Below are 573,347 nucleotides of genomic sequence, written 5' to 3' on the forward strand. Positions count from 1 at the left end.
TTGATCACTCTTCCTTATGATCATTAGCCAGTACCCAACTTTGGTTTGTCTTGATCATACTGCTTGCAGTTAGTTTTTTACTTAGAGCAAACTGTACAGTATAGTGCCAATAGCTCAGGTTCTAGATAAATTATACGAATGTGCCCTGCTTCAATGTTTAGCAGTCATAAATTGGACTCTGAATCTCAGTTTCTTCTGTAAAATGAGAATAATAGTAATAATAATTATAGTAATAATCCTGCATAGATTTAGTCTGAGGATTAAGACAATGCAACCAAGGTAGAGGAGCTCCTCTATGCCAGGGGCAGAACCATCAAGAAGGAAAGGAGCTTATGCTGGGCTACAGGATCATTAGACTCAAAGGCCTGGGACGGGCTAATAGTGGTCCTTTGAGCAGTATGAAAAGATTCCACCTTAAAAACCCAATCCTAAGGGCAAGCATTGTATATTGCTTCTTGTTTGCTTGCTTTCTCAGATATCACTGATCAGGGAAGATTTAGGGTTTCTCTTTTTCTTTCCTTTTCCCTTTCCCCACCCCCCATTTTTCTCCCCTCTAACATCAACCTGATGGCACAGAGCTTGAAAATCCTCAAGTTTAGGGTTGACTGGAATCAGATCTAGCTGTGCCCATCAGCTGCTGGGAGGCTTGGAAGCTTCCAGGAGAGCCCTACCTTTGAACCAGAACCCCTTTGCCACCATCTGCACACAGATCCTTTGTAGTGGAGACAGAAATTTTTGTTCTCCATAAACAACAGAGCAGTACTTTTGTTGGACACTTTCCTCTGCTGAGAATTTGGAGTAGCACTTTATCAACCCTGAGTGCACTGCCTTGCTTTAATGTCTGGCAGAGCATGAATTGTAAACACGTCATTAGACTTAAAGGCTGCCCCGAGATGCTAGCTGAAGGAGAACAGGCCCTGAAGAAAAGAGAAGTTTGGCTGAAAATGAGCTGCTGAATAATTTATCATGAATTGAAAAGTCAATACCTTAAGTGAGGCGTGGTGAAGCTTTGGGAACTTGGAGGTAAACACTGAGAGGATGTAATTTTTGAGAGAATATTACCAAAAGGAATGGCTCTTTGCCAGAAGCAGGAGATGGAGAGCCCATGACCAAGGGCTGGGGTGGGGAGGGGGCAACAAAAGGAGAAGTTAGAGCAGAGCTTGCCTTCAAGGCCACTGCTTCTTAACGGGAGGAGAGGTTAGGCCCGAAAAGAGTTGGGGAATGGTTGAGAACAAATCAGAATGCTAGGGAGGAGTTCCAAGAAGACCTGAACAGTGAACCCAGGAAAGCTTCCTGGAGGAGGGAGGACCCAGGCCTGGAAGGGAGGATTTGATGAAGGGAGGGGAAGGAAAGGGAACCTCATCAGACAAACTGTGAAGGCACAGCAGAGAGAAGCTGAGGAGGGTGGTGGCGGTGCAGGCTGAGGAACGCCACATGAAAGAACAGAAATGTGCTCAAGTTTGGCGTGGGAGCCCCTGCAGATTCTTTGGCAGGACCTTGACATTCGTTCATTGATTCATTCCACAAATAATCAACATATAATTGAGTAGCTGTGTTCCAGAGACTCGGCTGTGCCTGCCATGGTGAGCACAAGACAGGCATGATTCCTGACCTCACAGAACTTACATTCTAGTAAGGAAAACAGATAATCAACAAATTGTAAGCACATTCATTGTGCTAAGTGTGCTATATGCACCGTCTCGGTCCTTACTGTGAGGTTAAGAGGTAGATGAACTAATTATCTCCATTTTACAAATGAAGAAACCGAGGCTCAGGGAGGTTAAGTAATTTGCCCGAGACAACCCAGCTACTAAATGGTGGAGCTACAAATCTGTAATGCAATGACATAGTTATGATTTTGGTTAAATGTTAGATGGGGAAATAGATGGGGCCATGGGCCATTGTTGGACACATGATTTTTTCAGGGGGTCAGGGAGGCTTTCTGGAGGACAGAGCTAAGATGACACCTGCAAGATGAGTTGGGTGATGTGAGATTGAGTGGCCCCTTGGTGAAGGTGGGGGGTAGAAGATGCCAGATCTGGCCAGGCTCTGAAAGACTGTCAGGGAGGCTGGACTTTATCCTGAGGGCAGTGAGAAGCCACTGAAGGGTTCTAGAGGGGAGGGATGGAGTGTGTGTGTGTGACAGAATCAATTTTGCATTTTTAGGAGATCACTCTGGCTGCTTTGCAGGCAATTGATTGGTGGGGCCAGGAGTGCAAGCTGCTGGAACAGTGAGGACGTTGAGAAACAGGAAATAAGTGAACCAATAAATGTGTCAAACCCTTGAATGGTTTATTCATAGGAGAGTCCCTCAGTCCCATGCTCAAAGCCTTTTTTCCCCCACTTACATCCAATTCTAATAATTCAGCTGTTTGTTTTCCCAATTTGTAGCAGATGAGTAATAACTCAAGAAAGAATTCGAGAATGCAGTGGGAAGGAAGCACTAGCCACCGTGAAAAGTGGCAGCTTGATTCTAAGGAAAGACACACATTAAAAATACTAAAATAAATCTAAATTGCTTAGCAGGTTGGGATTATTCATAGAAAGGCAAATAGCCCTACCCCAACCACATCCTTTCATTTCAACCTTGTATTTGATAACGTTAGCAATTACATTGAATCAACAACAAAGTGTGATATTAACCTCTCTTTAAAAAGTCAGGCGGAAAAAAAAAGGATGATTTTACATTCCCAGCAGTGCTTTTGACTTGTTGAGTTGCTGCTGGACTGATCCCAAGATGGACTTGAAGCCTGGAGCTCGTGTTCCTGTTCCAGTCCCCAAGACCAGCTCTGGGTCTCCCCCTGTATGGTGGTGGCCATCCTAAGGTCGCTAGAGCAGAGGGACTGGGGCTTGGTCAAACCCTCTAGACTTTCATCAGTGAGCCTGGCACATGAGCTGAGGCAGGATGACAAAGCGGTCATGACGGCCATGGTCCTCCTTCAGAAGCTTGGCAGGAACATTTTCTAGACTGACGAACATAGTTTTCAAGGGACTTGGAAAGGTCACAGATACTAGGGGACCTCCTCAGAGAAGCACAGCGTCCCTCAGTGGTTCCTTAGTGATTTCACCGGCATGGGCGTGGCTCTAGCCCTTCACTGTGCCCCTTACTGCCCGCCCCCACTGGGCCCCTCACTGAGTCCCTCGCTACACTCCTCACTGGCCCTCTCACTGAACCCCTCACCAGCCCCTCATTCAACCACGGTGGGCCTTGGCCTAGATTAAGTGTGAGATACACCCTGGCTGTGGGGACTTGGATTGGCTCTTCTCTGATCTGAGACTCATGTCCTCCAGGGCCCTTATTCTCGGGTGGTCAGGCACCCTCCATCATCCCTGAGGCGGGTACTCCACTTTTGGTTTTGCTTGAGTGATGAGAAGTACTACCAGGGAGCCAGGTCAATGAAAGACTCCTGAACAACTTCTCCTATTTCGGGAAACTTATTTTGTTGTTGTTGTTAGTTTAATAAACAGACTGAAGCCTCCATTAGAGTTGCCTGAGACATTTGGATTCCATTTGGGAAGCTTTGGTAGCAGAAAGTTGGTTAGTTCTCGGACCTCAACTCTTTACTCAGTTTTGACTTTCTGGCTGGGAACCAGAAGTAGGACAGCTGAAACTATGATGTCTCTTGCACAACTTTTGCTAGCTGGAGTTTTAGGTATATTTTTTGTTGCTATGATCAAAGTAATTTTTTCATTGTTTTCAAATTATTTTTTGAAGTGTAGAAAAGTAATTGATTTTTGTTTATTGATCATATATCTAGCAACTTGTTAAAGTACCTTATTAATTATAATAAATTGGCATTTATTTGGAGTTCTCTCTCACTAAAATCATTATTAGAGGATAGTGACAGTTTTTTTTATTTTTAAAAATTTTTTATTGTTATGTTAGTCACCATACATTACATCATTAGTTCTTGATGTAGTGTCCCATGATTCATTGTTTGTGCATAACACTCAGTGCTCCATGCAGAACGTGCCCTCTTTAATACCCATCACCAGGCTAACCCATCCCCCCACCCCCCTCCCCTCTAGAACCCTCAGTTTGTTTTTCAGAGTCCATCGTCTCTCATGGTTCGTCTCCCCCTCCGACTTACTCCCCTTCATTCTTCCCCTCCTTCTATCTTCTTCTTTTTCTTTTTTCTTAACATATGTTGCATTATTTGTTTCAGAAGTACAGATCTGTGATTCAACAGTCTTGCACAATTCACAGCGCTCACCATAGCACATACCCTCCCCAATGTCTATCACCCAGCCACCCCATCCCTCCCACCCCCCACCACTCCAGCAACCCTCAGTTTGTTTCCTGAGATTAAGAATTCCTCATATCAGTGAGGTCATATGATACATGTCTTTCTCTGATTGACTTATTTCACTCAGCATAACACCCTCCAGTTCCATCTCTGTCGTTGCAAATGGCAAGATCTCATGAGGATAGTGACAGTTTTATCTTTTTGAAAGAAAAAAAGGAATACATGTTTGTATATTTTAGAAAGATTCTCATTCACACTGATCAAAATAAAAGAACAAAGAAGTGGAGTTTCAATTATCTGGATATGCTTATATGTCAGATTTTTTGTTCTCTGACACTATCAGATAATATATAATTTAAGTAAGACTATTATTCATTAATTTATTAAATATTTATGTAGTACAGTGATAGGCTTTGAGGCTATTACTGTGAGTAAAACTCAGAGACCCATCTCTGCCCTCCTGGAGCCAAAGGACTAAGGCGGTTTATCAGTTAATAGTGCAGGAGAGGGATGAAGGCAGTTTAGTTAAGGTCATGGAGAGGACATGGAGAGACATGGAAGGATTTGTGACATAATTAGTAGTTAAAACCAATACCAGGTGGTCATAGGTTGGGCATGAGGAGCAAAGGAGAGGGAATTGTAAAGGATAACTTCTGGCGTCTGGTTTGTGCAAATGAATCGGTGTTATCCTTCACTGTGATGCGGAATCCTGGGAGAGGACCAGATTGGGGAAGGCAGACAGGATGGGATGCTCATGAGACTGGTTTTGCCATTTTGATCTTGAGATGCTTTTGAGTCATAAGGAGAGATGTTGGCAGGCAATTGGATATACTGGTCTGGAGCTTGGAGGAGAGACCTGGCTGGAATCATCTGTCGATAGAGAGTAATTGATGGTTTGGGTGTAGATGAAATTGACTCGTGCTGGGGAGAACAGAGGAAGAAGAGGAGAGAGGCGTGAATGGACTCTTGAGGAGTTACAACATTTAATGGCCAGGTAACAAAGGATAGGTTGGCAATGGGATGAGGCAAGAGGAAATGCAGGAGTGTGTGTTGTCCTAGAAGCTAAGGGAATTGAATGTTTTAAGAAAGAAGGGAAAGTTAACAATATCAAAATCTGCTGACAAGTTAAGTAAGATGAGGACTGAGAAATTCCATTGGATTTAACCACATTGTAATCACTGGAAACATTATCCAGAGTTATCTTGGAGATGATTATCATGTTGAAGAGTGAGTGGGAAGTGGAATTTTTTGATAATTTATTGGAAAATAAATGAATCTGCCCTGTTGTATTTTGGTTTCAGAATGCAACATAACGAATAAGGATGTTTTCTGTTAAGGCTTACAGAAATAGGCTCTATGAATGAGCATACCTTCAAAATCCTGGACCTACCCATTCAACAGTTGTTGGAGACCCTGCCATGAAGTTAGGCTGGAATGGCAAGGAGTTTTGCCATGTCTGTCAAACTCTATGGGGACACGGGGTCTGTCAGCTCACTCATCATGCTTGCAAATGCCTGGATAAGAATAAAAGAGCCCAGGCATACTGGAGAATCATTACCAAATACCTAGACACTATTTGGGTTTGTGCTCTGTCAAGAGAGTGATTATATTGCTATCTGTAAATACATTTTGCCACATCAGCCTATCCATTGGCACCTGCTGAGGCTATTTTATCTGGAATCATCCGTCTGAGTACTTTGTACTTTGTGCATCTGCATTTGTTTTGGAACTAAGTATATAGAAGTTCTTTGATGACAAATTCCACAGTGCTCTAAAGAGGGACTCTGGCCCTGCTGCAAATGCAAGCTGTCCCCATATCTGGTCTCTGGCTCTGTCATAGGAAGCAGATTGTTGACTGTCTCCCAGCTGCTTCTTGCCACTTGCAATTTGTGCTTTCTGCAGAAATCACTCTGTTCTGAATAAGCCAGTCACCTCGCTGTTGTGAGAAGGTTGTGTGTCTGTTGAATATTTTATTTGCCATCTGGCTGGCAGCAAAGTACAGAACCTACATAAGGGCCAATAATGCCCCAGACCACCATATACCAATCCTGAAAAGGTCGCTTGCTTCTCCTCATGTCTGGCTGGCACCATCAATCCCTCATACAGGTCCCGTGCTCTTCTGAGACTTTGAGAAGGAGGGCTCCATGCTGTGAAGCAGCTGAGGGAGATTTCTGTTCATACCGGGGTAACCTCCAGGCATTTTCCTAAAGAAAAGGGGTATTTCTTCTTCCTGCCTTCCGGAAGCCCACACAAGACTTTCCAGGGTAGCACCTTTCATGGGTATGAGGGAATCTCTGACTCTACTTCTGCTCTCAGTAGAAGCTCGATAAATATGACTCCCCTTCTTTGTCTTCGCCAACCAGATTCTCTGTTTCAGAAAGGAGGGATTTAGTGGCTCTTTCCCTTGCTCAAGGACAATATCCAATTAGGGTTTGAAAGCAATCCTCTTTGCAGATGCAAACACTTCCAAGAAGTCTCTTACTTTTGAGACTTACTCAGCCAGGAATTCCTTCATTGACTATCGATACCCCTTAAGAGATACCTGGGAGGGTTGTGGTATATGGAAAGAGTACTGGACTTGGAATTAGAAGCCCTCTACCATGTTTTAATGTTTGACCTCAGATACAATTTCCTCATCTGTAAAATGGATATAATTATAACTTACTTTATGGGGTTGCTGTGAAGATCAAGATATGTGTGAACCGTGTTCCATGGATTGGAAGTACTAGTATTCCCTACCTCCCCTAGAGATATAGGTGGTCTAATAAGACACATCACTGTTCTGTTTAGTTCTACTTGATTCTACTTTTTTTTCTTTATTTGATTTATTTATTTGATTAATTGATAAATTAATTTATTTGAGAGAGAGCACAAGTGGGGGTAGGGAGAGAGGAAGAGAGAGAATCCTAAAGCAGACTCCCTGATGAGCGTAGAACCTGATGCAGGGCTTGATCCCACGACCCTGAAGTCATGACCTGAGCCGAAATCAAGAGTCAGCCGCTCAAGTGACTGAGCCACCCAGGCACGCCTTGATTCTACTTACATACTGATACTCATCCCTTTAAGTGATAGCAATATTAAAAAAATATACTTAGTCTTTGGGCTACAGAAGGGTTAGGTTCCTGAATATATGCTATATCATATGTATAATTATGGATTGGAAATGAAATGTCATGATTTATTATTTAAATAAAAGTGTTAAGTACTATTAAAACTCACATTTGTTAAAAGCTTACTGCAGACTGCATGGTAAGCTTTACAGATACTCTTTCATTTTATCTTCACAACAACCCTATGAAGTAGATATTAGGTTTTATAGATGAGGAAATTGAGATACAAGAACTTAAGTAACTTGCCAGGATTCATAGAATTAGTGAATGGCAGACCCAGAATTTAAACCCAACTCTGTCTGATTACATGTGTATAACCACTACGTTCTACTGCTTTCCTAATTAACATATCTCCTACTGGGCATTTAACTTCTATAAAATCTTTCACTATATCTTCACTAATAGACAACTTATAAAAATGTTATTTATGTAAAATGCACAAAATTAAGAAATGGCTCTGAGTGTGCAAAAGAAAGAGGTGGTGGTTGATAAATTCCTGCTCTCACTAAACAGTGAATGTCATGTACCTTGATGATTCCTTTTACTTTCTCAATAGGGAATACATACAACTAGCATGAGTAGTTCGAGAAGTGTGTGTGTGTGTGTATGTGTGTGTATGTGTGTGTGTATGTGTGTGTATGTGTGTGCGCGTATGTGTGTATGTGTGTGTATGGGTGTGTGTGTGTGTGTAGCTCAGGTCACAAAGTGGGGCAGCAACCAATGTGAAGCAGATTTCAGCACACCCCAATGAATCATTTTTTAACTATAAACATAATAATTTGAATTTAAGAAGTATTACATTAAGAAATATTCATTGTAAAAATTCAGACATTATAGATGAACCTGGTATGAGGGTAGCCACTATCCTTAGTTGTGGTTCATTTCCCGAAGAAAGACTGTGTGGTTAACAGTTTCATGTTTATTACATCTCAGATTTTATTGTGTATATGACTCATCTGGGGATTTTGTTAAAATGCAGATTCTGAATCAGATGTGGGATGGGCCTGATAATAAGGACCCAGCTGAAGCAAATGCTACTGGTCCATGGACCACACTTTGAGTACAAGGTTATAGAGTTATGTGCATTTTTAATTTCATTAACATATATTCCATATCTTCTTTATCCATTTATCAGCCCATTGGGGCTCTTTGCATAATTTGGTTATTGTTGCTAATGCTTCTATAAACATCCGGGTGCATGTATCCCTTCGAATCACTATGTCTGTATCCTTTGGGTAAATACCTAACAGTGCAATTGCTGGGTCATAGGGTAGCTCTATTTTTGACTTTTTGAGGAACCTCCATACTGTTTCCCAGAGTGGCTGCACCAGCTTGCATTCCCACCAAGAGTGTAGGAGGGTTCCCCTTTCTCTGTATCCTTGCCAACACCTGTTGTTTCTCATGTTGTTAATTTCAGCCATTCTGACAGGTGTGAGGTAGTACCGGAATTTTGATTTGTATTTCCCTGATGATGAGTGATGTTGAGCATCCTTTCATGTGTCTTATAGCCATCTGTATGTCTTTGGAGAAATGTCTATTCATGTCTTCTGCCCATTTTTAAACTGGATTATTTGGTTTTGGGGTGTTGAATTTGGTAAGTTCTTTATAGATTTTGGATACTAACCCCTTATCAGATATACCGTTTGTAAATATCTTCTCCCATTCCATAGGTTGCCTTTTAGTTTTGTTGATTGTTTCCTTTGCTGGGCAGAAGCTTTTTATCTTGATGAAGTCCCTATAGTTTATTTTTGCTTTTGTTTCCCTTGCCTCAGGAAACATATCTAGAAAGAAGTTGCTATAGCTGATGTCAGAGAGGTTACTGCCTGTGTTCTCCTCTAGGATTCTGATGGTTTCCTGCCTCACATTTAGGTCTTTCATCCATTTTGAATTTATTTTTGTGTATGGTGTAAGAGAGTGGTCCAGTTTCATCTGCATGTCACTGTCCCAAGTTTTCCCAACACCTCTGTTGAAGAGACTGTCTTTTTTCCCCTGGATATTCTTTCCTGCTTTGTGAAAGATTAGTTGACCATATAGTTGTGGGTTTGTTTCTGGGTTTTCTATTCTGTTCCATTGATCTATGTGTCTGTTTTTGTGCCAGTACCATACTGTCTTGATCACTACAGCTTTGTAATATAACCTGAAGTCAGGAATTGTGATGAAGGCATCAGCTTTGCTTTTCTTTTTCAAGATTGCTTTGGCTATTTGAGGTCTCTTGTGGTTCCATGCAAATTTTGGGATTGCTTGTTCTCACTCTGTGATACCAAACTGCATTCCAAAGTGATTGTACCAACTATGATTTCACCAGCAGGATATATGAGTACTTATTTTTCTTATATTCTCTCTAATACTTGCTAATTATCACCTTAAATAAGTGAGATATGGTTTCTATTTTTACATTTCCTGATTTTAACAAGTTTAAGCATCCTTTCGTATATTTTTTGGGTATTTATACTTTCTCTTTAGTTAATTGCTTGCTCATATTTTTGGCCCATTTTTCCATTTGGATATTTGTGCCTATTTTATTTTAGACCAATCCTTAGTCTATGAACTATCTTGCAAATATTTTCTTCCAGGTCTAATGAACAAATTCTCATCTGGCACAGCTGCCTAGCGATTGAATGGAAGTGGAGCCATTCAGAAATGACATAACTAATTGTTGGGGCAGAATTTGGCTCCTTCATCAACTCTTGGGGTCTTCCTCTTTCATATTACTATAATATGTCAGATTAGAGCTTGTTCGACTGTATTACACTTGTTCCTTCTTCAGCTTCCTCCACTAAACAGTGATCTCCCTGAGGGCAGGGGTGCAGGTCTGTGAGTCAGCTCTGCATTACCTGTACCTAACACTGGGCCTAGCACAGAGCAGACACTCAGAAGTGTTTAGTGGGTGAATAAGTGGACAGATGGTTAAATGGGTCTAGTTGCAGGATTCCTGTCTGGGTTTGCTTTGCAATTCAGCTAGGGTTTGCTTTGGGTTCTTCGATAAGGTAAAAAAAGAAGAGCCAAACATCTATTTCTAGGACCCTTTGCTCCTGGTTAGAGGAAAATTCCCTCTGGTGGCTAGTCTTCTCTCCTTTCTTTTACCTTTCAGATACTTTGTTGCTGAGAGATAGTAATAGCACTTATGGAGCTAACACATATATAGTGCATTTAATGTGCTTTATAGATAGGAATTCATCCAATTCTCACAATAACCATCTCCTCCCCATTTCCTCAGATGAAGAAACTGAGGCATAGACTGGTTAACTAACTTGCCCAAGATCATACAGCTAGTAAATGGCAGATATGGACTATGAACCCAGCTGTTTGGTTTCCTAGTCTGTGCACAAGAGACAACATATGAAAAACCCTAGACCTAACATAGTTGTAGGTTCTAAACAAACATTCTCTTTGTTCACATTTCCTCCCCTAGAAGTGTGCCTTTTCCAGCAGTGACATCTCAGTCCTGCCGCTTGGCAGAATCTAATCTTGTATGTACTGTTCCTCCACAGCCTTTGTCTCTGAACTTTGCATCTGTCCCTGTTGGAAGCCCCAACAATCCCTTTTTCTTAGGGTCCTGGCAACCCCACCTGCCATCCAGCCAGACGAAGGAAGGATTGAGGCATTCTACCTTTAGGGCCCATTTTTCCCTTGTAGCCCCCAAATTCTAATTGGCACTTCTGGCCCCAAGGCTTTGCATGGTGCTGCCATCTGGTGGGTATAGATGACCAACTGAACTCTCTCCAATGAGTGGACTCCTTGCCATTGGCCAAGATTGGTCCACTGTTCCTTTTAATCCCCAGGTCAGGATACTCCACTAGAATGTAATCAACTGGTAGTTAAAGTCCATTAATGTTTGGCTTTTCCAACCCTGGCATTAAAGATATTCTGAATGAAGGCTTAGTAATTGGGGGGATGACAGTGTGGCTATACTTGTAGGTAAGAAATCCTACTTGGCTCCCCCTCAAATCACATGAAGAGGGCAGCTGCCTACACAATATGAAAGATGGTTTAAATTCAAGGGCTGAACCAGGGAGACCCTATTAAGGATCTCCAGCCCTTTTTGTAGATTCTTGAAGGTACCCACTTTTCTCTTACAGCAAGAGTGGAAGGAGACCCCAGGTCCAAACGCTAGGCCTAAGTTTAAAGAAATACATTGTCCTGGAGTCTCTGCTTAGTCTGCTCCCATACATTATCTGATTAAGTTCACAGTGATCCCCTAAGGCAGGATTTACTTAAAATAAAAGTGGGGAAACACTTAAGAGTTAGATAAATGACCTAACTTGAGAATCAGAAACATCCTTCCAGTTCATGGATAATTTTTAGCAGCTTTCCAGGTTCAGAAAAGAGGCCCATATTGAGACTATGAGACTCAGATTATAACCACATGTCTGGAGTAAACTAGGCAGGGCCCAGAGCAACTGGTCATTCAGACAAAACCTCAAGGGTTCAATAGTTCCTTGTTGGATTTAATGTAATTGAACTGAGGGCTAAAAGTATGGTCCGTGTATTGTTTATAGGAGGGCTCACATGGGGGCTCTTTTCTGGCCTTGTGACTCTAAAACCTTTGTGGGTAAAGTCTTTGTGCTCCCTTCCAATTCACTTGTTTATAACCAAGGAGTTAGCAGTCTTAAGTGGAAATTTGAGGGTATGGGGCAGACAACAATCTCTGAAACCAGCTTTCCATTTTGAACTTCCTACCAACCAATGCGGATCATTGTACTACTGATGGTGAAGAGAGACATTATGAATAGAAAGCCAGTGTGCTAGAACCCAGCTAGGCAAGATGAGCACTTTGCTGCCTATAGCTTTAATTCCTGTTGGCTTCCATCAGGGGAGAGAGCACTGATACTGGTTGGTGGAGGAACCAAGTACAGTTGACCCTTGAACAATGGAGGGGAGGGGGTAGGGGCACTGACCCCCTGAACAGTTGAAATCCAAGTATAACTTTTGACTCTCCCCAAATGAATTACTAATAGTCTGTCGACCAGAAACCTTACCAATAACATAAGCAGTCAATTAACACACAGTCTGTATTATATGTATTATATACTATATTCTTGCAGTAAAATAAACTAAAGAAAAGAAAATGTTATTAAGGAAATCATAAGGAAAATACATTTGCAGTCCTGTACTTTATTTATTTAAAAATATTTGCATATAAGTGGATTCACACAGTTTAAACCTATGTTGTTCAAGGGTCAAGTGTATTGCTAAACAGGAGGATGGAGTTCATGGAGTTGAGTTCTGGCCTGGAAGGGGAAGGACCTTATCCTGGGAAGGAAACTCACCTGATCCTGAGCACCCCCTGTGTCTTGCACTAATTGAAGCCCTTTCTGGTGCATTCTCTCATTTAATCTTTATAACCACTCCCTCAGCAAGTATTGTTTACATTTGACATATGGGGATATTGAGCCCGAGCAATGTTTTAGAATTTGTCCAAGCTCACATAATTAATAAGTGGTGGATCTGGGATTAGAGTCCTGGAGTCTGGTTGCCCCTCCAGTGAATATTCTTTGAACTGGTCAGCTTGCCCCGGTGACCTTTCAGAGAGGAGAACCTGTTCTGCCTTCTTTTGCTGCATTCATCCCTCCACAGTTACAAGTGATCTTAGAGGATCGGCTGAACAAAAATTTAAGGTCACACAATTCACTTTGTTTTTGCCCTAAACCTTATTTTTAAAGTGGGTTTTTTTTTCTCCCATTAAGAATGTGAAAAATGAGCATTGCCTCCTCTCTGTCTAGCCCTGTGGTGGTTTAGGAAGATCCTGGGAAGAGATGAACTTCCAGCGTTCCTCCTGGGACAGCGTGCATGATAAGAGGAAGAATTAGACTTTTGCCATTAACTGTACTCAAGGCCATTGCTTGTAAATTCATCCAACCAGAAGAAAGTCCAGACCCTTCATTTGTGAGCTGATTATACATCCAGAGAAGAAAGGGAGAGGCAGGTTTTATTCCCTCCTGGTTGTAGATTTCTTTACCCCCCCCTTTATTTTTTCAGAAAAGGATTAGTGTATATGTGTGTCTTCTTCTCTCACACATATGGACACATACATACTATCCTCCTCTATTCCCCTCCAAACTCATTTCCAGCCGTGGGTAAAGAGAAATCTTCCAGTTGGTGTCATAGCATATTTTGGGGAGCTTTGGTTGATCAGCCCTTGGCTGATGGCCATAAAGTGCCCCTTCTTTGGTTTTATGCCCTCCCTCTTTTGTGGGGCCAGTTTCTTGAATCCAGAAAATATCACTTGAGAGACCCTGGCCCCCTGGGGTGCTGGTGTACAGGGTGGCTGTGCAGCAGGCTGCCTCCCTGACTCTTTAGGAAATGTCCCCACAGATGGAGAAGAGGATATGAATCTGTGTTTTAAAGAGTTTTTGTTTAGATTTTTATTGATGCTGAGAAGTGACTTCAGCAGAAGGGGTTAATATGAATAAGTACATTTGCTCTTATAACAAATAAAATGGTGTCAGCCATTAGAGTCCAGCCATGTCCCTTTGCTGTCAGTCACAGTTCTGTTCTCTCTAACACCAATTACAAACAGCATGCATGGGGACTTTACAGTTCACAGCATAATTCCACCCCGTGCCTCTGTATCCCCCTCCCCACACCGCTGGGATATTGCTAGTGCAGGATTTGCCAATGCACTGACACGAGCCTGGTCCCACATGGATGACAACTGGGTTACAGGGCACAGTTTTGTTCTGGGAGCTGTGCAGACTTAAAAAAAAGTCTAGATAGGAGCAAAACTCTTCCAGGGGTTTGGTGGTGATAGTGGTGGTCCAAAATCTGGGAGATTCCTAGGAGGGCTAGCTCCTTTGACAATTGCCAAGTCTGGAGACATCCAGGAGGCCGGCAGACAGAGGGCTCGGGACAGGGGGAGGTTGAAGTGAGGCTAAGGAAGAAGTGGATGCCCACGGGGCCTGACCAAGGGCAAGACTAGTCAGACGATCCCGCCCAAGCTTCCCTGGCCTCTCTGCTTCCAAGAGGGACACGGAGTTGGCCGGTGGGCCTGGGGCGAGAAGCCCCGCTGAGGGGCGCTGAGCCGCGGGACCCCGCAAAGACCGGAAGTGCCGGCGCAAGAGCCAGAGCTGGAATTCCCTAGAGGTGGAATCTGCGGACCTAGGGGCTGAGCCTGGCGGCGCGCCCTCTCCGGGAGCCTCGGGTCTAGGGCAGCCAGCGCGGGCGCGGGTGGAGGCTCAGGAGCGTCCCTGGAGGGCGGGAGCGAGGGGCGGCCAGCAGGTGGGGCCCGGGGGCCGGACTCCGCCCCCCGCGCCCTCCTTGTTGGTCCGCGGCCGCCCAGCACCGGCCCCTCTCCCGAGCCGGAGCGCGATTGGTGGCGGCGCTTGTCGCTCGGAGGGGGCCGGGCCGCTCTGCTCCGCTGCTCTCCCCACCGCCGCCGCCGCCGCCGTCGCCGCGGTCCTTCCAGCAGCGCGGGCCGGTCGGACTGCTGAGGCAACCCGCGTCTGGCGATGGGAAACAGCGCGGCCGCGGACCCAGGCTGTGGCAAAGTTTCCCAGACGCGCGTATCCGGGCGCGCGGCTGCGGGCCACCCGTGACCGCTTCCAGAAGGGCTCCGAGATTTTTAATTTGGAAACAAAATCCACCTCATTTCCTTTGTCAAGCTCTCTCTCCGGGTGGCCAGCGGCGGGAGCTCCAAACTTGGGCACGGCGGCTCCACGGCGAGCAGCCCGGGCTGTGGAGGACCTCGGGACTCAGGTGCTCCGGCGCCCAGCGGGCGCGGGCGGGCTGGGGGGGTGTGCGCGCGGGGGAGTGCCGGCGCGCGGCGAGGAGGGTCCCCCGGGAGCTCTATATGGAGGAGGGAGCCCAGAATGGTGTGCACCAGGAAGACCAAAACTTTGGTGTCCACTTGCGTGATCCTGAGCGGCATGACCAACATCATATGTCTGCTCTACGTGGGCTGGGTCACCAACTACATCGCCAGCGTGTATGTGCGGGGGCAGGAGCCGGCGCCTGACAAGAAGCTGGAGGAAGACAAAGGGGACACCCTGAAGATTATTGAACGGCTGGACCACCTGGAGAATGTCATCAAGCAGCATATCCAAGGTACGGGCGCCCCGGGAAACTTGGGCGGCTCACAAGGCCGGGGAGTGCCCGGTGCGGCCCGGGGTGCGCTGGAGCGGGTGCGCGTGGAGCCAGCGGCGGCGGGGGGCTGAGGCCGCAGACGCTTGGGGGGCTGCGGGTGCGCTCTCGCCTGCGTGGGAGACCCTCGCTCTCCGCGGCGGTGCGCGCTTCTCCAGGGCACACGTGTGTGCGCGGGGCTCCACGCGCGGGTGTGTGCAGCTCACTGGCGGTGTGGGGGCGCGCTGCGCACGTGTCCAAATGTGCCCGAGACTCCGGACTGGTTGCTCGCCGGCTCTCGGGATCACACAGAGGTCCGGCTCAGAGTGTGTGTACGTGAATGTTTGTGTGTGTGCAGGAGAGAGCGGGCGCGGGCAGTGGAGCTCATTTGGCCCGTGTAAGGGCCCAGGGCGAGATGCTTGCGCGGCCCCAGTCTTTGGCATTTAGAACCTACAGGCTGCGGGACAAGCCGGGGCTAGGACGATTGCGTGGACCCAGCCCCAGCCCTGCTGTGCGCCGTCCGTGGGCGGTTGGACATGCACCGGGAATCTGTGGCTGGGGGTGCTGTTCGAACCTATAGCGGTCCCCACCCCCATCACAGCCAGTGGGTCCAAGACCCTCTCCAGGAGCAGGTGTCGACTCGGGGAAGAAGCAGAGGAGCCTGGAGCTCTGTCCACTGCGGTGGCGCATCCGCCCAGGACCCAGACAGCCCGCCCTGGGCTGTGCCTTCCCCGCGGAGCCGGGTGAAGGCCGTTCCCTCCGGGCCCAGGGAGCGGTTGGGGCGGAGCAGACAGACTCGCTCGCAGTGGGTCTGGAGTCTAAGGCTGCGCGAGGTGGTTGCGCTCCAACCAGGCCAGGGCTGGGGCCAAGGGGAGGATGGGGTACGGGAGCTCTCCCGAGGAGACCCCGTCTGATGTGCTGTCAGAGGCAGGCGATGGAGAGCTCCCGGCACCGCGGGGCACTGGTGCTGGGTGTGCACACACACGCGCGTCTCACACGTTCACACTTCTCTTTTCTTCACCTCCCCGCTTCCCCTGCTCTCTCCCAGGAGTGGGAGCTTCTTAAAGGCAGGGAGCCTTGTTCACCTGTAAGCCTGGCAGCCCAGCCAGGCTCTGGGTCCACTACCCAGCAGACCTTGACAAATACCTGGTTGGATGGAAGCCTTTCTCCCCCAGGAGCACTCTCTTTTGTTCACACGTGGGCGTCTGGATCTGCTTCTGCCCCGGCTGCCCCTGCCAAGGTAGGGAGGGCTGCTGTGTCCACAGTTGGTCTATTTCCTCATAGGTCCCAGGGAAGGTTCAGGTGAGGGCAGGAGAGGTGTACATACCGCTGGTGCTTTCTAACTGATGACTTCAAACCAAGCCCAGGGCTTGGGGACACTTCCTAGTAAAGGGGACCCCTGGCAGCTTCTCCTTCATACCTGCCTCTGCCTCTCAAACTGGCCCTGGGCTTGGCAGACCAGTTTATCCATCTGATGGTTCCTGTTGCTGCTGTTTCTTACTTTTTTCTATCCCGTGGGTCTGGACTGACAGTTCATCAGTGATAGAAGTACAGTGTTTGCCCCAGGGTGATTCAGAACGTTCCCAGGGAGACACAAGGCCATATCTTACTTTGACATTTCCAGTTTGCCCACAGATTTTGAGAGATTTTCATTCACAGATTCTGTGTGTGTGTGTGTGTGTGTGTGTGTGTGTGTGTGTGTGTATTCCTGGAAAATGGTTCTCTTGTGCTTTCCAGTCTGCTCAGGGAGGAGGTGAGCGAGGTACTGCTTTGGGAAGTGGTGAGGAGACGTTGTTAACCCGTGAGCTTATCACAGAGTAGCCCCTATCATGTTGAATGTGGACCATGTCACATGATTTATAAGGCTGTACATGAAAATGAGTACAGTGTTGAAGCTGAAAGGAGCCTTTGCGATTTTGTTCCCAGGAAACCTTATCACTATGCATTGTTCTGAACTTTAAAATATATACCTGAAAAAATTGGGAGAAATAGGAAGCAAAGACAGAATGGGATTCTGAAGACATGGTTGGTCCAGTTCTCTTGTGTATGTGCACTGACTGTATTAGGACTCCTGTGGATATTCAGAAATGACCAGATTCTTGGGACAGAAAGGCAGAAGCCACAACCTGTAGAGGAGTGGGGAAGGGTCAGTGGCTTGGGGAAGACTAGATAGGAGGCAGGTAGAGGGCAGAGATTAGTTGGTTGGTTGTGCTATGATGGTGTAGTGATGACAAGTGACAGCCCCCCCAACCCCCCGAGAGGTGCTGGAGCCATCGAGAGCTAGGTTGCAGGGAATTAAGGAAACCTAGGGGTTTACTTGATTTAAGTAAGAGGCCTGTGAAGTTTGGGACTGGCCAAGTGCAGCTCTCTGAAAGGCAGAGGGTGGGAAAGGACAATCAGACTCTTGTACTTGGTGGTGTGGACCGTTCATGCGTATTCCACTGTCACGTTTCCTCTAGTCAGTACAGCCTTTTGAGCAACCCAGTTTAGTCTGCTGAGCTGGGGGAGTGGAGAAGAAAGGCTAATGATAACAGCTGAAAATTATATAGCACCCATTATGTGCCAGGTACCATTCTAAGTGCTTTATGTATATTGACTAATGTAATCATCACAACCCTATGAGATGGGTAATATTAACTGTGTTTTACAGATGGGGAGATTATATGATTTGTCTAAGGTCACATCACTGGTGTACATGGTAGTTCGAGGATTTAAACCCAGCTTCTGTGGCTTCTTCAGAGTCTTAACCACGTACTATACTGTCTTCTAGAGGGCCAGCAGATCACAGGGGGAACAGTGCTCCCCTGGAGTTACTTGATGGTGAGGGTGAGGGTCAGAATGAGAGACCCCAGAGGATGACCAAGGAATGATGAAGTCATAGCCTTCTCACTTCGAGACTCTTCCGTAGATAAACTCAGGAAGCTCTGGGTTTTGTTTTATCTCATGCTGAGCAGCAGAGGTTACATTCACTAAAAAAAGTGTTCATGGACTACCCAGGGCAGTTCCTGGCACATTCTACAGAGTAGGTGCTGGCTGGGTGCGTAAGTACACGGTGTGGATGCCCAGTGCACCAGTTAGTTCTTAATGAAAGCGTTTCCATTCTCCAATGAATATGTTTTGCTTTGGAGCCTTGCTCAGGCTCCTCTTTGCTTTGGAAGGAAAGTTGTCCCAGAAACTGCAAATGTCACAAAATGTTCAGCAGAATGTTCCATAGGACTTGCAATTAGGAGAGGCTTTGGAGCATCACCCTAGAGGTCTGTTCTAGTCATGACTGAAAAGTTTATTTTCCTCTTGGGGGTTGCAGTGATATTTCATTTTAATTTGTTTTCTGATTGAATGATTTAATTAGATGGTGTTTGGGAATCTCTTGGGAATGTAAATTGCAGTTTTGAGAATTTTTATTTTTTTAAAACCAAATCTATGGTAAAGGAGAGGGTGGATAGCTCCAGATTTCAAAAGTAGCATCCTGTTGGGTTGGAGACACGAAATCCATGTTAGTACAGGTTCACTCTTTGGAGGAGAAAGATGGATTGCTGGAGGTGGTGAGGTGGATGAGGCAGAGGGTCCGCTGAAGGAGGGCTCCATGTTGGAGAGACGGCCGGGAAACAGCAGTGTTGGTGCGATTCTTATTTTGAAGTCCAGTAGAACCCCAAACAGCTTTCTCCTTTTCTTGATTAGTACCTTTTTGAATCTGTAAAAGAATGTGCCAATATGAAAGAAAATATTTAAAAATGTATAAAATTGCCTCTAGTGCCTTCTACTCTAACCCAACTATTTTGCATTTTGAGCATTCCCTTCTAACTTTGCCCATCTGCCTCCATATTTAAAAACAAAGGTGTAGTCATGGTTCGCATGTAATTTTATATTCTCTTTTTTTTTTTTCCAGCTTGCTTCTTGTTAGAAGTGGTGTTTTTTTTTTTCATGTTTGCTACGTAGTTTATTGATTCAGTCTTTATTTATTGGAGACCTAATATGTACCAGGTAGCACACCGGGGAGGTGACGTTGGATACAGTGGTGAATCAAGACACTCCTGGACCCTCTCATGTAGACTTGTTTTTAAGGGACAACAGTCAACACAATTGGGGTTTAAGTTAGTTAACTGAAAAACTTGGCAAAGAGGAGAATAAAACAAAATATTGCACATGTGCAGTACATATTTTTTCATATTATTTTTGAATGAGTTGTACATTCATTTGCCAGCCTTTTGATGTTAAGGCCAAGGCTTTGTCTTTGGGCCGGGTGGGCCAACTGCCTTTCTGAGCGTCTTCCTTGCCTAAACCATGCCCATAATGTGCTGCTTACAGAGACTGATTTCTAGTTCTGTTTTCTTTAAAATTCATTGAGAACTTAAAGATGGTTATGAAGCAACCTCCATGTAGTAGCCTAAATTTTTATGACTTTTGTCTTGTCCTTTGCAGTGATTTTGCTCACATGCAATCTGATTGCTATGTAAGTGACTAGCTTTATAAAGTCTTTCCAAAGCAGTGAAATTAATTTTCTTAGAAACAACAACTCTCATCTTAGCAGTCATATTCCATTGGTTTATAGAATATGTAATTAAGTTATGCTGTTACAATGACAAGTACCAAAAGTATAAACACATTTGGGAACAAACTCAGAGGAGTGCTGGTAAGCATACAGCTCAGTCGTTAGCTGGAGATGTGAGTGGGGGTGGGGTAGGAGAGAAAACAGAGGGACAAAGGTATCTTGGGGCTTGTTTTCCAGGGGGATCGAAGGTGCAATTCCTCTGGAGAGGTAACTAAGTAGAGGGTTTTTAAGGAGAACTTGTACTATATTTTTAATGGCTGTGTAATATTCCATCATCGATATACCATTATTGACTTAATCTCTTACCCATTATTGAACATTGGCTTTTCTACTGTAATTAACACAGAAATAAACATCTTCACCTCACTTTTCTTCTTTTGAACTATTTTTTAAAGGATCTGTTTCTGGAAGTCTGATTACTACTGACTCAAATAGTATGAACATTTTAATGAAAGATTGTTTTCAAATTCTTTCTACATGGCCACCAGCAATTTATTATTGTACCAGTTTCATGGAGCCTGGCCAGCCCTGGGTGTTACCGTTAAACTTATTCTGGGCAAATGTAATCACTGGCAAGCGTTCTTTTAATTTGTACTCCTTTGATTACTGTAGAACTTAGTATCCTCCCCCTATCTGTTTGTTTTCACCTTGTATTGGTGTCTTCTGCCAGTTTTTTTCTTGGGATATCAGTGTTTGTGTATTTTATATATATGTTTTATTTATGTAGATCACTAAATATATATATGTGTGCACACACACACACACACGTATATATATACTGCCTGTATTATATATTACATACATAATTTTTGTTTACATAGATGATTTAGGGCAGTGGTTTTCACACTGTGGCCCCAGGAGCCCCAAGCTTCTAGAAGGTTGGATCCAGGACCTGAGAAATAAAAGGGTCAAGTGAAGTCTCCAGGACCCCTCCTGCACCCACCTCTCCCTCCTTGCAGCCAATGTATCTCCTCCTTCATCTGTCTTTTATTTGGTGTTCTGTAAAATATTTTTAAAAAGGCTCGGCTTCTTTTCTAAAAAAAGGTTGAAAATCACTGTTTTGGGAGAAAAAGAAAGATCAGACTGTTACATTTTTGTGAGGGATGATGGTAGCATAAAGAATTCAAGAGAGTAAACAAATCTAAAAGGAAATTGAATTCCTGGGTAGTGTTCTTATAATATCTATTTACTCTTCTGAATGCCATGATTAATAATGTATTACATTATATGACTAATTTCCAAATCCATTATCTTACTTCACTGAGTCAAGATCATCCCAACAATGGGAGAAATGGATTATTAACTGCTTTTTGTCTCCTAAAAGTTTGTTAGGCATATTATGTGCATATTAATGTACATTAGGTCAGTAAAAACAGGTTGCTCACTGTGATTACAAACCATATGTGGTCCCTAAAAGTCAGAAAATGTCCTAGGTCTGGATGTTGGGAGGTTATTATTATTTTTTTTTTTTTTGTCCGCTGTAGCTTTTGGATGTCACCTAGAATTTGTTGGTGTCCTTCTCATCTGATCCCTGACTTGGCAGGGTTATAAAGAAGACAATACAATGTTTGCTGAATGCTTGGAGTTTATTTGAGGAAAGGGTATCATTTAAACAGTAAAGCTATTTGTCCTTCGAAATGAACTGTGGCATGTGAAATTATATTAGTAACAGTGATTGATATTTTGAGAGAGTGCAAAATCAGGATTTAAAAGTTGAGCCCAATTACCTTTATTAATAGCCCTGGACCACATCTTTGTGGAGTAGGAAAACCTTGCCAAAGAATACAACTTTTTCCCATGGCCAAAGAATTTTCATTTTTATCTAGAAGTGTGTAGGCTGTAAAATAAATGAATTCCACATTCTTTCCCATTCACTTGACATAAATTGTTATTTGCCCTTGATAAGTAGGTTGATGTAGAATCTCAAGGAGAATTCGAAATGAAACGTTGGAGAGCCATAGCCTGGTTCTCTGGTTTGTGAGGGCCTTGCAGGTCAGCTTCGCTCACTTGGGTTAGTCTGGTCTGTGTTTTTCCAAAGGTGTTTATGGGATTCATAGCCACATACAAGGTTACTGGACCATCTTCATTACCATCCTATAGAATTTCACTTCACTTCACTTGGACAGCTGAATGGGCTCCTGCCTTGACTGGGGGCTTGAGGGTCTCTTTCGGATTGTTGTCCTTTTTCATGGCTTGAATTCTGTCCAAGAGGCTGGGACAGTTGGCTGCCCTGTGGAGAATCGTATAGGAAGGCAGTCTAGCTAGAGGAGATGTCACACAGAAGGTTCTCTGGGGAAGCACCAGGCTGAACGAGTGATGAATGTAACCAGAAGGTAGCAAGATGGGATTTGGGGAGAAAGAGGATTATGCCTGAAGACGGAGGGGCAGGAGTCCATAAATGTGGGATGGGCCCCTGCAGTAGACAGCAAGGGACGGAGTGGGTTAGGTCTGCTGGTTGATGATCCAGATGAAATGAATGCTGGCCTGCACTTTTTATGCTGGCCCTGAATGTCTCTCCAGGGCTGAAGGTTTTTGAGTTGGGTAGCGATTGGATTATTCCATGGGGCCTACAGTTGTCAACTTACCAAATCTCACTCTGCCTTTGGGGTCAGAGTCAGCTCCGTTCCACACGGCAGTGTGTGAGCCCGGAAGTGCTTGATGTTTTCCCTTTCCTCAAACACATGCCTTCACATGCAGGGCACACGCCCCAGGGCGGGGCGAGGATGAAGCATGTCCCAACACGGTGCACTCATTCTCACTCTGTCCCTTTCTCTCCGCCTCAAGAAGGCATATTTGTATGCAAGACAACGTGATAACCTTGAGATCCCTTCAACTTATTAGTTAAACCTAATCATTCCTGTGTTTTGGTACTTAAATTATTGTTAATAACAAGTGACTGCACAACTGTTCTGATATAAAATTTGTTGTGATGGTGATTGGAAACAACTGCTGTTCTGGAATCTTATGTGTGGGTCTCTGTGTACTTTTTATGGACCCAGCTGAGTACAGCCAACTGGAACTTGAAGCAAGAGGATTCCTGATTATGTGCATACTAATGCTTTGGTAGTTTTTTCTGGCTACACGATTATGGATTAAACTGTATTGCTAGGACAGATCATCCCAGTGGGTATGAGGTTCGGATGTAGCTCTTTCATTGTCTAACATTCCATGTCAATTTTGTGAAGGTTGCTTTTGGGAGATGAAACTGCCCTTAAGGAAGCTTTCTGAAAGCCCTGTATGTCCAGCCCCAGTGAGACCATGACAGGCTTCCTGTATGATGCTGCTGCTGAAATGGTCCTAGAGCCAGCAGACATGGTTCTCTGGGCTATGTTTTGTTACTACATCCCTTTAAAAGTCTAGAGAAGTGGCATCAGCACCCCTCTCCTTGGGATGGATGAGAGCAATGAAAAATGATGCCTGAAGAAGAAGTTTAGAGCCAACTCTTTGGAATGAGTGGGTTCATTCCACCATTGTCCAGAGTTTAAGACAGAGGTGGAGCACCCTGTTTAAGATTGTTGGGTATTGTTGCATTTTAAGCAGCAGTGGTGACCTGTTTGCCTTGCCCATCCATCTCTGTCCCCTGGGACAGGCCATTAAAGGCCATTGAGATCCCAGAGGAATGGGAACGTAATTCAGGGATCTGGACAGGACAGGATTTGAAACCTGGGCTCATAAATGTCATGCTAATGGCATCTGGGACTCAGGAGAACAGTACCAAAATTGCTTGAGCCAATGAATATAAGCATAAGAAAGCTAAGAAGGGATTTGAAGCCCCAGAAGTAACAAATGAGAATCCTAGCCAAATCCTGGGTTTATTTTAAGAGCAACAAGCATATAAAGTATTGGAAGATTGATTGTATCAGGAGGCACAGAGGGAGAGGACTCCTGTGTGTCAGGTACTGGGCTAGATGCTATCCATACATGATTGCCTTTTTTTTTTTTTTTTTTACATGATTGCTTTTTATCTTCACAACATGGAGGGAGAGTTTTAGAGGTGAGAACATTGATGCATAGAGACTTAGAGTTTGCCCAAGGTCACACAGCTGATAGTGGTGGAGACAAGAAGGGAAACTTTGTCTAGCATCTATGTCCTCTACAGAAGAAAAAAAAAAAGGTGAAAATCACACAGAGAGAGGACCAGGAGATGATTCTACTGAAGACTGGGTTCAGGTGTAAGCTCAGAGGCCTCATCAGGTCAAGTGGGAGACTGGTGGGTGGCAGGGAGCCAGGCAGGCAGGTGGCATGATGTGTCCTTGGGTAGGTGAGGGCCTTGCTCTGGAAGGGTGAACGCAGTACTGCTCCAGAGACCATAGAGAGCCCTTTCTCTTGGATCATTGTGGATCTGCTAGGATCATCATAAGCCCCCAGGAACTTGTCCTGTGGGAAAAGCAGAGCGTGCCAACTGCAAGCTAGAGCTCATTCCAGTTCCCCTCAGGACTCTGGAGCACTTACTGTGTGCCCGGTGCTGTGCTGTGTTCTTTTCCTTTCACTGGCATAGTCATGTGTCTTCTGGGGTGATCAACTCGTCCCATTTGCCCAGGACTTTCGTGTTTTAAAACTGTAATTTCCGGGTCCAAGGAGGCCCCTCCAAGCCTGGGCAAACCCAGGTGGTTGGTCATCCTTACCTTCTCATGCTGGTAAATTCTGTTTAATGGGACCTCTTCGCATCAGGGCAAAAACAGCCCTTTTGATTCCACCCTATCTGGGTCTTCTGCTTTCCGCTCTTGAACGTTGACTTTGTCCTAGAGTTGTAAAGAGGACAGTGAGGGTCCTGGCAGCCCCTGCCCCATTCTCCCTGCCCACACAGGCTGCCTCCTCTCTCCTTTGGTATTCCTCCTGCCTTGGCACTCTGTTTTTTAGCTGTCTGAGCCTCTCAGGATTTGGAAAGGAAAAAAACAGTTGCTGTAAAGGAAAGCTCTAATAAAGTGGTTTGGACACAAAACATCAGCAGCTGTTTATTTGCCCAAAACAGTAGGAGTCTGTATTAATAACCTTGTGAGTTATATGCTGGGAAGTTAAAAGTAAGCAAAAATCTTAACTTGAGACCCACAAATGTGACTTTATTCCTTTATTGAACTAATCTCTCTTCCTGTTTATGCTGGTGACATTTTCTATTATCCATGTGGAAGATCCTTCTTGATATTCTGCTACAGATTTATTTAGCTCTGCCTTGGTTAGAGTCCCAGAGCAGAGGGGTTTTCTGGTATCTTTTTATTGTAGTTATGATGCTTGATGTTTATGTGGTTCTCACCTCAATGGATCTTGACAAACTGGTTTGCCTAATTAATCATCATAATATTTTCCTGATGAGACAGAAGGAGCCATGGAGGAATGGGAGGGGTGTGGGAGAGGCTTCAGACCTGCCTTTCAGTTCAAGGGCTTGAAAAAGTGAGTCTTTTAACATTTTTGGTTTCTTCCACATCTAAATCTCAGCTTAGTAATAAACTGATCCTCTGATTTGCTTTATTTTCTAAAAGACTGTTTGGAGGAAAGTATACCATGTCGAGATTATGACGTAGACTCTTCAAGTCTATAATTGGGCCAGGCTTTAAAAAGATATTTTACTAGACTCTGGAGATTTATATTAAAAGGGAAATCCAGTGGAAAGTGGATAAAAGAGACTTTTATCAATGATTCAAAAATTGGAAAAAGGAACCAGTGAGGAAGGGTTGTAGAAATAGGCCTGCACTTGTCTGGAGAAGAGCTGGGAAGAAGAAAAGAATTAATGTTCGCTGAGCATCTATTAGGTGCTAAATGCACGGCACGTGTTACCTCATTTTAATCTCCTAAGCCACCCTGTGGGATGTTGTTACACCCTGTTCTACAGAGGAGGAAATCAAAGCTCAGTGACTGTAGTTCACTGTCCAAGATCATGCAGTTACTACGAGATAAAACCCCAGTTACTCTACGAAGCCCCCTTCGTAAGGGGCCAGGGATCCTCTTGTTTTTCTGCTCCAGTGATCCTGATCGAGGGAAAACAGAAGAAGGGTTGCAGGTGAGACTGGAAGGATTCATGAGAGAAGCAAGACCATGGGATGGGTTACCAAGCAACTGTTGTGCTGGTATCCTTCCCTGGAGACACAGAAGAACGCTTGTGCCAGGAGCTGTCGGGGCCCGAGTGCTCAGGAAAGCACAGAGAGGCTCTGGGCATGGCTCTGGAAGCTGGCAGTATCACTTTCTTCAGGAGGGGACTTAGTGTGAGTAAGACCATCTCCTCCACTCACTCAGACCTAAGGTTTGGGGGTCCTCCAGGCTCAGGGCATGGGGTCAGGTTGGGGAGCATGGAGGGGACTGGTGCACACAAAAGAGACAGCAGACATGTCCAGGTTTGCCAGGAACTTCCCATTTCATTTAGACAATGGGATATTCAGGTAAAGTATATGTAACGATGGGTCCCTAGCTCTGTGGGCAGATATAGGAGGTGGATACCATGGCTGGAATTGTTTACTGGGCCCCGGTGGGGTGGTGGTGGGGGGCATGAGATGGTTGGAAGAAACTGCAGACCTGCTTTCAAGTTCCTATCTTTGCCCCAATATGGCTGGGAATGACAGGGACCTGTGATGTACTCCGGCTTTCTATTGGTCACATGCTCAGATCCTTCTGTTCCTTCATCCAGCTAGCACTTACTGAACACCTAGTAAGTGGTGAGGATATTTCAATGGGACACAGACAAAAATACAGAGTCCCAATTAAATGAAGTGGTTAGGGGCTCTCCTATTAGGAAAGACTTGGAGAAAGACAGGTGTGAACTCTGTCTGGGGGGGAGAGATTTCTAGGTGGCGGGAACAGCCAGTGCAAAGGCCCTGGGGTAGCAATGTGCCTGGTGTATTTGAGAGTAGGGTAGCTAGTGTGGCCACAGCAGAGTGATTATGGGAGAAAGGGTGGGGGATGAGGCCAGATAGGGGCTGGTTGAGGAGCAGGTTGTGCAGGCCTTGGAGGCCACTGTGAGAGGAATGGGGAGCCATGGGCAGAGGTGAGCAGAGGAGCCCAGCTTTGAAAGGCATCAATCCAGGCTGTTCTGTGGCTATTTCCTGAGCACTTCTCATGGGCTTGACTCTGTGCCAGGCATGGCGGGAGATGACAAAATATGCAGGACATGGTTCTTTCCTTTAAGAAGCTCATAATGGAGGTGAGAAGACAATACAAGAAACAGTTGAGGAGCTTTTGCAAGCTAACTAGTGTAATGAGAGTTTAAATTGAATTCTAGAAGAGTGCGTTGTCAGAATAGACTTCCTCAAGGAATTGGGACTTATGACACATCTTGGAAGAATGAGGAGGATTTAGAGGCATGGAGTAGGGGAGATTTGGAGAGAGTAAGCTCAGATATTAAGTAGAACCAGCAGTTACCTGCCTCTCATTTAGTGTGGGGGGAAAAGTACAGGCAGACAGTGCCTGGAATCAGCACTACCCTTTCCAGGTTGGGTGACCTTGGGCAAACCTCTTCACTGTCCCGCGCCTCAGTTTCCCCAGCTATAGAAATGACGGCAGTTGCTCCTTTAACACTGCAGGATTGTTGTGCGAGGCAGGAAAGGCCCCCCAGCCTGCCTGTGCCCAGGGTAAGGATGGGGGCAGGAAGCACATTCTTTCCTTCAGCCTCCCTCCCCTCCCTCTGTCTTTCATTTCCACTATCTTTCCTTCTTGGAGCTCACATTGAAAATATGATCGGGAATATATTTTCTGGTTGAAACACCTAGAAGAGCAGATTTGAAGCCCGTTTCAGTGCCATTAGACATGATGCGTGTGCTAAGGCTTCCCCAGTTCCATCCAGCCTGAGAAGGTCAGAAGCGAGCTTAGAGGGGAGCCCAAACTCATTCTAATACTCAAGTGTCTCAGTCTGACTCGCCTCCTGTTCTGAAATTCTAAGCCTGCCGGCCTGGGGACCTGCTCCTGTTTGTAGAGAAAGATTTGTTTTCTAAAACCCACTTGGCATTGCAGTGGGCAGCAGACCATATCAGGAACGTGCGGTGTTTGTAGGAAGCTTGGCTGGTGGGAGAATGATGCAGGGTGCCCGGTCACCTGGCCAGTGTCTCATTTCCCTGGTGATGGATGGATGGATGGGCTCCCCAGTGGCGGAAGGAGAGTCTCCTTGAGGAGAGACTTGGGTTTTCTTGTGTTTCCACCTCCTGACAGGGCTGGACCCTCATCAGCCTATCTTCCTGCCGGGGTGAATTTGATTGAACTCAAAACAACATGACTTATAATTTCAATTGCAGGCAGGAAGGGGTGATTTAAGACAATTGTCAGGAAGACTCAGTTTAATCTTTTCTTTCTTCCCCCTCTACAAAATGTGCATTTTGTGGCATGGTATAATTTTAATATACATTCTTTACAACTCAGACATAGATGTAGTTTCACATTGGGACGATACACTCTACATTTTTTTTCCCTTTTAGTACTTATCCATTTAAAGTTCTCACGAAAAAGATTCCTTTCTAGTGACAGCAGAAAACTGAGAGATGGTTTTGCTTTCTTACTAGAGAGAATTGTGGTAAATCACTGTGAAACCACCTGGGCAATTGCTGTTTCTTGATTAGCAGGGCTTATTTTGGTCACTTAGGAGACAGGTAATTATGTTAACAAAACAAGAAAAATAATTATTTTATTTCCCTAAAACTGTACAGTTGTGAATTTTAAATGTTTTTCAACAACAGCCAATTATTTTTTAGCTAAACAGGCATAAGTACTTTTAAGTTTGTAATTACTTTGGAAGTACAGAAAGTTGACTTGATTTTTGTAAATTGAAAATTAAATGTCTTATTTCACCCTGGTCCATATTAGAAATGTACATACAGTATTGTGCTGCTCAATGCAGTCTTCCCCTCTTGCCTCATATATTATTAGCAAAGAAAGGTGAGCTTTCTCAAGTTGTATCTTAATTGTGAAAGCTTTAGTCCGGTAAAGATCTAGAGGGATCTTTACTTAGAATCAGAGCATGCTAGAACCTGGAAGTAACATCAGCAACCACACCCTCAACCTGTTTGCTGAGGGATCCAAGGCCCAGTGCAACTTGGTGACGGCCCTGGCGGTCCTCCCCTGGGACCTGGAGGCCTCAGGGGAGGGATCTGGAGGTCTGACTCAAGTCTAGAAAGTTTCCCTCTACATCCTCCTACTTCCTTCAACCTCAGAAGAAACTTCTGCAGTGGGAAAGTAAATCCTTGGTTACATATTCTCGGATAAAGCCAGATGCTTAAGGGACAAGAGATGGGTAGATTTCCATAACTGGGGACTCTGGGGACCCCTTAGTCCTCTTTCTGTGGCCTGTCTGGGTCCCTGGGGCTTGCAGTCTACTGCCTGGGATCATCTTCAGGATTGAGGACATAGCTGTTAGCAGGACCTGCCTTCGGTTCCACGCAGTGCATGGCAGCTCCTAGAGATGCAGCCTCTATGCTGGGAGCAGGCTTCTTCCCAGCTTGGCAGATCCGAGCAGTGGTGCCCATGGAGGAGGGGCAGAGATTTTCCATCGAGGAGAGGAAATGAGAGAAAATTGACATTTATTGGGCACTGACTAGATGTTTGGCACGGTTTAGTTCACTTCATTTTATATAGGCCTTAAAATAAGCCCGTGAGATCATTAGCCCCATTTTATAGATGAGAAAGTTGTACTGTGTTGTAACTATTCATCTGCTTTTCCCATTACACTGTGGGTTCCTTGAGGGTGGAGGCAGGGTCCTAATTTTTCCATTCTCCTGTTTGACACAGTGACAGGCATGTAGTTGGGGCTGAGTAGGAATTTGTTGAATGACTGAATGAATAAATAAGCAAGCCTGCCTAAAACCACTTACTTAGTAGGAACATTCATATCCACGTGTCTGGCTTCAAAGCTGTCTGGAAGGGAGGCCAGGGGACTGGAGAACTGATTCTCATTCCTCCAAGTTTGGGGGTGGCTTGCACGAAGTGGTCTCAGGCTGTGTCCTCTTTCTGGGGCAGGGACAGGAAAACACGCATTTCTGGGGTCACTTTCAAGGCACCTGCTAGCTTACACTGCTGTCGCAAGCTTTGATCAAAGGGAAGCAGCAGCTTGGTGGAGTGTGTGTGTGTGTGTGTGTGTGTGTGTGTGTATGTGTGTGTGTATAGAATGTGCTTTCCTGCACTGAGATCCCCCAGGAAGCAGCTGGTGAGAGGAGCTTGAAGCCTTCAGGGGACCCTCAATATCTTTATTTTAATAAAGCTGTCACTTGTGGTCACTTTCAAACAAAAGCAATCTTGTGGGTCGAGAAGGGGAAAAATAAACCTGCCCCCAAAGCAGAGAATAATGCCAGAAAAGATGCAGCTGAACAAGGAGGCTCTGCTTCAAAAAGGACAGAGTTGAGGTCATTTAAATGGATACCCAGAGAGTCAACAGGAAGGAGAAAGCATAGCTTAATTTCCAAAGAAGGATCAAGAATTCTTCAGGGCCCCAGGAGCTAAAGGGAAAGGTGGCCTTTGGTTTCCCAGCTCATGTGGCGGTGGCTTGGCCTTCTGTTGACACAGAGGCCTGTGAGAACCTCAGAATGGATCCTACCATCTTGAGGTATCTTTAGGGTGGCAGTGGTAAGTTGGGACCCTCTCTTCCCACACTCAGGAGGGAGGTGGCAGAGGAGGAAGAATTCTGAGAGAGGGTTGCTCTGGACTCAGGAGAGGATTTTTTTCCTACCTGCTTTTTCGAAATTCCTTGGGCACCAAGGGCTGAAGATGGTTCAGGAACAGAGCGAGAAATTGGACAGGCTGAACCCCTTGGTTCCCTGGTGGCCGCCTGGGGAATCACCCACTCCGGGGTGTTGGTTTGGGTTTGGACCTGCAGGCCCTTCACGGGGGCCCAGCGCAGATTGTCCTACCCGCTGCCGTCAGCAGGCCCAGGAAGCAGGCCCAGGAAGCAGGCCCAGGAAGCAGGCCCAGGAAGCAGGTTCTTCTCCGGCTTGGCCCAGTGGGACAGAGCAGCCTCTTTGAAGGAGCCACAGATTACTGTGATTTTTCTTTTTCTGTTATTCCCTGATATTTTCAGTTTGAAAAGAATCATTTAAATAGTAGGGTAGAAGAGGGCATAGTAGACATAGGGGAAAAATTGAAAATGTCATTTAAAAATGACTATTTCATTCTTTTTCACCTCAGCAGACAGATGGCTGCCTCACCTTTTGCCCACGGCCAGGAGCAATAGCCTGATGGGTCAGCCAAGGAGAGCAGTGATTTTATTTTTCTTTTCATTTCAAACAGATCGTGTAGCCCTTGGGGTGTGGGGGACCGGTGGAATGAAGCTCTGGGCTGGGAAACTAATTATGCCTCCCTGCATGGCTGAGCTAGTTAATACCAAACTGTCATTGAGTCTGATTCTTTCCTGGGGCAGAAAAGCTTCCCAAATTCCTTATCTCTTTCTCTTTGCCTTGGGAGTGGAGGCCTTTTGGTTTTTTGCCAGTTTGAGAAAACAGGAACAAAATTCAGGAAGCTTCTGGAAGCTCTGAAATGGTGCTCTGGGTCCTGGTTCCAAATATGCCCTTCTGATAGACAGCAGCCTTACCTCCTCCAGCTCAGAAGAGGTGCTGAGTTTAGAGTCAGATAAACTTGGCTCCAATTGGTGCTGCCACTCACTGGTGTGATGTTGCCAGAGGCTGCCCAGAGTATCTCAGACTGTAAACAGATTGCTTGTGCACCCTCTCCCTCCCCACTCCCTGGTAATGTGGGCTCAGTGATGGGTCACCTGAATAGTAAGCCTGCATCACTTTACTGATCCTGAAACTGAGACCCAGCCAGGTGCATGGTATGGTCAGCCTGGTGTCACCAGTGAACCACACAAGATGCAGATAATCAGAAATTCAGTAATGCTTTTAAATGGATTTTTAACTTATTAAACAAACCATTTGAAAAATGGTCACACGTGTATGAGTAAGACATATTTATTCCATCTATAGATAATAAACTCGTTATGCTTTGCAATAACTCTGACCCCAGTACGTTCTATCCCTTTCCCCAATCTGGAGATCTGGGGCTCATAGTCTATGCAGTCCCCAGCTAGCCAGGTGTCTCAAATAGTGGATCCAATAAAATCTGTGAGTCTTTTTAAGGACAGAAAAAGGATTTTATAGCCTTGTGTCAATATGAAGATCATGAATATTCAGTTTGCACACAATCTTGAGCAATTAGATGCATATTTCCAGGGAGGGTGTGTTACTCTGATGGCTGAGGGGACTGGGGCTGTCTATCATTTCAAAACCAGATTTCCCTGGTGACTTCAGAGTCTGATTTTAAGAACATTTGGGAATGAAGTCTCAGAGACAGCCCTATTAACTTCCCGCAACTTTGCCAGGCTACATTCCCCTCGCCGACATCTATAGACCTAGGCTTTACCTGAGAAATTCCCAATTGCCCAGGAGAGAAAACTCCCTAGATTCTGAATGCTGAGGTGATGACTGATTTAGAGCTAAAACAAAGCAGCCCATTTCCAGCCTTGGAGGATGGGTTTTACGTGGCAACACTCAGTCTTGGCTGCTGGTGTTTTTTTGTTTAGAGCCCAGTCTCTCCATGTTGAATTCCTATTAGAATTAATTGATTGTCTTTGGAGAAGCACCAAACACAAATCGAGCTAGTTGATGGGAAGACACAGCTTAGAACTGTCGTTAAAAGAAGACCTTGTATCAGCCAGGAATCCCTTATGGCTTTTTAGGAGAACTGGAGTTTTAGCAACTATATATTTCCAGGTTTTCTGGGGCAACCCGCTTTCAAATATTCTGATCTGTTGTCTCCAGAAACCATCTAAATGAATTGTAAATTCTAGTATTTCCAACATTTACTGCCCATATTGACTCTCGTACCTGGAAGCAGTACAAAGCCCTTGCCAGAGCACATGTCCCTTATTTTTAATTTAGAAAATATGGCTACAGTGAAGTAAACAGAGTACTGGTAAATGGAGCCAGCTGTTTCCTACATGATTCTTTTTTTCAGTGCAAATCACATGGGGTTAGGAGAAGCACTTCAGGGATGGCCGTATGAGGAGCTCTGTGGATCCTTTCCCCAGTGATACAAACATGACTGGTGAAAATTATTCTAAACACCCCAACCACTTAAAGTCTCTGGAAGTCTGCATGCATATATGAAATGGAGAAACACTTACTCAAGAAAATCTACTAAATCTCAGTAATAACAGCAACACTGTGGCTTTTGAGACATGACCTGCTCCCTCTTTGAACCCTAGCTCAGAGACAGAGCTGTTCTCTGGGCAGATGTGGACAAGAAAATGGGGCTTCCTCTTCCTCCTAGCTCCTACTCTAGGGCTATAGTTTCTCCTCAGGAAGGGCAGGACACTGCATTTCTCATCTCTCCCAACTATGAGTTGCAGAAGCTTTTATTCCATGCAAGCATGGCTGAGAAGTCTGGGCTGGCTTTCTGTTACCCAACGCCCTCTTATAGGGTGGAAGCTCTATCCGAGGCCAAGAATACTGGGTCCTAATCACCACCACCCCAGCTCACACATAGGGTGAAATTGCCATGCAAAGAGAGACCCTTCAGGACAGTGGCTACCATCCCCACCCAGCACCCCACCCATAGAGCTGGCATGTCACTCTTGAGAGAAGCAGGCTGCTATTCCCTTCCCCCACCCCCCCAGCTCTAGAGCAGTGGTTCAGAAATTCTGCCTAGGGGGAGAGGCAGGCTGTAAGAACAGAGCTCTGTAGCTCTCCCTAAAGGAACTGACTTTATTTGGAACAAAGTGTGAGAAATTTCAAGCTTGAAAGTAATTGATGAACATTTAAAAGGAGGCTGGTAGCTCCATAATGGAGATACAGTAAGCCAGCTAGACCTGCTAGAATTTTAACAGAGAGAACCAGAGAGAGATAGCTGAAAAGAACCCTCCTGGGTTTAACCAGCCACAAAGATTGGCTTCAAAGACAACCCCTCCAAAGGAGCCTGAATTTAAGTGGATCAGACTGTGGACAATTTATACCTAAAGGCCCCGTTGGAAACAATAGACCAATTGGGTAGCAATTAGTGAAGGCTAGCAGCTGGGTGTGATTCCAATCCGGCAGTCCAGCCAGAAGGTTAACAGGGAGATAAGTTAAGGGACAGTAAAGCAAGACAAACAATCCAAAATGCCCTGCTAAACTACTGTCATCCCAGGGGCCTGGGTAGGGGGAGTCAGGAACATTGTGCACGTGGCCAGAGCTACACCCTCCAAGGGTTGACATTAGAGACTGCACACTTGGTGGGGTAAAGGATTTCAGTGAACCAGTGAAGTCCTACGTCACTAAACAAATAAGCAAACAACACCCGCAAGTCCTGAGTGGAGGGTGGGAGTGGGGGAGTGATCATACCCAGAGTGGCTAAAATAAATTTTCTAAAATGTCTGGTTTTCAACAAATACTTAAGAGACATCAAAGACAGAGGAACATGAAGAGGAAAAGACCAGATAACAGAAATTGTCTTTGAGGGGACCTGGATGTTGGGCTTACCAGACAGATTTCAAAAGTAGTTATTCTTGATTTGTTCAAAGAATGAAAGGAAACTTTGATGAAAGAATAGAAGAAAGTATGATGACAATATCTTATCAATAGGGAACATCAGTAAAGAGATGTAAATTAAAAAAAGAACAAAGTTGAAAGTCTGGACTTGAAAAGTAAAAAAAAAATGAAATGAAAAATTCACTAAGGGCATTTAAAATTAGATTTTAGTTGACAGAAGAAAGTATCAGCAAATTTAAAGATAGATCTACAGACATTATGAAATCTGAAAAGAGGAAAAATGCATGAAGAAAAATGAGCTGAGCCTTAGAGAAATGTAGGACACCATAAAGTGTACCAATGGCATGTCTAATAAGAGACAAAGAGAAAACCTTGAAAGCAGTTAACGGAACAGAACAAAACTTCCTACAAAACTACCTACAAGAGAACTCCAATAAGATAAACAGTTGATTCCTCATCAGAAACAATGGGGGCTAAGGATCTTATAGAGAGCAAAAGTATCCTTCAAAAATGAAGGCAAAATAGAGACATTTCCAGATAAACAAAACTGAGAGAATTTGTTGCTATCAGATCTACTTTATAAGAAATACTGAAGGATATTTTCCAGGCTGAATGCAGATGACACCAGACAGTAATTCAAAGTTACACACAAAAAAATAAAGAATACCAGTAAATGTAATTTTATAAGCAATTATAAAAGTATAATTCCATATTTCTCATTTCTTCTCTAAACAGATTTAAAAGGAACTGCATAAAGCAGTACATATCATATAATTGTATTGCTGGGCATATAATATATAGAAATGTAATATATTTGACAATAATAGCACACAAGCACAAAAATGGAGAGGAGGGACTAAAGCTATATAAAAAGTAAAATTTCTGTATTTCACTAGAATTAAGTTAATAGACTTGGTTGGATTAAGATGTCTATTGTAAACTCTAGACCAGCCACTAAGAAAATAATCCAAGAAATGTAGTTAAAAATCATTAAAAAAATTTAAATGTTGAACAAGAAAATATTCACTTAATTCACAAGAAAGCAGTAAGGAGGAATAGAAGAGTAAAAAAATTGATGAGACATACAGAAAACAAAAAGTAAAACGCAGGTGTAAATTCAACTATATTAATAATAATATTAAATGTGAATGGATTAAACTATCCAATCCAAATGTGGAGATTGTCAGATTGGATGAAAACATAGATACAAATATATACTGTCTATAGGAGACATACTTTTGATTCAGATACAAATCGTTTGAAAGGGAAAAGATGGAAAAAGAGAAAACCATAAGAAAGCTGATGTGGCTATATTAATATCAGACAAAATAAACTTTAAAACAAAAAAATTTGCTAGAGATAAAGAGAGACATTTTATAATGATAAAAGCCTCAATCCATTGAGAATATATTAGCAATTATAAACACATATGCACGTAAGAGCAGCACCCCAAAATATATGAAGCAAAAATAGAAATAATTGAAAGGAGAAATAGACAATTCAACAATAATAGTTGGAGACAATACCTTTAAATAATGAAGAGCACAATTAGGCAGAAGTATAAGATATCTATGAAACACTCCACTCAACAAAAGCAGAATACGCGTCTTTCTTAAGCACGCATGGAACATTCTCCACGATGGACCATATGCTAGGCCATAAAATAAACCTTGATAAACTTATAAAGATTGAACTCATACAAGTATATTCTCTGACCACATGGAATGAAATGAGGAGTCAATAAGAGAAGGAAATCTCAGGAATTCACCTATGTGGAAATTAAAAAACATGCTCCTAAAAAATGGATCAAAGAATCAATCAAAAGGGAACTTAGAAGTTGTTGCCCTACTCCACTCCATACACAAAAATTAACTCAAAATGATCATAGGGCTTATTATAAGAGCTAAGACTGGAACATTCTTAGATAAAAACAGTCATAAATCTTTGTGATCTTGGGTTGGGCAAAGGCTCCTTAGATATGACCTCAAAAGCACAAGTGACAAAAGAAAAAAATAGGTGAATTGAACTTCATCAAATTTAAAAGCTTTCATGCATCAAAGGATACTTTTTAAGTGAGTGAAATGATAAACCACAGAATTGGAGAAAATACTTGGAAATTATGTCTCTATTAAGGGATTGATATTCAGAATATATAAAAACTATAATCCACTAATGAAGGTGATAAATAACCCAATTAAAAAATAGGCAAAGTGTCTGAATAGATATTTCTCCAGAGAAGATATACAAATGTTCAATAAGCACATGAAAAGATGCTCAACATCATTAGCTATTCAGAAAATGCAAATCAAAAGCACAATGAGATAGGACTTCACACCCACTAGGATGGCTTTTTTTTTTCTTAAGGTTTATATATTTATCTAGACAGAGAGAAAGATCAGGGAGAGGGGCAAAGGGAGAGGGAGAGAGAGAATACCAAGCAGACTCCCTGCTGAGTGCAGAGCCCGACACAGGGCTCAATCCCAAGACCATGAGATCATGACCTGAGCTGAAACCAAGAGTCAGGCACTCAACTGACTGAGCCACCGAGGTGCCCAGCTAGAATGGCTTTAATCAAAAAGACAAATAATACTGAGTGTTGGTAAGAATGTAGAGAAATTGGAATTCTCATAAATTGCTGGTGGCAAAATGGTGCAATCACTTTGGAAACAGTTTGGGAAATTCCTCAAAATTTTAAACATAGAGTCACCATATGGCACAGTAATTTTACTCCTAGGAATATACCCAAGGTAATTGAAAACACATTCACACAGAAACTCGGACATGAAAGTTTATAGAAGTATTATTCATAATAGGCAAGAAATGGAAACAACCCAGCTGTCCATTAAATGCTGGATGGATAAACAAAATGGTATATCATGCAATGGAATATTATTCAGTCATAAAAGGGAATGAAGTACTGATACCTACTATAGCATGGATGAGCCTTGAAAACGTTGTGCTAAGTGAAAGAAGCCAGTTGCAAAAGACTACATATTGTATCAGTTGATTTATATGAATAGGTAAATATGTAAAGACAGAAAGTTTATTAGTATTTGTTTAGGGTTGGGTGTGGGAATGAAGAGTGATTGCTAATGGGTACGAGCCTTCCTTTGGGAGTGATGAAAATGTTCTAAAATTAGATTGTGGTGATGGATGCACACAGCTCTGTGAATATACTAAAAACCATCAAATTATACCCTTTAAGTAGGCCTGTGGAATGGTATGAGAATTATATATCAAGAAAATTATTTAAAAATTCCATGGGGTTATTAAGAACTGACTTAAGCCAGTGGTTTTCCAACTTTGGTGGATGGAAGAGAGCCTTTTTGCTCTCAAGACATTTCTGGAATGAGGTCTATCTGGAGAGGAACTACAGATACCAATATACTGTGGCCATCTGGACCTTACAGGACTGTGCATTCTCCTCTCTCTCCATATAGACACAGAGTCTTGTGCAGAATAAAGTCTTCTTTCAATTCCAAAAAGAAGTATTTACTACGTTTGTCCCTAGCAAAGCAGCGAGGAGCTGAGGAGCAATACAAAAACATCTTTCATTTAAAATTCTACCACGTTGGTGGGAATGCAAGGTGGCACAGCCACTTTGGAAGACAGTGTGGAGGTGCCTCAGAAAATCAAAAATAGAGCTACCCTATGACCCAGCAATTGCACTCCTGGGTATTTACCCCAAAGACACAGATGCAGTGAAAAGAAGGGCCATATGTACCCCAGTGTTCATAGCAGCAATGTCCGCAATAGCCAAACTGTGGAAAGAGCCGAGATGCCCTCCAACAGATGAATGGATAAAGAAGATGTGGTTCATATATACAGTGGAATATTACTCAGCCGTCAGAAAGGATGACTACCCAACTTTTACATCAACATGGATGGGACTGGAGGAGATGATGCTAAGTGAAATAAGTCAAGCAGAGAAAGTCAATTATCATATGGTTTCACTTATTTGTGAAACACAAGGAATAGCACGGAGGACATGAGGAGAAGGAAGGGAAAAATGAAGGGGGGAAAATGGAGGGGGAGATGAACCATGAGAGACGATGGACTCTGAGAAACAAACGGAGGGTTCTAGAGGGGAGGGGGGTGGGGGGATGGGTTAGCCCGGTGATGGGTATTAAGGAGGGCACGTACTGCATGGAGCACTGGGTGTTACACGCAAACAATGAAGCGTGGATCACTACATCAAAAACTAATGATGTAATGTATGGTGATTAACATAACATAATAAAATAAAATTAAAAAAAAAAATTCTACCACTCCCCATAGTAGAAACATGAGGACCAATTCTTTGAAAAGCCACAAGCAGCACAGGGAAACAATGTTCCAATGATCATATCCACAGAACTTGAGAGTGCAATTGAGAAAGCCTGGAAATTCTTAGATGGTATAATCACTTATAGTAGCCTCTGGAGATTGTAGAAAAAAAATCCAGGTATGGTTCAGATATATAAATTTCCCACTGGTAATTTGAAATGTGGCATGTGGAGAAGGAACAAAATCTCTTGTATACCTGACAACTCTTTTGTTAGCATCCATCTGTTTCCAGAGAGAAAAGGTCAAGCTTCAAGGTGCCTTTCAGAAATTTGGAGAGCTGAGGAAGGGATTTGGGATAGACCTTTCATGTCATAGATATTTTAGACTCATGAACAGACAAAGCTGAAGAATCCCTTGAGACCCTCTAGGGTACGATTGAAAGGAAAGGTTGGAGCATACCTGTTCTGATCTGACTCCTGACATTTTATCTACAAGAAAGGTGACCAGAGGACTCGAGAAGGAAATGACTTGTTTAGATCAGAATACTGTGCCTTCTCTTTATACTTTAGAGCTATATTGAAAGATTTCCAGGATAAGTCGCAGACTCCCTTAGAAATCAGCTTCTGTTCTACCTTTGACATTTCAAAGCGTTGGGACTCCCATAAAACTGTGGGTTTATTTCTGGGCTCTCTGTTCTGTTCCATTGATCTATGTGCCTGTTTTTTTTTTTTTTTTTGTACCATACTGTTTTGATTACTACAGCTTTGTAGTATATCTTGGATCTGGGATTGTGATACCTTTAGTTTTGTTCTTCTTTTTCAGGATTGCTTTTGCTACTTGGGGCCTTTTTGTGGTTCCATACAAATTTTAGGATTATTTGTTCTAGTTCTGTGAAAAATGCAGTTGGTATTTTTATAGGGATTGCATTAAATCTGTAGATTGCTTTAGGTAGTATGAACATAGTAATCTAAAACAAAGGAGGCAAAAATAATGGGAAAAAAGACAGTCTCTTCAACAAATGGTGTTTAGAAAACTGAACATCTGCACGCAAAAGAATGAAACTGAATCACTTTCTTATACCATATACAAAAATAAACTCAATGGATTAAAGACCTAAATGTGAGACCTGAAACCATAAAATTCCTAGAAGAAAACATAGGCAGTAATCTCTCTGACATCAGCCATAGAAGTATTTTCTAGATATGTCTCCTTTGGCAAGGGAAACAAAAGCAAAAATAAACTATTAGGAGTACACCAAAATAAAAAGCTTTTGCACAGTAAGGGAAACCATCAACAAAACAAAAAGGTAACCTACCAAGTGGGAGAAGATATGTGCAAATGATATATATTTGATACATACTTAATATCCAAAATATATGAAGAACTTATACAACTCAACACCAAAAAACCAAGCCAATTAAAAATGGGTAGAAGACATGAATAGACATTCTTCCGAAGAAGACATACAGATGGCCAACAGACACATGAAAAGATGTTCAATATCACTCATCATCAGGGAAATGCAAATCCAAACCACAATGAGATATCACCTCATACCTGTCAGAATGGCTAAAAAATAATAAGAAGAAGAAGAATAAACAAGTATGGGTGAAGACAGGGAGAACAAGGAACACTTGTGCACTACTGGTGGGAATGCAAACTGGTGTAGCCACTGTGGACAACAGTATGGAAGGTCCTCAAAAAAATTAAAAATAGAATTACTTTATGATCCACTACTTGGTATTTACCCCCCCAAAAATGAAAACACTAATTTGAAAAGATATGTGCACCCCTGTATTTATTGCAGTATTATTTACAGTAGTCCAGATATGGAAGCAACCCAAGTGTCCATCCTTAGATGAATGGATAAAGAAGATGTGATATATATATATCCTATAAAGTAATACAGTATATGTAATATAGAACACACACACACACACACACACACACACACACACATATGAATATTACTCAGCTCTAAAAAAGAATGAAGTCTTGTCATTTGCAATAACTTGGGTGGATTTCGAGGGCATAATGCTAAGTGAAATAAGTCAGAGAAAGACAAATACCATATGATTTCACTCATATGTGAAATTTAAGAAACAACACAAATGATTAAAGAAAAAAGAGACAAACAGACTCTTAATTATAGAGAATAAACTTGTTACAAGAGGGGAGGTGGGTGGGAGAATGGGGGAAATAGGTGAAGGGGATTAAGTGTACCCTTATCATGATGAGCACTGAGTAATGTATAGAATTGTTGAATCACTGTATGGTACACCTGAAACTAATATAACACTGTGTGTTAATTATACTTGACTTAGAAATAAATAAATAAATAAAGATTCAAAGAGTTAGGACTCCCAAATATGCTTTTGGGAATGGTGGAATTTTTATGTGAAGTATGTTCCCATGTTTTTCACCGTCTCTGGTTTCCTAAGAAGGAATTGTATATATCATTTTTCTGAATTTAATGTTGTTTTGAGCTTGTGCTGGGCTCAGGATGTGTGTTGCGTGCCCATAGGTGAGGGAGCATGATTCCTCCAGGGAACCATGAAAGGAACTTTGGGGAGGGAACCCCTTGTTTTGGCCCTAGAAAGTGGAGGACAGTTGTGGGAAGACTGAATGGCTCAGGATTATCTAGAAAACTCAGTCCATTTCCTTGCAGGAACAGCATGTCAATATGTTTTTGTCTGCTGAACAATGTGTGGGAAACATCTTTGATTTTTTTTTCATAACTGTGCATATAATTTCTTAGCATTTTGCTTCCGGGAATTGATTAAAGCTTTTCTGTCTCTTTAGAGTCATTAAATAGAAAAATGTCTGCTGGAGACAGATTGACGGTGTTTCTAGGGACTCGCTTAGAAAATAGGAGTCTCCTTAACCTGTTGGAAAGTTTGTTCTGGTCTGTGCTGCATAGACATGAATAGCTAATGTTGATTGAGTATTTGTTACATCCCTGGTCCTATGCCAAGTGCTATATATGAATTATCTCACTTTACCTTCATAGCAACAGTCTGAGATGGGTACTTTTGTTATCCCTCTTTTCTGATATTAAAATTGAGGCACACAAGCATTAATATACCCAGGGTTACATAGTGACCACATAGTAGGAAAGGAATTGACTCCATGTGATCTGACAGCAGAGTCTGAATGAATCCTGTTACATCAAAATCGGAACCCGTAAGTCCTTGTAGTATTTTTGGGGTGTTGGCTTTTGGGATTATAGGTATGTTCTCAGGGTCTCAAACCTTGTAACTGGTGTATTTTGGTCCCTTCAAAGAATATGGGAGACCATTTGCGTGGCTGGGCTCATTGTATTTCTATCCAGCACTAAAGAGGATGTTTATCTATCACTGACTTAGCCTCCTTTGACCCTCACTCCCCCAACATCCAGTCAGAAGTGAGCATTTCAAAAACGTTGTTTGAAAAATGACAGCAGTATGCCCTGGAGGGCTGCTTTACTTGTGGACAGAATGCCTGTGGTTGAAGATGTCAGGGAGGAAGAGAAAATTTAGGCTGTCAAGGCCTCCCTCACCACTGGCCTATAAAATTTTTTTATTTTATTTGGAACAATCTTCAGATACAAATGAGGAACCTGAGAAACACAGATGGGAAGGAACTCAGTGAAGTTCATTCAATTCAGTCAACCATTGGCCAAATACTGTGCTAGTAACTGTTCAGGTGCTGGGGTTTGGATGGAGGGCATTGGAGTACCAGGGGAGGGACCAGGAGAGCAGGTGGTGGTGAGGCATCTCTCAAGTGGTGGGGGACAGTGGCTTTTTACAGAATGGTAAGAATTTTAGTATTCAGTGTTTTCAGTATCTTAATAACTGGTATAGTATATATCTACTGAATATCAACCCTGAAACACATTATTTTTATCAACCTCGCCCTGGCTATTTACAGCCCAAGCAAAAATATCCCTGTTGGCCTCTGCTTGTCAATAAGGAAGATTTTATTGGGACTTGGAGGAGGCCAAGCTTGGGTCTTAGGGATGCTGGGCCTTGAACAAGTAGAATATCCTATTGTCTAGCATTAATTTAAAACCTGTTATTCTTAAATGTTTTGAGTATAGGACTCCTTAATGCTCTTAAAAATTATTGAGGATCTCAAAGAGTTTTTGTTCATGTAGGTTATATCTATCAATATCTACCACATTAGAAATTTAAACTGAGAACATTTCAAAATAATTTTGACTTATTTTTAAATTAATAAATTTATTAATTTGTTTATAAATGACAATGATAAACCAAATTAGACATCAATATAAATAACATTTTTAATGAAAAGGAACTATATTTTTCAAAACAAAAGCTACTTTTTTAGGAAGAGTGACATTGTTTTATATTTTCACAAATCTCTTTAGTGTCTGGCTTGATAAAGGGAAGCTAGATTCTCAGATCTGCTTCTGTATTCGGTGTGTTGCTATATGTTGTTTTGGTTGAAGTATATGAAAAACATTCTTCTTCACATGGATATATAGATTGAAAGGGGAGGAGTATTTTAGTACCATTTCAGATAATTGTGGATATTCCTCTTTGATACAACACCAAAACTGGGCAAGTGGTAGGTTTTTAGAGGCTGGTTGCAGTGTGGAATCTGAAATCATATCAATAAACTTTTTGTACTCTGTTACACTAAAATCCACTGTACTTGTACTTTTATGCTCCTATTTTTTTTAAATATTTTATTTATTTATTTGAGAGAGAGAGAGAGCACATGAGAGGGGGGAGGATCAGAGGGAGAAGCAGACTCCCCACTGTGCAGGGAACCAGATGCGGGATTCGATCCCCGGACTCCAGGATCATGACCTGAGCCGAAGGCAGTTGCTTAACCAACTGAGCCACCCAGGCGCCCTATGCTCCTATTTTTTAATCAAGCATGATTTTGTTAACACTTCACACTGTTCTTTTGGAAAAGAGAGCTTCACTGAATTATGCAGATCTTCTAAATGTTGATACCTTTTATTATACAGTAACAAAAATTACTTTCCTTAATATTACCATTTATACCATCAGAAGCCCATAAGGATTGGGAAGCTATCAAGCTCATGGTGGCAGATGCCGGTTTTCCAAAATTGTAATTTTTGCTTAAGAGCTTGAATTTTATCATTGGGAAAAATACAATCTGTTATTTTCCTTGAATTGACTAGCTCACTTCTTTTATTTTTGAGAAAAGTCTTTTAGATTCCCAGCTTTGAAGAATTAAGGTCTATTTGTCAGTGTTCTTTCGAGGAAAAAGAATGTTCCATGAAAAAAGTGGCTAGTTCAGTTTGCAACTCAAACAATCATACAAGCACTTTTTCTAGAGACAGAAATGTCTGGAGACATCATACTTTAGCCTGCAGCAGAGGTGCTTTGTGTGTGTCTATGCTTATAGAGATTGCTGAATAATAGCAATAATTTACACTATGGTGCATCGGTTTTGCTTGCTTGCACTCCAGACTCTGTAGGAATCTCAAGGAGCAAAGGGCTCTCTGAGTGTTTTGCGGAGGGCTTGACTTTCTGCACTTCCACATTCAGCTGTGCTCCTCTGAGCTCTGCTCACCTCACTTACTGGTGAGAATGTGGCCAGTTGAAATGCCCTGGGGAATAGGAAGTAGTCTCTTTCGTGACATTGACCATCCGCTCTCCATCCGTTGGTAATCTGAGGTCTCCAAGGTTCCTGTTTATTTTGACTTACTTTTTAAGACTGTAAAATACAAGTTGTCCCCTTGAATTTGTATGTTTTTTTTTTTTCCCCATTCCTGGACATAACTTCCAAGCCTTTTCTGGCACAGTGTAGTGTCTACCCTTCTAGCTTCCTGTCACCAACTGCTGGCAGGACAGTTTGCTTCAATTTTACTGCCTCCGGCTACTTGGAACCAAGTCTCTGGAATTCAGGGACTGCTTTTTTTGGTTTTGTTTTTCTTCTACTTCCCCTTTCTGCTTCCCTCTGTGTGCCCTCTTCCTTTCTATCTGCGTGGCCACACTCTTCAAACCTTAGACCATCTCTAGCCAGCCAGCTCATGATGCCATTCCTTTCTGAACTCTTAGGCCCTCACAAGAATTTCGTTAATCTCTATTTTATTGAGTGTGACCATGTGCTTTCATTTTATGGAGACCTATTGACTTGCCCAAGACTGGAATTCACTTATTTGAATCTGCTGTTGGCGTTGAAATTATATGCTCCTTGCAGACAGGGCAATGCCTTCATCTCTGCCTCCTGGTCCAGCTAATGCCTGACACATTGTGAGGATTCAACCACCACCGGCTGATAGAGTGGAAATTTCCAGTTGGGTTTTTGCTTTACTAAGGAAGCAGAAGATTTCAACATTTTCCCTGGCCACATATGTGGTCATGACATTGGAAATGTCTGGATGTGCGCCCTTCTGAAGGTCTGCATTTGAACGAGTGCCATGTTGTAGGACCTCTGGTCTTTTGATATTCTATCTTTGGGGAATGAGATGTAAATGTGTCCTTTGCTAGTACCAGGTGGAGAGAATTTAGAAGCTACAACCCTTTTCATTTATTGATTAAACCCAGCTTTCATGTACTTTTCAGCTAGAAACAGAGCTAGCAGCCTTTTTATCCTCTGGATTTTGTTTTCACCTGTGGATTCTGATATTATGCATTTATTCATTCATTCAAAATATGCTAATTGAGCAATACTATAAACTGCACACTGTGTGAGATACTCTGAAGGATACGGAGGCATCAAGTAGGCCATCATCTATGAGGGGAAATGAGATGTACACACAGAGAATGAGCATCCAGGAAGACCAGGTGCCAGGAGAGAGAACCCAAGAGATTGTCCTCAAAGAATGGAAGAACAGGGGTAGAATTAGCTTTATCTTTCATGACCAGTAACCGAGCAGGGGACTAATATCTCAAGCTTGGATCTGTGATATTTGGAAAAATCCCTTCACATAATGACAAACTGAATGCCACTTCTCAGCAAAGGGCTGGAAAGCACCATGTCTCTGCTGGTCCGCATGGCTTCTGCATGAGAGCTCGTGAACATCCTTCCCTAGGTGTGCAGGCAGGAGTTGGAGAGGGGCCAGTGCCTTTCCGTTGGGATATAAAATAACATGGGGGACAAGATGACTCGGGGGTATCTTATACTCTTCCTCCCACAGGCCCATGGTGGCCACATCTTCAGGGTGTGTGTGTGGCAGAAGGTATGCCTGGGGTGCTGTGAGCGAGGGGGTAGGACTGATCGGGGGTCTCTTCTGCATTCAGCAGTGAGAGTGGTCTTTCAAAAGCTAGTCAGATCAGAGCACTCTTCTTAAAGCCCAGTAATGGTTATTCAGTATATGAAGGATAAATTCCACCTCCTTTCATGGGGCCTGCAAGGCTGTTTTCATGAGTTTCTGCTAGCTTATGCTGTAGTAACATCTCCAATGCTTTCAACCCCAAAGGTGTATTTCTTGTTCACATTGGATGACAGCCCTTCTTCACATGATCCCTTCATTCCAGGATCCGGGCTGAGGGAGCAACAATGGCTGAATATCATAACGGCTCTTAGATTGTTGCCTCAAAGTGGCATACATCACTTTTGCTCACATGCCACCGGCCCAAGTCAGTGAGATAGCCACTCACTGTGGGGCTGGACATATTGTCCCCCCCCCCCCCCGGGTAGCACTGAAAGTCACGGGGTAATGGACGGACAAGTGTAACTCTCTTACAGGAGGACGGCAAATAATTGGGAACGCATTCCCCCCCCACCCCACCAAAGGCCATTTGCCCTCTGGCCCTGCTCTCCATTCCTACCACTCTCTATTCTCTCATTCTGCTCTAGTACCGGCAGCCTGTGCAGCTTCTCACACACACCAGCGATGTTCCTGCCTCGGTGTCTCTACCCAGAACAGCTGGCTCTTTGCATGGCTCCCTGTCACTTCATACAGCCCTTTGCTCGGAGCGAGAGGCTTGCTTTCACAACTCTCCTCCTCTTTCCCATTGCCTTTGCTTTGTTTTCCTTTGTACACATATAACCATCAGCGATTACTTGATATATCTACTTCTGTGTTGTCTTTCTCCTCCCGTAGACTGTTACCGTCATGGGGCCGGGACTTTGTCCTCTTCTCAGCATCTCATGTACCTGGATGCCTGATCCTTGGTGGACTTTTAGTAAATACATATTGAATGGTTGCTCACCTGTAGACAAACCAGGTCATTCCCAAAGCAGAGAGGCTCCCAGCAGAGGGGGGTAGCAGCCTCTTTGGGAATAAGCGCAAGCCTCCAATCAGTGTGGATGCTTCTGTCTTACTGAGCATGAAACAGACGCATGCATTCTTTTTAGGTCCCTGCATGAAGACTTCCCCCTCGCCTGCAAGCCTAGCCAGGAGGGGCCACAGAACCAGGTGTTAGGAAGCACCAGTTGGCAGCCCCTGGTGCGTTACCGAGGACCTGTGCCCTTCTGCAGCCCTGCTGTGCGTGCTTGCAACGGTGACCTGGCTTGTGGTGGGGGTGGGGATGGATGAGGGAGGGGACAGCTGGGGGCGGGGGAGGTCAATAGGGGTCTCAGCTGCTTCTCTCCGCTTGGATCAGTGTTCAGATCCAAAGTAAGCAGGGAGGTCAGCAGTTAATTCCAGGTGGTTGAGAAAAGCAGGAAATCCTGGCGGGCATCCCTGGAAGGCAGGAATTCACATGACCAGCACCTGGCTCTGTTTAGGGACCATTTGTAGCTGGATGAAAAATGAATTTGTCACATTAGCCAGAGCCAGTGGGACTCAGCGATTCTGTGAATCCAGGTAACAGCCAGAAAGCCAGGCTTGCCTGGGTCCTGCCTCTTGCTGGGTACTGGCCTCCCCCTCTGCCCTGTGCCAAGTCCACCCCATAGCTCTGTGAACTGTGCCACTTGTCACCGCCCCCCCCCCGCCCCCCGCGCAGGTCTGCCTAATTTCTCAGGCCTTGGGGTACTTCTGTCCTGTATCTCTGAGCAGCTTAGGACAGACGAGGTCCTTTGGGCTGCCACAGCTGGGGCTCAGCAAGTCTGCTCCTCTCGGGATACCAGCAAATAGACAAAACTCATGCAGCACATATATTTTTCTTGTCAATACACATGCTGTCTCCCTGCTTCCAAGGGATCCAGGGGACAGTAAAGCAGGCTTCAAGGTGGCACCATGAAGGAGGACACAATCCTTAGTGTCCTTTCATTAGAGTATCGTCCTGCTGGAGGAGGGTAAAGTTCACAGGAGCTCCAGTGCAGGTGCCCGGGGCCAGGGTAGGGCATGATCCTGTGGCTATAGACCTGCTCTTGGAGATGCTTACCAGCAGGTAGAGAGTCACCCACCCTCTGCCGTCATCCCTGCTGAGTCTAGGAGTGAGTTAGGTCTGCGCTAGGCCAGGAGGAGAGACAGCCCTGATACGGGGTGACAATTGGTAGGGGCAGGGCTGCTGGTCCCTGGAACATGCTGTGTGGCCATCTGGGCCATCCTGACAAGTACCTGTTTGGGATGGCTGGCTGTTCTGCTTCAACAGTGCCCATCCTATTCTGGTATCAAATAGTTTGCGTATTACTCCTGTGGAGGTCTCATTAATCTGTAACCTCCAGGGGCTGCACTGCCTGGCCATGGAACTGTGGGCATTTGAACTTGAAATATGAATAAGAGTTAAGTAGCAGAAGGCTGAAGGGAGGGATTCCAAGTTGAGGGAACAGCCTGGGCAAAGGCCCAGAGACATGAGGAAGCCAGGAAGGTTCAGAGGTTCACATCCTGGGGATCATTTTATGAAAACCTTTGGTAGGGAGAACCCAGAGTTAGGCCTCAGGGTGGAGAAAGAACAGGATGGCACCTTTCTCAGTCAGCCCTAGGATCAATTAACACATGAGATTTGCCCCAGGCCTGCTCAGGTGCTTTCACAAAGGGGCTTGCATCTTCGGAACAGACTGGAAAACCTAGACGTGAACACAGAAGGTGACCAGCTGAAGGTCACAAGGGGAGTTAGTGGTAAAGCCAGGGCCAATCCGATTGTTGGCTGGAGGCCTCGGTTTCCCATTTCCCAGAGATATCTCTTATCTATCCAACTATGTGTCTATCATCTCCTGCCTCCTTGCTCTAGTCCACTTAATTTCCCTTTTGCTCTCTTGACCAAAGTTGAGTGATAGAGAACTTTCCATCATTCAGGCTCCCTCCATTCTGAGCTTTCTTTCATTACCATGGGAAGCCCATCATGCTGAGTCCTTGGCTCTCATGAAGCCCTTTCCCAGGTACAGTTACTGAGCCGAAGCTGGGCTATGGGCCGCACACCCAGTGTGTGAAAGCTGCATCCTGACAAGCCCCCTCTCTCAGTGCTCCTGGGATTCTCTAGTAGCCGAAGCAGGGCGAGAATGGGGAAATTCATTTGTGAGCATTCCAGGGCTTAGCACACTGATTTATGAAATCATCTATTGGCATGGCCTCAGAGCACACAGGAATGGGCTTAATAGTTTATTTAGAAAGGGACAGATTATCCATTAGTTTTAATCACACCTGCTCTTTCCCTGCACCTCCCCATAGTGCAGTTCTGGGTGTCCATTCCGAAGCCCTTTGGCTCTTCTTCATGATTTCTGCTGTGCCTTCCTTAGGCCCATCGGGTACCTTGGCAGTGGTCCAGGGGCTGTGGGCCTGATGGGGAGGGGCAGGGACAGAGACCCCCATCTCAACTCCCACTTCCACCAGAGGAGCTCTGCTCTTTCTATATTAGATATTGGGATTCACATGGGAATTTATTTGGACACACGGTACATGACTAAAACAAGATAGCCTGGCCAGGTAGCCTGCTGTCTGTTGCCTCTAAGCCCTGGTTGAGCCTGGAGAAATGGCAGCAGCTCAGCCTTGACTCAGCACTCACTAGTACCAGCTGTGGGCAGACCAGGGGGCCCAGCAAGCCCCATGAGAGGTGGCCCCATGCCACAGCAGCAGAGCAGGATGCTTCCTCTGTCTCACCACCACATGGCCAAACAAATGCCCAGACTCACATTTCTTTCCCCGCTGGGATCGTGTGTCCTTAGCTGGTTCCTAGCCACCTTGCCTGTCTGCTGGGATGCTGCTGGCTGGGAAACTCAAGCTGCCCTTCTGGTTGGGGACAGCTCCGGAAGTGACCAGTCCCTTTCCCAGCGTCCAGCAGTGCTGGCCTCACCCCCTTCCTTCCTGAGGCCTAGGGCGGAGAGAGGCCACCCATCTCTTTTCGATCTCCAGGGAGCCAGTTGGTCTAATCAAGTTCTTAGCTGTTGACAGCGCCCTTTGCTTTTCCAAGCAGACTCAAAGCATTAGAAGGCTGATTTTAGGAACCAGCTGGTAAGGAAAGGTTGGTTGGGATTGTGCTTTCCTTTCTTCTCCCCATCGCTGCCTTTGCCATGTAGCAGGAGTCCCAGAGGAAGGCGGCAGCTGGGAGGGAGGCTGCAGTGCCCATTTGTCCTGCACATGGGAGGCCCAGGCGCTGACTCCGGGAGGTGGGGTCTCTTCCTGAGATGCCTTGCTTCCTTTACTCTTTCTTCTTTCTTTAAAAGCCAAGCAATAAATCCATCCTGGTGAAGGAAAGGATAAAAGGGAAACCTCTTCTTAATTGGCTCAAGGCCATTGCACACATTACCAGGTGTACTCAAGCTGCAATTTACTTTTTAATTAAAGTTCTTTCTACCTACAGGAGAGCTGAACGTTGGGCCAGTGTTCTCCACTTGAAAAAGGTGTTTGAGGGAGCAGTTACAAGGAGAAAGCGAGGAGATCATTTGGCTTATTGAGTTTGATTGTTTTTTTTTTTTTTCCTTTTTATTCTTTTCAGTTCCTCCTTATGGGTATCTGTCTTTTCCTAGCCAGGGACCTGAAGGAGGGTCTGCCCTGGATCCGTGTACAAACCTGATGGTTGCTAGGATTCTCTTGGCTCACTTCTTCCCAGGCCCTGATTCTATGGCCCAGGGACATTGTCGGCCTTCACAGCATTTCAGCACATTCTGGGGCACTTCTTGGAGTCTCCTCCAGGTCTGGCCGTGGTCTGTGCACCTGTGGTTTCTTCTTTGCTCCAAGTCAATGCTGGAAAGAAAACCGTTCTTTCAAGCAGCCTCATAGGAGGCATTCATAGCCCCTTAACTTCAGGGAACATGGGAAGGGCCATGGGGAAGGTCACATCTTGAGGTTCAGGCCTTGCTTGTTCCTTCTCCCAAAGTGTCATAGTCTTTCCTCTCATTATATAGGGTGGTTTCCTCCTTCTTGGAAGCCTTGGTCACAACAACTTCACCCAGGCCCTGTTTTCTTGCTTCTGTGGAAGCACTTCCCAAACTGAGACTCTTCCCTCAGGGGGCCAGCTGAGAACTTCTCTGCCTCTCCATTCCACTAAGGTAAGAGGTTCCATCTTTCTAGGGTCTATCTCTGAATCATCCAGCTCTGCTGGCTTCTGGGTGTGGAGCCCACGATTCTGCAGGCTTGGCTTAGGCCCCCTAGATTGGAGGGGAGAGGGTGGGCACAGACCCCTTGCTAGTAACACTGTCTCTAATGAAACAGAAGCTGGAAGGGGTGGGGCATTTGCAATTTTGGAGTGTGTGAATGGCTTCCTTTTCTGGCACTCAATGATCACTCAAATCCCAGTATTCCAGGCAGGGAAGGTTCAGGAGGGACTGACCCCAGGAGCAGGGCTGGATGAGCAGGGCTGCCCCTGCTGGAGACAGGCTCCATTCTGTGGTCTAGGGCAATGCATGGTTCAGTGCTTGCCACAGTGGTCTTCACAAGGGCCTGGTGGATATGACGTGTTGAAAGGTAAGGATAATAATCAGAATGCTGGCTAACGTTACTGAGCCCTTGGGACAGGCAGGCGCTTGCTGACCGCAGCACAGACATTGTTTCATTAAATTCCCACCACCAACCTGTGAAGTATCATTATCCCCCTTGGAGATGAGGAAACCAATTTCAGGCCACACAGCCGGTCAATGCTGTGGATATGTGGTCTTGCATCCAGGTGACAGTCTGATACTCTGAAGGGCAGCAAAGAGGGTTAGCCAATGGCTGAGATCTGAGTTTTGGTCTCTCGCGATAGAAGGCACACTCTAATACCCAGCCCCTGGTGGTCCGGGGCCAGGGGCTTTTCCTGGAATGAGCAGCGAAGGCCTTCCCTCAGCCACCCACCCCACCTTGTGCCACCTCTGGAACTGATGGTGTGTATTCACACTTGTGACAACTGGGGCATGGGCCATGGCCAAAGGAGAGAAATTTGCTCTATGCAAAGCAAAAAAAAAAAAAAAAAAGTTTTTTAAATGATAGTTCAGGTTTCAATTTATAGAACACATTCTCATTCTCAGTTAACACAGGCGCCACACCCAGAGCCCTGACCTCATTAGTTCCATGTGCTAACCCAGCTAAGGGAACAGGCGCAGACCCTAGCGTGAGCTTCAGAGTTGGGCGGGCCTCTTTCCAGCTTGTGACACTAGGCAAACTATTTAACCTCTTGGAGCCTTGATTTCTTAATCTGTAAAATGGGATAATAATCTCTCCTCATATGATCATTGTGAGACTTAATGAAGGTCACATATATAGGATGCCTGGTATGCCATAGAACGTGTGCCTGCCCGAAGTACAGAACATTTCAGCACATGTGAATACCTGCCCCGCAACTGCTCCGCCGCAATCCCGCTGTCCTCTTCTCAAGCTGCATCTTGTGATTGATCTCTTTGGGGAAGTTCATTGGAATGATACTACCCTCTGTCATTTAGGTTTTTCTCTTAATTATTCCAAACTCAGGTCATGAAGCCAGGATGAGGCTCCTCATGGAAGCAGAGCCTGGTCAGCAGTGACAGTGGACCTGACCAAAGACCCCTTCCCAGATTCAGTGCCCTGGAGCTCGGTCAGATGCAGTCACAGCAGGAGAAGCATGCCGGCCAGAGAGGCGCAGCATGTACTCTCACCTGGCCGTGCTTTAGTACATGCCTTCTGGAAAAAAAATGGCAAGTAGATAGCCAGGTGGTTCCATAGAAGACCCGAAACCCTAGCTCTGTGTTTCTCAGTGACTCCGGGTTAGTTGCTGCACCACTCTGAACCACAGTTTCTTCTTCTGTGAAGTGGGTTCAGGTCGCACCCCTCCTACTGTTTTCGTGACAGTCACATTTTAAGTTTTCAAATACAGGTATTATTTTCAATCTTTGAGCCCGAGACACATTTTCTTCCAAAGGGGTGCCCAGAATGATCATTTGTTTTCCCTGGAGTGGTTGATGGCTTCTGAATGGAGCCCCTTGCTAAGCTGAGTGACTCATCTTTCCTTCCTTTCTTCCTTCACGTCTTCTCTGCCTTGCTCTTTGCTTTAGTGGAGCAGGCCCTTGAACTGGGCCTTGAAGATTGTTTAGAATTCTGGAAGGCAAAGATGTGGGGTAGGGAGTGTTTGCCAGGAGGAAGGAACAGCTTGAGCAAGGGTGTGGCAGCTGAAAGGCTGAGGCTGGTCAAGGGATGGCAAGTGGTTCTGGAGTGGGGAAAAGGTGCCTTGGTCTGGGGGGTCCCCCCCACTGCACCTGCAGAGACTGGGAGTGACCATTCAGTGGCTCATAGTTCCAGTGGATTGGCTCCACACTCCAGGGCCCTGCCAGGAATTAATTGTATTCATGGTAATGAGCTTGGGCCCTGGACACAAGGGTGGCTTAAATAAACCTCTCTTAAATGTTGGATTTATGATATGTTAGGAGCAGGAACTTGACTGAGCCCATGCTAGATAGATGAACCCAAACACTTAAAAACAAACAAACAAAAAACCTGGTCCAAGAATGCTGGTGAAAAACCTCCTCATGATAAATCATGGCTATTAATTTGCATGCTTTGGGTCTGCTAGGCTGGAGCAAACAATTCTTTAGTCTCCCAGGAGTGTTGAGCAGCAAGCCTTTATGAACACTCAGAGTAATTTATACTAGTGCTTCTGCTTGTCCTTGCTTTTCTAACATGAGTCCTTTGCTGGGAGAGATATTGAATTGGTTCCATCTGTGTTGTGTGGCTCTTCTGGTCATCCTGCAGAAGGAATTCCCTTTTGACATCAGCTCCTATCTGTACCCAGAGCATCTGGCTTCCTTTTAGCCATCTCAGAAAATGATGGGTGCTGGGAAGTGGGTTTTCATGACCTGAAACAGACTTTGGATCTAAATAAACCTCACAGGACATCCTGGTGGCCATGGTGCTGTGGGTCCCTTTAAGAGGATGAAGGGCCAAGCCAGAAGCTGGGTCTGATGTTTCCTCCTGGAGGATCTTAGACATGTGGATAGGAATTGAGGGAGGATCATGTGTTTCGATCATTTCAAGGCAATGCATGATTATACGGAAGTTCAGGGCTGTCTATCCAAATCAGGTCGTTAAGTCCAGACCAAAAGCAAGGCTCACTCACTGTATGCCTCACCTTCAGGCTCCCTCTGCTCTCTCAGAGGCTTCAGAAGCCATTTGCCTTCCCTGGCCCCTCTGTAAAATGAGGGTCCAGTTTGGTTTGGTTTGGTTTGGTCTTACCTTAGCTGGAAGTTGTCCTATCAGGAGACCATTTTCCCAGCTGATGCTATAGACAACCATTGAGAAAGGGTCTCCGTGACTAGAGCTGATAGAGCTTGTCCTGTGGTGCGTGATTTCCCTTTCTCTCCCATGGGGGATAGGGAGCCACACCCACAGTAACTGATTTGTTAGATTCTCATCTGCTATTGAAGGACCTTTCTGATGTCACCTGGTGAGCTCAGGCTCAGGAGTTGAGTTTGAATCCCAACTCCACCTGGGAGACTAGGGGAGCCAGCTAGTTTCCTTGAGCTTTTTATTCTGTGATAATCTTGGTAGAATAAACCAACCTTTAATGTCATGAGCACCAAATAAAATGGTGTACAGGGAGTCCTAGAACAGTGCCTCAAACACAGTGGGGTCAACACACCAGCCTCCTGGAGCAGGAAGGGTCAAGGTCAGCTTCATGAAGTTGCTGTTGACACTCATACATGGGTATCTTCCAAAGGGTTCATTGAGATAATGATAAAGTTACACAATAGAAAAGAGGACATTCCCTTCAGTCACACAAAGCCCTTGGTGGAGAGGAAATCTGTGTGTCTTCACATCTCATGTTTTCCTCTTGGAGACTGGAGATTTGTTCTCCATCAGCCTTTTGCTGACCCAGCAGAGCATGCCTTCCCAGGCAGGTGAGGTAGCTGGGGAAATGCGGGGTCAAATAGCATGCCCTCTCCCTCTTCCCCTTCCCTTTTGCTGAGCTTCAGGTTCCTGCATCTGTAAAATGGGATACTAAACCCCAATCTGGCATGGTTTGAATAATATCATCTTTGAGCAAGTTCTTGGTTCTAAGTAGTGCTCGCTTAATTGTAACTCTTCATCTTGGCCTGATTGGTGGGCACACCTACTTTAGCATAAGGCCGAAACCCCTTTAACTCAGTTCTGTCAGTGCTCTGGGATGCTATGGCCCCACCATGGGATAGGGAGCTTTCCCTTTGGTATCTAAAGCTGTGTGTAGAGAATTTCCAGGATACAAATGTGAGGTATAACCCTCTGCTCAGAGCATCAGACTGGTCAAAGCCACCTACCATAAGACACGTGAAGTGCTCTATGGGGGGCATTGTGGCACAGGAAGGGCAGGGCTTTGGAGCTGGGAGTTTCCAAATTAGATCCAGTGTCCATTGCTTGCTGGCCCTGGGACACTTTAGTTAGTATCTCTCAGACTCAGTTTTGTCACCTGTAGAACACGGGCTAATAAAAAGCCCTGCCTCTTGGGGCTACTGTGAGGGTTCAAAAAATGGCCATTTTGCACAGAGTTGGTGTTCAGTAAAATGGTAGCATCTGTTCTTTGTCACATGAACAAATGTAAGGGGCTGTTGTTTTAAGAATTTTTCTCAATATTTTTGGCTACTGGCCTTGGCAGTTCAAAATGGCAACCTGTGCCCCAGTTGGAGTTGTTACTGCCACTGTGTTTTTTTCCTTCTTTCCCATCAGCAGAAACTGGGGCAAGCTTCCGTCCCCCTGACCGCTGGCAGGGAGGTGAGGTCACAGGAGGGCCATCTGTTCCTTGTCCTCCTGCAGAAGGGCACTGGCCAACCATGCTTAACGTTCAGGGCTCTTCCGGTCCTGTCCCTCAGGCTCAGCCCTCACATCCTCATGCCGAGAGTGGCGGATGGGCCAGGAAAGCTGCATCCAGAACCACTGTCTCACACGTGTGCAGCACTTGCCAGGCTTCCTGGGCGGGACTGGGGAGGAGCCCGGGCCTTTCTCATGCCAAGCTCAAATCCCACACTTGGCAACTCTGGACAAGCCTCCTGACCTCTTTGTGCTTCCGTGTACTCATCTTTAAAACAGAAGTAACAATAGTAACTCCCTCATATGATTTTTATGAAGACAGTGTTATGCAAAGTGCTTCATCTGGTCAATAGTCCATAAATGCTAGCTATTTTATTATTTTGCTCCTATCATCCCTGTGAGCCTCTCAAGGGGCAAGCAGGCCCCTATGTGAACTCCTTTCCTAGATAAGGAAATTGAGCTGAGATGTTACATGGCCAGAGACCCCACAGGAAGGAGTGGCTAAGCCTAGATCTCTGCAAGACAGTGCATGCTAGCAGCGTCCACACCACCACTCAGTGGTGTCCAAACACTGCTCTGCAGGCCTGCTTGCATGGGAAAAGGCAGATTCCTGGGCCCCATCTCAGATCTGCTGAATCAGACTCTCCAGAGGCGGAGCCTGGAAATCTGTTTATAAAGTGCCTCCCAAGGAATTCCCAGTTGGTGTGGTGCCTCAGTCTCCATCACTGGATACACAGCTCACGGTGTCATCCCTGATGACCCCGGAAGGGACAAACGCCTTCATAGCCTGTAGCCCAGGCAGAGTGCCGTCTGCAGGTTAAGGAGGAGCTTATGGAGATGCCTGTGAAGAAAAGGGTCTCTTCAATGCACACCAATTTTTTTTTTTTTTCCAGGTCATTGGATTTCTTTCTAGATTAAATAACCTCATTAGGTATTATGGGCTCTGTGGAGGAAGTCTGTTTGAACTGAATTGAAGCACTCTTTGTCAAGATACTATGTTTGGCCTGGACACAGCTAATTGACAAGAGGTTGCCAAAGCCAGTGAGGCCCATTTCAGAAGGCCCCTGGGGACTCGGTTGATCCAAACATTCCACAGCGCCCCGCCCTCCACAGCACATTTTCTCTGCCCAGGGAGGGGCACTTCTCACCAGAGGAGCAGGGCATTCACCCAACACATCCTCTGGCTTTGATGCGACCTAGTCATTGAGAGGACTGAAACTTTGGGGTGCTTCTGGAAGCCCAGGGGTCCAGACTCAGAGGGTGGCACTAATTGTGAAGAGCCACATTCATCCCCAAATAGCCCTGTTTCCCAGCATGCTGAGGAAATGCATTGCAGACTCACTGGTTTCCTTCTTCAATCACAGAGTCAGGAGTTGATTCTCCAAACACGTGCCCTTTGGGGCCTCTCCCTTTTATGTCCCAAAGTTGCCATATGGGTGGTGGCTAAGCACCTGGGCCAGGTATCCATCTGCCAGAGTTCATATCCTGACCTTGACACTCACTATCCATGTGCTCCGGGGGAAGCAACTCAATTTGGTTTAGCCTCAATGTTCTCACCTGTAAAGTGGAAATAAGGAGACGCCCCTCATTAAGGTTGGTGTGGGGGTGAAGTGAGGTTGAGCCAGGAAAAGCCAGGTCACACGCACAGCACTCAATGACTGTGCCTTGTCACCGTTCCCTCCTGTCTTCAGTGTAGCGGTGTGAGTGTAATATGGCTAGGGGGAAGACGTGGGAGCCATTTGGAGACTCTTTGCAGGCAAGTACATTGTGCATTCATTCAATTGTTCAGCAACAAATTCTCGAGCCCGAATGCATCAGGCACCGTGCTGGCCCTGAGGATGTACCAGAGAAGCGAAATAATCCCTTTCTCATGGTGTTACCTCAGTCTGGAGCCTGATATTAAATGGGTCAGCACATACTGCAAGAAGTGTGATCACAGTGAAAAACGAAATTAGGTGAGAGGAACAAACTGTTGGTGGGGAGATCCTTCTCAAGCTTGGATGGTCAGGGAGAGCTTTGAGACTGTCAAGCTGAGATCTGCAGGAAAGGAAGTTGCTGGTTAGGTGACTTACGTGAAAAAAGCTTTCTCAGCAGAGGGCAGGGTCCCCAGGGAGGAAAAGAGCTTGGTGTGGTGAAGAAACCTAGGGAGTCAGGGGAAGGAGACCAGATGGGGCTGGCGTAGTGGGCAGGGGTGATCACACAAGGCTCGGGAGCTGAGCTGCAAGAAGGGGTGAGTGGATGTGGGCAACGCCAGGCCGGCCAGGTCGTGTAGGTGGGAGAGGACACCAAGATTGGCAGTGTTAAAAGGTTTTTTCCGGCTGCAGTGTGGATAATAGGGAGAGCAGGGAAACAAATTAGGAGACTGCTGGCCTGGTTCATGGTAGATTCTGTCAAACATGCTAAATCTCATGCTGTGTGCTCAGCCCAGTGTGAAGCCTTTGGGGCAAATACTGATCTGTGAGGCGAGATCTTCTCTTCCAGTCACAGCCCAGAGCTCACCCTTCCTTTGACTCTCGGCCTGCTGAGCTCACTCTCATCTCTGCTTACGGAGGAACCTAGGCCCTTCCGTGTGTTTTTCTAGCCGGGAAAAGTCCAAGCTGCCTTTCCCATCAGGCAAGCCCTTACTTCCTGAGCAGTCTGTTTTGCTCATGTCCCTCTTATATAAATCTCCCTGAACCAGAGTTTCTGATTTCCTGAGCACTTCCTGTCTCCATGGGCCAGCTTCTCTCTGTTTCAATTTATCTCTGGCTGCTCCAGCAACCTCATGCCCTGTTTTGTGGTCCCCACTTCCCATCTCTGCCCTGCTTGCCTACTTATCAGCAACTTGAATGTGGGTCACAGTCACCCTGGTTCTGCCAGGGAGTGTCCAGACCACTCCTTGTCCTGTGGCAGATGAGCAGTGGCCCCTGGTGTCATGAAGGTCTGACTGCTAAGACTCTGCCCACTCCCCTGGGCTCAGAATGTGGGCTCACCCAGGGGGGCTTTGGAAAATCAGGAGACTCTCTGTCCCTTGGGTAGAGACCCAAGTCTTATAAGCTCCCTGACACTAGAGTTTCTTAAAATAATTCAGAGATAATGTGAGAGAGACAGAAAGGATAGGGCGGGTGGGGGGTGGTAGAGAATGAGAATCAGAGAGTTCTGATCAACAAATACCCCAACAAAGGTCCACACCCTGAAATAGTTTCCAGGGCACACAGGCTATATAATATGATCTAAAAGTATAAATTTTACTCCGAAGGACCCTTTTCCAGTTGGGAGGTTGGGGTCGGGGCAGGCAGTGGTCTTACCCAGACCATGTAAGCAGAAGATGGATGTCAAGTAGAAAGCTAAAACCATGAGTTCACCTTCCATAGTGGCAGCTCTCAAGTGATGTTTTTTTCTTTAGCTTTCTAAAGTCCAATCACCTTGCAGAACTAGAGGCATCTGTTTTATAATTCTTGGTTGAGTTGTTTTGAATCTACTTCATTATATTCTTGCTCATCAGTCGGTCATCATGGACTGCCCTCTGGGCATTAGTAAGAACTTGACTGTGGTGACATGGAAGTGGGGGACCACAGAATGCATAAGAAGTTGGAGGCTCATGGTGCATCAGAGCTGGAAAAGCACTCCGAGATCACCTGATCAGGATTTTTTGAAGTGCATTTGTCATAGAATCCCTGGCCAAACAAAATCTTATCTGGAGTTCTAATAAGTTCAACAGAGCAGAGCAGAGCCGATCTGGCTGAGGCAGGGGATGAAGACCCACTGGCCAGAGGCTTCTTCTCATCTATATTCAGACCTCCCTGAATAACACAGGGCTGTGTTGGAAAACCACGGACCAGTTCAGTCAGGGAGAGTTACTTGCCCAAGTCACACAGGCCCTTGGAGACTCAGTTTCAGCGGGCAACCTGGCCCAGTGACTTGGCCTGAACTAGAGTCCAGCCTTTTGAACTCCTTGCTTAGTGTTCTCTCGTGTATTTTGAGCTGCCTGGCTTAAACAGTGAGTATTTGTGGCCTTGGTGTGGAGCCTCTCCAGGAGAGGAGAAGGGAGGGGTATTCGTTCTGAGATCCTTAGTGGTGTTGCTGAAAACTTAGGCTTGCTCTTCCTCCTCCCAACTAGAATTGTTGGCAGGAATGAGTCATGAACTAAGGGTGTTACTGGGAAGAATCACTCCTTGGGGAGCCTCAGGTGTAACTAGATGGAAAAGGAGTCACGGTGAAGATGGAACCGGGTCTGGACTTTGTTAGGTGGTGGATAGGAACCATAGGATGTGGGTAGAAAGAGCCGGCAGACTCCCAGCAGCCTACTTGCTACTCCTGTATTGGAGGGTGTTAGTCAAGTGTTGCCAAGTTTGGTCACATAACAAACAGCCCCCAAATCTCAGTGGCTTACAAAACAAAGGTTTATTTCTTCCTGTGTTGCATGTGGGCTGTGCGTTGGCTGTGGTTCTGCTCCATATACTTTCTCATTCTGCAACGTGCCCATTTTATTGTAGCTGAGAAGAGCAAGAGACAGATTGCACAGTGACATTTAAAACTTCTGCTCAGATTTGGCCTAATTCATGTCTGCTCACAGTCCATTGGCTAGAACAAGTCACATGGTGGACCCTGGCACTGGGGTAGGGCCTTTGTACATCACAAGGCAAAGGAGGTTGTCTTATGCACAAGGCTGAGGGTAGTGAGTAATTGCAAGTGAATGGAGTCTACCACGAAGGGTGTGTGGTGGGGATTGGTGGAACACTTATAGAGTGCTTATCTCGATAGGATGTGGTCTTTGGAGAGAAAGATTTTTTTAAGATCTCTGGATTCTAGCTCTTAAAGACATTAAGAAAATCTATGTCAAAAGTCTCCAGAGCCCTGGATCCCAAGCGATGCCTTGTATTTCTTGCGGAGGATTTGTTTCCCTTTTTCTTTCCCCAAAGAGGATATGGAACTGGTTTGCAGAGGCAGTGAGTGCTAGGCATCCCCTGGGGGAGCTGGCAGGGTTTGGTGCCCAGAGAGGAGCAGAGCACCCCTGACGTTACTCTAAGGAACGGGGGTGGGGGGTGGGGGGGTGGTGTCTCAGCCCTTTAGGAATTGTACGGTTTGTATTTTATGTTGTTTTGACAGATGAAAAATAAAAACTGGAGCTTTTTGAGATACTGGGCCTCCAAACAACTCCACCTACCCAATGGAAATCAATGAATGCCTGCTTTAATGGAGGTGTTAATATTTTTCATGGTATTGATTACTAGTAAGTCAGGAATTAGGAAATCACTCCGCAGCGGGACCTTTGGAGATTCAGATCTGAATTACTTGGGAAAGTGCTGTTGCCAAGCTTTTTAATAGTGTCAGGGGCTCCTGGCTCTGCAGAAAGCATCACACCAAGCACCCGCCGGTTCCAGGTGGCCTTTGATCAGATGGAGACGGCTACCGACCTCCTCTCCTGGGCCGCTGCTCTCCAGCCGGTCTCCTGCAGGAGATCCCACGGCACGGAGCGCCCGCCACTCCAGCACTGCTGTTCTTCCACGGCCTCTGCGGCCCAGGGTCAAAAAGACACTGTTTTCCAGGCCGTGGGGTGAAGAGAACGAGAATTCAGACGAAAGGGGCCCGAGAAGGAGCCAGGAACCTATACCCGATCTTATGTTCAAATGACCTTCTCTGGTATTGCCGGAAAGGGGACAGGCATGGTCAAAGGTGTATGTGCCTTCACCTGTCAGACAAGCCTGCGCTAGGGCAAGTCAGAGAGCTCTGAAGGATGAGGGAGCTCAGAGCGGTCTGGTCATGAAGACCTTTTGTCCGAAGGGGCTCAAGTTTGGATTTTTCCTCCAGACCTTTTATTCTGAAAGATTTCAAACTTACAACCAAGTTGCAAGATCAGTGCAAGGAACACCCCCGACACCCTTCACCTGGGTATATGTAGCCTTATTTTTCTAACACATTGGCCTTATTTTTCTTTCTACCTATACTTACCTCCCGGAAGCCCTTGAGAATCAGCTGTAGCCTTTGTGTCCTCCACATACTTCAGCGTGTATCTCCTAGGAGCAAAGGCAGTTCCCCTGCAGAACCCCAACAGACTTACCATACTCAGAAAAATTAACGTCAATACAACACTATTATCTGCAATCGTTATACATATTTCCCTGCTGGGCCCAAGGATGTTCTTTATAGCAGGAGTTGGCTACAGGGGCCAAATCCTGCCTGCTGCCTGTTTTCATAAAGTTTTCTTGGAACAAAGCCACACTCAGTCATTTATGTATTGTTTATGGCTGTTTTTCTGCTGCAGCTGCACAGTGGAGTAGCTGGGAGAGAGACTGTCCCACCAAGCCTCACGTATTTTACTGCCTGACCCTTTAAGAAAAAGCATGCAAACCCATCTTTTTAGCATGTGTGCAATTCAGGATCCACTTTAAGAAAAAGCGTGCAAACCTCTCTTATTAGCATGTGTGCAGTTCAGGATCCAAACAAGGCTCATACTTTGCCATACTTTTTTTAATGTATAAATAATCCCTAACTTAGGAACATTCTCTCCACACAGTGACAAAGGCTCCCTGTTGGAATGTGAGCAGACACGAAGGAGGCCAAGTCTGAACAGAAGCTTTAAATGTGACCGTACAATTTGGCTCAGCCTTTTTGCTCTTCTCAGCCATGATGAAACGGGCATGTTGGGGAGGGAGAAAGTATATGGGGCAGATCCTTGGCCCGACACCCAAGACTTCATGACCTGGTCCCTCCACCCTCCAGTCCCATCACTTCCTCGGAAGGCCCAGGCTCCATGGAATTGCTTGATGTAATGACACAAAGTACGCATATCCCATTTATATTGGTTCCTGCAGTTTCCTTTGCCTGGGATGCGTCTCTACACGCTGTCTTTAAAGATTTGGTGCAAGCACCACCTCTTGGAAGCCTCCCAGACCTTTCTCCCTTCCCGTTCCCCCAAGACCCACTTGCCCACCATCTAGTTGTCTAAGTGCCTGTCACCCACTAGATTTTCCAGTATGGGAGCACTTACCACACTAGTGCTTTGATTCATTTTCTGTTGGTCTCACCCACTAATTTGTGGAGGCCTTGAAGGCAGGGACCAGGTCTTATTCATCTGCGTAGCCTTGGGTCCTAAGATAAAGTCCTTTTTTTTTTTTTTTAATTTTATTTATTTATTTATTTTTATTTTTTTTTTAAGATTTTATTTATTTGCGAGAGAGAGAATGAGAGCACGAGAGGGAAGAGGGTCAGAGGGAGAAGCAGACTCCCCGCTGAGCGGGGAGCTCGATGCGGGACTCGATCCCGGGCCTCCGGGATCATGAGTCCTAACACGCTCAGAAATTGTCAACTGAATGAATGGATTCTTAAGTGTCTGAGAGGCTTTTCTCTTATTCCCACGTCACCTTGTGGCATTTCTGGCCCTCTGTTCCGCCTGTCCTTCCCCTCGTGGTGCCTGCGACTGGGCTACCCACCCTCATAGTTCTATGCTGATCTCGAGTAGCCTTGGATTATTCTGCCACAAAGCCTGAAGTGACAGGGTGTGGAGAGAGGTGAGCAGGGCAGACTCCTGAGGCCACCAGGCTGCCAGCTTCCTGCTCGCCACCACTGCTCCTCTGTAGCCAGGAGTCCCATTTCAACCCTTCCCTACCTCTGCCCCGGACTATGGCAGTTATTGGTGATGGCTTAGATTGGGGTTCCTGGCCACCGCTATGTGGCAGGTAGTATTAGTACCGGACAGAGGGGGAACAGAGTGTGTTGAGCACCATCTCACTTCATAAATACCTGCGAAGAGGGCATTGTCCCCATGCTCCAGGTGAGGAAACTGAGGCACAGACAAGTTAGTGATATGGTTAGGAAGTGTCAGAGCTGGGACAGACTGTGATTCCAAAGCCCCGCTCCCTATCCCTTGAAGTTTACCATGATTTCCTTTAGGAGGGGTAGTGTTCCTGGCACCCCTAGTTTAACCTCGGAAGGAATTTATTGTCTTAGGCGTTAGAATTTGGGACCAGGGTCTAGATCATGTCTGTCCATTAGAACTTTCTGGGATGATGGAAATGTTCTAGATCCAGTCTGTTCAGTACTGTATCCAGTAGCCGCATGTCACTTAGGGACACTTGAAATGTGGCTAGTGTGACTTATCTAATTTTAATTAACATATTTAAATTAAAATAACCACATGTGGCTTGTGCTTAGTGTGCGGGACGGTACAGAGTGGAATAAATGTTGGCCAGGTACCTTTCGGGTAAACGCATGGCTGCCTGGAGACTGCTCCTTGAGTTAGCATGGTTTTCAGAGAAAAAATGGCGTTAAATTCCAAACAACTCTATTAGCAACCAGTTTGTTCTGGAATGGAGGACTGCTTGCACTCCCGCCACTCTGATGAGCAGTTGACAGTTTTCAAGTTTTCACTGGAGGCAAATGAGTCTTCCAACCCTCAAACAAAGGAAATGCATGGGGCCCTGGGGAAGAAGGGAGAGGGACATGGAGGAGAAGCCCCAAGGGCCCGAGGGGTGGAGCTGGCATATATTTACTCCAGTTCTCCCCCAAGGGGGATCCTTGCCTGTGATCCTTCCTTGCAGGGATTTGGGAATGCAAGGCTGGAGGGATTTGCGTTCCCAGTGGGAGCTGACAGCAGAGTGTATAGATTTCCCAGGAATATGCCTGCCCTCTTAGGACCTAGGATGGGGTTCCAGCAGAGAATCAGGCATGCTGCCTCTTAATGCTGGGCTGTTCGGGTGGAGGCAGGGTAGCGTAGTGGTCACCAACGTGGGCTTTGGAGCCACACATCCTGGGGTTAAAGCCTAGGAGCTCTGTGACCTTTCTGTGCTCAAGTTTCTCCAGCTGTAGAATGGGGTTAATGTCAGTACCTAACTCATGGGGCTGTTGACGGGTAAGCAAGCACGTGCCTCACTCATGGACAGCATCCAGTAGGTCCTCACTGGTTTGGGGTGCTGGTAAAGCCATGATGTTTCCAATGTCAGATCAGCATAGCCCTTGATCTTTTAGACTCTGCTCACTCTTTCTTTCTTTTCCTTTTTTCTTTTTTCTTTTGCACTGACAGTTTCTTGCTTTCAGAACTCAAAATGCTTTTGGGAGCTTTGCAAGAATTTGCTCCCAAATCCTGGGAAAGGATGTCTGTTTTCTCATCTCATCTCATCTCCCTGTCTCTGGGTATTTATAGTTCTGGACAGAAAAGAGTTGCTTTGATTTTTCAGAATAGTTTCCACAAAAGTGTGGTGTTGGGGAGGCAGGGCTATGTAGAGAGAGTTGGACTTGGCATCGGAAGGCCTGGGTTTGAATCCCACTTACTAGCTGCAGGACCTCCCCCCTACCCCCACCCCCAACCTCAAGGTATGTAAATATCCTGAGCCTCAGTTTCCTTCGTTGTGAAATGGCCATGGAGTGAGAGTCAAAGGAGATGATACCTACAGGTGTGCCCAGCCCACCGCCTGCACACGGAAGACACTCTGTAAGTGCCAGTAAAATCTGAGCATTTATATCCCTTCTTCAGCTTGAATGTTCAGACTCACAGGTTGGAAGCTATTTGGGGCTCTCCATGGTGGGGCTCCTGGCTGGAAGCTGTCCAGAGGCTTTCTTCTGCGGTGCCGTTCAAGGCAGCAGGGCCTCTCTTCCCAGCTCTTGACTGTTCCTCCACCAAGGGGCCTTATTTAGATGACTGGAACTAAGCTTCCTGAAAGAACAGGCTGCAGGCTGGACTTGAAGATAAACCGTGAGAGCAAAGTCAGGAAGAGCCAAGCCCTGAGACTCAGGGAGGCATGAGACCAGGGGCCACACGCTGACTCGAGGAAGACCGATTTGGACATCCTGCTATGAACCGAGGGACTCCCCGAGGGCATCTCTGCCAGGTGGGGTGAGGGTCAGTCAGGGAGGCAGCTCCTGGGCCTGGGCGGGGGGTGGTCTTGTTTACAGCAGGGAGGCTGAAGCAGGAAACCTCTGAAGAAAGATGGCAAATTGTAGAAAGCAGGGAGAGAACCAGCACAGGAAGCATGGGGCATTCCTGTACCTCCGTCTGTGAACTTGAGGACCGCAGGGGACTGCAGGGGACCAAATGAAGCCTCAGCCAGGGGGAGGTGAAGAGAAGGTCAACTCCTAAGGCCCCACTTTTGGCTCCTAGAAGACCCAGCATCTAGGGGAGTGGGCCCCACACCTTTGTTTAAAGAGGAGGAGTTAAAAGAGTGTGGTCTGTGGGGGCGCTCAGAGGGCTGGGTCCGAGCCCTGGCCTGCACTTACTCACTGTGTGACCATGGGCGGGTCCCATTCACTGTTGTGAGCCACAGCTTCCTTACTGGGACATGAGGTGATAAAACCTGCCCCTCTGAAGATTTGCGGGGAGGCGAAATCCAGTGGTGGGTGCTGTTATTATCCACTCCCCTCGTCTGTTCAGACTCCCCATTTCCACGTAGGTGGTTCCCCCTTGTTGGCTCTGCCTGGCAGCTACCTACTCCTCTCCTGCTTGGAATCCCAGGAGTTCTGGAGGCAGCACCTTGTTTCTTTGGAAGAAACCCCACTTGTGACCCCTGGACAGCTTTTGGTCTCAGATTAGGGAGTTGCGTGGGTGGGGGTGCCTGTGGAGGGTAGAGGAAGGGTCTGCTATCAAGAGAAGGGGACTGTGCTCACACAGAGTCCAAATTTCCTTTCCCTTCCCTCTTCACCTCCTTGGAAAAGGCACCCGGCAGTTTTCGAGGCTGCTGTTTCTTCATGGATTTTTAATAAAGATGATGAATGAACTAAGAATTGATAAGAAAAGGCAAATGGTATTTGGGTTATACATTGTTCTAGTAAAATGTATTTTTCACTGCAGATCTTAAGTGACTTTTCGGTTAAAATGCCACAGTGGGAAGAAAGGTTAAATAAAATGAGTTTTCTGTGGCAGAAGTGTCAACCCGAGGGCCTCCGTGGGACAGGACCCTTGGGCAGCCGAGCTGTAAGCCTGGCCAGCTCCCCAGGGGCAGAATTGTGGCATCTTGTGCCAACAACACCTGCCTCGCCGTGGGAAGGCAAGAAGAGGGATTCCCCCAGGAGAGGCCTGGCAGCAATGTCCGCAGTTCTGCTCCCTGGAGACCTGATTAGGCGTGAGCGCCCAGGAAAATGGTCCCTGTCAGAGCTGCCCATGGAGGCTTGACTGGGGCCAGTGTCCTGGGCAGTGAGCTGGCCTCCATTTCCTGGACCACCACGCCGGATGGAGCCTGCAGCCCGAGGGGAGGGTCTGCAGCTGGGCTGTAGGGCAGAGTCCCTTCCAGCTGGGCTCCCTGCTGGCTCTACGGGAGGCTTCTCTCTTATGCAGGATCCAGAGGGCTTGCCCTGGTCTGATGTCCCCAGGGAGACCTGCTTGTTCCAGACCTCAAGGACATCGGCCCCAACTGGTGCATTGCCTACCAGAGGAAGGTCATTTTTCCTCCTGAATCTGCCTCGAGGAAGTGTCTCTGTTGTGATTTGAAAAGATCTTGTCATAACTATTCTGTTCCATTCCATTGCTTTCTATCCCATCCTATCCCATCCCACGCTATGCTGTGCATTTCATTCCGACCCATTCCTTTCCATGCTTTAAGTGGTCATGAGGGTGTTCTCAGTTCCAGGTCCTGTTCCAAGTACTGGGGGCACAGAGATGATCAAGATCCTGGCTTTATGAAGCTAACAAGAGAAATAAGCAATTATAGTATGATGCCAACAATAAATGGAGAGACCAGCTACCCCTCTTCCCCCCAGCAAAGTCACCTCACCATATACAACCAAGGACCAGAGGCAGTTGGGGGAGAAAATGAGGGTGGGGAGTAGTCAGGGAAGGCTTTTTGAAGGTGATTGCTGGGTTGAATTTTCAAAGGGTGAGTGGGAGTTGACCAGGCAAACAGCAGCTCTCTAAATTATCGCTTAAGTACAACTTACTAGGTGCTGGGGCACATTTTACCTATTATAACTCATTTACTCCTCATAACAGCTAGTGAGGGAGGTGCTCTATTATCACCTCTGTTTTCCTCCAAACAAAGATGTAGATGCACACAGTGATACAGCTTGGTAAGTGGTAGAGCTGGGGTTCAGACCCAGGCAGGCTGTTCTGGCAAGGCCGGGAGGGCATTCCAGACACGGAGGTGAGAACCGCTGCTGTCCTCGATCAGGGGAACAGGAAGTCGGGGGCTCCGGCACGCACCCCTCCTCTAGTGCAGGTATATTGTTCTCCATGAAGTCAGGCTCCTTGAGCCAAGCTCTCCACCCTCTGTCACAGCGACAGGAACCGTTGCCATGTCTCCTCCGCCCCCACTGTGCTTTTCTGCCAGGGAAGCTGGGGTAAGTCCAGCAGCTGCTAAGCTGCTGGGGCTCCAGGCCAGGAAACTCTGAGCCTGGGCTGGGCTTTCCATCTCTGCTGTTTTCGGAGAAGGGTGGGAAATGCCTCGTGGCTCCAGGCCTGACGCACACGGCCATTCTTGCCCCTAGTTACCCCAGGCCTGGGGCACACCCAGGCTCCCACCATAGGGACAAGTGCCACATGAGCCCAGAGCCTGGCCCCACCCTCCCTGACACCTTGGACCAACGGGAAGCACCCAGCTGGGGCATTTGCAAGCACTCAGCAGAACTTAGCTGTTCTTTCCTTACTCGTCTTTTCTTATTGAGGATCCCTCTGCATTTGTTACAAGGTCTTTTCTCTATTTTAGCATGCCACCAATTATAAGACTCATCATTGATTTAATAATCATTTCTCAGAGGAAAAAGAAGAAACACTACCACATTAGAAGTACACATCGATCGTAAGATCTTTCACCGTTTCATTGAAACGTCAAAAAGAAATGAGCTTCTTAGAATCCAGAGGATATGGTCTGTTCTAAACATTTTGTGGCTGAGTGAGGACACCTGCACTGAGAGAGCTTGTCCAACAAGGTGGGGAGTGGCACTGGCTGGCACCGGTCAGGGCTGGGTCGTGGGGTTCCACATCCATCCATCCAGCCCTTCCTCTGCTGCCTTCAGCTTCAACCATCCAGGCCCACTTTGGGGATGACAATTCAAGGAGCTCAAAAACACTCACAACTGAATTCATTCTTCAGTTGAGTTTGACAAATGATCAACGCCCACTCCAAGCTGAGAAGTGTGGAACTCAGTCGGTGGACAAGGACCAGCTGTGATCACCAGGAGGCTCGGCACTCTGCTTAGAGGTTGGGTGGTGATTGAAGCCGGTTGTGTGGTGTGAAAGCACCTTGCCCTTGGAGTCAAGGGATCAGGCCTCTAATCTGGGCAACCTCAGGTGTGTTGCTTTGCTGTCTGGGGTCCCAGATTCCCCTTCTGTATAGTGAGGATGTAGAACAGTCATAATAGCAGCTAGCAGGTGCCAAGTGCTTAGCATGTGCCATCCATTTTTCTATGGGTCTTTTAAGTACTAGTTCATTTCTTCCCCTCAACAACTCTGCGAGGTAGTACTGTTATCATCTCTATTTTTTAGAGGAGGAAATGAAGGCACAGGGCAGTTAAACAGTTTTCCCAGTGTCCCACAGTTAGTAAGTGGCAGAGATAAGAGTTGACTCCAAGTTCTCTGGTTAAAGGGTCCATGCAATTAACCACGAGGGTACCAGAGTAGAGCAATAATGATTGTATTTTAAAAAGCCAACACAACCCTTTTCCAAATGAAATTGAACACAGAGTTCCAAATTTGCTGAAGATAATGGTAGCTTGCACTGACACATGGCATGAAAGATGGCAGTCTTTCTTGTTAGGAGTGAGGCTCAGAGACCCTCCGGTTTGCCGAGGCACCTCTGTGGCATCCTGGGGCTTCCTGAAACAGTGCGAAAGTAGCCTGACTGGACAATCTCCAAAGGCCATCAAACACCAATGTCCTGGGATTGTCAGGGAAAGACATAGGCTCTGACACCAGGGCCTCGCTGAGATCTGTTGGCCTCCCAGGCAGGCTAATGATGTAACACCTCTTCTATCTAATATTCTTGAAGTATTTCTTCAACATTTATTTGTTGGGACCAAAGAGAAATGGATTTTCTAGTAATAAAACCTGTACACCTTTTGCTTTATGTTCTTTAGGCTATAACATGCACTGAACACAACATCTGAACATATTTGGGACTGTAGTTTACTGCACATTTTTCTGTCACTCATAACCAGATAGTGTTAGCCGCTAATATTTGCTGAAGATAATGGTAGCTTGCACTGACACATGGCAAACCGTCCTATGTTCTGCTTACTCCTTTAGGAATTTCAGATGACTGCTTCTGCCCAAAGCAAGCTGCTGACAGCTGGTATCGTGCAAGGTTGGGGGCATGGTTTGCAGGGGCGCGGTGCAAATTGATGTGCAAATTGCAAAAATACTCAACAGAGGTAGCAAATTGGAACTTGTGTAAATAATACATTTTTTAAAAATCGATGTTAAATGTATTTTTTACTCAAGGGTACTATCATGCACACAAATGAGACTGACCCACTTTCCGCCAGTTATGTCTATTCCGTAATTGCCCGTGGAAACCGGAGTTAACTGGTACCTTATTGTGGATGTACTCCAGTGATAATTTTGCAATCCCTGTAGGTGGCAGTTCAGGTGACAGTCAGCCCTGCCATGTATGGGGTGCAGGGTGCGTCCGGCAAAGTCTGGGGGCAAACAACAACGTGGATGGTGTCTCCTAGTTTTACCACCTGCACATACAACCTGCATGACCTTAACAGTGGACTTCTTAACCACACAGTGGAGTTTCACCTTGGCTCCTTACATTTACCCCAACTGCATGACAGCAGGAATCCTGGGTTTATCTCTGCCTCTACCTCCTTGTATGTCCTTGGGCATCCAATGCCACTCCCTTCCCTGGGTCCCAGTTTTCTCCTTTAAACTCAGAAGTGTTTGCACAAAGTGACCTTTTAGGTCCTGTCAACTCCATGTGATTGATTTGCTCGGCGAATGATGGTCTGCTGATGTCTAGCGTTGACTTATATCTCATCTAAGTTTTAAGAAAGGTGAGAAGGCAAACCAGATTAATGTCCGGCTAATCCTGTGTTCTCCCAAACCTTTGCCTTTCCTGTTATATGCCGAAATTCTTTGGAGAAGAGTTCCGTTTCTTTAAGAAAGGGTCCACTTGGTCCAAGAGAGGTGCCTCCCACCCATGGTGTTCCAGCTGACCATGGGGCCTAGCCCTTGATCTAAGGTAGCTCTGGCCAAGGCGGGCACACCCTTGCAGAAAGCCTTCACTATTGCCTTGCTGCTTCAGTAATTCTGTTAAGGAAATGAGGTAAATCTGACAGGAAGTGTCCTTGGTGGTTGTAACAAAGAATGGCTTAAAACAACATCAATTTGTTCTCTTAGTTCTGGAGGCCAGAAGTACAAACCAAAGGTGTTTGATAGGGTCATGCTTGCTCTGGGTGTTTTAGGGAAGAATCCTTCCTTGCTTCTTCCTAGCTTTTGTTGGTTGTCGGCAACTCCCGGTGTTCCTTGTAAAGGCCATTGCTCCAATCTCTGCTCCACATGATATGCTTTCCTGCGTGTCTCTGCATCTCTGTTTTCTCTTCTTATAAAGACATGAGTCATTGGATTAGGGCCCACTCTAATCCACTGTGACCTCATCTTAACTAATTATATCTACAAAGATCCTATTTCCAAATAAGGTCACATTCTAAATTTCTAGAGGGACATAAATTTGGTGGGGAAGGGGAAGAGAGAACATTATTCCTTCCAGTAGAACAGGTCATCTGGGCTCCCAGCGCTCAGATCATCCCTGGTATAATTCTCCTGGGATCTTTAACGGGTGCCAGTGAAGGTCCTTAGTCTAGAATCTACTTCTTTATTTTCTTTAGAAAATGGAACTACAGGATGCTTAGTGCCAACCTTCTTTCTCCAGAACTCCTTAGAGACCATTGAAATGAGTATGGTCATTCTCCGGCAAGTTCTTACAGTGCCCTGAATTCATCCAGGACAGGAAACGTGCCTCCTTTGGGTAGCCAAGTGCCTTCTTGCATCTTTTTTCACCACCTTGGGCTTCTGTTCATTTATTCATCCAACAAATAGGTATTGAGAGCCTTCTGTGTGCCAGCCATATGCTAGCCCTATATATACTGTGAACTGGAGTGACAATCCAACTATTGTTTCTGTGGTGGTCTTAGGCTCTAAAGAAGTAGACGTGTAGATACATAATGAAGCGTCAGGCCATGCTAAGCCTTTTGAAAAAGAAAGCATCATAGCAGGTGGGGGAAGCTGCTGTTTTAGATAGGGAAGGGAGGGAAATATTCCCCTTGCCCATGATTGTTCAATGCTTAGCAGCAGCTCAGAGTCTGGACCGGGGGGTCCCAGCTCCAGGCACAGCTGTACCAAAACCATGAGGAGCCCTGGCCCCCTGACAGCCAGCTAGGACCTCTGCCCTGTCCCAGATGCCACCGTTGTTAGCGGGGGCTTAGGCAGAATCTGTTCTGAGCCTGACTGCAGCAATGGGAGTTATCCTAGATGAGGCCGTCTGGTGCTTTTAAACCTCTTCAAGCCTAGGACAGGAATGTAAGGAGGGAAGAGGTTAGGTCTTGATTGATAACCAGAGGGACTATGAGCTCTGTCCCTTCTCTGGCACCAGAAGTGCTCTCTCCCCTGCTCCCTCTCGTCCTTGCAGGACTCCCAGGCCACTGGGCAGTTGGGAAACGTCTGCTTGAATGTGTTTGGAGATGCAGAATGTCTTTGCCATTTGGGGGGAAGGGGAGAGAGAACATTATTCATCCCAGTAGAACAGGTCATCTGGGCTCCTAGTGCTCAGATCATCCCTGGTATAATTCTTCTGGGATTAATCTGTTGGGAATTATTAGATTAGTAGATTAAGAAGTAGAAGTAGATTCTAGACTACAGACCTACGGTGGCACCCATTGGAAATTATGGGGTGCAAGGAATTACTTTGCCGACAATAATTAGATTTCCCAAAATGAACAGAGCAGGTTTAAGTCAGAAACCATAGCCCAGATGGGTGTCATCACAGGGGACAGGTGTTAACCCATGTTTTTCACACGCTGACACACGCCCACTCCTGGGCGATGCTACCGAAGTCCGATACTCCTAAGCACTAGCGTGGGGATTAAGCGGGGGTTTGGTAAGGTAAGAACCCTGTTCCTGGCAAATGTTTACACTGTGTCCGGAAAATGCTCACAAGTTAGATAAGATAGAAGAGGCCCCAGTAGCCTGCTGGCAGCCAGAGAGGGGCCGGGTCCTTGGCACCTAGATTGGCATGGATGCTGGTGGTAGGTGGAGTGGATGGGATGTGGTCAGTCAGCTCTGCCCTTTGCCCTCCCCCAGGAAGCCCAGGACTCCTGCCAGGGTCCTTAGCAGGTAGCGTTTAATGTGACCATGATCTCAAGAGTGCCTGGGAAGGCACCTACAAGAGCAGGTTCAAGGATTATGGATTTCCTGACCAGCAGCCTACTTCACACCAGCCCCTCTTGCTCACGCTTCTCTGGCTGCTCCTTCCAGGCTCCTCACCCCACTGTGGGGGGACCATGGGCTCAGACAAACACTGCGACAGGGCCCTGCAGGCCTCAGATCTCGCTGTTTGTGCCTCTCCATGAACACCTCCCGGATATTGGGTGTCTGGGGAATAGATGGATGTGTATAAGCCCCATGAAGAAAGCAGCCACACTTCTCCCAACATAGCCACTAAGAGAGCTCCAGTTCCCAAAGTGTGTTCCATGGAACACTAGTTCTGTGCGTGCTCTATGGCGTAGAGTTCTATGGATAAATACATTTGAAAATCTTTCTTTGGGAGGGACCTAAATACAAGGTTCTATGACCTTAGAGTAAGAAAGCTGATTTACTTCTAGGGTATCCCTCATGTATTTGGTCACAGAAGTCTCCCCCTCACATCCCCCTTTTCCCCCACCTAGGTGCTTCCTGAGATATTTCAGATCATGGCACCCCTGAGACTACCTGTGCCGCCCCAACTCACTGCAGACCCCCACAGCTCTGTGGCCCCCTCCCCTCACGGGGATTGTAACTTCCCAAACCCAGATGCTCTTGGAAGAGACACAGACAGGGCAGAGGGGGGCAGTTGGGATGGCCTTTTGGGGTGGTTTGGGACAGAGGGGAGCAAGCCTACTGGGGAGATATTTAAGGCAGGAATGAGAACTACTGGGGAGCTGCAGGCCACAGCTCTAGATGTATTGCTGTCACTGTGAGTGCATAGCTGCTCTGTCGGGGTCCTGCTGGGGACAGAGGATCGAAGCTGAGCTGAGGGGAGCACGGGCAGTAGCAGCGGAGGGGTGGTGAACCAGAGAAATCCACTCACCAGAGATGGAGTCCACTGGCCCCTAACCAGCAGATCCTTTTGTAGTTATGAAGTGCTGAGCAGGGGCCAACAGTGCAGAGAGCGAGCAGTAATCAGTGGATAATTACACAAGTCTCAGGCAGCAGGGCCGGGAAGCGGCTGCGCCTTGTGCGGCAAATTCCCTGGTGCTCCCTTAGGGATATGCCCATGCATTTTCTAGGAGTTAAGTGGATTTCTGGGCCACATTTGCGGACTTGCAATCAGGGACGTGGCAGGCAACCTTGGCACCAGCAGTGAGCGATTGCTGCTCGGCAGAAAGTAAAATTTAAAAGGAGGGTTGCTTAGAAGGGCTCGGGGGGGCGGGGGGCAGCTGGTTAGCAGCGTCTCCTGTCAGGCAGGACCCTGGGTATAGTTGGGAGAGCTTGCTGTGCTCTCCCTTCTGCTAAGGGCCTTCTGTGGCTCTCTCTCTTCTTCTTCCAGTGAGTTTCAAAGGCCTTTCCCATCCTTGAGCTGTCCCTCCTTCCCTGCTGATGCCCTCTGGCTCCATCCACACCCTGGGGCCATGCAGGTATGCCTTGCAGGGGTAGCACCTTGATTCCAGGAGTGCTTGGCCTGAAGTCCTGGGTCAGGAAGGTGAAGTATACAGGGATGGGGTTAGCCTGGTAGGCCAGTAGGTCTGTTCAGGGCCTCAGTACCCACCCTGGCTGGAACATAGGAAGGAGACCCCAATCTGGGGACCGAAAGAAGGGGGATCAAAGAAGGGGCACCAGGCAGAACCTCAGGGTAGCTCTCACACTTGAGAATCTATCAGAATCCCCTGGAGGGCTTGTGAAAATGCAGATTTCTGGGCCACAACCCTCAGAGTTCATGGTTCAGTAGGTTTGGAGTGGGGTAGGGCCCCATAGTTTGCGTAGCCAGCAGGTTCCAGATGCTGCTGATGCCGTTGGTCCTGGGTCAACAGCTTGAGAACTACTGGCCTAGACTAAACTAATATGAGTAGGCAAAGCACCGAGCTGTGATACCAGGTACCTGGAGCTGTCCTGGGCTTTGGGATCGCTAATGATGCATGCAGCAGGCTGTCTGCCCTGATGGCCCATCGCATGGGAAGCTGCGGATCTCAGCCTGAAATGGCTCAGGAATGTGGGTGAGGCATTAGTCGCTGGGATTGGGGGCAGAGGCCTGGAGACAGGTGAGGCTGGTACTTGGTTATTTAATCAAGATAGCTCTATCTTCCCTGTAAAAAATCAACAGAAAAGCCAACGTGGAAGCTAGAATGTTGGGTCCAGCGGCTGCCCAAAGGCAAATTCTCTAAGTCAGGGAGAGGGGTCTCTAGGCATTGCTCTGTGTTTAGCGGAGTCTCCTCTCCCTCCAGCTTGGTCCACAGTAAGCCCCTGCCTATTGAACTCTTACTGGGAGTCAGGCTCCAGGCTGGGCCTAAAACGCTTCCTTATATTTAATCCCTACCATGAGGCTTCCCGAGGCTGACTAGCTTGCCCAGGTCTCACAGCCCGAAGGAGGCTGGGCTGGGATTTGGACGCTGTGCTGCCCATATGCTGTTTTCATTCATTCAATAGTCATTTACTCACACCTACTCCCTGCCAGGCCCTGAGCTGGGCATGAGGATGCTGGGATGTATCCAGCGAGTGCCTGCCCTCAAAAAGCTTCTGGCCTCTCTGAGGTGATAGAAACATCAACAACATAAATACAATATGTCAGTTGCTACTATGAACATCTGAATGAAGAGTTATGGGGGCCAGAGTGTGGGGGGCTGACTAACTTTCTCAGGGTCCTGGGCTCCTTGCCACAGTCTGGTCCTGGCAAGTGACTGAGGTAAGTGGCCACACTTTTCACATGACACAGCTCACTTGCCCAGAAACCCCTGAGCACAGGGCAGAGGCCCCAGTTCCTGCTGCTGGGGGAAGATCCGAGCCTCCCGAGCCCTGCTGGCTGCATTCTCCCTTTCCTTCTTTTTAGTGAATGCATTTGTAAAAACGTCATTTTCCTTCTTAAAAGGTCTTATTCTGGGCTAGGAAACAAGCAGTCACTTGGGCGGCTCTCACGGCAACTGTATCTACCAACTTTTCCAAAGCCTTCAGCTTGCTCTCTCCTCACCAGGGGGATGAGCTGTAATGGCCTCCCAAGCAAGGCTACTATAATCTTTAATTCTAAGCCTGAAGAGGTCAGAGGTCTTGGAAATGTCTGGGCTTTGGGAATCTGTGCTCGCTGGCCCCGGTGAGACGTCAGGCCCTAGAAGCTCTAAGGTTGGGAGGCAAGGTGAGGAGTTTGAAAAGACCAGACTAAGACGGGGGTCCTGAAGCCAGTTTGTCCCCTTTTCTCCAGGATGGGGTGGTGAACATTCTGTTCTTTGACAGATCTCTGTTGCATAAGAAAAAAAAAATCAGGTTTGGCCCACATATAAGTAGACAGCAACTTTATTTAGTTTACATTTCCTCGGAAAGAAATATATAGTGTCGAGTTGACCCGCTTAAAAAAAAAAGTTTATTCTTTATATAAATAAAATGAACTCATTATAAAGCATTTGAAAAAGATTTTTGGTGTAACTCAGGCTTTTTTTTTTTTTCTTATACAGAGTTTTGTTTTTATATCTATGGTTGGGTTACCCATTAAAATGTGACTACTTTAGAGAAATGTTTTCTCATCCCCCAGGACATGTGAGGATTATACATCCTCATTGTACACTGTTTGCTCCCACCATGGTGTTTATTGCAATTCAAAACTATTAAATCTGTATTAGGACAGCTGTTTGCTTATTTGTCTGACTCCTCAAGACCTCCAGGCTTTAGGATGGCAGCCAGTAGCCACATATGGCTATTTAAATTTAAATTAGGTGAAATTAAATCAAATTAAAAATTTAGTTCCTTGGTTGCATTATCTACATTTCCAGTGCTCAGAAGCCACATGTGACAGGTGGCTACTGTCTTGCACAGCACAAGTGTAGAGCATTTCTGTCCCAGAAAGTTGTATTGAACAACACTGTTCTAGACCATTCCCCCCTTGGATAAGACCCCCATAGTTCTGTGTTGTGAGTCACCAAGTATCCTGTGCACCTAGAATCTCAGAATCTAGTGAAACTTCAGGAATGCCTTATTTCTAAATTCTGGCCAATGAGAGAGAGAGAGAGAGAGAGAGAGAGGGGCAAGTGGCAGGGAGAGAAAAGGAATCAGAGGGAGAGAACAGGAGAAGGGCTTTCAGAAGAGCCATGTGGGGTTGATAAGAGAATGGCTTGTGGATTGCTTAGTTCTATGCCCACATGGCACAAAGGTTGGTCAAAGACCCCCAATGGCAGGATGCCAGAGATTAACATGTCCATTTGGAAAGCTGTGAGAATAGGACAGCCTTAAGGGCCCCTGAATCTTCCTAAGCACATAGGCCCTGGGGGAACAAGTACCATCGACTTGCTAACCCAGGAGACTGGTGCCCAAGGAGGTCTGGATCCTGTCATGTAGTCTAGACACTGCACTCTGCCTTAGCACCTGGGCTGGGACCATCTGCTCTACTCCCCCAAGGAGCTGAGAGTGAGCACTCGCTGCTTCTGTGTCTTTCCAATGGGATGCAATGGTTGGTAACCCTGCAATGCTGGTCAATTCCCTGCTCCCCAGGGCTGCCACCAGAGTCCTGGCCTGTTGGGAAAGCCGGCCTTTTCTTTGTTTTTTTAATGTTTTTATTGTTATGTTAATCACCATACAGTACATCATTAGTTCTTGATGTAGTGTTCCATGATTCATTGTTTGTGCATAACACCCAGTGCTCCACGCAGAATGTGCCCTCCTTAATACCCATCACCAGGCTAACCCATCCCCCACCCCCCTCCCCTCTAGAACCCTCAGTTTGTTTTTCAGAGTCCATCATCTCTCATGGTTTGTCTCCCCTCCGATTTACTCTTCTTCATTCTTCCCCTCCTGCTATCTTCTTCTTTTTTTTTTCTTAACATATATTGCATTATTTGTTTCAGAAGTACAGATCTGTGATTCAACAGTCTTGCACAAATCACAGCGCTCACCATAGCACATACCCTCCCCAATGTCTATCAGCCAGCCCCCCCATCCCTCCCACCCCCACCACTCCAACAACCCTCAGTTTGTTTCCTGAGATTAAGAATTCCTCATATCAGTGAAGTCATATGATACATGTCTTTCTCTGATTGACTTATTTCGCTCAGCATAACACCCTCCAGTTCCATCCACGTCGTTGCAAATGGCAAGATCTCATTCCTTTTGATGGCTGCATAATATTCCATTGTGTATATATACCACTTCTTCTTTATCCATTCATCTGTCGATGGACATCTTGGCTCTTTCCACAGTTTGGCTATTGTGGACATTGCTGCTATAAACATCGGGGTGCACATACCCCTTCGGATCCCTACATTTGTATCTTTGTGGTAAATAGTAGTGCAATTGCTGGATCATATGGTAGCTCTATTTTCAACTGTTTGAGGAACCTCCATACTGTTTTCCAGAGTGGTTGCACCAACTTGCATCCCCACCAACAGTGTAGGAGGGTTCCCGTTTCTCCGCATCCCTGCCAACATCTGTCTTGTTAATTTTAGCCATTCTGACTGGTGTGAGGTGGTATCTCATTGAGGTTTTGATTTGGATTTCCCTGATGCCGAGCGATGTGAGCACTTTTTCATGTGCCTGTTGGCCATTTGGATGTCTTCTTTGGAAAAATGTCTGTTCATGGCTTCTGCCCATTTCTTGATTGGATTATTTGTTCTTTGGGTGTTGAGTTTGATAAGTTCTTTATAGATTTTGAATACTAGCCCTTTATCTGATATGTCATTTGCAAATATCTTCTCCCATTCTGTCGGTTGTCTTTTGGTTTTGTGGACTGTTTCTTTTGCTGTGCAAAAGCTTTTTATCTTGATGAAATCCCAATAGTTCATTTTTGCCCTCACTTCCCTTGCCTTTGGCGATGTTTCTAGGAAGAAGTTGCTGCAGCTGAGGTCGAAGAGGTTGCTACCTGTGTTCTCCTTTAGGATTTTGATGGACTCCTGTCTCACATTTAGGTCTTTCAACCATTTGGAGTCTATTTTTGTGTGTGGTGTAAGGAAATGGCCCAGTTTCATTCTTCTGCATGTGGCTGTCCAATTTTCCCAACACCATTTGTTGAAGAGACTGTCGTTTTTCCACTGGACATTCTTTCCTGCTTTGTCAAAGATGAGTTGACCATAGAGTTGAGGGTCCATTTCTGGGCTCTCGATTCTGTTCCATTGATCTATGTGTCTGTTTCTGTGCCAGTACCATACTGTCTTGATGATGACAGCTTTGTAATAGAGCTGGAAGTCCGGAATTGTGATGCCGCCAGCTTTGCTTTTCTTTCTCAATATTCCTCTGGCTATTCGGGGTCTCTTCTGGTTCCATACAAATTTTAGGATTATTTGTTCCATTTCTTTGAAAAAAGTGTATGGTATTTTGATGGAGATTGCACTGAATGTGTAGATTGCTCTAGGTAGCATTGACATCTTCACAGTGTTTGTTCTTCCAATCCATGAGCATGGAACGTTTTTCCATTTCTTTGTGTCTTCTTCAATTTCTTTCATGAGTATTTTATAGTTTTCTGAGTACAGATCCTTTGCCTCTCTGGTTAAATTTATTCCTAGGTATCTTATGGTTTTGGGTGCAATTGTAAATGGGATCGACTCCTTGATTTGTCTCTCTTCTGTCTTGTTGGTGGTGTATAGGAATGCCACTGATTTCTGTGCATTGATTTTATATCCTGCAACTTTACTGAATTCCTATATGAGTTCTAGCAGTTTTGGGGTGGAGTCCTTTGGGTTTTCCACATACAGTATCATATCATCTGCAAAGAGTGAGAGTTTGACTTCCTCTTTGCCGATTTGGATGCCTTTGATTTGTTTTTGTTGTCTGATTGCTGTGGCTAGGACTTCTAATACCATGTTGAATAGCAGTGGTGAGAGTGGACATCCCTGCCGCGTTCCTGACCTTAGGGGAAAAGCTCTCAGCTTTTCCCCATTGAGAATGATATTCGCTGTAGGTTTTTCGTAGGTGGCTTTTATGATATTGAGGTATGTACCCTCTATCCCTATACTCTGAAGAGTTTTGATCAAGAAAGGATGCTGTACTTTGTCAAATGCTTTTTCTGCACCTATTGCGAGGATCATATGATTCTTGTTCTTTCTTTTGTTAATGTATTGTGTCACGTTGATTGATTTGCGGATGTTGAACCAACCTTGCAGCCCAGGGATAAATCCCACTTGGTCGTGGTGAATAATCCTTTTAATGTACTGTTGGATCCTATTGGCTAGTATTTTGGTGAGAATTTTTGCATCCATGTTCATCAAGGATATTGGTCTGTAATTCTCCTTTTTGATGGGGTCTTTGTCTGGTTTTGGGATCAAGGTAATGGTGGCCTCATAAAATGAGTTTGGAAGTTTTCCTTCCATTTCTATTTTTTGGAACAGTTTCAGGAGAATAGGTATTAATTCTTCTTTAAACGTTTGGTAGAATTCCCCTGGGAAGGCATCTGGCCCTGGGCTTTTGTTTGTTGGGAGATTTTTGATGACTGCTTCAATTTCCTTAGTGGTTATAGGTCTGTTCAAGTTTTCTCTTTCTTCCTGGTTCAATTTTGGTAGTTGATAAATCTCTAGGAATGCACCCATTTCTTCCAGGTTATCTAATTTGCTGGCATAGAGTTGCTCATAATATGTTCTTATAATTGTCTGTATTTCTTTGGTGTTGGTTGTGATCTCCCCTCTTTCATTCATGACTTTGTTGATGTGGGTCATTTCTCTTTTCCTTTGGATAAGTCTGGCCAGGGGTTTATCAATCTTGTTAATTCTTTCAAAGAACCAGCTTCTAGTTTCGTTGATCTGTTCTACTGTTCTTTTGGTTTCTATTTCATTGATTTCTGCTCTGATCTTTATTATTTGTCTTCTCCTGCTGGGTTTAGGCTTTATTTGCTGTTTTTTCTCTAGCTCCTTTAGGTGTAGGGTTAGGTTATGTATCTGAGACCTTTCTTGTTTCTTGAGAAAGGCTTGTATTGCTATATACTTTCCTCTTAGGACTGCCTTTGCTGTATCCCAAAGATTTTGAACAGTTGTGTTTTCATTTTCATTGGTTTCCATGAATTTTTTTAATTCTTCTTTAATTTCCTGGTTGACCCATTCATTCTTTAGTAGGATGCTCTTTAGCCTCCATGTATTTGAGTTCTTTCTGACTTTCCTCTTGTGATTGAGTTCTAGTTTCAAAGCACTGTCGTCTGAAAATATGCAGGGAATAATCCCAATCTTTTGGTACCGGTTGAGACCTGATTTGTGACCTAGGATGTGATCAATTCTGGAGAATGTTCCATGGGCACTCTGGGCACTAGAGAAGAATGTGTATTCCATTGCTTTGGGATGGAATGTTCTGAATATGTCTGTGAAGTCCATTTGGTCCAGTGTGTCATTTAAAGTCTTTATTTCCTTGTTGATCTTTTGCTTAGATGATCTGTCCATTTCAATCAGGGGGGTGTTAAAGTCCCCCACGATTATTGTATTGTTCTCAATGTGTTTCTTTGCTTTTGTTGTTAATTGCCTTATATAATTGGCTGCTCCCATGGTAGGGGCATAGATATTTACAATTGTTAGATCTTCTTGGTGGATAGACCCTTTAAGTAGGATATAGTGTCCTTCTTCATCTCTTATTACAGTCTTTGTTTTAAAATCTAATTTGTTTGATATAAGGATTGCCACCCCAGCTTTCTTTTGGTGTCCATTAGCATGGTAAATGGTTTTCCATCCCCTCACTTTCAATGTGGGGGTGTCTTTGGGTCTAAAATGAGTCTCTTGCAGACAGCATATTGATGGGTCTTGTTTTTTAATCCAATCTGGTAGCCTGTGTCTTTTGTTTGGGGCATTTAGCCCATTTACATTGAGGGTAACTATTGAAAGATATGAATTTAGTGCCATCGTATTGCCTGTAAGGTGACTGTGACTGTATATTGTCTGTGTTCCTTTCTGATCTATGCTGCTTTTAGGCTCTCTCTTTGCTTAGAGGACCCCTTTCAATATTTCTTGGAGGGCTGGTTTCGTGTTTGCAAATTCCTTTAGTTTTTGTTTGTCCTGGAAGATTTTTATCTCTCCTTCTATTTTCAATGACAGCCTAGCTGGATATAGTATTCTTGGCTGCATATTTTTCTCATTTAGTGCTCTGAAGATATCATGCCAGTCCTTTCTGGCCTGCCAGGTCTCTGTGGATAGGTCTGTTGCCAATCTAATGTTTCTACCATTGTAGGGTACATATCTCTTCCCCCGAGCTCCTTTTAGGATTTTCTCTTTGTCTCTGAGACTCGTAAGTTTTACTATTAGATGTCAGGGTGTTGACCCATTTTTATTGATTTTGAGAAGGGTTCTCTGTGCCTCCTGGATTTTGATGCCTGTTTCCTTCCCCACATTAGGGAAGTTCTCTGCTATGATTTGCTCCAATATACCTTCTGCCCCTCTCTCTCTCTTTCTTCTTCTTCTGGAATCCCAATTATTCTAATGTTGTTTCGTCTTATCGTATCACTTATCTCTCGAATTCTGCCCTCGTGATTCTGTAGTTGTTTCTCTCTCTTTTTCTCAGCCTCTTTATTTTCCATCATTTGGTCTTCTATATCACTGATTCTTTCTTCTGCCTCATTTATCCTAGCAGTTAGTGCCCCCATTTTTGATTGCACCTCATTAATAACCTTTTTGATTTCGACTTGGTTAGATTTTAGTTCTTTTATTTCTCCAGAAAGGGTGTCTCTAATAACTTCCACGCTTTTTTCAAGCCCAGCTAGTATCTTTAAAGTCATGATTCTGAACTCTAGGTCCGACATTATACTAATGTCCGTATTGAGTAGGTCCTTGGCAGACGGTACTACCTCTTGTTCTTTTTGCTGAGATGATTTTTTCGTCTTGTTATTTTGTCCAGAGGAGAACAGATGAATGAGAGAACAAAATGCTAACAGGTTAACAACGTCCCCAGCAAATATACTCTATAGAAATCAGAAGGGACCTGAAAGCAGGGGAAAAGAAAGGGAAAGAAAGAAAAAAGAGAGAGAAAAAAAAGAAAAAGATAAAAACAAACAAAAACAGAACAAAACAAAAAAAACAGAATATGATCATATATGATCAGACTAGTGTATAGATCAGTGCCACACACTAGATTTTGGGTGCGTTTTGGTCTGTTAGAAGAAAGTGCCTCCTAAAATTTTAAAGGAAGAAAGACTTATATATGTACAAAATAAGGGTTGATACAATGAAGGGATGGAAGATGACTCTAAAGATGAAAATTATAAAAGATTATATAAAAGGAATTGATAAGAAGTTGTTTGAAAAAAGAAAGAAGATTAAAAAAAAGAAAAAAAAGGGATAGAATGTGTGATCAGGCAGGAGACTAGAACAAAGCCATACCCTAGTGATTTAGGGTATATTTTGTCTGTTAGAAGAAACTGTATCTCAAAATTTTAAAGAGAGAACAACTTATATATATGCCAAAAATAAGGGTAACTACTATGAAGGGATAAAATATGACTCAAAAAATGAAAAATAAAAAAAAAATTTTTTTAAAGGGATTGATAAGATGTTGGTTGAAAAAGGGAAAAAGAAAAATTCAAAAAAAGAAAAAAACAGTTAAAAAATTAACTTTGAAAAACTAATGAATCATGGTAAAAAAGCCATGAATTCTATGTGCAGTATTCCCCTAGCGCTGGAGTTCTCCCGTTCTCCTTGATCGGTAAACTTGGTCTTGGCTTGCTGGCTGTTTGTGCTGATCTTCTGGGGAAGGGGCCTGTTGCCGTGGTTCCCAAATGTCTTTGCCGGAGGTGGAATTGCCCCGCCCTTGTCGGTCCGGGCTAAGCAATCTGCTCCGGTTTGCTCTCGGGAGCTTTTGTTCCCTGCAAGCTCTCGGCACAGCTTTGGAGGACCAGGGTGAAAATGGTGGCCTCCCAATCTCCGCCCGGAGGAGCTGTGAACTCGGGGCTCCGCTCCTCAGTGCGCCCCCAGAGAGAAGCAGTCACTCCTGTGTCCCCGGTCTCTGGCCGCACTCCGTGCTCACCCGGCCTGTGACCGAGCGTTTCTATCTGTGGCACCCGACCCCGTGTGGAGTCTCCAAACCCAGCAGATCCCTGCGGTGCGCTCCCGCGACGCTCCTCCGGGGAAGGAAGAGGAGTCTCCCCGGATCTGCCGCTTGTTGGGTCCCTGCTGGAGGAGCCAGCGGCCCGACTGGGCCGCGGATCACAGTCTATGGCAACTCTGAGCTGCGAGCCCATGCCTCGGCTCCGTCTCTGCAGACAGCTTCCCTGCTCCGATACCTGGGAGCTTTGCCGCACTCAGGCACCCCCAGTCTTTCTGTGACCCCAAGGGTCCTGAGACCACACTTTCCCGCGAGGGTCCCCCCCTCCTCCCCCCCAATTAGCCACTGGAGCGACGTCCCTCAGCGTAGCTGACTTCTAAAATTTCCGATTTTGGGCTCCGCGGCTCTATCGCTTGCCAGAAGCGGCCGGCGGAGGCCCCCTCCCCTGCCGTCTATCCTCCCGAATATCACCTCGGATTCACTTCTCCGCACGTCCCACCCCCCAGCAAGTTGTCGCCTTTCTGTTCAGAGAGTTGCCGCCACCCTTCTCCTCGATCTGCTGTTGAGTTTGTAGGTGTTCAGAATGGTTTGATCCCTATTCAGCTGAATTCCTGAGACCAGACGAAACCCAGGTCTCCTACTCCTCCGCCATCTTGCCTTAATTTAAGCCTGCCTTTTCAATGCTTAATGCTTAATTTAAGCATCTGCCTCTGTATTATATGAGCCTTCCTCTTCCCTAGCTAACTTCTGGATTTTTTGAGAAGGCAAATCAGGCCGGATAAGCTCTTGACTTTGATTCCCCACCATGATTTGGTATAAACGGAATAAGGAAGGAGGCGAGTCCACAGGGATATTTGTGTGAGCTAGGTTTCCTAAAGGGTGAGGGCAGGGGAGGGTCAATGCTTAGGATGCCAGCCCAGCCACTAGGTATGTAGGCAGAACAGTTCAAAGAACCTAGTCACCTGGAAAGCAGCAGATGAAATAAACATTACCTGTGTGTAATGCGAAGAAACTGAGAATAATGGGAAAGAGTTGTGGGTCAGAAAAAATGACCAGTGGATAGCAAACAGGAAGGTCAAGGACAGATCAAAGCATAGAGAAGAAATCTGGAAGGCCACGTTCTAAGGACTGGGATCACATATTACATTTAGATGCAAACAGCCCCTTTAGGAAGCTCAAGCATGTGGGACAGAGTGGCCCCACATGCAGTGTTTGGCACCAGTGCAGAGGAAATGCCTAGAAAAGCAAACCAACCCTTATAGGTCATCTGCCATACCAATTAGAATTAGGTTCAGCAGCAAGGTGACAGAAAACCCAGTATAACAGTGGCTGAAGCAGGGTGGAAGTGTCTCTCCCACATTTAAGAAGTATGGAGTTAAGCAGTCTGGGGCTGGCCCGCCTATCCCAGTGTCAGGGGCCTGGGCTGGTTTTAGCTTCTTGCGGTCAGCCTTACTATGAGCCTTCCAATTTGAGGCACAAATAGCTGCTCCAGCTCCGACCATTATGTGTGCATCCTAGCCAGCAGGAAGAAGGAAGGAGGAGAAGGGCACCTTTTTTCCCTTTAAGGACAATTCCTGGAAGTTACACATACCACTTCCTCCTATATCCTGTTGTCCAGAATATAGTCACAGGACCACACCTAACTTTAAGGGAAGCTGGGAAATGTAGTCTTTTTTCTGTGTAGTCGTGTGCCCAGCCATAACTTGGTGTTCTAACTAATGAAATGCGTTAGTATGAGTGAGAGGGTGGATGAAGCATCCATTGTCTGCCAGGAAAAACACCCATTGCAATCAGCAAAGAAGATTTTGTATGTGTGTTAAATCTGCTCACAGCACAGAGATCTATTTATTGAATTTATAGGTCCTGCCTTGGATAGGAGACTTGTAGCATGCAACGGTAGAGTTTGTTGTGCTGGGGAAGGTGATGACGTTGTATGTGTGTTCACTCTTGTGTGCCTGACGCTTGTGATTCAAACGTGTTTGGATGTGCAGACATTGATGGAGGGGAGTGATGGTTTGGGGCACATGGCCATGAGGCCTTCAGAGGCTCGCCTTCTGACACATGGGGAGGTCCCTGGCCCAGGGACCCCAGGAGGCTCGGATGTCAGAGGGAGCGAAGGCTGCAGAGAGGTTCCTGTGAGTAGTGTGGCAGGGATAAGAGGGTGAGCTGGGACGAGAGTCTTTGTGTGGGATGGAGCGGTTTGTCTTCAGTCTCAGTGCCCTCCCAGATGGGTGTTGGAGAGGTAATTCCCTGTGGCCTGGGATGCCAGGGCCTGCCTCCACTCCCTGAACTCCTGCCTCCTGCAGTCCCATGAGGGTGGGCCACACAGTGCACAGTGACTATGGGTAAGAACAAGGTTAATTGGGAATGCCAGCTTGTGTCCTGTTTTGCAGCTGAGCCTTCAAACCCTTGGAGAGGCAGATTGCAGCCTTGTAGCCTGTGCTGGCTTTATTTGGGAAACCATCGACTAGGTGCTCACAGCGACCCATAGTGATTTGTAATGAGGGCGAATTCAGAGAATCTGGGATATAAGAAATGGAAAAGGTCTGTCCTGGAATCCCAGCACCATGGGGCTGGGCTGTTCTGGAATCTCCAAGTCCGTCCCACCCAGGGAGTGTGGAACTCAGGGTCACGAGAAAGGGCCCAGAGTCCTGGCTCAGTCATCTTCTCACTGAGGGACTTTGGGGGCATTTCAGACAGAGGGAAGAGCACATGCAGATGCCTGCAAGTGTGAGCAAACGTGGTGTATCCCAGGAATGGCAGACAGAGCATGAGGGGCAGGATGAGAGGCTGGAAGGGCTGTGAGAGGCCTTGAATGCCATGCAAGGAATTTGGACTTTGTCTGGAGGGCAATAGGGAGCCGCTAGTGAATGGACTGTAGGCTGGGGAAGGGTAGAATGGGAGCTGTGTCAGTACCGCCCACCGTGGTTGCAGCGTGGAAGGACGATGGACTAGAGGGCTGTGTATGGATGCTGGCAGGCCTGTGAGGCCCCTGATAATTCTGATAGCAGGGCCTAGAGGGCTAGCTTGCACAGGCCGTCTTCTGTGTTCTATAGAGAAGCTTTGCCTTAACTCTTTCTGCCTTTCCAAGTGGGTATTGGAGAGAAGCTTCCCTGAAGCCTGGGATGACAGGGATTGCCTCCCTTTGTTTGTGGAGGGGGCGGAATGCCTGGCCACTTCCCAGAGGCCTGAGCTCTGGACGCCGCCAGAAGCAGCTGGGGACCGCCACCCTGACGCCCTGTGCCCCGGGCCTCATTATCTGCAGCCGGCTCTGAGTGCTCTTTGCATCATTTACTGTCTGGGGCCTTGCCTGAGCCTAAAATTGCACAAAGTGGGCCACGAGCTCCTCTGTGGCTGCCCCCACCCTTCATTCTAGCCTTCTGGAAAGATCCATCTCACCCTGAACTAGGAGAGCCTGGAGGACCTGGGTCCTGCCCCCTGGAAGGCGGGAGGCTCACACAGAGTCCATTCCAGGGCCAGCGGCTGTCGTTTCCTGTGCACCTGCTGTATGTCAGGACAGGGCTGAATACTTTCTATATGTTTTCTCATTTAATCCTCACAACAACACGACAGTGTAGGTATCACTGGTCCCACCTTTCACTTAAAAGTAGAGGCCAAGCTACCATTGTGTTGGGAAACGTCTGGTCAGGCCGTTTGCCTCCCAGGGAGGCATCAGTTGAGGGTGACAAGAGCCAAAAATAAAGAGGCTCCTGATGCACCCAGCCAGCCAGCTAGCCAGCCACTCAGCCACCTACCTGATCGAAAATGCCAGTGAGTGCTTGCTCTGTGCCAGGCCCTCCAGGAATTTATGAGCTGGGGGGTGAAGACCTGGGCAGAAATCAGTAACATTTAGGATAGCTACTGTAGCAGACGCATGGGCAGCTCGGGGGGACAGATGTGTTAAATGGCTAGAGGTCAGAGTATTCAGAGGGTCAGGCAGGTGGGCTGGTCCTGGGTTGTGAAGGGCCACCTGAAGACTTTGGGTTTTTCCAGTGGCAGTGGGAGCCATCTTCCCTTTGAAAGCATCACGGTGGTGGGATTTGATTTGTGTTGGACAGCCACAGAGAAGCGAGGGTAGGTGCTGAGAAGATGAAGGCTGGGAGATCCTCGTGAGGGGTCCAGGCAAGAGATAATGCCACAGGGCCTGGTGGAGGGCACTGGGTGTGGTTGTGTAAACAAAAACAAAACCCAGAGCTGGACAGCAGTTCGAGTGGTAAAAGCAGGTTTTTTCAGGATGTTTGCGATAGGGGAAAAGAGACACCCCCCCCGCCCCCCCCCCTCCCCCGCCATCGAACCAGCCTCAGTTCCAAATACAATAGGACAAGTGGGAATTTACAGCCAAGGAGCTGGGTAAGGTCAGTGGATGGGAGAGCACTGAGGAAACGTGACGGTTCGGAGGGGATTCTGGCTAACCTGACCTAACAGGATTCTTGCAGAAGGCAGGCCAGCGTGAGCAGACATCATCTGGGTGACAGCAGGGGATGAGGAACCCAATCAGATATCGAGTGGGGGGAATCTGGCTGAACTAATTTAGCAGGACTTTTGCTAGCAGTGAACAACTCAGGGATGAATGTAGAAGCCTGAAAATTGAGGCGAAGTTGGAAAGAGGATTCAGAGGAGTCTGACTAAAGTCTGGTTAAGGACTTTGTCAGCTGGGACAGAGACCAGGGGACAGATCTGGAGGGAATACAAAGGCAGAAGCCGCAGGACCTGGTGTCTGCTGACCGGGCTGTGGTGGGGGCTGGTATTCATCCAGCAGGTGGGTGTGGCCTGGCCTCCTTGCTGCCCACCCCATCTTCCAATACGCTGTGGTCCAGGGACAGCCAGGCAACGGGTGTCCTTGGGGCTTACAAGCCCTCTCAGGGATGTCAGGGCTCAGTGTGAGTCAGAGATGCCTGGGAAGGGAGTCCACCTAGCAACCTGGCAGCGGAGCTGGGGAGGGGGAGCCCCAGCCGCTGGGGTCTTCCTCAGGGTGTGCTGGCTCCTGGAGAAGTTAGGCCTGTGCCTTCCTGGGGTGCTGTGATGCCCATCCCCTTCCCTTGCAGATTAGTTGATGCTTTGCATAGAGGGGCTTGTCGTGTAAAGGCAAAAAGCCTGAGTCCCCTGGGATCCACGCCTTCCCTTGGGTGCCACAGCTCTGCAGGCAGCTTAGAGAGATGCAGAATTTCAAATGTCATCTCCCAGGCAGCCCTCTCCAGCCTTCTGTCCCTTTCCCTGGCCCAATTGGCCATCCCCCGAGTGGGGAACTGACCTTTACACGTGCACTCTCGCCGCTAAAACCTCTTTTGACTGGAAAACATGCTTCAGCAGAGGCTGTGGAATCCTGTGGTGACTGCCAGGTGGGGCAGCGGAGGACCCCCTGCCACAAGGTGACTTTTTCAAAGGAGCTGGGCCTGTAAGGAGGGTGGCATGGTTTCTGCACATGCGTGAATAGCCCTGTGTGGCCTGCGCACACGCCGCATGCTTGGTGGCAAGCATATAGCCATGTGGCAGTGCGAGTATACACAGGACGGAATTTCCCAGCGGGTGATTCGGGAGTTCTGTGCCTGTCGATACCCCCAGAGACCATGGGAGAAGGAGCTCCTCTCCCCTAGGTCCTGACCTGCTAGCCGAATATTTGCATTTTTGTCCTTCCCTTCTGTCCATGGCTGACTTCAGTTGCTACTTTTCCATCTGATTGATCTTTACCTTTATAAAAGGATTTTCAGAAGTAGGGTGGGGCCTTGGAAAGAGCATAAGCTCTGCAGTGGCACGGACCTGACTTTGACTCTTAGCTCTGGGGCCTGCTCGTCGCATGACCTTGAGCCAATTGCTTAGCCCTCTGAGCCCCATTTTTATGTCTGGAAAATGGGACAGAGAGTAGTTCTTTCTACCCTGTGAGGTTAGGTGGTCATAAAGATTACACAACAATGAAATGATTGGATACTCTGTAAATGCAATTATAACTCTTTGGGTAAGGTTGGGGAAGACAGGATAGCATTGTAATTAAGAACACTGGTTCTGGGACTCCTGGGTGGCTTGGTCAGTTAAGCATCTGCCTTTGGCTCAGGTCATGATCTCAGGGTCCTGGGATCGAGTCCCGTGTCAGAGTCCCTGCTCTGCGGGAATCTGCTTCTCCCTCTCCTCCCCGCTCATGCTCTCTCTCTCCCTATCTCTGTCTGTCTCACTCTCTCAAATAAATAAAATCTTTTAAAAAAGAACATTGGTTCTGAAATCAGACAGAGCAGGGTTCTTATGTAAGCTTTGTCCCTATGAGCTGTGTGATCTAGTGCAAGTTACTCAGCCTCTCTGAACCTCAGTTTCTTTATCTGTAACATGAGCATAGTAATAGACTTCTCCCATAGCACCAGACCAGTATTTCACAACCTGTGAACTAGGGATGAGATGCTTGAGAAAAATTAAAATTCCTACTTGGGGATGTGGCCCAGAGGTAATATACCAGATATGTCTCACTGAAGCACACCTAAGTTTGAGAAGCATAATCCTAGATTGTTTGCTTCCTGAGTCCAGGAACCATGGCCGTTTGGCCTCACACTGTACCTCAGTGCCTAGCACAGCGTCTGGCACAGGCTAAGAGCTCACTGAATTTTTGGTTGAATAAACACATGATTATATGACTTCATGTAGCCAGAGCCCTAGCCCTTAGTGTCGTGCCTGACATAGAACAAGACCTTAGTAGATATCCAAGTGTTTCATTATTAATAATAAGGGAAGGTGTGTCTCTAAAAATAAATCATCAGGACCCAGCAGTCTGGACTCACAGATCCCATTGGCTCCCTCCCCACATGTACTGAAGGTCGGGTCCCCTTGGTTTCCACCACAATGTGTCTGGTTCACTGAGGCTGACAATGGAGAGCCAGGCCTAGTGTAGACCCTCCTGATCAGAGGAGACTGGACCTCCCACATCCATGGGGGTCCTGGGCCCATTTGCTATTGGCAAATGGGGTACTGAGGGGTACTGAAGCCGGAGAACCTTCCAGGCTGACAAGAAAGAATTATGCTCACCATTCCAGGGCCCAAGGCATCAAATTTTTATGAGGTTTGTAGATAATCATGACAGAAGACTGGGCTGGCTTTTTATTATTCCATGTTTCTCGGCTTAGACCTGGAGAGAAGAAAAATGATTTAGAAAAGGCTTTTCCTGTCTCAGGAAGAACAGGTGTTTCCAGAAGCCATCAGAGCTTGGAGCAGCAGGGGAAGAAAATGGGAACAATGGTGTACTTGCCCCCTGAGGCACATTCAAGGCCTGGGTCACAACCCCAAGCCACAGGGTGTAGGAATCCATGATCTAAGCCGAGACTCTCACTTTACAGATGAACAGGCCTGGGCCCTACGGAGGGATGGGATCTGTGCCAGGTCAGTGGGCATCTGGGGAGGAGCTGAGGCTTGAACTCTTGTGTGTCTGGCCTGCTGCACTCTGTTCCCCCAGGGTAGTCACACACACACACACACACACACACACACACACACACACACACACAAACACAAACACTTGTGTGTGACCAGCCTGTGCAGAGTCAGGCCTTCGGTGGGGGGCAGTGGGGACAAGGTACAGCTATAGTCTTAGTGTTTGAGTGCCCCCAAATTTATATGTTGAAATCCCAACCCACTGGATGATAGTATTAGTAGATGGGACTTTGGAGGTGATTAGGCCATGGGGAGGAGCCCTCATGAGGACTCAGAGGTGCCAGCTATGAACCAGGAAGAGGGCCCTGACCAGAACATGACCCCGCCGGCATCTCAGTCTTGACTTCTGCCTCCGTAACTCTAAGAAATCCACTTCTGTTGTTCGTAAACCTCCCCGTCCGTGGTGTTTTGTTACAGCAGCCCGAACATACTAAGACAGTAGCAGAGAATGGACATCCCAACCTGAAACCAAGGGCATGATCAGCTCCTGACCGCAGGGGTGCCCAGAGCCCCCCCTGAGCCCCCTTCATCCTGCATGACACCCCTGTCACTTCAGCCAGCCAGGGGAGCAGGCACAGGACTGGGGGCTGAGGTGGCGTAACTGGAAAAGTCCCATTGTGAGGGGTGCAGCCACGGACGGTGGACGCCTTGGGCACAGATTCAATTTTCCCTGAGACCCCAGCAGTGGGCTCTGCACCTGGGACCCCCGCCTGTCACACATCAGCAGGGCTGGAACAGACAACTGAAACGGAGGCTCCAGAAACAGCTCAGAGTTCTCTACATGACAGAGGCAGTGGAGGTGGGGGTCAGGGAAGACGTGGGGACCAATTCCATGTGGGGAGACAGAGGAGCTGACGATGGGCATGCTTGTAAGTGCCCCTGCCTGGGGAGGGGGAGAGCTGGTGGGTGCGGAGTGTGACAGCGGGGACCCTCGGCAGTCACAGTGTCACCCATTCATCTCAGCCGGCGGGGTAGGCTGTGGTCTTAGCTCAGGCCGTGGGACAGGCGGGGGGGGGGGGGGGGCTGTTGTTTGCCCCTGTTTTATCAGAAGCAAGGTAGCATCTCTCAAGTGATCACATGTCTGTTTTCCAAAGGCCCTACCTCTGTGGACAAGAGAATCCAAAGGTTTCACAAATCTTTTAGCCAATCTGTTGTGTTTTATAGGATGACTATATACTGGGACCATTTTCTGAGCTATGCTCCCCCTCTGACGATTCGGAGTCTGAGGAGACAGCACCACCACCACTGGCCTTTCTGCCAATTACACACGTCTTTTCGGGCCCTCCAAGATGTGGCTTCTGACACACGTTTCTGCTGAGTTCATGTGTTTTCATGGCAGAGCCCCAAAGGGGTGCCGTCCTCTGTGCCAGTCCTTGCTGAGGGCACCCTTGTGCGGGGCACTGTCAGAAGTGGCAGGAAAGTCATAAGGCATCATGGCAACGTCATGGAGCAGGCCAGCAGAAGCCCACAGAAGGCAAGACCAGGAACTTGTTTCCAGGGCGAAGGGATGCTCTTATTGTGGGAGCACCCCAGTGTAGTCTCAGAATGCCCCAATCCCAAGCTTCCTAATGGAACTTTGTGATTCAAGGGGGAATAGCACTGACTCCTATCAGCCAGCCATCACCTTCCGCTTTGCAGGCACTTCAGAGTTCATACGATGCATGTGGACAAAACAAGCTCAATCCACCCAGGGGCTCTAGGCTCGCCATTGTCCTACGACTGGGGATGTAGGAGTTGCAAGTTTCCATAGCAACGAGGCAGAGAAACAATTATCCTGCACCTTCCAGGGCCCTTCGCCAAGGTTATGAGGACACTGTCTTAGCCCTAGAGAGGATAATGTGCTAAGGAGCCAGAACGGACTATCTCTGTCTTTGAAATATTGACATGGGGGTGAGAAAGAGTTTTTGGAACCACAAAATATGTTTAGAATAATCAAAGCCCATCCTCTCAGTTCTCAGAGAAGGAAACAGACCCAGAAAGGTTAAGTCCCTTGTCCAAGGTTGCCCAGCTTGGAAGGGGCAGAGCTGCAGGTGCCACCCTGGCCTTTGGGTCTTCGGCCCAGGACCCTTTTCCACCCTCCCTCCTGGGGTTGGTCCTGGGAATGAGGTAGCCCTTTGCCTCTGCCAGGTGCTGGGTCTCAAAGCCATGTATCATGTTTGTACAAAGCAAATTCTGGTCTGCCATTGACTTCCTTTATAGTCCAAGAGACTATTTCTGATCGATCTTCTTTTGCACACCTTCCAACACTTTGGTGCTAAGGTTTTGTTTGGTTTTGTTCTGTTTCCTAAGACCCAGACATAGCTTTTCTTCCAGCCTTTGGGCAAAGTCTATAATGAAATAAACTTAAGTAACTGAGATGGATCCATTAGTTCATGGTGGGGAAGGGGGTTCTGGAACCTTCTGCAGCCTCCCCTGTAGCCAGCTTCCCTCTGTGTTCCCAGCAATCCAATGTTGTGGCTAGTTGGTGCTTTCACTGTTGAGGCTGGGTCCTCCAGGGGCCTTCTCAGGGGAGGGTGCGAGGCTTCTCTTGCCTGTGGATTTTCCTGCAGGGAGTTGTGAGCAGTGACAAGGTGTCAGGACATGTCTCTGGAGGGGCAGACCAGCCGAGGGATCATACCTGCTCATTGCTCAGGAGACCCTCTGGGCTTGACTCCAGCTCTAGGCTTACATGGAAAGTTCCAGAAGGAGGGAGTGTTCTGAGTATCTCTCTCTGGGAGGCTTGTCCCAGAACAAAAGTGAGGGCAGGAGCAGGGATGAGTGGAGCGTGACTCCCCTGCTGACTTAGCCACACTTCAGGGCAAGAGGAGCCCTAGAGAGGACGACATGCTCCAGATGGGTTTGTCCTCAGCACTAGGTCCTGCCAGAGCAAGGGCTCAGTTCCCATTTGTTGAGTGACTGAATTCATTCATTCGGCAAGTACTGAGCACCTGCTCCCTGCCAGGCACGCTGCTAGCCCAGGGAGGTAGCAGAGACTAGGAGAGTTAAGGCTCTGCTTTGGAGAAACCTGCATCCTGGGGCTGAGCAAAGAGGGGAGCTTAGGGCCCCTAGAGTCCTGACGGTGGGAGAGTGGGGGATGGGGTAGCCCTGCCAGTGAAGGAGTGCCCAGTGTTTACTGGAGTCTCTGACCTGAGGCCTGGGGTAGGAGGACTGGCAGTGCTGTCCAGGTGGGGACAATACCCAAGAAATCAAAGAAGCCAATGGCAGGAGTGAGGAGGGAAGATGTAAGCACCTACGATGTGTGCAGCTAGTGCCAGGGGCTTTCCAGATGGTGTCTTCTTTAAGCCTTGCAGAGGCCCAGGGAGGCCCTCATTAGGTTATCGCCATTTGTAGACTTGCTCTCAGGGTGAGCAGCCTGCCTGAGGCACACACGTCTCCGAAGTGAGGACTCAGGTCAGAGGGATGGACACCATTCCTTCTGTCAGCAGAAAGGGGAGCTAGCTGTGTGAGTTTTTGAGGGGAGCCCCCCAGGCTCTGGGATCCTAAGGTCGTTGTTCCCAGTAACAAAGTATTCGCCTCCGTTGCTGATCCTGGGGGTGCTGGTGACACCCCAGTTTTTCCCACTGTGCAGGCTCAGGCCTCATGCTGCTGGGGTCAGCCCAGCACATTGGCTGGTATCAGAATTGAGGGACAGATGCCCCTGGAGGATCAGCCGAAATGGTCCAGCTGGTGCTGTGTAAAGGAAGCTTTTTCCTTACTGAGTTGCCTTCTCAGTCCCAACTGTGGCCTGGGGGATGATGGGAGCAGGTGGGCTGTTTGTAGCACTGACCTTGGGCTCAGAGCCAGAGTGATCGAGGTGACAGACAGGGCCTGCATTCCGTCTCCGCTGCTTGCTTTTTCTGTGGCCCCGAGCTAGTAGTCACTCAGACTCCCCAAGCCTTAATTTCACCATCAGTAAAATGAGGTTGATCCTAAGTACAGCCTGGGCTGTGATGAGAACAAACATGAATGAGGTGCTTAAACCACTCAACACAGTGTCTGGCAAGTAGTAAATGCTCAATAATCGGTAGCTCTTGTGATCATTGTTACTGTATTGTATTAGTATCGGATTAGACTCTGTCGTGGGGCTTGGGCCGGGCTGTATGTCATTTCTGTGGCCAAGTCATATTTCCCAGGGATGCACAGTGCGCCAAGACCTATGGCAAATAGAACCATCAGGTTTCATGTCAGAGGACTCCAAACTTACCTGTCATCGGAACACTCGGGGAGCTTGTTAAAGATTCCAGTTTTAAGGTTATACCCCCTTCCCAGGCCCTCCTCTCTCCCCAGAGATTTCTACTCATGGGTCTGGGGTAAGGTCCTGAATCTGCATTTTTAATCACCTCCCAAGGTGGTTCTATTACAGGGGAAGTCCAAGAACTAGGTTTTGGGCAGCACTGCTTTATAAGTTGTTTCCTCCAGCCCTGGTCAGCCTGGTGGCTGGCTTTCCTCCACAGCTGGGCTGTTTCTGTCTAATCACTGGGAGCTATCATCTCACTTTGGGCTCCTTTTCCTTGGGCGGCCTGGAGACATACGGACAAATCCTTTCTCCTCCGCTGCCTGTCTAGACACCAGCAGACCTACAAAATCACCTGTCTCCTGGAGACCACGCTTTCTAAGCTCTCTCCTAAGAAACATGGTTAGATAAAAAAAATTTTTTTCTGACTTGGGAATCCATCTTAAAAGTGTTACAAAGGTATAATATATTTGTTTTTTATTTGTATATGGAATGGATTCCTAGCAAATATACACTGGGTAACACAGTGGTTGAAAGTACAGACTGGGGCAATGGACTGCCCCTGTTTGAGTCAGGTCTGCTCCCTTATTAGCCGTGTGACCTTAGGCAAGTGATGTAACCTCTGTGCTTCAGTTTCTCCTCTTTGGACCAGGACTCACAGCAGCGCCCGTCCCATAGTGTTGTTATGAGGATTGGCTGAGTTGAAACTGATAAAGCACTTACAATAGTACCTGACCCATAGCGAGGCTTCTTTGTAGAGTGTAACATGTAACTGCATGAGACAGCCCGAACAAATCCAGGGGGCATGAGCATTGTATACATTCAGGAAAATTAAATAAGAAACTAGATAATGGTGCCAACTGGCTTCAGCCAAGTCCTGTTCTTCCTGGACGTACAATTCTGCCTCGAAGCACCACTTCGTGATGCTCCGGTCATTGTTTTTCCAAAGAAGGAACAAATATGCCAGGGTTGTGGTGGGAGAAGCCATATCTGTGAACAGTGCGGAGGAAAGCTGAACATCATTTTGCTAAATCCCATTAGCAAACTCTGTGAGGCCTTCTCTTCGGAGAATCACCCTAACTGTGTTCTAGCTAAGTGGCACGCAGAGACCAGGGGACTTTTTTCTTTGTCTCAGTTTTCATTTCCAAGACATGGAATTGCTGAAGGTCTTGGCTGGTTTTCTCAGCTAATGAGCTATAAAGGAAGAACCCGATGTAATGAAGGGAGAAATTAGCAGAGGCAAGAACAGCCGGGTCCAATCAGACCTGCAGTGATGATGAGAGATAGGGGAGCGAAGCCCCACTGCTCCCTGTCACCTCCCTGTGCCAGGCCAGAGCCTGCTTCGCCTTCCTGGGGAAGCAGGATAGCAACGCGCCTTAGCGCTTGGGCCTTGGAGCAGGCAGACCTGGCTGGGCAGCCTGGCCTGGTGCCTCTTAGCTGTGTGAGCTTGTGAATTTTGCCAACCAGCCTAATCCTCCTCTGAAAAATAGAGAAAATACTGACACCTCTATCACTGAGTCGGAATAAGTGCAGCAAGGGAATGTATATAAAGTGCTAGAACTCAGTAAATGAAAGCTTTTATTGCTCAGTGGTCATTTCCATGTGCCCAGTCTAGCCCAAAGTCTTGATAATTCAGGTCTTTCCCTATACAGGATCCTTAAAAGTAAAGGCAGGAATAGCTGGAGAGAGAACGTAGATCGAAAGACCAGCTTGTTTGGACCAACCCATGAATTACTGTGTGTGTTTTTGGACAGGATTCTAGATGTACCATGGGACTTTAGTAGGGACCTGGTGGAGCAACTTGTCCAGCCTCTTTAATTTAAAGATAAGGAAATGGAGGTTTGGCGTGGTGAACATCCGTTCCTGGGCCGCTCAGAAGACAGTGGCGGGGCCAGGGCCTGAACCAGGTCGGCCGGCTTCCCGCCCCACATTGTTTCCACCACATCCAGCTGTTTTCCTGTCACGCCGGAGAAGGTCTGGGCAGACTCACTATGAAGCACTGCTGCATGTGGAACATCAACAGAATCAAACCCTTAAAGGCCACCAGCATATCTCACAGGACAGGTGGCAGGAGTAACCTGTGTCTGCAGTTGCATTTGTGAACACAGCAGGAGGAACACATCAAGAAGCCAACAAAGAATGCACAGGTTCCATTGCATGGGTTCTAAATTTGCCTGCTAATTAAAATGAGGGAAATGCTAGTGGAAAAGAAGAGGGCCTGGGGGAAGATGGAAGTTTTCAAGTCATCCAGACATGGCAGTCCCACATCTTGGGCCAGGATAGTGTTGCCCCTCAGTGGGTGTGTCAGTGGCTTTGGCTCAGCTAGTGCTATCTCATCTCTCTTCACTGAGATCTTGAGGACAACACTAGGTCATATTTACCCTTGCATCAGCAGCGCTCAGCATAGGGTCTGGCCTCGAGTAGGTATTTAGCAAATATTTGTTGAATGGCTAAGTGATTGAAAACCATTATTCAAAGTAATGGTGAGATCAAATGGCTGGTCATTAGCTCTCCCCTCCTTTTGTATTACACCTACCATGGACTCACATGCCTCCATGTTTGGCCCGCAGAGGGCTCTGGGAGATTCCATGGTCATCGTCTGCCTCTTTGAACATCGTCCTCCCTTGGGAGCCATCACCTTGGTGATAGGGCTCTCCCCTGGAGTTTGTTAGTGCTAAATAGCTCTGGTCAAGGGCCTGGACCAACTGGCCATGGTCAAAAGCCTGATGCCAGGCTCACGTTGCTGCAGTTCAAGTCTTGGCTTCATCCCTTTTCAGCTGTGGGACCTTGGGCAAGATTCTTGACCTCTCCATGCCTCAGTTTCCTTATCTGTAAGAGATATGCTGAGGACAGAATGAGACAATGCACAGTGCTGGCATCTACTAAGGGCTCAATCCATGTCAGGTCTTTATACAAATGTCATTTCCTGTGGGGCCAGGGAGAGTGACTTGTCCCTTCCTGCTCTCTGCCAGGTGGGTGGTAAGCAAGCCCTGGATGAGTGCCCACGTTGCCTTTGTTTAAGAGCACAAAGGAGAGCAGGAGATAATGAGGTGGAGAGCAGAGGAGTCTGATAGAAATGGTAGTGGGAGAAACTATCGGATACACAGATGTGCGCCAGGGCAAGCCTGTGATTGGCTAACATTTCCATTCTGTTTCCTTCATCCATAACTCGGTTATTTAAAGTGCAGGAAAAAAGCCAGAATATGCTGTTCTCTTTGTATAAATGAGGTTTATAAATAGCTGTTTTGGAGAACAGGCGCTGTAGAGAGATCGGGGTGGCCATTGTGAGGCCTGCCTCAGTGTCACAGAGGCCTGGCTCTGCTGATCTGGAGATGTTACACATGTCTGCCTCCGAGTGACTGTCCCCTTACTCCTGGTAGCTCTGCAGGGAGACCTGCATGACTCGGCTTTGAGGATAACTGGAACTGTGGCATTTGAATGGGGTTGGAGGGCCTTGACACCATTGAGTATGGCAAAAGTGGCAGGATTTGGAACAGGGCAGATCTGGGTTTGAATCCCACTCCATCCTGTGCTGGCTGTGTGACTGTTGACAAGTTGGCCAGGCCTCAGTTTCTCCTGTATACACTGCAGGCAGTGTTACAGAATTCATAGTGTCGTGTGAAGGTGGAGCTCGTTCCTGGGAGCAGCCCCACAGGAGTGTTCTCGCCAGCTTTGGCAAGATAGGCAGGTGCTTCTGAGGTCGGACAGCTGCACTATTTTCAGGGGCCTGTAGATGACCCAACGGCTGGGGAGTAGCAGGTAGACAGGGGACAAGGGCGATGTGCTGGTCACTTTGATGGGGCAGATATGTCTAGCTTTGGCCTTTGAACAGACCCCAAACTTTGGGCCATATGACCTTCCAAAGGCTGAGTCTAGTTGTTATGATTATTATTAATGTAATTATTAAACTCCCTCATAACCATCCACTTAATCACCCTGCATTTCAGTTTCCATCAGTGATACAGACTGCAGATTATCTGCTATTGGGCTCCTACCCTGGCCTTGCTGAGCGGGGAGGCTGAGCGATGTGTTAGCAATTCAGTCTCCCCAGTGTGCGGCTTCTCAATCGTGTGTCCAACCATCAGAAAGCCCTTGGCCCAACGACACGCCCAACCTTGATGGAGAGCCAGCCTCGCACTGAGGTCAAGCAGCTCTGTGGGAAGCCCTCCACACTCTCTGTAGGGTTACAGCTTCAGAGACTAGCCATTGTGTTGTTCAGGATGATCTGAGCTCAGGCCTTGAGCACATCATCATGACTGGTGAGTTTTCTCTTTGGATTAAAGCTTGCCATTGGATTTCCTTCTCAGCTTCAGTTCAGTTTTCCAAGCGTCAGTTGAGCTCCTACTATGTGGTAATAAGGTGCTCCTTGTGGGAAGACAATGAAACAGCAGCGTGGACTGGGAGGGGCCAGGATCCCGGCTCACCTGTGGTTGAGTGCCTCTTCACTGCTCATGAGCTGTGTGGTTTTGGAACTGTTACCCAAAGCCTCTGAGCCAGGGTTTCCCACTTGTAAAATGAGACTGATGATATACATGGTTTTCAGAATAGAAAAATGGCTCCATCTCAGGGACTCAGTGAATGACAGTCACACTTCTATTCCTCTCTCCTCTCCCCTCCCTTCCTCCTCCCTACTTTCTCCAACAACCTCCTTCTTTCCTTGCCTTCAGGGACTTTACCATCAAGCTATGGGGCCAGGCAGAGACATAGACTAAACGTTTCAAAATGGTGTCAGGATGGGAGCAAGTACAGGGTATTCTGGGATACAGAGTTGGATGCCCAAAGATGGTTTCCTTCAGTTGGCCTTGGAAATTCAGGGAAAAGCTGTGTCATGTGCATATGTCAGGTGCATACACACAGCTGAATGTGTATATAGCCTGCCTGTACCCTCCCCCCCCCATACACACACACTCATACCTATCAGAAGGGACCTGACATGAAGCAGGACTTACCCCAATGGTTCACATGCAGAGGCCTTAATGAAGAAGTAAGGACAGAGTTAATGGTGCAAGCAGAGCGTGGGGAGGTGCTGAGACTCGGGACGAGAGGAAGCTCTTCCATACCTAAAGCGGATGGGACAGGAAGAAAAAAGAGCGTGACCAGGGCAGGAAAGAGCCTGAGCCTTGGAAGTGATGCTGCCTGGTGGGAGCTGTAGTCACAGGGGGACACAACTGCTGCTAGAGATGTGGCCCCACAGTACCCCAGGAGGAGAAATCTGACCACTCTCCTCCTACTTTCTGACCTGCTGCTGCCTCCTGTTGGCTGAGTCCCACTGAGGGAGGCTGAGTGATGCCATAGGCAGGGGCCTCCTGCCTGGGCACAGAGCCTGGCAGAGAAGGGTGGAGAGCAGAATCTTGGGAGGGAGTGCAAATGTTGGGAAGGAAAGGCAGCAGCAGGGATTTGAATGCATTTCTGTGCACTCATGTGCGGGTGTGCGCAGGCAGGCAGGAGCTTCTCCCTAGGGCGTTCAGTGCTGGGGAGGGATGAGGGGGTCAGACAGGGGTGGTGCAGCTGGTAGGATTTCCACCCTCTCCCACATGTTCAGAATGCCGGGCAGGACTCTCGGAGCCCTTTAGGCAGGCTCCCTGCAGGCTTTTCTCAAAGCCCATACGCTGTGATGCCTCAGTTATTCATGAGAAACTATGATTGGCTTCCAGCCTCCCTGGTCTTTGCTGAAGGCAACTGTAGCTTCATCCGTACTTGAGATAAATACATGTGTCGTGTTTTTCTCTTTCCGCCCTAGTGCCATGCTCAGGAGGTGTGAGAGGTACAGTGAAAGCCCCAGGCATAGGGCCTGTATGTGACTCCAGACATGTTCTCCGAGTCTGTCCAGCTCGGCCTGGACGTGGACATCACAGTGCTGTCCTCAGTGAGTGAATCATCCCTGTCCTCCCCTCCCCAAGCTCTGAGGCTCCCTCTAACTTGGCCTCACCTCCTTGGCTCTGCCCCCTTCAATGCCACAGGTCTCACCCGGGCTTTTGCCAAGAACTGGGAGCTGGCAGCTCTAGGCTGAGCTTCCATCTGCACCCAATGGACAGCAGGTCTGCAGTATTGGTTGACAAGAATTCTTGTGTTCTCCATTGGTTGTCACAGCTGACCGGCGTGGCCATGGGTTATGAACACTGAAGGAGCCCACAGGTGATTTAGTCCAGGTGGTAGGACGCATGGAATGGTGGTCGGCAGCGCTGTCTCAAACCCAGCTCTGTGTGGCCTGGGACAACTCCACAGCTATAGGGTCAATTGTCTGCCTCTCCATTTCCTCAGTAGGATGCATGCAGCACACCTGTTCTTTATCAGGTTGGCTTCCAGAAGGGTAACTGCAAAAGGCACCCTGGATAACAAAGCTAATGCGCCTGTGTTGCCCATTAGCATGTTCAGTGTGTGTGCTCAAAGTGGTGTTTGGATTTGGGTTCAGTTAACATGGCCCAGATATTCCGGAGAGAGCCCGAGCCTTGAGGCCTCTCCTGGAGGCAGAGACAGGGCCCTGTCAGCAGCCAGGGAAGAGAACTGCCTTCCTGTTTACAGCGGAGGGAAGGCCTTTGTCTACCTCATTTAGAAGTGCCTTAAGTTATTGAGTGTGTGTTAAAGATGACAAGGAGCCAGTTCCCCTCCCTGCCCATTTTAGGGCTGGAATTTGGTCTCTCCAGTCTACTCTTTGGCTGCCCTGGCTTTGCTCTGAGGGGCATTGCAAGCCTGTGCATGTGAATGAGTCTGTGCCAGGGGTGGTGCAGGCCTGGGGCCCACCAGCCCTGGAGAATGAGGACCACCTCAGCTCCAGGAAAAGCTGCTCCTGTGGGATCTGGATAGATCTGTGGCACCTAAGCCATGTCCTAGCTGCTGTGCCCAGGAGTCCTACAATGCTAAGGATTGGACTCAGAAGAACTTCTGGAAGGTATGGGCATTTCTGTAGAAGAATCCATATTGAGTGTGAAAACCAAGGAGAGTTACACACACACTCATACACAAGCACACACACACACACACACACACCCATACATACATACACAGTTACACAGACACATAGCAAACACTCCCCCACTGACAGACACACTTATATGCAGTCTCTCTCTTTCACATACATACACACACACTCACCTACACACACTTTCACATACACACTGTCTCACACGCAGGTACATGATTAGACCGATAAGAAACACTCTCGCACATACATACACACTCATCCAGACACACACCTATACCGTCTCTCTTTCACACACACACAGTCACACACTCTCTTTCACATACACACACCCTCTCATACCCATGCATACATACAAACATACTCTCGCTCACACACAGACACATGTGGATCTTGTTTAGTCAGAACAGGGAAACCCGTTAGAGGAGACTGCTGTCCACATCGGCAGCGCCCAGCTAAAGCCCCTTCTGGATGACTTAGATTAATTTGCTTAGCACACACAGGGGGCAAAGCTGGCAGTTCTGTGCCCTGGGTACCCAGCCAGTTCTGGGACAGGAGGCACACATCTTGGCACCCGGCCTCCTGGATGACAGAGAGACCAAGCCTGAGGACAGGCTGGGCTCCTTCCAGAGCAGCTAGTTCCCAGAGGAATCCCAGGCTGGTGTGACTCAGTAGTGCCTGGGTTGGATGAATCTTCTACACATCAAATCTTGTCCCTCAGTGAGCCCACACGCAGCTGCTCACTTTCCCTGAAGGGTCAGCCCCTGTGGACATGGAGACTGGGCTGCACGCGCTGATGATCAAGCTCATCCTCTCCGCTCATGGCTATTCTTCTGTCCTTGGAGGAGGTACTTTGCCAGCTAAGCAGAGTGGGGGGCACTGAGATACAGTCTCTGCAGGAACATTGATGGACATTTTCGTCTGGGCCAGGTTGAAGCCTTGGGCCTCACTCTTCTCATCGATAAAGTGAGGGTATTCATGCCTATCTCTTTGGCTTCTTGTGAGGTTTAAATAAATTAGCTATGAAAAGCCACCAGCACTGTGAATGGCATACAATAGGTGCTCAATAAATGGGGATCTTCCTTCTCCTGACTTTGCTTTACATTGTCCCGCAGAGGGGCACCTTCCACATACATGAGAGAACCAGACTCATTCAGGCACAGGTGTCTGTCTGTTCATGCAGCCTGGGCTGGCCCAGCCACCTCCTTTTTGACCTGGTGTGTTTGTCAGGGTTCTCCAGAGAAACCAAACCAACAGAATATATGGAGAGAGATTTTTTATAAGGGATTGGTGCGCATGATTATGGAGGCCGAGAAATCCCAAGACCTGCGGTCAGCAAGCTGGAGGCCCAGGAGATCTGGTGATGTAGTTCCAGTCCAAAACCCAGCAGTCTTGAGCACCAGGAGGAGTCCGTGTTTCAGTTCCACTCCAAAGCCAGGAAAAAGACTGATGTTCCATCTCAAACAGTCACGCAGGAGGAGTTCCCTATAACCTGTGGGAGGCTCCGCCTTTTTGTTCTATTTAGGCCTTCAGCTCACTGGATGACAGCCACCCACACTGGGGAAGGCAATCTGTTTGGCTCAGTCTACCAATTCCAATGTTAATCTCACTCAAAACCGTCCTCACAGACATACACAGAATGAGGTTTGACCAAATACCTGGGGACCATAGCCTAGTTGAACTGATACGTAAGATTCACCACCACACGGGTATCTGGTGAGCTCCTGTGTCTGTCTGGGTATCCTGGTGCGGCAGGGGGGCAGGCAGCAGTCTTTGGACCTCCTGCAGCTCTTGGTGCCCCTGGAATATAGCAGAGTCTGTCTTCTGCAGTGACAGAAGAACACAGCTGGGGTGGGCCCGTTGGCCATGCAGCCATGAAAATAGCAAGGAGTCTTGGCCAAGACCCATACCAGCCCTGTGGGCCTCTCTTGGTGACAGAAACATCAAAGCTTTGCTCGTCAGCTTTCCGAAGTAACTCTCATTATCTTCCATGCCCCCACCCCCTGGGTTTATCACCCATCTCTGTTCTGTGTTCTGCACCAGAAACCTGGCGGTTGTCTTTGAAACCCCCATGCGTTTCCTCCCTCACATCCTGTTTTTTTTTAATTTTTTATTGTTATGTTAATCACCATATATTACATAATTTGTTTTGGTGTACTGTTCCATGATTCATTGTTTGTTCATAACACCCAGTGCTCCATGCAGAATGTGCCCTCCTCAATACCCATCACCAGGCTAACCCATCCCCCCAGCCCCTCCCCTCTAGAACCCTCAGTTTGTTTTTCAGAGTCCATCATCTCTCCTGGTTCGTCTCCCCCTCTGACTTACTCCCCTTCATTCTTCCCCTCCTGCTATCTTCTTCTTTTCCTTTTTTCTTAAAATATGTTGCGTTATTTGTTTCAGAAGTACAGATCTGTGATTCAACAGTCTTACACAATTCACAGCACTCACCATAGCACATATCTTCCCCAATGTCCATCACCCAGCCACCCCATCCCTCCCACCCCCGACCACTCCAGCAACCCTCAGTTTGTTCCTGAGATTAAGAATTCCTCATATCAGTGAGGTCATATGATACATATCTTTCCCTGATTGACTTATTTCACTCAGCATAACACCCTCCAATTCCATCCACGTCCTTGCAAATGGCAAGATCTCATTCCTTTTGATGGCTGCATAATATTCCATTGTGTATATATACCACATCTTCTTTATCCATTCATCTGTTGATGGACATCTTGGCTCTTTCCACAGTTTGGCTATTGTGGACATTGCTGCTATAAACATTGGGGTGCATGTACCCCTTCGGGTCCCTACATTTGTATCTTTGGGGTAAATACCCAGTAGTGCAATTGCTGGATCGAATGGTAGCTCTAATTTCAACTGTTTGAGGAACCTCCATACTGTTTTCCAGAGTGGTTGCACCAGCTTGCATTCCCACCAACAGTGTAGGAGGGTTCCCCTTTCTCCACATCCCCGCCAACATCTGTCGTTCTCTGACTTGTTAATTTTAGCTATTCTGACGGGTGCCTCATATCCTGTTTGCCTTCAAGTACTGCCAAGTTTCTTCCTCCTTAATATTTCCTTCTCAGATCCATTCCTGTTTTTCTGCCCTCTGCCATCCCCCGGGCCCAGCTACTGTCTTCTCGTGCTGCTTTTCTGCCTCTCTTCTTGTCCTCAGTCTTGCCCCGCAGAGCCTGTCATCCACACTCTTGTCAGTGGGAGCTCCTCAAAATAAGAGATCCAACTGTGTCATTCCCTGATCAATCTCCCTACAAGTTTCTCACTGCCTAGTAGAGTTTGTAAGCTCATTCCCTAAGGGCCAAATTCAGCTCCCCCTCAAAAAAAGAAAAAAGAATTTGAATGCCTTTCCATCTGAAGGGTGTATGGCTTCGTTTGCCGCAGTACTCACCACTCCGTATCGTTTTGTACCAGCCCACTTCCGTCGTCTGTTACTTGCCAGTCCCTAAAGTCGAAGGTCCAAATTCCTCAGCATACATTTGAGTCCCTTCACAATTTGGCCCCGACAACCTTCTCTTTATTTATTAGGCAACTCTACCTAAGCACCTTGTGTTCTAGCCATACTGGTTTGTACCCCTTTCCCAAACACACAGTATTCTTCCTCATTCCCATGTCTTTCTTCATGCTGCTCAGTTTCCTTGGGTGGCACTCCTCTCTTTAAACCTCTGGCTAGTTCCTCGTTATCCTCTAAAATTCAATGCATATGCCCCCTACTCTCTACAGTTTCTCTTTAGCGGTCTCTGAATCTCAGTTTCTCCTCTATAAAATGGGGGTAATCAGAGGACTTACCGCCTGGGCTTGTCATGAGGGTTAAATGAGATCACCCATGCCAAGTACTTCACACAGTGTCTGGCATATGGGAAGTGCCCAGTAAATATCCAGCCACCTGCCGGCCTGGCATCTTGAGATGTCAGGGATTTGGGCAGGGGTAACAACAGGGACTCTGCTGTCTGTCTTCAGCCAGGGTACCTGAGTCTGACAGGCCCTTAACTACTCACAGTGAAAGAAAATGGAGAGTAATTGATGTCCACTGGGCAGTAAACAGAAAAACAGCCCACTGCAGGTATCAGGCTCGATAGGGTTGTGCAAGATTGGGGGCAGGAATGGGTTGTATCCAGAAAGCTCTGTTCCCGGAAGCAGAACAGAGAAAATGAAATTTGGTTTTAGAAATACTTTTAGACCTAAGGTTTATTAACAAATAAATAAATAATCTTGAAGGAATTTAAATATTTCATAGCCTATCGCTCATGGCCTGGCACCTCTCATTGGTGAACTTGGCAGTAGGGGCAGCACTCTGTGTCACCTGTTTACAGTTGTGTTGAATGAAGCTCATGTGGACATTTGCTCAGGAAAAGTCAGTTAATTACAGAGCCACATAGGAATAATAATTGTTTTCCTTGTTGGGTACTGGAATGAGTTAACTACATCAGACTAGACACTTGCAAGGCAAACAGGTTATCTGTAGTCATAGCAAGAAATCCCCAATCCAGCAGCAGACCAATAGGTGACATTTGATCTAAAAATGCCTTGGATAGTGAAATACAGGTTCTGTCTCAAGTTTTCTTTTTTCTTTATGTGGAGAAGAGCCATAGTGGAAACAGAAGCTGATGATTCTTGGCTCCGTTCTTAGTCCAGGCTTGGGGGCACCTCCAAGATAATTAAGACTTTTGGAAAGATCACAATGCAGGGACTACAGGCATACGCTTGGAATGTTCTTGTCTGGGCATATTAAGGTCATTGGCAATCTGGTGCCAAGGCCTGAAGAGATGCATATATGAAAATATAATCCCTGTGTTGAAGCCTTTCCCGGAGGAGGTATCTACATGAAAGGAGAATTGCCGTGCCCGAGGTGCAATGCTATCACATTCGTTGAAGAAGCTAGCCAACTTAGCGTGTGGTATGTCGTAGACTGTGTTGCTGCTCAGTGAGATCTGGTATGCTCCTGTTGGGGGGGTTATACTTCTCCACTGCCTCTGGATGCCAGGCTTGGCTGTGCAACTTATTTTGGCCAAGAAAATGTGAGCAGAAGTGATATATGTCATTTCTAGGTGGAAGCTTTAAGGGCCAGTATATCCTTCACCTCGTTCTCTTTCCCTGTGCCGTGGGTACAGTGGTCTATGGTACAGGTTCTCTATCAGCCTGGATCCCAGTATGAGGATGACAACGACAACACAGGAGTAGGGCTCCTGGTTGACCCCGGATGGACATGTAGCTTGAGTGAGAAATACACCTCTGTTGTGTAAGCCACTGATATTTGGGGTGCTTTTGTTACTGCGCTCTAACCCAGTCTCTCCTGACAAACTATATGTTTAAAAGGAAGAATGATACGGCATTTATTACTTCTGTGAATAACTAGACCTTCTGATTTTTGTAGCAGAATGACAATAAGAGAAGGAAGTATCCATTAATGCCAGAAATGGACCAACAATTGACCTTATAAAGGACCATCAAGGACCCCAAGAGTCTGCTTTTAAGAATTTGCAAATTTGTTCCCAAAGTAACACTATATCACTTTCACACAAACATTCCCTGACCCATAGAAATGATCAATCCATGACCAGTCCCATGGATTGTGGAAAAATGTCACATAGGGAAGCCACCATATATTGTCTGCCCTTCTTTCAACCACATTCAATTACTTGCTCTTCTCTGCTTACCTCTTACCTTTGTGGCTTTATACAGGCTTGATCTCTGCCTAGAATGCCATCCTTCTCTTCTTTCTTTTAACATTGTCCCTTTAGTGAACACCTAATGGTCTTAATGCAGGTGCCAACACTGATTACAGGGCTTTTCCCAAACGCTTCCCCAACTCCAGGCAGATGGGAATTCCTTCCATAGCTTTCAACAACCAACTGGACACCTCCATAGGCTTGTCTCAGAGACAGCTCAAATGTGATTATGTTCAACACTAAGTCATCAGCTCCTCCCAAGCCTGTCCCTGCTTTCTGCTGCCCCCACATCCACGAATGACTCCACCACCCATTTACTGATTAAATCCATAATGTAACATTCTGTGTCATCTCTCATTTTTCCCTTCTCAGCTCTCATCCCACCAAGTTTTATTGATTTCACCTCTGAAATGTTTCGTGAACGTTTTTGTTCTCAATATCACTGTCTCAGTTTAGGACCTTATTATCTGGCACTTGTTTTAATCTAACAACCTTCTTGTTCGCTGTGTTCTCTGCTTCTTACTTATCTTCCCTCTACCACTTTTAGGGTGATATTTCTAAAATATATATCTTCTAGAAACTTTTGGTGATTCCTGTTGTCTTGAGTGTGATGTTGAAACCTGCTGGCATGGCGTTCTGGGCCATTTGAAATCTGCTTCTCCATTTGGCTGCTTCTCCTACCACTTCTCCTCCTCACTTGCTATCCTCCAGCAACTCCAGAACATATTCTTGTATATATAAATGTATGGGTTTTTTTTTCTTATACATCTGAATTTTCATAGTTTCCTCTGCATGAAATTCCCTGCTCTCTCCTCTTCCCCCTTCACTGCCTTCACCTTCAAGATCCAGTTCAAGTTTCATATCCTCTGGGAAGCTCTCCTGGAAGCACCAGACAGAATCTCTGTCTCCTTTCTTAGTGCTCCCTAGGGCTTGTGTTTATACTTCCCTTGAAACATTTCCACTCTCTGTGCCAGGTATGACTTGAGAGTGTCACAGAGGCAGAGACTGGGTCCTATTTATTTATGTATTCCCTTTGTTTGGTAGTCAGTGGTGTGGAGTGATTTGCAATATACATGTATCAGACAGTTTTGTAACAAGCAGCCTCCCCAGATCAGTGACTTAGAACAAGAAACATTTATTTCTTGCTCATATGAATGTTGGAGGCTGTGTGAGTCGATTGTGGTTGCTACAGAGCTGTGCTAGGTTCTATTCCATGTGTCTTCCCATTCTGAAGCGCTGACTGAAGGAACCACTTACCATCTGGGACATACCATTTTTCTGGAAGAAAAAAGAAGCAAAAGTCCTCTCAAAGCCATGTAATGTCTCTCAAAGCTTCAGCTAGGGCATAGTTTATATCATATCCCATTGGCCAAAGCCAGTTACGTGTTCAAGTCCAATGACTATGGAAAAGTATTTTCCCATAGGTTGGAGGGGGCACCTCCAGGCAATGGCAATAGATGAGAACAGCTCATATTTTTATAGATGAGATGGGGCTAATAAGTGGGAATTATAATATGCCCCACTGCAATGTGTTTGTCAAATTGAATGGACTCAGGCTGCTGAAAAAGAGCCTTAAGGAACCCCCGGTTCAATTTCCTCCTTGGTTGAATATTTGCCATTTTGTACCATCCGGCTTCTGAATCCACTTCTTATGTTTAGAGAATTCTCTACTTTTGAGACTTGGTGGGAGTAGAGACTGACCAGAACAGCCTCCTACTAGAGAAGTGATTTGCTAGCCTTCCTTGTATTTAGACCCAGGTCCTACATTAAGGTATGTTCCCAGGCTTGGGCCAAAGAGCTTTGGGCTCTCGGGGCCCCAGTGGCTGCGGTGTGGGTAGCAGCGTGCAGCATCAGCAATGTTGGCAGTGCTTGGGGCTGGTCCTCTAGCGAAGCAAGACTTGGGGTGAATTACTTAGTGACATAACCGAGACTCCAGTTCTCCACCTCTCCTGGCAATGCCACGAGCCACCCAATGTCTTTTTATTAATTCATTTTCTGCTTATATTAGCCAGTGTCGTTGCTTACAGCTGTGCATCCTGGCTCACCTACCAACTTTGCCGTGGAGGTAGCGGAGAGGGTAGTTGAGAAGGTTGGCTTTAAAACCAGATTTCTCGGGTTTGAAGACCTCCAGCTTCCTGCTCCCTCTGTTCTTGGGGCAAGCGACTTCTCTGTGCTTCCATTTCCTAATCTATGAAGTGAGGGTTATAATAAGACCTGCCTCATAGAGTTCTGTATTAAAGGAGGTATACACCTGAAGGGGGTTCAGGACCTATTATGATCATTGTAATTCACAAGAAGATTAAATGACTTTCTCACGTTTATAAAGTATGCTGGTGGCAAAATCGTCCAGAAAGTAGACCGCACAAAAACACTATGAGAGATGTACAATTATCTTCTCCACTTTACAGGTGAGAAAACCGAGGTTCAGAGGGCTTAAATAACCCGCCTCAGATCACACAGGGATCAAAGGGTAGATAGAGCAAGAGTCAGGATCAGGCAAGCCAGGGCCTCAATTTGTTCTTTTAGCTGCTGAGCTAGTGGGAGAATACCCACTCCCATCCCTCCCAGCCATGCACACCCAGGTTAGTGGCCTGCTTCCCACTCCTCCCTGATCCAATGTGTAAGGCATCTCTGAAAAGACCTCTTTGCTCTTATCTGAGCAAACCTAAGCAGTCTCAGGGATGGCTCAGGGCCTCTCTGGCTTTAAAGGAGAAGTCGCAGGTTGGGTCCCTAGCAGGGGACCTCTGAGATGGAAGTGAGCAGGTAGGAGGTTCATGAGGGACAGCTCATAGGATGCACACCTCCAGAAGGGGGAAGGATTAAGTGAGAAGACCTTTGTAAGCCTTTTGGAACAAACTGTGCCTATCAGGCATGTAAGAAGCAGTAAGGAAGTGTTTTGTTAAAACATCACCCAAGAACACTGGCCCATGGCCTCCCTCCAGGGGGCCTACCCACATAGCGGGGAAGGATAGGATGGTCTGTTTCTCACAGTCCTTGCTGACCTTGCTTTTGGATACTACCTTTGGATGGCTCCTGTCGAGTACTTGTCTGGCAGACATGCCTCAGTTTCTTTCCTTGGGCATGAAAGCCCACCCTTGGCTTGCACAGGGCACAGTTGCTGCCCACTTGCAGTGGGCAGGACCCATCCTTACCCACAAACTGTATATGACTCCAGGAGGGAGAGCAGAGGTGAATGGGTTCCCAGGATGCAGATGGTCTCAGGGAGACCGGACCTCCAGATTTTCCCGATTGCACTTCGATGGATGGGTTATGACCCCTTCTTCCTCTGGTTTCTCCTACAGATGGGGAAGGATAGGGCTGAAACACACAGAAATGGGAGAGGACATAGAATGTGGTGGTGGCAGGGGGACCAACCATGAGAGGTCCCCCAAGGAGAAGATGGGGAGTGAAAAGAAGGTACCAGTCAGGCCCAAAGGGCCCTTTGTGAGAGTCAGAGAATGGAGAGTCCCGTTTGCCTCTCCACATCCACTGCCCATCTGTCTCCATGCTGCTCTGGGTCCCAGGAGGTTGACCTCTGTGGATTGCATCATACAGGTTTGCGTGTCCCTGGCTCCCAGGTGGGTGTGATCAGTGTGGGTGGCACCAGCAGGAGAGCAGAGGGTGAGAGACTGGTGAGAGGGGTATTACGTCTGTAAGCCTCGTCCCAGCAAGGAGTGCAGCGGCTGTGCTCTTCCACCTACCCCATAGCTGCAGCTTCTGCTGCTCCCTGTGAGGACCCCCTCTTAACCCCATCAGGCCCGAGGAGGTAATGGCTCCCCTCCTTGCTAGCCCAGGCTGCCTCTATCCCTTGTTGACTCCCCTCATCGTTGTCCACCTTTGTAAATATCCTCATTAAACTCTCTTGGCTAGTCTTCTGCAGGGGCCCTGACTGATGCACACCCTGTGGGCTGACTTAGCCCCACGGGCTCTTGGCTCAGCATTGCCCTCTTCCATCCCCAAGTATCCACATGCTCTAAGGGCACAATCTTAAAATTGCATGAGGCAGCTCTGGGTGGCCTCCAGGGAACTTCTTTGTTCCCTATATGGAGTGTGCCCTCTGTTGCCAGTAGCAGGTGTGGGTTTAGTTTCATCAAGGAAGCTGGTAGAATCTTCCAGCTGTTATAGCAATGGCCTTAGAGAGAAAACAGGACAGAGGAAGCCCAGCAGTGCTGGTGCACCAAAGCCAGAACAGGCACCAGGATGCTCCGAGGGACATGGGCCTGGAGCCTCTTCCAGTTTTTCCTGGTCTGTGTTTAGAGAAACTGATGGGTCCAGAGCTCCCTCCTTATCCAAAATGACTAACACTCGGCTCCCAGGCAATTGATCTACGTGTTCTGACTTATTTCTCGACTGGAATCCTTTCTTAATGAAAAGTCACAGATCACAATGCCCTCAAATCAGTCTTATTCTGTGTCCCTGTGTTTTCAAGAAGTTGCTTCTCTATGTCTTCAACTTCGCGGGAAGACCAAGAGCTACTCTCTCTATGTCAGTTTAGATGCTGGGATCTCGTTTGTTCTAGGTTTTAGGCCCAAGATTTTTGAGTGGAAAGAACTTTTGTAATCAAGACACCCAAAGACACATTTTCTCTACTGGGAAGAATTCAGAGCAGTGGAAAAGCCCTGGAAATCCCAGATCCAATTAATAATTCCATAAGACAGTTCATTAGAATGCACAAGTGCTTAACTAAACAAAACCATAATCGAAGCTGTCAGAAGTGATCCACAGTTGTTTTAGAATTTTCTCATTCACGCATCATTTCCTCTGCAGTTTAGTTAGATAACAAACACTACTTATGCCGCCACTGGCTTTTCAGCCATGAAATGCAGCTGGGGTCTGTGCTAGGCTAGTGGTGGAGAAAGGGCTTTTGGCTGGTTGGTGAGAGGGATTCCAGCTTGGAGATAGGCCAGGCCTTGTGCAACCAAGCCCAAAGTCAACGTGGTGTCCCATGGCTCCTGAGAAGTTCTCTGTAGCCTGGCTTTGTGTCTGAGGATGACACCTTTCTGCCCGTGTTGTTGAGGCTCTGCCACCTTGGGGATTGCTGGATGGAGACAGTCTTCAGAGCAGAGCCATTCAATCGGGCCTGCTTCTCCCCGGATGCCTTACATCCTTTCATTTATGACGTCACCTCTTCAGCTGAAACTGGTAATAATGGGAAAGTGCAGATTCCTTTTCTTAGGAGGTTCATTTTGGAGGATGATCGGCATTCTCACCTTGGTTGGAATAGCGTCAACCCTTCTGCTGAGCAGGTTTTGAAGCTCAAGCGCCAGGGCCGGAATCACAGAGGGTAAAAATAGGGGACCCTGAGTGGCTCAGTGGGGGAGGCCACGGGGACTAAGGTTCTAGCAGGAGCTCTGTTACTCTCAATTTCATCCAAGTAGCCAGTCTCCCACGGGCATAGAAGAGAGTAACTGCCTGTTTTCAAGTACTGTTTAAGATAGGCCAGATCTGTGCAGCCCCGAAGCAGGGATTCCAAAGCTCTGCGTGAGGGTTTGCCTGGCCATTAGTTACCTGAGGATAACTAAAACACCACAAATATTTATTTTAATTTCTTGATAGAAGTCCATATGTGTGTATGTATGGATGTATATATTGCTCTCACCCTCCATCTTTCCTTCTTTATTTCTTCCAGAGTGGGAAAAAGCATTCTCCCAGAGCAACGAAAAGATACTTTAGTGCTAACAGGGTGGAGAATCCCAGTAGTTTTGGGTGGGTGGAGGCCACATCTTGGGTCGTACTTGGGCTATCTGGTTGCCTGCAACCACAGTGACCTCCAGGCAGCCTGTTTTCCAGAGCCAACCTTGTCCGGACGTACTGGAGCTCGGTCAACCAACATCAGCCATGGCCTTGATGCCTGTTTTGGCTTTAGCACATTCACACACCACAAAGGTAGCTGCGACCACGAATGTTTTCCCAGGGCCTCCTCTGTGCCAGCTTGTGCTGGGTGCTCACTTATGTCTAGCCCCCACAACACCCCTGTAGGGTGGTCTTATTACTCGTAGGAAATGGACACCAGGAGGGGTCAGGTGGTTTTTTTCTAAGGCCACTTAGTGCAGGCTTCCTTTGCTCTGACAGTCCAGGGATGTGGCTATTTGGGGGTAATTGTGCTTGATCTTTTGGAGTGTAAGGCATTTGCTTTTCAGTGTTTTGCATTGTACAGAGTGGCTTGGCTCCCCATTCCTACACTTTCTTCCCTTGCAACGGGGTCCACTTAACAGCTCTGTGGCCATCCTGGGGCTGAGTGGGGGCTAGAAGGAGGCTACGGCTAGGGTCTCTCTCACCACCATCCCTGCTCATACTTGGGACCCAGCCTCATCTACCTAGACTGCTTGCCTCGCCTGCCCAGCTCTTCAGGGGCCTTGCCTTATCTTTATCCTCTTGGTGACTCTGGTCCCCATTCCTGAGTCCCTGAGCACCTGACTGCTGTTGTCATTTCTCCCAGAAGCCACGGCCCCTCTGTGTGTCTGTACCTGTACCAACACACGTGGGCAGAGCTCTGGACTTGGAAGGGAACTTCGGCCCTCTGGCTCTGTTGGGGCACATTGTTGATGGTGCTCCTCTCCCCTGAGGGAGCCAGCTGTGCTCCCACTCTTGCCCTCACTTCTGTGCCCCAGCCACGGGGCCTCCCGCTGCTCCTCTGCCATTCTGCTTCCCAGGGTCTCTGCACCTGCTTCTCCTCCTGGCTGGAATGCTCTTCCTCCTGCATAGCCACGTGCTTCCCTCCCTCCCTTCAGGTCTTTGCTCAGGTTTCTTCTTGTTGAAGAGGCCTTCCCTGACCACCTGTATCAAATAGCCCACTGGCCCTGACTTCATTTGTCGAAGTCGTATTTGCCACTACCTGAGACGTTTTCTATTTGGGTATGTGTTTGTCTTTCCGCCTGCTAAAACATCAATTCTGTGAGGGCCGGGCCTGTGCTGGTTTTATTCACTGAGTCTAAGAGGCAGGTTGCCTGTAGAAGGAGCAGGTGACTTGGAGGCACACAAAAAAACAGGGTTCCAAATCCGCTTCTGCCATGAGAGCTTGAGTATATCCCAACCCCCTCGAATCCCTGTTTGTCTGAAGAATGGGTATATTAATTCTGACTTCTCGGGCTGTTCTGAAGATTCGTAATGTTAGCTTATGTTTAATGAGTGTTTATCAGTACTGTCTCCTGGACCAAGCATTTGGCAAGGATGACATCATTTCATCCTTGTCATGTCCTAGGAGGGGAACTGTTACTGTTTTTAGTTTACAGATGGGATGCCTGAGTCACAGAATGGTGAAGTGACTTGCCCAAAGTCCCATAGCTAGTAAGTGGCAGATTAGGAACTTAAACCCAGGATCTAGATCTAGATACAGCACTAACTACTCTATAATGCTTCTCATTAGACAGTGCGTTTGGTGCAAAGGAGGCCCTCAATGAATGGTAGCTAGTCTCCTTAATATGATCTGCCTCTTCTCATGACCAAATTCTTTTCTGGGTTCAAACTTCCTTTGGTATTTCTGGTTTACTAGCCTTCCTGTGAGCCACCAGGCCTCCTTTGTCTCCTGATCTGACCTTTGGGTTGCTCTCACTCTTAGGGTCCTCTTGGGCTCTAGCTCCAGCCTACCTGCTCCCGTTGCTCCTGCCACGTGGCCACTCAATCCTGGCTGTCATGGTCTGTTAGTCTCTCCCATGTCCTCCGGGCCTCCTACCAGCAGCCAGGGTGGGGGCACCTGGAAGACAGATCAGAGTGCAGGCTGAAGGTAGAAGTCTGTTAGAACTTCTGACAGCTTCCTTGAATTTGCCATTCATAGGGCAAGAGTAGGAGAGGGACATAGCTCCAGTGGCTTGTGGCCACTACCAGATTAGTGACAAGCAATGGAAAGTGTGAACCTTCACATGTAGAAAATAGATCCTCTGTGTGATTATTATTGATTATTCTTCTCCTTGTCCACACTCAGAAAAGCCATCATTGGTGACCGTTGGGCCACTAGAGAAGCCGGCCACCCTTGTCATTGCAAGAGCAGTGTTCAGGGAAGCCTCTCCCTCGGGGATGATTTCAGGATGCTGCTGTGTAAAGGACTAAGGCTCTACAAGTCAGAGACGAATTCCCTGAAGGGTCAGCCTGGGGTAAGCAACTGTAAGTGTGTGCCCTGGAGCTCCAGAAACCTAACCCTGGTTCAAAGCCAGGCTCTAGCCCTGACTCCCTGTATAAACTTGATGTCTCTGAGACCCGGTTTCCTCGTCTGTGTCGTGAGAATCACCCCGTAGGCTTGGGTGCAGGGTTCTCTTTAAATGAGGGGGTTTTAGAAAACTCCCTTTCCTGGGATACCTGGGTGACTCAGTTAGTTAATCGTCTGCCTTTGGCTCAGGTCATGATCTCAGGGTCCTGGGATTGAGCCCTGCATTGTGCTCCCTGCTCAGCAAGGAGTCTGCTTCTCCCTCTGCCTCTGCCTCATGCTCTCTCTCTCTCAAACAAATAAGTAAAATAAAATTTAAAAAGAAAAGAAAACTCCCTTTCCCATTCTGCCCCCATCTCTGTGATCACAAGGGATCTCACAGGGAGAGGGCCCCCCTCACTCTCAGTGGCTCCTGTTAGCGCCCGGTGGGTCCAGCGCTCGCCCAGGCTCTGAACTTCCCACTGGCTGTTTGCCCCATTTTCCATCCGTGACCCATTCAAGCCTGATGCTTTCTTCCTAGACATCCCATCAGAATCAGTGAAACAGGACCTATAACTGCCTAGAAACACATTTTCAGTCCCACTTACAACAAAAGAACAACAACCTTTAAAGCTCTTCAAAAAACAAATTATGTCCCCTACAAGCAGTCCCAGAAGAAATGTCACTGGAGACATAAACTGTTTTACTGTGACCTATGTAAACGTCCCAGGAAATAAACTGACTCCCCATTCCGTAAAACCCTCTTGTTCCCTGTCTTGAACAAAACAGATTAGATTATTTGAGAAGCAGGAGCTTGAGGCTTGGCAGGGAAGACAAAGCATGCTGGTGGTGTGGGTGTGAGAGGCAGCTTTGCATTGTGAGGATGCGGTGTTGGTTTCTGTGTGAAGTCCTCTCTGAGGTGTGCTAGTCACTTGCCTCCCGTGAGTGGTGGGAGTACCACCCCCGTCTTTTCTTTGGCCAATGGGGGATTTAAAAAGCTGGGGTCAGATTTTTGGCTTGGATGATTCCTTCAAGATTACTTAGAAGGAAGCAAGGAATAGCACACCTGGTCCAGCATCGACCACCATCAACATGCCAAGCATGGTGCTGGCTTCTTTTCTTCAATCCTCATATTTATTGCTCCTCATCCTATGAGAGAGGTTCTGAATCCCGTATGACAGAAGAGGAAACTGAGGATCAGAGATATGAGGTACCTTTTCTAAGATCACTGAAAGAGTAAGTTCTGCAGTCTGGACTTGAACCTGGGTCCAACTGCCTGTGATTCCAAAGTGCATGTTCTCCTCCCCTATCAAGCTGCCTTTTTCTTCTCCAGTATATTTCTGTGGTCCAGAGGGCAGAGGTGCCTGCTGTCTGGGGTCTGTCCACTAGGAAATCTACATGAAGTCCCATCCATACTTACTAGGCTTGCCTTTTCTGCTTTCATACTGGGGATGTGTAAACACCCCCCCACACACACACGTATATACACACACATACACAAATACACACACAAGGACCACCTGATTGACGAGAGCAGTTCGCTTCATCCTGGGACTTTTTCTAGAGGTACCCTTTCTCTAGCCAGCACCCTTGTATTCTGTTGTTTTGATAGATGGGTTGAGAGAGTAGCCACGTATGGATAATACTACTGGCTTAAGGCACATAATGAGTCCTGACCTCAGGGGATGCCAAACCCTCTATAGCACCTTCTGGACACAGTCCCTGCACAAACTGCCAATTGGGATGAAGAATCTGTCATTTAAATTATGTTGGATAAGGTCTGAGCTGGGCTGAGCCATCCTGAGGGAATGGCTAATTTGCTGCCACTGCACTGGGCACAGAAGGAACTCACCCATATCTGTGTGTTTACGAAGACAGGCACTTACCCCTGCTCCATATCTCTTACCCTCAATTCTTGTTCCTACTTGGAATGAGGAATTTCCATAGCACTGGGATGCTTCCCTCCGTCTCGAAGTAAAACCCAGAGAGAATGCCTGTGAATGACAAAGCACCATGAACTATTCCCACAAAGAAAAACAGTCTGTCCTGCTGGCAGATCTGGGTCAGGCAGAACTTGACAGATGTGAGATGCGGGTCAAGAGTGTCCAGCCGTGAGGCGGACAGTTCTCCACACTGCCACTTGGACCTGGGGCTGGATTAATACTTTATTTCCACCCAGGAGAGGGGGCTCAGCCCTGACCCCATGGGGATGAGGTTTCAGATGGAGAAATTGACTTCTTCTTTGGTGATTTTAATGAGGAAGGTTGCTAAGAACCCAGGGTTGCTAGGTTCCTGAGAAGATTTAAAAACAAGGATTCTAAATCTGGATTTCATGGGTGGACTTTAGGGAATGTATGAACATGTAAAAATTATGGGAGTAGAATTCTCTGTGTATATATATACAAACATACATATGTTTAGGGGTATATGTGTGTGTATGTGTGTGTGTGTGAGTGTATGCATTTTCTGGGGAGATGGTTGAACGCTTTCCCCAGATTTTCCAAGGAGTGTATAACCCAGAAGAGAAGAACCTTTGCATTAACATAACTAGAGGCCTAGCAAAGCTTCCCCAGCATTGGGAGGACCCGCTCTGGGCATCACGTGTGTGAGGTTCTGCTCTGTACACTACAGGGGACTAGCTCAGCTATGTCTCGGTGGTGGCTGTGGAGGACAGAGCAACCTCAGGATAGAGCCTTGTGTAGATAGCTTTGTAAGGTTGGAGACCAGGGCCTGGTGGCAGGGGTAGGTCCAAGGAGTCCTCTGTGTGTCAAACTGGACAACTGGTCCCTCCAGTCTTCAGCAGATTCCTTGGCTGGGATTTGAGGATGTGGTCCCTGAATGTGGTCCTTGGACACTTCAGTGCCCTTATTTCCAGTGGAAACCTCATTTAGACCAAAGGAGGGCAACCTGTTTGCAGAGTTCCCAGGACAGAAGGCCCTCAGCCACAGCCTGTCTTGCCTCTGCATCACCAGGCAAACCCTGTGCCTTTGGCAGGGGTCAAGTGGAAGGCAATGCCAGCAGCTCACCCACCCGAAAGGCAGGAGTCCTGGCTCTCTCTCTGTAGGAACTACACTGAGTAGGGCTGCATGGGCATCATCCTTGCTGCTAGAGCTATGGAAGGGTGTGTAAAGACTGCAGACAGTTTTTTCCGGGACTGTTCACCATCACAGGAACCTGTCTTTAAGCTGATGTTGCAAAGTACTCAGTCCTGAGATTTGCTCTGGGGCTACAGAGATACCACTTTTCTGAAAAAGACCACAACCTAGAAGAAGAGACAGTTAGGCCAACAGGTCCTACTAGGTGGCATGGAAAGTGGACAATAGCCAGAGAATTCTTCCTGGGCAGGCACTTTTATCTCTATATTGCTTGCATTGAGCCCAGAGTCAGATCCAGAAAATGCATCACTTAAATGCACATAGTTTGCACTTGAAGGGACTTTCTGTGTCCCCAGTGCCTGGGGTGTACTCCAGGAAGGTTTGTAGAGTGACCTGAGTAGAGGTAGAAACATGGTTGAGACTTCTTCAGAGATGAGACACAGAGTAGAGAACTTTTCCTACTCTACTTCATACTAAATGCTTCTTATCTACCCGTCTCATAGGGCCCCTGGGAAGGCATGTGAAGACAATAGATGGCAAAGTGCTCTGTGCACTTTAGTGCTGGGCAAAAGGCTGGCTGCACTTAGAGGTGATTTTTCCAGATGTGGGAATTTTTAAAGCCCCTTGTCCCACACGGCCTTGTTTATTGTTGGGTACTTCAGATGCAACACTGTTGCTACGACTTGACCGTGATGCTCCTTTGAAGCAGGAGCTGGGTCTGCCGTCATGTGGAGTATCGCATGCTGTGGCTGGCATAGGCTGGGCACTTGGTTGGCATTAACAGGTCCACAGTGAGGAATCTGGAGGGTTTAGGTCCTATAACCAAGAGTCCATGGGATGTACTAGTAGGCTCTGCCCTCAGGAGGCTTCCCAGAGGATATGTCCACTGGGTTATGTCTTATATGAATATACCTTCTAAGTGGTACTGGGGTGGCCCCAAGCAGAACTGAAACAATGAGATTGCCCCCTAATTGTCATCAAGAACAGAATGTTCCATTTGTTACAGAGGCTGGGTCATCCCTTGTGCTGACCAAAGGCCAACGAAGGCCTTAAATTCAAGTATGTAAGCCTCTGGCCGAAAGTCGATGGCCAGTCTTTGCTCTCTGGGATGGTTGACCACCAAGGGCCTAGGCCACTTCTGATGAGATGTGGTTAGGGTAAGGGGATCGCAGAATGGGGAAAGTTATTCCATCTTCAAGGAGTCAAAAACAATTGGTCTAACTCCCAGCTTTCTCTCAGTCGTGCAGTAATGACTTACTGAGCAGTTAACATGCCTAACACATTGTGCTGGGCCTGAGGCTAGGAAAAAAACGACATGAATTTCTGTTCTCAGAGTTTTCAGCCATGGCTAGATTAAGATATATGGGGTCCTAAGAATTACAATGTTCCCTTCCCCCCTGCCCCATATGTAATTCAAAATAAAAATATATTAAATTATAAATATTTATAAGGACTATCAGCCAGTTCTAATTTTTCTCATGATAACTACTTAAATGCATAAAAATTTTTTTATTTCAAGTTCTTTCAAAAATATTTTGGTACCTAAACTTCATTGATGTTCTGAACACATGCTCAGTGTACTGCTCGGAAATCAGATGGCTGATTTCAGCCTTATGGGGAAATAAGACACATAGAGCAATAACGTGTACCAAGTACCCAAATTGTCACAGACTAAGAGAACTCAAAGAAGGGGAAGGTTACTTTTTCAAGAAATACTTGTGGAAGAGCAAACATTTGGCCTCTGCTATCAAAGCTAAGAAAGGTTTGTAAACTCTCTCAAGACAAAGGAATCAGAATAAGCCAAGGAAAAACATGGGGGCATATATAAGAAGAAGAAGGAAGCTCAGTTTGGTGGGGACATGAAAGGGCATTATGGGAAATAGGATGAAAAGTGTGGCCAGACCTTGCAGGACCTCAAGCGTCACAATAAGGAGTTTGGATTGTATTGAGCGGTTCTTGGGAGCCACTGCAGGTTTCTGAGCCTGCTACTATAGACTTATTTTCACCTTCAGAATATTCAAAACCACCCTTGCATTGCATTTAAGAGTATCTACAGTGATGAAGTGATGCCAGAGTAATTGAGTATTGGTAATTGCTTTCACTGTGCTTTGGTGTAATGCATTTTTTAAATGGAGTTCTATCCTGTAAGTGCAGCTATAGGAAAAAAGTGCTAAAGTCTTCATTATCATTAACCGGTGCCAAATGGAATTTACAGAGATAGTGAAGTGGATGAAGACCATGCCTCTGTCCTCCCATTACAGCTCGATTCTGTTAGGGAGGGATCACAATAATGGCAGCAATTAAAAAACAACAACAATTTGGGGAAGCAGATATTCACACAGCCTCCAAAGTAACACCCCACACATTACTTATTAATTACAAAGGAACGAAGTGATTTTACAATGAAAAATATGGCAGACATCACTTTAATCAAGTGATCACACTCAGCATTACCAATAATGGGACAGATGTGGCTTTTGATGGAATACAGTGGGAAGGACACGGTATCACTTATGTAGTACTCTTGCCAAAATTCTTTGACCTGAATATAATAAAGAGAAATTAATCAGACACATTCACATTGTAGAATATCCTTCAAATTGAATAGCATAGACTCTAAGACTGTCAATGTTTTGAAAGGAAAAAAAAGGGGGTGCGTATGTGCAGAAGGACTGTTCTAGACTAAAGGAGACCAAAAAGATATGACAATGAAATGAAATGCTAAATCTCCTATTGGATCATGAATTGGGAAAATGAACAAAGAGCTATATAGGATATTATTGGGATAATTGGGAAATTTGAATATAGAATGTATATTAGTGTTTTTTTCTATCAATATTAAATTTCTTGAGTATAATGGTGTATCAATGATATTAATATATAAGAATGCCTGATGCTTAAGTGATAACTGATGCATTTAGAGGTGGCATGACAGAGAGCAAAAGCGCGAGAGAGAGAGTGCAAGCCTAAATGTGGTTAAGATGTTAACAATTGATCAATCTAAGTGAAAGCTTTATAGATGTTCATTTTGCTACTCTTTCAAGTTATAAATTTTTCAAATGAAAGCCCTAAAACAATGCAACAGCATCTCCTTATGTACTGATATAGGACAATGTATGTTCTTAGGACTGTGATCTCAAGTTGGCGTGAAGTTAACTTTACATGTTGCAAAGCTACCCTGGACCAAGTGTGCATATCCCTTGCTGAATAAAAAAGATGTGTGCTATAAGGTGACTGCAAAGTGAATTTTGGTAGTTGATTCTCTTTTCTTATTGATGTCCATTACAAAAATGGAGAATAATCTCTAATAGATTTAGGTGAAAATGTTTGTTAAGGGAAAGAGTTCACATGAACTGCTATTGTTGGCATCCCAGGGTGTTTGTGCAATATTTTCAGGACGCTGTGGAAATTTTCTTGATTACCTGCTTTGCTTCCCTTAGTGTTTTTCACTTTACTCTTGCTGATAATGTCTTCTGCCATGATTTATGGTCTGTAAACTACCACCCCCCATTTCCTTACAGTAGTACATTGTACATTGTTCCTGGCAGTTGTCCCCCTCTCACAGTGTAAGAGAGCTAGGCTGCCATGCCACACTTGACCAGTAAGTGTCACTAATATTAACTTAAAATTTCTCTGATGCTTCAGGGATCTAGAAAATATATCAGTAATTTACCTCATCAATTCTGTGAGCTAAAAGTCAGTTAATACACTTATTTAAAGCCGAAGAATATTTTTAGAGATAATGCAATTAATTTATGTCGTATCCATAGTTAACACCAGGGTATAAGTGTAGCTGCTGTGTAGGACATGGAAGTCTTTTGCCCACAATGCCTTGGAGCACATAAAGGTCCAGCACATAGGGAAAATCATAGTATCAGGAAGGTATTGTGTGTGTGTGTGTGTGTGTGTGTGTGTGTGTGTGTGTGTGCGCAACAATAGCATTATTACTTACTATTACAACTACTGTTGGTTACTGCTACTTTTACTACTGTTGATAACCGTTGCAGCCCAGATACTGTATTAGGTACTTAACAATTATATACATAATCCTCAGAAAAATCCTATGAATGAATTTATAAATATAGAAACTGAAGCTAAGTAATTTGCCACAGTCACATAGTTGGAGGCAAATGCAGAACCAGGTTTTAAACCCTCCCAGTCTGAATGTAAAGTGTGTACTCTTTTTAAACTCTGGTGACCCCAATGTGTCCATCCTCCCAAGGAAACTGGTATTTATACTTTTGATCTCTAAATAAGACAGGAAAGCCTTTTAAAGGAAGTTTAGGAAGATAGAGGACACATTTTGGGGCAGTCCTAGAAGAGGTTCTCTCCTTGGTACTTGCAGGTAAAAAACAGGAATAGGGGTCAGGGTGTGGAATCTGGGAGTGTTAAGGAATGGGAGCCTGGTGACTTGGAGCCTGGTGGGGGAAATATCAGAATTCTATGCCCTGAGCAACAGCTGAGTTTGCACTTTGTGAATTCTGTGTTGTTTTCTCTTTTTAAATATTTCTGGCCATTCTTAATTATCCTCAGGGGGTTCTATCCACATGTTACCTGAGAGCTAAGGAGAGGAGATAGATGTTCTGAGGGTCAGGGGCTAGTGGTACCTAGAGAGAATCCTCTCTGTCTCCTCATATTGGAAGCTCCTCATCACTTGGTCCTAATTCATGTACAATATTTAAAACTCCAAATCTGTTCTCCTGGATTACAATCTTCTTGTTATCCAAAGTTCTCATTAGGCTACAAACACTGAACTCCTCCTTTGAACATGAGGCCCCTACAACACACCTTTGCTCTTCTTTCACCCATCAGTCCCATATGATTTCATTTCCACACCCTTCCCAACAGACATTACTCTAGAAATATCTTTGTAATCTCTGCTTCCTTCCCCCTACATTACTAGCAGCTATTGCTAAAGGTGTGGATATAATCAGGGCTGGAAGCAGAAGGACTGATTGAAAGTTAACTTAAGTAGTTAGACCCTCCATTCTCCTCTTTTACTCCATGGGATCAGGTAAATAAATGCTGCCCCACCCAACCAACTTTGACAGGAGACTGGAAATTTATTCTTTTAGGAGAGTAAAACAGACATTGTGGGCTGATGGACATCTAGCACAGAATAGGGTATCATACTAAAACAACAGGATTAAGTAAAAGCCTGTGTCACACTGAATATGGAGACTTCCACAGCCATTGTCCTCCACTTGGTTCCTAGAATAGACTTTTGTACTCTAGTGAGGTGATAGGAAGATTCTTCTCTGCAGAACCTGATCCACCTTTCAAAAAATTCCAAAGATATCAATAATGGGTGTTTTTCCTAAAAATGGCCCAGCCAGATTACCAGGAGGTCCATAGTCACAAAGTCCCCCACACAGAGCTTCCAGTAACTCTTTTATTGCCCCACCCTAAAATAAGAGAAGGTCAAGGATCACCAGACACCCAAGATGAATGGCAGAGAAACAGTGTGAAAGACAGAGACATAACACAAATGAGAAAAAGCGATCTAATGGAAACAGACAATCTAGGGAAATGAAATTTTAAAAATTGTTAGATACCCTCAGAGGGATAAGAGTAGAAATTGCATTCAGGAAGAATATGCTTTCTAGGAAAGAAAGATCACAATTAGAGCCCTTGGGAATTAATGTGTTAGCAAAAATAAAATACTTGGGGAATTTGTTGGAAGCTAAAATTGAGGTTGTCTTTTAGAAAGTAGAGACAAGGTTAATAAAAGATGGAAAGTAAGAGAAAAAGCAGGGTTATTTATTAGAGCATCAGTCCTAGAGGTCCAACATCCAAATAATAGTTGTTCCAGACAGAAAGAAGAGACAGACAAGAAGGGAGAAAAATATCAAAGAAATAACTCAAGAAATTTTTCCATAACTGAAGCACATATCAGGACTGAAAGGGCCCACTGAGTACCTCTCATAATGAATGAAAAATAAACCCACATCAAGGCACATGAAGGTGAATTTTTAGAACGCTGGCCAACGTGAAGCTCCTATAAGTTTTCATACAGAAAAGACAAAAGATTAAGGATCACAATGGCCTCAGATTACTCAAAGACAATGTTGGAAACTAGAAGTAGAGCAGTGCCTTTAACATTTTGAGGGAAAATGGTTTCCAACTCTGAACTCTCTACCTGCCTAAACTATTAAATCTGGCTATGGAATGAAGTCATTTGCAGAAATGTGCATCTGGACAAGGGAGGGACAAGAGTTGGAGTATGTTTGTGAAAGTCACACCTTTATCTTCTATTGGGGAAAATTGATAGGTAATGCTTAAAACCGAAAGAAAAAAAAAACATAGGAAGAAGTAACATAAGCATGTTATAGAGAAGGAGGCAGTACATGCCAGGAGAAAAAGCTGGAAGAGTTGAAGGCTGTTGCCTCAGGAGAGTGGGAGATGTTGGGAGCTGAGGGTGGAGCAAGATACTCCCACAGGAAGAATACTTGCTATGAGCTTTCTGGAAGCAATTCACCCTTCAATCTTTGTGCATGAATATGAGAAACTAAAAGTGTTGGGGGGAGCAGCTGAAGCAGAGGAAGAATAGGAGGAAGAGAAGCATGAGGAAGAAAAAGAAGAAAAAAGAAAAAGGAAAGAACGTAGGGGCTGATGTTGGAAGACTGACTTAGTTCAGGCATTTACTTGGAGACTCAGCTTCCTCACTGATAAGGTGGGGGAACTGTGTCTTCTTTGGTAGGTTTTTATGAAAATTAAATATTTCTGGTATAAAGTAAATCTTTAATAAATGTTTATTTCTATGATTTCTTCTATTGTTTCGAATGTATGAGAGACTCAAAAAAGAAATTCTCAATAATGGAAAAATTCATTCATCTACTCATCATTGTCCATCGAACACAAGTGTCCATGTGGTCTTCAATAGCAATGCCACGGCAGCCAGCCCTGAGTCACAGGCCACTTTTACCTCTGTTTGTCTGCATTTTCGGTTTCCCAGTGTATGGAGAATAGCCTGTACCAAGGAGAGGCTTTCTCAAAGGTGCTCTTTTCTTTGGAAGCATCCCTGGAGGGTTTTGTCCTATACTTCTCCTTGTCCAGGGCACCTAGTGTGAAGATGTAGACGCCAGCGTGGTCTGGGAGGGGATACAGGGCAGTCTGACTGCCTGACTGAGTGCCAGCAGGCCATTTTATATGACCAGCTCTCCAACCTCCTCTGTAGCCAGAAGTCTCCAAAGACACAGGGTGTACCTGCCAGCATTCTAGCCTGCTCTGCCTCAGGTCTCCTGAGCATTTTCTTGCCTGCTGACTGGAAGCTTCATGCACTTGGTATCTGGAAACAGCATGGTCTCGAAAGTTTCTTCATAGGCCTTCACTTTTCTAACAACACAGTTCTTTCTCCTAGTTCATTTTTAATTAATCTAAGACAAATGCACCACTCTCTACCAGAAAACAGCAATGACAGGAATCAATAGGGCTGATGCATGGCTGGCCCTCCTCCAGGAAGCTTGAGCCTGAGACAGCCATTCTCTTCAGGGAAAGCTTTCTGGGAGTCACGTCCTGCTCCAAATGCCTGAGCCACTAATTGGCCAATGATCATCATTGCTTTCCTGGGGTCTCCTTGTAGCTATTTGGGGAAATAGTAATCTGGACAAGGTTTAAACAGAGGTTTTGACATCCATGCCTGATCATCCTGGGGCTAAAGTCATCCCACTGCAGGAAAAAAAATGCCACATGTGTACTGACCCCACATGGATGTTTTGCAACAGCTTTTCTTTCACATAGTCCATGAATCGTATAGATCGAGGGGTCCATAGCAAATCCATGTGGGGTTTTATAGTGTGTGTGTGTGTGTGTGTGTCTGTGTCTGTGGGGTTTGTACATTCTTTTATATTCACTTGCTAAAAGTGCTGTGGGCTGGAGCTCTGGAACACAGATCATTTGAAATCAATAGATAAACCCTAAACTTTATTTCAGCTGGTAGTTTCTATCTTCTCACTCAGCTGAGTCTTCCATCACAGAAGCTCCCAAGGACTAAATCAGCCAGATGGTTCTGGGCATTACAAGTTGCTGCAGGATGAGTGGAGGAGGCTTCAATAATCCATAATTTTGTCCGCGAAAGCTGAGCCAGCTTTAAACGCTGCCAACTTGCACTGATAAGGAAGCCTGTAACGGGCTGACTCCCTTTCAGGGTATGTGAAGATGGATGGCTGACTTCTCCGACGCTGAGGTCCATCCGTAAGGCTTGGGTTAGAGTGCCTACCATGGAGAAGAACCAGATCTGAAACAGTGGGAATAAAGTGTAGATGGAACTTGAAGACATTAGGTGAAGGAGAGAGAGCAGTTACACTGTATTCATGGAGGAGGAAGCAAGAGTTTCCAGGAGGGAGGGAGTATTGTATTTAATCAGAATGAGGGCTTTTGAATCTGGTGAGGAGGAAGGTAATGGAAATTTTATAGAGAGAACAGTTTCAGTGGAATGTCTGAAGCCAGACTATACGGCATTTGTGAGGGAGGAGGTGGTGAGACAGTGGAAGTTGTGTGCAACCCAGGATGACGCCAAAGCCTATTCCTTGTAGTGATTGCTTAGAGTTCTTTGTTGAGCAGGATCATGAGGTTTTTTCTGGTAGGAGTGCTATGACTGAGTCCTACTATCTGTTGTGGTCAGTGTTGGCATGCATGACACCTACATGTCATCCTTAGCAGAGATTAGATTTTTCAAGGAGTTGGTAACTCACCACCCATCCCTGAACATGGCCTGCCCTTTCTTGTCTTTCTGTTTTTACTTACAGTGGATATTCATGATCTCTCACAACCAGCCCATGACTAATCACAGCAGACATGTCTGTAATCAACTGGCTGCTCATACTGGTGCATACTACCAAGTATCAGCTGTGTTGTTACTCATGTTTCCTTGACCTGTAGTATCCTCACTTTGTGGTGATCTATGAACCCCACTCATTCTTCAAGCCCACTTCAAATGTCATATTCTCAATGTAGTATTTCCAATAAACTTTGCTTCTTTTTCTCTGTTCCTAAGACCCTTGGTACATATCTGGATTATAGTACTTACAACACTTGAATATTTCATTTGTTTATGTGCCTGTATCTTCCTTCAGCTTAGAAGCTACTTGTGGGCAGAAGTGGTATCTGATTAACCTCTTGAGTCATCAAAGGCAAGCAGAATGCCCAGTACATAATTGGCACTTAGTAAAATGTCTCTCTTGCCTACTATTTGGGTGTAGGCTTTCATTAAATGTTTGATGACGTGATTTGTTTTTGTGGTCAATCTCTTTCTTTCTTTCTTTCTTTTAGCTATTTGGGGAAATAGTAATCTGGACAAGGTTTAAACAGAGGTTTTGAAATCCATGCCTGATCATCCTGGGGCTAAAGTCATCCCACTGCAGGATGCATTCTTTCTTTCTTTCTTTCTTTCTTTCTTTCTTTCTTTCTTTCTTTCTTTCTTTCTTTCTTTCTTTCTTTCTTTCTTTCTTTTTCTTTCTTTTCTTTCTTCCTCCCTTCCTTCCTTCCTCCTTCCTTGCTTCCTTCCTTTTTGATGAGAGGCAGAGGGAGAGGGAGAGAGAAAATGCTCCATGCCCAGCCCAGAGCCCAACACAGGGCTCAATCTCATGATCCTGACATCATGACCTGAGCTGAAATTAAGAGTCAGACACTTAACTGACTGAGTGACCCAGGTACCCCAGTTTTCTTTTTCTTATTAATAAGGAAAATGTGAATATGTTTGAAGGCAGAACAAAAATGCCTGGTACTCAACAGAACTTCAATAAATCAGGATTGGGCTCAGATGGACAGAATGACCTAGAAAAGAGACCTCTACTCTACAGTTCTTTCTAAAACCTCATCACCATACTCCCTGCCCTGCACCTGTTGTCTGTGACTCTCTTTTTGCTGAGGTGTGTTGACTATTGAGGGATCTGATGTCATCATTCATTTACTCAACACATACTTACTGAGGACCTACTGTGTGGAAGCACTAGGAACACATCCCCAACCTTCAGGGGCTCATTGGCAAATGAAACTATGTAAAGGCATGACTTCATGACATAAAAGGAAACCTTTTCATTGTTTGCCTTTTATATGTCCAATCTACATGAAAACAGGGCAGGGGAGTGAAGAACTGATACAAATAACTTTCCTTAAAGATAATGCCAAGATAGTAAAACAAGCAAAATGAACGTATGTTGCTAGAATTTAGCATCATGGTTACCCTGGGTTGCAGTGGCGGAAGGGAGGCCCAGGGTTTCTGGAGCGCTGCTGATGATCTTGCCCTGGGTGAAGGTTGTATGGAGATGCTCAGCTTGTGGGGACTCATCAGGCTGGACTCTTGTGTTAGGTGCCCTTTTATGTATGTGCATCCAACATCAACCAAAAGAGTGAAAAAGATGATGCCTGGAAATAAATTTGGAAGTGTTACAGAAGTTAGTGAAGTTTTCTCCAAATCCTCCCCACCTCCCACGCCACAGGGAATACTGAATACTGGTCACATTGTAATAGTTTTGACTCAACATTGGGAAATACTTTCTGTCAAAATCACCCGCCGATGAACTCAGCTTTTTGTGGGGGCAGGAGCTTTATTTTATTGGTTCCTGAACACACTGTGCCCTGCACAGGGCCTGGTATGAGCAGGCTGACATCACATCTTTGTGAAATGATGAGGTGAATAAAGGCCTGAAGCCGGTAGGATTGCTGTAAGACTCCAAGGAGAGGTCTGACCTGAAATTGCAGCAGAGGTGGGCACCCAGGTGGATTCACTCCAGGAACGAGGATAACATTCTTCTTAAGGAACTACAGTGTGCCGGGTCCTTCGCATATGTTCTCCCTAGGCTTCCTAGCAGCCCCACTTAACCTAAAAGAATGGAGTCTTGGAGAAGAAATGACATCCAAAGCCACTCAGCTCCAAAGCCTCATGCTATCTCATATAGCACATTACCTCTGATATCTTCAAAGTCTAGTCCCAATTCTGGCCTTCTACAGTTCTAGAATCTGCCTGCTTCCTTAGAGGTGGTGTTGAGAAGAGAGGCCTATTTCCTTCTGCACTAGGGGTGGAAGTGAGCCAGTCCCTGTGTGGGGGCCAGGACCCCCTTTTCATGAGGTGTTTGCCTGGCCTGTGCATCGCAAACATTTTGATGGGGACTGGAGTCTAGACCAACAGGGTGCTCATGGATTAGACCAGAGACCCAAGGGTGACTGTGCTTCCATCTCAAATGTTTTGCCTCTTACTACTGAAATGTGTGCTTTCTTCAGAGAGAGGGACTGATGCTGGGGAGAAATTCAGCCCATGAATTTCTCTGAGAATATGCTGCACCCCTCATGACTGGCAACTTATTACAAATGTCACAACTTATTTGCAGCTGGAAGGATAATTTAGCAAACTCGGCCTCTGCCAAATAAGGATGTTTGCATTTGACACCAAGCATCCTGTTCATGTGCTAACAGGAGCGTTCGGAGGAGTAGGCCTCAATCAAACAAACAAATGATTAACCTTAAAAACAGGCACATAAACAGAACCACAATGGATGAATTATGCAGCAGGCTATCCCTGCTGCTGACACCAGCTCACATCTGGTTTCTCTGCTCAGGCTGCTCCCCTAAATGACTTTCCTTCCTTTGCTCCCTTCCTGGCTCTCTCTACCTGTTTTCCTTTACACAGAAGCCAGCAGAGCATGTCAGAGGATGCCTGTCTGTGCTCCCAAACAGTCCTTTTCCAGAGGTGCCCAGGGACCAGGGCCTCTCAAAGGCCACACATGCTCCTGCCTGCCCATTCACCCAGTGGGATGGCCCAGGAGCACCCCAGGCAAACACAGGGGCCTTTTACCCTAGCCTTTGGAGCCAAGTCAGATGGTTCACAGAAGGAAGCAGAGTCAGGTACTGTTGGTTAAACTTGTTTGCAAGGGGGCCCAAGAGCACATAAATCCTGCAAGCCTCACCTTGCCTTAGTGAGACATCTTATTTATACAGCCTGAGCCTGGCTTTATGAGGCGCTGAGCCGAGCTCATGGGAGGGCACTTTATCCTCAGACAGGCTCGCCACTCAGAACTGTGGGTATGTTCTTGCAGACTTCCTGCTTTGGGCCAGACAGGCATTTGGCAACATGCAAGGCTCCACTTGGCTCCTTCCAGCTGAGAGCCTCTTGGTTTGAGGCTCCTGCAGAGGATCTGGCAAGGATCTGCAGCATATGGGGAGCAGGGGAGCAAGACAGCGGGCGAGATCTTGGGAGCAAGACCTCAGGCCTTCCTGGACTGCATTTGCTTCTACCTTCCTCAGACTACAGAGTCTGTAAGTGGAAAAAAGAACAGGCATCTTAGCAACTTGGAGTCTGGGATCCAGAAACACAAAGCAAAACCTCATCTGTTTACCCCTTAGGAATTTGGAGATTATGATGGCTCATACGGATAATAGGGGCCAACATTTGTAGCAGGGCTTCTGGTTCTCAAAGCACTTTTCCCTGTATTCTCTCACATATTCAGGCAAGGTATAAATAGGCCTTATTGAATACAAGAATGAGAAATAAGTAGCTTCACTTTGGGCTGTCTCTGTGGAAGAGCATTATATAATATAGGCAGATTGTGTCTTGGAATATTGTGTTCATGGAAGAGTTACATATAAAAAAGTACTGTGCTTCAGAAACTCAATGAATCATCTCTGATGCCTTAATAAAGAGAGAATGAATAATAGAATAATATTAGCTTTTACCACTTTGTCAAGGGGGTATTTTCACCATTTAAAATGAGGCCAGTCAGATTCAAGATTCTGTGAGATTTAAACATCTCTTTCTCTTGCTTACTTATTCATTCCCATCGATGTCTTGGTTAAATAGTTACAGGGCTGGAAAAATAATAACACTGAATTTTTTTTTTAAACATAGGCCATTAGAGTGCTGTGCACACCAGAGAAGGAGCCCAGTCCCTGGTACATGTTGAATAATTGAGTAAAGGAATGAATTTTGACTTTTACCTTCTGGATATGAGATTGCTGTCAAGTCTTGGAGAAATGGTGCACTCCAGGTCCAACTGGACAGTCATTTTTTTTTTTGGTCCCTGTTAATGGGTCCCTCTCATGGCATTACCCAGGCCCAGCCTTCCTTTCTGAGCTCAGCCTCCTTGGAGCTGCTTTTCTGTCCTGTTTCCCAGCTGAGGTGGGTGTTGCACAGAGGTCTCCACTCCAGCCAGCTAACAAATCTGTCCTTTGTACATCCCTGCTGTGTGCCTGGCTGCCGGCTAGACAGAGCTCTGTGGGAAGAGCCGAGAGGAAAGGAGCTGCCAGGCACTATGCTTGGCACTTTAACCTTCTCTACTTATATGGAAAACGTCAGCAAAGGAGATCTCTGGCCCTTACCTGATGAGATGCACTGTCTAGAAAGACGAGAGGGAGAGAGGATGGAGCAGGGAATTAATGCTTGTTGATCCCTACTCTGTAGGCTTTGGAAAAGTTTCTCAATCTTGGACTGAATCATTCTTTGTTGTGGGGGCTGTCCTGTTCATTGTGGGATGATTGCTAGTGTTTACTAGAGTCCCTGGCTTCTGGTTTCTACCCCCTGATGGCGGTAGTTTGCCTCCCTCCATCCCCACAACAGGTGACAACGAAAATCGTGTCCAGACATTGCCATTGGTTTAGGTACCAGGCCTGTATTAACTCGTTTAAGCCTCAACGGTCTGCGAGGCAGGTGTTAACTAGCATCATCGTACACGTGGGGAAATGAAGCCTTTGCAAGGTTAAGACACATGCCTAAAGCCGTATGAAGGGGATTGAAACCCATGTCTGTCCACCAGTGTCAGAGATTCCAGGAGGCCAGTCTCTTGCAAGTTCTTTGTAGTGAATACCTCTGTCCAGATTTCTACTTTTCTAGAACCCCAAACGGTGACTTTTCTCCCTGTGGACCTACAAGGTCCTTATTGCCAGCTTTGTGATCCTGGTTGCAGTTCTAATTAAGTCTTTTTTTTTTTTTTATAGAAGAGAGTAAGATGAGAACAAATGTGAATATGCCAAGTTTTGACAATGCTTGACCTTTCTTTTGGCTTTTGTGTCTTTTCTCTTGATCCTTTTTCTGTCTCTGAGTCTTAATTTCTCTGACACTCAGAGCTATTGAGTCCTTTGGTTTTGGGGGGCTGTTGTGAGCTCACTGCTGCTATCACTGGGAGGGCTCCATCTGTCTGAAGCTGCCACCAGGACTTTGCCAGTACCCTCTTCCCATATACATTACCTACTCCCTGTGAACCCCAACAATTTCATGCACTGCATCAGTACTAAATTGGGGCAGCAGAGGTCTAGGTCTTTCTGGGGATCACCATCGAGACTCTAGGGCAGATCAGACTTTGGGTCACCAGGCTATAAGACATGGCTGTGGGCACCATGCAGAGCACGGGTGAACACAAGACAGGCCATGCAGTGGGTTGTGCTTCTTGGAGGTCAGGGCTGGAATGGTGTAGAAACCCAGGTGGACAAAGGGCGGGCAGAGGGAATACAGGCAGCAGGGGGCAGAGCAAGAAGAAGTCCACGGTCCAGGAGGGACAGGCTCCAGAAGGGAGCTGAGCAATGCAGGCATCGCCTCAGGAGGGAAATGCTGGTGAGGCTGTGTCTGTCCCAGGATGGGGTCCTGAGCCCACAGGTGAAGGAGGTAGGTAACAGGCTGCGGCCAGGGGCAAGAGGGCCGTGGGGGAGGCCAGAACTGATGAGGAAATGCTTTGTTTCTAATTAACTTGCAAAGCAGAGCGCTGGATAGTGACATAAGTGAGGATTTGGTCCTGCGGATAGTTCATGGACTTGACTCCCTGCCAGCTCATGGAGATGCTGACTGCATTGGGTGACTTTGTGGGCCAGAGGAAGGAATGTCATCCTGGGACAGGGACCTGGGGCTAAATTTTGAGCTTCATAAGCGAACACAATCACAGAGTCATAACACTGGGCACCACAGCACCTGTCTTTGCAGAGTGACCGTGAGGACAGGAGGTCACACCTAAGTTGCTGGCAGAGAACAGGAGCACCAGAAGTGGTAACTGTCAGCACTTTCCTTTGATTCAGCCAGGATCACAATTTACTCTGTTTCTGTGAAATATTATTTATGATGGTGTCAAAATTTGAAAGATATGGGAAATTGTTAAGAGGAATATTAACAGTCTACCAGAGAACACATTTTGGCATATTTCCATCTAATCTTCCTTGACTACAACTATAATTACTGCTATTGACAAGCGCTTCTACTACAATATAATCTCTCTTAACCATCTCTACTTAACCAACTCACAAATTCACCAATGTTCTCTATTCTCTTCCTTCTGTAATACCCACTGACTGAGGGCCATGACTTGCTGGGCACTCACGGCACACAGGGACCTCCTGCCATTCCTATGAACATTGTCCCCACCATGCTGGTAAATGCTTTCCAAGGTCAGAGAGCTGCATTTGTACCTTTTTATGCTAATGTGTTATTATAATAACCCAAATTAATTACATAGTGAACCAGTGAAATATGGGTGAAAAGAGAGTTGTTTCTTAGGAAAACCAAGCTGCAAGCATTGGATGGCTTGATAAGAGTCAATCAATGAAGGCTGTCAGATTAGTTGTTGACAGGGCAACTGACAAAGTTTAGGAAAAATTTGTACATAATCCTAGAAGAATTTTGCACTCAGATTGTTGCATATGTGAGATTAAGTTCCTTCTCCATTCTAAAGCCAAATCTGAGAACCACAGATGATGTATAAAGGGCATGAGCTCTCAAAAAAGGAAAAAAAAATGGATGTAGAACTCCACCTGGAGACCCATCTCAAGTAGAGAGGTCTTAACTCCTCATCAATAGATTAGCAAGGAGTGTTTCAAGTTGAAATAGTGTTTAAAGGTTGTATAGTATATATATACAATATTAGTGATCCCTGCTTTATCCAGCTTCTTTTGATTAACAGATTGGCTCCTTCTGCTCATATCAGAGAGCCATTACTTGAAATACTGTGTTTTGGGTGTTTATGATGTGCCAAGCCTTCCAAAAAACTCTAAATATATAATCATCTCATTTAATTCATACTAGAACCTTTTGGGGGTATTCTTTCAGCCAGCAAACATTTATCAATCAGCTATTTTGTGCCAAACACTGTTCCAGGTGCTGGAGGTGTGGGTGCAGGCAGACCAGGCATCTGCTCTCATGGAGTGTCTGTGTATGTACTGGAGGAGGAGAGGCAGACATAGATAATAGACAAGATCATTTTAAGTAATAAGTGCTATAAAGGAAACAAAACACAAAGTTGTGATAAGAGTGACTGGTGAGGGAGGGGTTAAGGGTGCTGATATTGGGTGATCAGGGAGGGCCTCTCTGTGGCAGGCACCAAATGAGCTGAGACTTGAATGACAAGGTCTGGTCCTGGGTTCCCAGCATCCCCTACTGAGGAAGCAGAAAGTGCAAGGATCCTGAGGGGAGAATGAGCCTGGGAGAAGGAAGACCAGTGTGTCTGGAGCATGGTGAGCAAGAGGAAGGTGGGATGAGCAGTAGCAATGAAGTCCCTATAGACCAGGGGGAGGAATTTGTATGTTATACTAAGAAATAAGGGAAGCTAGGGTGCCTGGGTGGCTCAGTTGGTTAAGCGACTGCCTTTGGCTCCGGTCATGATCCTGGAGTCCTGGGATCGAGTCCTATGTCGGGCTCCCTGCTCGGCGGGGAGTCTGCTTCTCCCTCTGACCCTCTCCCCTCTCATGCTCTCTCTCTCTTTCTCAAATAAATAAATAAAATCTTTAAAAAAAGAGAGAGAGAGAGGTAAAGGAAGCTATTGTTGAGTTTTAAGTGAAGGAGTGATGTGATCTGATTTATGTTTTTAAAAGTTCACTGTGGTTACTGTGGCTGATGGATTGCAAGGGGCAAAGGGACTGGTGTGAAAGTGGTTAAACTAGCTAGGAGGGCACTGCAGAGATCCGGGCCAGAAATAGTGAGAGTATAGACCATCACAGTGGGAACAACAGAGGCAGAGAGGTGGATGGAGTCAGAATAATATGGGACCTGCATAAAGAAGCTCAGTGTCTCCCCCAGGTCACTCCACAGGGACCTCCCTTCCCCCTGATGCAGTTTTCCTTCTTCCCACTTTCATTATAATGACCTTTCATCTACTCCTCTGCAGTGTCTGTCAGAACCCACAAAGAGATAGTAGGATGCCTGTTCTCAGAAAAGTGTAATTGATAAGAGAAAAGCTCTTCTGACATAAGGATGGTCTCCTATTTTGTTTTCCTGGCATGCCCATTATTGAGGTTGATAATGTACTGCTGGGTAAGTTTGGGCTTGTGGCTAAACCCAGGAGCTGCTAATTGGGCTCATGTGAATCAGGCAAAAGTTGGCTTTTCCTGTAATTGGATCCAGTTTGCAGTATTGTGCCATCTGGAGTGCTGCTGATGGATAGGGAGATCCCAAATTTCTTGGTGATGGATGAATCACAGAGGAGGGGCCTGCCATTTTCTGAGCAAAAGATGACTTTCTAGTAATCAGACAATGTCAGTAGGTAATCAAAATTCCATTGCTGTGTTTTCAACCAACTTTTTTTTGAGAGGAGAGAGGGCATGAGGGGCAGAGGGAGAGGGAGAAGTAGACTCCCCGCTGAGCAGGGAGCCTGACTTGGGGCTCGATCCCAGGACCCCGGGATCATGACCTGAATTAAAGGCAGATGCCTAACTGACTGAGTCACCCAGGCGCCCCTCAACCAACTCTTTTAAACAGGTGGAAAATGTTTGCAAAGACACTTTCTCTTCCTCCCTCCTTCCCTCCCTCCCTCCCTCCCTCCCTCCCTCCCTCCCTCCCTTCCTTCCTTCCTTCCTTCCTTCCTTCCTTCCTTCCTTCCTTCCTTCTCAAACTTAAAATGAGCTCCCAGCTCTAACACCTTGCTTTGTGTCCTTAGACAAGTCGTGTCCTTAGACTCGACTTTCCTGAACGTCAGCTGTGAAACAAGGATACTGATAACACACACCTCTTAGGATTATGAAAATATAATGAAAGAATGGATGTGACACACTTGCAAAGTGTCTGGCACATATTCAAGTTGGCGATCTTAGAGAAGGTGAAGGAGGGCTGGCTTGGAAGAAGCACCTGCTCATTTCTGGGTGATAGCCTTTAATGATGATGCTCTTTATGTCCTGGCATATATTCCTAGAAGTTTCTAGTATTAAGAGACCTCTGGGAGCCTCTACTACATCTTATATAACCATGATTGCCCTAACTCAGGGATTCATAAGAACTTTAAGCTCCTTCCTGGTAGGTCTTCACATTTTTCTACTTAGCCTTTGTTTTGGAGCTTTGGGGCACTAGTCCTTTGTACCTAGTACCTTTTTACCTACCTTTGTCTGTGATGTTTTCTACTTTGATGGAACTGTTGCACCTGACTCTGTCATGACTCCATCTCAGATTCTGCTTATGTATCTTTATTCCTAATGAGTAAATGAATATGGCTGCTCAAGAATAGAGCTCATTTGGCTTCCTCTGGAGGGCCTAAAGCCCTGCTTTTGCAGGTTTCTTGGTTCCTTGAATTGATGGTTCTTGATATGTGGTCTGTGGGACCCTAATCTCACAAGTCACCCCTCTCCACCCCTCTTCATTTGGGGGAAGTTTGTACACCACATCCCCTGTTGGAGATTCACATTCATCATTAGCATAGTCCAGGCAGTGAGAAGCACATTAGTAAAGAAACATATTTAATTTTATTTATCCTACCATTCCTGTCCACACTTTAAAACAATGCTCTTCATTTTATTTTGTTGGGTGGACTTTAGGAATCAGAGTTGGAATTCCACGTCTCCAAACGCCAACCCCAAGCCCTCAGCTCAGAACTTCAAGTTGCTAACAAAATTGCTGACCTGATTTCTTATACCTTTCTATTCACGTCTCTTGGGCAGAATCAGATTTTTTATTTAAGATGTAATTTCAGAGCTTATTGAAACACTCCTCATCCTCCCCCTTCCCTTGACAAAACCAAGATGCTCTGGAAGATTCATGCTGGGCTTCTCCATTCATATACTCAAACCACAGAGTACATGATTGGCTTGTAACTCTGTGTTACTGCATTTTCCTTTGGTGGAATTGGGCATCTGATTTGTGACATTCCCAGATGATCATGGTTGGGGTTGTAAGATTAAGATACTTTCCCTCCAATGAGAACATTAGTCTTAGATCAGCTTTGAATAGTGGCACCATAGGCTGGATTCATCTCTCTGACTTGGCCACAGTGGAAATGCCCCAAGATGAGGAGTGTGGGTACAGACAATGGAAGAACTGCTGTTAAATTTACCCTCATCCCCTGCAGAGTCAAAAACAAAAAAGATTGAAGCTGTATAGAAATGTGTATGTGGTAGATGCCAGTGGAAAGAAAGGAAACTGACAAATTTTATGAGGCCATGACTGCATCTAGCTTGACCTGAAGGTGCCTCCTCTCATGTGGCTGAGACGGGTGTGGGTTGGAGCTGAGCTTTGCAGGGAACAAAGAGGGATTCCAATCATCTTGGATGTAATAGCCCTGGGCATAAAGCTGTCTTTTATTATGTTAATGAGATTGCTTTTGGAAAGCCCCTAGCTCACCTGGGGATGCGGAACAGTCCACAGAGAAGCCAACCAAGTGATGATAAGGTTGGAACTTTCAGCCCCACCCCAGACCTCCATGGAGGAGAGAGGGGCTGGAGATTGTGTTTAGTCACCAATTGCCAATGATTTAATCAACCATGCCTATGTAATGAAGCTTCCATAATAACCCAGAAGGATGGGGTTCAGAGAGCCTCTGGGATGGGGGAGAGTGACATGCTCAGAGGGCATGGACACTGAACCCCTTCCCCATACCTTGCCCTAAGCATCTGTTCCTAGCTGTTCTTGAGTTATAATAAACTGGGAATCTAGTAAGTAAAATGTATCTCTGAGTTCTGTGAATTACTCTAGCAAATTAATTGAACCCAAGGAGGGGGTCATTGGAACCTCTGATCCATCTATAGCCGGTTCATCTGAAGCATAAATGACAATCTGGACTCATGGTTGGTGTCTGAAGTTGGGGGCAGTCTTGTAGGATTGAGTCCTTAACTTATATGATTGATACTATCTCCAAGTAGAAAGTGTCCGAATTAAGCAGAGTTGTAGGACTCCCAGCTGGCGTTGGAGAATTGCTCGGTGGTGTGGAAAAAAACATGCTCATTGTAAACATTTATCAAGCATTTCCTATGTGCCAGGTACTGTGCCAAGTTTTATGCATGGCCTCATTAAGTCCTCATAGCAGCCCTCTAAGATATTTATATTAACCCCATTTTATAGATGAGAAAATAGAGGTGCAGGGAGGGTAAGTAACTTGTCCCTGGAATCTAAACTTAGGTAGTCTGACAGCAGAGCTGGGCTCTGAACCCTAATGACATGCTGGGCTGGGAGCAGGTGGGAGAAGGAAAGGCAGAAATTCCTACTCACCTTGTGGTTACTGGAAGACCCAGGGGTGGGTATTCCTCATGTGCTTTCTTTCAAGAAAACCTTGAGGTGTAAACTTCATCATTTCCATTTTGTAACCAACAGCCATTTACTGAGCCCCACTGTGTGCTAGAAACTGTACTAGAAACCTTCAACAGTATCCCTGATTTTTCTAATTGTTCTTCAAGAGGACTAATATAATCCCCTTTTACAGATGAGAAAGATGAGGCTTCCAGAGGTTAAGCAACTTGCCAGATATATGCATCAGGGTTGAGCTGTATACAAAACCGTGAGTTTTCAATGAGTGCTTCTTGAGTGGTCTCTGGCCTTTGGCTGTGAAGAGAACCCAAATAAAAGATCCATCCAGTTGAGGGAAAGCCATCCTTTTGAGGCCCAAGAGTTTGGAAAGTCATGGGCATGAGGCTTCACCTCGGGAGCTTTAAAAGCAGATTCATTACTGTTGTGTGCTTTTGTCTGTTGCTGGCTTGAGCCAGCTCTTCCCTCTGTTTGCATCTCTCTAGGCTCCTGTGGTGCTGTTGCTGGTTCTAAACAGGTGGCTGCCCCCGTGAGACTGTGAAATGAGTAGGCAAGGAACCCAGAAGGCAGCATCTGGTGTCCACTCCTTTTTGTATGCCTATTGCTAGACTTTAAGGTGGCAGGACATCGATGCCGGTACATTGGATAAAATGCTTGGTCCTGACACCAGGGTGCCTGGTGTTACTTATGCATCAGCATATAATTCAGAGTGATTTTCTCTTGCTGTGAAGGACTTTTTTTTTTCCACCTCCATTAACTCATTAATTCTGGTTGAGCCAATAAAACTCATCACACATTATTCATTTTGGATTTTAAAAATCAAATTTTGAGTCAATGCTAAATGGATCATAGGTACTCTTTCCTTCTATGAGAAATGAGCATTTCATTACTGATTCCATCTATTTGAATTGCCCATGATGGGCAGGATTTTTTCCTTTGGCTCAGCGTTGCTGCGGATGCCAAGAGAGATGGTCTTGCTTGTGGAGGGTAGGGAGTGCCTCGGAAGTCCCCTTCTTCACTTGCTTCTGTGGCTGTGGTGTAGATGGCACCAGCTGACATGCTCAGGGCATCCACTCTGCTGCCCTGGCACTCTGCTGTCAGCCTTCCCAGGGCACAGATTCCAGGGTGAAAGGGTAAAGTGAAATTGTGTTGAATGATTAAATGAATATGCATCAGAAGATGCCCGGCAAGGGCTTTGCTTTGAATCATAGAGATTATCTGCGGACACTGCACATAGCCATATGAAAACTAAATCCATCGGGAGATTTTAGATCTGCTTTGGGAAACGCAGAGAAATGGCTCAGCAGGAAAAGCTCCTGCAGCCTGCTGTTTGCTCCTTTGAGTGAATCAATTGGCTTTTTAAAACCCAGGCTTTAATTGGTTATGCTCAGGGAGAGGGTTTTCGATACATCCCCCATCTGGCAGGACTAATTGTTCTTTGCATTCAGTGAATAGCTCGGTGCTCTGAGCTTGGGAAGGAGGCCTGGAAGGTGTTCATGCCTATAAATGTCACTGCTCATGGCTGTTTGATGATAGTGAGTCTTTCTGCCATCTGACTCTTGCAAATGACTCCTAGGATATGTCTTATATCTGAGCAGATGCCACAGAGCTCCTAGGATGACAAAGAGCTGAGGTGCCCTTGTATGGCCAGGACATCTGATGGAGAGCCACCTTGCTACCCATGCCCCAGTATCTGCCAGAGCCAACCTTTAGGGATTGGGCCTTCAGGTCTGGTGAACATGGCTCTGCCAGAATGATAATGCTGCATGGTTGCCTTATCCAACCAGACAGACCTTCCAACAGTCCATGTTGAGCTGTCTCAGTTTCCTTGAGGAGAACCAGCACCAATATAGCATGATTTGGAAAAATCACAAGTCAAAGGCATTACAAGACTTCTAGTGTGTCTGCTGGAAAGGACCTTCAAGGCAGGGCTTGTCCCTGACACACAAGTCAGAGATGGTCCTACAAAGGGCTTGTGTTCCCTTATAACTCTGGTCACCGACCATCAGCCATTCTGGAAACAGCACTACCTAACGTTGCAGGTCCTTGGATTGTGCTGAAATGCTCCATTGCTGAGCCCCCATCCATTTGTTAACTTGTTCAGATGTTTAATATTTATTATAGCAGCTATGTTCTATATGAGCAGTATGCATACACATTACAAAGATATCTTATTTAATTTCTAATATCCTGATGAGGTGTGCCACATTGTGAGGCAGTATAGAGTAGTGACTGGGACCCCTGGGGTTGGTGCCTGCAATGGAGCTTTCCTTGTGAAGAGCAAAGAGGTTAAAACTCTTACCTCTTAGGATTGGCTGTCTTTGGTCCTTACTCTGCAGCTTCTTTCTGGGGAGCATGGCCTTTTAGGAATCCACACGGTGAGCTGGACCCAGAGTTATCTCCCACTTGGATGTAACCCTGTCACCCTAAGGAAGACCTCAGTTGGGTCCAAGAGAAGGAAAGCCTGGATCAAATGGACCAGATTAACTCCACTTTGCAGCCCAGGGCCAGGAGTTCAGATAAGGATTTGGGACCAAATACAAATATTTCTAAGACTTACAGAGGATTTATGATGTACCAGGTATTGCTTGCTGGATCCTTCAAATAACCTTTTGTGGGAGGAAGAATGAAGGTGCCCAGGGATGTCCCCATACTAATCCTCAGAATCTGCAAATATGGTCTATTAGTTAAGCAAGGGGGGATTCAGTTTGCTCATCGGTTCACCTTGAGATGGGGAGATAAATGTCCTGCCTTATCTGGGTGGACTCAATGTAAACACAAGGGTCTTTCTAAGTGAAAGGGAGAGGCAAGAGAGTCAGAGTGATTCAATGTGAGAAGTACTCAACCCATCCTTGCTGACTCTGAGGATGGAGGAAGAGAACTATGAGTCAAGGAACAGGGACAGCTTATAGAAGTTGGAAAAGACAAGAAAATGGGTTCTCTCTAGAGCCTCCAGGAGGAACGTAGCTCTTCCCAGTGAGACCCATTTCAGAGTTTTGACCTCCAGTATGGTTAAGACGATAAATGAGTGTCATTTGACACCACTAAATTTGTGTTAATTTGTTACAGCAGCAATAAGAACCTAATACACCCTATAAAATGGTATCATTATTATCTCTACTTTACAGATGAGGTCCTGAAGTTTAGAAAGGATAAACTTATGCATTGTCACAGATAGTAAGGCTTGGAGCTAGGACCCATGACCAGATGTTTGATTACAGAGCCTGGACTTATAACCACCATGTTATTCTGCTTCCTAACCCCAGATGTCATGTAGACCATGGCCATTTTTATCATCTTACTCTTTGTGCACTTCTCCTTCAGGAATTTGCGGTGAGGGCAGGTGTTATTCATGGAAATTGAGATTCAGCTCTTGGCTGCCTCTCTGTCTCTTTCCATTGGAAACATGAGCCTGGTGTGCGGTAGAAAGGATGATGGAGGCCCGTCTTGTAGAGGTGCTGGATAGACTGGCCCACTCTGCTCCCTGTAGCTCTTGCATGGCCCTACATCAGATGTTGTGTGATAGAGTTTCTGGACAACGATCTGGGTTTGCATTGCCCTTTTTGGCAATCAGCATGTGAAGACCTTCAAGCTTAGCTGCTGAGGAAAAACTATGCGGGGGCTCAAATGCAGGAAGAAAAAAAAATTTTGATTTGTAGCCAAAACAGTTGGAAGGATGAACGAGTATTTTCAGTGGATCTAATACTTAGATGCTTACTGGATATAATTTTTATTAGCATTTCCTGAAGCTAAATGATATTGATGCAATATAAAACTTTTTACAGTAATAACGTGAAGAGAACCTTTCACAGGAGGCAGGATGTGGAATGTTTTTTTAAAAAGGGGGGTTTGAGAAGATTAAGAGCATTTATTGAGTAGTAACTATGAATAAAAGCGTAACTGAGAGTAGCTTAAAGAAGCAAAAGAAAAGAAGGTTGAAGAAGGATGGGAAGAAGCGGGAATGCGTGAGTTGGGATGGGCAGACTGATGTGAGGAGAGCCAAGAGAGATGCCAGGAAGCTTCCTCAAACGTTGCTGTCCCATCCAGCAGCCAGCAGCCATGTGTGGCTCTTGAACACTTGAAAGGCAACAAGGCAAAATTGAGATGTGCTCTAAGCACGAAATTCACAACCAAGTTGAAGATTTCAAATGGAAACAATAATGTAAAATATCTCATTCATTATTTTTATGTTGATTACATATTAAAATGGTAATATTTTAGGTATGTTGTTTAAATAAAATGTTTATTCAAATTACTTTCACTTTTTTTGCTATTTTTAATGGGGCTACTAGAAGATTTAAAAGTACACATGTGGCCTGCATTCTGTTTCTATCAGACAGGGCTGGCCTTGTGGGCAGAAATGGGACCAATGGCATAATATGTTAGGGAGGCAGTTTGACCTCACTGAAAGAAAGAGCTTCTAATAATTGGCCATGACCAAAGAAGAGAGGCAGGAGCTCCCCATCATGAGAAGCAGGTATGCAGAAATAGAGGCACGTGGTGTGATGAGCACTGGGTGTTATATGCAACTGATAAATTACTAAACTCTACATCTGAAACTAATGCTGTACAATACGTTGACTAATTGAATTTAAATGAAAGCAAAAAGAAATAGAGGCCAAGGCCCTCTTCACAGGACCTTTGTGGGATTGCTGCTTTGAGATCAGGACTGGACCAGGTCATACTCAGAGCCCTTCAGAGGCATAAAGAACTGTGAGTGCATTAATGGATTTTTGTATAGCAATTACATTTTCCCCATTTTATTGTTGTGTATTTTCTGGTTATTCTCTCTGGCCTTGGGAAAACACAGCAGTATGCTTTCAGAAGTCTAGAGTAGGCAAGGATGTTTCCTCCATGCTCCTGAGGTCTTTGGGGCCCCTTTGATGTCAAGGGCAGACTCTAAGCAACTCAGTGCAGGGCAGAAGCTGTGTGCCTCGGAAGGTCATCCTGCCCTAGGACAGCTGCCCAGTCACCGATGAACTCTTGCAGCAGAGCTCGGGGACCCCATTCCCTGGAAGTCGGCCTTGCCCATCCCTCTGTGGCCCAAGGGACCTGCATGTCTCTTGTACCCCCTTCCCCCACATGCAGGAGAAGGACTGGTGTGGGACCACCAGGCGCCGGGCTCTGTGTTGTTCCTGCACAGCGCAAGAGGTCTGTGACATTTGCCAAGCCAGTGATCAGCATAAGCTACTTCTAGCAGCAAGGAGAAATTTGTAACCCTGTAGAGAAGAAATGTTTTTAGGCTTTGGAGCAGAACTCATCTGCATGATACTCTAATTACAAATTGGAGACTAACAAAACACTCCCCACCTTCATTTGACTGCATGTCCTTGGAAGGAATACTCTTGCATTTCTCTATAAACAGGCTACTGCTCTGGCTTCCTGCCAGTCAAGACTGGCTTTGCCCTGAGTGTTTCTCTACCGCAGGCTATTGGAGTATCAGGGCTGCCTAGAGTCATACCATCTGAGCCAGGCAGGATGGGGGACTCTCCTGTCCTCCCAGGGCAGGAAATAGCAAATAAGAAAGCTCCTTTGTTCCAGCGCAGCAGAGGCTATGCAAGCACTTTATATGAACTACATTATCTGATCCTTCCAACCACTGAATGGGGTATGTATGTATATGTGTGTATGTGTGTTTGACACACACAGATTTGTCCAACTTCAGAGTCCCAAATATTGCCTACCTTAATCTATCATTTAGCGAAAACAAAGAGGTTAGAACCCGTGAAATCATTACTACTAGAGGTAGTAAAAAAGAGTGGGAAGAAGGCAAAGAGGGTAGAGGAGAAAGTGATATGCTCATTCATTTATTCACTCATTTGTTCATTACATCTGGGCCTTTGGTAAGTCAGATACTGAAATTAGCAAAACCAGCTCCGGCTCTGGAGAATCTCATGGAGTTACAGACAGTTGTGCAGGGTGGAACTCTGGTCAGTCTGCACACAGGTCTTCAGGGAACAGACTAGAAAACACTGGGTTCTTCCACAGGGAGCAGTGTGCAGTATGCATAGAGGAGGAGGCATTGAACTTAGACTTTAGGAGCAATCAGACATTCAGTGCAGAGGAAACCATATAAGCAAAGGCCCAGAGGTTGGGGGTACACGTTGGTTTATTGGGGGATGATGATTGGTCATTCCCTGGGTAAGAGTCTGGTGGTAGGATGAGGCTGGACTGGGAGGGGCCTTGGCTGTTATAGCAGGTCATGTGGTAGGGTGTGGCGGGAACATTCCTTTCTTCCTTCTTTTACTTACTCGACTCCTACCCAACTCCCTTTACATACTGTTATCAGCCACTGTTAGCAGATTAGGGGGTCTTGACTGGATGGGGAAGGGGCTGGCAGCTTGAACAAAGGCATCCCAGGACTATTCTTTCCCACTCAGTTGGATTTGAGGGACCCGGTATCAGAACACAGTCCCTGAAACCAAAACCAAACTGAAATTCAGAGAAAAGGCAGAGACTCCTTTTGGCTGTCAGTTACATCTCCATAGAGGGAGTGGAGATTTATTGAGTGTTAAATGTCAGTATCGATGTAATAAAGATGGTACACTGTAAGTAATAAGCACTTTCCAGGTGAGGAACCATTTTCAATAAGTTGTCAACCTGTCTGATACTATGAATTATTTTTTTTAAAAAGGGGAAGAAGATGAAGAAACCCCACTTGGAGTTACTTAACTTTCAGATGAGTTCCTCAGCTCTGTCCCTTCTTGACAGGAACATCAGTGGCCTGTGGTACTCAACAACCTTGGAGTATGCACACTCTTCATCTCTTACAAAAAAAAAATCCCAATATTCTTTTCGTTTTCTTTCCTGTGATGAGCATAGGCTTGATGGGCAATGGATTTGTGACCCTCAGGGTGCCTTATGACAGAGAATTCCAGAGAATTTTCTGGAAATGAATACAGGAGAAAAGGAAGGCAAGAAGGGCAGGGGGGGAGGTGCATGACACCTGGGATGGTCAAGGCATCTGACAAATGTGGTCAGGTGTCAGCTGGGGCCCACTGGCCTCTCGAAGATCTGCACATCATTCCAGAGGATTCCACAGCCCCTGGGAATGTTGTCCTCCATGTAGATTCCTGCTCACTCCCATGACTTAAGACTACCCCTGCATCCTGGGTCCCCAGCTTTCCATGGACCACTTAGGAGATGGGCTTACTGTGCTCGTAGTCAATGTGTTTTACAAAGAGAATTCACAAAAGGTTCAGGTGCACAGTAGGCCTTCTCTAAGAAGATTTAGTAGGACAGCCACTTTCATTGGCTTCAGAAGCCTAGAACATCCAAAAGCCTTAAAACATCTGCTGGCCATTCTACCTCATAGGGTCTCATCACACACATTGGATCCCAGGCTCACATCATCTTGTTGGTCTGGCACTCACTGTCCTCCCTTCTCTTTCTTTTTCAGGAGCAAACTCCCAGTTCTTAACCCTGGCCTGTGAAGGCCAGCTCCTTCCCTCCTCTGGCACCTGGGCCATAGCTGGTCCTCTGGTCCTCAGGGAGGGCTGTATGTGCTCACCTTTCACCTTATACCCAGCACTCATCAGACTGGCTTTCCAAGACATTTCTCCCTAGGAATTCTGCTGTGGGCCCTAACATAATAAACATTTGTTATTTCTGTGTTATCTTATGACAGGCTCACCTTGAGATTGGCATAATGGTCACATGTTACTGATGAGGAAATGTTGAGTGATTTGCCCAAGCTCTTATTTGGAGTAGTGTTCCTAAGGGCCCTGCATAGCTGCTCAGTGTCTCCTCATCCCTCCTGGTCTCAGCCCCTCTCCCCTTTGCCAGAGTTGCTGAGGGCCTGTCCTAAGCCCTGGGATTCTTTTTGTTGTAAGCCACATGACATTGAACCTGCTTTGTCTTGTGCCCATTCCATTATTTGAAGTCAACAGAGAGGCACTGGGGTGCTTTATTAACATCTCACTTAGCTATTTTTGAAGTGAAGCAAATTTCTCATAATTAGCCTGGATTCCCAGTCATGAGCAGAAGGTCTATTGCATTTTTCAGGAGCTCTGCAAAATGTCGTTAGAGATAAGGCTCAGATAGTCATCTTGACTCCAGCACTTAGCTGCTCTCTGACTTTGGACAATCTTTTTTTTTTAAACCACTCTGAACTTCTGATTCCTTATTTGTAAAATTCCAATAATAATAATTATCTCACTGAGCTCTTGGGAAGCATAAACGAGAAAATGTGTATAAAAAACCCTAAAACTCCCACCAAAAAACCATTAGAACTGTTGAACTAATTCAGTAAAGTTGCAGGATACAAAACTAATACACAGAAATATGTTGCACTTCTCTACACTAATAACAAAGTAGTGGAAAGAGAACTTAAGAAAATGATCCCATTTACAATTGCACCAAAGAAAATAAAATACCTAGGAATAAATTCAACCAAGAAGATGAAAGACCTATACTCTGAAAACTGTAAGACATTGATTAAAGAAATTGAAGATGCACAAATGGAAAGATATACCATGCTCATGGATTGGAAGAATTAATATCATTGAAATGTCTATATTACCCAAAATCATCTACAGATTCCTTAAAGTCTCTACCAAAATACCAATAGCATTTTTCACAGAACTATGACAAATAATTTTAAAATTCGTATGGAACCACAAAAGACCTTAAGTAGCTAAAATAATCATAAGAAAAAAGAACAAAGCTAGAGGTATCATAATCCCAGATTTCAATATATAACTCAAAGCTATAATAATCAAAACGGTATGGTATTGGCACAAAAACAGACACATAGATCAATTGAATGGATAGAAAACCCAGAAATAAACTCATGCCTATATGGTCAATTAGTCTATGACAAAGGAGGCAAGAATATACAATGGGGAAAAGACAGTCTTTTGTATAAATGGTATTGGGAAAACTGGACAGCTACATGCAAAAGAATGAAACTGGACCACTTTCTTACACCATACACACACACACACACACACACACACGCACACACACACACACACCCTCAAAATGGATTAAAGACCTGAATGTGAGACCTGAAACCATAAAGCTCCTAAAAGAAAACATTGGTAGTATTCTCTTGGACATCAGCCCTAGCAACATATTTATGGATATGTCGCCTCAGGCAAAGGAAACAAAAGCAAAAATAAACTCTTGAGACTATACCAAAATAAAAAAGCTTTTGCACAGCAAGGGAAACCATCAATAAAACAAAAAGGCAACCTAGTGAATGGAAGAAGATATTTGCCAATGTTATATTTGATAAGGGGTTAATACCAAATATATAAAGAACTTGCATAACTCAAAACCCAAAAAATCAAATATTTTGATTTAAAAATGGGCAGAGGACCTGAATATACATTTTTCCAAAGAAGACATACAGATGGCCAACAGACAAATGAAAAAATACTCAACATCACTAATCATCAGGGAAATGCAAATCAAAACCATAATGAGATTTCACCTTACACCAGTCAGAACGCTGACATAAAAAAGACAAGAAATAAGAAGTATTGGCAAGGACCTGGAGAAAGGGAGCCCCTCATATGCTATTGGCGGTAATGTAAATTTGTGCAGCCACTATGGAAAACAGTCTGGAATTTCCTCAAAAAATTAAAAATGAAATACCAGATGATCCAGTAATTCCATTCCTGGGTATTTATTCAAAGAAAATGAAAACACTAATTTGAAAAGATATATGTATCCCTGTGTTTACTGCAGCATTATTTACAATAGCCAAGACATGGAAGCAACCTAAGTGTCCACTGATAGATGAGTGGGTGAGGAAGATGTATGTGTTGTGTGTGTGCTTGCATGCATGTGTGCACCACACACACACACACACACACACACACTATTACTGAGCCATACAAAAGAATGAAATCTTGCCATTTGCAACAAGATGGATAGATCTAGAGGGCATTATGCAAAGTGAAATAAGTCAGACAAAGACAAATACCATATAATTTCTCTTATATGTAGACTCTAAAAAACAAAACAAATGAGTAAACAAACAAAACAAATGGACATTTAAACACAGAGAACAAACTGGTTGTCGCCAGAGGGTGGTGGCAGGGGAATAGGCAAACTAGATGAAGAGGACTAAGAGGTACAAACTTCCAGTTATAAAATAAATCAGTCACAGAGATGAAGAGTAGAGCATAGAGAATATAGTTACTAATATTGTAATAACATTGTATAGTGACAGATGGTCACTACACTTATCTTGGTGAGCACTGAGTAATGTATAGAATTGTTGAATCAGTATGTTATAAGAAACTAATATAACATTGTATGTTAGTTATTTTTAAAAAATAAGAAAATGTGTGGAGAGTCCCTGGCACAGAGTAGATACTGTTTCGTTTGGGTGAAGGATCCAACATGTCCAATGATGGCTGCTTTGCTCTGGGCTTTCATTTCAACCAGCATCTGCCCACACATGGTTCACATCTCCTCTTTTATTTTATTTTATTTATTTATTTTTAAGGATTTTATTTATTTATTTGACAGAGAGAGAGATAGCGAGAGCAGGAACACAAGCAGGGGGAGTGAGAGAGGGAGAAGCAGGCTTCCCGCCAAGCAGGGAGCCCGATGTGGGACTCGATCCCAGGACCCTGGGATCATGACCTGAGCCGAAGGCAGATGCTTAATGACTGAGCCACCCAGGCGCCCTCACATCTCCTCTTTTAGAGCTACATTAATCATCCCTCCAAAATCGTAGGATAAAGAGCCTAAATACCAACCTGCCAACAGATATTGAGCTCATTATTTATTGAAGAAACGTTGGTGCATCTTGAAGTCACAACCCTGATCCACTTGCCCTTCTGCAGCTCGTTAGCATCACCAAGGGCTGGCTTTAGTGCCTTCTACCTTTTAGAGTCTTACCTCCACTGAGAGGGAAGGTGTGTGTGTTTCAGAATGGCCCTGGGGGAGTTGTACTCTGACATTTCCAAGCCCTCTGCAGGCCCTCTGTCCCAGGAGCTCTGTGTGATAGGCCAGGAGCAGGCTAAGGGCACATTCTCAGCCTTCTCTGGAACGAACAGGCAATTTTCCCCTCAGAAAAATGTCCAGCAGACATTCTGTTCTCTTCAGCCAAAATGTTTTAACTGTTTTTGTTAGCAGCTAGTTATATAAAGGTGGCCACACAGCTCCCAGTGTGATGGGGAAGACAGAAGAAGTCAACAACCTGCAGTTTGATGAAGGCTAAGTCCTATGCTAGGACTGAGGGCAGAGTGCTATGGGAGACCGGAGGATGGTTTCTCACACCCTGGGGGTCAGGACAGCTTCCTGGAAGCTGAATTTTAGAGGATAGTTTAGCCAAGCCGAGAATGGAGCCAGAAAGAGAGAGCACTATGGGCAAAGGGAGTAACAAGAGCAGAGGCAAGGAGGCATGCCACTGTCTCTTAGGCACAATGGTGGACATCAGATTGGACCATTGAGGAGGTAGTCAAGATTTTGGACTGGCAAACCTACAAGCTTCTCATGGTTTAAAGAAGAAAACTCTGAGCCAATGGAGTGAATTTGCACAAAAGCTTCTCAGATTTGATGTGCATGTGAATCTCCTGGACGTTTGTTAAAATACAGATTATGCTTATATACATCTGTGCTGGGGTCCAAGAGTCTGCATTTCTCACAAGCTTCTAGATGTTACTCATGCTGCTGGTCCACACTCTGAAGAGCAAAGGGTAGACTTGTGGCAGGCAGGACAAGCCTTGTGTGTCTGACCTTGGAGGGTTTTACTCCTCATTTCCTATGACTTTGTACAAATGGCGAATGGAAATTTGGCTTCCACAGCAGCCTTCAACCAATGACTGACAGGAGATGATATGTAAATACTTCCCTCACCCTGTGGGGAAGCTAACTCTGAGGTATGTGGTCTACATACACTTAAGTTTCCCCCAGCAGGATTCAGCCCCAATTACCGCAGTGCTGGTGGGATAAAACATTTTTTCTTACCTGCCTTCCCTTCCTTGTCTCACTCTTCTCCCTTACTAGAATTTTCTTTACCTCAGTGCTTGTTCCAGAGTTGACCCTTGGGAAAAGCTAAACTAAGACAGTAGCAAAGAAGGGATCTATGTTTGGAAGGGACAATAGCATGAGCGAAGCACAGAGGTGGGGGAACACGTAAGGAACTTTGTGCTATGCTGTAGCTGGGTCAAGGGGTGGCACAGACTATCTCCTCTCATGGGAACTTGAAGAAGACTCGCCTTGCTGGGTTAAGGCAGCTGCTTTGAGAGGTTCAGCTGTCCTCTTGGTCTTGAGCTTACTCACCCAGCTCCTATGTATAGCTGCCCAGAGCCATGGAGAGCCTGCCACTGTGATCCCATTGGAATATCCCTCTGGATACAATTTGAAAAAATTCCATTAGATTGGAAGATCAGTGCTGAGACGCAGAGGAAGCACACAACATGGGTTGTGTGCTTCAGAGGAGAGTTCCCCCATCATGTGAGTTTGCCCAGTGCTATAATTATGCTTTACTCTTGGAGGTTCCCTACATCAAAGACCTGAGAAGTCCCAAGTCAGGAATCTTTTTCATTTAACCAGGATTAACCAGTATTTCCCACAGTCATTTGACCATGGATCTCTATCTCACAGCACTTAACTCTGCACAGAATGAAGGCTCTGCAGAGCATGCCGTGGGAAGTGCTGATACAGAATGAGAGAACACATCTGGATAGTCAGGGAAGATTCTGGAGGGCTGAGGCTGGTCTGCCAACATTACTGTCCCGCCTATCAGTGAGCCCCAGCAGGAATGGTGGCCACTGCATTCCACAATCAGATCACAATACCGGGTAGTGGCCAAATACTACCCAGAGCCTCTCTTTGCCAGAAACTAGAGGCAGACTGTCCAGTAAATTCATAATGTGCTTCAAAGACAGTTGCAGTTTAGAAGGCAGCATGAGTGAGGAGAGAAACTACTAGCTGGAACTAATTCAGACTATTAGGCCAATGGAAGGTGGATAAACAACAAAGAATGAACAGACAATATCCTGGACCAGTATCAGAGAGGTAAAACCTGGAATGAGATGAGCAAAAAGAACAAGTAACAGAGCCTGAGCATGAGAAAGAGAAAGAGAGCTCTTCTTTTCACTCATGTGTGGCTACCTTTCTACCATCCTGACTTGTTCCGGGAGGTTCTGTTTCAGACTGAAGGTTATTGAATAAAGTAAATGTCCTGACTTTTTCACATGGGGCAGAAGGTCAGCTTTGCAGGCTATGGGTTAGTGAGTTTAATGTTGTCCCTCAGAAAACCACTAGTATGAATCATTATTTTTAAAATTATTTTTGAATTTTATCAAAGTAGTTCTTTATGTATTTAAAAACCTCAAATAGTACCTATGGTAAAACAAAATAGTTCTGTACTTCACCAAGTCATCCTCCCAGTCTTGACCTCCAAAGGAGCTCCAGTCAACACTTTTAGCAGTGCTTCCTCAAAATTGCCACCATATTACTAAATAACATGCTTACATCACTATTTCCTGATTCACCAATATTAGGCACTACATATTGATTTCCTGTTGTAGTAGATGAGGGTTTGGCTTTCTTCTACTCTCCACCTCTCCCAAACACATGTGTCCTCTCTCCTAATCCTCACACTTCGTGTAAAAACAATAGACAAGTGTTTACGTTATGTGCTCTGAAAGTATGCGTCACTGTTCAGTGGACTTCCGTGATGGAAACTTTTGTTTTTCCTGGTTGAATTAGCATCCAGTTAGGAAAACAAATCACTAAGCATTTTAAGCAGAAGAGAATGAATTTAAGGAATTGGTTCCATGGGTCATGGAAGGACTGGGAAGCCAAACAAAGGAAGTTGAGGCAATGAGAAATTTGCAGCAGCCAGAAGCTGCTACCACGTGTAAGGCTGAGGGTGTGGGCAGTCTTTTTGGAACCCAGGATACAGGGCTACCCGGCAAAAGGTGAAATGTGGTGGGCCTGTCCAGCGGGAATCCAAGCCATGGAGGATGCGCCACCTCAGTAGGAGACGCCACAGGAAGCAGAGTGGGAGGGAGAGAAATAGACTGCCTTCTCCCTTCCTCCTGTCTCCATCTCCCTTCAGTGCCTACCATTGGCCAAATGCAGACAGAAGCCAACTGAGAAGTGCAGCCTGAAGGCTTCAGCCCCCCAGTCTCCTTCCTAACTCCCATGATACAGAATGGGTCAGAGAAGAGCCAGGAATGGATATGAGGGCAAACAGGCCAATACCAGACAACCCTAAGATGAATATTCGCTCTTTTTATTAAAAAAAATTACATAAGTATTTAGCATTGACTTTTTTTTTTCTTTGTGCTCTATCAAATCTGGTTTATACCGTTGATACTACTTTCCTAATGTTTGAATACATCATGTAATCCATCAGTTTCATTTTGTTTCCTGGAGTGCTAGATCCTTCTGCTCCAGTCAGGGCTGTATGTTTCAGGCCTACCTCAGTGCTGCCATCAGAGACTTCAGGGCACCTTCATCTTGGGGGAGTACCTCTTCCTGGGGCCTGGGCTGAATCCCTTGTGTTAATCCCATGGCTTCCTCTTTCTTGGTTTGCTTCCTTTTTATAGGAGCACGTCTTCCAATAGCTTCCCAAGAAAGAGGCCATGAGAATTAAATATTTTACTTTTGCAGGTCTGAAAATGTCTTTATATTGTACTCACATTTGATTGACAGGTTAGCTGGCTTTAGAACTCCGGGTTGAAAACAAATTTTCCTTGGAATTTTGATGGTGCTGATTCATTGACGTGTAACTGTCAGTGTTGTTTTTGAGATGTGGTGCCATCCAGATTTTTTGGTTTTTTACATGTGACCTGTTTTTTCTCTTTGGAAGCTTTTAGGATCTTCTGTATATCCCCAGATTATCTTTGCAAATGGAGATGAACAACCCCAAATATAGATTTGTTTTGCTGAGGGCATAAAGCCACCCCCCTCCACAGTGAGGAAAATATAAGACCCAATGGGATTGAAGCTTTCATCTTAGGTAGAGCACGATGTCCCAAAGGGATCAGTTCCTAATTGTAGGACTTTCTGGCAGAATTAGCCATCAACTATGGATGATCAAATGAATCCTCTTCTGCTGCTCTGACTTGGTAAATCTGGTGCTTTGGATAAGTACTTTGGACCCCTGAGGTATAATTATAGGAGCATCTTTATTTTTGGTTATCACTGTCCTTTTAAATGTACTCAATGGGAATGAATCTTCCCCTGCTATGGGGTGAAATTCAAACAAGACCAGGATTTTCTTTTTTAATGGGTAAGAAACAGTGCTATGATTAATTTAAACCAAAACACAGTCTCAATTCAGTCATTAAGAGAGCCTGCTGCTATAGAATCAGTAAAACTTCAAACTCTATTTAATGTTAATTCTTCTCTAAAGGCTCTGCCATCCAAGGAGGGAATGTGGCCCTACTTCATACTTTCCTTGCTTCTCTTTGCTAGCTGGGCTTTCTCACCATTCTGGAAAGTAGCAGGGGGAAAATGTGTGGGGATAGCTCTTACTTGGCTGATCCTGCCCTAAGATGGCTTTGTGTCTTGTGGGCCTGGCAGACACAGAAGATGACTCTTTATTATAGGTTTTGTGAGTTTTCCAGAGACTCCTCTCCTGGGGCAGGTAAATCCAACTTCCCCGACAGAAGGAGTACTTCAGCTTTAACTGTCTACTCCCAGTTCTTCCACAGTTTCTGACCCCCGACAGCACCTTGGTGAAGGATCCCTTGCCCTGGTAGGCAGCCTTTTGGAGCAGGAGGTCTATTAAAATGGTGGCAGGCTGACATTTCTACCTAGGATTCCATGTTTGTGCACCATCGTCCTGCCATTGCAGGGGGCTTTAGTAGCTATGTTAGCTTTCTCAACTATAAGTCACAGACTCCTGTGCCCCCCAGCTTTGGGGAACACATATCAATTCTGTAGGTGTGTTCTACTGATGCCTCTCCCACTAAGCTTGGAGTGGGAGGTAGGTCATCCAACCTTTCCTCTTGAGGAAATGGGTCAGAGAAGAGCCAGAAATCCCAACTCAGAAATCCTCTTCACAAATTCTCTCCTTAATCTTTAATAAACCAGTCCTTTATCCTCTCAATCTGGGTGAATTGCTAATCAATTTCCAAACACCCTCTTTAAGGTATCACTTCCTGGCCTGTCTGAGAACTCACTTGTGTATCTGGTATCCATCACATTTTGATGCCTTAGTGAAAATTCCCAGCTTCGCATTCTTGTTACATGGGTATCCTCAGGAATCTGCCTCCCCCCTTGTACCTGTGTCACACCATGCCAAAGTTGTTACGGAAGAGCCATCTTATCGAGTATCTAGGCACCTCTGAAAAGAGGCTGTGGGAGGCTGGAAATTTAATACCTTCAGAGAATTTCCGGAAAAAGGACATTCCAATTAGTGAGCTGGTGGCTCAACCTTGTTGCTGTGACTGTCGATAGCGAAGCAAGTGTGCTGAGTGATGCTTTACAAGCCTATAAAGGAGGATGCCATAGCACCTCCAGAGTCATAGGAAACATGTTTTACTTGCTTATTTATTGTCTTTAATTTTATAGGCTATGGGAGAAATTTCTCCCTTCTGAATGTGTCCAATTAGCTCTGTTTACTCAGGAGGAATCACGTTCTCTGGCTTTGACTACTCCTCAATAAACACAGGAGAAAACACAGAAAGAGAACAGAAATACATATCCCTGGTTCGAGCAGTTCCAGGTCCTAATAAATCAGCTATTAAAGGAGAACGGTCTGGAATCCCAGGGGAACATTACTCTGAGGGGCCACTTCTCTATGTTGTTACTGATATTTGGATGACCCTAATTCCATCGCTACTCATAAGAACCTTGCCCTGAGCTAGAGTTATCAGCTGGTTTGGGGGGAGGACTGAGCTAATTGATTTCTGACTTCCATGGACCTGGCTGGCAGATACAAAGGGAACATATGATTCTTGAACTAATATGTTGAGAGATGACAATCTCCAGGGGACAAGAAGGGGAGGCTGAACAGAGAAGTCACTTTCAGGTTCTCCATGTTTATATTTCTATCTCCCTGTACAGGAAAGAAACTCTTGAGCTTGGAGAATGAGATGGGCCATGAAAACCATGGCTCCGCAACTCTGTTCCTGGATTTGGCGCGTGTTGTTTTCTCTTGTGTAGACAGCGGACTCAGGGTCTGCATGGTTTGCAATTCTATGGAGTCAAGAAGCCCATGCGGCAGATGAATGTGGACCATGACTGGTGATCCAGAAGGCCACTGGGGATTTGTTTCACTTGATGTGCCCTATGAAAAGGCTTCTGGGGCTGAGAGATTCAGGCTGGCACGTCTCCATTTTTCTAATGTCACTCTGCCCAAGGCTCGGCATCTTCCGAAATACAATAAATAAATGTTAGGCAGGTACAACAACCATCCACATGGCTAGCCATATTGGTAAGTGCCCTGCTGAGCATAAGTGACAGGATCAGGTAGCCCCTGGCCAAGTTTCGAAGACTTTGTTTTAAAGTATGCTTTTGGATTTTAACATTCATTATGACTAAAAGGCACAAAACTCAATTTAGGGTCTCGGGAGTTGCAGCTCTAAACTCCCGGGATGTCAGAAGCCATGCTCTCAGCTTCTCACCCTGCTGTTTTAATGAGGTTAATGATTGTTTTTCCACCAAGCACCTACCTGTGATCTCCACAAAAAAATGAAATAACTCACATGGAGATTTAGAAAGATATCACTGTGGAAAGTGGATGTTAACGGGCTCTAGAAATATGATAATTATCAACTATTTGAGATGCAGTGACTGTAATATGATAATGAGATGTATTATGCAGGTAGAAAGCTCCCAGAGAAATGACACAAAGTAGAATTATAAGAAAAAAGAAAACAGAGATCTTGTTTGGTTACTCTCTTTGTTGTGATAAAATTGAAATGGAAGAAAGTTGAAATCTACATGGTATTTAGTAGCCCCATTGTATTTGTTTGGTGAATGGGTGCAACGTCTTTTCCCTGGAAGGTGGATCACTGTATACATACTTAGTCATGGTGAATTTAAGGTCTCCACTACAAAGCCTTGCCTTTGCTCCAGCAACTCTTTCTGTGGTTGGGAGCCTCCCACTTCTTTTTATTATTATTGTTGTTATTATGTTATGTTAGTCACCATACAGTACATCATTAGTTTTTTTAAATTTTTATTGTTATGTTAATCACCATACATTACATCATTAGTTTTTGATGTAGTGTTCCATGATTTGTTGTTTGCGTATAACACCCAGTGCTCCATGCAATACCTGCCCTCCTTAATACCCATCACCGGGCTAACCCATCCCCCCACCCCCCTCCCCTCTAGAACCCTCAGTTTGTTTCCTGGAGTCCATAGTCTCTCATGGTTCGTCTCCCCCTCCGATTTACTCCCCTTCATTTTCCCCTTCCTTCTCCTCATGTCCTCCCTGCTATTCCTTATGTTCCACAAATAAGTGAAACCATATGATGATTGACTTTCTCTGCTTGACTTCTTTCACTTAGCATAATCTCCTCCAGTCCCATCCATGTTGATGTAAAAGTTGGGTAGTCATCCTTTCTGATGGCTCAGTCATATTCCATTGTATATATGGACCACATCTTCTTTGTCCATTCATCTGTTGAAGGGCATCTCGGCTCTTTCCACAGTTTGGCTATTGTGGACATTGCTGCTATGAACATTGGGGTGCATATGGCCCTTCTTTTCTCTAGATCTGTGTCTTTGGGGTAAATACCCAGTAGTGCAATTGCTGGGATAGGGTAGCTCTATTTTTAATTTTTTGAGGCACCTCCACCCTGTTTTCCAAAGTGGCTGTACCACCTTGCATTCCCACCAACAGTGTAAGAGGGTTCCCCTTTCTCCACAACCTCTCCAACATTTGTTGCTTCTTACCTTGTCAATTTTGCCATTCTAATTGGTGTAATGCAGTATCTCAGTGTTGTTTTGATTTGAATTTCCCTGATGGCTAATGATGATGAACATTTTTTCATGTATCTGTTAGCCATTTGTATGTCTTCTTTGGAGAGAAGAAGTGTCTGTTCATGTCTTCTGCCCGTTTTTTGACTTGATTATGTGTCTTTTGGGTGTTGAGTTTGAGAAGTTCTTTATAGATCTTGGATATCAGCCCTTTATCTGTAGTGTCATTTGCAAATATCTTCCCCCATTCCATGGGTTGCCTCTTTGTTTTGTTGACTGTTTCCTTTGCTGTGCAGAAGCTTTTTATCTTGATGAAGTCCCAAAAGTTCATTTTCGCTTTTGTTTCCCTTACCTTTGGAGACATGTCTTGAGAGAAGTTGCTGTGGCAGATGTCAAAGAGGTTACTGCCTATGTTCTCCTCTAGGATTTATGGATTCCTGTCTCACATTGGGGTCTTTCATCCATTTAGAGTTTCTCTTTGTGTATGGTGTAAGCGAATGGTTGAGTTTCATTCTTCTGTATATAGCTGTCCAGTTTTCCCAGCACCATTTATTGAAGAGACTGTCTTTTTTCCATTGGTATTTTTTCCTGCTTTGTCAAAGATTAGTTGACCATAGAGTTGAGGATCCATATCTGGACTCTCTATTCTGTTCCATTGGTCTGTGTGTCTGTTTTTGTGCCAGTACCATGCTGTCTTAGTGATCACAACTTTGTAATAGAGCTTGAAATCAGGCAATGTGATGCCCCCAGCTTTGTTTTTCTTTTTCAACATTTCCTTGGTGATTCGGGGTCTTTTCTGGTTCCATACAAATTTTAGGCTTGTTTGTTCCAGCACTTCGAAAAATGCCATTGGTATTTTGATTGGGATGGCATTGAAAGTATAGATTGCTCTGGGCAGCATAGACATTTTAACAATGTTTATTCTTCTGATCCGTGAGCATGAAATGTTTTTCCATCTTTTTGTGTCTTCTTCAATTTCTTTCATAAGTGTTCTGTAGTTTCTAGAGTATAGATCACTTCTTTGGTTAGGTTTATTCCAAGGTATCTTATGGTTTTTGGTGCTATTGTAAGTGGAATCAATCCCTGAATTTCTCTTTCTACAGTTGCATTGTTAGTGTATAGGAAAGCAACTGATTTCTGTGCATTGATTTTGTATCCTGCCACTTTACTGAATTCCTGTATGAGTTCTAGTAATTTGGGGGTGGAGTCTTTTGGGTTTTCCACATAAAGTATCATGTCATCTGCGAAGGGAGAGAGAGTTTGACTTGTTCTTTGCCAATTTGAATACTTTTTATTTCTTTTTGTTGTCTGATTGCTGTTGCTAGGACTTCCAGTATTATGTTGAACGATAGTGGGGAGAGTGGGCATCCTTGTCTTGTTCCTGATCTTAAGGGAAAGGCTCTCAGCTTTTCCCCATTGAGAATGATATTCACTGTGGGCTTTTCATAGATGGTTTTTATGAAATTGAGGAATGTTCCCTCTATCCCTACACTCTGAAGAGTTTTAATCAGGAAAGGATTCTATATTTTGTCAAATGCTTTTTCTGCATCAATTGAGAGGACCATATGGTTCTTCTCTCTCCTCTTATTAATGTGTTCTATCACATTGATTTGCGAATGTTGAACCACCCTTGCATCCCAGGGATAGATCCCACCTGGTGGTGATGTATAATCCTTTTAATGTACTGTTGGATCCTATTAGCTAGGATCTTGTTGAGAATTTTGGCATCCAGATTCATCAGGGATATTGGTCTGAAATTTTCCTTTTTGATGGGGTCTTTGCCTGGTGTTTTGGGATCAAGGTAATGCTGGCCTCATAGAATGAGTCTGGAAGTTTTCCTTCTGTATATATTTTTTGAAATAGTTTCAGGAGAATAGGTATTACTTCTTCTTTAAATGTTTGGTAGAATTCCCCAGGGAATCCATCAGGCCCTGGACTCTTGTTTTTTGGGTGGTTCTTTCAAAGAACCAGCTTCTGGTTTCGTTGATCTGCTCTACTGTAGTTCTGGTTTCTAATTCATTGATCTCTGCTCTAATCTTAATTATTTCTCTTCTCGTGCATAGCTTAGGCTTCATTTGTTGATTTTACTCCAGTTCTTTAAGGTGCAAGGTTAGTTGGTGAACTTGGGATTTTTCTGTTTTTTTCAGTGAGGCTTGGATGGCTATGTGTTTCACTCTTAGGAGCGCCTTTGCAGTATCCCATAGGTTTTGGACCAATGTGTTTTCCTCCTCAGTGGTTTCAATGAAATGTTTAAGTTCTCCTTTGATTTCCTGGTTGACCCAAACATTCTTAAGCAGGATGGTCATTAGCTTCCAAGTGTTTGAATTTCTTCCAAATTTTTTCTTATGATTGAGTTCCAGTTTCAAAGCATTGTGGTCTGAGAATATGCAGGGAATAATCTGAATCTTTGGGTATAGGTTGATACCTGATTTGTGACCCAGCATGTGGTCCATTCTGGAGAAAGTTCCATGTGTGCTCGAGAAGAATAAGTATTCTGTTGTTTTAGGGTGGAATGGTCTGTATATATCTATGAGGTCCATCTGGTCCAGTGTGTCATTCAAAGCTCTTGTTTCTTTGTTGATTTTCTGCTTAGATGATCTATCTGTTGCTGAGAGTGGAGTGTTGAGGTGTCCTACTATTAACATATTATTATTAATGTGACTCTTTATTTTCGTTAACAGTTGGCTTATGTAGTTGGCTGTTCCCATATTGGGGGCATAGATATTTACAATCTTGTTGGAAAGACCCTTTAAGAACGATATAGTGTCCTTCTGTATCAGGAGACTCCCACTTCTTGATCTTCAATGTTTGTTGAATGAATGAATGAATCCACCCTTACTTCACTTTAAAGCCAGGTGTTTTTACTTCAAAATGTACCTTAACTCCAGCTACCCCTTTCTATCTTCAGTTACTGGCCTCATTCAAGCCACTTCTTGCCTGGACTCCTCACTAGCTCTTAACTGGCCTCCCATCCATTCTTGGACCAGAATGAACTTTTTAATGTGTTAATCAGATCATGCTGCTCCTTTGCTTAAGCCCTTCAGTTTTTCCCTTGCTGTTGGAACAAGACCCCCACTCCCTACCACAGCTGACAGGGTCTTGCAGGATCCTTCCCCAGCTTCTAGTCCCACTAGTCTTATTTTCATTCTTTGGACCCTCTGGGTACTTTCTGGCCACAACACTCTCACACTTGCTGTCCTCTTTGCCCCACTCCTGGCCCATTCTCATCTTTCTGGTACCAGCGCAAATATGTCCTCAGAGTGACCTGTGCTGACAGCTCTATCTGAAGCAGCACCCCCCTGCCCCTGCAACATTCTCTTTATTAGGCCACTGAGTTTGTTCCCTTCACAACAGTTGTCACAGTCTGCAGCAACCTGCTTTGTGGGTTTATTTCACTTCATGTCTGTCTCTATTAATAGAACATAGGCTCCATGGGGCACTCTTGCCTGGCAAGTTGCCTGTTTCAGCCCCAGCACTAGGCACCTGACACGTAATAGGCACTCAATTAGCACAACAAAGTGAATGTTTTGGGAGTGAACTCACTTCCCTCTTCCCCCAAACACACACACACACACACACACACACACACACACACACACTTTGGCTTTATAGAAAGATAGCCCTGATGCTGTTGTCCCTGGAGACTTACTTTAGAAATGGTACTCAGGATGCTGAAAGTGATGCTTACATACTTCACTCTGTCACCTTCAGGCCTGAAATGAGCCTTCTGGAATCCTCAGGCTTTCTAAATGCTAAATATAAAGAATTAATCGAATCTTGCATCTCTGGTGAATAAGACACCTTTATATTGAAATGCAGATTTTCCATTGAAAGGCAAATCTTTCATTCCAAACCTTTGAATAAGACTGGGTTTGTATTTATAAAGTAAGTTATATACAAGAGCATATTCTGGGCCCAGAGCGCTTTCATGTGATTGCTCAATAAATACATTTTTACTCATCCAAACTCTTGCCTCGGAGTATTTTGCACTGAGATAGGCAAATAAGTGACAGTAGCCCTATTGAGTTCTGCTTAATTTTATTCAGTAATGTTCTGTATGGTTCCAAGGATTTTCTAGGCCTGTGGGTCCCAGAGATGGGTTGAAAGTGCCTCGTTTGGGGTCGGTTGGGTTTTAGGGTTGTAATAGGGGAAGTGGCGCTGAATGGGGTCAGGTGAACAGGTGGGTGACATGGTCGGCACCTGCCCCCTACTTACTGTATCAGGTTTCTTTGTTGATAAAACGGGGATAGTAATTCCTACCCCTTTGGGGTTATTCTGAAGATGACATAACGAGCATGAAAATACTTAACACATTGCCTGGCACATAATTGGGGTTTTTATAAACATAGCGTAGCTGAATTCACTTTAATTACACATCTTAATTATTAGTTTCATCCCTCCAGCCAGACTCAGTTATACCAGTGTATATCTATGCTCCACTCTGTGCATTCAGTAGGAGCTCAATAAGTACATAAAGTGTCATTTGTTATTGTTTTCTCATTATAGAACCAATCATCAGCATCCAATGAACGACCCAGAAATAACTGCTAATCTTTCAGTGCCTCTCCCCTTCCTGAATAGACCCACCTTGAACAAACTTCAGTTGGATTTACTGGGGACAGAGAAGGGCAGCCCCAAGAAAAACATCAGGCCAGAGAGAGAATGAGGGAAAGATTGCCTCTGATGCACCCCCACTCCCATGCAACCCCTCTTGCCTTCCACCGTGAGCCTGCACTGAGCCAGAGTCTGACAGCTGGGTGTTGGTATAGGGCCCCACACATCCCTCTGTCTGCTCCAGCCAGGCAGTGCAGAGCAGTGGGAAACATGGCCCATCTCCAGACCCTAGGGCCCTGTCCTTGCCATCAGATTTGGATGCTATCAGCTGCTCCTGGTGTGAGATAGATCACCCATTCTTTCCCTGCTGCACACTCCAAAGAAACCTACTTATCTTGCAAGCAAACCCCGAATAAAGCACAAATGGCTTCCCACAAGTGGCTTTCTGCTGAGACCACTGCTGTTCTCCTTATTGCTCAGCCATGTCCCCTGCACTGGCTAGGGCCTCTTGGCGAGACCCTTTGCAACTCCTAGACAGCTGTGCTGCTGATGGAGGGAGTCAGGCTGCAAGGCTGTTGTATTTGTCAAACAGACATGCAGTCAGGGCCAGAGCAGGGCAGGAGCTCAAGAGGCCAATGGGCCATGGGTCAAGCAAAGCCATAAGAAAAGTATCCCAGAGTTTGGCTCCTGCTTACGTATTTTCTTGCTGGGTATCCCCAAGCAGGCTACTGAATTCCAAGCCTCAGTCTCTTTACTCAGTATGGTTCTTCAGGGGTTCTCCTTTCATGTGCCATGCCCAGTGCTATGGACATTATAAACATCATCTCAGTTAAGCTCAAAATCTGATGGCAGAGCTGGTGTGTTGCACAAAGTGAAAGGAAAGAGGGATCCGAAAGAGGGCAGGGAGACAGCAAGGAAAAGCTAGCCTGGGATGAATGTTGCTACCCTCATCACCGGCACCATGATGAGCAACCAATCACCACCTTCCTACCATGATGGCATGAAGAGGAAAGTCCCAGAACAATGCCATGTCAGAGCTGGGCCAGGAGGCTACCTGCTTCTCTGCTTGACAGATGAGAAAATGAGGCCCAGAGTGGGCAGTGACTTGTCTGAGTGCTGTTCATTTGCTCATTCATTCATTCATTCATTCACCCGGCATCTGTTGTGCTTTCCCTCAGGGAACCACTGGAACCATGAGGGCGGGTAGAGAACCAACTGTAACAATGGATGGGGAGGGGGCAGATAGTGTAGACTTATGTCACAAGAAGACTGGAATTGAAAAAGGGAGAAAGGAGAGGATAGGGCATGGGGGACCCAGGAAAGATTGTATTAGGTGGGGGAGACAGGACACAGGGTCGCAGGGATGATGGAAGGACCATGAAGATGCAGGTGAGAGAGTGCCTGAGGTAAAAGGGCTCTTGGGTGCAGACGGGAGGTATCAAGAGTCATTTGGACGGACATTCGACTCCCAGGCAGAGGTTTTTAGGATGGGCCCACAGAGGGGAAAAGCATCCTACAGAGCACAGAAGTTGTGTCCTGGGGCCATAGGTGGTTGGAGACCAAGGAGGCACCACAGGCCTTCCACAGCAGCTACAGGTTATTCCTGCTCTTCAGGTGTGGGGACAGGCCTTGGGAACATGCTGCTATAGGCCAAGCATAGCACTCACAGTGGCCGGAAGAAGTTCTCTGGAGGAGGGAAGGAGTCTGAGAATCTGCAAAGCCACTTAGCTAGCAGGGTCTGAACAGGTCTTTCACTCCATTCCCTGTGTCTGCCAACACTTCGAGCAGCCGAGTAAGAGAAGGGAGTCAGATAAAGATGAAAAGGTCAAAATTTTGCCAGGGAGTAGTCATCCTGTCACGGTCCCCAAGCCTAGACCAGAGGAATGACGGGGCTCATGGGGTGGTCACTTACCCAGCAAATTGTGTGGAGGACAGTGCCTTCTTCACATCCTAATGACAGAAAGTGAGCTGCATGGAGAAGTGTGGGCTTCTTCACATCATCTGACGAGCTAAAAGTTCCCACTGATGAGCCAGGACCGAAATGTGAGTCAGAGGCCAGCCAACAAGACACAGACTGCTGTGCACAGCCAGTGGAGGAGTTGGGAGATCAAGGAATGCTCCCCAAAGAACAAGGGCCTTCAGCTGGACCTTGCTCGACCCCGTTCCCGCCTTAGAGATTGGTATCGGACCCTGTAAAAGATATGATCATGGCGACGCATTCAGCAGGCTTCCCTCTGGGGCATTCCTCCCAGTCCTGCTGGTTAACGAAACTGAGCTTTTAGACGAGCTCTGAGTGGATCTTTGAGTTCCTTGGTTATCTGTAGAACAAGATCCCTCAGGTGTTGTTGGGGAAGAGGACCTCACTGTTGCCGTAGGCTGCTGTCCCATTAGCTCTGCTGAAGGATCAGATACGCCACCCCTGCGCCAGGCTGAAGGACACGAAGAGACTATTCTAGGTATGCTGGGAATAACATGGGCACAAACACAGCGTTCAACACATATGCAAACCCTGTGTGGCGGAGGGCACACATAATTACCATGTCCATCTCAGAGACGAGGCTGAGGCTCAGAGAGGGTAGGAGTTCCAGGTCATGCAGCTAGTGCAGGGCAGAGAAGGCACTCGTGCTTGGGAATTTGGCTTTTCAGCCCTTGGTCTTTCTGTGTTTTTTGCTGCCACCATTCCACATAGCAACAGTGACCTTGGTTGTACCACCACTAGAGAACATTGATTGGACGCTTCCCATGTCCCAAGCATTGACAGCGCTTTACATGAAATATACTTCATGTACTCTTCCCAGCACTTAGCAGGTAGGCTTTTTTTTTTTTTTTTAAATCCCCCTTTTACAGCCCAATAAGCCAGGATGCTACGAGAGATTCAGGAGCTTGCCCAAAGTCACATAGGTCATAGTGGGGGAGCCCTCATCTGTTAAATCCAGAGCCCATGCTCTTGACCCCTTTGCTGCACTCTCACACCAAGGGGCTGTTGCTGATGGCTGAGTGATGCGTAGGACTGATCTCTGAGGTGCTGGAGGGGACGTGCTGCCCCACCTGCCCCTGGGGACCTCTCCTCTCTGGGCTCCCAAGGAACAGTCTGGGCCTCTGATGGACAGGAAGCTGCAGATTGATAAAGTGGAGACTGCATGTTGCCTTGAGGCATTGAACCGCTTATAATGAGGGACAGGTTTTCAGAGCTGTCCTGATGCCTTTCATCTACTCCCTCTGTGAAGTCCCTAGGAACAGTCTGGGACCATGGTTTGGGGCCTTCATTAGCTCTGCACTGTCTGAGATATTCACAAAGGCAATAAAGCAGACTTGCTCCTTTGTGTTTCTAGCAGCTCAGTCTGCTTTTCCTGGCTCCCGGGATCCAAAAAATAAAATCCTCAGAGCTGGCTCATTCAGTGACGTAAAAAGTGCTCAGTTCTGCCGTTCCATCTCAAGAGATAGCGGCTGGGCCGACACTCTCTCTACCCAACCCTGGCTTCAGCCGTGTGACCGTCTGTCTGGTCATCCATCTATCCAGCCAGTGTGAGGCAGCCCAGTGTGGAATGGTGATACGTTGGCGATACACCTGTTCACCTGTCATACCTCATAGTAGAGTGTGAGGTCGCTGAAGGCAGGGAGACTGTTGGCCTCATCTCGGTTTCCCTCCTGCAGTAAGTAGTTTGAAAGCTTTCCGCATCACAAAACCCTGTGGAATCTGCCACACGCCCTCGGTAGTGGCTGCTCCCTAAGCCGGGGATTCTTGAAGTGGAGACGTGTCCTTTGATTTCTGGGGCTTCTGTTTGAAAAAGCCTCCAGTCCTGAGAACCCTGCCTACTGGTGACTCAGGGAAGTGGGGTTCAGTGAAAAGCCTGTGAGGTCCTCCATCCCCCAACCTGGCCCTGCTTTTATTCCCCAGCAACCTCCCTACAGCCTAGGCTCAGCTGCCCAGTTTCTCAAAATGTTCTGGGGAACACCGCCTCAGAAACACCTAAAGAGTTTGTGGCATAGAGAAGAGACTCAGAATCTTAAAACAACACTTGGCTATTTATAAAACTGCACGGCATGAAGGAAGGAGGATTGGGCTTATCAGCCAGGGGCCGGGGACCGCTACAGCCCAGACGTCCTTGTCCCCCACACCCATGTGTATATCAAAGAACCCTCTATCATGAAGGGGCCTTTTGATACTCACATGGGAAAATGGGACATCATGATGCCCAAATGAGGAAAATAGACCTTGTAGTCATCAGTTACAACACTTCTAAAAGGGTATATGAAAGGGGGTATGATAATATACTACTACATTGGAAAGAAGGCATAGTATTTGTCCAATAAAACATTGATCGCATCTAAAGGGATTGCGGTATTGGCTCAGGGGATAAGACATTCAGGGTTGCTTATTATTGGTGATTTGTGATGGTTTGGATTGACATGAAGTTCTGTTGATGGGGCGGGGGGGTGCAGCTAATTTCTTATGCTTGCCCCAGGCCTTCTGCTCCAGAATCTCTGGGGATGGGCCGTCTTGGGGTGTATCTGATATTTTAGCCAGACTTTCCAGATGGATTCTTATGTATACACTGAATTTTGTAAACCATTTCCCCAACCTAGTGATTCTAAATCTTGGCTGCTTACTGGAATCACCTGGGGAGATAAAGAAGGAAATAAAGCAAAAAAAAAAAAAAAAAAAAAAATGCTTGGATGACACCTCCAGATATTCTGATTTGGTCAGTTTAGGGTAGAGCCTGCACCTCAGTAGGCTTATTATTGTTTTGTTCCTCAGTTGGCGTTAACGTGCAGCCAGGGCTGGGAACTTGGGGTAAGCTGTGGCCTGAGGGGCAGTGGCTGTCTGGGCCCTGGATGTGTAGGAGTGTGTGCAGGTATGTCTCCCGGGCTGACTCCAACCCTCGGAGACATTTACGGCTGGCTCAGACCTGGGCTCAGTCTAGGACACGGTTCCCTTCACATGCCTCTGTCTGGCCATCAGATCGGCAGGGCCGTCTCTGCTGTGTTGGGAGCCCCAAGAAGACTGTCTGTTGCCTTGCCTCTCCTGTCTGGCTTTGGGTCAGAAAAGCCTGTCTGAAGGAGCAGAGGGCAGCAGCTACAGCCAGAACCAGCGGTTCTGGGACGGTTCTGATTATCAAGTGGTAGGTGATCTCCCTTAGGACCGCAGCAGCTGATGTAGCGGGTGCTCGAGAGCCATGGGCTTGACACTCAGCATGGGCTTCTCCATATCAGTGGACTAGCCAACAGAGCCCCCTCCCTGCCCTAGCATGAGCACAGGTAGCGTATGTGGCTGGTGGGCATGCACAGGGATGCCTGTCTTCTCTCCATCAAGAGCCTCTCACCTCTAGGGCCCCAGGTTAGGAAGATGCTCTCCTCCAAACACACTGCCTCTGTTCAGCGATGATCAATTTATTTCCCATCTTTTATTAATCAAGGACACATGTACCTGTTAAGCAAGGCTTCTGATGCCCAATAGGGGAGACATTTTCCACCCGGAGTCTTCTAGAAATCTAACCCACAGTCAAGGAATTGGGCCCCTTCATTGATCTGTGGGGGTCGTTATTGCTGGGCCTTTCTGAACCCGTTTGAAGGCCGGGGAATACTGCTCAGATTTTACCTGCTGTCCCGTGTCCCCCTCACTCTCACTTCTGCCCCAACTTTGCCTTTCTGTGCCATCTTCAGCAAGTCTCTGAACCTTCCTGATGGAATGAGTGACTTAGCGTCATTCTCTCTCCTGGGAAATGACATGGATGAACTCATCAGCTTGTGGGGTTTAAATCATTTTCTTTAGCCATTGACCCTTCCTTTAAAGGGTTTCCTGTACAAAATTCTAGTATATAAATAGACTAAATTACAGCTGTTGTGGGAAAGGGGGAGAGAGGGGCTTCAGACCTCCTATACCCCCAATCAGGGTCCACCCTCCCCAAGGGTGGGGCTTCCAAGAGCTTCCACAGAAGCTCTTGGAAACCACTGTCCTAGCCAAGGTATTTTCAGTGGGGAGCACCTTCTCTCCTTCAGTGGGGGTGTCCATATCAAAATCTTGGGACAGTCGGGTTAGGTGGCATACATACTTTGAAAAAGCATATTCCAAATGCCTTTGCTTTTATTTGTTTTCCGTTGGGAATATTTAATTATTTTATTTCAAATTTCAGGTAATATGAAAGGAAGGTAGGGATTTTACGACTTATGAAAAGGGGGCATTGATTTATAAAAGGTTGCAATCCGTTGATCTAGATCTGTATTTTTAAAAATGTGGGTCCCAACCCATTAGTAGGTCATGGAATCAATTTCCTAGGTCATGACCAGCATTCCTTCTTAACAGAATATCATAGAATAAAATAGAATATACCGGAATTGGTCCCACATATAAGACTAAAGACTGCTTTGTAACTTGTGGTTTCCCTAATGCCTATCTGCACGTGCATACTGGCGTCATGCGAGGTATGGTTCTTACTGGGAGTTATGATCAGTAGAGGCCGAGAGCTGGTTTGGACGGATGTGTTCCTGCGGTTCTTTCAGGCTCTTACTTTGCCTCACATCTGTATTTGGGAATCTTCCAACTGATGGCTCTGCACTGAGTTGATGAACAATGCACAGAAAGGAGGCCTCGGAAAGGCAGGACTGCTGGGCAGGGTGAGCCCCTCCCCTCCAGAGAGCCCAGTGCCCAGCACACAGACAGCAGGAACATTCCTCCTGCTGGGGGCTGGCAGAGGTGAGGAGGTTAGCATGGGGCTGACCGTGTCCAAGTCCATGGTCTAGGGAGCTAACCATCGTATCTCTTATATAAGGTGAGCAATAGGGGTGTGTGAGGAGGGGGTCCAGAAGCCTCCCCGGATTACTCCCAACAGTGGAGAGGCTTGTCACCTCCAGTCCTCTCTGGTTCATGCAGGCCACCTTCAGGCCCCTGCCCGAGCTGTGCCTCCCAGTCTCACGCTCTGGGTTGCCTTGGTTTCTGCGATTGCCAAGATGCCATGGCCAAGATGCCATGGCCACTGGGTTATGATCCTCAGGAGCAGAAGGCGGCCTGGGGATCGACCCCCAAGCTGTGAGGAATCTCTGGTGTCTGCCTGCAGACGACAGTGCTGTTTCCTGGACCTGGCCTGCACAGTGTGACCAGCCTGGCAGGAAAAATCGCCACCTGTTCACACAACTCCCCAGCCCAGGGGTGATCCGTCTGGACACAGAGGCCCTCACATGATGGCACTAGCCTCCTTTATGCCCGTGTGGCTTCCCTGACTTTTCTTCCTCCCCTGACCTTTGCAGTAAAGGGGTGGAGAGCCAGGAGCAGAGACAGACCTTTCTTGGGTATCACAAGGCCTTTCATCCCAGGGTACAAATGGGCTCTGGGTCTCCTCCAGCCTTTTAGGGAGGGTAGAGGAGCCTTGTGTTCTAAGTTACCCTGTGCATCAGACACTGGTTGGTAAGGCACCGAAGTATGAAGTAGCCACCTCAACAACTCCTCACTGTTTCTGTTTACAATTTTATCCCTAACACTCAAGCAGAGGACCTGACCCATAACAATAGTAACAGTTGCCCATGATTATGTAGCACACAGAATGCAAGAGACTCTTTTGCTAATTAATTCAGTCCTCACAATAACCCCACGAGGAAGCAGATATTACGATTATCCCCAATTTTCTACGTTAGGACGCTGAGGCGCAGAGAAGTTAATAGATTTACATAAGGCCACACAGCTAGTAAGTCAGGAAGCCACGTTCCAAACTCTGACAGTGTGGCTCAGAGTTCTTGTACTTCACCACTAGGCCAAGGTTCTCTCTCTGAACAACTGCATCTTGATGCAGATTAGTTGAATAAGTGAATTCACTTTCATTCCTAACTCCAAATGCATGGATTTTAATCTTTGCCTCCCTGTGAGTACCCAAAAGAGGTAGGGCAAGCTAACGTGTCTTTTTCAGTGTGTTAGGACCTGTCAGCGAGCCTCTGTTTGAGCCACTTCCCCCAGAAAGAAAGGGCATTAGAACTAGGGGCCTTTCTTTTCTGAAAAGAAGGACACACTCATGGGCACATGAAAGTCTGTGCTTATGAGTACTCTCTCTGGTCACCCACCAGCCTCAAAGCATGGCACAGGGGGAGAATCTCAGGGCCACACAGTCTCTGAGCAGAGTTCTTATTCTCAGATCTGAGCCCAGGAGACTTGGGTCTCCCAGGAAGCCTGGCTTGCCCCCTCACCGTTCTTTCTGGGGCATAAGAATGAGCTTTATCATGCACTTTGAAATCTCTTGGTGGGGCAAACAGTCATGATTATGAAGTTCCCTGAAGAAAGTTCAGACCATGTGGATGATCCTGAGACCCACTGAAGTGGCCTTGTCTGACCTTGCGCATGAGGTATGAGTGTGGATGCTAGCCAAAGCCATGGCTGACAGAGATAGATAAGCATAGGACCTCTATTCCCTGTGGCCTGGACATGCTGAGTTTCTTTGTCCAAAGCCTTTGCTGATTTTGTCTGGCTCAGTGCCAGGCTCGCCTCTTTCCTTGGCCTCATGTGCCTATATAGCACAACTGGGTTGGTAAATTAAGAATTTGCCAGATGGAAAGGACTAATTTTTCCCGCTATCAAAATCATAGGCATGACTGGGTTTTTTTGCACACATTCCACTGGACACATGCTGCATTCATAATACAGAGCATTGAGACATCATAAAGGTTTTTCACATCTTTCATGTGATAAATATTTTTACCATCATGCTCGAGAAATGGAATTTGTTTGAAAATGGCCTATTTCCTTTGATGGCTTCTTTGACGTGGATTCAAAGCCTTTCTGGGTCCTGCAGGGGCTTGGGTTCGGGAGGGCTGACATGTTAAGTTTTTCGAAGGACAAATCCACTTCCCTTCACTGAAATATAAGCACAGCTGCCAGGACTAGGAGATTTATGGCTGGGGACAATAATGAGAAGATGTCCAGTGAGCCAACAGCTGCTAGAAGTGATGACACAGCCAGCCCTGGGACCTCCAGCGGCCGGGCACCCAGGAACCTGTGAACAGACCGAACCCGGCAATGCCCTGGCCTCTGAGATCCCTCTCTGCTCTAAATTGCACTGAAGGATTCAGATGGGGGTTGTTGAACCAGAGTGGAGCCCCATAATATTTCTTCTTCAAAGTTTGTTTTTACAAGTGTTCTCTTGTCTTTGAAATGACACCTTTTTAATGGTCTTGCTGTATGAGATGAGCAGCCGCTTGGGACTAGAGGAATCTGTTTTCAGGACAGGCTGCTGTGACCTTCTGTAACTCTGTGTGTGTGTGTGTGTGTGTGTGTGTGTGTGTGTGTGTGTGTGTGTGTGTGTGTGTGTGTGCGCGCGCGCGCGCGCATGCGCGTGCGCCCATGTGTGAGGATACAGCTGGTGATAACTAAGCAAACCAGGAACTCTGCCCTCCTCTGGGAGCCTGGTTTAATAGTCCCTGGATCTTATGATTAATGTCCTCTCCCTCCAGACCTGCAGAGCTCCTCGGAGCTTTGTGCTGGCCTGACATATGGGGTGCAGGTGCTTCTCTAGATCTGGATCCAGACACCAGCATCGGTGAGGAGTCTCTGTAGGGGGATTCCCTGGTTCGCCCAAGGTTCAGGCTCTAGGGCTTGGCTGCCTCCGAGGTACTGGAAATCCTTGTTGGTCAAGCCAGTTGCCTTTTCCCAGAGCTACAGGGTGGAATCCTTGTGGGTGTTAGAGGGAGCATTGAGCAGGGAATGAGGGCCTTTGGGGGCTTTGTCTCCTTTCCCAGTCTAAGAATCAACTGCTACAGATCTATGTGACTTTGAGCAAGTCATTTAACCTCTCTGGACTTTATTTATAAGATACAAGAGTTGAACCGAGGTAGAAGGGTTCCCTTGACCATTCTCCTTCAAAGGGGAAGCCACCAGTCCCTGTGTGAGCCAGAATTTGTGATCTGAAACACCCTAGAATCACTGCATTTTAGGACCTATGCTCATCTTACCACACCCTGCCCCTCGCATTCACCCGGGAGAAAACTGAGGCCTAAAGAGAAGGGGGGACTTGCCCACTCATGGAGGGCATGAGCTGCAGAGCCAGACTAGAAGGAGGCCTGGGACTTCAGTCACCTCTACCGCCTGGTTTCCAGAGCAGGGCCCCAAGCAGCGGCCTCGGCATCCCCTGGGAATTTGTTAGAAATGCATATTCTCAGGTTCTACCCCAGACCCGCTGAGTCAGCACCTCCAAGGGTGGGGCCCAGAGAGGATCTGTGATTTCACCAGGACTCTGGGTAAGCCTGATGCTCACTAATATTGGGAGCCACTGCATTCCAGCACAGGGCTGCTCCTCGATGACCAGAAGAAAGATGCTGCCAGGCTGCAGGCTGCTGTGGAGAGCCTGAGACTGGAGAGGAGAGAGTAGAGTGGTATTACAGAGGAGAGGTACACACGGCCCTTCCCGGCTTCTTTCCTGCTGCAGGTTTCCCAAAGCCAGGACTTCTCCTCAAGCCGCCCCAGCACCTCGGAGGTGCGGCTACTGCAGGCGTCCGGTGGGTCAGGCAGCAGACTGTTCTAGTGCAAGGCGCCACGTTTCCTCCCTGCCGAGCCCAGCTATTCCCATCGGTACATCCGTGCCGGGGAGAAGCATGCCACTTGAACATCATCAGGGTCGACCAGCTAGTTCATTCCAAGAAATTGATGTGTGGAAACATTGTGTTTTATGTGTGAACAGTGAGGGGTATATTTAGAAGTCCGGGTGCTCAGCTCCAGGCTGTCAGCTCTCAGGGAAAAAAAAATGATGGCATGTGCTTCAGAGTTCATTATATCTCCTAGGCAGAATTCTAGGTTTAAAGGGTTGTTTTAAAGTAGCACATAATGGCACCTATAAATCCTGGTTCCTAAGATACACACATTTGTCACTCCTTCAAGTGAGTTTTTCACATGTTCTTTATATGGTTGGCTTGGAGCATAAAGACTCGGACCTTTAATGGAAGCTTTCATTCTGCATAATTTCTAATCACGTCCTCTTGGATTTCCGTGAGTGTGTGTGCACACTGAGCTCTCGCTGCCCCGGCCTGCCGGGCCCTCGCAGCGGAGAGCTCGGCCACACCCGGGCCCAGACTCTGCCCCTGTGCAGGCTCAGCTCCAGAGATGGCATGGGGTCTGTCTGGCTGCGAGAAGTCCGCATACCGTATCTCAAATGGTCTCCCAGATCTGACGAATTCCCATTCCTCACCTGTCACGTCAGCCCAGATAGAAAAAATGGTGCTTCTCCCTAGACCCCCGGCTCATTTTCTAGTTCTTTGCTAGGACTTGCCACCTTCCTGAATCCTAGCCCACCTGTCTGGGGCTACTTTCCCTGACCATTGCCAGCCCCTGCAGGGCATGGGGCCTGATTTCTCTATCCCCAGCCCTGACCAGCATCCTGTTTGCAGGGACTTGAACATCCAGAATCATAACTGTATTTTGTCTTTCCCAGCTGGGGCTGAGTTCAGCTAGGGTTGTGTCCCATGAGGCAGATACCAGCAACTCAGATGAGCTAGAGAGGTGTATCAAAGCCAGCTTCCTGGAGGCAGAGGCTCTTGACCAGCAGACCCTAGCCGACACTTCACCGAGCTTACTGGGTGCCGAGCACTGTTCTGAGGGCTTGACACAGATTTACTCCTACTTTCCTCACTACAATCCTATGAAGTAGGAATTGTTATCGTCAATTACAAGTGAGGAAACCGAGGCTCAAAGCAGTTAAGACTCATCCATCTAGTAGATGGAGGGGCCAGGATCCACAGTCTGTGCTATGGCTACACCGGGGGTTGGCAAACTGCCGCCCACCTGCTGCCTGCTTGTATCAGTCGTTTTTTCTTGGAACACAGCCACACCCACTCATTTACATAGCGTCCATGGCTGTTTTCTCCCTACGTGGCAGAGCTGAGTAGTTGTGACTGAGACACGTGACCCATAGGACTGAAATATTTACTACTGGTCCTTTACAGAAAAAAGTTTGCCACCCCTGCTTTCCATCATACTACCACTCGTGACTCCCATGAAGTTGAAGGCAGATTATCCCGTGCATGGGTCAGTGTGCATTTTCTGGGGCATGGTCACAGGTTTCATCGGTTTCTCAGATGAGAACCCCCTCCCCTGTCCCCAGAACAATAGAACTGCAGCTTTAGGGAGTTTTGAAAGCCAGAGTTTTGGGTAGCCAAATGCCAATTCCTAGGCCAAAGCACAGCAGTGGGAGGCAAGGCCAATGGTCAGGAGCCAGTCAGAGACTGGGATAGTTCAATCAGAGTGAGTGGAAAGGAAACAGGCAGAATGGTGATTGCCACAGTACCCGCTTTGCAACGTCTACAGCTCTCCTTTGTTGTTCATTAGCTGGGGTGTGAGGGAGGCAGGGCCAAGGTGGCTTCAAGGTCAGGGATGAGGTGGCTCACGGCCACCTGCTACCCTCATGTGCACCTGCTTCTTTGGAGAACCTGGCTGTCAGTCATGCCCTGATAGCCCTGGTCATATCCCCGCATGCAGTCTCACCGAAGCATAAGGGATGAGAGGACTCTGTGCTGAGAGTGGTACTGGCACGTGCTTGGTGCTCAACAAATATTAGTGTCATTTCTTTGCCTCCCTACAGCCCCCGGGGCAAGGTATTAGAATCTTCTTTTTATTGATGGCAAAACCCACAGTGACGGAACTCTTATTGGGGTAGGTAGGCAAAAGAATGACCACCCCCCAAAAGGTGTGCACATGTCAATCTCTGGGGTCTGTGAATTTATTACCCTACATGGCAGTGGGGAATTAAAGTTGCAGATGGAATGGAGGTGGTTATCAGCTGACTTCAAAATAGAGAAAGCATCCTAGATGATCCAGGTGGGCCTGAGGTCATCTCAGACTCCTTAGAAGTGGAAGAAGGTATCAGAAGAGAAAGAGCAATGCCACATGAAGAGGAGACAAGCCACCGTTGTTGGCATCCGCCTTGGAGTAAGAGGGCCGTGAGCCACGGAATGTGGGTGACCTCTAGAAGCTGGAGAGGATTCAAAGATTCAACACTCCAGGGAAATGGATTCTCCCTTAGAACATTCAGAAAGGAAAGCAGCCATGCCAATGCCTTGATTTTATCTCGGAGAAACGCTGTCAGACTCCCGGGTCTCCAGAACCTCACCTCTGTGGTGAGCTAGCGGTAGATAGCATTGTCCCCATTAAACAGATGAGCAAGCTCGGGTTCAGAAAGGCTCGAGAGCTTGAGCAAGGTCAGCCAGCTGGTCAAGGGCAGAGCTGACTACAGAGCCCCTGCAGGAAGCCGCCCTGCCTGGTCATGAAGTGTTCAGAAGAAGTCTCGCTTTTTCCCCACAACATCCTTCAGGTATCAGAGGAAGCTCTCCCACATTTGCCTTTGCCTCGACGAATAAAGTCGTTGCACAGAAGATTTTAATGGTGTCAGACCTGAGACTGTCAGGGCTCCTTTCTTCTGATTAGCTCTGAGGTTTCTCTTGTTAGATTTCACTTCTTTCTCTTAGCAGTTCTGAGGATCCCTGGAAGAGAAAGCCTAATTGTGAGGGCTGCAGGCAAAAGACCTTTAGCTGGAATTCTAATGCACCTCTAGAAGCAGAGAGGGGAAATACCTTATGCAGAATACTTTATTTTCTTATTGTTAGAGCTCTCAGCATATCTAGGGGTGTTTATAAGATCCCAAAAATTTCCCTTTGGGAGCCTCAGTAGAGGCAGAGTCTTGCTTTTCCAGGATAAGAAAAAGCACCACGATGATGTTCTAAAGTCCTCCTTTTCCTCCCAAATAAAACCCAAACACTGGGTCCATCTTACAGATGAGAAAAGGGGATCAAGGAGCAGCCGACTTGCCCAGTGTTGGAGGTGAGAACTGGCTGAGGCCTCCTGCCTCTCAGGCTATTGTTTCCCACAAGCTCTCAGCGCCTCACTGTGGCTGGGGCCCTGGGCACAGAGGCTGGCTGTGGGCCTCTGGGCTGGTTGCTAGAAGGGGAGGGAAGGGAGACACACATCCTGGGCTGTGGGGACGATACAGCAGAAGGCAAGCTGAAGGCAGCCCGGACTGGCCTCCTATTCGGGGTGACATCCATCCCTGTGTAGTGGAGCGAACCCAGCCTCAGCAGTAGCACTCCGATGGTGGGCCTCCAAGGGACCGGCCTGGGCTGCTCAGGCGGGGCCCCAGCACCAGGCTCTTTAGTAGGAATAATGGTGACTTCTTACCAGCCAGAAGCCAGCAGGCAAGAGTTTACTGAGAGCCGACAAGAAAAATGTACATTTCTGGATATTCAATTAGCCTTTTCTTTTTAGCCCCCAATAAAGCATGCAATAGGGCATCTCAAGCGTAGAAGAAAATTTTTCTAAAAATCATTGAATTGTACATTTGAAATGGGTGAATTTTATGGTATATAAATTGTACCCCAATAAAGCTGTTAAAAAAATTAAATGAGGTAGAAGAAAAGGAAGCATCCTTTAAGAGTTCTTATCTGGGAGATTCGGCAAGGCCGACTCCATTATTTAGTGCTTAGCCTTCAGCCTTCCAAAAGCCAACTTCATGGTGACTCCACACAGCAGCTTGGCAAGCTATTCCCATTCCACAGGAGAGGGCGAAGGATGGAAGGGTCAGGCTGCAGGTCTTGTCCAGAGAGGTGAACAGCTCCCCAGGAGTGGGGAGAGAAGGATCTCCAGAACACTCCAGGAGGAGGACCAGGGGACAGACCTATAGATAAACCTTATACACAGGTTGTAGCGCCCACAGCAGGCAGCTACCTGGGACACGGGTCCACTGGTCTGTCCTGCTTTCTCCCTGCCTCCTCATTACTGGGTTCTGGATCTCACACCAAACACCCAGAGCTTTGGCTTTGAGCATGGCCTGAAGGTAGAAGCAGAAATAGCAGTGGCTATAGGACTGGCTGCAGGGCAGAATCTAGGCCCCCTTCCCCACATGCTCTCCAAGCCTGCTCAACTCTGCCAGAAAGAGGAATATATAGTAAACTGAGTAAAACCACAAGCAACAAGAAGGCTCCATCACTTTCCTGCAAAGATACCCCTAAAGGAGCCAAAGTGAGGCACCAGAAGCAGAGCTGTGGCTTCCAATAAAGACATGGCTCAGTGTAGGCAGCGGGCTGGGGGTCCTAAGTGATGTGAGCTCGGTTCCCGGTGGCTCTGTCTGCCCCTCAGCGGACTTCAACTGGTACTGCCACTCAGCCCTGCAGTGGGAGCCCCAGACCCCTCTGGCCTCCATCAGCCACTGTGCCATGTGACCCCTTCTACTGCTGTTTTAGGATTTATCCTAAAATCCAAGGAGCAGAGATGGGTCTTGGGTTCTTGCCTAGGGGGAGGTCTGGGCTTTAGTCTCTCCTGCAGCTTCTCAGAGCTTCGGTAAAGTGCACAGCAGGGGCCGGCTAAGGGGCTCAGCTTCAAAAGATGTGGATGGCCAGGAATGCAGTCCTGGAGAAGACAGGCAGTCAGAAGTGGATGGGGGTGGGCAGCAGCACAACGTCTGTTTCACTCCAAAACCCATTTTCTTTCCACTCCATTGTGCGGTCTCGGCACCGCCAAGACCCTGGAGCAAAAGCAGCTGGGCAAGCCCTTGTTCAGGCTGCTCACCCCAGCAGCCGCCCTCACGCAGGTATTCTTCCCGCTTCCAGCATCAGTAGCTTCATGAGCCTCGAAAGCCTTGGTAGAGTCTCCAGATGTGCTCTTCGTGCCTAGCGGGCACGCCAGGGCACAACCCTCAGAGCTGTGGCCTTTGTTGCATTCATCGCTCAAAGCCTCACAAGCCGCTCTCCTGCCCCGCTTCCCTCCTGTCTCCGTGAATTAGCATAGAGGCTGTCAGGACGTGCATCTGTAATTCTCTGCTCTCATTAGTGAGCTGCATGTGCGGCACTGTGGGCATATCTCTGAGACCATAATGTGGTGTTTTCCGATGCCCCATGTGATCACGGGTAGAACTTTTGAGAAAACACGTCATGCACAATGAGAACTGGGCATTAACAGGGGGGAAGCAGATGAGCTGAGTGAAAGGTCTCTGGCCTTCTTCTTCACGAGGGGCCTCCTAGGAAGGGTTCAGAGCAAGTGATACTCAAACTATACTTAACCAGCAAGGCACAGGCATGAATGCTGGCCACAGTGTGGGCCAAGGTCCTGGGACTGCTGGCCAGGCCAGGCATGCACCCTGTAGTTGCTGGCCAGTGGAAAGACCTGGAGTATTCCAAGAAGAGAGCCAGAGCAGCTGGGGTAGCCAGGCCACCTGGCGGGGCTCGGGGCAGCAGCTGTTGACTGGCACTGGGGAAGTATCTGGTAGTTGAATGTTGCAGTGAACCAGGACAGACCGGCTGGGTCTGCTCCCAGAGCCGAAGTTTCTGGTCTTCAAGCCAGTACGTGTTGGCTCACAACATGGAGGGAGGCTGGGGATGCGTCTCTGGGCTGTGGTTTCCTCTTATCTGTGATGGGAAGGATAGATCCTACATCACGGGCCACTGTGATGGCCTAGCCTCACCACCTGGCAGGGCAGGGCAATGGAACGGGGCTTACAGGGTACAAAGGATCAGTTCAAGGGCCAAAGGGTTTGCAGTAGACACCCAAGATTGGCCTGCAGTTTCCCTCCTCACTGGACCTCAAATAATGTATTTTGCCACTTGAGACAGTACCTTTGGTGATGGTTAGTATGTTGGACTTCGGTATACTATCTATATACGTGCTTATAGGTTCATAAACTATTTCCAAATGATATGGCCAATCCTGGCCTTTCAGACTTGCAGTTTTCAGTATGGATCTTCCAGACATTCTGCTGTCCCAGGCCTCCTGAGACCCCCAGCAGCTCCGGTTCTTCTTCTCTGGTTTCAACTGTGGATAGCCATCTGTCCAGAGGCCTTGAGCCCCACAACTGTGCTCTCTCCTGCTTCTGCATTTTTGCTCCTGTTGGCCCCACCCTAGGGGTACCCTTCTCCAGAGTGAGCCTGTGAATCTCACTTACTCTTCATATCTAACTTGAGCATCCTCTCCTCTGGGAAGCCTTCCCTGCATGCAACTCTTCCCTCTTCAGTGACCCAGTGGCATGTTACCCACCCTGGATCCGAGCATTGATCACATTCTCTGTACAACCGGCTTTTCCATTAGACTGGATTTGCTTGAGGGTAGGCACCGAGTCTGAGTGGTCTTTGCATTTCCAATGCCCAGCAATAGACCTGGTGCACAATACACTTGCTTGAGTGTTTGTTGATTGTCTGATAAGAAGAGTTTAACTCCCTTTGGGGCAGAGCTGACGGTGACTCCCAAAGCCCAGCAGTGAAGGAGGTGCAGCCATGGGGAGCCCCTCGGGATAAAGCTGACAGAGCAGCAGTTCCCACATGCTGGCCGAGAAGGGCATTCAAGGGATGAGCAGAAATGGTTGTTCCCTGGGCCAGAGGGGGAGTGCCCACAAAGCAAAAGGCCCGTTCCTCTGAGAGACGTCAAAGAGGAGGAAGAAGTCAGCCTCTTTTCTCAGCGTCAGAAATGTCATGCTTTGCGCAGACCCATCAAATGTGCCTTTTCTCTTCAAAAGGTGGAGTGATTAGTGACCTCTCAGGGGACTCCTCCCCTTGAGTTTGTCGACAGGGATTTCTGCGGCAAGCACCTTAGAGATCAACCCAGGGGTGAGCTCAGGAGGAAGGTTGGCAGCCACATGTCTGCGGGAACTTTGGGGAGGAATGGGGACACCTGACCTGACTCTCAGTCTCTCTGAGGCTCTGTGGTTTGGGTCAGATACTCCCTGAAGGCATGTTAATTTTCTGAAGACTCTGGGTCTTGCCACCCCATTGTCCCCTGCACCTGGGTTTCTGGGACTTTGGAGCCTTCCTGTGGTCTTTTCATTCTGAGTTCTTCCAGGTGAGAGTAGAAAGAGGAAGAGGCAAGAAACACACACAGCCTTTACTCCCTCCTTCCTTTGCTCTCTTCTCCCATGTTTTTTTGGGGTGGTTTCTCTGTGCACAGTCCTGTTCTGGACACTTGGGAGAGATTCCAGGTACTTTTCTGGTGTAAGAGATTTACCAAAAAGTCCTGGGGAGGGGGGTGGGTGTTGTCTACCAATGACCGCATTCCATGGAACTCCCTAAGAAGCTTCTAAAAGCACACTGATAATCTCAAAAGGCTTCATGTAAGTGAACTAGGTAGGAAATTAACTGCACACAAATGGAATTTGCTCTGCCCTTTACCGGCTTCACATTCCTACTTGCTGACACAGGTCTCCAGGCCCCTTTCAACTCCCTCCGAGGACGTGAGGAATCCCTAACGAATAGGGGGCCATCCTCTCCTGTCTTGCTGCTACTGCTCCATTCATTCATCTTCCTGATATTCATTAAGCACCTGCCAGAACAGGCACTGTTCTAAGCACTGGGGGTTCCTCAGAGAACAGAGCAAATCCCTGACTTCACAGAACTCACGTCTGAGTCAGGAAAGACAACAAGCAAGACAAAAAAAAAAAAAAAAAAGAAGGACTTCAGTGGGTGCAGAGGGAACAGGGAGATCGAATGTTTAGAAGAGGCTTTGCTGAGAAAATGACTTCTGAGTAAGGAAGTGAGGGGAGCTAGCCATGGGGTGTAGAAGGAAGCGCAAGAGCAAAGGCCCTGAGGTGAGATGTGCCTGGTGAGTCTGGGCCAATGTGGCTGGAGTAGAGAAGGCAAGGGGGCAGTGGGTGGGTGGGTGAGCTCTCAGGGTCTTAATCACCAGGAGCCTTGTAGCGTCTTCTAAGTGTTAGGGACTAAGTGTAGGAACTCGGTCTTTCATGCTGAGGAGACAGTTGGCCATTGGAGGATACTGCCAGTGCAGAGAGGGGCATAGCATGGCAGTGTCTTCCCCCGGCCTGTGGGTCTGCTCATGTCCTGCTTGGGGCTCCCTGCCTGCCCCTGCCACAGAGCTCATAGTGGCGGAAGGCGGGGGGAGTGCTTCCCTGCCTCTGTGTTACACTGTGCCCGTTGGGCCCTCTGTGTGGCTCTCTGGTGGAATAGCCTTTCAGTGTTCGCTCCTGGCCTGCTGTCCCTAGGACCCAGACAAGCACCCGGGCTGGGTGAGAAATGGGCCAGGATTACAGGGTTTGTGCTGTACTCAGAACCCTCTAAACTCTGGCTCTGCTCCAGGCTGTGTTCACTGTGCTGTGCCCCGCTTAATCTCTGCCATGAGTGAGCTGTCCTTGGGGAGCTCTCAGCTGTCTGGATATATACTTCTTCTGAGTACCCCCTCGGTTGGTCAGGTGCGCTCAAGCAGGTCCAGACCCCAGTAGGAATTGTTATACTCCAGTATAGCCCAAGTCTGCTCCTGACAGGTGCCTCAGCCCAGGGTGACAGACAGCCCTTGGTCTGGCCCATCACCAGATGTGTCCAGATGCCCCTGGACCCTTGTACTTCCCTGGAGCCTCTTTTCCTGTCACACCAACATGTCAAAGATGGTCCTCCTTTGCTGATGACCCTGTCAGACTGCTTTCTTACTAGACAGAGACGGGAGTTGTTGGGTGTAGACCCAGTTAAGTGTAGGCCACTTGTCAGTGGACATGGAAACCCTTCCTCTGGGGGCTAGACAGTAGCAACATCTTTCAGAGCTGGGGACCTCAGGGCAAAGCCATTTATCTTCTCCATCTGAACTTAAGAAGTGTCAGAAGGGCACCCTGGTGGGGTTGTGGGTCTCTGTGGTTCCTTAGGAGCTAACATTTATTATGCCAGACCCTGTGCTAAGCTCCTTACATGGAACATCTCATCAAATATGCACACATACTCTATGAAAAGGGTACTAATATTATCAACAACACTTTCTGGTTGGGGAAACAGGTGCACAGTCTAAGCTAGACTAAAGCAGCGAATGGTAGATCTGGAGTGTAAAACCCAGATTCTGACTCCACAACCAGTCCTCTTAACCAGCCCTTTGGATGTTGCATGGAAGGTAGAGCAGGGAGTCATCATGCTCTACCTTCTTAAAGGACCAGATAGTTAAGTATTTTTTATTTTTTAGGCCACATGGGCTCTGTTGCACATACTTGACTCTGCCCTTGTAGCTCTAAAGTAGCTGTAGATAATATGTAAGCATCTGGATGAGGCTGTGTTCCAGTAAAGCCTTATTTACAAAATAGGTGGCGGGCCACATTTGGCCCTCAGACTATCATTTGCCCTTTGAGGTATAGAGGGAAGAATGTGAGGGTTGGAGGGAGCCAGACCTTTCTCCAATGCCCCCTGACAAAGATTGGTCATTTAACCTTTTCATTTGGTTTCTTCATGTCTAATAACTAACCTCTATGGGGTACTTATCAACTAACTTATTTAAAATGGTTTATGGAGCGCCTTGCAAGAGATGCGTACTGTGCTGGGGGCACAGCAGGGAGCCAGACAGACGTTGACCTGCCCATACGCGTGAGCAAGACAGAGATAACTTTGGGTAAGGACATCGGCTGGCATGGTGCTTGGCTCTGGCAATTCAACAGAGAGGACTTCTTGCCAGTGCTGTGCCCCTGCTTGATCATTCAAGACCCACTGCTTTCCAGTTTGTTGTGGTTTATACCCATGCTGAGCAAAAAGATGGGAGCACGTGGTAGAACCTAGGACTTGAGTATGTTTATAATACATTTTTATGCAACACAGGTCTAACTGTGAATCATAATTTTTTCATTAACTGATCTCATTTTACTTGGTAATATCCATTTAGGTAGGTATGTGAGAGCAGTAAAACTCCATTTCTTTTAAATATTATATGATTCCGTTGGCTCACTGATTTAGATTTTTACTGCCCCCAACATTCCAAATGAACAAGTCATAACATCTTTTTAGAGAGCAAGGACCTTTATGATCACGTAAGCCCTGGGCCTCCCTTCACACATGCCTCGGAGGGGAGAACAAGTGTGCGCTGGGTTCTGGAACTTTGGAACTTTGAGTGGCCACCACATTTCTTGCTTGGTCATAGAAATGCTCACATGGTTTGCATTTTACTCCTTCTTAGGTCCTAATCTGTTTTGTATATCTGAGTTTCCTTCCATCTCTTTAAGGAAAATTGATCTGCCATGTTTATCTATGCAACTCTTGTGTGTCCCAGCCCATCGCCACGTAGAGCTAGTGTGGTGTAGTGGTCAGGACCACTGCCTTGGGGGACAGACCTCCCGGGACTGACTGTCCCCTACTTTGCTTCCTTATGAGTGAGTCAGGGCAGGTTTCTCATCCTCAGCCTGTGCCTTACTTTCACTACCTGTAACACGGGAACGAAGATAGGTCCCCAGCTCACAGGGCGCGTTGAGTTGATGGGGGAAAACCCTTCACAGCAGAGCCTGACTGGTGGTCAGCACTCAGCGGGGGTTAGCTATGATGGTTCTCCCAGGAGATACACGTACCTCCAGTACGGGGTATGTCCCAAGGACATGGTCAGGAGAGGTGAGGTGCCTTCCACAGGTTCACCCAGCGCCTGGGAGCCCCAGCCCTGATGACACGTCTTTGGGCGTCTCTCTCACTGAAGTCTCTGGCATCAGTATGCTTGCTCTGCTTCAGAATCAAGGGCTCTCTAATTTGCAGGGCGCCACAAAAGCCCCCTTCTCTCGAGACAGCCTTCGTGCACCTGCAGGGACAGGGAGGGGCTTCTGCCCCCAGAGCACCCCTTCCATGATAGGAGGATTCTGGGTGTTGGAAGGCCTCCTCCCCTCTCCCAGATTGGTTCTTACGAGAGCCCCCCAAGAGGAGGTGGGAGTAAGAGCTGTGGTCTGCAGTGCTGAGCTCCCCAACCTGGAAGACCCTGGAACCTTAGGGCCTTGCCTGTGTCTTTACCCGGCATAGGTGTGTGTCCTACGCCCATAGGCTTCATGCAGATGGCCGGGTGGTCATTGGCAAGTGTCGCAAGCCTCCCCCTTCTGTCCCTAACCTGGTTCTGCTTCCTCTGGTCTCTGTCTCATTCCAGGCTCCCGGTGCCATGTCTCATTCCAGGCTCCCGGTGCCATCTCTCACTTACATCATGTTATGAGCATGGCGGGTACCATCAGGTGGGCTTGGCATCTCTGTCCAGTTTCTCTGATTTCTGAACTTGACTACCTGTCTCTCAGAATGAATGCCAAAGTTCTGACCCATCAGCCTGTGTCCTGGCAAGACCTACCTGTTGCTCCCATAAAAGAGAGATTGAAATGACTCACCAGGAGCCCCTTGCGAGGTGCTAGGCTAGTTACCATGCATTGTGTAATTTTCTGAGACATATGCTGCCCTAAGTGCTGAATACACATTATTTATGTAATCCTCTCAGATTCTGGGCAGTGGGGGGGTGAGGTGGGGGGGGGAGGGTGGGTTGGTATTAGTATATCCGCATTAGAAATGGGGGGATCAAGGTGTAGAGAGGTTTAGTGTTTGCTTGTGACCATGTAGCCGGTGAATGGTGGAGCAGGGATTTATCTGAATCCATGTCTGTGTGGAATCCAAAGCTCCTGCTCTTATGGGTAATTATGCCCCCTTCATTGTCTTAGAAAACTCTAGGGAAACCATGAGCTTGTGACCTGGTGTGGGGGCTGCCCCTACCTGCAAATCGACCAGGGGTCCAGTTGTTCAGTGTCCAGAGTGCATGGGTGACCCCTCTGTGCCACTGATTTCCCTATTCTGGTAGGCACAGTCTGGAAGCAGCAGAAGGCAGTCTGGCTGGGGGTCCTTGGAGCCAGGTGAATGGCACTCAGCGGGGCCAGGCCACTCACAGCAGACTAGACAATGGAGAGGGAGGTAGGCCAACAAGAACCCCGGTGAGAGGACCTGGGTATGGAGCAGGCTCAGGACTGGCAGGGAGTGGGGGTGCAATCTTGGGAAAGAGAAGCAGAAGCCCAGTTTGAGGGCTAGGGCTAGCATCTCTGGTGGGGAAAGGAGGGAGTTCTGACTTGAAGCCATGGGGCATAAGGATCATATCTATCGGCCTCTCGGTACACCCTGTAGGGTATATTTCTATATCCCTTGTGCCTAGTGGTTGTGGATGAATGGATGGATGAAGGGATGATGAGTGAATGGATGAATGAATGGATGGATGGATGGATGGATAAATGAGTTTGAGGAAGCATAAGGATTGCAGTCTATTCTCCCCACAAATCTGGGGAGACCCAAATATGGGGATAAGATTGTTTTACCCAAGGTGGTGGTGAGGAAGGGAAAGGGGTTGTCATATGGCATTTGTAGGGGTGCACTCTGACCCGCTGTCTCCTTGTCCCTTCTTTCTCCAGAGGCTCCCGCCAAGCCTGAGGAGGCAGAGGCTGAGCCCTTCACAGACTCCTCTCTGTTTGCACACTGGGGCCAGGAGCTCAGCCCTGAAGGCCGGCGCATAGCCCTGAAGCAGTTCCAGTACTACGGCTACAACGCCTACCTCAGTGACCGCCTGCCCCTCGACCGGCCCCTGCCTGACCTCAGACCTAGTGGGTGAGCAGAGTCAGTGGCTGGGCCCTTCTCGACCTGCCTGTGGGGAGATGGGGTCACCACGGTGCCGCTAACAGAGTCAGGACAGGGCATTCGAACTCCTGGGTCCCTCTCCTGCTTCAGCCAGGGCTTGTGCCCTCAGCCTTCATGGGGCAAGTCCCTCTCCTCCTCCTCCCAGAGCCTCAGTTTCTCCATCTGCCAAGCAGGGGGAAGGCTTCTTCCATGAGAGATGTTTAGGATTAATAGCATAATTTATTCCTCACGGGCTCTAGAATCATCTGGTATTCCTGTTAATAAGTCTTTTTAACCCAATTAGTTGCATTTTTATGAACAATTATTTTTATTCTATAAATTAGTATTTAAAGTTTATCCATCTTCCAGGGCTAAGTCATTACACCTGACACAGGAGTCTGTCTTGACTTCTCTCTTTGTTGCAGAAGATGTTCCCTTAAGGTTCAGTTAGAATTTTTGTTACTCCTAATTATTAAAAGTGTGGACATGTACCACAGCTGAGAAAATCTCATTAACTTTTGTGAATTCCCCCCATAACTTCTTTCCCCCTCTTTCTCCTTATTTTTAAATTTTTCTTAAAGCTGCTAACTACAGTGAGCTTATATCTGAAGGAAAGATACAAATATCTTTTTCAGGAAAGATCTTGCTGCTGGGTTTGGAGGCTATGTTCTTTTAGGGAGAAAAGTTCAGTTCAGTTCCATAGACATTTATTGAGCACCTGCTGTATACTGTATAATTGAGTATGGTTTTCCCTGGCCCAAGGAGAACTTGGCTGGACCCTAGGGATGAAAGAGCAGCTGAGGATCTACAAGAGCTAGAAGAGTATATATTCATTTAAAGGATATTTGCTGAGCATTTATATATGCCAGCATAGTCTAGGCACAGGGATAGAGCAGTGAACAAAACAGACAGGAATCCTTGCCCTCACAGAGCTTACATTCTAGATGGGCAGGGACACATAATAAACAAAACAAAAAAGTCAAATATGTAGCATGTTAGATGGTAGTAAATGCTGTGAAAAGACAGAAAGTTGGAGAGGGGAATAGGGACTTCCCAGAACAGGAGGAGGGGTTGGGTTTTTAGTGAGGTGGTCAGAAAAGGCCTCACGAAGAAGGTGACATTTGCGCAAACATCCAGAAGAGATGAGAAAGCGAGCCATGTGGATACCTGGGGGGAAACTTTCTAGTTAGAGGAACCAGCAGGTACAAAGGTCCTGAGGTAGAAGTGTGCTTGGCATGTTTGAAAAAGGAGGCCCATGCAGCTGGAAGAGAGCAAGCAAGAAGGCGGTAGTCGGAGATGAGGTCACAGGGGCCACGGGAAGCAGATCAAGTAGGCCAGTGGTTCTCAAACTTGGCTGCACATTCAACTCATAGGGAGCTTTAGAATAATCTTGATGCCACGGCCACACCCTAGACCAATTAGATAGGAGTTTCCAGAGGTGGCCCTCTGTATCCGTATTGTTTAGAGCTCTCGGGTGATTCCAGTGTGCAGCCCAGGTTGAGACTCGCAGGCAAGGGGCTTTGGGGCTTTGTAGGCTGCCGCACGGGGTGTGGCTTGTACTCTGTGAGGTGGGGATCCAAGGGAAGCGCTCGAGCAGACTGGTAATATGCTCTGATTGTCATTTTCAAAGGCCCCCGTGGCTGCCGTGTTGAGAACGAACTGAAAGAGCCTGGGAGGGAGCAGGGAGACCGGTTAGGAGGCTTCCGCCTATCCCAGTGAGAGGTGCTGGTAGCTTGGGCCGTGATGGCAGTGGGCAGGTGTTGGGATGGGGTTGGCTTCTGGGGGTATCCCAAAGGGGACTTTATCTCAACGCCACAGGGTCTCAGGCCCCCGGGAGTGCTGCAGAGACCATGCCTGGGCCTGCAGAGAAGCAGGTCTGATGTGGGCAGAACTTAGAGGCTCCAGGAAAAGGGTCCTCAAGAGGAGTTGGGGCCCCAGGACTCCTGCAGGGGCCTTCGCCTTGATCTTGGCCCACACAGGAGCTGCAGACTTTGCAGCCGGCTCTGACGTAAAGCTTAGGCCTTGCTCAATGCACGTTTGTTCCAAATTAGAGGGGAACTGAGAAGGAAGCTATGGAAACGGTGGATCTTACAGACTGCAGCATGACTCTAACAATGACTGGTATTTACACAGGGCTTGACGTGTTGAGAATGCCCTTCCCACCCGGACCACACCAACCTGCCCCAGAGGTAGGGAAGGAACTGGCACCTTCTCCCCATTCAGAGATAAGGAAACTGAGGAACAGAAAGAATAAGTGTTATGTCTGAGATCACACAGCTGGATAAGTAGCTGAGCTGAGACTCAACCCCATGTGTCCAGATGCCAAATCCTGGCCTTTGATGGTAGCCCACGGCTGTGTTGTTAGGAGCCAACTGACACCGGAGCCCCTTACCCCTTCATCGAGAGATGTGCCCTGTTGCTATTCCTTCCTACTTCCATGGGAGAGAAACAGAAAGGTGAAGGGTGGAAGGGAACTGAGGCCATGCGGCCTTTCTCAGAAGGGCAGGCCTCCCTTGCAGGCATGCTCTAGAGGCAGCACGTTTCAGGGGGCAGTCCAGCCTGGGCTTCCTGAGTTTGCGGAGAAAGGATCTCTGAAGGACTCCAGGTGGGCAGAATTCTGAGCAATAATCGTAACGGAAAGACCTTCCCTCTGCACAAAGCTACAGTTTATGGAGCTTCCATGCCTCCTCTGTGGGGCAAGGTGCCTTTTCATGGAAGGAAAAACGGAATCTCTGATACAAGACAGAGCTGAGCCTTCTCCGTGAGCCTCCACCAGTGTTCTCTGCAGGGGCTTTAAGGATGCGGTTTCTCTCTGCACACGTACTTGGAAAGCTCTGTCTAGCTCCGCTTCAGATCCTGTGCCAGGCGCACAACCAAGACCGGAGAGCTGTTGGTGAACCACTCAAAACAAGGGTGTGCTTAGCTGAAACAGGGCCTCTCTTTGTCTGTTAATTTCCCTAAAAACATTCCTGCCTTGTAACAAGGTCATTGCTGCTTAGCTTATCCTGTTTAACTCATTTTGGAAACATTTTTTCAAAGTCTTTACTATCATCCCATTCCAAATTACACTGGCAAACATTTCTATGGCATGAGCCACGTTTGCAGGGATGCGTTTGGCACTTTATTTCCGTTAACTCTTCGACTCCTCGCGGTAACCTTCTGGAGTAGAGACTTGTCTGGGAAACCCACACTGTTCTTGATTCTCCTACTCACGATTCTTCTGACACCAGCTGTGTGGGGGTTTTCCATGCCAGCCAATTCTGTGACACTAGCTGGGTGCCCTACAGTTCAATTCAGTTGTAGCTCTATCTACCAGCAGTTAGCATCAGTCCCACCGGCTACAGGCTCAGTCCCGTGACACCGCCCCCACTCAGTTGTCTCCTGTGTCTCAGTTGTCACCTGTGCTTCTGACCGGCTATAAGTAAGGCCCCCACCGCCTGTCCTGGAGTTCAGTAATTTGCTAGCAGTGGTACAGAACTCAGGGAAATGCTTACACTTAGCAGTGGATTATGAAAGATGTAAGACAGGATACAGATGAACAGTCTGATGAGGAGATATATAGGGTGAGGGCCTGGGAGGGTCCCAGGCACAGGAGCTTCTGTCCCCATGGACCTGGGGTATATCACCCTCCTGGTATGCGCGGATGTGTTCAGCAACCTCGAAGCTCTCTGAACCCCATACTTTCGGGGTCTCTATGGAGGCTTCATCATGTAGGCACGATGGATTATTAACTCACTTTCCAGGCCCTCTCCTCTGTTCCAAACTTCTAATCATAGCTTGGTCTTTCTGGTGACCAGCCCGCATCCAGGGCCCACCAAGAATCTCCTCATTAGATCAACAGATGCTCCCATCACCCGGGAAATTCCAAGGCACTTAGGAGCTCTGTGTCAGACACTCCTGTCACTCAGGGAATGACAAGGGTTTTAGGATCTCCGTGTCAGGAACTGGGGTCAAAGACCAAATATGAGTAGAAACCAGGGGCAGAGATCAATATATATATTTCTTATTATTTGACAGTATTATTATTCGTTCCCATTTTACCAAAGAGGAAACTGAGGCACGGAGAGACTGTAACATCTGTTCAAGGCTGCTAGTGGCAGAGCTGGCTGGGGTTTGAACCCAGGTAGTCTGGCAACAGAATCTGTGTTTGTAACTGCCACCACGCTTACTGCCTTGAAGTGTCAATTTGTGACACTCTTAATGGGGATGGGGACTGCTTGAACAGTATGTAGCACTGGGCCCATCAGTTCGTCTGAGTCAGGAAAGTTTTCTCTAAGGGCTGGAAAAACTGTTTTGCCGAACATAAAACCCATTATCGAGGCAGAGAATGAGGCCTTTGCTACAGGTAATGTTGGGATGTGAGGCAGGGCGGGTGGGGGTGGGTGGCATCTGGAGAGGAAGCACCATGCTGAGGAAAGTCTCCGGCTGTATCTGGCCAGCTGGATCTTGCTTCATTCTCGGTGTCCTTGGGGACTTCTGTCCCTGGAGGTGTCCTTGGATTTTGCACTCTGCTCTTTGGATTCTTGGGTTTGCTCTTTCAAGTTCTAACCCTGACACTGTGCTTGGCTTCATTCCTGGACTGGAATGTGGGTGATCCAAATCCTGCCCCACCCTCTCTTCCATCATTTCTGGCTGGTCCTTTCTTGGTGCTGAAAAATGCGATCTGACCCACTTTTGTCATCTGGCTGAAAGGACCATTCTATACTCAGGGTCTTATACACAGCAGAAGACATAATGAGAAGGAAAAAAGTCCATCCAGCTGGTTGCTAGGCTTTATTAATTTATTCATCCCACAAACATGTATTGAGCTCCAAGTATGTGCCAGGCACCCAGTAAAGCACCAGACAGAAAAACCTCAAGGAGCTTACACCGTAGCAGGAATCTAGGTGGAAGGTAGTGGGAGAGCAGGGCAGGGGATCCCAAAGCTTGCTGACCATCTCCTGGTCTCCTGGCAGAGGGGCCATTCTTGCAGGTTAGGAGTAAGTCAGGGGCTGGACTTGGATGGCCCACGGAAGCCCTGTGGCCTCTGTGGCAGGGAGGCAGGACCCAAATAAGCATCTGCAAGGAGCCTCCTTTTACCGATTATGACAGCCCTCCCCTGGGGAAGGGAGGACATGGGAACTGGAAGTGTGGCAGTTTTATGAGCCTCATCTGGGATTTTTGGTCTGTGCAGAGAAAGGACAAATTTCCTCCCCTGGGGAAGGAAGGACATGGGAACCAGAAGTGAGGCAGTTTTATTAGCCTCATCTGGGCTCTTTGGTCTGTCCAAAGAAAGGACAAATTTCCTCCAGGCTCCAGGACAGTTGGCTTTGAGGGAAATGAAAGTGCCATTTATTCTCCTTTCATTGTTACAACAAGCACCATCCAGGTGAGAAGACCTGGGAGAGACAGGACATTGGTGTCTTCCTCCGGTGATCCTCCTGGACCTCACCCCAGGAGGGGCCTTTGCCAGATCTGGGCAGGGGTTTGCCTACTTGCTTCCTAGGTTGGAAGGACTCCCAGGTCTCATGATTGAAGGGGAGAAAAGCTGCATCTCAACCTGGGGGGACTTTGCTCCATCCCTCCCATCCGCAGATGCAAGCTCCGAACGTTCCTGCGGCTTTCTCGGTGTGCTTGAGCACACAGGGCGTCCTGGTATCCGCCCTCCTCCTCCTTATCTGTAGGCTCCAAAATAACCCACCAGGGACAAAAAGGGAAGAGGGGAAAAACAAGTGTTATTGGGGTGTGGACTACATTTGTCAAAACTCATGAAATTCACTTAAGATCTGTGAATTTTACTGCACGTAGAGGAAGCATCCGTTTTTTTGAAAAATGAGGGTGGAAGAAAGAGATCAGGGAGGTCTGTGCCTGCGGGATGGAAAGAGAAGGTGGAGGCAGCATCCCTGGGGGGCCACTGAGAAGATGGGTTGTGATTGTGGGGGAGGAGGATCATGGGGGCTTGAAGCCGCTCAGCAGCTCAGGGCAGGAAGGTACGGGCAGGCGCCCACCCGGCGGGAGCAGCTCGAGCAGGTGACGTACGGGAGCCCCTCGCTCCACAACAGCAGGTGCACGCCGCGTTCTTTTCTGCAGGCCGTGGTGGTTATTTCTGACCAGGAGCTGCGGAAAGTGGAAGGGACGAGTGCCTGAGCTAGTGGGTATTTGGGTGTGGGTAGGAGCAAGGGAGCTCCAGGTGGCAAGCTTCAAGGCTTAAAGTTGCCATGGCAACTCTATGGCCTACCTCCAAGGTAGTTCAGGGCAGAGCCTCCGCCAGGTACTATTCCTGCCTCTCGCTGGGAGATCCTCAGAGGCTCCTGAGTCTGTCAGTGACCGTGTCACCTTTCTTTCCAGTGTCCCCTGAGATCCTTTTCCCTCCCTCCCAGGGGGTAGGGTGGACTGGCTTTTGGGTTGACTGGGGGGCTCAAGCTTGAGACACAGTGATGAGGGTATGATCTAAAGGGGGTTAGACTATTTTCTGCAGCCCCAGGAGGGAGCAACTGGGACAGATGCACGCGTGCGCGCACACACACACACACACACACACACACACACACACACACACACACACACCAGCCCCATCCTGTATGAATATCCAGGTAGAAAGATCTGGAATGGGAGTATAGCAGAGGGAGAACACAGCATGGAGCCAGGGGCTCAGTCCCCCTAGGAGCAGGTTAGAGTCCATCCAAGGTGACTGTGGGTATTTGCTGCCACCACTGGGGTGTGGCCACAGGTTTGCATGTATGAATGGGAGGGCTGCAGGGTCCTCAACTCTGGACTTTGTGGGCCAGCAGGGATGGTTGGGTATGTATAGTAGACAGAATAATGGTCTCCCAAGGACGCCCATGTGCTAATCCCTGGAACCTATGACTATGGTCTGGTACATGGCAAAGGAGAATCAAGGTTGCAGATGGAATTAAGGTTGTTCATCAGCTGCTTTTAAAATAAAGAGATTATCCTGAATTATCAGGATGGGCCCAGTGTAATCACAGGGCACTTAAAAGGGGAAGAGAGAGGCTGAAGAATCAGGCCAGAGGGACGGCGGTGTGACAAGGACTCCACCAGCCATTGCTGGCCTTGAAGACAGAAAAGAGCCATAAGCCAAGGCACGGGGGCAAGCTTCAGATACTGGGAAAAGGCAGGAAAACAGATTATCACTGTGAGCCTCAAGAAGGGAACGTAGTGCTGCCAACACTGTGATGTTAGCCCCGTGAGACCCGTGTCAGACTTCTGACCCGCAGAACTGTAAGATAATAAATGTGTGTTGTTCTGAGTCACCAAGTGTGTTGTGCTTTCTTGCAGCAGCAATACTAGTATTAGGAAACTAGTACAGTGCACAGCCTGTTGCACAGGATCCCGAGAAGGCTAGAGAGGCTCTGTGCTTGGTTTAATGCTCTACTGTCACCGTGTTAAAACTCAGAATGATTTGTGAATACCACCATCTTTTCCCTTGGCACTGGGCCCCACAAATTATGTAGCTGGTCCTGGGGGACAAGGGGGATGGCTCAAGGGGGAGCAGCTGGGATCATGATTGCTGGGCCATGTGGGAGTTGCTACCCGGGGGCTTATGATTTTTACTAAGAGCTACCACTTGCTCACTTAGCATGTGCCCCGTGCTGGGCAGACTGCTTAATGTGTATTTTCTAATTTCACTTTATCCTTACGTCTCTTGGAGGTAGTTATTATTATTTCTGTTTTAAATAGGAGAATACTGAGTATTTGTCAAGTTAAGAAGCCTACTCAAATTCCCACAGGTAGTATGTGGCACAGCCAGTATTTTCAGCTGGGTCTTGTGTCTTTAAGGACACCGCCTTGGCACGCTTGCCCTCCCCGGCCCAGGCGACTTTTTCTGGTTTGGGATCGTGGCTCTGTGGAGGTGACCCAGAGATCTATGGAAGATGTGTCCTCCATGAGAGCAGCTTCCAAACAAAGGGAAAACACCCTTAGTAGTGATTCTGCTATTGCATTGAGAATGTTAACCATGCACAGTGGCAGGGGAGGGGGTGTCACACTCCTTTACTAAAGCACTCTGAGAAAACAGTTCTGATTCTTAATGTTAAGCTCATTATGGGCCAAGAGTATCATGTTGGCTCTTCTTAAAGATAATATAATCTTGAGCTATATTAATAGAAATATAATGCCTTTAAAAGGGGAGGTGATAGTTTTGTCTGTTTTGCCACTCAGATGACAAGTGCAGGATTGGATTGTAAGGGATATAGAGAAAGGAGTATGTTCAGAGGAGAACGAGTCAAGAGAAAAAGTGGGGAACATGACAAACTGATGCAGTTTCTGCTTAGATTATAGAGTACTATAACAAGCAGGTTGATCTTCAGCAAGTTTCCCAGCCTCTCCTATGCCTTGATTTTCCTATACACAAATTAGAGATGGTAATATGAGAACACTGCCTGACACAGAGCAACTGCTATTTAATTTTTTGTGACTTGCATCATCTGGGTCTTTGATCTGTAAAAGAGATGGCTTGGGGGGACATGACCATGACTTTAAGTCCCCGGAAGACTGCTGTGTGGACAAGGAGCCACATGGGACAGGCCATCGGCCCCGGGGTTAGGGGAGAGGAGAGCCAGGCAGGTCAGATGGAGGGATTTCTCCCCAGCCCCAGAGTTCTGGGCATCAGAGGCCGGAGCCAGGTCTGATGGAGAGCAAAGATGCCCCATCCTCCTTTTTCTGACCTAAGGGGCCCACCTTCCCCCACCACGCCTTCTCCTGGCCTGACCTGCTCACCAACAAACTCACCAGAGACGCTCAGTCCCTGATGTGCCTTCCCCACCAGCTGACTTGTTCCCTGGGCCACTGTCCACGTAGCCACAGGGATTCCATTTCCCCTGGATTTCCAGTAAGATGTTTTAGGAACAAATGGTTTTCTCTGCTTCCTGTCAGTTGTGTGCATTTCAAATGACTCTTTTCTCTCTTGTCTTGCTTACAATCGACATTTGATGTAGCAGATCCTTTCTCCAAATTGGTGTAATCACCTGTAAGATGTTCGTAGGAGCTCTCCCTCTGGACGAAAGCTGGACACTTTGATGATCACATCTACTTAGTAGTTTACCTGTCTGTGGTTTCTGATCAGACGGGCCTGTTTCTCTCACCTTGCAGATGGTTAAAGCTCCCAGTTCTTAGATGTCTGCTGTCTCTTCCACAGCTGAGCCAGAGGGATATCCCCACCCCCCCTCCCCCCCGCCCCTCGCCTCTGCCCGGGCTCCGTTTACTGCTCTGGCTTATCAGAGGGAAAGAGAAACTGGATAACATGACTAACAGATGAAGCTTCTGCTTAGATTATAGAGTGATGTTTAAAACAGGTGGGTTGCAAGGCCCAGTCTCTCATTTCCAAACTGGTTGACCTCCCACAAGGTACAAAAGCCCCTTTGTACCTTTCTCGTAAGATAATCCATTTGTGTTGTTTTCAGGCACCAAGTTTATAGTGATTTTTTATGGCAACTCTGTTCGTGTGAGGAAATCATACAGGGTACTGTCAGCGACCTACTGTTCAGCTCAGCGATTCCTGCTCTGCCAGGTCATGCTGGAATTCCCACCCACAGGCCTTTCATGGGCCTGAATTAGTTCTGTTCGTCATTCGAGTATTTATTCATGTGTTCATTCAGCCAGACACCCAGGGACTTCTGAGTTTCCATTCTGTGCTGCACGTGGTACGAGGTACTAGCCAAACCTGGTGAGTAAAGTAGATGTGGTCTTGACCTCATGCAGTTTATAGGCTAGCGGAGACGCTGGTGTTTGTTAAATACTCACATAAAAACATGTTGCGATGGCTTGTGAGTGGCATGCAAGTAAGGCAGAGGAGGCTGTGAGAGTGACGGGGGATCCAGTTGCAGCCCAGGAATCACAGCGGGCCTCTCCTTCCTGGGGCTCCTGCGTGCTCTCGGAGCAAGGAGCTGAGCTCACGTGGCAACCGCAGATGGCTGGGGTTCTTTGTAGGCTGATGTTCATGCCCAGTCACGTCATCACACAACCGGAAGCCTTGTGTTCAGGCGTGGTGGAGGGCGGCATGGTTCAGGATGGCCCAGGGAGGCCCGAGCCTGCCTCCTCCTGACTCACATGTTAGAACGCTGTCTCTAGTGGTGACTCTCTGCACCTCCAGCTCCCAGACCTGTCCTGTTCCAACCCCATCATTTCTACTGCCCCAGACTCCTGCTTCCTGCCTCCTGGGGTATCTCACGTTCAACCTTCGCACGAGAGAGGGCTGGATCGGGTCACGGGTCCTTCTTCAGTATTGCCAGATCTGGCTACACACAGCTCCTGGGCCAGGCTGCCCTATATGCTGATGGCCATGCTGTTGGTAGCTACGTGGAGCTCAGGAATCAGTCTCTGGTCCCATCAGTGGTGGGCCAAAGGATGAAGCCACGAGACAGAAGACCCAGACTCCTTTATACCAGGAGTCACCGGGATGGTTTATCCCAATGGGAACAATGCACCAGGAAGAGTTTCAGGGTTCACGTGCCCAGCAGGGCTTTATCATCTTTGCACACATCAGACATACAACATCCTCTCCATCTTTCATCAGATAGCAGCCTGGAGTGACTTCTGTTCTGCCCCCCCGCCCCCACCAGGTCTCTAGCTTGTTACAACACCATTGTTTTGCCGGACGCATCTCTGGGTGAGAGTGGGAAGGAAGATACAGACCCTAGTTTAGCAGGGATTATGAGTATAGGCTTTGGAGACAAATGAACCCAGGTTTAAGCCCTGGAAAGTAACTGAACTGTCTTAGTCCTATTTCCCTCATCTGTAAAATGGGGATAATGGTGTTTGCCATATAGGACTGTAGGAAGGAATAAATGGGGGGGGGGGAGTAAAAATATCCGTACATCTCCTAGCATGGTTTACAGCAAATCGTGAACACTCAGAAAATGGAAATTTTTACTATTATAATTTCCAAATATTCTACAGGGGGTCCGTGGGCAATAGGGTAGCAGGCACCATGCAGTCTCTCAGGTGTAGAGGTCATGGAGATAGAGATGCCAGCCAGAGGGAGTAAAAATTTTGACTCTCCTCTTGCTCAATGAAAATCTCCTCATTGCCCTCATCTGTGGGTTTAAGTCCAGCAGACTGGACGGAGGCCAGCCTGGGAGCCTATTCCATCTGGAAAGGTCTGGAAGAAGCCAGCAGTGTACCCAAGTGAGGTCAGAGGAGGAGCAAGCAAGTCCTGTGGGTGCAGGTAGGGGAGAGGCTGGGGTGAGGACACTGATGATCTCGAAGGGCCAAGAGGGCTGTGCTGACCCTGGGACCAGGCTCTGTCCAAGGGTTTATGTTCTAGGTGGTTAGTGGTGTCCCTGAACCCTGTGTGCTGACCACGGCTGCAGGGGAGGGTATCTTGGGAGAAGTCTGGGAAGAAAGAGGGGCTAGGGACACTCAGGGGAATGGGTATCTGGGCGTGCCATTTTCCTGCTGCTTGGTCCAGAAAGACCCCGTCTCCACTCCAAGCATCCTGGCATAGTTGGATCTGCTGACCCTTGCACTGGCAGGCAGCCTCAGCTCACATTCGACTTTGAACTTCATCCTCAAAGAGGTCTACCCACTCCTCCCACCCCAGGTCAAGCAGCCTCCTCATGAGTTATCACCCTGATGGACTGGGAGCTTGTAGATTTGCCAAGGTCGTAGGGAGGGGAGAATCTGCCGATGCCACATGGAGGCATCTGGCCGCTGTCCAGGGCGGTACCTGGCCGCCGGGAGCCAAGGTTGGTCTCACTCGCTTGGCCGCTGCTTCCCTGCCTCCCACAGGCAACAGTGGCACTGAAGCTCTTGATATAAATGTACTTTATAAGCAGATCAAAAGTCTCGGGGAGCTCTGCCGAGCGGCCTCTACGTAGCTGCTCCCATCCCGCATCACCTTCTGTGTGCAGAGATCAATAAAGTTGAGTTTATCATGACCATCAATTCCAGCTTATTAGACAGCCATAGTACTCGCCTCTCAGAAATGCCTTGTTTTTATCTCTAGTGGAAAATGGCTCGACTTGGAACAAGAATAAAAGTAAAAAGGGAACTTTTGTGGCTTAATTTTATAGGAGAATATGCCTCTTCTCAATATGAGTAAAGAACTGGTCCTGTACAGTCAGGCCTTCTCCAGAAGCATCACTAGGGGAAGGCCAGTTGGGCTTGTGTGGTTCCTCTGACTCTCAGGTCCTCTGGGCCTTCCTGGGGAGGTGAGCAGGGGCGAGGGGGTGCGGAGGCAGACACCCAGAGCGGGTGGGGAGCAGGCGCTGGGAGCAGAGGGTGTGGGGCAGACCCTGGACCCCTGGAGGGTCGAAGTGCTGTGGGAGAGCATCTCAGGGGTGTGGATACAGAGGCAAAGCTCTGGGGGGGAAGGGGTTGGGCAGTGCTGGTTGATGGGCGAATCGAGTGGCTGGACTCTGGAGCAGAAGTGCTGGGCTTGGGTCTGGAACAATTCTCTTCCAAAGTGGTTCTTGAATGTGTATTCCCTTTGAAAGCCTTGAGCTGCCCTGTGGCAGGCAGGCTCCTGTCCTGAGTTCAGTGTTCAGCAGGGACAATGGTGAGTGTCACCAGCAGGTATGTGGACATCTCGGCCGACAGGCTGTTCTTCCTCCTTTTTGCCTCCTTTCTCCAGCAATGCAAATTCTACTTCAGTGCGTTGATGTGTGTGTGCTGGGGACTTCGAGAAGGTAGTACCAACTTATTCAGCAGATGCTGACTGAGTGCCTGCTGTTGGCCAAGCACTGTGCTGGGCAGTGGGCGTGCAGCCGGGAGCAAGCTCCATCCCGACCCTCAACAAGGCTAGGGACACTGTCCCGCTTTGCTTGGGACTTTCAGTGCTGAAATTGGGAAAGTCGTGGGTAAACCAGGACATGTGGTCACCTTGTGTAATCATGAGGGCAGTAGAGGGACGTTTCATGTGGCATTTGGTGGTGACCAGGTGCTGCGTGGGAGGGCAGGTTTGCAAACCGATTCTTGAATGAGGTGTCTTCTTTTCACCATGTGGGAGATAGACGATCCCGGATTTTACAGAATTTTTGAGAGAAAGGACAACTGAGTGGTTGTTTCTTCTGCCTCCCTTATTCTATGACGTGACATGGAGAGAGGTAGAGTGGCCCACTCAGGGTCACACGGCAAGTTGGGGCAGAGCTGGGGCTGGGTGGCTTCATCCGCTGCCCAATGCTCTTGTCCCACCTTGTCTTCCTCGACCTGCCACCCTCCAGCCTTTGCTCGGCCACACCCATATTTGGGTTGGGCTCCAATAAACTGAAGGGTGAGGGAGGGGCCCTCGCAGTGTGGAGAGGGAGAGGCCAGGGCAGCACCCCTATTGCCGGGAGGACCCTGAGCAGCTCGCAGGAGAGAAGCGGGGGGAAAGAAGGATTTAAGGAGGTCAGGACGTTTGGCCTGGAGGGACCACTTAATTACAGTTCCAAGAATCAGAGAGCTGCCCGAGACTTGAATGTGAGGAACTGGGGCCATAAATTCAGGGGAGGAAGGACCCGCTGGTGAAGAGAGGCCCTGACTCTCCAACACAGGGAGGAGATTTGCAGGAAAAAAAAGGAACATGCTGGGGTCAGTGGTGTGCATATAAAATTTAGGCTTTCCATAAAATCAGTAGCTCTGTTAGCTTTGTTTAATTCCAACAACCTACTGTGTGCCGGACTCTGGTTTAAGGGTAAGAGCCCAGTAACAAAATAAAGCCCCTGCTCTTGGGGGGCTGCATTATGGGGGGACGGACAATGAACAGGTACCAGTACGATGCATTACTCTAGGTGTCTGTCATGTTCCAAAGCGGTTGTGTCATAACAACCTTATGTTTGAAAGAATCTTTCATGTGAAAATGGTGATCAGCAGAGTTTAGTTTATAAAACCAACATAACATTGCCATTCTGCTTAAGACCATCAGGAGTCGGCTTCCCGGCGCTGGGGGTTCAAACCATCGGGGTGGGCATGCCGATACTGGGAGAGATTAAACTTGGTCTCCTTGGGACGGGGAAGAGGAGCGGTTATGTTCAGAAGTAAGAAGGGAGGGGAGTAGAGGAAGCCAGTTAACCCCCAGCTCTGGAAAACACCTATGAACAACCTGGAGCTCTAGTTAGTGGGGGGCTCTGAGGCCCCGGGGAACCGTGGAGAAATGTTTCCAGCCGCGGGGGCACCATCTTCACTGCTGGTGGGGCTAGTGGGAAGGACAGCGAGCGTGAACCCCTGTGCTGACCTTACTGCGAGCTGTTCACTATACTTTATAAAAAAAAAATAATAAAAATAGGGGCACCTGGGTGGCTCAGTCGTTAAGCGTCTGCCTTCGGCTCAGGTCATGGTCCCAGGGTCCTGGGATCGAGCCCCACATCGGGCTCCCTGCTCAGCCAGGAGCCTGCTTCTCCCTCTCTCACTCCCTCTGCTTATGTTCCCTCTCTCACTCTCTCTCTCTCTGTCAAATAAATAAATAAAATCTTAAAAAAAATAAAAATAAAAATAAAAATAAAGGTCACGTACCAGCAGTTTGACCATATATAGTATTATTTTAAAAATGCAATTAACGAGCGGGTTGTCTGTTAATGCTTTTGTCACTTTTCATGCCTAAGGAAGGGCCAGCTGCCGGTCTTGATAGACATAAATAAGCACTGCTAACCACACCTTCTCATGGTTCTTATAAAAATCCCATTCACGACACCAAAAAATTTTTTTGGAAATGGTCAGGTGAGCTTAGAGCTTCCAGGCTATATCCTTCATTCAAGTCCCTCCCTCTGCTTCCCTGTCGCCTTCATCCCTTCGCTGCACTTACGTGAGCCGCTTTCCCCTGTTGCTTCCTCTCCCATCACCGCACTGTTCCCTCGGCCCCACCTGGCCTTTTCACGGCTTGCTTTTTCAAACCATATAAGCTTCTGACTAATTCCTCCTCACAGAGCCCTTCCCTGACCACTCCTTCTGAACAGCTGCGAAGGCATCACCCTGGCCTCCTACCCTGCCTTTCTTTTCATCTCCGTACTCGTCCGAAATTGTATCATTTCTTTGCTTCCATGCTTAACCTGTTTCCCCTGTCAAAGTCTAAGTGCCCTGAGGATAGGTATTTCGTCCACACCCTGCCTACAGGAGTACCTGTCTCATGGAAGAAGCTCCATAAATATTTATTCCATTAAATACAAGAATGAACGCCTTCCACCCCAATCTGTTAACCTGGTGATTTTATTAACATTGTAAGCATGAGGTGGATTTGGGAAAAGGTTCAACTCTTCCCCTTCCCCCACCCCTCTTTGGTGAGAGAGAAGGAGAGCTGGAAATAGAATGGGAGAAGTTTCTGTAAATTTCTGGTAACCATAGAGACGGTGATTTTAGTTTATTAATCTCCTGCTCTTAAGCAGGCTGGGGCCCCATGGTGATTTCTCCAAATTGCTCAGCGCTGGTTATCCTGCAGCCTTCCTCATTAAGGAAGAACCAGCCCATTCCTATCCTGCAGCACTTTAATTGCTGACAAGCAGAAGCCATGTGCTGTTGTGCTCATTATTGCATGTTCTAACGTGGTTGCACCTCCCACTTTGGAGGGAGCCCCTGGAGCCGTCCGTGGCCAGTGGTGGGAGTGGACAGCCTCCTCTCTGAGCCCACGGCCTATAATTTCTGCTCTTTGCTTTCATTCAACTATCCTGAGTCAATGCCTTCTGGAATAATGGTTCCTTTCAGCCAGAGCAGGGCACCAGCCATGGTTTCCTGCCCACTAAGGCAATGTTTGCAGCGGTTATGCATTTCTCTTCTGATGGGGAAGAACACGCAGACTTTAATGGTTTTGCTCAAGTCCTTCGGGTAAGAGACCTCCAATGACTTCAGGGTTTTAGGAGAACTAGGGGGAAAATGGGACAGTTAGAGGCAGTCTCTCCAGCAACCATTTTTCCTGGAGGGAAGATCCCTGGTGTAGATGTCAGAGGCCAGAGTTGGGATTCTATCTTGGCAGCTGACTCATGGGGTGGGGACTCAGTCGCTCTGAGCTTTAGTGCCCTCATCTGTGAAATGAGATTGGACTTGTCCTTCCATCCCTCGTTCGTGTGGAAACTCTGAGTCTAGTTTCAGCCTGGTTCTGGAGGTTGGATCCTGGTGATGAATGAGAAGTAGGAGAGGCCCCAGGCAGTATGCCTTCTGGAGTGAGGCAGAGTGGCTTCTGGCAGTCAAAGTCTCTGGAAGGACACGTATTTCTCTCCTGCGGCAGATCATCAAAGGTCTGCCCTCACCTAGATGTTGCCTGCCATTTTGAAAATACTAAGACTTCCCTTTGGTTGCATTTTCTATCCTAGTGGGTTTAGATATACTGAGCCCTTCTTCCAGTAAATACTCAGTGACCACATGCTGGGTTCCAGGTACTGCCCTTGGTGCTAATTGTACAACTCTTCAGCTGGGATAGCCATTGACAAATTCAGACTCTGGGGTGGTCCACACCAGTTTTAATGGTGTGACCCTGTCTGTTGCACACTTAGGGCTTGTCTTCCATATCAAATAAGAATCTGGACTCCTGAGCCCTCTGGCAAAGCTGGTGCCAAGATATGGGGCGGGCCAGCCCCTGGGGTAACCCCACCCGAGTCACTGACAGATCTAAGAGCCTGGCTGTTCTTTCTAGGTGCCGCAACCTCTCCTTCCCGGATGGCCTGCCAGAGGTGAGCATCGTGTTCATCTTTGTCAACGAAGCACTGTCCGTGCTGCTTCGTTCCATCCACTCAGCCATTGAACGCACGCCTCCACACCTGCTCAAGGAGATCATCCTGGTGGATGACAACAGCAGTAACGGTGAGTGCCCGAACTCCCTTGGGCCCAGTGCCCTGCTCTGTGCCTGACATCTGAGCAGAGGCTTCAGCCTCGGGAGGCGGAGGGTCTCATTTTCTTAAGGCTCTCCGTGACTGCTCCTTCTCTGAGACGTTACTTCAGAGATAGGAGGTTCTAGATGGCCACTGCTCTGGAAGGTTCCCTCCATAGGTGTGCCCTCTCTGCATCCTGGAGGGGCCTGGCCCCCAAGCTTTTCCTTACTGGCTGTGCACGGTCTCCTCTAGCATTCTAGCGCAGTGTAAGGTACATAGCCCTGACCTCCTCCGCCACCGCGTACATAGTGAACATTCCCAGGGACTGTTTTCTGGGAAGCATCAGTTCAGTTTGTGGTGTTCCTTGGCCTCTGTCTGAAAGACAGTTCATGTTGTCTTAGTGGTGGGGTCGATGGTGCCGGTGATGGTGAAGGTCACAGTGGTATTGATGGTGGGGCTGGTAGTGGGTGTATAACACGGTGACAACAACAGAGCTGCTGAAAGTCTGTCCTCTTTGCTGGATGCCCTGCTCCCTGCTCTGTCTGGCCTTAGCAAAGCCACAGGTGGCCCGCAAACACTAGTTGAAGCCCCACCCCCATGTTGTCCCCCCTTCTCCAGCCGCTGCCAGCTACCTCTTTCCCTTGGTGTGTATTTCAGGGCCTCTGATACCTACGTGTACCGCCCCTATAATATCCTCCAAACTTAGAGACCAGGTACTGAGATGGTTTAAAAACCAGTGCTCTTGATAGGATGATTAAAATGGATTTTCTTTGGATAATGCATGATTTTAAAAACCAGACCGCTGGGTCACAGGATCATAGAGTCACTGAGCCTGTGTTATCTTTAGTGCTTTCTCTGGTGTCAGGTAGTAAATTTTCCAGTGAATCAGCTGCTGTAATGAGAAGTTCAGATGGGCAATTTGTGTTTTGTTATCAATTAAAGCTGAAACATATCAGATAATTGAAATATATTTAATCTCAATAAGCGAATTTTCTTTTTCATTTTCTCATGTAGTAAGAAGTATAGGAGCAGTGCTGTGAAGCGGATTTTAGAGCTTTCTGAGGGGCAGTGCTTATGAATCACTTGACTCTAATTGTTCTGTGTGTGTAAAGGAAGGAAAAGACATCAGAGGATGGAAGCAAATAGGCAGCATAGTTTTAAAGGTGATTGTCCATTATGAGGGATACGGGAAGGGGCCCAGCTCCCACTTCTTAAAGCTACTTGCTATTACCTTGCTTCTGTCCATGGAATGGATGCCTACAAGAGCTCCCATCCCCCAATGGCTAACACCAGAACAGCTTGACTAACTCACCCATGCACCCCACCTTGCTCCACCCAGGCCTGCTGGCCCCTCCCCTTTTAGAAGATGAGAAGGCTAAGGATGAATGAGCCATCTCTCCAAGGGTGAGGACTTCCCCCAAGCAAGAGGCATCCTTAGGCCCTATTCTGCTGTAGGGGTGGGTATGGGGATCGAGGGCAGGTAGGCCTAAGGTGGGCTGGTGAATTATGGCTTGGTTTCAAGCCACGGTGGCTCTGAGGGTGATGGTATGTTCCCAGGAGAGGGAGGCAGGAGCAGGGGGCCAGGAGCAGTGGGATGGCTCTTCTTCAGGGATGGGGGCTGTCAAACCCTGAACTCCAGGGAGTATGATGCTGATGGTACAGTTAAATATCTGGACTGTGGTTGTAGTTACGCAAAGCTGTATGTGGCAGAATTGCACAGAACTACATACTCACACCCAAATGGGTACATGTCTCACTGGAGGGATCTGAAAGGCTCTGCAGATGGAGGCAACATCCATGTGCTCATTTGATATTGTACTATAGTTGTGTACCATGTCAGTGTTGCAGGAGGGCTGCGTGAAGGGTGCACAGGACCTCTTTGTACATTTCTGTGTACTTTCCTGTGAATCTGTAATTATTTCAAAATATAAAGCTAAAATAAACAAACCTCTCTCCCAGAAGACTCTGATTCAGTAAGTTTGAGGCAGAATCTGGCCATCTCTGTTTTTAAAAGCATTCTTAATAATTCTGTTGCTTAGCTGGGGTTGAGAACCTCTGGTTTAATGAACAAGATGTAGCTTTGCTTTTGTACATGTGGAATTCCAGTACATGGTGCAAAGGGAAAGAACTGTGGAACTGAAGTCTCAAATCATGGGCTCTAGGATCCTCTTCACCATTGGAGGAGTGACCATGAAAACACCCCTCAATGTCTCGGGGTCTTAGTTTCTTCCTTTGTAAAATGGAGATGATAAATCCTCCCTTGCTTGCCTCGCATCCTGACACAGTCAAGTGCATGACTGAATTGAACCTCATCAGTGTTTACTCCTCCCCAGCCCTCATGTCCATTCCCAGGAGACTGCTGCATAGCTAGCCAAGTGTACAGCCGGCGCTCAAGAGAGAGAATTGTGGAGACGTAAATTTGGAGTCTTATACGCAGAATAACTGAAGCCATTGACTGGGGGGAGATGGTGGCAAAGGAAAGAGGGCAGAAGGAAAAAGCTTGAGAGAATACTGAGCGTGAGACATTAAGGGGGTTAGCTGATGAGAGACAGAACAGGAGCGGAGAGAAGAATCTGGAGGATGACAGACTCCGTGGAATTCCCAGAGTGAGAGTCATTTATTTGAACAAACCCACAGATAGGTGGAAGAGCACTGAGTCTGGGAAGAAGCCCCCAGATTCAGAAGGTACGGATCATGGAAACCTCAGCAGGAAGCTTTGGTAAAGGACTGGGGGTAGGGACTGTGGAAGCCAAATACAGATAAAGAGCAGACAGGGAGTTAGATTCTTCTGTCAGGGATTTGGCTGTAAAAGAGATTCAGGAGCTAAAGCAGGAACTGGAGCAATGTTTCATGCACACACACACAGACACACACACGCACACACACACACAAATTTTAACCATAATCCACAGCAACAAAGACATTTACATCATGGCCCAGGATGACACGCCTACTCACACTCATACAATAGCATCCACTATTGAAACAAAACTTTTAAGCAACAATAGTTAGCCTTCTAATGTGCAGAGCACTATGATATTTTCTATTATAGTCTGGTCTGTGTTATTCAGTTGTATTGTATTGTATTGTATTGTATTTCTCTTTTTTGAAAGGCAGTTTGTCCTCAAGACCCTGACTGCACATCAGAATTGCTTAGAGAGCTTTTAAGAAATCCGGGTAGCCATCTCTTAGCTCTGGTGATTTCGTTGGTCTGGGGAGGGGGTGTCTGTATCCTTTGAGGCCAAGGCATGGAACAAGGCCCCCAAGGAGGGAGGAGAGGATGGGATCCAGGGCACAGAAATGAGGGCTGCCTCTGGGAAGCAAAGGCCTGTCTTTGTCCCACGCGGGAGGAGCAGATGGGTGAAGAGGGAGTTTGCTAGAGGCAGTGAGGGGTGTTGGGAGGCGTGTCAGGAGGGGTGCCGGGAGGCTGGCAGAGCAATAGCGGTCAGTCCCAGGACCCTGCAGCTTGCAGAACCTCGGGGGGCGCATGGTGGGAAGGGGACAGGTGCCGGCTGGAGTACCCTTGTGTGGACGGGGCAGGGAGGTAACCTGTAAAGGGCCCCCTGCGCCGAGACCAGTCTGAGCGGAGCTATCGTGAAGGGAAGAAGAGACCCTTGAGACTGTGGCTCTTGGAGGAGGTGGGCCATCATGCCTTGGCAAAGGGCAGAAGGGCCCTTCAGACGCGACCAGCCTGACTTGCGGGAAGGCGGCTCTATGACCCTATCCTGAGCAGGCTCCCATCTGGGGCTGGCTTCTCTGGGGCATCATCTCGCTCAGCACAGGAATCGGGTTTATTTCATGTCAGGCCAAGTCAGTTCAGTTCCACACACATTTATGGAGTGCCCAGCCCGGGCCAAGGGCATGAAGGCAGCCTAGCCCCTGGCATCAGGGAGTCCTGCAAATAAATCTAAACTGGGGATGAAACATACGAGGACTCAGTTTCTGGTGTCAGTCCTGCCACTTCCTGGCCATGGGTCTTTGGTTTTCTGTGCCGTGTGGGGCCATGAGGCCCTGCCCGCCCTGCCTGCCCCATTGCCACTGAGGACACGTGAGGTAACAGCAGTGAAGGTGCGGTGCAAGCTGCACGGTGTGAAGGGTGCCCTGAGGCTGAGTTTCAATGACAGTAACAACAACAAAAACAGCAAATAATAATAATAATAAAATAATAGCTGATGTGTAGCCACTGCTTAAAGGCTTGCTTTTTTTCTCCTTCCCGAAACAATGTGCTCTGGTGGGGAGAGCACAGAAGCGTGCAGAATTTGGCCTTAGGCCAGCTTTTCAGTTCCAGCTCTTTCTAGCTCCTTCCTGGCTGTGCACTCTTAACCTCTGTGAACCCAATTTTTCTTATCTCTGAAACTGGGATGTGGAATTCCTACCTCAGGGATTGTTTGGAGGCTTGAGTGAGATAAGGCATGATGGAAGGGACGTCTGTGTTTAAAATTCAAATTGAAGCAGGAGTACAGAGCTTTCAGAATGTCCTCCCAGGCGATGTCACACTTTCTGTGTGTGCTCTTGCCTTGTCTCCCCCAAACTCTTCCTCTGCAGGTATTTTTGTTTTGGGGTCAGGCCTGTGTTTCCTGGAAACAGGAAAGGGGCCGTCAATGACCCCTTTCTTCATCCAAGCAGCCCGTCGAGATCTTTAGCTTTCCCCCACAGAAGCCAAGGGCTGGGGTCTGAGTCCCTGTTCTCTGCCTGCTTAGCAATTTCCAAAACAAGCTCCACTCTTTCAGGGGCTAGCTCCTGTGTAGGATGCTGTCATTCTGCTGGAGTGGTCTCAAACTTTAGTATTTGAGCTTGATTAAAAATACAGAGATTCATTCAGGCACATTCTTGCCTCAGGACATTTGCACTTGCTGCTCCCTTCACTTGGAATGCTCCTACCCCTGAGATCTGCACAACTTGCTCTTTTGCCTCTTCAGGACTTTGTTCAAATATTTAAAATGGCACCCTGTTCGAAGTGGCAGCCCTGACCCCTGTCACTCCTCATCCCTTTCTTGTTTCTTTTCTTCCACAACACCTATTACCATCTGATCTACTGTCCTCACTTGGTGACTTTATTTGTCCATTTTCACCCTACCAGTATGTAAGTTCCATGAAGACAGGGACTTCTGTTTTGTTCATTGCTGTATCTCCAGTACCTAAAATAGTGCCTGGTACTCGTTGGTGCGTAATAAATATTGATTGAATGAATGAATCAATTTTGATTCTGTAGGTCTGCAGCAAGGCTTGGAATCTGCATTTTAATAAGCTTTCGAGAGCATTCTCATGCAATGGGACATCCTCTGGGAATCCCTGCTCTAACTATTGTCCCCCATCTGTGCTGCAGCTGAGGAACCTGGGACAGTAGGCACTTAAGCTCCCCCAGAGCAAGCCTCAGGCCTCAGGCACTGCTGGGTGGAGTGTGTCTTCCCTGGGTGGGGCCCTTGGGACCTCCCTGCTGCATCCGAGGAAGATGACATGAGTGGTGGGCAGAATGCAGAACAGGAGGGGGAGCTTCTCATGCTGTTACCCCAACGTGGTCTGAACTCCGGTCCTATGCACAGAGGCAGACGGCTGACCCCAAGCCTCCCCCCTTCAAAGTTACCCAACCGCTGCAGGTCTTGCTGATGTGGCAGCCATGCCTGCCCTGTGACTCTGAGGCAGTATTTCCCCCACCCCCGGCTCCCTCTTCCTCGTTATTTCCAGAAATGGTGGGAACACGGCTCTGAGCCTCCTGGTTTTAATTACTGTACTCTCGGTGAATCCCAGCGGGCCAATATCTTCCGCTGGGACTGAGTGATTTAACATTTAGGGACCTCCAGAGGGAGGGAAGCCCTGGCATTTGCCACAGACAGAATCATCCCTGCCTCTGATTCTTGGCATTCACTTGTTCATTCATTGCTTCATTCATTCACTCCCTCAACAGGTTTCTGAACGGCCTTTAGCACACAGCTAAGCACTTGCCCCCGCCCCCATGGTGAGCACCTTCATGTGACAGGTATCCCAGGACCTGGCACAGAGCAGGTGTTCTCTGAACATGAGCTCTTTCAGGTTCCCTCACCAGCTGTCCCGGAATCACCACATCCCACAATCCAGCCACCTCCACTTCCAAAAACAATTTCCTTTGCTATATCCAGTTTCTGTGTTTCCCTTTTCCTTAAAGATTTATTTATTTATTTTAGAGAGAAAGAGCGAGCGCAAGCGGGAGGGGCAGAGGGAGAGGGAGAGAGAATTTTAAGCAGACTTCCTGCTGAGTGCAGAGCCCGACGCAGGCCCGATCGCATGGCCCTGAGATCATGACCTGAGTGGAAACCAAGAGTTGGGCACGCAACTGACTGTGCCGCCCAGGCGCCCCATTGGTTTCCATGTTTCCTTGTATTAGCTCGTGTCCTCTTTTGATACACTTAAAAATCATATACCCTTCTCTTCATGCTACTTGAAATTTCAAAATGAATCTGAATTTTGTGACTAAAAGCGCATCAAAGCAATGGCAATGTCAGATATTCTTTTAAGAATCCCATTTACCTGGAGATTTCAGTCTGCTCTTGGATGGCAGTGATGTGCCCAGTCTAACCCCTGCCTGATGTTTGTTCCCTTCCAACAAGAGAATGGCCAGTTCCCAGCACCTCGTGCATTCATCTCTCTCCTTGGTGATAAATACCCTTTGCTCATGGATCCAGCCTTCTCGCTGGTCACGTTTGCTTGAAACCTTTGACAAGTGTTGGCAGAATGAGGCATAGAACCAGGCAGCCTCTAGAGACAGAGCAAATGGGGCTGTCCCTCCCCCACCACAGCGAGAGGCAGACAGACAGTCCAACCCCCTCTGGCTCTCAGGAGGAAACTGAGGACCTGTGTAGGACAGACTTGCCAGAGCCCCACGGCGTGTGAGTGGCAGAGCTGAGGGAGGACCTTGGGTCCTCTGACTCCCACCAGGGCTCTCTCCTCCATCCCATGCTATGTCCCTGCGTGGCCCTATGTTCATTCTTCCCACTGTCTACACTCTATAGGGACATGGTAGTCCATGGCCAGGCACCCTAGGTTTGGTGTGGTGGCTCCAAGCCATTTGCTCTACTTAGCAATGAATGACTGTCCTCCCACACCCCACCCCCTTTGCCAAATTCAAGCCTCAGGGTCTGTTCAGTTAGTATGGCTTCCAGAAAGCCCTCTGTCGCTCTGCACTCCACCTGCCAGCTAGATCAGTAAATTCACTTAAGCACTCCCACATGCTCTGGCTTCCTCCCTCACACACCATTTTTACTGGTTATTTACTCACTAAATTATAGTGGGCAATTTAGCACAGATTAGCCAAGGTGACCAGTGTGAGAGAGACATGGTACCGGGCATGTTAGTGTCCCACCACCTAACCCAGTGTTCCACACATAGTAGCCCCTCAATAAACTGGTTATAAAAGGACACTTATAATACCTTAGGGAAATAGATGGGGTTTCTATCTCTGTTTCATAGATGAAGACGCTAAGTCTCATTGAGCTCAAAATAAAAAGTGATCAGGGCCCAAAGTCATAGCTGGGACATGGTAGGATGGGGATTCAAACCCAGGTCCCCTGGCCCTGGAACCCACATCTCTCTGCTCACCACATTGCTGGGAGTCTTTTTTTTTTTGAGGAGTGAGACAGGTTGATTTAGAAATGAACTCTGGACAGCCTCCTAATCAGAAGGGCATCTAAGGACCCACCCTTGGAGAGAAAGGCCATCATGGAGGGTAAGGCCCCCAAGTGAGGAGGGAACAGCATGGGAGGCAGTACCAGGAGTGCCACAAAGCTGGCCCTGTGCTCAGCTCTGTGGACATAGGTTCCTTCCTGTCTAGTCTTCCCCTGACAGCCAGCCCGCCCCATTACTTCTTGGGGAGGGTGGATCAAATCCAGGATGAGCGCCACACACACACTGAAATGGCGGACCTGTGTCCCAGAGTCTCACATAGGTTAGCTGCCCCTAGATCCCCTCAGGCACAGTCCTGGATCTACTTCAGTGCAAGGCGGCAGGTAAGTGTGACCAGGGGTTCCTCGGGCTGTGTTCCAGCCTAGGCCACCATTTAGTGGGCTACCTCTGCCCCGTGCTGTACTTTGACCCCCACTTCTCCAGGCCTGGGCCTCTGATCAGAGTGGCTCCCAGTGCTTCTGGGTAGACAGAGTCCCAATCAGGCAGCCCCAGCTCAATGAGCACTTAACATGTGCTCGAGCCTCTTCTAAGTATTTTTTATAAATTAATCAGTGCTCTATGATAATGGTAAGAACCATTATCAATGTGATTTTATATAACAAGGAAGCAGGCACAGAGGAGTTAAGGAATGTGTCCAAAGTCACACAGACATGGGATTTGAACCCAGGCCATCTGCTTTCAGAGCTAACGCCCTTGACCACTAAACAAGGCTGCCTCCAGTGCACCATGCATTTCTGACTTCAAAAGACTTACTGGAATTTTGTCCTCATTCTTTGGAGAGGGAATGGTGTTGGGCAACAGGGCCAGCAAAGAAGGAGGCAAAGGAGGAACTTGAGAGAAGGGTATGGCTGTCTCCTCAGCTGGAGCCTTGCCCAGGGTTCAGTAAGAAGGAGAGATGTGTTGGCCAGAGGCTGCTAGGCTTGTGTCGGTGTTGAGAGGAAATCAAAGAGTTGGCAGCCATGCTTAGGTCATCTTGTGAGAGGCGCGGCTTCCTATTTCCTTTGCAATAGGACGAAGTTGGTGCGTGTGTGTGTGTGCATGTGTGTGTGTATGCACGCATGCACATGTGTGTGTCCATGAGCACGTGTGAGTGAGTGGCTGTGAACTGGTGAGTATGCACTGATGCGGTATGAGCATGGGGAATGTGTGCAAGCATGGATGCACCTGGTGTCTTACTCCATGTGAGCTGCTATACCAAAATACCCTAGATTGGGTGGCTGAAACAGTAGACATTTAGTTCCCATGTTCTGGAGGCCGGGAAGTTCAAGATCAAGGTGCTGGCAGATTCAGGGTCTGATAAGAGCCTGCTTCCTAGCTTATAGATGCCTGCCTTCTTGCTTGTCCTCACGTGGCCTTTTCCCGGTGCACGTGTGTGTGCAGAGAATGCAAGCTCTGGGCTCTTGTGCTCTTCTTATAAGGGGCACTAAGCCCATCATGGGGCCCCACACTCATGACCTCCTCTGACCCCAATCACCTCCCAAAGGCCCCACCTCCAAATACTATGACGTTGGGGATTAAGACTTGACTATTTGGGTCTGGGGGGTGTGCAGATTCGGCCCATCACACTGGGCTTGTGTGAGCAGGGGTGGGCAAGACCCGTAGATAGTGGTTCAGCCTCATCCACCACTACCTGGAGCCACCTGCACAATCCTGGTAAATGACAAGTAATTGCACAACTGTGAATCATTGTTATTTGTAATTGTTGGTAAGACAATCACGGGGTAGTGGCAAAGTAGAATCGGAACTCCCAGATTGTTTGCCACCAGCTGCTGGGTCCCCCTCCACCCCCTGCAAAGACCCCATCATCCCTTGGCCCAGAGGCTGCCTAATTGTTGTTTAATGTTTCAAAGATGCTGTCCTACACAAGAGATACTCATTCCAAGCTGTAAAAATACCAACAGCTTTGCATGCAGCTGGAATAATTGCAAAAAAAAAAAAAAAAAAAGCAGAGGAAAAGAATGGTCCGACAGTATTGTGCTTTATGGAGCTTAAAGAATCCCATATAGCTAATCTAATTACAACCAAGGCTCAGGCAGCTTAGAGGTGTTTATACAGCCAGGCACATGGGCTGTCAGCCCACTCAGCTGAAGGCTTCTCCTCACCACCCACCCCTATGCCTTTGACGGCTGTGACTAGAATAGCCCATCCATAAGACTGGCAGCGGGCACCCAGCAGCCTCGACATGGGAGCAGCCTAGCACTGAATTCTGCAGGAGTCCTGGAGGCTCTCACCTTTACTCCATACTGCCAGGGGCTGCCCTCCCCCTGCCACACCGTTCGTCACCTGCCTGAGGGTAGCTCTTGGCCAGGCTGCAGATCATGTGCGCCGGTGTTTACCAGAGCTCTCCCAAGGAAACCGTATGACCATTGAGCTCCTGACCGCTCTGGATAGCCAATGCCCACCCCTCCCTGACTCAAGCCCCGACCCTAGCATTGGGAAGTGCTTCGGCCCATGACCACAGTGGTGGAAAGGAATCTGATAAATATTTCTGACATTTTCAGGTGTGTCTGTTTCTGACCCATTCTCTCAGAGCTTCTGCATGTGGTTCCACAGGTTATGCCCTTCGCTGGGGCACCCAGACCAGGGGGAGTGGGGGAATAAAATCTAGCCCATGATCTCCGTTGGCTAAGCCATGCATCCTGCTATGAGTCTGTGTTGGAAATGCCTTTTTCTAATTGGGAGTCCAAAGGGGAGTACTTTTCTAGAACATGCATCAAGGTGCCATGTGCTAATAGCCCAGCCTGTGCCGACCTCTGCGGTGAAGAACAGCAGTCTGTTCTTCCCATGGTGGGCAGCATGGCTTTAACAGAGCTGCTGCAGCCCGGGCTGTGTTCCCTGCACCTGCTGCCCCCCCCACCCCAGCCTTCCTCAACCTTCTCTGAGTTGGTCCTACACTTAGCCTTCTGCCTCCATTCTGTATCAAGCTGCTGTTCGCTCCTGGGATGGAACCCTTACCCCCTGAGCTGGGCTCTGGCTCCTTATCTAGCCCTGGCCAATGCTCCTATTTGAGAGGCTTGCCTTGCTTCCCATACCACCTGGCTGGGGCCCTGCTCCCCTGGTCTGATCCACCTGCCTTCCCACAGTCTCAGGGCTGAGACCTCCCGCCAAAATGAGCATCCTTAGTTAGTGATGCTTGGATGTGCCCAGCCCCTGGTGGCACTGCCTCTTGGTGGACCAGCCCCAGAGCTCAGTCAGTTTCTCCAGCTCTGGTCCTGCACGTTGTCAGCCTCTTCTCTGTCCTCACCAGCTGCTCTGCCAAGGTCCCAGCAGGCCCCACAGCAGAGCCTGTCTGAGTCTGGCAATGGAGTGGCTAGTACATCACTGGTGCTGGGCCCCTTTACTGATACGGGCAACTGACTCGGGGAATCAGAAACTCCCCAGTAGGCTTCCCTGGCAACCAAGAAGGGCCCCCAGGAGGGCAAAGGGCCTGCCCTCCTTAGCTCATGAGCTCCCTGTAAGCAGTCAGCAGTGGGAAGACTTTGGACCATTTGGCTTTACACACTAGCCGAGACGACCACTATTTGATTAACAAAGCCAGCAGGAACCAAATACAAAAAGGCCTTCTTCCAGCGGTCAGCTGTGTGACCATCTGTCGAGGGGGAAATTCCTGGAGCTGGAGTGTTGAGCAAGTGTGGGAGGAAATCAGAAGATGTCTCTCCTGCCCTCAGGTGAGGGGCCCCAGCTGGGAGTCCAGCTGTCCCTGGAAAAGGCCAGGGTCACACTCCCCCAGCCCGCAGCACAGCCAGCAAGATATGTCTCCTTGGCCATTTTTGGCCGTCAGCCCATCCTGCTCAGCGGCTTGTACTGGTGCTGACGGTGGAAATGCAGTGAATGCCGGGGGCTGCCAGGAAGCTGACATCCTCCCTCTGCCTGCCCACATATTTAACACCACTTGAAACCCAACAGTCAAATATTTCCTACTGATATTAAATCTTTGGCGTACGGAATGCCTTCTGGTGGCATTGATTTTCTGAAAGGCTGCCCCAAACCACACAGCCTCCCAGGTGTCCTCCAGCGGGGTTGGAGGGCTCAACTAAAAGGGGAGCATGCAGACAAGCGTTGGAGCTTGTGGCCACCCCAGCGGCCACCCAGCCCTGTCCTGTGTGTTAGCTGTCAGGGTTCCCAGGAGACCGGCACCACCATGTTTGATGGCATGGTGGAAGGTTATATGGGAGACATCGTTAGGGGTGGTAGAAGCCAGGACAAATAATGGGGGCCTGAAGGTCCAGCAGGAGGTGTGGACCCCTCTCTACTGCACACCACTAGAAATCTGCTCTTATTGTGGTGGTGGGAGAGAGCAGATTTTTTTTTTTTTTTTAACCAGGGCTCTAATCTGCTCTCTGGGGCCCTAAATTGGGGAACAACTCCATTGTTTTTTTCAGGGACTGCCTCACCTATCTGCTTAGGCCCACAGGGACTTAGGCCTCTTGTGCTCCTCCAGCCATTCACATGCATTCATTGAACAACCCGAGAAGCAGGTTCCAAACTCCTCAATGGGGAGGCGGTGGTGAGGCAGATGTGGTCCCTGCCTCTGACAAGCTTTAGTCAAGTACACAGACTCTACAGCCCTGCTTTGGCACAGATGTAGAAATGAGATGCCTCATTTCTGGTTGTTTTTAGAAGCTCATGTCTTCGGAGTTCAAGATGTATGTAGAATTTTAGGGAGAGAAGCTCTTGAACAGAAAGCAAGCCCAGGTTTGTCAGATCAGTGAGCAGGAAGGCTTCATGTGAACCACCACTAACAGAAGGCTGCTTTTACTAGACAGCCCCAAGGTTGACCCTTGACTCCTTCTGTGCTGCTGATGTAGGGCATTGATTTTATTTTATTTTTTTTTTAAAGATTTTATTTATTTATTTGAGAGAGAGAGAATGAGAGATAGAGAGCGCGAGAGGGAAGAGGGTCAGAGGGAGGAGCAGACTCCCTGCCGAGCAGGGAGCCCGATGTGGGACTCGATCCCGGGACTCCGGGATCATGACCTGAGCCGAAGGCAGTCGCTTAACCAACTGAGCCACCCAGGCGCCCCTAGGGCATTGATTTTAGCCTGACCAAGGAGGGCAGGGCCTAGGTAACAAGACATGTAGTTCCCTCTGTGTTCTCATCCCTGGTCCCCATACTGTGACTTCCAGTGGCCTCCCCCTGGCTTAGGTAGTTCTGCACTCAGCACCTGACCTACAAATAGGGTGGGTGACCTAGTTCACTTTGTGAGTCCCTCTCCCACCCACAGGGGCTTCTCTTATGGGACATTGGGCATCTTGAAGCAGGCAACCCTAAAATCCAGCCCAAGCTCCTCACTCTCCTGAAGGGGAAACAGATCCGGAGAGGTTCCGTGAGTTTCCCAGCGGTGCACACCTAGCTAATGGCAGAGCCAGAGAGCAACCCTACTCTGGGGCTTCACTAACTGTACTCCTTCCTCCACCAGACATTCACAGAGGGTGTTCTCAAGAGTCAGGGAGCACACTCTGCACCTAAGATGCAAGGATGGGTGGAAACAGTTTCTGTTTCCAGAGAGCTCACAGCCTAGTGCAGATGATAAACCAGAAACAAATAGCCATTACCCACAAAGGGATGGTAAGGGCCAGCAGCCACAGTGAAAGGGAGCCCAGAGAGAGGTCTCAGTCATTCTGGGAGGACTTCCTAGAAGAGCTGACATTCGACCTGGGCTTTGGAGATTGAATGGGATTTGGACATGGCTATGAGGGTGGAGGAAAAGACAGAACCTGCCTCAGTTTTAGTGTCTTTCTAATTAGACTGTAGGGAAGAATCAAAAGGATCATCTGTCGAGCACCTTTTATGTTCCAGGCACTGTACTACACACTTTTACACACGATCTGAATTTTTCCAATACCTCTCTTCATCTTACAGATGAGGAAACAGACTCCAAAGTTACTTAGCCCTGAATGGAGCCTTCGTCTTTGATTCCTTCTTCCCTCTTCCCCATGAGGCCTCTTCCCCAGAAGAGTGCCTTGTGCTGCACAAGGACTTGGTGAATCTGATGAATTCAATGAAAACAGAGACCAAGAGACTGGAATAGTGAGTTTGTGAAGTCACAGGGAAGGCAACATACCCCTTCCTTGGACAACATGTGGCTGAGCACAAAGCTATTTAGGATTTCTGTCATCAGAATGTCTTCCCCATGCATATATATCCGCCTCCGGGCTGGTATAATCTTAGCTTAAGTGAATACTAACAAGAGCTTTCCTTGTTCCTAAGCATCTTTGATGTGTTACTTCACACGCGTAAGCCTCTGGACAGCCGTAGGAGGTGGGTGTTATTATTATCATGCTCATTTCACAGATGACAACACCGAGGCTCAGAGAAGTTACCGGTTATATAGCTAGGAATAGCAGAGCCAGCATCTGAACCCAAGTTGGATCTGGCTGCTGAGGCTGAGCACTTAACCTTGTCGCCACATTCAGGGGTCCTGAACTCCGTTACCTACTGAGGCTTGATAGATAAGGTGAATAGCAGAGGTGAGGCAATGGGGCTAGTGGGACGGTGGTGAGCAAGAGAATGAGCCCGAGCTCAGCCAAAAAGGGGCAGCCAACACTGGCTCCAGCCTCTTCCTAGCCTGCAAGACTGGCCGAGATCACACTTTTACGTTTGGTGGGCTGGACAAGCCGCACGGGCAGGCCAGGTACAGTCCTGGTCTTTGTGTCTAGCAGCCTCTGTCATATTGCTTCCCAGTTTGAGACAGAGAAACTTCTCTGGAGATGCTGTTTGTCTCAGCCATGCTTGGGGCAAACGTCTCCCTCTCGTGCTTGCTGCTTTCCCACATCTCAGAAAGCAGCCAGTCCAGAGAGGCTGAATTCGCCTCTCCCTTGTGCAGCTTCCTTCATTGTGTGCAGTTTGAGAACCTTACAAGGCATGGGCTGTGCATACGGTTTTAGTCCCACTGATTCAGGGAGACCCCTTCTGGGCTGATCAGCCTTTCAGAAAAGTACCTGGTCATCGTGCAGTCGAGGTATGGATTTTGTCCCTAGGTTGTGGACTCAGATGCCATCCTTGTGGTATCCCAGAATCTTGAGAGCTTGCAACTTGCGTCAGGCACCCTGGACCAGGCCCGTAATGGGGAGGGGAATGCCTAGTGCCCAGGAAAGCTGCAGAGGAAGCAGAGAGTTTGAGAGTCACTTAGAGCTCCATCATGTCCCTCTGTTGGGGCTCATCTCAGCAGGACCTCTCTTAGGGGCAGGGGTGGGGGAGGGGCCAGGGAGGGAAGCCAGTGCTCAGGCCTTCACATGGCCTGACTCTGACTGTGCGTGGCTATGATTTGGATGTGCTGCAGCTCACCAAGGCTTACCCTGGCTTGCCCAATTCTCTTCCCTGAGATACCTCCGTTTCCTGCACTGCCTGTGACCTGCAACCCTGAGGGATGATCGTGGAGTGTGTTTGTGGTCCTTGTGGTTGCAAATGTGTCTATCTTTTCCTTTCTTGTATTCATCTAGGAGTGAAAAACCACAGCATTTCAAAGCCAAAGACCCAGGGAAAAAGCCCTAGGCCTCATGTGTCTCTAATCTGGGGAAAGAAGTGTGAATTGGAACTTCACAAACCCAAATCCTTAAACCCTTTCTCACCCAGTAAATTTGATGGGGTGACAGGAATGAATTAGAAATTAGATCAGGGCTCAGCATTTACATGGGTTCTGAGCCAAATGGAAATTAAAAAGAGTATCTCCAGCAGGGTTAATGGTGAAGGCAAGGCTTCCAACGTGCCTTGGCAGGGTGTCCCAACCTGGGTCTCAGAGGGGAATTGATCGAAGAATCATCTGCTGATGAGATCAGGAGGTGGAGAGAGGGTTCTCTACCCAGATAGTAGGAAGGAATTAACTTGTCACCAGTTGGCACTCACTGATGTGACAGAAAATGCCAGCAATGCAAGGCAGATTTTAATGCCAGGCCACCCAGTGGCAGCATTGACTTCTCCTATCTTCCCCGAGGTGCTTAGACATTGAAAAAAAGGAATATTTTCCCCCACGTTGAAAGAGGTTTCTAGCTAAGTCCCATGGACTGAATGTGTCTGGAAGCTTGTCTGTGTTGTCAAATTTCATTTGGCTTAAACATGAGAACTAATGCAGAGAATCAAAGAAAACAAAGTTGTTTGCTGAGTGTTCCTGACCAGGGCTGCTCAGGCATGAGGCCGAGGTATTGCCTAAAGTGATTGTATTTTCTCTGAAAAAGACATTCAAAGTTATTGTTTAATCTTTCTGGAGTGAATTTCCATAGTCTTAGGTGTTCAACTACTTCCCTCTAGATCTGTATACATGACATTCCCACAATACATCAGTCCAGCTGTGGATGAGGTTACTGTTCACCGAATTCCCCAATTCTGCGTGGCAGGAAAATCAAATGCCATCCTTCCACTTTCCAGTTGGGCTCCTGTATTATGCCGGGTACATCTATGGGAGATGGAAGGAAGGAGAGAGGGAGACCAAAAAGACAGAATGGGACAGAGAGGAAAAGCTATGGAGAGGTAGGTGTGTAGATGGGTAGATGGATGGGCAGGTGAGTGGATGGATGAATAGATAGATAGATAGATAGATGCATGGGTGGGTGGATGAGTCAGGAGGTGGATGGATGGATGGATTTAATCTTTTCCATTTTATGACATAGCTATTTTATGTCCATTTGAGAGATGAAGAAATTGAAGGTCAGAAGCGGTAGTGAATCACCAGAGTTCTCACTCCAAGATGGTGGCAGAGCTGGGGATTGAATCCACATTTCCCAACTCAAATGTGTCTATCTTTTCCTTTCTTGTATTGCCCACTAGGCTTTTTTTTTTTTTAATTGCCTGCCTTATATCTAGAGATGGACTCACGTAGGCTTGGATAAGCCACTTATACAAAGAGGTGGCCAGAAGGAGGTCCATTTTTTTCATTTAGCAAATATGTACTGATCACAGTGTTGGCAGAATTCCAAGATGGAACCACAAGACTCCTGGACCCTGGTGCATACTCGCTTCTTCTAGTTATTCAATTAAACACTAACCTGCCTACCACTGTGAAGAGTCTTTACTGATGTAATAATTCAGGTCTCCAATCAATTGGGCCTGACCTAATCACGTGAGCCTTTTAAGAGCAGAGCTTCTTCTGGCTGGTTGCAGAAAGGAAAGTCTCAGAGATGTTGGAGGCCTGAAATAAATCAAATATCCATGCTGTGCAGGGCCTGTGGGGGCCACAGGGCCAGGAACTACAGGTTCTCCTGTAGTTCCTGGCAGAGAGTGGCCCCAGCTGACAGCTGGCAAGAAAACAGGGACTTCAGTCCTACACTCAAGGAAATGAATTGTGCCAACAACCAGTAAGGCTAGAAGAGTGCCCTGAGGCCCAGATAAGAGCTATCATGCCAACTGACACCTTGATTTCAGCCCAGGGAAATCCTGAGCAGAGAATCCAGCCACACCATACCTGGATTTATAAGCTACAGAAACTATAAGATAATAAATTTGCATTTAAGCTGCTAAGTTTGTGGTATTTTGTTATGCAGCAACAGAATATGAATACAGTCACCTACATTATGTTGGCCACTGTGCTAATCACTGGGAATATGCGGCTGGCATGGTCCCTGCCCTCACAGAGCTCACAGTCTGGTGTGAGAGATAGACAAGAAACAAATCAAATGGTTATAGTGTGATAAAAGCCATAAGATATATAAATAGGGTGATAGGAAATAAATCAAATGTGGAGGGGCCTTGCTCCAGGTGAGATGATTAGAGATGCCTCTCACCTGTGCACTAAAGGATGAAAAGGAGTCAGCCACATGAAGAGCCATGGAAAAGTGTTCCAGGCAGAAGGAACAGCACAGGCAAAGACCCTGAGGTGGGAGAGAGCCTGACGTGTTCTCAGAGTCAAAAGAAGGCAAGTGTGTCTGGAAGGTGGCAAGGAAGGGGGATGATGGCTTGAGATAATGTTGAGGAATTAGGCAGGGGCCTCATCACATAGGACCTTCTAGAATAGTACTCTCAGTGCAGTGGGTCACATGTTTTGGGGTATTTTAAACGGGGAGAGGTATGATCTGACCGTCCTTTCTGGAGGATCTCTCTGGCTGGTCTGTACTAAATAGTCTGGATATGGGTAAGAGTGGAAGCACAGAAATCATTTGAGAAGCTGTGGCCTATCTCAGGCAAGAAGTGATGGTGGGGATTACAGGCAAGATGGCGGAGGAGTAGGAGACCTGGGCTTCGTTTGGTCTCAGGAATTCAGCTGAATAGGGATCAAACCATTCTGAACACCTACGAACTCAACAGGAGATCGAAGAAAAGAATAGCAACAACTCTCTGAACAGAGAAGCGACCACTTACTGGAAGGTAGGATGTGCGGAGAAGTGAATCCGAGGTGATATTCGGGAGGATAGACGGCGGGGGAGGGGGCCTCCGTTGGCCGCTTCTGGCAAGTGATAGAGCCGCGGAGCACAAAATCGGACCTTTTAGAAGTCGGCTCCGCGGAGGGACGTCGCTCCAGTGGCTAAGCGGGGGGTGGAACCCTAGTGGGACAGTGGGGTCTCAGCACACTCGGGGTCACAGAAAGACCGGGGGTGCCTGAGTGCAGCAGAGCTCCCAGGTATCAGAGCGGGGAAGCCAGCTGCAGAGACGGAGCCGAGGCGCGGGCTCTCAGCTCGGGGTTGCCATAAACTGTGATCCGCGGCCCAGTCGGGCCACTGCTCCTCCAGCAGGGACCCAACAAGCAGCAGAGCCGGGGAGACTCCCCTTCCTTCCCCGGGAGGAGTGTCGCGGGAGCGCACCGCAGGGATCTGCTGGGTTTGGAGACTCCACACGGGGTCGGGTGCCACAGATAGAAACGCTCGGTCACAGGCCGGGTGAGCACGGAGTGCGGCCGGAGACCGGGGACACGGGAGTGACTGCTTTTCTCTGGGGGCGCACTGAGGAGTGGGACCCCGAGTTCTCAGCTCCTCTGGGCGGAGATTGGGAGGCCACCATTTTCACTCTGGTCCTCCAAAGCTGTACCGAGAGCTTGCAGGGAACAAAAGCATCGGAGAGCAAACCCCAGCAGCTTGCTTAGCCCGGACCAACAAGGGCGGGGCAATTCAGCCTCCGGCAAAGACATTTGGGAACCATGGCAACAGGCCCCTCCCCCAGAAGATCAGCACGAACATCCAGCAAGCCAAGACCAAGTTTACCGATCAAGGAGAATGGGAGAACTCCAGCGCTAGGGGAATACTGCACATAGAATTCATGGCTTTTTTACCATGATTCATTAGTTTTTCAAAGTTGATTTTTTTAACTTTTTTCTTTTTTTGAATTTTTCTTTTTCCCTTTTTCAACCAACATCTTATCAATCCCTTTTTTAAAAAATATTTTTATTTTTCATTTTTTAAAGTCATATTTTATCCCTTCATAGTAGTTACCCTTATTTTTGGCATATATATATATATATATATATATATATATAAAGTTGTTCTCTCTTTAAAATTTTGAGATACAGTTTCTTCTAACAGATCAAAATATACCCTAAATCACTAGTGTATGGCTTTGTTCTAGTCTCCTGCCTGATCACATTCTTTCCCCTTTCTTTTTTTCTTTTCTTCTTTGTTTTTTAATCTTCTTTCTTTTTTCAAACAACTTCTTATCAATTCCTTTTATAAAATCTTTTATAATTTTCATCTTTACAGTCATCTTCCATCCCTTCATTGTATCAACGCTTATTTTGTACGTATATGTCTTTCTTCCTTTAAAATATTAGGAGGCACTTTCTTCTAACAGACCAAAATACGCCCAAAATCTAGTGTGTGGCACTGATCTATACACTAGTCTGATCATATTTGGTCATATTTTTTTTGTTCTGTTTTTGTTTGTTTTTATCTTTTTCTTTTTTTTCTCTCTCTTTCTTTTTTCTTTCTTTCCCTTTCTTTTCCCCTGGTTTCAGGTCTTTTCTGATTTGTATAGAGTATATTTGCTGGGGACGTTGTTAACCTGTTAGCATTTTGTTCTCTCGTTCATCTATTCTCCTCTGGACAAAATGACAAGAAGAAAAAAATCACCTCAGCAAAAAGAACAAGAGATAGTACCGTCAGCCGGGGACCTACTCAATACGGACATTAGTACGATGTCAGACCTAGAGTTCAGAATCATGACTTTAAAGATACTAGCTGGGCTTGAAAAAAGCGTGGAAGTTATTAGAGACACCCTATCTGGAGAAATAAAAGAACTAAAACCTAACCAAGTCGAAATCAAAAAGGCTATTAATGAGGTACAATCAAAAATGGGGGCACTAACTGCTAGGATAAATGAGGCAGAAGAGAGAATCAGCGATATAGAGGACCAAATGATGGAAAATAAAGAGGCTGAGAAAAAGAGAGAGAAACAACTACAGGATCACGAGGGCAGAATTCGAGAGATAAGTGATACGATAAGACGAAACAACATTAGAATAATTGAGATTCCAGAAGAAGAAGAAAGAGAGAGAGGAGCAGAAGGTATATTGGAGCAAATTATAGCAGAGAACTTCCCTAATGTGGGGAAGGAAACAGGCATCAAAATCCAGGAGGCACAGAGAACCCCTCTCAAAATCAATAAAAATGGGTCAACACCCTGACATCTAATAGTAAAACTTACAAGTCTCAGAGACAAAGAGAAAATCCTGAAAGCAGCTCGGGAGAAGAGATATGTACCCTACAATGGTAGAAACATTAGATTGGCAACAGACCTATCCACAGAGACCGGGCAGGCCAGAAAGGACTGGCATGATATCTTCAGAGCACTAAATGAGAAAAATATGCAGCCAAGAATACTATATCCAGCTAGGCTGTCATTGAAAATAGAAGGAGAGATAAAAATCTTCCAGGACAAACAAAAACTAAAGGAATTTGCAAACACGAAACCAGCCCTCCAAGAAATATTGAAAGGGGTCCTCTAAGCAAAGAGAGAGCCTAAAAGCAGCATAGATCAGAGAGGAACACAGACAATATACAGTAACAGTCACCTTACAGGCAATACAATGGCACTAAATTCATATCTTTCAATAGTTACCCTCAATGTAAATGGGCTAAATGCCCCGAACAAAAGACACAGGCTATCAGATTGGATTAAAAAACAAGACCCATCAATATGCTGTCTGCAAGAGACTCATTTTAGACCCAAAGACACCCCCACATTGAAAGTGAGGGGATGGAAAACCATTTACCATGCTAATGGACACCAAAAGAAAGCTGGGGTGGCAATCCTTATATCAGACAAATTAGATTTTAAAACAAAGATTGTAATAAGAGATGAAGAAGGACACTATATCCTACTTAAAGGGTCTATCCAAAAGAAGATCTAACAATTGTAAATATCTATGCCCCTACCATGGGAGCAGCCAATTATATAAGGCAATTAATAGCAAAAGCAAAGAAACACATTGACAACAATACAATAATAGTGGAGGACTTTAACACCCCCCTGACTGAAATGGACAGATCATCTAAACAAAAGATCAACAAGGAAATAAAGACTTGAAATGAAACACTGGACCAAATGGATTTCACAGACATATTCAGAACATTCCATCCCAAAGCAATGGAATACACATTCTTCTCTAGTGCCCATAGTGCCCATGGAACATTCTCCAGAATTGATCATATCCTAGGTCACAAATCAGGTCTCACCGGTACCAAAAGATTGGGATTATTCCGTGCATATTTTCAGATCACAATGCTTTGAAGCTAGAACTCAATCACAAGAGGAAAGTCGGAAAGAACTCAAATACAGGGAGGCTAAAGAGCATCCTACTAAAGAATGAATGGGTCAACCAGGAAATTAAAGAAGAATTAAAAAAATTCATGGAAACCAATGAAAATGAAAACATAACTGTTCAAAATCTTTGGGATACAGCAAAGGCAGTCCTAAGAGGAAAGTATATAGCATTACAAGCCTTTCTCAAGAAACAAGAAAGGTCTCAAATACACAACCTAACCCTCACCTAAAGGAACTAGAGAAAAAACAGCAAATAAAGCCTAAAACCAGCAGGAGAAGAGAAATAATAAAGATCAGAGCAGAAATCAATGAAATTGAAACCAAAAGAAGAGTAGAACAGATCAACGAAACTAGGAGCTGGTTCTTTGAAAGAATTAACAAGATCGATAAACCCCTGGCCAGACTTATCCAAAAGAAAAGAGAAATGACCCACATCAACAAAATCATGAATGAAAGAGGAGAGATCACAACCAACACCAAAGAAATACAATTATAAGAACATATTATGAGCAACTCTATGCCAGCAAATTAGATAACCTGGAAGAAATGGGTGCATTCCTAGAGATGTATCAACCACCAAAATTGAACCAGGGAGAAATAGAAAACCTGAACAGACCTATAACCACTAAGGAAATTGAAGCAGTCATCAAAAATCTCCCAACAAACAAAAGCCCAGGGCCAGATGCCTTCCCAGGGGAATTCTACCAAATGTTTAAAGAATTAATACCTATTCTCCTGAAGCTGTTCCAAAAAATAGAAATGGAAGGAAAACTTCCAAACTCATTTTATGAGGCCACCATTACCTTGATCCCAAAACCAGACAAAGACCCCATCAAAAAGGAGAATTACAGACCAATATCCTTGATGAACATGGATGCAAAAATTCTCACCAAAATACTAGCCAATAGGATCCAACAGTACATTAAAAGGATTATTCACCACGACCAAGTGGGATTTATCCCTGGGCTGCAAGGTTGGTTCAACATCCGCAAATCAATCAACGTGATACAATACATTAACAAAAGAAAGAACAAGAATCATATGATCCTCTCAATAGATGCAGAAAAAGCATTTGACAAAGTACAGTATCCTTTCTTGATCAAAACTCTTCAGAGTATAGGGATAGAGGGTACATACCTCAATATCATAAAAGCCATCTATGAAAAATCTACAGTGAATATCATTCTCAATGGGGAAAAGCTGAGAGCTTTCCCCCTAAGGTCAGGAACGCGGCAGGGATGTCCACTCCCACCACTGCTATTCAACATGGTATTAGAAGTCCTAGCCACAGCAATCAGACAACAAAAACAAATCAAAGGCATCCAAATCGGCAAAGAGGAAGTCAAACTCTCACTCTTTGCAGATGATATGATACTGTATGTGGAAAACCCAAAAGACTCCACCCCAAAACTGCTAGAACTCATACAGGAATTCAGTCAAGTAGCAGGATATAAAATCAATGCACAGAAATCAGTGGCATTCCTATACACCACCAACAAGACAGAAGAGAGACAAATCAAGGAGTCGATCCCATTTACAATTGCACCCAAAACCATAAGATACCTAGGAATAAATTTAACCAGAGAGGCAAAGGATCTGTACTCAGAAAACTATAAAATACTCATGAAAGAAATTGAAGAAGACACAAAGAAATGGAAAAACGTTCCATGCTCATGGATTGGAAGAACAAACATTGTGAAGATGTCAATGCTACCTAGAGCAATCTACACATTCAATGCAATCCCCATCAAAATACCATCCACTTTTTTCAAAGAAATGGAACAAATAATCCTAAAATTTGTATGGAACCAGAAGAGACCCCGAATAGCCAGAGGAATATTGAGAAAGAAAAGCAAAGCTGGCGGCATCACAATTCCGGACTTCCAGCTCTATTACAAAGCTGTCATCATCAAGACAGTATGGTACTGGCACAAAAACAGACACATAGATCAATGGAACAGAATCGAGAGCCCAGAAATGGACCCTCAACTCTATGGTCAACTCATCTTTGACAAAGCAGGAAAGAATGTCCGAAGGAAAAAAGACAGTCTCTTCAACAAATGGTGTTGGGAAAATTGGACAGCCACATGCAGAAGAATGAAACTGGACCATTTCCTTACACCACACACAAAAATAGACTCCAAATGGATGAAAGACCTAAATGTGAGACAGGAGTCCATCAAAATCCTAAAGGAGAACACAGGTAGCAACCTCTTCGACCTCAGCTGCAGCAACTTCTTCCTAGAAACATCACCAAAGGCAAGGAAAGCAAGGGCAAAAATGAACTATTGGGATTTCGTCAAGATAAAAAGCTTTTGCACAGCAAAAGAAACAGTCCACAAAACCAAAAGACAACCAACAGAATGGGAGAAGATATTTGCAAATGACATATCAGATAAAGGGCTAGTATCCAAAATCTATAAAGAACTTATCAAACTCAACACCCAAAGAACAAATAATCCAATCAAGAAATGGGCAGAAGACATGAACAGACATTTTGCCAAAGAAGACATCCAAATGGCCAACAGACACATGAAAAAGTGCTCAACATCGCTCAGCATCAGGGAAATCCAAATCAAAACCTCAATGAGATACCACCTCACACCAGTCAGAATGGCTAAAATTAACAAGTCAGGAAATGACAGATGTTGGCGGGGATGTGGAGAAAGGGGAAGCCTCCTACACTCTTGGTGGGAATGCAAGCTGGTGCAGCCACTCTGGAAAACAGTATGGAGGTTCCTCAAACAGTTGAAAATAGAGCTACCATATGATCTAGCAGTTGCACTACTGGGTATTTACCCCAAAGATACAAATATAGGGATCCGAAAGGGTACGTGCACCCCGATGTTTATAGCAGCAATGTCCACAGTATCCAAACTGTGGAAAGAGCCAAGATGTCCATCGACAGATGAATGGATAAAGAAGAAGTGGTATATATACACAATGGAATATTATGCAGCCATCAAAAGGAATGAGATCTTGCCATTTGCAAGGACGTGGATGGAACTGGAGGGTGTTATGCTGAGTGAAATAAGTCAATCAGAGAAAGACATGTATCATATGACCTCACTGATATGAGGAATTCTTAATCTCAAGAAACAAACTGAGGGTTGCTGGAGTGGTGGGGGGTGGGAGGGATGGGGTGGCTGGGTGATAGACATTGGGGAGGGTATGTGCTATGGTGAGCGCTGTGAATATTGCAAGTCTGTTGAACCACAGATCTGTACTTCTGAAACAAATAATACAATATATGTTAAGAAAAAAAAAAAGATAGCAGGAGGGTAAGAATGAAGGGGAGTAAATCGGAGGGGAGACGAACCATGAGAGACGATGGATTCTGAAAAACAAACTGAGGGTTCTAGAGGGGAGGGGGGTGGGGGGATGGGCTAGCCTGGTGATGGGTATTAAAGAGGGCACATTCTGCGTGGAGCACTGTGTGTTATGCAGAAATAATGAATCATGTTACACTACATCAAAAACTAATGATGTAATGTATGGTGATTAACATAACAAAAAAATGGAAAAAAAAAAAGAAATGAATGATGATGAAACCAAAAAAAAAAAAGTGATGGTGGTGTGGACTATGGTGGCTGTAGAGAGGGAGGAGCAACTGGACCTCCAAGTGGACCAAATCCATTTGGATTTGCTGGTGATTGGATGTAGGGGAAAGAAAAGGAAAGAACTGGAGATGAAACCCAGGTTCCTGGCTTGAGTAATGGGGTGAGTGACAGTGCCATTTACTGGGATGGGAGGCACAGAGTTGGGGGAAGAACACGTTAGGGAGTAAGACCAGAGTGAAGTTTTGGATGTGATGGATGTGAGATGCTTGCGAGATATCTAGGGGAGATGTCAAGCAGCTGTTGGAACATATAGGCACTGCTGAGCAGGGGTTATGTCCAGGGGGTGAAGACCAGCCAACCTGGCTTGGTGGTAGAGCCAACTCCCCCTGATCATTCACTTGATGAATGGCAGGATACTTGGGCCTATACAGCAAGGCTTCGAAGACCAGGGGCCTGGACCCCTGCAGTAGTCATCCTTCGTGGACATCCCCTGCACTGCGATGCTCCCATGCTGAGCCCTGGGTGCTGCCACATACCCAGTGTGGGGCATCCTGGGAAGGAGTGGTCTGGGCTAGTAGTAAGGTGCAGTAAGCACCAAATTATATCAACCTGAAATTGCAGTCTAATGTTGTTATGGGGCCTGAGGGAGCCTGGGAAGGATGAACATGCACAAGGAGTCATCTCTAGGATGATCAAATCCTAATTAGAATCGCCTCCCAGGATCAGAAGGCCTCTAGAGAACATGAAGAGTGCCTCTGAATCCTAATGGGGCATGGGAACTCTGGAAGGATGTTTGACCAGACTGCTGCCTCCTTCTTCAGGGCCGCTCAGTACAGGAGGGTCTGGTGTGGAAAGAGCTCCCACAGGGATCCTGACCCTTGGGCTCAGAGATGTCGTGGTATCCTATAGAGGGCCTAACCCATGTATGGCGGGTCTGGATCTGGCTTCTCCAGCTTTGTCTTGAAGGGGTTTAGTCCCCCAGAAATAGACTCTGAAACATGGATTCAAGAGCAAGTAGTTTATCTAGGAAGTTCAAGATAGACCCGTAGGGTGGGGAGTTAGACAAGGTAGGGAAACAGCCAGTAAGAGTGTGTTATCAGGTCAGGCACCACTGCGGGCAGGTGGAGCTTAAACCTACAGGGAAACTCTGGGAAATGATGTAAAATACATGCGTCAGAATGATCACACCTGAGAGGTGAGGGAGCTGGGGTTCCCTTTAATCATCGGTTCAGAGCTGCTCTCAGGGGGTGTTAATTTCTAGCACTTCAGACTGACATGTGCTGGGGAAGGGCAGTCCTCTGTGGCTTTGAATAAAGCCCTTGGGCAGATGTTCTGGAAATTAATTGTGGTGGTGGAGAGAGGGGCACTTTGAAAAGATGAGGCACCAAGGACATGGGTGAGGCATCCATAGCATCTACCACGAGGTTCAGGAGGCACATGTTTTGGATACTTTTAAAAACTGCATTTCCAAAAGCCTGTGATATTGACTCTGTCCAAATCTCTGCAGGCCAAGTTGCCAGGCATGCCAGACCCTCTGCAGCAGACTGAGACTATCACTCTAGTCAGGCCAAACCAGGGTTAGAACACCTCCTGCCCCATGAGGTCCACCTGATGCCCACAGGCAGAGCCTGCAGTGCCTCGAGACCTGGGGCTACATTCTCTCTGTGTTTTTGTCTAGTGGGTCCATCTGACAGAGCTCCTGCAGGAAGCTGTGACTTGGGGTTATACACATTTACTCAGGCTGGGTCAGGGATCAGAGATCTCCAGCTTCAGCGGTTTCAAAGCCCAATCCAGGCAGCTGTGGGAGAATAAGTGCAAGGTGCAGTTTCTGGGGAAAACTAGCAAATTCTAGTAGGGGTCAGGCCTTAGCCAAGAAGGGTCTCAGGGCAGTTCTAAGAAGGCAAAATGGAAAACTCGGGTAGAATCACACTTGTAAGGTCTGAGTGTGCTTCAGGGAAGTGGGAAGGAAGGTGCAGGCTGACTGGCAACAGGTGCTGGGGTCATTCCCTTGGCTCCCCAGAAACCAGGGGGAGTCTGAGTGTTATAGACACTAATGGGTACCCCACGCCAGTTCCTTTCACTGGGCCAGTCCACCTGTCCCCCAGGGGCTGTGCATGCCAGAGGCCAGCAGCTCAGGGCTGCACCCCACTCTGTGGAACCGCCCTCTGTGGTGAGAGCTGCCTCACCCAGAAATGCCCAGGACATTAGGCCCCTCCTGCGGGGATGGCCCAGAACTAGCGGCTGACTGATATTTTTTAAAGATTTTATTCATTTATTTGACAGAGAGAGAGAGCCCAAGCAGGGGGAGCGGCAGGCAGAGGGAGAAGCAGGCTCCCTGCTGAGCAAGGAGCCCCATGCGGGACTTGATCCCAGGATATGACCTGAGCCAAAGACAGACGCTTAACCACGGGAGCCACCCAGGTTCCCTGATATCGGTGTTTAAAAGCCTACCCCTTGGGCGCCTGGGTGGCTCCATCGGTTAAGCGTCTGCCTTCAGCTCAGGTCATGATCTCAGGGTCCTGGGATCGAGCCCCGCATTGGACTCCCTGCTCAGCGGGGAGCCTGCTTCTCCCTCTCCCTCTGCTGCTCCCCTCCCCCCCGCCTTGTGCTCTCTCTCTCTCATGTGCGCACACTCTCAAATAAATCAATAAAATCCTTAATAGATAAATAAATAAAATAAAAACTCACCCCTTGCTCCAAGATGGGATAAGCCTGAGATTCCAGCCACACTTCCTGTGGAGCAGAGCTCGATGTCGGCTGAGCTCATAGCTTTGCCCTGCTGCCTTCCCTGCCCTCACCTGCTTCTCTCCTCCCCTAAAGGGTTACTCGAGAGCTCGCCCTCAGTTAAACCACTTCCTCAAGAACTGATCTAAGTTCTTCGAGAACCTGATCTAAGACTGCCAAAATGTGTGAGATGCGGCCGCGCCACCAGGCCGAGTGGGTCAGAAGTTTGCTAGAGAAGGGCAAGCAGCCCTCCCAGTATACCTGGGCCTACAGGATTTTCCACACCAAACCGGGAGCCCTCTGAGCAAACCAGCATGGTTGGCGCCCCCTCTGCATCAGTGTCTCAATTAGAAGGGATTGAGTTCCCGGTGGGAGCCCAGAGCCGTGCTTGATTCAGCAAGGACTAAAGAGAAAGACAGAAACGTGTCTTCCATGAAATTCAACGAAGCAAAGTTGTATTTCTATAAGCCTTTCCCTCTGTTTCAGGGACTTCACTTCTAGTATATTCAAGTCACTCCTTGTGGCTAGATATCAGGAAAAAGAGAAAAAGAAGGAACCAGAAATTGGGACAAAGAAAAGGGAATAAGGCAAGAGACAGAGTGGGTGGGGCGCCTGGGTGGCTCAGTGGGTTAAGCGACTGCCTTCGGCTCAGGTCATGATCCTGGAGTCCCGGGGTCGAGTCCCGCATCAGGCTCCCTGCTCAGCAGGGAGTCTGCTTCTCCCTCTGACCCTTCCCCCTCTCATGCTCTCTCTATCTCATTCTGTCTCTCAAATAAATAAATAAAATCTTTAAAAAAAAGAGAGAGAGAGAGAGAGAGAGAGACAGAGTGGGTGAAGAGGTTTTGGCAGCATGACCTTGGGAGAGATGAAGGAAAGTGAGACCAAAAAACAAAAGCCCAAGCCCCCCACCGCAGGCAGGGTTCTGCGGGGAGGGATAGACTGAGCTAACTGGAGGGCTCTGCCAGTTCCAACCCGTCCTGGCTGGAAGCTACCGAAGAGCGTGCCCGCTGCACAATTGCTGGGTATATGGGGGAGGGCTTGATAGATACCGACCCAGCCATGGCAGACGCCCCGGCTAAATAAGGGTCACTCGGGCCCTTGCATCTGAAACCCCCACCGAGCACCGCTGCATTCCTGGAGCGGGGCTAAGACAGGCACCAGGAACCACCAGCTCTGCAATTAGACAGCCAGTGAGGGATCACTTAGACCTGCGGGAGAATGCCGCTCCGTGGGCACGCTGTCCATCAACAAAGCAAAACATGAACTGTGTGTGTCGTTGAAAACTGCAGAGGAGGGTGACCTGGGAAAAGTTTTAGGGAACAAAGCTTGGTAAATGGAAATTAATGCTACAGGGCCAGCGAGTCCTCGTTGAAGATATGTAAAAATACCACGGATGGCCTCTTTCTTTCATCTGTGGTCTGTATTATTTGAATCTAATGGAGGTAAAGGTTTGAGTTAGGACTTTCTTCAGTTCACTTCTGAACTCACTTCTCCATCCTCTGCTTTCCATACGGATCTTCAGCCCCCCGACTGCAGGCTCAGATGGCAGGGCCCTGGCAGGAAGCAGGTGACACCATCAGACTGGATCATTGGAGGAGAGTTTAATCCTAGGGGCAATTTACGGAGGTGGGAGCAGAGTATGGGGAAGCCGCGGGGCTGGTGCAAGGCCACGGGGCGGGGAACAGTGAGAATCCCTCCCACCCCATTCAGAAAAGGTGGAAGACACAAGGCAACTGAAACCAGATAGAGCTGAAGGGCCCATGATAGGAGCTGGCCTTTTGGTGACTGGGGGCATCAACCCCACAGGGAGGTGCGAAGGGGAATTAACCCCTGCCCTCTGATCTCCCACTGTCAGGATAAGGTTGCTGCCTGATGTCTGCCCCATAACTCAGCCTCCTGAGGTGAGGTGGGGTGTGGATGGGGTTGCCCAGCACACTGCACAGTGTACTAGCTAACAGGGCTTCGATGCAGGGTGGTTTGGTTTAACGTCTCCTTGCTCTGGTAGAGTTCAAAGGTTAGTTGTGTACTTGCCAGTGTGTGTTAGTCCTTGTTTGCAGGAGGGACAGAGACAATGCCAGGCAAGGAAAGAGTGAATACTCATCAGATGGCAGTAACCAGAGACACACAGAGCAGGAGGACACCAGGATGTCATCAAGAACCCTTATGTTTTGGATGAGGACCTGAGGCCCGGAGAGGGGAGGTGTTCTTGTGCAAGGTCACGCAGTGATTTAGAGACAAAGCTGGAACCCATGGCACCGCAGAATAAAATTCCAGACACAGGGAGGGTGACTGGCTGAGATCTGAGAGTCCTGCGTGAAGCTGCCTCTGGGGACAGGGAGAGCAGATAGCAGGAGTGGGGATGGGCAGAGAGAGAACAGGACCCTCACTCTGGCAGGTGCCAGGGGCCCCCAGAGGACCTTGTCAAGCACATAAAGGCCAAGCCAAGGTAGAGCTGGAAGGCTGACGAGGCCCAGGACTGTGGCCAGGTGGTGTCAGAGCTTTTTCTAGGCCTTGCCCTGTAGCCGGACCAGACTATGCAGAAAGCAGGAGCTACAGTGGCCCTGTGAGCTGCTGAGGCTGCCCTGGGGAAGTCAGGGCTACCGACTGCCTTTGAGGAACCCAAGCTCCAGGAACCCAGAGGCTGACTAAGCTGTGTTCCCAGGAGGCAAGGCTGCTGGCCCTGGGAGCTTGGGAGAAGAGCATTCTGGCTCCGCCCCCATGAGCCAGCAGCTGGGAGATGGTGAGCAGGGGCCAGAGAACTGCCAACCTTACTGCCCATGCCTGAGCCAGGGAGTGAGGTCTGTTGGTAGCATTTGGGGAAAAGATGATGGTTTCACCTTCGTCCTGTGGTACCAGGGCTGTTTTACATTAAAGACGTCTTCCTCCTAAAAATCTGGATTGATATCTCAGTGCCTCACCATGAGGTCAAAAATGGCAGACTTAGTGATTAGAATGTAAATTTGTGCATGGAACACTGCTGTTTTGCCTATTTGAAGCCTGATCATCTGGGTTGGTATGTCTGCCTTGAGAACAGTCTAGGAATCCAGCTTATAATGACCAAAATCAGGTGGTTTCTTCATAGAGCACGCTATAAGCCAGGCACTGGGCCATTGTCTTGGTTACATATGCCTAGTCCTAAGTCCTCAAGGAGCTCATGGTCAGTGAGTGAAGGTGGGGGTTTGAGAAGCCATATAAACCAATTTTGGCCCATGAAGGACTATTAGCACATCAGATCAGTGCTAGAATATAGCAAATTAGCCTTCCTCCCTTTTGCCTAGGCCGTGGGCATGCGTGCCTCACCAGCCACTACAGAGTGTGAGGGGACAGACTCTCTTCATTTTTTCAAGAAAGTTTTATTTAACTGGGAGAGTAGGAATCACAATAGGTAACCCCAAAGAAATGGTGACTCTCAGAAAGAGATCTGACTTAGTGTACATATGACTCTTCCCTTCTGGGGCACCTCCTTCCAGAGCCTTCTCCACATGGGTCTTGGGTGCAATATGATCTCTCCATTGAGACAAACATTCCACTAGGACACATGGTAGATACAGAATTTTAAGTTCTTTGCCTGGATCTCTGTGTACTTTTGTCTATTTTTTCTGACCAGCTAGATTGTAAACTCCTCAGGGAGAGGGCGGTGGATGCACTTGTTCAAGTTGTGAACGGCTGGGGCTGGGCCTCCACCTAATACACCTAATGTGTACCTGGGAGTTCTTGCCTGGCCCCCTTCTCTCTCTTCTCTGGAGCCAGCGATGGCTCCCAGATTTTCACTCAGGCCACTCACATCTCTGGGGGATGTGGTCCCTTTTCCTTGAGCCTAGTAAACCTTTGTTTGGCCATGTTCTTCTTTCCACTTTGCCCTCCTCCTAGGTTTATTAAGTTCATGGCCAAATAAAGCTACATGCTGCCCTTGTCCTGTAGTGTTCTCTGACTGTGTCTGGATAATAGCGGTCACCAGAAATATCTCCTCTCAGGTCCCATCAATCATCTTGCAGCATTGGCTGCCTACATCATGCGGCTGACTTTGAGAAAGCTCCGCAGTACTATTTCTGAATAATAGTAATAGATGGAGCTGAAGCCCAGTGGCCTTTGCTATTTATCTCTGGTTCTGCAGAGCAGAGCTGTATGTGCTGAAGGGGCGTAGATTATATCTCCAGCGTGGTGACTCTCTCGGGGGAAGGCAGCTTCCCTAATTGCCTCTTCATTGTACAAGTTGCCTGGTCCGTTTCCTCAAGAGACAATTTGCTGATTTGAGTGGAGGATGCCTTCAGCTGCTCAGCTCCAGCCCTTTGCTTGGTCTGTCAGAAAGCCACACGATTACAAAGTAGGGATGGTTGCTGGCTGGCTGCTAGCCCTTAAAGCCATCCCCTGTAAGCCACAGCCAGCCCCAAACACTGCCACCATCTGGCACTCCCTTCGCTTTACAGCCTTGGCCTGAGCTCCTTGCCTCAGCCCATTACGTGTGTAGCATCCCAACCTGCTCCAGTTCCTGGCTTTGGGAGTCTGTTTGCTCACACCCATGTAGGCTCAGATCCTTGGCACTGAGCTTCGTTCACTTCTTGACTCTGATTAGGAGTCTTTCTATAGTGATGCTGTTGGAGGCTGTCCTAGGTCAGTCTCCTCCTAGCCGAACCTGCCCCCAGGACCCTCACCTCAGTACAAATTCCCCATGGATAATAGTCCTCCTGGGTTCACCCTCCAGGGAAAGACCTGAAGACCCACACCCATGGGGACAAGGCCCTTGGATTTGCAAAAGGAACTGATGGGAACACCACTGGCCAAGGAGATGACCGTGGACTATGTTTGAAAACTCTCATGTCCTTTCTCTTCTGCTGGCTTTTATCTTGGGCATCTGCCATGAAATCTAACATTCATATTTGCTTTGATGGTTGTCATACTAGACGATGGCTTTGGCCATATCCTGAAATTATTTTGGAATCCCAACCCAACTTTTATGACATTTTAACCCGATGGCCCCCTTACGTTCACTTTTGCCTTTATGTTACCACAGTGGCACCTGGTTGAAAGAGCATGTAGATATTGAGCCATTTCTGTAAGTGGCTTTGGAGGTAGAGATGGGACTGGAAATACCAATGTTCTGTGATGTTTACCAGCTGCTAGTGTACTTGGTATAAAAAGTTAGCCCTAAGGAGACAGAATATTTCAACCTTTACCTGCAATTTGGTAGTTGTCCCAAGATGCCAGCATGGAAAAATCAGAAAAGGCATAATAAATCACCGAGTCCAGTCAGTACGGTAGACACTTACATTGTGGGAGCTGCAGACATCGTGGCAATGATCCTGTTTAATGAAGGAGGGTTTTTTTTTGTTTTGTTTTGTTTTGTTTTGTTTTTTTTACCACAAACCCAGCAGCTGCTAATCCAGCCTGGATGCATGACCATTGTAGGTACTCAGTAAATAGTGGCTATTATTTTGAAATTCAATGACCTATTCATTTTTTTAATAGATGTGATTTTTATTAAAATGATAGCATAGGTTACAAAGTTATTCACAATAAGAAAGTCAGACATACTGTGGGGAAAGTTTACCCACTCGTGGCTCATTGGGACTTTCATATCCCTCTAATCGAAATCTCTATGAATGAGATACTAGGCTTCTGGTCTGGCAGGACTGTTGATGCCCTGGTCACTGTAAAGGACCACATCAAAGGAGCTAAAAATCACGTTAGGACTAGTGCATCAATCAAGCTGCCTGCACAGAGAAAGACAGATAAGCAGGAGTCCAAGCCATAGGATGAAAGAGACACACACCCACTTAGATAAAAGTCATATTTCTTCCTTGCCAAATAGAACTCTTATCCATCACGTTTGATTAATCTTGACTTTTTTCACTCTCAGGAGATATTAACTTTTTCTCCCTGTTCTAATAGCTCCTAGGCATTGAAAAGAGATTTTCCAGCTCATAGATTGGGTAAAAGGAGCCCGCAGAGGGCCTCACCTTATGGTTTAAGTCCATTGCTTCTCTCTTATTTTCCTAAGGGGAAAATATTCGCCTTTCCTGTTCTGCAGACCATGGAGACTTGACCCCTAACGAAGAGCCCTCTTGCTTCCGTGTGGTTCTCTGTGCTATACATCCTAAAAAAGTCATGCTCTGTGGCTGGAGGAGGAAGAAAGCCCACAGCAGGAAACCCCGCCCCACCCCTGTCATTGAAAACCCACCCGACCCTCTTATTCACCTCATTCCTCCCAGAGTCCAGCCATCACGGATTCGCTTTGAAAAGGCTTTAACTGGTTTCTGCCGAGGAGACAGCCATAGCCTTAATTTTGTCCTGAGAATATTTAAAGACAATTGGAACAAAACCAAATGAGTTTTTTTAATATTTGGCAGATATTTTATTTTATTTTTTTTATAATTTTTTTTTATTATGTTATGTTAGTCAACAACCAAATGATTTTTAAACAATGATGCAGTGATTTCCTCTGTGTCTCCTTCATAGCCTAGAAAATGAAGACAAAGGAAGGGAAGGGGGAAAAAGATAGTCCCCTACATCCCCCTGGCCCTAACCACTCGCATCCCACACACCTCGTCCCCTGACCCGGCCCACAGCAGGCAGGAAATAGTGTGGTGGCCGGTGCCTGCAGCCAAGTCCCCTGACGGAGGACACAAAAGCAGCAAGTAACCAGGTCGGCATTTTTCTCATTCAAACTTGTCTAAGGAACAAGAGAATGTTTGAGCCACATGGAGTATCCTGGTGTGGGGAGGGTGGTGTGGGAAGGGCAGATACAACACAGCAAAGCAGTTCTGAGGCTGAGTCTGTTTCCTAGTTACTGGTGAGACCTTCCATCCTCTGCCCTCTGAAACAAGCCTGGGGCTGAGAGTAGTCAGGGGCTGCTGAGAGCTGGATTAGGTGTGGCTGGGGCATATTGTATTGTATTTTTTTTTTCTACCATATTCAAGTTGAGGCCAGGGCGGTGGTGAAGTCCTGGCTGGTGGAGTTGCCGGGATGTGGTCGGGGTTGAGGGGGATGATTGGGGTCAAGAGGAGATCAAGGTCAAGGTGAAGTCAGAGTTGCATTGAGCTTAGCATTGAGATAAGCCAGCCACACCTGAATGAGACTATGGTTGTGGGCAGGAGAGTTTGAGAAGAACTGGGTTAGGTTGGGTGGAACCAGGGTTCCCCAGGATCAGACTCTCCTTGATTCTCTAACACTAAATGTCCAGCCCACTCCCCTGGGTGCTCTTTGACCCTTACCTCCCTCAGGGCCCAAGGCTCATGCCAACCTTCAAGTGTTTTAGCTCCTGCTCTTGGCCCTCCCTGCCCTCCTGTATTTCGTGGGCATTAGCTATTTTCCCAGGGAGGGCACAAGAATCAAAGCAGCTGAATCGAATCCAGCTAATATAGTCACTTGTCCTGCCCATGTGCCGATGGATGATGTGGATGGAGGCACCGGCCCTGAAGCTCAGGGTTCCCCTGGGGAATCCAGTGATCAATGACATCCCCATTTCCCGGAGCAGGGATAATTGGCTCCGTGTTGTACATGTATACACTCTTCTTGACACTCACTCCTTTCCAGAAGAAAACAAAAACCATCTCCTGGGGAGCCCATAAGAAATGGGAGCTCTCTCCTCTTGCTGCCAGGCAAGTGACAGGGCACAAGCTAATCATTTGCCTGGTGTCTCTCGGCACAGATACCTTGCAATAGCTGGGCTGCCTGGAAGTAACTCCAAATGACATTTCCTGGATCCTGTTCATTGCACAACACGCCCTGGGAGCAGGGGCCAGGAGTTAGCAACAGAAGTCCCCTACCCATCTGGTGGACAGTAGATAAAGGCACTGACAGCAGGGCAGGTGCTCTCTCCAGCATCCACAGCAACTGGACTGAAGGATGCTGAGCAGCCTCACCCTCTTCAGCAGCATGTGAGCTTTGTGCCCAGCAGACCACGGGCCATCAGCCCTCTCTCCTGCGCCTGGGAGCTCCCAGCAATCAGCAGCATCCATACACCGCTGAGACATTAACACAGGCACTGCTCCCAGTGATACGAGGCTGCTGTGGGCTGGGCAAGCTGTCTGTACCAGGTGCTGGCATTAGCCTGAATCCAAGCCTTTCTCAACCTTGGCAGAGGGCGGGGGAGAAGGAGGTATAGAGGCTTGGACTAAGGTCCCAGGTACGGACTTTCAGAGGGAGAAGTTCCAGAGGGAGGAAAATGTGATCTGACCTCTTGGAGACAAGGGTTGACACACCGAGGGTGGTTGAAGGACTCAGTCATACTCAGCTTCCAGAAGGGAAGACCCAGAATCTTTAAAGCAGCTTCATGGACCGAAAGGGCTGGCTTGTTGCAGAGCTTGCCACAGCAAAACTTGGGAGCAGTGGATAGAAGGGATTGCAGGGTGGGTTTCTTCTCTGCTTGAGAGAGCAGTTTCTCTAAGCCAGAGTCCTTCAATGGGAGAATGGGCTGTTCTGTGAGGTACTGAGTTTCCCATGACAGGAGATGATCTACCAGGGCAGAAACAGCACATCAGAAATGTGGTTGCCCAGATTCAGGCAGTGGTGAAGGATTCAGTCACCTGACTGCTGAAGGCCTTCCTGTGGGATGCTCTGAGAAGCAGGTCTCATGTTCAAGGTCAAGGGTTTGATTACAGGTACTCCTTGGCTTTCTGCATACTTCTCTACTGTCCAGGCCCCTGCTTTTTGCCCTATGCCCTATCATCTCCTCCACACCGTGTTTGAGCATTATCATCCCTTCGGCCCTAAGGAGAAGATGATTCTTTCTAAATGACCACCTTTCTTTTCTGGTTCTAAGGACCACTTTCCTCAGGGGGATGCCTGGGGCAGGGAAGAAAGAAGCACCCACCTCCCAGAGCTGTGCTCAGTCCAAAGAGAAACAGTAGATTTCCCCATCCCCAAAGGTGCTACAAGACTCCTTGTCAGATGCCAACGGCACTACAAGAGGCCTTCATATCTTCCCGTTTCCCTCCTGCAGCCTCTGTTCTGACTGCAGCTACAAGACAGGTGTGTCAACATGCCACACTTCAGGCTTGGCAAAGGAGAAATGAGGCTCAGTTCCCCAAAGAGGTTTTGGGGTGCTGGCATTATCTCTGAAGGGGAGGACTTAGGCCCTGAAATAATGCCATGTAAAGTCCTTCTCAGCAAGAGCGGTGGCTGATGGCCTCAGTCTCCCATAACTCCACACCCCGAGCAGAGGCCCATGGGCACCTTGACAAAAGGAGCTCATTATTTGCCTTCCGTTACTGCAAAGTTCCGCTCAGTGCAGCAGCCGATCAGAGGAAGCCACCCACCATCAAAGCCTGGTTCAGGAAGATACAAGCAGTGTATGATTCAAGACAAACTGTCATCACGGATTAAAACATGTCTACGCCCCCAATGACAATAGTTATTTTTTCTGAGAATATTGAACGTGTTGCTTACATTGCATAGTTGACGGGGAAAGAAATCTAATTCCACCAGGCTGGATCATTTAAAGGCAATCTACGTGCTATAAACATACTGAAGGGTAGTGTTCCCAAGGTGATATAAAATAAAGCATGATTGCGTGATTCTTCTGTTGCCTTACTATTTCATTTCCAGCCTTTCAGCCTAATTCTTCATTACATGGAGAATTCTGTGCCAGCCACCTGTGATAATTTTTAATTTACTCACTAAATAAGCCCATTTCATATCTTCCTCTAACTATTCCTCTAACTAGAAGGATAATGCTCACCTTTATCCTTTAAGGGATGAACAAAAGTTCATTTTTTTTCAAGTATCACAATGTTTATTGATAGATCAAGTATATAAAATCAGGGCATGAATATGACTTGATAAATTAAGTAGACTTAATTTCAATACTGTAATAAGAGGGACCAATTCAAATTCTCACCGTTTGTTTCACACCCACAAAACCACTTCAAGGGCATTAACGATCTCTCAAAACTGATGTTTTGTACAAGTAAACCATGTTTCTTTTAAAAAGACTTGTGCACTTGCCCAGGCTCAAGGATATTAAAATCAAGCACATAAAGCCCCTTACTAGAGGTAGAAATACAGGCAATATACTGTTACGGCAACAACCATCAATTACAATTAAGAATTTTTCTGTAACAACCAAATGGCTAATCAAATATTGCAACAACTCAAGTATTACTGAGCAAAGTGCATTTCTACAGTATTCAGTGTTGCTATTGTATGTGTTGTATTGTGTTGCTATGTAACAGAAGTTCATCCCTTAAAGCCCGACTGAGATGCCACATCTTCTGTAGACCCCTCCTTAATCTCGCTGAGAGCTAGCTGTTGGGAGTTCCCCGAGCTATTTGCACCTGCCTCGTGGTAGGTAGCACTCACCACTTAGAATGGAGTCTACTTGTCTCTTGTCATATCTGTCTCCCACTGGGCTGGGAACTCCTAGAGACCAGGGACTGTGTCTCTTTGGTGCTTAGGACAGTGCCTGGCACACAGTAGGTGCTCAGGAGGGCTTTGCTTAACATGTTTTTTCTACTGTATGCAAAGCAGCCTGGGCCCATCTCAATTACTACATTAAATAGTAATTAATATTAAACATGCAAAAGTGAAATATTTCATCAAAAGAATAGAAAGGGCTATTCCTTAATTGAGGGACCCTGGAATTCTTGTTCCTAGATGTGTTTTGTACCCAGAATGTCAAAGGGGAGCCTGGAGTGGATGCCCCTCAGCCTCCTCCTGCCTGACAAGAGGCAGCATAGTTGAGCCTGGGACCTGAGCCTTTAGGACAGAGTGCCGGGAGTTGGCCAGCTCGACCGTGCCACCCAGCACCAAACTCTGCAGGGAGCTCATCAGAGCTGAAGTCACACAATAGCCCCAGTGCTCTCTTTGCTCCCGTGCAAAAGCATAAAGGATCACGTTTATTTGCCACATTCAGGAGGTTGATCTGGATTTGTGTTTATTTTTTCCTTCCTTGTTCAGAAAGGAGGTACATTTTCTGTACTCTGAGTTCCCAGGCCTGGTATTTCTGAGGTCAGACACATCACAATGTCTTGATTCTCTTCTGGGTTGCCCGGGTTCCAAAAGCACCCTTTGCCCTGACTGTAAGGGCTCCAGAGACTTGTAGTGGGTCAGACAGAGATGCTTTTCGAAAGCCAGACCAGTCTGCTCTTTACTTCCCATGAACTTAATTTCAGCAATTTAAGAGTATGTGTGTGTGTGGGGGGGGGGGAGGTGTATTAAACTGGCTCCATGCAGGAATGTGGACAGCTCTCCAATCCTGGAAATGATCCCTTGAGTGTTTTGATAGAAACCATAGAAAGAATTCATCTGATGTGGGTGAACTTCAAGCAGTACCCCCTAGAGACAGGACTGAACCATTTGTTCTTCCTTGCAAAAAGCCTTTCAAGATCACAGTCTCTATGCTAAGTTCAGTGCGAGGCACTGGAGCTATAACTGAACAGGCTGTGGGAACAGCCCTCAAAGAGCTTACCATCTAGTGGTAGAGATGGACCGGGAGACACTGGGGCTCCAGGGGAAGGACATCCAACCTAGTCTTTGGGGCTCAGCAAGGCTTCATAGAACAAGGAAGGACTTTCTGAGACTTGAAATTAGGAGTCTTGCAAGCCAAATGTGAAGAAGGAGCTTAAGCATACTGGGAAAACTTTAAATGTCCTGAAAGCTTTGGTTTGTTGGAATTCTGGGACTCTACTGGACATCCTCAAGACCGGTGCAGCTGCCCACTTCCAGTCTGTGTGTCTTCCTGTCTCCCAGAATATATCCCACTGCTGGAAGAATCTTGCCAAAGGAAAGCTCGGATCACATTATACCCTTGTTCAAAACTGTTTCCTCTCCCCCCCATTACGTGACAGCTTAAAGCCAGGTGGCTTGACCTCAGCTCACTACTGCCCTCCTGTGTCCTCTAGCCAAGAACTACCTGCATTCCTGCCCCAGCCTACCTTCAGCCACTAAATAGGGGGACACTTAGCCCCACTCAGATACTGGAGCCAATTCTATTCCCAGTTTGGGGAAGTTGTTTAAAGCTCTTTACCAGTATCTTGGTGGTATATACTCATGACAGAGTTCCAACAGACAGGGACTAGCAAGAAACGGAACAAGAGCTGGATACTTACTCCATGACCATCCAGCCAGAGTCAAGTATTAGTCTGGTGACAGCACAGATTTTCAAGGTGACCTCAAAGCCAGGAGTGAGGAGCATACTAAGGAATGGAAATGGGATCCAAGGCTGAAAGCTCAGAACTCTACCCAGGTACCATAATGAGTCCCCAGTCTCCTTCCAGGTAGCCATCTAATATTATGGGCCTCATCTTGAGTCCTTCCCTTCCTCCCCTCCCCATTTCATCTTAATGAAGCAAGGCTCTGGGATAAGTTGGAGCATGACAGTGGCAAGAGATTCCAACTTATTTGTTGGATGCTGGTCTTTGTAACTGAGTTCTTGCTTTTCCTGTGTGACCAAGGCCCTCACCCCTAGTCCAGGGAGACGGGCCATGTTCCCTGCTGGACAGTCTTCTGTTTGGGTTTTCAAGAGTTGCTGGCTGTCAAGCTCCTGGGATGGGATCCATGCCATACCTATCCTAGGTACCACCTGCCACCTTAGCGGTGCCTCCCTGACACTGACCCCTGGCTGAGACCTTCAGCCTTTCCCTGGCTGCCAGGATCCCCTGAGGCTACATATCCCTGGTCCATCTTCTTCCTTTCTGCTTCTAGGACCTTCCCCACCCGCTCATCTGAGGCCAATGGGCATATCTCACCTCAATTTCTGTCCCGTCCCATATGAGCTGCCTCAGGACCAACATATACATTTTAGCTCCCACTTCCTTTCTTGTGCACTTGCATTTGGGGGACAGGTACACAGCTTCCAATTTTATGTGTCAAATTCCATCTTGTTAGATTTGAGCCATCATTCTCTCTCGTTAAAGTTTTTTTTTTGGCTCTATCAGCATTCCCCCTCCCATCTTATCAGTCACAGATTTTGAGGAATATACTTTTTCTATGTTTATCTAATCTGTCAAGGAAAAATATGTGGAGGATGGAACTAAGGACAGAGCTTTTCGCTTGCTGCTAGAAACCCCTTTGATGTTGACGTTGAGCCATAAAGCGATCCCTTTGGATACAGTCATTCAGTAGTGACTATTTTGCTTGATTATATAACATCTAGTCCAAATATTTTGAGCATCCAGTCCAGATGTTTCAAAATGGTGGCAAATGTTTTGTTCGGTCTGCACATCATTTTTAAAAATCTAAACTCATGTTAAAAGCCAGGAGGTATCTCACCAAAATATCCAGATTTCTGGCTTTTCTTGAGAAATACTTAATAACAATCAGCTGGAATTGAGTGGCAGATGCCTTTGTTAGGCAGGCATGTCCTCTTTGGTTTGCTACATTCCCTGATTACTCATTTATGTTTTGAGTTTACAAACTTCCTAAAGGATATGAAGGGAGACTTTGTGTAACAATCATTATATTAGCTATCTATTGCTGTGTAACAAATCACCCCAAACTTAGCTGGCTAAAACAACAAACATGTATTATTGTGTACAATCTTTGAGAGTCAAGAATCCAGGAGGCTCTTGGCTGGATGGTTCTGAATCATGAGGCTATAGTCAAGATGTTGACTAGGGATGCCATCATTTGAAGGCTTGACTGGGGATGGCAGACCTGCATGGATCTTGATTCATGACACGGAAGTTGGCTTCCCTCAGAGTAAGTGATCCAGGAGAGAATGACCAAGCTGTGATGTTTCTTATGACCTCGTTGCAAAAGTGACACACTTCTACTTTTGCCTTATTCTGTTCACTAGGAGCAAGCCACTAAGTACAGCCCACATTCAAGAGGAAAGGAATTGAGCTCCATTTCATGAAGAGAGGAATATCAAAGCCCTTGTGAATGCCTTTTAAAACCACCACAATCATTACATTGGATAATATATGTAAAACTTTCAGTGCTATGTACTTAATGCCTAGTAAGTGCTCAGTAAATGTTACTTATAATAATACTAATAATAGGTAACACTGAGTATTTAGAACCTGCCAGACATTCTTTTAAAAGCTTTATGTGCATTAACTCTTTAACCTCACAACAACTCTATAAGGTGGTCTTTATTATTATTCGCATTTTACAACTTGGAGCACATGCACCGTGAGGTAAAACAAATAGCCCAAGTTCACACACTGGTAAATGAGAAGATGGGATTCAAACCTTACTAGTGTTCATTTAACCATTATCCTACACTGAATTTCAAAAATCTTATTATTATTGCTTACAGTCATTATTGGTATATTATTGTTATTGTTGTTGTTATGACTGTCATCATCATCATTATTATTAGATACATGTTTCCCTGACCTGCAGCACCAATAAGCCTGTTCAGGAAAGAAGTGTGATCCATTTACTGATTTGTTCTAATAAAATCTTTGTTAGGCCCTTGGCCTCACCATTTCATGATGTAGATACTCAAAACCCACCGCTTTCCAATCTTGCTCCTTGCTCTTTGGATAACGACAAACCTCTTAAACATGATTTACTGGGCCCCTCTTCAGGGTTTGCCCCTCCTTTTGTCTCACTCCATCTCACTCCTGCCCACCCTGCGCTCTCTGCCCCTGGCTGCAGGGGCTTCCACTAATCTTAAGCGCCATACTCCTTCCATCTTCAACATATGTGCCCATGTGGGTTTATGTGCCTGGGACTTCTTTCCTCCTCTCTTAAAAAAGAAATCATGCCTATGTTTGGTATTAAATCCCATTGCCTGTAATCTGAATAATCCTTTCCCTTTTCTTGAGTCGATAGTGGTTTTCCAGCCCCTTTCTTCTCCATATTAGTTCAGTGATACAATGTCTGGTGGATCTCAGAGCCCTGAATCCTGGTCTTCTCGGCTGGAGACTAGACTGATTGACAACAGTCAGGCACTCTCTTCACATTCATTTTTATCAGAGTAGTTAAATGCCCAGCCCTGAGGCCTGACTGCCTGGGTTTGAATCTTGATTCTGCCATTTATAAGCTGGTGACTTACACTGATACCTCTGTACCTCAGTTTTCTTATCTTTAAAATAGGAAGAATGACTTAAAATAAGCTTTCCTATAAGCTTGTGGTGAGGAGTTATGAGTTAGTTGTGGGAAGTGCTCAGGAAGGGCCTACTGGCCCACAGTCAGTTTCTTGTGGTGATTACTGTACCCCCTTTCTCCCCTTCAGCCAGCTGCCCAGTGATCTCAGGCACAGCTAGCACAGGATGGGGATGCCCAGGTCAGAGATCAATCCTAGGAGATCCAATGATCCTCTAAGATTTAGAGAGAAGGCAGTGGGTATGGAAGGAACTCACTTTGCAGAAAGACATACACAGATTTCAATCCAGGCTCTGCTGTTTATCAAGTATGCTGTCTTGGACCCATCACTTTAACACCTCAGTTTTCTCATCTATAAAACGCAAATACCAATAGCTCCTCTCAGGGTTGTTTTGAAGATTAAATAATGCCTGTAATGTGTGGAACACTTGAATGCAGGAACATAGCAGTTATTTAATAAATGTTAATTTCCTTCTTCTTCCCTTCAAATCAAGCATTATTCTCGTGGGCATAGAGGGAACTACAGAATGGAAGCTAAGGAGCTGCCGTTTTCTCCTCGGCATCTCATACAATATGCCATTGGCCTCAATCACGGGCCCCTTCTTATTCATCTTCTTAATTCTGTTCTTTCAGAGCCAAATCAACTGCAATTTTGAATCTCCTTTCTATTTTCTCTACATGACCTTTTAAAAATATGAGCTTCCTCAAGAGTTCCCCGGGGTCTGATTTTTCTGGGGTTTCTCCCATGTTATTCCTGTTTTGGATCATCGCCGGTTACATAAGCAGAATTTTGGTGCTGAGGGCCTCCTTCCAAAGCCTGTAATCCATGAAATCACAGCTTTCTTTCCCATCCACTTTTTGAAGTCTGTCCACTAAAGCCTAGGCTTTGGGTGTACCTGGCCTGCCTTTCTCTAACAAGCCTTGTGAGACGATATGGACGTTTTCCCCAAGGTTCCCAGCACTCCGCTTCACCAGTTATTCATGGTTGACAGGAACTGATAAGCCCGGAATAGCAAAGGGTCTTTTTTTAATATATATTGCTAATGTATCAAGCCCTGTTGCAGCACTAGAAATCAGTAGAGAGAAAAAGCCCATGTCTATATAGAATGTACATTTTCACTACAGATACATCAAAATAACCAAGGAAGGATTAATATGATTTTTAGATACTTAAAAACACTTACAGAAAAGTAAGACAGGACAGGTAGCTGAAAGAACATGTAGGGATGGAAGGAAGTGAATTGGAAGATTTGATGAGATGGTCAGGGAGATTCTATCTGAGCCTGTGATATTTAATAGAAACTGAATGCAGGGAGCGAGCCCTGCAAAGACTAGGAGATCTTTGAGGCAGGAAATACAATTGCAAAGGCCCAGGGGCTGAGGAAAGAACAAGTTTTAGTCAGAGCCCATGGGGTCCTAGAAGAACCATGGACAGTTGTTGGGGACATAGGCAAAGGGTGTCTGTGTGTTTGTATGTGTGCGTGTGTGTGTGTGTGTGTGTGTGCGCGCGTACGTGCGCACATTTGGGGGGTGGGGAGGGGAGACCTATAGGTTTTATTAGACTCTCTGAGATCGCTAAGATGTAGAAAGTGTAATAACCATGGCATCCTTCCCTCCAGCCATCGGGGGGCAGGAATTGTTAGCTCAGCAAGTTGTCAAACATCCCGCTTTGAATGGAGTGGAAGCCTTCCCTTTGGTGTCTGGGCAGCCAGGGCCCTCCCTGTTCACTTTACCTCCTTATCAACCCTGCAGTCTGGGCCATAAACAGCCTCCCTCTTGCTTCATCTGGTCACAGCACCAAAGGCAGATTAGAGATTCAGCCCTCACCTCCTTTCTTCTCTCCTTTAGCCTCACCAAATGCTTCCACCCTTCAGTGAGGTGGTGCCAGGCGGGAGTTAGCCCTTCCTGCCCCAGCAGCGCTGTTCCCAGACTCAAGTCACCTGCAAATCTTTGTGATACCCGTGGGATCACCCCATGCCTAGCTTCCAGCCTGGAATTGACTTTGCTTGCTACCCCTGTTGCTACTGCTGTGTAGACTTCTTCTTCTTTTTTTTTTTTTTTAATTTATTTATTTTGGAGAGAGAGAGTGAGAGAGCAGGGGGCGGGGCAGAGAGAAAGGGAGAATCCCAAGGAGATTCCCTACTGAGTGCAGAGCCTGCTTTGGGGCTGACGTGGGGCCGATCCCACAACCCTGAGATCATGACCTGAGCCGAAATCAAGAATCAGACGCTTAACCAACTGACCACCCAGGCACCCCCTGCTGCATAGACTTCTGAGGAAATTAGTTCTGTCTTCAGCTCCCAACTCAACAGTTTCCTCATCTGACGCATGGTCCCTCCCACGTGTGCATCCTCTCTCCACATCCCTGGCCACTCTCCATGGTAACCAGTTCACAGGTAGATTTCTGTCCTCTGTCAGGCTTAATCCCTAAGCAAACTCTGTCTTCCTGCCCTCACAAATGTCACCCTGCTTGATCCAGCTTTTGTGGATTCCAATATTAAGAAAACCAGACACTGCTTGTGAACACCATCCGCACACCCAGCTGAGACCCTGCCAGTTCTTTGCTCTTTCGAAGTCGGGGGGGGGGGGGGGGGATAAAGCAATAAAAGTGCCACTCAGCTATCTGACTTCCTCAGTGTCCTGCCAGACTTGAAAGATGGCCTCTCTTTCTATGTGTGGTTGTCCAGCCACGGGTGGTTAACAGCAGAGGACGTGGCCGTGGCTGGGTAAGGCTCAGCCGCTGCCCAGGAAGGTGGTGCCTCTCCCATCTGGCTGTGCACCAGCAGCAGTAAGCAGCAATGCCCGCCCTGTGCCCACTAGTGCTCTGGAGTCTGCAGCTGGTCATTTGAATCAGCACTGTGGTCAACATACTTACACAAGATCTGGCTTCCCCATCCCGTTGCCCCAGTGTTCCAGAGCTGCTTTTCTTCCTGCTGCACGACTTGTCTCTTCACTCAGAGCTTGGTTCCCTCTGTTCAAATCAGCTTGTACTCCCTCCATTCAGCCCTCCTTCCTTCTCCTGTTCTTTGTATCATTGCCTCTACTCTGGAGGAAGATACCTGCTTGGGAAGCTGTGTTCTGGATTCCTTTCCCTTCCCTCAAGTGTGGTGACCACTTAGGCTTGCCACTCATCCAGCTGTCTCTTGCCTCAGGCAGGAAGACTCAAGCTTCCTGAGGTTCCTGAGGGTAACCCCTGCGTTCCTCCTCATCTCTGGGTCCCAGTTTGCCCATCTCCTGGGATCATTATGAAGATTCAAAGAGCTAGTGTCAGGGCGCCTGGGTGGCTTAGTTGATTGGGCGTCTGCCTTCGGCTCAGGTCATGATCCCAGGGTCCTGGGATCGAGCCCTGCATCAGGCTCCCTGCTCGGCGGGAACCCTGCTTCTCCCTCTCCCACTCCCCCTGCTTGTGTTCCCTCTCTCGCTGTGTCTCTCTCTGTCAAATAAATAAATAAATAAAATCTTAAAAAAAAAGAGAGAGAGCTAGTGTAGATGAAGCGCCCAGCACACGGTAGGCTAAATTCCTTCTTTCTGCTTCCCCTGGGGCCATCTCCCCCACTTCTGGTAGACACACTCATTTCACTCTGACCAGGCTTTCATCTGGAGCGCCCTTGATGTGGCAGCACTGTAAGCCAGTTACAGAGACACAGAAACCCCATCTGTATCCCAAGTTCTTACCGTGGGACCTTGCCAGACCCATGTTGGCAGGGACTGAATCTTGTCTGAGGATGGGTATCCGGCATTGTGTACTCCATAGTTTCGCTGAGTGATTAAATGATTCAAAAAAGATGACAAAAGGCCCAGATCCTGAGACCAACTCAGGTTGTTGCTATAGAGCTGATTGAATGTACTGTGTTCTCTCCAGAAGATTGAATACCATGTCAGGTCCTGCCGGGGGGCCGGGCTGGCCGCACACCTGGGTGACCCATGAGTTGTTTCCACGGTGAGATCAGGCCTGGCTGCTGGCACTCCAAATGATCCAGGGGACTGAGGAACTTGTCATATGCCAGGCATAGTCAGGAAGGGGTCAGGGCGGGCTTCAGTGATCCTGGCAGAGGATCAGACCCAATCTCTCTGTACCATCTCTAGTCGTGACTATCCATGTCCTCCTGGCTCAAGCAATGGTCCCGGCCCTTGTTAAAGCTCTACGATAGGCCTGATTGAGGCGTGGAACTAGATGTAGAACACATAACTTGTATTATTTTGGGGACGGGGAGCAAAATAAAAATCTCACTTGCTTGAGTTTCTAGAATAGGGCAGTTTCTTTTGCTGTTATAGTACCTTTTTAATTAGCAAATGGATGAAAGGTCCTTCCTGACATTTTGGCTCGTCTCTCAGAGACTCTTAGGTGCGAGGACTCTGAATAAAGTTTCCTTATAACTTCCTAATACTTTTTGGTCCAGCCTTTAAGTCCCCTTGCAATCTGCCCAGCACACACATATCCAACGTCCTCTCCCGTCATCCAACCCGTGCCCCGCACCCACACTCGGCAGGCCTGCCACTTGCCACTTCCCAAACATGTCATGCATGTTCATGCTTCTCGGCCTTTTATGCATGCTGTGTTTTTCTACCTGGGACACTTTTTTCTTTCTTTTTTTTTAATATTTTATTTATTTATTTGACAGAGAGAAACAGAGAGAGGGGGAACACAAGCAAGGGGAGTGGGAGAGGGAGAAGCAGGCTTCCCGCCAAGCAGGGAGCCCGATGCAGGGCTCAATCCCAGGACCCCGGGATCATGACCTGAGCCGAAGGCAGACGCCCAATGACTGAGCCACCCAGGCGCCCCCCCCCCCCCCGGGACACTTTTTTCTGTCCTCTTTATCATCCTAGCAAAGCCACCTCACCCATCCCTTTGAGACAAACTCAAATATCATCCTATAAAATTTATCCCATCCTGTACTATATTATCACAGCACCTTGTGACAACCACTTTTAGAACATATTTCAGTGCACTAAAATGATCTGTTTAATTATTTCCTCCCACCACATTGTGAGCTTCTTGAGGCTGGAACCCTGACTTACTCCATAGGCCCAGCACTGAGCACTGGGCCTGCCACATGCTGAGTGCTCAGTAAAAATCTGCCTGTTGAACGCATGAATGAAAGAAACACAATAGGGACATGAAGTGAGGAAGAGCAATGTTCTCAATATTTGGGGCATGTCTATCAGGGAAGTAATATTTCTTAGGTTTTCTGAAGTCTCACTAGAGGAATATGATGATGTATGTTGCTAAAATAGAGGGGTCTGAAAAAAAATGAATAATACCGAAAGGCCTGGCCAAAAAATATACCAGCAGGCTGCTAGCTGTGCAGGTTGCAGACTTTAGAGGACAGCTCCTGGGCAAGGTGATTCACCCCTGTCTGGAGTCTCCTAGGCTCATCTATGTCCCACATTCTGATAGCATCTCCGGCCCAGGAGCTCTGGCATTTGGTGGTTTTAAAGTAAAAGGAATACATGCAGAGTGGTCAGGGAAGGCTGTGTAGGCTGGGATGGAACCCAGGAACTAGCTGATGTTAGCAGTCCACATTGAGATGCTGCTGGCAAGGGGATGTCCTTAATCCTAGGCTCTAAACTTAAAAAAAAAAAAAAAAATCAGTGCTTCCAGCGGTTGTTTGTTTTTATTTACACTTGGGATTCACAGCAGGCCTCAACAGCCTCAAGCATTTAGTGAGTTTTATCAGATAACTCGGAGCCCACGCCTAGATTTGAGTCTCCCTCACTTCCAGCCTCTCCCAGGCCCACAAGAACCTGAAGCGTGGATAGAAAGGGTTTTGCCTCGGAGGGGGGGGGATGCTGGCCCTCCCCTTCTCCAGCCCCATCTCTGCTCAGTTTCACGGCTGAGGCTGGGCATCCCCAAGCTAAGGGGGCATGGGAGGGATGCATGGGAGCTAACCCTACCTTCCAGAGGGGCAGCCTGCTCTGTTTGTCTGGACATGCCCTGCCAAGCTAGGTGATGAGGTCTGCCTCCCTTTACTTCTCAGCCCAGGGCCTTTTCCTGAACCTCACCCATAGGCCTACCCCTTTGCTGGGGTTCCTTCTGAGCTCCACAGCTGTGTCTCTGGCTTCCCAAATGCCAGTAGCTTCCTCCTCCATATTGGAGAAATGACATCACTGCCCCTCTGGGTTAATGTTCCCCTTGCTTAGAGACCACAGCTGCTAGGCCCCCTCTCCCATCCTTGTGTGTGCCTCGCTGTCCTTGCTTTTTCCACAGAGCACAAACACGATGCCTGACATCATAGTATACATCCATTGATGTATCTTTATATTGTCCTTCTAGTCTTTGAGCTCCTTGAGGGGAGGGAGCTTCGTTTACTCTCTGAGCTGTGAGTGGCACAGAGAGACACTCAGTGCTATTCGTTGAATGAGTGAGTGCCCAGGGAACATGACCTGTCTCCCTTGAGCCAGAGTTCACCACGTCCTGTCAAAGGTCCATGGCCTACAACACCAGATACTGGCCCTGGATTTCTCCTTTGTCATTTGATGATAATCATATGTGGGATTAAGAACATGGACCTGAGTCAGGGTGCCTGGGTTTGCATCCCTGTCCTACCCACTTCCAGCCCTGGGACACTGAGCAAATCCCTCCACCTCTTCTTAGCTTCATTATGATCACCTGTAAAATGGCCCAAGTGCGTAAAACGTCCCTGCCTCATAGGGGTGCCGTGAATGAGAACAGAGATGCCAGAGGCTTCCTATAGGTTTTCATCTGCTTTAAATCGCAAAGTGAGACTGATGAGACCTGCTGAAGGGCCAGGACAAAGCCAGAGCCAGCAGGTGCTCATTCAACGGCCCCTCCCACCATGACTCCCAAAGGTGAGAAATGTGTTAGGACCGTGAGTTCTAGGACTAGACTGCCAAACTCAGAATGTTGGCTCTACCACCTGCTAATTATTTGAACTTGGACACATCACTTACCCTGTTTGTGCCTCAGTTTTCTCATCTATAAAATGGGTTATCAGTAGTACTTACCTAATAGAGTGTCTCTGAGGGTTAAATGACTTAATACGAATAAAGCTCTTAGGAGTCCTTGCCTACAGGAATCACCTCATAAGGGGCTGTTCAGTAAGCAGAGGACAGGTTAAGATGGGAAGTCCCAGGGCAATTTGCTGCAGGCCTGGCTTCCCCAAACAATGCGGGGGAAACTGCTCCTAGCCTAGGCACCTTCCTTTGAAAGGAGGAAGGGAACAGAGGAGTTCAGACTAATGAACATGCAGTAACACCACTCCTTAAGCACTTACAACGTGTCATAATTGTCTCACACAACACTTACAGCCACCCAAAGAAGTAGATAACATTACTTCCATCTCAACAATAGGAAATTGAGGCTCAGAGAGGTTAAGTCACACACCCAAAGTCACACAGCTGATAGATGGCCACACCGGGAATTAAATTAAAATCAGTCTCTCCCCTGAGTCCCTGCCCTTTCTGCTCTATGTGACATCTTTCAACAAAGAAAAAAAAACCCAAGGACGGAGAGCAGAGCACTTGGGTTCTGCCTTGTCATGTGCCCCTTCATGGATCTTTCCCTTCGATAACAGATTGCCTAGGGTGTTCAGTGAGCAGAGGAAAAGAGCACCAAACTTCCTGATCTGACAAGCACCGACAGTGGGTAGGGTGTAAATATGTGTGCAAAGCCCACTCTGTCTCCTGAGTCATGAGTCAGCCAGGCTGAGGCTGCTGGTCACACAGCCTGAGCAGCCCATGATTTGCAGAAGTACAGAGCTGACTTACAGCCTGTGGGAGCTTTAGCTCTTCCCCCAGAGGACACTCAGAGCTTTGCCCCAGGACTTGGACCTCAAGGCCTATTGTCAGTCCTCACTGGTCTCCTGGAACCCAGCAGTGTTTCCAGAGCCCTGTGTCTGTGTTCCAAGGAGAAAACAATTCCTTCCCTTCCCCTAGCCTTTCCTCTACTTGGAGAGCTGCAGATGAAGGAAGAGTTCCAAAAGAGCCTCAGCAGGGTCACATGAGGCAAAAGGAATGTTTCCAGGTAGAGGGAGCAGTTAATGCAAAGGTACTGTGGCACCACTGAGTTCGGTGGGAATGTGACTTGAGCACAGAGGCTTGCCAAGGAGGCTAAGCAAGTGGGGACCAGGACCTTCAACACTGCAAGCCAACAGCAGTGGGGCCAGGGGAGAGGGTTGGGGGGAGGCTGTTACTCTGGCATTTATAGAAGCTTAGACTTCCAGAATCTCAGGATCATGGGAGTCAGGCTCCAAAAATCACAGACGTTCGAGATCTCAGAATCTTGAAATTTTGGACTCATAACCTAAACTCTTATTCTCTCAGTCATGAGGTTTTGGATCAAGTTTCTGAGCTGGGCAGCACTCAGAGCTCTCCAAGTCCTGCACAAAAGGAGAATTTAGCACCAAATTCCAGCTGGCCTCTGGCTTAACTGCCAACAGCAACTGGACCTTCCCCAGTGCCCGTACTAGACCTTGCCCTCCTGGAGTCCCCTTTGTGTGCCGGGACACCAGCAGGATCTGTTCGCAGCTGAGATCCCACCCGCTGTTACAGGCTCCGTGCTGGCATTGCCTGAGGCTTTGAGGTCTTGGTGGCTCCCTCCCTTGAAGTTCAGAGCAAGGGCCGTGCTCAGTACTCCCGAGCTGGAGGGGCAAGAGCTAGACCAGTGTCCACTCCGCTTTGCCTGGATGCAGCTGACATTAATCACCCATCAAGGCATTTTTAATAAGTCCTGGGATTCCTGCTGAAAACCATCAGAGGACAGGAGTATTTTATGCCCTGTAAGTAATTTCACAGCATTTGGGCCACTGCCCCACCTTTACTTTCTCTGGTTTTCCGTCTCACACAGCCCCAGGCAAGCTGGCCCTCGTCCAAGGTCATTTAGTTCATGAGGACAACTGATTTCTCAGTCCATTCTTCTTGTTTTCATTTTCTGAATTACTCATGGTGGATGAATAGAGAATCGGTGGAATAGAGAGCCTGGAGCTCTGGCCCTGGGGGAAGGAAGAGCTGGATTCTTTTCCTGGTTGCACAGATTAGCAGCTCTGTGACCTCTGGCAAGTCTGAGGGTGTCAGGAGCAGTAAGGGTGTGAGCACTCAGAAGTGCCTCCCTGTTGCATGGCCCGGACCCCACAGTGAATAACCCAGATTGGTCCAGGCAGCCTTTTGTCCTTGGCCCTCTATTGCATCTCCCAGCCACAAGCGTACCTGAATTGTACCTGATTGTGAATTCCGAAGGTGAGTGAGCAGTGAGCGCTTTAGGAAATCCAAACCCAGGCCCTCTTCCCTCATTTGTAGGTCTTGCTTGCTCAGAGATTTTTACCCCAGAGAAATTAGATTTGTGTGTGCCCTGAAAGAGCTGGAGAAAGAACAGCAAATAAAGCCTAAACCCAGCAGGAGAAGAGAAATAATAAAGATCAGAACAGAAATCAATGAAATAGAATCCAAAAGAACAGTAGAACAGATCAACGAAACTAGGAGCTGGTTCTTTGAAAGAATTAATAAGATTGATAAACCCCTGGCCAGACTTATCAAAAAGAAAAGAGAAATGACCCAAATCAACAAAATCATGAATGAAAGAGGAGAGATCACAACCAACAGCAAAGAAATACAAACAATTATAAGAACATATTATGAGCAACTCTATACCAGCAAATTAGATAATCTGGAAGAAATGGATGCATTCCTAGAGATGTATCAACTACCAAAACTGAACCAGCAAGAAATAGAAAACCTGAACAGACCTATAACCGCAAAGGAAATTGAAGCAGTAATCAAAAATCTCCCAACAAATAAGAGCCCAGGGCCAGATGGCTTCCCAAGGGAATTCTACCAAATGTTTAAAGAAGAATTAATACCTATCTTTCTGAAACTGTTTCAAAAAATAGAAATGGAAGGAAAACTTCCAAACTTGTTTTTTAAGACCACCATTACATTGATCCCCAAACCAGACAAAGACCCCATCAAAAAGGAGAATTACAGACCAATATCCTTGATGAACATGGATGCAAAAATTCTCATCAAAATACTAGCCAATAGGATCCAACAGTACATTAAAAGGATTATTCACCACGACCAAGTGGGATTTATCCCTGGGCTGCAAGGTTGGTTCAACATCCGCAAATCAATCAACGTGATGCAATACATTAATAAAAGAAAGAACAAGAACCATATGATCCTCTCAATAGATGCAGAAAAAGCATTTGACAAAGTACAGCATCCTTACTTGATCAAAACTCTTCAGAGTATAGGGATAGAGGGTACATACCTCAATATTATAAAAGCCATCTATGAAAAACCCACAGCGAATATCATTCTCAACAGGGAAAAGCTGAGAGCTTTCCCCCTAAGGTCAGGAACACGGCAGGGATGTCCATTATCACCACTGCTATTCAACATAGTACTAGAAGTCCTAGCCACAGCAATCAGACAACAAAAAGAAATCAAAGGCATCCAAACTGGCAAAGAGGAAGTCAAACTCTCACTCTTTGCAGATGGTATGATACTCTATGTGGAAAACCCAAAAGACTCCACCCCAAAACTGCTAGAACTCATACAGGAATTCAGGAGGGTGGCAGGATATAAAATCAATGCACAGAAATCAGTGGCATTCCTATACACCAACAACAAGACAGAAGAAAGAGAAATTAAGGAGTCAATCCCATTTACAATTGCACCCAAAACCATAAAATACTCCTGAAAGAAATTGAGGAAGACACAAAGAAATGGAAAAATGTTCCATGCTCATGGATTGGAAGAACAAATATTGTGAGGATGTCAATGCTACCTAAAGTAATCTACACATTCAATGCAATCCCCATCAAAATACCATCAACTTTTTTCAAAGAAATGGGACAAATAATCCTAAAATTTGTATGGAACCAGAAAAGACCCCAAATAGCCAGAGGAATGTTGAAAAACAAAAGCAAAGCTGGTGGCATCACAATTCCGGACTTCCAGCTCTATTACAAAGCTGTCATCATCAGGACAGTATGTTACTGGCACAAAAACAGACACATAGATCAATGGAACAGAACAGAGAGCCCAGAAATGGACCCTCAACTCTATGGTCAACTAATCTTCGACAAAGCAGGAAGGAATGTCCAGTGGAAAAAAGACAGTCTCTTCAACAAATGGTGTTGGGAAAATTGGACAGCCACATGCAGAAGAATGAAACTGGACCATTTCCTTACCCCCCCCACAAAAATATACTCAAAATGGATGAAAGACCTAAATTTGAGACAGGATTCCATCAAAATCCTTGAGGAGAACACAGGCAGCAACCTCTTCGACCTCAGCCACAGCAACTTCTTCCTAGACACATTGCCAAAGACAAGCGAAGCAAGGGCAAAAATGAAGTATTGGGACTTTATTAAGATAAAGTTTTTGCACAGCAAAGGAAACAGTCAAAAAACCAAAAGACAACCGACAGAATGGGAGAAGGTATTTGCAAATGACATATCAGATAAAGGGCTAGTATCCAAAATCTATAAAGAACTTATCAAACTCAACACCCAAAGAACAAGTAATCCAATCAAGAAATGGGCAGAAGACATGAACAGACATTTTTCCAAAGAAGACATCCAAATGGCCAACAGACACATGAAAAAGTGCTCCACATCGCTTGGCATCAGGGAAATCCAAATCAAAACCTCAATAAGATACCACCTCACACCAGTCAGAATGGCTAAAATTAACAAGTCAGGAAACGACAGATGTTGGCAGGGATGCGGAGAAAGGGGAAGCCTACTACGCTGTTGGTGGGAATGCAAGCTGGTGCAGCCACTCTGGAAAACAGTATGGAGTTTCCTCCAAAAGTTGGAAATAGAGCTACCATATGATCCAGCAATTGCACTACTGGGTATTTACCCCAAAGATACAAATATGGGGATCCAAAGGGGTATGTGCACCCCGATGTTTATAGCAGCAATGTCCACAATAGCCAAACTGTGGAAAGAGCCAAGATCCATTCTTTATCCATCGACAGATGAATGGATAAAGAAGATGTGGTATATATACAGTGGAATATTATGCAGCCATCAAAAGGAATGAAATCTTGCCATTTGCAACAACATGGTTGGAACTGGAGGATGTTATGCTGAGCGAAATAAGTCAATCAGAGAAAGACATGTATCATATGACCTCACTGATATGAGGAATTCTTAATCTCAGGAAACAAACTGAGGATTGCTGGAGTGGTGGGGGGTGGGAGGGATGGGGTGGCTGGGTGATAGACACTGGGGAGGGTATGTGCTATGATGAGCGCTGTGAATTGTGCAAGACTGTTGAATCACAGATCTGTACCTCTGAAACAAATAATACAATATATGTTTAAAAAAAAAGAAGAAGAAGAAGATAGCAGGAGGGGAAGGATGAAGGGGGGGAAATTGGAGGGGGAGACGAACCATGAGAGACAGTGGACTCTGAAAAACAAACTGAGGGTTCTAGAGGGGAGGGGGCTGGGGGGATGGGTTAGCCTGGTGATGGGTATTAAAGAGGGCACGTTCTGCATGGAGCACTGGGTGATATACGCAAACAATGAATCATGGAACACTACATCAAGAACTAATGATGTAATGTAATGTGATTAACATAACATAAAAAAAAAAAAGATTTGTGTGTGAATACTCTACCAGCCCTCTAGTCAAGAGGAAGCTGAGTGCAGGGGTCTGATCCCTTCCCTTGGGCTCTAAGGATGCACAGTAGGTAGAAGAGGATATTTTCTTTCTGAACTGAATCAGTGATCACAGAAGGCTCTTGAGGGAGGCCTGAGGCCTGAGGCCTGTGGCTCTTTTAGTAGGCTGTGGGGCGGAGTGGCAAATAGCAGTCTTTAGAGTCAGACAGATCTGAGTTTGAACCCCTGCTCATTCTTTACCATCTGTGTCCTTTTGGATATGCCATTGAAAGTCTACTCCTTGAGTTTTCTCCTGTGTCGTTTGACGATAATCATATGTGGGATTAAGAACATGGACCTGAGTCAGGGTGCCTGGGTTTGCATCCCCATCCTACCCACTTCCAGCCCTGGGACACTGAGCAAATGCCTCCACCTCTCTGTGCTCGGAGTGCCTAATATATGAGAATGGGGCTAATAATACACTGTACCTGGAGTAGTATCATAGTTGTAGAGAGTACAGCGTGAGAAATATATGAAGTGGATTTGGAACAGAACCTGGCATGTGGTAAGCACTAAATAAATAAACATTAGCTATGAATATCATTGTTTGCAGGGTGGTAGTGAGATTTCAATTAGATGAGTATTCAGAATAATGTACAGTACTTCATGTGTGCTTAATATGCCATTGCTGGATGAATGAATGAAGAATGGGATGAGTAGCTCTCAAGCACAGAGCACAGTGCCCATTCTATATTAAGTAGGGGGAAGCACCCGCCAGCTGGGCATTGGCACCAGTGTGCTGGATTGACCTGAACTGTCGCCATCTGATCGTGCACACCCTTCCTCAACGCTGCATGCCCATCTCTCGGGGTCAGTGGCATCAGGTTAATAGCTTGAAATCAGCTCTTGTGGTGGTATTTATACCACAGACATGGGCAAATGTTATAAATCGAGTTTTGGTTTGTTGTTGTGGAGACAGAAAGAGAGAAAGGAAGGGAGGGAGGGAGAGAGAGAGAGAGAGAGAGTAGCATTGACTTGCACCCAACACATCCTTGACCATTTTTACACCTGCCACCGCTGTCTTCAAAAACCGGTTCTGACCATGTGGTTACAGCATACAGGACCTTTGGGAAAAGAAGTCCTTTTGAAGCAGATAAGAAGGTATTGGTGGATGTTGAGAGCCTGGCTTTGGAGACCCCACAAAGTGGGGAGTGCATAGATTTTGTGGGGTTGGTCGTCACTAATGCCTGGCTCTGACATGAAAGAATAAACCCAGAAACAGATGGCTGGGTGTTTGGGGTGGTAATTCTGGGGCTTGCTGTAACTTGCCAAGACTGAATTAGTGCTGGGAGCTCCCAGAAAGATCATGACACTCTGCCTGGACCCTCCCGCCCTCCTTTAAATGCCATCTGTGGGGCTCCCAGGTGGAGCCTTTCCCCAAGTCCTGAGTAAGGAGATACATTTAAGGCCATTGCAAATCTACTTCAGTATCAATTGACTTTAAAGAAGTGCAGCGATTAAAGGAGCCCGTTGGAAGTGCGGCTGGTAAGTGTATTGGACAGAAGAAGAAAACTCGTTGCAAGCATTTGTTAACTGCCCAGGATTTGAAGCCTTGTCCAAAGTGATCTTAAAGAGAGAGGAATGCACAAAGCAAGGCTTCCCTGGGTGTATCCTGGGATCATGGCTGTCTCGGCCCAGCTCACCATCATTCATCAGTGGGCCTAAGCCCACAGTCCCCTCCAGATTCTTCAAGGGGGTGGGGGTGGGGTGGCATCTATATTTATTCATTTTTTAGCTCTTCAGGTAAGTGGATGATCAGGCAGGTTTGACAACCGTTGCATCCTAATGAATAATCTCTCTTTTAAAATGTGTTGACATATCATTTGTGTTTCGATGGCCCTAAATGGCTTTAGAGGAAAGTCGGTTAATCTTCTGATCTGGGGAAGACCAGCTACTGTTCACTCTTGGAAGAATAAACAGAAATGTGCTGTGCTTTTAATCTTTAAATTAGCACTATTGGAGACTAGCAATTAGTAGCACTTCTCCGTAGGGGGTGTTCACACTCCCCTCCTAGGCACTGGAGAGCTCTGATCTAAGCTGGGTTTGGGGGACAGCACTGAGTTAGGGAGGTGGGCAGGGCCGGCTCACCTGAAACTGTGGGGCTGGGCAGAAGGGACAAAAGACAGTGCCCTGGGCAGAGGGCAGCTAAGGAACTACAGGGACCGTCCAAAACAGGAGATCTAAAGATGGCCACACATACAGAATTGAAAACCGACTGGAAAATGAAGGGTGTGTCACTGAGAGCAGCAAGACGGAGCCTGGGGGTTTGGAAGAATGATGAGGGAATTATCTGGGCAGGTGGGGTGTGGGGAGCCTTTTTCAGACGGAGACTGATGTCTCCTGCGGAAGGGCTAGAGCCACACCTATTACAGGGGAGGCTCCTTTTCCCGCCTGTTACAAAACCAATGCTCCTTTATTTCAGTTGTTAACGGGCTTGGCTACCCATCAGAATCTCCCCGGGAGCTTGTGTGAAATTCAGAGTCTCTGGCCCCGGATCTACCTAATCAGACTCTGCGGAGGGCAATCCCTGGAGCCCGTGTTTCAACCAAGCAGATTCTCATGCGGGCCAGTTTTTATCCTAGAGAGGTGGCATGGAGAGTACAGAGTGTGAACTCTGGGTCCAGCCCAGTTGGATTTAAATCCTGACTTCCCCATTTACTCCCTGGGTCACATTGTGCCTTAATTTCCTTGTCTTCAAAATACAATATTAATGGTAACTACATCATAGGGTTGTCAAAAGACTTCAATGAGATGTTATGTGCAAAGCGTAAATGCCTGGTACATCATCATCATCATCATCATTATTATTATTATTTCCTTTATGAAACAGTAGCCAGTTAATGCAGAGATAGAGGGGTAGAGGAACTTCAGTCATCCTACACATAGACATACACATCATATACGTCCGTCAAGGGTTAAAAATTCACATGCTGGTGGGGACCCTAGTGTCCTGGAGAATGGATGACTTCTTAGTTTGGTTCCCACAGAAGCAGACCCTGAGACACGAGTTGAGGCCAAGTCATCTGTCATGTAGATGAGCCCTGGAAGCAGTGATGAAGAAGTGGGCAGATGGTTTTGCAAGGATGTCTGTGGAGCTGCCCTCTAAAGAGCGAAGCCCCATCAGGCATCAATTTCCTGATCTTTTCTTTTCCTTTCTGCAAGAGATAGAGAATATCTCATTAGATGTTTAAATCAGATTAACAGCCATTAGTATCAGACTTCTCCTGCTCAGCCTGCATTTTGTTTCTTTTGGGATGACCCTGTGAAGCTAATTGCTTTTTATGGGAGCAGCGTGGGGGCAGATACGGAGAGGAAAGAAAGGGCTCTGTTTGACCAGGCTGGTCCAATTCCGCGTTTTGTCTTGGCTTCTGTGTCTGAAGGAGGGAAAGCAAGCAAGCAGCCCGCACTCTGGGCTCAGAGGGGAGGTACCACATGGGGAGGGTGGAGAGTGGCCTGGGACCTCCTAAGAGGGGCATAGTGTTTGATGAGCTTGGCTCCCGGGAGAGCTGATTCACAGAGGTTGTTCAGATGTCAGCAGAGCAGGGATTTGTGGACAGCAGGAGGGCTGGAGGAAGCAACACAAGCAGGTTGGCACCTGGCCCCATGCAGGGTGCAAATTGTATTTCTCCCTCAACGCTGGCTACTGACAACTCCACCACTGATTCTAAATCTGGCAACGTCACAGAGAGCAGACTCCCTACCTCCTCTTTCCCCAACACATTAAAACAGACATGAAATACAGCTTTCCCCTTCTTTCCACAGTTATGCTCCTGCCCTGCTCCACCAAGACATTTTATTAAAAGTTATTTATAGAGGGACGCCTGGGCGGCTCAGTCAGTTAAGCATCTGCCTTCGGCTCAGGTCATGATCCCGGGTCCTGGGACTGAGTCCCACATCGGCCTCCCTGCTCGGCAGGGAGCCTTCTTCTCCCTCTGCCTGCCACTCGCCCTGCTTGTGTTCCCTCTCTCGCTCTCTCTGACAAATAAATAAAATCTTTTTTAAAAAAGTTATTTATAGATATTTCAAGAAGTAGTTAAAGGTAGCTTACAAAGGGGGAAAAAAGTAAAAGAATGCAGCTTGGAGACAAGAAGTTGAACATCAAATCTTTAGCAAAGGTAGAGAGGCAAAAATGCTGAACCCTGTGATGAGTCATTAGATTTTTCTCTGAGCTTCCTGGCAGCCTTGGCAAAAAGGTCAATATGAAGGGTTGCAGATTTGTGTTTAGGTATAAAGAAAACCACAAGTTCTTCATGTGTTTTTGAGCTGAGTTCTGAGAGGTATTTATCATATATACATTATAGATAATATGTAATAGGCAGTATCTTGGACCACAGTTTCCTAGCAAATGCAGAATGCCTCTGAGATAGTTCTTTCATGCTTTGGCAACTAATAAAAGTTGAAGGAAAACATGAAAACCTAATTAGGCAAAGGTACTTTGCAAAGACTATGAGCCAATATTATCTGCAGTATTTCAGGACTTTTTTGAATTTTGATAGCAGCTTTTTGATCAGAGCTAAGGGAATGCTGTCTTCTAATCTGTAGGCAATGTCCAGGATGCAGCAGGCTGAGAACAGAATTTTTCTCTAGCTGGTCCACCAGAAACCTTTATTCTAGTTCTTTTAACAGAGCTCAGAGCTACAAAGGTGCAAGCAGCTCCTATGAGAAGCGAAGACTTTTCTTCTCTTGCTGCCACCTTCTAAGTGGTTCTTCTGTATCTGTCTGGCCCTTCACATTTTCTGTGCATCAGGAGTTCACAATCTTACTATAACCTCAGCACCATACCAGAATAATAGAGCCTGTTTTGTTAGCCTTTGTGTATAACAAACCAGCCCAGAAGTTAGTGACTTAAAAGAGCAACGATTTATTGGCTCACAATTCTGCAATAAGGCAGCTCGTGTCTGTACTACAGGGTGTCAGCTGGGCTACCTCTGCGTTTACAGTCAGCTGAAGGATCCAAGATGGCCTCACTCACATGTCTGGGCCTCAGTGGGGTGGCCTAAATTAATGGAGGACTCCCTGGGCCTCTCAAGCTCAAGGAGGCTGGTCTTCCTAACTTAGGGCAGCAAGACAATGAAAGCAGAAGCTACAAGCCTCCTAAGGCCTAGGCCTGCCACCAGCTTGGGTCCTTCCTGCTGCATCCTGTTGCCCTATGGTCAGTCCAGATTCAGCGTGTGGAGCAACTACACAAGGATGCGAATTCAGGGAGGCGGGATTCTTGGAGGATCATTGGGTGGCAGGCATCCACGGCCCCGTGCCACCAATAACCTCAACAACAGTGGTCCTGTAGGCAGTGGTTCTCACCCAAGGGGTGGAAAGGGAGAGAAGAGGACAAGTATGTCCCCCTTACAGGTGAGGAAAGGTATCCTTTGGTATTAGCCCACTTCTTATTCCAAGTTCCCAGACTCGTGCCACCATCAAAAGTCCAAATACTACACTTTTTGAGTTCTATTTAAAATTTTCTAAAAAGGATATATGATAGGTGGACCTTTGAAGAGATGGAACAGGAAATGTTTTAAGAGGCCTCCTGGCAGCCATGCTTGAAGACGTTGTAAGCCTGGGGCACATTGAGTTAGGCCACTCTATGGCTGACCTCGTGACACCTGCAGACAGCGGCACCTCCAGGCCTCCCCAGTCGGCTGTGTGTTCAGAGATCATGAGGTCGTGTTCACAGCTGCCAAGATGAGATACATGGTGTGTTAACGGCAGCCTAAAAGTCACCTGAATTTTCATCTGGTTGGAACGAGAAAGCCTGACAGGCCTCATTGGCCCTAACTCTGGGAAAAGGGTCACACTGTGTACAAGGATGACTCGAATGATAATCGAGGCCATACGCTGATCACTTTTGCAGAAGCCAGAAAGCTGGAGGGCTAGATCACAAAGCCACTGGACAACAGAATCAGGGACAAGACATTCTGACTTCAGAGATGGTTAAATCTTTAAAAAGATTGAAGGAAAGAGGACTAAACATAAGAGCCTATGTTTTGGCTCAGAGAATGCTCATGTGCACATGCGTGCGCACGCACGCGCACACACACACACACACAAGCATGCACCAACACATGCATGCAGCCATGAAGAAAAGGGATGAAGGAGCCTGACTTAGCAGCACCATGTGAAAAGGGCCTGTAGTTGTCTGTTTCCGGGAAGCTCAATTTGAGTCAAAAGCAGGCCAAATTAATGTGACCTTCATCTATATGAATGGGTGCAGAGATTCTAGAATAAGGGAAGTGATTCGTTCATTCTATTCTGTATAGCCCAATTTACTCCATAAGTATTAGGCCAATTTCTAGGTGCATAATTTAAAAGTGTTAAAGAAAAGCACATATTTTGAGGGAAGTTCAGCATGATCAAAGAACCTGAACTCAGAGATGTGAGGAAATATACAGAAGAACTAAAGACATTTGACCTAGAGAAATCCTAGCAAGGACTTTAGGATGGTCTTTCACTCTAAATGGTTGTCATGTGGAAGAGGAATTTGATCTGCCCCCTTTTGCCCCAAAATAAATCTTGGACAAGTGAGTGGAGGTGGAAGGATGCTGGCATTTGGAACATCTAATCGTTAGAGTGGCCCACTAAGGAATGGGCTGTGTAGTGTTTCTGGTCACTGCAGGAGCTGGATGATCACTCATCAGGCTAGCCAGAGAGGATTCAAACTTTAGATGGGTAATTGGTATGAAACAAAAGCTAAAATCCTGTCCAACTGACTCTGAGGTCTTGGCAATTGTAGGGATTTGCCCAAGATCACAGAGCAAGTTGGTAGCTGTCTAGGACCTGAGTTTCCTGCCTCCTTTCAGCATTTCTGCCCTGGATGCCCAGTTCCCTCACCAAGGTGATGAGAACTCAAGCAGGGATGCCTAGGGACCATATCCTTCCCATCCATCCAGACCGATTTATTTGACCAGCATCATGTGGAAAAAGATTTGAAATCAATGTCTGCGGGAGGACATACCAGTTCTGGCAGTGGCCACCATGCCTGATGGTCTTCCCTGGGCACGAGGTCCCTGCACATGCTCGTATCTCCTGCTTGGCCACCATGGCCTTGCTGCTTGCAGACTTCTAACCTAGAGACAGGGCAGAGCAGGAGGATGTGGTCCTGAACCAGAGCACATGAAGAAGGCTTTGCAGCTCCTTCTTCTCTTAAAACTCTCAATGTGATGGAAACTGACGAAGGGGGGAAAGGAGCATTTTTGTTTTGAGCATCTACAACATGCTATGCATTTTTCACACATGTTAATCCCATTTAATCCTCATAACAACTATATTAGCTTCCTAGAGCTGCCATAACGAAGTACCACAAATTGGGTGGCTTAGAGCAATAGAAATTTATTGTCTGACCATTCTGGAGTCCAAAATCAAGTCCCAATCAAGCAGGGCCATGCCCGGTCTGAAGGTGATAGAGAGGGATCTGTTCCAGGCCCCCTAGCTTCTGGTACCCTCAGATCGTCCTTGGCTTATAGGTGGTCATCTTCTCTTTCTGTTTCCCTACTTGTCTTCCTTCTTTGCATCGGTGTCTGTGTCCGAAGTTCCTCCTTTTTTATGAATGCTTGTCATATTGGATTAGGACATAAGGATCTTAACTCGGTTAAATCTACAAAGACCCTATTTCCAAATAAGGTCATCTTCTAAGGTACTAGGGTTAGACTTCAGCATATCTTTTTGCAGGGACACAATTCAACCCCTAACAATCCACCCTGTGGCTCCCCAAAATTCATGTCCTTACCACATGCAAAATACATTCACCACATCCAGACATCCACCTAGATATCAACAACTAGTTTCGTAACAGGCCCAGGATCATAGCACTAATACATGGAAAGCAGCCTTAAAAGGCTGTATTGCTGACTCCAAACACCATCCTCTTTCTAGTACACAGGGCTGCTGCCATAGGGCACGCCCACTATTGCCAGGCACTGTGCCTGCTACCTAATACCCTTTTCTGGCAGGGCCCCAGACCTGGCACCGAGGGACATGGAACTCCTTCCGTCCTCTATTAGGGACGAGGCTCAGCCCAAGTGGGTCTGTCCCAGGGCCTGGGCTTGGGCGGGCTGAGAAGGTGGAGGAGGGCACCTGAAGGGGCAGTCCTGGAGAACACAGGAAGAGGGTGGAAACTGAGTCCTGGGGAGGTACAGTGGTTGCACGTAGGAGAATGCAGTCCACTCCAGTCATCTTGGGGAAAGGGGTGGCATAGGCAGTTGCCTGAACTGCTGTGGAAAACCCAATGAATGTTGCGGCTCTGCTATCACCTGCTGAGAGGCAAGCCCACAGGAGCCATCTACATTTACGAAGAAGCAGGGGAATCAGATGCTTAGCCAGGCGACAGCAGGCAACAAACCAATACCAACTGCTCACGTGGCGTAATGCCTGGTCATCCACTTCCTGGAAAGATGGAGATCCAGGCAGGACTGGGTCCCGGGCTGTAATCTTCACAGATGGACGCTTTCTTTGGGCATTAGAGGAGCTCCAATGGAGGGTACTGGGGAAGAAAGAGGCCACTGAGCTGATGAGAAGAATATGGCTTTTGAAGTCATTAGACCTGGCTTGAAACCAGCCCATGCCACTCACGCTGCATGGCATTGGACAAATTGAGAAACCCTTCTGAGCCCCATTTTCCCGTGGGCTGGTTGTAAGGATTTAATAGACAGGATGTGTGATGCATGTGGCCCTGTGAGAGTTGCTGAGCTCAATACAAACTGTTTCCCTTCAAAGCTGAGTGGTGCTGGCCATCCTGGGGAAGATTAAGGAGACGTGGAAAGGGAAATAGACCCTCCAGCCTCTCTCTGGGGGAGTCAGTTCACCCTAAGAGGGTGAATATCTTAATCACACCTTCCCCCATTATGCTAATGGTGCATTTCCTCCCTCCCAGAGGAGCTGAAGGAGAAGCTGACAGAGTATGTGGACAAGGTGAATGGCCAGAAGCCGGGTTTCATCAAAGTCGTGCGCCACAGCAAGCAGGAAGGCCTCATCCGCTCCCGAGTCAGCGGCTGGAGGGTGGCCACCGCCCCTGTAGTGGCCCTCTTCGATGCCCATGTGGAGTTCAATGTGGGCTGGTAAGTGACCATCAGGAGAGGAAGATGAGTCCCAGTGTGGTCCAGGGCTGTGGCTCAAAGGAGTGCAAAGCATGCTGGGACCTCAGTCATAGTGGGGAAAGGAGAGAATTCTGGTAACAGCTGAGATCTGGATGTGTGACTGATGTAGGCAACAGGGCTGGCCCTTCGAGGCAGGGGAGAGTCAGGGATCAACAGGTCAAAGCACAGTGTCTAAAAGGTATGGTGACATAGGGTGTGACTCTGGCTAGTGTCTTCCTCTAGGAGGCGGGATCTGGGAGAAGGTAAATGCTAAGGGCAAAGCTGAGAGTACCAGCCCAGCTAAGGACAGAGCTGCAACTGCTCAGCAAGGGACAGCTGGACCAGACTTGAGGCAGGAGCCCAACCCCACAGACAGGATCAAGGCCCAGGGGTCAGAGGGGGAGAAGGTAGCTTGATGTTATCATAGGTGGGACCCCCCAAAATGCCAGACCAGATATAACAGATATCTCAGATTTTCCCTACTGGTGAAACTGGGTCTTACAAAACCTTCCTTTGTCTGGTCAGGGCTGCTCAGCTGCCACATGGGGCAGGAGAAAAGGTATATGGCCTCAGTGGCTGCAACCAAGCAGGGATGGGGCACCTGATACCCATATCCCTGCAGGGCCGGGTGGTGCGCTGTGGCCAGCCCACTGTGTGTGGCTTTGCAAAGAGCCGGGGTGAGGAGGGCCCTCAAGTAGGAAGGAGCAGCCAGGCATGCACACCACATGGCTCGATTTGGGCATGCTTTTACAGAACAGGCTCAAATTAAGGCTGCAATGAAGCCGTTTTTTATAGTTGAAGTCCCTGCTTGCCATTTGTGACTATTTAAAAAGCATTTTCATTGGATTTATGGCCAGAAGAGGAGAGGGACGCTTACCATTTCAAGCTGATTTGAATAAACAATTATGCAACAAATGCATTATTAATAAGAAGCTCGTCATTCCTGTCTGCAAACACTTTACTTGCCTGGTGCCCATAGGGACCTCCTGGCTGCTTGGAAAGCCCTACTCCCCACCTCTCCTTGAGCAGTGGAGAACACGTGGGATGGGGTGGCTCATCTGGAAGACTGAAGCAGCATTTAATAATTGGTGGAAATAAGTTTGTTCTCACTTCCTTGCCTCTGCCATCTTCATCTGCCTTTTCCTCCTGGTTGATACACTGAATTTTAGCAAAATCAAAGCCCAGGTTGAAAGCTTCCTATAGAACCTCAGATCTCTTTCTTCTTTCTTAGGTCTTGATTTTTTTTTTCCTAGTGGAAAAAGGGAAAGCAAACAGACACAAGGATCTAAGGCAGTAAGAATCTCTCAGTCAGCCCAGGACATGCTGCAGGAGTGGCCAGGCCTTTTGCCAACCTAGAAGTATGGGGTGGCGGGGGTGGGGTGGAGGTTAAACCGGGGTTCCTTCCCAGGAGGCAGAGCAACCTGCTGGAGCAAATAGCCAGGTGGTTTTTTGCCTTTCTCTGCAGGGGAAGGAGCTTTAGGAGTCTCCAGTCTAGTATTTATCCACCTTGGAAGCAGTCACCCTTTTCTCCCTCCCTCTTACTCAGGGCTGAACCTGTGCTCACCCGCATAAAGGAGAACCGGAAACGGATCATCTCACCATCCTTTGACAACATCAAATATGACAACTTTGAGATAGAAGAGTACCCACTGGCCGCCCAGGGCTTTGACTGGGAGCTGTGGTGCCGCTACCTAAACCCCCCCAAGGCCTGGTGGAAGCTGGAGAACTCCACTGCCCCAATCAGGTAAAGCATCCTTACCTGTAGGTCTCTCTGCCTTGTCTTCCATGCAAGGGCTCCCCTCCCAGCTCAACCCTTATTCCCCAAACTCCAGCCCCATTGTGGGATGATGGGGTGGGGGTTGGAAAGGAATTACAAATGACCTTCAGTCACCACTTACAGGCCCTGATAATCCCTTTCAATAGAACCATGGCACCCAGAATCTATTCAGAGGCTCAAACTTACTCATTTCAACACATCACTATGGGACATCTGCTGGGTGCCAACGGCTGTGCTGGGTGCTGGGGATCCAGAGTGATTAAGACTCAGTTCCTGCCCCCAAAAGCCTGCAGTCTAGTGAGGATAGACAAAATAATTAGAATAATAAATGATTGCTGGAGGAAACTGCCCAGAAAGTGGGGAGAATCTTTTCTGGAGACTAGGATTTGCACTTGTTTTTAAGTGCATATAGTGGATGGCAAGGTTGGGCAGGAACACTCATAGTTGGAGACAGAGTGAGTTCATGGACACAGAGGAAGTATAAAGGGACCTTTGTGAGGGGGGGTATGAGGACGCAGCCCCATGCAATGAGGCTGGAGGGGCAGAGAGGCAAGATCAGACCCCCGCAGCAGCTTTTATGCCTTGCTGCTATTTGAGTTTATCCTGTAGGATTCAGTTAAAAGTAGCTTCAAACTGCATTTCAAGGATCCCAAGCTCTTTCTGCCTTCACTGCTGCCTTCACAGACCCCAGATGACTCCCTTGGGCAGCCTCTGTGCTCTGGGTCGGGACTTCTGAAACAGCCACACCACCAGCCCTTATTTCTGTCTGGTTAATCACAGATCAGGTGCCTTTATGTTCTCTGCAAAGTCCTGCCCATTAAACACACAGATGGCACCGGAGGTGGCCTAGGGGACAATTCTTGGAATGAAAGATGAGATTAGAAACTGATGTTGCTTTGTATTACCTGAGGGAGAAAGATTATGAAAAATCTAATTGAAAGTGGGCGATTATTATCTGAGATCACATCTTTCCTTGCCAGAAGAAAAAACTGTATTCATATTTAAAACAGGATGGAAGAGAACCATCTAGCTTTCTCACAGTTCTCTCTGTTACCCACCTGTTAGCCCCTGCCACAATTTTGTGTTGTTAAATATTTGTTTGGATGTTGCTGTGTGCAAGGGCCTTTTACACACATGGTCTCATTTGCTCCTCCTTATAACCTTGTGACAGCTCATTGTGTCATCCCTGTTTTACAAGATGAGGAAAACCCACAAGACGGAGGAAGGAGAATGGCCCTGCCAAAGGCTGTGGGCAGTGGAGCCAGGATCCAAACCTAGGTCAGCTCGATTCCACATCTAGTTGTCATCCCATAGACACCCACTGTTGAGCTCAGAAATGGCATGGCTGAATTCTGTCGTTCAGCATGCTGAATGATCCTGGAAGGAGGTATGCTGTCATGCAAGGAACATTCTTGCAGAAGACTGCACTGATATTCGCTGCTTTGTTCTGCTCATCTTGAAATGTGTTGGCCTAGTCGTAGTAAACCTGCATTCTAGGCCCTTGACAGAGAGTATTGTCTCAGTGCAAAGTTTTCATCACCTAATTCTTGTCAAAAACTTGCCTGAGAGAAATTATATTCATGGAATTTTGGGGGAAGAACATTATTGATTTTATTCCTAGATGAAAATAACCCCACGGAAAACTGTGGGTTATACAAACATACCTTGCCCACTTTGGCTCCTGTTTCCTTGGAGCTGTACGTCAGTGCTGTGCCACATGATGTAAGCTATAAAAAGAGCCCAGAGATACCTTCTATTGCTTTCTAAAGTGACGTCTTTGAGACGGTTGTTCACTGTGTCCCAAAGTGACCTCTAAGAAGACTGACATGAGAAATTTCTTTCAAACTGATGGCTAGTCAAAGAAAATCTTGTTAGCCCCAAGGAATGAGTGTGAAATTTTCACATGGGAACTATAAATCTTATTTCTAAGACATGTTTGTTCATTTTCACCTTGGCTACCAGGAAGCTTAGCATCAATTTTGTGGGTCTCCTTTAAGAACTGTGAAGGAGGACCTAATGCTGTGTTCTAACTGGCCCCCAATTTGTTGTGAACTTTTGGTCTTTTACAGACATTTATGTATTTTGTTTTTCAGTGTATTGTACATTTTTTGTAAGCTATCTCTAATCTTTTTGGGAACGAGGTAAGGTATAAGCCAATAACACATTCAGGCTGACTGGGTCCACTTCATACCCTAGCTGATTAATAAGTAATAGACTGTCTGAAGTGGCCCATGCTCATTGCACAGTAACTGTTTTAGATTCTGATGTTTCCCTGAGTGGGTTTGGCCAAATGGGGGAAGACCCCTTCCTGTGTGTCTTGGAACGCCACGTTGAAATACTCAACATTTCAAGAATGTCAAGGAGAAGGTTGAGACTTCACTCTGCCCACTCTGCCCGGCTGATGTTTTTAAATCACCATGCATCTAAAGAGGGGATTCTCTGGGCTTCTTCAATGTGCAAGCGCCTCTTTTTAAATGATTTTTCAAGTAACCATCATGCCCCAGAGGTTTTCAAGGTTTTACATTATTTAATTTAATCTGTGTGAGGTTATAGTTGATTCTGTTTCATAGATATGGAATCAGAGGCTCCAAGAAGCTGGGGAACTTTTCTCAGTGACACACGGCCAAGCAGGGACTTTACTCGTAGCATGCAACTCCAAGGACAGGAACAAGCATCCTCCACTAGAGCGGGAGCTCAGCCTACTTTCGGAGTAGTGGCTTGAAGTAGATTGATTGCCCTGGCTGCCTGCGGTCTATGGGATGTAAGCCCATCCAGAATAAAATGCTGTGATTTGAAAGGAGGAGGGGCAGGGACCCCAAGGCTCCAGTCTCTGCCTGAGCAGCCTCCTGTACCGGCATTGTCCAAAGCTATGGCCTGCAAAAGAGCTGTTTCTCCACCCTGATGAGTTTCCAAATTTCAAAGATGGGTCCATTTGCATGTGACTGACAGTTTTCTCATAGCTGGGGATTCATCATTTCTCTTTTTCTTTCCGTTCCCCTCCGACTCCTTCAGCCACCAGCTGATAAGATGCTATACAAGGGCTAGAAATGGTAGCTGTGTGCAGTGGAACAATTCAAAGTCATTTGTGTAAGCTAATGCTCTCAGCAGAGAAGTGCACTCACGCTGATTCTCCCAATCCCAATCACTCCTAGTGAAGTTCTGTGCTTCACTGGGCACCTGCCCACAGCCGGTGAGCCCCACACTCACACTCTCACTCAGGAAAGGCCCCCCAGCTCCTGCACTGACTGGCTGTGGATGTGTTCCTCCGGCCAGAGACAGGCGATCCGCTAAGCCCTACCCACTTGGCTATCTCCCGCTAGTGTCCCACAGGCACCTTCAGATCGGTTTTCCCAGTAGGGAATGCTTCTTCCTTCTGAAACCAGCTTTTTCTCTACAGCCCACATTGATGGGTGCTCCCCACCCCACCATTACCCGAGCCACAAAGCCAGCTGGCATCCAGATGGCTCCCTCTCTCTCACCTGTTCATCTGCCTCTAAGTTCTGTGGATTTACATTAAGATGTGTCTTTAAACAATCCCTCTCCCCATTCCTGATCCTCTGGTCAAGGACGTCATTATTTCTCCCTAGACCTACCACCAAGCTTCCCAACTGGATTCTTCTTTCCACCCAGCCTCTTCCAGGCAGTCACCCCCCAGCTGCCTAAGAGTCCTTTTAAAAGCACAGATCTGTTTGTTCTCTATATTTAAGAGTCTGGGTTTTTTGTTTGTCTCTTTTTTTTTTCCTTTGTTCATTTATTTTGTTTCTTAAATTCCATGTGGAGTGAAATCATAGGGTATCTGTCTTTCTCTGACTGACTTCTTTCTGCTCATACCAAAGTCTGCTTAAAATTCCCCACTGACACTCCTTTACCTCCAGATAAAATCCAAGTCATTTACCATGCTCTCCAAAGCTCCGACTGATCTTTCTAAGTGAGCCGGGTTGATGTGTAGAACCCAAGTTGAGGAAGGGTGGGGAGTTAGCTCAGGTGCCCAGGTAGAAACAGAGACTGGCTGTGTGGTTCGGAGCTCAGGTGTCAGGGCAGCTAGAGATGCAGACACTCGGGCCCGGCTGGCGGGCTGAGCACCACTCCCCTGGGCCGTCACCCATTTCAGCACCACCCACAATGAGGACTGGCCCCAGGACCGGAGCATCCCTGCCGCCACCCTGAAGAAACCACCTCCCTAGAGCAGCTGGTGAAGGTGGGCCTGTGAGGGCCACTCAGAGAACGAGGCCCACACCGGCTCTGGGGGCAAAGGAAGGAAGAGGAAGAGATCCTCCCGTAGGAAGGCACCACTGCTCAGACTCCTCTGGCCGTCCCCAGGATGCGGCCTCTCTGCTAACTGCTGGCCCATCTCCCTACACCCCTGCAGGAGCCCTGCCCTCATCGGCTGCTTTATTGTGGACCGGCAGTACTTCCAGGAGATCGGCCTACTGGACGAAGGCATGGAGGTCTACGGAGGCGAGAATGTCGAGCTGGGGATCAGGGTAAGCAAGGGTTCCCACCCAGAGGGCTTGGCTCTGCTCCCCAAAAGGTAAATGAGTCTAGGGGGTGAAGAAATGGGGCTCAAGGGTGAGGGTCACAGGTGGATTCTGAATGTCTAGTCCCTAACCCTGCTTCATGTGTGTGATCAGAGCTGCTTGGGGACAGGATAGAGACAGAGGAGGAGACCTATAGAATTTTTGGGAAGAAAAGGACTTTGGAAACTGCTTTGGTTAGGGCTGGGGACATGGGAGAGTTGAGCTCCCTACTATAGGAACCACCTCTTTGTTAAAACCAAACGTAGCCTCCTCAGGGCTAAGCAAAGATGTGCTCTAGGAAGACACCTGCAGGCATCGAGGGGTGGCTGGACCACAGTGACTCTCAGAGTGAGTCACCTCCCCTTGGGATTTCTCACTCGGATATTCTCTGCCTCCTCCATAGCAGCCCAGAGAGCTTTCCTAAAGACTTTGTCAAGAGAGGGCTGCAGGGGGGCACCTGGGTGTCTCAGTCAGTTAAGCGTCTGCCTTCAGCTCAGGTCATGATCCCACGGTCCTGGGACTGAACCCATCATCGGGCTCCCTGCTCGGCGGGGAGCCTGCCTCTCCCCCTCCCTCTTCCGCTGTCCCTCCCCCGCTGCTCATGTTCTCTCACTCTCTCTCTCCCAAATAAATAAATAAAATCTTAAAAAAGAAAAGAGAAGAGAGGAAAAAGAGGGCTATAGGGAAATAAACTCATGGGGTATAAAGAGCAAAACACAGGCTCACTCCATTCTGTTTTCTGACCCCACCATGTGCTGGTCGGATACTCAGACCCGTTCATACCTCATGCCATTCTTCAGAGGTAGCCACCATCCTGCCCCAAATTAGAGGGCTTTTTGCAACTGTCAGCACATGGTGCAAATCCACAATAGGCATCATTTAATTTCTCATGCCCCAGGAATATTTTCTAGGCTCTGACTCTTTCTCCAGGGCCCATGAAAAGATAACTCCGAAATGACACCCCACCCTCATCACATCTGAGGGACGCATGAGGTCCCCTGGTGGTCAGCAGGAATGTGACAACGGATACAATGAAGCACCTCATCCTAGAGGGAAGCCCACCCCTCTGCCCAGGTTGTGGTCCTATCCTCACAGAAATCCCAACATTCAAACTGTGGCTTGTCTCCACAGTGGTCTCCATTGTCCTGTCTATGGAGATCTTAATTTTAAGCAGCCTGGTAGATCCTTGTGTGACAGCCCTTGGAGAGGACCTTGAACCTGCTGGTGTTCTGGCGATCATCCAAGATATCCCTCCTCACTGTCAGCCCTCATGCAGACCACCCCAACATCTGGCTGGTTCCAACCAATGACCCCACTCTTGCCCCTCTGGCTTCAGTGTCTGTATCTCCAGTTCCTGCTCAAGGACTCCAGCTTGGATCCACCCTCCTCTTACCTCTAACTTCCTTAGAACTGCCACCCCACTGGGCAGCCAGCTGACCCTGGACAGACCTCGCCCTGCCCCGAAGGGAGCCAGGGCACCTCCACGGAGCATCTCGCAATATCTGCAGTGGCCTGACCAACACTGTGGAGGCTGCACTTATTGCCCAGACTTAATCCTAGGGCTCTGAAGACTGGCAGCAGGAGCAGCTTGTCTGAAGCTGAGCTTAGAAAACACCTTTAGACACCTGTGTTCACTGAAACTCAGAGAAATTGCTTTGAAGGCCATCAGAATGCGTGGGCTTCGTGGGGAGCTAATGGATTCACAGGGGACAGTGCCCACAATGTCTCACTGGCCTCTCCAGCTGTCTCCCTCCATCACTCATTTCTTCACCACCTTGTTTCAGCACCACTCCTGGGTAAATGGTGGGCCCCAAACATACTATTTTTCACCAGGAGCTACTGCCGGGGACTGGTGGAGCAGGTGGAGCGCCTTCCCATATGCGTGCTGTCTGGGTAAAGACCAAGAGGAGTTAGACGTGTGAGCTCTGCTTCTCACATGGACGTGAGGCAGGCACGGGGCGGTGGGAGATCTCCGGCTTCTCCTTGCCTAGATTAGAAAGCTGCTCTGGAGTGGGGGCCCAGGTGAGGCTTTCAGATACGTGGTAAAAATCTTTGGGGTTTGTGTTCAGGGTGTAAAATACAGTATAAAACGTTGCCTGGCGTTTCTTTTCTCCATTTCCTCCCTCCCGCTTGACAGAGATGACGTGTCATGGTAGTTGAAGGAAAGGTGGTTTTTCAGGCAGGGACGCAACAGCCTGTCGGCAGGCAGAGCTGCAAACAGAAGGAGGAGCTAGTTCACTTGAATTCCAGGTTCCCCTTTAAGGGATCCAGAACCACTCATCATCCCCAAAATAGATGTTCACATTTTGTGTGGTTATTAGTATCTTCCTTTCATGTTTTGTGAGTTCACATCTCAGTGCCTCGCCTTCCTTATCTAGGATCCCCCTGCAATGACTCCACAGGATTGTTTGTAAAAAGAACAGACATTCCTTTTTCACCTCTTTGAGTCAGAGGCAACTTATTCCAAGTCCTTACCCATTTGGAACACAGAAAGAGTTGTTTGCACAATTATTCACCACCCACTCTGGCTGCTAACTATGCTATCCATCTACATCCCTAAAAAGTGGTTGTTATTAGGATACTCCTTTTATTCAGATGAGGGAATTGTGGAATTAAGAGCTTACATATATATACAATTTATAAGAGGTAAAGAAAAGATTCAACTCCAGATCTTTGTGATGTGAAAGCCTAGATAGATATACCACAGTGATCTAGGGATAAAAGACCTATGAGCATCCCCCCAAAAGTATTACAGTGTCCGTGCCATAATTTCCTTCTACTCTATTCACAACTATATCTACTGAGTCCCCATGTAAAGCCTTATTCTTATTTTATGCTCCTTTCTAATAAGACTTTTTTTTCCTGATTTCTAATTCCACAACTCAGTGGGAAAAAGAAGGGAGTTGCTGTGGGCAAGCAGAATGAAAAGAGCAAGATATAAGAGCTGACATCAAATAGGAGACAGAAGGATTGTATAGATGATGGCTATAAAAATGGTAGAATATACAAGAGAGCATTCAAGAAGTGGTAGGAAATTAAGAAATTGTTAGAGACAATAAATAAGTTGAATTGATTCCCCTCAAAAATATGTTGAAGTTCTAACCCTCTGTACCTGTGAATATGATCTCATTTGGAAATAGGGTCTTTGCCAATGTAATCAGGTTAAGCTGAGGTCATACTGCGTTACAGTGGCCCTAATCCAATATGACTGGTGTTTTGTTTTGTTTTGTTTAAGATTTTATTTATTTATTTGACAGAGAGAGACACAGCGAGAGAGGGAACACAAGCAGAGGAGGTGGGAGAGGGAGAAGCAGGCTTCCCATGGAGCAGGGAGCCCGATGCGGGGCTCGATCCCAGGACCCTGGGACCATGACCTGAGCCAAAGGCAGACGCTTAACGACTGAGCCACCCAGGCGCCCCTGACTGGTGTTTTTAGAAGGAAAATTTGGACACAGGCACAGAGGGAGGATGACCATGTGAAGATGGAGGCAGAGAATGGAGTAAAGGCCAAGGAATGCCTGGGGCCACCAGAAGCTGGAAGAGGCAAGGAAGGATCCTGCCCTAAGGCTTTGGAAAGAGCATGGCCCTGTCAACACTTGGTTTCAGACTTCCAGTCTCCAGAACTGTGAGAGAATAAATCTGTGGTTTTAGGAGATCCTGCTTGTGGTGCTTTGTTGTAACAACCCAAGGCAATTAATACTGAGACCAAAACATGAGTGAAAATAGGAACCTAGAGAAAGCCTGAGTCTGTTATATTTGAAGAACCTGGTGACTTTAGGCTGATGATTTCTTAATTTCACAGAGTGCAGAGGGCAGGTTACAAAGCCTCAGGGTTTCCCAACATGAAGAGTCTAATATACTAATCTCTGGCTCTCCACCTTACCTCCCATAAAACTGGTAGTCCAAAGACCAATTATCGCAGTGTAAGATGAGCTAGAAATACTCCCACCCTCACCCCCAGTGTTAGGGTAAAAATTGCCTACTTCAATTTTATGATGAGAAGAGAGGAAAAATTCTCCTCTGTGAATCCCTCCTTGGATTTATAACATAAAATCAAAATACTTCATGGTCCAGAAAATCTCAAAAGCAGAATTTAACTTAAAGTTGTGGGAAGTTCTTAGGCATCTACAGAAATGTATACAAACAGTCTCTGGGGAAAGACCCCTTTAACCCAGGCTATAAAATTTTCCACAGTCAGAGTTTCAAGGAATGTGAGAGTTCACCTTTTTAAAAAATCACAAAACAAACAAGGGAAAACGAAAGCACCAAGAGCAAGAGCATTGGACAGCCAAATTTGTTTTACAAAATCTTCAAGTATTGATTCTATCAGACACAGGATATGAAATAAGTTGTATACTAGCTTTAAATAAGTAGGAGATTGGTGGGGTACCTGGGTGGCTCAGTCGGTTAAGCATCTGATTCTTGGATTTGGCTCAGGTCATGATCTCAGGATCATGAGATTGAGTGGGCTCGCGCTCCAGCAGGGAGTCTGCTTGAGATTCTCTCCCTCTCCCTATGCCTCTGACTCTCCCTCTCTCTCTCTCTAAAGTAAATAAATCTTAAATAAATAGGAGAGTGGAAATATAAATAAGAAGAGACTATTAAAAAGACCAGTCATATTGGGATAAAAATATAATTTCAAACATAATAAATATAAAAATGGGGATGCCTGGGTGGCTCAGTTGGTTGAACATCCAACTGACTCTTGGTTTTGGCTCAGGTCATGTGATGGAGTCATGTGATGGAGCCCCTGGTGGGCTCCGTGCTCAGTGGGGAGTCTGCTTGAGATTCTCTCTCTCTCCCTTTCCCTCTGCCCTTCCTCCTGCTTGTGCTCTTTCTCTCTCTCAAATAAATAAATAAATCTTTAAAAAAATACAAAATAAATACAAAATGGAAATTAAAAGCTTAATGAATGGATTAAATATCCAGATGGATATTGTTAAAGAAAAAAATAGTAAACTGGGAAATATACCTAAAGAAATTATTCAAAATCAGCCCAGAAATATGAAGAAAGGAATACAAAAAAAAAAAAAGAGAGAGAGAGAGAGATTGAAAGACAGGTAGAATTGAGGGAAAGGGTCTAACATCTTAGAATTCCACATGGAGATGGTAAAAAGTGAGGATTAGGCAAAAGCAATACTTGAAGAGATAACGACTGAAAATGTACCCAAGCTGGTGAAAAATGCCAACCCTCAGATTCAGGAAGTCGACCTGTCCAAAGGAGGATAAATACAAATATATTCACATTTAGACATGTTATAGTGAATGCCAGAGACAAAGAAAAGAACTGATAGCAGTCAGAGAGAAAAGATAGACTACGGAAAAATTAACGCTAGAATAACAAGTGACTTTTCAGTGATAATGATAGAATCCAGAAGACCATGAGATAATAGCTTAAATATTCTGAGAGAACATAATTGTGAGCTTATATATGTATATATATGTACATATATGTGTGTGTGTATATATATACATATATATATATACACACTCAATAAAAATATCTTTTAACTAGGGTAAAAGAAAGTCCTTTTTCTGAAACACAAAAACTGCAAGAGTTTGCTACTAACAGATCCTCACTAAAATAAATTATAAAGGATACACTTCAAGTATAAGGAAAATGATCCCAGAAGGAAATCTGAAATGAGAAGGATACTTAGCTCAAAAAGTAGTAAATTTATGAGTTAATCTAAAGAAATGTTTATGGTAAATAACACTATAGTAATGTCTTATAGGATTATTAAAACCACAATGCATGATGACAACTGCAAATAAGTTGGGAGAGGGCGATTGTAATTAGAGTATTCTAACATGCCTATATGTTAATGAGGTTGGAAAGGATACTGGTTGACTTTCAATTTTGATGAGATAAACATATTAAAGTTTCTAGGGAAGCCATGAAAATCGCAGATAAAGAGATGTATAACTTCCAAAGTTGCAGAGAGGAAAAATAAAATATGAAAATCATAAGAAAGGGAGAAATAGAAACAGGATGGTACAAAGAGAAAATATATGAGATGGTAGAAATGAATCCAAATATATGAGTAAATACAGTAAGTTACACGGACTAAGTTAAAAGACAAACATTTTGAAATTGGAATTTTGAAATTATCTGTAGGCTATTATAAGAAACATGTCTGAAATGTAATAATACAGAAAGGTTAAAATCTAAATGGATAGAAATTAATAACAGGCAAATGCCAATGAAAAGAAAGTTGCTGTACTTACATTAATATTAGAAAAAATACCATTACAACATATTTTAGTACAAATAAAGATTTCTACAATGTACAGTTCATCAGGAATATATAACAATTATAAACTTTTGACAGAATTATAATGAGACATCAACAGCTCCACTGATGTAGTGGAAGATTTTAATAAATTTCTCCAAGTAAATGATAGACCAGCATAATTAATAGTTTGAATCCAATGGGATACAGAGAGCACTGCATCTAATAACTACAAGATTCAATACATTTCAAGGATTAACATTATATAGAGCATGTTCTTTGACCACAATGGAATTCAATTAGAAATCCACAACTAAAAATTACAGACAAAAGCCATATTTTTAGAAATTATGAAACATTTCTAAATAACTCACAGGTCAAAAAGGAAATTATACTGGAAATTTGCAAATATTTTGAACTGAATGATAACAAATATGCTATATATTACATTATGTGAAATTCAGCTAAAATAGCACTTAAGAAAAGTTGTAAATTAAAACAGTATGCTATTGGCATAAAATCAGACACATGAGTCACTGGAACAGAATGGAGAGCTCAGAAATAAACCCACACATATATGGTCAATTAATTTACAACAAAGGAGTTAAGAAGACACAACAGAGAAAGGACAGTCTCTTCAAAAAATGGTATTGGGAAGACTGGGAAGCCACATGCAAAAACTGGACCACTTTCTTACACCATGCACAAAAATTAATTCAAAATGGATTAAAGATTTGGATGTAAGACCTGAAGCCATAAAACCCATAGAAGAAAATGTAGACAGTAAGCTCCTTAACATCGGTCTTGATGATGATTTTTGAATCTGACACCAAAGGCAAAAGCAAAAAGCAGAAATAAACAAGTAGGAATACATCAAACTAAGAAGATTCTGCACAGGAAAGAAAACCCATCAATGAAATGAAAAGTCAACCTACTGAATGGAGAAAATATTTGCAAATAATATATCTGATAAGAGATTAATATCCAAAATATGTAAAGAACCATGTAACTTGATAGCAAAAGAGCAAAAAATCATATTTAAAAATGGGCAGAAGATTTGAATAGACATTTTCTAAGGAAGACATCCAGTTGGCCAACAGACACATGAAAAGATGCTCAACAACACTCATCATCAGGGAAATCTAAATCAAAACCACAATGAGATATCACCTTACACCAGTCAGAATGGCTGTTATCAGAATGACAAGAAATAACAAGTATTGGCAAGGATGTGGAGAAACCAGAATCTTTGTGCACCATTGACTAGAATATAAATTGGTGCAGCCACTATAGAAAACAGTATGGTGGTTCCTCAAAAAATTAAAAAGAAAAATACCATATAATCCAGCAATTCCATTTCTGGGAAAACAAAAACGCTAATTTAATAAGATATATGCACACCTATGTTCATTGCTGTGTTATTTACAATAGCCAGGTTAGGGAAACAACCTAAGCATCCATCTGTGGGTGAATGAATAAAGAAAATGTGTTACATATACTTATAATGGAATGTTATTCAGTCATAAAAAATAAAACCATGTGAAATCTTGCCATTTACAACAACGTGGATGGACCTCAAGGGTATCATGCTAAGTGAAATGAATCAGACAGAGAAATACAAGTACCATATGATCTCACCTATATGTGGAATCTAAAAAAAGAAAGAAAGAAAGAAAGAGAGGGAGAGAAAGAAAGAAAGAAAGAGAGAGAGAAAGAGAGAAAGAGAGAAAGAAAGGAAGAAAGGAAGAAAGAGAGAAAGAGAGAAAGAGAAAAAGAAAGAAAGAAAGAAAGAAAGAAAAAGAAAGAAAGAAAAAGAAAGAAGGAAGAAAGAAAGAAGAAAGAAAGAAAAGAAAGAAAGAAAGAAAAAGAAAGAAAGAAAAGAAAGAAAGAAAGAAAGAAATGTTTATGGTAAATAACACTATAGAAAAAGAAAGAAAAAATTAGCTCATAGATACAGAGAAGAGATTGGTGGTTTCCAGAGACGGGGTGGGGGATGGGAAGAATGGGTGAAGGGGGTCAAAGTTATGAACTCCCAGTTATAAAATAAATAAGTCATGGGAATATAATGTACAGCATGGTGACCACAGTAAATAATACTCTATTGCATATTTAGAAGTTGCTAAGAGAGTAAATCTTAAAAGTTCTCAACACAAGAAAAAAGTTTTTGTAACTGTGTAAGGTAAAGGATGTTAACTAAACTTATTGTGGTGATCATTTCACAATGTATACAAATATTAAATCATTATGTCATACACCTCAAAAATTAAATTAAGTTAAAATATTTTGCAAAATATAAGAGAAATTGTATAGTATCCCACTCTTAGAAAAAAGAGCTGGAAGTTAATGAGATAAATATGTAAGTAGTTAGGAAAAATATCAGAATAAAAACTGTAGATGAAAATAATAAAGATATGAACATAAATTAATGAAAGACATATATTTTATATGACTTATAATTCATTATGATATATATAATAAATATATATATAATATGTAGAAATAAAGCCAAAGCTTGGTTCTTTGAAAATGTTAATCAAATTGACAAACTTTTAGCAAGATTGAGAAAGAGAGAGAGGTGCCACAATCACAAATAAACAATATTAGGAATGGAAAAGGAGACATGATTATAGTTGACACAGAGATTAAAAAGGGAAGAGTATATTATTAACAAGTTTATTGAAAAATTTGAAAACTTAGATAAAGAGAACAAATTTATAGAAAAATATAGCTTATGAAAACTGACACAGGAAGAAACTAAAAACTGAAATTGTTCCATAACCATTAAAGAGTTGAATCAGTAGTTTAATATATTCTCACAAGTAAAAAACTAGGATGATGGTTCACCATCAAGCACTGCTAAACTTTCAAGGGACCAAAATATTCCAAACTTATGCAAATTATTTGAACATAGAGTTCAGAGTAGATACTAAATGGCCAAAAGCACGGTGGCTTGGATCTTTTCTAGGGCCAAACATCCAGGCAGATCCCTGGGTTTACAGCACAAATATATATATGAGAGAGAGTGTGAGGTGGGGGGATTGGGAGGGGCAGAGGGAGAGGGAAAGAGAAATTCTTAAGCAGGCTCCACACCCAGTGCAGAGTCCCAAGCAGGGCTCAGTCTACGACCCTGAGATCATGACCTAGCCGAAATCAAGTGTCAGACACTTAACCGACTGAACCACCCAGGCGCCCCCAGCACAATTACTGATGATCTTAATAATAGTCCTGAGTCATGAAGAAAAGTCTAAATTGTAGACTATGTACTGTGTTCAGTGAAACAACAGGAACATAACATATTTAAAATTTCTTTGGAAAATGTAAAACTTGTTAAATTTCTAATATTGAAAGAGACAACTCCTGAGTTACCTGGAATTGACATAGGGAAACATTTAGAAGCTGAGCCTGTCTATTCTTTGAAATTAAATTCTTCAATATAAATAACAGCTCTCTCCACCACAAAAGTAGGAAAGGAGGGAAGAATGCCACTATCCCTGTGCCAATGCCCTTCCTAGTGTCCAGAGCAGGCAGTTGGGGGAAAGAGATCTCTCCTCTCCATCTTGGCCCTGGCTGTAAGTGACTCTACTGGATTGAGCTCTCTGGAATGTAGCCCAGAGAAGAGTCTTCCAGACAAGACTCTGTTGGACGCCCATTTGGACATATCTGCAAGTCACTAACTCCCTGTCTGGATGTCCAAGCTTTACTCACTTGGGATTTCTTATTGGCATTTTGGACTCTCCGTCTTGGAATATTCACGATCGTCATTCTCTTTAAAATATCGTCTGTTATTATATTGCCTCTTGAACAGCTTTTTCACATCCTCTAGGCTGACTGACCTTTTATCACCTGTTCCAAAGGCTGGATCATTGCCTTTATTCTGTCTCACCCAGATTACCCAAACCCTCATGACAGCCTTGCCTCTTTTAACTGCTCTTGCTTAGCCTCATCTTAAGGTCTAACTGAGTATAGAATCTCTCCCTGTGAATGATTCTCCCTCTTCTCCCTATGTAACTAAGCAAAATCTAGGACAATAAGATGTCCAGCTGACTGGCTCCACCTGTTGGCCCTGGGATCACCAAGGAATCAGTCAAGCTCCTCCTTATCTGGGTATCCTTATTTGATAGCTTAATAAAGGAGAAATTTGCATTGGAGATTTCTCAGTACCTCAGACAAGAGACTTTATTCTATTTCTATGACATCTTTTTATTGTCCTTGTCTACCAGTTTTCATGCCCTCTCTTAAATTTTCTTTCTTAGCCAAGAAGAATCTAGTATCTATCTGTGCCCTAAGAAAATGCTAATGGCTATTTCATAGAGCATGTGGGATGAAGGAAGCAAAGAAAGTTATATACACAGTATGAATAGACTTCACAAACTGCATAGTCACCAGGTTTCAAAAATTCTCTACTCCTTGGACTAGGTTCACCTGTAGCTTCTATAATCAACTAAGGAATGATGGCAGTGCCTTTCATATGTATTTTCAAAATTCTTTACCTATAATTATCCTATTTACTGCACACAGCAATCAAGTGCTATTGGCAAGCCAGATAATATTCTAGAAGTGTTACGAGATTAAAAATATTTATGTTGGTCAAAAAAGTAAATTCATCCTTATGCTTTATTATCTCATTACTATAACCATTATTTTAACAACAAAGTTAGCAAGATATTAATATAAATACTTTGTAAACTATAAAGAGCTCTATACAAAACATATAATTGTATTATATGTATGGGTATATATGTTACATAAATATACTACCATGCAGTTTATATGGTGCTTTATTTTTTAAGACGTTTTAATTTTTATTATTATAGTCCTACTAAACTTTTTATTTCAATGACACTCAGGAATCTATGTTGTAAGGAAAGAAAACTGACTCAGGCTGACTTACAGAGAAAAGGAATTTATTGGAAGGTCATTGGATATCTCAAAGAATAATAAGAAGTCTAGAGATGCAGATTCAGAAAACAAGCAGAAACTGAGAATAGACAGCAGGAACTATAGCCAAAGCCAACTGGTAAGAAATAGTATATTTAGGACTGACCCCATTGCCATGGCTAGGTGGTTTTGCTACTAAATACTGGGCACCATTGCTGGGGTCTTGGTGACATTCACCAAGATTCAAAGTCCTTACTGAGAGCATACAGTTGGCTGAACCTTGATTATATGACCATGCTTTAGGTTCAAGGGGACAGAGACAGATCATATATGCCTCCTTGCAGCTTCCTTAGGCTCAAGAATTACATAAAATGTGGTCCCTATATAGCAAGGGGATTTAGAACCTGAGTTCAAAAGTCCTCTACAACAAGTAATCTAATATCTAGGGTATTGTGCTCCATGTTCCAGGTAGTTTATCAGAAATGGGATCTAAAACAAAAACAGAAACACCTCTTTATTATGGACAATTTCAGACATGCAAAAATAGAACGGTATAATAAATTGCCTTGCATCCATCACCCAGTTTCAATATTGTGAATGCACAGATAATTTTGGTTTTAATCTCTACCCTTACCCAATCCGCCCCCAACTTCAGTTTTTTTGAAGCAAATCCCAGACATCATATCATCAAAAAATATTTCAATATGCATCTAAAATAGGTAAGAATTTTTTTAAAGAATATGACCACAATACTATTTTCAGTCCTAAAAGTGTTGAAAAGAATTCCCTAATACCATCAAATATTATCGGTGTTCAAATTTCCCTAATTGTCTCATCATTTTTTGTTCTGTTTTTCAATTTGTTTGCTTGAATCAAAATTCAGTTGGTTAGTATGCCTTTCAAGTGTCTATTAATCTACGGACTTTCTTTCTCTTTTCTTCCCCTTGTAATTTATTTTTGAAGAGATCAGGTCATTTTTCCTATAGAGACTCCCATAGTCCAGATTTCCCAATTGAATTTCCCTGATGACATTTAGCATGTCCTTCTGTCCTGTATATTTCTTCTTATATTGGTAGTTAGATCTGGAAATGTGGGTTCAATTTTGTAGCAATAATATTTCATAGGCAGTATTTGTATGCTTCCATCATGAGGTACATCATGTCTAGTTGTCTCCCCATTTGTGATGGTAGCACCCATTGCTGAATATGGCCTGGATCCAGTAATTCATTAGGGGTTGCTAAACGATGGTATTTTATTTTTTCCTCCTCATTTATTAACTGGAATAACTTTTTTCTTTTTTTATATATGTATTTTTTATTCGAGTATAGTTGACACATAAGGCTACATTGGTCTTAGGTATACAACATAGTGATTCAACAAGTTTATACCTTATGCTGTGTTCACCACAACGTAGCTACCATCTGTCCCAATACATCACTATTACAATATCATTGACTATATTCCTTATGCTGTGCCTTTTATTCCTATGACTTATACAAAGAGACATTTACAATCATCCATTTTTTGGTCACCTAGAAGTACAATAAAATTTATTTGGAAAAATCAGAATAAACAACTTTTTAACAGATTTCAAAAAGATGAACTGATTCTCTACCATCTTCCAAAGGGGACCAATTAGTCCTTTTAGTATTAGGAACTTACGGATTTAAATATATTGGATGTATTTCAATTTATTACATTTAATATCCTTATTGATTCGCATATTTTTCACCTTTGGCTGTTAGGAACCTGTGATTCTTTAGTGGCTTCCCTGCCATCAGAATGTTCCGGGTTCTTCTATACATTTCCTATTCCAGACTTACAATCAGCCATTTCCCTAAGGAGCCCTATTTTATTTTAGTGAGAAATGCTATTTAAAATCACAGTCTAGGCACTAGGGGTGTTCATTGCCACTGGGCTGGTCCATGTTTCTAGGTCTTTTAAGTAGTCAGAGCTAGAAATTATTATTATTATTATTATAAAATACTCCAGGCATTCATGATGATCTTTCTAATTCAAATGTAGGACTAGAGAGTTTTTACTTCACCTTAACAATCTTACATCTTTATTTCCCTTCTCCCATGTCAAAAATTCTGATTCTTAATGACACCTACACAATTACTTATTTATTTTATTCCCCAGTGTGCACACAACTGTCTCAGAATACTAATAATAACACTATCACCAACAATATGATTGCTAGAAACAGTTTAATTTTTTTTGCCTTTTTTTTTTTTTGCCGTTTATATTCCACCAGAGATGTATAGTCAAATTACTGTGATTTAAAGTCATCTAGAATAGTTCCTCCCTGTGTTATTATCCTACCAGCCTAATAAACAGATTCATTTCTTTCATTTTCCTTTTGATTTTTAGGAATTGTTTTTTCACATTTAATTTTTTATGATTATATAAATGTTTACATAATTTCAAAGTCAAATCTACAAAATCAAGTATATTCAGAAAAGTCTATATTCTATCACTGTCCTCTGTTTTCTTACTGCCTCTAACATAAACATTTTGTTTGTTTTACTTTATACTTTAAAAACATATAAGGAAATATGTATACATATATTCACATCTGTCCTTTCTTAAATGGTAGTACACCGTGTACACTTTTCAGTACCATGGTTTTTTCGATATATATTTTTTTTCTGAAGATCACTTTATAATAATATAGAGTGTTTATGCCTTACTGCTTTTTTATAGCTACATAGTACTCCAATGCATGCATGTTCCGTAGTTTATTCTACCAGTTTCCTTTTGAGGGCATAGTGCTATAATTAATAGTCTTGTGCATACATTTTTTCATATTTTTACTGGGTTTTCATTTGAACAGATTCCTGAAAGCATAATTGTGAGGTCAAAGGGCAAATGTATGTATGTGACATTTTGCTAAGACATCATCAAATATCCCTCTGGAAGGGTAATGTTTGTTCCACCAGGAACAATGAAGGTTCCTGTTTCCCCACAGTCAACTAACAAAGTATGTTGTAGACTGTTTGGGTTTTTGCCAATCTGACAGATGAGAAATGGCTTTCAGAGTAGTTTTAATTTGCATTTCTCTTATTAAGAGCTAAGTTGAACAGCTTTTCATATGATTAAGGCCATTTGCATTTCTTTTTTCCATGAGCTTTTCATATCTTTGGCCCATTTTCCTATAGGGTTGTTAGTCTTTTCTCTATTTTTAGAATCTCTTTACACATTAGGGATGGTAATACTTTACCTGTCATATACATTGCAAATATTTTCTCCCCGTTTGTTACTTGTCTTTTGATTTTGCTTCTGGTGGTTTTTTCGTTTTGTTTTGTTTTTGTTTGTTGTTTTTTGGTGTCTGTTTTGGGTTTTGTTTTTTGTTTTTGCCATGTAAAACCTTTTCCCTTCCTTTTCTTTTGTTAATGTAAGCAAATATACCTCTCTTTTTCCATCTTGCTTCCAGAGTTTAGTCATAGAAAAACTTACCCACATCAGGTTATAAAGAAATTCATCTGTTTTCTTCCGATATTTGTGTGATTGAATATTTTTCTCATTTTAAACTCTGATTCATTCAGAATTAATGTTGATGTATGGTGTGAGGAATGGACCCAATGTCTTATTTTTCTACATGGCCAACCAGTTATCCTAACACCTTCTATTTAAAATGACAGCTTTTCCTCACTGAGTTGCAATACTACCTTTATCATACGCTAAATTGATATATATATGTATATATAAATTGCTATACATATTTGAATCTGTTTCCATTGATTTGTTGGTGTATTTATGTACTAATATCACACAACTTCAATTATACAGCCTCTATGTTATGTTTGTAACTCTAAATTTAAAAATATTTTAAGTTATGTTTGTAAGTTGACTTGCCAACTGTGTATTATGGGGATCTTGGATTCGAAGGAGAAGATCCATAAGAGGGATCCATAAGGGAATGTCATCATTCCCTCTTCTGACTAGCCTTTAAAACGGTTGATATCAGGATTTATGGCTGCCTAATTTTCATATTGATGATTAGGATCTAGTATGTGCTTAATGAATAGGTTTTGAATTTGAAGGCTGGACAAGTATAAGAGAATATATTTTATATAACTTGAAAGGTCAGAGTTATGACCTTCTGAGGTGGGGTGGAAGTTGTAATGGATGCAGTTATCAATTCAATATAAGAAACAAATATTAGAGACGAACCATGAGAGACGATGGACTCTGAAAAACAAAGTGAGGGTTCTAGAGGGGAGGAGGATAGGGGGATGGGTTAGCCTGGTGATGGGTATTAAGGAGGGCACATTCTGCATGGAGCACTGGGTATTATGCACAAACAATGAATCATGGAACACTACATCAAAAACTAATGTAATATATGGTGATTAACATAACAATAAAAAATAAAAAAAACAAATATTAGAGTCATTTAAAAAAAAAGGAAGCAATGCCTAATGGAATAATGAGCTCCCTATAATAGGATATGAACATGACCACCTCCTGATATCATTGTAAAGATAGATGGGATTTATGGGCCATAAAACTAATGTCATTAGTGATGTAGCAGTAACTATATGTAAACTATTGTCCTGTGTGATTTACATTTATTAACTCCCTTAATCCTTGCAGCAACCTTGTGATGCAAATACTATTATCCCCACTTACAGATGGATACACTGAAGCACAGAGCAGTGATGTAACTTGCCCTCAGTCACATGACTGGTAAATGATAAAGCTGAGATTTGAACTCAGGAAGAATGGCTTCAGAAGCCATTATACCTTATATAGGTAGGCAGAGTCTAGTGGCCTTCGGTGAGAAATCTGACAAAATTTCTCTCAACCTTCTTGTGGGTTCATTTCTTTGTGCTTTCATTCATTCATCCTTCATACACCCATTTGCTATGCAGGGAAACTAGAGGTGAATGACACAGACCCTCCCTTTGAGTGGCTCTCAGTCTAGCTGGAAAGACAACCACCTTACCATTTTCCAAGTACGAGGCTAACAGAACATTATAGAAAATGTCATGAACTTAAACAGGATGCTTTGACTCCCTCCTCCATTTTGACTTCAAAGACTTCTGTGTTCTTTGATCCACTAACGGCAACTGTGGTAGGTACATAACTCAGAAAGCCTGCTCACTTTGAATTATAATATTCCTAAAGATTTTTTAAAAACAAAAAATGTAAACTATTATTCTTTTTCCAAACCATGAGTAAAGATAATCAACACAAACTAAAGCATCAGATAAAAATGAACACGGTAAAAATTTTAAAAACTAAGAAATTGATTGAAGAAATAAATATTCACATAATTTACATCTGCAAAATTTGATTCAAGTAAACCAAACTTGGTTGGAATAATGATCACAAAAGAAAACTCTGTGATAGAGGCCATCCATAATTGTAACATGTGATGTGGATTTAAAAAAAATTACTGGTAGATGAATCATTATATTAGTAATAAAATCAATGTAAAAAATATTAATCCCAATGAAAATAATTCTGGTAAAATAAAACTGGAGAATCAGTATGAAAGGAAATATATTTTAATTACGCTCTATAGAAAATTGACCAGGCGGATTACATTGCTTAAGTGACATTTACTCCAGAAAATACCTTCTGGATGAAAATTCATCACCAGGAATATAATCTGAATTAAAGTACTAAGTCAGGCACACTTTGCTCACCATCAAAATGGCAAGGATGAAAGATCCTGTGTGCATTATAGTAGCACCCAGGAGGGAGTGACCTCTCTTCCCATGGGAGCTGGGTGAGGCTTCGCAGAGGAGGAGGCATTTATGTGGGGGCTCCGGGGAAGGGTGTGTGTTTTTCAGGCAGGGAAGGGGAAGATGAGTGTTGTGGAGAGTTGTGGTGACATGTACAGTGACAGTTGAGAACAGCCATGACTCTGGCTGAACTCTTAGGCTGGGAACTAGGGGTCTGTAATGGGACATGGGACTGAACCAGAGGGCTGGAGAGACGGGTAAGATAGAGCTATCAAATGGAGGAAAAATCGGTCACTGGGCAATCCATAAGGCAGCCCTTGTGGGCTCTTTGCTCCCCCTGGCTTGTCCAACATTTTCCTCAGTGACTGAAGTGAAAGGAAAAAAGTGTGCTTATGGTGGATGACCTGGAGCTGAGAGAGGTTTCAAACAAACATTTCCTTGGTTACCAACATCAACCTTCTAGGTCTGGAATGTCTAAGATGTGGTCAGTGACATAAACTCTTGGGCAAGAGAAGAGAGTTATTATTTCATGAAGCCGATACATTCCCCCGCCCCCCCGCTGGTAGCAGTTCTAGCCGCAATCTGGAGGGATGGTAACAATATTATTATTATTAATAATAATAATGGGGAGAACTCCCATTTATTATATGCTGTGGGCTCATCACTTAGTATATAGTATCTCATTAATTTTTATATGGGCCCCATGAGGTCTGTGTTGTTATCCCCGTTTTGTAAATTAGGAAGCTGGAGGAAACAGGATAAAATACCTCCCTAAATCACTCAGGATTAGAACCAGCCTGAGTGGCTTCAAGACGTTATCACTGTGTCATGTTACTTAAACATCTCTGCCCTCAGGGTTTAAAATCATCCATGGCATAAAGTTTAATTTCGGCATTTGGCCAGCATTGCTTTGGCAGATGACCACAGTACCATTCCAGGGCTTGATGACTCAACCCAAATCCATCCTGAGAGCCGGGGCCTGGGTCAGACAGTCTTTACCTGAGGTCACAGGGGACTTCTACACCGGAGGGGCGACAGAGACAGCTGAGCCAAAAGCTGGAGTCCAGAAAGTCAGGAAGGAGGTAGTTGGAGGAGCTTCCAAATGAGAGGAACCAGAAACAGACAGGAAGTCAGAAATCTGAGCTCAGGAAGCCAGAGACACAGAGGAGGAAGGGAAATCCAAGAAGGGTCTGCAGCAACTGCCTAGAACAGGCATCACCATTATTTGAGATTTTTACAAAATATATCTTTGGTTAAAGGGCTACAGACTTCGCTAATATTACCAGTGAAGGAGGTCCGGGGAGGTTAATGTGTGCTTGTCAAGCCCGCTGCGTACTGAAGCAGATGACAGACTATATGGCTCTCCCCGAGGCCTCAGCCTTCAAGGTCTGAGCACTCTCAGCTCACTGCTAGCATCATGGCTGTTCTCACCCAGCCACCAGGAGGAAAATTGAAAACACTGGCTCCCACAGTTTCCAGTAAATCAACTCCGCTGCCAGCCCAGTCAGAGAGACTTGAGAAGGAAGAGAAAGGGTGTGAGCACCAGCATTCCCCCTCAGCTGAAAGGGTCTCAGGAAGCCACCAGATTCAACATCTCATAGAAAAGCTATGCATAGGGGCGCCTGGGTGGCTCAGTTGTTAAGCATCTGCCTTTGGCTCAGGTCATGATCCCAGGGTCCTGGGATTGAGCCCCACATCGGGCTCCCTGCCTAGCAGAGAGCTTGCTTCTCCCTCTCTCTCTGCTGCTCCCCCTGCTGTTCTCTCTCTCTTTCTCTCTCTTTCTCTGTCTAATAAATAAATAAAATCTTAAAAAAAAAAAAAAAAGAAAAGAAAGAAAGAAAAGCTGTGCATAGATTTTCTTACCTCCCATCCCTGGAGACAGAGAAAATGAAACACCTTAAATTGGATTTTGCTCTAGTTACTTCTAAACATCAAGGTTGGTCCAGGACAGCTGGAGCTAGAGTTCAAAATAACCTGAGAACGTGGAATCACACATCCCTATGTGTGTGCACACGCTTTGGGGTAGGGCAGTGAGCCCTGCCACTGTTTTATATCATTTCGTCATGCACTAGAATCTGCTTTGGCATTGTCCTTCAGCCACTGTCATGGGGGAAGGCCTATAGAAGGCTGACAGTGTATGATGGAATAAGTATTCATCTGTGCGGTCTTCTGAGGCCAAGGACTTCAAAAGACACCAAACACCAAACACAGGTTTCAACTTTGCAGGCTTTTATACTTCCTAACGGAATTTTTCCAATGACTCAAAGCTTTAACTAAAGCGCTGTCCCTTAACACTGTGTTAGAAGCTAATAATAGTTCGAGTGAACATTGGAGGTCAAGACCTAGCCTTTTCTGGTCTTTATAAATGAGTTATTAAAGGTCTGGCGAAGATGGCATTGAGCTGGGAAACCCACATGTTGGGAGATTTAGGGGTACCACTCACTAAGAAAGGGGTGTTTGGGATAGAGTTGGTTTGAAGGGGAAAATGGGGCACGTTTGATATTAGAAATAACAAAGGAAATGACCAGAAAACTTGCATTATTCATGCATCTATCCATTCATACATTAAGCATTTCTTATGCTGCTTGTGTTATGCACTTGGCAGTAGGGCCCAGAGAAATGAAATGCCTGGATCCTGCCTTGAACAGGAAGCCAGCACTGCATCCCTAAAGGTAAAAAGAAGTCTTGGAGGTGAGCCAGGGGCTCAGGTGCCCTCTGTGTGCCCACTCAAGGCAAGAGGATGGAGGAGCCCGGTGAGGATGAAAGTCTGAACTAAAGAGAGACTTTGGAATTGAACGTGGGCCTTGAGAGTGGGGGGCAGGTGGCAGGGTGGTGCCCATGGTTACAGAGAGGAATCAGCTAGAAAGAGAAAAGCTGGATTGGTAGAAAATCACAGATGTCAGGGGAAGGCAGCATTTCAGGAGTACGACAGCCAAGCTAAGTTGAAAACTAATGATAATAGCTACCATCTTTCGAACATTTCTTTTCGTGCTTAGTGCATGTATTTAATACTAGACACTGTGCTAAGCACTGGGTATACTGGGATGAGCAGGATAGTCTAGGCTGTACCCTCACAGAGCTTACATTCTAGTGAGTTTCATGCTGTATGTCATTTATGCCCACAAGAACCACAAGAGGCTAGAATTATTATCCTCATTTTACAGATGAGAACACGGAGGCTCAGAGAGGTGGAGTCACTTGCCCCTGGGTCCCACAGAGAAAGGGTGGTGGAGCTTGGATTTGAACATGGTTCTGTCTGATAACAATGCCTCTAAATCTGCAACCTGTACTATGAGCATGCAAGCAGAGAAAGGGCATATGGATGCAGCTGGAAGGTGGCCTAGGAGGGGACAGGTGGAGTCAAGGCTGACTCAAGGAGACAGATTTCAAAGGGCTAAGGAGGGAGTGGTTGGAAACTGATAGGAGGCAGGGAGGTTAGAGATTATATCTGACCATGAATGGGGGGAGAGGGTGACCTAGTGTCTGCTTGTAGGCAGAGGCCAAATACCAGCACCCTGGGAAAAGCACAGATGTGACCTTAAGAGAGTGGTTGAAATGTTCCTTTCCTTCTAGGTGGTCGGCTCTAGCTAGCCCTGCCGTGCGGGGGTGGGGGCCACTAGTGTGGCCTCCTGGAACCCATGGGACCTAAAATATCCAGGGCCCTGTGGCCTGAGCAACCTAAGACCCAGGAGGCCTAAACCCCAGGATTTGGGGTCTTCCTGGCGTGTGATCTTCATTCATGAGGGAAGCTGAGTACCCCCCAGCAGCTCAGAACCAGTTACTCTGCCTTGCCCAGATGCCAGGCATCTGAAAACATTGAGAGGAATACTTCTTTGCCCTATTGCATTATCATGAGCACACCAGACACGGGTAACTCTGCAGTCACAAACCAGCCGCTGAACAGACGCAGTTTAATGGTACATTGTGAAAGTTTTACGGTTAGTAAAGATAAGTGCAAAATTAACCCCTAAAGAACAAAGCAATTAAAAAAGTACATAATGAAGCAATTAGCTAGAAATGGCGGGGAGCAGGAAAGGGAGAGCACCCATGGACAATTTTACTCTGGAAGGGTCTTCACACTTATGTTTTCTTAATTGCGTTCAATACGCTTCACAGAAGAGTAAGATTCATAAGATGCACAGAAGAGGTAACAGTTGATATAGGGTTTTGAGAATCAAACTGAAGGAAATTTTTACCTTCCTAAAAAGTTGGGGCCAAGGAGGAAAAGAGCTATAAAGACCATTATTGGTATAATTAATGAAATTTTATTATAGACGGTGGATTAGATAATAGTAATGTATCAGAGTTTCATTTCCTGATTTGGGGGAAAAAAGAAAAATAAAAGCCAAAAAAACCCAACTGGGAGCCAGCAGTGTATGTTAAAGCTCCGGACAGTCATTCATTTTCATTCATTCTCTCTCTCTCTTTCTCTGTTCTTTTTGTGTGTTTTGTTTTTCTTCAGCTGAGTCTCCCTGCTGTTTTCTATCAGATGCTGTAAGGTATCCTCTTGCTACTGTGACATTGTAGTTCTACTTTTCCAGGAAGGAACTACCAGACAAGGCTGAAATCAGTCCCTTAGAGTGACCGAGAGTGAGCAGGGACCCCCCCCCCACTCCCCCTCCCTCTCCTCCTCCTTCCCTCCCCCCCTTCATTAATCCTCCCCTTCCAGACACTGTTGTGTTTTTTTTCTTGACAAGACCTGATGATATTCATAAATCTGAAATTGCAAAGGGGAATTCGGAGACATCTGTTCCCACTACAAATGCTCTTTCCTTTGGGGGCACCTGGGTGGCTCAGTCGGTTAAACAGCCGGCTCTTGATTACTGCTCAGGTTACGATTGCAGGGTCATGGAATCAAGTCCCCTGTGGGGCCCCCGGTTGAGCTGCATCAGGCTCTGCACCCAGCGGGAAGTCTGCTTGAGATTCTCTGTCTCCCTCTCCTTGTGCCCTTCCCCCTGCTCGCACACACTCTCTTTCTCAAAAAAAAAAAAAAAAAAAAAAAAGTTCTTTACTTTGTAAAGGGTTGCAAGAAGTACGATACTGATAAATATAATTCCCCAGTGCTTGTGGGTGACTGTTTGCAGGAATTACCTCTACGCACAAGCCTTTCTATCAAGCAAAGCTTACCTGAACATAAAGTCAGTCCTGAAAATAGTTAACCCCTGGTGTCAACTACCCCAGAAATAACAATTATTCCCATTAGGTCCTGTCTTTCTCCATGTGTATGCTGTCTGTCTAGTTTTGGAAAGTCCAAGAGACAGGCCCCAGTTCTTATCCTTGCTTGGTGCAGCCCCTGGCAGGTGGTGGAGCGATGAATGCGGTGTACCCTGCTTTTTTCATTATGCCTGCTTCAGGTACTGCTCATCAGGGAGGGTCTTTATGGCTTCTGTAATTTTCGCTGCACTGTATTTTAGTTACATAAAAAAAAATCACAAAGTAGGGGAGATAAAATATTAGTAATGATTTCAAGACAGTTTTCCTGGCTTTCAGCATGTCTGAAATCAAGTCGTGCCCTATAAATTTGGCATATATAAATAAATAATAAATATATAAATAAATTACAATTTATTATCCCAACCAGAACACTTTTAAGAGTGAAAGGAGGTACTCCTGACAATTACACTAGAGCAACAGCATAAACCAATAGTACCATGGGCAAACCAGGTCATATGGTCACTCAACTTACAATTTTATGTGTACCTTTAATGCAGTTCTTTCCTTTGACCTCATTTGTTAGGTGCCTGTCATATGTGACTTTGGGCATACAATGCTTAAAATTACATATTTAACATTGAGCATACATCTCTCTCTCTCTCATTCTCTCTCTCAAATAAATAAATTAAATCTTTAAAAAAAAAAGTAAACGCAGCCTCTTCCCTCTTGGAGCTAATGGCATAATGGCAGACAGCTGACAAAAGAGAACAAAGAATAAATACGTAGTTACAAATTTCAGGGCGCCTCGGTGGCTCAGTTGGTTAAGCATCTGCCTTCTGCTCAGGGCATGATCCCAGGGACCTGGGATGGAGCCCTACATCGGGCTCCCTGCTCAGCAGGGAGCCTCCTTCTCCCTCTCCCTCTGTCACTCCCCCTGCTTGTGTGCTCTCTCTGTCAAATAAATAAATAAAATCTTTTTAAAAATTTCAGTAAGTGCTGTATTAGTCAGCTTGGGCTGCCATAACAAAATACGTAGATGAGGTGGCTTAAACAACGGAAATTTGTTTTTTCACAGTTCTGGAAGCTAAAAGTCTGAAATCAAGGTGCCTGCACGGTCGGGTGCTAGTAAGACCTCTCCTCCTGGCTTGTATACAATCACCTTCTCACTGTGTCCTTACGTGGTAGAGAGTGAGCTCTAGTGTCTTCGTCTTCTTATAAGGACACTAGTTCTGTCTGATCTCCACGGGCTCCAAGGGCTCCACGCTTATGGCCGCATTTAACTTAATCACCTCCTTAAAGGCTCTATTCCAGTAGAGTCACATGGGGGAGTTGAGGCTTCAACATAGGAATTTGGTGGTGGGGCGGGGGGGACGGACATAATCAGTTCCTAGCAAGTGCTACAGCAGAAAACACAGAGTGTAAGTTCCAGAAAGTCAGGGATTTTGTACGTTTTGCTCAGTGACAAAATTCTCCTCTTGTACGACGGTGCCTGGCACATAGGAAGTGCTCAGCTTACAGTTTTAGAAGGTGGATTGCAGAGCAACAGGGGTTGAAGCAAAGAGACTCTTTAGGAGGCTGTTGATAGAGTTGTCCACACGTAGATAATGGCGGCTTGGACCAAGCTGTTGACCCTGCAGACTGAGAGATGTGATTAAACAGAAGCTATACTTAGGAGGTAGAACTGACTGCATTTGCTGATGTATTATTGGATGTGGAGGGGGAGGAAGAGGATGTAATTATGGATGAATTACATAATTGTTGATGTAGGTTTTAGGCTTGGGCTATTAGGTGGACGACGGGAAGACTTAGGGGACAGATGGGGAGGCAGGGAAGGAAATCGAGAACACGGTTTTGCACAAGGCAAGCCTGCGATGCCTGAGAGATACACAAGTGGAGGTGACATGTAGGCAGTTGGATATATAAATCTTGAGCTCAGAGGAATGTAACTCATGTAATTCTCACAACTATTTTTGCAATGTGTCATTTTTGTCTCCATTTCACAGACAAGGAAATGGAATGTTAGAAGGTGGAATGAATTGCCTAAAGTCACCAGTCCAGCAAATGAGAAATGTAGGCTTGGACACCAACACTGCTTAACCCCAGAGCCTGTGCTCTGAGCCACAGGGACCTCCTGTCTTTCAGGAGTCCCAGGGCTTGGATACATTTCCTACTTGGCTTCTAAATTATCACCTGACCTTGAGCCTCACTCTTTGCTCGCCTGGGAAATGATGGGAGGTAATCTGTTGGATCTCCTTCAGTTCTCTACTGCAATGCTGATCTCGTTTATAAATCCCATTTTTAATGTGAGTTTGCTGTAGGTACCTTTCAGAGATCATACCCAAGCTGGCAATTCATTTTGATGTGTATGAAAAGGGCAAATCTCTTTAAGCAAAGACCCGGCGCACCGGCTTTTTTAATCTGGATTCCAATGGAGTAAGAGGAAAGCTGCTTAGAACAAGTGCCATTTCTGAGTGAGAGAATGTTCAGCATCTCAGATTCCTTTTTATCATCTGAATGGTAACCTTCAGGGTCCCATTGAACCAAATGTGAGGGTGATGCTTGGACAAGACACATAGCTTCCTCTAAGGTCTGTGCCCCAGGTCTACCAGAAGGCCAAACTTTCCCACCTCTGCCACCTCAGTGACGTATATGTCACTGAGTCATATGGCTCCTGATGTGCTGGGGATGGGGGTGGAGGGTAGTGGTGACAGAGGGTATCCTTTCATCCAGTGCTTCCTGGTTGGCCTGCATTTCAGAAAGGACGCTCCCGACCTACCATGGGCCATACTCTGGACATTGGTCCAAAGAGTCATCCTTTGGGCCAATGTCACCCTTTTGAGGGGGCATCTGACAGGGAATTTTGATTGGGACATGCTAATGAGCCATTCATATGTGTGGGATTTGTTTCTGATTAGATTAAGCTTCTGAGAGAGGAAAGAAACAGCCACTGATTAAAGACATAAAAAAGGAAACACTTTAAATGACTAAGTGGTTCATCTTCATATAGCAAAGTATAAATTAAACATAGTCCAGGGGATCAGCTTTGAATAGCAGCTGCATAGAGCGGGCTTTTCTGAATACATCCGCAAGGAGAAGATGCCCATAGCAATTCAAAGGAACTTAACCTACCAGAGAGGGCACCGAACACTGCAGAGTAAATGGATGGGCCAACTTATCTGATAAAAATGACTCTTGGGCTAGCAATGAGAAGGGTTTTATTTGGATTTCAGAAAATTGCTCCCCGAGTCCCTGTGACATTCAAGCTTATTATTATTCTCTGGCAGCATCAGTGATGGTAATGGGGCCAGAGATCTTAGCTCAAAACAAAGACTCGATTAGAGTAGACAGCACACGTGTCAATGGGACCCTGATTTGGAACTTAGCCAATACTTCTCTCTCAGAGCATGGGGCTTCTATAGTTTTGGTTCTATAGAAATGCCTGGACAGGAATTAGCCAGCCTTCCCAGCCTCGTGCGTGAGAAGCTGTGAGGGTCAGCCCTGTCATGTTGCCTGACCAAGCCTGGGGTGTGGCTGCAGCCCTGGGCTCACCTGGCTCATTTTAGAATTAGTGGAGCAGCCACGGGGCTGCTACCTAGCCATTTGAGCAACCCTGAGTGGTGCGTGAACTCCAAGCCCCAGCCTTTTCCTCTTCTGCCCTGCTGGCTTCTCTCTTGGTTTTCTGACCTCTGCTCTGGGTCTGAACACGAAGCCGACTCTCACCTACATCCTGTTTTGCAAGGGTCCTAACACCTGCCTTCTCTGGGTAGTTCCCTTTCCCACCCCCTGGGACTAAACCTACTCTCTCTGCCTTCAGCCTCTGGTGGGGTCCTGCTCTGACTGGACTCATTACCTGGACTTGGAAAGTCGGTCCCCTTCTGAACAGTCTCTCCCCATGCCTGGAACTCTCTGCTACGAAGTCCCAGTTGATAGAATGAACCCCTGATTATTGGTGCTGCAGCACCCAAGCCTCTCTGGTCATTTTGCCTCTTTGGCAGCTTGTGTTAATCAGAGCTGCGCCAGTTGCCCCCAAGTCCCAGAGGCTTAACCCAGAGCAAGTTTATTTCCTACTCGCATTAGTCTCCTGAAGTCCCACCCTTCAGGAGACTAATGGCTGTCCTGAGCAGCCATTCTTTAAGTGGTGACTCAGTTTGCTTCCCTCAGGGTGTTCCCCATCTTTGAACTTCACGGTCACCCTGCCTTAAGCATCCAGCAGATCGGGAGGGAGAGAGGTAGAAGTGCTCATGAACCTCTTACACTGGATCTTCACCAACCTTGGCCAGGAAGTGATTGTCTCATTGGGCTGAACTGCTCACATGGTTCCTCCTGACTGCAAGGGAGGATGGGAGATGTAGAGGGAGCACGGAGATATTTAATGAGCAGTACGAGTCTACCACACGCTTGAAGACCACCCTACTCCTGGCTCGTCTTCTCCACCCTCAGTATGTTCAGGCCTGACTTCTTCCTTTTTGTCATGAATCCAACCTAGCTTGAGTGTGGGGCAATATTAATCAGGCCTATTGGCTGGTATGAGATCTGAGGTAACCATGAATAAACTCTACTTGGTTGGAACCATTAAAAGATGGCTGCTAATCTCAAGGACCATATGTTTGCAAAGCAGTCCTCATGAAATTTCCCATGAGGAAGTGAACTCCTGGGGCCCCAGTCTTTATAGTCAGAGCACTGGGGTCTGAGGAAAAGTAGAGTTCCCTGTGTGTGATGGGTTAGTTTGCAGAGCCTGGAGCCATCACTGCCCCTGGGTTTCCTGTAGGTAAGAAGCTATTGCAGCAAATCTCAAGTCCCTGCAAAACAGCCTTTTAACTTTTTCTTTATGAACCGCTTCCAGACATTCCAGCCCAGCTGGTCTCTTTTGGAATTCTGCCAGATGAATCTTCCTGCTGCTTTCTGATAGTTATGAAGAATCCCTTTCAAACAGGGAAACTGCTTCAAGTGCTTCTTAGGGCTGACCCCCAATCAGACCCCTTCAGGGACACCTTCCAAGAAAAAGCATCATTTTTTTCCCAAGCAGCAATTCTGTCCAGAGGACTCTTTGGCAGTGTTTACTGCAAGAGGAGGGCTTTTGGGGAAACTGCATCCCCAGAGAGTGTTTCTTTTGTGGGGTCTGATGGAAGAATAAGCATTGTCAGACTTTAAAAATGTTTTCTTACACTTAAAAATAATGAAATATCTACCCTTGGAAACCTGGAAGAGCACCAAGGAAAGTACACTGGAGATCATTCAGAACTGAGGCCCAACTCTTGATCCCGCATTCATGACGTAAGTATGTATCAAGCACCTACTATGTGCCAGGCCCTGTGGAGGCATAGAGATTCCTTCATGAGAGCAAGGTGGCCATGCGTCTTCTCTGGCAGGCCAGTATTGCAGACCGAGAAACAAGTTAAAGCTCCTGCTCACTGAAAACCGAGGAGTTACAAATTAAAGCTACAGCAAGAGTGAATTTCACACCCATTGGATTGGCAAGAACTAAAAAGTTGGACAATGCCAAATGTTGGCGAGATCGTGAAGCAACATGAGAGCTCATCTGCGCTGGTGGGAGCAGAACTTGGTATGCTCACTTTGGAAGAGTTTCTCTTTCCCGGGGAAAGTTGAATGTGTATACAACCTATGCCTCAGAAATTCTACTGCGGTGTAAATACACGGAGAGGTGCTCGCTCTTGGCTGCCAAGAGACATGTATAAGATTGTTCCACGGAGGGCTCTTCATTATCCTGGAAACAACCAGCCTGTCGACCAACAAGAGGATGCATAAATAAACTGCTGTATATGTTTATACAATGGAACACTCTGGTGATGAAAATAAATGGACCAAGAAGCAAGTTGTGGAATGCAGACAATATGCTTTCATTTATATAGTGTTCCAAAACAGGTCAAACCAAATAGGTAGCAAGGGTTGATGGCAAGGACATTAACACAATTCAGGATGATGGGTTACCTTTGGGAGTGAGGAAGAGCGCAGTTTTCTGAGTTCCTGCTAACGTACTGTTTCTTAAGCAGTGTGCTAGGTAGGCTGTTGTTCCTTATATCATGCATGTGTCTTTAAGTGTACACGTGCACACAACTATCGTTAAGTGTGGGGCCAGAGAAAGGATAGGTGATATGGCAACACGTAGCAGAGGCATTTAACCAAATTTAGGGCCTCCAAGGAAGAGTGGGTAGCAATTACTAGGCAAATAAATGTATCCCTGGGGGGGAGAATTCCAGTAAAGGGAATGGTATGGGGTGCAGGGCAGAAATGCGAGAACAGGGATCCTAGGTCTGCCCTAGGAACTAAGAGAAGTGGGTGTAACAGGATAGCAGAGGATGACAGATGAAGCTGCAGCAAACAGGAGGGACCAGGTCTCAGAGGCCTTGCAAGTCCTGTGAAGGAACGTGATCTTTCTCTGGAGACTGAAGGTGGCAAGTATGGGAGCAAGATGCATGTTGGAGGGAGGTTGGCTCCGTGTCTTAACATTGTCCCCATCCCAGCTCCTCCTCTACCTCACACCCTTGACTTCAGCTTGCTAGTGGCTCCTGGCATTTGTTTTAGCTTTGCCCAGAACTGACCCCCCTCTTCCCTTCTTACCCCCGTGCCTAGGGTGAGGTGAGCAAGGGGCCCCGGGCACAGAATGGAAGGATGCCCGGGAAAGGAGGACTCTGCGCAGCCCTGGTCAGCATCTTTGTTTGCCTGCATTTCTGACCCTACAACCACGCCACAAATGAGTTTCTGGTCTTCTGCCAGCTATTCTCAGGCCTCGGTCTCAACCTCCATCCTCCTTGTCTTCCTTCCCCCAGCCTGCCTGGTTTGGCTTTCTACTCTGTCTCAGCATTTCACAGCCAACTTAAGTGAGACAGTTGCACGTAAAAGGATAATTAACAACGTGAGCCAAGAAATACGGACCACATGAGTGGTACAAATTATGTGTTTCAGGAGTTTGGAGGAGCTGGGCCAGGCTGGCTTTGGATGGATGGAGAGCAGGAAGGAGGCTTTCTAAGTTAAAGGAAGACTGGGAACATTTTGCCAAGAGCAAAGAGATTATTAAAAGTCGTGAGGAGATAAAAAGCTGGACAGGATGTGGGATCCTGTGGTCCATGGCCATGAAGTACAAGGCTGAGATGGCACCACTCCCAATTCCTTGCCTACGGTAACCATTACTGATTAATTGTGGTGTGGTTTTCCACGGAGCCCGGAGAATCCTTCTCAGAAGGATTCAGAGCCTCAGAATCCTTCTCAACACGATACTTCAGAAGGACATTAACAAGCAAATGGATTTAACCTGGAAGTGTTATTTGCTGTCCTTGACACAGACAGCAGAGTGATCATGAGTCTCTGTGTGGCAGAAATGGTCAAGCTGTATCCTGTTGCCTTGCCTCCCGTGTCTCCCTCTTTTACAACTTCCAATTTACAACTCTGCCAGTCATGTCTCAAATACTGGGTGTCATTTGACGTACCCGCCAGAAAACGTAGAATCACAGAATGCGAGAAATAGAAGGGATCCATCGCATCATTGAGTTCAGTTCCTTCATTTGGCAGCTAGAAGAAACTTGAGGCTTGGGAGGGGAATGGGCTTGTTGATGTAAGTGGCAAACAGAACATAAACTCAGATCTTTTGACCTTGACCTTGTACCAGCAGCTCCCAGTCCTGGAAAGGGAAAAGAACCTCACCTTCCGTAAGAACCCACTACATGCCTGTCTTTGCTAGTGGGAGCTTTCCATAGAGCATCTCGCTTAAACCTGCCAGGGCATCATGATCCCCAATAAAAAGGCAACTGACATCCAAAGCCAGGTTCAAGTCAAAGGCTAATGTGTGACAGAGGCAGGATTCAAACCCTCTCCATCAGCCCCCAAGACCTGCCTTCCCAGATGGTTCCCAGGCAGGTGGTCCAAGCCTTTCTGGAAACAGGAATAGGATTAGGGCTCTCTGGGAAGGGCTGGTGGTGAGTGAGCCTTTACTCCAGACTGGGTGACTGTTGTTTGCCATCTACTTCCGGTTCTTGGTCCCATCTGGAGGCAAGCCCAGCAACTCCTCGGTGGGTGTGTGCAAGCACTGGCCAGGTCGAGGGCTCTCTCTACAGTGAGTTCATGGTTCCACAAGATGAAGCCTCCTGCTTTCCACCATGCTCATTTGATGACTTGCCAGGTTTTACAATGTTAATTTAAGCTCTGCAGCCAAAGTGACTCTCTTCAGTTACAGCAGTGTGCACTCAAATGTCAGAGCTTCGCTGAAAAACCGCTTGGGTTTGAAGGAAGTCATTGTGTTCGGTAAAATCTGGCTACATTTTATGTTTATGGCCTTTATTAGGGGATCCAGCTGAGCGAGTTAAAACTGCCTCTCCGAAGTCCAGGAAAGCCCAGGACTCGAATTGCAGGAATCACTCACTTAAATAATGGCTATTGAATGTATACTAAATGCCTTGTGCCGGTGTAGACAATGTGATCCTTGTCTTCCTGGAGCTTATAGTCTAGCAGGGAGCAGGGGAAAGACATTGAAAGAGTAAATACATAAACGGAAGTGTTGTGAATAAGTGTGACTGAGAAAAAGGGTGGGGCCCTGTAAGTATTCCAAGGGGACCTTAATGGGCAGTCAGAGAAGGTAATATTTGAGCTGGGTGACAAGTGGGAGGAGAGTGTTCCAGAAAGATGGAATAGCAGGTGCAAAGGCACAGAGACAGGAAAGAACTTGGTGTGGTCAAGAAACCTATTTCCCAGTGCCCGTTCAGAAGCCACAAGATCCAGCCTACATCCAGGGCTGACGTGCGTCAGGTGTCCCCGGTGCCTGTGGGACTGAGCACGGGCCTCACTTGCTCTAACAAGCCAGGCTCACATGCCCCCTGTGTAAGAATCAAGCTCTATGTCTTGTAGGTGCTTCCTGTGCCCTGTGACCTCATCAGGCTTCTTGGTTATTGACCCTTGGCCTTCATTTCTTAGCCATGTCTTTGGTGCCCACCTTCCCAGCCCTACCTCCCTTGGCACCCTCACCCCTGAGAACTCGCAAGGCTAAGCCATCACTGTCTCCCGCATCTTTGCCTTCCACCCAGTGGCCCCGCTTCTCTGGCACAATTCTTGCTGTCTGTAGCCCCCTTCTGGTTTGGGTCTTTCCACCTCCTGCCAGCTATGACGTGGTCCCCTTCCCTCCTTCCCTCATCCCCTGCCCCACCCAAGCCTCCATGGAAGTTTCGTGGAGTGCCAGTGATTTTCTTTCCTATCCTTTGTCTACCATCCATGCGAGGGTCTCCAAGATCACCTGTAGGTAAGACTTTTGAGAATCTGTGTGTCAAGTCATTGATCAGCAGAGCCGCTCATCGCCCAGGGACCAGAGAATGCGGGCTTCCTCTTGTTTATCTCAGTGTCCTTGGGCAGGGTCCAGAGGTGACGGGTTAGACATGCTGAGTCCACATCTTCTGCTCCAATGCCCAGAGACTGCTAGGAACTCAAAGGCTGCATTCAAGACAGATGCCATCACCCTCTCCATCGATGAGTTCCTTTGCACAGGAGGGAGGAGAGCAGGGATGACCTCTAGGTTAACAGGCGCTCTCAGTCTCTAGGGAGGAGCCTGGGGCACCATTCCACACTGAGCCAGGCGCTCTGGAAGGCAGCCTGTCTCTTGTCTGGTGGGCTTCAGCCAGACACGTGAGTCCTCTGCAGTTATATATTTCCCTGAAGGTGGATGTACGGGAGAGCCAAAGAGCAGTGATTATAAGGTTATTATAAAATAATAACGTGTGTAGGGGCTTCCTGAGCCCACAGCCCTGTGCGGAAATGACTTCTGTTATGCCTGTTTCATAGACAAGAGGTTAGGTGGCCCACAGTCGCCCCTCAGCAGGTGCACAGCGGGGACAGAATGGACTCAGGTGTCCTGCCCCTACCCCCTTGACTGCCCGTGCTCAGACTGAAGCAGGCCCAGGGTTGAACATGAATCCGTGCATGCCCCTCGTTCCCTGGGCGACATCGAGGCTGGGGCAGAGAAGTCACCTGCCAAAGGTGGTGCAGGAACAGGTAGCAGAAGCAGAATATTTGAATTTAGTTCTCACTGGCTCCAAAGCTGCGCTTTCAAATATTACATCTCCCCCCTCCCCCCGCCCAGCCCCACCTCTGCTGGCAACCCATGATCTGTCCTGGACACCTTTTGGCCCATGTCTGAAGGAGACCCTGGGCAGAGGTGGAGTATGTAACTGTATGTGCAGAAGCCCAGGGACGGAAGAACACACAGCATGAAGGAGGAAGTGAGAACTGTCAGCATGGCTGTGCCGTGGGAGTGCACGGGGAAGCAAGACCTGGGTTTGGGGGGCTGGGCCTCAACCCAGGACTGTGCTGGTAAGGTACAGGGTGGACGTGATCCACTTTACACCTTGCAAAGATCGCTCCGGCTGCTGGGAGGAGAAGAGACTGGAGGAGGAAGGCAGGAGGGAGATCAGTTGTTTGGAGGCTGTTGCAGAGTCCAAAGGACACATGACCATGGTCTGGACAAGGGCCGCGGCCATAATGAAGGAAAACAGGAGTGCATTCAAGAGCCTGCCACTGAGATCACACCATTCCTTTTACTGTGCCCTCAGGGCAGATGGGAGGTGTGGTCGCCACCCTTCTGATCAGAAGCACGGCAGATGCGCCCACTCTAAGATGAAATGATGAAGCGACTCTTTGAGAAACAGGTCTTGTAATGAAAGAGCTTTGTTAGGAATCATGTTCGGTGTTGTGTTGCTGAAATATGCCAAGTAATAGCCTCCGTTCCAGTTGCAAAAGAATAATTACCCCAACTCTTTGTGTTGTCAGTAACATATTCACAGTATTCACAGGCTTTCATTGCAAATCTTAGCAAAGTGAAGGAAGTCAGCATGATCCCCAGAATGTATAGGTCATGGAAATGAAAGTGCACAGCCTGGGGCCTTCCATGGCTTCCTCTCTTCCGTGAGCTTCGGTGGGGATCAGAGAGATCCTTTCCTCTTCGGTACCAGTTGTGTGGCCTTGGCCAAGGGACAGCCTTTAGTCTCAGTTTCTCCATTTGGAACTGGAGACATTAACAACGGCCTCACAGGATTATTCTGAAGATCCTGCTGAATATAATTTGTATAGTAATAGCTGAGCTGATGGCATGCTTATTATGTGCCAGGCATTTTCCTAAGCACTCTGTATATAATCACTTTAATCTCCTCGGTAACCTCATGAGAGAGGTGCTATTATAATCCCCATTTGAGAGGAGGAAACTGAAACACAGCAAGATCAGGTGACTCACCCAAGGTCATGCAGCTAGCATGAAACAGAGCCAGGATTTAAATCCAAGTAGTCTGGTTCCAAATCCTCTGCTCATAACCACCACACTGTGCCGCCTGCCCACATACACAATCCAGTGCCTGGCACATGGTAGACACCCAGTGGGAATGCTTGTTTCCTTTCCACTGGCTCTAAATAATATACTAAATGCAAGACAAGCTCAGAAAGTGAAAAGGCGATCAGTTAGCCTTCCAACTCTGACAGCCCAGAGCAACCAACAGCAACTGGTGTGAAATAGGCAGAAAAGAAGGCATTCTCTTCCTAACTCTGGAGGTAATTAAGTAAAATCCAGAGTTGACCTTAGAGTACACTTATCTTGATGAACACTGAGAAATGTATAGAATTGTTGAATCATTACATTGTATACCTGGAACTAACATAACACTGTATGTTAACTATACTTGAATAAAAAAAAAAAATGGGAAAAAAAGCAAAGTTGACTTTATCTCGGGTGAAAACTTATGGTCGTTGGTGGATACATGTTATAAGTGTGAACATTATCTACCAAACTGTCCAACTGACAGTATCTGACAAGCAGCCTCTGCTGTCCACCCAGAGATGATGATTGTGTTCCCTCAGAAGCCTCATTCATCAGCTCTGGCCCAGTAATTCAGATTCATCCCACATGTATGAAGCATCAGTCACTTACTGATTGAGTGATTAAATACCATCAGCCATATATTTATTCAACAAGTACTTACAAAGTATTTCTATGTACCAGGCCTTGTGTTAGGTGCTAGATATGAGAACTGAGTGAGATATGGTTCTTCCATCTAGGAACACAGAGTGAGGAAGAGAGATGGCTCACAGGTAAGGCAGAAGTCATGAGAGCAAGAGCTTTTAGGGCCAGAGGAGGAAGCAACTGGCTCTGGCCCAGTAATTGGGCAAAGGCCCCACAACAGAGAGGCCATGTGGCCAAGATCTTGAGAGATTATATTTTTTCAGCTGGAGAAGGAGTGGCATTCTAAAATGACACATAGAATGGGCAAAAGCCAAAGGGCACAAAAGGACATGCACGTTCCAGAACATTCCAAGTACAGAGTGGCTGGAATGATCGTGGCAAGACCTCCAAGACACTGTCCCTTGACACTCAGAATAGAAGATCATTTTTCTTTATTTTCTTTTAAATCAAATTGCATCTAGTTCAAGCTCTTAGTCACGGAGATCAGTGAGAAGTTTTGCATGATTCCCTTCTTTGTATCTCCCTCTCTCTCGGGTTCTATCAGAACTCAGGGCTGAGGACAGATGGACCAGAAGATGGGCACCTAGCTCTCTCCCCCTGGTGATCACTAATCTGTGTCCAGGCCCATGTGGTCCATGTTAGAATGCTATCTCTGCTAGGAGTCTCTGCTGCTTCCTCCGTGTCAAGCACGGCGGCAGAGACCCTTCTGAAGATTTTTGTTAACTTCTCCACCAGGGACAAGGAGAACCCAGGTCTTTGGTCACAAAAATGTTTAATCTCTTCTTTGCAGGGTAGAAGGAATGGAAAGAGAAGGTGCATTAATTCTTTGCTGGTAAATCCATGGCAACAAGAAACAAGACATAAATGGACTCAATCATCTTCCCACTAGAGGAGTAGAAACAAGGTAGAGCTCACTGAGGGACAAGATGAGGAGAGCTGGAGTTGTCTGTGCTCAGACTGAGTGGTCACCTGTGGTCTGGTTTAGTGGCTCAGAGTCAGGTCTGGGCACTGACGAGTGGCTCTGTGTCTCCTACAGGTGTGGCAGTGTGGCGGCAGCGTGGAGGTCCTGCCTTGCTCTCGGATTGCCCACATTGAGCGAGCCCACAAGCCCTACACCGAGGACCTCACGGCCCATGTCCGCAGGAATGCCCTCAGGGTAGCTGAAGTCTGGATGGACGAATTTAAAAGCCATGTCTACATGGCATGGAACATACCCCAAGAGGTAGGAAGCCCCTGTGGGGATGGGGTTTTAGGGGTTTGCTGGAAAAAAAAAAAAAACACAAAAACAAAAAATATGGGTCTACACCCTTCTTCCCGTGGATCAGCCAGAGTCTTGGGATCGGTGCTAGAGTAGACTCTCAGCCTCAAAAGACACCACATGTGGAAGAAGAGAGGCTGACTGTGAGGTACTAAGCCATGTCTTATTCCTGCTCCTGTCCTTGGGCAGCCTGCTTAAAGGAAGACTTCTCTCCCGACCTCAGTATCCTCATTTTATTTTATTTTTTTTAAAGATTTATTTATTTATTTTAGAGAGAGCTCATGCAGCAGGGAGGGGCAGAGGGAGAGAGAAACCCAAGGAGACTCCGTGCTGAGTACAGAGCCCGATGCGGGCCCGATCCCACGACCCCTGACATCACGACCTGAGACAAAACCAAGAGTCAGATGCTTAACTGACTGTGCCACCCAGGCGCCCCATCAGTATCCTCATTTTAAATGAGAGTGTTGGGAGTGCCTGGGTGGCTCAGTCAGTTGGGTGTCTGACTTTGGCTCAGGTCATGATCACAGGGCATAATCTCAGGGTCTTGGGATTGAGCCCCACATCGGTCTCTGCACGCAGTGGGGAGTCTGCTTCTCCCTCTGTCGCTCCCCCTGCTCATGCTCTCTCTCTCTCTTTCTCTCTCTCTCTCTCTCTCTCAAATAAATAAATAAATAAAATCTTTTTAAAGATAGATAAATAAATAAATGAGAACACTGGAGCAGATAGCTCCAAGTTTACTTCATGTTCCCAGGTCCTCAGCGTCTCTGCTATATAAATATACCAGAAATTACCAGAATTCACAAAATGCACCTTAATCTCCTCGTAGACTAGATTCAGGCTTCTCCATTGAACCTTTGACCAGAGCAATAAGGAATGTCCATATGGCTTCGAGATTTCTTGAACCACATGCCTGAGGCGGGGATACACTCTCACAGGGATCCTCAGGAGGAGAAGGGAACTGTTCTGGACATTTTTAGGCTGTTTCTAACCTTCACAGAATCTCATCATTGCCTGCCACTGTCCTCTATCCCTCTTGTCACCGACACTTACGAAGTGCCAGAGAAAAGGCAATGTTTCTCTAGTAGATTTGTTCAGCCTTGCCATGTGTCATATGGAAATGACCTTGGACCACTGAGTTGGGAGAACCCAACAGATGCCAACCATAGGATCTCAACCTGCTTAGCAGCCTGTCTGCCTGGAGATCATTGCTTATGTTGCCGTGTCTATCTGAGACAGCTGTTGACTGCATGACCTCCTTCTTTCCCCTTGGGAGTCCTTTAAAAAACTGTAGTTCTTTCTTCCTAATAGGGAAATGGTTGATTTTTGCCTGAAGTTTCCATATGAAGGCCCTGTTCCCTGATCTCTCCACCCAACTAATGTTGCTCTGGCTGAGTGATTGAGAAAATAGGCTGGGCCATGGGTGGGAGCTTTTAGGCAGCATCCCCATCGCCACCACCATTATGGGGGAGGAGACTTGGGTTGGGATGTATACTCCCACAACCAGTGACATTTCAGCGGTAGAGAGAAGAATGAGGAGCCAAGAAGTATCAGCCAGGGTGCGGGCAACCCTAATGAACCAGCCCCAGGAATGCATCCCTGACAGTGGGAGTGTTTCTAGGGAAACAGCAGTGCCTTCTGGACCCATCTGCAGCTGTGGGCGTTGGATCACAGTATTCTGGGGAGCATGCTGTACACCTCTGTGGGTGTCCTGATAGCAAAATGTTAAGAACGCTTGGGAAAGTCCCCCAGGAACTTAGCAGTAAAGCATCATAGATCCCCAGTCCCTTAGCAGAGTTCTGTCCCTACTCCTGCCACCTTCTCTCTGCACCCCAAAGCTGAAAACCTTTTAGACTTCTCCCCTCAGTGTGGCTGCTGGATGTGGAAATGGACAGGACATCCAATGAATGGCAGAGAACCAAGTGAGAAAAGTAATTAGAAAATGATGAAATTCAATGTGTGTCTGTGACACCTCAGAGGGGTAGTTCAAACCCAATCGAATGGGTGGGAAGAGAGGGGAGTGAACTCAAGAAAGGCAGATGAGGGGTGGCAGTGTCCAGAATAAAGCCTCAGCTGGCAAAGGAAGACATCAGTGGGTTTTCAAAAAATCTATCCCTTGACTCCACTGTTCCCTGCTTTGTTTAGATTCCCTCTCCTACCTCTTCTCAGGCTTCTGGAAAGAGTCAACACCTTTTCCCCTCTACTCACTTCTCAAGTCATATCCCAGGATTGCACCAAAACTGCTTGTGACAAAGTATCCAAACTGCTTAATGGACATTCTAAAGTCTTCAACCTACAAGATCCTACCTTTCCCCTGAAACTCTGTACTCACTTGGCTCCGTGATGCCACAGCCCAGTATATCCCCATCTCTCTCTGATTGCTCTTGATTCCCTTGTGGGCAATTCTCACCTCTCTCGGATGCTTAAGTGCACCCAGAGATCCATCCTTGGCCAACTGCTCTCCTTAAACATCATTTCCCTGGTGGCCCCATCTGTTCCTGGGTGCTTTTATCTGTTGATGACTTCCTAACTAAGATCTGTAGCCCTGACTTCTGCCTTTAGTCTCGGACCTATAGCTGCACATCTCCTGGTGCTCCCTCAGGCACTTTAGACTGAGTCTGCCAAAACGGAGAACATCCTTCCCCCCAGAGCTTCTCCTGTTCTTCCTCCCCACCGCCGTTTAGGATACCACCATCTGCCCAGATCTACAAGCTTGAAACTGAGCATCTTCCTTTGATCCTTCTTTCCCTCAAGCCCCGTTCCCAGCCCATCACCGAGCTCTCTCCTGTCCATTCCTACCCCCATCACGTCTGAGTTCAAGCCTTGTCTCTTCCTCTGCAAGAGCCTTGGACTGGTTTCCCTGGCTCAAGCCTTATCCCCTTCAAATCTATCCTCCAAATGACCCAAAGTTATCTTTTTTTTTAAAGATTTTATTTATTTATTTGAGAGAGAGAATGTGAGAGAGAGCACATGAGAGGGGGGAGGGGCAGAGGGAGAAGCAGACTCCCCGCCGAGCAGGGAGCCCGATGCGGGACTCGATCCTGGGACTCCAGGATCATGACCTGAGCCGAAGGCAGTCGCTTAACCAACTGAGCCACCCAGGTGCCCTGACCCAAAGTTATCTTAAAAACAAAATAAAACAAAAAAATAAATCCTCACAGCAACCACATCGTTGCCCTGCTTAAAATCTTTAAAGGACTCTCCACTGTGCACAAGATCAGGCATTAAGCCCGCTATTTGACATGCTTTCTCCTCTGCCCGCCTCCAGCCCCCTGCCCCCACCCCGTCCTGGAGTTCCGTGGACTGCATGGCCAGTGAGAACTCCAGAGGCCATTCTACACTCTTTCTCTCCTCTGTGTGTTTGCTCATTTTGTCCTCTCTGCTTGGAATTCCCTACCCGCTGCCTCTTCCCCAGCCTCCACCCTCACCCATTTCCCTCCACCCTATTAGACTCACCTCCAGTGACCCCTGCTCTAGGAAGTCAGCCTCAGGGGGAGAAAATGCCCCCTTTGCCTGCATGTCTCTGTCATTGCATCAACACTGTGGAAAATGTTCTGTTGTGTATAAGTCCCTCAGTTTCTCTCACTCTCTTTCTCTCTCTCTCTCTCTCTCTCATTTTCTTGTTAAACCAGGGGCTCTCAAATCTTTCAGAACTTTAAAATCACTTGTGCTCCAGCCCCAGAGATTATGACTTAATTGGTTTGGAAGGGGACCAGGGATCATTTTTTGGAAAGCTCTTCAGGGATTCTAATGTCCATCCAGGGCTGAGAACCACCGCATTAGACTCCAGGCTTTCTGGGGACAGATTGTGTTCTTCACTTTTGTGTCACCAGGCCTCGCACAAGGCAGGGCACATGGTCAGAGCTCAGCAAAACCTCGCTGATGCTTATTAACAAATGGATCTGCTGGCAGTATGTGTCATTCCTTTCTCCCTTGGTCAGTGGCTCCTGAAAGCACATCTGCAGACCGACTGCATCAGAATCACTTGAAGAGCTTTTTAAAAATACTGCTTCCAGGTCTCATCCTTAGAGATTCTGATGAGTAGGTGCCTAGTGTTGCCAGAATCTGTTAAAAACTTTCTGGGTGGTGGTCTGGGGCTGCCAAGTCTGAGTAATACTAGTTTAGCTCATTCTGGTAGTCCTTCCAAATTCACCTTGAGTATCACCTACTCCAGGAAGCCTTCTGTGACTGCTCACCCTCTCTTGCCCGCCGTCTTGGCTGCCCCACTCTCTCTCAGCATTCTGCTTCCCTGCATGCTCCACACTGTGTGCAGAGAGACTGTTTATTTGTCTGGATCTTCCAGATCTTCCTCTCAGGCAAAGTCTGTGCCTTCTTCCTATTTGTACGCACAGTATCTAGGATAACAACTGATGCCTACTGAAGATGAACTGACAAAGAAAAAGAGGGAGGAAGTGTGGGTGCTCCGTGCCCCCATGTTTTCCCCAAGAGTGTCCCCAGCTGCCCTTGATGGAGTGGTTTCCCAATACCTTGTGCTCACCCACAAGCACATCTGTTACCTGTTGACTTCACCTTTTGTCTACAGCATCCCAGCTGCAGGTATAGAGCTGGATCCCTTCGACCCTGCCCAGTGGCTGCCTTGAGAATTAAATAAGCTATTATATGTAAAGACTTTGATCAGTGCTCGGCCAATAGAAAAAGCACCAGCGAAGTATTAACTCTTGCTGCGGCTGGCCTTGCTTGTGCCCGCTGCCTCCACAGCCGAGCTTTAAAAATGTCCTTGCCGGGCCACCGGCCTCCCCGGTTGCCTTCTGTGCCGAGTCCTCCCCAAGCTGTGTGCCAGCCAGAGCCGGCTCTCTCACCCACCACGTTCAGTCCCAAGTTTTTGGAAGGCCGGAGAAGTCCCAGCTCTTGCATCCCCCTCTGCTTTAATTGAAAATCAGTTTGCTTATCAACAAACGGAAAGTCGGCCTGCAGCAAAGCATCAGCTTTTGCTCACACAGGGTTCGGGAACTCTAGACCCACCCCTGTTTCCTCTTGCCCAAAAACTGGCTGCATGCCCAGGATGACTCACCATGGGGCAGAGGTGACGGTCCTTTTTTAGGTTTGGCTACAAGAGATTGTACGTGTAGCAGCACACACAGGCAGGAATACTGGACAGCTTTTTGCGTGGCTGAGTGTATTCATTTCCGAGGGCTGCCATAACCAATTACCACAAATCGAGTGGCTTTAAACAACAGATTTTGATTCTCTCAAAGTTCTGGAGCCCAGAAACCCAACATCAAGGTGCCGGCGGGGCTGTGCTCCCTCTGAAGGCTCTAGGGGAGGATATTTCTCGCCTATTCCAGCTTTTGGTGGCTCTTGGCATTCCTTGGCTTGTAAATGCATCACTCCAGTTTCGGCCCCTGTCTCTATGTCTCTCTGTGTGTTCAAACCTCCCCCTCCTCTCTCTTATGAAGATACTGATCATTGCCTTTAGAGCTCACCCTAAATCCAGACTGATTTCATCTACGGATCTCTAATGAACTCCATCGGCAATGATCCGATTGTCAAATAAGATCACATTTGTAGGTTCCGGGTAGACACAAATTTTGCAGGAGACACTATTCAACCCACTGAGTATTTGGCAAAGGAGGAAGACATGTTTATTGTTTTTTTTTAATAATAAGGGCCAACATGACCTTCTCTGACAGAGTTGGCTTATTTCTCAATTTCTTTTTTTGTTTATGTTCAGTTAGCCAACATAGAGTACATCATAAGTTTTTGTTGTAGTGTTCAATGATTCATTAGTTGCACATAACAGTTTCTGCCCCCAATCCGAAAAGGGTTTGATGCAATTTACAGTAAACACACGGTACAGATGTGCTGAACCATTAAAGCAGAAAGGCAAAAGTCAACTAATAAATAGGAAGAGGAAAGGGGCATGATAAACAGAAATATAAGCTGAGCAAAACTCTGATCCTGGAGTCTCCTAGAAGTTAAAGTAGAAATGGACTTCTGATGGATAGTTCTCCCACCTTCCATTAGATCATAAGGAGAGAGAAACAAACTTTCCCTTGATCCTGAGCGTAGAAAGAAAGTTTTCCTGTGGGAACCCAGGATTTAAGAAAACACGGAGGCCTTCCAGAGACAGGTTCTTCTAGTGGCTTCCCATAAAAGCTGAGACACAGTGTTAGTTTGTTTTCATATAAAGGCAATTAACCGTAAAGGGGGAAAGCCTGGGTCCCAGCAAATGGTTTTGCAATATAAGGATAAGGTACAGAGAAGTTTAAAGGGCTAACACTTAACAGATCCCTTGGGGTAAAGGGTGGGGGGAGTGAGTAGGTCACATTTATTGCGAGTTGCTGTGTACAATACTTCATAAATATTTTCTCAACCCAGTCTCTCAACCCCATCCATATAGCTCAGGCTCAGCGGTAGGTCAGGGGTACAGAGATCAATTGAACATGTTCCCTGAATCCAGCAGAGAAAGACCAAGTAGCAGTTGCTGGGAGGGCTCAGGGCAGGAGCCGAGGAGTAGGCAAATCATAGATGAAGCCATCAAAACCTCCTCAGAAGATGGGTCCTTGCTGACATTGTACCTTTACAGGTTGTAACTTAAACCTTCTGGCCGTAGCAGGTTCAAATTTTTATATTGCCTGAATTTTGGTAGGCAAAAATAAATGTATTTCTTCTGTTTGTTGTTACTCGAGACCGCATGGTCTAATACCAAATACTTTGTTCCCATTACATGCACATATGCGCATCAGCCATCTTTGTGATTTTTCTCAGACGCTTCAAATGTAAACTCTGTCCATTTCATTATCTTCCCAAGCCCAGGAACTTGACCCCTAGCTGATGCTAGAACCTGGGGGTTCACACAGCCAGCACACAAGCTGTGGCATCAGTGAGAGAACTGTGTCCTCTCATGTCCTCCTCTCCCTGCCCTCTGGGCTAGTGTCTCGTGAGATACCGCAGGACCTAGCTGGTCCCCGGCTCCATGATGTCATCCTCTGAGATGTCACTGAGTCTCCATCTGATCCCCAGCTGCAGAGACTCCTCGCCGTGCTCTGCTGTGGCATCAGCTCTTCTTCAGCAGTTCTGTGCCCTGTCCAATGGCTGGTATGCAGGCCCAGGGACTCCATGTTCTCCCTCTGCTCTGGGACCACGAGAAACGCGGGGGCTTCTCCCTCTCTCTAACTCAAGGACACATCCATGTCTCCATTACTGCTCCTTGCCTGCTATACTGTGATGGCTCAGGGGCCACCTTTCTGATCTCCCCGGGAAGTGACAGACACAAGTACTCTCTACACTAAGACCCCCAAGCTGAGAGAGGGTCTGCTTCTCCCACAAGAACTTGTGTCTTAGGAGGCAGAAGGGCAGGCTCTTCCAGATGCAGAGCATAGGTTAAAAGTGCAAACTCCAGACCCAGGTTGACGGGGTTAAAATCTCAGCTCCACCTTTTATCAGCTGTAGGACTTTGGGCAAGAGGTTGCTGAACCTCTCTTTGTCTCCCCTCGGCATCTGTAAAACAGTGCTCCCTATAGGTGTAAATGGGCTGCTGTGCATCATTGGAAGCACACAGGCAGGTCTCATGCAGGACAGAACCTCGCACTTCGCAAGTGCTCTACAAGCCTTTGCTGTTACAATGGTTAGGAATGGTATCACTCCATCTTCAACTCTCCCCCTTCCCTCTCCCCGCTCCCACGGCTCAGAACCTCTCGTCTCATATCATGAGACAGAAAAAACCTCACTCCAACTGTATGCTTTGGTATCTTTCACCTACACTTGGGCCCCAGCTTTTTCTTTCTTTTTTTTATTTTCAGTGGCCTTGGTTGGCATTCCCCATCAGTGCTGTCCTCATGTTCTAACGTCCACATGGGGACAGTCATGGGGTTACGTACATGCGGGAAACGAATGAGCTAAGTCCCCAGGTCCTCCCTTCACTAGACAGTGTCCAGGAACCTGGGTGGGGAGGTCTGGGGAGAAGCTGTGCCCTGCTGGTGGCTGGAGCTCTGCATTTGCATGCCCGTGCAGGACTCGGGGATCGACATCGGGGACATCACTGCGAGGAAGGCTCTGAGGAAACAGCTACAGTGCAAGACCTTCCGGTGGTACCTGGTCAGCGTGTACCCAGAGATGAGGATGTACTCAGACATCATTGCCTACGGGGTGGTAAGGAGCAGCCTCCCTGGGGCTTCATGCAGACACAGAAAGCAAGGCCAGACAGAGACCTAGAGTCAGGGGAAAGGACAGAAGGAGCCTTCAGCCCCCCATGTGGGACCTTGGTAGAACGGTAGACCAGAGGCAGTCTTTGGTGTCATAGCCTGAACCGCTCTGTTCCCTTGTTCTAAATCTCTCCTTTAGAGTCTTAAACAATTTAGCTCTAGCCTCAAACCTGCATGTTCTACTTAATAAAACAAAAACCTGCAGTTAGGGCAGACATGCGAGGTAATATAACAAACACCCACTATTCCCCCAGCATGGGTGGCTGAGGTTCTAGCAACCAGCCTGCATGCCTCCCCTGTCTAAGGGCTTTTGCTTTCCACTCACACACACGGCCTCCAGGAAAGGAGCTCTGGGACACAACCTTTCTTCTTGACTTCACTGTTTTTTGAGGGATGTTTTAGGACCACCTATTGATTGGCACGGAGCAGTCACCCCGATGGAGAGCAGAGCACAGGGCTTGGATCCAGACAGACCTGGTTCCAATCTTGACCAAGCCACTTGTCAGTCAAGTGTCTTAACATCTATGGGCCTCGGTTTCTTCCTCTGTTAAATAAGGGGCAAAATAATACTGTGCTTCTAGAGTAGAAAAAAAGTCTAAGACATACAAATATCTTATATATCCTGACAATTTGTATGTTCTGTCTAAGGTTAAAATGCTTTGAATATGATAAACTCTACTCTTCTTCCAGTGTTCCCAGGACCATTCAACTCTTAAAGTATTTTCAATGATACCTGATTTTGTTTTTTGTTTTTTTGTTTTTTTGTTTTTTGGGGGTTTTTTGATATCTCACCTGGCTTTTGCTTCCTGAACACATGGAGCTTTTCTGCTGACAGTTATAAGCCCTCAAAACTACATAGATTACTGACGCCATGTTACAGATGGGGAAACAGAAAGGCAAAATGACCTTCCCATGTTCACATCGGTCATCAGCAGAGAAACTGAGTCGAAGACATCAGCTTCTGATATCATTCTGCTTCCTCCCTTTGGGGAGTATCCCCTCAGACCTTTTTGATATCCCAGGATGAAACTCGAAGGAAGAACTTCGGCCTCTTCCTTGGATAAGCTGTGGTCAGAACCAAGTTCAGGGCCTGCCTCAGCAGGAATATAACGGGCAAAGCATCTGCCTGGGAGGGGAAGAAGAATGCGAGCGGAGGACTGGCCTCCGTGTTCTCTGCAGGCCTCCCAACTCTGACATCCTAGAACTCTACAGAACACGGAGCCAGGAACCCCCCAGCCCCCATCAGACCTCTGTTGTCTAGCCGGCCAACCTGCAGGACGGAATCGTATCCTCCCACAAGAATTTCCATGGCACGGTTGACACCTTCTGAGGAAATCCCTCAGTGGCCCCTTCCCTCTCTACTTCTCAGGCTGGTGTAATTTGGGTGCCAGAGAACTTCTCGGCTGGTGCCACCCAGCTATTACCTGAAACTCTATATCCTGCGGTCCCTATGGAAACACACTGGGCTGTGAAGTGCCCGTCAGCCCCATCCCCCACCCCCACCCCGGGGCCTTTCTGAGGACACAGCTGTTACTGGTGCCCCCAAACTCTGCCCATAGCAAGTTGTGTATGGTGCTTGGCCATGGCTGGACCCGATCCAGAAAGGATGGTTATGCTGCTGTGGCTCTGGAGAAACCATTAGCCCAAAACCCCTGTGAGCCAGGACCAGCTTCTGGATTCATGTTCTCACCAGACTGTCAGCTGTAGCTGAATGGTATCAGCCACAGTGGGAAAGCAATAGTGGAGGGGTGTGTGTGTGTGTGTGTGTGTGTGTGTGTGTGTGTGTGGCCATTGCAGTTCTGGGTCTTGGCCAAAGGCATTCTTGTCTTCCAAGCAAGGGGGTCTCATCTTAATGACATGTACAACAGGTTTACCATGTAACCAACCCTCTTACCACCACACCCAGAAACCTTTAGCTGATCAAATAGTAAGTGGCATATACAGGGCTGTGATGTGGATCTGTCTGAGTCCATAGTTCGAGCTATTTTTACTGTGAGGGGCTGAAAAGGCCCTCTTATCATCCCAAAGGACTGAGCCATGCTAGCCATTCCTGGGGCTGGCGGAGGTCTCTGACCCCCCCCGAATGTTCATCCGCCAGCCACTGCTCGGGGCCCAGCCAACCTCCCCTCCCCTCTGGCTCCTCCACAGGCTGGCCTCTGGCAGAGCAGAGCCACGCTCACTTGTCAAGGAACATAATGAACTCTTAATGGGGGCAACAGGGTGAAGATGGGCAAAGCAAGATATAGCCTCAAGAGCAAGAGGATTTGCTGAGGCTGAATCATTCTTCCTGGCGATTATTCTTATTCTGAAATGCAGAGACCAGATGTCTTCTCAGGGGTAGAGTTTCTTTTTACTTTTTCCATTCCAACTTATGCCAAACTACATTGCTCAGGTCAAATAACCTCCCGGGCCTCTCAGTGGGGCCAGGCTCGTCTATAACCCAGCCCATTAATCCACTAACAGTCCCATTAATGACTTCTGTGGGCCCCATTGTGTGGGCGTGGGTTTCCCCTGGATCATTGAGCCCCATGTCCAGGAAGTGGGGTCTTTGGATTAATCCCAGCTCTAGTGCTGACAGCAGAGATGGAGCAGCATCTAGAAACAGACATGCCCGGCTTCTGGAATGTTACCTTTGCCACTTACTCTCTGTGCAATCTCAACAATTTACAAAACCTTAAAAGCTATAGTCATACCATCTCCTGGGGCATTTTTCACAGTCTTAAGATTGTCGCCATTTGCATGATGGGAAGAACTTGCCACTTGTCCACTTGCCAACGCCATTCATTTGGGAATGCCATTCATTTGTTCGTTGTCTTCATTCATTCATTCCACGTGTATATTCACTGTCTACTGTGTGTCGGAGCTGGCCGGTGTCAGAGACCATGAGAAAGACTCAGACCTAGCCTGGTCAGATGGGGGAGACAGGCACGCGAAGAAGGGACCGGAGCTGAGCACACTAAGCACACCAATAAGAGAAATGGAGGTGTTGGTGAAGCACAGGGCCATGGCCTGACACCCAGGCTTGGGTCAGGAAAGACTTCCAGAGTGACAGAGAAGCTGAGAACCAAAGGAGGAGGAGGATTTAGCCAGGCAAAGAGAAGGCGTAAGGAGAGGCGACATGGGGAAGGGTCCGTGCGCCGGGAGCGGCATCACAGACAGGGAGGGCAGGCAGACCTTCTTGCCACGCCACAGTTCCTCATCCTTCAAAGAGAGAATATCACCAACCTGGCCGGGTTCTTATGAGGATGAGGCGGCGTGACACGTGGCAAGCACTTAGCTCAGTCACTGATGCATAGATGAGGCCAAAACAACCAGTTGTCCCGAATGGCTGTTAGCAAGGTCATAGCAGTAATAAGAGCAGCTAACAATTATTGCGCATTTGCCATTTGTCAGGCCCTGCTCCCTCCTTGTGGAGATGGTTGCGCTTACTCCTCCCGGCAATCCTATGAGGCAGTCACTAGTACTATCCCTACTTCAGATGGAAGAAAACGGACAAGAAGGAGTTGTGGTCTTTTCCAAGACCACACCACTGGAGCCAGGATTCCGTCCCAGCCTGTCTGTCCTGACAGCAGCAGACCACCCGCTTCATGGGCGCGAGATGACACAGAGCTGGGGGGACTTTATCTAGAGGCACCACCTACCTCCTCACCCAGAGGATGGCTTTGGGAACCCGGCAGAAAGCCAAGGCTGACATCAGGGCTCTCTGGACATTTCTCTCTGTGATAGCAGTTAGCAGATCTCGCTAATGGAGTATAGTTCTTGGCTTTAGATGTGACACCCGCCTCTCTGTGGGCTGCAGGAAAAGTCCAGAGTGTATTGACGTATGCTCCCTCAGCGCGGCAAGCCATGTAGTTGTTTTATAAAAGAGGATTTGCTGCGGAGATGTTTCTGGGGCCTCTGCCTAGGGAGCTGGCACACGTTTATGATTCTTCAGAACCTCCAAACCACAAGTCTGGGATTGAGATGCCTTCACCCGGTGGAGGAGAGGAAGCTCAAGAGAAAAGAATTTGACTCTGTTCCTTGACCCCTGTCAAGAACGGGGTATGCCTAGAGCACACACGTGCCTCTGGTCGTTCCGTTTGGCACCCCTTCACTGGGCTCACTGCATTTCTGCCACAAGTTGTCAAGACAATGGAAGCCCAGCCGCTGTCAGTCTCTGGCCTCCTTGGATAGATGGCCCACCTGTGGTCCTTTGCCCTGGTCTTCCCTGAATTCCAATATCCATTTCCTGTTCTAAACAGAGCACCTCGCTGCTAACAAGAGCTATATAAGCTCGCTCAAGTTAAGGTGGGTAACAATGCCACAAACTCGCTTATGGGCACAGGAACTGAAGTGCAGCTGGGCGTGAGCACTAGAGCTGGGAAGCTGCCGAAGCCATGGCAGGGCGCAATGTCCCTCATTCTGTCTCATGCTTCATCTCTTCCTCGGCCACAGCTGGATTTCTCTGCTTACGTATTGCCCAACAGATCTCCCAGACCCAATCTAAATGGCCTCACGATTCTAGTGGCCACCACCCACGGACCACCAACTCTCTCGCGGAGAGTTCTAGCACGGGATAAGAGGTTGACGAGACGGTTCCATTCCAGAAAGAGGATGGAGGAGAGTGAGAGAAAGAAAGAGAATTCTTAAGTCATTCTAACCTGCCTGTTGGTGCCCACCGTGGTGTACTCAGCTGTGGCGGGTGACCAGGGCCATGGGGACTGTAAGCTGCCCTTTCCAGGGGCTGGGAGGGGGCTTATTCCAGAAAGGGACATTGAATATTGGCTTTCTTACCTGACATGGGGAGGCATTGGTTCTGTTGATTGCTATGTGCCCGTAGGTGAGGTTAAGAGATGCCTCCCTCTTCTCCTACCCCCTTGGCCCCCTCCTTTCTTATTCACCTGCCAGAACTCCCGGTCTGGAGAATCCTCATCACCTGGGCACCACTGGGGCCAGGCGAGCCACTGCTGGGTCTGCAGGGGGCAGAGAGGACCTTCCCAGAGGACACGTCAGGCCTGAAAGCAGCTAACGTGTTACCCACTTCCCCCAACCTTCCAGAACAGAGACTTCTATCCAGGGGCCATTGAAAGCCCTTGTGCCACCCCTGTGGGAATGGAGGGGGTGCAAACCCTAGCACCATTTTCTGTGTGTTCATGCCCGTGTATCTTTTATTCCTGCCTAGACTGCCTTGGCTTATTCTTTAACAACATGAGAATGCTTCTCCTTCACAGGAGGCTGGGTTTCCCTCAGCACCTTTATACCCGCAAAAGCTGGTGCTTGCTGCTTTCCGTAGTATTCAAGGGTCCTCGGGTTGATTATGGAAATGGAGCCTGTCTCCGTGGAATGCTGGCTTCTCCTGATTTAATGCATTTGTTTCTCTGCTCCTTTCTCTCTGGTGTGGCCACCCCTCCTCGGGTGTTCAGCTGCAGAACTCTCTGAAGACCGATTTGTGTCTCGATCAGGGTCCAGACACAGAGAACGTTCCCATTGTGTACATCTGCCACGGGATGACACCCCAGGTGAGTTCCCTGAGAGGGCCCCCTGCTAGGGGTGTACTCATGTATGTCTGGCATGGGCAAGGATGGTTAAACTCCTGTCATGGCGACTCTAGGCCCAGGGGCCTCTGGGGCTTTTCATTAGGAGTATGCTCATGACTAAAAGGGGAGAGTCATACCTGCCTTACCTGAAAGGAGGCTGGGATAGCAGGTTTGCTGGCGTGCCTGGGTCCTTGGGGGTGGGGAGCAAGGAAGGGGATCAGTTTCTAAAGAGGAACACCTGCCTTCTTTGGGCAGACTATGAGTAAACTGCAGTCCTGGTTCTGGCAATCATGCCCTTTCCAAACAGGAGGGAACCCAAGGGTCCCTCGAGCTCCCAGACATCTCAGAGTCCCTTCAGAGTGCCATTTCATGGCTTTCGGGGCTCTGCCCTTTAGTAGATCACAGCTGCAGCCAGAATTTATAGCCACGAGAGCTTTTCTAGCTCGTGTGACCTTCTCCTGGTGGAGAATGAGGGGAAGCTACCAGGAAAATAAGTTATCCTAGGAAAAATTAGCCAGTCACAGCCTAGGCTTCAGATATCCAAAGAGGATGCTGAGATGGAGACAAGAGAAATGGCCTATTCAACAAAGTACAATGGACACCCATTGTCCATGGAGGCCGTAGACTGACCTGTTCTGATTTGACAACATTTTCAGAGTGTACTTATCTTGCCTCCAGTAGTGCAAATGATTTTTTTTAAAAGATGTCATAGAATATATGTATATTTGTGCAATTATACTTCTGTGTTTAGAAGGGTCATTACCCACCTCAACACACAACCAAAAGCAATCATGATGTGTGTGTGTGTCACTGGTGTAGTGTGCTGGGACTTCCGCTGTGATCTCCACCAGCTCATCGTTTCTGTGGGCCCAGCTGCTGTGGCATCACCGACTGGTCGGTCACAGGTCAGCAGATCACACTATCCCCACACCACACAGTATAGCAACTCATTCTTCATCCTTACAACACTGTGATATTTCTCATGGATGACGATTTTTATGTAACTTTTTATTGACGTCTAACATAGGTCCAGACAATAGGCAAATTATAAGTGTACGGATTAGTGAGCTTTCAGGGCAAACACACCCACATAACCAGCACCTGGATCAATAAAAGGAGCATTATTGCCTGATTCTGAATTTTATATAAGTAGGATTATAGGGTGTATGCTTTCTCGGGTTGGCTTCTTTCTTTCATCGTTATATTTGTAAAGTACCTCTGTGCTGCTATGTGTAGTTGTAATTTTTATTACTATGTAATATTCCATTTTATGAATATACCATATTAACTATATATTTACTGCTGATGGACACCTGAGAGTGTTATGAATACTGCTGCTATGAACATACTTGTTTTGGTACATGTATGCACTCATTTCTTGTGGATTTATACCTAGGAGTGGAATCGCTAGTCATAGAGTTGCTATATGTTTACTTTGAGCAGACACTGCCTATATTAGTCTCCTGGGGCTGCCTTAATATAACGCCACAGGAATTTATTGTCTCCCAGTTCTGGTGCCTGGAAAGTTCAAGATCAAAGTGCTGGCTGATTTGGTTTCTGGTGAGGGCTCTTTGTGGCTTGCAGATGGTTACCTTCTCTCTGTGTCCTCACATAGCAGGGAGAGAGAGAATGAGTGAACTCTCTGGTATCTCTTCTTGAAGGGACACTAATCCCATTGGATAAGGGCTTAACCCTTATGACCTCATTTAACCTTAACTTGAAGATTTGGAGAATACTCAGCCCGTCCATATTGTAAAAAATGAGAAAGCTTGTTCTGAAGAGAACACTGAGTGTAGCTGAACAACAATTTGATTAAGAGATCATGGTGGGATTCATGGACTCAATCGGCCATCTCAGCAGTAAAAGCCATAAACTGAGATGGGCTTATACCAGCAGAGAACTGGCAGCCTGAACAAAAGAGAGAGCAGGACAGAATGAAGGCCGGCTGGTGGACTTCTCGGCTTTCACAAGGCAGGACAGGTGAACATGCCCTCTTCCTCAAGAAAAGGGAAGAATGATACTGAAGGCCATTCAGAGATCATCAGGGCTGCCAGGCACCCCCACCCCAGCCCCAGGGGCAAGGCTGTCTCCTCAAAGAGTGGGCCTGCCTCTCTGGTTTCAGTGGGCCTGGATGGCCCTGCCCAGTGCCTCGGGAGTGGGACCAAACAAAGCAGGGAGCGGCTTGGGCGGTGCCACCCCAGAGGGCCCAAGGCACAAGCAACTCCACAGAGCCATGGGGGTGATGCTGCCACCCCAGTGGGCCTAGAGGGCAAGACCCTCAGGACAAAGAGGTTATTCTCAGGCCTTGAGATCTGATGGAATTAGCCCTGGCAGGTTTTGGACTGGCCTGGGACCCATCACCCCCTTCCTTCCAACTTCCCCCTTCTGGAAGACGCTTGTCTAGCCTGCGTCTATCCCACCATCGTATTTTGGAAGCACATAACTTATCTGATTTCACAGGCTCTCAGCTGGAGAGAAATTTTGCCTCAGGATAAATCACACCTTGAGCCTCATGCACATCTGATTTAGAGGCTACTTAGATGATATTTGAACTTTAGACTTTAGAGTTGTTGCTGGAATGACTTAAGACTTTGGAGGCTGTTGGGATAAAATGAATATATTTTGCATGGGAGAAGGAAATGAACTTGGGGGTCTAGGGGCAGAATGCTATGGACCGAATTGTATCACCCCAAAATTCATGTGTTGAAACACTAATCCTGACTGTATTTGGAGTAAGGAAGCAATTAAGGTCAAATAAGGTTATGAAGGTGGAGCCCTGATCTGATAGAATTAGTGTCCTTATAAGAAGAGACACAGAGAGCTCCGTGTCTCTCTGTCTCTCTCTCTCCCTCTGTCCCTCTCTCTCTCTCTCTCTCTCTCTCTCTCTCTCTCTCTCTCTCTCTCCCCCCCTCCCCCTCCCCCCCCTCCCTGCCACGTGACAACACAGCAAGAAGGAGGATGTTAGGAGGCTAGGAAAAGAGCTCTCATTAGAAACTTAATGTACCAACACCTAGATCTTGGACCTCTCAGCCTCCAAAACTGTATGAAAATGACTTTCTGTTGTTTAAGCCACCCAGCCGGTGACATTTTGTTGTGACAGCCCAGGTCAACCAATATACAGTGAAACAGTCTCCCAAATTAATTATATCAATTTTTACTTCCACCAACCATATATTAGAGTTCTTGTTGTTCCCCACACCCTTGCCGCCATTTAGTATTCTCTGTAAATCTGTATTATTTCCAAATTATAGACATCGTGGCACGTGTAGAGTCATAGCACACTGTGGTTTTAATTTGCATTCCCCTGATTATTAATGCAGTTGGGCACCTGAGTTTTTTTCAGCTCAGAAGATCCCCATGTTGTTCTTGAGTATGGGCCAAGGTGGCCAGGTCACAAGTTGTTTGGTCTTTTTGTAAATTCCCTGCCAGCTTATTAATGCCTGCAGCCCAGGAGACAGTGAATGAACTTGCTTTTAACAAATCTATGTGGAAATCTGCAGGGTTGTTGCTTATCTGGACCACCGGGCAAATGTGGAGTGTTTCCTCTGTGGGATGGTGGGTGTCAGTCTGGGCAAAGCCTGCCAGTCTCCCAGCTGCTGATAATTCAATATGGGGCCGTCTGTCCTGTGGTTAAGAGCATGGATTCTGGAATCAGATTGTCTGTGTCCAAATATCAGCTTTGACACTCTCTAGTTGCCAAGTTTTTAAATGGGCAGGGTTTTAAAATGTGGGCCTATTTTATTTTCTGTAAAATACCGATTAATGATGGTATATAGCATAAAGGTTATTGTAAAGATTTAATACATGTCAAATATCTAAAAGAGTGCCTGGCATATAGTAAGTGTTCAGTGAGTGTTAGCTAATAATATTGCTATAGTACTATACTATCATTATTGCTCATTAAGCCTTGCTCAGTATATATGCCCTCAAGATTCTAGCTCCAGCCCACAGTGGAATGACTTTCCTTAACTTCATGCACCATGTGCCATGGATTCCAGCCCTGGTCCCAGCCTACCCACAGACTAATGGAGCATCACTGGGTTTCTGTGGCAGCAAAAACGCAGTGGAGTAGGGGTAAGGAGGGGCTTCAGGAAGCCTGAGTTCTAGGCTTCGTCTTGCCACACAGTTGCAATGTCACCTTAACCCTCCCTGGACCTTTATTTTGTTTCACTCTTTTATTGAGATATGATTTTACACTAAAGTACACACATCTGAAGTGTACAGTTCAATGAATTTCCACATGTGTAGACAACTGTGTAGACACCATCCAGATGGAGCCCATCATCCCACTGGGCTTCCTCCTTCCTCCTCTTGGTCAATACCTCTACCCAAAGGTAATGACGACTCCGGTCCCTAGCACCATTGATTCGTCTCATCTGGGCCTGTCTTCTTCTCTGCAAATGGCAAAGCTGGGCTGGCCAGCTCTGGACCCCGCTCTGCCAGCTCTATCCACTTACCTCCAATTCTTCCTTTCTGAAATTCTGTTGGCCTGGGAAGCTGTGAGTCTGTGCTGTGCTTGCCAGGATGGCTGGGAGCTGCCTTCCCTTGGTGCTTTATGAATCAGCTTCTTGATGTAGGTCTGCAGCAGGTCTTAAAGACTTGCGTCCCCCTCCCCATTCCTCAAAGCCACAGTCGTCGTGCGACTGGGCTGCGCAGGGAACATGGGGGTCCAGTAACCCTCTCCCACCAGGCCTGTAGCTGGGGTGCACAGCTGTTAGTGCCCAGAGGTCAGGAGGCTGGAGACCGACCTCAGATCAAACACAGTTCCCAGAACGGGGTGGTGTAGGGACTGTGCTGAGTCTGGCCTGCCCAGTGAGCCTGAGAGAATGGGGTTCTCTGGAGATGGGCTACGTGTCCTTGGGGGAGTTCATCCATCCACCAGAGAGAGACACAGGTGCAGGGGATAAGCGGTGGATGATAAGGCAGAGCTTCTGTGTGGGAAGCCTTCCCACAGGTATCTACTGGACCCTAAGAACTTTGCTGGCTCATGGGGGGGGATGAGAAAAGGAGGAGCTCAGGGATATCACCTTAGTATGAGGTCAGGGTACACCTCATAAGGGGACTATGGGCAAACATAGGCCCTGAGGATTCTCTGAATCTCCTAGACTTGGTCCAAATCAGACCCTCAATATGTATTTCCAGGGACATTTTTCCCCTGACTGGCAACTAGCTCTCAGCAGAATCTCTCTTGTTACCATGGCCACAGAGGCCAAGGAGAGACCAGGGAGGGTCACGTGTGCACAGATGGGACTGCCACGTGTACTTGTGCAGTGCACCACATATATGTCCTCAAGATTCTAGCTCCAGGGAAACAATGTGGCACCTCCCATTGTTGTCTGGGGAGTAGAGATCAGCCCCGGGTGACAGTCTTCCTGACCTCTGCTATGAAAACTCACACATTCCTCCCTACGTATCACATGTGATAGGAGGCTTGAAAATGTTGAAAGGCAAATGATGAGGCAATATATAGTGATCAAGAAACAGACTGCCGGGGTTCAAATCCCAGCCAGACCACTTACTAATCAGGTTCCTTGAGTACGTGACATAATTTCCTTATGCCTCAATTTCCTCACCGATATGACAGTAGTACCTGTCTTACAAGGTTGTTATAAGAATTTAAAAAATCGGTGCACATAAAGCATTGAGACAACAAGCCTGGGACACGGTAACTGCTTCCTAGATATTGGCTATTATTTTACCAGTTTGGTAGAGACTCGGGACCATGTCCTTGAGAATGGGAATTGTTTAGCCTGGAAAGGAGCAGATTTAAGAGGAACATGAAAACTTCCAAAATTATAAAGACACAGATTTTTGGCTAAGTGTAAGGAAACTCTTCCCAGTCATTGGCTCAGGTGATACTGTGACCTCTCCATCATCAGAGATGTCCAAGTCGGGTTTGGCGAGCTCCGGGGGCATTATGAAAGGTTCCTATATCGTGTAGATGCTTGAGCTAAGAAATCCCTAAGGGCCTTCCCACCCTAGAATTCTATGACTTTTTAATTCATAAATCAGTGAGAGTCCATCACGTACCTGAGAGTATTCTTGGCCCTGGGAAATAGTCATGAACCAGACAAAAGTCCCTGCCCTCATTAAGTTCCCATTCTGTTGCTGGAGGCAAACTATTCTCTCTTTTCTCATCCTCAAGTCTTCACCAGAGCTGGGAATTGAACTCTTCTCTCTCCTAAGAATTACATGTGTGGCCAGAGTTGAGCTGCATGCCTTGGATTTCAGCCAACCACAGCCAAGAACAGTGAAGGAAGAGAAAGGTCGAGAAGGCAGGACAGCAAAGTAGCCTAATTTATCCTGCTGACCTTGAGAGTCACTTCCCTTCCTCGTTTCCTACTTTCAAATTTCTAAGTTTATCTATTTGAGGTTTTAAAACCAGAAAGAATCTGTATCAATCAGGTAATAAACAATCCTCAAAACTCTTTGCCATTAACCAAACAAGTTTATTTTGTTAATTCAAAAAAGTAACACGTGATTCTTAAACAAGTTAAAATGAACACGTGACAAAAACTTAGTTGATTCATTCATAAGGGAACTAGTAAGAAGGTTAAGCAGGTACTAAGAGCATTTGAGGAGCTCAGGATCTGCAGACATTTTCTAAAAAAGAGCATTAGAATAAGATTGCTAGATTGGATACCAAAGTGGTTAATGCCCTGTGGGCAAATAAAATCATAGCCTTTAGTATGATCTTTACTACCCAGGCAGAAATCTGGACGTTAGTATTTAACTTCCTACTGTCTGGGTATTAATCAAAAGGTGAATAGCCAAAAAAAAAAAAAAAAGGAAATAGCAAAGTCAAGCACATTGTCTTGGAAAATTGCATAGTCTTGGGTGGGCTTGTTAGTGCCCCAGGATGGTAGTGAAAAGGGTAGACCACCTCCTCTCCCAGTTTGCCTTATTTCCAGGTGTGAGATATTTCTCTTCCTCTGTTCACAAAGTTGGCTAAAGGTGGAAGAACTCTCCAGGCCATTAGTGAATATCAGATCCTCTTGCAGATGAACAGTCTGGCCATGGGGACTTGCCCCTATACCATTTCCTAAGGCAGCCACCACAGAAGCCCACAGACTGGGTGTCTCAAGCAGCAGAAATAGGACATTGTCTCACAGCTCTGGAAGCTAGACGTCCAAGAGCAAGATGCCGGCAGGGCTGTGCCCCCCTGAAGGCACGAGGAAAGGATCTGTCTCAGGCCTCTCTGCTAGCTTCTGGGAGTTGTTGGTCACCAAGAATGGTAGTTGTGACGGCACAAGTCTCCCTACCTGTGGTGTTCTCCCGATGTGCACACCTCTGTTCCTTGTTATAAGGATGCCAGCCATGCCTGATTAGGGCCCCCCTCCTCCAGTGTGACCTCATCCTCACTTAACAAATTACATCGGCAGTGACTCTATTTCCAAAGAAGGTCACATTCTGAGGTACTGGTGGGGGTAAGGTTAGGACTTCAACATATGGATTTCTCAGGTACACGGTTCCACCCACAGCACCTCTGACTTTCAGAGGTGCTCATCCTCACTTAACGAATTACATCGGCAGTGACTCTATTTCCAAAGAAGGTCACATTCTGAGGTACTGGTGGGGGTAAGGTTAGGACTTCAACATATGGATTTCTCAGGTACACGGTTCCACCCACAGCACCTCTGACTTTCAGAGGTGCTCATCCTCACTTAACGAATTACATCGGCAGTGACTCTATTTCCAAAGAAGGTCACATTCTGAGGTACTGGTGGGGGTAAGGTTAGGACTTCAACATATGGATTTCTCAGGTACACGGTTCCACCCACAGCACCTCTGACTTTCACACCTCAGATGAAAAGTGCCTCACATCCCTTCCTCTTCACGTTCGATTCACCAGAGCCAATCATACGGCCCCGCCAGCTCGCCCCCAAGGATGTGGGAAGTTAGGGTTTTCTGCATGCCCGGGAAGCCTTTCTCTGCCACAGAAACTTAGATATCTGCTAAGTCCGTTTCACCTCCGACAAATAAGAAAACAAGAAAATGGCATCTGGGGATGGGAGCTGGCTGGCCTGAGCCCAGGCCTGCTGCCAGTCACTGGCAAACACAGGGCTAGGGAGGGTGCCTATATTATGGCTTCTGGTTTCTCCTCCAGTTTCATTCATTTGTTCTTCAAACATATGACAGGTTGTCTTTCAAGAAGGCCCCATGGTTTAGAAAGTTTCATTTCCCTTAAACAAATTTGGTCTAGTGATAGGAATGGTGTCATAGGGCAACTCATAGTGGGGCCCAATGGGGCCAAAAAACACTGTGGGCTGGAAAGAGGGGCTGGGTTCATGTCCCTCTTTAAACCCTTTGAGAGATTCTGCTTACATGTTGTTTAAAAAGTTGACTCTGATACAGTTGTGATATTCTCAGCTGGCAGAGAAGGCCCTGAGTAAGAGAAAGCATGGTGTGACTAATCAAATTAGTGAGGTGAAGCTGCTGGGAAGCACGCTAATTGGTTAATGAGTAAATGTAACCATTTTATTTAAATTAGCAGCAAATTTCAAGCTATCCTCAAAATAACTGAGAATATTAGCCCTCATTAGTGTAACAGCCTGGAAAATCTCTTCTGCTGGGAAAAAATACGACAGTGGGGTCTCCCCACAGACTATTTAATCAATCACTCCTTCACTCACTCACTCATTCATTTGCTCATTCAAGAAACAGGCCCTGAACGTTACATTATGCCAAGAATTGGGAGAGGCAAAGGCATCCTTGCCCAGGCCCTGGACCTGGAGGAGTCCCAGTCTGGAGGGGGAGCCAGGGACTTAGATCATGACAGTTCGTATGATACAACCTACCGCCCCAAACCAGCTTCTCAGGAGCCCAGCAGGGTGGACAGTGCAAGGCAGGGTCTGGGGGCTTCTCCCATTCTCCCTGCCTGCATCTTCCAGACTACAGAAGGCACAGGGGAAAACAGTACGCTTCCTATGGGAAGGTAAATTCATGATTGTAGAAGAAAGAAGATGCAAGGATCTTTAATTCCCTCTAAAGTTTTAGAAGTACTTAAGCCACCATGTTGTGCTTTAGGAAGTGCATTTTGACTCGAAGTATGAAGATTAGAGTTGAGCTGAAAGAAGTATTCTAGTTTTATGCAGAGACAAATGCCACGGTAGATCAGGTCGTATGTGTACTAAAAGTAAGAAAAATATGAAATTATAGGTGGACTTTGGTACCTTTGCTTTTGGGAATGGTTTGGAATTTCTTCTTCGTGTTTTAAAGTTCGCCATCGGCTGTACATACATATAACACTTCCCATCCCCACTTGGGTCTATAACGGAGCCATGTCTCCTTTCCCGGCCCCTCATGCTTCTGTTGGCCATGCATGGAGCATCAGAGGCCTCTCATGGATTGTGCACAAACCCCCCATATCTTTCGAGGAACATCTCAGAGACAATTGAGAAAGTTTTACTCTGTGGCCAAGAATTTAGATCACCAGCCACTTCTCTGTGATCTGTGGGAGGTTTCGCCACCGCTCTAGGATCTTATTTATAAGTCCATCAGAATGCCTGGCACTGAGTGGCTGTAAGGTTTGGAAAACTTCCTTGAGTTTACTTCTTGGTTCTGATGTGATGACATTGGCGCGCCTCCTCGTGTGTGGTTGTAGTGTGCAGCGGCAGCTGATAAGCGTTGGTACGGTGCCCCCATGGGGCTACAGTTTGAGGGGAGCCTCAACCAGTCTTGAAACTTCAGCTGACACCTCCAGCTCTGCATGATTCGGGGCCCAAGCCATAGAGGGTTATCTGCATGTCTTTATTCAATGGGCTCTGAGCTGTGGCATCTCATAATTCCAGGGCCATCATTCCCACAGGAAGCAGATTAAGTGGTACCTCTAGCTGAATTACCAGCAGGGCCCTAATGGCCTAATGTGACCACACCTAACCCCATGCCTAGAATGTGATGGCAGGTGTTACAATGTCATCCCGAGGGCGGCCTCTCCAAGTATGAAAAAGTGTGACGCTCGAGTCTGGGATGAGGAGGGCTGACCATCTGCAGTCATCCCTCCCTACCCCTGCACCACCGACCCACCGACCCAGGACCCCCGGGGCTGGAGTGGCTCCCTTCATCCTTGCAGCCCTGGAAGCATCCTTGGAGACCAGGTGCCTAATGTTATCTGCCTGCATCCCAGGGCTCAGGAGCTCACCGCCCTCTGTGTCTGCTCATCAGTGAGGAGTGAAGGCGTTGTTTTCAACCCAGCCTGCAATCTCATTTCTTCCATACAGCCCTACTAAAGGACAGGAACTAGCCTGTCCTGGGCCCCATGACAGGTACTTGCCTGTGAACCCTGACCCTCCACTTATGAGCTATGTCACCTGGGACAAGATACTTAATTTGTCTTTACCTCAAATATCTGTAACTTCAAACCTAGTTTAACTACAGGCTATTATGTTATTATTTTATTAATATACATTATATTTATATAATATATATTACATATATCTATAATAGACACATTTTATTTATATTTATATTTATATATCCATATGTATAATTAGTATGTGTTAGTCTCCCTAGACCCCTTCCAGGTGTCAATTCATTTCATCTTAAAGTCATGTTGCCACCTTATTCCCAAAGATGTTGGCTCAAAGACATAAAGGTGTGCCACTCATCGGCCTTCACCCAAAGCCTGACTCTTCTGTAAAATGAAGTTAAAAACATCCATCTGATAGAGGTTTTGTGAGGATTAAGTGGAGAAATACACAGGGTGCACAGCACCAAGCCTGGTACCCTGTAAATCCTCAATCAATATACTGCAATTGCTATTATTTTTAGTAATAATGTAAGTTATTATTAGTGAAGATAAGATCTGGCAGGATCTGTAATCTCTTCTTTTAGACCCAGTATCTTTTCGTGGGGACCTGGGAATGGGAGCTGGAGAGGTATACCCTCCCCAACTGGGATGGAAGCCAGATCCTGTGTATTTTTCTTGATGAGGGCCAGTTGTTATGGGGCAGGTTGGACAGGAGTAGGGAAGGAGAGCCCTTCCATTGAGGCCTCTCCAGCCCCCATGCTTGCTGGCACACGGAAACGGCCTGCCTTCCCATTTGACCCAACCCTCAGGCAAGAGAAAGTTCTCCTATTGACAGGGCTGCATAGACTTCCCCCCGCCACAAATCCTTTTGCAACTCACCCTTCCACTTGAGAGGGTCCCATGGAACTGCACGCAGGAGTGCCCAGGGTGCAAGCAGTGAGCCAGGGACAGAGTATAAGTTACAAGCCTTCCATCTCAGGAGACACACTGCTCTTGGACCGCGTAGGTACAGTATCCACCCCCCACCCCGCAAAGGCTCTTCCTCCTTCAATTTGGAGCAGGAAGTAGGGAGCTTTCCCCAGAGCTGATGTGTGCACTCTGCTGCCTTTTGCACAAAGGCCGGCCCTCAAGTGGCAAGCTGCATCATTGGCTGCTCCTTGCTCCTGTTTCTGGGTGGGACCGTTCTCCACTATGTGGGCCTGTCCTTCTCAGTGCAGGATGGTTAGCTTCCCCGGACTCTGACCAGCAGTAGGGTCAGTGTGGACCGAACCATCCCCATGCATTTCCAAGGGGGCCCTGGAGGAGGAGGTCCATACCACCCCTGGCTGAGAATGCGATAAAGAAGGAGCGTATGACACAGGCTCCAGGATTGGGGAATGGCTAGTGGCCTTGAGTGGGGCCATCTGAATGGTGTTTCTACCAGGGCAGCTTAAGGATATGCCGGTGTATTTCAATAAATTTCCTAAGGAGATGTGTTCAGAATGTATTATGGGCATAAAGGGGTTCTTGTATTTGATTTTTCCAACTAACTTCATTGTCACCACACTGCCTTTGTCCCAGCTGCTTTTTCTGAAATCTGCTCATTGCTGAGCATTAGTCCTGCCAGCACAAAGCTTTAGTGGAGTACTTGAGGTTAGCACTGTGTTAATATACTGGGAATTTCAGCAAAGCCAGGCCCTCTAAATCAATCACTAGAACAGCCTTATTTTTTTTTCTTGCTCAAAAATACATTATTAAATGCAGGAACACGTGTGGGAGTGGAGGTTGACTTGGGTGAAGGACACGCTTAAAAGGAAAATTTCATAACATTTTTTTCTGCAGGAAAAGGGCCTTGCTGGTCTTAATTCTTGTAGAACTGAGCCTACAGAACACATTTATGTCTCTGCAGTATCTTTCGCTCCTCGGAATATCCTGAGCTGCTCAGAAGTCACTCAGTCAATTTGCCTGGGGCATTATAGGTACTCAACAGCTATATATTAAATAGAGAAAGGACTGAATTCATGGAAAATTAAAGCCTTTTTTAAGTGAGGATCACAAAATGGACTGAGCCTGTATTCCCCTTCTCAGTTGCTCTGGGGGTTTCTAGGGCAGCAGGGTTTGAGCTGGCACCTACCCCTGAAGGAGGACAGTCGATGCCGTTGGTGTGTTTCCTGAGTACGTGGAGGTCACGCAACGTCTGGGAGGACGTGGTAGGTAGAGGGCCTCCATCCAGAGAGGCGAGTTGGACAGGGAGCCAGCGAGCCTAGACTCCTCTCCCCACCCTGAGTTTGCTAGTTAAGGATGGAAAGAAGCCGGCTACTAGGAGGGGTGTGGCGTTGAGAGAAGGTGTGTATTCTGATTTGCAATAAAGCAGCGCGTCTGAGGCTGAGGGAAGGAAGTCTGTAGAGAAAGAGGTCTGATACGTGGGGAGAGAATGAAGCAACATTCTGGGGGTGGGGAAGGGGCAAGAACAGGAGAGGATGGGGTCCACGGCCAGTGGGGCTGGCCCCTGGACTGCAGGGGAGGAGCTCCTTCCTCTGAGGCCCAAGGGCAGGATGGAGGCTGGTCCAAGGGGAACAAGTTTGCAGGCTGAACTGCAAGTCAAGCGTGGGGGCTCTGCTTATATTCCAGAGTAGCGAAGGCATGGACACCCTGCTAAGGGGGGTGGCTCAGAGACTGAGCAGGCACCCCCAGAAGGCCTGGTGGGGAGTGCCTGGTGGCGGGGCCCGGCTACAGCTGAAAACCATGAGTCTGTGGAGGCTCTAATTTGCCCAGTTCCACAATTTTTCGTGGGTCGTGCCCAGCATCCAGGGAGAGGGTGTAGAGAAGGCAAAGGGGCTGCAGAGGCGGGGCTTACAGGGTATCAAAGGCAGCAGGAATAAGGAATTAAAGAATGGAAGGTGCTGGCAAGGGGGTGGTTGAAGGAATTTGGGTGCAGCCTTTCCAAGAACGTGGAGAGGCTGGGAAGGTGATAAAGGGGAGGAAAGGGAAAAACAAAAGTTATTATTCAGAAGGTCTTGGGTTGATGAGCAGGCATTCGGGAAGTAAGAGAGTGAGGAATCATGACGAATAGGGGGTTGGGGGCGGTAGGGCAGTGGAGGATAAGGTTTGGGGTACAGCAGTTCCAGGCACTAAGAGCTGGGATCCGGATGTGGGCGGCTGAAGCGCAGCGCAGGTGACCCTCCCCAGAACTGAGGCCCCGGGGCAGGTGGGGCCATTCATCGGCCTAAGCGATGCCCGGTGGGAGGGAGTGGGCACCGCAAACTGCGCGGGAAGCCCTTGGGTGAGAAGCACAAAGCGGGCAGCACGTGGTGGGGCCTGATGGCTGATGCCCAAGGAGGAGATGTTCCTGTCCCGGATGGAGGGCTGAGGTGTGGAAGGGGTGCTGCTGTGGGGAGAGGGGAGAATTGGCTCTGCCTTGTGTCCCTGATGGAAGAATGAGCAGATTCAAAGCCCACAAGAGTGGCAGTATCCTCCAGGAAGAGCCATGTGTGGTGGGGACAGGAGAAGTTGCTTTCGACTGGAAAGGACTGTCCTTGAAAGATACTGGGACTTCGGTAGACATTTGGGGAAGGCTTGGGGCGGGGGCAGCAAAGGAAGATCATCCAGGAAAGAAGCACAGAGCATATCAGGAGTTGAGAGAGGGTGACAAAGTCCCATAAAGACAACGAAAGTTAGATCTGATGGACACACGTAGGTCCATGGGAACTGGGAGGCTGGGAGGAAAGGGATGGCGGAATGAGACTAGGGAACCCCATCCCCTATACTCAGCCACTGCAGTCACTCTGGGCCCCACAGAGTACCCATTCCCATGCTCTCACGGCAACAGAACTCCATCCCCATCACATCGGTCCAGAAGCAGCAGAGCTTCATGGAGCTTCCCCTCTGCCCCTGGAAGGAATCAGAGTCCCAGCTGCCTGGGAGAAAAAGGGCTGAGTCATGGTGACCTAGAGGGGTCAGGGAAGGCTTCCTGGAGGAGGAGCTGCACCTGGAACTTAGATAAAGAGTAGCATAAGCAAAAGCACAGCAGAAAGAGTACTTTAGGAGTGGGGGCCGAAGGTGGGAAGGGGTAGAATCGAACCTTCCTTTTCTTCTTTAGTAAGGAGCAGGGTGTTGTAGTGCCTGGGAGCTGGATTTGGAACCAGGTGACCTGAGTTTAGCTCCCAGCTTTGCTGCTTGCTATGCATTCATTTACCTCTATCTAATTCAGTTTTCTCTCACCTAAAAATGGAGACGATAATACTCCACTTATCCAAGGTTATTTTGAGGATGAAACAAGTGTATTTGTAAAGCATTTAGCATCCCTGACCTACAATAAGAGCTCATTAAATAATATCACTAGTGTAATTATTTTCTGTAATCAGGAGGGGAAAGGGGGCAGCAGTTTGCTGAGGACCTACACTCCATTCTGTGCCTTATACTTCACAAACACACCTCTGAAATGAGCTACCTGTATCATTTTTACTAGATAGAAAACTACCTCCCGAATTTTGTGGCTTATGATATATCTATCCATTTGTTTAGCTCGAGACTCTGAGGGTCAACAGTTTGAGCTGGGCTGGACTGACCCTGTCTTCTGCTAGTTTTAGCTGGGCTCGATCAGGCATCCGTGGCCAACTGCTGGTCAGCTAGTTGAGTCGGCTTCCAGAGGTTGGCTGATTGTCAGCTGGAAAGAGGGAGCTTCTGGGGCTTGTGTGTTTCATCATCCAACGGGCTAATCTAGACTTCTTCACATGAGGGCCCTGATGGGGGTTTCTAAGAGCCACAAGAAAGGGCAAGCATAACTGTATGAGTCTCTGCTTGCATCACGTTTGCTGTGAAAATGTTGTCCTTGCCCGGGGTCAGTCGACTACAAGGCCACGGCCAAGCCCAGCCTCAAAGGGCAGAAGCAGAGTTGGCATGCAAGGATGGGGAATATCTGTGGCCATTTTTATAACATATCCCAATGGCTTATCATGTCCATTTTGTATTATTTCATTCATTCACTTATGCATTTGTTCACTTGTTCATCCAAAAGTATTTACTGAGCACCTGTCTTGTGGTGTGCAAGAAGAGGAATCCCAAAAAGAGTGGCCTCGGTCTCCCACACTTCTCTCCATCATAGCGCAGTCCATCTGGCATTGCTGTCTGAGGTCTGTACCATTCCGTAAAGTCGTGAGCGGGACCTTTTTCCCCCAGTAAAGCAGGTTTTACTCTTCTCAGGGAAGAAGGAGGTAGAGATGGAGATGGTGTGGGGGAGCAGGCACCATCGAGATTTACATTTACAAACTGCAGTCAGGCAGCAATATTTCATCCACATGAGGTCGATTTCTCCGAGCTAACTTCTCCCTACTCGATCTTAACTTATAGGTTTAATAACACGCTCTTTCCCCCATCTTCCCGATCACTGAGATTGCTGGTGAGTCCAGATCACTACTGACCTCATATGTTAAAATCTCTGTCAAATACACACCTACGTACATACTCTCTCTCTCCCCCCGTCTCTCTATCTCCCTGGGAACATTCTAAGCTCTTCTTAACTCAGTGCAGGATAACAGTTGTGGTGAGCCATCAAATGATTGAGACCCCTCATTGCTCATGGGGCCAGGTTAGAGTTAGACCTGGCACAGACTGTGTCCTGGGAGCAAATATTGAGAATCTTGTCCTCGAGAGAGAATCCCATTCCATCTAAACTATTAATCCACAAGGCCATATGGAAGGTGTTGTCCAAGGTTCTGGTCCAAAACAGAGGAGAGAGCTTAGAAGAGTCTTAGAGTAAGGGACATGAAGCAGGCACTACGGAGGAAGCCTGGATGGATTTCTAACCTGGAGTTCAAGGACCCTGGAATAGTTTATCAATACATTCACTTAATCAGCTCATGTGTTTTGAGTACATGTCACATGTCAAGCAGTGATTTGGACAATAGAGATACAATAGTGAGCAAGACAAGCTTGGTTCCTGCCATCAGGAAACTGGTAACCTGGTGGAAGAGACCCATGTTACAAAAACAGTACTAATGGCTAACACTAACCAGCCCTCAGGCTATACGATTCCCGGACCACTCTGTGCAGTAAGTACTGTTCTGACCGCCTGCTTTGACAGATGAGGAAATTGAAAGAATGAATGGCCAAGGGTATCATCTGTAGTCACACAGCTGATGAACAATGGTGGGGGGTGGGGGGGACTTAAATTAGGCAGTTCGGATCCAGAGTTAATCTTTCTAGAGTCAACTCCTTCCCCTCCCTGCACTAGATCAAGTTTTCTTGGTACCTGTTTTCCAAGTCCTTTGTTGTCTTCTTTAAGAGCATGCATCACATTCTGTGATTCTATTTCTGTGTGATTGCTTGGTGAGGGAGCATAGCAAAATGGTCATGTCAGTCAGTTCAGGCTTCGTTATGCTCCAGTAACAGAGGACCTCGAAATCCAAGTGGCTTTACAATAACAAACATTTCTCGGTCAAGTCTTTGCTGACCTTATCTTCCTTTTGCAGTGGCTTGTCAAAAGCAGCCAATAGTAACGAAGGAGTGCTTTTGATCTAAAGCACGGTCTACCAAGTGACTGCAGGCGACGGTTACGCCAAATGCCTCACCACTGCGTAAAAGAGGTCACCATCTTTCCAGCCTCTGGGGATGGTTCCTCCCTGCCCACTCTCTGGCCCCAGAGTCAGTGCCCCGTATTTTAAAATTTGACAGCACCCCTCATCCAGTATCAATTTATCATTCATCGTAGGCTGATGGTCCCCAAATCGCAGTGACTTACAACAAGAAATGCTTATTTCTTACTCATGCTCTGTGGTCATCATGGTTCAGCTTCAGCTCTGTGTCATCTTGCCTTTTTCTGGGACACTGCCAGTCCAGTGGCAGAGAGTAAAAAGCGCTGTGGTAGGTCACGTGATGGCTCTTCAAGCTTCTGATTGGGAATGGCACACGTCTCTCCTGTTTATATCCCATTGGTTAAAGGCACGTGGCCAAGTCTGACACTAACGATGCAGGGACATGTAATAGCTCAGACGGGGGGTGGGGGGGAGGACACAGGAGGGGCTTCACAGGACAGAGCAGTGAATCAGCCTGTTCAAGTCATTGAGGAGCATGCACTGACCAGCACAAGCTGATGCAGAGCTGGCAGACAGCTGTGGTTTGGGGACTGAAGAATGCCAGGGCATTTTCCCAAGTGCACAGGATCTGCTCCATCCTAGCTGTTTGTCAGTGAGCAGACAGAGCTATGAAGGGCTCTGAGCAGTGCCTTCCAAAATAGGAACCCAACTGGACCCCACAGCCAGATAGCTGGTGTCTGATATTTCTTCGAGACTGTGAACTTCCCAGTGAACAAGTGAGCCGTGTCTGTGCATTTGAGGGGAGGGGGGCATATTATCAACAACAAAAACTGCCACAAATTTGGGCAGCTTCAGCTAAAAACAAAGGGTGGGGTCTATTACAGAAAACCCGGGTGATTCACTGCATAGACTCCAAAGGAGGGTCAACGGGGCCAAGCGCAGGGGGGGTGGGGGGGAAGGCAGGAATGGGGGCAGCTCCAGGGGCCTCAGCAGTTAAGAGGTCATGGATCCGCTCGAGCTACACATGTCTCAGCTACAGAACTGCCTCATCTCTGTGTCTTTCCTGGGAGGAGACAGGCTTCTTGGCCCCTTGACAGCCCACTCTCACCCATGGGCAGGTGGTGGAGTCACAGAACCCAGACTATTTGGGGCCCACCCCTGGCCGGAGCCATTCTCAGAGAAGGGGTCACTGTTAGACATTGTAGGCCAAGTGCAAGGACACCTGTTCCTGCCTCTTCACAACTGCCTGCCCCAGTCCCTGGCTCTGCACCCTCTTATCTTGTTCTGAAATGCACAGAGAGCAGGAGGAACAGGGGAAGGGCAGCAACAGAATGGGGATGAGCAGCTAATGCCCAGGCTTGGGCAGTGGGCAGGCACTGCTCCCTAGAGACAGACACTAGAAGGCTGCAGAGAGACTGCTCAGCCAGCGATCCCAGTCCAGGGCACCTGCTCCTTGTCGCATCCTGGGCCATGCCAGTCTTACTTTCCTGTAACCCAGTTTCCTTTCATCTGCAGTTCTCAGCTTCTCCTCTTATACCTACCTACATGATAGATGATATTCAGATACTCAGCCCACTCCCAGGGGCTTCCTAAGGCTGTGTGAACCTCCAGGCTCACTGGCTTTTCATCCACTAGAGAAAGCATACTAGCCTGCAAATGAGTGAGATATTTCTTTATCTTAAAAAAAAAAAAATCAGACATTCACAAACCAGTAATTTATTATTTAAAAAAGTGACTTGCTTTATATAATAACTGAATAAAGCATGTACATACGTGGCACCTATATTCACCCTGTAGCTAAAGACCACTGTGACTTGATCCTTTTACTTCATTCCCTTTGGCGTTCTTGAAAGGTCTCCTGGGTATTCTATATTTGTTAATACTCTTAGTTGCAAGTGACAGAGACCCAGCTCAAACCAACTTACGGGCAAAAAAGCTTTTCTTTCATGTAACTGACAAGGCCATGTCTGGCTCCAGCTTCAGGCAGGGCTGGATCCAGGGGCAGGAATGAAGCTTGCTGCATTCCTGTCTTCCCTTTTCTTCCTTTACTTTCCCCTCTCCTTATTCCTCTTCCTCCTCCTCTTCTTTTCTCCCTTCCACCTGTCCTCCCTCCCATTTTGGCTATGGTTCCCTTCATATGTAACTTTAGTCTCTCTCATATTCAAGCAGAAGAGGCTTCCCTGATTTACCTGAGGAAGAAGGCAGCAAGTAGCTCTGGGCCTAGAGCCTTCTAGCATGCTTGCACAAATAGAAAATCTGAGGGAGGACTTTTGTTGGTCCAGACTGGATCAACATGTCCATCCTGGAACCAAACCCTAGGCCAAGGCAATGGGGTAGATGGTGAAACATGCCTACCGTTATGGCCAGAGGGAAGCAAGATGCTGTTACAGGAAAGCAAATAAAGCTGTCAGCATCAAGAATCCTTGCAGCTGCCTTCTCCAGTTTGTCTCTGGTCTCTCGCTGCTAATTCCCTCCTGCTCAGCCCTCAGTTTCCATGCAGGAAGCCCAGGATGGCCCCCACCCCCTGGCTCTCTCCTGGGACAGAGGAGCTGACAAGGGAAACACTGAGCCCAGGGGACACCAGGAGCTCAGAATGACACGGGAAGAGAAGACAGAACAAGGTGGGAGATTCGGGTTGCTGCCTGGGTTGGCTGGGTGGCAAACAGCCCCAGAGATGGTGGTAGAGAGATGGCTGACACCTCTGCTGTGGGTACGAGGCCCAGAATGAAGCACATGAGCTAAGAATCTAAGTCAAAATTTCCAAGCCCAGCAACGGTGCCAAGCGGCTGCTGGCCTGGCCGTCCTGCCCAGGTACACAGTGGGAGGCAGAAATCAGGCCTCACTTAGTCTTTTCTATTCAGTCTTATGCTCAAAGACCGCACCCTGGTCCAAAGCTCACTTTTCTCCCCTGTCCCCCAGACCGGCCTACGGAAGGGGCTGTGTCACCTCTAGCCCCAGTTCGCTTTCCAGGCAGGCCCTTTGGGTGGTTATGACTCAGAAGACTCTGGGAATTCCTCGGATGTGCTGATGGGTGGCGGGACAGTCCATCTGAAGTCACAGGATGCTATCAACTCTTCAGCCCTGAGCTGTTTTTCCTGCCTCATCTCCCCACCCCCGGGGGCACTCTCTTCCCCCAAAATGGCAAGGTAGTGCCAAGCCGCCCTGCCTTTGTTTGTCATTTCCCTTCTGACAGCGGTCCCTCACCCTACTCCATTATCTGGGCACACTACGCTCCTCCTAGGCTGTTCTCGAAACTCCTCACTCACAGACCAGCCCCGGGGAGAGTACATCACCCCAGCTCCAGCCCCTCCAGCACTCTGACCTGCTCTGACTCTGCTCTCAGCCTGGCCGTGAGGCACTTCTCTTCCCTTTTCGGAAGGCTGTCTCCCCACCCAGCTCCCCAGGGGCACCCAGGTCTTGCTCCTCTCTGCTCCCTGGTGCCCAGCTCAGGCCACACCCTCGTGGGCACGAAGGAGTGTTTGCTGAATCAAACTGGATCATCTATTGGCTATGCGCTGAGTGCCTGTTACACACTGCTCCACACACACCTGGCGGGCTCAGGTACTTAGCCTGTCCTGTTCCACCAGGGAAATGGGCTCGCAAGGGGGAGCTCTGAGCTGGGGCCCTTGCTTTCCACAGTGGTGCTCCTTCCCAGCTCTGGCAAACAGGAATGTTTATAAATGTTTTCCTTCCCTTAACGTACCTGATTCTGTGGTTAGTGAACAGAAGATCATTTTGGAAATGACTCCCCTTCACTCCTGATTTAGCATCGGTGCCCTGCGGCCCTCAGCGCTGTAACTAACCTCTGTGTCAAGGGGTTAATGACCAGTAACCAAACACTTAAATCAGCCTGCCCTATCTGCAGAAGGGCTAGCAGCTCATTCTTGGTAAAGAGGACAAAGCCCATTTCTAGCACACGTTACAGATGTCACAGTCACTACTCTAAATTGAGATTGAATAAAGCAAGCCTCGGCTCCTTCTCTGCCCCCGCCGCCCTGTACAAGGCAGGCCGGCGCCCTGCCTGCTTCCTTATCCTTACAACTGGGAGGTGGCCACAGATAGGGACAGTAGCTAGCATACAGGTGTACGAAACTGTGTTGCTTCTCTTCTCCCCTTCCCTTCCGGAGGCAGCTCTACTGGCCTGTGGCAGCTTCTGTCTGTGTGGTGCTATCAGATATGGGTGACGGGCAGATCTTGTGGAAGGCTGTACCCAATCTCTGGCGGAGGCAGTCCCACCTCCACACCTGCCAGGTAGAGAAGGGGTACTGAGGACAACCGGCAGGGCTCTGGCCAGGGGTCCGCCTGCATCCTGCGGGGGCGGGGGGGCTTGCTTATCCAGGAGATGAAGTGACAGAGCAAGGGCACCTCCAACCCTGGGGGTCTTTGCGTGACCCAGGGCAGGAGTGTGTACCCAGGGGCACCGTGGGCTTCCCGGCTGCCTGTCCCACTCAGCTACTCATCATGACTGCTCTCGGCCTGAGATAGAGACTTCCACTGGTGTAAACCCCAAGACACGGACACGTTTGTTCTGCCACCTGCAGGGGCTTTTTCTTTTTTCCTTGCAAGCATCAGAATGAAGCACCCAGATGAGTTGGTAGCCCTACCGAGGTGAATGGGAGCATGTGGAAAATGGGTAGGTCAGTCATCTGCAGCTGAGGAGGAGCCGAGTGGTCGGGGTGTCTTTTCTATATGCCCCCCCAAACGCCCAGGGGGTTGTAAAACATCCCCAGGCAGGCCCCGGCTGCCTCCCACTTCCCACCTTCTTGTATCACAGGTGCTTTGGCACAGGCCCCTCCAGCCCTCTGCTGCCTCCTTAGTCCCAGTGCCCTTCTCAGAGCTCAAGGGCATCACCACGGGGAAGCTTCCTAAGCCAGCCTCCCGGCCTCAACCCCTTGGCCTGGCTGCTGGTGCTGCAGCGACCCAAGGGAAGTAGGCGAGTGAGGTGAGAGGTCACAGGTGTGGCTCTGGAGTCAAACTGCCTCCGGGTAAATCTCAGCTACTCCACCTGTGAGACTTTTACCTCATGTCTCGTGCCTCAGTTTCCCCATCTCCAAGATGGGGGTCATTGCAGCCCCTGCCTCGTAGAGTTGTTTTAGGATCCAATAGAGATAAGGCATGTACATCACTTTGTGTCTGGCCCAGAGTAGGAGCTGAACACATCACAACTTTTGTTGTTAGCCGCCTAAGGCAGGGGCCAACAGCAGCACCCTTGGGCAGCCGGAGTTGGAAAATTCTTTGCTGTGGTGCAAGGGCTGTGCTGTACATCGAAGGAGGTTGAGCAGCAAGCGTCCCTGACCTCTCCCCTCTGGACGCCAGTAGCAGCGTCCCTCCCCTCCATTGTGACAGCCATAGATGTCTCCAGACATTGCATATGCCCCCTGGTTGGCAAAACTGCCCCTCTCTGGGAACCACAGTTCTAAGTCATTTCTTGCTGAAACCTTCCAGGTTCCCCATGACTCAGAAAGCCCAGCCCCCCGGTACTAAACGTGGGGCATCTTGCAGGAAACGTTGTCCCCTCCTTTGAGTTCAGGCCATTTACCAATTCAGTCCCCTGCCGGCTGGACTTCTGAGGCATCCAAGGGACAACTGGAGAGCATCCTCTGCCAAATCTCTCTCTGATCGCCAGCTTCGTGCTTACTCCCCTCAAGATGCACTTTGGTGTTTGCTTTTCAATAACAAACAACTATCTGTCCCTATTAGGATTTGCCCCAACTCTGGAGCTATACGCAGATCCAACGACAGCCGTACCAGCTAGTAAGTGCATGCGAGGCTCTCAGTCTCCCCCAAGCACTTCCGAAAAGCTAAGTGAACAAAACTGATTTCAGCTATTACCTGGGCAGCCGCTTGTATCTAGAGAGCCTGCCCTGGAGACCAGAGTCAGGCCCTGATGATAGGGATGAAGGGAGGGGTGGGTGGCCGTAACTGGCTTCCTGGTGGTCCTTGTCAGGCAGCCCACACTCCTGAACCTCAGGAAATCTGGGTCCTGGCAAGCAGGGTGACTAAGCGCTGCACTGTGTCCTGAGGAGAGAGCGTGTGCATTCCACCCAAGGGCATAAACCGCTCCGCGCTTTTTGGAGGGAGACTTGTGTGGCAAGCTGAGGCCCCAGGCTTTTGCATATTCACAGAAACCTTTCTGGAGGTGGCGCGTTTTTATTTCTATTTTCAAAGTAGCAAGAGTAGGGAGAGGCCAGTGGAGGAAGCCGAAAAAAATGCTCATATTAGTGTGATTAGAGCCATTATTTCCTGATATGTTAGTTTCCCCAACTTGGCTGTTGGATACTCCAAGACAGGGACCATGGCTCTCTCATCACTGTTATCCTCAGATCTCAACTTAGAGATTGTTGTTGGATGGGTGGACGGATGGATGGTGGATGGATGGATGAGATGCCTAACTGTGTCCATTCAGCTTCCTAAGTCCCACTGGTCATCATATTCTCTCCCAAGAGGAGTTGAATAGGCCCCTCTTGCCTCTGTGTTCTAGTCACCTTTCTACATTGAAGGCATTCCACATTCGGCCTAGGCTCAGAATTTTGATCACTATGCTTCTTCACCTCTATTATGGGAAGAATCAGTCATCTTGGTAGGTTAATGCCTAGTTCCATGGATTCACCAAATCTGATAACTTGTAAGATTATGTGAGTGCCTCCTATTCGTCCCTCCAGATCCACTCTCCACCCTTCTCCTTCTGCCTGAGGAGGCTGACTTTATGGCATGTTTCGATGGGCTCCCATGCTCTTTGGCTTCCAGCTGGGTGCTGCCAATGGGCCGATCTAGCAGAAGAATGGAGCGTGGAGGGGAGAGTAAAGTTGTGGTATTTATTCACCACCGCTCACCATTACCCCCAAACCCCTTCCACCCTGAAGCCTTCTTGCAAGTCAATCCTCTCTCCATAACTTTTCTCTTACAGATTCCCCTAACTGCCATCTTCTGTCATCCCCTTGGGTGTGGGCGTGGTAACAGCTCCATGGTATGATCCTCAGGGAACTATACAAGCCCTGTGGTTCCCTCACGTTCTACCCACACCATGGAGAATTGTGCCTTTATTACACCTTCCTTGGATTCCACTACCTTGAGTGAGCCATGTGTTTCCTGTTGGGGCCTTCATTGGTACACTGGCCTGAGGCTCTTCTTATGTCTGAAGGGTGACACTGCCCGCCTCTTCGTGCCCTCCCTGGACCACGAAGGGCCAGGAAGAACATGCCCCCCAAGGACCACCCCTTACCTCCTTCCCTGCACTGCCCTTTCCACCCCACCGTCCCTTTTATGTCTTGCACTCGTGTTTAAAAGTCCTTGTCAACCACCCTCTTCTACTAAAACAAGAAATGCTTCATTTTCTCATTTGGAATGAATCAAAGATGTTTACCAGTAAGAATTTTTTAATGTGTGAAGATAATAAAAGGGCCCACCCTAACTCTAACCTCAAGCAAAGAAATAGAGTATCCCGATTTGCCCATGGGGCCTAATCATAAGTGGGGGTGTTAATTTCTTTAGTAATATGAAGAGAAAAGCTCACAGACCCTAAGATTTGTCACTCAGAGCAAGGTCAAAGGTCATGTGGCTTTCCTCTAGACCAGGGCCAATAAACTACAGCCCATGCACAGCCCTTATTTTTGTAAATGAAGCATTATCAGAACACAGCCATCCATTTACTGTGTTTAGCTATGTTCATGCTACGATGGCAGAGTTGAGTTTTCAGACTGTATGGCCCTCTGTGCAAGAAAGAGTTAACGCAGCAGGCCTGACTGTTGTCCTTTGAAAGGCCTGCTTACTATGTTGGCCCTTGACAGGCATCTGGGAACTTGGATTTCAGAAGGGTTCCCCCCATTCCCAGATGTATAAGAGTGGCTCACTGTGCCTGACCAGACTGTACATATATGGTTTATGCTAAACACCTGCTTTGCCCCCGGGAGTTTGGAATGTTGGTATGTACCAAGCAGAGGCTGCCTACATGACCAGCCCTGATAAAAACCCAGCTAAGTCTGTAAGAGCTTTCCCCGTGGGTAACATTCCACCTGTGTTGTCCCAGTTCCTTGCTGGGGGAATTAAGCGCATCCTGTGTGACCACTAGGAGAAGACTCTTGGAAGTTGGCACCTGGTTTCCCCCAGACTTTGCCCTTATGTGCCTTTTCCCTTTGCTGATAGGACTTGTATCCTTTTGCTATAAGAAATCATAACCGTAAGTACAAATATGGGCAGAGTCTTGTGAGTCCTAATGAATCATCAAATCTGGGAGTGGCCTTAGGGACCGCCCAACACACTGCAAAGCCAAAAATATTTGCCACCTGGCCCTTTAAGGAAAAGTTAACCAACCCTTGCTCTACACAGTCTTAGTCTGGATGGAAATTATGAGTTACATGTTTCCTATCACACAGGACTCTCAACTCCCCAAGCCTGGCACAGGTCTTTTGCTCTGTATCTTCAGGCCAAGCACAGTGTCTTACATGAAATATATGGAGGGAGGAAGTCAGCAAACCTACAAGTAATGGATTCAAGCCATGTTTTTTTAAACTATGGATGGTGAAATCAATTTAAACATTTATGACCAATGCTTTTCAGGGAAAGAATAGAATAGAAAATATCATATTGCGTTGCATATGGTGAGACTAAGGTTCGTGTCTTGAAAATTTTGTCTCAGTTATACATGCGGACCAGTGACTATCCCAGATCGTGATGTAAAAGGGCTTTCTTCTTGTCCATTGCAATAGAAAAATCATGTGAAGCCCACTGGATTGTGCTCCCTTTGCCAACTACCCAAGGAGAAGCCCCCCCTGGACCCTCCCCATCTCTTCGGTCATTACACTTAACCACGTTCTTGCCCCACCCTGCAGAACGTGTACTACACAAGCAGTCAGCAGATCCACGTGGGCATCCTGAGCCCCACGGTCGACGACGATGACAACCGGTGCCTGGTGGACGTCAACAGTCGGCCACGGCTCATCGAGTGCAGTTACGCCAAAGCCAAGAGAATGAAGCTCCACTGGCAGTTCTCTCAGGTAACAGCCCCCGAGCCGCCGGCAAGAGCAACGGGAATGAAGAGCAGGTGGAAGGTCCACAGGGGCCCCAGAGTGTGGGGGGCAGGGGTCACAGTGACAATAGGGAGGCTGTGACTCAGGGCCAACTCTCAGGATTGACTGGTCTCCTACCATGTGCCAGGGGTTTCACATCCATTATTAGCTGTCTCCTGATACTGGCTCTAAAGGGGAAATTGTTGTTGTGGTTGTTGTTGTTGTTGTTGTTTTACTATCATTTTATTTAATTTGTAGACATAAGGAAACAGGCTCAGAGGGGGAAGTCATCTGCCCAAAGTCACACAGGAAGGAGCAGGGCTGGGGTTTAGACTTGGGCCGCTCTGACTTTAAACCCTCACCTTTCTTTTCCACACATCCTTTCTCCCGAGATGAAGCCCAGTGTCCCAGGTGTAGACAGTGCTGGGGCGTCTCTGGCCTTGTGCCCTGCTCTGCCTTCCTCCCAGAATGGGCTCCCTCTAGGGGAGGCTTCCTCAAAGGACCGTGTGGATGCAGCATTCCTGTGTTAAGTCTCCATGGGTTCTGAGGCCCGTATTTGACTTCCTGCTCTCCATTGGCCCAGTTATAAGATGAAGCCCAAAGATTAAGATGCCCAGTGGGAGACGGCCCACAGTGACCCCACAGAGGCCTCCCCAGCCCCCAGGGCATCCACTAAGTTAGAGCTGGTTTCCCCCCATAGGCAGGGACACCCACCGCCCAGGTGGTGCAGAGGAAGTGCTCAGAATAGGAAGTGAGGAACCCATCACGTTCTAAGGCATCGGGGACTGTACGTGGTGGATGCTTCCAGGGAAGTCAGAAAGGGAATGTCCGTATTCGTGGGACTGAGTGGCTGGACCCCGACTCAAGCCTCCCAGCAAGCTGCTCCTGCCCTGGGGAGGAAGCTGACGGGCACTGGAAGAGGCTTCGTAGTTACTGTCCCTGTGGTGGGGGGGGGGGGCAGGGAAGAGGGGCCCCAGCCATCACTATATTCTACGGGCACGGGAAACCTTTGGTCTGTGACCTGGGTATGTGCAACCAGAGCACTGAGGTCCTAGATGAGTGGTGAAGGTCAGTACCAAGTTCAAAACAAAGTGTTAGATTTAGGGGCTAGCTAGAGAACAGGAGCGAGGGCCTGGACACGGGCCTCATGACCCCAGGAAAGCAGATGCTAGGGAGCAGCACGGGGAGCCAAATGGGAGCACTTCTGAGGGCAGGTAGGAGATGCGTGCTGCCGCTTGGAGTCCTGGCTGGGTCCCCAGTGCTGCGCCAGGCCTGGTGACTCCCGCCCTGCTCCTTCCTGTTCACATGACCTTCGCTGTGAGTTGTAAACTGTAAAGAGCAATAGCCAGCCTTCATAGAGTGCTCACTAAGTGCCAGATTTCGTAAGCCTGGGGCACAAAGCAGCTAAGTTAACCCTCACAACGGCTGCCAGATACCGTCACCCAGCGTTCCACACAAAGCTGTTAAATACCATGCCCAGCGTGGTCCTGGGGGTGACTGTCCACACATTGTTTCAAACTCTCTTTTACTTTCAGTTGGGGCCTGTTGGTAGCGGCACCTGGAAGAAGGTCAGGGTCAGGGCTGAGGTTTGAGAATATGGGGCACAGCTTCCTCGCATCTCCCTCTCTCTTGCTGAAGCCCCTGTTCTCACCCCACAGTCTGCCTCTGTCATGCCCCCCTGTCAGCTGTGTAGCCCTGAGGGACATGGGGCGGGGCTACATTTCCCCTCTGGCCTCCTTTACGTGGAGAGGCCAAGAGAGGGCCAGAGGTGTGTGGTCAAGGAGGAAGGCCGGATGCATGCTCCGTGCTCTCCAAAGCGGCTCAGGCTAGATGGGACATTGGCCTGCAGCCTGGAGGCAACAGAGAGGAAGGGACACGTGGGCCCTATGGAGGTGAGTGGAACTGACTTTGCTGGGGTGAAACGGAGATCGTCCTTCCGGAGGCTCTGTGCAGAGGCTCCCATCAGGCTGCTCTCTGCTGCCTTCAGCCAGGCCTGCTGGGCCCATGAGCTCAGCTTCCCCGCCGGGAACTGGGAAGGAAGCCGCGCAGGAAGGTGGTGGGTGGGGAGCCAGAGCAGGCGGCTGGCTTTTCAGAAGAGGCAGTACTTCACCTTGAAGAATGTGTAGGAGCTTGCTCCATATGAAAACCGGGAAGGGCATTCCAGTGAGAGGGAACAGCAGGCACAAAAGCTGTGGAGCCGCCAACCCCGGCTATGTTCACGGAGCTGTGGAGAGTCAGGTGTGGCCGGGTCCTGGAGGGCACAGGGGTGGGGGCGGGGTAGCTGCCTATGGGCCTGGAAGAGCAGCTCGGCCTGTGGGAGTGAAAATGTACAGCTGGGGACTGGCCTGTTTAGGTCTGGGCTTTGGAATGCCCCTGTGGCAGAGATTGTGGAGCTGAATGGGAAGGGGGAGATTCTAAAAGGGGAAGAGAGGCAGGAAGAAGAGCTAGCAGGAGGCTGAAATGCAGTGTGAACATTTAGCCGTTCCCTCCTCCCTCTCCTCCAAGAGTGACCTCGGGGTCCTTAGGGCCCTGCTTGGCCACCGAGATCTCCTCTCAGGGCAAGGTCTAAGGCTGCCCCTCGGAGCCCAGCTTCTGGTGGTGTGGGGTGGGCAGCTTGACAGGTGTAGCTGGGAGGCCTCTAATGGACAAGCATGCCGCTTCAACTGGCCGGGAGAAGGAGTAGGAGCTTCAGGCAGTTCTGGAATAGCCCCTGGAGGTCGGGGCCCAGCCAGGCAGGTACCTGATGCTCTGGGGACTCTGTGTCACCAGGGTATGTGTGCTCTTGAACTAAAGTGAGCTCCCTGGCCCCTTTGCAAGCCTTGTTCCTCCGAGGAGCTCTGGAATCACCAGGGAAACAGAGCTCAGTAGAGCCTCAGCCCCACTGCGTCCAGCCTTGTGAAGTGCGGTATTAATAAGCCAAGCAGCTCCATCTCCAAGATGGCAAGACGAGATGAAGTCCACCTGGCCAAGATCACACAGCCTGAGCTAGAGTTCAAATAGGCTGGTTGCATCCGAACCACGCCCCGGCACATCGCCCTTTTTTCCAGCCCTCCCAGATGGACATGCCCGAAGGTCTCAGGCTGAGGTGATTCATCTCTATCTCCAGATCCAGAGGCCTTGGTGCCCCTGCCTGGCCCTCATCTCCTCTGTCCACCCCTGACTGGGGCAGAGAAAGGAACATACCCCTAAAATAGGCGTCCTCGAGGCAAAGACACCCCCAAATCCAGCACTTTCCTTTCCTCATCTGAGTGCATGGCCTTGAACGGGCAGCCCCACGTGACTCCTACTTGAAAGGACATGGTGACCAACAAAGCAGGCAGTGTTTTGGATGTGGAACCCTGGAGCCTGGGCAGTTTTCAGCCACTTACACATATATCCAGTTAAACTCCCAGGGTGCTTTGGCAGTCACATCTTTGATCCTTCTCCCAAGAAGAACCGTTTGGAAGCCATATTTTTAAATCCTTAATTTGCAAACCCAGAGCGGCCCTCTCGCTTGATATTTAAGATTAATGTATGTGAAATTTCTATTTAATGCAAAATAATTGATATTTATCAAGCAACCTGGATTCTGTCCGCAAGCCCTCATTGGTTAGGAACTACTGTTGACAAGGCCAGAGGAGGCTGGAAGCCTCTTACATGATTAAATCATGTGCTTGGGCAACAGGTTTTGCCTGTTTCTCTTGCAACAGGTTTTAATCTTTGCAAATTACATAGAGATCCTACCAAGGAGAATGATCTGGTGCAGAAGTTGGGCTGAAAGAAGCTTTTACTGGTGCGTCTCAAATCTCTTTTCCGGTTTCACATTCTGCATTATTTACTCTCCTGAGGGCTGCATTTAAACTCCACAGACACTCAGGCTGGATTAATTTCAAAATAATCTAGTGAAATTCTCCCAGTTTCTCCCACAAAGAAGACAGGCATTTGCATATCTTAGTGTTCCATCTCATACCCTGATTTTCTGTTTAACAAATAAAATGCCTTTCTTCTATCCCCTGCAAGCTCTTCTGAATTTCTGATGCTCGGGATGAATCAGGACAGTGTTTGATACTGACACTGAGCAACCACATTTGATGAAAACATCTCTTGGCAATGCTGATGTACAGGGCTCTGATGAGCCATTTTCTGATGATGAACATTCTTTCCTTCAGTCACTCATCAAACATTTATTGAGCATGGGGGTTGGGCAGGAGGGATGCAGACATGAAACAGACACGGCCTCTGCCCTGGAGGAGCTCATGAGCACATAAACACGCAACCAAGTGGATGATGAGACCAGAAATGAGGGAGGTATGGTGTGCTGGGACCCCAGCGGGACGGGCTCAGGAATGGTTTCACATTCAAGGCTTGTTTGATCCAGATCTTGAAAGTTGTAGGACAGTTCCCAAGTGTAAATAGGGAGAACATCCCATGCAGAGGCTCAGCCTGGGCAAAGGCAATTAAATCCAGAGCATGTTTGAGGAACAGAAACCCAGTGTTGGTACGGGGGGGGACTTAGAATTTCCAAAGGAGCATGAGAGAGATCAGACATAAGTGTCAGTTTGGGTGCAGATAATGGTGATCGTTGAAACCCATGCCAACAAATTGGACTTCACCTTAAAAGCAAAGGGAGGAAGCAAGGGAAGTTTTAAGCAGTGAATGGCCATAATGGAGTCTGAATCCCTCTGGTAGTGGAGTGTAAGGTGGACTAAGACAAAAGAGACAGGGAAGCAAGTTAGGGCAGCTCCACAATCCTGTCCCAGCATTCTCATGAGAGATGGGGCAGACTTGGCTGCTTGGGGGGCATGGAGCCACACCACTGTGGGGGGTACTTTGAGACATTGCTGCAGTCTGTTGGAAGTAGTGATGGGTGAAATGCAGGGAGTTGTGAGGGGGGATTATTAATCCAGAACCACCCTAGGCTCTGGGTTTGAAGAACAGTCGGTGGGCAGCCAGCATTGTCCCTCTCAAGCCACACACCTGTGTCTAGATGTCCAACATTTCCCACATCAACACATGATGAAATTTCATGAACACCAGAAGTCATTGTTATTGCCTTCTGCGATTTCTCTAGCTTGTGCTTCCTCCTGGTATAAAGAATGTCCTAAACTGACAACTATAAATTATAGGACTTTCAGTCTGCTGAGAGTATCCCACATACTGAGATTTGGAGGATTCTGGGATTTGGTGATGAAGTGTCCCCTCCCCAGTAGAAGGGGAGGGGGTAAGCAGATAGCAGGTCACTACAGAGAACTTTGTGGCAGGACACCTGCCAAGCAACACAAGGGACTGCCTCTCCATGGCAATGAGGTGCCGCTCTTCCCCCACTACCGTTCCTTTGCATAGTGATGCAGATGCTGGCGCCCTCTCTTCAAGATGTTCTCGACGGGACTCTTGCCATAGGAAGGCTGTTATGATGTGTGTCTTCTAAGGTCCAACCTCCTTCAATTCTACCTATTCGAATGCATGGTTGAAGGAATGCAGACTCTTGGACCAGGAAGACCAGGAGCACCTTAGCTCTGCCTTCTAACGGCTGAAGGGCTGCCTTACACACAGGAAAGCAGTCTTGTCCTGTTGGCTCTGAGGGGGGGACTAGCGAATCCAGGACAATTGATAGAGCAGCTTTCTCGTAGCCAGACTTGTCCAGATATGAAGTTGGCAGCTTGGGGAGGAAGTGGGCTCCGGGGATCACGCAGCAGACCATCTAAGGCTCTACAGCTCTAACTGGATTTAGACTGGATGGCTTTAAGGGCTTGCCAACCCCAGAGTTCTGTAATGCTAAGCTGAAGCTAGACAGTAAGCCCTGAGGAGCACGTTCCCACCTAGAAGCTGCTCTGGGCCCGCCTCAGTAAAAGGCCCCACAAGTTCAAAAATGAGCCGAACCCCTCGTCTGAGGACCATCTTTATCCTACTCTCTGCAATTGGTTTTCCACTATTTCCATGTCCCTCGCTTCCATCAACCACGACACCAGAGGGCAGGGCTGTCTTACAAGTCCAGGGTCTCCAGCACCTAACGGAGAGCCGAGACAGAGGAGCCCCTCCCCAAAGTGCTGTTAATTGAATGAAGGATTTCTTTAAAAAAAAAAAAATCACAGAGAACGCCGTGAATTGTGTAAGACTGATGAATCACAGACCTGTACCTCTGAAACAAATAATACATTATATGTTAAAAAAACAAAAAAAAGTAGGAAGGGAAAAATGAAGGGGGGGCATCAGAGAGGGAGACGAACCATGAGAGACGATGGACTCTGAGAAACACACTGAGGGTTCTAGAGGGGAGGCGGGTGGGGGGATGGTTTAGCCCGGTGATGGGTATTAAAGAGGGCACGTACTGCATGGAGCACTGGGTGTTATATGCAAACAATGAATCATGGAACACTGCATCAAAAACCAATGATATAATGTATGATGACTAACATAACATAATAAAATAAAATTTAAAAATTCACAAATATTAACCAGAGGCCTCCTGCATACCAGGTCTTGAGGCAGGTCTGTGGGAAACCCCAAGACGGACAAAATTTTACCAGTGAGGACTCTCCTTGCAGACATGTGTGCACACTGAAAAAGCACATTGCAACCTAATAGTCAAAGGGCCCTGCTTAGTTGGAGAAATCCCTAGCTCCTACAAAGAACACTGTTAGCTGGAGGTGCATCCCAACTGCAAAACACAGACGTGTGTTAAGTGGGGCCCTCAAAATGACAGAATAAATACACACTGCTTCCTACAACTTGAGACTTGAAGGAGGGAGGTGGAAACGCACGCATACTGTGTGGCCTGTAGTACAAATTGGTGTGAATATTTTTTAAAACAGGAGGCTTTGATGAAACGCCAGGATATTCAGACTGTATTGCATGCTGCTCCCAGACTTGGGGGGGGGGGGTGCACCATCACACCCTCTGGCTGTTGGGTTCTTTGGGGGAAATGCCAGCAAGACCCCTCTGGGAGGCCAAGTGCAAATAGATCAGCATTCCCATGGTCGGCTGTTCCCACATCTGAGCCCCTGTGCTCACCTCACTCTCTGCGAAGCATTTATGCATTTTCCAAACGAGGAACATCAAGGATAACAACAGAGATGTCCCTTGATGCTAGGAGAGAAGAAACTTTCAAGAGTATGAGGAGACTGCCTGGAAGAGAGCCAAGTGCAGAGCCAACCCTGCCTGTCCAGGATAACTGGCTCTGATTTGTGGGGTCTAATTTGATAATTTGATGCAAGATGAGTAACCCACTCAAAAAAGAACCTATTTGCAGAGCACATTTCCCAGGGAGCACGGCTAATTCAGCCAAAGACTTTCTCCACATGCAAGGAGGAGGAGTCCTTGACTTTCTCCCGCTCTGATCCCCAGTCTCTGTCAAGAAGTCCGACTTCAAGAACCTTTTATACTGAAAAGAAAAGACTGTAATCAGGTATTTTGTTATGGCTCCAGAATAAAACACCTTTTCATTTCCATGTCATATGAAGGAGCAAATGTGGAATTGTCCAGTTTTGATGGACTGACAAAGCCTTGTGTGGGCCCTGGAAGTTCATGATTTTCAGTTTATGGCAGCCAGCACACCCCCCCTTCCTCCTGCTCATCGCGCAGAGATCAGGAGCCAGGAGCAGGTGGTATGACTCAGGTCCCCACTATTCAGACCCGAGTAAGATTTTTAAATTTATTATCCAACATTTATACGGTGCTTTCTAGGTACCAGATAGTATCGTAACTGCTTTATAATATTATGTAACTCCCCACAACCATGCTAGCGGGTACTTTAATTATCCTTTTACAGATGAGGAAACTGAGGCACAGAGAGATTAAGTCATTTGTCCAAGGACAAATCTAGGAATTCTGCCTCCGGGAGCCATGCTTTAAACCACCATCCCATGGTGCCTTTGTCTTGCCTCTAGAAAACCAATGGAGGGCTGCAATGGGCATTTGGGGCTGGAGTCTCCCTGCCAAGCCAGTCACTGGTGTGTGTGAACTGGCTGGATTCCTGCCGCCTCAGCAAGCTCCCTCCAGCCACCCTGCTATCTCCATAACCCCCCTTCACCTTTTTTTTTGGCACTTGACATTGCCATTACCCCATCTTCGGTCCGGTGGACCTTCACAGCAAATCCCAGGCAGACTCTCACTCAGGCACTGGTGAGTCTCCTTTAAGAAAAATAGATGCTGAAGCACTTATTGGATAAATATAGTGTTGAATATTCATAATACAGAAAGACCACTTTCCTCTACAAAAAGACTTAATCACAGAGTTTTTTAACTGGTGCTAACATCCCATCCATGCTTTGAAGTCTTTGATTACTAATCATTAACCACTTAACCTGGAAACTCCCAAGCCCACTGTGCTTAAAGCCAAAGACCCACCAGGCCACTTGCCTGTGGAAAATTAATTGGAAAGGATAGTGGAACGGGAGTTCTGAAATAAGCAGAGAAGACTGCGGAATACCGGAGTCCGTCCACACAACCTCCTCTGAACACCTTGGTGGCAAACCTGAGAGCAGCCTGAGCTCAGCCCAGATGCTCCTCAGGCCAGGTGTGCAAGCGACAAGCTGGGCCCAATCCTTCCCTGAGAGAGGGTGACAGCTGGTTTGGGGTCCCCGAACTGGCATCGCCAGCAGCTACAGCACCTGGGAACTTAAAAAGGCCCATCCCGGGGCCCCACGGCACAGCCAGAAGTGATCCGTAGTAAGTAAGCCCTCCAGGGACTCCGTCTAATCTGTTTACCCAGCCTACACCCCAGGAGGAGCGGGGCTAGTTAGGAAACCTCTAGCTGCCCCAGGCACATAGTTGGGGAAACTGAGGCAGAGAGGGGGTGCCTGTCTGCAGGATCTGGGCTCAGCTCCCTAGTGCCTCAGCCTAAGGGGCTCGTGGACCACGGCTCCCCAGGCCCCACTGTGCACATCGTCAGTGCTCCATGGCAAGACACAAATCCAGAGACGGCTGGGAGCAGAGTCCCACATTCTTTGCTTCCACCCACTCGCCTCTTGTGCCTTCCTAGTGACTACTCCAGAGAAGCCCAGCAGGAGAAGAACTAGGCTGGGAGCTGGGAACCCACCTCTAGGAATTATTATTATCCTCCTTAATTCTATACATTCAGCTTTTGATTTTTTTAATGCTGTTTCCATATTTAATTCGGTTTCCATTCCAATTAAGCTCTCTGTGTGCTGGAGCATCTCTCCTGCCAGGTTTAATTGCCCTTATTTAAATTCTTTAATTAAAAGTATTGTGTGGTTTCCAGATCCTGTAGTTGTATGTATTACACAAATAACTTAGATGACTGGACTGGTAAACCAAGGGCCTGTGCCTTCCATGGAGGGCGGGGCTGGCCCCTGAGAGTGGGGGGTCTGGCCCAGGGGCTGCTGATGGGGCCCTAGCTGTGAGGACCAGAGCCTGCACACGGCCTCCCTGCTTCCTTCCTTCCTGCAACCCTCCACGCTCCACACGGCGGCCAGAGCGGCCCGCCTAACATGTCTGTCCAACCCTGCAGTGGCTGGCCCTCACACCAGATTAAAAGCCAAAGTCCATTCAGTGGCTGTGAGTCCCCCCACAACCTGCCCCTTCCTGGAGGACCTCTCGGGCCTCGTCTCTTACTCCCACCCCACGCCCGAGCTGCACCCTGGCCTCTGTGCCATTTGCTAAACTCACCAGGCCTCTGCAGCTGTGGGAGCCTTGCTCTGGGGCACAGGGTCTGTCCCCTCCTCCTTCGTGCCTTCACTCAGCCCTCTCCTTCCCGGTGAGGATCACCCTGACCACTGTCACGGCTGCTGCCTGCTCACCACCACTCCCCAACTCCCTTTCCCAGTTGTCGGAGGCCATGCAGGCTGCTAGAACACAAAGACCGTAAACCGAGAGGCTTGAATGACAAACATTTACTCCTCACAGTTGTGAAGCCTGGGGGCGTCCAAGATCAAGGTGGCAGTGGGTAGTGTGTGCTGAGACCCCCTCTCCCTGGTCTGCACGTGTGCACCTTTCCACCCTGTCCTCACACGCCAGAGGGAGACATCATCTCCCACGTGTCTCTTCTTATAAGGGCACTAATCTAATTCACGAGGGCTCCACCCTCATGACCAAATGACCTCCCAAAGGCCCCACCTCCGAATATCATCACACTGGGGATTAGGGCTTCAACATGGGAATTTTAAGGACTCACATTCAGCCCAGAGCACTGCCTACATTTTTGTGCACAGCTTTGTTGCTTTCTAACACGCCAGGGAATTGACTCTTTGCTCCCCTTTCTGAAATATCGTCTCGGTAAAGACAAAGATCTTTTCCTGCTTAGTCACTCATGTATCTTCATGAACTAGAACTGTTCCTGGCACACAGTTGGCTCTCATTAAATCTCAGATGGTTGGATGAGTCATGTATCTGCAAAGAGCCCTCAAAGGAACTAGCCCCCCCAGAGCCCCAGAAGCCCATCAAAAATGACCTTCCTCCACCCCAGGCACTGAGCGGTTGAGACCGCTACTTTGAGACGGGCACAGGGTGGGAGAAATGGTGTGGTGGGCCTAGCCACGCGTCCTAGTGACGAGCAGTGAATGGGGCTGCCAGCCTGGCTCCACCACCCACTTGACCGTGTGACCCTCGGTCTGTGTCCTAACCTTTCTGAGCCCCCGTCTCCAATTCTGTGAAGTGGGGATAAGTGCCATCTGCGGCTGTTGGGGCTCTCCTGAGGAATACGTGAGATTGGGCATGTAGGGCATCTGACCCAGCGCACGGCACCTGGGAAATAAGCGCTGACTCTTATCAGCTCCATCTCTAGGCAGAGCCCACAGTCAGAGCTGCAGATAACACCACCAGGCTGCTCCCGAGCGTGCTGAGCTCACCAGGAAGGGATCGAACGGAGGAAAGGAAGGCTCCCTTGCAACTCTGGTGAAGGGAATGGGCCCAGAGAGCGGGCGAGAGCCTGGAGGTTACTGAGTGAGGTAGGCTGAGGGCCGAGAAGGAAGACAGGAGGGAGGCAGCACGCAAAGTGGCCTGCCTCCTCTTTCCACAGCCCGGACGTGTTCCCAAGACACATTCCAGGGCTGCTCAGTGAGGCCTCCAAGCAGGCCTTCCTCTTCTGCTCTAGAAGATTCTCCTCTTGGAGCCCCTAGGGAGGGAGCTTGCCTTGACCGCATACTTCACCCTCCCTGACAGGCCCAGATACTCTCATCACTGAGGCCGCGTCTCCTTCACAGCTCTTGGCCCCGCTCTGTTTCTTCCACATCCTGCCCAGAGGCCACATGGGCTGTTTCTGCCCCAGGGTCACCACACTTCCTGTCTCCAGGGTCCTGAGGGCCAGGATGGGGCCTGGGAAATGTCATAGTTGAGTCTCTGAAGGAACACTTTCCTTCTCAGAGATCTCCTTCTCTCTCAGGCTTGGCAAGGTGCCCTGTGGAAGGCGTAGAATGTGCCCGAGTCATGGCAGGAAAGGAGAGGCCGCGGCCTTCTCTCTTTTGGACAGGTTTCTCCAGGTTCAGTGGTCTGAGGGTGGCCGAAGCAGCCCCGCCCCTGAGGAAACACTGAAAAGTCGGGCCTGAGCAGAGCGAGTGGGCACTGGGTCTGGCCCCTGTCCTGCCCGTTGTGCACTTTTTCCAGAGCCCCCATCTGATACCTTGAGCAGCCTCACATCCTCTTGTTGTTTTAGAGCTGGTGAAAGGGTTTCCCATGACTCCTTCTGCTCGTCCTCCAGTAATCAGGACAGAAATGATCATCTGGTCCTAGACACCATGGAACCAGGGAGTGGAAAGGCTTACCCACGGCCACCCGCTGACAAGCAGGAAAGAAGCATCACCGGTCAGCACCCGCCCTGCCCATCTCCCCGCCAGGAGGGCTGGCAGGCGTTGTGGATTAAAGCCAGACTGGTCTCACCTGCGCCCTGCCTCGGCTCCATTCCTAGCAACGTAGGCTGAGGCACACCGCCGGCTGGCGGGGATGTCAGCGGGCCAGGGGGGCCGGCCACACATGTGCCAAGGACGCAGCAGTGACATCACCCAACCCAGGAGCGGGTGGCAGACATGCTCAGGCCAGAGAAACGGAAACCACAGAAACCTGGGCTGGGCTGGGCAGAGCGATGGGCTGGCAATGTCACAGGGGATGTCCCTGGGTCCAGAGGTCCAGCTTTTGAGGGACAAGATGGGGACCCACAGCTTCCAAGGGACAACTTGGGGCTGCCATCCCATCATCATCCCAGGAGTATGGTGTGGCCACCAAAAGTGCCGATTTGTTGGCTATGTTGAAGGAGCCTGTTGTCCTGTGGAAATGAGGTGGTGGCCCTCTGCTTGGCAGTCGGAATAACTGGAGTTGGTCCAAAGGAGGGCAGCCAGGATGGAGAAATTATACAAAATTGTTCCACACGGAACTAGGTCAGTTTAACCTAGAAAAGCATAGAACTCGGGGGACATGGGCCTCGCCTTCCCCTATTGGGAGGGAAAGGGTGGAGAAGCAGAGCAGACCCAAGTGTGGGAACCTCAGGGGACAGTCTGGGGAGCCTTTCTGGATGCCCCCAAGACAAGGATTTTAGTTCAGTGGGAGAGGAGAACACTCCTGGGCAGAGCAGCTTGGGAAAGAGCGCTGATTCAGGAGGGCTGCGTGCGTCATCCCTGGAGGAAGCCAAGCAGCGCCGGAGGCCCCAGGCTGAAGAAGAGGTCATTCAGGTTGCCGATGAGAGCAGGAGGGTCGGCCTTCAGAGTCTCTTTCACTTGGGGACTCCAGGGTCCTTTCTTTTTTTTTTTTTTTAATAGATTTTTTTTTAAAGATTTTTTTTTTTTTATTTATTTGAGAGAGAATGAGAGATAGAGAGCACGAGAGGGAAGAGGGTCAGAGGGAGAAGCAGACTCCCTGCTGAGCAGGGAGCCCGATGCGGGACTCGATCCCAGGACTCCAGGATCATGACCTGAGCCGAAGGCAGTCGCTTAACCAACTGAGCCACCCAGGCGCCCTCCAGGGTCCTTTCTGAGCCCCTGTCACATGGCCTCTCTTTTCTCCATCCCTGCAAGGCCTCCGCCTGCGGGTGTCTCTCCGGGCTGAGCCCGTGGTCCCCAGATGAGCTCGCTGTTTGGGTTTCCCCTTTGCTCTGTTGTCTGTCTGCTCTTGGGTGCAGTGAGTCACTGCTGGCCTTGGGGCGCAGCAGGAGAGACCTGCTTTCTTCCCTTGAATACTCTGAAAGAGATTTGCTGGGCCATCTCCCACACGCTGGAAATTGGGATTTCCATTGCTACTCCCCAACATACATACAGACACACTCTTGCTCCCCTTTGCCATCCAGCTTCTCACTACCTGCTTCCCTCACCCACTGGTCAAGTCCCTTCTGAGGGAGCTACATCTTTTAGAAAATTTTTTTAATTGAAAAATAACACACATACAAAAAACCCCACACAAATATAAATGTTCAGCTCCAGTGATTTAAAACAAAGCAAACACCTATGTTGCCGGCAGCCAGGTCAGGAAGGAGCGCACTACCAGCACCCCAGAACCCCCTCTTTGGCCTCCTCTCCATCATTTTCCCACTCCCCCCTCCCCAGAGATCACCCCCATCCTGGCTCTAACACTGGTCCTACGTTGCCTGTTTGGTGTCTGTCAGTGGAATTCTGTGTGTATTCTCTGGCCTCTGGTGCTAACATGCTTATCTGTTAGGTTTCTTCATACTGAGCAGAGCTCTAGTCTGTGTATTTCTGATGCTGTGCAGTATTCCAGCATGTGACTAACCCCAGGTTATTGACCCATTCTACTACTGATGGACGTCTGGGTTTGCGTCCAGGCTGGAGCTTTTACAAACCATGTTTCAGAAGCACTCGGGTGCTTGTCTTTGGTGCATGCATTTCTGCTAGATACACACCCGGGCGTGGCAGTGTGGGCTCTCGGGGATATGTGTGTCCGGCCACAGTAACTTCTGTCAGCTTCTGAGGTCACTGTGAGAACTGAGTCTCACTGTTCTCTTGACACATGTCATTTGGCACCACAGGGACAGTGGGAGCAGACTGGGGATGCCCCCTTACAGTAGAAGTGTGCAGTCTCCATCTCTCCCAGTGTGCTGTTCACTGGGGCGGGCATGGGCTGCGGTCATAAGAGGCAGGGGCCTCCCTCTCCCTGCTGCCAGGCCTGCTCAGGGCCATTCCAGAGTGAGACAGCTGGCACCGCACCCCTGTCCTGTGACCCATCCCCTCTCACCTCTGCCGGTCGTGACAGCCAACATTTACCAATCATCTGTTAGGTACCAGGCTTTTTGCTGGATGTTAAGGGCACAGAAATTGCTAAGGCATAGAGCAGGGGAAAGACAAGGAAACAAGTCATTCCGCCGGCGGTCAGTGGTGCCGAGCTGGAGCAAGCCCGGGGTGAAGAGCACGTAGTCGGCTGCATGGACTGGAGGAGAGGAGGTGGAGGTGGGGGTGAGGTGGGAGGTGAGAAGGCTTCTGGAGGAGATGGAGCAGGAGCTGAGCCTTGAAACATGACTGTGGCTTGGCCTGACCTTGACCCCCACCACAGGACACAGCTTGCTCAATACCAGGAACCCTGATGTAATGCAAGGAGGTTTAGACAACCACGAGGAGTTTGGTACGGCCGTGTGAAAGTTGTGGGAGCTGAGAGAGGAGATGAAGCCATGAAGGTCTTCCGGGCCGCACTTGGACGTGAGCTCTGTCCTCTAGGCCAAATGTGCATTTTAGAGAGATCGCTCTTCCCTGCATCTGGAAGTCAGAGGGGGATCAGCAAGGAGGCTGATGCAGGTGTCCAAGTGAGAGAAGACAGTGGCCTGACCCGGGCAGGTGTGATGTGAGAGCCATAAGGACCCCAGCCCATGGTTGTGGGGAACAGGGCCCGGCCCCTAGGCTGGGAGCTATAGGAGCAAAGCAGCCTGCCACACCCCAGCCAAGTAGACGGAAGTCGGGCTAGGGTTTCTCCATCCCAACAAAGATCTAGGACCCTGTGAAGCAAACTGACGCACACGTTCAGTGTTAGCGAAGAGACAGACGTATCAGAGGAGGGGAGCCTGGGGCTGCATGGGAAAGCTGGCCCCCCACCCCTCCTGGAGCCTCGCTGGTTCCCAGGCATCAAGACGCACTGATAATCCTGCCCCCTCCCCGGTCTCTGGGCCCGAGGTCCCCCACATCTCCCCATGTTGCCTCTCTTCCCTCTGACTGCCCTCTCCGCCCTGGCTCCTAGGGAGGCCCCATCCAGAACCGCAAGTCCAAGCGCTGCCTGGAGCTGCAGGAGAACAGCGACTCAGAGTTTGGCTTCCAGCTGGTGTTGCAGAGGTGCTCGGGCCAGCACTGGAGCATCACCAACGTCCTGAGGAGCCTGGCGTCCTGACCCCGCAGGGAGCCGCCCCCGCCCGTCCCTTTGCTACTGTGTAGCACCTGCTGCCTGCTGTCCATGTGGGGTTGTTTGGAGTCGGGGGGAACCGGGTTAGTGGGAGCCCCCCCAGAAAAGAGCTTTTTATTTCCTATGCGATTTTCATGGAGTTTATAGAAAGGTGCCGAATGGTGGGTGATGGTGTAATATCATAAACTATTTTGCAACTGTAAATAGGGGACAAATGGAAAATATTTATAACTGACAATAAAACACTATTGATTAAGAAAAGGGTTTCTGCGGTCACTCGGGGCTCCGTGCAGATTCCTGCCTGGTTCCTCGGAACTTGGAGTTCGTGTCCCTGTTTGCTTTTCCTGCTCCTCGTCCTCGAGAAAGGAGGCTCGAAGCCCCCGCCAACAGTGGGAGCTTGTGCACACCGCCAGCTTTCTCCCTTAGGCCCAGGGTGCCAAGAAGGGCACTATCACCTTCCGGGTTCCTTCTGCCTCCACTACAGCACCTGCGTCCTCTGGAGAAAGCATCCCTGGAGAGGGTGGTGTTGCTCGCTGGCCACTGGGCCATCCGCTGCAGGGCTTCAGGCTTCAAGCTCTGCTGCCCTCCCCTGATGTCACCTCCCTCACCTCCCAAAGCGGTCCCCTGCTCAGGCCCCCAGCAATGACCCTCACCTACAGACGCCCCCAGCCAGTGGCTCCTTCCAGGAGTCACCCTATATTTGTTTCCGGGGGCTGTCATATCAAAGGGCCACAGACTGGGTGGCTTCGACAACAGAAGTTCATTCTGTCCTGGTTCTGGAGGCTGGGAGTCCAGAGTCAAGGCAAGGGTGGAGTTGGGTCCTTCTGAGTGCCATGAGACAATATCTGGTTGAGGTCTCTCTCCTGGCTCCTGGTGGCCTCAGACGTTCCTCGGCTGCAGGTGGCCATGTGCCTCCTGTGTCTTCATGTCTTCTTCCCTTTGTGTGTATCTGCCTCACGGTCCACGTTTCCTGTGTTTATAAGGACACCAGTTATACTGGAGTAGGGCCCACCGTTGTGACCTCATTTAAGTGGATCACCTCTGTAAAGACTATGTTTCCAAATCAGGTCACATTCTGAGGCACTGAGCGGTAAGGGCTTCTGAGCTTTTGGGAGGACACAGTTGAACCCATAACACATGGCTTATTCAGTTATGGCTCCAAGTCATCCCTCTGGGCCCAGCCTCAGGAGACCAGTGACCCTCCGAGTAGAACCGTCTTTCTTGGAGCCTGTTACCCAATCTTCTGTCCCTCCAATAGCTTCCCAGTCCCAAGAGGCTTTCCTCGGGTTGGGGGTTCCTGTGTTTAGTTAGAAGGACACCCCCAGCACCACCCCCAGCACCACCTCCAACCCTCTGGCTCATAGCAGAGCAACAGTGAATGATGGGTTGGAAGACTCAGGGGAGGAAATGCTTCCTGGACAACTTTCAGCCCCACTCACCCCCTCAAGCTTTCTGGGACCTCTTTCCCAAGGGGCCTGCAGCCCCTGCACCTGCCTATTTGGGCTCAGTGATCTATAGCCGAACACCGAGTGAACACAGAGACACCTCCTGTGCCTGTGGGACCCCCAGGGGAGAGGGGCCTCCTGTCTCGGCCAGCCGGCACCCCGAGAATCCCATCCAGCACAGGTTTCACCCCGGAGGAGCCACGAGGCCTCCCCAGGCCACCACCATAGCCTCCCCTTCAGGCTTATCTTTAACTCCCACCACAGAACAGAGGGTTCCTACCCTACAGGAGGTGGACACAGGAAGCAGGACCCTCAAGAGGGAGTTTTAGGCACTGCCTTTGCCATGCTCGCGAAGCGGGGGCTCCCATACCACTACCCCCTACTGACTCCTCATTCAGACAGACGCCTCCCCGGCGCGGCCACCCACCCCCACCGTGCTTCTAAAGTCACCACCTACCAGAGGTCCCCTCGTCTCGGCCCCTGGCTCTCAACCCCTGGCTCCACCTGCAACTCCCGAGTCAGAAACAGTCAGGGTTTTAAGAAGTGGTCCGGGTAATTCTGATTCCCTGCTGAAAGCTGAGAGCCCCGCTCGGCACCAGCCTGGGTCAGGTCCCACGTGCCCTCCTTCCTGCACTCACCCCGGCCTCCTGCTACACACTGCGGCCCCTACTTCCTGCCCCAATCCCGAACACCCCGCGTCCCCCCCACACACACCCCTCCGCTGCCTGCGCCCCGCCCCTGCTGTAGGGCAGAAGGCCCAAGAGCGTGGCCTCCGAGTTAGACAGTCCCCATTACTGGCTGGATGGTCTCGGGCGGCTACATAACCTCTCCCTGACTGTGTGTCCTCTCCTTGAAAAACTAGGAATATCTTCTATGGGGTTTGTTGTGAAAATGCAACGAGTAAACGGATGTAAAGCTGTGGGACGGTGACAGGGAGAGAGTAAGTGCTATAAGGTCTTAGGTGTTAGTATCTTACCCGCTGGCGTCCTGACACCCCGGTGCTCTCCCCGAGATCCGCAGCTGTGTACCTGTCTACAGCCACACCTGGCCACGCCTGTCCACATCTGTAGCCCACCGAACCTGTCCCACCTCCCCTGTCTGCATCACCTGCCTGGAGGCGCTTGTCCTCATACTGATTGCTACCTAAACCCACACTTTTCCACACTCCACACATCCTTGTCCTCCTATCGAAGGCATCCTGCCCTTATCCACTCCCAGTGTCTGCACCCTGAGAGGCAAACCCCAAAATAGCGCTCTCCCCTTTGAGTTAATCTGGGGGCAGTTAAAATGGGGGGACAGGAGGCAGCTCCTTCCTCAGACACCAGCTTGCCATCTCCCTGAGCCCAGATGCGCAGGCCCTCGCGGGAGAATTGGCTCTGAGAGGCTCCCCGGGGGCCCTGGCCTCCTGAGAGTGGGGACCACAGGGCCAGTCCAGGCTCAGTTACATCCAGCGGGATAAGGGCGAGACAGCCAAGGCCGCGAGTCTCCAAAGCAGAGGGGCCGGTGAGTGTGGGGAAATGGCTGGAGGGGAGAGCATAGAGGAAGGAGGCCAAGGGCACTCGGCCACATCCAGCCTCCCATCATCCCAGCTTCAGCCTCTCCCTGCCGCTGCTGCGAGCTAATTAGCAGCTGTTGGGGGCTCTCTGAACACCCTGGAGTGAGATCATTGTTTTTCTTAATGATTTGCACATTCAACAACTTGGTTTCCTGTTTCCACCGCCTTCCCTGATACCAGAAAGGGCTCTTTTAGCTCGTGCCTAAGATGCCCCTGGACAGCCAGCCCTGCTGGAGGCGGCCCACAGCCTGGGTCCACAGCTCAGCCCCAGCCCCCACCTGTCCCTGCGCCTGGGCCCATCCTCTCTGAGTAGTGAAGGGAGAAGATGAGCCCCTCGCTCGCCACTGGAAGACAGACACGACTGCTCGCAGAGACAATGGCAGAAGCCGTCAGTGACCTGGCCGTATCCTGGTTGGCCGCCAGCAGTCACAGACCTACAGCCCCTGCAGCTTCGTGTGTCTCTGCCTGAGGCCCTTCCCTGGTCGTAGGCACATGCTCGGGCCTGTGCGTTCGGGCCTCAGGAACAAGCCCCAGTCAGTGAGGGATGGGCCTCCTCACCCTTCAGGGGCACAAATGTGAGGCCTGTTCCCCCAGTGGCTCAATGGGCCCCCCATGGGAATGAGCCCCAATGGCCCACTTTGATGGGCTCTGTACCGGTGTTCTTCCCTCCCTGTCTCATCCCCTCCCTCCCTCTGCGCATGCCCCAGTCACCTCCCACCTGCCAATCTCCAGGTCTGCTACTGGCGAAGCTGCTCACGGCCACCCCTGCATAATGGTCCCATGCCCATGACACTGGGCCACCCAGACACCAGTGATAGCCAAATCCACACCTCCACCCTTACCTCTCCTCTGAGCTCCCAGCCCAGCATCCCACTGCTGACGGGCCCTGGGCATCTGGGTGGGTGTACCTCAGACAACGCTGATGTGACATGCCAACCCGCCGCTCCTCTCCCCAGGCCCGCTCCAGTGACCACCCCACCCTCCAGCAGGTGCTCACGCCAGAGACCTCCTTTCGTCCCTCACACCGCCCTCCTCTCTCCCATATTTTGTTGCTTCATTGCTCGCATGGACCCTGCCTCCCCACCTCCTGTCTCCCCCCATCTCATCAGCCCTCCAACCTGCAATAGTCAGACTGGTCTTTCTGAAATGCAATGGGATCAGTTTTTCTCCTGGCCTCACAAAAGATGGCAAATGACTAACTCAGGCACCAGCCTCAGACTCTCCTCCTTCAGTGAGTCCAGAAGCTGGGTGTCAGAAGCATCCAGATCAGGGGCCCTAAGCCCAGGGGTGGGCTATGGGTGCAAGAGGGCCTGGCTTACTGGCTGTCACATGCTCTGGACACCTGTAGCCCCAACTCCCCCCGCCCCCGCCGGATGTTGGTGTCCTGTGCCTTCTTTCCTTTCACAAAGTTTTTCTTGGGGAGGGGGTGGGGGGAGGACCAGTTTTCCAGAGATTCTATACCATAGCACCACACACTGGGTGGCTCAAACAACAGAAATGTGTTGTTTCTCAGTTCTATAGTCCAGAAGTCCAAGATCAAGGTGTCGGCAGAGTTGGTTCCTCTGAGGGCTGGGAGGGAAGGTTGTGTCTAGGCCTCTCTCCCTGGCTTATAAATAGCCATTTTCTCCCTGTGCCTTCCCTCTGTGTGTGTCTCTATTTCCAAATTTCTCCTCTTGAAGGAACACCAGCCATATTGGATTGGGGTCCATCCTAACGACCTCATCTTAATTTCATTACTTCTCTAAAGACCCTATCTCTAAATGAGGTCCCATTCTGAGGGGACTTCTGGAACTTCAACATAATGGATTTTGGGGGGAAACACAACTCAAACCTAACAGGGGAGCAGAAGAAGGGTGGTGAAGTGCAGACCCCAGGCTCCAGGAGGCTGCCTACATTCCTACCCACCTTGCCTGGCAGGTCCTGCCTGTTGGGGGCAGCCCCAGAGTCCTGGTCTCCACAGGAAAGGAGTGGGCACTGAGCAGGTGAGAGGGAATTTGTGCACACGGACCAGAGGAGATGCTCATCCCTGCCCTCTGTGTCCACACCCCTTTTGAGGAAAACTGTCCTAGCCCCAGCCGTGACCCTGTTTGTACCATGACCATGCTCTCTCCCTCCATAGGCATTCAAGCTGACCCCAGGGCAGGTGTCCATAGGCCGGCCAGTAATCGATGACTGACACCAAAAGAGGAACTGGGTCAATCAAATTCTGCCGGCAAATTTGCACGATGACACGTCAAACAGTTAGTGAAGAAGGCCAGGAGCCACAACCATACATAGAGACATGCCATGGGCCCGATCAGGGGCCCGGAAGGACCAACCATGCCACAGCCTTGTGCGTGCCGAGGTCACAAGCGGGGAGCCCCAGCTGAGCTGGGCAGAGAAAGGAGCTGACGAGCGGGGGCAGCAGACCCCGGTGAGGAAGCCGGAGCACGTGGCCGTGACACAGATGGAGACCACAGCCAGCCCCCGCACTTCCACTTCATCCCGGACCCCGCCCGTACACCTGCCCAGCCTTCCTGTCCCAGCCTTGGCTGAGCGGGCCCCTGTTCTTTACTGCAAAGTCTGACCTGAGCAGGATCTAAAGACTTGAGACGCCGGGACCTATTCACGGCCAGGCCCTCCCCCGTGTGTGAACACACACACAATCCCTACAGCTGCTGTGTCCACGTGCAACCGAGGGCCATGTATCTACAGCCTCCGTGCAAACACAGGCCCGGGCTGACCCAGCCACTCACATGCGCGTGCGTGTGCACACACATGCAGTAGTCACGTAGATACAGGCATCGATAGGCACACGCACACACGCGCGCGCACACGCTGACCCCAAAGAGAAAAGCCATTTCGGCCCGCTCCATGAAGATCTTTTTTATAACCCTCAGGCTGTTGTCACTATCATTTAACATGGTCCTATCATTTAACATGGTCCTCGCGAAGCAGAGAAAATCCCAGTTCTTTTGCCTCCCAGAAGAATTCTTCTCATGCCAGGTGAGAGATACAAGGTAGTTCTGAGGCAAGATGGAGAGATCTCTGGCCTCCAAAGTCCATGTTGTTTGCTTTCTTCATGATCCCAACAGTCTAAATAAAGCCCAGGAAAAGCAAACCCAGACAGAGCCCCCCAAAAATGTATCCTCCCTCAGCCATGCTCCTGCCTTCAGCGCCAAAGAAGGGGGAGGGGAACGCGGTCAACACCTCGGCCCACAACCAGCTCCTGACCCCACAAGACCCTCAGGTCCTGCCCCCGGGGGCCGCGGGCCTCAGCCCATCTCTCTCCACCCACGGACAGGATCTTTGTCCTTCCTTGGTGTTTGACTAACATGACTAGCTAGAAAGGGCCTAGGGGGCATTAGCCCTAATATGGGTAAGTTTTCCAATTACACAGTGTAGCCACACCTGGGAGCCAGACTTTAAAGACTGTCACCACATAACGCCTGTCTCTGTTCAAGCTCCCTTTTACTGCTCCCAGGGGAGGGCGACCCACCCATGGTCTCCCCAGGGGAAAACTTGTGGCCAGAGCTGGCTTCACCGGTGTGTGGCGTGGGACCTCGAGCTCAGAGTCCCCACCCCAGCTTACTGTCATGCTCTGGTGTCTTGAAGTTCTTAATTTCTGAACAAGGGGCCCCGTATTTTTATTTTGTACTGGGCCCAGCAAATTATACAGCAGATCCTGCCTGTGACACGTTTGTTTTTTTTTAGAAAACACCAAGAATCTAGCCCATGACACAGAACCTTTTCCCAGGAGGAGCTGCCCCGGTGAGAGAAGCACGGAGCCGGGAGCCAGGAGGTCTAGATCCCGGGGCCCCTCTCTGCTCCAGCCCTCCTCTTGGAGGGACCGGCTCCGGCCGCTGCCACCCTCATAGCAGCCCCTAGGGGGGTGCTGTGCTCCCTTCATGCTCCACAGTGTGGCCCCAGCTCCCAACCCTGGGCTCCTTGCTGAGACTCCCCAGGATTTCTAAGCGGGGTTGAACTGCTAACGGGGGCTCCAAGGAAATGATCCCCAAACCAAGAAGTAGCATGCGAGTTCTTTTCCCCCAATACTTTCTGCTCCCCTACGATGTTCTACTCACACTTTTCATCAGGCCTGCTCCATCTTCAGTTCCTGACGATGAAAATGCCCCTGGCACAAGCTGCCCCCTTCCCCCGTAGGACAAAAAGGACCCTTCTGTACTCAGTGTACAAGTCAGGACCTTAGCGGAGACAGATGGTGCCCTCGGGGTTAACTGAAGAGCATTTAAGGAAAGTGACCCCAGTCCTTCAGAGCTGTGGGCAGGGCCGGGGGCAGCACCCAAAGACAGCCAAAGCGGAAGCTGTTCCTACTCTAATGGCTAAAGGGACAAAGAGCAGGGTGCTTCCAAAGCTCACAGACGCTGCCGCAGCCATGGACGTGGGCTGCCCAGCACGATCGGCGTCCACTAAAGGAGGAAGCCCCACTGGAGGGCCCACAGCCCAGCAGGGAGGGAGCCTCTGGAGGGTGGGGGGAGGCTTGGGGAAAATACCTCTACTTCCCTTTCCTCCTGCTGTCAGATGTTCTACCGGAGCCTCCCATTGGCCGAACCCAACTGGAGGCAGAGGGCAGAGGATCCTTGGATGCAGTCCGCACAGCAGGCCAGAGAAGAGCCGAAAATGAGAATAACCAGCACACCCACGCTCAGCCTCCCCAGGGTCTAGAGACTTCTGGCTGCCTACTGCCCTTCTCATCTCCCCAGCTCACATCCTGCCCCCCGTCTCCAAATGCTCCCTGCACTGCCACTGACCACACCTCGTACTTCCCCTCTTCATCACTCCTTCGCTGATGTGGAAGAGAAGGGCGAGAAGTCTCCCCACTTACAGCTTGAGCCCCTCAAGGTTGTCATCAACCTTGCCTCCTCCTGTCCGGTTCCGGGGTTATCAAAAGTCGGGCCCACTTCAACAGCCTCACTGCCCCCCGACCAGCATGTGGGGGCTACAGTTGGCCTCATGCCCCAGAAGAGCTAGGATGGTCCTTGACCTTGTAGCATTGGACTAGCAAACAGATCCCATCCCTCCGAGGGCATGTGGTTGGTCATGGCTCCTGGAGTGACGTGTTGGGAAAGATTCTGGCTCTGGCTTCTTCCACAGAACAGGGTACCAGAGAGGGTGGGCAGGTGAGAGGCGAAGCATGCGTGTGTGCTCCATATTTGTCCTTTCTGTCCGCCCCTCCACCCACTCCACTGTGCCACTCCAGAAGGCTGACTCCCAGCTGGGGCTCAGTCTCTCCATGAGCCTCAGCCCACTGGCTGGGGTGTTGCGGCCGAGAGGCCACCTACTCATCCGTGCTGTGCTCTGCCCCACAAACCCAAACCCCTGCTCATTGCTGTCCCCTGCCCAAACCACGTGGACCCTCCAGCTGCACTGTGGCATTGGCCTTTGCTGGAGGCGCACTTTCCTCAGCCCTTCCCCTTTGGGGCTCTGGCCCCCTCCCCCACCCTGCCAGGGAAGGGGCCTGACGTTCAGCAGGTCTGCTCACCTCCACCACGCCTGGACCATGCCTGGTGTCTGGGGGAAAGTCACAGGCCAGGAAGGTTCTAAAAATGATCATCATCATAATAAGTATTTCATTATTTCTATGGCCAGGCACTGAGGTAAGTACTTTCCACTTATTTTTCTCATCAACATTCATTATAATCTTATCAAGCAGTGCTGTTGTGATCACCCCCAGGAAGGAAGGAAGGAAGGAAGGAAGGAAGGAAGGAAGGGCACTGAGGCACAGAAAAGCCGAATCATTTTATAAGGACATATAACCAGTAAGAGACAGAGGTTGGATTTGTACCCAAGGAGGCTGACTGCAGAGCCTGACCTCTTAGCCTCTGCTGTACTAGTCTGCCTCCCCTGGGGGCCCTGGGAACCCCGCAGTAACCTTATGCTCCAAGCTTCCATTGACACCAGGGTGCCCCAGCCTGAGGCTCTGCCTGGACCAAACGAGCAAATACAACTAACATCTGTAAGAGCACAAACCTGCCCCGGACCCGTGCTAGTGCTTTGCCAACTCACTCAAACTCCTGGTACCCTACAAGTTAGGTTCCTTACTAGCATCATTTTACAGATGAAGAAGTCAAGGCACAGAGGTGAACTAGCTTGCCCAAGGTCATACAGCCAGGAAGTGGCAGTAGCCAGAATTTGACCGCAGGCCCCCTGCTGCCCGTCTGTGGCCATAGCCACGGTGCCACACTGCCTTCCAGCCGCCTGGCTGCCTTCCTGTGATGCCGGATCCACGGGACATGCCCGGGCCCCCAGGAGCCAGCCTCACTGGGCTTCACGCGCCGCCGGGGCTGTACACACCGCCGCTGTTTCAATTCCCCGGTGAGCCTGACCTTCTGAACGTGACCACAGCGAGAGTGTGATTAATGAGCCAATTATTTCTGTGGAAGACATTGTGCAAAATAAATAGCCCATTTCCGTTCAATTTACTGTTTTAATAAATAAATAGCGCTCCATGCTCTGGTTTTGTTTACTGCTGCTCATACCTGAAAGTTTGTGATGAATCTTCGTGTTGCTCATTTCCAAAATTAATCAAATCTGCCCAATGACTTTGAAATATAGGATTGCATTTGTCCTTCGATGTTAACAGCAAGACAGGCAGGCGGCCCGCAGGGAAAGGCAGGCCTGGGGGAAGGGCGAGCAGAGGACAGGATGCTCAGAGCTCTGGACCCATGTGCCCACACATGAGAACCGCGGTCAGGGAAGCTGACTGAGGGTCCAAGGAAAACCACCGGAGGCAGAAGGGCCTAGGAGGGGAAGAAAGTTCTCTTTCCTCTACTTTAACCCCGGGGCAGACTGGCCAAACTGGGGACACTGAGTAAAAACAGCGTGTCCAAACCTCACCAAGTGGGCCAAACTCAAAAAGGCCTTTTTGACGGGGTGACGAGGGATTGCAGGGTCATGTACTCAGCTGGCTGTCCTTTGTAGGTCCCTGGGTGCAGGCACAAAGCAAAAGGGCCGAGAGCCAGTTGTCTCCTGCGGGGCACTCACCAGCTAAAGGGAAGTGTTAAGTAGGGTGGGAGACATCAGGGTGTAATGTGCTCAGAAGTAAAAGCAATTCAACAATGGGACGTTTATGATGCGCGTTTCTAGTCTACATATCCATCTTGACGTCTGTCTTATTAAGACTTACAATAGTCCAGGAGGTAATATTATGTACCCATTTTACAGATGAGGAAAGGAAGAGGTTCAGTTAGGATCGATAACTTGCCCAACATCTCAGAACTAGTAAGAGAAAGTGAAATAGTTTGGATTCCTATCTAGGTCTTCAGACCGCAAGACCAGTGCTGTTATTGTTTCTCACGTAGATATGCTGTGTGTGTGTTTGTGTGTGTGTGTGTGTGTGTGTGTGTGTGTGTGTGTGTGTGTGTGTGTGTAGCCTGCCTGAGACAGTCAAAGAATGCCACAGAGAAGAGGTAGAAATCATCATCTGGGCTTTGTTGGGTGAATAGGAGTTTTCTGAGGAAAAGGCAGGAGAAGGAAATGCCAGCAAGAAAGAAGAGTTAGGGTTGACTTAAGAGTAATGGTGTGAGGGGCGCCTGGGTGGCTCAGTTGTTAAGCGTCTGCCTTCGGCTCAGGTCATGATCCCAGGGTCCTGGGATCGAGCCCCGCATCGGGCTCCCTGCTCGGCGGGAAGCCTGCTTCTCCCTCTCCCACTTCCCCTGCTTGTGTTCCCTCTCTCGCTGTGTCTCTCTCTGTCAAATAACTAATAAATAAAATCTTTAAAAAAAAAAAAAGAGTAATGGTGTGGGAAAGGGAAGGAGAGAAAAGAAAGGATCAAGCCTGATGAATGACAGAATGTGAAGAGTAAGAGAGAGAAAAGGGTAGAATTAAAACATGGTCACTGCCCTTCATCTGTATCTCTTGGGAGTGAAGGGATCTGTCTCACATCTGCCCTCAGGTCTTCCCTTGGCTCTCACCTCCCTGACCTCCAGGACATAGCCCACTCCTCCAAAGCAAAGGTGGAATAGGCAGGCTGACTTCCCATGACTTTGCACGCCTCCCCTGCCCAAGACCGTCAGGGGGACCAGATGTCTCTGCCCGGCTAGAGCAAAGGGGACTCACTGATATAGGAGCAGGCCATGTGTTGCACTTATGCGGGCTTTATGAAACTTGCTTGTAGTCAGGGGGAAACCCAACATTAAAGCGAGGCCCTCGTAGCTTCTCCCACTGGGGACAAAGCTCAGCTCGGAGCCTTGGCCGCCAGGAGTCAGGTCTGCGTCCTGGGAGGGTATCCCCTTCTTTAGTCTGTGCAAAGAGACATGGCATGGAGTGGCCATCCGGAATGTCTAGCATTTAAAAGACGACCACCCCCTCCACTCTGACTGTCACTGAAGCCCCCTCACCTGTCTCCCTCCCTAATCCCCCACATCAATATTTCTCAGCATGTGATCCATCCCCATGCCTACCTCTACCCCAATTTGAATTACTAGAGTGTTTGTAAAATGCAGATTTGGGACCTCCTTGCTGCAGATGTCCCTGATCAGGGTCACCCAGCCTAGTGCTTACCAGTCCTTTGGGATTCGGCTTAAAATCTATCTCTTCCGAAAGCAGTCCCAAGCCTCCAGGACCAGGCTAGTGCCCCTCTGCCCTGCACTGTGATTGGCCACAGGCTGTGCCTGCCCGTGGGCTCTGTGACAGCAGCGACCCTGCTTCCTCCCTCAGTGTCCCCAGTATCAGATCAAAGGAAGAAAGGGAGGGAGGGAGAAAGGAGAGAATGGAGGGAATGTGTTTGGCTGCTGCCTTCCCAGTGGGTGAGGATTTAGGCCAATTCTGCCCACCACAGGCTCAGCATCTGAGTTTCAGGATGACCCTGAGCTGCAGCCTGGACTCCCAGACATGGAACCAAGTCGGTGTAATGTGGACCATCCACCTCAGACTCTTGGGGAACGATCCATTCCCACTGGGGCTGCAGCCCTGCTAGGCCTGGGCCTGGACCCCCTATTGGCCTCGCCAGGACCCTCCTGCTTGGGACACTGCTCTCGCTATGGGATAATCCCTCTCAGAGACTCCACCCACATGTTGGCCCATCCTTAAAACCTTGGGACTCCCATCCCTGTAAATAAAAGACCAATACCTTCTTTGCCTGGGTGAGTGTGTATGTGTGCCCCCGTGTGTGTGCGAGCGTGCATACGAGGGCAGGCATGACATGTTTGTGGATGTAGGGTGGTCTGCTTGCTTGTGCACACGTGCCCATGTGCAGAAGGGTGCTATTCACGTCCCTAAGTGGTGCTTGGGAATATGTTGTGGAATGAGGCTCTACGTCTGTGAATATATACATATTTGTGTGCATGTATGTGTTGCCATGTTCTGTGTATGTGTATGTGTGTACACATTAGTTCTTGGGACACTGGTGTGACAGGGCCTGTTTTCATTCCCATTTGTATGTATTTTATTCCCATCCAAGGTCTCCACAGAACTCTTGAAGTCATCTATCTACCCATACTGTCCCTCCTTCTAGGCTACGAGAACTTTGAGGGTAACAACATTACTTGATTTTTCTGGCCTCCCTAGCTCCTAGCACAGTGCCTGGCATCAACCCATGTGTTCGTTCATCCATCCATTTGACACATGTGGATCAATCATCTGCTGGGTGCTGTATGCTGAGGATCCAACAGGGAATAAAAAGAGATGCAGTCACTGCCCTCAGAGACTTTACAATCTGGTAGAAAATACAAATATTAATCAAGTAATTAAACAAATGATGTAAAATTGCAACTGTAGCAGGTACTAAGAAGAAGACACACAGAATTCTGATGGAAGATAAAAGGCAGATTAACCTAGTCAGGGAAATAAGAGACAGACGCTAAAGACGTGCCATTTGAGATGTTACGTATCTTGTGAAGGATTAACTGGAGGATAGAGGAATGGCCTTCCATTCTGGGGGAGCAGCCCATGGAGAGGCAAGTGGGAGGGCCTGTAAGGAAGCTCATGTAGGGGGAGCTGAAAGAGCGAAGGGGTAGCAGATGAGGGTTGAAGGGAGGTGGTACCCTACCATGCAGGGGATGTGTCATATTGGTTAAAGATGGGGCCTGGAAACTCAGAGTGAGGAAGCCACTGAAGAGTTGGAGCAGGTGACATGATCAGAGTTGTGTTGGGCCACCATGTGGAATTGGTTGGAGGAAGGGAAACCCTTCCATGGGGAGATCAAGTAGGAGGTGGGGTGATGGTAGCTTGGACTAGGGTCATGGCCGTCAAGACAGGGAGAAGAATTAATTCCAGAGACATATAGCAAGTGAAGCAGACAGATCACAGCAGTGGTGTGAATATGGAGCGTGAGGAAGAGAGAAGAGTGGAAGGTGGAAAGATTCACTGGGATGGAGAACACTTCAAGAGAACAAGTTTTAGAGGCAAGATCCTGAACTCGGTCTCAAACCTATTGATTTTGAGAGCCCTTTAAGTTTTCCAGAAGGAGACGTCAGAAGACTCTGACAATCTGACAGTAGGATATGTGGGTGTGGAGCGTGCACACGGCAGGGGATTAATAATGTGTCCCAAATTGATGTTCCCAGCTTCTCTCTCCTCTACCATATCTTTTCATCAAGAGATAATGATGGTTCTTAGAAAATCTAGAAATAGACATGACTCACCTTGGATAGAGGCTTTGGAATGAGAAGACTATAAACCCAAGCCATTACCAACTGCCAGGTAGACAGAATTTTACAGCTCACAAGGGGCTCTAACTCATTTGAGCTTCCCTATAACCTGGGATTATTACCTCCATTTGAGGTTACATGGTTTGTCCTGAGAAATCATGTATTGGATCAAGTGTAAACTACTCTCTCATTATCATCCATCTTCTGAAAGAATTGGAACTGCAAAAACTTCCTTATGAGACATGTGAATTTAATCCACCTTACATATATCTTTGAGCACAAATTGAAATGGCAAGGAAGGTGCTACAAAGACACATAAGGAAAAGTCCTTGTCCTTGAGGACATCGTAGTCCAGGGAAGAAGAGTCCCAGTTGATAATACGAGACAATGTGGAGAATGCTATATAACCTCCTTTCAAGTAAAGTGTCTCTGATTATAAAAAATAGCAAAGGCCTAGTGTAAACAAATACATAATATGGAACATAAAAAGGAGAAGAGAAAATAACCAAGATCCACGCAGAGGTAACCATGTCATTATTTTGTTTGTTTCATTTTGGTATGTGCTTGTATCGGACTTCTCAGTGACATAAGTCAATAAATTGCCTCTTACGTATAAGCCGGCTTTAATTGAAGTTTCTGTAATTTGTAATCAAAACAATCTTAGCTAACAGGTTATTTTGAGAATTGAATCAATTAAAGTATATAAAACGCTTAACACGGTATCTGGAACAGAGCAAATACAGATAGTCCCTGGCTTACAATGGATTTTTCAACTTTATGATGGTGCAAAAGCAAAGTCTGGTCAGTAGAAACCATGCTTGGAATTTGGAATTTTGCTCTTTTCCCAAACTAGCGATATGCGGTATGACCCTCTCCCAGGACGCTGGGCAGTGGCAGCCAGCCACGGCTCCCAGTCAGCCGCTCCATCGCGAGGGCGAGCAACCAACACACCCATGGCCATTCTGTGGCCACACAGCCATTCTGATTTTCATGGTACAGGATTCAGTAAGTTGCATGAGATATTCAACACTTTATTATAAAACAGGCTTTGTGTGAGATGATTTGGCCTAACGGTAGGCTAGTGTCGGTGTTCTGAGCACGTTTAAGGGAGGGTAGTCTAAGCTACGGTGTTCGGTAGGTTAGGTGCAGTAAATGCATTTTCATCATACGGTGGGTTTCCAGGGACGTAACCCCACCTCAAGTTGAAGAAGACCTGTACTCAATAAACATTAAGTGCTATTATTCTTTTTTTTTTTTAAGATTTTATTTATTTATTTGAGAGAGAGAGGGAGCTCGTGCGCAGGAGCGGGGTGGGGGGGGCAAAGGAAGAGAAAAAAGCAGGCTCCCCGCTGAGCAAGGAGCCCGATGCAGGGCTCGATCCCAGGACCCCGGGATCATGACCTGAGTTGAAGGCAGAGACACCTAACCAACTGAGCCACCCGGGCACCCAGCTGCTATTATTCTTATTCTTCACCAATTGGATTGGTGGGGCCAGGCACACAGAAGGCTGCTTACATGAAACTCTGAAGAGCTTCCTGGAAAAAATGAATCCTAAGGGAACAGGAATCCACATACATAAGATTCAGTAAGAAAGGCTTAGTCAGCAGGACAAGCAACAATCCGGAGGACAGCCCAGTGTTTGCCAGTCGGAACTGCCTCCTGGTCCTGCCCCACCATAAGGCCAGGTGCCCGCTCCGTGCAGGGCGGGGTAAGAAGGAACAGGGAATGCTGGAAGGAAAGCACGAAGCTCTGCCTGCACCCCGTGTGCTCTCTGTAGGTTGGCCACTAACATGGCTCAGCCCAGGAGAGGCAGAGGTGGTCTCTCCAGCCACAGAGCACAGGAATCTTTGTTACTTTGAGTCATCCCCTGCCAAAAGGTCAGTCAGGGCTGCTTTGCTGAGAGACTCAACAGCTCAAATACCCAAGCTGAGTCTCTTTAAAACATTGTTTCTAAGAATTCACAACAAGCAGGCTCTGGGGGAGAAAATAAAACAAGAGGTTCTGCCTCAGGAATTAATCATCTAAAGAAAACAAGTATGTATGTATGTATGTATTTATTACTCATCAAACCACACCAATAGCATCTGTGGCTCGCTCATATGAAGCTAATGGATCTTCAGAAAATTTTCACCATAATTTTGAGCTCATATGCCCCATCTGTTACGCTACGGAGTTAACCAGCATCTCTGTGACATGCTGAGAATTGCCATTTGAGGAAGAATGAAACATATTTGAGCTGACACTTTTACAACTTTTTATCTTCCATGCTGGTCTACATGGGAGCAAAGGCGGTAACAAAGCCAGCTTAAATGTTAGAAGACTTTGTTGGAGATGTTCTTATTGATTCCTTCTCTCCCAGAGGAGCGAGCGTTGGCCTAGTCCGTCCCTGAGACCTGGCCCCAGCTCTTCGTGGAGGAGGCGAAGGAAAGAGACGTCAGCTCTAGCTTATCTGAAACAGCTTTTACCTGTTCTCTCCATTCTCTCCTGAACCACCAGCAAGAGCATTCAGGTCTCCGCTCTTGTTGATTTTCTCAGCTCCGAATGTTGCTCTGATATAAAGCAATCCTCCCTCTATGAAAAGCCAAACCTTATCCCTTAATTCTGTGAACAAACCCCTTGTTTCAACCCTGAGTCTGAACTATTGCATCTCAGACCATTGACAGCTCTGAATGTAACTAAATTTTCTTGCATTCCATTTTCAGAGGGATAACAGTGTGGGCAGGAGTTAAGAGTATGGATCAAAGAAATTATAAGAGAAACAGTCCATACAACTAGATGACAATACTTTTGACGCTCTGTTGTTAGTAGCATACGTATTAAGGATTGTTATATCTTCTTAGAGAATTGACATATTTATTATTATGTAAGGCCCTTCTTTGTCCCTGGTAACTTTCCTTGGTCTGAAGTCTGCTCTGTCTGAAATTAATACAGCTACTCCTGCTTTCTTTTGGTTAGTGTTCGCCTGGTATATCTTTCTCTATCCATTTACTTTTAATCCGTAGGTCTTTATATTTAAAGCATCACTGCAGCATGTCTGGGCACGTGTCCCCTCCTGTGACCTCATGAAGCCTGACTCAATCAGGCTCCCCATCCCTGCAGGTGCCTTGCCTCAAACAGATATCCAAGGTCCCTGGGAGATTGGCCTGGGGTTCAGAGCATCCTAGTGTCTCTGCCTTCTGCAGGTCCTCCTGAAGTGTGGCTTGAGGAACGTTGGAGGCAGCTGTCCTAAGTGCTAGATATGACCCTGGAGTTCTGGACTCTTTCCATCTGCCCCCTCAGCCCACCAGCGGCTGCAGGCCCCTCTTGCCATCCCCACAGCACACGGCCACACATGAGATAACATTACCAGCAGGTGTAGACAGGGCCTGCCAGGTGTGCGGCCAGCTCCGCTTGGGGGAGGCCCTGCCAGACTGGGGGTCTCTCATCTATCATCACGGCAGGATTGATGGTGCATCTTCAAACTGCACCTCCTCTAAATGAAGAGATGGCCGTTTAGCTGCAATACACAAACCCAATTTGGGAACCCAAATGACACGGCTCCAGTCTCATTGGCAGGAATTATGGCACTTGAATCAGGCACAATCTGCAGAATAAGTGAAATTGTCGACACAGAGAAATGTGTTTGAAAATATGATGTGATCTATGGTTAAAGCCTATGGATTCTGCAGCTACCTCAAAAATATTCTACTTCCAGAGCAATTTCTTCACTAACTAGCTGTCTCTCAAATGGACCATATGTCTTTTTCATTACTGTGTCAGCCCTGCCTCCATTGGCAGCTGTCTGCAGGTGCTGGGCCCGCGGATTCCCCATCCAAAGGCCCAAACCTGCCCAGGTCCCGGCACCATGATTCACAGAGGCCCTTGAGGCCCACTGCATGGGAGCATCTTGGTCCCTGATGCACATTCCCACCCCAATGATTTTGGGTGGGTCTCACCTTGTTGACAACACTGTGCCCTATGACCCGCCAGCTCCCTGCCATGTGTACGGGAACCCCTTTCCTGGATTTCCCATCATGGCACTACACAGAGATTCATTCATTCATTCATTGATGCATTCATCCACTTATTCAACAAATAATTACAGAGCATCTGCTAATGCCACCTACCTTCCTGTGCCCTAGAGACCCAGTGGGAAACAAGGCAACCCAACTCCTCCTCTCTGACGTGCTGGGCTAGGCCAGCCGCAAGGCAAGCCTGGCGGTCCCAGTTCCTTCCTGTGCAGACCGGGATAAGGAAGCAAAGGTGTGTGGGCGTGACAGCCTTCAGCCACAGTAGAGGGAAGCCGCTGCCACCAGGAGCTCAATCTGAAGCTGGGTCTCCTGTCACTTGTGCCCACAGCCACCTATATGTCACTGAGACTGATCACACTACAGGGCTCCCCTGTGAAATATTCAGGCTGCTCCTGCCTCCAGCTGACAGTCTCAGGAGATGGGGATGCTGTCTGTATCAGTCTGTCTGGACCACAGACGCAGGCCCCTCTGCCAATCTCTCCCGATGGGGGAGGGAGGAGACAATGACGATGGCACTCTCTGCCCCCATTTGGTTGTGCTCTCTCCCCTGGCTGAGTCACCTTGTTTCACCCACCTCAGGCCATGGAACGATGTCGCTACTTGCACCCTGGTTTGGGTCCAACTTACCAGGCTCCCACGACTAATTTTCCGAGTCCAGATCCAGGAGATCTTAGTCTGTGTGATTGGACCAAACAGCTTGGCTAGGCTGGTTCACGATCCCTGGGCTATCTGCACCCAGGGCCCTTCCAGGGCTGGGCACCTCCACTTAGTTCTCTGCTACCCACCCCCATGGCCACTTCCACGGTCTTGGCAGCATCTGTCCAGAGGCACTTCTGGGTCTGTGGCAGGTGTAGTCCAGAAGCAGGGGACACTGGTGCATGCCCAAGGAGGAGATTCTCCGCAGGGTGCCCAAGAGTTACAATAATGCCATTCAGTTTTTAAAAGACAGAGGATGAAACTTTCTTTGTAACACATTTGGAGTGTGCCAGAGGCATGGCAAACCCAAAGGCCCTTAAAAAGTCATGCAAGATCTAGGTGAAAGGTTATATGGGAGCCAATACCAATTCTTATAACAAAGGACTCTGGAGAAGGCATTTTATAAGCAAGATGCCTAATAACAAAAATGGTAGCTAGGAGCGCCTGGGTGGCTCCGTTGGTTAAACATCCAACTCTTGATTTCAGCTCAAGTCAGGATCTCAGGGTTGTGAGATCGAGCCCCACATAGGGCTCCGTGCTCAGTGGGAGTCTGCTTGAGATTCTCTCCCTTTCCCTCTGCCCATCCCCCCCATCCCATGCTCTGTCTCTAAAATAAATAAATAAATCTTTTTAAAAAATGGTAAGCTCATGCCAGGCACTTAACTCCTAATTTACATATATTAGCTCACTGAAGTCTCAACAAACCTACAGTGTCAGTACTATGATTGTTACACCTATTTTCCTGATGGGAAGACTGAGGCAGACGTGATCAATAGAAAGAACCTCCGACTCACCAGAGTTGCCATTGGTTGGAGTAAGAGGGGCACCTAGAAAACAGAAATATCAGAATTCTGCAACGAAACTAGAAAGGCTGTGGTCTCCAGGTCCCAGGGGGATGTCGGATGAGGACCTACAGGAGAGTTCAGGAATGAGGCGTGAGCGTTGCTGAAGTGCATCAGCTTTCTGCTGCCCTGTGTTCTCTCCCTCCCCACTCAGAGGCTCCGCGGCCCATCTCAGCAGCATGCTCAGCCTTGGCTGCACATTTAGAATCACCGGGGGGAGATTTTCCAAATGACAATGCCCAGACCAAGAGAATCAGAATCTCGGGGGGTGGACACAGGTTTTGTCAGCATTTGTTAAAGCCCTCGTTGATTTCAGGCAACATTTGATCCCTTCCATGGAAAGCTTTATGGCATGCAGTGAAGGTGAATGGGGCCGCTGAAATCCTGATCAGCAAATGTTGAGTAGCTAATCACAGGTCACCTCTCACAGAGTGCGAGCCACCGGGGAAGGAAGGCACAGACAACACACCAATAAAGGAGTGTGTAGCGGCAACAGGGTCACAGACCGCCTGACCCCGGGCCTGTTGAGCATGATGGAACGTAAGCACGGCTTGACAACCTACCTCAAAGGCAAGGTGTTTGATCCACAGAGAGGTGAAGCAATTTCAAAGACCACGGAGGCTGCTGACGAGGTAAATTCTTCTGCGGGCAGAACAGAAACCCTGCAAACCAAGCACGGCTACTGGGCAGGCAGCTCGTTGGCGCCTGGCATGAAGAGCGGATCCTCTCCTCACGGCTGCATCATCCTACGAAACAGGCCACCGTGCACATGCCCGACGTCTGATGTCAGAGCAGAAAATAAAAACGCTTCGAAGCAGAAATTCCTGGGTTTGAAACCTTTCTTGACACACACTCGCTCAAACTACCCCCTCTGAGACTTTGCTTCTTGATCTGTAAAAAGGGATCATTAATTCATTTAACAATTATCTTCTGAGCATCTGCCATATTCCAGGCATTGCTTTAGATGCAAAGGATAGAGGAGGAAACAACACAGATAAAAACCCTATTTTCTTGGAGTTTATATGTTCTTTGGGGGAAACAGACAATAACAAATAAGTAAAATATATAGCCTGCCAGAATGTGGTAAGTGCTAGGAAGTCATATAAAGTAGGGGAAGGTGATAAGGATTCTGGGGGATGAGGAATGCCATCCTATAGGATGGTCTTCTCCCTGAGAAGATGACGTCTGAGAAACAACCTGCACAAGAGAAGGGCAAGAGCCTGGAGGAAATCTGCGAGAAAAGTGTCTGAAGCAGAGGGAGCCGCAAGTGCAAAGACCCTGAGACAGAAATGTGCCCGGTGTGCTCTGCTTAAGAATGACGTTATCTACCATCCAGGGGTGTGTGTGTGTGTGTGTGTGTGTGTGTGTGTGTGTGTGTGTGTGTGTGTGTGTGTGTGTGTGTTGGTAGGTAGGTATGTACATACAATTTGGGGGAAAGTACAGGAATAACTTGGGAATCCCCCCAACAGAGTTGAATAACTTGAGAACAATCCTTCCAAAAGGAGAGTTTGTCACCTCTTCTAAGGGCAAAAATAAGCTGTTGGTAGCTCAGCTGGTGGCCTGGATGAGCTAATCTAGGCCCAGACAAGAGCCAAAGGCCCCACACAGGAATGAAAGGGGTCACTGTTTAGTAAAGCGATGAGGTCAAAACTTCCAACCAAGAAAAATGTCCTTTTCTCAAATGAGTCTGTGCTAGGGTTGCCTCTGAGAAAAAAGTACGGTTCCCGTGGAGAGGTGCACTTGCTTCCCAGATGAACATGTGAGGAAATCAGCCACAGTCCCTTGCAGGGGCAGAGGGGAATGGAAGGAGATCATGACACCATCCCGTGGGCACCCTGACCCCTTCCTCCCAGGGACAGCAGAATCACCATTATCAGCGGAAAGCAGCCTAAAGGACTCTGGTTTATCAAACCTAAAGGATTTGAGGGGCAGCACCTCAATTCTTGTGAGGAACGAAGGATGAGGGAAAACCCAATGGATCGGAGAGGGCACCAGGAGGAACCACGACAGAGGTCAGAAGCTGTGTGGGCTGCTTCTCAGAGGTTCTTCCCTTGTACGTGTAGGGATTGGTCACAGTAAGTTACAAACCCCCTCTGCTCACAGGACATGCTCTTCGGAAACATACCTCGCCCTTTAGGGAAACTTTCCCACGCCTCCGTCATGATCCAGCCTGGCAAAGCCTGGCAAGCCACAGGGTACCAGGGAGGAGACAGAACTGCTCCCCAACCATCTTGGAGCCACTTGGTGGCAAGAGGGCTGGAAGGGCACTGTTCCCTTCTTTGTTAGTGTTAGTGAGCTAAGCTCCAGTAACAAGCAATCCCAGATCTCTGGGGCTTAACACGGCCTGACATGTGGCAAGTGCCTCTCCTGGGGGCCTCTACCTCCAAGCAGTGCGGAGGATTGAGTTCTTTTCAAACGGGCTCCGTCCATTCGGAGAACTTTGCTTTCAGTGAGGTGGAGGGGAGAAAAGAGAAAGTATGGGCAAAGGTACATACGTAGAGGGACGCCTGGGTGGCTCAGTCGGTTAAGCATCTGCCTTCGGCTCAGGTCATGATCTCAGGGTCCTGGGACCCAGCCCCGCATCAGGCTCCTTGCTCAGCGGGAAGCCTGCTTCTCTCTCTGACTGCCTCTCCCCCAGCTTGTGCTCTCTCTGACAAATTAAAAAAAAAAAAAAAAGTACATACGTAGAGTTTTAAGGCCAGGACTGAAAGTGGTGTATACCTGCCTATATCCCATAAGTTACAACCCAGTCTGAGGCCACATACAATGCAAGGGAAATTGTGAAATCTAACCTTCCTACATCCCCATGTCTCCCCAGAGACACTGCCACACCCATTTGTCACTACTCAGTGAAACACTGCTAGTTAAAGCCAGCAGAAGAGAGACCTGCAGTCAACATGGGCAGAAAAAAATCCTAGATTAGTTAGCACTGCTGCAAGCGTGCATAATGACGTCATGAATTCCAGGCTCAAAGTCATGGCAAAGACGCATGTGAACACGCCCGAGGTCTATCCTGATTTTATTTTGTCTAGAGTTTCAAAGGCTGTGTGGGAGCTTTTGTTCAAGTGCTGATGTAAGAGCACCCAAAAATAGCCTTCCGACCGGATATTCCATTAGCTCTTGGTCCAGAAAGCCATATAGGCCAACCGTGGGAGCAGCAGCAGGGGGTATATCCTAGAGCAGAAAGGTAGCATTCAATTTATTCCACATTTATGGCAGTAAATATTCAACATCTTCAGAAAGTCAAGAATGTAGGTAGGCCTTTTTGATATTAAAGCAATCTACCTCTGTCTGATTCCGGCTTAGCCCAATCTAGCTCATCTTCACTATTGAAACTGATGCCTTCAACACATGGTGGGAGCTCTTGTCCTAGAGAGACCCTGCTCCAGAGACTAGATACCCACCCCCGCCCCCCGACCCATGCCAAGAAATTCTCCAGCATGAGCACACTGTAGCCACCAGATTCTGGCTATAACTAACAGAAGCAGTCCTATCAGGCTTGATCATAGTGGCATGTCTGAGAGCTCTTGGGCTATATGAGCTGTCTTAGGACTATCCCTCAGGGGAGGGAATGAGGGAAGAAGGTATTTGGTGGCTTCTATCTCTGATTGGGCAACATTTCATCTTATGGGGTACTAACTCCCTTGCACTTGTGTGTTCCCTTATGGGGTGCAGAGTGGCGTTTCATACTGGCATCAATAGAGAAGTCCCAGCGTAGGAGGCAAGTGGCAAATGCACATATCTGAGGTGAGAAACTATCAGGATGTACCTGTGGAAAATTGGCCAAAGCCCACACAGAACTGGCCATTGCAATAGCAGGTGCAACAGGAGAAAGGCAATGCTTAAAAGTGTTGCATAAGGGGTTTTAATCCAACTCAGTCAATGGTATCTATTGTTATTATCATTACGAGCTAGCTGGGCACAGGCACCAATCCTTGAACATGGGTCTGGTGCTCTGAAAGTTGACCTTGGGCCAGATACAAGCTGTCTCTTACAGACTTGGGCTGACTCACACCCCAACTCTAACTGGAAGCCCAGGGAACACTACGGGGGCTGGGGCCCCTGATTGTTGCTGTACTGAATCCCCTCCAGAGACGAAGGGAGAGTTCCAGTAAGATGAGCTCTGCCCCGCTACTCTGACAAGCTGTGTCAGACTTCCAGGAACTGTACTTTGTGTAACGTGGTCTGAAGCAGCATGGTAAGAAATGCAATTAGCTGCTAAAAGCATGGATCGTAAGTGAGATGGTCTGATCCCTGGGAGGCCATCAGTCAAGAAGTGGACAAAGGCACCCTTAGTCCACAGTGCTTATGGCTCTGTCTTGATAGAGTTGGCTCACTTGCCCCCATTGTGGGCACAGCATGAAAATTTAACTCTAAAGAGAGGGATCCAAAACAGTGAGTGAGGATATTATTGCCCACCCCTTTTTTTTTTTTTTAGGGTCACTGGTGATTAAATATTAGGGGAAAAAGGATAGGGAAGCAGTGAAGCTTGATCTGATAAGCTTGCCGTGCTGCCGGGTACAGAGAGCGGGACGACACCACCACACACCTGTGCCCTTGAGTCCTTGAGGCAAACGCCATTGGAAGGACCCACTGGGTGTCATGGTAATAGGGTGTAGGCATCACTCAGATGCTTAGGTTCGGGCTCTGCCTCCAGAGAATAAGCAATGAGGCCCATCACCCACTGCTCACAGAAACGTGCCTGCTGATGAGCAATTGTCCTTCCTGGCTTGAGTGCGGCCAAATATACACTATCAGTGGTAATTGTGAGTGCAGTGGTTCTGGCTTAGGAGTCTGTCTTGAAATCCTGGCTGTGTCCTTACCAGATGGTGTATTTAACCTCGCTGTGCCTTAGTCTTATATGTAAAATGGAAGAAATGATGATAGATCTCTCTTAGTATAGTTATAAGGTTTAAATAAGACAATAAATATAAAGTGCATGAAAGAGTGGCTAGCACATAAAAAGCCCTCAAAAACATTAGCCATTATTATTGCTGACATTTATTGAGTTGGCTTATGGAAATAACCATGACCGAGACAGTATGTTAGGGGTCTAAGTCCTCACATTTATCCTATGATCTCTATAATATTAATATCCCACCGAAGAAACTAAGATGTAGAGAGTGACTTCCCCAAAGGCAACCGGGCCAGCTGATTTCTTTAAGAAGTTTCTTAAAAAAAAAAAAGATTGTACTTATTTATTTGACAGAGAGAGACACAGCGAGAGAGGGAACACAAGCAGGGGGAGTGGGAAGGGGAGAAGCAGGCTTCCCGCCGAGCAGGGAGCCTGATGCGGGGCTCGATCCCAGGACCCTGAGGTCATGACGTGAGCCGAAGGCAGTCCAACTGAGCCACCCAGGTGCCCCAAGAAGTTTCTTAAATATTTTTCCTTGTCTGGATCCCTGCTATGCCATGTAACACCTGTGTGATGACACCTATAAAGATCTGTTTCCCACTTCGTCTTTCTCGAAGGGGTTAGCAAACTATAGTCCTTGGGTTAAACTTGGTTTTTTAAGTAAAGTTTTATTGGAACACAGTCGTGCCCATTTATTTCCATGTTGCCTGTGACTGCTTTCATAAGCTACAATGGCAGAGTTGAGTCATTGCTGGAGACCATATGGTCCACAAAGCTAAAAATATTTGCTAGCTGGCCCTTTCTAGAAAATGTTTGCCAGTCCCTGAATAAGACTATGAGCCCCTGGAAGTAGGACTCATGTCTTCTGACCCCCTCATCTTGGCACATGACGGGGGCTCCCTAAATACCTGCCGAATGAGGGAAAGAGTGAATATGTGGCCGACTCGAATGGAGGTGTCAGGATCTGAGCCCCACCCAGATTCCAGGAAGCCCGGAAGCTCTGTGATGCAGCCACCTGCACAGTGGTCCCCACAGGTGACTCCCACATGATCACCCCAGCTCCAGTCACAGCCCCTCTAATGAGAGGCTCAGCATCTTCTTGGAAGGAAAGCCCTCTTAAATCCCCATTTGTGAAATGGAAAAGATGCTGCTGGAGATGCTTCGGAGAGCCATACCCTCCTCCTTTGTGCCCACTAACTCCTGCCTCTGGCTTTGGTGCTGTGCCTTTTCTTAGAACCTTCAAGAACTGGTCAGAATTTGCCTGAGGCAGGCTGTCCCACAATGACCACTCCAGACTCTTGTTGGAAAACAACAATACAAAAAAAAAAAAAACAAAAAAACTACCATTTATTGAGCTCCTGCTCTGCCAGGCTCTGCACCATGTACTTTATACAGTCAACACCAGTTCCTAGAAAAGCCCCGAGAGGACAAGTGGGCTCTATCATCCCCATGTAAATATCAGGAAACGGAGCCTCCGGGAGGGGCAAGCCACCCGCCCAAGGTCACATAACCAGGAAGTACTGCAGGCAAAATGAAAACCCACTATTTTCTCGTTTCTCATGCCCCTGACCTGCTTCCCCAGGGACCATAACCCAACAACTGGAACAGTGTTGAAACTGCATTTCATGATCTTTGAATCGAGTATTTTAGCTGCATTCACCTGACCCAGCCTGGTTAAGGGGTCATTTATGAATGATGCATTCACTGTTCACTTGCCCTGCCTCCGGCTCTAGGCTGGATACTGGGAACACGGAGGTAGAAAGCATGGCTTTACCTCTCCAGGACCTCGCCCTTTAGTAAAGGAGAAATGAGAAACCGGCAGCTAGGACCACAGCGTAGCCCCGGGGTGGGGGGGGGGGGGCGGGGGGGCGCTGAGTGGGCGTGGCCCCGATGGGCGTAGCTGGGACCACCCCCTCCTTGCTATCCAGGATCTCTTTCCCTACGCATAGGTTCCTCCTAAGAGTCCCCTAGAACAGCTCCTGTTCTGAGTTTGAAAACTTCGACTCTAAGGAATGAAACAAAGCATGAAAACAAAGTGCTGATGGCCGGCCACCATCTGAGAAACAGGCTTCTTCCAAAAATCACATGCTCTCAGAAGTTCATAGAGACCAACTCCTAAATACATTCCCGGAGCGTTTTTCATGTGGGACGACAATTAACCTTTGCAATTAGCTTCATCAACAGGAACTTAATATCAAATATTTGGTCGCTTAGCAACAAGGAAGCATCCACCAGCGGGACTGCAGTGTCTTTGTGACTGGAGTCTCACGGGGCTGCAGGCGGAGGACACGCTGAGCTGGATTTCCAGACTCCGCAAAGCTCTTTGCCCCCAAAGTCCTGTCCACCCAAGGTCCTGCTGTCTGTGACCTACAGGGCTGGTGAGCCTGAGTGGGAACCCAGCCTCTCAGCAGTGATGCAGGAAGAAGGCTCCAGCCTCCAGTGGGCTCATCGGCCTCAGAAGAGCCTCCAAGAACACTCAGCAAGGGCAGGTTGGGCTGCTTGTTAGAGCCCTTCGGCCTGGGCAAGCTGGGGTCTGCTGAACACCTGCTACCCCATCACTTGTCTCCTTTCTCATTTCCACAGGGCCCTCCTTATCACCACCTTGGGTACATAGACTAAGGCTCACATTAAGTCTCTTGCTCCAGTGTGCCCCGGTAGATGGAGCAGGATGTGGTCCCGCATCTCCCGCTCTTTCTGCATCCGCACAGTAGGCTGCCACCTTGTACTCCTTTTCTGGGTGTGAACTTCAAAATTGTGCCAGATGAGCCTCTCTGGTCCCTCCCAGCTTGGTGTGTCTGCCTCTTCCTTCCCTCAAATCACACCAACTCAGAAGTCAGTGTAGGCTCCTAAGGCATTTGCTTGGACCTCTCTGTTCTCTCACATCACCACCCCCTCCCTGCCCCCCGCCCCGTGTTTCCCAGAAAGAAAAATGCTAAATCTTTCTGAGTCTCAGATTCCAAACCAAAACGTGGTGAGATTATGTGGTGAAAAGAGCAAGAGTTTTCCAATGGGCAAACCTGGATTCAGATCCTGACCCAAATATTTGCCAGCCGTGACATCTAGGGGACATAACCTCCCCAATATACCCTTCCTCTCACCTGGAAAGGGGAGACGGTGATACGTACCTCCAAATAATGCTGTGAGGACCCTGGGAGAAGCCTGGCTTCTAGTAGGTGCTCAAGAAACAGACATACAAAAGAACAGAACAAAACAAAAAACCACTACCAGACTGCTGAATTCCTCTGTCCGCCTATGGGGAATAGTAAGACTTTTGTCTCTACCTCATTTCCCTCAGAAGGACTTCCCGCTATAAAGTGAACCAGAGAAGGGTTAGATCAGCTGACTGCTGGAGGCCGCACCATGTGTGTACTTACAAACCCAAACAAGTACCTTGAAGAAAACCTCTTCTTTTTTGACTGAAATAAAAGTAGTTCAAGACAGGCCAATCTGGCTTTAAGTCTGACTCCATCACGTGACAGCTCTGTGACCTGGGCAGACATTGCCCTTCCCTCAGCTTCCCTGTCATCCTCAATTTGTGACACATGGAGGAGCGCAAGGCTGCCTCAGTAGGGTTCTGTGAGAACCAAATCCAAAACGGATGGAAAAGAGCCCACCCGGGGGCCTGGCCTGAGGCTCGCAGGAGGCACCGGCCCGTACTGTTTTGTCTGAATCCACTTGACAAACACTGCCCTTATCAGCTCCTGTTGTCAATGCCCTTTGAAATCCTTATCAGTTTATTTTTTTACCAAATTAGGCATATCTGCACTGTTGCAGCACCAGCTTTAGGAAACAGCATAGCTGCTTCCATTTTCAAATAAATACACCAAAAAAGTGCCTGCAGTCCCATTTCCTTTGGCTCTCTGAAAACTGCATATGCATGACATAGCAACTTGAATTTCCCAACTGCCTGCCCTCCCCAGAGCTCCCGCATGGTAATCCCCTCAATCTGCCCAGCCATCAGCTTGCCCCGTTTGAAACATTTTGCCCGCCACTGCCACTCGGGATGTACAAGAGTCTGCAAAACAAACCTCATCCAGTTAAACAGAGTTACCGTATGACCCAGCAACCCCGCCCCTAGACGTATACCCGAGAGAATTGAAAATATGTCCACACAAAAACCTGTGCATGAATGTTCACAGCAGCATTATTCACAATGGCCAAAAGGTGCAAAAAACCCCCCAAATGTCCCTTAATTAATTCATCGTTAAAAAAAAAATGTGCTATGTCCATTGTATTTGTTTCCTACGACTGCTGTAACAAATTACCACAAATTAACAAAATAATACAAATGTACTCTCTTAACAGTTCTGGAGGCTGCAAGCCCTTAATTGGTTCACTGGCTAGAGGCAGAACTGGTTCCTTCCTTAGGCTCTAAAGGGTCAATCTCTTTCCTTGTCTTTTTCAGCTTCTAGTGGCCAGGGCATTCCTTGACTGGTAGCCCCTCCCTGCATCTCCAAAGTGCAACACTGTGATCTCAGCTTTTAGCCTTATCTTTATCATAATCCAGGATAATCTTCCCATCTCAAATCCTGAGTTCATTCCATCTGCAAAGTCCCTTTTGCCATATAAGGTCACATTCCGGGGATGGGCCAGGATGAGTTTGGGAGTCATTGTTCAGCAGACTATAGGACAGATTACCCAGCCACCAGAAGGAATGATGTACTGATGCGTGCTGCAACTGGGACGAAAACGGAAACATCACACTAAGTGAAAGAAGTGACACAAGGGGCGCCTGGGGGGCTCAGTCGGTTAAGTGTCTTGACTCTGGATTTTGGCTCAGGTCATGATCTCGGGGTCCTGAGATAGAGCCCTGCGTCGGGCTCCTCGCTCAGCCAAGAGTCTGCTTCTCTCCATCTCACTCTTCCCCTCCGCCCACCCTCGTGCGCACACACGCACGCTCTTACACACTCTCTAAAATAAATATTTTTTAAAAAGTGACACGAAAGGCCTCCAAATGTCTGATTCAATTTATATGAAATATCCAGCATCAGCAAACCCATAGAGACAAAAGTAGATCAATGATCGGCAGGGGCTGGAGGGAGGGATGATAGGAAGTGACTGCTAATGGGTATGGGTTTTCTTTTGGGCGGGTGATAAAAATGTCCTGGAATCAGATGATGGCTGGTGATAGTGGCACAAGTTTATGAATATACTAAAAACCACTAAACTGTATACTTTAAAAGGATGGATTTATGACATGTGAATTATATCTCAATAAAAGTAAGTACATTAGAAGAAACTTCATCATGCATCGACATCACCTATAAATGATAAAAGTGAAAATATTCTTTTTAAATCAAATCGTGGTCTGAATCAATTTTATGTAAATAAAGCGCTTTCCACAAAATTGCTCAGTGAATCTGCATACCCGGGGGAGACAGTCTAGCATGGTGGTTGAGGGAGGACCCCAGAATCAGGCTGCCCGAGTTCAAGTCCTGACTCTGCCCCTTCCTGGCTGTGTATCAGTCTTCTCACCTGCCACATGGGGATAATACGAGTACTTGTCCTCACACTTTTGAGGATTCAATTAAATAATCCATGGAAAGCTCAGAGCGTAGTAAGTGCTCAACCCATGCAAGCTACTACATTTGTCACCCTCATCGCTGCTCTGCCCGACGTGGGGAGAAGGAGCGGGATTCTGACTGACCTGAGGGGACCCAAGCATCCTTTTTGAGTCTCAGATTGTCTGTGGGAATTAGAAGGCATCCTGAAGCTTCAAAGGGTAAAAAAAAGAAATTAGCTGGTTTGGGGAAGCTTGGTATTCATGTCTGCATCTATTCATTTATTTGCTCATTCCTTCCATTCCTTTCATTTAGCAAACACTGACAGAGGCACCATATGCATGTTGGGTGCTGGGAGCTGCTGGAGATAGGCTCCCGCGGAACGCACTATCACTGGGGAACACCGACAGGTAAAAATCAGTGCAATAAGATAAACCAGGCACTGTGCTGGAAGTTTCTACAGACCTCAGGGTGGGCAAGCTCATGGGGTGAGTGAGTGAGAGGACATGAAGGACAGAGTGGTGAATTCTCAGGTGGTGAGGCGGGACGAAGAAAGACTTCATAGAGGAAGCCTAGATATGCCTCTGGGTGTTCTTGAGTGTGTGTGGGAGGGGGCATGAGGTGTCAGGACAGAAGATTAGAAGACAGATAGGAGAGAGTGCAGAAGTCAAGAAGGTGCATTCTAGGCATGAGCAAAGACCCAGAGAGAGGAGGCTGCCTGGATTTTTCAGCAAGTGTTGGTAGTTCCTGCAGGTAGTGCCTTGGCTAGAAGTAAGCTGTGTTAAGAGAAAGGCAACCAAAATACTTTAAACAGTGAGCTGTATGGATTTGCTTTTAAGAAGGTCTCTCTGGGGGCACCTGGGTGGCTCACTCGGTTAAGCATCTGATTCTTGATTTCGGCTCAGGTCATGATCTCAGGGTTGTGGGATCGAGCCCCGTGTCAGGCTCCACACTGGGCATGGAGCCTGCTTAGATTCTGTCTCTCCCTCCTCTCCCTCTGCCCCTTCCCACCGCCCCACTCTCTCAAAAAAAAAAAAAAAAGGAAGAAGACGGAGGAGAAGGAGGTCTCTCTGGGTGTGGTGAGGCGGAGAAAAAAACCACCATGCTGAGAGAAGAGGTTGGAAGCCACAGTTGGGAGACCGTGGTGTTGATCAAACTTTGGGTGCTGGGGACCTGAGCCCGGGCAGAGGTGGAGAGGGAGAGTCCACTCCTGTCCCCACCAAGCACCAGCCTCCATCACTGTGCACAGACAGGCAGGCAAACACCCCCCTTCCCCCGAGGGCAGGCACTCCACGGCCACACAGGGGACCTATTGGAGGGTGTGATGATTATGTCATGTGTCAACTTGGCGAGGCTACACCTGCCAGTGATTTCATCAAACACTAATCTAGGTGTGGCCGTGAAGGTATTTTGTAGATGGGGGGGAGGTTAACATCTACAATCAGCTGACTTAAAGTAAAGGTGACTACCCTCCATAATGTGGGTGGACCTCATTCAATCAGCTGAAGGACTCACAAGCAAAAGCAGGTTTCCCGGAGAAGAAATTTGGTTCTGTTTCTCTGGGGAAAACCAACTGATCCACAGGTCGTTACCCACTCCTTAGCAAGGCTCAAGAAACCAGACCTTCTCTGGAGTCCTGCCTTGAAGTTGGCCATGGCCTGTGCTGGTCCCAGGTGAGAAATGATTGTCATTCGACCCCTGGTTGGGAGACTCATGAGGCATAGGCCTCTCCTCTCCTCAGCAGCAACCCCACCCCCACCCCCACCACCACTACCACCCCCCCACTCCCGCCACCGCTCCCTGCAGCTCAGCACACCCACTGGCCAGCCCAGGTCAGGAGGAGGTCCAACTCGGCATCAGCAGCCTGGCGCCAAGTATCTGGCTGCCTTTAGCCAGTCCTCCCCTGTCCCGTGTACCCCGGGTCCCAGGCTGCAGGTGCTGCTTCAGTCCCTGTCCAGTGTTTCAGAGGTTCTAGAACTCGAGTCAAGCATTGCTCCCCTTACCCTCCCTTTTGCCAGACGCCAGCAGTCATGCCCCTGGTTGCCAGGGTCTGTGACTGTGGTCCTGCTACCTTCTCGTAGGCACCCTGGGCTCCCCACTCAGTGCCCACTGCCTACCCCATCACCAATCACTTGGCCATCTGTGAGTCCATCTGGTCTTGGGCCTTGGACTTGGCCACCCTGAGGCTAGTGTGACTGAACCCCGGGCTGGGCCCATGAGGTCTTAGCTGCTACCAGCCCCAGTTGACATGGGCACGGTCAGCACAGAGGCCATCTGCTGGGTATCCAGGGAGCCTCCACACATCTGGCTGGGGGTCAGGAAGTCTCAACTGGGGAGCAGCATCCACCCCCCATGGCTTCTGCCATGGAGTTGTGGGATAGTCCTGCCACCCCAGCTCCGTGCTCAGCTGCACGGGCAGGCTCAGAATGCGGGAGGGGGTGCAGATCAGGAGATCTCCCCTTAGCTGCAGGGAGAAGCTGGGGGCGAGACAGAGGGGTGCTACTATGACTACCTACTTTCCTGTCCCCTCCACAGTGTGGCATTTCGGGGCCAAAGGAAGTCTCCACCCCAGGTGCTCCTGGCTGAGTGTAGAGACATGGGCAGAATCAGGCCGACCGTCGGTCTGTCCTTGGTCAATAATTAACAAGAACATGACTCCAGAGCTGTTTTTCAATGCCCAGCCCCCACCCCCGCTTCCCCAGGTTCTAATTAATTGATCTGAAGCAGAATCTGGGCATAGGTATTTTTTAAAGCTCTTCAGGTGATTATAATGTGTAGCCAGGGCTGAGAACTTGTGCTCTAGAATTTTGCTATCCAAAGTGTGGTCCGTGGCCAGCAAAACTGACCTCACCTGGGAGCTTGTTAGAAATGCAGGCTCTCGGGCCCCACCTACTAGATCGGAATCTGCTTTATATGATCCCCAGAGGATTCAGAGGCACATTAAACTTGGGCAGCACCGTGGGAAGTAAAACCAACCTTCCCCCAAGGAGGACTGCTTTGGGCCAGTTCTGGCTGCCATTCTGACTCTAGCACTGGGTCCTACCAAGCAGAGCCCAGAGCTGAGAGTCCAAATGACCGAAGGTGAAGTACACTGTACTCTTGGTCTGAGGCCCACCCACCGCTGTCAGCCCGGCTGTAGATCTGCTAGCTCACAAATAATTATTCTTCAGAATAGAACTGCTCACAGTATCCAAAGGCACACATTTCTAAAGCTGTTTCCATACACAGGCTTTCTCGGGTTGGCCTTGGACTAATCACCTACCCTTAACTGGGCATTTACTAAATGACAAGTACTTTACAAATACTGATGAGTTTCGTCATGGCCCCTAATAAGCTTTATTAGCCCCATTTTACACGTACAGACACGGGGGCTCAGGCTGAAGCTAAGAGCCCGAGCTCCTACAGCTGGTGGGTAGCAGAGCTGTGAGGGGCGTCCCGGGTGTCTGATTCCAAAGCTCAGGACCTGTTCACGGTGCTCTGTGTTGTGCTTGCTTCATAAATAAAAACATGAGGAAACCTCAAACACCAGACTCAGAAATTCCAATGGTCTCAGGGGAAAAAAAAGTATATACACTTTAATTCCCTGAGACCAGTAACGGGGGATGGGAGGAGGATTTTACATGAGCAAAAAGTGCCTTTGGGAATACGAGCCGATGCATTCACGTAACGATTATTCGATTATTCCTCCTGCCTGGGCCCTTAACTATATTTTTATTAGAATGCTTTACATATTCTTTAAGATGCTAAACTGACTCTGAGTCCCCAAATGTGCCAAAAATCTAGGCAGTACATTTATGGGAAGTGAAAGCCCCCCATGAAAGAACTCCCAGAGGCCTGAATTAGTGGTTTGTATTGTAAGGAGGTGAGAATCCACATTTCTCCCAGGAATGCCACTGACATAAAATTCAAACTATATTTATGAAGGGAATTCAGGCTGGAAGGCTCATCCAGTGACCTGAAGAGTTAATGATCACATGCTGCTTGAAGATGTGTGCCAGGCTCCTCTCTGAAGGGTGCCTGGGGTATAGGCTCTGGAGAGTTCCATGGCTCTGCCTGTGGCCAGGGTCAGGGGTCAGCCAGTGATGGGGATCAGGATACATGTCTGGGATTTGAACTCAGTCAGTGACTGAATCTTCAGCCGGGGATAGAACCTGTGTATGAGATGAAGTTTAGTAAATTATTTTCTCTCTCCAAACTCAGTGACTTGCGGGGTCACAAGGTCTCCTGTTATTGGTTTCTTGCGGTATGATGTCCATAATTTACTTCCAAATACTTGAGCATAGAGAGAAACTCAATTTTCCAAGCCGTTGCCCTAATTGAGTATCCACAGACCAGGGGTCATCAGCTAACATGCACACTCAAGAGGAAGCCCATCCATCAGAAGCGACCAGTGCAAACGCTTCTCTTTGTATTTCAATCAACAGCTGAGACTCTGAAAATTAGCATATTGCATGTCAGAAATGAGTTTTATTGGAGAAAATAGTAGCCTGTTGGCCAGCAAGGTGAATGTCCGAAATGAATTCGCACTGGTGGAATGAAAGGGGTTCTGGAACGTGGTCTTGCTGAAAACAGTGTGACCACAATACTCACCTTTGCATGACAAGGACAAAAGAATCCAGGGAGGCCTGTGCCCTGCAGCCCTGAAGCGAGGTTCTGGGTCTGGCACTGGGTTTAGGAGGCTTTCTTGCTCTCTGATGTTGACCAGAAGCACAGAATTGCACGTTTGGGCTTTTGTGGTGTCTGCATCGACCTTTCGTGCAAGGTGAGGCTGGAAGAGGGTGGAGAGCTGGGACCTCTCCGAGCTCACAGCACAGGTTGTGGGAACTGCTTTACGGCCTGCTTGGCAAGTGGATACGTGTACCATCGCCCCGCTGCGTGGGGAAGTGGGCCCCAAGCCCGCTTTCCTCCAGCATGGGAGTGAGACTGAGGGGCTGCTAGCTCTCCCCACCTCAGGCTTCTTTGGCAGCTTCTTAAGATTACTTGCGACCTACTCCCCACTTCCCGAGTCTTTCTGCAGGAGGCAAAACCTCGAGGTGTCTTTGTCCTTCATCAAATTCATCATCCTTGCATCTAATTTGTTTTTAATTTTTTTTTCCTTGGGAGTGAGAGCTGGATTAGCCACCGACAGGATTTCCAAACAGCTCCTGGCAAGGGGTAATCTGATGAGAAGGGATTGCTCTCTCATTGGCCAAGCAATTTATTGCCAATCAAATTCTTGTTGCCAGATGAATAAAGTCAGTGTTCTTCTACCCACTCAGGGTCCTAAACGACTTCTCAGAGCCGCTGGTAAGAATCAAAGAGCCTTAACGACAAGCGCTGGGCACAGAGTCGGCTCCACAGAGACCATAGCAAAGGGGGTGCAACCTCTTAGACAACACAGGCCGACCTCTGCTTGCCCACCTCATGTCATTCCATCCCTAGAACACTGGGAGGTCAAAGCTGAAGGGGCCCTCAGAATCATCCTGCCCAACCCTCTCCTCATCAGACGAGGAGACGGCCCAGAGAGGTTTTGTGACTAACCCACAGTCACACAGTAAAGCTAGAAGAACGGCTGTGGCGGCTCCCAAGTGTTCCTCAATTCAATTCAATAAACAATTGTCAAGGGCCCTGAGAGGAACCAAGTTCCCCGCACTTGGTGAGCTCACATAGGTGCAAATCAGTCTGAGGAAGGCAGAAAGTGGATCCCCAGTGCTGTGAGTCATGCAGGAAGCTGGGCTCTCTTTGGCCTTGGAAATAGCCTGGAAGCTCCATGAGGGAGACAGCCTCTCTGAGCTTGGCTTTGAGAGATGAGCAGGGTTTTGAGAGAAGGGAAAAGGGATAGAGGAGGGGCCCTGAGGTCAGCAGCTAGAGACCTCTGGGCTGCAGAGAGCAAGTCAGCAGAAGGGGTACTCTGCTGGGCTCCAGTGGAATGTCCAGAGGCCCCAGCGGGCTCCCCAGATGGGACCTGGCACGAAAGGAAGCATTCCGACTCCATCTCTGGGTCTGGCTGGCCTATGATGGGGGCTGATGCCAGGCTTGCCTCTCTTCCTGGGGGTCCTTCTCGCCTGCCTCCTCCATCTCCTCTCCAGCCTCAGGGGCTCCCCTAGAATCCCAGAGTCTCTGGGGTACCCGCTGGGTTCTGCTTGGAAAAGCCAGTCTCTCAGCCTCGCACCTCCCCTCACCCCGGGAGCAAGCTGATCTCACGGAAGGTGTGCCCACAGCCCTCCGGCCCCCAAAGTACTTTTCCCTCATGCTCTCATTTTCTCTTCAGCATAATCCTCTAGTATCCTCCCCTCCCCACTGTAGGTGAAAATCCAAGGGCCCCAGGAACTCGCTCACTCTTCAGACCCCATTCTGGTGCACTGGCTCCCAGCACTGACTGCCCAGCTCCGAATCCCGCCTCACTGCTCCTCACTCACCAGCCCTGCGACTTGGACGAATCACTCCACCTGTCTCTGCCTAAATTTCCTCAGCTGGAAAATGATGATGATAATAATAATAATAATAATGACATTTATCTTGTGAGGATTAAACGGGTTAATAGGTACGAAGAATGGCGCCTGGCACATAGTAAATATAGTGAAAGTATTAGCTATTATTAGCATGAACCCTGATCCAGGATTCTAGCAGATTCCTCCCATCAGGTTACTCAGCATCCCTGCATGCCCTCCTGAGAGTTGCTCAGCCTCTCTGTGCCCACAACAAGGGTGGCCCTCAAGACAACTGGCATTCTTCCTGAGCTTGTCTCGTCTTTCTCCCATCCTTAGAGCACCCCCTAATTTCCCCTCTACCCTCAACATTTCCTCCCCATGAGCCCTGTTTCCCGTACCCACACCTCGTGGACAGGTGCCCCCAAGAGTCTCTGTGAGGAAAGAACTCTCTCCTTGTGTTCAAAAGCTGTCCTTTACAATGGTAGTTTGAGTGCTCAGCACAAAAAGAGTTAGTGGTCTCCTTTAAGAGCCCAGTTTTGAATTAAAAAGAAAGCTTTCCAGTGAGAAGCAGCTTTGAATCAGCTTCCCAGCAGCAGCAAAGGGATTATCAGCAGAAAACCGTATCGCATGCTTAATTGCAAAACCATCCTCGAGGCCAAAGTCTGGTCTGGGCTGAGTGGCAGATTTGGGCCGGTATAGCTTCTCCTTCCAAGCTGTGCAGAAGACCTCGCAGTGCAATAAAGGGGATCTTTGTGGGAGTGCTGTTCTCTGACACTCGGGAGTAACAGAGGTGACCTACCATACCGGTGCTTGCCTTGACCTATGGCCTGTTAGAACCGTGATCTTTGGATGCCTAAGAATTACCTTCCGGAAATGGAAGGACCAAGGAAGGAGCAGTTCCTAGTGCTCCTAAATGGGTCTGGCCACTGATGTTGCCGAAGTGCAGAGCCAGCTTTGCCTAATGGGGAATATAAAACACCGCTTTGGATTTGCCTTGACCACTCCCACCGATGGGCTGATGTGTTTTGCGGTGTGAAAGGAGCACAAGGGCCTGGTGCCCAGTAGGGCCTCAGCAAATGCTTGATGAATGAATTTCCCCAACGTTGATGATCCACTCATTTCCAGTCACGACAATTCAGGCACCCTTCAGGGTTGCTGGTGGAGTGTGATTGGTTCGAGGCCTAAGCCCTCTAAGTACCCCCCTCCAGCAGGGAAGGAAGGAGCATTCTTCAGAAAACTTTATCTCAAGCTTAGAGATAGCTTAAATAGCTCAGCAGCTTCTCACTGATGTGTATCAGCGAACTAAAGCTTTTCAGAATCCCAGTGGAGCACCCAAGTTAAGGAACAGAGGGCAGTATCTTGCAAGGGCAGGTTTCCCGGGAGTGTTCAGGAATTCCTACACACGACAGGACAGGAAAAACCCAAAGACAGCCAACTCTCACCCCACACCATCAGAAAAAGTGTCACGTTTTATGGAGATTCAACTAACCACCACTACCACCACCACCACCACACACACACACACACACACACGTCATCTCATGGCCAAGTCCTTCCAAGCCATTCTAACATGGAACCCCATCTTTTGCCTGGACCCTTGTCACCAGCCTCCCGCCCAGGTTACCTGTCTCTGGTCCTTTATCCAATCATCTTCCACACTGTCCCTGGAAATATGCTTCTAAATCACAAACCTGGTCAGGTCAGTCTCCTTCTTATATACCCCCAACAGTTCCCAATAGTCTTCAAGGTAGAAGAAAGATTCCTCAACCTGGCATGCAAAGCCCTTCAAAATTGGTCTCCCTTCAGGCCTGAAACATGGCTAGTACTCACCAGTACAGCCATACCAGCTGTTACAACACGGAAATACTACCACTCCTCCCATGACTGCCCTACACCAGCCAACCCCTTGCCCACCTGTCTCCTGGCTACAGCCCTGATGGGAGAGACGCTGCCTCTGATGACCCTGGGCCCTGGCTCCCCAGCAGGCATACGTTGGGCTGAGGCCCCTGACGTGGCCCAGCATTCCCTACAGGTGCCCTAGCCTGGACACTTTAGGGAACTACAGCTTCTAGAGTATACCACTCTGGTTGTTAAATGCAGTATTTTGAATATTACTCCTGACTCTGTCAACAAGGCTAGATTTTTCACCATTCCCTTGTTTGCCTATCTGTTGAATGGATTAAAGAACATCTGAAGAAACAAAGCAATGAATGATATGTGACCTAGCATCTGTGATCTTCTCTGCCTCATCATGAAGGAAGGAAGCCCATGGGATATGTGGATGGACAAAGAAGGTGCCATCCACAGTGACCACAGAGATGGCACTCAGTGCCAGAGATGGGCACTTGGGCAGGGTCTTTCATAGGTGGGTTATACCCATGCCAAGTGATCAGCCATCTGAGTTCGGAAAGTCGACTTTCTGAGGGCACCCCCAAACCACCAGTTTTTCAGGGAAAACACATAATCCAGCTCCAAGGACACTGGTGCAAAGTGAGAATGCCAACCTAACTATCTATAGAGGTGACCGGAATGCTACTATCCCTTGTCCACGTGTTTCAGCTGATACCCTTGCAGTTGCAAGAGACAAAAATTCTAACTCAAAATGACTTTAAGCACCAAAGAAATTTTTTAGCTTTCAGGGCTGAAAGTCCCAGAGGGAAGTCCAGCTTCAGGTACTGCTGGATTCAGGGCTCAAATGGTATCACTGGGACTCAACTTCTTCCTTTTTGGGGTTCTGTCTTCTACCACGCTGACTTCCATCTTGGGCTCCACATGGTTGCAAGATAGCTTCCCGCCCTCCAGGACCCCATCATCTCAGCTTCCAGTCAAACTTGCAAGAGTGAAGATTCTCTTCTGGAAGCCCCAGTAAGCATCTCACTGTATCACTTGGGTTCTAATTAGGTCATGTAGCCATCGCCGAATTCACCCCTAGTGGCTAAGGGAAGAACATTATATTCTGATTGCCTGAAGCCTAGATCACCTAGGGATCTGGGGACGGTTCATCCTTATGCCAAGAGTTGGTAGATGAAAAAAAAGAAATAGAATATGGGTGCCACCATGCTTGGTGGCAAATCCAGCTGATGCCCACCATATCAGGATACTTGTTTAGAGCATTGAGGAGACCAAAACATTCTTCAGAGGCTTGCTTGGTATGTCTGAATAAGGCAAGAGGAATATAAGGAAGCAGGGAGAATTATTTCCACTGAGATCCAGAAATTGTCCTCACCCCAAAGCAGACCTGTCTCTAGGACAGAGCTGGGGCTGGACTAACCCCGCTCTTCTCTGAAGCCCAGTTTCTGCACTGGACCCCTTCCTTCTGCTGGTACATTCTATCTTTATCCAGATGGGTTCACATCACTGATCGTCTCCCAAAGCTCTAGGTGAGTCACCATGCCCAGCCTCACCCATCCCACACAGGTACAGGTGTTCTTGACTTTGATTCATCCACGTTGATTTATAAATAAAATGCATCTCCACAGTTCCTTCTACTTGTGTTGGTGCTGTCCTGCCTCATTCTGTACAGCAGCACAGTGAAAATCACACCAGGCAGAGACTTCCATGCTTATTTCCTAGGCGATGGGATGGAAGAAATGAGAGAACAAACAGCACACCCAGGTCCACACGGCTAGATGGAGGCAAGCTCTAGGCTCCCATGATGAACCACTGCCCGCACTTGTTACATAAATGAAGCTGCCTGTGGAGGTCCGTAAGCAGGTAATAATCCACTCTCTTTTCACCTCACCACCGAAATGGAAGACTAGCCCTCATAGTGGCAAGCAGAGACACTTCTCTCTTAGCCACTCCAGGCAATTTCCTAATACTTTCTCCTATCCTTGGCCCCTAAGCCAACCCAGAGGCACTGCCCTTGTCATTAACAGGCTGGAGGGACAATTCCCCTTGGTTATGGGGTGGGACGGGGTGGAGGGGAGTAGCTGTGTGACGATCTGTCCCCAAAGACTGACATAGCTACTATCTAGATGCAATCGGTGCTTAGATAAGACGAGACAAATGGCAAACAACATTTAGACCGACAGGTGCCATTTATTAACGTGCTCTAGAACAATGGCTTCCAAAATTAAAACGTTCTGTATCTGTCACATGTCCCCACCAGGCCCTCTGGCGGGGTGGAGATGCCAGCTCCAGATTGGTGTGAGGTTAGGGCTATGGAGGAGGGGGAACTGTCAGCCTTAGGGGGTGTGACATTTCCCACCAGAGCCACAAGCAAGGATCCCCAAACCACAGAGGCTCCAGAAGCTTCCCCAAAAGTCAGAGGATTGGAAGACAGAAGTCCAGACACTAGCATTCCATAGCTGGACAGTGGAGAGGCACATTCTCTGAGTTTTCCAGAAGATCAAGCACTGTCCTGGGCAGTAGACATAGACCTGAAACACCCAGGCCTCCCTGCCTCACATGGACCAAACTAGCCCACAAGGGGGAAAGCCTGTTTCCTGCTTTCCGGCATCCTTTGGGATCTATGGGCATGGCAGATGCTGTGGCTGACCCATGCCATATCTCTCCAGCCCCACAAGTTCATTGGCAGTTGTGAGGACAGTCCTCAGGCCTCACCCCGAGGGCCCGGTCTCTCATCTCTACCTGGCTGCCTTCTCCAAGCAGCCAGGCACAACTGTGAAGTGCAGGGAGGTTCATGCCCGAGGCTGGGGGATGGCAGAGGGTGGATACGGGCCCTCTTCCCTGTCCTCCACTGGCACAGTTCTGAGGCCAGGGCACATGGTTTTCAAAAGGTCACCCCCAATGGTGACTCGTTCATTAGCACTGGCCTCACTGGCTCTTCGTCCTCCGTGCCTAACTTTCCCCACTTCCTCCTCTATGTTTGTGCCATCCTCTCTTCCTCGGAGCCTCCCTAGGGTCACAGGGCTTTGTGAGCAGAGGGCACAAAAAGGCCCACACCAGCCTCTTGGCTCCACCCCGACTGACTACAAATCCCAGAGTGCTGTGGGCCCCTCTCCTCCCCTCACTCTTACCTTCCCCCCCCCAACCCCGGGTGACCAGTTGGCAGCCCAGCGCAGCTGGGGGGTTGTCTCTAGATCTTCCTGGACCTGGTAGAGCCCCAGCATCTGTGCAGACACAGGCCAAATAATATGGTAGAAAACACAAGGAGGGTGCTTGGCTTCTAGAGACGGCATTAGCTATGGGGCTTTGGGGAAGGCACACAGCCTCTCCGAACCTCAGTTTCCCCCATCTCTATAATTAGAAAAGTATCCACACCCATCTCAGATGGTTGTGGCTATAATCAAATGGGGAAATAGATGTGAAACTCTACAAACTCTAACTTTTTCCACGGCTGATATTCAGCTAGTACTCAGCAGAACGGCTCTGTTATTTACGGCTGGCGTTTGTACTGATTGGTTGGGGCCTGTGCTATCCCTATTACTAAATATTTCAAACATCACTTCTGACTAACACCCAGGCTGCGTGTACATCTTGTAGCTCCTGCTCGGCAGCGGCTGGCCACGCTCCCCGAATAGCAAAACCCTAGCTCGTCCCTAAGGAGGGTCCTGCGCAAGGCCATGCTCCTCTGAGCTCGCCCCTCACCCGACTGTGCCAAGAAAGAATGTGGTGAATACCAGACATGCAGGCTTCCCCCGGACAGATCGATCCCATTTCAAACGTGCAGACACGAGCACGTTCTGCAAATATGCCACGAGGCTGGCTTTGAGACCCAGCCCGTTGCTGAGGAGTCTGGTAATTCATCCAGCTTAATTAAGCATGTTCACAGGGCGACCTGCTCTCCTCCACCCACCCACAAAATGGCCCTCGCCAAACCTCGGTTAATTAATCAGAGGGCTGTGTGAGCGGGTGCTCTCTCACTGGTGGAGATAGGTTGATTGAGGTCAGGTCCACATGATTCAAGCCCTGAATAATCCCGGGAGGTTGGGGAGGGCAACCTGGGGACAGGCCAGAGGGTGCTCAGGGTTGGGCCCGGGAGGGACATAGCAACACTCCCACATGTGGCTGAATATTCAAAATGAGGTAGGAAGATGAGCAAAGGCCTTAATTAACATCTGTTTGCATATTCATTGTCAACTGTGAGTTATTTAAACTAAACGCACCCATCACGGAAATCTAGACAGTGACTGGCAGAAAAAAATGGTAAGACTTCTTAGCCCCGAGTTTTGCTTTGGAGCAGGGAGGACTGACACTTTGCCCTGCGCGATACTCATTATCCAAGGTAGAGTCCAGCTTAATTAAACTCACCAATGAGTATAAGAACCCCTTCCCCCACCCCAGTCCTGGTGCAGGGAGTGAGTGTTAGAGCCAAGAACCACGCTTCATCTCACACCAAAGCCCACGCCCTTTCCCCTGAGCCACTGCCTCGTCCTGGTTTGGATGGTCCAGAACCCATTAGTCTGTGTCTCATGGGGTGCAGTGAACTCTGGTTGAATTTGGCCATTTGGGTGGATCAAAGAATTTGGCCAGCACGTCGGGAGATCACTGCTGGAGCAGCTCAGACCCAGAGTGACAGGCTACAGCAGGGAATCACAAGGGTCCCGGAGTCCTGGGGACAGAGCCCAGTTTCTGGGGAAGCCGCAGAGGGACAGAATCCAGCCACATCGGCTGGAGTTCAGGGTACAGTACTATAGTTGGCTGGATGACCAGGGTGGGCCCTAAATCCAACGACCAGTGTCCTCAGAAGAGAAGGGGAGCTGAGACCCACAGAGAAGGCGATGTGATGGCAGAGACAGAGATTGAAGCAGTGTTGTCACAAGCCACTGGACGCCAAGGACTGCCGTCAGCCACCAGAAGCAAGGACAGAGACATCTTTCTCCCTTAGAGCCTCCAGAAGGAACCAACCCTGCCAACACCTTGATTTTAGATTTTAGGCCTCCAGGGCTGTCAGAGAATTCTTTCTGTTGTCTTAAGCCAGCCAGTTTGTGGTAATTTGTTACAGCCCCTCCGAGCAAACTAACACCGCCTCCATTCCTGCTAAGACTTAGGGACAAACCAGGAAACGCCAGCCATCCAGTGACCACAGGCTGAGGCTGGTCCTGGGCCTGAGAAGAAGAGCCAGAGTTTCTCCCCAGGATGCACATGCTGGCCCTAGAAGCCCCAAAACTCCTCCCTCGACTGGAGGGACTGGCTGAGGCTTCATGCCCTCCTGATCCCCATCCAAGTGCATTCAAAGTCTTGATGACGCCTGTCAGAATGGCTAACGTCAACAACACAAGAAACAAGGTGTTGGCAAGAATGTGGAGAAAGGGGAACACTCGTGCACTGTTGGTGGGAATGCAAACTGGTGCAGCCACTCTGGAAAACAGCATGAGGTTCCTCAAAAAGTTGAAAATAGAGCTACCCTATGACCCAGCAATTGCACTACTAGGTATTTACTCAAAGAATACAAAAATATTTAAAGGGATACATGCACCCTGATGTTTATAGCAGTATTATTTACAATAGCCAATTTATGGAAAGAGCCCAAATGCCCATCAACTGATGAATGGATAAAGAAGATGTGATATATATATATATATATTTATATAATAGAACATTACTCAGCCATAAAAAAGAATGAAATCTTGCCATTTGCAACAACATGGATGGAAGTAGAGAGTATTACGCCAAGTGAAATAAGTCAGTCAGAGAAAGACAAATACCATATGATTTCACTCAAATGTGGAATTTTTTTAAAGATTTATTTATTTGAGAGAGAGAAGAGCAACAGGGGGAGGGGCAGAAGGGGAGGGAGAGGGACAAGCAGACGGGCACAGAGAGCAGAGCCCGACGTAGGGCTCAGTCCCAGGACCCTGAGATCACAGCCCAGCCAAAACCAAGAGCCAGAAACTCAACCGACTGTGTCACCCAGGCACCTCATTCATAATGTGGAATTTAAGAAACAAAGCAAACAAGCAAAGGTGGGGAAAGGACAGAGAGAGAGGCAAAGGAAGAAACAGACTCTTAACTACAGAGAACAAACAAAGGGTCACCAGAGGGGAGGTGGGTGGGGTATGGGGGAAACAGGTGATGGGGACAAAGGAGGGCACTTGTCCTGAGGAGCACCCGGTGACGTACATAAGTGATGAATCACTAAACTGTACATCTGAAACTAATATTACACTGTATGGTAGCTGCCTGGATTTAAATAAAGACTTTTTCAAATAAGTTCCTGCTGGTGAATTGGTTTGGTTTCTGCCGCTAAGCAGGGCTGGAATAGGCAGAAGGAGACCCAGGGCCTAAAGTCTAGCAGTTCCGAAGATTTATGTGTTGCCCCGTGGCGGGAAGTATGAAGATGTACTCATCTGACCCCCTCTTTATGAATTGACTATACATTTGAAAGGATGGATGTAGGGGCTGGCTCGCTACCACCCCACTGCCTCCGGGTTGGGTTCAGCTTCTCTGATACGGAGCTCAAGGGTCCCCTTCATTTTCTCCTCTCCACACTACTCCTGCTGTGCATCAACACACAGGAGGGAAGGAGAGCCTGTCCCTGGCCCTGAGGGGCTCTGGGCCCTGGCCCCCTCAGGGCCTAGTTCAGAGGCCAGGACTGAGCATAGACAGGAACTCCTCCTTATAGCATCTTGGAGCCTGAAAAGCAGAGAACCTGGTACCTATGAGTCCCAGAGAAAGCTGAGATCCAGATACCTGGGAGACAAAGCATAGCCACCAAGTCCAAAGTCTCAAGCCACAGAATCAAAATCTGGGTGTGGAGCCAAGGATTCAGAATGGGGCAAAATGGAATTTGGAGAGAAAGCAGGCCAGGGATGAACAAGGAGAGTCCGGGGCACCTGCCTTGCTGTTGTCATGCTGGGGGGCTGTGGCTCCCTTCCGAGAGATGGTGGGACCTCAGTGCCTGACCGGGCATGAGGGGAGGCTGGTTTAAAGGGCCTGAGGTGACCTGACATCAACCAGGGAGCCTCATGCTCAGCTAGAAAGGTCAGACCTTCCACACTGGGATTCAGTTGACAGAGGGTCAAATGCTCCCCTCCAAAACCTCCAAGCAAGCCTTCAGGGTCCCAATGGGAGCACCATCTTATCTTCAAGCTCAGTCCTGGGAAAGTGAGGAGAGGGTAGAGGGTGACGGGATGAGTAGCAGTAAACACTCCAGAGGCTTCTTTGGAGTGCAAACCCCATGGGCTCAGAGTGGAGGCCCTGCCCAGGACAGTGATGCTCCAAGGCATCTGTTGCAGGCCCTTGGACAGTGCAGGAAAAGCATCAGACATTGGGAAAAGTTTTCCCAAAGAACTCGGATTTGGGTTGGATCTGGCTCTCCCTGCCCTGAGTTACCTCTGCAGAAGCTTCTAACTTAGTTCTGGGCCCTGGAGCCCCCCACTGGCAAAACCCTTGGGCAAAGTAGGGGGCCCAACCCCTCTGACAGAAGGCTCATCGTCTTCGACTGAGGAAAAACAAACAAACCAGAGCAGGCCTTCCCCAGGACAAGAAGGCGTACGGGTCAAGAGTTGGCCGGGAGCCCAAACTGAGCACCGGAGATGACAGAGACCGCAAGCCGGCTTGGCTGCTTGAGAGGATTCTGACTTTTCTGTGACCCTTTGAGGACATCCTCACGGACCACATGGGGAAGCAACCAAATGCTTTTTCCCCAGGGAGCTGGCTCACCCTGGAGCCTCATTAGAGTTTCAAACGCAAATTTAGGTAGAGCCACAAACATATATACATTAGTTACAGAATCACATTAATATGCAGAAAAGGTCTGATGCAAATTGGAAAGCGACATTTGGAAACTCTTTGATAAATGGCTGTGCAGAATTTAAGATTCCATTCGGAAGTTTGATATCAAATAGGTGACATGTGGGTTTCCACGGAGGGCTCCTGCTTTCCAGGCTCGGCCCACACAACAGCTCAGAGACTGTTCTTGAAATCACATCGACATGCAGGGGTGACTTCTGCCCATCAAAACGGCTCATTCTTTCCCCCTCCACATTATATCATCCCTAGCTGGCCAGGCTGGCAGAAAACAGACCCTCACATCGGTGTGCTGGAGGGACAGGAGACAGTACTCCTTTCCGCAGGGCAACTCGGCAGAAGGTGTCAAAAGCCTTGAAATTCTCCATAGTTCCTGAGCAAGATTTTCACTTCCCATTTCACTTTACACACCCACCCCACTCCCCCAACTCCCATTTAGTTTAAAACAACAACAACAACAACAACAACAACATTAAAGACTTTTTATTTCAGGGGAAGGAGAAAATACAATAATAAGTAAAATGAAATAAAACTCCCAACTACTTCTGTCTTCTAGCTGGCGAAGTCATCTCAACAGTCGTTGGCTGTTGGATTTAGAAACTTCCTGGCCTCGGGGCGCCTGGGTGGCTCAGACGGTTGAGCATCTGCCTTCGGCTCAGGTCATGATCCCAGGGTCCTGGGATCGAGCCCCGCATCGGGCTCCTTGCTCCGCGGGAAGCCTGCTTCTCCATCTCCCACTCCCCCTGCTTGTGTTCCCTCTCACTGTGTCTCTCTGTCAAATAAATAAAATTTAAAAAAAAAAAAAAAGAAAAGAAAAAAGAAACTTCCTGGCCTCCTGGCTGGGAAAGGAAAGGTCTTGAGCTAGTCCATATGTGAGAGATGGAGACAAAAAAGCTACTCAAGTACCTAGCACAATGAAGTAACAGAAACCTGAGAGTGGTCCCTTGGCAACTCAAGTAAGGAGTTTGGGAAACTGAGACCACCAAGAAGAGAGGAGACTGGAGAAGCATTTGGGGAGAGCCAAGCGATCTGCTGGCAGGACCTTGGACCAGGCAGAGAGAGGTAGTGAAGAGTCCTCAAGGGGGGAATAATGACATCTAATCTAACTTTTCCATCTCAAAACCCCATTTGACCCAAACCCTTGAACACAGGTCATGATACAAGAGACTTGGGTTCACTGTCCTGTGGGAAATGGAGGAGGGGGAGCAAGCCAGCTTGTGATTTGGTTCATGGGAACCAAACACCTGGAACGGCAAACTGGAGTGGTGGAAGGTAGTGAGGGGTACGGTGAGGACCGGAGCAGGAGTGTAGAAGCAGACGCTGCCAGAGGACTTGAGCTCTGTGCTCCATCCACCCCACCCGCATTCCCCAGGAGCCTGAGAAACATTAGCCAGGAGGTGCCAAAAGGTAGAAAAACCACATCAAAATGTTATCGGTGATTATCTCTGGATGCTGGGATAATGCTTTTGGGGTTGAAATTTCTTCTTTGCTTCACGTATATTCAATTTTTTTAAACGAGTATGTATTGTAAACTTTTTAAAAGTAAAACTAAAAAAAAGAAAGAAGAAACCAATTTGCCAAGCTGCCTGCAGCAAGACTTAGCATGACCCCAAACCACAGGAAACACAGAGCCCTGGGAGCCTGACTCCTCTCTGAAAACTGCACAGGACATTTATTCAAGGCACTTGCTAGGCCAGCTCATGGGTAGAGCCCCTTTTGTTCTCAGGCTCTGCCAACAGGGCTTCCAGAACCTCTAAGAACTCTCATGCAAGAAGGCAGCCAAGGCAGAGTCATTATAAAAAGGATCATTGTTACACTCATGTTTTCTAGATCTAGGGTTCAAATGTCCTAAAGAAGATGTAGAAAGTGGATCTTTCTAGAGATGGAAGTGGTCATGCCTCCCAGCTACCCACCTGACTCCTGCTTGTATCTTTTCAGAAAATTCAAAGAGCCAAGGTTTCCGAGTTCTAGCCATGGCTGCACTCATTCATGACAAGAACCCCGTTCTGTGCTCCATGCTCTCTCTGGCCTCATGAATCTTGGCAGAGGGCTGCTTTCCTGATGATGACTCCCATATTAATTTAAGTCTTTTCAAGACATACTTGCTAATTAAAATGTGAAACAGTTTTTATTCCTTTAATTAAGATACAAGATGGGCAGCATAATTCAGCCCATTGAAAATATCAGTATTATTAGCTCCGTAATTTGCTTCCATTAGAGATGACTATGTTAAGCATTTCTTTACTCCTGCACTCGCTGGTGCTTTGGCATGCGCATTGCCTCGATCCTGGAACCCTTGTGGGAATTTGGCAGCTGTGCCCCTTTTCAAAGAGCTGCAGAGACGCCAGAGCTGCCTGGTACAGTGCCTTTAGGACCCTGTCTTCGATCGGGTTCCCCAGAAGCAGACTGGGAAGGATCGGAGTCCGAGCAATTTGTACAGGAATTACTTTTAGGGGCATGAGGGGTGAGACAGAAACAGGAAGAGCATCGACTCAGGTGAGCGAATGAGCAGGTGACTGATGTAGGGAATGGAGGGTAATCTCACAGGGGACATTGATAGTGGAGACTATGCCTCCAAGCTGTCCCATCCGAGGGACAAGGAAGCTGGGTGTCTATCTTCCAACTCCCATCCATATTGGCTAAGGGCTGCTTCAAGGCGGGGGCCACTCCACAGTAGGTCCAGCCTCCCGGTCCGGCAGAGAACTGCAGATAGGGCAGAGGGAGGCGTCAGTGTCAGGTGGTGGAACCATAAGAGGAGATGGGCAGGGCATCGGTGGCATCTGTGACACCCCCAGAGCCCCGTCCCTTGCCATTGCACAGGCTGGGCAGAAAGAGGCCAGAAGGCAGGCAGGGAGAGTGTCAGTCACTGACTTACTGACCAGTTCTTTCCCTGGCCTCAGAGATAAAATGATGGACTGGTGGCTGCAGTCCTCCCTTGGAAGTCTCTAGAAAAGGCTCAGAGCAGAAGGGTTACTCTCCAACCCAAAGTCAGAGACAAATGTGGGCAAACAGAAAACACGCGCAGATCTGTATTTTAGATGTGGGGAAACGGGAAAAGCACAGCCCAGGGCCCAGAGATGGGAGTGAGGGTACAGCTCTAAGGGTAAGTGTACAATTCTCCCTTCCTCCCCTCCTCCCCTCCTCCCCTCCTCCCCTCCTCCCCTCCTCCCCTCCTCCCCTCCACCCCTCCTCCCCTCCTCCCTTCCTCCCTTCCTCCCTTCCTCCCAAGAAGCCTGTGCCCTTACTGGCTGAGCAGGCTACTTGCGAGGATGGAAGCGGGAGGAGTGGGTGGTCCCGATGCCCAGCGGCGGCTTCACAGGCCTGCAGGGGATGGAGAACTCACCCAGGTGTGGCCAATCACCTCAGGCTCCATCTGCACCCAATTGGAGGACCTGCTCTGGCGGACGCGCCCGCCACGTGGCCCGCGGTTCCACAGGTGCAGGTGCCCTTGACCCCTGGGCTTCTCCACCCACCGCGCCTCCTGGGCTCGCGCAGGCGCCTCAGCCGCTGGGCCGCTCCCTCCACAGCCCCGTGAGTAGATGTCCGCAGAGGTTGCATCAGCGGCTCCTATGCAGCAGCTGGTCGAGGTCCCCGCATCTGCCGTAGGTGAACCTGCAGAAGGTCCGCTTCTTCCACGGCTCCGCTCCCGCCATCTGGTCGTTTATTTGGAAAGTCTAAAGTCGGTTCAGTTAGTTCAGCCCGAAGGGCCGCCTTCTCGGCGGGCACTGGAGCCCTGACAAGGGGTCCCCCCCGTAGGAGCTGGCTGGGGGATCAGCTTCCTCCAGCGGAAGACCGAGGGGACAGCTCTCAGTTTGATCCTTTACGAAGGAGAACTGCAGCTGGACAATAGGAAGTAAACGTACTAAGACGGAGTCTGAGAAGTTACCGGTCGATCAGAAATGATACGGGACAGTCGGCTGAAAGGAGATTTTGCAGGCGAGACCTTGCATCCTGGGCTGGGTGGAAAATGGAGGGTGATGGGAATCGGAGAAGCAGACTTCAGGCAGGAGGATGGGACTTGAGAAGCCTGTCAGGAGCTCTAAGCAAATCAGCCAGGTAGGAGGAGCTGGATTGCAGCCCAGACCAGAGGGTGTCTTTGGAGGTGCACAGTAGTAGAGGTCCTGTGTCAGAGGAAGTGCACGGGGACAGAAAGAGCCTAGCAGTGGGAGCCAGACCCCCCCCCCCCCCGCCGGGGTTCAAGTCCTGGCTCTACCTACCTTGGGCAAGTGGCTTAACCTCTCTGAATCCCTGCATAGAATTCTGTGAGGGCTGGGGTGCCTGGGTGGCTCAGTCGTTAAGCGTCTGCCTTTGGCTCAGGTCATGATCCCGGGGCCCTGGGATCGAGCCCCGCATCGGGCTCCCTGCTCAGCGGGAGGCCTGCTTCTCCCTCTCCGACTCCCCCTGCTTGTGTTCCCTCTCTCGCTGTGTCTCTCTCTGTCAAATAAATAAATAAAATCTTAAAAAAAAAAAAAAAAGAATTCTGTGAGGGCTAAATAAGGTAAGAGAAAAAATGCACAAGCTAGCGTCTACCCCATGGTGGGACCCCCATAAAAGTTACTTCCTGCCCCTCCTTTATCTTAAATCCTAACCCATGTAACGCTCTGAGGACCCACGCCTTCAGGGAGTTGGATAGTGGCAGCCTCTGGGTGTGTCCATGGGTGTGTGTAGCTGGGGGGTGTGCCTGGACAGAAGTAGAGCCATCTGCTGTACCCCAGTTTCTTTAAATGTATCTGTCCTAAACAAAACAAAACTAGCCTCCTGCCCCTGGCAGGAAGGACATAAGGCAGAAGGGACTAAAGGGCCGTACCCCAGTCACACAGCTGGTGATTTTCAGAGCAGGCAGTGGGATGCTCTTAGGCTCCCTTTCTCTCTGCTGCCGCCAGCTCCAGGATCAAGGGTCAAGCCTAGGATAGTGTATCCTATGTGGGATAGGCAAGGTGTCTGGGTTATTTAGGGCTGTGGTAGAAGTGGGAAGAAGGTGAATATCTGAATCTCAGCAGCCCTTGTTCCTAACAGAAGAGATTATTCTTCCCACATTATGAAGAGCTCATTCTCCAGCTCAGAAATCTGGCCAAGCTGAAGCTCTTTCTGGGGCGCCTGGGTGGCTCAGTCGTTAAGCATCTACCTTCAGCTCAGGTCATGATCCCGGGGTCCTGGGATCGAGTCCCGCATCGGGCTCCCCGCTGGGCGGGAAGCCTGCTTCCCCCTCTCCCACTCCCCCTACTTGTGTTCCTGCTCTCACACACACTCTCTCTCTCTCTGTCAAATAAAATCTTTAAAAATAAATAAAACAGTATGTAGGAAAAGCCACCTCTGGCTGTCAGAGCACATTATGAAGGGCTCACTCTCCAACTTAGAAATCTGGCCAAGGTGAAGCTCTTCCCGAGCGCAGAAGAGCCCCCCCCCCCCCCACCGCCCCAGCAGTTGGTGGAGGCCTCCTCCAGCCCCCTGACCCAGGAAGCCTGTGACGTAATGGTCCCCCCCCCTTTCCTGACTCCTTTTCCGTGCTCCTTTGCATTGCTTTTGGAATCCGACCCTGGCCACTTGAACTCTGTTTACCACCTTTTAATCTTGCAGCTCTGAGTACGTTGGACAAGCTAGGCAGGCAGGTGAATAATGGTGGACGTGATGCCATCAGGGGCACCCCAGAAAACCCACAGCTGAACAGATGAACCCACAGGGGTGAGGCTTCTGTGTGCCATGCTTGTTACAGCCTCCCCACTCATGGTCGTTGACTTCAAAAGGCATCACTGGGGCCTGCCATGCGTCCCCGGATGACTCTCAAACCTGCATCTCCATTCTGGTCTTTGTCCTGAGCTCCAGATCCATTTATCCAGATGTTTCCCCCCGAGTGTCCTCCAGCATAGCGAACTCACCGCCGGAGAGGACAGTCCAATCTGTCCTCTTGGTGTCACCGTCAAGTCTGTGCCTTCGCATTTGTTTCCCATCTCTGGGAATGGTGCCTTGCAAGTGACTCCGCCTTCCCATCCCTCATACCCAGTCTTCCCTCCAGCCCAGGCAGCTCCACCCCTTCATGCCTCTCAGCTCCGTCTGCCTCTCCCCACCCCTGCTGCATCACTCCACTTCAGACCTCCTCCCAGCATCCCCCATCTCAACTATTTTCACACCCCCTTTGGCACTGGACTTGACCCAACATCTAATCCATCTGCCCGGAACATGCTTTCTTGTGTCCATTTCCCTCCATTAAGCCTTCTTCCTCTGTGAAGCTTTTCATGATTTCTCCACAAATCAAGCACAATTCCTTCCCCAGTGGGCCCCTTGCCCCTGGCTCTTATGCCTCCACTGGGGCCCTGGGCATGTGGAGCTGCCCTGGGTTACTGTCTCATCTTCCTCCCCACAGCGCTCCTTGAGAGCTGGGGCCATGCTTACTCCTTCTCCGTTCCCCCAGTTAGCACTAACTCAGTTCTTGGCTAACAGTAAATGTTTCGGAAGTGTTGTGTTGACCTAAAGAGCCCTCTGATAAAGAGGACAGTTCCTTCTTCCCCGTATCTGAAGGATATGGAAAGTGAATTTTGTGTTTGTATCTTTCTAATCACCGACCCAAAATATCTAAGCCAGCTGAATTCTTTAGCAACTGAATCCATTCAGTGCAAGCACATCCCCCCCCTCTCAACAGCCAGATCTTTGGTGAGGCAATTTCCTTGTCTCCCATCACATTTTGTTGTTTTAATTCTTTTTTTTTTTTAAGGTTTTTATTTATTATTTATTTGAGAGAGAGAGAGAGAATACCAGCAGGGGGAGGGGCAGAGGCAGACGGAGAAGCAGACTCCCCGCTGAGCAGGAAGCCCAACATGAGACTTGATTCCAGGACCCTGAGATCATGACCTGAGCGGAAGGCAGACGCTTAACGGGGACTGAGCCACCCAGGCGCCCCTTGTTGTTTTGGTTCTGTAGAATTGGAGCTGTACCTCCATTCAGAGCCTCAGCACCTAATATTCCCTGGGGGCAGGTGAAACACAGCTGTGGTACCCTGTCTGATTCTTCTGGTCCCACCGTCAGGGAAGACAGGTTCATTCTCTTGGCTGAAGCCTCCACACTCAGGAGGGGAAAGGCCTTCCACTTGACAGCCCAGAGCTGCACATTTGCAAACACTCAGTGTCTGAGAATGATAGTACCACACACACTAAATGAGTAAGAGAAAAATCAACGCATGTTACCTGAACACCTAGGTAAAACTTGGCATTCATAGAAATCACAGAATTCTCTCTCGGTGATGCTCAGAGACAAGCACTTCCCCCAGATCACTTACAGCCCCTAGGAGAGAATATATCTGCTTTTGGGTTCAATATGGGCTTTGCACCTATGCTTCCCCACTCATTCAGTAAGCATTTATTGAACACCTACTGTGTGCCGTCCACTGAGCTGGGCTCTGGGCAATTCAGAAATGAGCAGGGCTTGGGCTTTTACTTACCCTTTCCGCTACAATGGTTTTCTCCCAGCCTTCCTTACTTCCTGTCTTCTGAGTGTTGACAGGGAGAGCCTGACTTCTTTTTCACTTATTCTACTGTGATTCCTACAATTTCTCTGGAGGCCATTCTTCTTCAGGGAGCAAAACAAGTTTCCCTTCCTATTTTATATCTCACCTTCCTTTGGTTTTATCACAAAATCAATTGCAACTTCCCCACTGCAGGCAAAACAGTTGTCCTTAAATGGACTTCAAGCTTTTAAATCTATTTGGGATATATTTTCCCTATCTCATCTACACAGTCACTCACTAATCCATCCTTCCTTTCTTCCTTCCTTCCTTCCATCTACTAACATATCCATGCATCTTCCATTTAATCCATCAATCCATCACCCATCCATCTGCCCATCCATCCATCCACCCACCCATCTATCCATCCATCTGTGCACCCACCCACCACCCATTCATACATCTGTCTAGCCATCCAAACATCCATACATCTGTTTATTGAGCAGATACTATGTCATAAACTGAACTGGGCACTGGGCATGCAGAGCTGAATAAACACAGGCCCAGCATGAAAAGAGCTCATCATCTGGTGGGGAAAAGGAAATTTTTACAAATGTTTATGAAGAGTATGAAGAGAGCAGTGTGAGAATCAAAGGGAGGAGATGATTAATTCTAGAGACTGGGAAGATGACATCACAAAGCTGACATTTGAGCTGAGTTTCGAAAGTGAAGCAGAAGGGAAAAATGCCATCCAAAAGTAGTAGCCACTGCAATGACTTAGAGACTTAAAATAACACACTGGGAACACAAAAAACGAATGTCAAGAAGCTCACTCAGTATGATTGGGGCAAATAAGGCATATATGAGAAGACTATAAAATAAGGTTAGATGTAGCCTAGCCAGATTTGGAGGATCCCAAATATCAGACTACAGTTTCTGGACTTTTTTCTGGAAACCATAGGAAGCCATCAGACATCAGCAATTTGGAAAAATGGTTCTGTCTGCAGAGGATCAGTGAGAAGAGGCTGAAGAGGAGGTGGGGAGGCTAGTTAGGAGGCCAGTACGATGGACCAAATGAGAGCGGAGGCCTGGAGTGAAGGCCTAGAGGGGGTGGACTGCGAGGAGGCAATAGAGAGAAAGGATGTCCCTTTAGAGGTTGAAAGCCAGACTTCGGTCTCAGAGGAGTCAGAGTAAATAAAGGCTGCTTGTGGTGCAGCCAAAGAGCTTGCGGGCCTGCTCCGGGCCCGGCTGTCTGCAGAATGCTCCAAGTCCTGCTTGGCGATCAGGAGAAGCAAGCCCTCTGCAGCCTGAAATGAATGGCTCCCCGAGACACATGTACTGGTGTCTGCAGCCGCGGCCTTGTGCTGACGACTGGCAGCATCAGGGACCACGTCCACAAGGCCACCCCTCCGGGCTGGAGCTCATGACGAGGCAGGAGTCAGGACACAGCCCTCAGTGCCTCCATCAGGGATGACCTGGTTTCCATATCCACAAGCCCTGTTGGAAGACAGAAGCCAGGGTGTGATAAATCACACTCTCTCTTTTTCTCAATTCCACACCCTTAGAATTCAACATCATGTTTTCATTAGCAGGTAGTTTATTTATTAATTCCATTTTTTTTTCCTATTGATACCGAGAGGTTCTCATTACTCAAAGATGAAAGACTATTCCAGAGTGACAGCCACAGAGAACACTTGAATTCCTGAGGAGAAAAAGCAATCAAGAGCTCTTCAAAATAGTGGTAAAAAGAAGGCGATACAGATTATACCATACCTCCTGAGCTGATGACACTGTTTTTATTATTATCATTATCTCATTCCTTCTTCTCAATAGTTCTGGAAGGTGAATTTTTGATTGCCATTTAACAGAAGGGGAAACTGAGGCACGAAGTGTTCAGGCCATTTGCCCAGTGTCACCCAGATACTGGTTTGGAGAGTCAGGGCTTAAATCCACATCTGCCTCATTTAGAAGACCCTGTTTGTCCCATCACATTATGCCCACCTCAGGGTGGCGGCGCTGGGGGGATGAGTGAGCCTGGACAAGTCGGGCCTGAGGAGCACCCAGCCTTGGGGTTGGGGGGCTTGAGTTGAAGTGCTGGGCCTCCTCAGTAGTTCTGGGACTCGGACAAATCACGCACCTTTGTAAGAGCATCAGTCTCCCCTCTATAATGAGAAGGTATGTCGGTTATCCAGGCCCAGAGTTTGGTTTCCAAGCCAAGGAAGAGAATGTACTTGCTGTCGAAGGAAGAAAGCTCCACAGGCAGCATTTCTACTTTATTTGATGTTGGAACACCTCTCTGCTTGTGTCGTAAACATGAAACAGAGGCTGGATTGTGAGCTTGCGATTGAGCCCATCGCTTCCCCGACTGCGGTTCATGGTTTGCTCTGACTCAGCTGTGTGTGCGGGGGGATACTCTGTGCCGGCTGCACTCCGGAACACTAACTTCAGTGGTTAAGAGATGTTGTAGGATCGAGAGCATTCTGTGCTAAACAAGTTTGGAAAAGACCATATTATAAACAAGGATGAACAAGCTTCTCCACTGTGGGACTCCCCTGAGACGGATAAGCTGATGCCATTAGGAATCTCCAAGAAGGAAAGGAATAATCAGTGTTTCCCAAACTTCCTGAACTACAAAACCTTTTCCAAGGAACACCCAGCCACACAAATGCTCCAATGAGTATACTCTGAGAAGCACCAGATCATGGGCTTAAAAATCTTTATTAAGCAGAGCTAAGTTGTAATTATTAATGTGCTGCAATATGAAAGATAAGAGGCCACCGCCTGACACAGGGTCAGTGTTCATTAAATGTGAACAGAAAGGGGATCTGATTTGTGTTCATTATGAGCACCGTCTCTGGCTAGCAGGTGGCCCCACGGGTCACATTGCTTCCCTCAGAGGGGAGAGGGCAGGGGGTGTCAGATAACCTCTGACATTCAGGGAGTGCATTTTTTACAAAGGCTTTTAGCCAAATGCCCCCTTTCTTCCCTTTTCTTGTGACATTTTGGGAAGATGAATCATTTGGCAGGGATGGATCATCACCCCACTTCTAAGCACATGCGCTTGTCAGCAGGAGGTTTATTCAGTGAGTCTTTCGAGAATCTGTCTTTGTCCAGAGTGACTAGTTGGTGTGTCTTATCCTGCATCTGCAGGTACCTGCAGTGTGCGAATCGGGCCAACAGCCTCTTGCGGTGTTTTCATGAGCTGATATTTTTAAAAGTTGAAGGGTGCTGCTTTTCTTTCTCAACTGTGGAACCAGGACAGCAATATCCCAATGATGAGGGTCACGTTTGTGAACATGGTGAGTTTATTTTGTCATTTTCTCATACAAAAATAAAAATTGTCCTAAAATGCCAACAAAGTAGCACACATAATCATTACAGAAGAATCTGCTTCTCTTTTTAAAGTAATTTACTTGAAAAAGAAAATATATCTGTCCTTTTATTCTTTTCTATTTCCACCCTTTCAACAATGCTTAATTTTTTCTTAGTCAAAGAGTGAATTATTCCTATAACATTTTTGAAACACACAAAAAGTCATAAAGAAAAAAATTAAAATAGTAATCCTATCACCCAGGGAAAACCACAGGGGCTTCATTTCTTTTATATGTACTCCGTGTGTATTGCTTCATTTTTATGTATTTCCTTCACTAGAAAGAAATATATTTATTTATACGTGTGCATACATATTCATAAATGCATGTATCACATAAATATAGGATATATATATATCATACGAGGAAGACATATAAATACAAAGAACTGTTTTTACCAAATCAGGAATGTACCACGTATAATTTTCAAGCTGGCTTTTTTCACTCAGTGCTGTATCATAAGCAGTTTCCAAGGGTGGAAGTTTCCCATTCCAGATCACCTGAGGTGCTGGCTCACAGGTGAACTGATGAATTTACAAGCTGCTGTCAGACATGACTAGTGAGGGCTGTGGCATTAATATCGGTGGTTCTTCTTGAAAGCAATTAAATCTGGCATTGCCATCACTATCTAATGTGTTTTTATCAGCTCCTGTAATTGTTTTCTAAAGCCGTAAATTTCTCAAGTTAATTATAAACAAATTGCTCTGCTTAATTAATGGGCATCACTAACGGGTATGATCTAATATGCATGTGAATGAACCTTGTGACAGCCTCACAGGGGTGGGATTAACAATGGCAGGTGGGAGTGCTGGAGAGGAGTCAATCACCCAGAACCCAGGTCTTGAGTGTGCGCCAAAAAAAACCCCAGGTCTAGAGTCTGTCGAAGCAAGAGCGTTCCAAGACCCCTGCTGCCTGTGCTGGGCTTCAAGGCGTATGTCACCTCGGACGTGCCCAGCTGTGCAATCAAGAAGTATGGAGGAGCGAAGGTCAGGGTGACTGGGCACCCTCTCGGTTTATTAATGGAAGTCTCTCTTTCAGCACTGATTTCTTATCTATGTCACCCCATGAGGTCCTCCTCACAGCCATCCTGCATGGTAGCTGGTTTGGCAAGGTGTCACCATCTTGAGGCCAGACAGTGGGGCTGGGACCCCAGGATTCAAATCCCCAGTTCTGCCAGCTACTGGATGTGGGAACGTGGGCAAATGACTGCTTATTAGCACAGTGCCTGAGCTTGGACATTTGTCAAATGGGGATAAACATTGTACCTACCTTGCAAGCTCATTGTGAGGCCTAAATCAGTTAATATGGGTAAAGTGAATATCATCATGCTCAAGAACGTTAATTGTTATTATTACGAATCGTCAACATCCTGCTGTATAGGTGAGGTAGCTAAGTACTAGGTAGTACTAAGGTGGCCAGTACTAGGGTAAGGCCAGTGAGGCAGGCACGGTGGGTGCAGAATTGAAGGTGGCGCCCCTCTCAGGGTGGCTGCCTTGCTCCAGTCCCTGCCAGGGTGACCTATCCACACCGGCTCAGCTTGGATCCAGATCCAGATGACTCCAGGGTCCCTCCGCTCTCACCAAGACATCTTTTCTGTTGGTTCTCCTTCCGGGCTTTGACAACCTTGCTCTGAAAAAGGATCCCCCAAGTGACTGAGGGGCTTCTCTGGGCCATTGCTGGTTTGATAACTGTGTTCCCTCTGCAGAAACCCTGCCCACTCTCTCTGCCTCTTTCTAACTGACACAGTAGAGGATAGCGGTGTCCGTGGTGCTGGGGACCCACCATTCTCCCCAAGGCTGGAACAAGATTCTTGATCTTTGGTAGACAAAGATGGCAAGACAAGCTCTGTTCTGTAATAAGAACCAAGGTGTCTACCGTGCCTTTGTTTTGAGCCCTCGTCCGTGTGACACTCTCTAGTCACTCGATTACTCAGCAGAGCAGTCCCGTGTGGCCCCTGGGAGTTGCAGACTCTCTTGGGAGATGAGCCAGGAACCCTAGCATCACTGAAGGAGAAGGAATGGGACGTCTGGTAGGACCTAGAGGAATCAGTGCCCTTCTGGAGCCTCCTCTCGGGTGGTAATGCCAAGAGCCTCGGACCAAGGAGCGGCTTCTCTCCTTCAACTGCCACTCTTTTCAGATCTTTTTTTATCAGGCAGGAAGGAAACTGGCCCTGATCATGTGCCTATCACGTGCGTGTTCTTCACAGATACCCTTATCCCCACTCAAAACAGAAAACTGAGGCTCACAGAGGTTACACTCGTTGTGTAGCCATTGAGGAGCAAAGCAAGGATTGGGGGCCAGAGTTGCCGTACTCTGTACCCCATGCATGTGCCTGGATGATAGTGCTCTGGGGTATAAGCTTGGGCCTCGTTTCAGCTCAAGCGTCTTCAGGCTTCAGACCCTAGACCTCTTGCCCCATTCTCCTTGGAGGGAGGGCAGGTGTCAGGAACTGGGTACAGATACTAACGGACGGTTATGGTTATGTTCTAGATAACCTTGTTGGAATTTGGTGATCATCTTAGGAGGTTCAAAGCCAATAAGCCAAGGAAATCTTCAGGGTGGAAAATGGGAAACAGGTCCTTAGGTCCTTGAATGGGGAGACTCAGCAACAAAACCATCATGGCCAGTCCAGAAGAAATAACCTCCCCGGGCGCCTGGGTGGCTCAGTTGGTTAAGCGACTGCCTTCGGCTCAGGTCATGATCCTGGAGTCCCGGGATCGAGTCCTGCGTCGGGCTCCCTGCTCGGTGGGGAGTCTGCTTCTCCCTCGGACCCTCCCCCCTCTCATGCTCTCTCTCAAATAAATAAATAAAATCTTTAAAAAAATAAAAATAAAAAAAATAAAAATAAAAGAAGTAACCTCCCTCCTGCAACCCTCAACCGGGGACCAGGCTGCTCTGATTCCCGATTCTCCCCACGGGAATGATCTCAGAACCTACTGGTATCTTCCTGAAGGTGCAGAAGTGAATTTTAATGTGGGGGAAATTCAGAATGAATAACGTGTTGTGAAGTTTATGTAAATATTACGCACATACACATAGGTATGGAGACTAGACATTTGATTTATCTGGTGGTCCATTCATTTGTATTTAATTATTTTTCCATCCTTGAATTTATTTATTTACTTGTAGTTCATTTAATCATTCATTCATTTATCCATTCATCAGTCCATCTAATGATTTATTCAACAAATGCTTCCTGAATGCCTGCCATGTGCTACATATCATACTGTATGTTAGGAATATAAAATTCAATTAGACAAAATCCTTCCTCTTAAGAAACTCACAGTCTGATGGGATTAGAGAGCCATTTACATACATAATCTTAATACACTGTTTTAGGTTCCGCAGTAGAGATACATACAATGCATTTTGGGAGTCCAGAATTGATCATCCCTACTTGGAAGTAAGGAAGAGAAGCCAGTACAATTGTGTAGAAATGAGCTCATGATTTCTAATTCACGGTCCAGAGGCCTCACTCTGGGAAGCACTTAACGTGGGCAGAAAAGAAGACAACACATTCTTCGCTTTATCTGCCCATGCCTACCTGCCACCAGAAGATGGAGGTGATGGTCTTCAATTTTTCAGAAAATGATCTGAGGTGAGAAGGATATGGACCCTGAGTTCTAGACTGTGGTCTGCAGGGGCCACCCAGCCCTCCTGTTAGAGCCCAGTCCTCATGGCTCTGTCACCTTCAAGTGTCCTCCTGGTCATCCTTACCCACCACAGGATTAAACAACTGGAAAATGGAGAGTGTTTTGCTCCAAACACTGAAAGGGATATTGTAGGGAGCAATAGTGTTTACCCCTTTCATGTGGAAAGTTCCCAGCTTTTCTCTAAAGGCCCCGTAAGACTTATTCTCAGTTTATGGAGTATCTTTCCTCCAAATAGCCTTATAAATTTTTAATCAAAATTGTATTTTAGGAACTGAAAAATACTTGATTTCTACCAGACTGTCACATTTGAAAGGAATTTTATGAAACCCAAATGGGATTTTTTTTAATGCCTATATTTCTTCTTCTTCAAGTGGATTTCCAACCAAGGCTTTCAGATTTTCTCTCCTTTTTTTTAAAAGGACCTTTTATATACAATGTCAAATCCAGAAGGGTGACATTCAGTAAGTGACATTCTATTTTAATTCACTTTGACAAAATGATGAACTCTATTTGTAGGAGCAATATAGCCTCATCTGACAAGGAGATGTCTCTGGAGTTTTTCTATAAATGAAAAAATAAAATAAAAAAAGATTCCTTTTTTTTTTCCCCTGATAAAATGGCCAAGTTTGAGATATTGGAGAAACTTTTGGGAACTTATGGGCAATGTCTATGAATCAGTGGGAAACCCCCACCACAATCACATATCCTGCCAACTGTCAGTCATGTTTGGATTTCTGATTTGGGCTAACACATACTGTAGTCCTTCAGATTCAGATTTTCCATCGCTGTGAGCCACATCCAGTGCCTGGGGGAAAGCAAAGCCTCTTAGCTTCAGGACAGACTTGGCTTCCCGTCAATGGTGGACGACAAAGGTATACTGTGACACACATGGATGAGAACCCACAGGAGGCTGGAATTAGCAACCTCAAGGCAGGACCCCAGGTCACAGATCCAGCTCAAAACCCAAATTAGATTTTCCAGAGAGGCAGAAAAGTAGGTGTCTTCATAGCTTCTTTGTTTTGAACTGTTTATGTTTAATACATCTCCCTGGTCATTTTTAAAAATAAAAACCTCAAGTGGGGAGGGGAGACTAACTTTCAAGCTGAGTATAGGAAACTTGAATTATCAGGGAAGGCCACCAGGATGTCCTGGGAAAATGGGGTTTGGAGACTTTGGTCATAACTATCCAGCCTTTGGACTCCCTGTAAATGAGGGGCGAGAAAGCTGCCTCAGTCCCTGGGGGAGGAAACAGGAAGCTCCCTTCGTGGTAGGAGCTAAAGGCAGGTGACCCTGCTCAGGACACTGGCTGTCACAAAAAGAGATGCATTCTATTTCTATGTTTTATTTGAAGAGTATGTTTAAAAAAATAGAATAAAATCATGTATAAACCCATGACACTTTTTAAAATTATTGACATAGGAAATGCAACTCCTTTCCTCTGTCTTAACACCAGCACCCCTTTGCATGATAACCATTGTCCATCCTTCCTGACATTTTCTGTCTACAGACAAAAGACACTTACATATATCCATAGATACATAGATATATTTTAGTTTTATTGACTAAATAGGAACACCATGTATGTTGGTCCACATGGCTTTTTTTTTTTCCCCTTAACAGTATAACTTTCCACACCAGTATATATGAAATTAGAGTGGTTTCTTTTTTTTCACTATTATTATTACTGTCATTTGCCTTCCGACCCTATCCTTGGGGAGCATGTCTTAAGTTCTTGGAGCAAGGGTTGCAAGGCAGAAGGGAATCTTGACTCCCAGTGGCTTTATTAGACAAGCCTGTAAGACAAAGACCCCTGGAATTATTACCCAGACCTCTGGTTACCACTCCAGGCTCTCCTGGCTCCAGCCAAATAAGATTAATGCAGTTCAGGAATGTTACTGTCTGATATTCTCTTGTTTTAAAATCCAGCTAAAGACACTATAGCAAGCATTTTTTCATAAGAAGAACACTTGAATCCTGGTGGACTTTTTGAAGGTCCTTTCATCTGTCTGGGGATGAGTAAGTAATAATAATAATAATAAGCTCATTAGCTCCCCACATAGAGCTGCCTTTCTGTTGTCCTTAAATATAACCTATTCCAATTGTATCAGCAACTGTCAAACTAATAGAAATTAGATTTCAAATCGTTAAAATATAATTCCCTCTTTCAATGTTTAAAGAATGTTATTGATTTTTATTGTAAAATATTTTAATCATACATAATAATATATGGCAAAAAAATAATGTGAATACTCCTGAACCTGGTACTCAATTTAAGAAATAAAATATTACCAATACCACTGAAGCTTTCTTTCCCCAGTTACATTTTCCTGCCTCCCACATACTTCCTGTATCAGGGATAATCATTATGCTGAATTCTTTCCCTTATTTTTCTTCTGAACCATCATTCCCCCTTCAGACATTACAATCAGTGGGAGATTTGTTTTAACTACTGTGTAGTTTGATTCTGTTTTAGACTTTTACTCTTTCCTTTTGGGAACCATAGAGAAGAACAAAAAGAATGAAGGGGTGGGGAACACAAGTACATTTTAAATAGAAACTAAAAAATTGGGACGCCCCTGGGTGGCTCAGTCCTAAGCGTCTGCCTTTGGCTCAGGTCATGATCCCAGGGTCCTGGGATCGAGTCCCGCATTGGGCTCCTTGCTGAGCGGGGAGCCTGGTTCTCCCTCTGCCTGCTGCTCCCCCCTGCTTGTGCTCTCTCTGTCTCTCTCTCTCTCTCTCTCTGACAAATAAATAAATAAAAATTTTTTTAAAAAATTAAAAAAATAATAGAAAGAAAAAAATAGAGAAAACCTCAAACTCCAAGTTATATGTAAATAATGTCCAAAGCAGGTGTGACCAGCTGAATCCTGTGGGAATCCTCATAGGAGAGACAGGAGAAGTCGGGAAGAACAAGGTCCTAGCTAGAAGATCTCAGATCATCAACAAAAAATGCATTCCCGGAAGGAGAGGAAAACTACCCTAGGAGGGACTTCTGTGAGCAGATCTAAGAAGGTGCCAAAGTGCCCCCAGAGGGTCCAGTAATGGCACACTTCAGAAAGCACAAACAAATATACATTTGGAGGCAGGGACTGTGTCCTTTTGTGGCAGTGACCAATAAGGAAACCAACAGGAAAACAGGGATGGGTTGGAAGCCCTTCTGAGCCAGGTTACGGGCACAGAGGCCCAGCAAGTATGGCTGCATGGAGGTGCCATATTTGGAGGAAATGGTCCTCTGCTTTATGAACAGAAGAGGAAGCCCTTGAGCTACAAAGCTTAGCGACTCTCCATATATCCTCTTTTCTCATCTCTTCTCACAGCCCTCTCCAACATATGCACAAAGCAGCTTCTGGTAGATCGTTGGTCCAGAAATTCATCCAACATAATGGACTAACAAATATCGAATGGGCACAGAACCCATTCAAACACTCACAAAAATGAAAGACTCTCAAGGACTAAAAAAACGTTCCCACAGATGAAGAAAACTCACTACATAAACATTATAACCAAATTTTCCATCATAAAATTTAAAAACTTGATGCATGCAGTGATGAAAAAAAAGGTGAAAACATCAGAAATATAAGAATGCAAGGAAGGGAGATGAGAACTGGCAGAAATTAGGAATTAAATAGGAGACCCCCAAAAAATTGTTTTCAGAAAAGAATAAATTAGGAAGACAAGGAAGATAAGACACTACAGATAATACAGAAGATGCCTGCAGATGTCAAAGAACAGAGGCCAAAAATCCAACATATGGATAATTGATGTCTCCAAAGAAGAAAAACAAAACTATGAGACAGCATAATTACTTAAAATATAATTCAAGAACACTTTGCTGAAGTAAAAGAAGACTTGAATGTATACATTGAAAGGACAAATCATGGACTGGGAAAACTGACTCCAAATGGTCATAATTGAGACATAGCCTAATGATGAAATTGTGAGATTTTTAAAGGTAAAGGATTCTTTCAGCAGCACAATGATCAAATCACTTATAAAGGAAAGAAATCAGGCTGACGTTAGACTTCCCCACAGCACTATTTAACTCCAATACAATGAAGCATTTCTTTTTTTTCTTTAAATTTTTTATTGTTATGTTAATCACCATACATTACATCATTAGTTTTTTGGGTTTTTTTTTAAGATTTTATTTATTTATTTGAGAGAGAGAATGAAAGATAGAGAGCATGAGAGGGAAGAGGGTCAGAGGGAGAAGCAGACTCCCCGCCAAGCAGGGAGCCCGATGTGGGACTCGATCCCGGGACTCCAGGATCATGACCTGAGCCGAAGGCAGTCGCTTAACCAACTGAGCCACCCAGGCGTCCCGACATCATTAGTTTTTGATGTAGGGTTCCATGAGTCATTGTTTGTGCATAACACCCAGTGCTCCACGCAGAACGTGCCCTCTTTAATACCCATCACCAGGCTAACCCACCCCCCACCCCCCTCCCCTCTAGAACCCTCAGTTTGTTTTTCAGAGTCCATCGTCTCTTATGGTTGTCTCCCCCTCCGATTTACTCCCCTTCATCCTTCCCCTCCTGCTATCTTCTTCTTCTTTTTTTTTTTCTTAACATATATTGCATTATTTGTTTCAGAGGTACAGATCTGTGATTCAACAGTCTTGCACAATTTACAGCGCTCACCATAGCACATACCCTCCCCAGTGTCTATCACCCAGCCACCCCATCCCTCCCACCCCCCCACCACTCCAACAACCCTCAGTTTGTTTCCTGAGATTAAGAATTCCTCATATCAGTGAGGTCATATGACAATGAAGCATTTCTTATAAGATATTTAAGGAACATAAATTAGAGACAATGATTTTAAAGCCAGACAAACTGTCTTTCAAGCCCAAAGGCTAACAGTTTGAACAAGCAAGAACTCTGGGAAAATTGTTCTCGTGAGCCTTTCCTGAGGAAAATAGTATAATGTGATGGTGAATTTTATCTGTCAACTTGACTGGGCCATGGGGTGCCCAGATAAGTGTCAAACATTATTCTAGGTGTGTCTGAGGGTGTTTTGGATGGGATTAACATTTGAATCAGACTGACTAAAGAAGTCTCATCTGATCAAAGACTTAAAAAGAACAAAAAGGCAGACCCTCCCCTAAGTAAAGGGACTTCCTCCTGATCTATGGCTTGAGCTGGGACATTAGTCTTTTCCTGCCTTTGAACTTGAACTCAAACATCAGCTCTTCTTGGGTCTCAAGCCTGCTGGCTTCTGAACTAGAACTACACCATTGGTTCTTCTGTGTCTCCCGCTTGCCAACTATAGATCTGGGATATAAATGGTGTACATATACTCCAACAATTTAGAAATGAGAGGAGGAAGATAGACTATGGTGGAATGGAAAAGAAGTGAGTTGATTACTTGATTCCTAATAGCCAGAGGTCAATAGTTAGCACTCAAAACTAACTGGAAGGGGCAGTTCCTGAGTCTGGCAATTGAAAATTAGACTTTGGAGGCTTTAGGACGAACACAGCTGTAGAATGAAGATGGGACTTGAATTTAATTCTCAGCTCTGCTGCTCTGGACTTTAAGTAATTATATTTAACTGGCCCATGGAGATGTGGATACCCACCTGAAATTACTATTCTTACTGGAAAGTTGCCAAAAGGCTGGCTTGGGCCAACCCTGACCCCCCGGGGCTGTGTGAAGGAGTCATGCCTCCTCTCCTTATAGGCAAGAGCCGAGAACTTGACTGATTTTCTACGGTGCTAATTCCTATGTCAAAGGTGATTCTAGGAGTGTGAGACACCACCTTTCCCTTTCCGCTCCCTCTTCTAGAGGATTTCATCCACCTGCTGGATCCTCCCCAGACTTTTTCCTGTTTCTTGGAGCTGCTTCCTGCCCTGTTGCTATTTTTTTTTTTTTTTTTAGTTTCTCTCTCTCATTATAAACATTTAAAAATTGTTTTATTTAAAGATATTTGTCTAGAGTACACTTATGATGAGCACTGAGTAATGTACAGAATTATTGGATCAGGATATTGTTCATCTGAAACTGATATGACACTGTATATTAATTGTACCTCAATGAAAAAAAGATATTTCTCCAATCTTATTCTTGAGATTTTATGTATTTTTACCGTTTTATTTTTTTTTAAGTTTTTTTTTTTATTTATTTGAAAGAAAGAATGAGAGAGAGAGAGCACATGAGAGGGGGGAGGGTCAGAGGGAGAAGCAGACTCCCCGCCGAGCAGGGAGCCCGATGCGGGACTCGATCCCAGGACTCCAGGATCATGACCTGAGCCGAAGGCAGTTGCCCAACCAACTGAGCCACCCAGGCACCCGTATTTTTACCGTTTTAATTTTTAGGTTTAGTTCTTAATCCTTAAATCCCATCTACTTGTATTCCTTTTTGTACTTTTTACCTTATGTTTTCCTCTTTTATCTTAATCTTTCAACTCATTTACTTTCATATTTTTAACCTTTTCTTTTGCTAGTTTATGGCCTTTTATATTTTCTTGTAAATCTCATCCATTCTATTCTATTGTTATTTTTACGTTCCTAACCTTTCGTCTTTATTGTGATTTATATTCTCTTAAAAAATGCGTATTGCTTTTCTATTGTTGTTTTAATCTCCTTCTAACCCACTATATTCTCTCTCATGATTGAAATAGTCATATTCATTTTTCCCGTTTTCTTATATATCCTGTTATAATTTTCATTTCTTTTTACAATGGCCAGCCAGAACGTATTACTATAGCTGTGGTAGCAAAAGAAAAGCTCAGCCCTAAGGAGAGGCTGGGGTCCTTGTTCCTTGCATTCACCCTAAAAGTTATATCCTGTTCCTCCAGAGGCTGAGACACTCCCTGTTTTTAAATCATCGATCTCCAAGTCAATTAGACCTGCTAGGATCAGTTTCTATCCAGCTGGGTATTAAACTTTTGTTCCATTGCCTCAAGGGAGATGTTTTCTCTCTGGGACTTCCTACCAAGCAGAATGCTGATTACACTTGACCCTTGAAGCACATGGGTTTACACTGTGCAGATCCACTTATATGTGGATTTTTTTCAATAAACCTAGTACTATAAATGTATTTTCTCTTCCTTATGACTTTCTTAATAACTTTGCTTTATTCTCCAGTTTGCTTTATTATAAGAATACAGTGTATGATGCATATAACATTCAGAATATATGTTAATTACCATTTCTGTTACTGGTAAGGCTTCCAGGCAACAACAGGCTATTAGTAGTCAAGTTTTCGGGGAGTCAACAGTTACACACCTCTAACCCCCACAGTGTTCAAGGGTCAACTGTATACTGAGAAGGTAGACTTAAGAACTTTGGTTTTTCCAAAAGAGATCATCAAGTAAATGCACAGAGTAGGAAAAGATATTTGCAAAACATACATCTAACTAAGGATTTGCTTCCAGAATATATAAAGAATGCCTATAAATCAGTTAGAAAAAGACAACCCAACTGAAAAATAGATAAAAGACTTGACAAAGCGAACAACCAAATGGCAAAAAAAAACCCCAAGAACCCCAAACCAACTTCACAAAAAGGTAGTAAGCTTCTTTAATCATCCAGGAAATGCCAATTAAAGCCACAGTGTACCACCGCACACCCACCAGAATGGCTAAAAAGAAAAAGATGGGAAGGTCTCAAGGCTGTGAGAATGTAAAACAAAGTAAACTTTCTTACACTGCTGGTGCAAGTGTACATTGGTACAATGATTTGGGGAAACTGTTTGTCAGTGTCTAATAAAGCTGAACATATGCCTATCTTACTACCCAGCTGTTTCACTTCTAGTTACATCCCCAGTAGAAAGGCACTCATTCATGGAGTCTCCAAACAATATGTACTAGAATGAATCACAGCAGTACTATCTGTCATGGTAAAAACTGGATATTACCCACATGTCCATCAAAAGGCGACGGAATTAACTGCCACATATTCACATAACAGAACACTACACAGAAATGAGAATGAATGGTCTATATCCATGCAAAAATATATATGAAGTTCAGAAAACACAATATTGAGTGAAAAAAGCCAGAGTATCCACTCATTATTCTATTTGTAGAGAGTACAGAAACATACAAAACTAATCTATACTTTTAGACAAAAGGGCAGTGGTCGCCCTTGGGGTAGGCACACTAACCAGAAATGACAACACACTGGTCATATTGTTTCTTGATCTTGGTGCTGGTTATATGTGGGTTTAGTTTGTGAAAATTCATTGAGCTCAACATGTATAGTATGCTCCCTAAGAAAGTGTATCATGCTTTCATAGAAAGTTAATGAAAACTTACCTTATACTCTATAGCATGATGACCAGGACTGAGGAAAGTAACTTCTTAGCACAGATCCTGGCATATTCCAAAAAAATGACAGCTATTTTTATTACTGCAATGATTTCCTGATGAACATCTGCTACAGCTAATACTACCAGTTTGATCTTACCTTGCTTGATGTTAGCTTGACAAATGAGAGCCTGTCCAGTCCTGACTCTGCTGCAGCGACTTTGAAATTTGTCAAAATTTGTGCAGCAATATTGAGAGCATCATCAGATGTGCGAACCAAACCCCAGGGAACAGTAATGTCTGTTAACATGGAATTATTGCTCTCCGCTTTTAGCATTTTTCTAAAGCAGTTCTGGCAAGTGAGACCAAGAGCCACAAAAGGGCAAAGACCCAGGTTTTCCAGAGTCATGTCTAGCGTGAATTTCACATACAGATGCACTATCTAGGAGAGATTCAGAAATGGCTGCACTCGGGACTTTTGCAGGGGCCAGTGACTTTGAGGAGCATTTGAGATGCTGAGCTGTCCATTGTTTCCTGCCTCCTCAGCACCTACTGGTCCCATTTCCCCTCTGTGTGAAATTTTTCTATTGTCTGCCACTGTTACAGGCATCCCGAGGCTAAATTCTCAGGCAGCTCCTGATGTAATTCATGGTGCTCACCTACCCATTTGTTTGTTTACACTCCTTATCCCAGAAAGGCTTCAAGTGGCTTACATGAACACTCTTGTTGGAGCCATCTCTAAGGGTCTCTGCCTACCCGGTAACCTTCCCCTCTAAGAACTGCCCTTTGTAGTTATAGTGGCAGGTCCAGAAGCCAGGTTTGTTTCTTATTACCCCACCCTCATGGTCCTGGGGGAATGGACCTGGTGGAAATGGCTGACTCAAGCTGACCCAATTGCAATTTTTCTCCTGTGACTTTGAATTTGGTACTTGGAGACGGCGGTCACGTTCCACTGACCGGCTGATTGAGACCATGTCAACTTACCTTTTTTACAGAGAAGAAAGGAAAGCTGGTCTACAGAGGCAGACGGAACGAAACACATGCCTAGAAAAAAGTAGAAAGGGGGTGTTTGGAGAAGAGAAAGGAGAGAGACTAGGAGACGGAATGCCTTGGTCTCTGATATTTCTCTCAATCCCAGTTTTTGTGTCTCCTGTGGCCCAATTGCACACTTCCTCCCCCATGTCCACGAGATAATCCTATAATATTACAACAACCCTGCACTATTCTTTTTAGGATAAACTAGCTCAAGTAAGTTATCCACAAACAGTCTTCAACTAAAATAAAATACGTTGCAACAAGATAAAGTCACATTTAAAATGTGTTGACAGAGGCACCTGGGTGGCTCAGTTGGTTAAGTGTCTGCCTTCAGCTCAGGTCATGATCCCGGGGTCCTGGGTTCCAGCCCCATGTCGGGCTTCTGGCTCAGTGGGGAGTCTGCTTCTCCCTCTCCCACTGTGTGCTCTCTCTCAAATGAATAGATAAATCTTTAAAATAAATAAAATAAAATGTGTTGACAAATGGAAAATGAGTCCTGAAGGCTGACGTGATGTCAGGCAAGAGGAGAGGATATGCATGACAGCCACAGGACCCTGGGCATTGCTGCTGGCGGCCAGCGAATGCCCAGGATGAGTCATCAAGTATCAGCTGTTTCTGACCCTAACTGCCCAGTAGGGACACAGGGAGCTTCTGAAATGTCCTCCTTGGCCCCACCCCAGAGACCATGATTTAATTGGTCTGGGCTGGCATCTTTATGATGTAAAAGCTCCCTTGTGTTTCTCAAGTGCAGCCAGGGTGGAGAGTCACTGAGTTACATTAGTCACCACATGTAGAAAGAAAAATAAATAACAAACCAAACAAGAACAGTTTCTCAAAAGAGGTACGGAACGGTCCTGAGGACACAGACGGAGTGGTTTCTCCCACAGATCCGCATTCGAAGGGTGTGCAGGATGCAGTAAACAGTGTCCTCAACAATCTCCTCATCTTACACAAGGAAAGGGCCCCAGATGTTCTAATCCCAAACACCATCCAAGAAAACACATCTGCAGGGCGGGGCACAGTATCTCTGCCGCCTGGCTTCAACTTGGAATGGTTTTAGAGTATTTCAAATAGATGTTTATACTAAAACTCCTGAAATTTAAAGCAACTTTCTTCCCCCTGAGGAGAAGGCTTGTACTTTTCATCAGATTATCGGTGGTGGCTCTGAGCCCCCCAAAAGTTTCAGAACCATTGGAGGAGAATTCACATACAAGAGTCTCGCAGGTGAGTTTCTAGGAAGACTCCTTTACAAACCCCTGGCATGCACTAGAGCTGCCATATTGCTGGGGAGCAGGGGACAAATCTGCCTCCACAGTCAGCTACTGGGATCAGGATTGGCATACCCTTCAGGAAGCTGAAGAGCTTGGCAAGGGCACATGTGTGAATAGAAGGCAAAGGGGAAGCCTGAAGGAGTCTTTGGTGAGCCAAGATCCTCCTCAGAAAGCATGTGAGATACACTCTATTACACGGACAAAAGAGCAAATAAGCCCCGAAAGTTCTTCAGCTGGGCACCAAACAGCAATAATTTCTGCTTGGAAAAAATTTAGAGCAGGTGGACCAGATACCCATCTTGTTCATAAAATATCTCTGTAAACACCCATGGAACATTTAACCTTGAGAAATATAGTTTCCCGATGCCCTCTCCAAACTAAATTGTTTGCAAAATATATGACTATGTGACTGAATTAGTTAACTTGTTCCTTAGGGTTATTGACCATAAGTCAATTTAATGCTGGAGGCTGTCTACCAAAAATGATGACTTTGTTTTTAGAAGCATTTGATCTGTAGTCGTTCTTTGCAACATTAATTCGATAGTAGGTAAGTTATCTATTAAGGTCGGTCTTGGCTCATGACACAAAACTATAGTATCTACGAATAAGTGAATTTCCCCTTTCAATTTTTTATAACAAGGGGATGATACCCTGATATCCTATCACTGAAGAGGAGGAGCAAGACTTTGAGGTGTTGATTAAACAGAAGACAGGCGAGAATAAATACCTGTATTATTTCTTTGAGAAATGCTATCTGATCAAAAGAATTCTCTTACTGGGTAATTCCTAAATCAGGGGTCAGCAAACCACAGCCGACGGCCCAAATCTGGTCTGCAGCCTGTTTTTGTGTGGCCTACAAGCTAAGAATGTTCTTTTCATGTTTAACTGGTTGGGAAAAAAATCAGAGAAATAGTATTTTTGTAACACATAAAAATGATATGAAATTCAAATTTCAGTGTCCATAAATAAGATTTCACTGGACCACAACCATGCTTATTTGTTTACGTGGTGTCTATGGCTGCTTTCATAAGACAGAGACAGAGGTGAATAGTAGCTGCACACATTACATGGCCCACACAGCCTAAAATATTTACGATCCAGCCTTCTACAGAAAAAGCTTGTAGACCCCTGTTCTAGATAAACATAAGCGGTATCTATGTCGAGACCAAGTAACCCTTGTCCACAGATCAAAGGCCAAAGAAATGTCAAATACCACCAGTGATATTCTATTATTCTTACCAGATTTTCCCCATAAGAAATAGTACAATAATCAGTAGTAGAATAACTATGCCTAAAACATACCTCTGCCTAGTATAGAACACTAGCCTGAGAAACAATCACAAGTTTACCTTTTGATTAGAAAACAAAAAGGCAACCAAGCGTAAATTTGGAAGAAATATCTGATAATCATGGAACATAAGGGGAATGTTCTTAAAAATGAGAGATACCAGGTTTTGAGTCATTTATTTAATTATGTCAATAGATACTTACTGACAAATTACAATGTGCCTAAGACGTCATGCTCAGAGTACTTATAACAGACTCAGAGTCTAAAATCAGACCACTGAGACCATCCTGGAGCAGTGCTGGGCACAAGAAATTTTGTTCAGGTGTTTTATTTAGCTCAAAGACTTTGCTTTAATCAACTGTATAAAATGAGAGATCATTAGCAGGCCTCAGTCAGAAGTGGCCCAGGATCCACAAGGTTTGAATAAATTGACCTTGCTTTATGAAGTTGTGAAAATCAAGCTCCCTGTCCCTCAATCACCACACGCATACCTCCCGCAGTTGCTTTCTAGACGATTCCCACTGCTATTGTTACAGCATGGATCAATTAACATCTGAGGAAGCTTAGCATACAATTGATTCGCCAGGGAGGTGTCTCTTTTCCTTGAGGTTGCTGTTTTAACCACAAACTAGGTGAGCAAGCAGGGGTAGAAATGTTTTGAACCCTACAGCATCTCGGGGTGGGACTGACAGCACCAGGGAGCTTCTGGGTGATGGCCAGCCAGAGGCCAAGTCTCTAGGACACTGAACTGCTCTCCTACCCCCAACCCAGTTACCAAGATGTCCCAGCAACATTTCAAACTCTGGGGAACCCATCTGCCATGCTTCGAGGTGGTGAGCTCACGGGAAGGAGAGATGCCCGGCTTGATTTCTCCAGACCCCCCACCCCCAGCAGCTGGAGGAAGCCTCAGTCCAGAGGCTGGCCCGGAGGGAGGGGCGGGGGGCTGAGGGATGGGCAGGCAGGGGAAGCTGGCAGCCCTTGAGCCAGAAAGAGCATGCATGGGCCTTGCATTGTGGGGAGGGGCCCCAGGACACCCACGAGGATCCACGCGCCCCTGCAAGTGTCACCATGCCTGGAGCGCCCCCTCAGCCAGCTCTGTGCCTGGGGCGGGGTTGGGAGGGGGTCCTCTCTTCCTCCCTCTACCTTCCCAAGCCTGGCTTGGGCTTACCTTCTCTGGCCAGCTCAAGGCACCCTCTAGGGAGGAGACACAAAGTATGAATTGTATAATTTTGTTGATTCCACCCAAGAGTTATATGCTCTCCTATTTGCATTTCAATGTGCATTGCGCAATATAAAGATGAACAGTAAAATTCATGCTAATAAGTGAAAATTTTAATTTTTCTTAGACTAACATTAAACAGTAAATGAAAAACACCATGACAAGTCAGAGAGAGACAGCCTACGAAAGGAAAAAGCTTTATCTATAGCAGCACTTTGTTCCTGCTTTTTAACCTTGAGGCCCTGCCTTTTCATTTTGCACGGAGCCTCACAAATTATGTAGCCAGTTCTGGTTACACCCTGTTCTTTGCATAAGCCAATGCATGTGCAAGCCTGGCAGCTGACCCCGAAACCAATAGCTAGAAGCCAGTCCCATAATAATGTTACTTTCTGTGAGTGCCCCATGGTGACTCACAGCTCAGGACTGTATATTTCTCACTTGTCTGAATGCAAAGTAAAAGTGGCTATTTTTGTAGAACAAAAACCCGGGGAAAATATGGAATTCAGCCCATCTCTATGCACCGCTGCACCTGAGACACTCAGCACACATAATAAATCTGTCTTGGAAACTTGCTCCTTTGCAGTTTTGACACAGATAAATGACAAGTATTAAATCTTGAGGGAAAAGAACCAGCTGCTGTAGTTGTTGAATTACTGAGACATAAGCCTCTAGGCCTGCTTATTTGAAGTACCAGCCAGAGGCCTCCTGGAAAAGGGTACAGGTGAGCTGGGAGAATAGGAGAGGTGACCTCAGAATGGCTTTGTCTTCACCAACCTGAAGAAACTCAAGGTCATGTCTAATATCGTTGGATCTGAACTTCGGAAGCCACTGGATTTTGACAAGTAAGAGGACCTTGTTGAAGACAGTTGCCACACTAGGACAGTGGTTCAGAACTTTGTCTTCTAGTGGAATTTTTCTTTAACTGGAAAAGAAGGTACCTGGTAAAAGAGCAGGGCTAGCAACAGACATATTTATTTCTTCCCTGTTCACAATATTGTCGGTAGGATCCACGGGTGAGAATGGGGGTAATTCTAGAATGTCATAGCCAAATATAGCTAGTAGATGATGCATCCCTCTGCCAGCGTGTTCCTCTGCACCAGAATGGAGCTCCTTGAGGGGAGGGGCCTTGGCTCCATTCTTTGGACAGGAAAGCCATGGCCCAGAGACTTTTAGTGGTATTCCCAAAATCACACAGCTACCCAATGGCAAAGCTTGGACCAGAGTCAACACCTTCTGACCCCAATGTGAGCTGTTTTTCTATAACATTTGGAGAGAAAATCGGTGTCATTTTCTTTGAAGGTTACATATGCTTTATATGGACGGGGAAAAAGAGTCTCAATCATGAGCTGCTTCCCAAAATGTTAAGCTCTGGAGAAGGATGGAGGCCCAGCTAACATGGCGAAAGCTGCCAGTTGCTCAGACAGGAAGCCCCAGCCCCTCGGCTCCAGGGGACCCACTGTTAGTCCTACACAACATCCTGAGGCGAGAGCTCTTTGCAGAGAGACGAGACCTATCAATAGGAGGAAGAGCCAGGCTCTCTTCTCGGAGGTCTCCATGGATTACTCACTTAATCCCCCTAACAAGGCAGTTGGAGGACACTGTGAGCAATTGCACGGGGCTCAAACAGGACAGTGTGCCAGAGAGAGGGGGTCACTCTCCTTCCCATCATCCCTCCAATGGAGAAACAGTGAGGCACCCACGGAGTCTGAGTGCCCTGGGCCTCACATCTCCCACTGACTGGCTGTGAACATGGACCAGTCCCTGAACATCCCCAGGCCTCCATCTCTTTATCCAGCACTGCTTCACAGGGTGCCTGTGATGATCCAATAAATTATCACCTATATGCACACCTTGGACAGTACTTAGTGATGGCCAACACTCAACCTGTTCCAGTTGATTTACCACAAGGACAAACTACTTGAGGGTGTTTGGGTGCATGCACTTTGGAGTCAAACAGATATGGGCAAGGAACTGAACATTTCTGTTTCCACATTTGTAAAATGGGCATAATAATATGCCTACCACAGGGATGTTAGAAGTCATGCCAGACAATGCATGAAAATCAATAGTAAAAATTTTGTATGACTTTAAATAAGTTAAAAATAACACAACCCCCTGTAATAGGGCCTTGCACATGTGTTTTAGCTATTATTATGAATAACTTCTAACTAGATGCCGTTATAAACCATGAAAAAAGACAAGGCCTGTAAAGTGCTTAGCACTGTTTCTAGCCCATGGTTTATGTTCAGTAAATAGACACTACTAGGTAATGTTACTTTTATTGTTGCTGTTATTGTTATCAGTAACAGGACTGAAACAGACAATCCCTCTTATCAGATCTCAATTTCCTATCTTGGACTCAAACCCAGCCTGACTCCTGGAATAACATTCAGGAGTCCTCCCATTGGTTCAGAATAGAAGTGCCATGTCCCTGAAGATAAGATTAGTAGCTTGAGAAGCTGAGAGGAAAAGAAAAGCTGATGGCCAGGTTCCCAACACCCACGTGGATGGGACCTCAGGTGTCTCTTGGGATCTTGCTACTCAAAGGGTGGCCTGAGGACTGGCAGCATCAGGCATCCCAGGGAGCTAGTGAGAGATGCAGACTCTCAGGCCCCACTGCAGACTTCCCGAGTCAGAATCTGCCTATTAACCTATTAACCATCCCCCCGTGATTCTCATCCACAGCAGAGTTGAGCAGGAAGCTCTGCCTCCGGGCTCAGCAGGACACTGCCCAGCTCAGCCTGGCCTGGTCCGGGTAACAGGACTGGCCTTTATCTTTAATTCCCCCAAAGTGGGCAGAGCTGCTTTCATGGGTGGGCAAGCTCTGCTGTCTCCAGGGCCCCTTGCTCAGAAAGGCCCCATATATTTAATGCTCTTCATTGCTGTCTTGAAATTCATAATAGCCTGAACCAGGGGCCCAATGTTTTCATTGTGCACTGAGTCCCACAAAGGAGGTACTCCTAATGCCCAGTACCCTGGGGGATCTTTGGGGACTGCGGCCTAGAATCTGCCCGGCTCTGGCCACCTTCCTTCCCCACCCCAGGTCCCTGAGCACTGTTTCTGCCCCCACACAGACCCATCCTGACGCTGGCTGCACCCTGCCTGACCGGAGGGATTTATCCTCCCGGAGTTAAGGATTGCCGGAACCACGCCTGAATCCCACACTTGAGTTCTCTCTTATGGAGCATTTAAATGTGCTGGGTGCTGTGCACTATTTTTAACTAGCCTCATCTCATTAAATTCTTCCAAGAGCCAGGAGGCTATGTATTATTTTTCCTGTTCGACGGAGAAGGAAACTCAAAAACGTTAAGTAATGTGCCAAAAATCAGATAATAGATCAGAAGCAAAACCAGGAAATAAACCTAAGTTTGTCTGAATGCACAGCCTCTGGATCACACTGCCTCACTGCACCTGGTGAGCCTCTTCTGTGTCTGAACGAGGTTCCCTCCCACCAGCCCACCTGCCCAGGAGCTGACTGTGCACCCAAGCCTTGCCTATCCTTCCCCCACCATTGCTCTAGAGGCCCCCACTCTCCCAGCACTTACAAAGCCGACATTGCAGGGCAAACACGTGAAGGGCCTGTGTCTTCGTTTCTCATGGCTGCCGTAACAAATTAGCCACCAATTTGGTGTCTTAAGAAAAGAGAAATGTATTCTCTCACAGTTTTGGAGCTCAGAAGTCCAAAATCAATATCATGGCCCTGGAATTAAGGTGTTGGCAGAGCCATATTGTCCCTCAGAGGCCCGGGGACAATCCTCTTCCAGGTTCCAGTGGCTGCGGCATTCCTTGGCCTGTGACCACATCGCTCCAGTCCCAAGGGCCTGCAGCGTCAAGTCTCTGCTCTGATTTCAAATCATCTTCTCTGTGTACTTCAAGTCTCCCTCTGCTTCCCTGTCATAAGGATATGTGTGATTGCCCTCAGGCCCACCCAGTAATGCAGGATGACCTCCCCAACTCAAGATCCTTAACTTCATCCCATCTGCAATGGCCCCTTTTGGCCATAGAAGGTAACATTCACAGGTCTGGGGGATTGGGATGTGAAAATCTTAGGGGAGGTCATTATTTAGCCAGCCAAAGTTGGCAAATACACTAATAGTTGAAGGGGAGGTCATTTTTTAGCCAGCCAAAGTTGGCAGATACACTAATAGTTGAAGGAGTTCAACAGAAAAAGAAAGGCCTCCTGGCCCTGTCCTCAGGAGGCTCCACTCTCCTGGCCCTGTCCTCAGGAGGCTCCACTCTCCTGGCCCTGTCCTCAGGAGGCTCCACTCTCCTGGCCCCGTCCTCAGGAGGCACCGCTCCTGTTCCTGATCTCAGGAGGCTCCTCACCTGAGCAACCTCCAAGCAATGCATCCCTTCCAAGAGAACCGGCTCCTCTCTGCCTAAGCCACCATTCAGAGGAAGGGGAGGTTTGGGGAGAAGGCAACAGGGAACCTAGTTAAGGCCCTAGAGCTAGAGAGCCCAAGGATGGGTCTTCTAAGGACAGCAGAACTGAAAGGTAAACTGCTCTGGGGTCTTACAGCCCTTCTTACAGGCCTTCTCCAGCTTTGCAGATAAAATATGTATGAAAATCATAGAATCTGTTAAGAATTCTACTCTGGGACCAACATGTTTTCAAGCATGGCTAATAAATCTCCTTTTTCCTATTCCCTTTTGTTGCTATTACTCTTTATCCTCTCTTATGACTCAGCTGGTAACTCTCTGCTCTGTTCCTGTCTCCTTATGCCTACATTCTCATTCATCCTTCCATGTCAGGTGAATCACTCCCAGCTCTGGAAACTCTGAGGGGCAACACTCAAAGGGTGGAAAGTAAAAGAACTGTTTCCTGAAAGAACATGGAAAGAAAATGTCTTGAAAACAGATGCGCTTAGATAAGGAGATCCCTCAAGAAAAGTCTCAGCATGGACCTGAATCTGTGTAGGATGGAGCTCACCTGATCAGCCACACCTGAGTACTGCACCTGTCAGCTGGGGCATTCAAACTCAGCCTTTTATGGAACACACACACACACACGCACACACACACACACACACACACACACACAAGATGCTGGGAAGAAGTGAGGCCACCTATGGATGACCCGCATTGTTTGCATATGTACACACATCCAGCAACAGCGCCGGCATAACTCTGTGCAGTGGCCAGGTAAAGATTTTACTAGCAGCCCCTGCCTGTTAGACGCCGGTACTGCCCTAAACCAGGAGGCTGGGGCAAGGTCTCCTCCAACACCGACCGAGCCTGTCTCTCTAGCCCTGCCCACCTGCTCCACATGCCCGTCTGGATGGGGACAGCCTGTCTCCCCTATCCTAGCACCAGGGTAGACATACCAACCGCTCACGTTTCTTTCTTCAAAGAGCAGACATTGCCAGTGGTGCAGCCATTATTCTAGCTAATCCCGACCCTCTTTGCCTCCGCACTCATCTGTGCAGCAGCTTCAACTTTCCCCTAATTAGAATGCGTGTCTGTGTCAGTCCAAATGGGACCGGTGAAGCAGAACGGGTAGGAGATCTCTAGAAAAAGAAATGGGTATATCAAGGGGATGTATTGCAGGGAGCTGACCCATGCATTGTGGGAATGGAGTAAATGGCCCCTGTACGGATGTCTCGGCGTCTGACACTGGGGCCTCCAGTCCGCAGGGCAGTCAGGAAGGAAAGACCACCAGCAGGCTGGAGCCCCACAGGCACAAGCAAGGACCCCACAAGGACAGCCTGGAACCTGTGTCCGTTCTTGTTGCCCCTGACCTTGGTGGAGGCCATGCAGAGGCTGAGCCCCTCGTCGCTAAGCTAAATTCACACACCTGGCCCAGCTGCTGCTTCCTGCAAGGAGCTGAGTCAGCACATCAGCCACAGTGCTAGGAGAGGGCCTCGGCCTCCCGGTCGCCCTCCAAAATCTTGCGAGAATCTCCCTCGGGACCCAGCCCATTGGGAAACACAGGGCAAGGGAATTCTTTTACGTGGACAAGCCAAGATGAGGCGTTACAAGGCCATGGGTGCGGTAAGTCAGACCCCCCTGAAGACAGATTCTGAGAGGGGGGTGGAAATGCAGGTTTATCTGGCATAGTGTCTGAATGAGGGAAACAGGATGGGGCCAAGGGAGAAGCTGAACAACAGCTCCCCATGGGGGTGGGGGGATGGGAGGGGGCTGGGGAGGGGTGGCTGTGGGCTTCGGGGTTGCCTGGAATCCCGGCTGCCTCAGGAAGCACACAGCACCCTGGGAACAGCAGTGAGGAGGTGGAGGGCCGTTTTTTCAGGAGGGTCCAGGCTGTGAGCCGTCCGCAGCCTCCACTCCTAGCAGCTGGAGGGACGCGTGCCTGGGTCCCAAAGGGGCTTCGGGACAGGCGCCACCGTGTCCAGTAAACCTGTTTCACTAAATGCCTGGCCCGGGAGGAGAGCACCCAGCATCTGCGAGAGGAGGGGGTTTTAGGTGCCATGACTCCCACCGGTGTGTGCTGGGGGGAGGCGGAGGATGCTCCCTGTTCCGGGAGGGCTGTGCACTTGGTGACTGCTTCCGGGGCCTCTACTTCCAAATCTCCTCCCAGCTCCAGGAGCAGTGCTGCCCTGGGATTTTCTGTTGTATGGCTTCACACCTGCCATGTGAAATTGTTCCGTGGGTGTCCCCCGTACTCAGGCTTCCCTGGGAAAACCTGGCTTTGGAATGTTCTAGGACACACTATGAACTTCCTGCAAAGTGAGCTTGGAAAGCCGGAGCTGAGACTTTGCCCCTGGAAAGGGCGCCGAGAACCCATTCCCTCTACTCTGCTGACTGTGGGCTCGGGCGCCCCCCTCAAGGTGACGGTACAAGGCCCAGCAGAGGCAGGAAGGACAAGGCTGCCATTTTGTCATTTCCCAGAGGCATCACAGCACGCTCTTACACATGGCTCTTCTTAAATATCCTTAGAATTTGAGAGCCACATTTACACACAGGTGTGGGCAAATGCAGAAAATAAGCACATCCGTCCAGTGTCTTCCATCTCAGTGACTGGCCCCTCTCTCCATCTAGTGGTACAGGACAGGATCTGAGGCGACCTCTTAACACTTCTCTCTCCTGCAGCGCCCTCTTCACCAACCACCATCAATTTCACCTCCTAGAGAATGTTCCTGTCCCCCTCCCATGTCTCTCTTCGCTGCCTCTTGCCTCAGGCCCCTTCTCTGGGGCCCTGCAGTGGCCCTGACTGTCTCCTCACATCTTCTCCTGCCCCTTCAATCTGCTCTCCTTTCTGCACACAGACTCATCTCTTTTTTTTAGATTTTATTTATTTACTTGAGATAAGAGTGGGGGAGAGAGCAGGCTTGGGGGAGCAGCAGGCAGAGGGAGAAGCAGGCTCCCCACTGAGCAGGGAGCCCGATGTGGGAATCGATCCCAGGACCCTGGGATCATGACCTGAGCGAAAGGCAGACGCTTAACGGACTGAGCCAGCCAGGCGCCCCACAGAATCATCTTTTAAAAAATACAGTTGATCATGCGTTCTCTGTTCTTAAATTTATTCAGTGTCCTCTTACCTATTATGTTCTAGATAAAGAATAAACTTCCTAATGTGGGCCCCAAAGCCCTACAGGGCCTCAGGCCTCAGCCTGCTCCCAGCTGGGCCTCACTCACTGTGCTGCAAGCAGGCTGGCCTCCCTCCCCTCCCCCCACCGCCCCCCCCCCCCCCGGGGGCTTCCCTGCTGATATTCCCCCACCTGCAAAAGTCAGCTGTGGTTAGGGGTTCCACACAAACGCAGGACCTGCAGTCAGACCCTCAGGCTTCCAGTTTCCAGCTACGGCACTTTTTTTTTCTTTTTTAACCCATGTAGCTTTGGGCAGCTTACTCAAGCGTGCCACATCTCAGTCTCCTCGTCTGTAAAATGGCGGCAGTAACAGCAGGAGCGCTGCAGGAGAACATGAGGTACCGCGTGTAGCGCACAGCGCCAGGCACACGGTGAGTGTTCAGAAATGTTAGCGATCATCCTAATGCACCCTGCAGGCCTCAGCCCCCGCGTCCTTCCTCAGAGAGGTGTCCTGGGGGGCCCCACACCCCACAAGATCCAGTGCCCTCCCATGCAATCATGATCCCTGTCCTTTCCTTGCTCACAGTGTGAACCCTCACATAGGGCGGATTTGTCTGCCTTCTGCTCAGGCCACAAGCGTCCTCGGGGTGGAAACACGGCCTGTGTGCTCACCATTATATCCTGGGAGCCTAGCACCATTTCTCAAAATAAACGTTCCTTTTCCTGGTGCAGCCAGGAGGGTGTGGGTATGGGATATGTCTGCCACCATCCATGGAGTTGGAGAGTGGGAGGCAGGAGGTGTGTCCCGGGGGGGCCTCCTAGTGCTGACGTGCGGTGAGTGGCGGTGAGTGGCCGGCCCAGCTCTAGTGAGCTGTGAGCAGAGACGTCAGCCCAGGTGCCCCCTGGAACACGACGCTGCTCCATCTTGGCCTGCAGGCCCTGCTTCAGAGGCTCCACCACGGAAGGCAGCCCTTCCCACCCACGTTAGGTTCCCAGCATGTCCAGCCTGGCTACAGGGGGACGGCCCTTAGATTTCTGTCTCTCTATTACAGAACAGGGCCACTGGAACAAACACTTGTCTGGGTCTGAAACAGAGAAGGGCAGGAGGGCTGCCAGGGGGACAGTCCTATGTTATGGGTTGGGAGGCCCTTCTTGCAGTGACAGTGCCCCCATCATTTTGGCTCCCTGATTTGCTTTATTTGTAAAATGAAATATCCTGAGCTCCAGCAAGCGTAGGCTAGCCTCTCCCTCTCAGAGAGCCTGCCCTGCCATACGCTGATGTCAGTTCTTGGTGACATGGGGTCCTACTCAACACATAGTCCAGATTGGTCTAAGGGGGGACACCCCCACCAGGCTGGGACTTAGGCCACAAGGAGAGAATTCGCTCCATGGTATGGGGCACTGTGACTGGGAGAATTTTGGGAGAACCAACTATGAGCGTTGGAGAAAGACCTGGTTTATGGAGAGGAGAGAGGCACACGCTCCCAGCCAGAGACAGAGAGCCCAGTCTTCGATGACGTTGGTCCCTGTGAAGCCCGGCTGGAGTTCCTCTCCTGGGGTGCCTGGGGGTTCCCCTGTAGCCCTTCCTTGAAGTGGTGTTCAGACTGTTTCTATTCCTGGTAACCAGTGAAGGTTGATAAAGATGTCTTCTCATATTGGATGCCAATGAAACACCTTACCCATAAGACTGCCTTCCTGTCCAGCTTTATACTGTCCAAAGACCTGTGACTTCACTTACCCCAGTCTAACGCCCACTAGACCAGGGAGATCAGGGCTGGAGGAAGGCTTTTCACCGCACAAAAGAGGAAACCAAGACCCAGAGTGGGAAACAGACTCACCCGAGGTTACTCAGTGAGTCTGTGACAGTCAAGATAAAAGCAGAGCTCTGTGAGCTCAGGCCACAGAGTGTCTCTGGAAGTGCCATCAGCAGACCTTCTCTCTCCTGTGGCATCTGCCCTCTCCAGGCCAACGCTGTTAGGCACTCACACTGTCTGCAGAACTCTGCTATGGAACGGCATCAGCCCCTGGTCTGTTAAGTGTTCTAAAAAGATCTGAAAACAAGGGACAGACCATGGGGATGCTAGAGCCGGGGACATAGACGCAAGGTGCAGACCCAAGCAAAGCTGTGGCGACACCTGTGCCGTGAATTGGGCAATAGCCACGGGCCTGGAAAGCACAGCCGAGCTCCCAGGCACCCCATGAGTGTGCAGGAGTAGGGTGAGCATCCAGACCAGGGGATGCCTTCCTAAAGCGGGAATAGGGGTCCGAGTGGCTAGGAGACGTTTGAGGGAGTCAGCCCGGGACTTCAGCCTCTGGGCACTGGCTACTAGCTGCCAGAGAGTCCCTGGGCCGTGAGCAGCAGGACGGGCAACACGGGCGGGAGGTCACCAGAGCAACTCCACAAAAATCAAAGAACCTGGAGAGGAGGGTGATCATTTTCTGATCATTATTCGGAGATCTTTTGGGTCTGTTAAATACTTCAGGAGCTTCAGGAGAAAAGGCAAAGATACAGTTTTCTAAAGGTGCCATTGCTGTGAGCAAAAAGTCCCATATTTTGAACAGATGTGTGTTCTCACTGTTGTGAGTACGAGTTATCTCTGTAAGCCTCACTATCGGGCACAGGCGTGGCACAGAGCAGACTTCTTATTTATTTATTTATTTATTTATTAAGATTTTACTTATTTATCTGACAGAGAGCACAAGCAAGGGGAGCAGGAGAGGAAGAAGCAGGCTCCCCCACTGAGCAGGGCCCTGGGTTCATGACCTGAGCCAAAAGCAGACATTTAACTGACTGAGCCACCCAGGTACCCCAAGAGCAGGCTCTTTCTAGAAATCACCAAGTGCTTGCTCTGAGCCCAGGACAGGTTTGACTGTAAGCACTCTCATATCCCATTTTACAGATGAGGGACTAAGGTGTCAGAATCCCAGCTCTCACAGCTCCTATAAGGTGGATGCAGTGTATGACCCTGGGCAGCCCGACTCCTAACCCTTGCTTAACTTCAGGACTGTATTTGATGCTCCTTGGCCTTATCTTTGGACAGGACTAGCATGGGTGGGCCGGCCGGCAGCAGCCTGGAAGGGGGCCCGGGGCCTAACCATGTAGCCTATCAATACCAACTGTGCTAGGCTTTTAGCTTGTCTGCCCTTGCTAGTGAGAAGGTTTTCACCAGGGCCTGAACCTGTTTTTGCCTGCCTTGTCTGTGAAGAAGTAGAGTCTTTGAAAGAACAAGGGACAGAGTCAGGAAAAGCAGGGGGATGTACTTTGGGCAGCACTCTGCCCTTTCCTGGGCTTCATTTCCCCCACCAAAACACATAGGTAGATGAGATGGCCTTGCATCTCCTCTCACATTCTCTTATTTCCAGATGATTCTCCCATGTCATCTGAATCCTACCCACAGAGGAGAAGCTTATTTAAGCTTCAGGTTAAATAATTCAGCAGCTGACACATGGTCGGCCCTCAGTAAATGTCCCAGAGTAATTTAAGGGATGCCTTAGGCATCTGGACTTTCTCATCATGTCTGTATCTATCCCTGTCATTTCCTAACACTTGATGAGCCATGTGAGCTGTCATAAAGCCTATGGTTTACGAAAAAGGTTTCAGGGCTCAGATCCCAAACAGGGGTCTGGAAATCCCTGAGAGGAAGAGTCCAGAATGTCCTTGAAGCTGACAAAGAGATAGCCTAAAATAAAAGAAAACAGGACCCATCTCACTCATGAATACAGATGTGAAAATTCTAGACAAAATGCCAGCAAATTGAATTCAACGGTATATTAAAAGAATAATTTCCCACAACCAAGTAGAATTTACCCAAAGAATGCAAAACTGTTTTAATATTAGTAAATCTGTTTATAGAACACATCAATGGGTCAAATAAGAGAAACCCTATGATTATCTCACTAGGAGCAGGAAGATCATTTATGAAAATTCAACATCAATTCCTAAAGGGGACATTCTCTAAAATACCAGGAATTAGATGGGACAAGTGGACATTTGTGGGGGGGGAGCGGTGGGGGGGGCTTTAGTGGGGTAACACTCCACATCTGAACCCTCTGCCTGTGTTTGGGAAATTCCTCACCTTCTGAGTTTTGGTGAGAGACAGAGCTACCTCCAACTATAGAAATGGAGAAAATACCAGCACTCTCTCAGTCGGTTAAGCGTCTGCCTTCGGCTCAGGTCATGATCCCAGGGTCCTGGGATCGAGTGCCGCATCGGGCTCCCTGCTCCTTGGGAGCCTGCTTCTCCCTCTGCTTCTCTCTCTCTCTCTCTCCCTCTGTCTCTCATGAATAAATAAATAAAATATTAAAAAAAAACAAAAACAAAATATAAACTATTTCCATCACCCCAAAAAGTTCCCTTAAGCAACCTTAGAGCTAATTCTCTCCCTAACCCCAACCCTGGCAACCATTCTTCTGATTTGTCCCTGTAGTTTGGCCTCTTCAGAATGTCATATAATAAAATCACGTGGTAGCCTTTGGTGGCCTGCTTCTTTCCCTTAGCCTACTGCTTTTGTGATCCATCCTTGTGGCTGCATGAGCAGTATTCCATTGTATATATGTGCCAGAATTTGTTTATCAATTCAATGGTCGAGATATATTGGGTTGTTTTCAGTTTCAGATTATCATGCATAAAGCTTCTCCGAACACTTACGTAAAGGTTTTTGTATAAACATATGTTTAAAACAAAACAAAACAAAACAAATAAACATATGTTTATTTTTACAGGGTAAATATCTAAGAATAGGGCTGTTGGGTCATATTAAGTAAATATTTAACTTCAGAGAAACTACCAAGCTGTTTTCCAAAGTGCTATACTGTTTGGCATTCCCACCAACACTTCATGAGAATTATGTTTGCTCTGCATCCTATCTGCACTAGCACTTGACATTATCAGTCTTTTCATTTTAGCTGACTAGTAGATGTAGTATGTTTATTTGGTTTTAATTTTTATTTCTCTAATAACTGATAATGTTGAGCATCTTTTCACGTGTCTGTATCTATTTGCCACCAAAATATCTTTTTGGGTGAAGTATCTGTTCAAACTGTTCATCTATTTATTTTTTATGTAGCTGTTTCTCTTATTTCTGTTGAGCTATGAGGCTTCTTTATTTATTCTGAATACAAGTTCTCTATCAGATTTGTGTTTTGAATATCGTCTCCCAGTCTGTGGCTTGACTTTTCATTTTCTGAAGAGTGGCTTGCAAATAGCTTAAGTCTTGATTTTGATAAAGTCTAATTTAGCAATTTTTCTTTTATGCTTCATGCTTTTTGTGTGTCCTAAAAAATCATTGCCCAACCCAAAGACACAAAGATTATTTTTCCCATGATTTCTTCTAAAATGTTTATAGTTTTAGCTCTTACATTTGAGCCTATGATTCATATTGAGTTAGCTTTTATAGAGATGAGTGAGAAAAGGGTCAATGTTCATTTTTTGCATATGAATACAAACATTTTCCAGAATACTACTATTGTGTAACATTGTCCTAGAAGTTCTGGTTGGCATAATAAGATACCAAACATGAGTATGAGGTAAAATTATTGGAAAGGAGGAGAAAAAAAAAATCATTATTTACAGTCAATATGATTTCATACTCCACAAAACTCAAGAAAATCTAATGAAAACACATAGAATAAGGAGAATTCAATAAAATAATTCAGTGCAGTACAAACATGCAAAAATTAATAACTTTTCTATATAACAACAGTAATCATTTAAAGGTTGTAATAGAAAAATAAAGAATTCTGTGCATAATAGTAACAAAAGATAAAAATGTCTACAAATAATCATCACGAAGAAAGTGCGGGGCCTACAGAATGAAACTCAGAAAGCTTTATTGAGGTCATGAAAAAAGATAACTAAATTTAGATGTGTCAATCTCTTAGATGGAAAAACTCAAAAGTATAAAGATGTTCATTTTTCCAAAGGAATTTATAATATTGGAGGGTTTGGGGGAATGGGACAAAATGATTCTAAAATTTATCTGGAAGAGTGAACAGGGGGAGTAGCTGGAAAAAAAATGTGTTGAAGAGAGGCAGACCTGCCCTATGAGGTATGAGGATATTTTATAAAGATACCATAAGTAAAAGATTGTTTTAAGGGCTCCAAACCAAGTAAGTGACAGAGCATGTACTAGAATAGGATAAATGGGTCTAAACGGAACCTGACATATATTGAAACTTCATGGATGATAATAACATCATTAATCATTAATCAGCTGGGATCACGATATGTTGCAGGGTAGCAAGATTGGAAGAGAAGGGTCGAGTTAAGAGGCTATGGGAATAGTTCAAGAGAAATGTGATGGCAGAGAAGTTTGCTGGGTTGCTCAGCCAGAGCTGCGCCACCGTCGTCAGGCAAGTAGGAACACCCTCTGGGCAACAGGGCATTGCAGGCTGGGGGGCAGGTGTGCAAAGGGAGTCGGCCACCTCCAGCGCCCTCTAGTGACAAAGCTTAACATGTCAGCTGGTAAAGGCAAGAGATGGAAAAGGCCCTTACCCACTTCCATAGATCAGGCAACGAAAAGTGAATTTGGCCTGAGAGGTAATATATTGATAACCAACAGGATGTAAGTGCCAAACCACATTTTTCAAATACAGTTAGGGTCTCAGCTCTGGACACAGTTGCTAACATCCTAATGGCCAAAACAAGTCTCCTAACCAAGTCCAATATCAATGAGGAGAGTGGGGAGAAAAGGAGGGGGGAGTGAATACTTAATAATAAAAATAATAGCAATAATCCAAAATGATCACAAAGGAAGGACTAGTAGAATGTCCTGATGGATTGAAAGGGGAGGGAATGGGATGGTTTTTAGAGTTTCAGAGATAAGAGAAGTAGGTGGCTAATGATGCTACTTCTAATGTAGGAAGGACTGGAAGATGAACAGGTTTGCTAGGTAAAATCAAGAGTTTTGTTTGAGATTTGTTAAATATTGACATCTAAGAGGAGACGTCAAATGGGAGTCTAGAGCTCAAGAACAAGATCACATCGAGAGATAAATGCATGATAATCACCAGCTCCTAGAAAGTGCTTTATGCTGTGGTTCTGCTCGAGATCACTTAGGGAAAGAGTGTAGCTGGAGCAGAGGAACTGTTCAGGGACGGAGCCCTGGGCACTACAGTATTTTTTAACAGGTAGGGAGAAGGATTCTGTAGGGGGACTGCAAAGGTGTTGCTGGCATTGAGAAAGAAAACCGTGAGGGTATGGTGTCACAGGAGCCAAGAGACAAAGGTGTTTGAAGAAGGAAGGCGTGCCAAAGGTTACCGGGGATTTGAATGAGATGGAGATTGTCGGAGACCTTGACGTGAGCTGTGTAGGGGACCAACTCCATAAAGGAGCACTGTGCTAGGTGCTGGAGATAAAAAGATGAGTAAGATACATTTCTTGCCCTTTAGGAAATCATAGCCTGGTGGGAAAGGCAGACATGCAAATCAATCATTGCAATACAGTGTGATAAATCTTATCATAGAATAACATTTTCTTACATGTGTTCCACTGAACACTGTTTGAGGGAGATCTTAATCAGTGCTCTAATACCAGAGCGTCCAAGACGAAATAAGCTTGGGAAACCCTGCAGACTGAACGCCACCTCGGGCTGCAGCACCAACTGCAGGCCTCTTGGCGCTGTGTTCAGGGCTTAGGAAACCAATGTATTGCACCTCGGGGTCCTCTCTACACTCCCAGGTCTTGTCTGGCACCCCAAGAGTTAAGGAGAAGCAATGCCGGCTCCACAGTAGAAACAGCTGCCAGGGACAGGGACCGACCAAGGAGGAGTGGCTTCTGAGTGATCTGAGAGCTGAGTTGCTCCCCGTGGGAATGTAGAAGCAGGATTTCCCGCAGTGTGCTCTGGGTCCTGTGGCTGAGCGGTAGGGGGATGGGAACGACGGTCTCAGGACCCCCGGTGGCCTTGTCCCACAGGACCGGGTGCCCGAGACCTCCCAGCTGAGCTGGTGGAGCTACAGACCCAGAGCAACCACTCACGTGTTGCAGCCGAGTCGAGGGGTCTGGCTTCTGATTAATTCGACAGTTTCCCTAGAGGTAGAAAAATTAGAGAGAGTTAAATCACCAGCCAGCTCCTCAGCATTTTTCCCTGACAACCAAAGCCACGGAGGCAGCAGAGACCCTATGAATACTCTGTTGCACAAAACGCATGCCGCCGAGCAGAAATGAACTCATTAGCCCACGGTTCTGGGCTGCCCAGGTGCTTTCGAGGTGGCCTCTCTTGGGTAGGTAGGGAGAGAGGCAGCAGGCTCTCACTCCCATGTGCTGGTGGGGAACAAGAGGAGACCTGACCTGGCAGAGCAGGGGCATGACCAAGAGGAGCCGGCAGGGGGTTGGAAGGTACAGATCGTGATGCACAGAAAACGTGGCGAGTTTGGGCTCAGTGGGAGCAGGTGCCAGTACCAGGCAGGTGTGGTAACAGGATTCCAGACAGCAAAAGGCACCCGGTCACATTCTGAGGGATGGCTCAGTCACAGCCTGGCCCCAACCAATGTCTAGGAGTAAAGCAATTAACAGCCAAACCTGGGAGAGAGTTGGGCAGGGAGAATTCAGGGTAAGGACATGGAGTTCAGCACAGGGAAACTGAGGCAGAAATCCAGACCTATCGACTGAGGTACTATGGTAAATGTAGGAATACGAGAGTAGTTTTGCTGTTATTGTTGTTGTTGTTTTCTCAGCAACTCTACCCGGAGAACATTGTCAAGTCACCCCTTGTCCTGTTCAGGGTGGGAGAACTCAAGTCTGCCCTTACAGCTTCGCTAGTTCTAGCTGTGCAGAGTGAGGATTGCCAGGGCACAGGGGCTGAAGCATCTTGGATATAAGGAGACCACCGCGGCAAGAGCCCACCTCCTCATTGCTCTTCTTGAATTTTCAACAACCCCTCCTGAACACAGGACCTCTGGTTTAAAGGGTTGTATAAGTTACCTCTTTAAGAACTCAAGCAGGTAAGTCTTCTATTTGGAGCCATTTTTGTTGCAAAGAATCAAATGCCACTCTGGCTTAAGAACAGAGATGAGGTTTATTGCAGTGGCACGGAGGACATTAGACAGGATAGGAAGCACAGCCAGACCCCACAGGGCCCAGACCTGAGGACATCTCAGTCTCACTCAGGCCGCGTGGTCTCTCTCATTCTGTCTCCACTCGATTCTTATCCTGATCAACTCTCTTCCTCTGCTTACACATACTGTGCATGCCCCTGCCTCCATGGACATCAATCAGCCTTCAATCCTGATTCTAGATCACTTTGAGTTTTAAATAGCCCTCTACCAATTGGCTCCAGTTCCTATGCAATCTCATCCAAATTCTCTGAAAGTCACTGGCTGGTAATGGTAAGTCAATGGGTCATTAATCAATAGGTCACCAACCAGAAAATAGATCAGCTCTTCCCCAATTATTGCCAAGGAGGGTGGAGTCTCATGATGCTTGCATTGCCCCTTCCAGGGGCTGAGGGCAGGGCAGGTATTGAATCCCAAATGTGTAGAATTATATAGGTGATTACCAGAAAGGCAGACTTGTTGAAAGTTAAGACAGCAAAGCAGGTGTGGTAGCTGAATAGTGGCCCCCCAAAGATGTCCATATCCCAATCCCTGGGGCCTGTGAATGTTCCCTTATATGGCAAAAGGGACTCTGTGGATGTGATTAAATTAAGAATCTTGGGATGGGAAGATTGTGCTGGGTTGTCCAGGTGAGCCCAATGTCATCTCAAGAGTCCTTGTAAAACGGAGGCAGGAGGGTCAAAGACACAGTAGGAGGCAATGTGATGACAGAAACAAGAGATTGGAGTGAGTCGAGGAAGGGCCACAAGCTAAAGAGTGCAGGCATCCTCAAGCTAAAAAAAAAAAAAAAAAAAGGTAGGGAAATAAATTCTCTACTGAAGCTTCAGAAAAAAATACATTCCCCCTTGACATTTTGATTTTAGACTTCTAACTTCCAAAATTGTAAAAGAATACATTTGTGTTGTCTTGAGCCACTAAATTTGTGCTCATTAGTTACAGCAGCCCCAGGAAATTAACAGAGCCAGGAAGCATGGGATGTTATTGTCCTGACTCTGCATGTACTCTGGGACCAGGCCTTCTTGTAGAGAACCAGAACTGCGGCTCATTATCATCCAGGATGTAACCTGAATTCAAGCAAACTCCACTCCATTGTGTGTATCTTGTTTACTCTTTCCAAAAGTGAAGTTTTGATTGAGTTGGTTCATCACTATTCAGTATGCAGTATTCCAGCTGAACACAGAGTCATGCTAACGGACCACACCTTCGCGGGGGGCGGGGGTTCATGGCAGGACCCCTTGGCGGGGGGCGTGGCTTCCCTCTTGTCCAATCAGCTGTGTCTAGGGCAGCGAGACTGATGTCAATCAGCGCCAAGTCAGGACAATGTTACTGAGGAGAGAATGAGTCTGGGCTGTTTGGTGAGAGTCACCTGAGGACATCTCCCACAGCCAGCAGGCTTTAACAGGGAGAAGTTTAGAAAGTAATGTTGAGGTTTTAAGGGAAGAAAGGCCCTTTCTGACCTCTTTATACCGACTTTAATGCGGCAGCTTGAATTGTCAGAGCTTTAGAGCTACAGACGCGGGGTTCCTTTCTTTGGGGTCCTTTGACCCCAGCCCACGGGCTCCTAACGCCAGCTCTGAAGGCAGTCCTCCTCCACAGGTCAGACATGACCATTCCTCCTGCATCTCCCACCTTGCCCTTGGCCCTGCAAATGGGTTTGAAGGAGGGCACAGGCTCACTGCTTGCCCAGAAGCAGTATTTTTAGGAGTTTAAAGAAAAGAGAAAAAAAAAAAATCAGTTGAAGCCAGTTTCAGGTTCTAGGCATGAAAAGAGAGGCAACGCTTGAGCTTCTGGAAATCAGGATGGCTTAAGAAGTCAAAGACATTTGAATTACTGCCTTGGGGACTGGGAGAAACCCAAACAATTAGAGGTGTAAAGGCACAGGATTCACGGCTTGATAGGTGTTGATATATCCCTCAAACCAGGTCTCCAGGCCCACTGGAGCCTGACCTCATTTAAAATTGCTGGGAAAATGCATGTAATAAGTTCAGTCTGAAGGCTCTTTGACAATTCGGTTAGGATCAGCCTCTTTCCTATAGGGTTTGTTTTATTTATTACTATTATTTTTTAGTTATTTATGTTTTCCTGTTATAATATGCTACCTTTTTTTTAAACAGTTGAGCATCTCAGACCCGACTGTCTAGAGATAAACTGGTGCTTTTCTATGGTGTTTGTTAAAAGGCAAGGATTTTGGTTTTTACTCGTTATTTAATCTGTTTATGTACTTTCAATGACTTGTCTCAAAATTGTTCCAGCAACTTTCTTAACCTGAACCCTCATTTAGGTTTCCCAGTCACTATCATTAAATGAAAACCTTTAAAGCGTTTTAATTTAAATTTTATTTGAAAGGATCCGACATATCCCTTAGGATCCCTTTAATAAAGATTAAATAACTAAAACACATATATACTTTTAAATGTACATTTATATAACAGATAGATCTACCAAAGAAAGCAAGGTTTATGTGCCATGTCCTACCTTTTTTGTTGGGGGAAAAAAAAAAAAAGATAATATGGTTTCTAGCTTCGGAATGTGCAGCCCCCACAGGGGGTCCCTTGGGGCTGGGTCATGGCCAATTTCATCTCATTCCCACCTAGCTGCATGGGCCATGGCCTCCCTCCTGGAGGGTCTTACCTCCTCATGATGCCCAAGGTCCATTAGGAAGATCCTAGGAGAGTGTGGGGAGAGCAGTGAAAGTCTACAGAAGGCTGGGCAGGAAAAGGGCCTCAGCACACAGGACCACAGTGGAGACAGCACCAGGCTCCCCGGGCGCCTCTATCTCCCCCATCTCTGTGGAGATTAGTTTTCTGCCCCCTTGTTTAGGCATAGCCCCAAGCCTATACTCCCGCCAACAGCATCTTGGAGGCAAGCTGGATAAAGCCTCAGGCTGCCACCAGAACTGGAAGCTGTGTGCTTTGTGGAAAGCCCATAAGGAATAACCCGGTGTGGTTTGGAAAGCCCAGTGTCTCCACCTCACATCAGGCCCCAACTCTCCAGTGGAGGCTGCTCTGTGATGTCAGCATGTCCAGGCTAGGAATGGGGAACCGCATGGAGGTGCCAGCAGCTGACCTGGTTGCCCACCCCTTTGTGAGGCCTGGATATGTCATGCCCACAGACACGGGGCCTGGAGAACTGGGGACCATTCCCAGGTCACCTTGGGCCCTCACCACCTCCCAGAGGCTTTGCTGGGACCCCAAATTATCTGTTTGTTTTAAGATTTTATTTATTTATTTGAGAGACAGAGGGCGCACAGGAGCACAAAGGGAGAAGCCGACTCCCCGCTGACCAGAGAGCCTGGAGTGGGACTCCATCCTAAGACCCTGAGATGGTGACCCAAGGCAAAGGCAGACGCCTAACCAACTGAGCCACATAGACACCCCCCCCAAATTACCTGTTTTAAGGAGCTGTCAGTAAACTCCATAAAGGGCTTAGCTGATAACTTGGAGTAAATAGCTAATCACAGCTTTGTTCTGTTTTAAGATTTTATTCTTAGGTAATCTCTATACCCCATGTGGGGCTTGACCTCACAACCCTGAGATCAAGAGTTGCCTGCTCCACAGGACTAAGCCAGCCAGGCGTCCCCCCCCCCCCCCATCACAGTTTAAATTGTGCCCACTCGCCTGCCTCCCCAAGTGTATCTGCTTTAAGAATCAAAAGAACGGAGCTTTATTGGTGGAAGGTAAGCCATATAAGAGGGGCCACGGGGCCGAGAGCCCTGCCAGTTTCCCCTTAAACAAGAGGACGTCTGGTTCTGCCCTAGTCCTCCTACAGGCCCCTGGAGCCAGGGACGGGCAGTTCAGTATCTGTCTGGAGGACCTGTCACCTTTAGGCACCTTCTAGCAGAGGACTCCTGGAGCTCTGCAGTCAGCTGGGGTCTCAGGGCCCTGGTCTACCTCCACAGTTACAGCAGTCTTAGAGCTCTGTGTGCTATTTTTAAAATGCTAAAGCTTCTCCTGGAATCTGCACATGCTTTTCTCAGCAACCTCCTCTCCAAACTAAATGAAGCTACAAGCTTCAATTTATATCAACTCAATATTTATACCAACTATGATGATCTCTTATGGATCAGAAGCTCTGATTGGCAGACACATATGGTTTTGATGAATAAAGCTGTGAAAACAAATTTATTATTATCTGCAAGGGAAGAGTATATGGTAGATAAGCCTTTGCAAAGCATGGAGTCTGAGGGGGGAAATGACACGAAAGGCATCCGCGGTGATGAAGGTCAGGAGCACTGAAATAAGAATGCCAAGGGCGGGCGGGAGCTCAGGAAAGGCTGCTGGATTGGATTCAGTCTGTTAAAGTGAAAAGCCAAGCATCATAATAGAAATAGTGTAGGATACAGAAGACAACTCCGAGTCATTGCCTTGCTGTGTGACCTTGGGCAAGTCCCATTCCTCATTAGGTCTGTTTCACACCTGGGCAATGATGAGGTTAGACTCCCCTGATTCCCCCTTCCAGGGCCAGGGCCCAGCCAGGAGAAGGGGCATTTGTGGATATGATGGAACTCCAAGGCTGTGTGACCTTGAGCAAACTGCTACACCTCTCTGTGCCTCACATTCCCTTTAACACCAGTACCTACCTCTCAATATTTTATTAAGTCTCTAGGATTATTGCAGCTACTGATTTTACTGCTGCTTCTGACCTCTTTTAAACTCTGGCTCCTGGCTTAGATTTAGGGTTGTGGCACAGATAGTTAGCTCTGGGGTTCCTTGCTGAGCCCCAAGACTAATTGCTTACAGGCCTCCTCTGTCCATCTCCATCCCTCACTCCTCTGCCTTTTCTTAAGGCTCCTCCCACTTTGCTATCAGCTCTCCTAGCTCAGCCTTTTTTCCGCTCTTTGCTTCTCAGCCTGGCTGCTACTGAAGCCCGACATGAGTCCTAGCGGGAAAAATCAGCAAGCCCTAAGCAGATGTGTCTCAGCTTTGCAGTGAATGGCAGGGCTAATCCGTCCCCACAGAAGCAAACACACCCTGCCATCTGAGCCATGCCAAAGGCAATGTTTAAACAGGACTGGAGTTAGAAGTTTCCTGAATACAAGATAAAGGAAGAATTCAAGTATCCTGTAGTAAGACACATGCTTAAGACAGAATTTAGCTACTACAGTTTCTTGGAGATGGGTGGAGGGAAGCGCTGCCCTGGCTCTGTTTAAAGAAATGAAAACTATAAAGGGATCCCAGGGGGAAAAAAAAAAAAGAGAAATCTTCAAGTGAGAAAGTGAAATTACTATATTAAGAGCCTCTATTAAGTTAAATCTTTTGCTTAAAGGCTGAAAGGCTCAGTGCATGTGGGATGGGTCTCTGGTTGAGGGTGGGGCGGGGGTAAAAGTGAAAAATGACTCAGAGGTTGTGGCTGATGGTGCCTTTGGAGAGGGGGCAGGTGTAGGGACATGGGTGGGGGGAGAAGCAGTTTCAGAGTGTGGTGAGCAACCACAGTGACCCCCCACCCCCTCGTATTCATGCCCTTGTGTAACTCCAGCCCCCACCTCTGGAGGGTGTTGCTAAGAACAGTGATGGGATATAACTTCTGATGTAGGTTACAAGCCCCTGGCTTCCGTCTCCTTCACCCGCTATTGCTCTCTTGCTTGCTCACTCTGCAGGAAGCCAGCTGCCGTATTCTGAGCTGTCCTATGGAGAAGCCCACGTGGCAAGGAAGTGAGGGTGGCTTCTGGCCAACAGCCAGCTGATAATAGCCCTCAGTCCACCCATTCATAGGGAACTGAATCCCTCCAACAGCCTGGGAGTGGGCTTGGAAGCCATTCCCCCTGCCCCACCCCAGCGGAGCCCTCGGACGAGACTGTATCCCTGGCTGACAAGTGGGCTTTGGGACAAGAGGAAAAGAGCATTGAGTCACATGCTTTACACACTTTATCTTGAACCTTGAATTCATTCCGTGAGATAGATATTGGCTCCTCCATTGTGTAGATGAGGAAACCAAGAGTCCATAAGGTTAAAACTTGCCAGGTGTCATGTGACAAGTGAATAGAAGAATGGGGATTTGAACCCAGGACTGACTAGTGCCAGACCCACACTCCGGTCATTGCAGAACTAGGCCATGTTTGTTTTCTGTGTTTCCAGGGGGACTTAGAAATACAAAGGGACAGTTGTCTAATTATCCCACCAATAAGCACATGGAGAGAGCAAGAGCTAGAAGTAGCACACCAAGGCTAAGCCTTCCCTGGGTGGGAACTGTACCCCACAGTAGCATGACAAGCTACATACCCTTGGGGCAGAATTCTCCATGAGCAAAGTAGCCTTGTTTCTTTAATTTCTTTAAAAATTTAAAGAAAATTGTCAAATCTAATGCCACTATGGGCCAAGTGCCACTTCTAAGAACTATATATGTGTTAACTCACTTAAACAACCCTATAAAGAAGATACTATTACAGTCATCCAACTTACAGATGGGGAAACTGAGGCAAGGAGCAGTTACATAATTTGTTCCAAGTCACTCAGCTGTAAGGGATAGCCAGAATTTAAACCCAAGTAGTCTAGCTCCAGAGTTTCATGAAGGTCCCCAGCAGAAGTCTCTTTGGGTCCTGGGCTGTCACATTGCCTGGGCTCCCAGTGTGGCTTTGGGCTTGGCTGACCTGGATTCTAAGCCCCCAGCTTCTGAATTCAAGCCAGCTACCAAGACCCTCACCCCTGACTTTCCCCACTCAATTCCTGGCTCCCAGTTCTCAGTAAGTCCCTCCTGCCCTAATTCCATCCACACTGGCTCCTGAGTTGCCCACGCCTTCACCCTGGGCTATGCCTGCTTCCTGCCCCAGCTCCCAACTCACCACCTGCCAACCTGAGGCTCACCTACTGCCACGCTGCCCCGCAGACAAGACCAGCCCCAGGGACAAGTCCTGTGCCCTGAAAGCACATCACTCAACAAGCCAGTGGCAAGCTTGTTAGAATTGAAAATGGCCCCAATTCTGGGGATATTATCTGAAGACAGATTGTTTCCAGGAAAGGAAAATGGCAATACAGAGGCAGGAAGAGCATTACTGTGTGGATAAAAAGATGACATATGCAAATGGACCCAGAGAGCCAAGAACCTAGATTAAAGTTACAGACAGATATGGCAGGCAAGATAATAGAAGCTGTTATAGACCTCTAGGGCACGATGAAAAAGCAAATCTGCCCATGTTTATGCAGATAACAGAGGCTGTTAAAGAGGCCGTAACATTGATCATATAGGATCTCAATAGCCCCGCAATGGACTAGAACAAGAATTGTCGGGTGGTAGGGAGGAGGGGCTGTGGAGCCAGCAGGGATCCCAGGCTCTTCTCCAGGAGACTTTGTTGAGCAATCAGAAAGATCATGGGCTATTTGGAGCGGCCATCTGAAAAGCTAAAAGCAATGAGGGATGAAGCGATGGGGCTAAAATGCTAAAAGCAGCATTTTCAAATAAGTCTCATTTCAGTTTAGTCTTCCCATCTGTGGTGATTTTAAAAATATAGTTCCCAAATTGCCTGTAGCATCTGGGGAGCGGGGTCTGTGGGCAGACACCTGCTCACCAGTGAGAATTTGGAATGGCATTTCCGGATGAGGTCCTTGTGGTTTACAGATTAATTGGTAAAGGCGGGAGACTTGCGGCATCCCAGAAGAGCGGGGAGCTGGGAGGTTCTTAAAAATGATTTAAACTGCCCCCGGCGGGTGAGTGGCACACTCAAGGTCACGCAACTGGTCCATGAGAGGCAAAGGGCTAGAACTCTGCATTCCTAAGTCCCTGCTTAGGACTGAGCCTGCTCCTGGGGGGTGGGTGAAAAGAAGGTCCTTGACAGGGTCTCCTTGAAGGAAGTGTTGAGTAAGAGGAGAAAATGGGGGGAAATGAACAAAGGCAGACAAATTCAATTATGACCTCTCTTCAGAAAAAAAAAATTCTAATAATGATTATCTCTCACTAGCTTAGAGAAAGGTAGAAGAACACAGATTGTCCTAACACAATTATGTAAAGGCAAGACTAGGAAAGAAGAAGCAGTTGCTTCCCACACAAGTCAGCCATGAGGGTGACATCTGTCCCACCCAGTGGTTCCGCTTTTGAGGATCCATAAAAGCCAGTAGCAAACACTGGATCTGTTGCAGGTGGTTGGTCTAGAGCTTCTTCATCATCTCTGTGCCCACCATGCCAGCCCTTGCCTCCCCGGCTCCCAGATTTATGCCTCTACTCCCCGGTTTTGACCTTTCTTCCAGCCTCTACAGATAGTCACTCGCGTCCCTCGTTTTGGACCTTGGCTTTCTGCTTGACTCTGAGCTCCACCGGCTGTCCTCCTGACACATTCTGTGCTCTGGCTGCAGCCCCAAGGAGGCCCACACGCAGACCAGCTCCCCAGTCCTCTCAAGTAACACAGAATTTAGACATTTTGTCTTGAGCCCTAAGTTCCCACCTAGGGGGTGAGGGATGTGTGATGACTCTCTGTATCCCATCATGGGAACCTGGAGCTGTAGGACAAAAGAAGAGCCATAGCGCCGGCTGCGGAAAGGGCAGGGCGGCTGGCGCCAAGCCCCCGTGCGCGGCGCTACCGGCTGGAGCTCGAGTCCCCCTGTGCCTGCCAGTGAGCAGGTGCCTGTGGCAGAGGGCAGGGGGCCGGTGGCCGGCTGGGGGAGGGGATCCCAGTTTTCCCTTCCAGCCCTCAGGTCATGTGGTTTGCAGAGGAGAGGAACTGAGGTGTATTCATCAGGACATTTTGGTTGTAAACAACAGAAAACCAGCTCAAATTAACCACACCAAAAGAGTATTTATTGGATATTACTTAACAAGCCCAGGGTGAAATTGACTTAGGCTTGGCCAGAACCAGGTTCAAATGGAGTCAGCTAGGCTCTGCCTCTCTCTCTCTTTCAGCCTGGCTTCCATCTTGGTAGTGACTTAATTTTGTCAGCTGATATTCTCCACGGGGTAGGACAATAAATTCCTGGCAGACTCAGATCATTGTCCTCAGAGCTGACTCTCCAAAAGGAAGAGCAGACTATCAGGGGAGACAGATGGTCCCTGAAGACAGTGCGCCCACCACTGGACGGACCACACTGCTGGGGGATGAAGTGCCTCAATCATGGTGTTGGTGTTGGAGGGGGGAAATGTTCCATGACTAACAGCTCCAACTGGGCCACCTTGAGTCAAGGAAGGATAGTCACCAAAGGAAAGGACATTGGGCAAACAGACAAAAGTATGTCCTCTGTAGGGTCTCCATATCTCCTATGTCTGGGGAGCAGAAGTATAATAACGCACCACCTACAGCTGGGCAGCACCCCACCCATGCATTACACAGAGCGGTGGCCACCCTGTGGTAAAGGGCCAATAGCTCCACCTGCTTGGGCTGGTGCAGACACACCGAAGACATTCCCTGCTCAGCAGTTTAGAGAAAATAAGCTTGAATGTGAAATCCTAATTGCCAGAAGGCCTGAGGAGTTTGGCTGGAGAGTGTTTTCCATGATGATGACCAAACTTGCAGCCACTTTGAACAGGTACATGCATGTCTCGGTGTGAAATCTTGAGTTTGTAACCCAAGGCAAATGGGTCCACAAAACAATAAACCCTCCTTCTAGCCTATGGGTAGGAATGGGATCTCAGTAAAAGCAGTACCTCTGGATATCACTGTCTCGTTACTTCCTTCAGCTCACACAAGACTGCAGCCCTGGGGCCCCCGCAGACCCTGGTGCATTCCAGGAGGCTGTCCCCATTCTCCACTTCCTGTCAGGTCTCATGGAGTCTGGATCTCCTCACCCCTTCTCCACAGAGTGCCCCCACTGTGGCCCTGAAGCTTGCTGCATGCCAGAGCCCTGCTGAGTCCAAGGCAGAAGCAGGCAGAAGGCCCCCCTCGCTGCCACTGTTCCACATGCTCAGCTGGAGATCTACCAGGTGAGACCTCCATGTCTGCTCCATGAGAACAGCTCCTTCAGTGCGGGCCTGCAGTCTCTCCCTCCAGGGGGCTGGGATACCTGTTCAGGGGTTGGGGATGGGCCAGATAGCAGATCAGCTCCCACAAATGAAGTTGCACCATTCATTCATTCATTTCATAATGTAAAAGTATATGCTGATTTTCCTACTGTGTGTTAGGCTCTGTTTAAGTTCAGGAGATATGGCAGTGAAGAAACGGGAAACCTCCTTGCCCTCATAGAGCTTACGATTTAGTTTGAAACATAGACCATAGATAAGTTGATACATTGTATAACATCAGGTGGTATTAGGATGAACAATAAATAAGATTAAGGAAATGAAAGAGGGGCTCTTTTGAATACAGTGGCCCAGTAGGACTCTGTGGACAGATGACATTTGAGCAGACACCTGGAAGAAGTGAGGGATCGTGGCCTGCAGGCTGGTAGGGAAGGGCATCCCAGGCAGGGGGAACTGCAAATTCAAGGACCCCGAGGGGGCACCATGCCTGGCATTTGGACAAACAGTAGGGCGGCCGGGGTGTTGGAGCCCAGGGAGCACTGCAAAGGGTTGGAGGTGAGCTCAGAAGCAGTGGGAGGCAGATAACCTAGGGTCTTGTACATCACCGTGAGAGCTTTATTCTGTGTTGGGAAGCCAGCCCCGCAGACAGGTCTGAAAATACCTTGGAGGCTCATCTGGATCCCCAGTTACTGAGGAAAATGCAGCGTGTGGTGGGGGCACAGAGCTTCCCATAAGAGTTCACATTTGAACTAGGTTTTGAGGAATGACCAGGAGCTTGTGGGTGGAGAAAAGAGGAGGAACGCATCCCAGACAGAAAGAATATGTGCAGAGGGAAGGAGAGCGAAAGAGCGAAGAGCAAAGCACGTACCAGGGATGGCTGGCAGTCCGTCCAGCTGGCTGGAGTTTAGCACAGGAGGATGTTGGAGCAGAATACAAGGCTCAGAAGTCACGGGGGCCAAATGGGAAGGACCTGGCATAAAGCAGCATCTCCAGCTTTGTGAGGAGCACCCCACCTTCTTGGAGAGCCACGGCAGCCCCTAATGAGCTGTAGTCACTTTGTTACCACAGAGTAAACAAGCGCTGTTCTGGGAGGCATATGGTCCATCTCCCTGCTCCGCCTCCCCATCCCACCTGTGCTCTGAAACCCAGGCAGCAGCCCTGGGGAACGTCGGAGTGCCAACGTGCTGGAGGCTTTCAGACAGCTTGTCCTTAATAAGACAAGCTCTTTATTTAATCTGGGGAAATGAGGTGCAATTAAATGAATTTCTGAACTGCCATGGCCAGAAAGCTAAGGGCAGAGGATGGAGCAAGGGGGCAGGGGGTGGCCTGGGTGGGGGCAACAGCAGAGGAGGTGGAGTTTGTGAGTGCCCAACCCAGGGCTGCCCGGCAAGTTCATTCCAACACGGGAGCTTCCTTCTGCAGTGCAGGCCCTGTGTCCAAGAGCCTCGGTAATTAAAATAGGAAATGAGAGTCCCCTGGTAGGTGATTGTATCCGGGGCCCTAAAAATGATGGAAAGGTGGCCTGCCCCTGCCATGGGGGAGGGGGGACCCAAAAGTAATTACAAACATACTTTGCAAATTATTGAATAAGTCACGGGAACTGGCACATTGATTTATATGAGACCCAGAGATTTTGAGAGATTTGAGAGAATATTAAGAATCAATATTTTAATTTATCTTGGGGTCCTAGAGACTTCAGCTCTGCAGGAAACAACTGGGAGGAAACTGACCTTTGAAATACAGCTGGCTGGCAGGCAGCAGGCAGGCACCTTGGGCAGGAGCCAGTTTAGCAGCAGGGAAAGACTTCTCCGCTCTGGAATGTTCTCTTTCTTCATGGCATCCGTCAGCCAAGCAGTGGAGGGCCTCAGAGGGAGTATGTTCTGGAACTGTGGCAAGGAGGCTCTGGGCTGAGCCGAGCAGAGCCTCCTCCTCCTGGGACAGAGCCCCAGGCAGGAGAGAGGAGCCTGCAGACTTTGTGCCCCTTCTTAGCACACACTGCTTTGATCTAGAGACATCTTTGGGGGAGATCCAGCACCTTCTCCCCTAGGAAGCCAGACTCCCTGGGTCACAGTTGCCTTGGACCTGTAAGCTCCCTTTACAGGGAGAGGGGAGATGGAGCTCTTGTCACCCCAGGCCTGGTGGGGCTAAGGGTGAAGCAGGGACAAGAACCTGGAGGGGCCACCGTGACACCCTGCAAAGAAGGAGTGAGGGAACAGAAACCCTAACCCCACACTCCTCCCTTCCTCATTCCCCATTGGCCAAAGCCACGCACAAGCCAGAGGGCAGGGGAGCCCCTTGATTCGGGGAGGGAGGGGCGGAGAGAGAAGCAAAGATGTCCAGAATGGGACTGTCAGAGAACTCTGCCTATGACAACCTGACTCACCCACCCCATGACAGGCCTAACCAGTGCTCCTCAGCAGGGGCAGTTTTGTCCCTAGGGGACACTCAGTAATTACTGTCTGCAGACAGCTTTGAACTCTACAGTTTGGGGAAGGAGGGAGAGTACCACTAGCATGCAGTGGGGTAGAGACCAGGGATGCCAAGAAACATTGGAAAATATACAGGACAGTGCCCCATAGTGAAGAAGAGGAACCCAGGCTCGGGTCAGGTGCCACGCTGCCATTGCTTGGGCTGGAGAATGTTGCCCTCACTCTTCTGGGAAAGACCGCATCATTTCATCAGACCCAGAGCCGGTGGTCAGTCAGTGACCTGTGGCCCACCTTCTCGTGTCCCTTGGGGATGGTGTCACGTGCAGGCAGAAACCCCTCCACACCCCATCTCTTCTCACCAACAGCAGAGGCCCCCCTCCCCCAAGTGGTCAGCATGGAGGGCACCGTCTGATCCATAGGTCTCCAGAGCCTGGCTCCACCTTCTCTTGGAGGCCCAACCTCCCTCTCGCTCCCCTCGTTTTCAGTTTTATATTCACACCCTAAAAACATTTGGTAAAAGGGAATCAAGTCTTGCCATCTGTCTCTTTCACTTTTATTATGTTTGTAACAAAAAGAAGAGTCAGGAGGAAATTGAATCCAAACTGCAAATACTGTGCTGCTCCCCTGGCAGCTAAGACCCTTCTGTTCAAGGCTGCACCCCGCTCACCCAGGAAGGGGTTGGCCTCGGGGGCTGCCGGAGTGGAGAGTGCACTGTGTTCCCATGATAAGCTCATGCTGTGCTCTCCGTGGTCCTGCCAAGTAGGGCTTGTTGTCCACCCTGAGAGATGAGGAGACTGAGCTGTCCAGAGGAAATTCGAGGTCCAAGTTGTACTTGTAGCAAAATGAGATCTTCAACTCTGCCCTGGGCTTGTCAACTCTAAGATGTAGACAATGTTGCTTCCTATTTCATCCTCATTAACTCATTCCCACTGGGGTTTAGGTACCCTACTGAAAACTGTTGGAGTTTAAGTAAATGTGGTCCTCAAGAGATCCCTATTATTCTCCCTGATGTATCTTAAATACTTTGTCCCATATCCGACTCTCTGGGACCAGACTTGAGGACAGAATAAGTTTCATTCAGATGCTCATGCCACAGATGTTACTAAGAGGCAGCCATGTGTTAGGTGCTACTGTAGGATGGCCAGGGAACCCCACGCTGGGCAGGGCGGAAAAAGCGTGAAAAAGAACCCTTGAAAACAGATCAGAGAGGAACATAACAACAGTAGACTGTGCTTCCCGAGCACTCACTGTGAGCCAGCGGCTGGTAATACTAATAAAGTTCCCATTTTACAGATGGGAAAACTCAAGCAGTTAAGGAAATTGCTCAAGGATACCTAGGTCAGCTTGGGCTCTGCTCTGACACATTAGGACGAATCTTGAGGACGTTATGCTGAGTAAAATAAGCCAGCCATAGAAGACAAATACTGAATGATTCCGCTTAGATGAGGTCTCTAGGCGACCTTATACTAAAATTCATAGAGACAGAAAGTAGAATGGTGGTTGCCAGGGGATGGGGAGTTAAGTGTTCAAGAGAAACAGAGTTCCAGCTTGGGAAGATAAAACGTGCTGGAGATGGACGGTGGTGATGGAACAATATGAATGTTCTTTATGCCACTGAACTGGACACTTAAAAATGATTAGAATGCTAAATTCCATATTATGTATATTTTACCACAATAAAAAGAGAAAACAAAACTTTTAAGCTGACCATTAAAATTGGTCTAGGGCACCTGGGTGGCTCAGTCACCTGAGCCTTTTGCTCAGGTCATGATTCCAGGGTCCTGGGATCGAGTCTCAGATCAATCTCCCTGCTCAGCAGCGAGCCTGCTTCTCCCTCTCCCTCCCCTCTGCCCACCCCCCCCCACTGTGCTCTCTCTGTCAAATAAATAAAATCTTTAAAAAAAAATAAAATTGGTCTAAATTGGTTTAAATAAAGTGGTTGTAAAAAATCATCAGGCACTGGAACCCATTTTAACCATCCCCTATCTTAGATGGTTGAGCCCATTGGGCCATGTCTGAAGAGAAGAGACATACTAGAAGCAAGGAGCTGAAATGTGGAATGGAGTCCAGAGATGCAGGCCAACTAGGGTCCAAAAGTCAGGATAGACCCTGAGCTGACAGGCAGAGATGTGAAAGTGTAAGGGACACTTTGAGCAGATAGGATGAGAGGTAGCGGGGACAGGGCTGGCTTAGGATGACTTACAAATATGGGTCTGGCTGCTGAATCCCTGCACTCTTGCCAGGCAAGGGGCAGCCTGTGCCAGCGGCAAGGGATGACCAGGCGTTAACCCAACAGTGTGGGACACTGTCTACCTTCTAGAAATTTTGCCCAGGTACCTGGCTCTTAGAGTTCTGGCCCACCTCGGCACTGCAGATGAGACCTGAATGACACCAGGCACACACGGGGGCCAGAGCATAATGTGCCCTGGGATGATATTATGGAGTATTAGGAGCCGGCAGGGGCTCCCTAAACTGGCATCAGGGTCCAGGAGGCCATTTCAAGACAAAGCCTGCCTGCTGAGAGGGCAGCACACAGGCAGGAAGGTGGCTGGGGCCAGGTTGAACGGGATCCTTTCCCCAGGGAGACATATGGTGTTGTCAGCAGTCAGGAAATGAAGCCAGAGATTGGAAGACTGGAAGGTGGAAGGAGCTGCGGGATGCAGCCGAGGGGGAGGCTGGATGGAAGAGGGGACAAGGAACAGGTGAGGGCTGATGCTAAGCACCTCAGAATATGAAGGAAGGCACCGGTGGAGGACGCACGGGTTCAGGAGCTAAGTCTGCCAAGTGCAGAAGGGTGGCCCCAGACCAGACACAGGTCTTTAAAGGGACTGGCTTCCCATGAGTTGACGTCCCTCTGCAGCTACCCTGGGCCTGGGGAGGGTGTCATGATTATCTGTAGAGAAGCACAGTGTGCCGGCGCGGAACCAAATCTGCCATCTCACTCCAGATGCACCGTAGTCTACGAGTTCCTGTTCTCTCACCAGTAAAGTGGGGGTGATAACCCCTCCCAACAAACATCACAGGGGATGAGGGAGCAGAAGGCAAGCTGAGGACAAAACACATGCTGACACCCACAACCTCCACTCTCCCCACTCCTGGGGGGGACATGTGTGACATTCCTCCAGGAAACTTCCAACTGTCTTAATGTTAATGCCTTATTAGAAGGAAAAACAACCTTAACTTGACAATGGCAAGGCCTCCAGTATCTTGTAGGTCCTCTTCAGCAGATAAAAGTTCTTTTGAAAACCTCCCTTTTCCCTTATCTCCTCCGACTCCAAGTATATAATCAATTGCTCCTCACAGCCCTGGTGCAGCTCTTTCTGCCCACAGGTCCTGTCCCCGAGCTTTCATAAAGTCACCTTTTTGCACCAAACACGCCTCAAGAATTCTTTCTTGGCCGGGGGCTCCAGACCTCACCCCACCAAACCTTGACTACATTCAAAACTCCATCACAGGCACGTTCTGAGGATCAAGTGAGAAAACGGGTAGAAGGCCCTACCACATCGACAGTAAGAGATTCATTTGTAAGGGGGCTTGAAAATGTTAAAGAGCAAAACTACAGCAGGGCAGAGGCCCATCCTTGCAACAAGGAGAAGGGGAACAACGTGGCTTCAGAAATCCACATGGACGGGAGTGGTGAGGAAATGGGACTTGCTATATCCCAGTTAAATTACTCCATTCTAATTTAAAGCTGAAACCTAACAAAACCAGAGCTTTGTAGAAACTCTGCCGCTAGAAAGCCAGTGTTAGGAAGAGTCCAAAATTGCAGGCAGAGATTTGGGAATATGACCATGCCCAGCCCCTGGGCTCTGGGACTACATGAAGCCTGGAAAGCTGAGCAGCAGAGACCCCAATCCACTGAATGTGGGTGGTGGCGGTGGAGAGCGGGGACTGATTTCCTCTCCCTAAGCCATCCCATAATAAAATGTTCTCAGTCCCTCCTGATGCCTTCCATTTCCAATAGGCTCCATAAACCCTCCCATTGCCCCTGGCCCCTCCCAGTCTGTCCAGTCCTTAAATAAAATCAGGATTTCATTAAACAGCAATGAACAATGGATAACCAGGAACTAAGCAACAGTGTCAATGGCTACCCTTACTTCCCACTGGCCTGGGACCTGTTCAATATTTTGCGTCTACCATCTCATTGCTTCTTAACAACTGTGCATTTTACATGGAAAGAACTCAACGTTTTGAGAGATTAAACAACTTTTCTAATGTTGCTCCCCAACCCCCAGCAAGGTTGGGGATTTGAACCCAGGTCTGTCTGGTGCCAAAATCAGTCCTGTTAGCCCACAGTGCCTCTCGTATCTGGAGGGCTAGCAAGAGTGTTGGGCATAACTCTGCCTGTTATGTAAATAACCTCAAGTATGATGGAAAAGAAAATGCCACTCTGATGACCTGGACGATTTAAGGTCACTTAAAGATTAAAGAACCTGAAAGAGTAACCTAACCCATTGAGGATTTCCATGAGCAAAAGGCATAAACGAATCTAGGAGCATCCACTGGGTGCTTAGCCAGCAACTGTAAATAGCATTCCCTCACGTCTAATTTCCACATAATTGCTCTTGGCGTAAAGAGTTGAGTGAAAAGTTGTAATAATAGGAGGTTAATCTGCCCTCTTATTTATACTTTGTGAACTATTGATGGGAGGCTTTCAAGGTTCAGCCAAAGCAGAGCAGATGTCAAGACGGCATCTATCTCTGCTGTAACTGTTGCTGGGGAAAGGTGACTGTTTCATTTGTGACTCTGGGCATATTGCAGAGAAAACAGAGGATAAAGCGCCCATAGGGAATGAGTGGTTGGACTGTCCTGTCATTTCATTTTAATGGCTGGAAGAAATGTTTGGAGAGGTGGTGACGATTAAAGCCATCAATCACGGGCAGGTCTCCACGAACTTTGGAAGTTACCAGAACTAGAAGTTTCCAGAGCTCTGTTCTTCCCCCCCCCCCCCGCCCCCACCGTCCCCTGAAAGCCTTTTGGTAAAGCAATTTATGTAGGAGAGTAAAAACATGATTCGGTTAAACATTCTTTTTCTGTGTTCTGGAGAAACACACACTAGCTACATTTAGGGGCTGGATATAGGCCTTTAAAATGCTTGAAGATCAGGATGTTTCTCCTTTCTCTATTTGTTTCATTTCTAACAATAACCAGAGACCACCTCCATGGTATAGTGGAAAGATCATGTGCGTTACAGTGGGACAGAAAGGGTACAAATAAATCGCTTGTTCCCCACGCAAGCTCTGAGATCGGGGAAAGACAATCTGAGTCTTAATTTCTCCATCTGTAAAAGGGACACTCCTGTTTTGATTATTGTTGAATAACCCTGAAAACCCACAAAGTGTAAATTTGCTGAGAAGTAAGCACCAATTGTTTGTAAGGTAGTTCTACGAGAGTGAATCGCCTGCCCGCCCACTACCAGCATCTCCAACACAGCTCTGATGGTCTCTGCTTGAACTCAAGTACAGATTTAAAATATTTTATTATGAAATATGACATATATACCAAAAAACATTAAAAGACCCTCATAAAAATATACAACAAAGAAAAAGAAAAAAACATAGAGGGCAATGATTTGTTACAAAGGAACACCTGTGAAATTAACTTCCAGGAGAAGTTTTAGGTCAGAAGTCAGCAAACATTTTCCATGAAAAGCAAGATAGTAAACATTCACTTAGCTGATTTGGTCTCTAGCAACTACTTAACTCTCCGATTGTGTTGTGAAAGCAGCTGCGGACAGTACGGACAAGCAAGCCCGACTTTGTTCCACGTGTGATGGGAGACTTCAACAAAGGAGCCAGCAAGCCTAGCTAAGAGAGTCTCTTTAAAAAATAGTGTTAGGAGGCCAGGGGAGGAGGAATGTATGCTCGTTCTGGGTAGAGGCACCGTGAGTCCAGCTGCAAGCCCTCAGCCTGGACTTAACTCCTCATCATGACCCCTGAATCCTTTGCATTCGTCAAAAGGAGCCAACTTGACTCAACGAGTTTCAATTCCTCATTTGCATATTAACCAACCAGTCCCAGGTAACCTGATTTCAATCCCAGTTTTGCATGGAGGACCTAAATGAGAACTCATGACCTTTGACCTTTATAACTCTGCCCCTCTTTGTCGTCTCCAGAACGCGATTCAGTTTTCTCCCTGAATTGGTCTCCTGAACTGCAATCCTAATTGCCTAAAAAACACCTGACTGCTTAAATTTTCAGTAAATTCTTTCTTGGTCGACATGTGTTGGCCTGGTTGGCAGGGTCAGAGCAACTGGCACCTGTCCCTGCACCAAGCGGCCAGAGCCCTCGGATGGTATCTCTGAGAGATCACAGCTTCCAAGTGTTTCCAGTGCTGATGAGCCTCGGGGTCCTCGCAGTGAGTTGTCCTGATCCGAACCTCCTATCTTTTAGTCGAGGTTCAGATCAGACTTTATTTGGGCGAAATGACTGGTTCTGTCCTTGCTCTTTGGAGGGGAGGAATTTGCCCTCCGGATTCAGGTTTAAGGGAATTTGCTGTCCAGGCGTCGGGATTCGAGTTTAAGGAATATTTACTGGTGAGCACTCAACTTATTTTCAGGTGGCCACATTTTCTTTCAATTTAAAATCTTTCCAAATCATAGGGAAATATTTCCTTTGGAATAGCCATAAAGGCCCAGCCTCCTTCGGGAACCCCAGCTTGGACTCATGTTTTAAAAATATATATGGACCTCCCTCTTGTAAATTCTTGCCCCGTTAGACCCAAATTACCCGGGATGATTTTTAAAACCTCATTGGTTAAGATGGGACACTTTGATATCCCCAAACTAATTTACTTGCCCTCACAGGTGGGTGGGGAAAAAAGATTATAAAACTAAACGCAAAGCTCGTTTTCCCTGGCATCTGGAGGCCTCCAAAACAAGTTTTAACCCTTCAAGCAGTTAACTCAAAGCTTTCAAAAGCAACTTCCGATCTTTCAAGAGGCTTTCAAAATGAGAGAAATCTGCTGGAGCTTCACGGACCCCGCCCCCCCTCCTCCAGCCCCCCCCCCCCGCTTCCCCTAAGCTGCTCACCCCTTCCTCCTGCCATTCCCCACCCGCCCTGCACTTCCCACCTCTTCCCCTCCACCTCTTTCTCTATACCCTTAGCAAAGTAGCACATTAAAAATCCAACTTACCTTCAGGATTGTGAAATTTCTTTAAAATGTCTAAGGCAAGACAAAAGAGTTCAGAGCAAGTCTCCCCAGAATGTGGAGACTTGACATATGGGCAATTTCAAGCCCCAGGCAGTGGAGACCCCACAGGCTGAGAAGAAATCGCTCTTGCCTCCCTGCGTGTCTTGTTTTGTCTGTCTGCCTGAGACAGGTTGTCTGTTCTCCCTTTTGGCTATCTTTGGGAGTAACTCCGCACTCTGGGAAGGTGGATTTTGCACCTTCTTTGAGGATGCGTCTTACACAAGGGGATGGGAATTTAATACTGCCAGAAATATTTACTCTTTGTCCCGGCTGAAAACGGACAATAATTTTTTTTAAGTAGCTCTGTAGTCCTCATCATGTAGTCAGAAGTTGGCCAGCCTGGAAGCTGATATTCGGAGGCTGATGGCCATTTTTCAAGGCCTTCTCCCCTAGGTTAAAACGATGTCCCCAGAGGGAAAGAAGGAAAGTGAAGATAGTATGGCTGGAGAGGTGATCAAACTATGATGTCATTTAAGTTACAACCCAGTTCTTGGAAGCACTGAAAGCAACTGTCCTTCTTACAAATCTTGACAAAACTTAAAATGCTGCTCTATAGACCATTCAAAGTTTACCAATTCCTTGACCACCCCCCAAACCTTCCTTATTTATCTCAAAAGGCTGGCAAATTACCGGCCTTAGGGAACCAAAGTCCTCCTAAGGAGCTTACGTTCTTTCTCTGTCCCTTGCAGTTAAACATTTTATCATCTCTTTGAAATGTAAACACATCCCACAATCACCTGAGCCGAAGGGGAAAGGGGAGGGGGGGAGGCCTTTTTAAAATACGAACTGCTAAAAGGGCTCTCTCATTCCCAGATTGTAGCACAGACCCCTGAAATTAACTACAGGGACAAATGGTGAATAATGCAGCTATGCATATTCTCATATAAACCTCTTAGTATACACGTGCATCAATTTCTGTTGGGTATAAATCTGGGGATGGTATTGTTGGGTCGTAGGGTTGTATATGTTCAATTTTAGAGTATAAGGACCACTCTTCCGTAGAGGCCACTTGTAGGCAAACAGGGTTGAGCGATGAAATGTAGAAAGGGCCACAGTGAACCCCTGGCTGAATACAGACAGGCCCATCAGGCGACCCACCTCAAGATGGCCAAGATATCCATATCCGTCCCTAACTGACCAATGGGCTTCTTGCAACCAGGCACAGTTACCAAAAAAAGGGAGAATTCCCTACTGTGCCTTACCTCCTCACCTTCCCCCTTTACAAACAGCCCCCACTCACTGCCTCCTGGCCGAAAGCCTCCCCTCGGCTCTCCTGCCTGCCGCCCTCCTGCGGTGTATTCAGTAAACTCTTTTTTTTTTCTGCCTCAGGTGAATTCTTTTCACTGCCCATTCCACCGGCTTCCACTGGATCATCACCCCACATTTGGGGGCCCCCATCCGATCGAGAGAGACACCACATTTAGACACCACATCTTCCACCAAAGTTGTATGGATTTACACTTCATTCCAGCACTTGGTAGTACCAGACTTAAAATGTATTCAACCTGGTTGAGTGTAGTGGTGTCTCATGCTTTTACTGTCCTTTCCTCAATCGGTTATGGAGTCCAGCCCCTTCTCAGGTGTTCGTTGGTCATGAGATAGCTTCATGTGCAAGGTGCCTACTCAAGCCTTCGGTCTGTTTTTCTCTTTGGTTGTTTGACATTTTCTTATTGGTCTACTCAAGTTCTGTTTGTATTCCTAGTATCAGCTCTTGGTCTATCATATGGATAGCAAATATTTTCTCCTACTCCTGGCTGAATTTTTATCTTTTTGGTGGTGGTATTTCATGAACAGACAAGTTCTGAATTTTGGTAGAGTAAACTTCATTAATATTTTCTTTCATAGCACTTTTTTAATATCCTAAGACATCTTTCCTTATACCAAGTTTATGAAGATCTTCACGTTTGCTAAGTTGCATTTTTCCAGAGTATTGCCCATCTAATCTAAACGTAGGCTATGTTATTAATAATAGGCCATTAATATCCTCTTATGTTTAGTATCAGCTTAATCTAGCAATGTTGCCTTTTTCATCCCTAACATTGGATATGGGCCTTCCCTCTTTTCTTCTTGATATGCTCGGTAGATGTGTATTAGGTTATTAATATTTTCAAAGGACAGACTTGGGGTTTCGTTGATCTTCTCCATGGTATTTGTTGTTTCATTAGTTTCTTCTTATATTTATCATTCACTTACTTTTGCTTTCTTTGCTACTAATGTGTTGTTCTTTCTCTAACTTCTTGACAAAGATACTTGCTTCATTTCTTTGCTTCACAAAGATACATACGTCAGTATAAAGACATTATCCTTCTTTACCTACCTGATGTAGGAAAGATGTTAGGGTCCAAAGCCAACAGTCAAGAATTCTTGAGAAGCCTTTGATGCAAAAAGATGGTTTTATGAAAGCATGGGGACAGGCCCTGTGGGCAGAAAGCTGCAATGGGGTCAGGAGGAGTGGCCCATTATACACTTTCAAGTTGGGAGGGGGTTAGGGATAGGGTAAGTCTCTAAGGAATTTTGGAAGCACGTTTTCCAGGACCTTGAGGGAGCTAGCTGTTGTTAGGAAAAGGTCATTTATTACTGACTAATAAAACTTTAGTCATGAGACCCTTTAGATGTATAACGGTGGGCCATATGCTTGGGGGATGATTGCCCGCATGTATCTTAGGAGACAGAGATAAAGAAAATTTCTAAAGGAATTTTTATATGTTTAAAGTAGGTTTACCGGATCCAGGATGGTGGGGAGGGGCAGCTCAGATTGCCTTTTGCCCTTAGCAAAGTGTCTACATCGAGGCAGTTAAGTCCCTAGAGGAATGTCACTCTGCCTGTTTCAAGGACTTGTCGATGGGCTGTAGGTAGTAAGGAAATTTAATAATTTTTCTTCTGCCTTCGTTTCCCACATCATACCTACACAGAAAAATTTTGATATTTTTTATCATTCAGTTCAAACAAATTCCTAATGTCCTTTGTGACTTCTTATTTGACCCATGGGCTATTTTAAAATGTATTTCTAAATTTTTAAACATATGGAGAATTTATCATTGTGCCTTTGTTATTGATTTCAGGTTCAATTGCATTATGGACAGAGAACGTACTCTGATTCAATTCACTGAAATCTGTTGCGACTTGTTTTATATCCCAGCATAAAGTCAATTAGAATAAATGTTCCATGTATACTTGAAAAACATGTTGTCTTCATTTGTTGGGTGGAGTGTTTTCAAGATGTTTATGAGAGTGTTTGCTAATCATACTGTTCAAACATTTATTTCTTTACCTGTTTTTTGTTTCTTTTGCCTATCAAATATTGAGATCGAGGTGTTAAAATTTTCCAATACAAGTGTGGATTTGTCTTTCTCTAAGTAGCTCTGTCAATCTTTATACATTTTGAGGGTATGTTAAGTACGATTAACATTTATAATTGCTATATCAGAGTTTAATTAAATATTCTGAAATGAAATATTTTATTATTCTGGAATGTCCCTCTTTAGCTCTCACAATGTTTTTTGTTTTGAAATCTGTCTTGTCTGATATTAATATAATTATACAAGCATGGTTTTTTTCTTTTTGGTTAATGTTTACATGGTAAATCTTTTTCTATTCTTTTACTTCTACACTTTCTGTGTTTTAATGTTTTTCTCTGTGCCAGGGTTTGAAATTGTCTAATGACTCTCTTTTGCTGTGTCCAATTTGCTGTTAAGCCCATGCATTAAGATTTAAATTTCAGATGTTACAGTTTGGGTTCTAAAATGCCCTGCCTAGACATTCTGTCTAGATCTATGGGGGGACATTTTGAGACCATCAAAACATCCTGCTCCTCATCAAACTTCCACCTTTGATTTAGTATCTATTGATGATTTGTACCTGATCCAACTGTAACTGAACTAATTTGAGTTCACTCCTTGGTAAATTATGGTTAGAGACTACACCAGGTGGAATTGTCACACAGAGGAAACTTTACTTGCAGCAAGGAAGGAGATCATGGGGAATAACTTCTGAAGCTGTGAACACCCCAGCAGGAATGAGCAGCTTCCTTTTATTTAGAGTTTATGATGAATATTCAGGAAGGGGGGCTTTGTCACATTGCCTGTAGAAACTGGCTCAAGGTTGTGCAGGGGTACTTAGAAAACATGCCTATACATGCCTATGTTATGTTAATGAAGCTTATGCTCCTCCCAGCGCCAAGATTTTAACATTACAATGAAGCAGAGGTAACTGTCCAAGGGGAAGGGGCTATGGGCGTGCTCTGAGAGCTACTTTAAACTGGATGGGGTCTTGGGCTCATTATCCCAGGTAAGGAATGCAGGGCCTTGCTTGTTCGTAGGCTGGAACCGTATCAGTTGACCCTGAGTCCAGGCTTCTGCAGAGACAGCCAGTGGGTTTGTTAGTGAGGTCTGAATAGACACAATAGCTGATTGGAGGAAACAGTTCTCTGAAAAACAAGCTTTATACTTTCTGCTGGTTTCAACCTCATTAACCCCATGGGGCATGGTTTCAATCCTGCAAAAACAACTCAAGAATGTGCATTAGGTCAATCTTTACTTTTGAAATAGCCCTGGGAATTTTACCATTGATTTATTGTCTCTGATATGGTTAGGCTATTTCCTGGCCTGGTAGAGATTGGTGGTTTTTGCCTTCCCTTTAAGTCCTTAATTATTGATGTTTTTGCATTTCTTTGTGATTCTGACCCATCCCAGGAAGTTCTATTAGAAGTGTGCGAGGGCAAAGTAGAGCCAGCGGTAGGACATAGATCAGGGAAAATAGCTGGGGGTCCTAAAATGACTTCTCTTGTGTCACAGAAGCTTTTGTCTTATCTTTCTTTTTCTGGGGACCCCTAACTCTTTCTGCTTACACAATCTACTCTGATGGTTATAAAATGGTAATTTTTACCTCCACTACTCTCTTGCATTTACCAATTGTACTCTATTCTCTCATCCATCTGGCCATCTACCATCTATCTATGCATCTATTATATAAATGCATGATTCCTATTCAGTAGGTTATAATCCATTAATGCCCTTATTTGTTTTGATACTCAAATTGTCATTGATTTGGCCAGTGGGTACCCCCTTTCATGGTGGTTTCTATATCTTTGGTGACAAGTTCCCCTCATTTCATTTTCTAAAAAACACTTTCTTATTTTCTGGCACAGAAAGATATTCTGGGTCTATCTCATACCTTTCCTGATGCAGCCTTGGAATTGGCTATTTCCCCAGAGATACCTGGTTTCCTCTTGGTTTCTAAATATCATTCCTCACTAAGACTCATTGCTGCTGGGGTATTCTTACTTCTAAATCCTTTCAAAGTGTGGAGCTAGGGAATCTGTACATATAAGAAATCAGGAGTTCCTATTGGTATTTACAATTCCAATCTAACCCTACAGAGTTCCTCCTCACTTTCCCTTATTTAATATTGAGATTTCACTCTTCCACATTTAGAGTCCTCGCTCCCAAAGACATCAACCTAGGTACTCATCCAGTTCAACAATGTACTTAAAATAGCTTCCAAATAGCTTTACCCATACCACCAAGAACATCTATAGTTCTTTTATTCCCCTAGATGGAGGATGTATAGTAGAGTCAGAGTTGTGCTAAAGAGTTATTTTGGATTATTTATTTCTTTTCCCGTTAATGTGGTTATGTTATTTAAAAATACAGTTGGGTTCATTTATTAATGTTTGTGTTCAGTTTTAGTTAATTTCCCCATCCCTGATGCTTTAATCTTGCTCTTTTGAGTATGTAGAACATTGGCATGCTTCCAAAAGCTAAAACCATGCAAAGGCGTGTCCAAAGAAGCGACAGTCTTTCCCTTGCCCTGTTGATCCCATCCCCCCTCATCTTTGTAAGTAATCAGATTTATTTCTTTGTTTCTTTTGGCAAAAGTGAGCAGATATGCGTATGCTTCATTATTTCCCCTTCTTTCTTACACAAAAGATGGCATACTGTACATACTCTTTTGCAATTTGCATTTTGTCAGCTAACAATATAGCCTGGAAATTACTCCATATTAGTTCATGGAGATAATCTTCATTCTTTTCTTACAGTTCCAGGATACTCCAGTGTGTATCTGTGCCATGTTTGTTTGTTTAACCAGTCTCCTTTATTTGAGCATTTACGTACTTTACAATATTTTGCAGTTATTCAAAAATGCAACAGTGAAAAGCCTTGTGCATACTGTTGGAGTGCATATTGGTATTTTCAGGGTAAATTCCTAGAGATGGGATTGCTGAGCCCAAGGCTTAGTGACTATATAGTTGTGTTAGATATTTCCAATTTCCCTCCATGGAGATTGTATCCATTTTCATCCCCACTCACAATGTGTGAGGCTCTTTATTTTCTTGCAACCTCACCAACTAGATGTATTATCAAGCTTTTGAATTTTTGCCAGTATTATGGATGAAATGTGATATCTTAATTTAGTTTAAATTTGTACTTCTCTTATTTGTGAGTGAAGTTGACCACATTTTCATAAACTTAAGGGTCATTTTAATATATTTTTACAAATTGGTTGCTCATGGGTTTTGTCATTTTATTATCAGATTGTTGGTCTCTGCCCACCCCACCCAGCTAAAAAAAAAAATTATTTATATATTAGGGATATCAACCTATCTGTGATAGATGTTACAAATATTTTCTCCCAACTTGTCATTTGTCTTTTAACTTGTGATATTTTTTGCCATTATAAAGTGGGTTTTTGAAAAAAAAAATTTTTTTTTTGCGGTCCTACTTATTTATCTTTTCCTTTTTTGCATCTGGATTTTGAGTCAGAGCTTGAAAGCCATCCCTACACTCAGGTTATAGAGGACTTCCCTATGTTTTCTTTTAGTACTTATAGTTTAATTGTGTATATTTAGATACCTGATCTATTTCAAGTTTATTCTCATATGGTGTAAAAGAAGGATATAATCTCTTTTTTTTTTCAAATGTCTATCTCCTTTTCCCACACCATTCATTAAAAAGTAATTCTTTTTCCTAGTGATTTGAGATGCTACCAATGTTATATGCATGATTCCCATATGTACTTGGATCTGTTTCTTAAATTTCTGTTCCATTTCAATAATCTATTTGTCTATTCATATGCCAATACAGCAGCATCTTACTTATAGAACATTTGTAGTGTGTTTTAATAACTGGTAACATAGTTCTATCTCAGTTCTTGCTTTTCAGTATTTTCCCTAGTCTTGTATGTCCATTTTTCCATGAACTTGAATACCAACTTGTCTAGCTCCAGGGGAAAAGTTTCTTAGTATTCATTTGGATCACAATAAATGTGTAAATTAAGAGGAGTGATATCCTGATGGTGATGAGACTTTCTGGCCAGAAACAAGGGGTGCCCTGTTTGGAAGATAACTACAGTGTGTTGCACCCTCTCATCTCTCCTTATTTCTCAGACTCAGAGGCTGTTGTCATATGCATCAATTCTTGAATCATCAAAGTATCATGTTAACTGGTGTTTTTTACTCTCTTCCTGGTCAATATAAGGATCTTAGAACACTCTAACTCCATTTTCTCACCTTTTTACTTTTAATTTTATGTATCTTTCACTCTAACTCCATTTTCTCATCTTTTTACTTTTAATTTTATGTATCTTTCAAACACAGTAAAAGTATTTTTGTTTTACATAGTCAAGATCAATTTAGACTGACCTATGTATTTGTCTTCTCCATTGTACTTTATTTTTCCTGCATCTTTGATTTTCTACCTGGGATCATTTTCATTTAGGATTCCTTTTGAGGATCTTCTGGTAGCTAATTGTCTCAGTTTTGTTTGTCTGAAAATGTCTTAATAATATCTTTATTTTTTGAGGAATATTTTTCCTGGGTATAGAATTCTTGATTGGCAGTTACTTTCTTTCAGCATTTTAAATGTATAATTACATTGCCTTTTAATTTCTATAGTTTTTCTTGAAAAATCAATAATTAGGACAATTAAACTTTTTTTTTCACTATCTTTGAAGGTGATCTGCATTGTTTCCACTGACTGCTTTCCAGATTTTTCTACTTGTTTAAGAGTTTTAGCTGTTTATTATGATGTTTCTCTATGTGTGGATTTCCTTTTGTCTCCTGTTTGGAATTTTTAGGGATTCTTATAGCTTAAAATGTTTCATTGATTTTGAAAATGTTCTCAGCTATTAATGTCTTCTTGCTTCTGTTCCACTTTCTCTTCTCACCTTCTGGGACTCCAGTTACATGTTTAGACTGTTTCACTGTAGCTTCTCTATTTCTTCCCCTCTCTATGTTTTTTCCTTCCTCTTGTCTCTTGCCTCATTCTTAATATTTTCCTCAAAGTTATACTCAACTTCATGAGTTCTCTTTTCAGTGGTGTCTAGACAGTTATCAAGCCCAACCACTGAGATCTTATAGTTATTATATTTTTACTCCTAGAATTCCCATTTAGTTCCTTTTTATAGTTTCCAGTTATCTACCAATGTTCTCAACCTTTTCTATTGTCCTCTTAAACGTAGTAACCATAGTTATTCTAGATTTATCTGATAACTTCAATGTCTGAATTCCCTATGGGATTATTCCTGTTAATAGTTGTTTCTGCAGTTGCATTTCTACTGCCAAGAAAATGGAATAAAGAACTCTGTATTCATTTGCTTATAGATGCTGTCTTGTTGGCTTAAATGAAATGCCTATAGGGGCTAGGTAGGGAACACAAATTATAAAGTTTTTTTTTTTTATTGAGAGAGAGAGAATGGTAGAGAGAGAGCATGAGAGGGAAGAAGGTCAGAGGGAGAAGCAGACTCCCTGCTGAGCAGGGAGCCCGATGCGGGACTCAATCCTGGGACTCCAGGATCATGACCTGAGCGGAGACAGTCGCTTAACCAACTGAGCCACCCAGACACCCGGGAACACAAATTAATAAATTGAGTCAGGGGGCGCCTGGGTGGCTTAGTTGTTAAATATCTGCCTTCGGCTCAGGTCATGATCCCGGAGTCCTGGGATCGAGCCCCACATTGGGCTCCCTGCTCCGCGGGAAGCCTGCTTCTCCCTCTCCCACTCCATCTGCTTGTGTTCCCTCCCTCGCTGTGTCTCTCTCTGTCAAATAAATAAATAAAATCTTTAAAAAAAATAAAATAAATTGAGTCGGGTATAAGGGAATAAGGAAAGGTATAATAAGGAAAGGTGGGGACTTTGGCTAACTGGGGAATACATTTCCCACCCAAAGGTTTCAAGTTCAAAAACTAAATATTTTTAAGTCAAACAGAACACATATGTGAACTGAATTTGCTCTTCCAGGCTCACAGACTTGTGGTCCCTAAACCAAAGATTGGTATATTCCTGAGCTTAGAAATTTTCTGGTAGTTGCAACAATTTACTCCTAGTAGGGGTAGAACCTGAAGAATTATTGTGAAGCCTTGACAGTAACAATAGCTAATATTTATATAATCCAGGTTATATGCTAAGAATTCCTCTAAAGACTTCCATATATTAATTTAGTCCTTACAACAGGATCATGAAGACCTCTCTCATTGTCATTATTTTATAGTTGAGGAAACTGAAGCACAGAGATATTAAGAGACTTGATTTGAGGGTCACTCAGATAGTAAGTAGCGGAGCTGGGAAGCAGAGCCCAGCAGTATGGCTCTAGAGTCCATGGTCTTAACCTCTACACAACCCCACATTTTGTGATACAGAGGAAGAAAACAGCACCAAGTTCTGGAATTTCTGACTGAAATTCTTGACAGGGTTTCTCTTGGTTCAGTGACAAGTCCACAAACGAGGAGAAACGAGGAGACAGAAATGTGAAATCCACAAACGAGGAGAAAGAAATGTGCTATTTTTGTGAGCACTCTGAGGTGCTTTGTTCCTTGAACTCCGTGTTGTCATTCTATTACAAATTGGGTTGTATTTGAATGTCAATTCAATTAGTAAATGTATAATTGCTGTTGTCATAAACCATACTTTGACATTTAATGTACCAAATATGATCATTTTATGAGCAAACCAAGCTATCCATAATACATTTTTATGTTCTGCAGCTATCAAGATGGCTTTAGATTTATAGAGTGCTAAAAAAGTAACGGTATCATAAATTTCAATTTTCCCTAAAATTGCGTTTTTAAACAAAACAGGAAAAATGATGTTTCTGTCAATGTTTCCCCTCTAGTAGGCCCAGAATTCCTGAAAAGTTGAGATTGTTCAGAGATTGAGGCTCATTGTGCAGTTCTGAATGGTCACACACATCAAAGTGTATCTTCAATTCTGTATTCTTCTGGGGGGGCTTGCAGAGTTGTCTCTATATTCATGAAATTGAGAAAGACAGACTCACTAAATAGTTTAGATGCTCAATGGTATGTAGGGTCCAAGTTCTACAAAGTGGTTGCTAGACAAAAGCCCCTGCTGGTGAAGAGATGAGATTGTCCTGAAGGTGTAGGGTGTTCCTATGGCCATAGTGGAGGTCTGAGGAAGTGGGAGCTGGAGATTCCTGCACATCCATACCCAGCAAAGCTCTTTCATCTACTAAACCCAGGACTGTGGATGGTTACACACTTCTCAGGTCCTGGAAATCATGCTGTCCCCATGGAAATACAAACTAGGTGAGGGACCCTCTGAAGACTCAGAAGAATCTGAGTGAGGGGGCAGATGCGGCCATGTAGGGAAGGAGAATCCACACCATGCTTCCAAGGAACAGGGAAAATAAGGAACGATTGGATTCAAGGGTGGTTATTGGCTAGGATTGTCACACCCCAAACACAGTGAATGGGTTTGGGGTGGCAGGGAGAAGGGGGCATAGGTAAGCAGTGACAAAATAGTAAGATCAGTGAAACAGAGTAGAAAGACAAAAATAGACCCAAGTATACATGAGGATTTAGTTCACAGTAGAGGTAGTATTCAGGAAAAGATGAAAATATATGAGCAGATTTATAAAACTTTGTTTTCCAAAACCTATTTAAGTGAACAAAAGGGGTTAGATACCAAATATACATCAACATTGAAACTATAGTAAGATCTCAATCTCACACCATAAATTTCAAAAAAATCTTATTTTGAGATTGAAATAGAAATTATTTAACTCTCGGAATTGACACACAGAGTGCAAAACAGAGCCATGAAAACATTTTTTAATGTCTTTATGGAAATACCGACCTTTCCATACCCAATTTGGAAGTAATGGAAACTGGGACTAGAAGTAGCCAGAGGGGAAATATGCAATGCCTCACCCAGAGCTTCCTCTCCTGGATGCAGAGAATTTCCTGAGCACAGGGTAGGAGAGAAAGAAGAGAATGACCCCTGAGATAACTACCAAAAGGCCTACCTGGGCAAGAGAAAAAAGGCCATTTTAAAGCCAGAAAAAATCAGGCCATTTCAAACCAAAAGCCAGATTTTGTGCAAACACAGCCAGCTCATCCCCAAAGCAGAGAGAACAAACTAAGGACTGAAGGGCAGCCATGGGTGGAATCTGGCCCCAAATCAACACAATTCTCCAGGGCAATTAATTCCTGTAAGCCTTTAGGGCTCAGTAACTAAAGTAATCACAATCACCCAACAGAAGGTGAAATTTATAATTCTTGAAATAAAAGCCACATCAGCAAAAAAATATATATCCTAAACTGAAACAAAACTCACAGAGACCCCACCAACAAAATCTTGGAAGTAGGGAGGTGTGAGGAAAGTGCGTATGCTAATTTTCTTATCTTTCAGAGAAGGTGGGGCTATCTGTAGCTATTCCTTCATCTATGAAGTTGATAATCAGAGACTAAAAGTTTGTTCAACTGTATTATTTCAGTACACATGCAGACTTACCATGTAGCAGAGCCAAAACAAGCTGTACACATTTCAAGGTAGCAAGACAAAATATAAAAGAACAAAGAACAGGGGCGCCTGGGTGGCTCAGTTGGTTAAGCGACTGCCTTCGGCTCAGGTCATGATCCTGGAGTCCGGGGATCGAGTCCCACATCGGGCTCCCTGCTCAGCGGGGAGTCTGCTTCTCCCTCTGACCCTCTTCCCTCTCGTGCTCTTTATCTCTCATTCTCTCTCAAATAAATAAATAAAATCTTTAAAAAAAAAAAGAACAAAGAACTAACTGACAATAATAGCCAATGATAAAAAAAAAAAAACTAGGAAATAGGAAGAATTTAAAAAGTAGAGAGTAGAAATTAGATGACAGAAATAAAGCTAAAAATAAATCTGTTACGACAGTAAGTGTTAATGCAAAAAAATAACCTAATGCATAAAAAGAATGCTCAGCTTGGGCCAATAAGCTAAATCTAATTATAAATACTCCATATAAAAACAACACTTCTTGCACTGGATAGCTTTCATTTGCCTTCCAAATCCACTCTCTGCTATTCTCCACTGCTTTGTTAATCAGGAGGCCAACCAACACCACCTTACCATGTTGCCTTGCCCTCTGGCTTCTAGTTGGGTTTGGTCATAGGAAGCACCAGTAGGATCTCTAACAGAGGGAGGAGAATGAGGTCAGGGCATTCATTTTCCTGGTTCCCTAATGGAGAGTTACCATGGCTAGCTGCCTCCCACTACCAAAGGCACAGCTCCTGCTTTTCTTTCTACTCTTGTGGATTTCATTTCACTTCAGGTTCTAGTAACTGATGCAGAGATGCTAATGCATCGTTAAATCCAAGAGTACTACACTGTCCCTAGTGGTTTCTCCGCACACCTGCTCACGCCTCTGCAAATGGTCCCTCTGTAAATTCTCATCAAATCACCCAGTTTGAGCATGGCACTTTTTCCTGCCAGGACTCTAATATATGCCCAAAGTTACTCATAAAGCTGAAAGTAAAAGAATGGGGAAAAGAATGTGAGGCAAATTCAAAGAAATCAGGGTTTGTCTTCCTCAGAAAATGCTGAATTCAAGGAAGAAGCATTAAATGGGGTTTTAAAAATCACATTATAGTTATGAAGGGTAAGATCCCCATTAATGTAAAATTGTCTTGCTGCTATATGTGGTAAATTATGTAGAAATAAAATACATGAAGCCGAAAATTGCTGGAAATGTGAAGAGAAAAAAGTCAATGGGAATTTTTAATACATCTTAGTTTTTGAAAATCAAGTTCAACATTAGTGGGAAAACTGATAAAAGCAGAACAAAGTCTGGAGTTGAGGTAATAGAATTGTGCCAAAGTTATTTTCTTAGCTTTTACAAACATACTGTAGTTTTATATTGACTAACATTAAGGGAAGCCAGCTGAAGGATATCTGGGACCTATCTATACTATGTTCACATACTTTTCTGTAAATCTAAAATGATTCCAAAATAGAAAGTTTAGAAAAAGATAAAGTTAATAAAAGATACAGGAAATTTGAGTGACATAATTAACAGTATCAACCTAAGAACAGAAACTACTCTTTCTTTTCATGTGACCATAATATGCAAAAATTCTCTATATATTAGAAAAGAAAAAAACTTTAAAAGGTTAAAAAGTAAAAACATAAAATCATTATTATCCACAATTCAAATTTAAAGTGGAAACAAACCAAAATCTCTGACCCTTTTATTTTTCATTTTTTTAAAAGATTTTATTTATTTATTTGAGAGAGCAGGTGAGAGAGAGAGAGAGAGAGCACCAGCTGGGTGTGGGGTAGTGGGAGAGGGAGAAGCAGAAGCAGACTCCCTGCTGAGCAGAGAGCCTGACAATGTGGGGCTCAATCCCAGGACCCTGGGATCATGACCTGAGCCAAAGGCAGATGTTTAACCAACTTAGCCCCCCAGGTGCCCCTGGAGATAAGAACTCCTTAAGACATTTGGGTCACCATTTTCTGTTATTTGCTGATGTATAAAATATCCAAGAAGTAATGAAAATGAAATCCTACATATTAAATCCTATAGGGTACAGCCAAAACTTTATTCAGAGGAAAAGTCATTTCCTTTTATCTCTCTTATGACTAACATACACACTCTGCCTCAAATAGATTAAGCATTCAGATTAAGAAGTTAGAAAAAAGAAAGGCAATGTAAAGTCAGGAGAAAATTTAATTTTTTTTTATTTTTAAAGATTTTATTTATTTATTTGAGGGAGAGAGAGAGCATGAGAGCGGGGTGAGGGGCAGAGGGAGAAGCAGATTGCCACTGAGCAGGGAGCCTGACGAGAGGCTGGATCCCAGAACCCTGGGATCGTGACCTGAGCCAAAGGCAGATGCTTAACCGACTGAGCCACCCAGGTGCCCCAAGAAAATAATTTTAAAAGGAAATTCAGGGGCACCTGGATGGCTCAGTCAGTTAAGCATCCAACTTACTGGTTTTGGCTCAGATCGTGATCTCAGGGTTGAGATTGAGCCCACATCGGGCTCTGAGCTCAGTGCAGAGCCTGCTTGAGATTCTCTTTCCTTCTCCCTCTGCCCCTCCCACTCATGCTCTCTCTTTCTCTAATAAATAAATAAATCTTTAAAAAAAATAAAAGGAAATTCAGTGTTTATTGCCAACCAAATGCTGCATCTAGGCCTACAATAAGCATTTCCTCTTTCTCAGTTTCCCTATCATCCCTTGAGCTCATCTTTAGATTTTGTCTCTCCTCTTCCACTCCCAAAGGAGTGTGGGTAAATGGCAATCCTCTGTTGTCCAAGCCTTTCTGGGAAGGTGAGCCCTTACCAGGTCCCTACTACACCTTGCTCATCAAACTGATCTGTCCAGCCCCAGACAATCAGGAGTAGACTGTGGTGTTAAAGCTCTTGATATATGAGAAAGAAAGATTACGACTCAAATATTGTAGGAAAAAAAGCATCAAAAGGTATGGAAGAGAATCTTTTGAATCCAGTAAGAGGAATCCATACCAGTCCAAAAGAGACCTATCTACCCCCCCACCCTCTCTAATAAGGGCACCCATTAGTTCTTCATGAGGAACCAGTCGATGTTTTCATCAGAACACTTTATAGGTCATTCATAATTGGCTGCATTTATTTATGCTGAGGTCAAGGTAGAATACATTCTAGACCATGAGTTTAGAAATTATGCAGAAGTCCTTTTGTCACTCCCTTCAGATGGTACCTTAAAATGCCATCCAGCTAAAGACCTACGTTTGGACTTGGAAGACCTTCTTGGCTATAACAAACAAATGTCCTGATTTCGGTGTGGGCAAAAACAAAGAATCAGATCTCCAGCATCGTCAGCATCATCATCGCTACCACAAAACAACAACAATAATAGCAGATAATCCTTACTGAGCATTTGCCACATGGCAGAAACTAGGCGAAGCACTTCACATGCATCTTTTCATTTAATCCTGACAGATGAAGTAGAAAGTGGGATTTGAACCCAGGCCTATCTGGCTCCAAAATCTACATATCTAAGCACACCACCAAACTGACCAAACTAGGCTTTTCTTTGTTTTCTATCTGATGGTGCTAAATGTTCCCCATTCACAGTGGTTTCCACATTTGATCCTCACAACATGTCAGTGAAGCAAGAATGATCATTGCCATTTTACAGATGAGGCTCAAAGAGGAGAATAATATTCTCAGATTATGCACTTAGCAAGTGATAGAACTATAATCTGAGCTTCCTTCTTTCTCCTCAAAACCCAGGCTTTTTCACACAGCTTCTTGTGATGCTAACCACTGCAGTCCTGACTGTTAGGGGCACAAGGAAAACAACAAATTACTCATAGGTTCAACGTGACACTTTTTCTATTCCCTTTTTCCTCACCCCTGGAAAACTAATTCATTAACATCTTCATTATTTTTAGGTGTTGTTTTTTTTTTTTTTTATATCTTGGTGATTTTTTTTTTCTTCTCCATTTTCTTATCAAGGGTTCGTACATGGCCTATAATGATACCACTCAAGGTGACAGCCACTTTGGAAGTTCTCCACACATTAGCCCGCAATTTAGGGAATTATCAGCAGTCCCGAGGAAAGCATAAATTTCATCCAAAGCAATTGTTTAGATAGGGGACCTTTCCCAGAAATGAGATCAGCTCTTTTCCAAAAACTGCCCAGTCCTTTTTAAAAGGCAACTCAAGTAAAGTGGTAAATGCCTTCTTTCTACCAAATATTGGAAAGTATACCCCTCCCAGTCTCTTTCCTCAGCTGAAACAGTACCAGCCAGAACCAAGGGCTGAAGTGGTCAGCCCCGCACCTACACAGAGAGATAGATGTGTAGCACTTTGTAAATTGTTAGTCAAAGAAAGTTAAGCCCTCAGCACAATGGCAGGCATCTCTAAAATGTATGTTAGATTATCAGCATCTCTTATTTTTTTTAAGATTTTATTTGAGAGAGAGCAAGCATGTGAGCTAGAGAGCACAAGCAGGGGGAGCTGCAGAGGACAGAGGGAGAAGCAGACTCCCCACTGAGCAGGGAGCCCGATGCAGGACTCTATCTCAGGACTCTGAGATCATGCCCTGAGCAGAAGGCAGACTCCTTATCAGTATCTCTTATAAATCCTTCTTGAAATTTCCTAATGTAGGCCCACTAGGTTCCCCTCAATTCCCCTGAATATTACGAGATCTTTCCCACCTAAGTGTCAAAGCCCAGCTCCTCCCTTGCTGACCACAAGGCGATTCTCAGATGATCTTGGATTATATTTGTGTACGAAAGAAAGCCTGTGATTTTTAAGGGCTAAAAAACTAGGATGTGGTAGTCATCCAGCTTCTGGTTGCTAAGCACTTCCCTCCTTTTTTCTGTAGAAAACAGAAAAGTGTTCTTTTTAAATTCTGAGACTGTGGTCTTACTCTGCACAGTAAATTAAGCCCACAACAATATCTTGAGAAACTCTGTCGTGGGTTCTGCTTCTGGCAATGGTTGTTTCCACCCAAGTCTCTCTCTAAAAACAGTTGTACAATCTAAACTAAATACTGTGAAAATCTGTTTGAAGGCATAGGAAAGCTACTGAGATTATACAAGAGCATTCAGCCCAGCATTTGGGGTTTCCCTAGAGGCACAGAACAATTCCAAAAGCAAAAGCAGTGATGGAACGGCTGAGAAACTGAGTGAGGTTTTCAGAAATCGCAGAGCTAGTGTGACAAAAAATAAAATCGATGATCTTCCAGGAGAGCAGAAGTTTTCAGTTCCAGAATTTCCTTTCAATTATTTTCAGTAGTTTCTAGTTTTCTGCCAAATGTTCCTATCTTGATATTTAATCTTTAAAATTGTTAATCTAATTATTAAAAAATCTGGGTGTGATAACTCTGTCAGGATCTTTAGCGAATATGGCTTTGTCTATTTTTTCCCCTTGTGTTTTTTGCCCACATCTGGTCTTCTTGCATGCCTGATTATTTTCTGTTGCATGTTGCACATTGTGTATGACAAATTGTAGAGACCATTTGTCGCTCTGGTATTTTACTGCAGAAAGGATTTGTTTTTCTTCTGGCAGATCACCTTAATTAGAATCAGACATTAGATGATTCAGAGTTGAGAGCTTCAGACCTTGTGAGGACTCATCTATTTCTGGTCAATCCTTCCAAAGAAGGAAGGGTTCTGGTCAATCCCACAGGCTTTTTGTTTGTAACCCTAGATAGAAGCTTCAGAATGGATGACAGTAAAAGGATGGAAAAGGATATACCATGAAAACATTAGTCAAATGAAGACTGGTGTAGCTATACCTAAATAGACACTAAGTCGATAAGCATTGCTAGAAATAGAGATTTCATAATGATGGAAGAGTCTATCCAATAGGAAGCTGTAAGAATTCTATATGTATATGCATCAAATAACATAGCCACAAAAGGTAGTAAGCAAAGTAGGCGTAGCTTATCTGTTGTCACAGATGGGGTCAGTAGAATATCTCTGTTTAGCTTGCCTGATGCCACCAGTGCCTAATAAAATGCCTGGTGCATACTCAGTACCCTGCAGATGACTTAAAAAGCCAGTATTTCACACCAGGATGTCTAGTATTTCTACTTATACCCACTGCTAATTAGAATTAGAATTAGAAATTAAATTCTAATTAGAAGTAGACATTCTAATAAAAATAGTAGTAGTGCTTAAAACATACACCACGCACGCTAACCTAACCAGTCTAGGCTAGTGCTTACAGGCATGGTAGGCTTTGGACTCAGAAAGGCCTGGGTTCAAATCCCAGCTCCTTTACTTACTAGCTGTATGGCCTTGGGAGTGATAGCCTCTGTGAGCCTCTATTTCTTTATCTGTAAACTGAGGAAGAGTAATACTTCCTTGCATAATAATACTCTGCAATATTATTACAGTACTATATAATGCTATGCCATAATACTTTTTAAAGTATGAAACAGAATAGTGTCTAGTGTACTAATAATATATTAATAATTATATATAAGAAATTTTGAAAAAATTCCAGAATAGCAGTCAAGACTCCCCCACTAAAAATTGGAATCAGAGGTGCCACTGAAAACTAACTATTTTACCTAATTATAAAAATTATCCCTGAGAATATTACTGTAGTGGACAGACTTTAAGATGGTCCTGATCCTTGCCTCCTATTCACACGTTTGCACAATTTCTTCTCCTTGAAAGGTAGAAACTGTGATTTGCTTCTAGCCAACAGAATGCAGCAGAGATGATGAGGTGTACCTGATTCTGTTTCCACGATCACATAGCACCCATCTTGTTGGAGTCTCTCTCTCCATTGCTGGCTTTGGAGAAGCAAGCTGCTCTGAATCCACCAATCACAAGGAAGTGAATTCTGCCAAAGTCCTGAGGGAGTTTAGAAATGGATGCGTCCCCAGTCAAGACTCTGATGAAAATCCAGCCCCAGATGACACCTTGGTGGCAATCTTATGAGATCCTAGGAAAAGGGCTCAGCTAAGTTGTGCCTGAACCCTTGATCCACAGAAATTCTGAGATAATAAATGTGTGTATATGTATATAAGAGCTTTATTGTGATGTAGTTCACACACTATAAAATTCATCCATTTAAAGGGTACAATTCATGGTTTTTAGTGTGTTCAGAGTTGTGCACTTGTAGAACATTTTCGTAACCCCAGAAAGAAACTCCATACCCATTAGCACTTGCTTCCCGTTCCTCCCAACCCCTATCTCCTGGCAACCACTAATCTTTCTGTCTGTATGAATTTTCCTGTTCTGCACATTTCCTATACATAATGTGGCCATTTGTATCTGACTTCTGTCACTTATCATAATGTTTTCAAGGTTCATCTGTGTTGTAGCCTGTATCAGTACTTCGTTCCTTTTTATGGCTGAATACTACTCCACCATACAGATATACTGGTTTGTTTATTCCCTCATCAGTTGGTGCACATCTGGGTTGCTTTCCCTTTGTAGCTATTATGAGTAATGCTGCTGTGAACATTTGTGTCTAAGTTTTTGTGTGGACATATCTCTTCCTTTCCTTTGATACAAACCTAGGAGTGGAATTTCTGGGTTATACAACACCATGTTTAACGTTTGGAAGAACCGACAGACTGTTTTATAAAGTGGCTGCACAATCCGATAATCCCACCAGAGTGTACGAGGGTTCTGTCTCCACTGTATCCTCCCCAACACTGGTTATGATCTATCTTTTGTATTATAGCCAGCCCAAGGGGTGTGAAGTACTATCCAATCCTGGTTTTGACTTGCATTTTCCTGATGACTAATGATGTTAAGAATTTTTTCACTTGTCTATTGGTTCTTTGTGTATCTCCTTTGGAGAAATGTCTATTCAAATCCCTTGTCCATTTTTTTAATAGGCTTCGTTGTGTTATTAAGTTGTAAGAGGTCTTTATATATTCTTTTTTTTTTTTAAGATTTTATTTATTTATTTGACAGAGAGATAGCAAGAGCAGGAACATAAGCAGGGGGAGTGGGAGAGGGAGAAGCGGGCTTCCTGCCCAGCAGGGAGCCTGATGTGGGACTCGATCCCAGGACCCTGGGATCATGACCTGAGCCGAAGGCAGACACTTAACGACTGAGCCACCCAGGTGCCCAAGTTGTTAAGAGGTCTTCATATATTCTATATAGAAATCTCTTGTCAGATATATGATCTACAAATATTTGTCCCTATTTTGTGGGTTATCTCCTACTTTATTCATGGTGCCTTTTAAAGCATAGAAGTTTTTAATATTGATGAAGCCCAATTTATCTCTTTGCTTTTGTTGCCTGTGCTTTCGAAGAATTCACTGTGTAATCCGAGGTCAGGAAACATAGGGGTAAATGTTTTCTTTTAAGAGTTTGTAGTTTTTAAATTTAGGTCTTTGATCTATTAAGAGGTAGAGCCCCAACTTAATTTTTTTTTTTTTTTTTTTGCATCTGGATATCCCGTTGTCCCAGCACCATTGGATTAAAAGACCGTTCTCTCCCTTATTGAATTGTTTTGGCACTCATCAAAAACCTGTTGATCAGGGGCACCCCGGTGGTTCAGTCGGCTAAGTGCCTACCTTCGGCTCAGGTCATGATCCTAGGCTGCTGGGATACAGCACAGCCTCGGCTCTCTGCTCAGGGAAGAGCCCGCTTCTTTCTGTCCTTCTGCCCCTCCCCCGCTTGTGCTCTTTCACTCGCTTTTCTCTCAAATAAATAAATAAAATCTTAAAAAAACAAAAAACAAAAAACCTATTGATCATAACTGTCATGATGTAGCAGGACTAACTCCATCTTGAATTCATTCTGCCTCCCACAGTTCTCCCTCCCTTGTTATTCTACATTAGACCTGTTTGTGCAATATAAGTCCATTGGGGAATTAGTTGACTTTTAGTGGGAGTACTGAACTAAGACATAGAATACCTTGCCCAAAATAAAATAATCAGCACATCCTGCATGTCGACTGAAGACATCTGACTGATTGCTCAAGCCCGAGTGGCAGCTCTAGCCTGTTTCTTACTCCCCTCACCCCTGCCCCTCCAGCCCTGCTTCCCTTTTCTCCCCCTTTAAAAACCCCTGCCTGCACTGAGATGTCAGGATGATTTTTTTGGGACGTTAGTCTCCATCTTCTTGGTTAGCCTGCTTTCTCAAATAAAGTCACTTTCCTTTGCCCCAGCATCCTGTTTCTTGACTTACTGGCCTTACTGGTTGTGCAGTGAGCAGATTGGATGTGGGTTCGATAAGAGGGTTAATTTCTGGACTTGCAGTTCTGTTAAATTGATCTATATGTCTATCTTTATGCCAATTACCATACTGTATCTTTATAGTAAGTCTTGATATCAGGAAGTAAAAGTCCTCTTTTTTTTTTTTTAAGATTGTTTTTGATATTTATGGTTCCTTGAATTTCCATATGATTTTAGGATCAGGCTGTCAGTTTCTGCGAAAAAAGACAGTTGGGATTATAGGGGTTGTATAGAATCAATAGGTCAATTTTGGAATATTGCTATCTTAACAGTATTAAGTCTTCCAATCCACGATGCTCAGAGAGGTTAAGTACCCTTACCCATAGCCAAGTAACTCTTCATATGTGGTAGAAGTGAGCCAGCTCTCCCCACTGACTTCTGTCCTGGTTGAATGCTAAGGAGTCTGACCTATCCTGGCCCCGTCCCCAAGGGCCAAACAAAGACACTGCCATCTGAGCAGTTTGAACAGTGCAATCTGAAAAGTGAAGCTGAACTTCTCAAGAAATACAACAAAGTAAAAAATAAAAAGCTATTTGTTGAAAGAGCTCTCAAAGAGAGTCCTTCCATGAACAACTTGGCACAGAAGGCAGAACCTCCCAGAGACATCTCCAGTCATCTTTAGAGATGAAGCAAACCAGCTTTCTAAGGAGGATGGGCCTATACCTACACTCTTGATTTGCTGAGAACATTAGAAAGGTTTGGGCCAGAGCTGAATTGCTGGAGACCACAAAGGGAACACTGCACCTGACCCAGCACTTTCCAACTCTGCCTTTCCTCGAGGCTGTACTCAGCTTCTCCTCTAAGTGTTAAACAAATATTTAAAGAATATTTTGTTGAAGCAGTATCAAATTATCAGCCTGCCTGTGGTGCCCACGTGTCTTGGTTTAGCCCTGCCTCACTCCATTAAGATGTGGCAAAGCCAAGGGCTCTTTAGCCAATCTCAGTAATTAGCAAGAGTTAAGCTTTTCGCTGTGTCCACAAACCGTATGGATTGCGGTGTTTCTGCTTAGCTGATCGGAAAATTGTAACACTTTGGCTTTAGTGTTTTTAGCAGCTTATAGCTAAGCATTCATTAATTATGCAAAACAGGCTTCAGGGGAATGATTCTATTGAGTTAATTAATAGCAAGTGTTTCTAGCCAATTAGCAGCCTTCTCTCTTATTGTAGGGAGGCTGCTGCGGGACATGCCAGGCAGAGCAGTCTCCCCGCACACTCCTCTGCTCTACTCCTCTCTTCTATGAAATTGAAAGGCCACAGGCAAGGACTTCTCCAACCCTGGACCTCCCTTTGTCCTGGACCATTCTAATGTCCATTTAGACACCACACCTCAAAGTGTGGTCTGAGGACCGGCAGAATCAGCGTCACTGGGGATGCTTATCGAAATGAAGAACTCAGGCCCCACCCAGACTTCTTGAATCGGAATCTGTGTTTTAAGAAAATCCCTTAGGGACCCATATGCATAATCTTAAAATTTGAGAATCACTGATACAGAAGACCCATCCAAGACCCTGACCCTCACAATTCCTGGCCCTTTTTAATCCAGAAGCTTCCTGGTCATTTACATTAGCCACCACAGACACGCATGAACACATCTGGAAACTTGCTTTTCCCATCTCTGTAATCTTACCATCCTGTCCTGCCCTCTGACCATTTTCAAATACCAACACCCAAATTTCTCATTCTCTTACCCCCAGTGCACATCTAACGGAGACCGGCTATGATCGCCCATCCATCTGTCCCCTTGTAGGTTCCTCCCTTATTCCATGATCAACGGCACTTCAATTGATCTGTCTTTGTCATGCTCCGCTCTCCTGCCCTGTGTGACATGTGCTAAGGTTCTGTGCTCCTGAAAAATCTACATGTTCCCGGCAGCTTTCTCCCTGAGTCCAACCGCTGTTCCAATCTGTTACCCTTCTTTCCAAGCTCCTCATCTCATGAGGTGCCTCCCCTCTCATCCCACAGAGGAAGCCAAGCCATCCAGACATCTCCCTTTCTTGTCCCCTTCAAACTTACCTGCCTCTGCATGTATCTCATTCTTCTTCCCCCCTCCTTGATGAAAGAGTGTCCCTGCTTCTGTCAACCTGGGTCTTCATACCCTTCCAGGTAGGGTGGGTCCCATCAATCACCTTGCTCTTCCCTCAGATTTCAACATCTCCCTCTCCACAGGTTGCTTCCCCACAAATCATCTCTCCCTTCTTTGAAAGGAGTGCCTTTTCATAGCCTCATAGCCTTCCTGTGTAACCTCCTTCCATGAGCCCTCACTAAACAGTCAGGCTTTTCAACTCCCGTTCACTCCTCAGCTTGGAAAGATGTCCCCAAGGCCACTGATGACTGTCGGATCCAACATGCCTCACCTTGTTTGGCCTTTCTGTGGTATTTGTGGAGCTGGCATGTCCTCCTCCCTAGAGCTTCTTCTCCTGTTTGATTGAGTGGCACCAGTCCCTCCTTCTGACCCTTCGACCACTCTATCATTTCACCTGCTGTTATTGGTTCTCTTGCCCTGAAATACCTATGTTCACCATGTTATTTCTTTAACCTGCTTTACACACCTCTTTCCTAAATGACCTCATTCAAGCCTTGGCTTCAACTTCCCATATGAAGATCCACCCAAATTGCTTTCTCCAGGCCAGAGCTTTCTGCAGAGCTTCAGAATTCTATACTCAGCTCCCCACTGAAGGGCATCTCTATATGGATGACCCATAGACACCAAAAGCTTGTGTGCCACGTGCATCTTTCCTGATCCCACATCTAAGCCTTTCTGATCTCAAAGAATGAGACCACCATCCATCCTGAGGTCAAAACAGAAACTTGGAAGTCAGTTCTGTCCATTTGCTCTTTCTCTCTCTCCTGGCCTGCTGCCTCTGCTCACACTTCTCCCCACCTAATTTCCCAATCCCTTCGATCTACTTCTTTCTGTCTCCATGGCTATTATCTTAATTCAGATCCTTGTCTCTGATCACTAAAATATCCCGTCTCTAATCAACCCTTCTCTAGTTCATTCCACATTATTGCCAGAGTGAGCTTTTAAAATGTAAATCTGATAATGACTCCAAGCCCTGCTGTTCACCGTTCTCCAGCGGCTTCCCCAAAGTCTTCCGAACAGAGTTCAAACTCTGCCTACATAGATTCTGACTCCCTTTCTTGCTCTGCATCCCCTGCCACTCTTTATGCCTTCGACCACAGACCCTGCACTGGATTTATCAGGTCCTGTCAATCTGTTGGAAGTCCCTTAAATGTAGCATGCTATTTTCTGTCCCCAATTATTGCAGATTCTGTTCCTTCTACCTGGAATGTCTTTCACGTCTTTCTTCTGGTTAACTGCTGCTCATGCTATAAAACTCAGTTCTAGTATTATCTCCTCTGAGAAGATTTTTTGGCCATCCTTCCAGCAATAGGACTTAGATGCTTTTTCCAAGTGCTATTAATAATAATATTGTAAATAACTGTCAGTTCTGTCCATGTGTCTATGCTATGTACCTTATCTGCATAATAATATTTAATCCTCATAATAACACTATGAAGAATTACTATAATAACACTATGAAGAATTACTATCTCTGTCTTACAATGAGGAAACAGGTTCAAAGAGGATAAGTAAATTGCCTGAGTTCGTACTGCAAAGGCAAGTTTCAAACCTAGGTCTGTGTGATTCCAACGCCCAATCTCCAACCATTGTGCTATACACTACCATTCCCCACAGGACACTGTGCTTGCTTTTACCAAAATACTTCTCATGGTGTGCCTTAGCCTCTGGTCGTATGTTTGTCTCTACCTGCCCCTCTTAGTAAAGGCAATGAGGTCTTTGAAGTCAGAGACTATGCCTTTCTTATTTGTATACCCCTAGTGCAGGACACAGGGCCTTATATGTTAGCCTTGCAATGAGCATGAGTGTATTAGCCTGCTTGGGCTGCCATGACAAAATAGAGTGGGTGGCTTAAATAACAGAAATTTATTTTCACACAGTCTGGAGGCTGGAAAGTCCAAGATCAGACAGGGTTCCATTTCTGGGGAGGAGTCTCATCCTGACTTATAGACAGCTACTTGTTTACTGTGTCCTTACATAATGGAAAGAGTGAGCTCTCTGGTGTTTCTTTCTCTTATAAGAGTTCCATCAAATGAGGGCTCCACTCTGTGACTTCATTTAACCTTAATCACTTCCTTAAAAGCCCTGTCTCCAGAACGGTCACATGGGGGGCTGGGGAGTTAAAGCTTTAACCTATGAATTTGCAGGGGACACAGTTTATACAATAGCAATGGGCTATGCCCCTCCCTCCATTGTTTCAGTGACTGTTCGGCATAAATCGTGCCAACAGTGAAGACTGAGCGGTTAGGTCTTCAAACCTATAGGAAGTCCCCAGGATGATCCCAAGAAAACATTGCAGAGGAGGGATCTTGAGGGATGCACAGACTACGTGTAGGTTGAAAGGGTGCAGAGAGATTTCTGATGGGAGGAAGCAGCAGCAGGGATGAGGTGGGCTAGTGTGGTCAAAGTCACAGAGTATTGAGGAGCTGAGTGGTGGGAGAGGACCCTGAGGGCTCTGCCCAGAAGCACAGATTTGATGTAAGTCACAGACTACATAGCTTTTCATTTCTCTAACCTTTCACTGGTTGGCTGGGATTGCGTGTAACACTAAGTTGAGAAAGATTCTGTGGCTACATTTGCACTTCCCAGAAGAAGGTCGTGATAGATTAGTGATGTCTGCCCTGGCTCTGAGGACAGAGGAGTAAGAGTGGCAGCAAGAGGGTTGTGCATTTGCTACCTCTGCTAGAGATGCTGCCCTCCTGCTCCCGTGTAGAACTCAAGCAGATGCACACAGACCTGCAAAGATATCTCCTCGCCCTACCCCGCAGTGTCCACCGTGCTCTGCCACGGGGTCATTTCTCCATGCACCCGGGGAACCAGGACAGTGCTGGATGCCATGCATGGTTGGAGAGAATGGCAAGTTCCCAAATCCATATTTGGCTTTTTCCTGGGACTCCAAAGTAGCTCTACTTGTGCCCACAACTCACCGAAGCATCTCATAAAAGCCGGTTACTTCCCTCAGCTTCTGGCCCTCACCTTCCCAACCTTAGGGACTCAGACGCCATCCAAAGGGTCAGGCAGTGAACAAAGGTTATGTCCTCTGATGTCCTTGCCTCCAGTCTTTCCTGAAGCCAAACTTCTTGTGGCTTCCTCAGTTATAAAACTAAAGTCTCCTTACACATTAATGAGACAAGCAGATCTAGTGAGAAGTTGGGCGTTGACCATACGTACCCCTGATCCTCCATCAAGATGCTTTATTATGGGGAGAAGTAAATTAGAAAACACATGAAGCACTCTGTAAATTCCTCCCCTGATTCTACCACCCACTGGTGGCACTGGGAGAGTGTTAACAGATCACTCTGCAAATGCACTGTGCAAGTACTCTGCATACACTGTTTTATTTAATCCGCACATTAGGTCTCGAGGAGGAAGGTAAATGCTGTGTGTGCGCTTTGGATTGTGGTGCTGCTGCTGGTTGTCTGAGTGTTTATTTCCCTGCTGTCTTTCCTTAGTAGACTCTTAAAAAGCCAAAGATGGAATTTATATCTCCACTAGAGCCAAGCATTCAAAGGCAAACGGCTTCTCCCAACCCCGCTTCTGAATCGCAAACCAAAAGGAAGGTTAGTAAGAAGTCGTGATACTAGCCAGCATTTATTGTACCCTTATTTGTTTTTTTGTTTTTTAAAGATTTTATTTATTTATTAGAGAGAGAAAGAGAGATAGAGAGCATGAGAGGGAAGAGGGTCAGAGGGAGAAGCAGACTCCCTGCTGAGCAGGGAGCCCGATGCGGGACTGGATCCCGGGACTCCAGGATCATGACCTGAGCCGAAGGCAGTCGCTTAACCAACTGAGCCACCCAGGTGCCCTATTGTACCCTTATTTGTAACTTAAGAGTTTTACATATATTTAATCTTCACTACAACCCGAGGAGGTAGATGCTATTTAAGATCAGGGAACTGGGGCTGAGCATGGTTAAATCACTTTCCCAAGGTCAAACGGTTGGGTGGTGATGGAGCCAAAATTCAAACGTAGGCAGCCAGGTGCTGGCACAGACCCTAGACCACTAGGCGATGCTGCCTCCTCCAGGACGGTGACACGCAGCCAGTTCACCTCTGGTTGGTCAGACCTCCCTGGCGAGGTAAGCACTCTTCTTGTGAGCACAGACCCATTCGAGGTTTTGTTCTAACACTGAAGGCCTTCCTGGGCCCGACTCACCCTCACTGCACACAGATGGAGGCTGTCACCATGCTGAGCCAGGTGCACCTGCTGGTCATAAATACCATGAACAAACAAACTGAAATCTGACTGCCCCGATGCTGGGAGAGCAGGGGCGGAATCCAGGCATTATCATGGGAGATCTGTCCTGTTGCATTTCTCCTATTCCTGCTGTCAAAGTGAATCAACCAGAGCCTCCATGAGAATAAAATGAAGGGGCCCAAAGCAGAGCAAAGATGAAATGTTCTTGTCAGACCCCATTAAGGTGACTGGTTCAGGCAGCAGGTGGTGGTGTTAATGTGCAATTGCCATGGTTGGTTTCGAGATTCTCTCTCTCTCTCTCTCTCTCTCTCTCTCTCTCTCTCTGATGGGCACGTACACACACAGACACACACACACCTCAAAGCGTGAGGGATTTGGGTGGTCTTGAGGTCCAACCTAAGGTAACTGGAGCAGCGTTTCCCACCAGGTATTCTGTCAACACTCATGGTGAGGAAGGTGAATGGGGTTGGGGCTAACACACGGTTCGCCGCTCTGATCATTTCGGGACTGCTGGATGAAACAGTTAGCTGTTTCCCACAGGATTCCGCAGGGCCCTGAATACATTGCTGTATGCTGTGAATCTCCAAAAGGAGGACAGAGTATGCAGATTCGACCAAATTCCTCTGCCCTCTGGTATTGCAGGGAACACACCGTGCGAACTGCTTTCTACAGCAGAAACTCTGATCCACGTGCTAGGCCTCTGCCTGCAGATTCTGCCCAGCCCACTTCTGCAGCCAACCTGAGCAGTGCAAGAAGGCTTTAGTGATCTCAGCCTTCCCAGCGGGGGACCTCAAGAAGATCATGAGGGCAAAGCAGCAGCACCCTGACTCCCAGGAACCTGCTGAGCATAACCCACTCTTCCTCTGACCTTGCCCTTACCACAGGTGGGCTCAGCCCTTACATCTGGGCTCCTGTCTGGTTTCTCTGCTCAGCACTTGAATTTCTAGGCTGGACTTGAACCCCATCGTCAACCTTACCCCACTTGGTGGGAGACCGACCCTTGTCTCTCTCTTGCCACTCCCTCCCCAGGGGCTGTGTTCTGTAACGATGCCCTATTTCTTCCTGGGAGCCTTCTACAGCTGGAATGTTTCCTGACAAGAGCACTGCACCTCTGCTCGCATGACCTCTCCCACTTGGGTGACCATACCTTGCCCATCAGCTCGCCCCTGGCATGGATATCGGTTGTATATACACAAGGATGGCTAGCCTTCTGGCCTTTGGGCAATGGAATATCTACCAGACTCACAGCCAGACCATGTGCCAGTCCCCAAGCCCACCAGTGCTAACTACCTGTCAGCCCCCGTTGGTTTCTGCTGATGAGGTCCTGGTATGACTCAGTGGCTAGGCCTCTCCAAAGACGCACATAGGAGCTTGGCATTTCTTAGACCATGTCCCTATCCCCCCACAGGTCAACAAGACACATAGCTAGGGTTTGAGGCTCAAGACCAAGACCTAAGTGGTGGGGAGTGGCGGGGCTTCCCTTGTACACGGTGCTGGCTGAGTGATGTGGAGGGCATTCTGATGGTTTAGATCTTCTGGGAAGAACAGGACAGTTATATTAGATCAATGATTCCAGGCATTTGGATTTCATGGGCCATTACAATTTCCCAAAAATACTCTTTGAGAGACTTTATAATGTTGGCAACCAAATAAGGGACAATAAAAAAAATGACAATAATCTTTATCAAGAGGCTGTAACATACAAAAAATTTTAATATTTAAAAAAGTAAGGAATATAATCTCAGCATTTGAAAAATGAGGCCAGTGGAAAATTTCTATACCTTCTCTATTTCATTAGAGACCAGTAAAAATTGATCATGGATCAGCCCTAGCCTACGGCCTAGAATTTTGCGGTCCCTGTCCAAGAAGCTCTCTGAAATCTCCTGAAATCTCATCCTTACTGCCTGGCAACCAGCCATATTTGGCAGCTCAGATTATCGGGTGACACTTTCTTTAATGAGAACAGATATGTCTTTCCACAACTCTCACACCTTGGTCTTGGTTCTGCCTTGACCCAGAATGGGTTTACTGCCTGTTTTCTAAGGCGTCCCTTTGGATATTTGAAGCTGGCACCAAAACCTTCCTCTGGCTACCTTCCCAGTCCCCTGCCCCAGGTCAGGGCTGGACAATGAGGAAGACTTCCAGAGAGAGAGGGAGCAGTCCAAGCACTGGGGAGGCGTCTAATCAGCCTGCCTTCAACAAAACAGGAGCAGGAAGATGCCAGACAGAAGGACAGAGGCTGGAGAACCAAGGGAGGTGGGACAACCGAGCCGCAGGAACCCGGGGCCGCATGTGACATGAGAAAGCCTTGGCAGGGGTCCAGAGACCTCATGGGATGGGTCTCTCCCAGCCGAGTGCATGGCTCTGTTGCCTCCAAACCCAGAGCAGCCCCAGTCCCTGCAGCATGGGGGGGAGACATTCTTGCAAGACCCCAGCTGTGCACTTTTCCTCTCAGAAGAGACAAGTATGCCTGTACCCCTCATTTGTGGAGCGTTGTCCTGGGACACAACTGTCCATAGGCCACACATTAGCAGCTCTAATGGATATGGCAGACCAGGGCAGAGGAGCTGGTCCTCCCTCCAGGCACTCTGTGAGTCGGAGCAGCTTGGAGCCTGCTAGAAGACCATGGCCTCAGCAGCAACCCAGGGAAAGCAAGGGACCATCCTCGTGAGGCCCCGAGGCATTCGTAAGCCTCACTCCCATGTATTGAATGTTGAGCTCAAAATTCCTCAGTGGCTGCCCATTCTTCTTTAGATAAAAAACCATATTTTTAAACTTAGACTATCAGCCTCTGCCCGACTCACTAAGACCAGCCACACTGACTGCCCTTCGGTTCAAATGTGCCCTGTCTTCAGGCATGGGCTGGCCCCTTCCTGTGACCCCTTCTCCCCACATGTCTCCTTTTATGTCCCCAACCCTTGCTCACCCTTCAATCTCAGCTAACCAGTCCCCCCCTTAGGGAGGCTTTTCTTGACCCCCTGGTCTGGAGCTGTGCTGATATGGTAGCCACTAGCCATGTGTGGCTGCCAAGCACTTGAAAAGTATCTAGTCAAGGACACCTGGGTGGCTCAGTTGGTTAAGTGGCTGCCTTCAGCTCAGGTCATGATCCCGGGGTCCTGGGATCAAGTTCTGTATCGGGCTCCCTGCTCGGTGGGAAGCCTGCTTCTCCCTCTGCCCCTACCCCTGCTTGTGCTCTCTCTCTCTCTCTCTCTGACAAATAAATAAATAAAATCTTGGAAGGAAGGAAGGGAGGGAGGGAAGACCTAGTCCAAATTGAGATACACCACAAGTGTAAAATACACACCAAATTTTTGAAAACTTAGTATACAAATAAGAATGTAAAATATCTCATTGATAATTTTTAATACTGGTTACATGTTGAAATGCTAATATTTTAGACATACTGGGTTAAGGAAAATATACTTCCACTTTTTTTTTTTTACTTTTGCTAATGTGGCCACCAGGAAATTTAAAATTATGTATGTGGCTTTATTTGTGCCTCACATATTTCTGTTGGATTGTGCTGGTCCACAGCATAACGCCCTGTATATGTTTGGACAGCCCTTTATATTTTTTTCTTCCTGACCTTTATTTCACTTTATAATTATGCACTCCCCCTGGAATATAAACTCCATGAGGACAGAGACCATGTTTGTTGTGGCGTTTGTGACCTTGGGCAGCTCTGGTCACCGCTCTGAGATAAACGGAGATCAATAGATCTACTTTGAAAGGATTGCTTGTGGGAATTAGATAAGAGGGGGTAGGTGCTAATATGGAGCGAGGGTGGCATCTAGTAGGGACTCTGTGAATGGCTGCTATTATCAGGGTCGTAGTTATTAAAAATAAGCACCCAGGAAGCCTTGGCAACATCCATCATACTTCAGTCGCTTGCTAACTAAATGTATTTCCTTACTATAGTCACTAATGAGCTGTAGGCATGGCTTACACTTTGTATAGGTAAATGTGGGCACACACAGATGTACGCGCTAAATATACACGTCATTGAACTGTGCAGTCTGTGTAATACATGTAGGACAGGAACTGAGGGAATATATTTCCATAAGTGGTCCTGCACAGAGACACATGATTCTCAAATAGAAAACCAACTGTGTCACCTCGCAAAAAATTTCAACACCACTGTTATGAGCTGAACAAGGGGCATATGAACATTTGTGCCTAATTAATAACAACAAAAAAATCTGTTCACTTACTCTTAGCAACCAGTCCTAACCCCAGTTCCTGCGGGATGCGTGTCGTGTTGCATTTGAGAAAGGCATCATCACATCTCCAGGGTGCCAAGGAAGGACTTCAGGTCTCCGCGCTGCATACAAAATGGCAGCTCCCATTTGTCAGGCCTCAGCGCGGCAGCAGGCCAGGGGGACTGGCTGCCCAAAGACTTGGTGACAACCCAGCACCTGTCAAGGCGTGGGCCCATGGAGCTAAAAACTGTAGTGTTTCCAGTAAGAACTCTAGGGGCAGGAGCGTCCAAAGCAAGACCTGCTGATCTGTGACTCGTTCATAGACCTCTTGGTGGGCCCCACCTGCAAGATCTGGGCCTGGAAACCGGGTGCAGCCCTGTTCCTTCCACTTTCCTCCTGCCCCACAGCATAAAGAAGTGCTGTATTCTGCGGCCCCTCCCCAAGAGGCCGTGAACCCAGAACTGGGGCTGCAGAAGCCTCCAGGGTACAGACAGGCCCACAAATGGCACTCGGGATCCCAGGCGCCTCCTCTCCTGTGTGGCCAGAGGCTCTGAAAGCACAAGCTGCTCAGGACCCAGAGTCCTTGCCCTCCCTTCCCTCTATCCTTTCCACCCACTGTCACCCTTTATTCATGACAAGAGGCTTGAAAAGATTCAACCAGGCTCAAAATGAGGTTACTACAGGGGTTCCCAAACGCTCTCTTTGAGATTCCCAGCAACTACTCAACTCTTGTTGTCGACGGGCAAAAGCAGCCATAGACAATAGTAAACAATGGGTGGGGCTGCGTACCAATAAAACTTTATTCACAAAAACAGGTGGCAGGTAGGATTCGGACCACAAACTGTAGATTGCCAACCTCTGCTTTATGATGAGCACAGCGAAAACAAATTCAGGTGTCAACCAGAACTTTTGTATTTAAATGAACTAGATTGGGTTGGGATGACATAGAATAAATAGTACATGCACGTTATTGCATGGAGAAATACATATGCTGTGAATATTTTGTTACAAAGGTGTTTTATCCCGACACACCAGAGATGTGTGTCACTGTGTTCTGGATAGAAATTGTAATGTATTTCTTAGGCTGAGTCAGAATCAGAAAAGTTTGAAATACACTGGTATAGTGGATGGAATCTTCAATAGGAAGTTTGATGACCCTGGTTAAAAATCTCCCTTCTGCCATCAGTTTTCGCTTTGAAATTTTAGAAGTCTCTTCCCCTCCCTGAGCCTCGGTTTCCCCATCTGCGGACTGGGAGATTTAGAGATAAGCCTCAAGTTCCCTTGTGGCCCTGAGATTCTGTGGGGGCCATTGTCATCACCCAGTGCAGCTGATACAGGACACCCACCCCCAGGGAGTCTGCCGGTCTCCAGCCCTGCATCTTTTTAGCTGAGAAACAGTCCCTTCATTTCATGGCTTCAAGCCTTATTGAACAGATCAGCCCCAGTTTGTGGAGGAGACTGAAGCCCAGGGAGAGGAAGGAAGACATGCATCCCATCTGTGCCTGAACCAAACTCAAATGTTGGTTTGTTTTTTTAAATCCAAAGCCCTTGCCTTTTTCTCAGTAGCACGGTCCTCTTTGGGGAGAGGAGTTTGCTGCCGCCCCAAACCCCGAGCTGCAGCTCTCCTCCTATTCTTCCTTGGGAATAATTCCTTATGAATTCCCAAACACTTAAAAATGAAGCAGCGACTGCCAGGAGCCAGGGCAGGTTTACCAAGAACAGGTTATGTCAACTCACATCCTTTCCTTTTTTCACGGGTTATTAAATCTGCGCCGGGGAAATCAAGCAGAGGGCATGTACCTGAGCTTCCAGAAGATTCTGACTAGGCGTCTCACAGGGCCCTGTGGAACAGCTGGTGAGACGTAAGCTGAAGAATGAGTGAATGAAGCTGGTTCATGGTTGGGAGATCCACAAAACCAAAAAACATCATTTAATGAAGCAAAGAGGGTCTCTGATGCTTACATTTGAGTGGAAGGAGTGGTGAGGACTCTGGCAAACGGAAGGGGGTACGGTCAGCCTAAAGGGAGTAGCCACCATCCCCTCACTGTGGCCATAAGGAGACCCAAGTAAGTAGGAGCCAGAGCCCCTGGTTTTCCAAAGGTGAAAATCTGGATTTGCCGTTTGAAAGTATGGCAAGCACATTCCAATTAAAAAAGAAACACTGTGCCTAACCAACAAAACCTATCTGTGGCTCCAGTATGACCCCAAACACATCTGCAGGTCCAAAGAATGGCAGTTTGTGACGTCTGGATTAAAAGTTTGCTGTCAACCTAGAGGAATTTCTCCAAGAGCTGACACAAGGCTCTATTCTCTGTCCTGTCCTGTTCAACATTCTCACCGCAGGCTTGAATGAGGACACAGAAGGCACAATTATCACATAAACAGATGTCAGGAAACTAGGAAGGAGGGCTGGCAGGATCAAAATTCCGAATGATTTTCATTGGCTGAACCCAACATGTGTAGATGAGACTTATTAGAGAAAAATGTAAGGGTGTATATCGTAGGTCAAAAAAAAAAAAAAAGAAAAGACCGTAGCTGCTCCCCATTCATGCCACACTGTTCAGCTCCCTGCTTCCCTCTATGCTGTATGTGCTCATGTGGAGCCCTCAGTTTCCCTTCCTCTTCTGATGGGCCCTTCTCCTCCCCTGGCCTTCCGGAAGCAAGAGGATACTGTCTCACAACCCTCAGAGCCCTTGCCTTCCCTTCAGGGATGCTGTTGTCCTCAGTCTAGAGCCTCTGCAATCTACCTTCTACAGGCTAGAGCCCAAGCCTATTTCCCGGCACTTCCCCACCCAAACTGAACCAGCAAACCAGGCCTGATTGTTTTGGTAGCATCTGGAGTGCTCAACCACTATGGAAATCACCCAGACCCAAGGAGGTTCACTGAGCCAGGCCCAGCTCCAAGGTGACCTTGTTCCTCAGGTTGTGGGGAGCACCAGCCTTCACACCTTCTGGGCCACGAGAATGCGAGCCCCACCAGGCAGGATCCTGTGCCCTACCTAGCATTCTTCACTGAGGGCCCAGCACTTAGCACCAAGCCTGGCTCGGATGAGGTAGGCAATTCATAGTAGTGGTCAGGGCTATAAAAACATACTTGGTGGTCAGAGAAGTTTGAACATTAACTATAAACTAGATAACACTAAGAAATTGTTAATTTTGTTAAGTGTGATAATGGCAATGTCACATAGGAACATGCCTCTCCCTTTCTGTTTTTCATTTTCTTGGGAAATGCACAGTGAAGTGATTTAGGAGCGAGATGACATGTCTGAGATTTGCTTTAATCTGCTCCCCCCGAGGGAAAAGGAGGGGGTGGGCTAGATCAAATTCTGTGTGTGTGTGTGTGTGTGTGTTGGAACATTTTTATAATTAAAACTTTTTAAAAATTGATGAGGCTGTAACTTGGGCCTTCCACCAGTGGAGGTGCTCTAACCGGGATTAATCGCAGCAACTCCAGCCTGCTGCACGTGGAGCCCTTCTGGCTGAGGCGTACTCTCCTTCCTTTTGGCTTCCTACAAAGGTGGGAGGAGAGAGTCCCACCTCGTGATGGGAAAGAACCCAGGATTCTCTTGGTACACTGGCCATCCCCCATCCCAGCCCCCACCAGGCCCCAAAGCAGGGTGAACCCTGGGGCTGACATGAGCAGTACAGCTCTCAGGAAAACGATCCAAAACTTGGAAAGGAGACAAAGGGTGGGTGGCATGCCCTTTAATGCCACAGTGGGGTAAAGGGCACCCAAGAAATATCTAGGGGATTGCATTTGGTTCAACTCACTATTTACTATTGATTTAAAATTTCAGATTTAGTAAAGGTACATATTGTTGATTTTGACCACTAGAGATGCAAATAATTCCTAGCCAGTAAGAAAGATACTCCCAAAGTTTACATTTATGACCCTTCTGGACGTTAATCAGTTTTGGATCCAACCCAGCAATCTTACCCTAGCATTTCCTACAAATACCTAGCTTCTTAATGTTTCTTTTTTTTAAAGATGTTATTTATTTGAGAGAGAGTGCACGCGAGAGAGCACGAGTGGGGTGAAGGGCAGAGAGAGAAGCAGACTCCCTGCTGAGCAGGGAGCCCGATGCGGGACTTGTTTCCAGGACTCTGGGATCATGACCTGAGTTGAAGGTAGATGCTTAACCGACTGAGCCACCCAGGCACCCCCTAGCTTCTTAAAGTTCTTTAAGCTAGTTCCAATGTTAATTAGACTGGTTCCCCTATTCATTAATGAGTAGAATAAAATCTTTGACATATATTCATTTTATATCGGTATGAGAGTGATGTTTTTTAATCTTTTGAAAATTACACTTTATCAACATCCTGGGACCCGTCTCCTGTGAGTCAGCTGTTCCCATTCTGTTGACATGGGAACTATGGAGTTGGCCCATTTCCACATTGGATGGTTTCAATCCTTTAAAAACAAAACAAAACAAAACTTCACTTTTTTTTTTTTTTAAAGCTAAAATTTGTTTCAGTAGAGCTTTCTTCCTCTGTTAATGCAGTGAAAACAGTAAAGGCTTTGGAATCAGACAAACCTCGGTTCGAATCCCAGTTCCACCACTTATGAGCTGCCTGGCCTTCAGAAAGGTACTTGATCTCCCCCAGGTCCTCCCTTTCCTGATCATCCCACTAGGAGAATGAACGAGGTCATCCCTGTAAAGCACCGAGCACAGTGCCTGGCACATCTCGAGTGAGTTTATCTTCTTAATCATTTCCTCGTTCATTCATTTATTCAACAAACATTTATGGGGGCACTGGTGGCGACTGCTGGAGACGCAAATATGCATAACAAATAGCTCCTGTTCTGGGGATGCATGCAAATTAGGAGAGAAAGAAATGTTTAAAAAGAAATTCTAATACAGCATGATAAGTACAACGAAAGAGTCGTGTACAATGCACAGAGGAGAAAGTGATTAGCTCTGAGACAGAAGCAGAGATGGTTGCCAAAGTCGACTTCCCAGAGAAGGTGACGTCTACAACGTGTTTTGAACATAAATAAGGGTTTTCCTGGCACTTGGGGGGAGAAAACCTCACAGAGACTTGGAGAAATAAAATCGCATGCTAGGCCTTGGTGGAGTAAAAAGAGCAAATGGAAGGGGGGAGGGGTGCGCAGGGAGATGAACTGAAATGGGTCGTGGAGATGAAATTGGTAGGCAAAGGAGGTTTCACTTTTTCCTTAAAAAATGATGGAAAGTTTTTGAAAGATTCTAAACAGGGGAGTGATAGTAACGTGTGTGTGTTTAGAAAGATCGTAGTGACACAATATGAGGAATGAGGCAAGACTCAGATTAGAAGACGTCTTTGACCAGCCAGTCCAAATAGCGGTGAAACAGGTGAAATGTGGCAACAGAGAATGGACGGGAAATGTGTAGGAGGCAGAATTAGCCAGACTTGGCAAACAACATGGCAACCACGGTGACTGCCACCCCCGACCTCCCTTTGGAAGGGAAACTGAGCAAACGGCCCTTGAGCAAAAACTGGCAACCAACTAGACCCTAGTGGGCATCTGTAGGCTGCTCAGTTACCAAAAAGTAGCTGGGTGTGAAGAGCTCTGTCCAATAGGATTGGTGGTAATTCACTAGGACAGTGAAACACTTTCCAGAATTTGAATAGGAAAATGCAAAGATAATTAGTCAGCTGGGAACAGGGAGAGAAAGGAGAATGGCATGCAAAGCAACATGCAGATGCTATGGAAAAGAGCTCAGTACCAGAGGCAACAACAGACCACCAGAGAGAGCCAGACACTCTACAGTAAAGTTGTTGTTAAAGTCTTAGAGTCCTTGGTGGCATCTGGGCATAAACCCATCTAAGGGAATCTAGGTTCCTCACCACCAACACAGTTCTATTCTCTTGCTTTGCCTCTGGTCACACGTTTGGGGAAGAAATGCACCTGCATAAATACTTGAATACAGGACTCATGTCCTCCAAGTCTTCCCTTCTTCAAGCTAGACATGGCCCCCTTCCTTTACTCTTCCTCATTGACCATGACTGCCCTCTCTCCCCACTCTGATTTTCTCCATTGCACAGACCTCTGGCTGATCTTGCTTCCTGTCCCTGGGATCCAAAATCAGGGCACTCAGTTCATTCCCAATTCCTATCTCCACTTGCCTGGTTGGAGCTCAGCCCTTCCCCCACACCTCCCATCCAAGCCCTAAGCTGCTCTACCCTTTAGTAGGTTAGGAGAGAAAAGTGGCAAAATGAGACAGAAACGCCTAGGGAGCTACACCTGGTCACAGAGAAGGCAAGAACAAGGAGAAACTTACTTGCTGGAAAGAACTGCATTTGATCCTCCATTCAGGAATAGTATTTCCCCAGGTCCCTGGCTCAAGAGGTTTAAAACTGGCATTTTGAAAAGATAAAGAATCAGCTGGAACCCAAATATCCATACATTCCACTAATGCTCAGCTATATCCCCAAAGTGGACTCATGAAAATTCAAGCTCCATGAGGACAAAGATTTGTCTTCTTCATCACCAAATCCTTTAGTGCCTAGGATAATGTCTGGCATGCGCTAGGGACTCGGTAAATATTTACTGAGTGAGCAAATGTACAGATTCACAGCAAATCTGCAGAGAAGTCTCTGATGAGATACCAGAGTTCTCTGTCCTCAGCTTACCATGATCAATAATTTAGTGAAAACGTAAAGGGATTTCTGGAGGGAAATAGATACAATAAGAATGGAGCTGGGAGGAATTTTGAATGCATTGATGAATTGACTCAAGATTTAAAATATCGGACGAAGACAGAGCAATCATCGATATTTTGATAAGAGATTCTAACAAACTGTCATAGTGGTTGAGAGACAAGAGTTAGCAGCACTACACCTGGAGAAGAATAATGGGTCTTAGTTGACCATAAGCTCAATAGGAATTTGAGATACAACAACAACAAAAAAACAAAAACCACAACAACAGAACTGCCAAGAAAGTAACCACACTTTGAGGTACAGAATCCAGAAATGTGGGAGGCCGTGGTCCCAGGACAAGATGTGCTGCTCAGACCACCTTGAGAGCAATTGGCTTGGGACAAGAAATATGCTCAATGGAGCGAAATGAGGGAGAGGATGGAGCTCATATGATACGAGAAACAATTGAAGGAACCGAGTGTGTTCAGCCTAGGGAAGTCTCAGAGGGTGTATGAGTTTCCTAGGGTTGCCATAACAAAATACCACAAACTAGGTGGCTGAACACGACAGAAATCTATTCTCGCATAGTTTCCAAATCCAGAGTCCAAAATCAAGGTGTTCACAGCACCATGCTCCCTCTGAAGTCTCTAGGGAAGATCCTTCCCCACCTTTTCCAGCTTCTGGTGACCCCGAAGGCATTTCCCGGCTTGTGGTTACATCACTCCAGTCTCTGCCTCTGTCTTCATGTGATGTTCTCCTTTTATGTGTCTGCGTGTCTTATAAGGACACCAGTGATATTTGATGAAAGGCCCACCTTACTCTAGTAGGACCTCTTTTGAACTATGTACGTCAACAACAACCCTATTTCCAATCAAGGTCGCATTCTGAGGTACTGGGTGTTGGACTTCAACACCTGTCTTTGGATGACACCATTCAGCCCATAACAGGGCAAGAGAACTGTGTTCATATATTGGAAAGAACTCTCCTGCAGAGGATTTTATATTTAGGGCCCAAAGGGCAGAACTAAGAAGAGGGAGTGATGGTCACCAGGATGCACATGGTAGCTACTTATAAGAGAGAACTTCCTAAGTGTCGAAGCTGCCTCCCTTCTGACTCCCAACCCTAACGCTGCTGCGGAAGAGATGAGATGACCCATGGGGGTGGCGTCGGCAGGAATTCTTTCCTGGGAAGCAGCTCAGGCTGCATGGCCTCATGTCACTCTGTCAACTTGATTTCATGTGTCTCTGCCCTCTGGTGCTCTGTCACAAGGGAACCATTTCTAACCCAACAGAGATTTAAGTGGTTGTTTCCAAGAGGTGATATAAACAGATGAGCTCTGTGATAATGCAGGCTGCTTATGAGAAATGGAGCATGAATTGCAGACCCAAGAAATGAATATAAATTCAGCTGCTATTTTAATTTTTAATTGGAAAAAAAGCCCATCCCAGCCAGAAAGAATAGGGGAAGAGTGTACTTTGTGCAGCACTGTAGAAAACATTTGTTAGCGCTGCCAAGACAAATGGTGTAGCCTTGTTGCCTCTGCCACCCTCGCAATTGGGATGGGAAAGATTTCTACAGGGACCGCCACTGCTGGCCGCCTCCATGGATAATGAAGGTCATGGTTTATGGGCACAAACTATTCTGCTCCAGATGCGGCTTCATTGGTATGCAGGCATGGAAATCCAGAAGCCAGACCCATGCACTGATCAGATTTTGGAATGTAGTCATAATATAGCCCCGCTCAAACTCCCTCTCATTTTTCTGGACTGTCTGTGATGGAATGGAGCAGCTGGAAGAGAGAAAGGGGCCAGGGGAAGGGAATGGACATTTATTAGGCACCTACTTTGTGCCAGGCATTGGTCTCATTGAATTACGGAGGCTTTGGACCCTGTGGATGATGTAGTCATGGCTTGTGTGTGTGTGTACGTGCGCATGCGCGGGTGACTTGTTACCGCGTTTGTGATCTAGATAGAGAAATGAGGGGGAGGGAAAAGGTGCAAAGTGCTTAGAAGATGGAAAGATTATGGAACAAAAGGTGCATCATCAAGGTGGAGGCCTGAGACCAGCCTCATGAGACCATGAAGTGGCCAATGTCTTAGGGGGCCAGGTAGGGAAGTTCCTGTCTCCAGCAGGGGTGTCCAGCTGGGACAGGATCCACAGGGTCAGCTCAGACTGGAGTTGTAGGGGTGCCTGAAATCAAGGCCTGAGATGGAGAAAGCTGAAGGTCTGAGAGGATGGAAGGTCTTCCAGCCAGATGGACCCCAGCTGGACATGCAGGTGTCTCTGTTGAGAATCCTGATGCATCCAGAGCCCTAAACTCGGTCACTTTTGTTCACTTTACACTTATTTATTTGCTTGATTTACTCTGAAACCTCAGTAAAACTATCCCCTTAAAGGCTCTAGACCAGTGGTTCTCAGGCACTAGGATGTTAGTGGATCATTGGGGAGATTACCTATAAAGCAGATTCCCAAATCCCACCCTCAGAGCCAGATTCAGTGGGTTTTGGATGAAGCTTGATGTGTATGTATCTCAGCATCTCAGGTAAAATGGAGGACCATGCTTTGAGAATACTACTCAGATCATTTATGGCTTTGTCAGGGAAAAAAAAAAAAAAGATATGCATCCATACCTGGGCTAAAGAGGAGAAGAAAGAAAAGTGTCCCTAATGGCCAGGTGTGCTGGTGCCACAGTATGGGAGCCTGGGGGTGGGGGGCTGGAGGCTGCCCCACAACTATCCAGCTCTCAGAATTTTTAGAGACTCTTGGTTATGCCTAAAATCTCACCACCACTCTCTTCCTTAGGGTAAAAGAATGTTCAGCTTTTTCAGCTATTAACACCTTAGTATGAATTAGACCATACTCAGGCAAATTCTTTCCCAGAAAAAGGAAATCCACAAGAAAAACTAATTTTTCTGGAATGCTCCCATGGGTTCAGCACTCTGTGATGAAGACCCTTGAGTGAGGCTTGGTCAGTGCTCATACCAATCCTCCAAGATGGTATTTTCTACATTTGACAGATGAGGAAATGAGGCTCAGAGAGATTAAGTAAATTGTCTAGGGTCACTCAATTGATGGTAGTAGACCCTAGATATAATCCAAGGTCTGTCTACCTCTGAAAACCATCCTTAGCCCACAGGACCACTCTCCAAACATCAACTCTAGTAAGGGAAGGAAGGGGGAGCCCTACTGAGATCAGGCCTGAGTAGGCTGCCACAGAGGGAAGGAGACAGTGACCAGGACAGGACATTGTTTAGTGGGTCTAAACACAACTTGTACTTTACAACACTTAACACTTTGATCTGGTTATCAAAGTGAAGTCTGTCCGTCTAAATGAGCATTGGCCTTTATCCAGAAAGAGGTAAGGGCAGGAAACCTCTCTTTCTCTAGAGGGCTGGCACTATGGGAAGGAGAAGACCTAGGAGGTGAGCAGCTAGTCCCACCTGGGCTGGACGACAAGGCTGGGGTCAAGGCTCGGTGTGCCTGGGTATCAGCTCTTAGCTGGGCATGAAATGTACCTCATCAGAAAGGGAGGAAGGTTGGCACAAGGACTGAGCAAGAGGGCTTTCACAAAATGTAGTTGGGGGGGGGGCAAGGCCCGGGTGAACCCGTAGATGCTGTACCCATGGATGCTGAGTGTGGTGGGAGCAAGTGGCTCCGTGAGCCGGCTCTCAGGGCAGGCTGGAAATGGGCCCTCGCCTCTCCTGGGAGGATCTATTTGGGAGCACCCAGGGCTACAGGCATCTCTGCTGAATGTCTTGCCATTCCCTCAGCTCCATGTAGCTCAGATGGAGCCTACCTGCCTGCTTCCAAAATCAGTTTCTACTCCGACTTCACTGATATTGTCAGAAGCACCAGCATTCTTGGACGTTCGACAGCTGGACCACGTCTTTGGATTCTCCCTTCCCCACATCCGGCTCATGGCTTCTATGTCACATCTCCCCACCTTTTCATTCTTACTGCCACATGCCCAGGCCGGGCCCCATCCATACATGCCACGATTCTAGCAGCTCTGCAGCTGGCTCTTCAAAGCCTTCCATGATCCAGCCCCATCCCACCTCATAAACAACAGCCCACTCTCCCATGGTTCACTCACATGAGCTGTGCCCTCCTGACAGAATGGTCTGCTGTAAGCCAGCCTCATTCCTTTGCTCATGCCATTTCTGCCAGCTGGATTTCCATCTTCCCTGCGCATTCAGCTCTCACCCCCTTCTGTCCATTCAACAAACATTAATGAGTGCCTACTATGGGCCAAGGACCCTTCTAGGTTCTGGGGATCCAGTGATGATCAAAACAGAGTCCCTTTGCTCTGGGAGCTTATGTTCTGCGGGGATCATGGAAAATAAAGCATGATAAAGGGACAAAGGATGGCACAGGGTGGTCAGGAAAGGCTTCTCTGGGGAAGTGACTTTGGATCTGAGACATGAATGTAGTAAAAGTTAATTATGTGAAACTGGGGCAAGAGCTTCAAAGTCTTCTCCTTCCTCGAGAGCAACGTAGGTTTTTGAGAAACCAAACTCACCCCAATTCCAGGTCTTACTACCTGACATATTCACACATCCCTGAGCATAGCCTGCCTTGAGTTGCTTTTTATCTTTTTTTTTTTTTTTGTGCCTGATCAGATGCCAAGTTCTATAAGGGCAGGAGCCAGATACCCCCCTCATAAAAGTCACAGGTTAATGAGGGTTACTGCTGGCAAGGATCACCCAGCTGTGACAAAATAAAGGGGAAACTGTTTCACTCTGCTTCTAAAAGCTGACTGGGGGGGCGGGGAGGGGGAATCTCTTCCCTGTGACTTGAGGAACTGTTTTGTTGGTGTCCATTCATTCATGGAGGAGGTTTTCCTAGCTGGAGGTGAGCAAGGCAATGAGGGCCACTGTGATTTGAATCCATGATCCATGAGCAAGCGATAAATTCCTTATGACTGAGGCAGATAATGCCACCAGCTGCTCTAAGATGGAAGGGCGTCTTCTGTTGTCAAACTCACACTGAGCTGACGTCACAGAGAAATTGTTGTCCTGAGGATGCTTCTGACTTTAGGATCATGATTCCAAGATAAATCAGTAAGAAACGCTTGTTTCTTGGTGAGTAGCAGCTAAAGTTCCATGAAAAGGAGACTGGAATGGGTCTAGAGTTTATTGAATTGAGTCTTGCTTTGTAAATGTTTTTCAAGTGTATAGTGTTAATGTTTAAAAGCGTGCATTCTCTTACTTTAGTGCATTTAGCTATTTTCATAAAGCTCTCCTGTTGTCCCCCATATTTTTGCTAACACCTATTAACTGAGTGTATCCAATTACTGGGTACCCCGTGAGGAGAAGGTACAGTAGTGAATGAACAGTTCCAAGGAACTTGGGTCTAGTGGAGAAGGCAGAGGTCAAATAAATTAGAATCAATAATGAGATGATTACAAGGGAGCAAAACACAGCAGTATAAGCACGGGCTACTGGAGTGTATGAGGTGGTCAGAGCAAATTCCCTGAGGAAGGGACATTTTATCTGAAACAAAAGTTGTCTAGTGTCGTCGGTGAAGGAGGGTAGCCCAGAAGAACGTTCCAGGCATGTCCCTCAATTCGGTGGTGGGGAAGAGTGTGGTACGTGAAGTCCAGTGGGGCTGGGCTGCCAGAGGCTCGGGACTGGCTGGGAGGGCAGCAGGCAAAACCAGAGGAGGGCTTTGCAGGATTCTGGCTTTACCCTGAACACTGTGGAAGGCCATTTCACATTCGGACGTGAGGAAAGATACTAATCTCTACAAAAAACAGAATTATGGGGGCACCTGGGTGGCTCAGTCGTCGGGCGTCTGTCTTTGGCTCCCGTCATGGTCCCAGGGTCCTGGGATCGAGCCCCGCATCGGGCTCCCTGCTCAGTGGGAAGCCGGCTTCTCCCTCTCCCACTCCTCCTGCTTGTGTTCCCTCTCTCACTGTGTCTCTCTCTGTCAAATAAATAAGTAAAATCTTAAAAAAAAAAAAAAATAGAATTGTGAAAGTTTGCTCTTCAAGAAAGAAAAATTTGAGATGAGAAATGAATCACCTTTTAAGAAGGGAATTGACTCTAATTAAAGGGAAACTAATGAAGATTACTTGGACCTAGAAGTACTTTTATTTACCCAGGCATTATGCTGGAAATTGCTTTTCTTGGCTGATAAGAGAAGCTGGAGGATAAAGATTATTTACAACCTAGGTAGGTAAAGAATCTATGTGCTTACAAATCAGATTGAGACAAGCTCCCCCGTAAAACTAAACTAGATTATACCCACTTAAGTGACAAATTTCTCAGCTGCCATTCTATAAGAGATAAGGACTGTCTTTCTGTCAAATTGTTTTGACACACCTATTTTTGCCCATCCGAACGCAAACCTTTAATGTTTATATATAAACATCAAGAATTCTGAAACTTGTTTTTATTTTTTAAAGATTTTATTTCTTTATTTGACAGAGAGAGAGCATAAGCAAGGGGGGAGGGGCAGGCAGAGGGAGAGGGAGAAGCAGGCTTCCTGCTGAGCAGGGAGCCTGATGCGGGACTCAATCCCAGGACCCTGGGATCATGACCCGAGCCAAAGGCAGACACTTAACTGTCTGAGCCACCCAGGCGCCCCTGAAACTTGTTTTAGATAATCATGGAAAGTCATAACTGGAGGTTGGAAATTTGTAATTATTATTAGTTACTCCAGATGTAATTAAACATAAAATGAATTAAAATTTTTTTCCTTCTGCTTTTCTTTGCCTAAACCCCATTGTTGACCAACAACATAAAACTCCAATTTACAGCTTCTGGGGTTTGCAACAGTAGCTCTCAGTCTTTTTCTTCTCTCTCTCTTTTTTTTAAACTGTTAAACTAAAAATGGGAGCTTTGCTTATACTTCACTGTGCCCGGTTAACCCTATCCATGGCTGTCCCCAAACTCCAGCTTCCACATCTTTGCTTGTGTCATCACCCCTGCCTGGAGTTTCCTTGTCACTTCCAGCTCCAGAACCTGGTATTTCATACCAAATGACTCAGGAGAATCTGCTACTTACTGGTAAGGAACCCATATAGCAAATTTAGGTCTTGAAGTGATCAATAAACTTCTTGAAAGTTGTGACTCTAAATCCAATTTGCCACCATTTGTTGATTCTCTTCTTTACGTGGGGAACATATCTAAGGAAGAAACATGCTGACTGAGAAGGTACAGTCAAATGATAGGCTCCATAAATCCAAGTGGCGCCCACCAACCCTCTCTTAGGAAAGCCTGTGTTCTGTGCTGCCCCCTGGTGGTTGAGGTGAAGGGGCCCATGAGCTACTCTTCTTCGCCAGCCCCTCAAAGATCAAAGGCACACACTGCCGGTGGCCCCAGTTCTAGACATATTTGCAGCCTGGCCCACATGTTAATCGAACCTGTTCACCTTGGCCTCGACTAATGCCAAGCCAAATGGCAACAGACAATTTGGGATTGGGAAAGTCCTGGTCAATCTTGTAGTATTATTAACATTGATGCCCAGATCATTTAAGATAGGATCAGAAGGCAGAGGTCAGGTGGAGAAGAATACTTTTCATACTTCTGGGGAGAGGATGAAGCCAAAGTGAGTAACCTCTGGGTTACTCCTGAGTGTAGTCCCTTCAGGCACTGTATCCAACGCTGCACCCGTAAACCACCAACCAAAATGGAAATCTTCTGGTGTTGGATCTGGGTGGACAATCACATCAGGTCATCCAAGCCAAGAACTTCCACATTGAAAGCTCCACGAGTCTTCATGGATCCTAATAGTTCAGAACTTGCCCCACAGAGGAAGCCCCCAGGACTCCTACAACTATTAGCTGTGGCCACCTTTGTCATTCTAAGCCAGCACTGTGCAGGGCAGCTTCCCCTGTCCAGACTGCCCTAATTAGCAGCACGGCACGCATTAACAGCTGCTGCGTGTTTAAATGCTCTCCCCCGCATGGCAAGGGCCTATAAAACCTCCCCAAAATACATCCTTCTGCAAAAGTGGGGCAGGCCATGGCAAGCAGATGCTTGCAGACAATAGGCCTGACGATTTGCTCTGCCAGGATCTAAGATTCTGGCCTTCCCCAGAGCCAGCCCAGGCAGGGGAATGCACCCCGAGGCAACACCACCATCACATAGACTCATGGTGCCTTGCTGAGTACCTGGCACATAATAGGCACTCAATTCATGCGGGCAACCAACAGAGCTGATAATCTGATCATCTGTACCAAGACAGCATGGTGGTTGTCAAACCATGGGAACACACCCACAGCGAATGGTTAAATAAAATAACTGCTCCCCACAGTCCAGCACCCAGTGCCAAGGATACCCGTCGGTTAAATTCACCATCATGCCTGGCTATCGTCGTCCTCATTGCCCTCATTATCATTTATCGACCCGTATTCTCATTATCCAAACATTATACCCAGAAATTCAGCTCTGCCTCCCGCAAGTTCTCCCCCTACCTCACAGATTTCTCCTTCTCATTCTCCATGGTAGGTTCCTACCCTGTGCCTCTCCCTAGAATGATATTTTCTGGTTTGACACGATCCCCGAGTCATCTCATCCATGGCCATGACGTCCCTTGAGTCGCGGGAGGGTCTGTCAATCCCCACCGTAGGGGATTTGTCGATTAGCAAGGCTGAATCTCTGTCCCTCGTCCTTGCCTTCCCTGCATAGTTCTGGGTTAGCATAGGCCACAAAAGACAGTTGGTGTGAGAACTTGGAAGACGGAAGCGAAGCAGGGACAGTTTTGTTTTTTACTCTCAGAAAGCCCGCTGCCGGGCCACAAGCGTTGGTGCTACCCACCCACTCGCGCTCCTCGCCCGCGTGAGCCAAAGCCAGGGAGGCAGCTCCTCGAGCTCCGGCTGGGTCCCTCCCTCAGCTCGCCCTGCCGGCCCAGGTGCCTGTGAGCTCTGTGAGGAAGGAGAGCTGCATCTCCCGCAGGGAAAACTTAAAGGTGGTGACAGAGCAATATGGGTTCTAGGCAGTCCCCTGAGCTGCAGCTCATGCTTGCAGATCTCCTTCTGTCTTATATTCCCAGGTCCTGTCTATCTTCCTTCCCTGCCTGCCTGCCCTATGGACACCGAAGTAACTGCTGGACAGAAACTGGTGACCCAGCTCCCACCTTGCATGTCAAACCCCAATAGCAAATCCAGATCTATGCAGATCTGTAGGTAGGGAGATGATAGATCAGTTGAGAGAGAGAAAGAAATCTCGTGGTTCTGCTTTTCTGATTGAACTCTGACTGACAGAACCCCCCCCCCCCCCCCCCCCGCCGCTCCAGTCACCGAAGCTGTAATCCCATAACCTTCTGACCCTGTCTCCCCCCACCCTTCCCGACATCTAAGCCTCCACCCAGAGAGCCTTTCTGCCTCCCAACACGCTGTGTTCTCCAAGTACTTGGATCTTTCTGCTGTTGTTCTGTTCTGTGTTGGGATTTGACAACAGAGCTACGTTTTATAAACAGCAACTGGAATATCATGATAGAAAAAGCGGAAGGGAATTCATGAGGGACTGCTGCTTAAAGGCTCAAGAAAGAGCTATGACCAACCTAAGTGCCCGTCGGCTTGCCTTTTCATCCCCTCACAGCTGCACAAACATTAAGCCACCACACAGGATCCCTTGGAAGGCCACAGCCGCGGAAAGGGTGCCCACGTTTGTAGGTCAGAGTCTTTCACTGCAGAGCATTTGTTGTAACCAGCGACAAGCATTGCACTCGCTGAGGCCTTGGCAGCTGCTGAATTATTAAGAATGCCTGTTACAGAAATGTGTCTGTATTTATTTATCATAAAGGCGACAGGAGTCGCTAAGCAAATTCATAATGCAAACAGCAGAAACGTTAGCCGAGTGAAGAGCAAGGAGCTTAAGTACTAGCCTTTATGCTCAGATAATAAATATGCTCATTACTCATCTTCCTACCTCTTTAATAATGCCCTGGCATGGGTCCCTAACACGTCCTCCCTCTTCCCTTTCAGCATCTGTTCTGTGGGTGCTTGATTATAATGGAACTACATTTCTTTACAAATGTTCTGTTTCTCCAGACTATCATTCATCTTCCATTAATTCACAAAACATTTATTAAGTGCCTGTTCTTTGCCTGGTGCTAGGAATATGACAGCTTATTAGTATAGGATTTGTATTTGTGGAGTTTCCATTCTAATGGAAGAAGATCATCTATCAAGAAGTAACCAAATAAATAATAGCATTTCATTAAGTGATAGGTGCCACTATACACACAGACACACACACAAAGTTGGATAAGGGAGAGTGAGTGTGCGTGGGTGGTCAGAAGTCTCTTGGAGGGCGCCTGGGTGGCTCAGTTGGTTAAGCGACTGCCTTCGGCTCAGGTCATGATCCTGGAGTCCCGGGATCGAGTCCCACATCGGGCTCCCTGCTCAGCAGGGAGTCTGCTTCTCCCTCTGACCCTCTTCCCTCTCGTGCTCTCTATCTCTCAGTCTCTCTCAAATAAATAAATAAAATCTTAAAAAAAAAAAAAAAGAAGTCTCTTGGAGGAGGTAACAACTAAGCAGAGATGAGAACAATGGGGAGGAACCAGGTTTGTGACCCTGTGAGCAAGAGCTTCCCAGGGGGAGGGAATAGCAGCTTAAGGACCCCAAGATGGGAAAGTTCCTGGTGTGCATTGATGCTGTGACAGATAATAATATAATAATAACTATAAGGAGGAGGGGGAAGAAGAAGAACTAAATTTTTCTTCCTTCAGGTTCTGGAACACTCCAAGTTCTTTTCTGCCTTTGTACATTCTGTTCCCTTACTGGGTCACTCTTGTCCCTGCTCTTCTCTGGATGACTTTTTATTTTCTCAGTCCAAACATCCCTTCTTTGGAGAAGTGTTCCCCACCTGTCCAATCTAAGGCAGGTCTTCCTCGTGGTTTTCTCTAATAACACTGGCTTCTGCCTTCACGAATTGTAACTGTTTATATGTTGTATTAGTCAGGGTTCTCCAGAGAAACAGAACCAATAGGATGTATATATATACATACATGCATATACATATCCATGGAGAGAGAGAGGGAGATTGATTTGTTATAGGAATTGGTTCACAGGATTATGGAGGTGGAGAAGTCCCATGCTCTGCTCTCTGCAAACTAGAGAAAGCTGGTGGTATAATTCAGTCCAAGTCCAAAGCCCCAAGAATTGGGAGGAGGCAGGGAATGGTTTAAGTACCTGTCCAAGTCTGAAGGCCTGAGAACCAGGAACACTGATGTCCAAGGTCAGGGCAGATCAATGTCCCAGCTCAAGCAAAGAGCAAATTCACCCTTCCTCTGCCTTTTTATTCTTTCAGGCCCTCAACAGATTGGATGATGCCCACCGTCATTGGTGAGGGCAATCTTCTTTACCCAGTCTATTGATTCAAATGCTAATCTCTTCTAGAAATACCCTCACAGACACCCTCAGGAAATAATGTTTTACCAGCTCTCTGGACAACCTTTGGCCCGGTCAAGTTGATGTAAAATTACCCATCACATATGTGTACTTATTTAACACATAGAAAGCATTCAGGATAATTGCTGAATGAATGAACCGTGAATGGATCATAAAACAAGTTTTCTACAAAGCACCCAAACTGGGCAGGTTGAGAATTGGGAAAAGGGTGGGGTCATAATACAAAGGAAAGAAAGTTGGGGTGCCTAGGTGGCTCAGTTGGTTAAGTGTCTGACTTCGGCTCAGGTCATGATCTCGGGGTCATGGGATCGAGCCCCACATCCAGCTCCCCACTCAGCAGGGAGTCCACGACTCCCTCTGCCCCTCCCCCTACTCGTGAGCACACTCTCTCTCTCAAATAAATAAATAAAATCTTTAAAAAAAAAAAAAGGAAAGAAAGTTAGTGAGACAAAGGATTTAAGGAAGAAAGGAACAAAGGGAAGTCTGCTAAGAGAAGGCAAGCAGAGGGGCTAGGTTAGGGAGGAAGTGGCCGAGAGCAGGCCAGAACAGGGGCAGAGATCATCTGGGACCACATCTGCTGTCCTGCAGGCCACACGCAGCAAAAGCTTCAAGCACTACTCAGAGGGACAGTGTCCTGAAGCCTGAGAGGCAAAGGCCTGAGGGGCGCACCTGGGTTACCTGCTACCTACCATACAATATCCCTGTGCCTACACATGTTCAGCTATGGACAGGGTGCTCGCTTCCAGACTCAGTACTGCTCGGACCCGCACACAATGAGTCTTCCCTACTCAAAGCGCCCAGAGCCCCTCAACCATTCTTCACGGGACAGTGGCCACACCAGCCACCTCTCTGGTCACCTACCCCCATGACAGTTTCCAGGGTGTCAACATCCCCTTTGCAAGCGTGTTGCCCACAGTAGCACCGACTGTACCAGATGTGGCTGAAGCCCGAGGCACTGGGACAACCGTGACATTTGGAATTGTGATGGCATGACCTCTGCAAGGTCTTTGAAACTGACAACCCCGCCAGCTGGGAGAAGGCCTGGGATGGCTCCGAGTCTGCCTGCTTTGACAGGCTAGGTGACAGCAGATGCTCTTGTATTTCATGGTCTGGCAAATGAATGCTAGGTGGGAGGAGAGGAAAATAGGAGCCAGGAAAGGTCTCCAGCCTTTCTGGGCGGCCCCCAGAGATGGGGCCATACATAACGAGATAACACAGCTCCAATCTCGGGGCTAGCTGCTGAGGCGTGACTTCTTTCTTAACAGAAAAAGAAGAAATTCTCCTTGAAATGAGAAATACAAATCAGACAAATGTGCCCAAGGAGAGCTTGAGGATTGAATGCCCCCGCAGGGCTCTTTGGGGAGCCAGCAAGTTCGATTGAAAATGCCACTGCAGGTGGAGGCAGATTCCTTGTTATCTGCTCAGATTGGATGAACACCAGACCCTGAGCATTCTGTGTGCACCTTCCGTAGGCACGGGGCGCCTGCGTCTCTGATTGATGTCACTTTGGACAGCTTTCTCCTTCGAGCTATTATCTCCCCAATTTTCTTTTGCCAGAAAAAATAACTGAAGGGCTCTGGTATCTTCCATCCCTAAGACATCTTTCTTTTAACGTATCCATAAAAGTATATCTTAAAAAGGAGTTGCTCAGTTTTCAACATGTGGATAATTGATTTGTTACAACTCACAAAAGAGCATTTGTCGTTTCGAAACAACCAGGACCCACGTCCTTCTTCTTCCCAAGATGAGCATGGAGGCACTTGACTTATTGCTGCCATTAAATTGAAGTGTTCGCCTGATTATTTGGTATTTCAGAATTCCTTATAAATCACCGCCTTATTTGGGTGATTACAATTTCAAGAAGAGACGTTTGATTTATAGGCAACATCAGGGAGGAGGAGGGAGGGGCCAGGAGGTACAGCCGTGGCAAGAAGCTTGATGAAGATACAATTGGAAACATCTGTTTGATACATTGCCTCCTTCTCCCCACACTGCAGCCCAGGAATATGCCTGTGCCTGGGAGATTTTCATTACTAGGAGCTTTGGCAAATAAATAAAGAGGGAAGGTGGGGGAGAGGAAGCAGGTGGGGGGAGGTTAGTTTCAAGGGTTCTTTGCAGATTGGGATGTGCAATTTCATGTAGGCTTCTGGTTTCCCCCGGTTGAGGGTAGAAGAGAATGAAGCTCCAAAGTGAAATTCATCCTATTGTGATGCATGAGCAAGCGGTAGGGTCTAGGTCCATGTTCACGGAGGGAATGGGTGAGCTGGGGAGCTGACTGCAGCTGGACACAGCTGGACTCTGAAATGCAACAGAGTGGAAAATGACTTCTTAGACTCCAGTGAGTCCATCAATCAACTGCATTTACTGGCGGCAAAGGGAGGCAGAAGAATGTAGCCGGTACTTAGGAGGAACCCAGGAATGGTTGGACATGAAACCCACTCTGGATAAATTTAGTCTAACAAGGAGGACCAGAGTGACATGTAGATTATGCCCATCAGGTTAAAAAGTCATATAAAATGTGTCATGGGGGTGGTTATACATACATGGCACTTGGTTCATAATACCTCTCCCAGCTAGAAGTCGGTGTCTAAAATTTCTTTCCCAGGGAACAAAGACCTCTATTGCAGCAGTGAGAGGTCAGGCTTGAGTTTCAAATGCCCCAGCAGAAGGACCCTGCCTGGTGACATATGTTCAGTGCTGTATTTTTTAAATTGGAGCATATACAGACTCTCAGGTGGCCAAGATGTGAGATGGTCCCTAGTCCTATCAGGAATATGTCAAGAAAATGGGGCAGTCCACCTGGAAAAAAGAAGGAATGTGAGAGCTCATGTGTATCATGGGAAGGAGGAAGCAGCTTTATTTTGTAATTGCTCCAGAGAGAAGAGTAAGGATTGCTGGTGGGAAGCTGCAGAGGCAGATTGCAGTTCAACATAATTTAGCAATAGCGCTTGGTGGGTCTAGAGAAATAGTAGATGGTGAGCTCCCTGCCATGGGAAGTGTTAAAGGACAGGCTGGAGGCCACTGTTCAGAAGATTTTGCCTCCAGTGGGAAGCGAAGCTAGATGCAATTTAAGGTTCCTTGTCACTGTAAGGTTCTAGGACTCTATGACTTGAATTCACATTAAAGTGTGAATGGTTAATAGGTTCTTTCCAGAAAATGTATTCTATATTAATGGAACCATATGTGCCCTAACATGAGAAATGGATAATGACTATGGGCATCCATGTAGCACTGACCCTGGTGTCCTAAACTGGAGAGGCAACCACACAGAAGGATTAAGAATACATTGGCATCAGCCGGTGGTTGTAGGTTCTGGTTCTAGCACTTGCTAGCTTATGGCCTTGGAAAAGTTACTTCAACTTCTGGCCTTCATTTTTCTTATTGGCCAAGCGAGGATCCTAGTAGTGCCACTTGGGTAGGGACACCGTGAAGATTTGAGGACGTAACTTATGCAAAGAATTTAGCACAGTGCCCATCGCATAGCAAGCACTTGATCATTGTAAGGTATTAAGAGTAGTATTGCATTTTCTTAATTTAGGTGCATAATTTTCTGTAGCTTATATTCTGAAATCAGAACATGTCTTATAATAGATATTCACATTGAATGTATTATTTCTCTCCCTCTCTCTCTCCCCCTACCCCCCTCTCTCTCTCTCTCTCACACACACACACACACAGAGCTATTTCTAAATCTGAGGTGCACCTTATAGATGACAGCATCTTAGAATCAAGATGCTGCATCCTCCCTCATGCATCCTTTTGTGGCTACCAGCCTGAACTCCCGCCAGAAGAATAAAAAGTAAGATCTGCTAAACCAGGCACCCAGCTATACTTGTTTCTTCCAACATCAGTGCAGGGAGCCCATTCAGAACTTAGCAAATAATACAGGCCACCATTTACCTTGCTCTTTCTGATGCCTGGTTGCAGTTCCATACTAGATGGTCACACATACAGCATCTCATTTAATCCTCATGCCAACCGAGCGAAGGCAGCATGATCATCCCCATCTGGACCCTGAGGCGCCACGTATCTAACAGGCTAGCCCCAAAACATACAGCTGGGAAGTGGAGCATCTGACTTCTGAACCAGAGCTATTTGACTTCATTGCCAGGCTACTGCCCAGAATGTTATAAGAAAGGGGGGAATTAGAGTTCGTCTTAACCGTCAGGGTTTTAATTCCCAGGCTAATACCTCATATGTGGCTTTTAACAAATAGTGATTCCCTGGGGACTGGGGAGACGTTTGTGGCGAAAGGGAGTAATGCATGCTCCAGTGTCCCATCCTACACTGACCCTTCACATCCCTCCTGAAGGTGTGTGTGAGGGTGTGCACGCAAACTCCCCCTCGCACGCGCACACACACACACACACACACACATGAACACATACATGTACTGGCAGCCATCTGCGGGAAGGGCCTGGGGTGGGGGTGCGCCTCCCTGGAGCAAGCATGCTGGCTCCAGCATTTACCACTTTAGCAAATGTCCCAGTCTGGGGACTGGTCCTCAGCCTCATGTCTAGAAACAGAATTTTTGTCAGTCCCCAGAGAGGACTAGAAGGGCTGCTTCAGACCAACACTCAGAGCAGCCTGATGTCTAAAGCGGTGGTCAGTGTGTTAAAGCGCAGTGAGTGGCCTGTGTGGGGGCCAGTCCAGGCTCTGTCCCTGGAGACGGCCAGATTGCCAGCAGGTGGCTCACTGAGCCTAGAGTCGGGGTAAGGTGACTGGGAAGGCTTGATGCCTCGTCCCAGAGAGGGATGGCCTGCGGGGGGGCTCAGACCCAGGTGCAGGCCTGGCCTGCTCGCTTCCCCCGGCACAAAGCCCTGCTCCCTTTGCCCCCGTGGCTACTTTCTGGGGGCTCCTGAGGCTGCCGGCTCCCCTCCTCCTGATGGTCTACCTCTTCCCAGAGGTCACAGCCTCCATGTCTGGCTGCCGGTCTGAAGTGTTGCTGCTGAGCTCTACCTGATCACTGCCCAACCCGCACACATCCCCAGCCCACTGCCCCTCCCCCCTACATGTATGTGGAGGCCACCCTCATCTGGAAGAGCGGATGGGGGACCCTCAACAGACTTCTCCGGGGTCTGCGGTCTGGGTCCCAGCCTGTTCCCCATTGCCGCTCCCCTGCTGGGCGAGGCCATACTGCAAGTCCCGCCCCATCCCATCCCCCCAGAGCAGCTCTAAGTAACTCTGGCCACACCATCCTCAGCCTGGAAGTAAGCTCTCTTGCCCCAGCCTGAGGGGTATCTAACAGAGGATCCCTGAGGAAGATGCTCCCCAAGTCCAGTTCACAGCCCTGTGCAGACATTGTTCCAGAGGCTCCTGTCTCAACCCTCACCCCCGTAGTCTGCCCTGTTCCCCACCAGGTATCCCAACCTTCCTTCAGGCCTGAGCCCAATCCCGAGTCTCGACACCTACCATGTTCCTACAACCATTCACTCTCAGGAGTGATTCTGGTCCCTGGAGCTCCCTGGGGCCCCCTCGTACCACTGCCTGCGTTCTCTCTGAGAATGGAATGTTCATCTGCGAACTAATAAAGAAACACTAATAATACTAATAGTAGCATCTGTTATCACATATCTATATTTACCATAGGTCGGGCACCCTGCTAAATGCTTTACCTGCATGAGAATCTCATTCAGTCCTCCAGTGAACCCTAAGAGATTGGTGTTGGCCACAGTTTGTGGATGAGAAAACCAAGAAGCCAAGAGTAGAATCCTCAGGGTCACACTAATATGTCACAGCTAATATGTGGCAGGGTCAGGACTTGAACTCAGACGTGTCTGACTCTGGAGCCCATGGTTGCAAGCACTACTCCACCTTGCTGCCCTCCAGGAATACCACCTGTCTCATGGTACTGCCATATATGCCATCACGGAAGGAGCAGGGGGAGGTTTATCTCTTCCATAATTTATCCCAAGGGTTAAGTAAAGAACAAACAAAGCTCATGGGATGGGAGCAAGAGAGGGTGCTATTTAGATGGGGGATTCAGAATTCAACTCCATTAGTGCCATTAAACTCCATAGGGGAGTTTAACTCCATTAACCTCATCGTTCCAATGGACCAGAAAACTCTTCTTAGTTCTGCATATATTGCTACGCAAAAGCAATGTAAGTCCTGTTTCAGCCAAATTGCCACCCCCTAAAGAATTCCAGTAGGAAAACTCTGGAACCACCCTAATCTGAATCCTCCATCATTATTCAGGGCTAAGACCACACCCGGATGAACCTGCCCACTCAGGTGGCCTCCTGGTGCCAACGTCTGTCCTCTCTAGATCCAGCCTCCCAAGCCAGGACAGCTTTGACCTGGCTGGGCCTCTTGCCCTGGCTAGGGGACTCTTCCAGGCCCCCCTGCTCCCCAGCCCACAGGCTTTGGGACCTTCTGCACCCCAGGTTGCCCTTTGTAGAACCATCCTCATTATGCATGCTAAAAGCTCGTTCCTTCCCATGGTTCATTGGCATGGCATCCAAAAAGAGGAGAATTGCAGTGAGAAGAAAATAAGGCTATGATTTTAAGATTTCCTGGCATAATTCAAAGGAAGATTATGCTAAGTATAAGGAAAAAAACCTTTTCATCAAAGGAACATCATTAGAATTTTCCACATCATTTAAACCTCTATGACGATTTAAACCAGAGGATTTATTTTAAAAAATAAATAATAACAATAATAATAATATGATGACCATTCTAAAAGCACACAAACATGTTTTAAGACATGCCTGGGAAGCCACTGAAGATGTCTTCTGATGGGCCCTTCTCTTCCAATACAGACAGGGACCGATAATCATGGTTTTCTGAATAACCTGCATGAAAAAGGAATAAGCCAGAAAACCTTGACCAAGGACTGTGTTCTGCACGCAAGGAAATGAGGAGAGGCCATAGAAGATGACAAGAGGGGGCGCCTGCATGGCTCAGTCAGTTAAGTGTCCGCCTTTGGCTCCTGTCATGATCCTAGGGTCCTGGGATTGAGCCCCGAGTCAGGATCCCTGCTCAGGGTGGAACCTGCTTCTTCTTCTTCCTCTGCCACTCCCCCTGCTTGTGCTCTCTCTCTCTCTCTCACAGAAATAAATAAATAAAATCTTTAAAAAAAAAAGATGATGAGGATGGCAGTCTGTTCAACAGATATATTTTAAGCACCTACTGTATGCCTATGCCAGGCCCTGTGCCAGACATTTATGATCGGCCATGGAAAAAGACCCGGTCCCTGGCCTTGGGCAATTCCTGGTCTAGTGGAGGTGACGGACCCCTGTGTCAGCTGCTACGGCCTGATGAAAGCACAGGGCACCTGTGACACAGGCAGCAACTCTGGAGTTCAGTTTCCAGCTCCGACTCAGCTGGGAAAGTTGCTGAATTTCTTTGTGCCTCCTTTCCCTCATACAGAAAATGAGGATAGTACTAAGGAGCTCAGGTGTGTAAAGGGCCCAGAAGAGTGCCTCCTGCCTGCTCTATGGGCTGGCCACTGTCACTGTTGTTATAATAGGCAGGACAGCCAGTCTAGTCCCCAGCCCTCACCCATGACCACCAGAGGCAAGGTTTGGGGAAGGTTTGGTAAGCGGTGTTATCAAGAATGGAGTAGTTGGCCAAGTGGAGGAGGTGGGAAGAAGAAGGAATCAAATGGATGAAGCAGAGGCATTAAAGGATATGTTGTGTGTGAGGAACTCCATCACGGGGATGATGGACAGTGAGATTTGGAACGGGGAGTAGCAGCAATCCAGTGGGGAAGTACAAAAGGGTCAGCTCAAGGGGAATCTTCTTTGTCCTGCCCAGGAGCTTGAGTGTTTTTGTTTGCGTGTTGGAAGCTGAAAAAGAGATTTGCTTGGGGAGGCTAGAAGTAGTAGGGTCAGCTAATAGATATTTGATGGATCTTCCTCCTAAGAAATGATGACGCAAAGTAGGATGGATCAAGAAAGGGAATCAAAAAATACTTAGGATTTCCAGTTTTAAGATGCTGGATTGGATACATGCATTTTTATCTCTGTTCCCTTCTGAAACCCCCTGAAAACAACAGTAAATTATTTTTTAAGTATAAATCCCCAAGACAAAGAGAATAGATGAAGAGTCAATAGCAATAAACTTTTGGAAACCTGAAAGCAGACAACTAGTTGGTGATTGACAAGCAAATCCAGTGAAACTGGATTCTACACAAGCAATGAACAAAACCAAAAAACACCTGATCTGCACCATGGGCAGAGGCACAAGTAACACTGTGCATCATCTCTAGCCCCCAGAACATCACTGTCCATAAAAACACGGTGTGAGCTACATACATGATTTTACATTTTCTAGTATCCTCATGTTAAAAAAAAAAAAGGAAAAAGAGGGGAGCCTGTGTGGATTAGTTGGTTAAGCGTCTGACGGTTGATTTCAGCTTAGGTCATGATCTCAGAGCCTTGGGATTCAGCCCTGAGCTGGGCTCCACATTCAGGAGTCTGCTTGAGGTTCTCTCTCTCCCTCTACCTTGGCCCCTCCCCCTGCTCACTCTCTCTCTCTATAAATAAATAAATAGATAGATAGATAAAATATTTTTAAAAAGGAAAAAGAAACAGATCAAATTAACCTTATTAATGTACTTTATTTAGGGGCGACTGAGGGGCTCAGTTAAGCACTGGACTTGACTTCAGCTCAGGTCATGATCTCAGGGTCCTGGGATCAAGCCCTGAGTCCAACTCCATGCTCAGTAGGGAGTCTGCTTGAGATTCTCTTTCTCCTTTCCCTCTCCCTTTGCCCTCCCCCAACTCATGCACACTCTCTCCCTCTCTAAAATAAATAAATCTTAAAAAAAAATGATGTACTTTATTTAACCGAATATATCCCAAATATTAGCATTATAAAAAAATGATTGGGGCGCCTGGGTGGCTCAGTCATTAAGCGTCTGCCTTCAGCTCAGGTCATGATCCCAGGGTCCTGGGATCGAGCCCCGCGTCGGGCTCCCTGCTTGGCGGGAAGCCTGCTTCTCCCTCTCCCACTCCCCCTGCTTGTGTTCCCTCTCTCGCTGTGTCTCTCTCTGTCAAATAAATAAATAAAATCTTTAAAAAAAATTGATGAGATATTTTTATATTCTTAATTTTCAAAGTACAGTGTGCATTTGACAGGACACATCAATGTTTTATTTTGTTATTATGTTATTGTATATATATATACATAGTATATATATAACATTATGTGTTATATAATGTTTTTAATTTTAATTCCACTGTAGTTAACATACAGTATTATATTAATTTCAGGTGTACAATACAGTGATTTAACACTTCCATATATTACTCTCTGCTCATCAATCTTATTCCCCATCACCTATTTCACCCAATCCCCCACCAACCTCCCCTCTGATAACCACCAGTTTGTTCTCTATGGTTAAGAGTCTGTCTTTTGGTTTGTCTCCTTTTTTTCCCCTTTTATTTATTTCGTTTCTTAAATTCCACATATGAATGAAATCATATGGTATTTGTCTTTCTCTGGCTGGCTTCTTTCTCTTAGCATTATACTCTCTAGATCCATCCACATTGATGCAAATGGCAAGATTTCGTTCTTTTTTATGACTGAATTATATTCCATTGTATCTATATACCACATCTTTATCCAATACCTGGGCTACTTCCATAATTTGGCTATTATAAATAATGCTGCAATAAACATAGGGGGCATATATCCCTTTGAATTAGGGTTTTCATATTCTTAAGGTGAATACTCACTAGTGCAATTACTGGATCATAGGGTAGTTCTATTTTTAATTATTTGAGGAACTTCCATACTGTTTTCCAGAGTGGCTGCACCAGCTTGCATTCCCACCAATAGTGCACAAGAGTTCCTTTGTCTCCACATCCTCGCCAACACTTGTTTCTTGAGTTTTTGATTTTAGCCATTCTGACAGGTGTGAGGTGATATCTAATTGTGGTTTTGATTTGCATTTTCCTGATGATGAGTGATGTTGAGCATCTTTTCATGTGTCTGTTGGCCATCTATATATCTTGCTTGGAGAAATGTCTGTACATGTCTTCTGCCCATTTTCTAATTGAATTATGTGTATTTTGGATGTTGAGTTTTATAAGTTCTTTATGTTTTTGGAATATGACCCTTTATTGGATATATCATTTACAAATATCCTCTCCCATTCAGTAGGTTGTCTTTAAGTTGTGTTGGTTGTTTCCTTTGCTGTGCAGAAGCTTTTAATTTTGATGTAGTCCCAATAGTTTATTTTTGCTTCTGTTTCCCTTGCCTCAGAAGACATATCTAGAAAAATATTGCTGTGGCCAATGTTAGAGACATTACTGCCTGTACTCTCTTCTTCCTGTATTCTCTTCTAGGATTTTTATGGTTCCAGGTCTCATATTTAGGTCCTTAATCCGTTTTGAGTTTATTTTTGTGTATGGTGTAAGAAAGTGATCCAGTTTCATTCTTTTGCATGTTGCTGTCCATTTTCTCCAGCACCATTTGTTGAAGAGACTTCTTCCCATTGCATATTCTTGCCTCCTTTGTTAAAGATTAATTGACCATATAATTGTGGGTTTATTTCTGGATTTTCTATTCTGTTCCATTGATCTATGTGTTTATTTTGTGCCAGTACCACACTGTTTTGATTACTACAGCTTTATAATATAACTTGAGTCTGGAACTGTGATACTGCCAGTTTCATTTTTCTTTTTCAAGATTCCTTTGGCTATTCAAGGTCTTTTGTGGTTCCATGCAAATTTTAGGATTGTTTGTTTTTGTTCTGTGAAAAATGCTACTGGTGTTTTGATAAGGATTGCATTAAATCTGTAGATTGCTTTAGGTAGTAGAGACATTTTAACAATATTTGTTCTTCCAGTACATGAGCATGGAATGTCTTTTAATTTCTTTGTGTTGTCTTCAATTTCTTTCATCAGTATTTTATGGCTTTCGGAGTACAGGTCTCTCACCTCTTTGGTTAAGTTTATTCCTAGGTATTTTATTATTTTTGTTGTAATTGTAAATGGGGTTATTTTCTTAATTACTCTTTCTGCTGCTTCATTATTAGTGTATAGAAATGCAATGGATTTCCGTACATGGATTTTGTATCCTGTGACCTTACTAAATTCATTTATCAATTCTAGTAGTTTTTTTGGTGGAATCTTAAGGGTTTTGTATGTATAGTATCATATCATCTGCAAATAGTGAAAGTTTTACTTCTTCCTTACTGATTTGGATGCCCTTTATTTATTTTTCTTGTCTGATTGCTGTGGCTAGGACTTCAGTACTATGTTGAATAAAAGTGGTGCAAGTGGGGGTGCCTGGGTGGCTCAGTCGGTTAAGCATCTGCCTTCAGCTCAGGTTGTGATCCCAGAGTCCTGGGATCAAGCCTGCTTCTCCCTCTCTCTCTGCCCCTCCCCCTAGCTCATGCTCACTCACTCTCTATCAAATAGATAAATAAAACCTTAAAAAAAAAGTGAGAGTAGACATCCTTGTCTTGTGTCTGATTTTAGGGGGAAAATTCTCAGTTTTTCCCCATTGAGTATGATGTTTGCTGTGGGTTTTTCATATAAGGCTTTTATTACATTGAGGTATGTTTCCCTCTAAACCTACTTTGTTGAGGGTTTTTATCATGAATGGATATTATACTTCATCAGATAACTTTTTCTGCTTCTATTAAAATGACCATATGGTTTTTATCCCTTCTCTTATTGATGTGATGTATCATACTGATTGATTTGTGAATATTGAACCACTTTGACTACTGAGAATAAATCCCACTTGATCATGGTGAGTGATTTTTTTTAATATATTGTTGGATTTGGTTTGCTAATATTTTGTTGAAGATTTTTGCATCTATATTCATCAGAGATATTGGCCTGTAGTTCTCTTTTTTTGTGGTGTCTTTATCTGATTTTGGTATCAGGTTAATGCTGGCCTCATGGAATGAATTTGGAAATTCTCCTTCCTTATTTTTTGGAATAGTTTGAGAAGAATAGATATTAATTCTTCTTTATTTTTTTTTAAGATTTATTTATTTATTTTAGAGCGAGACAGAGAGAGGGCTTGAGTGGGGGAGGGGCAGAGGGAGAGGGAGAGAGAAAATCCCAAGCAGACTCCCTGCTGAGGGTGGAGCCCAACAGGGGGCTTGATCCCAGGACCCTGAGATCATGATCTGAACCAAAATAAGAGATGGACGCCTAACCAACTGAGCTACCCAGGCATCCGGGTATTAACTCTTCTTTAAATGTTTGCTAGAATTTACCTGTGAAGCCATCTGGTCCTGGACTTCTATTTGTTGATAAAGTTTTGTTTACTAATTCAGTTTCATTTCTGGTAATCATTCTGCTCAAATTTTCTATTTCTTCCTGCTCCCAATTTGGTAGATTTTATGTTTCTAGGAATTTATCCAGTTCTTCTTATCCAGTTTGTCCAATTTGTTGGCATAAAATTTTTCATTAAATTCTCTTACAATCCTTTGTATTTCTGTGGTATCAGCTGTTATTTTTCCTCTTTCATTTGTGATTTTGTTTATTTGCGTCCTCCTCTCTCTCATGTGATGGGTATGGCTAGAAATTTATCAATTTTGTAGATTTTTCAAAGAACCACCTCCTGGTTTCATTGATCTTTTCTTTTTTTCTTTTTTTTAGTTTCTACATCATTTATTTCTGCTCTAATGTTTATTGTTTCCTTCCTTTTTCTGGGTTTGGGTTGTTGTTCTCCTTTACGTATAAGGTTAGGTTGTTTATTTGAGATTTTTCTTGTTTCTGGAGGTAGGCCAGTATTGCTGTAAATTTCCCTCTTAGAACCACTTTTGCTGCATCCCAAAGATTTTGGACCATTGTGTTTTCATTTTCATTTGTCTGCATGTAATTTTCTAATTTCTTTTTTGATTTCTTGGTTGATCCATTCATTGTTTGGTACCATATTATTTAATCTCCATGTATTTGTGATTTTTCTAGATTTCTTTCTTGTGGTTCATTTCTAGTTTCATAGAGTTCAGAGTGGTCAGAAGAGATGCATGATATGACTTCAATCTTTTTGAATTTGTTGAGGCTTTGTTTTGTGGCCTAATATGTGATCCATTGTGGAGAATGTTCCATGTGCACTTGAAAAGAATGGGTGTTCTGCTGTTTTAGGAATGTTCTGAATATATGTGTTAAATACAGCTGGCCCAGTGTGTCATTCAAAGCCATGGTTTCCTTGTTGATTTTCTCTTTGGATGATGTAATTGGGGCGTTAAAAACCATAATATTATTGTATTACCATCGATTAGTTCCTTTATGTTTCTTATCAACTATTTTATGTAATTGGGTGCTCCCATGTTGGGTGCAAGTCCCTTTTGTCTCAGCTTTCTTTTGCAAGTTTGCATGATGTTTCTCTACCCCCTCACTTTCAATCTGCAGGTGTCTTTAGGTTTAAAATGAGTCTTTTATAGACAGCATATCGACGGGTCTTGTTTTTTATCCATTCTAACACCCTATGTCTTTTGATTAGAGTTTTTAGTCCATTGACATTCAAAGTAATTATTGATAGATATGTATTTATTGCCATTTTGTTACTTGTTTGGTGGTTGTTTTGTAGTTCTTCTCTGTTTGTTCTCTTCTCTCATAGCTTGTTAGCTTTCTTTAGTGATTTATTTGGATTTCTTTCTCTTTATTTTTTTGCATACGTATTATTGGTTTTTGATTTGTGGTTACCATTAGGTTTGTATATAACATCTTCTGCATGTAGCAGTCTACATTAAGTTGATGGTTGCTTAAGTTTGAACCCATTCTTTACTCTTCTCCCCCAAGCCCATGTTTTAGGTATATAGTGTCATACTTTACATCCTTTTATTTTGTGAGTACCTTGACTGACTTTTGCAGATGTACTTATTTTTACTGCTTTTGTCCTTCCTACTTTTCTTACTCTTACTTATAGTCCTTCCTTCCCACTCAAAGTGTCCCCTTTAACATTTCTTGTAGTGCTGGTTTAGTGGTCATGAACTCCTTTAGCTTTTGTTTGTCTGGGAAACTCTTTATATCTCCTTCTAGTCCAAATGATAGCCTGGCTGGATAGAGTATTTTTAGCTGAAGATTTTTCCTTTTCAGGATTTTGAATATATCATGCTACTGCCTCTGGCCTGCAGAGTTTCTGCTGAGAAATCCGCTGATAGCCTTATGGGGGTTTCACCCTGTATGTAACTATCTTCTTTTCTCTAGCCTCTTTTAAAATTCTCTTTTTCATTACTTTTTGTCATATTAATTACTGTGTGTCTTGATGTGGACCTCCTTGGGTTCATTTTATTGGGGCATCTCTGTGCCTCCTGAATCTGGATATCTATTTCCTTCCCCAGATTCAGGAAGTTTTCAACTATTATTTCTTCAAATAAATTTTCTGCCCCCTTTCCTCTCTTCTGGGATTCCCATAATCTGAATGTTATTACACTTGATGGGGTCACTGAGTTCGCTAAGTCTATTCTCATTTTGCATAATTTCTTTTTCTCTCACCTGCTCAGCTTGATTACTTTCTGTTACTCTGTCCTCCAAGCTTTTGCTAATTCACTATTCTGCTTTCTCTAGCCTACTATTTATTCCATCTAGTGTATTTTTAATTTCATTTATTGTGTTCATCTCTGATTGGGTTTTTTAAATCTCTTTGTTAAGGGTCTCCCTGATGTCTTCCACTCTTTTCTCAAATCCAGTGAGTATTTTTATTGTCATTACTTTAAATTCTCTATAGGCATATTGCTTATATCTATTTCACTTAGGTCTCTTACTGTGGTTTTGTCTTGTTCTTTCATTTGGGACCTATTCCTCTGTCTCCTCATTTTGTCTCTCTGTGTTACTCTGTGTTAGGAAGGTCGGCTATATCTCCTGCTCTTGAAAGTAATGGCCTTGTGAGGAAGAGGTCCTGTAGCACCCTGCAGTGCAGTGTTCCCTGTTTACCAGAACTTGGTATTTCAAGGTATCTCCTATGTGTATTGCATGGCCCGGCTGTTGTGTCTTGGCCATTTTTTTCCTTCAGTCTAGTGATCTGCAGAGGCTCTCTTTGCCTGTGGTAGGTAGTGTTGGATCCCTCTTGTGTTTGTGGACCAATTTTAACAAGGCATGTGCCAGTTTTCCATGGAAGGTGACCCACCAGTGCCTTCAGACTGAGGTCCTGCAGAGCGTGCAGATGGGAGATGTGGTGTTGGCAAGGTTTATGGGTGGTCTTCTCGGGGATGGGACCTGCAGCAGTGGGACTGAGGCAAGCATGACTGGGAAGAGTGGATCCACCATTCCAGATCTTGGTGTGAGCAAGTTAGGTGATGAGTGTCAGTGCAGCACAGCTTCCTACAGATGTTTTTGCTGGGGGTGGAGGGAGGGAAATGGCACCTGCCAGCTCCTTTGTTCCTGGAGGAATCACCCTGTGAACCCTGCCCCTCCAGGACACACTCTGAGATACCCCCTCCAGGACACACTTTGAGTTTTTCAAACTGCTGCTTCTACACTGTATCTCATTGGGCTGTTTGTCATGCTTTGTCTTTAAGCTTGGGGAGTTGGCTTCCTCTCACCCTCCAGGCTCCCCAGAGCCAAACCTGCTGATACTTAAAGTTCTAGGCTTTAAGTCCTGCCGGTTAAAATTTGGCCACTCTGGTTTTCAAAGCCAAATGCTATGGGGATTCATCTTCCCTGCGCAGGCTCCCTAGTGTGAGAGTCTGTTTCTCTCCCGTCTCCACACCCACGGCTCCGTCTCAAGGACGGCTCTATTCTATTTGGTTTCCCACCACATTTTCCATCCTTCCTAACCTCTTTGATGTGGCTTTTCCTCTGCTTTTAGTGGTGGAGTTTGTTCTACCTGTCTTTAGGTCATTTTCTGGGTTTATGATACTGATATGAGTGTTATCTAGTTGTATCCATGGGATGAGGCGAGCTTAGGGTCCTCCTACTCCACCATCTTCCCCAACACTCCAGCATACATTAATTTGAACTCAATTTTCATTGAAAATATTTGATCTATGTTTAGATTTCATAAAATCTACAATTTAAAAAGCAGATCCGCATACCTAACTTGTTCCAAAATTTGTGAAGGTTTCCCAATACCAAATAGAATATGCAGTTTTAAGAATAAATTAGAATTAAAAATTTAGTTCCTCAGTCACACTAGCCACATATCAAGTGCTGATAGCCCCGTGTGGCTAGAGGCTACTGTATGGGACAGCACAGGTCTAGGATCTCTGGATTAAGGGACACCAAGTCCAATTGATACCAGGGGCACCATACTAAAAACAGACAAATTAGAAAAATTCTTATCTACATACTTCATGTTGAGACTTCCAGCCTTTTTCTCCAAATGGCCTCTAGTGATTGGTGTTAAGCTAGGCTCATACCCTCCAGGCAGGAAACTAGAAGAGTCTTCTCTAGAAAACCTGACCAGTCCAAAAGAAAGACTCAAACCTATGCTATAGGTTTGACCCTCTATGAGGCCCACAGTTGGTGTGTCCCAGCCATGAACAGACAAAAGACAGACAGACAAGAATCCCCAAACATATGAGGAACATCCCCACCCGGGAGACAGACTAAAACAAATGGGAAAAAGTAATGTGAGGGACAGACTATACAGGAAAAGAAAATAGCCAAATGCCTATTGCCTATTGATAATAACCCTAGAGAGGTATGTGAAGCTTTTGAATACACTAAATTAGAACAGGATACTATTATAAAACAATATTCAGAAAATAAACAACAAATAAGAGTTCTTGGAAATTAACAGAAGCCTGTGAACAGAAATGAAAGATTTAACACAAGGGCTGGAAAATAACTGAGTAAAAAACAGAAAGTGCAGCAAAAAGATAAAGAGATGGAAAATGAGAGAGAGAAGGTTAAAAAATTAGCAGATATCTCAGAAGATCCGGTATCTGACAAATAGGAACACTAGATCTAAAGAAGAGAAAATAGTGGGGAGGGAAACATTTCAACAATTTCTTCCCCAATATCCTAGAGCTGAAGGATTTGAGTTTCCATAATGGAAGGGCCCGGTGAGAATCCAGCACAAGGGATAAAAATAGTCACTTTAAGGCATAGAAGAGAAATTTCAGAACCCGGGGACAAACAAAATACCCTAAAAGCTTACAGGAAGAGGGGAGAAAAAATTACAGATAATGGATCAAAATATGATTGACATGAGACTTCCTAACAGCAGCTATGAAATCTAGAAAAAATGAAGCAATGCCATCAAAATACTGAGGGAAAATAATATTCAACTCAGAATTCGGTACCCATTTAAAATATCAAATAAATGTGAAAGAAGAATACAAACATTTAGAGACTTACAAGTTAAAAAAGAAAAATACCAGGGCGCCTGGGTGGCTCAGTTGGGTAAGCGTCCAACTCTTGGTTTGGGCTCAGGTCACGATCTCCGGGTCATGAAATTGATCCCTTTGTCAGGCTCTGCACTCAGCAGGGAGTTTGCTTGAGATTCTCTTCCTCTCCTTCTACCCCTCCCCCTACTCACATTCTCTTTCTCTCTCTCTCTCTCTCCCAAATAAATAAATAAATAAAATGAAAAATACTACCTGTGAGCCCTTTCTCAGAAAGTTATGGAGTATATGCTATACCAAAATGAGGAAGTAGATGAAGAAAGAAGATGATGGAGTCAGGAAACAGGGGACCTGATACAGTGAGGAGAAAAGGAGCTTCCAGGCTGCTGGTGAAGAATGATGGGGTGTGGTCTCTCTGCAGCAGGCATAGTGGTCAGCAGCCCAACTCAGAGTTGATCAGAAGCTTCCCAAGCAACTCCTTCAATATGCTGTTAAACTATATGTTGAATATACTGAGAGGAGATCTAGACATCTGGGAGAGGGCTTAGGGGTTGAATTACTGATGAGTACAAAAAAAAACTACGGAAAAATTGTAATGGAAGATAATTATAAATTCCATGGAGAACAAAAAGTTGTACAAGAAAGGACAAGTAATAACAGCTGCAAATAAAATGTCCATAGTCACAGTCACATAGATGCAGAATCTTGATCAAACTGCAGTGATCATATAAATATAAAGGGAGGCTGGGGGAATTGCAGAAGTGTGTGGTATGTGTACACGAGGAGATAAGGGTGAAAAAACTAAACTCTCTACCACCACTGAGGAGTCAACAGATGAGACCAACAATGAACTACGGGAAGTAGAAGTATGAATATACAGTTCAGAGCTGGAGGTAAATACTAACATAACCACAAAAGGAGAGGGGACTGGACGAGTTGGAGAAACCTAGGGTGGGGAGTGCAGTAGTTTTGTAAAGGACTTGTAGAACTATCTGACTCTTTAAACTATGGTCACATTTTAACTTTATAAAAATAAAGAGAACTATTTAGACACTGCAATTGACAGAATTTTCTAATTGTGGGGGAAAAAGAGGCAAGAGCCTGGGCTGTCATAACAAAATACCACAGGTTAGGTGGCTTAACCAATAGGAATTTATTCTCCCAGTTCTGGAGATAGGGAGGCCCAGCAGGGTCAGTTCCGGGTGATGGCTCTCTTCTTTGCAGATAGCCACCTTCTTGCTGTGTCCTCACATGTCCTCGTCCCATAAAGCCACAGTCATATTGAATTAGCACCCCTGCATGACCTCATTCGATCTTAATTACCATTCTGTCTCCAGACACAGTGGCATTGGGGATTAAGGGCTTCAACATTTGAATATGGGGGGGGGGAATGAGGAGGCAAACCTAGATTCTGTATGTTACAAATTCTATTTTCACCAGAGCACACTGCCTTTTTTCCCTCTAAACTATAGAAATTTTCTTGAGCAATAGGGTAGAAGTAGAGGGTGGGTGGTAGTCATTCTTTAAGCTGGTTCCAGGCAGAAGGAACTCCTTCTAATGGCATTTCCATAATTAGAATGCATTTTTTCTGATAGTTATAATTTAGGCAATTGCAGTGACATTCAGCTGAAACCTGGCATGCAATATATTCACTTCTCTTAAAAGTTCACTTTTAATTGGCCTCAGTTCTTTGCAAGTCTGGAAGAAGTGCAGAATGTGTCCTTATGATGTTTCCAATGTTAAAGTCAGTTTGACACAAGTACTCAGTCCCTGGAGTTTATTCTGAGTTCCCTGGTCAGAGACAGGGAGGACTGGGTAAAAGAGACAGCCAAAGAAGAAAGGATGGAGGGAGGAGAGGAGGGGCCTTGTCGGACAAAGGGAAGACATACATTCTACAAACAAGATGGAGTAGGAAATTCCCTGCAAAGAGATTGCACTCCCTCACTCCACGCAGATCTTCAGGGACACATGGGCTGCAACCATGCTGCCTCACTCTCTCAGTTTGGACAGTTCTTACTAGGTCTCCTAACATAATGAAAGTGGGTACCCTCAGAAGAAACTGGGCTGTGTTTGACCAAGTGAGAGGAGAATTAAAATAAGACTTCTCTAGAGGGCGCCTGGGTGGCTCAGTTGGTTGGGCTACTGCCTTTGGCTCGGGTCATGATCCTGGAGTCCCGGGATCGAGTCCCGCATCGGGCTCCCTGCTCGGCGGGGAGTCTGCTTCTCCCTCTGACCCTCCCCCCTCTCATTCTCTCTCCCTATTATTCTTTCTCTCAAATAAATAAATAAAATCTTTATTTTTTTTTAAAAGATTTTATTTATTTGACAGAGAGAGACATAGCAAGAGCAGGAACACAAGCAGGGGGAGTAGGAGAGGGAGAAGCAGGCTTCCCGCGGAGCCCGGTGTGGGACTCGATTCCAGGACCCTGGGATCATGACCTGAGCTGGAGGCAGACGCTTAACGACTGAGCCACCCAGGCGCCCATAAATAAAATCTTTAAAAAAAAAAAAGACTTCTCTAGAATTCTCCATGCATTTCTGGGCTTAGGGAATACCCCAAATCCTGCAGAGTTATAGAATTTGTATTAAATGAAGAGACAAAACCAGGGAACCAGAGTAATGTTGCGGGGAGAACAAAGGATGAAGTGTAACCAGAAGTTATAGATTTGGATCACAGCCCTACTCTGCTGCTTGATGTTTATGTAAATTTCTTAAGCCTCCTGGGCTGAAAAAAAATTGAGTTACTAGTCCCAACATTATTGTGAGGACTAAACGTAGCATTATTTTTAGCTTAGTTCAAACTACTGTTTCTTACTATAGCAGGCTAGATAGAGATTCTTACAAACCCTTATACTATGTTAAAGTATGGTGATAAATAAGTTAGGAGGAAAGTCATAAATCCTCAGAGACCAAAAATAGGTAAGGGTGGAAACCTAAAGAATACTGAAACCAATGTTTGTTCAAGGGCATTTGGCAAACCCAGGTGACCTTGAGTTTCGGTATTCGTGCCCTTGCAGCTCAAGGAAACAAGAGACAAAGGCTGGGGCACCTGGGTGGCTCAGTCCGTTAAGCGTCTGCCTTCGGCTCAGGTCATGATCACAGGGTCCTGGGATTGGGTCCCACATCGGGCTCCTCGCTCAGCAGAGAGCCTGCTTCTCCCTCTGCCTGCCACTCCCCCTGCTGTTTGCTCTCTCTCTCTCTCTGACAAAAAAATAAATAAAATCTTAAAAAAAAAAAAAAAGAGAGACAGACAAAGGCTATGGCCCATCCAAAGTGGGGGGTCTAGCAGGAGAAACACCCCCTGCATAAAGCTAGGAACCCAAAGAGCTATGTCCTCAAAGGGTGAAGTAGAAATAAGAGCCCAGTCCTCACCAGCAGGGACAGTAAAGAAAACTGACTCCTTCAGACCTTGGATTCTAAGTGGAGAGGACAAAATTTTCTAAGAATTGAAACTACAGGTGAGGTCCTAACCAGAATCTGAAGCTCAAATTTTTATTACTTGGGTTGTCCACAAAACCTCAAACTGCGAATGAACCTTAAAGAGGTCCTTGCTTAATTGTGTCCCCAGGAGCACATCGGAAACAAATCCTTTCTGAAGAAACTCATCTTCAACCCTGGCCTCAAATAATTCCTATGGATAAAGTTCCAAGGAATATGCAGTTTTACTCAAAACAAAACAAAGCAAAACACATGAGGAAACATGACACCATGAGTAAACACCAGCAGAAACAGTATCAACCTCATCACACTTATACAAACTTCAGATATCAGAATTAACAGACACAAAATATAAAATATGTTTGATACATTTATAAATAAAAAGACTAAAATAACTGTAGGGAGAACTATAAGTATGAGCAAACAGATCTGAAAAAGAAATCAAATATACCATCTATAAATAAAAAGTATAAATTGAAAAAAAATCAATGAATGGGTATAACATTACTAGATACACCTATAGAGTTTTTGTCAACTTTAAAGCAAATCCCAAATGCAGCATAGAAGTAATATATATAATATATAGAGGTTACATATGTAATATACAGAGGTTAAACATATATATTAGATAGATAGATAGATAGATAGATCGATAGGCAGGCAGATAATATATGAAAGAGAGGTTAAGAGATAAGGAGGCTAATGTGAGAAGGTGTAACTTTTAACCAGTTTCTAGAGGGGAGGAAAGAGTGAGGGAGAAGCATTATTTGAACGACTGATGGCTGGGATTTTTTTCAAAAGTGAAAAACATTAATCTTCAGATTCAGCAAATTCCAAGCAGAATAATTAAAACAAAATCCACCCCTAGACATGTGCACAAACCCAAAGGCAAGGAAAGAACCTTTAAAAGAAGCAAGGGAAAAAAAGACAAACAAAAAAAACCCAATCAAACCAAGAGGTGACTCCTCAGTGAAAGCCAAAAGACAGTGGAATGCTATCTTCAGGCGCTGAGAAAATAGTAAATTGTACATCCAGCAAAAATGACTGTCAAAATGGGGGTGAAGTTTTCAGACAAAAATTGAGACAGGTGTCATCAGAAGACCTTCCCCTGTGTCAGTTTTCAATTTATTGTCTCTCAGCTTCAAATTTGCCTTCTGCTCTGCAAAAGTGGAGATGGGCTATTTAAATATTTTTTCTTTGCCAGCTGGTATCACCTTAGGCTTTGTCAATGGAGGGCACTGGAGGGATGTTGCAAGACAGGAGTTTTCCTTCCTGGTTCCAGTTCCCCACCCCTCAGCCCAGCTTCTCCAGCACCTGGTTCCTCCATGGCCTGGCAACCAGCAGCGCCGGCAACTTCCCCCAGAAACTCCCTCAGGTGTGGTATTGTAGCGGAGTGACTTTGGCAAGACAACTCCTGATGAATAGCTTTCCTTGACAATCTAGAGGACAGATTTCCAGCAAGTTCCATCAGTGCAGACCCCCAGCAACTTAAACTGGCTGCCACCCGTATCTGCCATTCCTGTATTCTTTAAAGTGCTCTTTGCTACTTATTAGCCGATTCTTTATTATTCCAGTCCCCATTATTGTTAATAATTCTTTACATTAAACTTTCCCTGCTAAAGTTACTATGTGGTTTCTCTCTGCTGATTGAACACGAACTGACATATTCACTAAAGGACATCCTTATTCAGAAGAACAGTGATCACAGAATGAAGGTCTGAGATACAGTAAGGAACAATAACCAAAGAAAGTGGTAAATATGGGTAAATCTAAAAAACACACATTTATTTCCTCCTTTAATTTTCCTAAGCCTCCTACTTATAAAGCAAATCTCCAAAAAATTCTCCCTTTGGTCCTCCCCTGTCCGCAGAGGCTGAATGGTGGTCTGAAGCAAGCATGAGCTTTGGAGGCAGACCTACCTGGGTGAAAGTCACAGCTCTGCCACTTGCCAGGTTTGTGACCTCAGAGAAATTTCCTAAGCTCCTTAAGCCATTTTCCTCATCTGAAAACTGGGATGACAATGACTAACTCATCCATTTGCCATGAGACTTAGCTGAGATCACCTATATCCTATATGAAAATACCTGGAATATAGTAGGTCTCCTCTGTTTCTTTTGAAGAAACCATTGTGAAAAGACACTTTCTGCCACAGACCCTTGAATCCCTCTCCCGGTCATACAGCTTTCTTTCCTCCAGAGGACCTGTATGCTCTTGAAAGGAATTCCCCCATATTCTCTTCCTAATGGGTTTATTTCATTAGCTGATGTCTGTGCATAGCTCAGGAGAAGAAAAGTGCTGAGCCAGCCCTTTTTACCACCTGGTTCTCTTCTCTACCTAATGGACTTCTAAATCTTTAAATCTGAAAATCTGAGCCCTGGGTATCTGGCCCTTATGCTGTAATTGATCCAGGAGAGACCAGCTGTCCTGAGCCAAGGATGAAGTGGCAAGGTAAGGTAAATGCTTACACGTTCCCTAAGGATATTTGCTGTGCTGTGAGTTGTAAGTCAGCCCATCTTTGCTGGCACTGGCTGAGCCAAAACCTTATGTAGTACACAGGACTGGTGGGGATGGGCTAAGTCTGACATCAAGACTCTTCCCCCAGGTCCACAGCATCATCTGAGTACCAGCCAATTCTGCTCACCCACCCACCATATGTTTGAGTCTGGCCGGTTTGAACACATGCCCACTAGACCCTGCACTACTCAGACATTCAGCCACTCGGTCATTATGCCATTAGTGACACAAATTGCATTCTGTGGGCAAAGCCCAGCGTGAGGACTGGGGCCAAATGAATGAGAAATTACACATGGCCTCTGTCCCTGGGAGCTCATCCAAATAAAACCTAGTGAACTCACAGTTTCACAATCTTATGACGACCTCACAAGTTGACTAGTGCCTCCTCCTTCCCAACCCAGGACTTTCAGCCTCTGATGGGCTGTTTCCAGGCTGGGGAGTATAGATTCTTTAGGGTTGGGTCTCCCAGAAAGAAGAGCTGAGCATAAGAAAATTCTTCTGGGCTTGCTCCTGAAAATTTCCTTCCATGCATAAAAGAGTATATGATGCTAAACCCCAAAGATTGAATACAGAAGCCAGTATCTGAACTACAGATATAAGGGGTGATTCCAGTGTCCCATGACTGGCAGCCAGAGGACAGTATTCAGTGAGTGCTTCATGGCAGCAGTGACCATTTACCTACCCACTTGAGTTGGCACCTTCCATTGATGTCTTATGAATCAAAAACTCTGTCCGTAAAGAGAAGGATTTCCACTTCTGGGAAGATGGAACAAACAAACTTTCCCCTTTTCCTCCTGCTAGATACAATTAAAAGCCCTTGATATTATATTCAAAAGCAAACATGAGAAGCATCTGAAAGGTGGACAGAAGTAGGCAAATCAGCTAGAGACCATGGAAACAAGGAAAGAGATGGTGATGAGCTGCCTGGGTTTTATTTTTGCCTCATCTATCCTAGATGCATGGAGCTAAAGAAGCCAGCAAACTGAACATGCCAGGAGATACACGGGGTGGGGGGAAGCTTGCTCTCTCTAGCCAAAGAATCAGAAAAGGAGCAGCCTAGGAAGACAGAAAACGTTTAACCAATAACCTCTCTACTTCAGTCAAACACCACATTAAAAAATCTCTAGCCCCATCCCCATCCATGCCAGCAAAGATCACATGGGGAGCCTAGACTTCTACTCCTGTGAGGTTGTAACAAGGCACCTTAACAACCCAGTGAGAATGGTGTCAAAGAAGGACAGATAGAGAGCTGAGACTTACGTCCCCACCAGACAGTAATGAGGCCTACCACCACCCCTCCTACAGTGATAGAGACCACATGGGGATTCTGGATTTTCACCCCCACCTGGCAGTAATGAAGCAGCAACCCTCCTCCCCATCAGAGCCATGTCAGAGAGAACCAAGTAAAGTAGAAGGTTTGAATAACATCCAGGGCCTCATAAATATAATGCAAACATGTCTAGGTTTCAAGCAAACATCTCTTACCATTATCAAGAACCAGAAAAATATCAAACTGGATGAAAAAATACAATCAAAGATGCCAACTCCATGTTGAAAGAAATGTTAGAATTAACTGACAAAGATCTTAAAGTAGCCAGGTTTAAAAAAAAAAAGAAGCTTCAGTGCACAATTACAAATACGCTTAAAACAAATGAAAAGATTGAAAAGCCTCAGCAAAGATACAGAAGATAGGGGAACCAAATGGAAATTTTAGAACTGAAAAATACAATAACCAAAATAAAAAGTTCAGTGGATAGGCTTAACAGCAGAATGGAGGGCACAGAGGGAAAAAAATCAGCAAACTGGAAGATAGAATAATAGAAATTACTCAGTCTGAAAAACAGAAAATAGATTGTGGGGGGGAGAGCACAAAGCCTCAGGGACTTGTGAGACCATGACAAAACATGGAATATTCATATCATTGGAGTCCCAGAGGGAGAAGAAAAAGAGGACAGGTCTGAAAAAGAATTCAAAGAAATAATAGCTGAAAACTTCCTAAATTTGGCAAAAGGCATAAGCCTGCCAATTCAAGAAGATTGAAAGCCAAACAAGAAGAAATTCCAAACATATCATATCAAAATTCTAAAAACTAAAGACAAAAAAACTTTGTTGAAGTAGAAAGAGAGAAATACCTTACTGCTATGAAAAAAAAAACCAATTTTAAATGACAGCAAATTTCTCATTCTAACTGTGAATGACCACTGGAGAATTCTACCACTGATTTAAAGAATAACACCAATTCTACACAATCTCTTCCAAGAAATAAAAGAGGAATACTTCCCAATTCATTCTGTGAAACTAAGATTACCCTCATTCGAAAACCAGACAAAAACAGTACAAAAAAGAAAACATCAGACCAATATCCCTCGTTAATATAGACACAAAAATCCCTAACAAAATATTAGTAAATAGAATTCAGCAGTATATTAAAAAAACCATACACTGTGACCAAGGAGAGTTTATTCTAGGGTTTGGAAAGCTTCCTCAATATTCATAAATCAAGCAATATAATCTACCATATTAACAAGTGATAGAAAAGCCATATGATCATATCAATTGATATAGATAAAGCATTAGACGAAATTCAGTACCCATTCATGATTTTTTAAAAAACAATTTTTAAAAAAACTTCCAGGAAAACAGAAACAGAGGGGATCTTTCTTCAACTTGATTAACAGCATCCGCAACAAAACTACAACTAACATTATAATAGTGAAAAGCTGAATGCTTTCCCCCTATGACTGGAAACAAGTCAAGGATGTCTATTCTCATTGCTCTTACTTAACACAGGAACATGAAAGGCAGTGCTGGAGATGATATGACTGTCTACATAGAAAATCCCAAGGCATCTATGAAACAGCTCCTAGAACTAATAAGTTCAGCAAGGTCATAGGATACAAGATGAACATACAAAACTCATTGTATTTCTATGTACTAGCAGTGAACACATGAACACAGAAATGTAAAATCACTCAAAAAATGAAATTTTTAGGTGTAAATCTAACAAAACAAAACAAGTACAGGACTTATATGCTGAAAACTACATGATGCTGATGAGAGAAACCAAAGAGGAATTAAATAAATGGAGAAACGTTTCATGGATTTCGTGGAACGGGAGACTCAACATAGTGAAGATGTCAATTCTCTCTGAATTGATATACAGGTCTAATGCAATTCTTACCAAATCCCAGAGAGATTTTTTTGTAGACGTAGACAAGATTATTCTGAAATTTACATGGAAAGGTACTAGGATAGTTAAAACAATTTTGAAAAAAAGAAGAATAAAGCGAAAGAAATCAGTGTATCCAATTTCAACACTTATTATCTAGCTACACTAATCAAAACCCTGTGGTATTAGTAGAAGGATAGGCACAGTGGTCAATGGAACAGAATAGAGAACCTAGAAATAAACCCACACAAAGATGCCCAATTGATTTTTTGCAAAGGTGCAAAATCAATTCAATGGAGGAAAGGTTACTTTCTCAACAATTGCTCTCTGGAGCGATTGGAAATCCACAGACCAAAAAAAAAATAAATCTTGACTGAAATCTCATATTATACAAAAATGAACTCAAAATGGGTCATGCACATGAATGTAAAACAAAACTATAAAACTTCTGGGGGAAAAAACATAGGGGAAAGTCTTGGGAACCAGGGACAGACAATGAGTTCTTAAACTTAATGCCAAAAGCACAGTACACAAAATTGGACTTCATCAAAATTAAAAACTTTTGCTCTGTGAAAATCCCTGATGGAAATACAAGCTACAGACGGGGAGAAAATATTTTCCAACCACTTATTCAACAAAGGACTATATTCAGAATATATAAAGAACTTTCAAACCTCAACAGTAGAAAAACAAACAATCCAATTAGAAAATGGGCAAAGGAGATGAAGAGACGTATTACCAGAGAGAATATACAGTTGGTAAATAAGCACATGAAAACATGTTCAATCAACATCATTGCTCACTAGGGAAACGCAAATTAAAACGATAATAAGATACCACTGTACACCTATCAGAGTGGCTAAAATAAACAATAGTGACAATACCAAATGCCGACAAGGATGCAGAGGAACTAAATTGCTCACACACTGCTGGTGGAAATGGAAAATGGTACAGCCATTCTGGAAAACCATTTGGTAGTTTCTTTAAAAAAGTCATGATTCAGCTCCCGTACAATCTAGCAGTTGCAGTCTTCTGTACTTATCCCAGAGGAACGATGACTTTTAATCACACAAAAACCTGGGCATGAATATTTATAGCAGCTTTATTTCCAACAGCTAAAAACGAACATGAATTGGTTGTCCTTCAATGTGTGAAAGATTAAATAGTCTGTGGTACATCCGTACCATGGAATACTACTCAGCAAGAGAAAGGAATAAACCACTGATACACACAACAGCTGGATGGGTCTTCATAGAATTACGCTGAGTGAAAAATAATCCCAAAAGGTTACGTACTGTATGATTCCATTTACATAACATTCTTGAGATGACAAGATTATAGAAATGGGGAACAAATCAGTGTTTGCCATGGTTCCAGGGAGGATGGGGAAGGAGGGAAGAACTTGGGACCGTAAAAAGGCAACATGAGGGATCCTTGTGGTGGTGGATGCAAACGTTCTCTGTATCTTGACGATCCATATCAATATCCTGGTTTTGATGTTGCACTAAAGTGTTGAAGAAGTTATCACTGGAGGGCAATGGGTAAAGTATAGGGGATCCCTGTATTATTTCTCTGCATATGAATCTATAATTATCCCACAAAGTTAAAATTTTTTTTTTAAAGTACTCTCCCCACATCCAGTACTGCCTTAATTTAGTCATTGCTCAGCTTTTTACACCAAGCTCAAAGCCAGACCGCTGGGAGCCAGAGCCAGACCTGCCCTCTCAGCATTTCCTCTCTGCTAACCGTGAAGTCAAGGGCAGCCTAATGGCACCAGGCCTATCAGGAAATACTGACTCTGAAAAGACAGGATTCAGGGAAAGAAGCAAGCAAGTCTGGCATGGGAGTTTGGAGCAGCAGATGCCCCTGTCTCTGTCATCTTCCAGTGCCCACCAGAAGGTCACTAGGTCCTTGGTGGCATAAGACAATGCACCTCCCAGTCACCTGGTCTTGTCCCAATAGTGAAATATAAAGGGAGGCTTTGGTTCCTCGGTTCAGGTTTGTTTAGGCTGTGCAGAGTGACAGAACGCCTGTGGATTATCCGTTTGTTCGCCATCTAGCTCAGGCTGCGTGCCTAGCAAAGCCCCAAGGAGTCAATATTGTGGAGGTGATCTATGGTCTAACTCTCTTTCTCAATCCCCGGAAGTTCTCTGCCACCCTTTCATCACCAGGTTTTCTGAAGCACCTAATACTCCCCAGCTGTGCTTCCTGCTGGTATATTTCATCAGAAGTGAGCCTAAACCGGATCTTAACCTAAAGGTCAAAGGGGTCAGGCTCTGCAGCTCATGAATGCTGGAAGTAGTTCCTCAGAGAAAGTCTATTGGCCTTTGGGGATATCTGGACCCAAATCAGACCACCCCTGGATTGTTGTGGGAACTTTGGGGTACGAAACCTTGAGTGGAAGGTTGTCAGGCAGCTGTCTGTCCAGAAAGGATGGAAACCAGAGAAATTTGAAAGAGTTGCAGCTACCTGACCTGGAGAGAAGACTTGCCGCCGTGGCTCTTGTCTTCAGAAATCCGAGGGCTGTCATAGAGAAAGGGATATATGTTCTCTGTTACTCTCTGAGTGATGGCTGAAATAGCCTGAGTGAAACGTGTGGTTTTCTAGAGCGTCACCATGGTAGAATGACTTGCCTGGGTCCATAGCAAGCTCTTGAAGTCAGTGCAGATTTAGGGGTGTTGGTCCTTTGAAAGGAATGTTGTGGGGCAAGAACCTTAGATTATTTAAAGACTTTCAGGAGAACGGAGAACAAATAACTGTGGATCCTTGCAGCACTAATTCTGATGGCAAGAAGCCAGTTTGGAAAACAGGCCTGCTAGGAAATCAGGATCCATGTGGCAGGTGGCAGTCTTCACCCAGGGACCATGACAACCCTGAGTGGCCAGTCCTGGAGAACTGCTGAGGTCAGATCCCTGTGTTCTTCAGACCCAAGTACCATGTTGAAAACCCCTGAAAGAGGAGGAAATCTCACCAGAAGAGAACCCAGGTTGCTCCCCTACAAGGACGTAGCTACCTGGATAGCAATAAAGTGTCTCAGCTAAAAGCCTTCTGTCATCCAAGTGCCATAAGGGCAAGGCTTTCTGGAGCTCCACTCACCATCAACAGACCAGCTAAAGCCAGCTTAGCTACGTCCAGCCTGAACCACACTGAGCTTGAGCAGAAACCTCCTTGTAAACATACCTGCAGGACACATGTGCTGACCTGCCTGTCCAGCTTCCTCCTCCTACTGTCCAGCTGATCTTTATTTTAAACCTGAAGTCAGAAAACTTTTTCTGTCATGGGTCTGAGAGTAAATATTTTAGACTTTGTTGGCCATATAGTCTCTGTTGTTGTAAATATTCAACTCTGACATGTTAGCATGAAAGCAGCCAGAGACAGCATGCAAATGAGTGAATGTGACTGTGTCCCAATAAAACTTTATGTACAAAAGCAGGTGATGGGCCAGATTTGGCCTGTGGGCCATGGTTTGTCAACCCATGGTCATGTAAACTCATGACCTGACAGGCCAGAATCGCCCTGATTCTGAGATATATCCACCTAAAAACCCTTCTTCCCTGTGCCTGGCCAATCTCCCAACCTCTCCTAGGACTTTTGGTTCCTACCTCCCCCAGGGCTGGCCAAGGCCAGAGAACCTGTCTTTGGATATCGCCGGTACCCTCATCCCTACCATGCCGCTCCCTGCCTCTTGCTGGGTTCTCCAGCGCCCCCGTCCCAGTCCTCCTCATCAGCTGCTGCTCCAACCTCTCAGAAGCATCTGATCTTCTAGAAGGCTTTTTCTCTGCACCACCCTCCATCACTCTGCACTCTGGACTGAGCCAGAGGCCCCTCCATTCCACTCCCACAATACTCCATGATTTCCACATTGTTTAAAAATTATCTGTTTGTTGGTCTGACTCTCTAATTAGGTTGTGGATTCCTGGAGGGCAAGAATAGAGTTTTACTCATTTATGTGTCCCTAGGACCCAGCCCTGACTCAGAGTAGGTACCCATTACGGCTGACAGAACACTCAGCTGGACGAATGAATCACCATGCACAGCCCTTTGCCGGGAGTTACCATGCTCTGCATACACATTTCCTCATCTCCTCGCATATTGCCCTGGAGCTTTGTGCAGCCATTCCCCCATGTCTGACTCCCATTGCTACCCGCCCCCCCCCCACCCCGCCATCTGCATGTCTAATGTTTTCACATTCAGTTCTCTCCTTGGAGGATAAAGCCTGCATGCTTCTTCCCTCTCCTTCTCTGGACTTCAGGAGACCCCCACCCCTCTGCCACCTCAGCCCCTTTTTGGAAGTGAGCATGTCTCTAGCAGAGATGATTAGGGGCTTGACGCATTTGACTCCTGGGAATAAATAAGAACTTTTCAAGCCTTTAAGAGTATCATCACCATCAGAAGATGCTCTGTTGGCTGTTAACTGGAGGAGACTGTGGGTGTCAAGAGGTTGGCCGTGTAAGAAGGAGAACCCATGCCCAGATCCCAGCCAGAGAAGCACAGTGCTTGGGGTGAGGGAGATACAAATGGGGAGTTATGGCCAGCAGGAAAGCTGGACACCTTGCCTTCTCCAGCTCCTCCTCCCTGTCTATCCTCAAGCCAAATTTCTATACCTTTGGCCCTGGCCAGTCCTTAAGATTTCCCTGAACCAGGATGGGGAGAGGTTGGGAGTCTCAGCTCCACTAGGGAGGGGGCCCAAAAGAACTCCAGACCTCCATATTCTCATAGACTCATTGACCTCCCCAAGCTCCTATCATGTTGACCTAGGCCATAAGACTGGGCTTCTACCTCCCATTTCCCTCCAGCATGCCACTTCCCTGCTGGTACTGCCTGCACTGTGAGCCCTGACCTCCAGGATTATAGTATAGCTCCTGACTTGCATTTTCTCTGAGGCCCAGGATCCTCCTCCTACACTTGGCCATTACCACCTGCCTAACACTAGATGCTATGCCAACACGCAGCAGGGGCTCATTACATGTCCATTCTGACCCTCTCTGAGTCCCACCACTTCCGTGTCCTGTCTACTGCCCCTCCTCCTAGGTCCCTGCATGGTGATGCCAGTCCACGCCAGCCTTAAGTACCCTATACCCCATGGTATTTCATTTGGATACCTGGAAGCCACCACAGAACCAGCCCCACAGCCCTGCCAAGCTCTCTAAGGGCAGGCCTAATCAACCCTGATACCTCTCCTGCCCATCAGCCTGGTCCTTCTGTGCCTCCAGAGTCAGCCCACTGAGCTATCACTCATGCCAGGTACTCTGCTAAAGAAGAGGTAGGGAGGAAACATCCCTCTGAAAGCAGTTTTAGGGACTGGAACTGGCTCCTCTGGGGAAAGTGTCAGATCTTTGAGCTCTGAGACTACACCCCAGCAGCCCATCCCACCTGGTTCCAGGGCCTGAGGCCTGCCCTGTTCAAACCAGTAGAGAGGCTTGACCATTCTTGCTCTACCAAGGGCGGAGGGCAGATAGAAATCTAGGTCTGCGTGGCACCAGCTTGGATGGCCTGGGGGCTCTAGCACTGGAAGGTTATATACACTGAGCTGCATCCACCTCCCTGGGGCTGGGAACAGAGTGGGAAGGTATCAAGGGAAAGAGAGTGAGCAGAAAGCAAGGCCCAGGGTGGACTTGTGTAGGAAGCTGCCTGTCCTACCTCCCCCAGACCCAGGGCCTCTTCTCAGCACAGGGCAGTTAGGTCACAAGCAATAATTCCCTCAGGAATGGGAAGGAGGGATCAGGAGTGATCAGGGCCCAAGAGTTCAAGATCAGAGCCAACCTGCTCTGAGAGTCAGGTTGGAAAGGAACACAAGATAAGGGAGGATGGGGCCAAGGAGAAGTCAGATCCAAACGGCCCCCTCTCACCGAGCGGTTCCCCAGGGCCTGGCCTTGGGCTGAGAGGTTTCCAGACCTGACCCTCCCCCTCCCCACAACCCACCATGATGGATACATTGTCCTTATTGTACAGTTGAGGGGAGAGAGGTTCAGAGAGGGTAAGTGGCCTAAAGTAACACAAAAAGTAACCGGAACCGGGTCTGGACTCAACACTGCTCTGCCCTCTCTCCACAGCATGATGTGACCTCCCTGGGACCCACCTCCAAGAGGAAGACAGGAGGCAGGGCCAGTGGAGATGGGATAAGCAAATACCTGAGCAGTGTGGTGCAGGCAGGCCTCCCATAGAAGCAGATGCCCAGGGTGTCCCATGGGAAGGGGGAGATGGAGAGATGCCAAGTCTCCAAGATGTCTTAGGCACCAACGGCCAGTAGGTAGCCAGTCCGTGCACCAGGTACCCAGTAAGCATTGTCCCCCAACAGTAGTACCGGAGGCCAGATGATTAGGGACCCTGCCTGCCTAGAGGCACTCCATCCCTCTCCCATGAATTTTCTCCTCTAGAACGATGTTCTCCCTCCTCCCAGGGCTCTCTGTTTCCTGGAACATAATCCAGACGCTGCACCAGCCTCCTTTTGGCAGGGTTTCATCAATTAATCTTTCATCTACATTGATCCCCTGAAAAATGACTTCCTCATTATCCGTCTTGCGGAGTTTCCACTTGGCAGTCAGAATGGCAAAGCATCCGTCAAACTCTCTGGAAGAGGGTGGGAGAGCCAGGGCTCTGGAGTCAAACAAACTGGAATGGGGGCCCAGCTCTGCCATCCTCCAGCTGCATGACCTCGGGTGAGTCATTTGGTCTCTCTGAACCTCAGTTTCCCCATTTGTAAAACAGGTTAAATGAATCCCCTTCATGGGGTTATTGAGAAGACAAAATGACACAGTTCATCTGAGATTTTTATAAACTGCTCTACGAGTGTAAAGCCTATTTTCATTATGATTGTTTTTCACTGGTTCCCGAGCAGACTGACGCTGACCTCTGGCTTCTAAGCCTCGGAGAGGCCAAGTCGAGGGCATAGATAGGCTTACGAGGTGTCCCTCAATGCTCCCCATCACTCTGCTGGCGAAAGAAGTCACAGCATACCCTGCAAGGCAAAGGCCCAGATGTAGTGGGGGCTCGAAGTGAAAGCCAAGAAACGGGGGCTCATTTTAGCTGCAGAAATAAAGACAGAGGGTGGCATGTTCAGAAACATATCTGTTGCCCTTCTTCAGACCAGCCTGGAGCCCGGGAAGGGTTGCTTGGTGCCATCCTAGAATTTTCAGGCTGTGGTTTCCCACAAGGGGGGGCACACAGAAGCCACACAGAACACTGGCTTCCTTTGCCTTCTGTCCATACACAAAGGCAAAGGGGTTGAAACTCCACAGCACATATGTCATTGTGGGCCCATGCCCTCTTTTCTGCTCTCTCTCCCCTCATGCCCTAGTGACCAGGATGGACACAGGCTTTGATGTCAGATCCATAGTGTCAAGTCCTGGCTCCACCCCCTGCTCATCTCTCAGGGCTTTAGATTCTTCTTGTAAAATGGGGATGATGATACCCATTTATTTCAGGCTTCTATGAAGATTGAATGGATACAAAAGTACTTTGTTAACCATAAGGTGTTATCTAAACATTTACTGCATCCCTTTCTCTTTGATGACCACCCCCCACAGTCAGGCCCAGGGCTCCCTTGCTCTCTAACCTCCTCCACCCCCCTTTCAAGACAGGAGTGGATCAAATCAGATGTACTGAGACTGAAAATTAAGCACAACAATGTGTTTCCCTCCCAGAGGAATATGCATTCAGTTTTCTCTATGCAGAGGGGAGAGACACAGTCCTTCTGTTATAGGATTTCAGGCAAAATGAGCGGATGGAAGGATTATTTGGGGGTTATGGTTTCCTTGCCTCTGAGTCCTACCAGGACCATGGCTGGTTCTTAGGGAAAGTTGTTGCAAGGTACCTGGTAGTTGAATCAGAAAATATAACAGGATGCGGGCAGGCTCTTCTGTGCTCCTTTCCCTTCTTTATCCTCCCCTGGGGCCAGACTCCCTGAGCTAAGAGACCAGAACTCATTCTCCCTGTATAGTTACTCCCCATTTGCAAGTCTACCAGTTGTTTTCTAACTGATCTACACATCTCTACTGCCGATGTGGAGGTGGAAGACAGCTCATCCGTAAGATCTAGAAACAGCCCAATCAGAGAGTTAAAATTTTTTTAGTGTCCATCTGAATGACTCCTTGCTGCAAATTTGCCATTTGGGCAAGAAACAGTCACGGTTAGAAACCCAGATTGCCCAGCTTCAGATCCTTAGCTCAGTTGATTAGCTTGAGCTTTTTGCTCTTCCAGGGCGCCCCAGGTATCTCATTGCAAAAAAAGAAGTGAGACTAATATATTCTTAAAAGGGTTAAATTAGTTACTATAACTGAAGCCTCAGAATAGTGCCTGGCGTGAGGTCTGTGCCTTGGGGGTTGGCAGCAGGGCTCCGTTGTTACTGTTGCTGTTGCACTGTTGTGGTTGTGTTCTTGCCCTCAAGGTGGCAGACTGAAACAAATCGAACCTCAAGTTCCCAGCGCCCCCAGCATCTGTTGTAACAAGCCCGCCAGGGGCTTCTGAGGCAAAGTTTCGAGCCACTGGGGCTAGAGGGATGAGCAGTAGTTCCCAGAAAAAGAAATATGGCACTAGTAACTGAATGAAAAAAGGTGCAACCTCACTCATTATAAGAGAACGAACATGAAAATTATATTGAGATATTATTTCTCAAAAATATTTCACAAAAATCCAAAAGTTTGACAAAATCTGTTGGTGAGGCTGTGGGGAAACACATTTTTATACATCACTGGTGGGAATGCAGAAGGTTATATTTGGCAAATATCTAGTAAAAGTACACATTTATTCACCTTTTAAGCCAGAATCCCGTATCTCAGAGCCTATTCTAAAGGAACACGGGTAAAATATGAAGGGAAAAAAATGAATGAATGAAGCTATTCACTGCAGCAGTATCTCTAAAAGCAAAGGATTAGAACCCACTCAAACACCAAGAGGGGACTGGTTGAATAAACTAGGGTACATCTGTATGAGGGGGTACAAGGCACCTATGAAAAGGAATGAAAATCTCTATTTACTACTGTGGAGTGATCTCGAAGGTAGCAGATTAAGTGAAGAAAGCAAGGAGGAATAATGTGTGTATATTATTATTTTACTATTTGTCTAAGGAAAAGAGAGAGAGAGAGAGAGTGTGTGTGTGTGTGTGTGTATGCACACATTTGCTTCTTATTTAAAAAAAGACAAAACACTATGCAAAGATATGTTAGCCTCTTTACACCTCGCCTTCGTCTTTATAACGCATGCGCCAGCTCCATGCAGCCGATGCGGCAGAAACCCACCGTGCTCGCTATAGACTGCCCCAGCCCTTGCCCGAGCTCTCCTGCACATCTCTAGCATCGTCCTTGAAGATGTGTTGGCCACAGCTGACAACCACTTTGGTTCATAAGCACATGTGGGAGCTCTAGGGAGTTAACACCCCCTGGGACACTCCTTGACCAAGAGAACAAGAGCTGAGGATTGTCACGTCTTCTGTGTCTTTTTTTTTTAAATTTTTTTATTGTTAAATGTTAATCACCATACATTACATCATTAGTTTTGGATGTAGTGTTCCATGATTCATTGTTTGTGCATAACACCCAGTGCTCCACGCAGAATGTGCCCTCTTTAATACCCATCACCAGGCTAACCCATCCCCCCACCCCCTCCCCTCTAGAACCCTCAGTTTGTTTTTCAGAGTCCATCGTCTCTCACGGTTTGTCTACATCTTCTGTGTCTTAAGCAGGCAATTCTGAGACACATTCTACCTGGTTCCTCAGAAAGTCCTCTGTGGCTTGAGCCCCCATTGCCCACTGTAGTTCTCAGCTCAGTAACACAGTCTTAGATTGACCTGCTTCCCTCTGTTTTCCTCTCCTTCTCTCTCTCATTACTGCCCCTTGGGGTCACCTCCAAAAATTAATATCCTGCACACACTCATTGCCTCAGAGCTGCTTTGATGGGGGGGGAGCATGGGGGCAACTAAGGCAAATAATAAACCATAAATTTTTTTGAAAATTACTGCTTATAGGAACAGGAGAGAGTAAGTGGGAGAGAATAGCAGAAACTAGATTTTATGAATATACCTTACAATTTAGACTTGACTTTTGATATATTTAAATATTTTCCCTAATTATAAAACAAAATTAAGCTTCAAAAAGTCATCCTTAAGGGGCACCTGGGTGGCTCAGTCGGTTAAGCATCTGCCTTTGGCTCAGGTCATGATCCCCATGTCCTGGGATCGAGGCCCGCATTGGGCTCCCTGCTCAGCAGGGAGTCTGCTTCTCCCTCTCCCTCTGCCCCTCCCCTCACTCCTGCTCTCTCTTGCTCATTCTCTCTCTCTCTCAAATAAATAAATAAAATCTTAAAAAAAAAAGTCATCCTTAAAACTGAAAACTAATCAAAACAAACAAATGTAAATGTGTATAACTTTGGAGGCATAACCACACAGAGGACTATTCCAAGTGACTTTAAAGCACATAAACACATAATGTAACTGCACTTGCCTAGGACAATCAACCCTAAAAACAAAAGGAGTAGGAAAATTATCTTAAACTGATTGTTGTTAACAATCTTAAATTGTTAGTGGTAGTGGCTATTGCTATTCTGAGACTGTTATATATGTGGTATGGGATACAGCAACAAGAATTACGTTGTCATCGAGAGCCTGTATGTTTGACATGAATGAAAGGAGAGACAGATATAAGATTGATGAGATTTTTTTAAGCCATAATGTTTTATTTGAGTTAGAAGTATCTGTTTAAAAAAAACAAAACCTCATTGTATATTTAATGTTTAAAAATAAATACATATTTTCCAGCTCCATCCCACTATAAGGCCTAGAAACAGTGTTAATGAAAACTGTAGGACTCAAACTGTGGCCAATTAAAACCATTTCCCACTTTGGAAAAAAAAAAAAAGCAAAGCTTCTTGGAGAAAGGGCTGATTCCAGATTGGGACAAGAAATACACAAGCTGAGCCTGGAGCATTTTGTCCCACCAGGGAGGAAGGAAAGTATCAAAGATTGCTAAGCTTGTATCAAAAGGTCTTGAGAGGCCACCTGAATAAGCTCCTCCCAGTCAGCCAATGATGGGAATACTAATGAGGACAAGCACTGCCCAGCAAAATATAGCAAATATGTTTGCAGATTGCAAATTGGTAAATAAAGGGCAAGAATCTAGTATTTTTCTGCCTTTCGTATATCACTGTACATCGGGATAATTAAACAGTTAATGAGCAGAAAATTCTCTCCATGGAAGTATTCTAATTTTTTCTTTAAGATTTTATTTTTTTCTTCTTTCTTTTTCCAAACTTCTTATCGTATCAATTCCTTTTATAAAATCTTTTATAATTTTCATCTTTACAGTCATCTTCCATCCCTTCATTGTATCAACCCTATTTTGTACATATATAAGTCTTTCTTCCTTTAAAATTTTAGGAGGCACTTTTTTCTAACAGACCAAAATACGCCCAAAATCTAGTCTGTGGCACTGATCTATGCACTAACCTGATCATATTTGATCATATTCGGGTTTTTTTGTGTTGTTCTGTTTTTGTTTTTAATCTTCTTCTTTTTGTTTTTTTTTTTTCTTTCTTTCTTTTCTCTTTCTTTTTTCTTTCTTTCCCTTTCTTTTCCCCTGGTTTCAGGTCTTTTCTGATTTGTATAGAGTATATTTGCTGGGGACATTCTTAACCTGTTGGCATTTTGTTCTCTCATTCATCTATTCTCCTCTGGACAAAATGACAAGACGAAAAAAATCACCTCAGCAAAAAGAACAAGAGATAGTACCGTCAGCCAGGGACCTACTCAATATGGACATTAGTACGATGTCGGACCTAGAGTTCAGAATCATGACTTTAAAGATACTAGCTGGGCTTGAAAAAAGAGTGGAAGTTATTAGAGAAACCCTTTCTGGAGAAATAAAAGAACTAAAATCTAACCAAGTCGAAATCAAAAAGGCTATTAATGAGGTGCAATCAAAAATGGGGGCACTAACTGCTAGGATAAATGAGGCAGAAGAGAGAATCAGCGATATAGAAGACCAAATGATGGAAAATAAAGAGGCTGAGAAAAAGAGAGAGAAACAACTACAGGATCACGAGGGCAGAATTCGAGAGATAAGTGGTACGATAAGACGAAACAACATTAGAATAATTGGGATCCCAGAAGAAGAAGAAAGAGAGAGGGGCAGAAGGTATATTGGAGCAAATAATAGCAGAGAACTTCCCTAATGTGAGGAAGGAAACAGGCATCAAAATCCAGGAGGCACAGAGAACCCCTCTCAAAATCAATAAAAATAGGTCAACACCCCGACATCTAATAGTAAAACTTACGAGTCTCAGAGACAAAGAGAAAATCTTGAAAGCAGCTCGGGAGAAGAGATATGTACCCTACAATGGTAGAAACATTAGATTGGCAACAGACCTATCCACAGAGACCTGGCAGGCCAGAAAGGACTGGCATGATATCTTCAGAGCACTAAACGAGAGAAATATGCAGTCAAGAATACTATATCCAGCTAGGCTCTCATTGAAAATTGAAGGAGAGATAAAAAGCTTCCAGGACAAACAAAAACTAAAGGAATTTGCAAACACGAAACCAGCCCCCCAAGAAATATTGAAAGGGGTCCTCTAAGCAAAGAGAGAGACTAAAAGCAGCACAGATCAGAAAGGAACAGAGACAATATACAGTAACAGTCACCTTACAGGCAATGCAATGGCACTAAATTCATACCTTTCAATAGTTACCCTGAATGTAAATGGGCTAACTGCCCCAATCAAAAGACACAGGCTATCAGATTGGATTAAAGAACAAGACCCATCCATATGCTGTCTGCAAGAGACTCATTTTAGACCCAAAGACACCCCCAGATTGAAAGTGAGGGGGTGGAAAACCATTTACCATGCTAATGGACACCAAAAGAAAGCTGGGGTGGCAATCCTTATATCAGACAAATTAGATTTTAAACCAAAGACTGTAATAAGAGATGAGGAAGGACACTATATCCTACTTAAAGGTTCTACCCAACAAGAAGATCTAACAATTGTAAATATCTATGCCCCTACCATGGGAGCAGCCAATTATATAAGGCAATTAATAACAAAAGCAAAGAAACACATTGACAGCAATACAATAATCGTGGGGGACTTTAACACCCCACTGACTGAAATGGACAGATCACCTAAGCAAAAGATCAACAAGGAAATAAAGACTTTAAATGACACACTGGACCAAATGGACTTCACAGACATATTCAGAACATTCCATCCCAAAGCAATGGAATACACATTCTTCTCTAGTGCCCATGGAACATTCTACAGAACTGATCACATCCTAGGTCACAAATCAGGTCTCAACCAGTACCAAAAGATTGGGATTATTCCCTGCATATTTTCAGACCACAATGCTTTGAAACTAGAACTCAATCACAAGAGGAAAGTTGGAAAGAACTCAAATGCATGGAGGCTAAAGAGCATCCTACTAAGGAATGAATGGGTCAACCAGGAAATTAAAGAAGAATTAAAAAAATTCATGGAAACCAATGAAAATGAAAACACAACTGTTCAAAATCTTTGGGATACAGCAAAGGCAGTCCTGAGAGGAAAGTATATAGCAACACAAGCCTTTCTCAAGAAACAAGAAAGGTCTCAAAGACACAACCTAACCCTACACCTAAAGGAGCTGGAGAAAGAACAGCAAAGAAAGCCTAAACCCAGTAGGAGAAGAGAAATAATAAAGATCAGAGCAGAAATCAATGAAATAGAAACCAAAAGAACAGTAGAACAGATCAACAAAACTAGGAGCTGGTTCTTTGAAAGAATTAACAAGATTGATAAACCCCTGGCCAGACTTATCAAAAAGAAAAGAGAAATGACCCAAATCAACAAAATCATGAATGAAAGAGGAGAGATCACAACCAACACCAAGGAAATACAAACAATTATAAGAACATATTATGAGCAACTCTATGCCAGCAAATTAGATAACCTGGAAGAAATGGGTGCATTCCTAGAGATATATCAACTACCAAAATTGAACCAGGAAAAAATAGAAAACCTGAACAGACCTATAACCACTAAGGAAATTGAAGCAGTCATCAAAAATCTCCCAACAAACAAAAGCCCAGGGCCAGATGGCTTCCCAGGGGAATTCTATCAGACATTTAAAGAAGAATTAATACCTATTCTCCTGAAACTGTTCCAAAAAATAGAAATAGAAGAAAAACTTCCAAACTCGTTTTATGAGGCCACCATTACCTTGATCCCAAAACCAGACAAAGACCCCATCAAAAAGGAGAACTACAGACCAATATCCTTGATGAACATGGATGCAAAAATTCTCACCAAAATACTAGCCAATAGGATCCCACAGTACATTAAAAGGATTATTCACCATGACCAAGTGGGATGTATCCCTGGGCTGCAAGGCTGGTTCAACATCCACAAATCAATCAACGTGATACAATACATTAACAAAAGAAAGAACAAGAATCATAGGATCCTCTCAATAGATGCAGAAAAAGCATTTGACAAAGTACAGCATCCTTTCTTGATCAAAACTCTTCAGAGTATAGGGATAGAGGGTATATACCTCAATATCATAAAAGCCATCTATGAAAAACCTACAGCGAATATCATTCTCAATGGGGAAAAGCTGAGAGCTTTTCCCCTAAGGTCAGGAACGCGGCAGGGATGTCCACTCCCACCACTGCTATTCAACATGGTATTAGAAGTCCTAGCCACAGCAATCAGACAATAAAAATAAATCAAAGGCATCCAAATCGGCAAAGAGGAAGTCAAACTCTCACTCTTTGCAGATGATATGATACTGTATGTGGAAAACCCAAAAGACTCTACCCCAAAACTGCTAGAACTCATACAGGAATTCAGTAAAGTAGCAGGATATAAAATCAATGCACAGAAATCAGTGGCATTCCTATACACCAACAACAAGACAGAAGAGAGACAAATCAAGGAGTCGATCCCATTTACAATTGCACCCAAAACCATAAGATACCTAGGAATAAATTTAACCAAAGAGGCAAAGGATCTGTACTCAGAAAACTATAAAATACTCATGAAAGAAATTGAAGAATACACAAAGAAATGGAAAACCGTTCCATGCTCATGGATTGGAAGAACAAACATTGTGAAGATGTCAATGCTACCTAGAGCAATCTACACATTCAATGCAATCCCCATCAAAATACCATCCACTTTTTTCAAAGAAATGGAACAAATAATCCTAAAATTTGTATGGAACCAGAAGAGACCCTGAATAGCCAGAGGAATATTGAAAAAGAAAAGCAAAGCTGGCGGCCTCACAATTCCAGACTTCCAGCTCTATTACAAAGCTGTCATCATCAAGACAGTATGGTACTGGCACAAAAACAGACACATAGATCAATGGAACAGAATCGAGAGCCCAGAAATGGACCCTCAACTCTATGGTCAACTCATCTTTGACAAAGCAGGAAAGAATGTCCAATGGAAAAAAGACAGTCTCTTCAACAAATGGTGTTGGGAAAATTGGACAGCCGCATGCAGAAGAATGAAACTGGACCATTTCCTTACACCACACACAAAAATAGACTCAAAATGGATGAAAGACCTAAACGTGAGACAGGAGTCCATCAAAATCCTAAAGGAGAACACAGGCAGCAACCTCTTCGACCTCAGCCACAGCAACTTCTTCCTAGAAACATCGCCAAAAGCAAGGGAAGCAAGGGCAAAAATGAACTATTGGGATTTCATCAAGATAAAAAGCTTTTGCACAGCAAAAGAAACAGTCCACAAAACCAAAAGACAACCGACAGAATGGGAGAAAATATTTGCAAATGACATATCAGATAAAGGGCTAGTACCCAAAATCTATAAAGAACTTATCACACTCAATACCCAAAGAACAAATAATCCAATCAAGAAATGGGCAGAAGACGTGAACAGACATTTTTCCAAAGAAGACATCCAAATGGCCAACAGACACATGAAAAAGTGCTCAACATCGCTCGGCGTCAGGGAAATCCAAATCAAAACCTCCATGAGATACCACCTCACACCAGTCAGAATGGCTAAAATTAACAAGTCAGAAAACGACAGATGTTGGCGGGGATGTGGAGAAAGGGGAACCCTCCTACACTGTTGGTGGGAATGCAGGCTGGTGCAGCCACTCTGGAAAACAGTATGGAGGTTCCTCAAACAGTTGAAAATAGAGCTACCATACGATCCAGCAATTGCACTACTGGGTATTTACCCCAAAGATACAAATGTAGGGATCCGAAGGGGTACGTGCACCCCAATGTTTATAGCAGCAATGTCCACAATAGCCAAACTGTGGAAAGAGCCAAGATGTCCATCGACAGATGAATGGATAAAGAAGAAGTGGTATATATACACAATGGAATATTATGCAGCCATCAAAAGGAATGGGATCTTGCCATTTGCAAGGACGTGGATGGAACTGGAGGGTGTTATGCTGAGCGAAATAAGTCAATCAGAGAAAGACATGTATCATATGACCTCACTGATATGAGGAATTCTTAATCTCAGGAAACAAACTGAGTGTTGCTGAGTGGTGGGGGGTGGGAGGGATGGGGTGGCTGGGTGATAGACATTGGGGAGGGTATGTGCTATGGTGAGCGCTGTGAATTGTGCAAGACTGTTGAATCACAGACCTGTACCTCTGAAACAAATAATGCAAGATATGTTAGGAAAAAAGAAAAAGAAGAAGATAGCAGGAGGGGAAGAATAAAGGGGAGTAAGTCGGAGGGGGAGACGAACCATGAGAGACGATGGACTCTGAAAAACAAACTGAGGGTTCTAGAGGGGAGGGGGTGGGGGGATGGGTTAGCCTGGTGATGGGTATTAAGGAGGGCACGTTCTGCGTGGAGCACTGGGTGTTATGCACAAACAATGAATCATGGAACACTACATCAAGAACTAATGATGTAATGTATGGTGATTAACATAACAATAAAAAATTTTAAAAAAGATTTTATTTTTAAGCAATCTCTACACCCAATGTGGGGCTCGAACTCACCACCCGGAGATCAAGAGTCACATGCTCCACCGACTGGCCAGCCAGGTGCCCTGAAAGTATTCTAATTTAACAAAGAAGAAATAATAGAAGTAGAACATCACCATTTTGCAACCATTACTGAATGAATGGATCCAGTCAATGATTTTCAATAGTTGTAACATCACAAAGTAAGGGACAACTAGATATGACATACCTCCTGATGGTCTGCCTATGAATAGTCCTGCCAAAATTCAAACCTGAATCTAACCAGATCCCTAGATCCAGCTACCAATTTACAGTAAAGATAAGACATGGAAGCGTGGTTAAATGACACCAAGGGAAACCACCACTAAAATTCAAACTGAGAAACTCTACAGGACAAAATTCTCAGCTTCTTCAACAAGTAAACCATAAAGAAGAAAAAATAAGGAACCTTATAGATTCAAGGAGACTTAGAGATGTGTCAAGCAATTGCAATGCATGGACTTTATTTGGATCCCAGTTAGGGTTGGCATACACATCAAAGATGGGACTCTGCTTTGGCCATGCTCCATGATGCTCCAACTGAGATCAAACTCTCCTGTCTTGGCGGATCAATGGAGACTGGAGGGACTTCCTGAAATGAGGGCCATGGCCAGCATTCATGTTCCCTGCCCTTTAATGCACCGTCCCTTTCCCCCACCGCACCCTCCAATCTTCTCCCACTGTTCTTGGCATCCATGCTGTCCTGCTTTTGCCGATGGGTATCAGTCATGGGCCTCCAAGTATAGATAAGGCATAGATTCCAAGGAGTCTAACATAAAGGCTCCATACCCTGCCCACCGGGGTAGACTCACAGAGGCCTGGCCCATCAGAAGCCCATGGGAATGGGATGGACAGTGGCTTGCCACTCACACAGTTTCAGAGGGCTACGCAGCTCCAACAACTCCCGAGTTATCTTTCAGTCTGGGTTAACTCTCTTGGTGGAGGTCCGAGCAAGTGATATTGACCCTCTCACCCCTTGCAGGACTCAGGATGGCGGCTTTGAGGAAGGGGTGGCAAAGCCCACTTTGGGGCACTAAGATCAAGTGGACCATTCAGCCCCAGAATGGGAAGTCCATTTTAAGACTTGATAGGGCCTCTTTAGAGCTAAGCAAAAGGACAACCAGCCCCTGAAAATAAGCAGTTGTTGGGACTCTATGCCTTCTACATGTGTGTTCTCTTTCTCACTTCTACAGAGTAAAAGATGAGAAGTAGCTGAATAATTTATATGAGGAAATGTGAGCAGGCGGGCCACAAGGAAAAGGAATAAAAGTGAAAGCATTCTTCTGGGAGAAAAACATACACATAAACAAAGCAACCGAAAAAGCAAGTCAGCTTTCAAAACCAGCTGTGGTTGTTCGAAAGTTCGCCCTTGCCCTGGGTTCACACTCTCCCTCTGCAATTATACTCCTTGCAAGACTTCTGTCTTCTCCATGGGATATAATCCTGAGAATGCTGAAGAAGCATTTCTGGCCCCATTTTACTGATCAAGTCCTAAATCTCGAGGAGGTCCCACGGCTTGCCTCTTGCCACGCAGCAAAATGTGAAGGAACCAGCCTGTGAACCCAAGTCTGTCTGGCTCCAAAGCTCATGCTCTTTTTTTCACTCTTTGCTGCCTCCAGTCCAAGTCAGCATATTTCATTTTCTCTTACCATGAGAGCCCTTCGCATTTTCAAAAACAACTTTGATTCCCCGTCCCTCTTTCTTCCTTGCTCCAGACCGATGCTCTCTCTGCAGCCTGACAGCCCCAGTCTCTTCAGACACCATGACAGGGTTTCAAATCTTTGCATCTTTCTTCCCTGAATTATGCTCCAGTTTGCCCTAATCCCCTGAAGCACGTGAGTCCTGGAAATGGACACCGATCTTCAGATCTGGACAGATGGGCTGACCAGAGCAAAGCCTGCAGGGATTATCTCTCCCTCTGATGTGCAATCAAGGCTGATGGTAGCACGGCTTAAGATGGATTCATTAGCCCTGCTGGCCGCCATGGCTCATAGCTGACTTGTAATGAGTACTCCCTCAGCGAAAGTTCCCCAGGCCTCTGTACCCTGGCGGCCTCTGCTGAGCCAGCTCTCCTCTTCCTACCCTTGAGCAGTTTGTTGTTTGGAACCTCCATTCAGGATTTTCCCCTTATTGATTGCAATTTCATTCAGCCCACACCCACAGAGCTGGGCACAAGCACTGGTTGCTGGGGGGCCGCGTTAACAAGGTACCGTTGATCTCCACGTTGCTGTTTTCCAGCCCCAGCTTAGCCCCGAGCTCCTGCAGCCCACGTGGGCCCTTCGGACGGCCCGGTACCTGCCGCAGTCTTCTGTCAGCCCCTGAGGCCTTCCTCAAAAGCAGAGCCACACCTCACAAACTGCCGGGCCTCCTGAGTGGTGTTCGACTCGACCAGAGCTATGCCAAGCAGGGTATTTTTGTTAGTGAGTGCACAGCTGCCAAGAACATTTCAAGAGATGATTTACTCCTTCTCTGAGGGTTGTTTACACCAGAGCTCTCTGTTCCCATCAGAGCCTGTGCCTCCCATGAAAAACCTGTCACAATTTGTGATCTGAGGGGAGCCTGTTTGCCTGAAGGAAAAAAAAAACTGCATATATTTTTTCCACACAGGAAATAAATGCCATGTTTTCTCACCCACCCAGGATGCGTTCCCTGGCCTAGAAATGGACATGAACGTATAGGGGGCATTAGCTGAGCCAGGCCTCGACCCTGCTCCAGTCAGAGGTTATCTCTACAGTTTGAGGTGCTGTTCCATGTTACCCGTATCCTCCAGCAAGCTGACAGTGCCTGAGCTGAGTTACGATATATTGAACCCTATTAGGCCAGGAATTTAATTCTAATCTGTTCCAATTCATCAACACAACGCTTGAGTTTTAGCTAACATGACTTGAGACTGGGTTTAGTATAAATGGTGGCCACGTGGTACTGGGACGGGAGCTCTAAGCTGGGAGCAAAGACCTGGGTCTGGGTTCAAACTCTGCCACTAACCCACTGTGTGACCTTAGGCAAGTTGTTTACACTCTCTGGGCTTCAGTTTTGTCATCTGCCACGGGAAGAGGGTTAGCATACAGGCTCTCCAGTGGTGCCTCAAATTGTGATATTATATACTATTGTGGATTGTGAGCACAGCCATGGAGCCAGGGTGCCCAGGTTCCTACCCAGCTCTGCCATTCACTAGCTGTATAACCTTAGACAAGTTCCTTGAGTTCTTTACACCTCAGTTTCCTCTTCTGTAAAATGGGAATAATACTAGTACTTACCTCATAGGATTCTTATAAAGATTTAAATGAGCATATAAGGTGCTTAGAACAGTGCCCGGCACACAGTAAATTCCCAGTAGTTGGTGGTATTGGTCTTGTTGTTTTTATTGCTAATGACCAACCTGAGCCTAGTCATCACTATCAAGATTAAAATAAGCTGCTTTTGAGACAGTCAATGGTACAGAGGCTTTGTGCCTCTGAATGTTCCTGTGATGGAGGTTATCCGCAGTTTGAGGTCCCTCAGAGCAAGAATGGGGGAGAATCCCTGGTCTCCAAGAAGCCCCAGAAGAGACAGGGGACCTCAGTTCAGAGTGGGGCTTTTTGGTCCCAGGAGTTTGTTTGGTTACCTGAGACTCTCCCCTAGGCAGGGCCCAGGAGAGCTCTCTTCCTGGTGGCTCTCCACCCTCAGGCTCCTCTTATTGATCAAGCAGGGGTGAGGAAAGAGGCCAGGAGGCTCTGAGGTTTTACAGGGGTTTTTTCTGGGGTCCCCAGTCTGTGCCAGAGGGACAGCTTCTGGATGTGCGGCCTGTCCTTGCTTCCTGCCCCACCAGGCTCTCTGCAGGAAGGTGAGCTATCTCTTTGAAAGGCCTCTTTTCCCTGGGAAAGGCCCACCGGGTCCCTGGTGGGAGCTGGTGAAGAGCTGCCAGGCTTCCAGCCAACTGGATTTTTAATACTAAGGAAAGAAACTAGAATTTCTGATGGCCTTTTCTGAGGTTTAGCACTGCCCATCGGGGCAGTTCCAGGACAAGGCTTGGATGACTGAAGGGCAGAGTTCCTTGCTGTTGCTAATTTCCTTGTGCCTAAAATAGCCTGAGGCCAGCGCTTGCCTGCAAGTGCTGTGCCCCCACCTCCCCCATACTGAGATCTGGACTTTCTGAGTGACAGGACCCAACCTGGAACCTTATTACAGGAAGGGCTGGTACCAGAGTGTGTGGCTTAGGTAGCCCACAAACGCCTTCCGTATTCTGAGGCTCAGAACTGAATGGACTGACCCGCCCCACTCATAGCCACGGAGGCCTGCCCCAGAAAATGCACTAGCTCATTCACCCCTCGGAGAAAAGGGGCCGAGCTGCACCTGCCCCTTTCCTTGTCCCAAACACACCAGCCAAGGAAGAAGCCAGGAGGGTTGTACTAACTGGTCCTCCACGTGGGAGGAAACGTCAAGAGTGGAGAATAAGTCTTCCCCTCCACACCCACCTGCCTACTTCGCCAATTCCTCCCCAGCCCTCCACACTCAGCTGCTGGGCCTGCCTTTGCGACTCTGGTCCAGTTAGTGGCTTGTGCCTCACTGAAGTGTAAGGTCTGCAAGGACTGGAAATGTCGTCTTCATCTGTGGTGGCTCAGGGTGTGGCCTGTGGGGCTCTGCCATTTACTAGCTGTGCAACTTTGTATAAGTCACTTAACTTCTGTCTGAGGACCTCAAGTACCTTTTCTGTAAATGGTACAATAATAGTCAAGTCCCAAAACCTGCTCCCTGCTGAGAAGCCCTAGGGTCCCGTGCGGGGTTAGTTTAAAACCAGTCTTCTCACTGAGCTTGAGGGATGGGGGCAACGGGGAGCTTCCTGGAGAAACAGCTGGACTGGCATGTTTCCCTGACATGTTTTCTTGACAGAGTCTGTGAAGTAGATTTCTGTAACAGGAAAGCCAATAGCCCAGCACCAGAGTACAAGCCCAGCCCCGGACCAGTCCAGTCCCAGACCAAGCCCAGGGCTGAGGTTCTTCTCAACTAGGCCCAGCACCAAACTCACTGCCTCCCGAGCTCAGGCAGACTCCTGGGTCTGAGGAGTGGGTTCGTACATCTGGGCCCCACAAGCTGGAATCACTAGGTGCTTAAACTCACCTTTTATTGTGGCCCTGACGGTTATAAACAAGCAGACCTGACGTATGGGTCATTCCTGAGACTCCTGCTTCATTGGTTTTAAGGGCCCCTTGGTGGTAAAGAATTTCAAAGCTGCTAACTCCATAGTATATTAAAGTGGAATAAATTCCTCTGAATGGTCCTCAGGTGAGAAGTGGTACTTAGCAAATGCCTCTTGGTTTTCTCTTGAAGGACCCAAGACTGACCTCTGGTGGTCTCCAAGACCAGCTAAAGGCCAACCTTGCCAGTACCCACCCTCTAGAGTCTTCCCTGGCTGAATCTGGCTCCCTGTCTCTCCGGGTCTTTCTATCTCTGTCTGTCTGTCTGTCTCTCTCTCCTCCCTCCTTCCTTCCTTTTCTCTCTCTCTCTCTCTCTCTCTCTCTCTCCCTCCCTGCCCCCCACCTCCATTTGGGTCTTTCTCCCTTTCCATGTATCTCTGTGTATATGTGTCTTCCTCTCTGTCTCCCTGTCTTCTTCCCCATGAAACCCCCAATCCCTTAGAAATATGGGGGTAATAGGATTTTAGAATGAGACTCTTCTTGCCTTATTTTCAACTGAAGTACCACTATGTGAGAGAGCAAATAGGGAGATACCAAAATGAGTGTAAAATAAACCTCCCCAAATATGCAAATTTACTAAGACTAGAATCCCCAGAACTTACTCCATAACCTTGAGAGCATGTTAGGTTCAAAATGAGGCTGTCCTCACCAACCTGTCCAGTTTCATTTCCATTACACACCTGTACTCTCTATGTTGTATCGCTGCTGAGGGCTTACCTCTGTTCCCCAGTAGGCTAGAGGATTTCCAGCCTCTCTACCTTGGTTTATCCTGCCCTTTGTTCATAGAACACCTTTCCCTATCTTGCTTTTCCTAATTCTGGTTTCCTTCAGTGCCAACCCCAAAGGTCTCTGGCCCCCCAGAGATGAATTGTACCTTCCTCTGGGCTCCCACGTGGGCTTTTACCATCACTTTCGGCTCTTCCCACCTGGTGTCAGAGAATGTGTGTGCACACCTGTTCCGCAGCCTCTGTGCTCCCTAGGGCATGGGCTATCTCCGGGTCATGCCTGGCAGGGCATGCACACATTAGTAAATGCTTGGTGAATGAGGTAGTGAGTGGATCCTATTGGCCATGGTGCCTAGGTGAGTTTTCTTCTGAGCATCAGTGAAAAAAAACAAAAACAAAAACAGAAAGAAGTGATTTCCTGAGTCCCTTAGGGGTGGGAGTGGAGTTGGAAGGAAAGTTCCAAGCCAGTACTCAGAGGAGAGTGACTCAGAGCCAACTTCCTGCCTTGCAGACATCAAAGTCCCTCCCTGGCACATGAGTGGGGTAGCTGTCACGGGGCTAATGCCGCACAACCTGCCCGAAGGCCAGGACTGAGAGTTTGTCACAGGCTGTGTCTACATAACGGGGGACTGCAAGACCAGTGTCTACACTACAACCTGCATCTAAATAATCCAGACTGCATACTATGCTTTTGTGACTCCTGTCAGTAAACTCCATGTCTCTACAATCCAGTTTCTGGGCAGTCCTTGTCTCCTCAACTTTTGTCTCTACCATGGTCTGTACGTCCCATGTCTGCCCGCCTTCCCTGTCCGTGATCCCATCCTGGGCAGCCGCTGTCTACACAGCAGGCTGTGCTGTCACAAGAGTTTCTGCACACACCATGTCTGGGTAAAGAATGTGTAACCAAACGGGTGAAGCTTTGTTTGTGACCCACTGTAAAAGGAACACCTTCCTACTCAGATTCAGATGCCAAGATGGTGATTGCAAAGCCGCCTGAATTGTGCCCTCCAGAAATGATTCCTTTATCTCAAGACTTTGTAAATATGGAAGGAAGGGAGGGAGGGAGGGAGAAGGGGAGGGAGGGTGGGCGGGAAGGAAAGACTGAAACCTTACTGAGAAATAGCGTAAGAAAGAGATTCTCTATTTTCAAGGTAATCAGAGTCACTATATTTTACTTGTAAAATAAATTTTAAAATAAGGCGTATTTATAGCTATGTTTCTTTTACTAAATAATCTATACTGTCCTTTTTACTCATTAGCACTATATCAGTGAAATTATAATATTGCACAAAGGTTGATGTTAGGCAAAGTGAATAAGATCAATCTTCTATGGCAAATATAGTTTACAACTGTAAGCAGGGAAAAAAACCAGAAAGTTTTCTATAAAAAAAAAACCCATAACAAATATTCTTTATTAGAATAAGGACATTCTAATAAGTGTTTCTTTCCTATAACAAAATTTCAGACTCCCGAGCTTAAAAATCTTGGAAGTTAACAATAAAAATGTTTAATATTGAGGGAAAGCTCTTTGTCCATTTTAATAAGCAGGTTTAGAAATTCAATTTTATGATGACAAGGTATAGAGTAAGAATAGATCTAATTTCAATTTTATTTTTTTAATTAAAGATTTTTATTTATTTATTTGACAGAGAGAGACACAGCGAGAGAGGGAACGCGAGCAGGGGGAGTGGGAGAGGGAGAAGCAGGCTTCCCCCCCGAGCAGGGAGCCCCGATGCGGGACTCCATCCCAGGACCCTGGGATCATGACCCGAGCCAAAGGCAGACGCTTAACAACTGAGCCACCCAGGTGCCCCAATCTAATTTCAATTTTAGAGTGCAGAATATATAAATAGTTGCTAAGCTAAGATTTCTCATCAGGATGCCATTGCATTTGGGGTAAGAACATTCTCATTGTGGAGATGTCCCATGCATTGTAGCAGGTTGGCATTCTTGGGCCTGTCCATTAAATGTCAAGGATACCCCACAGTCAGTGCGACACCAAAAACACTCCCACACATTTTCAAAGACACCCAAACAGGTGGTACACTCTCACAGGCTGTGTCTAAACCAAT

The 573,347-nt window shown here is 46.7% G+C and overlaps 1 protein-coding gene and 1 long non-coding RNA gene across 5 annotated transcripts; one reads left to right on the forward strand and one right to left on the reverse strand.

Annotated features, from left to right (window-relative positions):
• Window positions 1-15,165: 15,165 nt before the first annotated feature.
• Window positions 15,166-363,762, forward strand: GALNT18 (polypeptide N-acetylgalactosaminyltransferase 18). 3 transcript variants are annotated; one of them, XM_088017777.1, is made up of 12 exons: window positions 15,166-15,400; window positions 186,215-186,407; window positions 202,954-203,120; window positions 267,238-267,421; window positions 268,986-269,183; window positions 273,586-273,710; window positions 303,397-303,407; window positions 308,675-308,860; window positions 316,868-317,005; window positions 322,461-322,556; window positions 348,164-348,328; window positions 363,440-363,762. In XM_088017777.1, exons 1-12 carry the CDS (start codon window positions 15,166-15,168, stop codon window positions 363,584-363,586), a joined length of 1,845 nt encoding a protein of 614 aa, XP_087873903.1. In that variant the 3' UTR covers window positions 363,587-363,762. The 3 variants fall into 3 exon arrangements, with proteins under 3 accessions (XP_087873903.1, XP_027972787.1, XP_027972788.1); XM_028116986.1 differs by lacking the exon at window positions 303,397-303,407 and having other exon boundaries at window positions 273,586-273,700; XM_028116987.1 differs by lacking the exons at window positions 303,397-303,407; window positions 308,675-308,860 and having other exon boundaries at window positions 273,586-273,700.
• LOC114219416 (uncharacterized) lies at window positions 175,690-230,811 on the reverse strand. Of its 2 annotated transcripts, none has more exons than XR_003611365.1 (3): window positions 230,714-230,811; window positions 217,727-217,882; window positions 175,690-176,558 (listed from the first exon to the last, which is right to left on the reverse strand). It is a non-coding gene; the product is annotated as an uncharacterized LOC114219416 (long non-coding RNA). The 2 variants fall into 2 exon arrangements; XR_003611366.1 differs by lacking the exon at window positions 175,690-176,558 and adding an exon at window positions 191,181-192,512.
• Window positions 363,763-573,347: the final 209,585 nt, after the last annotated feature.

This window comes from Eumetopias jubatus, unplaced genomic scaffold (genome assembly GCF_037043125.1).
Source record: "Eumetopias jubatus isolate StellerSeaLion01/CBP00866 unplaced genomic scaffold, mEumJub1_p1.0 scaffold_13, whole genome shotgun sequence".
NCBI lineage: Eukaryota > Metazoa > Chordata > Mammalia > Carnivora > Otariidae > Eumetopias > Eumetopias jubatus.

Excerpts from the sequence above, each read along its gene's own strand:
- GALNT18 (XM_088017777.1), top strand. The coding sequence starts at position 15,166 with ATGGTGTGCACCAGGAAGACCAAAACTTTGGTGTCCACTTGCGTGATC. Across the intron at positions 203,121-267,237 it reads GGATGACAACAGCAGTAACG|AGGAGCTGAAGGAGAAGCTG; the intron begins GTGAGTGCCCGA and ends CCTCCCTCCCAG. Across the intron at positions 317,006-322,460 it reads ACATCATTGCCTACGGGGTG|CTGCAGAACTCTCTGAAGAC; the intron begins GTAAGGAGCAGC and ends TCGGGTGTTCAG.